General features: G+C 42.3%; 2 protein-coding genes, 1 long non-coding RNA gene and 1 other non-coding gene across 5 annotated transcripts; 1 reads left to right on the plus strand and 3 right to left on the minus strand.

Annotated features, from left to right (window-relative positions):
• The first annotated feature begins 50,275 nt into the window (after positions 1-50,275).
• On the plus strand, positions 50,276-239,713 carry EGFLAM (EGF like, fibronectin type III and laminin G domains). Its single transcript, XM_056112223.1, has 24 exons — positions 50,276-50,522; positions 121,925-122,049; positions 123,503-123,592; positions 132,865-132,982; positions 134,610-134,745; positions 155,023-155,189; positions 156,942-156,956; positions 184,627-184,742; positions 185,463-185,592; positions 186,993-187,093; positions 189,413-189,513; positions 191,101-191,245; positions 196,020-196,209; positions 199,797-199,922; positions 203,766-204,009; positions 207,451-207,562; positions 210,104-210,220; positions 213,111-213,291; positions 218,583-218,606; positions 220,968-221,046; positions 223,559-223,702; positions 232,208-232,291; positions 237,652-237,755; positions 238,570-239,713. Exons 1-24 carry the CDS (start codon positions 50,429-50,431, stop codon positions 238,722-238,724), a joined length of 2,898 nt encoding a protein of 965 aa, XP_055968198.1. The 5' UTR covers positions 50,276-50,428; the 3' UTR covers positions 238,725-239,713.
• LOC130021455 (U2 spliceosomal RNA) lies at positions 164,197-164,378 on the minus strand. Its single transcript, XR_008792161.1, has one exon. It is a non-coding gene; the product is annotated as a U2 spliceosomal RNA (small nuclear RNA).
• Positions 223,002-237,409, minus strand: LOC130021444 (uncharacterized). The gene is made up of 2 exons (XR_008792156.1): positions 237,120-237,409; positions 223,002-223,797 (listed from the first exon to the last, which is right to left on the minus strand). It is a non-coding gene; the product is annotated as an uncharacterized LOC130021444 (long non-coding RNA).
• Positions 239,714-247,868: 8,155 nt separating the features above from the next.
• On the minus strand, positions 247,869-326,414 carry LIFR (LIF receptor subunit alpha). 2 transcript variants are annotated; one of them, XM_056112037.1, is made up of 21 exons: positions 320,023-320,044; positions 319,322-319,401; positions 298,826-298,986; positions 296,871-296,985; positions 295,906-296,042; positions 290,173-290,336; positions 286,696-286,873; positions 284,544-284,801; positions 282,633-282,762; positions 281,849-282,018; positions 279,363-279,508; positions 276,643-276,805; positions 274,162-274,232; positions 271,660-271,873; positions 268,756-268,935; positions 266,877-266,978; positions 264,236-264,403; positions 258,917-259,078; positions 257,947-258,040; positions 255,635-255,713; positions 247,869-255,147 (listed from the first exon to the last, which is right to left on the minus strand). In XM_056112037.1, exons 3-21 carry the CDS (start codon positions 298,962-298,964, stop codon positions 254,524-254,526), a joined length of 3,294 nt encoding a protein of 1,097 aa, XP_055968012.1. In that variant the 5' UTR covers positions 298,965-298,986; positions 319,322-319,401; positions 320,023-320,044; the 3' UTR covers positions 247,869-254,523. The 2 variants fall into 2 exon arrangements, with proteins under 2 accessions (XP_055968012.1, XP_055968011.1); XM_056112036.1 differs by lacking the exons at positions 319,322-319,401; positions 320,023-320,044 and adding an exon at positions 326,285-326,414.
• Between the last annotated feature and the right edge of the window lie 250,302 nt (positions 326,415-576,716).

Raw genomic sequence — 576,716 nt, forward strand, 5'->3', positions numbered from 1 at the left:
TTTTATAATACCCACTCTCCATTAGATGGTAAATGTGTTCAAAGCAGTCGGCAAATTTTAATCATCCTGCACCTCAGCACTAAAGTCACTTGAAATTCTTAGCTAAGATTTATTTAAGATTGACATTCCAAGGTTGACATTCCAAGTTTTAACCGCAGTATATATAATTATATATACATATCATATATATATACAGTTGATGATGTCTGCATTGCTTTTGCTATGATGCAATATTTATAATGATTCAATTTGAAGTTAAAAACCAATTGGTACTAAATTGCAGAAAACCATTATAGCCCAGAATTGCTGAAATTGAACTGAAAATATTTGCACGACCTGTTTTCTGCCTCATCTCCTTCATTGATATACCAAAAATAGAGCTTTTCACAAGCATTATCTCCTTTAAAATTTATATTATCTAAAGTCAGAATTAATGCCCTCCACTTCCCACAGTGCAAAATGACAGATGGCTTTGTAACCCAGGCCTTCTCTAGCCTTCTTGCTGGCCTTGGCAATGGGAGTTCTGCAAAGCCAAGCACCATAATCCTCCAAGTCATTTCTCCCTGCTGACAAATGCCTTTAGACGGACAGGCTGCCATGCTTCATACAAAGGTACAGAATAACAGAGCTCTTGTGATTCCTTTTTCCTATGAAATAAAGGGGAAAATGACCATTTTATTTCTTTGGCTTGGAAAACGTGGACAATCATGTTCTCAATTTCGCGGTTCATTGCTCGTACATTTATTAGATTAGCGCTGGTTTAGAAACGCACCGTGGAACCTCCCAATAACTTGGCAGTCATTTTCTGATTGCTTTTAAGAATTGCACTGTCTTGTGCTCCCAAGACTCTGACCAAGGTTTAAGTGAGTGAAAACCCAATTGCTGCAGGCATCAATTGAATCTAGTCCAGGCCCTGCCCGAGTTATTACTTTTCTTCGCCTGTTTATTATTGGAATTTTTATTGGTGTCATTTCATGTCTCAGGGCTGATGCTACAGACATCTTTCCAGGCCTGAGATGAAAGCTTCTGGGGTAGAGGAAGACTTACTCCCTCACCTGCCTGCAGGGACCCCAAACGGCAGAAACCAGAGCCCCTGAAAGCCCCTTGATCCCTGGGCTAGAAAAAAATCAGGGTATGCGATATTAGTGGAAGGATGCTAGAACCTTCCAGGTCTCCACCACCCTATCAATACCACGGTCGTTGACTGACTTATACCATCACCTATGGCTAAATTCCTCCAGCAATTCAGCCCATCCCCTTTTCATCGGTTTTAAGATCTGTATCAATTCCTGAGAAATGCCAGGTGCTGATTCTGTTAATCTGATTATATCCAGTCCCTGCATCTAATCAGCTCTCACTTCAGAACCTTAGCTGCTGCCCTATTCTGTCTCCCTAATGTGGGGAAGGTCCACAGAATATTGCCATAGTAAGTCCTCAAAGAATGTGAGTTAATACTGTTATTGTTACTGCGAACAATAAGGCAGACTATACTAGTCTACAAATACTAGAGTAAGTTGTAGTCCAGCCAGCTGTTGACTAATATTAGTACGAGTCCAGGTGTTATTCTAAACACTTTTTGTGTTTGTTATCTTGTTTGGTTTGGGGTCCTGAACTTACCTGGTGGTGCTCAGGGCTTGCTCCTAGTTCTGCCCTCTGGGATTATTCCTGGCAGAGCTCAGGGAATCATACAGGGTGTCAGGGATCAAACAGGGTCAACTGCATGCAGAGCAAACACCTTAACCCCTGTACTTTCTCTCCAGCCCCTATTCTAAGTTCTTAATTTACTAATAAATCATTGCAAATGACCTATGCAATAAAGACTATTATTGGGTACTCTTAAGGCTGAAAAAATGTGGACAGAGAGCTAAAGCACCTTTTCCAGAGTGAACAGACAGGAGAGTGGTGAAGTCAGTGTGCAAAAGTCAGCCTCCTGAATCGTGGCGAACTTCAAGGGGAGACAGCAGGAATGTCCTTCCCTGCCAGGCACCTTCGAGGGCTGGGACTGGAGCCCAACTCCATCTCACTGGTGGGAAGCTGGATGGATATAAGGAAATGTTCAAAGACTGGGTCATGGAGGGATAGAATGGTGCTCTTTCTTCTAGAAATATTTAGATTGAGGGCCTCGATTCCTGGCGGAGCCTAGGTAGAGTGGTCCTGGAGGCAGGCTCTACATTAGAAATAAGATTCTCAAATAGTCCAAGGGTAATACACTTCCCTTGCATACAACCCACGCCTGTCTCATCTTCAGCATCACACATGGTCCCCTGAGCCTGCCAGGAGCGATCCCTGAGCATAAAGCACGGAGTAAATCCTGAGCATAGCTGGATGTGACCCAAGAGACAAAAAGAAATTCACCTGCCTTCCCTTCCTCTCCGTGGAATGTCTGTGCTATCTTAGCTTGGCTCCACCTTGACTATAGAGAAGTCACATAACAGGATCTTATTTCCCTCCAATTTTAGTAATGGGCTCACAATCCTGCTCTTGACCTACAGACAACTTGAGAAGGTCCTGCCACAAGAGTGAGAAATATTTCTCAGTGGGATTTATGTCACTGAGATTTTGGCGTTGTTTGTGGCTGCAGTAGACAAAAGCCTTTGGGTCTTTCCAGGTAGTTTTCCTGACTAATCCATGTTACGACAGCAGTTTTGCAATGGAAAGAGAGCATGAACTATAATTAAAGGACTACATTTGAAAGTTAGATCTGACACTGAATTTATTACTTTGGATACATCGCTTGAGGGGCTAGAGCCCCTCAAGTATGGCAGGGAAGCCACTTATCTTGCACAGAATCAACCCGGGTTTCAATCCCCATCACACCAAGACCCCTGAATGCAGTCAGGAGTATGCCCTGAATTCAGTATGCCCTGAATTCAGGAGTATGTCCTGAATTCAGGAGTGACCCCTGGATGCAGTCAGGAGTATGCCCTGAATTCAGTATGTCCTGAATTCAGGAGTATGTCCTGAATTCAGGAGTGACCCCTGAATGCAGTCAGGAGTATGCCCTGAGCACTGCTGGGTGTGGCCCCCCAAAAAACAAAAACTAAAGTAAAATAATAAAAATATTGCATGAACTTTGACCTTCAGACTTCCTGCCTGTAAATTGTATGTAATAATATGTTAAAATTTTCCTTCTGATCATTAATGTTCTTTTTATCCTGTGTCCAAGAGTAATAATAATTACTTCCACTCTTTGTTCTTCTCTAGAGTTCCTGCCAGGCCCTTGTTCCTGCCAAGCACATTTCATGGATTTGATCCTCAACCACAATTCCATGAAGTAGGTTTATTATCTTACTCGTGTATGTAGCAGTAGAGTCTCGCAATATAAGTAACAAGAGCCAACAGCCGCAGACCTCATATGTTCGCTGAATGTGTTTAATTTTGCAAGGGTGGTACTCTTAAAATTATAAAAGAAAAGGGGAACGAAACTTAACAGTAAACCCTAGTCTCTAATTTTATAATTTTAATATTTTTAAGATTCACTGTTTTTAATTAGAATACCTAAGACAGTGGAGTTGTGAATAGGAGAGAACGCTATACGCCTTATGGTTTCCAGATTGTAAGTGTTGCTTTTGGCCAGAAGATGGCGCCCAAGGCCAAAGAGCTCTAAGAGCCCCCTTCCAGCTCCTTTAGTTTTCCCAGACCCCTTGTACTTTCCCAAGCTCACTGCTTACTTACTTTGGAGAGCCCAAGCTGGAAGAACTGATCAACCTGCACTTGGGTTCCTGCTGTCTAGACACTTAGACCATCACTGGGACTGTCAACTAAGTCGACTTCTCTTCAGTAACCCCAGAGGTCACTGTCACTGTCCCTGTCCTCCCATTGCTCATCGATTTGCTCAAGCAGGCCCAGTAACATTTGTGAGTCTTGTTACTGTGTTTGGTATATCAAATACATCATGGGTAGTTTGCCAGGCTTTGCCCTGTGGGCTAGATACTCTTGGTAGCTTGCCGGGCTCTCCAAGAGGGGCGGAGGAATTGAACTCAGGTCGACCGGGTCAACTGCGTGTAAGGCAAACGCCCTACTCACTGTGCTGTCGCTCCAGCCCACCCCAGAAATGACTCACCTAGGTACACCCCTACACCACTCACCCAAATTCATTGCTACAGAGACATACTGATACATACTGTTACCATTTCATGCAAGAAAAATTTTCATGTCACTTAGGCTTTTGTGTTGACTGTTAAGTGAAGATCTAGGACACGCCAGACATATGGGGCATTGTTAGGAGAAACACTTCCTTCCAAACCTGCTCTTGGTCCACTGCATAAGAAGGAGGGTTCGCATATCATTCCCAAAGAGAGCTTGTCCTATTACATTTGATTGAAAAGCACCTGAGATAGCACTAACCCATACCTAATCCATACCAGATATTTCTGTGAATAACACACACACACACACACACACACACACACACACACACACAAACAGAAACCAAAAAAAAAGGTGAAAAAGCTTTTGCTTGCCTGCAGATTCAGGCGCAAACTTGCAAACACACAGAATTTCAGAACCTACTACTAGCACATCTGGGCTGGAGTTGTTCTTCCTTCTCGGAGAGCCTGGCAAGTATTGAGGATACTACCGAGAGAGAGTATCTTGCCTGCACAGCAGAGCCTGGCAAGTTACCCGTGGCGTACTTGATATGCCCAAATCAGTAACAACAAGTCTCACCATGGAGACATTACTGGTGTCTGCTTGAGCAAATCGATAAACAACAGGAGGACAGTGCTATAGTGCTACTAGCACATCTAGCCTTGGGCTTGTGCTAGAGTTAATCTGCACATTCTAGAGACCCTGCTGATTGATTTATTGATTACATTGACCTGTCTATTTTTCCCAACCTGCAATTTCTCCTTTCCTTCCTCTCTCCCTCTTTCCTTCTTAGTTTTGCTTCCCCAACCCCATGATATATGTAACAAATATCCAATATGCGTCCATATATATGCATATGTACATATATAATTTAACTAAAACACAAAACCTATCTTAAAAATGTAAGTTAGGGCGTTCGCCTTACACGCGGTCAACATGGCCGACCCAAGTTCGATTCCTCCGCCCCTCTCGGAGAGCCCGGCAAGCTACCGAGAGTGTTCGATATGCCAGACACAGTAACAACAAAGTCTCCAATGGAGACGTTACTGGGCCCGCTCGAGCAAAAATGTAAGTAACTTCCATTTTTCGACTACTTATAATATGTTTGCTCTACCCATTAGCCCTGATAATGAGAAGTTACTCCTCAATCCTGGAGTAAACAAGGGTCACAGATACACACTGAAAAGTGTGATGAGTGGAGTGGATTCTACATCTCTCTTGTCCTCCAAACACATTCACAAGAAACCAATCCAAAGCTTAGGGATCTGTTTTGAAACAAGAATGACAAAATATTCATGGGGATGTTTGTTTTCATTTTCCTCTTGTTCATCCTAAGCCTTTTCTGTTTGATGCTCAGCCATCAAACAGTGAAGTGAGGTTGAGTGTATCTCCCAGAAAGCACTGCTCTGGGTAGAACTTCCCCTCTAGTTCTTGAGGCAACCGGCTCCCTCCTGATTCTTCTTACCAAAAACAGAGGTGAGCGTTACCTGAAAGAAGAGTCACAAAAAGGATTCTTTATTTGCATAGGTAAGATTTTAGATAAATACCAAGGGTGTCGGAGAAAGAGGAGCAATGATAAAGGAGGCATTAAGAAGAGTGAAGAAAGAAATAAGTCACAGGGCTGGGAGGTATGTATCCAGGTAGAGTGCATGCAACATCCATGCCCCTACCTCCACCCACCTACTTAACCCTGGCTCCATCCCAAGTTCCCCATGCTCCCTGAGGACCACTGGAAACAACCCCTGAGCACTAAGCTGAAGGATTGCCATATGTGGTCCCAAAATTAAGACAACAAAACTAACATTAAAGGGAAAAAATGAGAAGCCATGTCTTGATGATGTCATATAGCAATTATAACTGTTGACAATAAAACTCCTCAACCGGTGCAGAAATAAGTTGAAGTCCTTAGCAAGGCCCAAAGCAGACAGCTCACACTGCCTTAGCTTCTGGGCTTTGCGGCCCCCCCCCCCACTTACACTCTGTTACACTGTCCCCTCCAACTGCTACCCACAGCCCCACACTGTGGCTCCTTGGACCTGTCCTGAAATAGGCTCTGGGGGTTTCTATCTGAACTCGCTTCCCTAGTTCAGAAACTTGAAGGCTAAAAATCTTCCCCAACCTACTCCCTGTAAAACTTTGCCAACATATCTACTTCCTGATTTTACCTTTCCTGTCTATCGCCGCTGACATCTTGCACGTCTGTCTCTCAGGACTGCCTGTTGCACTCGCATGTCAGTTCTGGGAGTGCAGGCATCAGACGTGTTTGGAGTGCAGCTGCCTCCAGAGGGGTATGAGTGACCGACACCTGGCACAGCAGGCCCTGGCAGGGGTGGGAACATCTTTGAGACTGAAGCAGGGTGGCAGGGTCTGTGGCACAAACCAAGCTGTTTTATAGAACCACCTACCCATCTTATATTGAAGAGGTAAATAAACTTCCCCAGTGATTCTGTGTTTGCAGTTCTTCTCCAAATTTCCAATCAGCCACTGCTCCTCTGGCTTCAGACTGCAAATCGCCGCTTGTGGGATGAAACCAGCAGGCTCTCTATCTCGAGAAAGTTCCATGGAAGACAGCCACGCCCACTCAGCAGCATGGGAGCTGCAATGGGAAGGTTGGGGTGGTGGGACCGTCACAGCATCTAAAGCTTTTCCCAGAAAATTGCTCTCTGATCCCAGTAGCAGGAAGCCAATACCAACTCACAGCAAAACTCTGCTGTTGGCTCCTTTGGGCCGGACTCCACGAACTGGCCCTGCTTGTCTGAGCATTCTGGTGGCCTGAGAGTCAACCACTCCCATGGTGGATTCTCTCCGTGCATTCTCCTTTTTGTTCTGTTCTCAGTTTGCTGTCTTATCCCAACTAATCAGTTCATGTGTTTTTCTGCAGATAATATCAGCTGTGGCTGGTGCTGTGATTGCTGATGTTAAAGCTCTTGCTGACTGCCAGACTCCCGTTGTGGGCATCCTAGTGTAAAAAAAAGTGGTGGGCCGTCATCTAAATCGGTCCATACACTTTCTGATTTGGTCCTTTAGGCACATGGGAACTTGGTAGAATTGTACCAAAGTAGTGTTCGTAGTTCGGATATCTTTTCAGTGAATGAAATCTTGCAGGCATTGACTAGTCAAATTTGAGGCTTCAAGTTCATTGTCTTCTCTTCCTTTTTCCAATGCCAACCAGAACTGTTCCAGAAAGTGGATGTTCTGTCAATGGGATGTCAGCGCATGGACAGTGAAGAGTAGAACCCCTCGTTGGCTCACATGGGGCCCAATCCTTCAAAACATGTGTTTTCCCTTTTAGTCAGAGACCTGGAGCTGTTTGTTACTGAAGTATCAACTTCCCTATCTATCCTGACTCCTAAGGCAGTGATTAAGATTCTCTTAAGTTCATATGGATGAATTTCAAGAAAATAAGGACATTTTCCTCCTTGGAGGTCGGATCTGGACCATTTTCCTCAGGGGAAGTGTTTCTTTGTGATGTGGAGAGGTGGGGGAGGTGATTCTGTCATCTGTAGCTAGGATATTTAGTTTAGATGAAGAAAAGAGGGCCTGAGCAGAACAAATTTCTTTTAGAAAGAACATAGTAGCAATATAATTTTCCTTGTTATTTCAACTATAGTTTTGAGCAGTTTTATGCACAAATACCTGCTCCTATACTCCCTTAAAACTTTCATTATTGGAAGATGGCGGCCGCATGGGAGCCTTGTGGACAGCAGGTTTGAGCCGGGGGTGGAGGCGGCAGGGGCCTCATGGGAAGGGGGGCGTAATGGGCCATCCTTCATGCCCGACCGAGGTCACCAGCTGCCCCCCACGAGTGGCTCTCCGGCACGGCCACGGCCCCGGAGGCACAAGGACTTAGCACAGAGAGCCACCCGCTTGGAGCAGAAAAGCAAATGGACTATGTGTTAAACCGCGCCAGCATGCCTGCCCGGAGGGGAAAGGGTGTTGCTCCATTCGCCCAATCCTCTCTGGAAAGAATGATGGCGGCCGAACGGGAGCCTTGTGGACAGCAGGTTTGAGCCGGGGGTGGGGGGCGGCAAGGGCCTCATGGGAAGGGGGGGTGTTCTGGGCCGTCCTTCACGCCCGACTGAGGTCACCAGCTGCCCCCCACAAGCGGCTCTTCGGCACGGCCACGACTCCAGGGCACAGAAACCAATCTCTTAACTATCTAACTTTTAATAGAAATACTTCCAGGGTTAATAAGTAAAATAGCAGAAATCCAAAACCGCAATAGCGGCCGCAAGAGCGGCCGCGCGACATCATTTTATTCTTAAACCAAGCTGTAGAAAGCAAATCATTTCACAACGCTGTTTCAGCATGTCTGATTGGGGGGGGTCGTAAACTCTAAACAATAATTGTGCATCTTCTATCGAAACAATGTATTTAGTCAAAGTAGATAGAGTATTAACTAGAACTCATCTGCCTCACAGGAATTGGGAGGGGTGGGAGGTGGGGTTCTATTGGGGTTCGTGATTAAAAATAAGTATTGGTAAAGGGAAATGTGTTTGATATTTACATGACTGAGACCTAAACCCGAAAGCTCTGTAACTTTTCCCACAGTGATTCAATAAAGAAATAAATTATAAAAAAATAACTTTCATTATTGGGCAGGAAAGGCAGTAGAGCAGGCAGGTAAGGTACTTGTCTTGCCCATAGGCACCGAAGAATAGACACCCAGCTCTGCATATGGACCTCTGAGCACTGTCAGGAGTGATCTAAAATAAAAGAGCCAGGAGTAAGTCCGAAGCACTCCCAGAGTTGTGCAATTTTTAGATTTAATAAGGTGAAGTAAGTGGTCTAGAAGGAAGGGGCAGAAAGAATGAAATAAAATGACTGTGCTTGTCATCATTTTGTCAATTCAAAAAATTAATTTGGCACCAAGCTATGAAGGGAGACTACAAAATTATTTGAATAGAAAGAATGATATGTATACCCACAAATCAATCACTTTTACCCTTTCCCACCTTTAGTCAAAATACGTTCAACTGCACATTTTAATTTATAGTGCAGAACAAAGCTAATGTATTCATCCCCTGACATATATTGGCCAACTGTTGCCATATTTAGACATTGGGTGAAATTGTTTCATAGGTCAGACTTTTTTACATTCTTATAAAAATTTTTTAAACTTGGAACTGGAGAGATAATGCTGTTGGTAAAGTGCTTGTGTTTTATGTAGTCAACCTGGGTTCAATTCTCGGCACCACATATGGTCTTCATTGCCTTCCACGAGTGATTCCTGAGCTTAAAGATAGGAGTCATCCCTGAGCACAGCTTATTGTTTTCCAAAAACAGAATTTAAAAAAAGAAAACTAGTGTCTGTTTGAAGAACAACCATGTTCTGAAAAACGTGAAAACACTAGTTCCAAAAAATAGACAAACCTATCTATTATGCTCTTTATGGTAGCATTGCTCACAATGACCAAGACATGACAACACTAATTTCCCACAACAGATGAATGGATAAACAGACATATTCTCAATGCATTTATTCTCAGGTATTTCAGAAAGATCAGATTGTCTTTTACAACAACACAAATAGAACTTGAGGAGCATTTGCCAAGTGACATTAGCAAGGAACAGATACCTGAAGACTTCTCCCTATGTGGAATATAAATAACCAAGGCAAAGAAACAAACCATCACAACAAAAGTCACTCCTAGGCTGTGAAAACTGTGATGGTCTCCAGAGGAGAGGGCTGAGAAGAAAGGGTTGGTGGTGTGGGGGCCCAGGAGGTGTATCTGATCATGGGAATGGTGCAAATATTTGGTGGTGGGTTCAGTGAGCTTCCTACATGATAGATGTGAAACGACACTCCCCAAATTTATGTCATAGTTTAAGCTAATGCTGAAGCAGTATCATTTTAATTATAAAGATGAACTGCAAGTCATTCTAAGGTGCATTTGTGGTCAGTGTTGCCAGCTGAGGCGGTCACCAGGCAACATCATATTAACGGGCTCAGCCTCTTACCTGTGGATGAGCCCATGACTGTGTGAGAGTTGCCCCATTCCTACAGCAACAGGAAGTGTGCACTGATTGAGCTACTCCTCTGTGCCATTGTCCTCTAGAAATGTTGACTACTAGAGCACCATGTTGCACAGTACCTGAGGCTCCTGCTTCTGTCAAGGGCTACATGTCCTCTCCATACAGATAGCATGTGAGTGTGGTCCTGAGAATTTTACACACAGTGACCTTCTTAGTTGATGCTTCATCTCCTATGAGCAACACACCTCCCAGATGCCATGAAGGTTGGCAAGATTTTCTTATAAAGCATGAGCCTAGTTTCCAAAATGAACACCTCTGGGGTCTAGTAAGAGGAATCTGTGTTTGTGAAGACACTGAGCCAGAAGGAAGAGAAAGCATATGACCTTGAATGGGTAGCATGTATGGGAGACAAAGGAAGTTCCAGGCTTGGATTCAGAGCTTTGGTATGTATATACCAAACCCAGGGAAAAGCAGTTTTCCTGGTAAAAAGTTTCAAGGGAGGCTGGAATGATGGTACAGTGGGTGAGTGCTTCCTTGCGTATGGTGCATTTGGGTTCAATCTCAGTACCATATATGGTCCCCAGAGTCCTGTCAGGAGTGATCCTTGAGTACAGAGATGGGAGTCAACCCTGACCACCACTGGATATAACCCAAAAACAAACAAAAGTGTCTCAAGAATCAGGATGCAAAATGTCAAGGTACTTAAAGGAATATTACACATGATGAAAGTATTTCAGAAATGTAGAAGGATAAACTGTTTCTGTGTCCATAATGATGCTTTTTCTTTCATTGTGCTTGTGTTTATTTCCTTTTGCTTTGAGAGTATGTTGCTTCTAAAACCTTAAATTATTATACTGAGTGATGTTTTTGACAGAATTAACTCAAAACTGTTGAATAAAAAGAGATGGCAGCTGAAACAGTTATAAATGTGTTGCTAATTACTTACATGAATTTATAATAATACTTATACATACAATATAAGACTTAATAATTATAAATTACCATAAATGATTTGCACTGATTATTGATGATGCTGAGCATGAATGGCATCAGACATGACTGGGGGTATAATGATGTTTTTTTCATATATGTATCTAAGAGGAGAATATAATTCTGGTATCTGCACCATGTAAACACATGTAAACTTCTTATATTTAAAACTTTGTCATGTCTCCCATGGTATAGTCAACCCCTCAGTAACTGATGTGAAATAGTTGATGTAAAAGCACAGTCCTGATATCTAGGAACCTGGGTTTTATTATGAAAATCTGTTTCTTTGCCCATGAGCATTACTTTGATGTTTTCTGATTTGATATTCATGGACCTAAAAGCTACCCAGGTTTCTAAGCAGACACTCTTTGGAACTGTGTCCTTTGAAAATACATCCTTTAAAATTAATAAGGTTTTGCTTCAGCTGTTTAAATTTATAATATATCCGATAGCAAAGAGAAAAAGTCTCATGGCCAAAGCTGGGTGGGGGGGCGGGAAGTGGGGGTCTGGTGGGGATTTAACTCACATAATTCTTTAGTGGGAATAGAGCTGACTTTTTTGTTCTTCTTTGTTCACTTCTTGGTTTGGGAGCCACATACTATCCTGCTGTGGGCTAATCTCAGCACAGTGCTCCCAGCAGTGCTCAAAACATGTGTTCAACCTTTGGGCTTGAACACATGTTGCTCTAATGCCATAGAACTTCTTTATATCCACAGTTGAAATTTTTCATGTATTTAATTATTTTCCTCATTTAACTTCCCCTCTCTCTGTTTCAAAAATTTTATAATTATATTATTTACAAAAGCTCTGTAAAGTACTTAAATCATATATAATAAAGTTTTCATGCATGTGACTATACTATTTTGAGCATGAATAGCACAGTTCTCAAATTAAAATAAAATACATAGATTTATTCTAGTAGCATAAGTAAATGATTTTCTGTTAGTACCCATAGGTGGGAGAAACATACTTAGTTCCCTTGACAAGATGAATCAGAAATGTCAAAAGGTTATATGGCCTGGAATGATGTTAACTTAAAACTTTGGAGGTAAAAGAAAATCTGAATGTATCCAATTTACGCATAGAGAAAACTGGTCCCAATCTAAGGTACCTGAAGATCATCCAGACAGGTGCAGAGTCCAGCTCAAAACTCTGGTGTCTTCAATCAGCTAATCAGTGGCTGAATAAATAGCATTACTCCTACATTTAAAAAAACAAGAAAACAAAAACAAACAAACAAAAAACTCTGGTGTCTGTGTTCGAAGCATTTTGGTAGATTTATTTCCAGCAAGAATTTGAGTCATATGGGAAGCAGCTAGGAGGAACTTCAAAAATTTTAGGCTGGCCAATACCACTCCTGGGAATATGTCCCAGAGAGGCAAAAAAGTATAGTTGAAGTGACATCTGCACTTGTTTGTTCATTGCAGCACTCTTTACAATAGCCAGAATCTGGAAAAAACCTGAGTGCCTGAGAACAGATGACTGGTTAAAGAAACTTTGGTACATCTACACAATGGAGTACTATGTCGCTGTTAGAAAAGGTGAAGTCATGAAATTTACATACAAGTGGTACTACATGGAAAGTATCATGCTAAGTGAAATGAGTCAGAAAGAGAGGGATAGACATAGAAATATTGCATTCATCTGGGGAACATAAAGTAACAAAATAGGAGACTAACACCCAAGAATAGCCGAATTTAATACCAGGAGGTTTACTCCATGGCTTGGAGGCCAGCTGCACATGCTATGGGAAAAGGCAGCTCAGATAGAAAAGGGAGCACCAAATAAAGGATGTTGGGAGGATCCTCCAAGGATGGGAGAAGCATGCTGAAAGTAGACTATAGACCAAACGTGATTGCCACTCAATGCCTCTTTTGCAAACCACAGCACCCAAAAAGAGAGAAAGAACAAAAGGGAATGCCCTGCCACAGAGGCAAGGTGGGATGGGGGGGATGAGGGTGGGAGGGATACTGGGATCCGTGGTGGTGGAAAATGGGCACTAGTGGAGGGATGGGTACTTAATCATTGTATAATTGAAACCCAAGCACAAAAATTTGAAACTCTACAACTGTACCTCATGGTTTGTCACTAATAAAAATTTAAATAAATAAATAAATAAATAAATTTAAAAAAAATTTTTAGGCTGGCCCTTAGTCATTTTCCTTTTTTCCTAAGAGCTATCAGAATATTTAAATGCTTTATCACTCATAGTCCACTTTCAACTAGTATTATCCTTTAGTAATTAGAGTCACAGTTATATTTTATAATATTGAAAAAAACAGTGGGAGGGGGGTACAGTAGGTAGGGCACTTGCCTAGCATACACCCAACCCAGGTTTTTTCCCTGGCATTCCACATGGTTCCCTGTGCACTGCCAATAGTAGTTCCTGAGTACAGAGACAGGATTAACACTTGAGCGTCATTTGGTATGGCCCAAAAGCAAACAAACAAACTAAAGACATTTAAGATCCCATAATTGATAACATTTTCAGATTTGTCTAAAGTATCTAGGAATCTGTGTATATTAATATGCTGCTAAACACAAATTTATTAGGTAAAGGTAAAGGTAAAGGCCCTCCCGTTGATTGTCGATTTGCTCGAGCGGGCCCAGTAACGTCTCCATTGGAGACTTTGTTGTTACTGTGTTTGGCATATCGAATACTCTCGGTAGCTTGCCGGGCTCTCCGAGAGGGGCGGAGGAATCCAACTCAGGTCGGCCATGTTGGCCGCTTGTAAGGCGAACGCCCTACCCGCTGTGCAAATTTATTAATTTATTATTTTGTTTGCTCGAGCAATAGCACAGCGGGTAGGGCGTTCGCCTTACAAGCGGCCAACATGGCCGACCCGAGTTCGATTCCTCCGCCCCTCTCGGAGAGCCCGGCAAGCTACCGAGAGTATTCGATATGCCAGACACAGTAACAACAAAGTCTCCAATGGAGACGTTACTGGGCCCGCTCGAGCAAATCGACGATCAACGGGAGGGCCTTTACCTTACCTTATTATTTTGTTTGGGGATCACACCTAACAGTGCTTAGGGCTTACTCCTGGCTCTGTGCTTGGGGATCACTTCTGGCAGTCCTGAGGGACTGCTAGGATTCCAGGGATCAAACCTGAATCTGCTGTGCTTAAAGCAAGCACCCTACCTGCTGTACTTGCTGTTCTTTGATTGCAGCCCCCTAAAGGCAGATCTAGACATGACACATGAGCACCATGGCATTTCCTCCTTTCTTCAAGCTCTCGGTAAAAAATCTTTCTGCTAATGTAAATTCAGATTTCTACATCATTTATTTCACACTAGGTGGAAGAGTTTCTTTTTCTTTTCTTTTTTTTTTCCTTTTTGGGTGACACCCAGCGATGCTCAGGGGTTATTCCTGGCTCTGCACTCAGGAATTACTCCTGGCAGTGCTTGGGGGACCATATGGGATGCCAGGGATTGAACCCAGGTCGGCCTCATGCAAGGCAAACACCCTACCCACTGTGCTATCGCTCCAGCCCCAGAAGAGAGTTTTTAACATTTGCATGAGGAAATATTTGTCTCAGTCTTTAGTTTTAGGTGGCAATTGTTCTCTTACTGTCTCAAAAATAGAATGCTGAGTTATAAGCTAATATTTTCATGTGTATTTGGTTCCTCAGTGTGCTATACTTGTTGCATGTATGTTAAACATCTTATAACAAAATTTTAAAAAGTATGATTTATGACAACTCTTCCACTGAGTTGTGCTTCAGGGTTGGGGAGATGACTCAAAAGGCTGGAGCTCATGCTTTGCATGTGGGAGCCCAGGTTCAAATCCAGATACCGCATGATCCCCTGAGAACCAAAGTGACACTTGAACCCCACACTGGGAACCATCAGAGTGGAATCCCCATTCCTATCCTTAAAAGATGTGCTTCACCATAATGGCAAGATTTGGGGAGGCCATCTTGACAAAGACTAAAAGACATATACTTTGATTATTATAAATTGTATAAAGAACAACAGTGGGAATTGCCAGTTTGTTGGCTCAAAGCAGTACTTCTTCTATTCTGCTGGCATGAAAAGAAATGCTAAAAAGTAGAAAAAAAAGTGAAGACTTGGATTTTGTAAGAAGTGCTTATATGAAAGCTTTGATTCAAGAATGCTTCCAAGCTGAGTTTTCGTCATCCCAACTCTACCTCTTCACAAAGAGAGTTCAGCAGTCAGAGTCCACTTCAAAGTTAAATTCCAATTTGGTGAAGTGAAGATGAAGATCTGAGTTGACTCTTGTTTCAGGATGACCTAAGTTGCTTCTGTATGCCAATTTTTTTTCATTTTTTCTTGTCTGTGCATTAAAGATGCCTTATTTTCCCTTGAAGTTCAACTCCATAAAACATCCTATTTAACTGTCCTACTTGTCCTACTTGTCCTACTTGCTACAGTCGAAACAATTCTCTAATCATATAGGCCTGCCTTACACAATCCCTCCTCTCAGAAAGCCCAAATCATAGATAGGGAGCAAACAAAGTACAACTTTGTTAAGATTGTTTAATAGCCTGCCAGTGTGTGTGGCCCACCCATGCCCCCAACCCCAAGAGGAAAGAGGGGCAGAATTGGAAGTAAAGTCCAGACACCCAAAGGAAAAGTAACAAGTTTGCTTTCAGAAACAAATGTAAAGAGCACAGAGCATATTAAAACTATACCTGGGATAAGAACATGGAGTGTTTGATGATAATATAGGCTCTCTTATCAGCTCTCTCCAGAAGGGAAATTGTCTTAACTAGAAAAGCTGAAAAGATGGATGACTGTTGCCCTGGATCTTATGAACTAACTAGGATGAAGCTGTCTGGGACTCTGTGACATTTGGGGGTGCCCGTTAGTTGAGTGAGGGTTTCTTCCCAACCTAAGAAGATCTAAGGACTCGATCCCATTGGCATGAGCTGAGCATTGTCTTCGCATCTTTGCAGTAGTTGCATGTTCTCAAAAAGCGAATTCTTTAATGGTCAGGAAGCAGAAAAGAATCTTGGTTGGAAGGCCCGGGAATATGGAGCCGTCTGTTAAAATGGCCTGAAGCTAAGGAAGAGAGAATTTGACAATAAGCCATTGATGATGAAGAATTTCAGACATGAAGCAGAGAAGAAATTAGTGGGAATCAGGGACAAATGATTGTAAGACAAGGCAGAATGGGATCAAATTAAGTGCACCAATACAAATAATAATGGCCCGGCTTTTCATCTTTAAGCTTCTGTGGAAATGTATGCTTGCTGTCCCTTTGAAGTCAAGCAGTCATTTTTCATGCGGTGAATTTCACTTAAGGAAAATGGGCACAGGTTGTAAAATATTGCTGAATAATGTTTCAGAAATAAAAATTAAAACCTTACAGGTTGAGCTAATTACATACTCGGAAATCATTCTTTTGTTGTTTGTGAAATTTAAAAATTCATTCCTTCTTCTGCTTTGTTTGATGAAACAAATTACCACATAAGTAATTGAGAAGGTGTGGAAGGAAGGATGTGGAGAAGAGACAGAGGGCTGGTCTTTCAGAGGAGTAGGGAAACTTTCTGTGTGACACAGGCAGATAGACAGATTGTAATGGGAACTGAGGTTGTAGGCTGGTAGAGTAAATGTGAGGCAATGAGAGTTTGGCTTGAGTCACTTATGCTCATTCACTTATTTGTTTATTAGTCTATGGAAAGTATGTTTGTATAAACCAGTTGATCTATAGGGGGATTTGGAAGTTCTATTTGGGACTATATGTTGATGTTTGTATGGGGAAATAATGAAGTCACCCTAAAACTGGCATTGGGCAAGTGGTCAGTTATATAATGCTTATCTCTTGAATCACTCCCTTCCCCAACTTCTTTATCCTTTCTTCTACCTCTCGTCTCTTTTTTTGCAAGTTTCTCATAATAACCCAAACCAAACAAGGAAAGTTTCAATAAACTTTTCTATACCAGTTGTCTCATGCTTCAATGTCATAGTTCTTAGGACTGTTTAGTCTTCTTTTTTTTTTAATTTATTTATTTATTGAATTGCTGTGGGAAAAGTTACAAAGTTTTCAGGTTTAGGTCTCGGTCATGCAAATATCAATCACATTTCCCTTTACCAATACTTATTTTTCACCACGAAGAACCCCAATAAACCCCCCCAACCCCCCCCAATGTCTGTGGGGTAGATGATTCTAGTTAACACTCTGTCTACTTTGACTAGCTTCATTGTTTTGAAAAAAGTTGCACCATTAATATTTAGACTTTACCCCCCTCCCCAATCAGCCATGCTGAAAAAGCATTGTGAAATGATTTGCTTTCTACAGCTGGGTTCAAGAATTGCGGCCACGCGGTTTGGGATTTCTGCTATTTTATTTATTAATCCTGCAAGTATTTCTACTGAGAGTCAGATAATTAAGAGATTGGTCTCTGTGCTTCTGGGGCCGTGGCCGTGCTGGAGAGCTGCTCGTGGAGGGCAACTGGTGACCTCGGTCAGGCGTGAAGGATGGGCCGGAGGACCCCCCCCGTCCCATGAGGTATCCATCGCGCCCCCACCCCCGGCTCAGACCTGCTCTCCACCAGGCTCCCATGCGGCCACCATCTTTCTTTCCAGAGAGGAGAGGGCGGAAGGGAGCAACACCCTTTCCCCTCCGGGCAGGCAAGATAGCGTGGATTAATGCATAGTCTGTTCGCTTTTCTGCTCCAAATGGCTGGTTTTCTGTGCTAAGTCCTTGTGCTTCTGTGGCCGTGGCCGTGCCGGAGAGCCGCTCGTGGGGGGCAACTGGTGACCTCGGTAGGGCGTGAAGGACGGGCCGGAACGCCCCCCGTCCCATGAGGTGTCCATCGCACCCCCACCCCCAGCTCAGACCTGCTCTCCACAAGGCTCCCATGCGGCCACCATCTTTCTTTCCAGAGTCTGTTTAGTCTTTTTAAAGAGAGTTCTGGGGCAACAGAAGACAGCTCATAAGGAAAATTCCCAGTGGAGAAAAGTTGGGTATGGAAAGACTTGGGGAGGTAGTGACTTCCCCTCCTCAAATTCCAGTGAGGTCAACAATCATCAAGTAATGTCAAGACTGAGGAACAAAACTTCAATCAGGACAGTGTATACACTAATCTGATTACCACTCACAGGTGCTCTTTGTTTCTTCTCACAGGTATTTATTTGACTGTGGTATTTTGTGAAATGTCATGGGGTGGGAGAGGATGTAAAGAGAAGGAGGTGGAGGGGAAGAAGGGGGAGAGAAGCAGCAGGAAGGAGGAGGAATAGGGGACAGGAGGAGGAAAGATAACAGATTGTTTAGGGTAGCTTATTCTTAGAGTTTATTGACCCTATCAGCCTATGTCAAAATGAATACCTCTCTAGCAATTCATTTATGTATTTAGCAGTAACTGGTTGGAGCGCCAAAGCATTATGATTAGAACATTCTCAATCAAAATGAACATTTTGCAAAAGTTGGCTTGAGTTTCACCATCCATCACTACATTTATCTCTAGCAATAAGGCATAATATTTCACATAAAGCATAGAATTTATGTGTGTTGCATCAAAGGGAAAGTTAAAGCTATATTGCTTAGCTATTTCAAAATAACAAGAAAAGCGAAGACACTCTAGCAGGAGTAACGATAATGGCAATAGCAGCATCTGTCGTACGGAGCATCTTTGTACCCTGTGTAATGTTGGAAGATTGACATTATTGCACTTAATAATTTCTCATTTCATATTGGAGGTATTTTTAAAAGTCTAGCTTTCACAAAATAAGTGGCTGTAAAGCTTTCAAATTTTGGAAGATCAAAACTACAGTGACCCTCAAAACTTGCAAAAATTGGGGAAAGGTGATCTTTACACATGATTTAAGTCAAAAAAGCATCTTTTGAGCAAGTTTATTTCTGCTTCTACTGTCCCCCCCCTTCACTCAAACTAAAGCAAACAACATATTTAGCTTCTGTATTGGCTTTTATTCTCAGTTCCACATCTCTGAATCTTTCCACATCTCTGAATTTGCCACATCCCTGAATTTGCCACAACGTGGCAAATGTCATGAAATGAAAATAGTTTGTAGGTCAACTAACCCTCATTGTGGAAAGTTCTTGTTCAATGTTAGTCTACTCCTGTTCCCTCACCGTTAGCTGGCAGAGACTCTGAGGAAATTCTATTTTGAGTGGGCTGCTTTGGTGAACATAAACCAATAACTGCTCATTCATAAAACCTGCGCTCAGGCCATCTTTGCTTTCTGTTAAAGCTGTTCTTCAGACACTTTCCTCATTTTGCCTCTTTGGTGCTCAATAAAGTAAGGAACTCCTAGTCTTCTTATGACAGTTAGATTTGAGAGTATATATGAGTATATATACTTTGCAAGTGAAAAATATATAAAATTTGCTGATATTTAACACCTCTCCATTTTAGTAGAAAGTAGGACAGCAAGGGGAAAAGGTGATAAGAAAAAAATATTTTTTTCTGGAAAATTTTTTAGCACATATGAGAAATGTTTGATTACTAACTATAATGATGAACCAATTTAGAGACTAGGGAGATAGTATCAGTAAAGGGCCAACAGCAATTAGACCACATATGATCCCTACTCACAGAGTCAGGAGCAACCCCTGAGTCGCATTGGGTATACTTTACCCCTCGCCTCCCCAACTAAATAATAAAATGTAAACTAATGTCAATTAAAAATAATCACAATAGAAGCTGGAAAGATAGTACAGTGGGTAAAGCACTTGAACTCATGTACCAACACAGGCACCACATACGTTTCCCTGAGCACCAGCAGGCATGAGCTCTGAGCACAGAGCCAGAAGTAAGCCCTGAGTACCACAGAGTATGGCCACATAACAAAACAAAAACAACAACAAAAAATCACAATAAACAACTAACTGTTCTCTCTCTGACTCCTTCACTTCCACCTCCATTCCCAATCGTTTCCACTATCTGCCCCACCAAAACTTTTGTAAAGGTAAATTGTAGATTACAATATCACCTGGAGGCAATCCAGTGACTGGGAAAGGAGGAAGTAGTGACAATATGGAGGTTTAGAGTCACTCAAGACCTAACCAACTAGCCCCAAGTAATTGAGAGTTGACTGTTTCTGTCACACTGTTTGATGTAATGATAATTAGTAGGCTAGCCTGTCTAGTGTACTCCTAGTTAGGCGAACGATATCCCACAATTGCCCCAAACACAGACACTGGTTTCACCCCACCACCTCTAAATACAGTCATAGGTATTCTCCCTCCAAACCATCCAAGTGCTGAGGAGGTTGTTCTGCAGTTGGTGCCCCATGCTTCTTATGAATGCTTCTTCTTACATTCAGGAGTCATGCTTTCTAATGACTGAAGGGAAAGTGAGCCAGCCTGTCTGCAAACTTCATCAGAGGCAGACTTAGTAAAGGTAAGGTGCCCACGAACCCAGATTTGATCCCCAGCACCACATACGTCCCTTGAATTCCAACAGGGGCCATTTCTGAGCACAGAACCAGGAAAAAATAAACCCTGAGCATGGCAAGGTGGAGCCCCAACCTTTCACCTCAAAAAGAAGATATTTATACTAGCATCCCATAAAGTAAGAGTCAATGGGATATTTTTTAGACTGAGTTTAGTACAAGAAATAGTATTACTGCAGTAATATAAACAGCATCATTATTAATAGCAAGAGTATAATAAAATATGCTATAACTCCTGTATCAAGAGGATTCATTTATTATTTATTACAATAATTTTATTATTATGGTTAATATTATTCATTTATTATTATGATTTTATTCATTTATTATGATGATTTTTATTTAAAAACTACCTGGAGTTTTTTGTCATCTTAAATTATGAATTGGTACTTGATCTCCTATAAGAAACTGAAACAAAAAATGTTTCTGTTGTATTATTCTGGATGTTACTGCTGGGGAATAAATAATACTACCAATCAATGCTGGGGTTAGCAAGGCTGTGATTCCTCTGATTCTCCAGCAGACACTCCATCTGGGGGCTCATTAGCACAGGGCAGATGTGATCTCAATTCAAAAGAGGGGAAGGAAATGCTTTCTGAAAATGAATGGGGTTGGTGCCACCTTGCACCCTTCAAAGTCTTTGACCTTTGCCCTTTGTGTGGGAATAGAATGGGGCACTTTTCCCAGAGGTCAGTGTCATCTTCCTCTTGATACGGAGTTCAGAACTTGGCACTGGTCTGACTGGAGGTGAGACGGGGAACAGGCACCTTGAAGGTTTCCAAATACCCATAAGATGATGATAGTGGGGACAGACCATCTCTTCCCGTCTCCCCACCTGTTTGGAGTCCTGGCTGTCATGCCCCATGATCTGCCTCCTGGCACCATCTCAGCACATCAAAGACCTTGATCCAGGGACTCCCAATTGAATCTCAAAATGGATTAGCTCCCTACAGAGATGTCTCTGGACCCCAACAGTTTACAATTTTATAATTCTAGAAACGCACGGCTGTGAGACCTCTCATGATATTCATAATAAGCAATAGAAGATAAATTGTCTAGCATCTGCCCCTAGCAGGCAGGCTTGAATGGTGGTGGGAAAATTCAAAATAATGGTAGTGGAAAGGTGTAATGGTGGTGGGATTGGTGTTGAACTATTGAATGTAATCAATTAATATGAACAGCCTTATGAAAATAAAATAAAACAAACAAACAAAAATTACCCATGAGGCTAAAGATCCAGTCCGTCCTGGTAGGACTCCCGTGCAGGGTACCTTCCTGGTTAATTCTTCTCATTTTTGATGTGTCAGGTTACAGGAAGTATCACCATTAGCAATAGTACAAACAAATGTTTAACTGATTTTCTCAAGTCTTCTTCTGCCACACACAGGAGCAGGGAGAACTTCAGGGCCCAAGCAGGCTCCGTCCCCAGGAACAGGCACATTTGACCACTGAGGAATGAAGTGCCCAACACTCTGAGGTGGGTGAAGCAGGGACCCTGAGGTGCTCTCAGGGCAGACCCCCTTCATAGAGTTGTAGCCTGTGATGAGGACACTCACTTTCTAATAATGAGAATGAGAAGGGAGAAAAGTGCGGGCTCCAAAGAGCCCAATATTCAGATCCACTCTGCCTGTGACCCTTGTGTATCCTGCTTTGAAACACTCAGGTCCTGCCAAGTGCAGGGCAGCGGGGAGCGTCAGTGGAGGCACAGGCAGACTACAAGAGAGGGCCAAGGACAACTGGGGATGAGTATTGAAGAGATGAATCTTTTTTTTTCTATTTTATTTTTTTGAAAAATAGATTTTTTTAGACTGAATTGGACACATATTCCATTTTTTGTTAAGGTTGTTCCTATAAGGCTGGAAAGATATTGCAGTGGGTAGGGCATTTGTTTTGCATATTATCCCTGGAGCCCTTCCAGGGGTGATGCCTGAGTTGCAGAGCTTGAGCACAGCCAGATGTGGCAAAAAATTTAAAAAGAAAAGCTCATTTCTATATAGTTATTTCCCTTAAAAATCAATTTATCTACAAGAAGAGAGGCTTATTGGGTATAGACAAATGTTTTCTTTTTGAAATGTACAATAAGGACCATTTCAGGCTTTTCTTCCTCTGTTGAATCATGAAGATGCCTGCGGCAGAGAGAAAACCGAAGTGCCTGACCATCAGCAAACTGCCGAATTGGCCCATGAAACAGAAAAACTCTGAGTTCCTGACTTGGGCTGGTGAGAGCAGGATCTTAGGTTTCTGGATGTCTGATAGGATCAAACCCTCCTGTTCTCTGCCTCTCCCTCCTTTCTCCCTCCAAATTCACAGTATACTGTAAGGTAAGTGGAAGGAGACAGAGATTTACATGGATGAATTTCAGTGGTTCAGTTAAGTAGGGAGGAGTTAACTTTCACGTTGATGTTAACATTCTAAAACTCAATTTTCTACTTTTCTCTAGCAGGCATCTCTTTGCTGGGTCTTCATCTCTGTGGTCCCCTGAGAGGACTCCCAGAGGCTCCATACAATGAGAGAACCCCATTTCTCCCGACTGTCAGGTTGTACTTCCCAGCAACTGTGTACATTCAGTTTTGGAAGAAGCACAGTGAAGCTTGTGTGGTTCTCCATATACTATGTGCCAGTAGTATCTTTTATGTATATTAGACTCATGTAAACAGAATCCTAACCCACTCTTTAAAGGGAGGACTTACAGAGGTGAGCTAGTGAGCATCCCATAGCACCCAATTGCTTATGGGGGGAAGAGCGATAGTTCAGCGGGTTGGGCATTTGCCTTCTATGCAGCTGACCAGGGTTCTATCTCTGGCATCCCAGGTGATCCCTGAGCACACTAGGAGTGATCCCTGAACTTAGAGCCAGGGGAAAGCCCTGAGCACTGTCAGGTGTGGCCCAAAGGAAAAACAAAACAACAACAAACGAATTTAGAAAACCACACACAAAACCACAATCCTCCCCCCCCCAAAAAAAAAAAAACAAAGAACAAATGAATACTTATTTAAATGCTTATCATTCACTTGCTTTTCTGTGCAAATTGGCACTTGAATGCAGAAGGCAGGGCATCTAAACATGTGCAGAGATAGTCTAGCACTTAGGGCAATGGCTTGCATACAGGACCTTCCAGGCACTGCTGGAAGCCACCAAGGGGCCCTGGTAGTTCAGGGCAGCCCAGGATCTGATAACATCACATCCTCAAGCCCTTGTACTGAAGTGCTACCCCAGTCAGCCAGGTATCTTCAGGAGTGGTCCTGAGCACTCCTGAGCACCACTTGAGAGGATTCCCAACCAACCTCTCCCCCCCACCCCCCACCATCCCATGTATTTATTTTCAAGTTGGTTTTTTGTTTTGTTCTGTTTTTGCTTATTTGGGTCACACCCAGCAATGCGCAGGGGTTACTCCTGGCTCTGCACTCAGGAATTACTCCTGGCGATCCTCGGAGGACCATATGGGATACTGGGAATTGAACCCGGGTCGGCCACGTGCAACGCAAATGCCATACCCTCTGTGCTATCCCTCCAGCCCCTCAAGTTGGTTTTTAAACTAGAAAACCAACTTAGTCTGTTCATCAAATATGAACATTAAATGTACAAGCAAAATGCTGTTACTAGAGATAAGTCAAGTGGATATATTCTGTTACAAATATTCTAGCTTGATTTATTCTTTTTCCCCTTTTCCTGATGTCTGCTTTTTTTAATGGTTTTATTTTAATGGATTCTTAATGATGTTCTCAGTCTTCATAGCTAGTCATAAGCTTATAAGCCTAACAAGTCTGAGAATTATTGAAAGTCGAACCAAAATTCTGTTACACAAATACTTTTAAACTCCAGTCTACTTGTCAGTAGTTAGTGCAATGATGCTGTCTGATTTTTAGCCTTTAAAGTAGGCTAAGAGGCAAATGAAATATTGTAACCGACTTTACAATACTTCAGCTCAGGGAAGACTCTGAAGCCCTTGAATTTGGCTTTGTTTCTATGTTGCCTGAATCTCTTATGGGCATCTCATGTTAAATTTAAAAACTCAGAGCTTGAGAGACAGTACAGAGTGTAGAGTATTTTCTTTGCATATGACTGATCTGGGTTTGATCCCTGGCTCTGACCCCATCTTTCTTTCTTGTTTTGGGACCCCATCTGGTGGTTCTCAGGGCTTACTTCTGGTTCTTCACTCAGGAATCACTCCTGATGGAAACGCTTAGAGGTCAGATATACCATATCTTAACATAAAGATGAGCCAAACTGGCAAGAAGCAGAGATGTTTGCAGCTTGGTATAAAGAAAGTAAGAAAACTAAAAGGAGTTGGTAAATGGCTTTTAGTACTGAGGCTAACCTGACTGAAGAAGCCCAGAAATGGACAAGTATGTCAGGGTGAGTACCTGGGAGGGAGATCATTATGCAAATACATGTGGGGGAGAGAGAGTGAGAAAGAGAACCAGAGAGAGAGAGAGAGAGAGAGAGAGAGAGAGAGAGAGAGACAGGCAGGCAGAGACAGATCAGAGACAGAGACAGAATCGATACAATCAGGAACCAGACTTTTTCTTTTAATTCAGCTCTTTATTTTATTTTTTGGGGCTATACCTGGTGATGCTCAGAGGTTACTTCTGGCTTTGTATCAGAAATCATTCCTGGTGGAAATGCTCAGGGGTTACTTCTGGCTCTGCTCTCAGGAACCACTCCTGATGGTGCTTGGGGAGCCATATGGGATTGGCTGTGATCAAACCTGGGTCTGCCATGAGCAAGGCAAGCACCCTACCCATTGTGCTTTCTCTCTGACCCACAGGGGTTAGTCTTTTAAAATTCAAAATAAATTATAAAATTTTGAATGTCCCTTCTGCTCTAAAATTGTTGAATTTGGAGCCGAGGGGTTCAGTGGTAGAGTCCTTATGTGTAAGGCCGTGGCTTCATTCCCCCACACCATGTAATGAAAAGAATTACATTAAATTATAATTTTAAATAGCAAAATTGTATTCTTTTGTAAATGAAAGCACAAGAGGGAAGAAAAATGTCTTTAAAAATGTTTTTAATCTTTAGGATCCTTGTGGAACAGAAGCCATGCTCACTTTGGAAGTGATAATAAACACCTCACGTTTATTGAGTGTTTATGAAGGTCTAAGCTTTGCATACTTTGTTTCACTTCATCCTTACAATCTCCATAAAAGGGTTATTGGAAGTTTTGCTTTTTGTCAAACTCCTGGAAAGGAGGACTACTTAAGCTTGGTTCAGAGCTGCACATGCCAGAGAGAATACATTTTGTAAAAGTCCTTGCTGCTGTGAGTCGAGGATCTGTCCTTCTCTAAGCTGAAAGGAGCAGTTGAACAGAAGGGCAAGATGGATATGGAGGTGAAGAGGGTGTCTTTCCAGCCAAAAGACTTATGCAGAAAATGCCAGTTTTGACCCCAAAGAGTAGAGTTCTAGAAGACCCGAAAGCCTCTGGCTTATAGGCTCATGGATCATTTCTGTTTATCTTTTTCCTTTTCTCTAGAGCAGTTCTCTCATTAATTGGCAGTATCTTCTTCACTGCTCTCTATAAACTAGTTCTGCTCTGAATTGGCCTCAGATGCCCTGGAAACACAGAGGTCTCAGGTTTCTTTTATCCTTGGGTATATAACAATAGGCAGGTGTGGCCCACAGATTGCCAAATTTATTCTCACACTATAGCAAACAAGAAGGAGATTAAAGGGCCAGGGATAGTCCAGCAAGTAGGACGTTTGCCTTTTAGTTACCACCTGTTTTGGAGAAAGCAAGTGAGCAAGCAGATTAATACTGCTGCCACGCAAGGTTTTATTAAATAACAAGGACAAAGGCATGCAACTCAGTGACTTCAGGTCTTCACCCTCTAAAGTGCTCCAGTTATTCCTTTTAAAAGTCCCTTTTCGGACAAATGCCATCGCATCCAGAAGCAGGGTTTGGTTAAGGATGCAGCAGTCATCAGGTCATCAAAGTCTTCCAACTTGGCTGTTGACTGAAGACTATCTTGGAACCCAATTATGGGAGCCATTTTAATGTATGCAGAGATTTATAACCTTTTGGGATGGTAGAGGCTTTAGAGATACACTCCATGGTTCTCAGGGATTTCTCCTAGCTCTGTGCTCATGGATCACACCTAAAGTACTTGGGAGGACCACATGCAGTGCTGAGGATCAAACCTTGGTTGCCACATGCAAGTCAAGAAAGTTAACCCCTGTACTATCTCTCAACCCCTAGAGATTTTATTTTTTTTAATTTTTTTCCCTCTTATATTTATTTATTGAATCACTGTGGGAAAAGTTACTAAGCTTTCAGGTTTAAGTCTTGGTCATACAATGACTCCTCTCCCTTCACCAGTACTCATTTTTCACCACCAAGAACCCCAATATACCTCCCTCTCACCCGTCCTAATGCCTGTGAGGCAGATTGTTTCCACTTAACTCTTCTCTACATTGATTACATTCATTATTTTGACAAAAGATGCACCATTATTGTTTAGAATTCCCCTCCCCGCAACAATCAGAATTGCTGAAAAGGCATTGTGAAATACTTTGTTTCGATAGCTGGTTATGAAATGTCACACGGCTGCGATTTTGGATTTCTGCAAAGAGCAAGATAATTGTGATACTGGTTTCTGTGCATCTGGTGTTATGGCTGTGCTGGAGAGCTGCTCCTGGGGGGCAACTCGTGACCTCGGTAGGGCATGAAGGAGCCAGTACCACCCCCCTTCCCATGAGTCTGCAGTTGCCCCGTCACTGCCGGCTCATACCTGGCTTTCCAATAAGCTCTGAGGCGGTGGTCACCTTGCTGCCGGGGAAGGCGGAAGGGAGCAACACCCTTTCTGTCCAGGGGAGACATGGCACCGTAGTTTAACACATGGTCCATTCATTTTTCTGCAGCTAGCTGCCGGGCTCTGGATTAAGTCCTTTTGCCTCCGGAGCCATCTGGCGAGGCCCCGCGTGTCTCGTCACTGCAGGCCCAAACCTGACTGTCCAGTGTCCTCTGGAGGCTGGTGGTCGCCGGGCTGCCAAGGTGAACAGGCCAAGGCATGAAACCCATTCCCACCTGGAGTGGCCCAGTGCCAGCAACCTACTGCAGAAACAGGATGCATTTCTGCCAAAAGCCTTTCAGTTCTGAGATTCATTTCTGAGTCTCTGGGATCATGGCCATCAAGCAGTTCGATCAGGAACCAGAGAGACCATGCCTCCAATTATATAGCTGAGCCGGAGGTGGTTTGTGGGTGTGTCTCCCACATACCTATCTTTTGGCCATTTACTTTCTTGGTAAACTTTGCCCCGAGTTTTTGGGGTCTGTCCAAAGACAGAGCAGCAATTTTGGGGTATCTGAAAGTCTGACGGTGCCATCAGGCTGCTGATGCACTCGCCTCACAGGTACAGATTGACCTGCTGGTGGCACCATACTCCACAACCCCTAGAGATTTTAGAGGGTCTTAAGCTCCCATCAATCAAGAATAAGCAGAATTTCTGTACTGTTCTAGCTGCAGATTGGCAATCTATGGCATGGATGCCAACTATGCTTATTTTTGTAAATGAAGTTTTATTGAAACACAGCCACGCTGATTCATTTACTAGGATTCATTGTCTAGGGAAGATTTTGTGCTACTGTGACAGAACTGAGGAATTGTGACAGAAACTGCTTACCTGCAAATCTGTAAATAACTTACTATCTACAATACCCGGCACAGCTCAGAGCTTATTCCTGACTCTGTGCTCTAAGATCATTCCTGGCAGTGCTCAGGGGACCATATATTGTACAGGATATCCAGCTGGGGTCAGCCACATGCAAGACAAATGCCTTATTTTCTTATACTCCCTTCAGACACTATCTAAACATATTGCCCACACCTTCCCCCAGATATACTGGATTCAGTTAAGAGCATGTGCTTTGAAAGTCTGAGGCCCCAAGTTTAATCCCTGTCAATAACTGCATGAACCGATCATGGTTGGGGACCCCATCAGTACAACCAGTACAAAGTGCTCTCTCCAGTGCAGACTACACATGGGCAAGTACTTTGGCCAAGAGACCATAAGACCCCACTCCCTACCCCTCACCACAGCAAGTATGTGTATTAGTACCAGTGTCTCCCAGGAAGTGCTAGTACCAGAATGTTCTAGAACACACAAGGAGTGTGGCTCCTGGAGGGCATGTGTGCAGATGTGGCAACTGAAGTGTGTGAAATGCAGCAGGCACCAAGGTACTTAGGTTGAATATGCAAGTACCACGGACAGTACAATAACCACAACAAAGGGACGGCAGACAAAACTGTACTGAGCCCTGCCTGAATATATGAAAGATCGCTATTTTCAGCAAGAAAACCCCACTGAAGAGAAATCTTTGCGTGAAATACATCAGTTAAAGAGCTGATACCTGAGATCTATAAAACAGTCACAAAACTCAACAACAAAAGTTCCAATGACCCCATACACAAATGGGGGCAAGGAGACAAACAGATACTTCATATGATGAACATGGAATGTATTCCAAACGAAGGCCATTTAATGTTTCTGGTAACAATGACTTTTTAAAAGTGAAACATCAAGGGCCAAAGAGATAGTACAGAAGTAAAGGTGCTTGTCTTGCATGTGACTGACTACGATATGTGCAGGTGGATCTCCAATACAGCATATGGTCCCCTGAGCACCACCAGAAGTGATGTTGGAGTACAGAGTCAGGAGCAAACTCTGAGCAGCACCAGATGTCTCCCAAGATAGCTCTGTCATAATTCCTCAATTCTGTCAAAATCTGCCCTCAACAATATGTAAGTGAATCAGGATAATTGTGTTTCAATAAAACTTTGTTTACAAAAATAAGCGCAGACTAAATTTGGCCTCTAATTCTATTTCCAGCACTAATTCTATTACTTGAGCACCTCCAGGAATGATTCTTCAACATAGAACTGGGAGAAAGCCCTGAGCATCATCAAATTGACCCAAACACCCTCCACAAAGTGAAAATTTGGAGATAATACAAGGAGATAATACAAGGGTTAAGGTATGTGCTTTGATTGCAGAAAACCCTGTTTGGGGTACTGGAACCCTTGATCACAGAGCCAGAAGTAGCACAAAGCTCCACCAAGTGTAGAGGAGACCCCTGCTCCCTGTAAGAAAAAAGTGAAAACTCAGAATAACAAGAGACTCTTCTTAATTAATAGTTCTTTGCATTTGGAAACTGGATACTGGGATTTCCTTGAGTGTAAAGAGTGACTAATATCTGCATGTGGGAAACTAGTACAATGGGTAAGGTGCTTGTCTTGCCTTAATCTTTAGGTATAGCTAAAGCTTGACTCTAGAGATTCCAATTTAATTACTTTGAGGTACAGTTTGGGTATCAGGATATATTTTTTCCTATGACCCTATAGTGATACTAAGATATGAACAGGGTAGAAAGTCACTGGTCTATTCTAAGTATTGAGGTCTTAGGGTAATTTTCAACTTCAAAATTATCTATTCATCTGTGTGGTCTTAAAGGAGTCAATTAGCCTCTCTGGGTCTGTTTTATTATCTGTGAAACCAGGAGCAGAATACAATGATCTTTCCTACTTTGAAATTCCTTCATAGACCACTGGCTTTTGTTTGAAAAGTATCTTAGAGCTCAAGTTAATGTGTAAATACAGCCAAATTACTTTGTAAATTAATCTGGTTAAGCCCTTATATTTTCAATAAAGGATTAAGGATAATAATCAAAAGGATTCTTTACTAGGTAAATAGCTCTGCTCCCCACCCAAAACCAAGAAAAGTCAACCAGATTTGGGGTTGAAAATGAAAAACTGTATTTCTGAAGACGATTCCAATCAAAATAAATGTAAAAAAAAGTCACTTCCATCCATTCTTTTTACTGAAAATGAAAAAGTTTAAGGTCTCACAATTTCTTCACCATGTAATCCTACCTTGGAGCTGTCAATGTCTTAATAGTGTATTGATTGGGTCCCACTCCTGCTACCCTTAAAGAAGCATTATTACTCTGTTGGGTCAAACATGAAAAACGACTTTTAAAGACCTTTTTAAGAGACCTTTTTATCTTATTTATTTATTTATTTTTTATTTTTCAGAAGCTTCTTGGGGGTTTATTGAGTTAGGGCAGCTAGAATTCACTCGACAATGCACTTTTTCTCTTTCTGACAGTGAATTCATCTGAAAATTATCAATGACTCACAGAAGGGCACAGATAAGGGGGCCCTCAAGATAAATTAATGTGGTAATTAGTTACATGGACACCTGGACTTTTAGGCTCTTTCTTAGTGTTACCATTGCTTTAGAAATGTGTGATCGTTATCCATCTTAAATAGGTGAAGTAGAGTGCAGTATTAAGGAGAATAAAGTGAGGTGAGATTTTTTTTATAAAAATTAAAACTATTGGTACATTAAAAAAAGCATTAAACTTTAAATATTATCAAAATCCTTGCAAAACTGAAATAAGACAAAATATTTACCTAGAGCCTCACTCTATCTGTACAATGTCTGTATCTCTCTTTAATTTTCAGAGAAAAATATAATTGACATAATTTTTAATGTATGCTTAGCAAAATAGCTTATAACCAAATGCTAATAAAATGATATCACCTTAGATAATAAAACTGTGGGTGGGTCTATTTTCTTCTTTGGAGAATCTCTGTGTGCTACCACTTTACTTTGTTAATACATGTTATTGAAGACACCAAAGATTTTTTTTTCTGCTTTTTGGGTCACACCCGATGATGCTCAGGGATTACTCCTGGCTCATGCACTCAGGAATTGCTCCTGGCGGTCCTCGGGGGACCATATGGGATGCTGGGAATCAAACCTGTGTTGGCCATGTTGGCTGCGTGCAAGGCAAACGCCTTACTCGCTGTGCTATCACTTCAGCCCCAAGAGATCTTTTGTTTAAATGGGCTATTTCTGTCATTCTTTGCTCTAGTAAGAGCTAAAACTAAAAATTTTTTAAAAAGATTTAAGGAAACCCATCACTTGTTGATAAAAATAACATTTAATAAAAAATAACTTTTAAAAAGGTAAAATAATTAGAAGAATGGCATTTCAGAGATTTCTGAGGCTCTCTTTAATGTTAGCTGTAATAAAAGAAGACGTCTTCCTTCTCATTCCTGCTTCTGCATTCAATCTGCTGTGATATGATGTGACAGGCAGTTTCTGGAAAGCTCCACTTTATGCTCAGGAGAGAATTCAAGTCAAGAGAGCAAATGGAATCTTAATAGTATAGGACTACCTGACAGACCCCCTGAAAAGGTTGGAGAGATTTCACTTTTGGGCATCCCCAGATTGCACTCAAAAACCTCTCCACTAAGTCACTCTTAAAAATGCTGGAGGAATCTGAAAATTGTCACACTCCTATGGAGGTGAGCTTTGGGCATTTTATAAAATTCCTGACTTCTGTGATTCTATGGGGATGCCCCTTCTGACTTGAAATGATGCTTCTAATTTAATTGCAATTTACATCTTCATCTAATAATGTTGAATGGTCATAGTCTCTGCACAGAGAAGACGCTTCAAGAAACCAAGAGCCCAAAAACGGTCATTCCTTTTATTGGCTTTTTATTTCTTTATTGGGTTGGAAACTGTGGCCAGTGTGGCTGTTCCAGCATGTTGCTTGGGAATTGAGTGGAGGCCCATGAGGTACCATGGCCTCCCATATTACACTAGCCCTTTGAGTTCCGTCCCCCTGACTACTCGTTTTAGTCTAAATAGTTGATAAAGCAGAATGTCACCAGAAAGCAAGCTTATTGAATTCTTCGAATTTTGAAAATTGCTTTGGAATCAATTTAATGTCAAAGTTTAATGTATTCATTAGCTTACAACCAGCATGATTTTTCTTTGTAAACATTTACCACGTTTATCCTTATAGCCTTTTTGTCCGCATGCGGCTTCACCATGTAAAAATAATGTTCTGTGTGTTGATGGTGGGTGGATACTCCTAAGCAGGTGGTCTAGGAGCCATGCCATGCTTGGCCAGCCTGTCTATGATTCATTGCAAGGTTGAGGAGGTGGTGCTGCTGGGGTCCTGCTGTACTGGGGATCACCAGGGCCACCCTGCCAGTGCTCAGGACCTCCGGGGGCTATACCCAGCAATGCTCAGAGAACAATGTGTTTCAGGCATGTAATCTTGGACCATTTCATGTATAATATGTACCTTAACCTTTGACCTATCTCCCTGGCCCAGACTTCACTATTTTAGGTGGGGTTCCGAACAGTACTTCAGGATATCTGAGGGCCCCACAAGTAATTCACAGCCAATGGCCAGTATGTCTCAATGCAAGGGCCCAAGGGTATCGGGAATTATCTGGGCCACACAAAGGTGCGTAGAGATTTCCTGATCTGTACCTGGCATTAACCACTATGCAACTCGCTCACACTACCATCACTTTTAAAACATCAAATGGAAGCTGTAATCACTTATTATACCTAAATATAACATATCTACTTCCCACTTTTTATAGCTTACTTTTAATATCCTGATTCTAGGTCTTCTCAGAAGCACTTGAAACATGCTCCTGGTTTCTGGGTTTGCATTTTCCACTGGGTTCTGGAATGTTTCCTTAGTATACCTGCTACTTCACTGGGGCTGTACTAACTTAACTTACTCAACTATATGTAGAGTGAGTGATGTCACTTGCCAAGCTTGATCATTGTCATGGCAGGGAGCAGCATGTCAGTGAAAGTCTAGAGTCTCCCTCTTTGGAAAAATCATTCCGGAACCATTTTGGTCTCAGTTGAGGGGATCATAGAAGCTTCACATGAGAAAGATCTTCCAGATCATCAATTGTTCCTCAAATATGGCCTTGAGATTTGCATGGCACCATCATCTGCGAGCTTGTGAGAAATGCAGCTCTTTTACTGAAGATCAAGGATCCCAGTTTTAACTCCATATTAAAATCATCTTTTAATGGATAATTAAAAATTCCCAATGCTCACCCGGTTTCATTAATTCAGAGTCTCTGAAGATGAAGCACAGTTGCTGGGGTTTTGTGAAGTTCCCCTGGAGATTCTAAGGTGCAGCCGAACTCTGAACTCCTGATGGAGAGCCATCCATTTGCATCCCAGGCTATTTACTTTATTCCTTGCTTTGATATCCTGTTAAAATACAAATATCTCCTCAGAAAGGCAAAACTGTTATCTCTCATTTACACTTTGCTTGAAAATTGGTGAGTATTTTTAAAATCAGCATTTAACAATTTACCAAAAACTCTTTGATATCATACACTAGTAGGCTTGACAGTTCACACAGCTGTTTTTGTGGGATGGAGGGGCCAGGAGTTAGGAAATGTGGTGGAAGTGTAGAATGTGAAGACAGGTTGATAAAGGGCAGATGTCATCCTTCTGGTGTCCAGTTCATGAAGTACTATGTTACCTTGGGCAAGAAGGAATTGAACCATAGGAGGATCTAGAAGTAATTATCCCTCTCTTTCTTTCTAATTGATCTTTATATAGAAATATCCTTCTTTGCAATAGTATGTTAGTGCTTTAGGCTTACAGGATTATTGCACCACACACACCACCAGAGAGACACTACACTGCATCCACCATTGTCCCTGGATCCACCTGAACTACCCCCCCCCCCCCATCACTGCTTGGCATACTCAGTTATGTAGTAGAAGTTCAAAGTTTGTTTACATTGGTCATTGTCTATTCCCTTCCATTGCTTGTTTTTACTTTCCATTGCTTATTTTTAAAGAACGTTTATTTATTGTTGATTTTAAAAACTGTCCCAATATTATTTTTTCATACATGCAATAGGGAAGCCAGGATTCCTCCACCATTAACCCAAGAGCCCTACCTTTGCCCTCTCCCCTCAGCCCCGCATCCCATCCCCCACACATATTTACACAAAATACCTTAGTTTTTTTCTGGCCAAATCACTTTAGGTTTCTGACCTGATGTTCTTGCTTCTGCGGTGGTGATCATCTGGGGAGGGGATGTTGGGAAATTAAAAGTCCTGTAACTTCCAACTCCATCACCTGAGCATAGGGGCCTGGTCTATCTCCTCCTTGGTTTAATAGGTCTAAGAGAAATTTTGCTAATATCATAATTTTACTGACCTCTAAAGAAGCTGGACTTTTTGCCCAATCAATAATCCTCTTGAGTAATAAGCCCTTTCATTTGTGACATTTCTGTTAAACAAACTGAAATCTGTAATTTTTTGCTATGGTTTCAGGGGAAATGATATGTTTACCCTTTATTAGTTTTTGAAACATCATGTTTTATTGAAATAGTGCTGAACTTGACTAATTATTACTTGGGAATATATAAATAATGTTAACAATACTCATGAGCAACTAAATTAGTGATCGAATCAAAACTTTGGGGAAGGAGGCCAGTGTTAGTTTAAAAGAAAAATCAAATTACTACTCACAGATACATTAATTTGCCATTAATGAGAATTAAAACAAAATTTTAATAATTTAGGAACTCTAACATGTTTTATCCATAAATTAAAATAATATTTAGAAAATTTGCTGTTTAAAAAATCACCTTTATGGAGGGATGGGTACCTGATCATCATATAACTGAAACCCAAGCACAACAACTTGTAAGTCTACAACTGTACCTCATGGTGTTTCACTAATAAAAAATTTAAAAAAACTAAAAAAAAAAAACTAAAAAAAAAGTTGTGGAAAAAAAACTCACCTATATACATATTTTTTTACATGTCAAATGATATAATTTATTTAGGATAAATTTTGAAGATTAAATACCATAATATCTTCTTTGCCCTCCCATTCCTTGTTTGCTTTAGTTTCAAATTTGGATAAATATATTGCAGTGTTGTTTAAATGTTAATCTGACAAGTGAGACTTACAGATGCTTTAGGGATATCAAAGGTTGATTTTTTTAAAAAGTCTTCTAACAGAAAATCTTTAGTGATAATTTGTTATTAAAATTTAAACTCCCTGAGGTTGGGGAGATAGTACAATGAGTAGGGCTTTTGCCTTGCACATGGCCGACCAGAGTTCAATCCCTATCACCCCATGTGGTCCCCTGAGAACTGCAAGGAGTGATCCCTGATCTCAGAGGCAGAACTAAATCCTGAGCACCACTGTGTGTGGCAAAAAATAATAATAATAATAAAATAAACAAAAATTTAATCTCTCCAATTAGTAAGTGTTATAAGAAGAAAAAATTACTTTAGGTGTTTGGAAAAATATGACAAATTTTAAAGTATTGTTATTCTTTATGGCACATGGTGAGATCAGAGAGTATATTCGTAAGGCATTTTCCTTGCAAGTGGCCGACTCTGGTCTGATCCACATCAATACTTATGGTCCTCTGATCACCACCGGGAGTGATCCTTGAGCACAGAGCCAGAAGCAGGCCCTGAGAACCACACATGTAGCCCCCACCCCAAAAGTAACAACAACAAAAAAATTATAAAGCATACACAGAAGAAAATGTGCAAAGAGAAACTAGGTAACATTTTATGAATGATATTTTTTTCTAAGTATAATTGTTTTCTTCCATTAAACATATTTATGTTTTTAATTTTTTACAAAGTTTTAATTTTGGTGCTTGTATTCCACTTGTCTCTAATAGCTTACACTTTCATTCCAATAATGCTTTCTCTCTGTATTTGAATACTTCTAACTTGAAGTGAAAGCTAACACTTTAGCCTGAGTTCATCCTACTTTCAATGAAAATCTTTGGAAAAGTTATTTTATAGTGAATACTTTCTCGCAATTTTTTTAATCATAAAAATATCCCAGTAATCCCCCAACTTAATTTTTATTATATGAATTCACATTTATTTTTTAAGAGGGAATGCTTGTAAATTTTTTTTCAACTGGGAGTTCAAAATGTCCAGGAGTAAACCCTAACATACATACACAGTTAATTTATGACAAAGGAGATGAAAGCTCAAAATGGAGAAGCAAAGTGTCTTCAGCAAATGATGGTAGGAAAACTGGATAGTCAAGTGCAAAAGTTTAAAATTGGACCACTATCCACATGCATAAAGGGCAACTCAAGGGGCTGGAGAGATAGCACAGCAAGTAGGGCGTTTGCCTTGCATGCAGTGGACCTGGGTTCGATTCCCGTCATCCCATATGGTCCCCTGAGCACCGCCAGGAGTAATTCCTGAGTGCAGAGCCAGGAGTAATCCCTGTGCATCGCCAGGTGTGACACAAAAAGTAAAAATAAATAAATAAATAAAAGTCAACTCAAAAAAACACTCCATGGTATTGGATTCAAAGTTATTTTATTAATTTTACTCAACATCAGTAAAATAAAAACAAAAATAAAGGTAGTGGGCTAGAGTTATAGTATAGTAGGTAAGATATTTGTCTTGCTTGTGGCTGACGTGGGTTTTGTCCCTAGCATCACAAATCATCTTAAAGTACCCACTACAACTAACCCTTGAGCACTGCCAGTTGTGGCTCAAAAGCCAAACTAAATAAATAAATAAATGGGATTACATCAAACTAAAAAAGTTTTATACTGAGAAAGACACCATCACTAAAACAAATCATTTTACTGAGTGTGAAAAGAATATTCAGGAGTAACAAAATACATCTGACAAAGGGGCTAAAATACAAAATATGTAAAACACTCAAAATTCAACAATAAAAAATAAAATAATCAATAAAGGGAAAAGAACTAAGCATACTTCTCCAAGACCTACAGATCTTTAACATTCATATGAAAAATGCCCATCATTAATGATTATCAGGGAAATGCAAATCAAAACCACTATGAGATATCACCCAACACCAGTGAATAATGGTCTATATAAAAGTACCTCAGAAATAGTAAGTGCTTGGGAACTGGAAAGATGTGGAGATACAGAAACACCTATTCATTAATTATAGTAATATAAACTGATTCACCTTCTATGGAGGACACTATGAATGTTTCTTAAAAGATTAAAAATTGGGAAGCGTTCAGCATAAGAGAAGGAACACATGGAGGGTGTGGGATCCCGGAGGGAAAAAAAAAGAAAAAACAGGTTCCAAAAAGAGCCGAGATTACTGGCAAGTTCCAGATGAAGTAGGTGCCGCATCCCGCCTCCCCCAGATGGAACCCCGGTGACCAGAAGCCTCTACAAACACAGCTCGAGTATGCGGGAACGAGGACTTTTTCTCAAAACCGCGCGGCATCTCTCTATATACAAAGTGATCAATGAGAAGTAAACCACCCAATCTTTCTCCCTGAAAATCAGAGTTAAGTTTGGAGCACGGCCACAGCCCCAGAAACACAAGGACTTAATGCAGAAACCAGCAGCTTAGAGCAGAAAAGTGAACGGACGATGCGTTAACCCAGGCCATCATTTCTGCCCAGAGGGGAAAGGGTGTTGCCCCATTCGCCCTCTCTTCTCTGGAAAGAAGGATGGCGGCCGCATGGGAGCCTTGTGGACAGCAGGTATGAGCCGGGGGTGTGGGGGCGACTAAAACCTCACGAGAAGGGGGGCGTTCCGGTCCATCCTTTACGCCCTACCGAGGTCAACAGTTGCCCCCCACGAGCGGCTCCCCAGCACGGCCACAGTGCCAGAAGCACAAGGACTTAATGCAGAACCCGGCAGCTTGGAGCAGAAAAGTGAAAGGACTATGCGTTAATCCAGGCCATCAAGTCTGCCGGAGGGGAAAGGGTGTTGCCCCATTCGCCCTCTCCTCTCTGGAAAGAAAGATGGCGGCCGCATGGGAGCCTTGTGGACAGCAGGTATGAGCCGGGGGTGTGGGGGCGACTAAAACCTCATGGGAAGGGGCGCGTTCCGGTCCGTCCTTCACGCCCTACCGAGGTCACCAGTTGCCCCCCACGAGCGGCTCTCCAGCACAGCTACAGCCCCAGAAGCACAAGGACTTAATGCAGAACCCGGCAGCTTGGAGCAGAAAAGTGAAAGGACTATGCGTTAATCCAGGCCATCATGTCTGCCCGGAGGGGAAAGGGTGTTGCTCCCTTCCGCCCTCCTCCCTCTGGAAAGAAAGATGGCGGCCACATGGGAGCCTTGTGGACAGCAGGTATGAGCCGGGGGTGTGGGGGCGACTAAAACCTCATGGGAAGGGGCGCGTTCCGGTCCGTACTTCACGCCCTACCGAGGTCACCAGTTGCCCCCCACGAGTGGCTCTCCAGCACAGCCACAGCCCCAGAAGCACAAGGACTTAATGCAGAACCCAGCAGCTTGGAGCAGAAAAGTGAACGGACTATGCGTTGATCCAGGCCATCAAGTCTGCCGGAGGGGAAAGGGTGTTGCTCCCTTCCGCCCTCCTCCCTCTGGAAAGAAAGATGGCGGCCACATGGGAGCCTTGTGGACAGCAGGTATGAGCCGGGGGTGTGGGGGCGACTAAAACCTCACGAGAAGGGGGGCTTTCCAGTCCATCCTTTACGCCCTACCGAGGTCAACAGTTGCCCCCCACGAGCGGCTCCCCAGCACGGCCACAGTGCCAGAAGCACAAGGACTTAATGCAGAACCCGGCAGCTTGGAGCAGAAAAGTGAAAGGACTATGCATTAATCCAGGCCATCAAGTCTGCTGGAGGGGAAAGGGTGTTGCCCCATTCGCCCTCTCCTCTCTGGAAAGAAAGATGGCGGCCGCATGGGAGCCTTGTGGACAGCAGGTATGAGCCGGGGGTGTGGGGGCGACTAAAACCTCATGGGAAGGGGCGCGTTCCGGTCCGTCCTTCACGCCCTACCGAGGTCACCAGTTGCCCCCCACGAGCGGCTCTCCAGCACAGCTACAGCCCCAGAAGCACAAGGACTTAATGCAGAACCCGGCAGCTTGGAGCAGAAAAGTGAAAGGACTATGCATTAATCCAGGCCATCATGTCTGCCCGGAGGGGAAAGGGTGTTGCTCCCTTCCGCCCTCCTCCCTCTGGAAAGAAAGATGGCGGCCACATGGGAGCCTTGTGGACAGCAGGTATGAGCCGGGGGTGTGGGGGCGACTAAAACCTCATGGGAAGGGGCGCGTTCCGGTCCGTCCTTCACGCCCTACCGAGGTCACCAGTCGCCCCCCACGAGTGGCTCTCCAGCACAGCCACAGCCCCAGAAGCACAAGGACTTAATGCAGAACCCAGCAGCTTGGAGCAGAAAAGTGAACGGACTATGCGTTGATCCAGGCCATCAAGTCTGCCGGAGGGGAAAGGGTGTTGCCCCATTCGCCCTCTCTTCTCTGGAAAGAAGGATGGCGGCCACATGGGAGCCTTGTGGACAGCAGGTATAAGCCGGGGGTGTGGGGGCGACTAAAACCTCATGGGAAGGGGGGCGTTCCGGTCCGTCCTTCACGCCCTACCGAGGTCACCAGTTGCCCCCCACGAGCGGCTCTCCAGCACAGCCACAGCCCCAGAAGCACAAGGACTTAATGCAGAACCCAGCAGCTTGGAGCAGAAAAGTGAAAGGACTATGCGTTAATCCAGGCCATCATGTCTGCCCGGAGGGGAAAGGGTGTTGCTCCCTTCCGCCCTCCTCCCTCTGGAAAGAAAGATGGCGGCCACATGGGAGCCTTGTGGACAGCAGGTATGAGCCGGGGGTGTGGGGGCGACTAAAACCTCATGGGAAGGGGCGCGTTCCGGTCCGTACTTCACGCCCTACCGAGGACACCAGTCGCCCCCCGCAAGCGGCTCTCCAGCACGGCCATGGCCCCAGAAGCACAAGGACTTAATGCAGAACCCAGCAGCTTGGAGCAGAAAAGTGAATGGACTATGCATTGATCCAGGCCATCAAGTCTGCCGGAGGGGAAAGGGTGTTGCCCCATTCGCCCTCTCCTCTCTGGAAAGAAAGATGGCGGCCACATGGGAGCCTTGTGGACAGCAGGTATGAGCCAGGAGTGTGGGGGCGACTAAAACCTCATGGGAAGGGGGGCATTTCGCTCCGCCCTTCACGCCCTACCGAGGCCACCGGTCCCCCCGCGAGCGGCTCTCCAGCACGGCCACGACTCCAGAACACAGAAACCAATTTTTTAACTATCTGACTTTCAGTAGAAATACTTCCAGGGTCAATAGGTAAAATAGCAGAAATCCAAAACCAACATTTAATTCTTGAACCCAGCTGTAGAAAGCAAATCACTTCACAATGCTTTTTCAGCATGTCTGATTTGGGGGGGGGTAAACTCTAAATAATAGTGGTGAATCTTTTATTGAAACAATGAATCTAATCAAAGCAGATAGAGTGTTAACTAGAATTCATCTGCCTCACAGGGACGGGGAGGGGTTGGGGGTGGGGCTTTATTGGGGTTCTTCATGGTAAAAAATAAGTATTGGTAAAGGGAAATGTGTTTGATATTTGCATGACTGAGACATAAACCTGAAAGCTTTGTAACCTTTCCCACAGTGATTCAATAAATAAATAAATAAATTTTTAAAAAAAGATTAAAAATTGAACTACTGTATGATCCAGCTATTCCATGCTCAACTATCCCAAGAACAATAAAATACATTAATTAAGAAATTAATCACATTGATAATTATAATAGCGAATATCTAGAAGCAACCCAACTGCCCAAAAGCAGAGGAATGGATATACAAGATGGGTATATAATCAATGCAATTCAGTAGTTACTGTTCACTTCTAGGAACTGAATCTTGCTTTTGCTATACAACATGAAGGGTACTGAAAGGTTTCATGCTAAATGAAACAAGTTAGATAGGAAAAGACAAATACCTGATGAGCTCACTCAGATGTGTTACATAAAGAAACACAGCAAGGGAACAGAAATCTCCAAGCCCAGACTGACAACTATGATAGCATAGACTGTTGTTGCTAAGGGTGTGGTATGGTGAGTGGAAGAGTGATTTGGTGGACATGATGTGGTACCTTGTATTCCCAACACATAAAAATTTTTAGTGTAATTTTATTTTTGTTGTTTGAGCCACTCCCAGCTATGCTCAGGCCACAATCAGCCTTGCTCAGAGCTTCCTTTTGGCTGTGTTCACACTCCTGGTAGTACTTTGGGAGACCATACATGGTGCTAGGGAGACAACTGGGATAATCTGTGAGCAGAGTAAGCACTTTAAGCCTTGAACTACTTATCTGGCTCAACACAGAAACATTTTAGCTCCCATAAACAAATGTTATCTCAATTGAAATAAGGTTAAAATTTGTTTGAAAATGTTAAAAAGTTGAGAACTGAAACCAGGCCATCATTCTTATAAGCCTACCCTACAGATTTTGGGGGAAGATAGGTGAGAATATTATTGTTCTCTGCTTATTTCTTTTGACCTAATTTCCCTCCAGATAGATCTCTACTATCTGTAAATCTCAGAGCAGAAGCATATCTTCAAGGGTGGGGATCTGAGGAGGCTCATATACCTGTAAGTTTATCTACATTCAGAATAGTCATTCTATGATCCTAGTCTGCTTTACACCCCACTGAAAATGAATGATGTAATCCCAAACCCCCAAAGAAAACCATGGTTATGGGAAAGCTTGGAGCTAAAGTGATTAAAAATACTCCTCTATATTTACACAATGCTGTATCTCTCCAAGTCAACATCTTCACATTCTGTTTCTGCTTCTTGGGTTTTCTCATCATCTGGACTTAGCAACCCCTTTAGTCTCTTTCTTCATATCAGACACCACCATCATTGTCATGAAAGCACTTCCTCAGGATAGCTAAATAAGGTCTTCTGGAAGAGGACGTGCCTAGAGCTGCTACACTACCCAAAGACCAAAGCAAGAATGTAGAAGCTGGAAAGGATCTACTGTTCCATCCAGATGAGTCCAGGAAACTGATGTCAGAAGGGCCCGTGACTCACCCAGGAGCATTAAATAACTAATAAACAAAGAAAAAAACAGAGCATGAAAAGGAATACATACTGGATTGATTACACGCACTGAAGCTAAAGGAAAATTTGATTGAACTAGATGTTTCCTGAAGCAGCCAGAGCTCACCAGAATCTTAACAGTCACAAATACACCCTATGTATATCATCATTTATTTCATTGCCTCAGTCATTGACTCTACCCAGAAGAGCTATGGCACAATCTTTGGGGAAACTGTCTTTCATGGTTCCCCGAAACAAAGCTTGATTCACCATTATTTCCAGTTCATCTTCAAAGTGTTCAAATCACTTTGGTTTTAATACTTCTTCCTAGCAAGAATCCACTTGTCCTTCTGGAACTTAACTCTGGAGGGGACTTAGTCTGTCATTGTGATCAATGTGAGAATAATGGCTTGAGATGATGTCCATACTCAGTGAATGCCATGCACCAGGCACTGGATTCACCCATCAAATGGGCGCATCCAATCAAGTAGGAGTTACATAAGTTAATTTCTACCTTGTCTCTATTTGTTGATATTTCTTCATATTGTCAATATGCTTAGAAATGTGAATCTCAGCCACCACCTTCTCCTACTAGAATATTACATTTTTCTTTCTCTCCACCATTTCTATTATTCTGTTGTGCCACACATTTCTCTAGCTAAAAGCGTTTCCTCTCACATTCTTTCTTCCCTTTGACGGGGAACAGACCAAGTCTCCTCCTCACCTACCTATTTTTCACCTCTTTGACACTAATCTTTAAGTTCTTCCCCCAGATCTCTTAGACTACTCCCTCCCTTCCTCTCTTCCTTTCTTTAAACACACTCAAATAAAAGTATAATCTAAAAGATTGAAAAAATGGGTGTTTTGGGTTTGTTGTCGTTGATTTTTTCCAACAGTTTTCTCTTGGCATCAGAAAACTCACATTTATTTGCACCGTCATTAAATAACCCATAAATGGAGCCAGCATTCCTCCACTTCCTCCACCCACCTCTTAACTCTGGTCTTCCCTGTCTACCTTCTCACACCTCCCCATTTTTTCTGTCCCCAATGACCCACTTGGAAACTGTGAGTTGGCTTCCTGCTGCCTTCTCACAGACCAGGAATTTGGTCCTGTGGCATATGTTTGTGCATATGCGGGTATGTGTGTGTAATGCTGCATTTCATTGTGTCTCCTTTTATCTTTTTTTGGCAAGGGTGTTGCTTTCAAACCTCAAAGAATTTCTGAAAATAAACCTTTAGAGCTTTCTTATTTTGTTTTTCAGTAGTGACATCTGTCGATCCTGGCATAAGGAAGCAGCTCTTCTGTAGGTGCTGAGAGTGTGAGTCTTAGGAGAAGCTGAGACTTCCTCCTAGCCAACACCCTCATTTGAGAGGAGGAAAATGAGGTCTAAAGAGGTCGATTGAATCTCCAAAATCCCATGGCCAGTTCATGACAGGGCTGGAACTAGAGTGCATGGCTCCTGAACCTAGCTAGTCCCCTGAGGTTTTTCTGGATGTACCGTTATTTCACAAACAAGCCCTGAGTTTTGAAATTGCCTACAGCTCTCCAAATAGAGGCCGTTTGGTGTGGTGAGCAGTGGCATGGAACTATGATGAACTCCCGCAGCTGCTGGTGGTGTCTGTGGTTTCTGGCTAACTGGAGATCACAGGATGCTGGTGAGCTCACACATCTTCAACAGGATCTCTCTGCATTCTCAGAAGATGCTAGCCTCTTCCCCACACATTAAATCTGATTGCACTGACAGAATTACATAATTCCTGAGTTCTATGTATCATGCCTCAAACTCTTCATTTCCTCTTTCTCCTGGGACACTTGAGATCTGTATCCCTTCTCTTGATTTCTCAATCTGCATCCTTTCTCTTGTCCCAATGGGTACTGTGTCTAGACTGAACTCATACTTCCTTTCCAGCCCAAATAAAGACATTCCTAGGATAAATCTTGTAAGAAGTAAACAACAAAAGCTAGCTTCCCCCCATTAATCTCAAATCTCCTGTCCATGCTCCTGTAAAGCCTGCAACTATGATCTGCTTTGATCACTTTGTTTCATGTTAGCACATGAGAAGCTGTAAGCCTTCTGTTTCTTAGATACTGTAGAGTGTCCCATTGCAGTCTACATACATCTCACTTGTTTCTCCTCTCGTAAAACACTTATTGTTTCTATGATTTTGCTATTACAAACAATACATAGTTCACAGTCTGAAACTTGCCTACCACCATGGTCCCCTTCCCAAATCTCTATCAAGCCCATATCCTCTGTCTGCTGTCATCTTGGAGCTGACAGCCCATGTGAAAGCTAAATGAGGTAATAAACTGGTTCTTTCTTATGTTAATAGGCACAGTATTGTGTCCCTCCCATCCATTTTTTGGAAATAATATATTCAGAAGAGTACATATCACTGTCACTGTCCTCCCGTTGTTCATCGATTTGATCGAGCAGGCCCAGTAACATTGTGAGACTTGTTACTGTGTTTGGCATATTGAATACGTCACAGGTAGCTTGACAGGCTTTGCTGTGCGGGCGAGACACTCTTGGTAGCTTGCCAGGCTCTCTGAGAGGGGTGGAGGAATCAAACTCAGATTGGCCCTGTTGGCAGCGTGCAAGGCAAATGCCCTATCCACTGTGCTATTGCTCCAGCCCAGGAGTACATATAATCTGGATAAAACCTCTTATAACTCCCCTCATCCATTGTTCTCCAGTGGTTTCTGGAATAAAAGAATTATACACAAATCATATTTTCAACTATTTCAATTATTGATTAAAATTATTGATTATTGACTGGCGAACCAAGGTTATTTATTTGCCTTTTTTTTAAGGTGTCACACCCAGCAGTGTTTAGGATTAACTTCTAACTCTGACTCTATGCTCAGAGATCAAGCCTGGTAGCACTCTGGGGACCATTTGTGGTGCTGGGGATCAAACAGGGGTTTGCTGCATGCAAGGCAAGTGATTACCTGTTTTAGTATCTCTCTACCCCTTTCCCAGTAACTTGTAAAGGAAGCTTCTAGATATATAGATATGTATGCAGAAGAAAGGGCAAATCTAGGAATACTTTACCCTGGTAACTCTAATGGTATTATTGGCACACACATATCTATATAACTATATGTGTGTATACATATATATATGTAAACAAGATTAAAACATGATGCTGTCTCATTTGCAAAGGTGTCAAAAATCAGATGGGCTGGACATGTAATGTGATTTGAAGATGACCTCTGGAGAGCCATTACTGACTGGATTCCACTGGATGTCAAAAGATTGCATGGCCGCCCACCTACGAGATAATTAGACTTCTTCATCAAGACCCTGAACAAATGGTTTGAGGCTCTTTGTTTTCCTGGAGTGAGTGGATGCCATTGGGCTACACTAGCATGCAACAGGGACAAATGGATTCGTTACTGGCACCTGCTCGAGCAAATTGATGAGTAACAGGATGTCAAGTGACCAAGTGATATATAACTATATATGTGTGTGGGTACATATATAACATGGTTAAAACATTTGCGACTTTATTGGCTATAGTTTATAGCACACTACATATATTATTATTTTCATGCAAATTCTTTCTCTTGATGCAACAGCATGTTGCTTTCTTTGTTCTGCCTTCTAAAACTGGTGGCCATGCAACTTCTTTCTCTCAACAAAACTGCAGTCTTCACTGTAGAGAATCAGTGTATTTTTGTTTTCTATAGTCGTTTTGTTCTCTGTAGTATTTATACATGATGGGATGAAATCTGAGCTAATGTTTCTTTCATATTGGGAGTGACTACAAGTTATATTCTTCACTCATCTATTTCTGCTCTGTATTTTAAAAGTGACTAGGTTTGAACTGAACTTGTTCTTCAAAAAATATATCCATCTAGGAGGAAACATGAGGAAGGATGATGAGTGGAATGGGTAAGGTTCTAGTTCTTGATCTGAGTGGTGTTATACAGTGTACTTTGCTGTGGTACACTTCTCATTTGGATACTTTGATTATATATTGGGTATCAAAAGTTGTATTATAGGATCCACAGAGGCAGCTCAAGTGGTAGAGTATATGTCTTGCCTGTGTGAGGTCCTGGATTCAAAACCTGGTACACTGTCATGGCCTAGCACAAGAGGGGAGTATTTCTGGTGGTCTCTGAGCACTGCCAGGAGTGACCCCCATAACAATAAAAACAAGAAAAAAGACCCAACAAAGTGAAAAGTAATTTAATTTTTTACTGTGCAATGGCTAATCTAGGAAATGTACCTTACAGTCTATTACAATCACACACAAGTGATTATACATATAAGGTCATTCATTTATTACAGTGTTGTCTGTCTGTAAGAATGAAGTTGTAAATAATCAAAGAAAGAATATGTAGTCATATGTAGTAAGATATTATTCAGTGGTTAGTAAGAGGGAGGCTTATCTGCACCAGCTGATTTGGGAAGGTTTTCAGGCTGGAAGCATGTACAAGAAGCTTCTATTTGTTTTAAATATATGCATATAAATCGGTTTTTATGATTCCGGATTACTTTTAGAAGAATATATAAGAAATGGGGACCGGAGAAATAATATAGCAGGTAAGAAATTTGCTTTGCTTGCGCCCAACCCGGGTTTGATCCCTAGCATCTCATACGGTCCTCTGAGCACCACCAGAGTAATTTCTGAGTTCAGGGCCAGGAATAACCCCTCAGCATCTCAGGGTATGACCCCAAAACTACAAAACATACTTAAAAAGAATGCATAAGAAATGTATAATAATGATTGCTTCTGAGAGAAGAAAGGTGAAAAAGAAACATTTTTCTCTGGACGTTCTAGTGTGCATTTCCAATTTTGTATGTACGTGTCACCTATTCCAAAAATACATCTATAGCTGATTCTTTGTTGCTGTCTTTTTCTTCCTCTCTTGTAGGGACTTTCTATACACCTTATAATAGGTAAATTTGTCTTTACTTCTAACCACTCCAAATCCATTTCCTGGGGCAGAGGTCAGACTCTTCTTCCATGATATTGGCAAAGCAGGCGGGTCATTGTATGGCTACTGACCTTATTAATTGAGTTTAGACCTCAAGTGATTTTGAACAGATTTCTTTAAATGAAACATTCAATGCCTCTTTGCCCTCTTCAGTTCTCCTCCTCCCCAAAGGCAGGAAGAGCGTGAAAGGCAAGTGTTCCATTTTTCTTTAGTCAGATTTACAAGTTTCATAAACTGGTTGTCAAACTGGAGAGAGAGGGAAACTTGGGGATGTGACTTGACTAGCAAAGGGAGAGAATGAGCTCAGTTCAACTCCCATCCTAGATTTTTAATAAGTAAATTTCAAAAAGCAATGACTGAAAGGGAGGATAGCTCAGCCCGGAGAGCACTTGCCTTGCTTGGTTCTCTCGGTTCGATCCCCAGCATCCCGTAAGGTCCCTAGCACTGCCAGGAGTGATTCCTAAGTACAGAGCCAGAAGTAACTCCAGAGCATCACAGGATGTGGTCCCTCCCCACCTCCACCTCAAATAAAGAAGCTAGGACTTATCTCAAGGGCCCCAAGGGAGGATTCAGAGGGCATTTGGATACCCTCTGAGGTAAATCAGAACAACATATTCAGAGGTGATCCCAATAAGGGAGAAGCAAGAGAAGTCTCTGAAGACCCAAATCACCAATTGTCATCGGCAAAGGAGGAGAGAGTGAGGGTCCGGGATGAGTAGGCACGTGGAAGAAGGGAGGATACCAATACCAAGACTTATGTGGTGTGGTCACATAGAAAATGGAGGATTGCAAAATTTGCAACAATTTGCACCATATTTTTAAAATCACCATCAGAGCAGCTATGGTTTATTTGGATTAGCTGGTTTCATTTTATTAGATACTTAGGGGAAACAAAACCTGAAATTCAATGATGATTTCATCCAGCTCCTTCATTTTACCAAGACATCCAAAGCTGCAACACCCAGACCTTAGGATTCCTGTCCCTTGCTTGCTCTGCTTTGCGCCTTCAAAGGCTGCACTCTTCTCCCACTGGCACCTTGAGTTTCAGCAAGGCTTTGCTTCTTGGGACCTTTTAAAACTTTGAGCAATTGGGGATGGAGCAATATCACAGTGGGTAGGGCTTTTGCCTTGCATGCGGCCGACCTAGGTTCGATTCCCAGCATCCATTAGGTCCCCTGAGCACAGCCAGGGTTAATTCCTGAGTGCTGAGCCAGGAGTAACTCCTGTGCATCGCCAGATGTGACCCCCCAAAACAAAAGTAAATAAATAAAAATAAAAAAAACTTTGAGCAAGACTTCACATTTCTGTGTGTTGATTTCTTCATCTGTGGAGGAAGGGAGGATACCAATACCATATACCAAGACTTCTGTGGTGTGGTCATTCCTGAGATTACAAAGCACTTCCAAGAAGGGTAGGTAGGTCAAAGGTGTTATGCACACACCAGTGAATAATAGTAATAGTATTCCTCCCAAGTTCTGGGGAGCCATTTTTAGGTGGGACCCACTGGGGATGTATCTCCATGGCAACCCTAGCTCGGTCCTCATGCCTTTGCTTAGGTCTGATAGAAGGAAAATCTGTCCCACACAGATTGCTGCCTGGGAAGGTGGGGAAGTCGGGGTTCTGTCACAGGAGAAGGCCAGAAGCAAGAGAGGCAGGGACAGAACAAGCAGATGGCTCCTTGCGGTGGAGGTAGACTCCAGGAACACTGATCATCCTCAGGGCTCACATTCTGGCACTTGGAGACCAGCAAACAACCCTGGGCAGGTTTCTTACCTGGTTTCCAGGATCTTGGCAAGAACAGGGCCTTTTGTCCAGACTTTTCTGCCCAAATTTCATGTGCAAGGACAAGCTTTGGTCATACAGCTCCTCCACAGGTAGTGGGCTTGCTCCTTCTAAGCTTTACTAACTAGATTGGGCTCCAGCAGGGGGGTAATTAAATCCTAAAAGAGGAGTAGGAATCTTTGGGGGTGGGGGTGGGGAGGGGTATTATCACTCCTCCCATGCAAGTCTCTTTCCAAACTTAAAGAGAAACGCTAAGACTTTCACTGAGCCCCAGTTATGAGAGGTGGGGACCTCTCAAATCTTGCACCCCGCCGCCTCTATCTGCTGGGCACTTCCTAGTGCCTTTGATCTTTCCCCAGTCATTGGAGGGCTGTTTCTCCCCAGGTTTATTTATTCTATCTGCTCTCCCCGCCAGCTTTAAGATCAGCACGATAATATGTACGCAAGGAGACTAAAGGCCAGGGCCAGCGGGAAACCGGGCGGAAAGGAACCTTTTAACCAAGTTCTCTCCAGCAGCAAATTCCCGAGGCCGAGACGGTCCTTTCCTGGGCTGGGGGACCGTTTTCTGGGAACCAGTATCTGTGTTTAGGACCCTCCCTCACTCCCCCAGCCAGTGGGGTCCTCTGCGCCTCCAGGCTGGGGGTCCGGGTAAAGTTTGAGGTCACATATGCCTGCCGGATCAACCTAGAGTTTCCTCTCGACCCCTCAAGGGTCTCGAGTTGCCTGGGATTGGGCTGGGGGCCTCCTTCGCGCCCAGCCCTAATCTCCCCTGGGCAGGAGCACCTGAGTGGCCACCTCTCAGCTCCCCATCTGCGCACCTTAAATCCCAATGATCCTCTTAGCACCCCAGCTTCGGCCGACCGGCTGACTCTTCTCGCCCTCCCCCACTTGCAAATCCGGCCCTCCCACCCCTCTGGTCACGATTTCCCTCAAGTGTGCTAGACTAACCTTTGGTGTTGCAAGCTTTGGGGGTGCTGGGGGAGATGCCTCCATCTCTCAGCTAGGTGGCAGCCATCTAGAGGGGGTTCGGACGGCTGTAGGAGGGTATATACAGGGGCGCTGCAAGATTTCAGGGTCCCACTATCCAAGGTTCGGGACTTGCCATCACCTAACTCCTGGGGATTGAAGCCACCCGCCCCCCTCCTCCCCAGCATATCTCTTCCTCCCTCGTCCCTGTCCTCACCCCCGCCCAACTAGGTCGTCCTCAAGAGAAGGACGCAGCCGGGGGTCGTTAGCAGGAGTGAGGGGCGGGCTGTGTGCCCGGAAAAAGGCGAAGAGTAAATTGTCTCCGGGTCTGCCCCCTCTCACTTGCACCCGATTGTAATTCCATCCCCGGTCCGGTTGAGCCTCCCTCCCTCCTCGGGTCCCTCCCCGTCGGCCCGCCCCCCAGCAAAAGGAAAAAAACCCTGCTGCTAGCGGCGGGCTCCACTCCCCGCAGCTGTTCCACCTCCTCGGACTCCTGCACCGCGCGAGCTCCGGGGCCCTCCGCATCCCGCCCTCCATCCCGGGCAGGGGTCCCCCCGGGTGTCTCCACCCTACCCCACGTCCCCCCCGGGAGACGCCCTTTGCCCGCGCACCCGGGACTTGCAGAAACTTTGCGGGCGCCCGTGGTGAGATGGAATTAATCCGACGCGTCTGGCTCCGGCTCTTGCCCCTCCTGGCCGGCAGCCCCGGCGCCGTGTGGCTCGGAGAAGCGCTCGGAAGATCAGGTAAAGCGCTCGGCGGGCCAAGGGGTGCCGGTCCCGAGCGCCCGGGTCCGGGTGGCCTGCGAGAGCGCCGAGCCGGCGCCCTCTCGCCTAGCGGTCGCTCCCTCCCTCTGTCTCGCCTCTCTCCCTCTCTCTCTCTTCCACCACCCCCGGCTGGCGAGGGCTTAACTGGGTTCCTCGCTGCCCCAGGCTGAGAAGGGAAGACAGCTTCCCGGTTTCTGCAGCCCGGAAGGTCCCGGGGGTATTTGCCTGTTCCCCCAAAGGATCTCTGTTCCAGACCCAGTGGAGGTGGAGGGCTTTTGTCTTGGAGCTCAGAGAACTGGGAGTTGGGGTGCGATCGCGCTGTCTGGATTCCTGAGAACTGCAACTGTGCAGAGAAGTCCGGGTCGGTGGCGTCTTGCTGAGAGTTGTCCGGAGCCGAGCCCTTTTCTGTGCAGTCTGAAGAACGGCCTGGGCGCGCCCCTTTGCCCACGCGCGCTCCAGCCCACGCGCCCTGGGAGGCTGTACAGCCGCCGCTGTTTCCATCCCCTTCCACGCAGGGGCCGTGTTCTCGGAAAGGAGCGCCCAACGGGTTAATTTCCCCCCCTTTCTTCCTGTGTTGAACTCCTGTCTTGGCTCAGATTTAAAACTAAGGTGTGTTGGGGTCCTAGGCTTTTAAAGGGAATGGGAGAGAGCTTGAAGGCGACAACTTGCATTTCTTCTAGTTATGCAGGTAGAATGACTTGGTGTCTTTTTTGTGTACTTTGATTTGGCCTGAGCACGTGCTGTGACTCAAAGGAGCACATTCTGAATAATGAAGTTCTAAACATTGTTTCCCAAACAACAGTTTTTCTTCTTTGCTCCCACTATATTTAGAACTGTGGTGGGGTGGGGGTAGGGGGGTGGAATCTGTTTTTTCTTAGTTTACTTTGTAAGCAAAGTTGACTTATGGGATTAATTATATCTTATGAACAATGGAAAACAATATAATTTTATTTGAATGCAATCTGCAAAAGTCTGCAGAAAGCGCAGTTTTGTCTTCATAAATAATGTTTCTATAAGGAAGAGACAAATCAGGGGAAATGTATCAGGGGCAGAGAAAATAATCTTGCAGGTTCCCATGTGGCTGCTAACATATTTGGTTCCTGGAGGCTCTCTCTGTATGTGTATGTGTGACTCATTAACTTTCTTCATTTGGAAGTAGACCTTGTTGCCTTTCAGTTCTGTGCACTTCCTCTCTCTCTCTCTCTCTCTCTCTCTCTCTCTCTCTCTCTCTCTCTGGACTCTGTCTCAGTGCATCTGAGCCTTGCTACCTGCCTTGAAATTTAGCGTCATTATCATACTCTTTTGCACACTTAAATTATGAGGCATCCTATTTCTTCAGTTCAATTCAGTTTGGAGATAACAGCGGTTGTCCAGTCTAATAGTATTTTAAATTGTTTCTTTTCTTACACACTCACATCCACACATGCTCAAAGATTTCAATGAAGGACTTCATTCTAACTTCTCCACTTAATCTAACATCAGACCAGTGACATTCTGCAGGTTTATTCACATCAAATCACCTTTACAGTGCAGTTGTCACTAATCTTTAAAATATATTTTAATTGAATCACCATCAGATACACAGTTACAAAGTTGTTCATGACTGAGTTTCAGCCATACGGTATTCCAACATCCATGCTTCGCTGTATTTCCTACCACCAGTGTCCCTAGTTCCCCACTCTTCCCACCCACCCTGCCTCTTTGGGAGATACTGAGATTCTCTCTCTCTCTTCTCTCTCTCTCCTCCTCTCTCTATTTCTCTTTCCTCTCCTCTCCTGGTCCTTGTTTCTATTGTCTTGGGGTATGACTCTCATACTATCTTTATTTTTTAATCCCACAAACGAATGCAAGATTTCTATGTCTGTGTCTCTCCTCTGACTCATTTCCCTCATCATGATATTCCCATGCCCATACATGTGTAAACAAAGCATTTTCCCCTAATGACTGTATAGTATTCCATTGTGTAGATGTACCATAGTTTCTTTATCCACTCATCTTTTCTCAGGCACTTGAGTTGTTTCCAGATTCTGGCCATTGTGAATAGTGCTGCAATGAACATAGGAGAAATGCAGATGACTTTTCTGCATTGTGTTTTGTTGTCCCCCAGGGCATATACCCAGGAGAGTATTGCTGGGTAGTGTGAAAGTTCAATATTCAATTTTTAAAAGAATGTTCATATGTTTTCCAAAAAGGTTTGGCCAGTCAACGCTCCCACCAGCAGTGAATGAGAGTCCTATCTTCCTGCACCTGCACCAGCACTGGTTGTTCTTTTGAATGTATGCCAGTCTCTGTGGTGTGAGATAATATCTCATTGTTATTTTTATTTGCATCTCCCTAATGATTAATGGTGTGGAGGATTTTTTATGTGCATTTTGACAATTTGTATTTCTTCTTCAAAGAAATTTCTGTTTGTCTCTTCTCACATTTTTGCTGGGGTTGATTTTTTTTCTTTTCCTGTAAAGTTCTTCCAGTGCTTTATATATCTTGGATATTAACCCCTTATCAGATGGGTGTTAGGTAAATAATTTCTTCCATTCTGTAGGCTGTCCTTTAATCCTGGTTATCATTTCCTTTGAAGTGCAGAAGCTTCTTAGTTTAATGTAGTCCCATTTGTTTATCTTTGCTTCAACTTATTTGGCCAGTGTTGTTTTATCCTTGAAGATGCCTTTTGCTTCAATATCATGGAGAGTTCTGCTTACGTTTTCCTCTATGTACCTCTGAGATCAAGGCCTTTAATCTATTTTGCTTTGACTTTTATGCATGGCATTAGAAAGAGGTCTGAGTTTTTTTTTTTTTCACATGTGACTTGCCAGTTTTCCAAGCACCACTTATTGAAGAAACTTTCCTTGTTCCACTTCTTATTTTTTAGTCCTTTGTCAAAGGTTAACTGATCATATACCTGAAAGCCTGTCTCAAGGTATAAAACTCTATTCCATTGATCTGAGGGTTTGTCTTTATTCCAATACCAGGTTGTTTTAATTACTACCACTTTTTAGTCCAGTTGAAGTTAGGGAAAGTGATACTTCACATCATCTTCTTTTTCCTAAGAATTGCATTAGCTATTGGGGGTAGGGTGGGGAGGGAGGGCAATGTTATTGTTCTATATGAATTTCAGGAGTATTTGATTTATTTCTTTGGAAAATGTCATGGGTTTCCTTATATAGAGACTGCATTGAATCTGTACAATGCTTTGGGAAGTATTGCCATTTTAATGATATTAATTCTTAAACATCATTGAGCAGGAGATGTGTTTCCATTTCATCATGTCCTCTTTTATTTCTGAAATAGTTCTTTTTTATAGTTTTCTTTGTATAGGTCTTTTACCTTTTTGAGTTAAACTGATTCCAAGTTATTTGTTTTCTAAGGCACAATATTAATTTCATTTCGTATCACTTTACTATATAAATCTATTGTTTCTAGGGGTTTTTTTGTATAGTCTTTAGGATTTTCTAAATATAGTATCATGTCATCCAAAAACAGTGAGAACTTGACTTCTTCCTTTCCTATCTGGATGCCTTTGATATCTTTTTCTTGCCTAGTTGCTGTGGCAAGTACTTCCAGTTCTATATTGAATAAAAGTGGTGAGACATGAAAGGCTTGTCTGATCTTAGAGGAAGGGGCTTTTAGTTTTTCCCATTGAGTATAATGTTTTCTGTGGGCTTGTGGTAAATGGCTTTGACTATATTGAGGAATTCAATTCCCATTTTGTTTAAAAATTTTATCATGAATGGGTGCTGTATCTTCCCAAATACTTTCTCTGAATCTATTGACATGATCATATGATTTTATTTTTTCTTTTATTGATATTGTGTATTAACTTGCTTATGTTAAACCATCCTCACATCCCTGGGATGAATACTACTTGGTCATGGTATATGGATTTTGGATGAATTGTTGGATACTATTTGCTAGTATTTTGTTGAGGATCTGCATCGGCTTTCATCAAGGATATCAGCCTGTAATTCTCTCTCTCTCTCTCTCTCTCTCTCTCTCTCTGATGAACAGATTAAGTACTGATTAAATTCCTTTAAGTGAATGTTTTAAAAATTCATTTTTCAGAACCATATTTATATAGTCCCCACTATGTTTCCTGTCATCATGAGCCTCCTATAAGTATATTCTAGTTACTTTCTCTAGAATTCTGTTCTGATATTCAGGCCATGATTGTGCCTGTTGGTCTTCTTGGGTTTTAATTTTTTTCTTTATTTACTACTTTATTCTCTCCCCTCCCCATCATTGTCAATGTTGTTGCTGTGGCAGGGACTGTATCCCGCCTGGCCATGGTGCTTCCTGGGAACAGCACTTCGGTGCTTGCACACTCAGCACTGCACTTGCTGCATTTGTGGTGCCTGCACACAGGTTTGCACTCGTCACTGAGGCATACATTGTGGTTGTAGTATTCCCGGGGCGGGGGTCACAGCTGTGCTTATTGCTGGGGGTTCACACTTCCTTGAGTGATATTTATTGTTCTTTAGTTGCTGTGCTTATCTGAGCCATGTCTTCTTTTACAATGCTGACACACGCCTGCTGAGGTTCAGATGGACATCCCTTGCAGAGCCAGGGCTGGCAGACAGCAGAGCCACCTGGATCATGCCAGGTGCATGTAGGACATCAGGGATTGAACTCAGCTCCCTATACTTGCAAGGTGGGTTCATAAGCCCATGTACTATTCCTTCAGGCTTCTCTTTTCTTTCCTTTGCTTTTCTTGGTAATTTGCTTGTAATGCATAGGCCCTTTACACGGTCCCTGGAGAACTGATGATGGTATTTCTGGAGGCCTCGGGCTGATATTTCCTTCAGGAAGGAAACTTTTCCCAGCACATAGCCTGGAGCTCCTGCAGGCAGTGTCCTTGTGCCCCTGCAGAATCCCATCCTGAAGCTGGTTTTCTCTTTTGGTGTTGAGCTGCAGGCCTCGCTCCTCCTATCACCATTTTTCTGCACTAAGAGGACATTCCCTCTATTTAGAAGACATGAAGATCTTTGAATTTGGGGTAATAAGGAACTGGATTTGACCTTTGTGTAGTACTGATTAGAGCTCAACTCACACCCTCTTCTTTTTACCAGCACCTCCTTGGCCTCAGAGTATTCAGTGTTCCTTTATGATGATTTACTTAGTATTTTCTTCATCTTTTGGGCAGGGAGGGACAGCCTTGGTGGTGCTCAGGGCTTATTCTTAGCTCTGTGCTCAGAGATCACTACTGGAAGTGCTCAGGAAATCATATGCAGTTCCTACGATTGAACTCAGGTCAGGCATGTGCAAGACAAGTGCCCCACATGCCACTTGCTATACTAGTACTCTAGTCTCTAACTAGGATTTTCTTAATAACATTTTGTTTTCTGGGCTAAAGCAATAGTGCAGACAGTAAGACTCTTGTCTTGCATGTGGCCTGCCAAGATCAGATTCCTTATGTTGCCAGTGGCTCAGTAGAGAGGGGAACAAGAGAGGTAGACTCAAGAAGAGTGCTTCTACCTCTCGCCTCTGCTTCATCCACTTAGGCCACCCAGAGAAATGCCCAGCTTGGGTCTGGACTGATAAATCTGCTCTGAGCACCTACATGGCACAGCACAAATGCTAATGTTCTCCTAGCCCCACAGTGTCACCATCAAGCTATGCCTAAAGCTCACTTGTTCTACACAGTAGGGAAGTGCTCCCTGCCACCTGAGTTCTTGGGGAGTAGTTGACTCAGCAAGGAATTGGCTCTTCTCAGGGAAGGAAAATCAGTCCTAACCTCAGCATGGGTGTTTGGGATCCTTTGACTTCCCTTGCAGAAAAAAATTTCAGGAGGAAAGCGAGATAGTTTTTTTTTTCTTTTTGTATCACACCTGGTGATTCACAGGGGTTACTCCTGGCTCATACACTCAGGAATTACTCCTGACGGTGCTCAGGGGATCATATGGGATGCTGGGAATTGAACCTGGGTCAACCGTGTGCAAGGCAAATGCCCTACCTGCGGTGCTATTGCTCTATCCCTGCGAGATAGTTTTTATTGAATGAAATTTACTTAGAAAGACATAAGGGGAGAGAGAGAGACATACATGGCCAAGGGAAAACACGGGCTTGAACACAAACTTTGCCTCTCATTTCTCTTGAAGCAAAGATAGGGTTTTGATAGTGGATATTCTACCATTTCAATATCTTGGCATATTAAACATATTCAATTTGAAACAGTCAAAGTACTGTTTGGACTAAGTTCAACCAAGAAGAGTTGTTCATTATTTTATAATTTTAACCAGACATTGGTGTTCAGGTTGGGAAACTGCTCAGATTAAAATGACAGCTACTTCATAAACTTAAGGGTAAAATTTCCTCCTGGGCTCATTTACATCCCTTGGAAAGACGAGTATTTGATCCGGAAAATTGTTCTAGATTAAAAACTGAATGTGCCCTGCTTGGCTCTTATGTGAACAGCAACCAGCTAATTTATAATCTTCCCCAGACACCAGCAAATCCTGCTAGTAGCCATATGGAGATTTCTTTGTACCTGTTTTTTTTTTCCAGTGGAAATTGGTTTGTGCATAGCAAACTTTGAAGGTAGTACACAGGAGAGTTAGAGTAGTCCTATTTTATTTGAACAACTCAGTAGATCTTCCCACACCCCTAAAACTACTTTTGAAATGTACAGCTTGAATGGAGGAGTCTTAGATTCAAAATCATCCTAAAAATTCCCTTCTCTGCTTATCCCAGGTGAAAAAACAACTACCAAATAGCACCTTCAATTACGTATCTAAATTGGGCTCAACAGAGGCAATCATTCCTTTCTCCTGAAATGCTCGTTTCCTTTTTTTTAGTTTATTATTTTTTTTAATTTTAAAAACATTTTTATTAGTGAAAAACCATGAGGTACAGTTGTAGAATTACAAATTTTTGTGCTTGGATTTCAGTTATACAATGATCAAGTACCCATCCCTCCACCAGTGCCATTCTCCACCACCACTGATCCCAGTATCTCTCCCACCTTCCATCCACCCCCATCCTACCCTGCCTCTTTGGCAGGGCATTCCCTTTTGTTCTCTCTCTCCTTTTGGGTGTTGTGGTTTGCAAAAGAGGCATTGAGTGGCAATCATGTTTGGTCTATAGTCTACTTTCAGCATGCATCTCCCATCCTGGGCAGATCTTCCCAACACCCTTTATTTAGTGCTCCCTTCTTTATCTGAGCTCCCTTTTCCCCCAGCATGTGTGGCTGGCTCTAAGCCATGGACTAAACCTCCTGGTACTTATCTCAGCTATTCTTGGGCGTTAGTCTCCTATTTTGTTATTTTATGTTTCCCAGATAAATGCAATCTTTCTATGTCTGTCCCTCTCTTTCTGACTCATTTTGCTTAGCATGATACTTTCCATGTAGTACGACTTGTATGTAAATTTCATGATTTCATCTTTTCTAATAGCTTCAAAGTACTCCATTGTGTAGATGTACCAAAGTTTCTTTAACCAGTCATCTGTTCTCGGGCACTCAGGTTTTTCCAGATTCTAGCTATTGTAAGCAGTGCTTAAATGCTCATTTCCTGCCAGTGAGTATTAATGATAATTAATAAAGAAACCTCTTTGCTTGCCAAGATGTCCCCCCCCAAAAAAAAACCAGTTTCAAGTTAAGACAAATTAAATAATCACTAGCGTCAATTAAGTTCTTACTGCACTGTCCAAAGAACCAGAAACGTTCTGTCTAATTCAGTCAACCTTGCATCCATGAGAACTGGCCTGGAGCAGTGGCACAGCAGTTGGGGGCATTTGCCTTGCATGCAGCCAACCCTGGTTCAATTTCTCTGTTCCTCTCGAAGAGCCTGGCAAACTACTGAGAGTATCCCGCCCGCACAGCAGAGCCTGGCAAGCTCCCCATGGTGGATTCTATATGCCAAAAACAGTAACAACAAGTCTCACAATAGAGATGTTACTGGTGCCCACTCGAGAAAATCGATGGACAACGGGAGGACAGTGCTACAGTGCTACAGTGCTTAACTGAAGTGAATATGGTATCTTGGCAAAAGGAAGTCTTCCTCAACTCACACAATTTGGAATGGTGGAGCTCAAATCCAGGATCTGAGAGTCAGAACCAGAAACAAATTCCTGGCTGAACAGGAACTTTCTGGGTGATAGAGCCAGGTTAACAGGAGCTAAACAAATATTTGCACAGGGGATTATGTCCAGGCCTCCAAATATAATGGAGTGTGAATAATACCAAGATGGAGTTCTGGATGCTAGCTACTGTCTATGCATTCACAAGAATCAGTGGGTTTAACCTTCCAGGGTAAATACCTTTGCTCCCTCTCCTAGGGTGCTTGAGATCTAAGACTTGAGAGTCCAGTGCCAAAAAGGAGAGAGAGAGAGAGAGAGAGAGAGAGAGAGAGAGAGAGAGAGAGAGAGAGAAGAAATGCCTGCCACAAAGGCAGGCAGGGGATAAGGGATGATGGGAGGGAACCTGGTGACACTGGTACTGGGAAATGTATACTAGTGGAGGGATGGATGTCGGAATTCTGTATGACTGAAATCCAATCATGAACAGCTTTGTAAAAAAGAAATAAATTAAAAAATTTAAAAAATAAAAGAGGAAAAAAGACTTGTGAGGGTCAGAGAAATTCCTATTGAAGGAAGAAAAGGGGGTATCTGAAGATTGGTGGAGAAAAGAACCCTGTCATTTTCCCAAGTCTTTCTAGGATTGACATACAATTTTTTTTATGTACGAGTACTGCTATTTATTTTGCCACTGGTTAGCTGATTGAATTGGGCATGAACTCCACCTTAATTTTTTTTCATTTTTTATAATTGTATTTATTGAATCACCGTGAGGGCAGTTACAAAGTTTTCGGGTTTAAGTCTCGGTCATACGATGAAACACCTGTACCTTCACCAGTGCGCATTCCCCATCACCAAAAACCCCAGTATACCCCATCCCAAAACCTTCCCCTACCTGTGGGGCAGATGATTTCCACATTACTCTCTCTCTACTTTGATCACATTCAATATTTTGACACCAGACCCACCATTATTATTTGAGATTTTATCCCAACACTCAGATCTGCTGAAAAGGCAACAGTAGACAATTTGTTTTCTATTGTTAAGAATAACATATGATGTTGCATGGCTGCAGTAGTGGCTGCAACACTACTGAAAATCCAAAATTTTAACACAAATCTGGAGGGATTTCTGCCAAAACCTGCTGGTTTTGTTCCTGAGTCTCTGGGATCATGACCGTTAAGCAGCTTGATCAGGAGCCAGAAAGGCTGTTCATGGGCCGTGACTTGGGGTCTCGTTGGGACTGGGAGGAAAGAGCTGGCTCCACCCCCATCCTGTACATGTAGGAGGGAGGCCCCATGTGTCTCATCACTGAGAGCCCAAACCTGACTGTCCAGTGGCCTCTGGAGGATGGCAGCCATGGAGCCACCTAGGGGGAGCAGGTGGAAGGACAACACCCTTTCCCCCCTGGGGTGGCCCAGTGACAGTAACCTACTGAGGGGTCCGGACACATTTCTGCCAAAAACCACTAGGTTCTGAGATTTGTTTCTGAGTCTCTGGGATCATGGCCAAAATTAATCAGCTTGATCAGGAGTCAGAGATACCGTTTGTGGGTGGGGACTTGGGGTCTCATTGGGATGGGGAGGAAAGGGACAGCTCCACCCCCATCCTGTGAGGCCCCACGTGTCTCGTCACTACAGGCCCAAACCTGATTGTCCAGTGGCCTCTGGAGGATGGTGGCCACTGGGCCACCAGGGGGAACAGGCCAAGGCATGAAACCTATTCTCATCTGGGTTGGCCCAGCGCTGGTAACCTACTGCAGGAACAGGATGCATTTCTGCCAAAAACCACTGGGTTTCGAGATTTGTTTCTGAATCTCTGGGATCATGGCCGTTAAACAGTTCCATCAGGAACCAGAGAGACCATGCCTCCAATTATAAAGCTGAGCCGGAGGTGGTTTGTGGGTGTGTCTCCCACATACCTAACTTTCGGCCTTTTACTTTCTTGGTAAACTTTGCCCCAAGTTTTTGGGATCTGCCCAAAGGCACAGCAGCAATTTTGGGGTATCTGGAAGTCTGAAGGTGCCATCAGGCTGCTGATGCACTTGCCTCACAGGTACAGATTGACCTGCTGGTGGCACCATACCCCCCAGACATTAATTTGTTTTATGTAGTCTTTTTAAGTTGCAAATTTGAATTATAAACCCAGAAGGAAGGGGAAAACCCTTAGATTACAATTGTGCTCAGTGGGACTAAGTGACTTGTCCAATTTAAATACAAAGCTCCACCTGAGATACTAGTACTCAGAGCACTGCCCCTCACTCCAGAAAGGACAGAAGGAATAGTTGTGATGCAGGTGTGGGTCGGAAAGAGGAGAAAGGGAAATACAGAGATATCTGTACACATGTTGCTCTGGACAGACTGGTGATGCTTAGCATTAATTCTCTCTGGCATAGAATAGCACCACAGGAGGAACCTATCTTCCTGTCTGTCTTTTTCAATTGGTCTGAGGTTCCAGGGTGACTGAGAAAAGATCAGGTTAGAGTTCAGAGGTCGAGGTTTATCAAGGACCAAGGACTCCATAGTTATCCTAAGGGAGATCTGGATCTCTAATCTTTTCCTTTCCATCACTTTAGCATTTCTGCCACAGCTAAATTGGACTGAAATGAAGATGCAGGCAAATTCAGAGAGAAAAACAAAAGCCTGGGAGAGCAGAGTTAGCTCATGGGTCACACAAGTTGATGGTTGGTGGTGGAGGCTGCCTGTGTCTTAGGTGGTATCTGCTGCAGCTGTGAATGTGACTGGCTAAGGGTCATCTTGTTCTGTTCCCCTCCACCACCCCGAATAACCCATACAAACTCACAGGGACTGCTTATACTCTCACTACTTACTTAGAGTTCTCGTGTGAGGGCCCTTCCCTAACCGTGTAATTTAGAGGGTTCATCCCCACCTTTTTTGGGGGGCCCACATACTTCTGTGCTCAGGGCTTACTCCTGACTCTGTAGTCAAGAATCACTCCTGGCAAGGTTCAGGAGACCATATGGAATGCCAGGACTTGTACTTTGGTTGGCCTCTTGCGAGATAAGCATCTTACCACTGTACTGTCTCTCCAGCCCTCCCTCTCCCTTTTCAACTGTCCATCACAATGCTCATCTCCTTGGGAACTTGCTTCTTGGGAACACCAGGAATCTATATAGATATAGGTGATAGGTGATGTAGACATAGATGAATATATCTTCTGAGCTTTTGGCTACCAATGTCATATGCAGTTAGGCACTTTGACAGGAGTCCTTTCCTCTGATCTTTCATCCCACCAGCCTTCCTACCTTTGTTTTATATATATATTCATATATTCATATATATATTCATATATAATCCCTAAAAAGTGTCCCCCATCTCTCTCTTCTCTCTCTTCTTTCTCTCTCTCTTTCTCTTTCTCTTCTCTCTCTTCTGTCTTTCTCTCTATCCCACCTTTGATTCTTCATGAGATAAAGGGATTCAGGATCCAGAGGTTTGCGAAGCAGTCAAGGCTGTACTGCCTGGCATGCAGTCAGCCTGAGTTCAATCCCCAGAACCTCATATGTTCCCTTAAGCTCCTCCAGGAGTCATCCCTGTGTGTAGAGCCAGTAGTAACCCCTAAGCACTGCTGGGTGTGGCCCAAAAACCAACCAAACACACACACACACACAAAAAAAAAAAGAAGAAGAAGGAAAAAAGAAAGAGAGTTCAAGGTCAGGGGTAAATGTAGTGTAACATGAGACAGTACATGTTTCTCAGAATTCTTTCTCATGGAAGAATAACTTGGCTGGAAAGGAAATGAGTGGTGTTTTTTTTTCCCCGGTTGTTCTAGTCCCTGAGCCCAGAGATTAATAACCTTTAAATTCCTTGGGGAGCAGTTGTCCATCTGTTCATGGGTTACTTTAGCTCAGAGGTGCATAAGTAGATTTCTGTCAGAGAGGGACACACGTATCTGAGGCTGAAGTGAGGTTGTCCTGTGGCTCTCCTGTATTTGTAGGCCTCACCTAGTGGAATGACATTGATTTCTCTCAGAGGACTAAATAAATGATGGTGTCTTGATTGCAACATAAAGGCTTTTGAGGAGACTGGAGCAATAGCACAGCGGGTAAGGCATTTGCCTTGCACGTGGCCGACCTGGGTTGGGTTCTCAGCATCCCCCATCTCACATGGTCCCCCAAGCAACGCCAGGAGTAATTCCTGAGTGCATGAGCCAGGAGTAATCCCTGTGCAACGCTGGGTGTGACCCAAAAAGGAAAAAATAAAAAAATAAAACAAACAAACAAAAACTTTTGAGCTGCTTGAGACTTTAGTACTTGTTTTAATCACTGCATGCTAAAATGTCGATATTAACAGTGCACCTTCTATTTTGACATGGGAAAAAATTATTTCAGGGATCCAAGAGTTGAAGGGATTCTACAGAGTCTTATTGGTACTTTGAAGGGAAACCCCTTTACCCTGAAAACCTAATCTTTGAGTCCATTGATTATGGGCTGCCATTTTGAAGGAGGCCAACATTCTGCAAGTGCCTTCAGCCTCCTGAAGGGAATTGGGAGATATTTGCCTCTTTAAAGAACCCCTTTTGCCAGGGCAGTGTGGGTGGAGGAGACTTACTACTGAGGACAACCAGAATGAAGTAACCATCATATCAAACTGATGTCAGCAGGGGGCACACTTTCCAGGCCTAGCTGAAAAGCATGTGTACTTTTTGGCAAATTCTGAACTTCTGCTTAAATGAGAATTCTTGGGGGGCAACCCAGACATCCTCCTTCTGAGTCAAAACATTAGGCACTGGTGGTTCACAATTCACCTTTTGAGAGCTGTTCAAGGAGAGTTTGGCCTCCTCCCATTGCTTTAGTTTCCCTTTAGTTTCCACTTCCACCACACTATACAGGATGGGCATCAACAAAGGTTTCTCTGGACATCTGTAGTTTAGCCAAATCCATTCTGTGCTCAGACTTTCAGCAGGTTTTTTGAAGGCTGGATTTGGGATTCTTCTCCTAAAAGCATCTGAATAGGTTCTTCTATCCACTTTCATTTCCCCACACTGTTCATAGAGAGACACCAGCGCACAGAGGCAAACTCTACAGCAGCATGAACCAAGAGCCAAGCCAAACTGTTTATGGCCAATCCCTGCACCCCCATTCCCTCCAGGCCTCACTAGTTAGGTAGCTACATCTCTCTCGAGGTTGGTTTCCCCTCACTGAGCAGGAAGGCCTGAATGTGAGCACATCACTAAAGAGAATTATAGATCTGATAATAATATATTGTTAAATTATAATATTTATGAAACTGGGGTTGCTTCATCTGGATGGCAGGAAAGAGTATTTTCTAGGCTTCAATCTTAAACACAGTAACTATGATTTCTTGTACCTTTCACCCTATTTAAAGCACATTAGTGTATGTGCTGAATACATAACTTTATTTGAATTAAGTTGTATTTTTTTCCCGACAGATTAATAGACAAGTCAGAAAGAATATTTGGTCAACAACATTCTTTGATTGGGCATTTGGAAAATTTGGCTGCCAGGCTGCAGTCTTTTTTGAGAAACAGTAACTCAAATGGATGGGCAATAGATGATTTTTCTTGGTAATTGTCTTTGGGGAAGTTTTGCAGGGGAAGGAAAGGGGAACAATTGTTCTGGAAAAAAAACTATCTAGATTGATGTGTGACTGGTGTAAATCTCTGTGAAGAGAGAGAGGGAGCTAAGAAATGGTTTGGATTTGTTCATTAATCAGACCATGGTTGTAATTCATGAGCCACTACCAGTGACATAGAAAGATAGACACTAAGGTCTGTAGATTCTTTCTTTTCTATGAATGATTCTTCCAATTACTCAGCTGCATAACTGCCCCCACTTACCCCAGATAACCCCAGAAGCTTATTTTCAGAATCAAAGGAATTTTGACTGTGTTTTGAAAGAGTTAAAGTGATCATATAAAGACATGATTATTATCTACTAATAATCATAGCAATTATTATTATTACCTTAACTAATAAGACTGACCCAGGATACAATTTCTGAAGCTTTCATCTTATTTCCAGTCTTTTCCTTCCCTCTTCCCTAAAAGCTCTTGAAGATTCTGTCTTGGTCTGACTCTGCAAATCCTTAGCAATTTAAATCTAACACTTGTATTTGCTGACAGGGCACCCAAAATCCCGAATCAGATTTAATGCAATGTTAATGCTATTTATTTTTCTTGGTGCAATAAATTTATATTAGCCACTTAATGGTTTACATTGAACAAAAGGAGTTGTATCAGCAGGCACTTTTCAGTAACATCTGGGCAATTGGAAACATAATACTTAAATACAACCTGAGTTTAAAGCCTTCCTTGGACAGATGGCTAATTTTATTGATCTAATCTTACATTTAGGAATAGGCCCCATGATCCTTTGCTTAGAGTGAGCAGAGAAATAAATAAAATGGATGATAGCTATGAATTTGAAGTTTCTTATATTGTTTGTAATTTATTTTCAATTGCTTCAAAATAAATAGTCATTGTGTGAGTGACTTTGGTCTTTATCCTAAGGGTGCTTAATTAACACTTTAAGCAACCCAGGAATCTGGCGTGAGAGTTTGCATCTATATTAATCTCTGAGAGACTGTGCCATACTGGCAATCAAATATTTGAACTTTCCCTCTGTGCGTGCCAGGAAACCACTCCAGAACAGTTTAGTTCCATTGGAAGAACTTGTCGTTGAAGCCCATTCTCAAAGATAACTGGAAAAACATTCAGGTACTACTCGATAAAAGTTAACTGGAGCATTCTTTAATTGGCATAAATTTTGTCAGAATTTGAGTTTTCATTCATGCTATAGGTTGATTAGCTAGAAAGATAATGCATTTCTCTTTAGTTTTGCACAAAGAACAAGAATTCAGTAAGTCCAGCAGGCTGCTATGTAGTTGGGCCAGAGAGATTGAGATTTCTATTTCACTCACTTCTGAGACTCATCTACCTGAGCTAACTGTAGTAAGATATGATGTTGCCATTAGAATGCTGATGTGTACTTTGGAACAAGATGCTTGCAGTAATTGCAATAACTAATATTTGTTGCTATCGTGTACAACTTCAAATCTCAGTAGCTTCACTCAAAATTCATTTTATTTTACTTTCAGTCCAATGTTAAGTATTCCTTTTTTGGCTGCTCTCTTTCAAACAGATACCTCTTTGAGTAGAGGATCAGAGGCATTTTGACTTTAACATCTCCAATTTGTAATGCCACTATCCTTAAAATGGACCCGCTAAGAGTCAGGGAAGGTAAAGGGTTAAAGACTTGTGATTTTTATGTGCCCTGTCAAAGCATGGTCAAGTGTTCTCAACCTAATTGCAAGGAAGTCAACAAAAAGCTGTGTTCACCAGCAGATCATGACCAGAAGGTATGGGTGGTCTCTAATGCAGTGTTTCATTATTTTTCAAAGGATGAGCAAATGAATATTAACATAGCTGTTTGAGAATTTATGTGACTTTTTCCTCCAGAATATTTGAACATATGGAGGAATTTGGCCCGGCATTTGTTTTTATAATAGTATAAAAGTTGATTAAAAAGCAGGTTATTCCCTTCTATCTCTGCTGGTGGGAGGCTACCATGATTTAACAGGAATTTCTATGAATCAGGGAATCCGATTGCTTTTGATCAGTTTGCAGTGGGGTCCGAAAATATGTATAGCATAATGTTAGTATGCTACATTTGTTGCTACCTACTTCCTACACTTAACAAAAGGCAAAAACTTTTAAAAAGCAAAATGACTATCCAGTAGCAAATGGAATGAATTTCTAAGCACATCCACATCCTTTAGTAAGCTACAGTCCTTTCCACTTCCCAGTTTTCTAGATGCTTCTTCTATTTGTGTCCCATAACAAAAAAGGACTATTCATGGTAGAATAATTTATTCAGTGAGAGATGCATCTTAAAATATAAAAAACATTTTTTTAGACATCACAGCCAGCTTTGATGGGGATGAAGATGGTGTGGACTGATCCCAACAAAAATAAATTGATATATTTGGTTGAACCATTGTGCATTTCAGAAATACTTTTCACAGGAAGATTCTCATTTGATCTTGCAACTCTTGCCCTACTGGGAGGTCAAGAGCAGGTGACTTAGCAGAGTGAGAACAAGCAGAGCCAGGACATGAAACCAGATAGTATGACCCAAAGTTCAGTTGCTTCCCATCCATCCATCCTGAGGCGTATTTTTTTTTTCAGCTCATGGATGAGTGTGATCACCATAACATTCCCTAAGCTTAACCCTGCAGTAAGAAAGAACTTTACCAATACGACTTGCTACATGTTAAAGACTGCATGTTATGGAACACTGTGAGTTGGATGATGATATGTGCAATTGGACACCCCTAGCCAGTTGCCGTATGTTCTGCAAAATACCACAACCTCTGGCTGTTTGCAGATGATTTAATCTGACTTCGAAGGTTTCCATTCCTCCACTGTTTAGTCACCTTCTTTCGTGGCAAATGGTATTTTCTAGATATTCAAAGTGGCCTACCTCAGGGTCCATCATTCATGTCTCAAGGCTATCAGAAAATGAAGGCTTTTCTTAGTTTCCTAAACATTTCTTTGATGTTCTAAGGATTTTCTAATTGGTGTAATTAAACAAATAAATCCATTAGGTTGAAAAGAGAAGCATGCCTTTGATAGCTGTTTTAAAGTAATTGATGGACTTTGCACATAAAACACACGTCCCTTTAGCTTGAAGGAATTGTAACAAGAATCCAATCAAACAGACCCAGATTTGATTTCTAGCTTTAAAATTTATAGCTGTTGAATTCCGTAGAGAGAAAACAATCTCTTTATGCCTTAGAGTTTTAACCTAATCTGTAAGACTCATAATTTCTACCACAAAGAATTTTTTGTGGTAAATAAATAAATGATGACTAGACATGTACCTAGGAAAGCACTTGAAAGTTTGATGCAAAATGTGCATTCTAAGGTTAGTCCATACCAACAGATTTATTATAGTTTATGGAGTATATAGCATAGTAGCAATGGTATTTTTCCCATATTATAAATGAATATAAACACTGGTATGAATGTACCCTGAGCTTAGGCTCCCATAAAAATGGAATTGGAAAAAATTTTATTTCTTAAATTTTCTGTTGTAGATTCTTAGAATGTATATTCTTAAGTGTTGACTATTGGTTTCCAGGTCAGTCATAAAGTTAAGACATTGATGAAAGAGTTGGAGCCAACTTATAGTTGAATAATGGTTGTCAATGTTTGTTTTAAGTCTTGCTCAAAAATAAGGAATGAAGATCATATGATGTCAGATAGCCACTTTAGTGTTAGTGATTTTTTTAATAGCAGCTGGCTACTTACCCAAAAAGAAAATAACTTATTTGTAATAAGATTATCAATGTTTTAATCTATCTTCTTTCCTAAGGTATTAAGAGAATAAAAGTAAAAGATGCTGTTTCTGTTATGTCAAAGCCTCTCTCTCTCTATCTCTCTCTCTTTCTCTCCTTGAATTCAACTATTCTCTCTGCAAGAATAACCTTTCCAAAATGCAGATATAGTTATACCAATTCCTTTCTTTTTTTCCAATTTAAGTTTTAATTTTTGAACTACACCCAGGGGTGCTTAGGGCTTACTCCTGGCTCTGTGCTCAAGGATCACTTCTGGTAGGGCTTTAGCAACCATATAGGTGCCAAAGATTGAACCCGGGTCACGCCTGTGCAAGGCTAGCACCCTGACAGCTGTACTATCACTCTGGCTACCCATTTCCTTTCTGACTGTTCTTGACTGCCTTTTAAACTCTAAAGCTCAAGAATAAGGTCCACCATAATATAGCCTCAACATCCCTTTACTGCCTTCCATTGAATATACATCCTAGTAAAGTTAAGTTGCTGGCTCTTCCATAGAACTTGCCTTTGCCTGCCCACTGATGATCCTGTTACATGTTGATCCGACCTGCCACCCACCCAGTGGAATAGCCTTTCCTCCTTTCTGTTCAGAGAATGCAATAACTCAGCTGCCCCTACTCTGCGGAGACTGCATACATCCTCACAGTTGAAAGTCATCTCTTTCCTCTCCCGTTCTGCCTTCTCCTGTGCCATCAGTGGCCCTGACTCATGTCTTCTGTTAGATTTATTGTTCTGTCAAGAAAACTACTGTGACTTCTTCACCTCTGGTCCCCTCCTTTGCTTGGTGGAATCTCTTCCATGCATTCTATCTTCCCAAGACAGCTCAGGAATGGAAAACGATGGCCTCGTTCTGAGCTAATATATTTGAACATTGCATGATTACTTTGATCCTGCTTCAAGCTCCCCAATTTATTTCTTTCCTCCAGTACAATACGAAAAGGTGTCACTTCTCTGTGCTGAAAGTTTTGCTCAACCTGAGCAGACATTTGAAAACCCACAGTGCTGTATGATTCAGAGTAGGAAATAGCCTGGGGAGTCTTTTTGCAGCAGTATGTAATTTAAATCCTACCTCAGTACTGCCAAAGGCTATTGGAATTGTGGGGTTTTAAAGAGTGTCTGATTGAGTTCATACTGTGAAATATGCCATTTTCGATACTAGGAGATCAGGCAGAGTTCGATGTAACATATGGGACTGCTTCAGACCTGCTTTTTGTCATGTTTGGGAGGTTAAGGAGCAAAGGCAACAGTACTATCTACTCATGCATCAAAAGCCGGTGGGGGAGGAGGAGTGAAAACAGTTGGATGTTCAGTTTCCCTCCTTCCCCATCTGTATTTAAAACCAGAGGCAAACGAGGCGCGTTGGCAGTGTGATTGAAAAGCTCGAGGTGCAGGAGAAGGGAGAAAGCCGGGCCATCTCTGGTAATGAGAACTGACAGTGGGCTTGGGAGGAAAATAGTACTCAAGTTCTCCAACATCTTTCTTCAGTTTTATTGTGCTTATCCTGGCTTGCTTATGAAGATCAATGCTGTAATCCCTGAAAAGTAAAAAAGTCCAAAGCTATCGTGTTTGCAAAGGTTTTTTCTGTCTCTGTTTTGTAAGGGAAAACATGCCTAATTAGATGAATGTTCCCAATTCATCTTTTAATCAACTGACTAAAAGCGCCCAGTTGATTGAACTATGAACTGTTAACATCTTGTTCTGTAGGTCTATTTGTGTATAACTGAAGCTACATCTCTACTATTGATCTTTCTGGAATGCTGAACATAGGTTTCCACTTATGGCAATTAAAAATGGACCCCCTAGGATTAGAGAGATGACTCAAAGAGCTGGGGTGCAAGCTTTGTATATGGAAGCCCCAGTGTCAATCCCTGACACCTCTTGAACCCCCAAGCATCAACTAGAAGCTACTCCATGAGTACCCCAGCACTACCAGGTGTGATTCCTTCTCCCGAACCTGAACCAAGTAAATTAATATGATACCAAATATGATATGATGGTATTTTCCTCTACCAATAGGAGGAAAATTGTTTGTGTCTTAAATTTACTTGAAGTTCATCAACAGTGTTCTCCGATGATGGAAGGAAAAACTGTTGGAAACATATAAGATAAAGTACATGTAATGAAATATCGGTGGTGGTGTATGGTGAGTCTACATGCACCTTTTTTCTGTTTGAATATTTTCATACTGAAGTAAGTGAGCTAAGACCTTTGTGCTGCCTATACTGCCCCCCTGATGGCTTCCCAACTCCTACCCTGTTCTTCATTCTGATTTGCTCTCAGCTCACCTTCCCCTGTCCCTTGACCCACGGGGCTAGCTGGATAGCATCACAGCCTGTTTGGTCCCTTGACTTCCTTTGGGCTCAGTCAATGGGAGGCATCGGAAGAAGGGGACTGGAGAAGAGGAGAGAAAGGGAGAGGCAAGAGAGGTGGGGAAAGAAAGGTATAGGTGGGAGGAGAGGAATGGTAGAGATCATTTCACAGTTCCCTGTCTCCTCCCTGCTCTGAATAGCCCAAAAGCCAAATCTCCTAATTCTTCATACTTTCACTGAACCCAGCTGTTTTCTCCATTTGTACTTTTTGCCTTGGGGTAACACCTAACCAGTACAAGTCCCTGAGTGCACCAGTATCCCTACTTGTTCTTGTTTGTAGTTTGGTTTGCTTTTGGGCCACATCCAGTGCTGCTCAGGGGTTACTCCTGGCTCTGTACAGGAATTATTCCTAGTGGTACTTGGGGGACTATATGGGATGCCGGGAATGGAAGCTAGGTTGTCTGTGTGTAAGGCAAGTGCCTTATCTGCTGTATGATTGCCCTGCATAGCTTTGTTCTTTTAAGTTATTTATACCTCTCTAAAGTCTTTTAGTTAAAATTGCTTTTAATTAAGAAAATCCTTTTTTTTTTTTTGCTAGGACCCTAATTGATACCTTTGGTACCCACTGCCTTGTGATTTGTGTTCCTATTGCTTTTCTCCTTAGGCATGACCCAAGGTTTTGGTTTGTATTTAGTGCGTGTTTAGACTCAGTTAAGGATACCGGCTGTAAATGCCGCATAATCACAGGAGCAGTAGAATCCTTACACTTCTGAGGACTCCCTTGTCCTCTGGGCCCATGTCTGCTGAGCTGCTTAAGTAAGAGCACATTGTGACTGCAGTGCCCAGTGATGTGTGGTGTGGATAAATATTTGTAGCACATTTAGCAGCTGTTATAAGGACCTAGAGATTGCTGGACACACATAAAAGGAAATTAATTCATTTCTTGATAAGTCACCATGAACCAAAACTCTTCTTGTAACTGCAGCGAATTTGAAGCGAATTTGACCTAAAGTTAATATCCCTGCTAAAGACTAAAGTTAAAGTCTGGACTTCCTCCATATCTATTAGGTTTGCTCTTGTCTTTAATGCTCTTGATATTTTGATGATTGTATTTTGATTTATTGGTTGTTAATCCTACCTTGTACATGCCGTTCTATGAATTAGTTGAGTGGAAAATGCTTATTAGACAAACTTGAAAAAATTAATTAGATTATACCCACTTCCTTACTTTGAATTTTCCCGCAACAGATGTTAAAAAAAATTGTATTTAAGTGCCAGTGAAAAAACGTGTTACTAAGGATTTTCTTATCAAGACAGTTATGTCACTATTTAGTGCTTAAACTCAAGGGATAAACTCTAGAAAATGGAATAGAGCATATGGTTAAGAGTTATCCTCTCGGAGGGAGCTAGAGTATCTGTATCAATTCCACCAACTCACAGTAGGGTCAGGAGAATGGGATTGCAGGAAGGGTGGGTGTTAATTTTAGCACTTGTCATGTGTCAGGCTTAAAGGTAGAATAAGTTTCTGAGTCTTCTTTGAAAACTGGCAGAAAGTTGCAGAGATTGGTAACTGCAATTGGGCCAGTCCGTTCTAAAGTGTTAAAGCCAAGGATCATGCAGGGACTAGCAGTTGCTCTATACTAGTAATCAGCTACTGTTATTTAATCAAGACTGATTTTATCGTTTTAATAGAAGGTTCTATTAAACCCATAGGGTTTATATAATTTATGAAGAAAACAAAAGACATCTAGAACCCTTATATCCCAGATCTCAATTCTTAATCTCAACCTGCATTGGAATTTTCTTTTTTTTCTTCTTCTTTTTTTAATGTAGGAGTACTGCTATTTATTCTTTTTTTTTTATGTAGGAGTACTGCTATTTATTCAGCCACTGATTAGCTGATTGAATTGGGCATGAACTCCATCTTACTTTTTTTTCATAGTTTTATTTACTTATTTATTTATTTATTTATTTATTGTCTTATATTTATTTATTGAATCACTGTAGGAAAAGTTACTAAGCTTTCAGGTTTAAGTCTCAGTCATACAATGATCAAACACCTCTCCCTTCACCAGTACTCATTTTTCACCACCAAGAACCCCAATATACTTCCCTCTCACCCATCCCAATGCCTGTGAGGCAGATGATTTCTACTTAACTCTTCTTTACATTGATTACATTCATTATTTCAACAAAAGATGCACCATTTTTGTTTAGAATCCCCCCTCCCCCAACAATCAGAATTGCTGAAAAGGCATTGTGAAATACTTCGTTTTCTATAGCTGGTTATGAGGGGGGAGACGGAAGGAAGCAACACCCTTTCCCTCCTAGGGAGGCATAGCACCCTAGTTTAATGCATGGTCCATTCACTCTTCTGCTGTAAGCTGCCAGGCTCTGGATTAAGTCCTTTTGCCTCTGAAGCCATGGCCGTGTTTGCGGTCCAGATGCATTTCTGCCAAAAGCCGCTGGGTTTCGAGATTTGTTTCTGAGTCTCTGGGATCATGGCCATTAATCAGCTTGATTAGGAGCCAGAGCGACCGTTTGTGAGCAGGGACTTGAGGTCTTGCTGGGATGGGGAGGAAAGGGCCGGTTCCACCCCAATCTGGTGAGGCCCCATGTGTCTCGTCACTGCAGGCCCAAACCTGACTGTCCAGTGTCCTCTGGAGGATGGTGGTCACCGGGCCGCCAAGGGGAATAGGCCAAGGCACAAAACCCATTCCCACCTGGAATGGCCCAGCACCAGTAACTTACTGCAGGAACAGAATGCATTTCTGCCAAAAGCCTTTGGGTTCCGAGATTCATTTCTGAGTCTCTGGGATCATGGCCGTCAAGCAGTTCCATCAGGAACCAGAGAGGCCATGCCTCCAATTATATAGCTGAGCTGGAGTTGGTTTGTGGGTGTGTCTCCCACATACCTAACTTTTGGCCATTTACTTTCTTGGTAAACTTTGCCCCAAGTTTTTGGGGTCTGACCAAAGACAGAGCAGCAATTTGGGGGTATCTGAAAGTCTGATGGTGCCATCAGGCTGCTGATGCACTCACCTCACAGGTACAGATCGACCTGCTGGCGGCACCATACTCCCGTGCATTGGGATTTTCAAGAGAAAAATGACTCTTCATTGCAGTACAATATAGAGACTTTTGATTGACCAACTCTATTTGGAGATCATTTAGGATGTGACTTCTTAGGTTTTATATACAAGAACCACAATCCACATCCTAAAAAAGTAATGGGGAAGACTTACATTTACAGTTATAAGTGTGTATACTGTACCTTTACAAAATTATAATGATAAACACCATTTATATAGAACTTGCTATATTCTAGGAACTGGTCATGATAGCTCAGTTTCCTCAGGTTGGCCTCAGAGAAAACTACAATTTCAGCTCTAGAAGTGTTCACTGATAGAGTTATTTAATACCTGAGCCTGATGAAAATAGGTCACTTGCCTAAGGTTATATTATCTAGTTAGTGGTGATATCAGGACCTCTGGCCCAGGACTTTACTAATCTCACTTCCACTGTGGTAGGTAAACTCAAACGAGCAACTTCTACACTAAATTGTCACTTCCAGAAATTCTTGAAAACTGACTTTAAGTAAAAAGATATAAGGAAAGCAAATCTTTAAATAATATTTCATCCAACAGTCATACTCCAGGAATTTTTTTCTGCTCATTAAAATTATAATTTTTTTCATAAAATGATGTCATTTGAGGACCTTCTCTGTATTCTTATCAACTTGCATTTTTTCCTTTTGAATTTGGTTTTTGCTTGTACACTAGAATGAACCTTCAGCCCAAAAGCTGTTTCAAAGGCAGTGAGTGCTATCCTTGGAGCAAAACAAAGGTTGTTTGACATGTGAAATAGATTCTTCTGTTTTTCCATCCCAGCTCAGGCTACCTTTTTTCTTCTCCCTGATTAAGACCAAACCTGAGGTTCGTGAGAGGTACTGTTTTCTAAGCCACGAAGGCCCACAGGAAGACCGACAGGGGTGAAAGAAGAGTACTTTTGGGTGGTATTGAGATTTCCATTTGGAGTTGTTTCTAGATCATGGTCTTGAGTTACTTTTTAAAAAATGATTTATTTGTTTAAAAATGATTATTATTATGTGTGTGATTTTTTTCTAGGAGTCACCCTTCAAAGAGAAATTGAGGGTACATTTATGTCATAAGATCATGTTAGTGGCTTAATTGCTTGGCTTTCTTATCATCAAGGAGATAACCTTGAGGAATTAATCCATTAAGGCAAAATTTTAGAGTGTTTTTATAAAAGCACAGTTAAAAGCTATACCTTATAGAGTACCACGTTGTATATAAATGATCTTGCTGAGTGGTAAGTTTATAAAACATTTTCAGGAAAAGTCCAAATAATAAATATTTTATTAAACTTTGTTTTAAGCCTTTTTATAATTGAGGTTCTGTCATTTACAATACTGCTAACAGTGGTTTCCTCTGTACATAATTCCAATAACACACCCATCATCAGTGTACCCATCTCCCTCTGCCAATACCCCTCCCTTTTAGCATCCCTGACCCCCAACTTAGTTTGTGGATCAGTTCTTTCCATGTGTTGCCTTCAGCCCTCTATTGTTACCTTGATGTATCTTTTTAGATCATTCTGTTTCGATCTCTTTTTTTCTGACAACTACTCAACTTTGTTATTCATACAAAGATAGCCATGGGAAATATATAAATAAATGTGTGTTACTGTGTTTCAACAAAACTTTATTTATAATTGGTCTTTATTTATAGACCAATTTTATGAGAGCATTGCTTATCCTTAAGTCAACTCGTTTGCTTGACCATTTTTGATTGCTTCTTCCATGGGTTCTTTAATGTTAGCATACTTTTTCCTACTGGAAGTTTTTGTTTCCTTCTAAACAACTTGATTCAATTCCTAAACACCAAAAAATGGGGATACTATACTGGTAAAACAATAAGATGCATATTGGGACTAGGTATCAACCCAGGGGACTAGGCTCAGATATATTCAGAAGCCTGGTTCTAATTGTAAACAATCCTGAAAAGATCAAGTTATCACCCAATGAATCCCCCATAGGATGTAGGTAATAAGCAATAGATGATCGCATCAACTTGCATGCAAATAAAAAGTCTCTTGGACTTGATCTATAGACTACTACCCCTAATCTCTTTGTATTTTAGTATTAATGTTGAGGATGGAACTTTATGAATGTAAGGACTTTATGCATGTGAAGTTTGTACTCTACTATTCAACTGTATCCCTGAGCCTTATTCTGTTCATGTTTCAAAAAAAAAAACAGGCTTAGTTGTTATCAAAACTATTTTCATGTAATTGCAGTAGAAACTCTCTTATGGAGTACAATTTGGATTGATCAGTTAATTGAAAGAGTCCATTAAGGGGACAATTTAAATCTATATCCCTTTTTTGCTTTCAGCTAAGACATAGTAATGTGAGATTTATTTGACCATGTTTGGGTATAACAGCAAATTACTATTTTTTTTGTATACATGGATTCATTGGAATTGATCACCCTTCAAGCATAAAATGGTGAGGCTGGCCAGACTCCTTGCTATATAATAGGTGCTGTGAATCTGCTCCCACAGCTAAGTTGTGTGCTCACCATGATTCAGTTGAGTTATTCCTAACTTTCATTTTATTTATAAGAGCTTTCCTTTTGTACATGGATAAGTCACAAACACAACAAGAGAAAGTTGTTTCTGGAAAAACCTAGGTCAACTCCTTTGAGATCATCCTGTGGAGCTAATTCTTAAGCAATTGCTGCAACTCTGAAATCCTGGGAGTCTAAAAGACTGGGAGTGGTTCTGAACTCAGCTAATGCCTGTTGTTGCTGTTTATGCTTGAGGGGTGATCAATAAGCCCTGGCTCTGTGCTCAGTAGTGATCCTGTGGGTGCTTAGGGAGATTATGTGTGGTACCTAAGATCAAACCAGGGTTGATGGAATGCAGGACTGGTGTGTTAATCTCTGTCTCAGAACTTTTTAAAAAAGTTTCATATTTAGGAATCAGAGTAATAGTATAGTGGGGAGGGTTCCTTGCATGCCATACCTGGCAGAGCTCAGGGGTTACTCCTGGCTCTGCACTCAGGAATCACTTTTTAGCAGTGCTCAGGGACCATATGGGATGCTGGAGATGGAACCCCGATCCACTATGTGCAATCCAAGCATCTGACCTGCTGTTCTATCTCTCTGACCTCCAGAGACCTATCACATTCTGATGAGAGATATCCAGGAGGGAAATGAAAGATATAAAAGCAATTGACAGATGATGTCGATAACTCACACATTTTTTTCAAAGGTTTCAAAACTCTTGTCTGTTTTGTTAGTATTGCTACTAGATAGATTTTGGAGTTAGAACAATTTAATAATAAACCCTACCTCCTAGATTTGGTCATTTCATAATTTTTTTCTGACTTTGTTTTCTTTTCTATGTAAAATGAGGATAAATAATTTACCATTTGAAGTTTTATGAATGAAGGTTGACTAATGCCTATGAATTACCTCAGAGAGACCCATATGTACAATATGTTCAATGAATTTTTTCTTTTCTACATGAGAATTGTATCATAGGAACTGTAGGTTCAAATCCGACATCTTCTGATTAAAAAAAAAAGTAGTCTCCACTCTTTACCATGCATTTTCTGGAGGCAAGCAACCTGTAAGGCAAAGGCACCATCTGATGGAAATGGGTACCAACCAATGAGAAGGAAGCAGAGCAGTAATCTGACTTGAGACATGAGAATGAGTATTAGTCATGCCCTGAGTGGTGGCAATGACAAATAAATGTACTTTTTGTCAATCGTTTATGATGACATCCATTTATTCATTCAGCAATTGCTTATTTAGTGAGTACCATTTGCCAGGTATTGTGCTAACTGCTGGGAATAAAGAGAATAAGAAATACAATAATTTCTCTGAAACTCATTAGCGCTTCACAAAATTTCAAAGATATAATGATTCCTGTTGGAAATAGAAATTGCTTCATTTGTAATTTAACTATATTGGATTCAAATCATTTGATTATAGATTACAGAACTAATTATAAAGCTGAAAGGTACATTATGAATCTGTTTTTCAGTATAATTTCTTAATATAGGTCTTTATTAATATATTTTATATAAATGAAAATTCAGTGCACAGGTTAGATGGTCTGAAGATTTTTATACAATCATTTAGAAATAAAAGGGCCTAAATATATGATGATAAGACTGTTTTATTATATAACCCAATTTTCTTGACATCTTCTAGCATTTTAATATAATTAATAAAATAGCTATAAAAGTTGCTGTGAAGGAAGAATGGTCACTTTTTTTTGAGTGTTAACAATGTATATTTAAAAATAATTTTTATCATATTTTTATTTATTTTTTTCTGAGTTTATGATCTTTATTTATTTATTTTAATTTTTTTTAATAGTGAGACATCATGAGGTACAGTTACAGACTTACACATTTTTGTGCTTGGGTTTCAATTATACAATGATCAAATACCCATCCCTCCACCAGTGCCCATTTCCCATCACCACGGATCCCAGTATCCCTCCCACCCCCCACCCCCCCATCCCCCCCATCCCACCCTGCCTCTGTGGCAGGGCATTCCCTTTTGTTCTCTCTCTCTTATTGGGTGTTGTGGTTTGCAAAAGAGGCAATGGGTGACAATCATGTTTGATCTATAATCTACTTTCAGCATGCTTCTCCCATCCTGGGAGGATCCTCCCAACACCTTTATTTGGTGTTCCCTTCTTTATCTGAACTCCCTTTTCCCTTAGCATGTGTGGTTGGCCTACAAGCTATGGAGTAAAATTCCTGGTACTAATCTCAGCCATTCTTGGGTGTTAGTCTCCTATTTTGTTACTTTATGTTCCCCAGATGATGCAATCTAAGAATGGTCACTTTTAAAACAGGAAAATGGAAAAAAATGTATTGCTGGGCAAAATGGACCTGCAGTTTGATATTATCTGTTATGCATATTATTATTCTTGCTATCTGGCCAAATAGAATGCTGTCATTTCACAATTGTCCTTTAATTAGGAAAATAAAATATCATAAACTCTTAGAATAATGAAGAGTATGATAGAGTAATCTGTACTTAATATTTGAGAATGGAGTTTGGAAACTTTGGTCTAAAAGTTAAGGAAAAAATAGGCCTCCAAAAGAAGCCTTTTTTTTTCAGTTACATAATAAAATTTAGGATGGTCTAAAGAATAATTTTTCTTAGGAAAAACTCTCAGTAAGAAGGGAAACTATATGCTTCTTTTTCCTTCCAAATTATATAATTCAGTTGTCTATACCAGTGTTTCTCAACAGTTTTCTAACTGTGGCCCTCTCCCAATCTTGTTTCATTCTTGTGGTCCCCCATCCTATTGATTGCCCCTCCCCCTCATCTCATTCTATGTCCCTCTATTTATATGACTTCCACTTGTGGCCTCTCTTACGATACCTTAGGGCCCACAAAAGGCCAGATGGCCCTCAGTTGAGAAACACTGATCTACATAATATTAAATTAACCACACTCTTCAACATCTCCTCTGGTTGCATAGACAAGCTGAGTAATTCTTCAATGTTGGGGAAACTTCAAGGGTTAGGAAGAGCACTGGTTTATAATGCCAAATTCCTGAGTAGAAACCATTCCTCTACCATGTCCGATAATTGAGTCTGTGATTATCATTACTGTGACGAGGATAACACTTGGAAACCCTTTGTGGTTCACGAATTACTGAACTAATTCCTATCATATGTGGAAAGGGGAGATAAAATGGCTTCTTTTGGTGGTACAAAGTTGAGCCTCTTTCAACTCTCTTCTTATACTAAACCAGCCTCTATGACACCCTCATTTCTCTAGACTGGACGTTTTCTTTTATGGATCACCTTCCTTCCAGTTTTTTCGAATATCAGTCTATGGAGTCATTTTTTATTTTTTCCTCTCCTTTATTTGCTTATTCTTCTTTCTTTAAATTACTCTTTCATTTCCCTTTCTCTCTCTCTCTCTCTCTCTCTCTCTCTATATATATATATATATATATATCTTATTTGAGACATTTTCCTCTGAGCTTTATTTAGGCACCATGAGTTAAATATGTTAATACAGTTTCAGACATAAATTGTTCCAGCACCTACCACCAGAGTGTCATTGTCCTCGACAATGACTTTGGGTCCTTTCCAACTCATCCCGACTCCATACCTTTGGTAAGTTAAGTTCTGTTAGTCAATTTCAAGGTCTGTGGCCATTGGCCATTTGCTATTCCCTTAATTAGGTTTCTAAATACACACATATGCAAAAGGTCATCTATATTTGTCCCTCTCCTTCTGACTGACTTCACTTACCACGATACTGTCTACTTCTATTCATGTAGTAATGAATTGCATGATTTTTGTTTTTTCTTGTAGGAGTAGTACTCAATTGTGTGTTTTGTGTAAATACTAGTTTCTTTATCTAGTCATCTGCTGGAGCGATAGCACAGCGGGTAGGGCGTTCGCCTTACACGCGGCCAACATGGCCGACCCGAGTTCGATTCCTCCGCCCCTCTCGGAGAGCCCGGCAAGCTACCGAGAGTATTCGATATGCCAGACACAGTAACAACAAAGTCTCCAATGGAGACGTTACTGGGCCCACTCGAGCAAATCGATGATCAACGGGAGGGCCTGTTCTTGGACACATGAGTTGTTTCCAGACTTGGCTATTGTGACTAATCTTGCAATTAATTTAAGAGTGCAAATATCATTTTAAAATGTCATATATAGGCTCTTTGAGTAGATGACAAGCAGTGAAATTTCTGGGTTATATGGGAGCTCAATTCTTAGTTGTTTTTTTTTTTTGTGAAGTCTCCTTACTAGTTTACATAGAAGCCGAACCAGTCAACATTCCCACCAGCAGTGGATGAGGAACCTTTCCCCACTACAACCCTGCCAGAACTGGTGTTTCTACTATTTTTGATATGTTTCATTCTCACTGGGGTAAGGGGATATTGTTGCTTTTATTTTTTATTTCCCTGATGATAAATGATAAGAAAAGCACTTTAAAAATTTTTAAAAGAAGTTCAGAATAATTTATTACATTCAATATTCCAACACCAATCCTGACACCATTACATCATTCCACCACCATTATTTCTAATTTTTCCATCACCACCCAAACCTGCCCCACAAGCACGTACCAAATAAGTTATTTTGCATTGCTTCTATTGCTTCTATGAATAATCAGCTAAAAATGATCCAAAAAAAGTTTCCTTAGAGGAAAGTGTGTGAAGTGTATTGTATCTTACCATTAAGTCCTTGTATAAGAGATTACTAGCATGTTGTTACAGATTACCCCTTGTAAGTTTACATATATCTATATATATATCTATATATATCTATATATATTTAATTGAAATAGGTTGCCTTCTACATACACCCCATCAAATATGGTATGCTATCGTCGGTTCATCAATGGGACAGAGTACATGGCCCCACTTTTTAGGAATTCTAAAATTTTAAAATAGGGTGATACAGCTAGAGTTAAATTTTTAACTTGATGGTAACTTTGGAGTGTGGAGGCATTTCTGTGGCATCTTGCTCTCTTTCTCTTCCAAGATTTATTTGTGAATCTCTGGATCATGGCCATTAATGAGCCTATATGGTGCCAGAGGCAGTTCGTGGGAATGACCACCAGGCTCTGGGAAGAACAGGGAAATGGCGGGAGGTGGCTCATTCCCAACTTCATGAGAGCCTGGCAATTTCAGTTACCAAACCCACATATCTGAGTTTTTCAGCAGATTCATTCTCATGGATGAGGCTTGTCCTGATCACTTCACTTGATCACTTGACTTCCCATTAATCATCAATTTGCTCTAGCGGGCGCCAGTAACATCTCCATTTGTCCCTGTCGCATGCTAGTGTAGCCCAATGGCGTTTGTTCATTCTTGTCCTGAGCCTGTGGAAATTGGGCATGTTCATGGTGGCAATTGCGTTCTGGAGGTTTTCTGCTTCTGGGGTTTTCTGCTGTTGGGGCAGGTGGAGGGACTCGCCCACCCTATTCAGTTCTTCTCCCCAGTTTTTGATCTTTTGTTGTTGCTAAGTCTTGAAAGTGCTTAAAATGTCTTGGATACTAGCCCTTTGTCAAATATGTAGTGAGCAAGTACTTTCTTCTAGATCATATGGTATATTTTATTCTAATCATTCCTTGCACAGTGCACAAACTTCTTTTTATGTAATTGTTTATCTTTTATTGTGTTTGTTTGGACAGTGATGTGGAGTCACTGAAGATGCATCTACAGTCAATTTCATGCAGTTCTGTCAAAGTTTTCTTTGATGTAATTTATGGATGCTGGTCTAATATCAAGGTCTTTAATGCATTTTGAATTAATTTTAGTATATGGTATAAGATAGGGAGCCAAGGTAATATTTTTACATGTGACTGAACCATTTTTTCCCAACACTGCCCGATGAAGAGGTTTTCTTTGTTCTACTTCACCTATTTTCTTTGTCAAAAATTGGCTGTTCAAATACCAAAAGGTCTGTCTCTGGTCTCTCAATTCTATTCCTTTGATCTGAGAGTATTTGTTTGTTCCAGTAACACAAAGTCCTGATTACTATAGCTTTATAATATAATTTAAAGTTGGTGGGCAAAAGACCTCCCATCTTTCTTTTTCCCCAGGATTGCTTTGGCTATTCAGTAATTTTATTGTTTCATATACATGATAAAAGCATGTTTCAGGACTTTTTAGCTTGAGACCTGCAATAAACTGCTAGCTAATGTGCCTGCTTTCTCACCCATATTAGTCAGAGTTGGCTAGGTAGTGCTGCTATCACGTATACAGAAAATTGTAGTGGGTTAAAACACAATTACCGATAGTTTATGTTACATGGCCATCATCGATTATATAGACTTAGTGCCACAGCATCTTTACTCAGTAACCCATTCTTTACTACTTAAAGCTTTCTCAGTTTTTATGCATGAGACAAGGGGTATTAGAGGATCTCACACCAACAACTAAATTTGCAGTTCTAAAGTGACTTACTTTCGCTCATAGGATTGTCCAGAATGAGTCATATGTCAAAAATGTGTAATTTTCTGATGTGTTGCAACAAGTGAAATAATAAAACTCCCCTAATAATTGGGACCATTTGGGGATTCACTCTTCCATCTTTCAGTAAAGTCCAGAATTTTACAATCAAGACCAGGGTTTTACTAAGAAGTTCACAGTCCAACTTTGAGTATTTCAAGAAAAGGTCATTGGTAATCTCCTCAAAGATTCTTTACTTAAAACCTTTCTCTTCTATTCCTAGAACTTAAGGATGGCTAACATGGAACGCTAACATGTGTTGACTAAGCAATACTTAACAAGCACAAACTACATCAGGAACCCTGCTAGGTCTTCCAATATGCGTTATCGTGCCAGTATATATCTTACAACAGTTATTCAGGATAGACATAATCAACCACATCTGACAGATAAAAAATATGAGGATAAAAGTAACTTGAGTTTGTTTTCTTCACAAACAGACCACATGGCCAGAATGTTTAGCGAGGAAGGGATTTCGTGGTCATAGTAAGAGAGGAAGTGCTGGCACCGTGGAGTGCCAGGGCTCTGAGTCTCATTGCAGAAACCCAGGAGATTGTAAAGCTCTACCCTCTAGGCCAAATGATTAGGCTAACTCTCCAGCAACTCCTAAATGACATTTAAGATGTTAATTCTATAATACATTTGCCCTGTCATGCCCTGGCCTGCTCTCTCCTGTTCTTCCCATAAGTGAAGCACATGCTATCCGTCATAATATAGCTCTCAGCATAGGCGAGCAATTTGTAAATTTTAAGTACTGGTCATGTTTGCCTGAGGGAATGTGAGCCATGGTAATGTCTACCAAAGAGGGTGAAGTTCTTACCCAAAGAATTGAGATTAAAACCAACACCTTTGTTCCCCAATGTGAATCCACATTGACTGTCAATCCACATTTCAAATTTTACTTTCTACTAGCACTGAGCTCGATTTGTGTTCTATCCCAAATGGACCAATGGACAATCATGTATGACCCAGACCATCTTGTCCTTTTCCCTCTCTATCCCCTTTGTGTAACTCGTTCTGCTAGGAGTTGCATTTGCTCTGTCCCTCCTATATAAATTCTATCCATGGTTTCTTTACAATGCAAATGTTACCTTCTCAATAAGGTCTCTTCAATCATCAGAAATGCTTCTTCTCCTCTAAAAACTACAGTCATCAGTTGTGTGCTTGAGCACTTACACTTGTATCATCTTGCATGGTGAGGATGCATTTATGGGTAGATTAGTTTGTAATTTCCTTGAATTTATAGTCTATATTTTATTAAATTGCTTCAAATGCTGATGGACAAAATCATATAAACGTAACACACATTTATCAGTCTATATTGAGTGACCTAGCCAAAAGTCACGATGAAGTCTGGATTGAGGGAGGAGGTGGTTTTCTGTCTTTGTGCTACAAGGCATTATCAGTCCCTTGACTCACCCACCTTCTGGCATCTGTGATGTCACTTGCAGTTTCTAGCAGTTGGAAGTGAAAAGAGGATGACTTGCCCAATTTAGATGATATGACAAGGAGAATGTAATTAACCTTAAGGTGACACTCCAAAATGCCAAGGATGGCTGATGATTAGGAGGTAACAAAAACCTTTGGCTTTGTTTAGATTTTAAGAAAAGAAGTGACTACTGAAGCGCTTTTGCCTGAAATTCAGAGTTGTACTTGTAGTGAATTATAAAAATTGTCCACTGATGAAGGAAACTCTATGCTTTCTGAGACACTCTCATATTATTGCAAAATTTAGATTTCTGTTGCACACTGGAGCTCCATGACAATAAATAACAGCCGAATGGAGGGTCCTGATCTATACTTTGTGTCATTTTTCTGGTCTTGAACTTTTCTAATATGGTAACTCCAACTTCTTGTTAATACTGCCATTCAGGTTTGAAAAGAAACTCTGGCCACAGATTGTGAGTCATTCAAAACAAAGATAAGTGACTCTCCTTATCCCTTCCAAAACACACACAAGTACAGAAACAGATGGTATTGTTAGTTGAATGCTTTTAAGAAAAATTAATCTAAATACTTGCCTTAACAATTTTCTGCACAGAACATTCTTAAGTTAATTATATGGTAGATAAAAATAATGCATCTTCTTTTATCTGTTTTGAATGAGTTGCCTTTCGATTTCATTGACTGCCCCTTATTCTTACATGGCTGAATAAGACTTTGTTGAGGAATAGCTTTGTTGTGTTTTGGGCATTTGTCTCCCCTGCTTAAATAGAAACTCTGTAAGAAAATATTGGAACAACTGCTGCCTGGTTGTGAACCTCTTCCAAGAACAGGCAAACTACAAGTTTCCTTGTATCTTCCAATTCTGAAATCCTTATTTACAAAGTATTGTATCCATTTGCATTTCTTTCCCAATCATGTACACAACGCTAGTTAGTTCACTAATACTCATATTAAAGTCACACAGTGAAACAAGATAAATATATGAAGATAGTTCTTAAGGTTGGAGAGATAGTACAATGAGCAGTGTGCTTACCTTGCATCTGGCCAAACTGGGTTTATCCATAGCATTCTATATGGTCCCCTGAAGCCCACCAAGAGTGATCCTTGATTCATACCATGAGTAAGCCCTGAGAACCATTGAGTGTGACCTGAAACCCTCCTGACTCTCCAAAAAGAAGTATATGTGTACATATATATATATACACAATATATGTACATATATTTATTACATATATACATATGTACATATATCTATTAGCAACATAAATGTACTTTGCAAAAATATACACTGATGAAATGAAAGTTCTGAATTGACACATATAAGCAAGTTATATTGACTAGAACTAGGAAGACAGGCAATGGTTAATCAAGAAGAAATTCTTTTGAGGAAACCTAACTCTGCCAATGTTATAAGAAGACATAATGTTATTACTGGTTACATAAACATTTATTATGAGTACGCCTGGTGAGATAGTTGATAATTCTATGAAAAACCATTATAATTGTTAAAAGGAAATCAATTCCTGAAACCTGTCTATTCTTCCCACTTAGAGACCAAACAATAGAGTTTCCTTATGAAAAACAGAATCAGTGGATGGTTCCTTTCCTGATTTCTGATTGTTTTTAGATTGTAGCTTTTCATTTTGCCACTGAGCCACTAATTCCAAATGTTTTTCATTTTCAAGTAAAATAGTTTGAACCTCTATTGGCAAAGGACTTCTAGCATAATTGGGTTTTCACTTATTTTTGTTTGTTTTTGGCCACACCCAGCAGTGCTTAGGGCTTACTCCCACCTCTGCCCTCAGGGCTCACTTCAGGCAAACTCGGGACCACATAGGATTCTGGGCATCGAACCGAGGTCAGCTGCATACAAGGCAAGCGCCCTAACAGCTCTACTGTCTCTTGGGCCCTGAGCTTTCATTTATAACGTTTCATTCATTTACTCCTTCAAACTATGAAGACACTTTGTTTTCTCATCTGGAGTACTTTGCACTTGTCCACATGTGGTATGGTAGAAACAACATCAGATTTGAATAAGAGGATCTGAATTTGAGAGCCAGTCTCAGCTCTGTGGCTTTAAGAAAGGCCTTCAGTGTCTCTAAACTTCTATATCTTTGCTTGCAGAATAAGTTAAATAAATACAGATAATACTTACTGTGTAATTACACTTAACATTAAATTGAATCTTATGTCCTACCTAGATTTTCAGGGCGTATGGTTTTATGTGTGTATAGATAGTTGGGTCATACCCTGTAGTATTCAGACTGCTCCTGGCTCTGTGCTCAGGAATCACTTGGACCACACATGGTGCTGAGGATCAGACTTGGTTGGCCTGCATGAAAGGCAGGGACCTCAACCTCTGAACTCTTTCTCCAGCCCACAGGGTGTATGTTTTGAATGCCCAATGCTATCTTTGTACTGACTGAGCATGGGAACTTGGCTGCAGAGACATTTTCCTTTAAAGGGATTCCATTCTTGAAATACCTTAATTATAAACAGTTAACCCCAGAGAAGCATTTTCCTTCACAGTTGCTCTTTACCATTTCCCTAAGCTGTCTTCATCACTGGTTCCTCAAGAACTGTGAAGTTATAGATTTAATGAAGTAATTTCCTAAGATCAGAATGGCACAGAGTCAACATTATTGTTGAAAGTTTTTTTATTGTAATTATCATTTATAGAGTGTAGTGCTTATGCTTAGATGAGTGCACACATGTGACTCATTTAGGGAGCCATTTCTAGAAAAAGTGTTAACAGTTAAACCCTGACCCACAGTTTAGGGGTTGACAGCTACTTTCGGAGTTGCTTGTGTAACTGAAATCAGTTAAGAAAGTGTCAATTCAAGATTGCACCTCTCATTCCAATTGCTCACTTAATAAATATTGATTTTTTTCTTTATTACTCTATGCATCTCCTATTATTATATAGCAAACTACTCCAAAACATAGTGACTTATAAGAGACATCATTTACTTTCACTCATATCTCTGCGGGTTGGCTGGGATTAGGCTGATTGAGGCTAGATTTAGCTAGGTAGTGTATTTTACATTGTGGATTCTCCTGGCTTGGCTCCTTCCTTGGTCCAGATTAGGTTTTGTCTGTACCATATAAGTTTGTTCTGGAACTGAATGGATTGTTGTGGCAAAGAGGTTTGAATTTATCTGCCTTCTGTTTTGGGGTGCAGGGGTAAATATTTTTGTGAGTAGTCTTTCCTGCTGAACAAGTGCATAAATTGAGTTTTTGTAAGCGGAATGTGGACATTTGGTGCAGTGTAACAGAGTCAGCTGAGATAGTTCAGTGTTAGCCTGATCGCCACAATATTCCAAAAGCAAAACCCAGGTATGCAGATTCAAGGACTAAGACTCCAGGTCAAATGGCAACAGCGGAGATGGGCCAGCCCTTCCCATCTCCCTGCCTGCTTGGGGTCCTGGCTGTCATGCCCATGATCTGCCTCTGGGCACTGTCTCAGCACATCAGTGGCCTTGACCCAGAGACTCCCAAATGAATCTCAAAATGGATTAAAATTAATCTCATTCTGATTAGTCCCTACAGAGATATCTCTGGACCCCAACCATTTACAATTTTAGAATCCAGAAGTGTGCCATGCGACCTATCATGTTATTCATAATAAACAATAGTAAATAAATGATCTAGCATTTGTCTCTGGCAGGCAGGCTTGAATGGTGGTGGGGAAAATTCGAAATAATGGTGGTGGGAAGGTGTAACAGTGGTGGGATTGGTGTTGAACTATTGAATGTGACCAATTAATGTGAATAAACTTATGAAAATAATTTTTTTAAAAAAAGGGGTAGTCCAGTGTTTCTCTACAACAACCATTCTGAAGTGGTTCATAAAAAATGTTATAAAATGTCCCCTAAAAGAATCATTTCCACTACTAATGAAGCAAGCGGGGCCAAGGAGATAGTGCAGAAGCTCATGTCCTGCATGCTCATAATCTGGGTCTAGTTTCCAGTGCCACGGGCCTCCTAAGCATAGTTTTACCATATATTTCCCTTTGTTTTTTGTTATTTTTTCAAAAATCCATTCTGAACTTGGGTGTTTTGGGTTTTGTTAGTAGTTAACTGCTGGCATAGAGCTTACACTGATGGCAGCATGCCATGACTAAGAGTCACAGTTGGATTCCACACACCACGCACTATTGTGTCTCAACAGTGGATCACAAAATGAAGGTCCTGGGAAGTTGTGGTGAGCTACACCCACAGATCACCACAGCTTCTCAGGAACTTCAATTTTGGCTTGAAATTGAAAGTTCACAACAGTAATCTCTTTGCCATTGTTCTTCTGCTCATAGTTGATATTATTTGGAGGTTTCAGTTTTCATTGATTGTGATTCCAGCTGTATATGAGCAATGTCCAAGTCATCTTTAAAGAAAATTGTCAACCACTCTCACCCAGTGCTCTTCTCTTAGGAGGTGTACAATACCCTGGCTCCTTCCACCTTCTTGGGTGCTCCCCAGTGTCATGACACCTACAAATAGTTCACTCACAATCTAATAGATTCACCCTTTCACAAGCTTTTATCTTTGGGCCATCTCTGAAGCTATAATCACTTATAGATGCTCACATGTTGGGGTTTTAAGATGGGGTTTTAAGTAATCTCTGACATACTGATTATTCTTCTGCATAACTGAGTACTGTAACTGTAGACATTAAGGCCCGTTAAATAGCTGAAATAATATAAATATAATATTTTACCAAATATTAGAGAAAATTATTGTATTTTAGAACTGAAGTTAGCAGAGAGGGGAGTTGGGCTGAAAGTTGGGGGTGCAGACAGCCAAGTGCACTCTTATATAGAGATATTGGTACTTTGGCAATGAGTGTGATATGCTGACATTTTTTGAGGACACATGAAAAGGAAGGCCCAAATATACACAGTCCTGTAAACCAATTTTATAGAAATTAAAAATAATTTTAGCTAAAAATTAAATAAATTTAATTAAAATTAGCTAAGTAACTGCATATGTATCATTTATAAAATATTGTTTTAATTAGTTTAACTAATTTGCTTTGTTTTAGATAATTGAATCCTTCAGCATGTTATTGAATAGAGGTTCAACTATTATCCCCATTTGACAGTAAAGAAAAATGAGGCAAAAAGGGTTAAGGAAAGTCTCCTTTGGTTATTAAAGCTAATAATTAGGGGGAACAGCTAGGATCTTCTTGAGAATTATAGCTTTAGTTACTCTAGTATATTACCCCTGACTATGGCTGCTGTCTACAAAAGAAAAGAAAGAAGTGCATGCCAGACTAACCTGTGCCCATTGTCATGAATAGAAACATATATAGTTGTTATATATATGTATATATGTATATATATATATATACACACACAACACACATATATATGTAGCACTGTCCTCCCATTGTTCATCGATTTGCTCGAGCATGCACCAGTAACATCTCCATTGTGAGACTTGTTACTGTTTTTGGCATATCGAATATGTCATGGGTAGCTTGCCAGGCTTTGCCGTGTGGGCGGAATACTCTAGGTAGCTTGCTGGGCTCTCCAACAGGGGTAGAGGAATCGAACACGGTCGGCTGCGTGCAAGGCAACACGCTACCCACTATGCTATTTCTCCAGCCCACATATACATGTATATATAAATACATATAACAAAATAACAAATATATATATATAGTTGTTCTGTTTTGTTTTGGGGTCACACCCAATGATGTTCAAAGCTTACTCCTGGTTCTGCACTCAGGAATAACTCCTGATGGTCCTTGGGGAACCATGTGAGATGCTGGATATCAAACCCAGGCCAGTCACATGCAAGGCAAACACACTACTTACTCTCTGTACTTTCCCTCCAACCTCTGGTCATGTTCTTTGTTTGTTAGTGTGTTGGTTTTTTATTTTTTGTGGGGGGAACACATCCAGACATACCTAGGTCTTACACCTGACTTTGCATTCAGGGATCAGTCCTTGTGGTGCTCTGGGGAACCATATGTGGTACCAGGCATTGAACCCAGGTTGGTTGCATGAAAGTCAATCACTCCACCTACTGTACTATCTCTCCAGCCCCAGAACTACAGCCTTAAATAAGTTATTCCAGATGATCTTATGGAGAAAACTAAAGAGTTAAAGGCAGCAAGCAGCTGGTGATATAGTGTTTGTCCAGTAAAAATGTCCTTTTAGCATCGAGTGTTTCTGACATGTTCCAGGAACAGTGGGAGGCAGGGGAGCCGGCAGCTGAGTGGTCAGAGGTGAATGCACATCACCGCAAGGGGGTGAGATCATTCAAGTTCTTAAAGGGTCAAGTTTATTCTGAGTTAAGAAGGCAGAAGGCATCACTGGGGAGGGGGCGGGGAAGTGAGGAGGGAGCTAAGGAATAACCTGCTTAGATTTTATTTTAAAAATAGCACCCTGGCTGCTGCTTTGAGACTAGACTTTAGTGGAAGGGAAATAGAAACCTGTTAGGAAATCATCACAATTACCTAGTACAGAGGAGGCTGGGCTCAGTCCAGGCTTGCAGCAGCAAGAGGGTGAAGGGTGCCTGAGTTGGGATGACATTTTGAAGCTAAAGCCAACCAGACTTCGGGATGCAGTGGATGCGGGTATGAGGGAAGGAAGATGATGTCATGATGATTTGTAGAGCCAGGTAGAAGGAAAGATTTTAAGTCTATTTAGATGAAGAAAAGGGTGAAGCAGACTTGAGGGTGGCTGGCGAGGTTAGGAGTTCTATTTTGGAGTATTTCAGCGGAGAGACTTCTTTGAGATCTCTGTGTTGGGGAGCAGTTGAGTAGATGAGTGGAGGTCAAAGGAGGGGTCTTGCACCCCATGACAGGATTTAAAGCCGTGAATGGAAGAGATCACTGAGGGAGGGAGGGTAGATACTAAAACTCTAAGAAGCCAAGAGAGATAAGAAAAAGCCAATGGAATATTCAGAGAGGGAGAGAGGCACAGTGGTAGGGGAGCAGGAGAGCTTAAGGTCCTGGAAGTCAAGTTAAGAAAAGAGGACTGTAAGACAGATGATCAGCTAGAAACTGCTGTTGATGGGTCAAGTAAAGAGACAGAAAACTGCACAGTTGACTTAAAAGAAAACTGTATCAATACCTTGGTAGGGAGAACAATGTGGCGGAGATGGACTAGAAGGGAATGAGAAGAGAATATAAATGGCTCTTGCAAAGACTTGTTACCATAAAAGGGAGAAAAGGAAAAAGCGATGGTTACCAGGAAGGTCAGGAGAATTTTTCTTGGATGGGAGAAGTAACAATAGGTTTACATGATTTATAACTCAGGTTTTTTAAATGGGATTAGAACAAATTCTGTGCTAGAGTTCACATAGAAAATCCAATAAAGTATTACTGCTGGTGTCATGAGGGAATTGGAGATAAGGAAGGGTGAAACAGATAAAAATGATCCGGGAAGAGAAAGGGAGAAGTTTGGAGGTTGACACTTGTTACACTCTGTGAATTTGGAGAGAATTGGGTACCAGTCAGGTTTAGATCAACACAATGTCTCATCCCAATCAAATTGTTTGGGATGGCAGGTTATACAGATGGCGTCAACCTTTCAACCCCCTGGCAGCCCTAAAGATACAGTTTACTCCTTTGTTGGGAAAAGATCAGTTCCTGCTGGACTTTAAACCATGAAAATAGGTGAGAGACTGAAAATCTAGATTACTCTGATAGTTGTGATGAGCTAGAATGGACTTGGGGGATTGGGCATGTTTAAATTCTAATCTCAGATTGGTCAATCTCCTGCCATAAGGTCTCTTAATCGCCATTTAAAAATGTGTATGAGTCTCACTATACACAACACCAAAGTTAAGGTGTCATTTCCATTATCACAAGGATCCTTTCTATATTTTCCTTCCTTCCTCTTCTGGTAAGCATAATATTCTGAGTATGAGAATTTTTGTTGCTGATGTGTTTTATTAGTTCCTTTGTTTTGGTTATTTTTGTTCAAAACACGAAAGAAACATGATCATCCATATTGTAATCTGTATGATGGGAATAATAATAATTAGTTATTTGTTTAATATTCAAGGACATTAAAATTCAATACAGCAAGAAATGGAAATACTAGCTCAAAAATACTGGTAAGTTGATTTCCTGACACTTTCAGAAATATAAATTAACAATTTTTCTAGCTTAATTTCATTTTCCCACCAACAATTTTATCAGACTCTGAACATTTCAGTCTCTATTTCTTTAAGAGATTTGTTTTCAAGGTGTCAGGTAATCAAAATAAGAACACCTGGTACACAAGCTTTTCCTTCCCATGTTCAATTAACTGTAAAATGGCAATATAGATTTTTCAATGCTTTCTTTCCACCTTGTAAGAGACAGAGTCCCTGTTATTTCAGTGTCAGGGTCATTTTTGGAACAGGCTATACATTCCTGAAGTGAGGCTTTCTTGAGTAACCTCCACTCTTTTATTCTCTGTCTTCGTGCTCTATAGCCAGACTCTTTACCATTCCAGGACATCACAGGTGTGATCTAATTCAGTATGCAGAGTTTTTTTTATAAGAATAGTATAGTAAAAGGTTGTAATCCTCATTTCAAGTAGGAGGTAAGAAAGCATTTCCAAATTATTAAATTGTGAAAAATATACCCTTAGTTCCTTGGACTTTTGTTTTGTTTTGTTTTCTAAGTCACATTTGATGATGCTTAGGAATTACTCCGAGTGATGCATGGCAGACCATATGGGATGCTGGGGATCAAACCCAGGTTGGCTGTGTGCAAGGCAAACATTCTACCTGCTGTATTATCTCTCCAGTTCTAGTACTTGGAATTTATCCAGAACACTTATGGGATATTTTTAAAGGATTTTTTAAAAGAGTAAAACAAAGAGAACAATTCCCTTCCTAAGCATGCTGTAGTAAGTGCCTTTGTCCTCAATCAGCAAGGAAATGAGGAGAAGCTCAGGAGTTGCATACAGAGTGTTAAGATATCACAAGGGAGTAACATACATCTCAGAGAGGGCACTCTATTACTGGAAGATAAATTTGACATTTATCTTCAAATTGAGTGTAAATGGGGCATTAATAAAAGAGTTTTGGATTATTGTAACCTTTCAGTATCTGTGTTGCAAAGCATAATGTCCTAAAGGAGATAGAGAGACAGAGGCAGGGAGAGAGAGAAAGAGAGAGAAAAAGAGAGAGGGGAGAGAGAGAGAGAGAGAGAGAGAGAGAGAGAGAGAGGAGAAGAAAAGTGCCTGTTATAGTGGCAGGGTTGGGGGATGGGAGGGAAACTGGGGACATTGGTGGTGGGAATTGTACACTGGTGAATGGACAGGTGTTAGAACGTTATATGACTGAAACCCACTCATGAACAACTTTGTAACTGTGTATATCACTGTGATTCACTTAAATAAATAAATAAATAAATAAAGTTTAACTAAATAAATAATAAGAGGGGGAACGAAAGTTTTGAAAATGCTCCAAAGTGGAAATATATAGGTATTCACAGAGCTTTTAGGTTTTGCTAAATGAAATACACAGTTCTGGGGCCTGAGCTGAATTGTTGCACAAAACATCAGAAGCTGAAGCCTGTAAATCATTCACTTTCTTTCAGGCAGTGAGCATTCTATCCTAAATGAATGCTGATCATATATGTAAAGAATAATTTATTTGCAATTTTTTCTCAAATGTTGGGACAGTGAATGGACATTAAACATACATATTACTTGTACTTCTGATCAAAGTCTCACTAAAATGACGGTAAAGTATTTCTTGTAAGCCATTCAGTCATAAATGAGAAGAGAAAAGATAACATCTTCAAATTTTTTCATAATTATGAAAATTTTATTTAAAATTTTTTTTATTTTAGACATTGTGGCTTGTAAAACAATTATTGGTGTGGTTTCATAAAAACTTTCCAGGACCACACCCTCCAACAGATAAAAATGATCCGGGAAGAGAAAGGGAGAAGTGTCCAACAGAGTGTCTCCTTCTCACCACCACTGACCCAGTTTATCCTCAGCATTTTTGAAGCTGGAAAGTAGATGATAAGGGGCCAAAGCAATTGTACAATGGGTTAGGTATTTGCTTTCCATGCAGCCGACCCAGGTTGGATCCAGGTTGGATCCCTGGCATTAGATATGATCCCCTGAGTAACCCAGGAGTACTTCCTGAGTGCAGAGCCAGGAGCAATCCCTGAGTATTGCCAGGTGTGACCCCAAAAGCCAAACAGAAAAGTAGATAATAGAATGATAAGTGACATAATAGGTAATCAGACCCTAAGCTGGCAATAAGGAAAAATCTATTATCAGATTTACATTTTGAAGTCTTACTACATTCTCAGAGATTGCTAATACCACATAACCCTAAAAATAGGAGATAAAGAAGAAGCTAAGAGAAGAAATAATATTGACTGAGCATGTGCCTGAAAAGTAGTAAAAATCCCAGGTTTTTGAAAAACATACTTTGCTGAAAAATTTCTCCTCTTGTTCTCTTTTCAAAAGACTTTTGCAGCGGGTAGCGTGTTTGCCTTGCATGAGGCTGACCCGGGTTCGATTCCTAGCATCCCATATGGTCCCCCGAGTACCGCCAGGAGTAATTCCTGAGTACAGAACCAGAAGTAACTCCTGTGCACCGCCGGGTGTGACCCAAAAAGCAAAAACAAAACAAAAAACCCCCACAAAAATCAAAAGATTTTTAAACAGGACTTCTATGTATACTGAGGACACCTGCCACAGCTGAGATGGTAATATGCTGAAAAGTGCACGTACACATTGTACACAGAAACTTTGTCTCCTTTCCTATGCAGTTCATATATTTTTGGCTAATTTTCCCTTTCATATTGTATATTGAATACTCCTCTGGAATTTACCAGTCTAAGTGGAAAAACCTAATGATACTGATATTGAAAACTCTTGAACTAGATATAGTAAAGCTTATAGTCAAAATGTTCCAATAACACATACAAAGCTTACAGTGAGTTTTTACTTAAATATGAGCAGAAACAAGAATTTCCAGGCATCTAAATAATGCTTCTAATGTGAAAAATAGAAACTTTCTACAGAAAGAGTAAAGCAACTTGAGAGAAATAGAGACTACGAGAAGAAAGGAAAACGTAAAAGAAATATACCAAAATTTATTCACTTAGGTCTCTAGAGAGAGAAGTTATTGCAACTATGAAACACAAAGCAAGATAAAATATAAAAAGAAATAATAACCAGAGGGCAAACAATGAGCACTGAGATATTAATAATTTGATATCAGAAATTTGAAACTCACTATAAGGATTAGAAAGAAAGCTGGAGGAATTTTTTTAATGTATGAGTACTGCTATTTATTTAGCCATTGATTAAGCTGATTGAATTGGGAATGAACTCCACATTAATTTTTTTATTCAGAATGTTAATTTAATTTTATTTTTTTATCACTGTGAGATACAGTTACAAAGCTTTCCTGTTTGAGTTCCAGTCATACAATGATTGATCTCCCAATCCTCCACCAATGTACATATTCCACCACCAAAAACCTGAGTATCCCCCCATCACACCCCTCCCCCTGCCTCTATGGCAGACAATCTCCCCCACACTCTCTTTTGTATTGCTTGTTATGAATAGCATGAGATGTTGTGTGGCCTCGAGAGTGACCACATGCTCCTGGATCTCCAAAATTCCAGATAATTAGGGTCTGGAGAAATCTCTGCATAGAGCTGCTCAGTTTGGAGATTCTTTTGTGTGTCTCTGGATCATGGCCATTAAGGAGCTAAAGTAGCAGCCAGAGGCAGTTTGTGAGTGTAACATTCAGAGTTCCATGGGAATGGGGGTGAGAGGAACCAGCCCATCCCCTATCCCTTGAGGCCTGGAGTTTGCAGTCACTGAACCCACATACCTGCACTTCTCAATGAGTTCTGGAAGTTGGCAGCCTCCGTGGTTTTTAGGGAACAGGTGGAGGGACAAGCCTGTCCCCATCTGAGGCACCCCAGTGAAGTTGGCTTGGCTTAAAGTCTAGCTAGAGGCATCTCTGCAGCAAGCTGCTGAGTTTGGAGATTCTTCTGTGTGTCACTGGATCATGACCCTTGTTTCTGTCTTTTCCAGAGAAATAAACTGTTTGCATATGTCCTGCAGGGTGTGCACACTCACCCATAGCACACTGCTCCACTGGCCTTAACTGCAGTTTTTGATCTTTTTCGAGATTTAAGGGTCTCTGAAATAAAGCCAATAAATGAGCTTCTATAGCTGAGCCAGAGGTGGTTTGCGGGTGTGGCTCCCACATATCTAGCTTTTGGCCATTTAATTTTTTTGGGGGGGGGTCACACCTAGCAATGCACAGGGGTTACTCCTGGTTCATGCAGTCAGGTATCACTCCTGGCGGTGCTCAGGGGACCATATAGGATGCTGGGAATGAACTCAGGTTAGCTGCGTGCAAGGCAAACGCCCTGCCCGCTGTGCTATCACTCCAGCCCCTGGCCATTTAATTTCTTGGTAAACTTGGCTCCAAGTTGTTGGAGTCTGGCCAAAGGCACAGTGGCAATTTTGGAGTATCAGGAATTCTGAAGCAACTATCAGACTGCTGATGCGCTCGCCCCACAGCTACAGGTTGACCTGCTGGTGGCACCATACCCCCTTGGAGGAATTTTTGGAAGGCATAACAAAGAGATGATGAAAAGGAAAGAAAAGATGAGAAAATTAGTGCCTGGTGCATGGCATCAAATGCACACATAGTGGGCATTCTTCAATAGGAGAGCAGGGAAAGGAAGAAAAAAAAATAGGAGATTTCTCCAATGAAATAGTTCAGAGATTTTCCCTGAAGAACCTGAATTTATAGATCAAAAAGCCTACAAAAAATGGATGGGAACAGACTCAAACCAGGGGATGAATAGAAACTACTACACAATTCCAGAGAATTAAAACTAAAATTAAAAAAAATTGAGTTTAATATTTTTGAATTTGCAAAAATACTGACAAAAAGAAGGCTGCAGAATGGTAAGGTAAAAGGTAAAAGCCCTCCCGTTGTTCATCGATTTACTCGAGCGGGCCCAGTAACGTCTCCATTGGAGACTTTGTTGTTACTGTGTTTGGCATATCGAATACTTCACGGGGAGCTTGCCAGGCTCTGCCGTGCGGGCGAGATACTCTCGGCTGGAGCGATAGCACAGTGGGTAGGGCGTTTGCCTTGCATGGCCAGCATGGCCGACCCGAGTTCGATTCCTCCACCCCTCTTGGAGAGCCCGGCAAGCTACCGAGAGTATCTCGCCCGCATGGCTGCAGAATGATTACTTCTAAATACTGGGCATGGTGTGTGTGTGTGTGTGTGTGTGTGTGTGTGTGTGTGTGTGTGTGTTTGATTATTTCTAACCCAGAACCCAGAATTAAATACCCAGTAATCTATCAATGAAAGGTGAGGGTAGATCACTCCTGATACATTTAACTCTTTGTGATCCTTCTGAAGGATAACAGGAGAGGTAACTATGAAGAAACAAGACAGGGAACAGGAGATTCAGCCCAGGGGAAAAATACAAGGAATACCAGAATGATGGTGGTGAGGAAATGCTAGGATGATAACTAATTACTAGAAAAGTGAGGTAGCTAGTAGGCCAGCAGGCTCTGAATGATACTTCTTCAGCAAAGTGTACTTGATAAAATGTTGGTATGTCTTAGTGCTTGAAAAGATTTTTTTTTTTTAAAAAAGGCAAACTGTGATAATCACAAATAATGACAGTACATGTTGTTTTTTATTTAGGGATCTTAGATACTGGATTGGATTTCTTATGTAAGACCTGCATACTCACTCTCTCACTTCTTCAAGGCAGTGAGAAAATCATTCATTAGGAGATACCTAGTGTCCCATGAAGAGTTCATCTGTGTAGAACAGAAAAGATAGATGATAGGCAGGTCGGAAAGATAATGCAAGGGGTAAGATACTTAACTTGTACGTGACTGACCCTGGTTCATTACTGGCGTCACATATGGTCACCTGAACAACACCAAGGGTCATTCCCAAGCACAAAGCCTCTGAGCACTTCCAGGTGCGACCCAAAAACAAAACCAAAAGGAAAGTAAAAGCATTGACAGGAGGAGCTATTGCCATTGGACTGGGATCCTAGGAATCCATTGGCTCCAGGGCAAAGGACGAGAACCTGGTTATCAGAATTGGGAGCAGAACTAAGCAGAACCAAATCAGAATAATTTGACTAACAGATCTTGAGTGTTGGCTCATTCATCATAGCCAAATTAGATGGGCAGACTAGTCTAGGTCTTATAATCAGAAGTCTAACATCATCAGAATTCTTTTTTATGTTTTTATTATTTTTTTTCTTTTAGCTACTTTTAGTTTTTCTTCTTCCATCTCTTCTGTTGATGCTGTTGTGATGATCAAGGGTGACACACTTGGTGGTAGTGCTTTGTGGGGGTGGCACATCAGATTGTGGTGCTTACACACTCAGTTGCAGTGCCCTCCAGGGGTTCCACACCTTAGCTATGTTACCCACTGGGCCAGTTGGCTGCTTCGTTTAGATCAAAATGCTACAAGTTGATGTCCTGATCTCTAGATTCATAGGAAGTCATAGCATTGGCTATTAGAATTCAGGACTGTTTCACTGAATTGCAGTTCTTCTATTGTTACTACTCAAGCATTAATATTTCCTTTGCTTTTGCATAACTCTAGCTTTATTTATTCTGTTTCTACGTGCACTGAAGTTACACTGCTGAGTATAAGTTATTGCTCAGACTGATGAGAAAAATCACACTTTGTGGTCATCTGTCACATGGCAGACCCCAGGAATTCACGCACTTCCGCTTTCCTGATCATGGCAGGTTGACGTGCTTGTACACTGAGATCTGGGCTAGGACTATTACTTTCTTCATCTGATAGAAACAGCTCATTTGTGCTTTGTGGAAGTCACCTGCACAAAGGATATCTCTCTGGCCTAATACAGTATTATGGAACTCTTGAAGGAACTTGTCTGTGAACATGTAAGAGGAGGGACAGCAAGAGCCAGGGTCCTTGGTTGTCTTCCTTCACCTCAACTGCTGCTTTGACGTGTTTCTGATCTGCTTTCACTTAGATTTCAGTATGCTCTCAGATCCTGGGGAAGGCCTGGTCACTCTATGCCTATAGTGTGTGGGAAATATTCATTTCCCAGAAAAAGGAAGTTAGGAAGCTGACCTCATAGGAATACTTTGACTTCCTCTATGTTTTCAAGTATGTTATTTTTTAATGCTTCCACCTTCTCACAACTGCTATATCAAAGACAAAAGGGGAATTTTCATCATAAACAAGTGGGATAGCCTAAATGTTCTTTTTTAGCATCAGAAAATTAGCTGTTCCCATTGCTTCCCTTGATTCCATCTTCCTGGTTGAGGGCCTGACGTATACTTGGGACTCCTCTCTGCACCACACCATTTTCTTCTCCTCTTAGTTAATACATGAATGAGTGTCCTCTGTGCATGAAACCTATTAAGGGCCAAATTCCTACCAAGAAGGAAGCTGGTGACTTGGAGCAGGGATGAGCACCAATTTTGGAATCAGAAAGATCCAGATCAAAATCCAAGTTCTAGCATTTCTCGAATAGAATGACTATAAGCAGGTAACTTAAACTTTCTAGATGTACTTAATCAAAAACTCTGATATTCAGTTCTGGACTCTGCACCAGGCTGTGGGGCGGGTGAAAGCCCTACCCAACCCAAGGGACCCAGCCCCAGGAGCCGACCTCCACTACCCACCGTCATGTTCCAGGCCGCTTTCAGGATGCTTAGGTCGAGTCTCACACATGAATGAAGTACCATGGAACCCAGATAATGTGGAACTGTGATCTTGGACTCTGAACTCAACAGGACTCTGGACCAGAGATCCTCTGCCTGCTTCCCCCAGTCTCCGGTGACTCGGGGATCACACCCATAAACCATACCCTGACGCACCAGGATAATCTCCATCAGGCACCCTCCAGAACTCAGGATGCTCCTCCCAGACGGGAGTATAAAAGGAGGCTCCCAGAACCATGCCACCAGATTCCTTGCTAGGCTGTGAGAGCCCTCCCCACTTCAAGAGACCCAGCCCCGGCAGCAGACCTCCACTGCCCAACCACTGCCACGCTCCAGGCTGCTTTCCAGACACATTATAAGACATTTCCTACCCATTTTCCACAATTACTACACCATATCTGATGGGATTCAGACAGTAGGCCACAAATTATAGAGAAAAATATATAAATATATGCCTCTTGGAGAGCCCAGCAAGCTACTGAAAGTATCCTGCCTGCACGGGCAGAGCCTGGCAAGTTCCCTGTGGCATATTCGACATGCCAAATACAATAACGACAACAGGTCTCATTCCCTTGACCCTGAAAGAGTCTCCAATCATTGGGAAAAGACAAGTAAGAAGAGGCTGCTAAAATCTCAGGGCTGGGAGGAATAGAGACATTACTGGTACCTGCTCGAGTAATTTGACAGTCAATGGGATGACAGTGATACAGTGATTCAGTTCTTACTTTATAACACAACTAGATGCAGGCATCCCTTAGAGGGCATGTGTACAAGCACACCGACTAAGGTATTCAACTGACTGTAAGCACCATGGTGAGTGTGCTAGTACCTCAGTCAAGTGTTAGTATAATTACTACAATAATAGCAACAAAGAGGAAGAGGCAAACTGTACCAAGTACCCAAAGCATTTCCCCCTCTTACTAGTTATATTGTAACATTCAGGTACAGAGAATCTTAGAGATAATGGTTGTAGGCTCTAAGGAAGTAAATAAGCACCAGAGTTCTTATATGCTCATTTTTATCATAGGTAGGCAGATACTGAACTGAGAAGGCTGTGAATTGCTTTGCCCAACTGTACTATATAGTATTTGGGAATCCTGACAATCCAGGGATCAGAAATGCAGTGATGATAGCTGGATTGAATTAGTAACAGTGTTTTTTGTTTTTTTATTTTTTGGCTTGGGGTCACATCTTGTGGTGCTCAGGGGTTACTCCTGGAAGTTTTGGAGAAACACATAGTTTCAGGGATCAAGATTGGAGCATGCATGTTGATGATCTGATAAAAAAAATCTTGATAGAAATATTTGTAAACCTTGTAGGTTTTTTTTTACTATTATTTACAGATGTTTTTATTGCCTTGGTCATGAGGACAAAAACTGAATGCTGAAAGTAGGTAAAGGAATATACGCGATAACCTTTCAGTACCTGTATTGCAAACCATAATGTATAAAAAGGAAAGAGAGAGAGAAAGAAAGAGGGAGAAACAGAGAGGGAGAAAGAGAGAGAGGTAGAGAGAAAGAGAGAGAGAGAAGGAATAAAAGTGCCTGCTATATAGACTGGAGGGGGAGGGATGGCCAGGACTTAAACGGGTTACATTGGTAGTAGGAAATGTATATTGGTGAAGGGATGGGTGTTAGAACATTGTATGACTGGAACCCAATCACGAACAACTTAGTAACTGTATATCTCACAATGATCCTATTTTTTTAAAAAAAATTTTAAAGGTAAAAAAAAAGAGTGTACTTTCTTAACTGAGAAAAAGGGCATCAGAGGGAAAATGAGGAAAGTGTAGATGCTCTACAGTGCAGCTGCCCATGATCATGTAGGAAGTTTATTTGGTCCAGAGGGTATAACTGGAGATGGGTATGAGCAGATGATAGGGGTGGATTCAACCAGTCTCAGAATTCTAAGTTCAAATACAAGCTCCATTCTTGCTAGCCCTGAAACCATGGTCACTTAACATATCAGAGCCACATTTCTCATCTATAAAATGGGATCTAGCATGTGGCAGGTCAAATGAAGATGTTACTGGTGCCCGCTCGAGTAAATCAACCAACAATGGGATGACAAGTGATTACAAGTGAAAATGGGATCTATCAGTCTGGAGCGATGATTAATGGTGATAATCCCTGTATAGTGTTCTCACACATGTTGGCTTTGGAAACTGTTTTGATTCAAATACTGGATCTCTCATGTGATAAGTATACACCAGGTATGTGATTTTGGGAGAAGTTGCTCATTCTCTCTGGGCTTGAGGTTCTTATCTGTAAAACAGGATTATTGTAATGACAGGATTAAAATATGGGGTCAGGCAACAGATATTTAAGAATCTTCATATGTTCCTCAATTGCATCCCAAAGAACCAAAGCAAGTAAAACAACTGATCAGTGTGTAAACTGCACCCATAGCACTGGCTGTTAAGATTTTTCAAAAACTTATTTTAATTTACAGATAACCAAGGGCTCCAAGTGTTGCAATCCACTGCTGGGCTTCCTTAATTACTCATGTGCTTTTAATGTTTTTCTATGTGTTTTTAAACTGTTTTAGTAATTCATTTGTTCAGACTTTGTCCATTTTCCCCTTATGAGTCATAAAATGTTTATTTTCTACTTTGTATGAGTTTTTTATTCACTAAATTTATCTTTTTTCCCTGTCTGAAAAGATTTGTCCCCAGGCTGTATTTTAAACTTTAGTTGTTGTTTTGACTGAAAGAAGTGTTTTTAATGTTTGTTTGTTGTTGTAGAATCTGCTTATTTAGTGTATGATTTCTTCTATTAATAAAAACTTAAAAATAAGAATAAATCTGCTGAGGTAGGGTCACATGGGGGAGCATCTTGTTTTATAACTTCACAAATATTAGTTTCTCAAGTTCTTAAATGCACCTAAAGTTAGTTAGGTTGGTATGAAGTATGAATTAAGACTAGAAATTGATTTTCTCTTCTAATTTGCTAACTGTCCTACTGCCATCTGTTGAATAATTCTTCCATTTCCCCATTGATCCATGGTGCCTTTCTTATCATAAATTATGTTTTTATATACCTTAGAGCTATCTGTACTGGTCTATTGATCTACATGTCCATTTTAATGTCAATATCATGTTTTAATTATAGTTGAAGAACATTTTAAGTCTGCTTTTTTTTCGAGAGAGTGCCCTGCAAAGAGAGAACAGTTACACGAATGTGAGGACATGGGAAATAGATATTTAGACATGCTTACTTGTTTGGTTTTCCTTTCCTATATTGGAACACTGAGCAGAGCTCATGGCCTGGTACTTGTTTGAAAGAGATAAGCAGGATGTGGTTGTGTCCCTAGAAGTCTTCACAGGCGTGAGCTGCCCTGACCGGGGCTGAGATGGGAACTACCTTGGCCGACCTCTGGGTTTTTTCCTATAAAGCCTCATTCCTCCATCAAGGGGCCGCATCTTTCTTGACAACTTGGCAGAATGCTCTTGTTCATCTCCAAGTATGACCTCTTGAATGGAGCAGGTGAGCTGTGGTCAGTATGAGTCCGTACTGGAAAGAAACTTAAAGAGGTTCTCCAGGATCCTGAGAGAAGCAACTCCATGGGTTTGGGTCACACAATAGGAACAATGTACAGAAAAGCTACAGAGAACCTGGGTGACATACTAGAGGACAATAAATAGATCCTCTGTGTTATAAACCACAGTCTTTCTGGGGTTATGCTAGAGGCGTGATTTAGCCTATCCCGACCGATTGCAAGAGACAAATTAAAATACTTAACAGTTGCTGTGACCTAAGCTTTGACTAGTCACCGTTGATGCCTGGACACTGGCCAGGAGCCCCTGGAGGTACGCACCGTGTGATTGTGTGATTGCTTCTTTATTCACGTCTTAGCAGCTTCTCTCTTCGAGGTGACTTTGCAAATCTCCAATCTCATTTATTGGAGATTGATTTTTCTTACATAGGTTTTTATGGCGATGCTTAGCAATTCCAGCCACTGTGGTACCCCTCTTTTTTATTGTCCAGTGCGATTTGCTCTGCTGAACATTAGACAGCTCTTCGTTTTATTGGTTTGTTGAGTTGATCTTTCCTCCTCATTGAGATCATAAGTCCTGATAGGCATGATGAGTCCTGCAGGCACTTCTATCCCTTCCTGACTATTGCGCTGTCTAGAACCTTCCTCCCATCATTCCAAAAGTGCAGATTCAGAGAAGTTTACATTTACAAAATGTATGTCTGAGATGCTTCTTTCATATCCTCTCTATTAAGCATCAGACTTTTTTTGCTCTCAGCTGAGCAGCGCTGCACAGATGCTCTGATATCAGAAGCCCTGGAGGTGAAGGAGGATCCAGTATCTCCCGCCCAGAAGGAGGCCTGGGAGCCGGATTGGCATCCTTGTTTCTAGAGTCCAGCTCACCTGACTTCCTAACTGCTACTCCTGAAGTTTGTGATTGGGGCAAGTCGTTTTATCTCTTCTCTTCTCATCTATCAACTAGGATTCTTACGAAGATTTTTATAAATACTTGGACCATGAATAGAATAAGCAGGATGTGCTGTTGATGTGGCTTTCCCAGTAACATCACTGTTTTCATGAACATCCCAATGACAGTTCTATCACAAGATCCTGGCAGTAGTTGCAAGCATCCACTTTTCGTTTAATTTAGGAGAGGGGGTTGGGCCAGAGCCAGCAGTGCTCAAAGGCTGTTCCTGCCCGTATGTTCACGTATGTTTACGAGTAACTCCTGACACTGCTCAGGGGACAATATACAGTGATGGAGGTGGCATGCAGCATGCAGCATGTTGGGCAGGTGCCTTAGTCCCTTTTCTATCTCTCCAGTCCTGCAAACACCCATTTTAGAATCCAGGACCCTGGGATCAAATCTTGGCCACTTTCAGAGTTGTTGATATCTAGAAAGATGAGTTCCAGGATGTTGGGTCCCTTGTGTGCAGTCAAGAGGTGAAGAGATGAGGAATCTGCGCTAGATAGCACCTGGTGCCTAACCTGGAGGACTGTCACTCACCAGAAGGAATTTTTTTTCCCTTTTTGTGTCCAATGGGCGTGGGGTGAGGTAAAGAGTGTGTAAAATGATGAAATGTGCTTGCTTCTGCTGAAAGTCAGGGGTCATTTCATTGTAGCCGTCATTAACAAATCTATAACACAAATTCAACCATACTGGTTTTAAAGCTTCCAGTATTTAAGGGTAGTGATTATTTTCTTCAACTATTTTGTATGGCATTCTAATGTCAATCCACATTTTAATTGCGCATCGACCTCTATTCCCGGAAGACAGGAAATTGGTAAGCCTTTGCTGATCATGCAGCGTATTGATTCGGAAGGTCCATGTTCCTTTCACTCCGTGGTTGCAGATCATGGGTCAAAATATGACAGAATGCTTCTTGCTACCGTCGAGAATATTGCCGACGCCAGATTGTGGGTTCTCCCACGGGAAGCGGGGAGGCTTCTTCCTAAGTCAGGTATAAACTAGATGCCAGATGTGCTGCCATATGGTGCTGGGGACAGTGCTGGCAGGAGGAAGCCGAGAGGGAAACCTGATCCTGAGACTAAAAGAAACTGCAAGTGGCTCCACCTACCGAGACTGCTCAGGTACTGCAAGGTGGGCAGTGGGGTGAGAGCCGCTTTCTGGCTTTTCAGAGCTGGAGAGAGTGCTGCAGGGGACAGCCTCAGCTGATGAAAGAAGTAGAAAGGTATGATGTAGGTATAAGTTTTTTAAAATTGGAGGCATCCACCGTTTTCCTTCAGTAGTGGCGTATTCGATATGCCAAGAACAGTAACAACAAGTCTCACAGTGTAGCACGTTACTGGTGCCGGTTCTAGCAAATCAATGAAAAATGGGAGGACAGTGCTACAGTGTTGCAGTTTTATTTGGGGATTAATTTTAGATTTATAGCAGAGCTGCGACAACAGAATGGCCTTTCCCTATGCATTTCACTCAGCTTTCTCTAATGTGAATAGCTTACATTGCTTTGGTGCATTCACCCATGGTAGTTGCACACCTTGGTGTAGTGCTAGTTGTTAAAGCATGATTTTGATTAACGTTTTAACTTTTTCTCCCTATTTTTTCATCCTTTATTTTCCTCCAGACCCCCTATATCTTCCTCCCTATTTTATTAGTCCCCCAAGACTAATTCAGGGTACCATATTGCATTTGATTGTCATGCTGCTGCGGTCTCGTCAATCTCAGTTTGACTTCGTGTTTCACACGAGTTCCTTGGCCTTGGTGACTACATTGGTCAATTGTGTTGTAGGGTTCTATCCAATTCGGGTCTGTGTAGTATTTTCTCAAGTCTAGTGCTGTATCTTTTACAAGGAAAAGCAAGAGTTCTCATCCCATCATGGTTTCTCACTGAGGATGATTACTTGGTGAAAGCAGTGACTTCCAGTTTCTCTCATGCAAAACTACCATCCTCCCTTTTAATTCTCTATTAATTAGACACAAATCCCAAAAATCCAGTCTATACTCAAAAGGAAGGCGGTTAAGTTCCATCTCCAGAGGGAAGAACATCAAAGAATTTATGGGCTCATGTTAAAATCCCCACAGTAATTAGTAAATATTTTGGGTGAGATACTTAGAGGCTATGCAAATAGTCTCTTTATCAAGCTTCCCCCACTAAAGTTTACTCCCACTCATGGATTTTGCCTGCAGCAACCATCACTGTGTTTTATTAATGAATTTCTCCTTTAAGGATCTTCACCAAAGAGGTTACTTGTCTAGCAGCGAGCCAGAGAATTATAGAGAGGCTCCCTTCAATGGGAACAGAGGTCATCTGAGAGAATGTTCTAGGAGGCTGGTGGTCAACATTATAACACTTAGCTTGCAAGGAATGCCCTGTGGTTATGCTTCTGGGAGATGGGATGGGAAGAATTAATAGCAGAGCAAATATTGCCTTAGCCCTTGTTCGACTCCCTTTCCATGTCTTCTAAGGAAAGACAGATTGCTGTCTCCCGCAATCTTTCTGAAAAACCTTCTCTCTGGCCCTGCAGACTGGGAATGACTGGCACCTGAGCCGGGCCTCAGTGGTTCTCTCAACAAGAGCAAATGACCTCTGGTCCCATCCAAGACTGTGGTTGAGTGGTGGTGGCAATTTTCTATGGTTCTCATGATTTGCTGCTGCTAGTGGTTCTTGCAGTGTCATGGGCACCTGGAGGAGCAAGTTTGTAGCTAACTTGCACTGGATGATAGCAGGCGGAGCAAAGGCCATGGCTGTCATACCAGAAGGGAGATATGGATTTATTTAGCTGATAATTTTTTTTCCCTTTATTTTATTTTATTTTTTTTAAAGTTGTAGATTTACAATTTTTTTCTTTGGTTTCAATCATACAATGATCAGATACCCATCCCTCCACCAGTGCCCATCTTCCACCACCATGGATAATATCCCTCCCACCCCCATCCCCCCATCCCCCCTGTCTCTGTGGCAGGGCAATCCCCTGTGTTCTCTCTCTCCTTTTGGGTGTTGTGGTCTGCAAAAGAGGCATTGAGTGGCAAACATGTTCAGTCCATAGTCTACTTTCAACATGCATCTCCCCTCCTGGGAGGATCCTCCAAACATCCTTTATTTGGTGCTCCCTTCTCTATCTGAACTGCCCTTTCCTCTAGGATACCCGGCTGGCCTCTAAGTTATGGAGTAATCCTCCTGGTGCTGATCTCAGCTATTCTTGGGTATTAATCTCATACTTTGTTACTTTATATCCCCCAGATGAATGCAATCTTTCTATGTCTATCCCTCTCTTTCTGACTCATTTCGCTTAGCATGATACTTTCCATATTGTACCACTTGTATGTAAATTTCATGACTTCATCTTTTCTAAGAGCTACATAGTACTCCATTGTGTAGATGTACCAAAGTTTCTTTAACCAGTCATCTGTTACTGGGCATTCAGGTTTCTTCCAGTTTCTGGCTATTGTAAAGAGTGCTTATTTAGCTGATAATTTACTCACGCTGGCAGCAAACATTTACAGAATGTCAGTTATGTATCAGAAGTGCTTGTGGGTGCCAAGGAAGAAAGGTAAATGCAAAATCCCCTCCCCTTGTGGAGCATCTATCTTCCTGGCGCCTTGGGCTGGTGAATAATGGAGCACTGTATCTGGAAGCTGAGAGTGAGGAGTTGAGGATGCTCCAGGTTTTGGACTATGAGGAACATGAGAAAAGAAGGGCAGAGGCTCCAAGTCTCCAGAGACTCATGCAGACATGAGTTTTCACCTGGGCCATTTGGAACTTGGAGTGTCCGTATTCCATCAAGCCTGCATTGCCCATCAGTCTTCAGAGCTCCCTTGCAAAGATGAGTGCAAGAGCTGTGTGGGGACACTGTGGAAATGTATGGGCCCCTCTGTAAGCAGCAGACTCCAGCAGGGGCAGGTGCACATCAGGATCACCTGGGAGCCGCTTCTCTGCACACAATGTCCCTGATTTAGTCATTTGGAAAGTGTAAGATTCCTCCTGGGGCATCCTCCCCAAACCCCTGCCATGGAGATGCTCTGAGGCAGTGTGATAGACGTAGAAACAACAAAAAGCATAGTGAGCCACTGACCCTGTCACAGAGGAGGACCCAGACTCGAGGAGAAATCTACTACAGCTTTGGGAAATGTGGAAGGCCGTGCCGGAGGGGAGAAAGCATCTGGTTAAAGTCTCAGTAAATCAAGGTCTTGGTGTCAGCTCTTTACTTGCTGCAGTGACTTCCCATGCCTAGCTTTGACTTTTTCTTTTTTCATCATTAAGTCAGAGGTGAGACCAAGCCAGTGATTCTCAGTCTGTGGTTTAGGGATCAGCATCTCAGCATCTCGTGAGAGTTTGCCAGCAGTGCAAGTTCTGGGACCCTACCCCTCACCCACTAAGTCAGAAATGCCAGATAGGGGGGCAATCTTATTATGACATTCCCAGGGTTTTGAGTGCTACCAAAGTATGAGAACCACAAGCTGAGATGATATTGAAACCACCCTCTACCTCAAAAAGCATCCAGGTGTTCTTTGCCAAATACTTTTGTCACATTTTATAGTCTGCTTCACTGTCCTCCTCAAGTAGTTAAACCATCTTCACATTTAAGCATTACTAATAATAGGTCATGGTAACAATTGTCACAGTGGAGACATTACTGGGCCCACTTGAGCAAATCGATGAACAACGTGAAGACAGTGACAGTGACAGGTTAAATGATTTCAGTGGTTTCTGCTTGGTGCAGGAGTATGTGGATTTTGTGTCCACGCATGTGTATTTATTTGTGTGTGTGCATGAGTACACACACACACAAATAAATACACATGTGTAGTGATGGGAGGATATGTAGGAGCAATTACAGACCGCCTGGTTGCTTTGCTGGTGATGTGATAAGAAATGAGCTAGACTGAGTGAAAGTCAAGATCACCCGAGGATATACTCCTGCACACTATGCACATAAAATCTGCTTTTGGTTTCCAGGTGGGGGTGGTGGTGGCTGGAGAGATAGTACAGTAAGGCATTTTTCTTGCATGTGGCTGATCTGGTTTCAATCCCTGGCATCCTTTATGGTCTGCATTGGCAGGAGCAATTACTGAATGCAGAGCCACTGCTATTTTTTTGAGTGGGGGGTTGGTCATTACCTCCTGGAACATATCAAGTTTTCGAGGTGCAATTGGATGTAGGAGCTGGGTAGTTGTCACTTAGTGAAAGTGGCAGTAGTTTGCCTTTACTGTATGACCAATATCTCTCCATGCTCAGTGTTTGGGTTCCCTTGGGCTTGCTAACCACTGCTCCACAGGAACCACTGCTAGACACTCTCGGCCTAGAGTTCACTCCAGCAGAGTCACCGGTTGGGCCGGAGGGAGTCCTCTGGGAGATTCTCTCACAGTCACACCCAGCTTATGGAGGAGCACGGAAAACTCTTAATTCTAGTGTCAAGAACTGAATTTAAGACAGAAATACTATACCATAGCATGCCAGACCATGCCATGCCATGCCATGCCATACCATGCTTTGCCATGCCATACCATGCCATGCCTACAATACCATACCATACCATGCATTGTGGTGTCACTGATGAACAGTCAGCTAATGAACTATTAAAGAGGACATTTTCTCTGATAAATCTATTTTCATGATGACCGGGAAGACTGGGTTCCAATTCAAATTTCTCAGGCTCCATATATTTGGAGGAGGCATCAGAGACAGAGATGGCCCAGGACCTGGTCAGTTAGACAAACCTTTCCCTTACTCTTCCCTGTAAGGCAGCCTGAGCTTACCTGTGGGCACTTCAACCCATAGTCCTAGTCCTTGTCACTGCCTGTCTTGGAACCCAGTGACACATGGCTGCTCCTTCCGCCTGAGGGTGTACACACCAGTGTATATGTACCCTGAGAATGATAGGTCAAAGAAGAGATAAGGATCACGAAAGCACAGGAAATAGATTCCAGGTTATCTGGGAAAGGAACCCCAGGTTATCTGGTCAGTTAGACAAACCTTTCCCTTACTCTTCCCTGTAAGGCAGCCTGAGCTTACCTGTGGGCACTTCAACCCATAGTCCTAGTCCTTGTCACTGCCTGTCTTGGAACCCAGTGACACATGGCTGCTCCTTCCACCTGAGGGTGTACACACCAGTGTACGTGTACCCTGAGAATGATAGGTCAAAGAAGAGATAAGGATCACCAAAGCACAGGAAATAGATTCCAGGTTATCTGGGAAAGGAACCCCAAGTTCCAGGCACCCAGAAGTTGTTCCACATGGGAAAGGGTGCTGGGCACTCAGTGAGCTTGTCCTCTTGGACACGAACACCCCACTTCAGCCATCACAAGTGCTTGGCCAGAGTAAGATTCAGTGTGGGTCTTCAAACAGGGGCCTCGTTTGCCTGGCCTTAAAGAAGAAAGCTCAAGAAATGCTCTAAGACATTCTCTCTCACCTTTATAATACCTCAGATTTAGGCTTATTACTAAAAGCATTAGAAGTAGGAAAGACATTTGGAGACGTAAGGTAGCCCTTTGGTTAGCAAATGAGCAAACGGAGATCTCTGGAAGAATTGCTTACACTCACCGAGGCAATGCTGCTCTATATTCTGTGCAGGAGCAGTTCACGTTCTGGATTATATAGTGGAATGGAGGCTTCTGTTCTGGCATTGCGCTCTGAAACAGTAGATTATGTTCAGGGAAATAACTCTGACATGGCAGGTTGCTCTTGAGGTGACTCTCTTAAGTGAAAGGTTATATTCTGGAACTGTGTTCTCAGTGGATTCAGTACATTCAAGAATTTCATGAACTGGAGACTGGAGCAATAGTACAGCAGGTAGGGAGCTTGACTTTCATGCAGCTGACCCTGGCTTGATCCTTGGTACCACCCGAGCACCCCAGGAGTAATTTCTAAGCACAGAACTAGGAGTAACCCCTGAGCGTCTCCTGGTGTGGCCCCCAAACCAAAAAAATTTGCACAAAATGTTGGATTTTAAGGGAATCCTAGTTGTGATGTGAGACAGAACTACCCCATAAAGAGAATCTGTCGAGGTTCTGCTGCCGCTGAGAATTTGTTGATTCCCCAGGTAATTAGAAAATATTCTGCATCTTAAACCTCCACCTTTACTGCTGCCTTAAAGGCCTCTCTTGGAAGTGACCGATAGCAGATTTGTGATTACATATTCATAGTATTGCTTTAGTACTATTAGTTGAAGTAAGCTTCAAAAAGATGGAAATAAGGTTTCTCCTCTTCAGAATTTCCTGATTATTTTTAGTTAGTCTGGGCACTTTCCATTGCATCAGTGAATATAACTTGGTTCATTTAATGAAAATCAAATAACTGAAAAGCTAGCAATGTATTTCTGTCACAGATGATATTTTTGTTTGCATTTGGAAGTGTTTTTATGAATTGAATTACTAGACTAATTGAATCAGATGAATTTTGCTCAGGAAGTTAAAGTATTTTATGAAATAAAATTACCATAAGAAATTGACCTAATTATTCAGAAGTTTCTAATATAAAACCCTAATACAGTTTTGAAAGCCCTCCAAAGAAGGAAGCCCAAGAAAACAGCTCTCTCCTGGCAAAGATACTCATATATATAATATATATATTTTCTCAAAGATAGCTCTTAACGTAAAAGAACACAACTTAGAGATATATTGTCTTTGCATTTTATTAGCTTTTAAAGGCTGCACATTCTCAAAAACAGTTTTCTACTGTATAATCTTTTCTGTGATTGTGATCACTGTGGATTAAATGTGAGTACTGATTTAGTATTTAACTACTTAAGTTTTGTTCAATCCACATGTCAATGGCATATGACTTTGATTTTTTTGTATTAAGGAAGTATAAAACATATAAGTACTCCTATGTTTTCACATCATAATAATACAGTCTCAATGTTAAGACTTAATTAAAAGATCTTCATGTTACAACCATTATCACATTTTTAGCTTTGATACGTGTTTTTTAGTTTTTCACCTGAAGTGGGGGTGCATCCCAAGTGAAGTTCAGAACCCCTTCCAGAGATTCTCAAGCAAATCTGGGAACTGTGTAATGCTGGGGATTGAACTGGAGTTGACTGCATGCAAAGCCTGTGACTTAATAACTGTGGTCTCTTTTTGGCTCCTGTGAGTATGTTTGGAGAGTGTAACTGAGTCTGGACTTGTCCTATTCAAGGAATTGACTTTTTTATGGTGATTCAGAGAGAGTAGATGTGTAGGATATAGGCGATCTAAGTTCTTGGTCTCACTCACTCTTATCTTTGATTGCAATCATTGGAAGATATTTAGAGAATTGCTGTGATGTGCTCATTCTAGTTAGGACCAGATCCCCAATCCCTCCTGTCTCTGAAATTGATACCAGATCTTGTGTCAACACTTGTTTGCTAGTTTTTGTAGCCTTTCCAGGTCCACTAGCCTTCATTGGCTGGAATCTATCTCCAGCCTGAGGATGGTGCTAAGAGGTGACTTACTCCTGCCTTTAGTTTGCCCCCAATAACTGCACAATCTCTGTATAAACAATGTGCTAACTCTGCAAAATACTGCTTCAGATGTCCTCCAGCTGGAGAACTGCCCTCATCTCAAGGACATTGCAAACAAATACACAAAAAAGAAAAATGCTATACTTGCAAAACAAATGCAGTTTAATCAAGGCATTTGTCTTCTCCAACCTTGTGGCATTCATTTACCCCACCTACACATAGATTTTAGAGACCCCAGTCTGAAGGCCCATAATATTAATGCAGTATTTAACTGCTTTATGGGAAAACAAAATTCCATTTTTTTTTGCTAACACAGACTCCAGAGGAGCTGCAGACTGTGAAAAGAGGGGTGAAGTTTGAAGAAACAGGATCCATTAGGATCCAGATAGGTCAAAGTGTAACATTTGGTCATGCTGCTCCAAACACTGGGTTTCCTTCTTAGAGGAAAATAGATGTTAGTCTGGTTCTGAGGCTGACTTCCAGAAGGTTCTTGATAGGGATGCCATTTACCAGAATACAGAAGGGTTCAGATTGATGAGCTGAGTTTTGACAGGTTGAACTTGACAGGGTTGAACATTTCAGTCCACTTGGCAGTGGGATGTATAGGCCTGCCCCTCTGGGAAGGGGATTGGTCTGGAGAAACAGACTGGGACTCACCAACTATGTGGTAGTGACTGAAAAGACAGTGGTACCCAAGATGAGAGTGTAGTGGGTGCTGAGAAGAGGAGGTGGTGCAGGGTCACCACGAACACTAATTTCTCCTTCTTTACCGTCCCTGCTTTCTTCTGAGATTTTGCAACCACAGTGGACCTTGGTTTCTTTGTCCACAAAGAATAACTTCCTCCTCTGTCCCAGATTTACATGGTGGATTGAATAAGCTTATTTATTGCTGGCCCCTTCAGAATTTTGAGGACATGCTTGTCAATGGATGCAAGAGCTTTGCCCAGCAGGATAAAAGAAAATAAGTCGAAGATGGCAGCAGTAAGAATTTAGAAACTGCCACCCACAGGGACAAGGGGCAATGGATTTAGAAACAACTGGTAGATGATTCTGAGGCGGGCAGTGAGAGGAAGTTTAGGCACTGGCTAATATTTGAATAGTGCTCTAAAATTTACAAAGGCTTTTGCCAGCTTCTCTTGATTTTCTCATATCTTCTTCAAAGAAGTAAATGTGCAAAAGGAAAGGATACTGTTCTGTTATAGAGATAAACAACAATTCATGCATTTTTTTTTTTGCTGATGAACAGAATGCTTTGGTAAAAATAAAAATATGTGCAGATAAAACAAAAGCACACACGTCTGGGGATAAAACACAGTGTTACCAAATGTACGTTATCTCTGATGAAGAGGAAAGAGAAATAATGGAATTTTAGCTGTGTTTTATCTCTTTATCTTCTCCCCCTCCCCCATCAGTTCATTGATTGGAAAATATGTCCAGAGGCTGGAGAGATAGTACAATGAGCAAGATGCTTACTTTGCATGCAGCTGACCTGGGTTCCATTTCCTGGGTTCCATGTTTTGTTTGATCTCAGAGCACAGAGCCAGGAATAATACCTGAATACCACAAGATGTGATTCAAATAATTCCAGGTTTTTAGGATATAATAGGCATAGGACACTGTGAAAGTTTCCGCTATATAGTATGATGGGTTGATAGATGCGTATATTGGAAATGATCCCTGCAATATTAGCACATCCATCATCTCAGTTTCCTTATGTATGTGTTGAGAACTTTAAATATCTCTGCACAGCTTTCAGATATATAATACCATATAGATCTCCTTGTCTTAAAACTAAAGTTTCTAACCCTAACCAGCATCCACTCAAACCCTCTCCCTCCAAAGTCACCAATCTATGAGTTTGGCTTTTTTGAGTTTTCACTTTTAAGTGAGCTCACACATTTGTTTTCTTTGTAAACGAAATTTTATGAAAAACTTAACTTAGCATAATGCCCTCAAAGATATCATTCTGTTGAAAATGGTTAAGATTTCCTTCCTTTTTTAATGGTTGAGTGATATTTAATATTACCTATATATATGATGTACATATGGGTATGTATGTATGATATATACATATATGTGGTATAAACATGAAATATATGTTTTTACATACATGTGGGTGTATATTTACACACCACATATTCTTTATTCGCTTATCTGTCACCACAGGGTGAAGATACCTCTTGAAGATAGAAATTCAATTTTTGTTGGATTTATACCCAGAAGTGGGGACCATATAGTAGTTCTACCTTTAATTTTTTGAGGAACTTCCATACTGTTTTCCATAATGTCTGCATCACCAACAGTATCTCTGTCACTTTAGCACTGTCCTCCCATTGTTTATCGATTTGCTTGAGCGGGCACCAGTGACGTCTACATTGTGAGACTTCTTGTTACTGTTTTTGGCATATCGAATACATCACGGGGAGCTGCCGGGCTTTGCCATGTGGCGAGATACTCTCCGTAGCTTGCCGGGTTCTCCGAGAGGGGCAGAGAAATCGAACCCAGGTTGACTGCGTGCAAAGCAAATGCCCTACCCACTGCATTATCTCTCCAGCCCAAAATAATATCTATTATTATTTTTCCCATCCCGGAAAGAATTATTTCTTTTTGTCCTTTTGAGAGCAGCCATTCTTACCGGTGTGAGATGCTACTTACTGTGGTTTTGACTTGCATCTGCCTGATTAGTCACATTGAATGACTTTTCATGTACGTGTTAGCCATTTGGATGTTTTGTTTGCAAGAGTCTATACAAGTCCTTAGCTCACTTTTTACTTTGCTTCTGTGATGCTTGGGGGCAACTCACAGTTCAGCACTCAGGGGTCCCTCTCAGTAGAGCTTGGGGACCATGTGATGTTGGAAATCAAACCCAAGGATCCAGCATGCAAAGAACACATTTCAGGCCTTTGAGCCATCTTCCTAGACCTGCCCATTTTCTTTTTTTTGGCTTTTTGGGTCACACCCAGCAATGCTCAGGAGTTAGTCCTGGCTCTGCACTCAGGAATTATTCCTGGCAGTGCTTGGGGGACGATATGGGACGCCAGAGATTGAACCCCTATTGACTGCGTGCAAGGCAAATGCCCTACCCGCTGTACTATCATTCCGACCCAAACCTGCACATTTTTAATCAGATTGTTATTGATTTTTTTCTATAGAGTCATGTAATTTTCTTGAACATTTGGTATGAGAGATATAGCTTATGAGATATATAGCTAGAAAATATTTCTCCCATTTTATTTTTCAATGTAGTCTAAAATATAATAACAATAACAACAATAATAATTGTGGGGTGCAATAGAGGTAGTACAACGGTAAGGTACTTGCTTTGCATCTTGCCACAGTTTTAGAAGCTAGGCTCTTACAGGGCCAATACTCTCCCTCCAATAGAGCACTGGTGATGTTTTTACCTGATAATTTCACGTGTCATTGTTTATGGCAGAAATAGCTTCCTTCAAGGACTCCTTCACTTTACCGTGTTGGTTGGCTTATTTTATGTAGCTACCTAACCTTTGGTTGTTGAAAGCTAATGGATGGGATTAATTCATTGAGAATTAATTTTATCTTACCATTACATGGAGTGAGACAGATTACAAGCATGATACTACTTAGCCTCTGCTTAATTGATTTGTCCAGACTTCATGAAGTATTATTTCATGGGTTTGCTTTAGTTAGAAAGGAACTCAGTCATTACCACACCCAGGCAATTTTGGTCTTTGGAAATAAAAATACTTTTCAAATTAGTTTTTAAAACTAACATATACACTATAATAGCATTCTTCAACATTGATAAATAGAAGGAAATGGAAAAACATCCTACATCTTGGCAATATTAATGTAACGACTAATCTTTTTCTCATTTTCAAGTTACTTTTCAAGTGCATTTCTCATCAGACTAATAATAGTATTGAAGATGAATGGGCATACATTTCATTCAACACATCATATTGTTGCTACAATTGTGTATTATAATCCTCATTTTTAAAAAAACTTATATTTTAAAATAAATTTAAATGTATTGAGAATTGCAAAAGCTGCAAATAGAGAAAACTTAACCAGCTTTTAGCCATTCTTATGAGCACATCTTACATAACCATGAACCATTTGTCAAATACAAAAAAATCAACCTGTGTAATTTTATCAGTTAAGCCATTGACTTTCATTGGGTTCCATTGGTTTTTCCATTCATGGGCTTTTTCTGTTCCGGATTCAAATCACAGTGTATTCATTCAAATCTTATTTTCAGACTTTGCACAGTGGTGCATAAAGGTTGTGCACCCTAATTGAGGATTGACATATTTCTAAATATTTAGATAGTTTCTTGTTTTTCTGCATCATAAGTGAGTCCATGAGGTACATCTTTATTATAGTAGACTTCTTTTAAGATTCTTTCAACAGATTGGAGTCACACTTCTGAGAGCATGAGAGAAGAATGTCTGTATTTGTGACTTTGGCCATTGCCAAATTGTGTTTCAAATGCCTACACTCATTTAAATGCCATAAGTGATTTCTTGAGAGTAGCATTTTTCTGAAATTTTTTCAGCTTTGGTTACCATCACTTACTTATTCTGGTAACTTAATAGATGAAAATTACATCTCAGTTTTTAAAAATTTTATTTATATGATAACTAGAGAATTTGAATATTTAACCATGTGAATACTACCTATATTTCATCTTTTGGGAGTCACCTCTTTGTGATTTTTTTAAGGCCTGGATTTTTTCATCAATGTCTATAATATAATAAAAATATCCCATGGCCTATCATTCTGTTGTGGTTATTTATCCATTAATTTGTTCTTTCAATGTTTCTTTAATCATTTTTAAAGCACTGTAGCACTGTCCTCCCGTTGTTCATTGATTTGCTCCAGCGGGCCCAGTAACATCTCCATTGTGAGACTTGCTGTTACTGTGTTTGGCATATTGAAAACATCACGGGGAGTTTGCCAGGCTTTGTCGTGCAGGCAAGATACCCTCAGTAACTTGCTGGGCTCTTCGAGAGGGGGCCATCATCATGAAAATTTATGTACTATTCATTACTTATTATTTAATTTTACTATCTCTTTTAAGCTTGAAAGGTTTCTCTTTTTTTTAAAAAAAAACTGATTTTATTGTATTTATTTATTTGGTTTTGGGACCACACCCAATTGTGCTTAAGGCTTCTTTCTTTTTTTTTCTCACTTTTTTACAATTTTTAAACAATTTTTATTAAGTGAAACACCATGAGGTACAGTTGTAGACTTACAAACTTTTGTGCTTGGATTTCAATTATACAATGATCAAATACTCATCCCTCCACCAGTGCCCATTTTCCACCACCACGGGTCCCAATATCCCTCCCACTCCCCATCCCCCCATCCCACCCTGCCTCTGTGGCAGGGCATTCCCTTTTGTTCTCTCTCTCCTTTTGGGTGTTGTGGTTTGCAAAAGAAGCATTGAGTGGCAATCATGTTTGGTCTATAGTCTACTTTCAGCATTCTTCTCCCATCCTGGGAGGATCCTCCCAACACCCTTTATTTGGTACTCCCTTCTCTATCTGAGCTCCCTTTTCCCCTAGCATGTGTGGCTGGCCTCCAAGCCATGGAATAAACCTCCTGGTACTAATCTTGGCCACTCTTGGGTGTTAGTCTCCTATTTTGTTACTTTATGTTCCCCAGATGAATGCAATCTTTCTCTGTCTATCCCTCTCTGACTCATTTCGCTTAGCATAATACTTTCCATGTAGTACCACTTGTATGTAAATTTCATGACTTCAAATGCTTATTTCTGGCTCTGTGCTTGGGGATCACTTCCGGCGGGGCTCTGGGAATCATATAGGTTGCAGGGGATTGAATCGGGTTGAGACATGCAAGGCAAGCACCCTACCTGTTGTAGTATATCTCCAGCCTACTGATTTTAAAATTTTATTCTTTTCTATAAAAATGCAACTTGATATTCAGTCTTTACCTATTGGGTTGATTGGAACCTGCTAATTTCATGTAACATTTTTGTTATGACAAAAACAGCTTCCTTCAAGGACTTCTTTACTTTTTTTTTGAGGCTAAAAACCAAGTTCAGCTCAACAGCTGCAGTTGACTGTGCCTTCCTCAGAAACAGTAGGCAACATACTTGGTTTTTGTTTTATTGGTTACCATGTCCAGAGATGCTCAAGCGTTATTCCTGACTCTATACTCAGACATTACACCTGGCAGTGCTTGGGGAACCATATGAGATGCTCCCGATTGAACCCTGGTCGGTAGCATGCAAAGCAAGCACCCTAGCCGCTGTACTATCACTGTGTCCCCACTAGGTACCATATTTGTGTTCCAGATTAGTGATTGGCACAACTTCCTCAAAGCTGTCCTACTCCCTCTCCTTTACCACTTATCCACACCCGTTCATCCATCACAGTGCTCTAGAGCACACCAGCACCTGTCTGCTCACACACCAGAAGTTAGAATCTCTGCATTTAGACCAGTGGTTTCCCATCTTTCTACAAGTGTGGGCTAGAACCTGTCTTCAGACAGGAGTTTGGAGACCACTTCTACAAAGTTTCTTTAGCATGATAGATATTATCTGATATCCCTATTCTTTCCTGAATATATTCTGCATCCTCAGTTTAGGACATTCCCTTATTCAGCTTGGGACACACTCCCCCACTCCCAGGTTCTCTCTCTCTCTCTCTCTCTCTCTCTCTCTCTCTCTCTCTCTCTCTCTCCCTCTCTCTCTCTCTCCCCCCCCCTCTCTGTCACACACACACATGCACACACACATCTTTTGCTTATTCCTACTAATCTGTCATGTAAAGACAAGTATATCGTATCCTTGCTATGTGCCATCAAGTGCCTGACACATTTTTATGTACTCCTAACACCTAGTCACAATGTCTTCCTAACTTGCTTATGATTCTAGTTTCTCTTTTTCATATGTATATATATATATGTATATAAAATATCAGCACATATTTGCTGGGTGTTGTGTGTGAAAATAGAATAAATGAATGAACATTTCCAAAAAAATGTTTTCTGTGTTTCTCAGGAGGGCTTAATAAGAATATTTCCCTAGAGAACAGAGAAGTTAAAGGATAGCATATGGATGCTTTTTTTTTTTATTATATCAAGATGTCATGAATAGTGTATACTGACTTGTTTAATATTTATTTCACCCTCTCTCTAGGAATTAATACTGTCACGCAAAGGTTGGAAAATTAAAATGACATTTTCCTTGCTGCCTTACCGACAGTATTCTGGACATAAATTAGATACCACCAATTAGATACAATCTTGAGAAATAAGGAAGGTAGAGATTGGATAGAAGCTATTTTCCTCATATTTTTTCCTCACCAATGCAAGGTCATCAAAACATGAGGATTCCTTATGCCAGGGCTTATTAAAAATTTTGGGGGTGACTGGAGGTAGCTGTGGTAGTAGTAAGGACAAAATAACCTCTTGATTAAACATTAAGACTGGCAAGTTCTGTGTAATAATGCAATGGACCCAATCATAAAATTATATATAGAAAATATATAACTAGTTGATAAAGTGCTTTAATATAGTAAGATTTCTTTTAAATCAATAAGAAAAAAATTAACTCAATTAAAAATGTATAAAACACAAGAATAGAGTTAAAAAATAGTTCAAATAATATTAAATATTTAACATTTTCCGCATCACACTGGCAAAGGATTTTTAAGTGGTAACACTCAGTTCTAGTGAAGATATGCTACTTGTATTAGGTGTTTTTAAACAACTCTATAGACTTCTAAATTAATTCATTTTCTGCATCTACATGCAGATGCATTTTATGCATCTAGATTTAATTATGTTTGTAAACAATCCTTAAAATTCTCATCTGCTGTGTCAATGACTTTTAGTTTTGTTTTAAATAGAGAAATTCTACTTCGACAACGAGTTTATCCAAATGAAGTCATTGAGTGTACTTAAATACTTAAAGATTTAAAGATTCTTTCCTGCTTTTGGAGAGCAGGAAGTCCGCGAGTAGCTGTTAAAAGTAAAAAAGCCTATACCTATAATTAAAATTGAGAAGCAGCCTAGAATAATTTGCACATGCACACAAAATTGGCACATAGATGGATGTTGGTTTTATCACGATTTTTAAGAGTGAGCTTTTCAGAATAATAATAGTGAATGCATGAGCAGGCTCCACGTAACTGAGGATATGACCATCCAACTTCCTGCTGCTCTTTTCCTAGAAACCTGCCCTTTTCTAGGGAAACTTCCATTCTGTGGGTAGATTTAGAAAAGAACAATGCCCAGGACTCCCTTCACCTATCAATTTCCAGTTTGGAAGCTGGAGAAAAAAACTGATCTCTTCTTCTAGTACTGATTGAGTCAAGATGAAAGTTTTGGTCCATCCCTGGGACTTCAAGTCTCAAGCTGAGGTACAGTAACAGTAGCTCGGACCACAATTCCACGCAGTGGCAGTGGTAGATGTGTGCAGGGCACCAGCAGCTGCTTGCTGGCCTCACAGTTCCTTGCGCCTGAGAGCTGCACATCCGGCTACTTGGCTCACCAGAAAGGCCTTGTGGGCTGTTAGAAACAATGGAGGAAGAATCCAACATCAGTTAGTAACTAAACATTGTAGATCTCTGTGCTTTCCAGAGAGAGACCCTCATTGATATGCTGGTGAATTATATCAGTTGTTAAAAAGAAAGATCACCAGGTCTGTTAGTAAGGGGAAAATCTAATTGCAGAATATCCATTTACTTGAGGAATGTTTATTGAGCACTTCTATTTTCTCATCTCTGTGTTCAGTACAGGACAGACTTGCTCTGCCTCCGTGGAGCATTACATAAAATTCCTAAATGTTGAAAATAAATTGTATCTAGCTATAGCAGAAGGAGAAATACTGTAAATTATTCACATGCAGCATATGGAAAAGTTAGCAACTATTATCAGTGATTCTGATAGGTATCTTATAAAGGATCACTTTATTGAAAAAAAGAAGCACTTAATGTTGACAGGACTAATTCTGAATGGTGGAGTTATTTTTTTCTGTTATTTTATAAATTTTGCAATATGATAATTTTATAACAAAATTTATTTAAAGTAAAATATTTGAAATTTCCTAACCTCACTTTACATTTAACTAATATTTGAAAAACTCTGTAATAAGGATTTTCTAACCTTATAAATACTTCTGAACAACAGATCTATAAAACATATCAATGTAGACTGGGAGATAGCGAAGGAGTTAGAACACATTGATTCCCGGCACTCCATCGTCTTCTGAACATCGTGGGGAACAATCCTGAGGGCACCTCACCGTGCTGAGGCTAATCCCCAGCACAGCACAGTCTGAGTAGCCTCATCTAATCTAGTTCTTGCATTGAACTACAGGTCCAGTTGGCCTAGAATCACTGGTGAGACCCTGGCCCCTCCTGACCACAATTTGGGATCCACCCTCATCCCCTAAAAACAAAACCCTCACAGATGTCCATGCTACAGAATTGAAATAAAAGTCATCATTCTGCTTTAATGCATCTCAAGCTCTGAGTCAAATCATAAGAGTTTAGTGTGGACACCCCCTGGGGGTACAGGAAGTTACAGAATGTGGGGGTCAGTAATGGGGTTGGGGGAGAGCAGAGCCCATCTGAGAAGTCATCTGGTGGGTGGGCAGTCTGCAAGTCCTCACTAGAGATGCTCTGTCCAGGATTCACAAAACCTCTAACTGCATTTCTTGTTTGTAGAAGACTTCCTGGGACACGTGCTAGATCCTCCACCTGCTGTCAGGCTAGAGGCAGAGAACTGCACAGCTTTCAGAATCCAGTGGGGCGTGCCGGAACATCCCAGGCACATCATCGTAGCATTCAAGGTGTGTATCTGGCACAGGGTGGACTGGGGGTGGGAGTCCTGGGTATCTCTGTGATGCGTGTATGGCCTACTCATACTGATTCATCCTAACCATGCCTCTTTCTCTCAGTTCTCCCCCTACTTCATAATGGCTCCATTCCCCTTTTGTAGGAACCAAAGGGCCTAGAACTCTTTTCAGGGTGTTTCTAAGTACTCTAACAGGCGATTATGATCTAATTCCCCCTTCCTCTAGGATATAAACTAAACTAAGTAAAAGCCATGACATTCAGTTGCCTGGAGTCACTGTGGAGAGTGACAGAATCATGGGGAATAAGAGCGGGTCACTGGGGAATGTTGTTCGCAAGTCAGAACAATGTAATATCTGAGTGAAAGCAGAGGGATGGCCAGGCAGAGCAGAGGAGGACACAAATAAGGCAGCTTACTTCTTCAGCATCACAAATTAGACAGATTTCTTCCTTCCTTCCTTCCTTCCTTCCTTCCTTCCTTCCTTCCTTCCTTCCTTCCTCTCTCTCTCTCTCTCTTTCTTTCTTTCTTTCTTTCTTTCTTTCTTTCTTTCTTTCTTTCTCTCTTTCTTTCTTTCTCTCCTTCCTTCCTTCCTTCCTTCCTTCCTTCCTTCCTTCCTTCCTTCCTTCCTTCCTTCCTTCCTCTCTCTCTCTTTTTCTCTCTCTCTCTCTCTCTCTCTCTCTGTTTCTTTGCTTTTTTTGGGTCATACCTGGAGATGCACAGGGGTTACTCCTGGCCCTGTACTCAGGAATTACCCCTGGCGGTGCTCAAAGGACCATATGGGATGCTGGGAATCGAATCCAGGTCGGCTGCATGCAAGGTAAATGCCCTACCCGCTGTGCTATTGCTCCAGCCCCAGATTTCTTTTCAGATTGTTGAACAACAATTTTCAAGATGAATCAACTGATAGAAGCCAGATTTCAGAGAAATTTCTGGACTTCTGGAATCTCGAGGAAATATCAAGAGAGCTACTCTGGGTCCTCATCTCTGAGTGTGGGAACCAAGATCCCCCTAGAGCAGAGTTCCCCACTTCCAACTGGTCTTCATAACACCCTCACACTCACCCCACCTTCCTTTTTTCACCACAGTTGAGTTGCACTTTATCATGGCCCTTTGCCCCATTGTTTCCTGAAAGTAGAGAATGTGGTTGTGGGCTTCTGTTTTTAAAATATGGGGCAATAAGTGTGTACCTGAGAGAGTCATTTCCTGGAACTGGGTCCAGTGCTATTCATCCCCCTTCACTTCTGTGTATTTACCCCCTGGCCCTTGAGGATTAGGAGTTTGCACCCTGGCTGGCTCACGCTGAGGCTGTTCCAGCAGACGTAATTGTGGAGGTGGCAATGAGGTACCCCTCAGCACCCTTTGAGGTGTTGAGTGCTACAAACGTGGATCTTTGACCATATGGAAGAGTGTGGGCCCCCTTCTCATCACTGGTGTCTGGGCTTTTCCAGATATTTTACTCTGAGGTCGTTTCCAGCCTGGACAGACCCTCTGAGGAGAAGACCCATAATGTCCCTGTCACCGAAGATAGAATGATCACGGTGAGTAGCCCCCTCCTCGCAGAACCCATCAAAATCTCCCACAGACTTGGCATGTTAGTGATACTCAGGAGCCTTTCTCATTTAGGGGTTGTGTGCTGTCTGTGTAATAATAATAATGAATGAGTGTTTAGTCCTTCGGAATGCATGAAGGTCTTTCATGTTCATTACCTCATCAAAGGCCTCCTGATCTCAACAGGAGCTGGAGGAAGACAGTCCTCCTGGCACATGTATTTTCTCTGAATCCAAGCCACTCCATTCAGAGAACACAGTCACCTTACAGCTTCTTTTTTCTGCATAAGGTCACTTTGATTTGTTTTTGAAATCCCAATAAATCTTTATCAATGGCACACTTGTACCTTTCCAACTGCTTGTAGATACAACAGACAAGAAAATGATGCCATTTGAAATGTATATTCAAACAGGTCCCAGTTGCTAATTTTCTTCCTGAGCAGGACACCCTGTCCTTCCAGCAATCAATTGTTGGCTCTTCATCAGCTCCTTTGCTACTTCTGGTTAAGGTATCTCTGAGTGAAAATTTCAGCCTTAGGCATGTGCTGTTTTCTCTCCTCCTTCCTCCTCCTATGACAATTAGCCTACAGGGTGGAACTTTTTGAATCATTTTATGAGAATTGAGCTTTGGTACACAGTGTTCTGGTTTAATGGTGGTGGCTAATATTTATAAGTGCCTTCTAGACATAAGTTGCAGCCTATTTGTCAGTTCTGATATGTAACTATTACTTCTGAAGCATCTGATACCTTTAAGGTACTTTTCTGTGTGCCTTCATTTAATTTTACATATAATCTCATGACTTTCCAATTGTTTGGGGATGCCTACTTAATAAATAGAACTCTCAGGCATATAAAAGTTCCATAAAAAAATTACCAAGTCCCAAGGTACCATGAACAGAGAGAGTTTGGGGGCTTCTGTGGGCTATCATCTTTGTGGACACTCACTGTAGCCTGGGCATGCCCTGTGGCAGGAGTGCAGACACTGTGTGTGGGGTCTGCCTTCCTTCTGCTGGAGGGATCAGATAGGCAGGTCCTTTTATTTTGGGGGTCCTGCAAGTTTTCCCTTTTATGTGGTGTTTCTATTTTTTTCTCTTTTCCTGGGATGAGTTGAACATCTAGTGATTTGGGCAAATATGGTTTAGGGCTGGAGCGATAGCACAGCGGTAGGGCGTTTGCCTTGCACGCAGCCAACATGGCTGACCGGAGTTTGATTCCTCTGTCCCTCTCAGAGAGCCCGGCAAGCTACCGAGAGTATCTCGCCCGCAAGGCAGAGCCTGGCAAGCTCCCCGTGACATATTCGATATGCCAAACACAGTAACAGCAAAGTCTCCGATGGAGACGTTACACAGTAACAACAAAGTCTCCAATGGAGACGTTACTGGGCCCGCTCGAACAAATCGAAGAACAACGGGAGGGCCTTTACCTTTACCTTTATGGTTTAGAAAAGTTTAAACTCTCGCCACAACCAGGACTCAGAGGGTCTCTTTTTATTAAAATGTTGACTTTAGGCAGAAGGTGAAAAGATAGAAAAGGAGTGAAAAGATTTAAGTCAGTGGGTACCACTGCGGGAGTGGTTTCTGTCCCACCCCTAACCACCCTTTCCTTCATTCCTACTTCTCTAACCACCCCAGACATGGCCTGGGCCCGCCAATGCTGCTTCACCAACTTGCTTTCTATCTTGCCCCATCCTTCCTTTGGTGGTTTTGTGATGACTGGGGCTCACTAACTAACTAACTAACTAACTAACTACTAACTAACATGTGGACACACAGCTCACACACTTGGTTACAGTGCTCACACACAGTTGGTGATGGTGGAGTCACACATTTGGTTGTGGCACTGGATATCACAAATAGCCATGCTCCTAGGAACACAATAATGTGGGCTGGAATCAGGGACTGGACACACAAACTCACACTACTGAGCTACTTGTGGGGTCTAATTGATTCACTTTTGCATTGCCTCATAGTGAATCTGACTTAAATGATTGAATGGACAAATCACTCTGGCAAATGATGTGGGTATGTCTAGAGGCTTTCCTTAGCATTGGACATAGAGACTTTTCTTAGATGGATGAACACTTTCAGTTTTTCTTTGTGACCATCTTGTCCACTCAGGGGGTGGGGTGGGATGGGGGTATACCATCCGCTGGTCGGATTTTTTTTTTGCTTTTTTGGGTCACACCCAGCAATACACAGGGGTTACTCCTGCCTCTGCACTCAGGAATTACTCCTGGAAGTGCTTGGGGAACCATATGGGATGCTGGGAATTGAACCAGGGTCAGCTGCGTGCAAGGCAAATGCCCTACTCACTGTGCTGTCACTCCAGCCCCCCCGCCCCGGGTCTGATTGATCCCTAACACTGGTTGTATCCAAACTTAGAGGGAACTGAGACAGAGGCCATGAGATTTGCATCTAGTCCAGTTCTGAAGCCAGACAAGGCCCACTGAAATATAGCGTTCCATTATAAGAACCTTAGACCAGGTTTTCTATATTTCTCTGAATCTGATGATGTAGTGCAGGAGGTAACTGGGGTACCTGTTACTGGATGTAGTGCCACGTATCTAGGGGTTCCTTTGTTACTTATAGAGATATGGGAATATGTGTGTGAATGTTAGTGGATACATTTCAGGAATGCCTCACTCTTTCTGTTTTAAATAGGATAGATCTATTCAAGAAGATTTTTTCCCCAATGGCAAACAATGCTGCTTCTCCTACAAAACTCTGGAAGATAATTTTGTATTTTCCAGTGACCACTCAGGGAACGGAACTCTCTCAATTTTCCCTCCACCCTGGTCTGAATTGTTTTCTTTATGCCTTTTAGAAGAAGGATGCTTAGAAAACAGCATTTTTCTATTTCTCTGGGCCTTCCACCTGATGCTAGGAAAGGGAGATCCAAGACTGATCTATAGAATCAACTGTGAAATCAAAAATAAGTTTGACAGCTAGCTACCAGTGTAGTTTACTCTAGAAGAATCATAGCATTTTGATGCTGAACCTTTGGCCGGTGAAGCTAACCTGAATTCCTCAAGACCATGCAGCTATTTACACCCAATCTTGGATCTCTTGACTCTTGTTTGGCACTTCTTTGGTAGAATCACTTCATGCCTCCTCTCAGCAATGCTCATGACGTCATAGTGATGTGTCTGAAGTAGTGAACAGGACAATATTATGCTTTATTTCTGGAAACAAAGAACCCAGGCTTCTATCAATAGGAATAAAATGCAGCATGGAAGGGAATAAAAGTGAGGTTTGAAATCAGGGTTGGAGATTTCAGTAACATCTTATTTAGTATGGTTTCATCATTGCAAAGTGAACTGACATCAGTTTAAAACAGTCTATAATTTTAAGGGATCATATATAATTTAGAATAAAAGTCTAGTAGTACAAAAATCTTAAAATAATAACAATTCCAGCAAAATGTGCTTTAATTCCTCCCTCATGCAACTGCCAGGATTTACTCAGTTTAGCATTTTTCTGGTGCCATCTCAAACCTTTTCACTCTCCTCCCAGTGGTCTAAAATATCTTACTACCATATTTACATTGTAGCCAATAGATGAAAATAGAATAAGGAATTCTCCCCTTCCCTTGAAGGTATAACCCAGCAATTGCCTTCAGCATTGTTACTCATTTCCTAGAGGACAGAATTTAATCACATGATCACACCCAAAAGCTAGGAAATCTGGGTGGTCATGGCCCACTGAAATATAATGTTTTATTATAAGGACCAAATGATTCCAAGATGACATTGAGGTCTCCCTTGTTGCAGAGTGAAAAGAGAGAAGGAATTGGTACAAAAAAACATTGAAAAGCAGTTAAGAATCTGAAAAAGTAAGGTGCTGATCTGAAAATCATATTGTTATGTCTGGAAGTCATGTGACTGAAACATATCAAATCATGGTGTATTTTACGAGAGAATCTAGACCCACCGATACCCCCACTGGTTATATAAACTCTCTGAGTCTAGTTTATCATCTCAAGAATAGAGGTTATAAGGGGTTATGATCCCCGGAGCCCACCAGGACTAATTCCTTAGTGCAGTCAGGAGTAACACTGAGCATCTCTGGGTGTGACCCCAAAACAACAACCAAATAATATAGAGTTTATAAGATTGATTTCTTAGGGCTGTTTGGAGGATTGAAAATTGCAACGATGTGCAAAATTTTTATAAATTCAAAATGACATGTAAATTTGAAATGACATATAAATGCAAATTATTATGATTATGCCAACTATAAGGTGTAAGTTTGTTTTCTGGCAATCTCTGAGGGAGGTAAGAGGCTGTGGAATAGTGCACAGAATTCAGTTTTGCTCATGCTGTCTCCTTGAGATAAACAAACTTAAATTATCCCAGCTTTTTCTCTTTTATGGATATAAGTTCTCGGACTAATGACAGCTACAGGTGGTCTTGTGAAAACAAAGGGGGCAACTTTTCAAAGATTTTGCATTTTAGAAATAACCAAACACAAAGATGCAAAAAAGCATCTATTGTAACCAAAATGAATTTTTCTTTAAAGTGATTGAGAAGACCAAAGGACAATATTAAACTCACTTTAGCTCCTACTTCTAGAAAACAATTCCTCTTACTCTCTTTACTGTCTTGTATAGAAACTAAATTCAAGAAACATAGGAATACTTTGAATTGTTTGAAAATGTCTTACAAGCAATAAAATGAAGCAAAACACTTTGTTTTTCTACTTTGAAAAAAATGTACTTAGCAACTAGTTTGATACAAAGCTGAAGCACTGAATTTATGACATTTAAAGGTAGAACTCCCAAGATTTGTCGAATTGTGTGGTGTTATGCTAAATTATTTGATATAATGAAAGATTTCATTTTAGAACAGTGGTATCAGAGGATGGAGTATGGTTAAATTATTGAGTCCAGCCCCATTTTTCATAATCCCAACAACTCTATCCCCTTGACCCTTACTCCCTTTTGCCAACTTGTCAGCTTGTCAACACAGGAAAAGACCTGAAGAAAGATTAGAAACATCTGGCTTCTGGGAGGGGCCCTCTGTGTCTTTTGGCATACTAGGACTAGAGGTAGCATTTATCTTCCATGATTAATAAAGAATTTGTTTCAAGCTATATAAGAAACTTCTACAAGAATAATTTCTCTTGGTTTTCAGAGATAATTTCACATCTCTGATCCACAAACTTTCGTAGTTTACAGAAATAATAAACTGGTTTTCAGATTTAATATTATTTAATATTTTTATCTTCATATTATCTGATAGAATTTGAGACTCGTAGTTCAACAAATAAAGGCTCATATCCCTTCTTTGTCACCTAATTATGACTTTGAGCAAATTATTAACTTTACAGGGTTTGTTCTCTGTAAAAGAAACCAGACACCTATATTTTAGGACTGGAGGACAAATTCAATCAAGTGATGTGTATAAACACTCCTTGTTTCTGAAACAGAAAAAAAGTGACATGTGGGTAATAGTGGTAGCTGTATTAAGTATTGGCTCATAGCTAATATCTGCAATGTTTGATGAAACCTTATTGTTATCTCCATACTTCATATAGCATAATGACTTCCTCGGAGGGAAAGCCCGGAGCAGAAGCCTGTGAGGGTATGGAACTTGTTTGACTGTGTATTTCTGTTCCTTGTATGGGCTGCCAAGAGAGGAACGAGAACCTGAGTTTATACTTGCCTGTTACCTCCAGTTTCTTACACTTCCCTCATGATGTGAAGCCAGGGGGGCAGAGGGACTGTGGAGGCACCATCTAATCCCAGATACATGGAATTAGAAGAGTGCCTACCTGTGAAAACAGTTCATGTGTTCAACAAAGACCTCTTGTGCAGTTGCATATAGAATAAATGTGGGGATGGTGGATTGGAGACAAACACACCTTCCAGGCTGTGGACATGACGCAGGTAAAGAGTCAGAGAATATGAAGAAGAAAATAGTTTTAAAAGATAGTGAAAAGGGGTAGAAGGGATGTGGGTGAGAGGCAATTGGGCATGTTTCCATAGTTACTAACTCCAGGGTCTAGGGCCAAGTTACTGCCATTGTTAATCAAGTCACAGAGCCCCAGTGATAGAAACTGCTTTGTGATGAGGTCATCTGTTTACATTATGCATCTTGACTTGATTTATTTCTTTCATCCATTCACTAGTTCATCTGTTCATTTATCAAAAAACATTGCTTGAGTCTTTGCTATGAGTTTCCTAACATTATGCTAAGCTTTGAGATGCCAGAGGAATAAAAACTTGCTTTCTGCCCCCAAGTGGGCAAGGAGAAATAAATAGTCAATTACGGTATAAGGAGAGCAATGCTAAGATTGAGGTACACCAAGGACACCAGGGAAGCGTAGAGGAGGTGCCTAACCAGAATGGAGGCTGGGTGAGGGTCAGAGAAATGAGGTAATGTCTCAGTTGAACTGAGTCATGAAGGATGAAGAGGAGTGAGCCAGTCACGAGTGGGGAGAAGGGCATTTCACATAGAGGGAGCAGTAGGTTCAAAGGCCCAGAGGCAAGGAATTGAATGGCATAAATTTTAGTCCTGCCAAATTCTTAAGTATGAGTAGAATGTAGAATGCATGTAAGGAAGGTGGTATGAAATGATGCTAGGAGGACAAGCACAAGGATAGAAATACACTATTGAAAAAGAGCCTTTAACTAGGAACAGTCATGATTTGAGTCTTAGAGAACTCTGGAGTTGAGATGGGGGGGGGGGGGGTCTAGGCAGAATTGGTGAAAGGGAGAGTCAGAAGCTATTGTTATAATTATCAGGAGTTGCACTTAAATAACTGTGATGACAAAATGATATCAATCGATTAAAGTTATGTGATTACTGAGAAATATTGAATGATGTTTCGGAAGGAGTCATGGACACAGAGTACCATGTAAAGAAGTGTCTTGATGAGAGAGAGAATATAAGAACTGAAGCAATTTCTTGTGTATTTGTTAATAGTTGGGGGAATGATGAGTTGGGCTGTAATTATGCTGAACTTCATTGTTTGTAGCTGTTGAGTAGAAATGATCAAGAGGTAATCACAAGCCCATGGAATGGACATCGAGAGGGGGTCAGAGGTAGAGAAGCAATTTCAGGGTGGGTTATGGCCTAGGGTTTTGCTTGAAGTTCACAGTGTAGCAATCCAAGTAAGAGTGAGAGAAGTTGGTGAGGGATGGAATTCCTGGGAAATACCAACATCTAAGGGGTAGGCAGAGAATGGGGAATGGGCAGAGGATGTCAAGAAGGAACAATGAGAGGGGTAAAAGGAGACCTATGAGGAACAGTCATGATTTCCAAGGGAACAAAGAGGCTTTAGACATGAGTGTTTTGGAGGATCGGGATTTAAAGTATCCATTAAATAATAAGTCATTCCCACTGGGTTTACCACAAGTTTTGGTGCCTTTGTTAGAAGCATCTCAACTGAATATGAGAATGAGTTGAGCAATGAATAAGAGATAAGGGAATGAACTTAACTTTCTTAAGAAGTGTGCTTTTATGGAGAGGAGGTAGGGGTACATTCGTGGTGGGAAATAATTAACTATTTCTAAAATAGGGGAGACTTGATTACACACACACAGTCCACAGATTATTGCAATGTATTTTAAGATTAAAAATTCTTGTCAGAAGCGCTTGACAATTATTTATTTAATAAGACAAAATTTGCTGATCTACTGATTAAATATTCTTAGCAACTGCAAACATTTAATCATCTGCAGAGGAGGAAGTTAAGAACTATAGGATGGGATTCCTCCTGTCAAGTGACTTATTGTCCCAGAGGGAAAATGCTTTGTAATAAGCATATGCATGTATATGTATATTGTACATATTTTGTGGTATACAACAATTTAAGATAAAAAACATGACAATCCTTTTCTTAAGTACATCTTTGCACCAGCTCTATGACACACACTATCACAAATATTGTGATCATGTAGTATATAGCAGGCACATTATACAGAGGAAGCAATGAATGTTAATATCAAGGCCATGTAACTAGCAGGATTAAAGGCTAAAATGGTCAATTCCAAGTCAGGCCCTTTCTTCTGCAATGTGCTGTGGCTTTTCACCAAGAAAACCTAACTCTTAGCTTACTACTGAGCCCCGTAACCTCAGAAGCATGTCACTTTAGGTCAGGTCCAAAGTAGAGTGAATGAATATCCTTTAGCTGTAGCTTTCTGGACAGAACTTCATGTACAGAAAATAGTACAGGAAATATTGTCTCACTCTCTCTCTTTCTCTCTTTCTCTCTCTCTCTCTCTCTCTCTCTCTCTCTCTCACACACACACACACACACACATACACACACACATATATTCAGTCCTGGTTATAAGTGGGGCCCCTAGAACAGCAATAACTTCATTTGGGAACATGCTGAAAGCTCAAATTTTCAGAACACTTCAATATTTACATAATCAGAAACCTCGGAGGCCAGGCCCAACAACTTTCTCGCTCTCAATAGTGGGGTCCTAGATTTGAAATTATAACCTTGCATTTACCAAATAAGCATCTTAAGTCATTGAATCATTCCTGGCCTCCCTAGAAAATGGTTTTTGGAAGGCTTCTAAGTGAATCTGACTCTGATTCCATTGAAAAATATAAGAACTGTGACTGGGAATGTAGCTCAGCAGCAAAGCACATGTCTGAGACCTGGGTTCCATCCCCAACATCCCCAAAGAAGAAATAAAAGTCTAAAATATAAGAACCAAAGTTCAAGTTCCTACTTTACGGATACAAAGTAAGACCTCAGTTTACTGTTGAAACTGTTTCTGAGCATCCGTAGTGAACATCTGCTATGGAAAGAAAGAACTGAGAGATTCCAGCCCTGGAAAGGAATGTTCTTTATGTTCTATCAGCCTTGTGGTCTATTCAGAAAATTCAGCTCAGCCAGGAGGAACACTATTTGATAGGCTAAAACACTTGTTCAAGATAGAAGTAAGGGGAATTCTTTCATCTCGGACAATATGTCACAATGTTTCATACTTTGCAAATTGTCCACTTTGGTCAGTCCTAGTGAAAGCGATGGTTATCTCTAGCAATTTACAGATAGTTTGACATACATGTACAGCCTTCATAGAAGTTGTCTGGTTAGGGGCTCGAGAAATAGTACGGGAAGTAAGGCATATGGTGGAAGCAACTCCCACAGATTCGATTCCAGCCACTGCATATGGTCTCTTGAGCACTACCAGAGTTCTTTCCTGGGTACAGATCAGTAATAGCCCCTGAGCACTGCAGAAAGAAATTGTTTGTCCCCGAAGAAGTTCTGCTTGTTGATAATTCCCTGTTCCATTATTGACAGGAGGAAGTGATTGGTGGTTTGAAACCAGGCACGAAATATTTAGTGACTGTAGCAGCTGACAGCCCATTGGGCACTGGGTCACGGAGCTCTCCTCAATATTTTGTCACTTTGAATGAAGGTAAATGGGTTTGATTCGCTAATAATTGGGAAGTGTGTCTGTCATTTCTCCCTCCATGCAGCCTTTATCAATAAGCAAGTCTTATGTGCCAGGCACTGTGAACTCTGGGAAATCAGAGGTGAGAAAAAGCAGGAATTTCCCTGCCCTCTCAGAATTAGTGAGGAAGGTCAGGACATTATATAATTCACATTCAGTCAAAGGCGGTAAGTTCTGGGGTCAGGAGTTCAGCTCAGTGGTAGATCTGGGTTCAATGCCCAGTTCCAACAAAGGAAAAAAAATGTGAGAAGTTTTGCCTACAGAATGCAGGAAGGAGTGTAGAGATAACCAGATGTAGGAGTGAGGTTAGACTCTTCAGAGAAAATGACCAGCATATGGAGCACTGATGGGGAAGTTGAAAGTGAGACCGTGAGGAACGAAAGCAGGAAAAGAAATATATTCGCAAAAGGAAGCCAGAATCTTGCTCCTGAAGGAGTCTTCATGCCAGGCACTGGAATTCAAGAGCATCACTGCTCTGGGCACTCACTGTGGAGGGAGAACAAATGATAATTAAAATTTTTTTCTGTAGATTTTAGAGGGGAGGTGCAAGCAGTGCTAAGGTACCCAGATGCCACTTCCCCTGATTCTCCGTCCACTGGGCCAGATGTTTGCATACTCAGTCTCAAGGCTGTAAAGTTGCTCGGGACCATCCGGACCACAGGTGGCAGTTCTGAGGTCAGAGGACCATGTGGTGCAGGGGCCCAACCCAAGTTGGACACCTGCAAGGAATGCATCCTAACCCCTGCCCTAACTCCCTGGTTCCACAAGGACTACTTTTGCGGGGAGGGTTTTGAGACTGAATCTGGCAGTATTCAGGGTTTATTCCTGGCTCTGTGCTCATGGATCACTACTGGGGGTGCATGAGGCACCCACAAATGGTATTTTAAAGCAACTTTCTCCTATTCATGGGAGGTATGTACCCTTGATAGCCTCTGAGGCATTTCTTCACCTTGAGCTCTGGAGGATTTCAGAAAGAAGTATATTTGGCCTGAATTTCAAAAACAGCAGTTGCCTTGGGGAGATAACAACTGCATGTTTTCACATGAGGGCATTGTTTAAGTATACTGTTCATCAAGGAAAACACACACATAAAAATACCAAGTTGACCAGGGCCAAAGAGATAGCACATTTACTTTGCACATGGATGACTTGGATTTGATTTCTGGCATGTCCTTTGATCCCTTGAGCCTCCCAGGAGTGATCCCCGACCACAGAGCCTGGAGTAAGCTCCAAGCATGGTTGGATGTGCCCCCCAAAATGAAAGCAACAAAAAAGAATACTAAGTGGAATGATGCTAAGGATTTATGTTTCCTTATGGATAAATATTAATACTGGTACTTGGATACAAGGTACTTGGAGGTAGTTAATATATTTAACCTTCCATATGCTAACTATGGAAGGTTAAATATACTGCCTTCATAGTTGATATGTTTTTGTAGTTTGTGTGTGCCTTTAGTTTGGATTATGAGATTGTTCTTAACGGGTGATATTTAGGCTGAAGAAAATGTATTTGTTCTGTTTTTTTCCCTCTTGTTTGTTGTTAAACAGCATCAGAGACCAGAAGTCAATTCTGTTGTATTTGCTATTTTAGATTCCTGCCGACCTCCAGCAGCACCCCAAAAGCCCTACATTCTTGTGGTCTCAGATACTGAAGTGGCTATATCTTGGAAACCTGGAGTCAGTCAAGGAAGTGTCCCTATTAAGTACTATTTTGTGGAATTCATCAGGTAAGCTTGTATGTTGCTTTCAAAACCCAAATGGGTGGATCTTAGTTATTCCAAACCTGATGGTGAACTAGAAGGTGTGTCTGTTGACTGCATGTATGTTTAAGAGATGACAGAGGTGTGCAGCCTATGTTTATATACTGTCCTGGGCCAGCATCTCCTCTTCTTTCTTTGTTGGTGATGGTAGAGGTGGGGGAGAGACTGTCTGGTAAACCTGTACCCTTATACTGTTATCCTCCAAAGTTAGACTGTCCTAAACTCTGAAAACTTTTGCAACACCATTGCCAACAATACTGTCTGTCTTTTATTCTGGAAATAGGCCTCCTGACTTTAAAACATTATATTTGAAGTAAATATTTGATAGTGACCTTTCTCAGGGGATGGGAAGAAAACTCTTTGAAAACAAGTACAATTTTGATTTCCTTTATATCAGTGTTGCCGTGGGGCAAGTTCTGTGGATTCGTTTTAGTTCTATTCTTTTGTCTACTCTCCAGTTCTTGTTATTCAGCTTATCAGATGCTAGAAGAGTAATTAGAAGTTCTTCTAAGATCACGCAGATGTAAGCACATGCATTCTCAATGCTGCTATATAATTTTAAAGAACACAACTTTTTTCATGGCAGCTCCAGGGGTGGTTGGATTTTGAATGAAAGCATCTCATTCATGTAAACTGTGGAACTTATGGTCTCTACATTAAAAATGATGAACTTTGTAAAAGGCTGCTGCTTCATGCATTCATAAAGGGACTAGTTCAACACCTAATTCCTAAAGCTCTCTGAAGCTGGAACAAAAGAATCTGCTTCTGTTTCTTGATTTCTTAACTGAATCCCTGGTGGAAAAAAAGATATTTGTGTTTTCAGAGATGTACTGCCTGGACTTTCTTGAATATTTGAGCTCAGAGTTTGTTTCAGATGGAACTTGTTGAACTACAAAAGTCAGAAGTTTAAAAGAATATGAGAGTGATACATTGGTTCTTTTGACTATAAAATCTAGTGAAAATCTCAATTCAGGGAAGACTAGATCCACATCAGCTGGGCAGTCTAAATTTATCTCTGATGCTTTCCCCTCTGTGAGCTTTCTTTCCAGGATGTCTCTTCCTATAAGGAAGCAAGATGACTTGTGATTGCTTGAGATTTTCAGTGTGCCATCTTGACTCCCCATTGGAAAAAAACTGGCTTTTTCTTTGAAGTCCATTTAGAGTTTGAACAGCTATTCTCATTGGTCAGAATCAAGTCTCTCAAATACCTTAATCAATCACTGTGACCAGGGAGGAAAACCACTAATCAGTTTACTCTGTAGCTAAGAAATGGTGGGTTCATCAGACTCAGAGTACATGAATTGAGAGTTCAAGGGGTTTTCTTCCTCAAATGAAAATTGTAAACCAGTGGGAGAACAAGGAAAAGAAGGAAAACATGTACTGTCTGCTCTTAAGTTCCAGTTTAATAGTTTTCACTGAGCATAGTTTGCAATCTTGTTGTTTGGACTAATTTGGTAGGTACACCCTGGAGCGTGCATGAAGAAGAAAAATAATGATTCTGATTCCAACTGTGTCTAAAAGTACAACACAGGGAAGTCCTCAAAACTTACCTTTTCTTCTGTGAAACTAGGACTGAACCTTCACATGTGTCACTTACTTGTTTAATACCAGAAAGCCAAATATGAAACAATTTTTAAAAACTGCTATGTTTTTCAATGACCATCTAGAATATCATTTGTGGAATTCCCAGTGAAGGTACTGAGTCATTAATTACTAATCAGATGCTAAATAATAGATATTTAAATTTTGTTTAAGTCTGAGCAACTGATAAGGTATAGAAATCATGATTTTCTAACCTGTGTGTATTACAATAGATAGAACATTTAAAGGTTTCATTGAATTTAGAGCCAGAAGTTCTGGGAGAGGTTGCCCTAGGAAAGACACTTCTCATGAGGTCTCAAGTCTTCTGATCCCCTAAGGCAGAGCCTGAATGAGGATTTGGTATAAGCACTTTCTTTTGTGGGAATAAATAGGAATGAGTGAGTAGCAAATGTGAGACTGAGAAAATGCCGTGTAACTGCATGTTATGTAAAGCACTTCTACTAGCTCTAGGGAGAGCCTCAGAGGCTTGATTCCATTTGTGGTATCTCTGAAGTGTACAGTATTCCTCTCCAATTTGCCTATCCAAAAAAAAAAAAAGCGCTAATTACCTGCAGGCTTATGTTCTTTATTGATGGGGCTAGGGTTGCCAAACTGTATAATTCTTACATTTTTAGAGTCTCTCCGTGACTGGTTTAAGGACAGGGGTCTTGGGATAGAGGAAGGAGTGACATGAGCACAGCATGTCCCAGTGCTTAAGGTTAGATCCTGGCTCCTTGGGGAGAGTCCCAGTTCACACAGAATTCTCTACACCCCAGCTGCTACTGAAATCAGAATGGGAACACAGGAAGGTGACAAGGGCCCCAGAGACACTGCATACAGTGTTCTTATCTGTACAAATACTGGTGATAACTATTTCCAAGCTCCAAGTGTCTGGTTAGGAAGATCACATGAAATTACATATGAGAAAAAGATGTTAGATATAAAAATTCTATAGATATGATGGGTACAAGGTATGATGGGTATTATACAGACATTTAGTAGTTATAACTCCTCCCCAGCCAAAGCACATTTTAACTTTCACAGCTATTCATAACATCTGGCTCAGACCTCAAATGTTTATATATAAATATTTTCAAATATTACATCCATCTACAGCTAGTTTCAAATTTAAGATTTTTTAGTCATCTTGGAGAATCAAATGGAACATGTTAGAATGGAGAATGCAAGTCCTGGTTTCAGTTCATCTTAAGAATTTTACCTTGGGGCTGTAATTTTACCTTGATAGTACAAGTGGGTAAGGTGCTTGCCTTGCGTGCGGTAAAACTGGGTTCAATCCCCAACATCCCATATGGTTTCCTGAGCATTGTCCTGAGCACTGACTTCTGAGCACAGAGCCAGGAATAAGCCCTGAGCACAGCTGGGTGTGGCCCCCAAAAAATTGCCTTTATTTTTTCTTCCAGAGTACATACATTGGTCAGAGCGTCTGTTTTCCCATCATTATTATCAAGCCAGTATGTCCATCATGGTAGTGTTGTTGCTCAAAATTTTCATAAATCGTTTACACCCAGAAGACATCCAATATGCTTTGCTCCCCCTCCCCTCACCAACCTACTCTCCTTTTTTATATTTTGTTTTGTTTGGGGGGACCATACCCAATAGTGCTCAGAGACTATCCCTTGCTCTCTGTTCAGGAGTGATCCCTGGCAGAGCTTGAGGGACCTTACGAGGTATTGAGGTCAAACCTAATCTGTAGGTTGCAAGACAAGCACCTTAACCCTCTGCTTTCTCTTCAGCCCCGCACCACTTCTTTGTCTACAAAGAAACTGAATCTCAATGGCCTAGGTTGCTTTTTTCAGCTAAAATGTCTCATTAGGGACCAATAACAGATTGGACCAATATTATATTCTGATTAGAATTGGAATCTTCTAACTTTCAGCCCATGACTCAATTTACAACAACTCCCTCCACCCCATCTCATTTGTGTCTGGGACCTTCCTTCTGAGATGGGAACATGGACCCATTCTGTAGACTGAAGTCACAGGAAGCTGCTGAGGTTCAAGAAAAAGAGCTTTCCCTGATGGTTACTTAATGTTTGCCTGTATAATGAATCCCCACCTTTGTTTGTAAACATCTGAGCTTATCTCCTTACAGGTGAGGACCAAGGATATGGGTTTAAATAGAACTTTCCTTAGCTCCAAATCTTTAACTTGAATTGGTGTGAAAGATTTCAGGGTGGGAGTGGGGGTGGGGGTTGGGGTCCCTCAGTTACTCTGTTTTTCTCCACAGAGATTTGTTAATTCTTGAATTTATTTGCTCAGCTGCCTCCTGTGTTCAGTAGCACCTGGCAGGGGTCCCCTTGGGAGTCCACGTGGTGAGAGCTGAGAGGCAGGCCGTCTGCTGGTCAGGATAGGACACTGGAGAAATCAGTTTATCACCAGGCAGTGTCTTCGATTTCAGCTCCCTATATGTAAAGCTCTTGTCTGAATTGTCCCTGTGAGATGATCAGGGTCTTTTAACCCACTACCTTAGTAGGTTCTCATACACTTATTGCTCTTATACCAAGAGAATAACTGTACCAAAGATAGTGTTTTTTTAATAATTGTTTTTATTTTTTTAATGAATCACCATGAAGTACAGTTACAGACTTCAAACTTTCGTGATTACTTTTTAGTCATACAATGATTGAGTACCCATCCCTCCACCAGTGCCCATTCTCCACCACCAATGATCCCAGTATCCCTCCCACCACCAACCCTACCCCATGGTAGTGTGTTTTTTAAAGTATAAAATGATTTTAAATATTCAGCTGAATAATAAAATATTAACCTGAGAAATTAGACTAGAGCACAAAGCTAATGAGTGCTGGTTGGCTCCTGTTTCTTTGCCCAGTTCCATTTTCCCCAGTAATGCTAGACAGGCAGAGGTGAGGTGCAGGGACTCTTGAATTTTGTAAGGTAGAGTCTGCTTGACCTCAGACTCAGGTAAGAGAAAGTGTTTAGAGGGAAGAAATTCTTATGATCTCCCACCCAAAGTTGGCCTACTGACTTGAACATTAGCTTCCTGATAATAGTAAATTTTTATATAGAAAAGATTTGAAAATTCCAAGTAAGCCTCTAGACTACAACATATTGGCATTAAAAAAATTCAAAGATACAAATAAATGAGAAATGGTGATGCCTCCCCTCTTTTCTTGTTACCTAATTTTTCTAAACAGAAAAGCCATCCACTTGAGGTGAAGGAGAATATTTCTTTTTCAAAATGATACTAAAAAGTTCTTTGCTGGCAGAAATGCCTAGTATTTATTAAAATAAGAGCTAAGCATAAATATAGCTACCTATGGTTGAAATGTTTAGGCTATAAATATCTGAGAAACTTTCCTTCTTCTGCCTAAGAATTTCCCCAGGGCAAGCCCCTTTTTCATAAGCAAAAATATCTATGCTAACAGTGGCAATAGAAACCAAAGACCTAGGGAAAATATTCCTTTCCCCTCACGGTTCACTTGGGAAGTCATGTTCCATACATGTTATCTACCAGGTTGTTAAATATAAAAAATAGTCTTTTTTAAAGAAAGTTATCTCTAGGTTTTCTGTAGATAGATAGATAGATAGAATTTGATTATTTTAGAGAATTTATTAATTTAATTTGGTTAATTTAGAAAATTGTGTTGTTAATTTCTGGAAAGGGTAGATTCAAGTATGTTTTAATGGCTATTTCCAATTTTGAAAAAATCCTCCACTAGCTTATTTTGGGTCCATGTGAAAGTTTAAAGTGCACTGGTGTGTGTTTTAGGGCCACTGATAAAGAAATGTTGATCTTCAAACCTTAGTCCAATTCAGAGGTATTAATAAATGAGAAAGGGTGATGCCTCCCCTCTTATCTCCTTTACATCCTCTACCTGGTCCTTATAAAAGCTTTCCATAACAAGACTTGCCAAATTCCTCTTCACCCAGGGCTGCTTTTAAGCTGCTTGCAAATGCTTACCTATTGGTTTCACTTGAGAATTTCAAGGTCTTGCACACCTGATTGGATTTTAAAAACTATTTCATAAATTGATATTTTTTTCAAAAGTCAAAAATATTCTGCCCCTCTATCCCATTCTTAATCTATAAGTAACAAATAGGCTTGGTTAGTTTCCTCCTGGGAGGTGACCATGAAGAGATGGTTGCTGGAATGAAGATCAAGTCTGGGTTTCAGAATGGAGTTGAACGGATTATGGATTTTCCTTGAATAGTGCTAAAGGATGGTATGATTTGACTCATAGTCAAGGAAATGGAGTGTGCATATTTAAAGAAGTTTCTCATTCCGAATGAAATTTCTAGTCCTGGTCTTGGGAATATTTCTCAGATTGGTCCAAGTGTGGAACCAGAAGATATAATCTGAGAAATGGGTCTCTAACCTTGGGACCAGTGGCTTGACTCCAATTCATAGCTTCCTTACTGTAAAATAAAGCTGGTGACTCTGGTTTTCTAACCTCCAATTCAAAGCTTCCTTACTGTAAAATAAAGCTGGTGACTGATTTTCTAACCCCTGACAATGGGGAGGCTGTATAAACCAGTTTCATGCCCATGTTGTGGCGCTATATCACCTAATTTCGACTTATATCCACACACTTTTGAATCCTCTTAAGTGGATTTTTAAAAAAAAGATTTTTATTATTGAATCACTGTGAGATAGACCCTTACAAAGCTGTTCATAATTAGATTTCAGTCATATGGTGTTCAAACACCCATCCCTCCATTAGTGTATGTTTTCCAGCACCAGTGTGCTCAGTTTCCCTCCTATCTTCCTCCTACCCCAGTATGCCTCTATGGCAGGCACTTTTCTTCTCTCTCTCTCTCTCTCTCTCTCTCTCTCTCTCTCTCTCTCTCTCTCTCTCCTCTCTCTCTCTCTCTTTCTCTTCCCCCCCCTACCTGTCCCCCTCCCCCCCATATTTGGCATTGTGGTTTGCAATACAAATACTGAATGGTTATACAGTATATCCCTTAACCTATTTTTAAAACTCAGTTCTTGTCCAGTGGAATCATTTCTAGCTATTATTATCATAGTGGCTCCTTCTCTATCTTACCTATCCCCTATCCCACAAACACTTGTGGCTGATTCCAACTATTGACCAGTTCTCCTAGCCCCTGTTTTGCCTGGTTGTAGATATTAGTCTTCATATATATATATATATACACATATATACATATGTTCAAAAATATATATATAATTTATGTATATGTTTAATTTATATATAAACCACAAATGAGTGCTGTCATTCTATATCTGTCCCTCTGTTTCTGACTCATTTCACAGCACAATATCCTCCAAGTCCATCCATTTATAGACAAATTTCATGACTTCATTTTCCCCAATAGCTGCATAGTATTCCATGATATAGATGTGCCATAATTTCTTTATCTATTCTTCTGTTCTTGGGCACTTAGGTTGTTTTCAGATTCTGGCTATTGTGAATAGTGCTGCAGTGAACATAGGACTGCATATAGTGTTTCTGCCGTGTGTTTTTAGGCCCCCGGGGTATATCCCAGATTTGGTATTGCTGGGTCAAATGGGAGCTCAAGTTCTAGTTTTTTGAGGAATGTCCATATTGTTTTCCAAAAAGGCTGGACCAGTCAGCATCCACACTTGTTAGTATCAAAGATATACAAACCACTGGTTGAACTTTACAAGAAAAAATGGAAACATTAAATAAGTAAACAACAGAAACTTTCTCAAAGAAGAGATTCGAGTGGTCAAAAGGTACTTGAAAACATGCTCTGCATCACTCTTCATCAGGGAGATGCAAATCAAAACAATGAGATATCATTTCAAATCACAGAGACTGGCACACATTCAAAAGAATAAGAGCAACCAGTGCTGGCATGGATGTGGGGAGAAAGGGACTCTCCTTCAATGTTGTTAAGTGAAATTTTTTAAGCATCCCGTGCCTCAGACACAAGAATAAAGATAGTATCCTGCATAGCTCATAGAGTGGTTGTAAGATTAAATGAGTTTTTGCCCATAAAATGCATAGAATAGCACCTTGCACTCAATAAGTGCTTGATGAATGTAAACCATACAAATCATTGCTATCATAGCTTATATATATATGTATATATATATATATATATATATACACACACACACACACACACACACACACATTTGTTCTGCATAGAAACATTTACTTTTCTGGATGGAAGCTTGTGTGCTAGTTTCTGCCAGGACAGTTCTATTTTTTTTAAACCCTTAATTATCTAATTTGTTTTTTGGTGTTCTGATTTTTCCCCAAACTAGCTCAATTTAACCTTCAGGACCTCTGCTCAAGTAGGCTAAGTATCTCTTTTTTTTTCAAACATCACAATTACTTTTTAATCTTTTTTTGTAGACTTACAAACTTTCGTGCTTGGGTTTCAGTTATACAATGATTGAGTACCTATTCCTCCACCAGTGCCCATTCTCCACCACCAATGAACCCAGTAGCCCTCCCACACCCCCACCCCAACCTCCCCACCCTGCCCACCTCTGTGGCAGGGCATTCCCTTTTGTTCTCTCTTTCCTTTAGGGTGTCCTGGTTTGCAATAGAGATATTGAATGGCCATCATATTTGGTCTATAGTCTACTTTCAGCACACATCTCACATCCTGGGGATATCCTCCAAACACCATTTACTTGGTGTTCCCTTCTCTATTTGAGCTGCCTTTTCCCCAAGCATGTGCTGATGGCTTCCAAGTCGTGGAACAGACCTCCTGGTACTTATTTCAACTATTCTTCAGTGTTCGTCTCCCATTCTGTTAACTTTATATTCCCCAGATGAGTGGTTTTTTCTATATCTGTCCCTCTCTTTCTGACTCATTTCACTTAACATGATACTTTCCCTGTAAAACCACTTGTATGAAAATTTCATGACTTCATCTCTTCTAACAGTTGCATAGTATTCCATTGTGTAGATGTACCAAAGTTTCTTTAACCAGTCATCTGTTCTTGGGCACTCAGGTTTTTTCCAGATTTTGGCTACTGTGAACAGTGCAGCAATAAACATACAAGTATGATATTATTTCGACTATACTTCTTTGCCTCTCCAGGATATATTCCCAGGAGTGGTATTGCTGGGTCAAATGGGAGCTCAATTTCTAATTTTTTGAGAATTGTCCATATTGTTTTCCAAAAGGGCTGAACCAGTCGGCATTCTCACCCACAATGAAGGAGCTTTCCTTTTCCCTGATCTATCTCGACTAAGTTAAGTAATTCTGCAGTATTTCCTGGCAGCTCTCAGGACACTTGCAGTTTTACTGTTCAACATCTGTTTTCCACCCCTTATCAGCTCCTCTCTATGGACTCCACACATCAGATCAGTGCTGTGAACATTTGGCTACAGTCTGGGAATGAAAGCAGAAAATGTCAATTCCTATCTTGAGCCTGGCATGCACACTTGTTAACGTCTCTGTGACTTCCATGTTCAGAGAGGGAAGAAAAAGTAAAGTAGGGGTGATTTCAGTGCTTACCTGGAAATGGTTATGAAGTTGAAAATATTCAGTACATGAAAGTGAGGCTCACAAACAATTGTTGTAAATGTTGATTCTTTCCTTTCACCAAGACATGTGAAAATGGAACTGCATTATTGCCCTTGTACAGGGTGTTAATGAAACGAATCTATCACTTTCTTTACAGTAAAACTCAGAGGCCACAATAGAAACCAACATCCTAACTCACCAACTGCAGAAATAAAAATTAGACCAAACAGCATGGATACCTACACATGCCTCTTTTTCTCTCTTGCTGACCTAAAATTCTGCATTGTTTTTGTTTTATCATTAAAATAATACTGGTATGTGGTAAAATTTCAAATAATACCTAAATGTGGAAGATTAATGTTAAAGTTCCCATTGTAATTTTGCCACATAACAGTTAGCAATCAATATCAAATTGATATTGATTGCTAACTTATGTTTTTGAGGCTGTGACAATACATAAGTGAATTTGAACTCCACTCACAGCATTTTACTAGGATTTATAGTAGTATTTAGGCAAATGGCTATAATAATTTTTACAGTGATATGGTCCCATGGTACCTTTCCTGCCCCCTCAAGGTATAGAATTTAAAATATGTAAAGAATTATTTTTCTATAATTTGTTAGCCTTGAATAAAATGGGGAAAAATTAAAATCTCCCTCTTTTTTTCTTTATTGCTTTTTGGGTCACACCTGGCGATACACAGGGGTTACTCCTGGCTCTGCACTTAAGAATTACTCCTGGTGGTGGTCGAGGACCATATGGGATGCTGGGAATCTAATCCAGGTTGGCCGTATGCAAGGCAAATGCCCTACCCACTGTGCTATCGCTCCAGCCCCATAATCTCTCTTTTTTGGTTTTTTAAAAGAAAATGTTTAGAAAGTTGCAAGGTGGACTATTTAAGCAAAAACTTTTCTTACCACTAGCAATAGAATTAGATAGACAAGATTGGACTTGCTTGGACGTCAATGGTTGTATACTTAAAATTGGTGCTATTCAAATAATTCTTTTCTTTTTGCTTTTGTTGCCTTGTCTTTCTTTTTCTTTTTCATTTTTTTCCTTAAAACTTAATTTTTATTAAGGCACCATGATTTATAAAGTTATTCATAACTGAATTTCAGGCAATGTCCCAACACCAATTCTACTACCAGTGTGCCCAAGTTCTTTCACCAATGTCCTCAAGTTTTCTCCCTCCCCCAGCCCTTCCCCCTTGACAGATATGCTTTTTAAGTTTTTCCCCTTACCTCTAGTTTTTAAATCGAAGAACCACTTTCCAGACTAGTGGTTGGGCTCAAAAATTCTGGCATCCATTTCTATACCTCCACTGAGGCTCAAATGAAAGCGACTTTCTGCATTTTGCTCGATTTGCTCGAGCGGGCCCAGTAACGTCTCCATTGGAGACTTTGTTGTTACTGTGTCTGGCATATCGAATACTGTCGGTAGCTTGCCGGGCTCTCCGAGAGGGGTGGAGGAATCGAACTCGGGTCGGCCATGTTGGCCGCTTGTAAGGCGAACGCCCTACCCGCTGTGCTATCGCTCCAGCCCCAAAGAAGCATTTTATTTGCAAGTCCACAAATCGATTCTATGAAGCATAACTTCCTCCTACTGTGATCCTTCCTGATTTCATCCCTGGTCAGATTGATGGGAGTTGACGTAAATTGAATTTGTGTGCAATATAGCTATGGGAGCTGTTTGTAAACTCTCAGAGTGTGCTCCTTTGTGGCCCCACCTGCATGCTGTGTGCTCAGGGATTATGTTACCCCATCCTATCCATCTGCTTGTCTTTGGGTTGAATTGAACCAATTTATAAAGAAGAAGGCTGAAAACTGAAGGTCAAAAAAATCCCAATCTATTTGTTTTAACTGATGACTTAGTGATTTCAGACATTTCCCTCCAATGTATTTTGGTGGAGAGCAAATCCTGCAGAAAACCAGTCTAGGAGCCAGAGAGACAGCACAGGGGTTCAGGTGCTTTCCTCACATGTTGTCTATTCCAGTTTGATCTCACGTGGTCCCCAAAACATTGCCATGAGCAGTCCCAGAAGCCCCCAGGCACCACTGAGCTGGCCTAGGTAATCCCCATAACTACCACAAGCCACCAGTAGTACTGAAGCCTAGGACCCCACTTCAAACTTAGCTTGCCACCTCAGCACTGATTGGGATTAATTCCGCACCCCAATCCCCCCCATGTTTTTAAAAACTAACACACACACACACACACACACACACACACAATCTCCATCCAGGGACTAGGAGACATACAGTGATTAGGGCACATGCCCAGCATGAGGTTGATCCAGGTTTGATTCCCAGAACCACATGATCCTCTTAGCATTGCAGAGTGCAACCCTACAGATCCAAAGCACTGCTGGATGTAATCCTAGAGGTCTCCAGTATAAGTAGGTGGCCCAGACAATCCCTAGCATGGTAGGGTTCAAATAGCATTGCATCCTGTGGCCCTTGCATTTAACTGAGTCCCTGTGTCTTCAGAGCATCAGTTTGGAGGTTCCCCCAGAGTTGGTAGAGGTGTTCTGAGGCTGAGGTTTTCTTCCTCACCCTGGATAATCCAGTGCCCTTTTCTTAGAACACTGTGATTCACCTGCCCTCTGCAATTCCCTAAGGAATTCATGAATATAAGCCAAGGGATCACTTGTCACGAGATGGATGCAAATTGTGTTCTTAGGTTTACTAACTAAAATTTAATGTTTTTTTCAGCTGTGAATGCAGTCAATAAACCACCAGGGTATTAGTTATTCTTGTGACTTCATGATCATTAGAATCACAGATGTGTTCTTTTCCCATTGTAATTGTTGCACATATTTCAAAATACCAGTTATGCTTTATCACTACTCTGAGATTATTATAGTTATTAAATCTATTTCTTGGTATTTTTATTTAATATATACTAATAAAAAAAACACATGTAATTATATCACAATTTACTGTTTCCAATTGTTTTCTGTGTAACTGACTTCCTATGTGATTCTGTGCATTTTATTTTATGCACTTACAAATATTCTAGTGGAGATTCGTAGGCTTCCTTCAACTGTTGAAGTGGCATCACAGACAAGGTTAAAGGCTTTTGTCTTAGACCAGGGGTTGGAAAGGGCCAGATAGTATTTTCAGCAATATAGTCAGATTTTCAATGATCCAACTCTGCCATTGTATTGGGGAAAAGCAGCCATTGACAATACTTAAATGAATTAGCCTGGTTAATCCAATAAAACTTCAGCTACAATTAATTACTGGAAACTAGCTAAAGTTCATTTTCTCCTAATTTTGGGAATTGGATTATTTCTACATTTAAATTCTAATATTTCAATTCAACTCAGTCACCCTTTATCCGATAACTGTTAGGTCCATATATTTTTCCTTAAGTACATACTTTAAGGAACATATCTTAGGTATATATCTTAAGGAACATATCCATACCTTAAGAACCTATCTTTTATGTGCAAAACATGTAAGGATAAACTACTGTCATCCTTTTCTTCACCTTTTTGTTTCTTTCAATTCCCTAGAAAATCATCCATAAGGTTTAAAAGACATTTTGGAGAGCATCTTTGTGATTTTAGTAAGGCTTTTAGAAATAAATAAAGGGTGGTATGCGTACACTTAAGCACAGATATGTCTTGAGTATGTTTCAGTATGTGTATGTATATATTTATATATATATGAATATAATAGATTTTATTTTATTTTATTTATTTATTTATTAGTTAGACACCATGAGGTATAGTTGTAGACTTACAAATTTTGTGCTTGGGTTTCAATTATACAATGGAATCACCATGAGCTACAGTTACAAAACTTTCATGTTTGAGTTTCAGTCATCCAGTGATCTAATACTCGTCCCTCCACTGGTGCATATTCTCCACCACCAATATCCCCAGTCCCCCATCCCCCATCCTAGCACTCCCCCTGTCTCTACGGCAGACAATTTTCCTCTTCCTCTCTCTATACTTTAGGTATTGTGGTTTGCAATACAGATAATGAGAGGCCATCATGTTTATCTACTTTTAGCACACATCTCCATCGCAAGCGAATATTTATATGTTCATATGTTACTTGCATTAGAAATACTCACCTGATATTGTTGGGATTGTTTGTGGGAATTAAATCTTTTAAGTTAGTGAAAATCAGTCATCATTTATTAAAAAATAATACATACATCCCTTAACCAATCTATTTTACCATGAATTTTGCAAATATACATCAACTGATCACAATTTTAATGCTTGCACCTAATGAAAATGCAAGTATACTTTATCAGTTTAGCTTTATCAAATCTCAAAAATATTAAGCATAAAGAGTTGGAACTAATTTTATTAGGTTATATAATATTATATCAAATGACAATTACAGGCAGAAAATAAATAGGTTTTATAATAGTAAATAAATTTGAGAATAACAACTAGCTCTCAGTAAATTTATTGCTAAATTAATAGAGACCATTGAGAATCATTGATTAATTTCACAAGTTAAGTTGATTAATCACAGTGGCTGACTACAGGTGATACAAGAATACAAAGAGAGGGGCTATCAATTTATTTACCTATAGTACTGTAGTACTGTCCTCCTGTTGTTCATCGATTTGCTCGAGCGGGCACCAGTAATGTCTCCATTGTGAGACTTGTTTTACTGTTTTTGGCATATTGAATATGCCACAGGGAGCTTGCCAGGCTTTGCCATAAGAGCAGAATACTCTCGGTAGCTTGCCAGGCTCTCCGAGAGGGGCGGAGGAATCGAACCTGGGTTGGCCACATGCAAGGCAAACATCCTACCTGCTGTGCTATCACTCCAGCCCAAAACTATTTAATTCACTAATATATTTTAGAGTTTATGTAGCGCTGTCCTCCTATTGTTCATCGATTTGTTCGAGTGGACACCAGTAATGTGAGACTTGTTGTTACTGTTTTTGGCATATTGAATACGACACAGAAAGCTTGCCAGGCTTTGCCATGCAGGCGGGATAGTCATGATTAATGTTTGTATATGTTATTCTCTTTTGTATAGAGAGAGATTAATTGTTATATCTAATAGGATCTGTACTATTTACTCTCTGACTATTGCAAATGAAATTTACATGTAGTTGGTACTTAATATACTCGAATCACTCATAGAACAGTGGTTGGTCTTATTTCTTGTCCATCTAAGGTTACTCTGTTCCTTTTTATTTATGCAATTGCAAATGAATTCCAAACCTAATTTAAGTCCTTCTGGTCCTCATAGACTTTCCTCAGGTTTCCAGTTCACATCAATCCATTCCAATATAACACTTCAAATGCTATTATGGTTTTCTACTGATCCTTATCTCCCAATAATTCCCTGAAAATGGAATATTTATTGTTCCTTGGAGCCTCCTAGCACATAGTTTCTGTGACAGATGCCCAGTTGATGTTCATTAATCACGTGTATTGACTAACCCAAGGCGGCTACCTACTGGTTTTGATGGTACCAAGACAAATGATTATTATCTAAGGTTAAGGTTGGCTATGGAGAAATGGTCAAATAGACATAAAAAAGTATACCACTCAGTGCTTCTGTGAATTTAGATAAATTATTTTTCTTTTCATGTCCACAAGAGTAGAATGGGACACATGACGAAATCAATGACTCCTTAAGCTTTGAGGACCATAATTATCTTTCATAATCTGATGAAAGCTATGAACACTTTTCATAGAAAAATGAAATAGTGTTCACACACAAAACTTTGCATGAAGTTTCTAAAACCTTTGAACTTTTGGACTAAATGGTCTCTAAAATTTCTAGTAACCATGCTAAATCCTTATTTTTTTCCCTCAGGGGAACATATGGGATGTCAGACATTGAACCAGGGTAGGCCCTGTGCAAGGCAAGTGCCCTACCTGTTGTACTATTGCTCCAGTCCCAAACAGATTGGATTACAGCACTGGCAATGGCAATGCATTTTTCCACCAAAAAGAATCAGTGAGTGTATCATGATTATTGAATCAGATAAATGGGGTTTGAGTGAACCTTGGTAGATAGCATCATGTCTTCCAGACCCAAACTCCTCCCCAAATATCTTCCAAAGGTGTTTCACTGATCTCCTGAGATGCAGTATGCCCAACACAATTCTAATCCATTCTCAGGGAAAGATCTGAAGCCCTATGGTGGCTTCCTATCTTTACCAGATGGTTGCTCATTCTTAAACTACTTCCCCCACCACTATACCCCCACTCAACACCCAACCCCCATCATCTAGACTTGGTGAGGAAATTGCCAGGATAGCCATTGCTATGGTGATTTGACTGGCAACTTTGTAGCTAAGATAAAATAATTTCCTTTAACGGAAAAAGATAAAACTATTGCTTGAGGATGATCTAAGACAATGTTTTTGCCTCCTTATCTTTCAGTTACCTCACCTTTGCAATCTCATATTTCTAGAGACTCTAAAAACCTTTACACGCAGAACCCTTGGCAGAATCAGAGGCAAAAAGTTAAAGGTTTTGAACTGGCATTCAATCTTCCTGAGCTTTTCTCTTTCACTCTATATTATGAAATTAACTGTTAATGATTTCAATCTCTATTCACTGGGGGAAAGTAACTTCCCTTACAGCAGCAAATGAAAAACAATCTCCCCCTTTAGTGAAGAGGGGCCCTACAATTGGTACAGGAAGACTGTTTCAGATATTTGCATGTAGTCCTAGGTTAGCAATAACCCATTCTGAGAACAGTTACAGATTATTTCTTCTACAAATGCCACTAGGGAAGCTGAGTAAAGGATAACTGAGAGTTTTATCCAAGACCATATTTTTTTCTGACTTTGTTTTTAGTTATTCTCTGAGGCTTGCTCTGTTAAATGATTTTGCCCTAATTTGAGTTTGGAAATGTGTTTCCTTTCACTCAACTGAGGTTTTCTTTTTGATAACAAGGTTAGTTTACACAAGAAGTCCATCTTTGGGGAAAGGAGAGAAAAGTAAACAAACCCTTTTCCCCTCAGAGGCAATGCCTGTGATTTCTGCTTCTCCAAACCTAAATTCTTAGGTCATTCAGACCCCCTGACCTCCTTGTTAGCATGAGGAGCCCAAGATTTTTACTGGACTTTTCCAGTCCTTTTGACTTTCAACCATCTCTGCTAATGTCAAGGTGGCCGAGGCACAGATGAGACAAACCCAGTGATCCAGGTCTGTTCTTGTAAAGTGATTCTTTATTTCCTTGTCTTGGAACTACTTTATGAAAACCAAATTCATATATTTTTGTTCTGTTTTCCTCCAAATAACTAAGCAGAGAGTTTAACAGCAGATTAACTATGATATAGCCAGGAAGCAAGATGAAGGGTGAACAGTAGATGGAGAATAGTTTCCCCCTCAAACTGTCACCCAAATTTCTCACTGGATACCAAGGATTTTAATTTGCAGCGATGATCTTCACCAATTACCAGCTGTATGACCTCAGGCAGGCAACATCGTACCCCATTTAGTTTTCTGTTAAATGAGTAGGGCCTACCACATAGGGCAGTTATAAGCAGTAAATAAGTTATTATAACAATTCTTGGTGCATCACATGCACTTAGAGATGATAGCTCTTAGTACATAGTAACACAGCCCTCCTGTTCAACTAAGCTATTCTCTGCATCCTCCAGTCATGCACAATCATTCCTTGAACTGATGGAATTCTCAAGGAATTGGGATGTTCTTCTCATGAATCAGGAAGTCCATAAGAGAAATGTTTTTCAATAGAAACAAAATACAGCCCTATTCTGATAAGAAACAAATGGAAAGAATTTGTTTTTGTTTTGTTTGGGGGGCACATGTGGCAGTCCTCAGGATTTGCATCTGGCTCTGTACTTAGGCATCACTCTTGGTAGGGTTCAGGGGACCAAATGGGGTGCCAGGGATTGAACCTAGGTTGGCCATGTGCAAGGCAAGCACCTACCCACTGTACTATCTCTCCAGCCCTAATTTTTGGTAAATATATAGTTAACCTGTGAGCCCAAAATAACATTATTTAGGTTTATAATCAGTTGAATATTTTGCACTTTTTCTTTAGAATATCATGTATGGTTTTTTTAAACAAATAACACTTGCAAATTCTATTTTTTAGTTTTATTTTCATAAAGTTGCTCACAATAATTTTATTACATTCAATATTTCAACACCAATCCCACCACCATTACACTTTCCCGTCACCATTATTTCAAATTTTCCCACCACCACCCAATCTTGCCCCAAAAGCAGTTGCTAAATAATTTTTTGTATTGCTTGTTATGAATAATCCACTAAAAATGATCCTAAAAGGTTTTCTTAGAGGAAAGTGTGTGAAAATTGTTGTATCTCACCTTGGAGCCATTAACCCCATTATAAGAAATCACTAATGTGTTGTTAGAGTTGAGTCTTATGTGCTAATATAATCAAGATCAGTTGCCTTCTATTTTACACCCCATCATATGTGGTATGCTACTCTTGGTTCATTAGTGGCATAAAATATGGGATGTTGTTCCAGGAATTCTAAAATTTTAAATAGGGTGCTTGGGTCTCATTCTCCTAAAGAGCCCTGAATATAATCTCAGGGCTAGGATGAAGGAGATGTTACTGGGGCCTGCTCGAGGCAATCGACGATTAACAGGATGATGAAATGAAATGAAATGAAATAGGGTGCTAGAGTTGGAGTTAAATTTTAACTGGATGGTGATTTAGGGGTCTGGAGGCCTCTCTGCAGCTTGTTGCTCTCTTCTGAGATTCATTTGTGAATATCTGTATCATGGCTGTTAATGAGTTTATATGGCTCCAGAGGCAGTTTGTGGGCATGACTGCCAGGCAGCCAGAGCACAGGGAGATGTGGGGAGGGTGCTCATTCCCAAGTCCATGTGAGCCTGGAGGTTTCAATAACAAAACCTGCATACCTGGATTTTTCAGCAGATTCATTCCATGCATGAGGGACCCGTCCCAGGCCTGCAAAGATTGGCTATGAGCAGGGCGGCAACTGGGTTCTGGAATTTGCAGCTGCTAGGGTTCTGTTGGGGTACGTGGAGGGACTCATCTGTCCCCCTCCAAGGTTCCCCAGATGGAGGCGGGGATGAGGAGGTATCTCTGCAGCCTGTTGCTCTGTTCTGAGATTTATTTGTGACTTAACATGTATGTTTTATACTTGCAACACTTCTTAATTCAGAGAAGCTCTATTTTTTAAAATTTTATTTTATACATTTTATTTTATAAAGTAGTTCATTGGGTGGGGTGGGGGGAATGGGGGGTGGGAGGGATACTGGAACCCGTGGTGGTGGAAAATGGGCACTGGTGAAGGGATGGGTACTTGATCATTGTATAACTGAAACTCAAGCACAAAAATTTGTAAGTCTACAGAGAAGCTCCATTTTAAGTGCTGATAAGCCCCCAGGACACCCGGAGGCACCTGGGTATAGTGAGCAGGAGGTCCCCAGATGCCGACTAGCTCAGGATGTGACTGAGAGCTTTAGCTAATGGTGCATATGTGCTGAATGAGTAAGTTTGATGTGCTCAGGATATATTTTTATTTTATCTTTTTTGGAGGGATGGGAGGATTTAGGACCACAGCCCTATTCTGATAAGAGGCTAGTCCTGGTTCTGTGCTCAGGGGACGATATGGTGTTGGGATCGAATTGGGGTGGGTTAGTGTGTAAGGCTCCCTCTACTATCTCTCAGACTCTCTTCTTTTATTGTTTTAATTAAACACTCTACTTTTTGCCCTTTTTTTTTCAAGCAGGGAAGGCGAGGTTTAAAGGTAACAGCTAGTTAGTAAGTAGTTAAGACAGGATTTGCTACTCTCACCTTAGGGTGTGCATCCTCACCCTGTCTGTTGCCTCCCAGATGTGAGGTGAAGTTCTGTGCTCTGAAGAGTTTCCATGAAGACTGGGGAATTCAGCGAGTTGGCACCTTTGGACAGCTTTGTTAAGAATAATAATGGCCACAAATAGAATCTTTGGGGGATTTCCCATGGTAATGCATGTAATTAGTCACCCTATAAAACTTGGATTTGTTTATGTTGTGAACAGATTGTATTGTCTTGGGGATATAGATTCCAAGCTCTAGCAGACTGGTCTTTGGGATGCAAGCCCAAGTGCTTGTAGCTTGTGAAAGTGCTTGTGAAAGGTTTCAGTTTGGTTTTGTATCTTCTTTCCCCAGGCCAAAATTATTGGCCTGCAGATGTAAAGAAACAATGTACGTTTTGCTGCCTCAAGGTTCTTTCTGTAACTCCTTTTGATGGCATCACTGTATTGCAGAGGTACTATGATCTATAGAAATAAAAGAGAAAGGGAAATGTTTAGCTTTGTGATTTTTCCCAAGAAATTTAAAACACGACTTTTCAGCTCTTAGAATATGTGATTATATATCCTGCTTTTGAGAACCAGAAACAAGGTTAGGGAAAGCACCTGACCTCTTAAGGGAGGAAGTACTTGCATTTTTGGGTGTACTAACTGAAGAAGTGGGGTGCAAGAAAGATAAAGCCAGAAACATCAAATAAAAAAATCAAATAAAAATTATATTTGTACTTGTTCAACTTAAAACTATAAAACCTAGCTTCCAGAACCACGCGGCCGCATTTGCAGCTGCACAACATCTTATTATGACATCTTGTTATCTCATTCCTACTTTGGACAAACTGGCAGGCTACCGAATGTAACCTGCCCACACGGCAGAGTCTGGCAAACTCCCCGTGGTGTACCCAATATGCCAAATACCAGTAACAATGATGGGTCTCATTCTCCTAAAGAGCCTTGAATATAGCACTTTTTAAAAAATCTCAGGGCTAGGATGAAGGAGACGTTACTGGGGCCTGCTCGAGGCAATCGACGAATAACAGGATGGCTGTGATTCGTGATTCGTGAACAGATTGTAAATGGATGAAATCTGTCTCTCCCGACCTCTTGGAAGGGGGACTGCCAGGGAGGGCTTGTTTCTAAGCATCTGGAAGAAAGAGTCCTTGCAAAGGCACTCCTCAAGAGGAATGATTCCACCCCAATCAACGCTGTGTGAGGAGACGTGGGTGGTGTTCAAACAGTGCTTAAAACTGCTCCTAAGCATGATCTACTTGCTTTTATTGGCAGGAACTTGAAAATGATGACCTATGATTTAAAATCAGGATGACTTTTGAAGAGAAAGATGTTAACTCATTATTATAAGTATTACTTCTGTTAGCTGGCCTGTCAGAGAGTTCCCCCTTTCCTCTGCCACTCAAGAACTATTGCTTCTTGTTTTTTTCTTAACCCTTAAAGACCAGATATTGACCGAAGTTGGACCTTAATCCAAGAGCATATCAAAATGGAATCCATGGTTATCAGAGGCCTCGATCCAGATACCAACTATCAGTTTACTGTAAGGGCCGTCAATCCCTATGGCAGGAGCCCCCCGAGCCTGCCCAGTGATATCGCCAGAACCTACCGTGAGTACAGGGGTCTCTTTGAAGCACAAAAATTGCTGCGCCTGAGAACCCATTGAGCCAGGGTATCTTGGTACATGGAAGGGGCCTAGCCCCTGCCTTCTTCCATGGCCTTTCCAGCCGTTTGGAAGCTCAGAGCTCTCAGTATGAACACAGGCTATTTCTATGTATGGGAGGTCAGCAAAAGATTTATTTTTGCTTCATCCTCAGGGATTTTGAGGTCAGTTTTCTTTGACAAACACAGAGCAGCCCACATACCAAGACAACATGTGCTGGCCCCTTTCCCACCCTTTCTCGTGTCTGGAAAAGATGGCTTCATCTTAGAATCTTAAAGGAAAAAAATCAAGACTCTTTGGGTTTGGTGTGTATTCCCACTAATCCTAAATCAAGGTCACTAAAGTAAAAATCACATCAAGTAAAAATGAAGGATGCTAAAGTGAAATCAGGGGGCTGGAGCAATAGCACAGCAGGTAGGGCATTTGCCTTGCATGATTCCCAGCATCCCATGTGGTCCCCTGAGCACCACCAGGAGAGATTCCTGAGTGCATGAACCAGGAGTGACTCCTGTGCATCGCCAGGTGTGACCTCCCAAAAAATAAATAAATAAATAAAGTGAAATCAGTTATTCTCCAAGATGCTCATGGAGGATCCAAAGATTCCATGGATGATAAACATGTCGATGGGGTCTAGGCACTGACACAGCTTTTGTGACTCACCTTTCTGTCCTAGTGCCATCCTGGGAAAAGTGGTACTGCAGGAAGCTCAGCTCAGTGTCATGCAAATAAAGGGATGTTCTAGGGAGAGGTAGACGTTACTATATTTTTTGGTGGAAGACCCTGAGACTTAGCTTTTGCCAAATAAACTCTTCCAGCTCTGGTGTCCCCAAGCTCAGGTCCTCTCTGCACTGGAAAGGCACTTCCAGCAGAGCACCCTGGTGCCATCTCCTCTGAGCTCTGCCTAGTTTCGCCTTGTTAGAGGAGCTGAAGCATTGTCCAACTTCTTTTCTCACTTGATGCCCACTCAGCTACATCCTGGGTCACCTTTGTTTCCAGGAATAGAGATTCATCAGATTCCCCAAGTTGTAGGAATTTGGGCTCTTCCAAATACCCTTAATCTTGAGGGTTAAGGCTTCTTCAAACAGAAATATTGGCATGTATGGGTATGAGGTAAAGCCACACATATTTTCACCTTGATTTAGCTAACATATATGTCCATCCAGCAACTATATTTATCTTCTCAAGAATCTAGAAGCTAAAACTGCCCTGGACTTATAATAAAGAATGTCATCCTTCTTTCTGCAGAAATTGTTCATGGCTCTCTTTTAAAACCGAAGGGGGACCTCTTGCTGGATGAGATATATCTATAGTCTGATGAAGCTTTGTGAATCAGTACTAAACCTTGAGGCATGCTTTCAGACCTGACTATAATTCGAAACTAGAGTTGAGCTTTTTATGTCAGAAACTGAGCAGGCTTCCAATGCTGAGCTACCTGTGTTCCCCCCCCCCCCCGCCCCACCCCCCCCCACACACACACTTTTAATATCTTCTTCTCAAAGACAGGAAAATAAAAGGATGAAACCAAACAACTGTTGGCCCCAAACTGGAGTGGAGAGATTGGCGGAGGGTGTGAGGAAGGGGTGTTGGGGGTGGGGGACATGAGTTAAAATATTTCTAATTTTTTTCTCTTTAAATTGAAACATTGGTCTGGCCTTGAATATCCAATCATTTCCTCCCTTCTTGGATTCCAACTTTGCAGACTACATAGGATCAGGTACGTGAAAGCTTTTCTGATGTAGAATGTTTTATGACAATCAGTCTCTAACAAAAAGTAAAATTTTATTATTTAAAAAAATTGTGTGCAGGGGATATGGTTGATTCAGTGAAAACTCCGTTAAGAAATATTCAAACTAAATATAATTTTACTGCTTTTACTTATGTGTGATTACTCAGATCAGTAGAACGGAAATAGAATTTATTAGATGGTTTGTTTCATGAATACTTAAGGATGTGCTATAATTGGAATTTCAACTATGATTTTCCCAAGATCTCTTCTAATGTTTTAGAAAACACTTTCTTCTGACACATTCTTATTTTTCTATTAGTGTAAACTACTATTTTGCATTCAAAGCTATTTTTATATATAAAGTTACCTAATTACAAATAGCATTCATCTGAAATATAATAAATTCTAAATACCAGAGAAACCATTGCAAAAATCCCCTATCAATAGGCTATCAGCTCTCATTCTACTATGAAATCCCATATTAATTTCCAGCAAACCTTCATGCTGAAGGAATAGTATACCTCTTTCTGGAATTTTTTAATTGAATCTTGAAAAAGCTTTGTCTTTTGTCACAAATAATAATAATAGTAATGATGATAATAATAATAAAAAGATTTGAACTCACATTTGGCTAGCTCCACCAACAATACCACTTCCCTGAGTAGAAATGAGGACTTTAGAAAGTAAATAAAGTGCAGGTCACATTCTGTGTACAATCTGTGGACTGAAGAAATTCCGCCCACATAGAACAGGTCTATATGTTTTCCTCCATAAGCTTGTGAGGTACATGCTAAAATGTGAGTAAAACATATACATGCTCACTTGTTCTTGCCTGATGTTCATACGCCAGGTTCACTGATTGGAACTGAATGCTTTTTGTGAGCTCTGGGAATTTGCAGCCAGTGATCTTTCTCGCTGGGCAGATCCTAGCCAAGATAATGCTCCAACATTTTGCATATTGCCCTGAAGACATCAAGAGACCCTGTTTCTTTTTTTCATTTGTTTTCATGTTTGGGGGATACACCTGGCAACACTCAGGGCTGAGTCCTAGCTCTGCACTCAGGGATCACTCCTGATAGGGCTCAGGGTACATGGTGCAAAGGATAGAAGCTCAGTGGGCAAGCACAAGGCAAACGCCTTACTCACTGCCCTATCACTCTAGCCCAGATGATGCTTCTCTGTCTTGGGCTTCTCCATTTTCTGCCGATCTCAAGGCCATTTTTATATGACTGTTTTCTTGGCCTCATGCCCCCTTTGCTCCCTAAACATCAAACTTCAGGACAAAACGTTCCAGTTGACTGTGGTGACCTGGTAGGAATCCTGAAATTCCAGCCTCAGTCCTGACGCCATGACCCGCTGGGCTCCTCTCTGGACTGTTTCTCTGAGGTCTCCACCCACCTCCTTTCAGAAGGAAAAATAACACTTCCACTCTCCTAACTATCCAAGCCCGGACTTCCTGCTGCATCTGTTAATGCCAGGCCCTATTAGCAGCTTAATTGCTTAATAGGGCAATCAGTAAATCTCAATTGCTTTTGTGTCTGTAGTTAATGGAAGCCAGACCCCACTGTTTCCCTGAATTGGCTCTTAGCCTGTATGAGGAAATAAAGAGTTTGGGTGGCTTCTTCATGAGGCATGTTCCACATCCTCTTTACCTCAGCCCCTCGGATGTAGAAGCAGAAGGAGAAAAAAATTGGAAGAGGTTTAGATGTTTAGATGCTCTAATGAGAAAGTCCATCATTTCAGCAACTCTGAGTAGGAAAGAAGATACCACAGGTATTTGAGAAAGTGTTCAGTGAGAGCTGCTTATTCTATTCTTGAAGGAAATGTGAAGACAGAGGTTAGGGCTTCTCCCTCCCTGGTTCCTTCTGGATGTATTTTTTTCCTTCATAACGTCATCAACTGTATCATTTACTTTATTGTCAACTACCCTCTTCCTTCCTGTGATTGGGCTCAGAAATTGGCTAGGAGAGGCCATAAACAAGCGTGCACTCATGTGACTGTGTAGCACATGTATCACCCCATCTGGATCTGGTGGTAACTAGTCACTGGAGGCCAGGCTTATCTTGCCTAAGAAGGATGGAACAACAAATAAAGGGCATGAACTATGGATAACAGACTTGGCAGGAGTACAAAATTAAAATGAAAAGTCATCCTTTTTTCCCCAAAAAAACAAGCTGAAATGAAAAATAACTCACAAGCCTGGCCACCTCTGTGATTATATAATCTCCCTGGGACTGGAACTCAGTCCTATCATCCTTGTCTACTGTATTACATTATAAAGTAAAGTAAAGTAAAGGCCCTCCCGTTGATCGTCGATTTGCTCGAGCGGGCCCAGTAACGTCTCCATTGGAGACTTTGTTGTTACTGTGTCTGGCATATCGAATACTCTCGGTAGCTTGCCGGGCTCTCCGAGAGGGGCGGAGGAATCGAACTCGGGTCGGCCATGTTGGCTGCGTGTAAGGCGAACGCCCTACCCGCTGTGCTATCGTATTACATTATATTATATTTTATTGGTTTGGGGGCCACATCCAGTAGTGCTCAGGATTTACTCCTGTCTCTGCACTCAAAGATCACTCATGGCAGGTTCAGGGAATCATATGAGGTGCTGGGAATCAGACTCCGATTAGCTGCATACAAGGCAAGCGCCCTACTCACTGTATAGCACACTGGCCCCTTCCTATGCATTTTAATTCTCATGTCAGAGTCTCATGAAATAAGTAGAGAGAAAATCATTGGGTGCTACTGAAGTTGATTTCTTCAGGAAAGTGCTCAGGAGTTTATTTGTTCCTCATAAAAGTTGTTTTGTTCTTCTCTGCCTCAGGGCTTTTGCCCCATTTGCTTCCTCCTTCTTAAACCCTTTTTCTTCTCCTAGACTATTCCATGGCCCCCTGTCTCAGCTCACACACCTGCAATTTAGATGTCACATTTTCACAGAGGCTTCACTGAGCCCCCAACTGATGCTGGAACCCAGTTCCCTGCTTTGAGCTCTCTACAAGCTCTTTTAGTGACTGGAATGGTTTTATGAATTTGCCTTCTACCCCAAGAGACGTTCTATGCTGGAGTCGGAATAACCAGTATGTTTCAGCACTCTAGAAAAGTCAGAGTACTGCATAGTGTGGCTCAAAAAATTACAAAAGTTGAGTAAGAAAGGAATAAAGGAGGGAAGAAAAGAAGGGATAATGCAAACCAAAAAAGTTAAAGTTCAAGGCAATTAGGGTTGAAATGAAACCTAAGAGACAGAAATCAAAAGAGTAAGTTTATATATGGCGGTGAGGGTGGGAGAGGAATTTTCTTACCCTTGTAAGCTCTTATTCCATTTTGGGGCTCCTTAACGAGTGCTCAGGGCCACAGGTCTCTCTTGCTGATACTCAGAAAACCAGGTTCTCTCATTCAATACTCAGGTCGAGCAACACAGTGCTAAAAGTGTGAGGGGTCATCAATGTCATGCCCAGCAGTGCTAGAGGACCGTCAATGTTATACTTGGGGGTCCAGAGGAGGCTATGCAATATTGAGGATCAAAGTTAGGTCCTTGCACTTGCAAGGCACGTACCGCTGAACCCTGAGCTAAGCCCTCCTTTTACTGCTGTACGCCTTCTTGATCACCGGAGCAAGCTTGAACATTGCCTTACTAAATAGGAGTCTCTTTGTCCTTGGTCCACATCCGTCTGATCCCGTTCTCAGATGCCTGGAGATTACACAGGGAGGGTTAAGAGTTGCCAGGTTTGGGGTTTGCTGTTTGCCACATTATTCTCTCCACACCTTTCTACTACAGTTTCAGAAACTCCCTCCTCTGGGGGCTCAATCAAATACGCCCTGGCTCAAGTCCATCAAATGTTGACAGTTAATCTCACTCCATGCTGCTCCTTACCTGTCTGCCTACTCTCCTTGTCTCTCCCTTTCCGTTTACTCAGACATCACTCTGTTCTGCAGTTATTGGGTGTGATGGTGTCTGTTTACTACCTCATTGTCTGTGTGAGCATCTGGCTTGTGCCCAGTTTTGTTCTAAGAGCTAAACCCTTGTTTTTCATGGTCTCCCCAGAGGCCGGATCACATTTAGGGTTCCTGAGTTCATCTTATAGTATGTGTGTCTTCAAAATACATCCCTTTATCCCCAGTCTCTAAAGAGGCCTGCCAGTGAGCGAAGAGACAGCAATAGGGATAGAATTACTAAGGGTGGGTAGGAAGCAATCATATGGGAAGGAGACAAAAAGTAGCTTCTTCCCCATGACTTATCGTCACCCTCTAGTCACTTCCAGATGATCTGCTGCCTCCTGTGGTTAGTGCCCTTGAACCCTTAAAAATGCCCCTAGAGACCTCCCTGGCTACCCTCAAGCATATGTCCTTAGAATAAAATCTGAAAGGCATCTCTGACAAGCACCTCTGAGGGCCAAGAGAACTGTGATGTTATGACTTTGCTGTGAGAATTTCTCTGCAAATTCATTTTTTCTCCCTGGGCCTTAGCGTTCTCATCCCACATTGTGTCTGAGGGGTGGTAGTCATGGTTTTAAGTTGTCTGCGTTTTTTTTAAGGGGCTGTGTGTGAGGGAGAGGGAATGACATCAGTCCACTCCTGAAGAAGAGTGATGTGTTGACAGGTATCTCCTGGACATACCAGTCACAGGGTGGGGGGGGGGGGGGGGGTGTGGGGAGGGGGTGGTGCAGATGGCCAGGCTGACCACAGACCTGATACTCATTCTTTTTGGCTCCAGGTTCTGAGCTAACTGTTCTTGGAACTTCAAAGCTTTAGGATCCCAGAATTAAGGAACAAAGATCCAGCCTCCAAATTTTCAGGATGGTGTGAAGAGAAGCAACCTCTTGGGTCTTAAGTTAGGTCAGGTAGAATTCTTGGGCTAGGTTTTAGTTGCTTGGCTGGATAGTTGGTTTAAGATAGAAAGACATCAGAGGGCTAAAACCACCTACAATGAACTTTACTAAGAGTAAAATTTCTTCTCTCTCCCCTCTTAAGCATATACTGGATTTATGAAAAATGAATGGGAAAAAAGAGCCTCCCCTAGAATTATTATATTATTGATAGTGTACCTCTGGTTTTTCTTGGTTTATTTTTTCATCCCACCCAAAGCTAACAGATTATTTTCAGGGACATCAACATAATTTTTGTAAAGGAAAAAACAGTAAATACTTTTTGGTTCCCCCTGCTGTTGGAGGATGAGTGAGACACAAATAATAAGTAAATAATAAATACCATGCATGACTGTTTACAACAAAAATTAACACTAAATATAGCATTATGGTATGACTTCCATGTGTCACAGAAGATGATTCTTTCAAAAGTTTTTTTTTTCTGATAATTTATGATCTAAAAATAACTATTCTCCTGTCCTTTTTTAAAATTAAAGAAGACACTCATTTGTTAAATAAACTTTATTGAAATGTCTGGTGAGATTAGTTTCCATTCTCAGAGAATAGCAAAATGGGGCAAGCAGGAAGTTTTGATTGGATAAAGAGTAATGAACAAGAAAGCAAAAAATAGAAACTAAAGGCATGAAGTAGGTCTAAGCACCCACTGTTGGCTGAGCATTTGGATAGTGGCTGGTTGGTGCTATGTTCTTCAACTTTACGACACCTGTGGATTGGCAACTGTCCTGAACACCTCAGTCCTTATTTACTTACAAGTCCTTACTTACTCGCAAGCAAGGTGGTAAATGGTTTTCAACCTTTCCGCATCTGTACACTGGTTCATGGACTGGCAGGTATAACCAAGGCAGTCAGCAGTGGTTTCAACCTTTCTACCCCTTGGACTGGCAGTTGACGAACCCTTGGCTAGACAGTGTTGTGTTTTTGTTCGTGCAGAACTTTTACAAGATCATGAAGTTATTTAAGTTTTATTAGTTTTTCTGATACAGTACCTCGAGCAGAAGAGGTTCCATCACGAGTCTGGAAATCTGCTTCTATGGTATAAAAGTGGGCCACAGTCCAGATTGAACTGAAAAGCAAGACCTAGTTTTCTGACCTGTGCATTCTATTGCCGAATTTCCTCCTTCCATCCAAAATTTAAGAGCTCTCTAGGAAATTTTGGAAATCCTCTCATTTTTAGCAATTTTTATCAGACTTAAAAGGCTGGAGCGATAGCACAGTGGTAGGGCGTTCGCCTTACAAGCGGCCAACGTGGCCGACCCGAGTTCGATTCCTCCACCCCTCTCGGAGAGCCTGGCAAGCTACCGAGAGTATTCGATATGCCAGACACAGTAACAACAAAGTCTCCAATGGAGACGTTACTGGGCCCGCTCGAGCAAATCGACGATCAACGGGAGGGCCTTTACCTTTACCTTAAAAGCAATCAATGAGGGCATTTTAATTAAATTATCCCGACAATTTTATTTTCACAAGAATGCATGGAAATAAGAAAGTGGAGAGTCTGCAACATGAGTTGTGTTTGAAGGGGTTGGGTCTGGTGTACAGGAGAGAGAGAAAGTGGAAGCAGAGGTTGCTTTGCTCAGCATTGCTCCAGGAACTTAGAAGAGGCCTATAAATTGGTGAACAGATTTGTAAATCTTTTGACTGGAAGACCAAAAAGGGAACAGGAGGAAGCACAAATCATTTATTTCATCATTGCCAAGATAAATCAGCATTTTAAGTGTGTAGCTTGTGCATAAAAATAACTTCCAATATGATTTTATGTTCAGGTGCCCTCCACAGTAATCGCTCTATTGATTTGCTAATGCCTCAGTGCCTGTAAATCTGAGTAATATTCATTTGCAGAGGTTTATTGGTTCTAAAAGGAATGATTCACTTCGTTGTTTAAATACCTGCTACCTATTAAATTGCTCTTCTGGGGCATTTGAACATCTTACATTACCATACATTTGCTTATAATCAACACACTGATGTTTTAGCCCTTCTGACAAATCATAAGGAAAAAATTAATTCTCCAAAGAAAGCCTTACAGTACTCTAGTGTCAACCACAGCATCTGCTCAATCAGTGGGCAACCCTAGACTCATGAATTATTTTATCCCAACTCATTGGATTTCTAGATACTTAAGTGAGCAAAATATGCATGTTCTTAGGTATTTCTCATTTTATTTTTTTCCTATTTCTTTCTAGTGCATTCTGTTCTCTTTCCTCTACTCATTTATGGTTTGTTGTTCTTTTGGAGCGCCTCTTACTTTGACACCTGATCCTTTGGGATTGTTTCTGGAACACTCCATTCCTGATCCTTTAGGTTCTTTGTGGTCTAGCACCAAGCAGAGGACAGCTTAGGTGAATCAGCATAAGTGCCACATGTAGGAGGAACAAAGTGAATGTGGCTGTGTTGGACAGATTTCATCTGATTAGGCAACAACTACGAAACAAATTTCTACAAATATATGCAAGGATAGAGGACGTATCAGATATTAAACTGATAAGAACAGATACTACACTTGATCTTAGCCAAAAGGCCGAGAAGCTAGAGCGTTTGCCTTGCAAGCGGCCAACATGGCAGACCTAAGTTCGATTCTTCTGCCCCTCTCGGAGAGCCCAGCAAGCTACCAAGGGTATCTCACCTGCACGACAAAGCCTGGCAAGCTACCTGTGACATATTTGATATGCCAAACACAGTAACAACAAAGTCTTACAATAGAGACGTTTACTGGGCCCGCTCAAGAAAATCAATGAACAATCGGAGGACAGTGACAGTGACAGTGATATGCAAGGAAGTAACAAGGAAAGGAGAAGAGACAGTTTTCTAGTGATCTCAAATGTGCATGTCTTACTATCTGACAGGAAACTCATGTGTTGGGTAAATCTGAGTGAGTATAGTTCGGAATTACTTGCAGAAATTTGGGCAAAATGTAGGGCTGTCAGGAGAGGGTAGTTACAATCCTCCAAACATGGACAGTTAGGTCTGGCAGGGACCCAGGGCTGAGACAGTCAGACATGTCCCATGGCAACCTCAAGGGTGGCAGTTGGAGAATAAACCCGCTCCCTCCTTCCCTCCCTGCCTCTACTCTCCTGTTGGTGCTTCCCATTGAGCACAACACAGCTGGAAGCAGAGCTAGTCAGAGCCCTCCTCCACCACCCAGTGGGACCCAGAGCCCAGGGTAGAAAGAGCAGAACTGAAGCTGGGGGGCAGAATTTACCACAAAAAGAATCATCACCTTTAAGATATGGTGAATTATATGGTTCCCCAATGCATGGCTTATGTGTTGGTCTTTCTCTCTTGCAGATTTGAATTCTAACCCCATTCCCTTCATCCTGGCCTTTGTAAAAAAAAAATACATATTTAGTCACTATGAATGACAATGTTTTATATGATTGGGTTTCAGGCCTACAATGTTCCAACACTAATCCCTTGACCAGTGTCTTCATAGCACAGCAGGTAGGGCATTTGCCTTGCATGCGGCTGACCCAGCCAACCTGAGTTCAATTCCTCCACCCCTTTCAGAGAGCCCGGCAAGCTACCGAGAGTATCCCAACCACATGACAAAGCCTAGCAAGCTACCTGTGATGTCAAACACACTAACAACAAGTTTCACAATATTACTGGGCCCGCTCGAGCAAATCGATGAACAATGGGAGGACAGTGCTACAGTGCTATTCTTTTTTAAAATTTTCATTTTTTAATTGAATCACTGTGAGATACAATTACAAAGCTTTCACAATTGAGTTTCAATCATACAATGATCAAACACCCATTCCTCCACCAGGGCTTATATCTGGGTCTACTGTCTGCAAGGCAAATGCCCTACCCATTGTACTATCACTCCTGTCCCCAATCTTTTCCTTTTTAATCCTCATATTTTCTTGATGTAGGATGTGACCAAGTTGCATAGCCCAGTGTTCGTTATCTGAGGGTTTTATCAGCTCACAGGTGTAAAAGGACTACTTGCGACCACTTTTGCTTCTTCAGATCACATGGAAGATAGCCAGATTGACCTAATGACCTTATCACATTTAGTAACAGATGTTAGACAAGACCAGTTTCAGGCCTGGGATATGGCTCCAAGGAGTGGAGCACATGCCTGGCATGTGTGAAGGCAAGGGACTTCTATCCCCATCCCTCATCATCTCCCCAACATTACCAGCTGCAGCACTGGTCACCCCTGGGTACCCTCTGTTCTGAGTCCCACAGCTCCCAGTGCAAGCACTGAACCCTCAGGCCTGCACAGCCAGACTGAGTTCTGCCAAGAGAGGCCCCCAGATGCAAGAATGAGGGTGTGGCTTTTTATAAAACCCAGATTTATACATTTTTTCATGTTTATGCCTAAATTTGGTAGGATTTCCTTTTTCTAATTATTATTTTAAAGAGCCATTCTCTCATGTTATGTTATATTCACTTACTTTTTGAAATCAATGTTTAGTGTTTCTGATTTCGATGTGTGGGTATAGCACTGAATGAACAGGCAAAAGGATTCCCCTCACCTCCCTCAGCTTACACTCTAATCAATACAGAGAGCCGATGAATAAATAAATTAAAAATATAAACAGGATGTCAGGTGAAAAGAGCTATGGAGAAAAAAATCAGGTAGGGAGATAGGCAGTCAGAGAAAACCTAGGAAGGTGTCCTTTGAATAGGAAACAGAAGTTGTCAGTACCTTACCTGTAGGTGTCTGTATCAATATGTATTATGTATATATACCCCTAGATCTGTCTGTCTATCCATCCTATCATCCTTCGGTCCAACCATTCTTCCACCTGGTGGGGAGTGTTCCAGAAAATGCCAAGGCCTTTTCTGATTTAAGAGCAGGCAATTGAGACCATTGGGCTTTTTTTTTTCCTATAAGCAAAGTGGGAAGATTTGGAGGGCTCACCGAGGGTGAGACCTTGAACAAAGGATTGAAAAGAACTTCCTTAGACTTGAATAAAATCCTTCCACTGGCGTGTGAAGGAACCATGCAATGCCAATGACAAGATCAGGAGACCAATGAAGGAAAGGACAGCAATAATCCTAAAACAAAAATAGCATTCGTTATCAGCTCTAAATAGAGCAAATGGCCCAACTTATTACTAGAAAAAGTTGAAAGTAAAACTAAAGATGAAAATTGTCTCAAATCCTAGACTAACCATTATTTATATTTTGATATACAATCTTCCAGAAATGTTTTAATCCATGGAAGAGATCATAATGCATATACTTTGTGTGACAAAACATCATGCATGTTTTTAAGTATAAATACTAATGCAGACTTACATTAATTTTCACAATCATAGTATATCCTATTGTAAAGTTCCACTACCTTAATTTAATTATATAAAGTTGTTTAGACTATTTGACTATTAAATATGATGCAAAACTTCTTAAAAATGCCCTTAGGATTTTTTTAACTTGCCCAAGTTTACATTTATTTGTTATGTTATGAGGCAGAGTTTGTCAACTTCTGTCTCTCTTTCCTATATATCCATGTATAGACTAATATATCATCCAATTGGTCATATTATGGCATTTGAAAACTAAGTCTCTTATTTGTTATTCTAATGAAGTATTTTGATAAGTGATATTCATACTAAAGCAAAGTCTTCATACAGACTTCTGAGAAAATGGTTTTCCACAAGAGAAAAAAAAATGTTATTTCTAATAGGACTGGAGTTACCTTTCTGACCCAGGTCTCTCATTGAGAGTTTGGGTAAGTCTAGCTCCTCACTCCAGCTTGCTTGAGAGTCAGTCCAGTCACTGGAATATCTAATTCCAGTTCTAACCTTTACCACATTTAAACATTCATTTTTAAAATCTATGTCCATTTTGGGGCTGGAGCGATAGCACAGCGGTTAGGGCGTTTGCCTTGCACGCAGCCAACATGGCCGACACGAGTTCGATTCCTCCGCCCCTCTCAGGCAGCCTGGCAAGCTACCTGTGATGTATTTGATATGCCAAACACAGTAACAAGTCTCACAGTGTTACTGGGCCCGCTCGAGCAAATTGATGAACAATGGGAGGACAGTGACAGTGATAGTGTCCATTCTGATCCAGAGATGTTCTCCTGTCAGTTTGTTTGATCATTTGGTCATAAAAGGGTCTCAGAAGCCAAATCCAAAGAATCATAAACATTGGGACAATAAAGAAATTTCTTGAAACATTTTCATCCTGCCCAAGGTGGTTATTGACAAGTCCTCCAGCAGATGGCAACAGTTTCTTTCAGACAAACTTAGTGCTTTCACTACTTGGTTGGTGAGTTCTGAGGTAAAGAGGCTGAGGTGAGGGCAAATCAGTGCAGTTCTGTTATGTAGTCTGAGATGATTGATTTCCTCCAGGGTACACTGGTCTCATGTACCAGGCAACTAATCTCAGATTTCACTTTTTCAATAGAAAGAAAAAAGTTTCAAGCGAAAATGGAAGTTTCCTTAGTGAACTGAGGCCTTTATAACATCATATGTATAATCAATATTGGGACCGCAATGGTACAAGGCACTGATAAAATAAATTTCTTCCTAAAATGATAAAAAGGGCTTTCAAAGACTTAAAAAATTAGAACAATAAAATGTAAGAGGGTGAGAGAGAAGAAAGCTGTGTACAACTTCGGGCCTTGTTTCATCTTTTGTTCTGTTTCCATACACCAATCACCATTGTTAATTATTTGCATCAATCTGGAAAACAGAATGGTGAAGCTTAAGAAGGCCAAGAATTTAGTTTCTAAGTCGATAATGATTATTTCACTTGTTTAAGAACACATTTAACAATTTATTTTTTAAATGAATATTTGATGCATATTACGATGTCAGATTTGGGTGCTGGGATCTCACTGGTAAACAAAGTGGACAATTTTCTGCTGTTGGGAGAATTGGACTCACTGTGCAGCTAAGTAACAGAGTGAGTTTTCATTACATTATGTTACATTAGCCATATGGCTTTTTTTAATTGACAAGGTTTTCATAAGGGGGTGGGGAATGATGGGGTAAGAGTTCATTGAGGAATCTGGGAGCTGCTGTTTGTGACAGACTATGAAGGAAACCTTCTGGTCATTTTGAATTTGACTAGTGCCCCACACATTGTGCAGGGGTGGGACTGTAAGTGCAAAGGTCCTAGGGTTAGAGAAGTGTGGATTAGTTCAACCACAGTTAAGGTGCTCACTGGCAGGCAAATGATATAGAAAGGAAAGAATGACAGAAAGGTCTGAAGGATAGCCAGAAATCATACCATGTGGATTCTGGGGTGGATTTGGGGTTTTATTTTCATTTAGATGCAAAGATCTCATGTTTTAAGCAGCAGAATGAAGGTCTACTTTTTAATAAAAAACTACTTTTTAATAAAAATCAGTTGAGAGGGAAGGAAATAAATAGGAAGACTTTTTATGTTGCCTGAAGTAAACATACACACACACACACACACACACACACACACACACACGGAGGAGGGGGAGAGGCACATTTCCACAATTTTCTGACAGGGAAGTGAACCATCACCAGACTCTGACTGGCCAGCTCTCTTTGTGTTCTTGTGTTTCCAGCTTCAGGGAAGGCTGCAAACTTCCCACGGATTTAGGTTCTTCTATGGCTGGTTGGACAATCAGATCAATAGCTTAGTAGGAATGAAGAACAAATGGAGTTATATACATCTGGAGAGTCTACGTAGCTGTGCATTCTGGTTCTAGAATCTGATTCCAGGAGAACTGGGGATTACAGCCTGAGCTAAGAAATGGGCAAGGGGGCTGGGGATTCCGGGAGAAAGGAAAAGACCAATTTGAAATGCAGTTGCTCTGTAATGATGTTTATCTAGAATAAGATAGAAATGTTATTTCTGGGAAGAATCCTAATTGTGAGTAACTGCCTCAATTTTTAGGCAGTTAAGGGAGTGGTAAATGATTCTTTTGAACCAGTAGAGCCTTGATTGACCTCAACAAGATAAATCACATGAAAAAGTGAGACATCTGAGGCTTTGGGGAAGGGCCTGTCCTTCCCTACCCTCCTTTCTATTACCCCTCCCCCCCCCACTTTCCTCCACCCCCCGCTGCAAGCATGGTTGGTACAGTCTCTACAAAAGCAGTGACTTCTTGTCACTTGACACAGATTGTCACCTATCTCCCATATACTGTAGTTCCCTTTTGGAGCAAGGGACAGTTGCTTCCATGGTTCAAAGTGGGTACTTTTCATATGAGTGTCCTGAGATTATTTTCATTGCAAGACTCAACTTGCTTGGCCAGAAGCACTCTTACCCCTTAAGCTCTCTTTGTGTATCCAAGAACAATTCTAGAGTCTGAACACTGGCTGTGTCATGCTGCCCAGTTCCTCCTGAGTCACGCTGGTGGAAATTCTATGATTAGATAGAAAAAATTCTGAGCAATCACACAGTGACCATCAGGAGGACCTGGTTATAGACAGTGCAGAGGTAAAGAATATTTGGAAGAGGGAAGATGTGGAGCCCAGTCATGCATTCATGGGAGAGGATCCTGCAGAATCTTGACTTCAGTTCCATTTTTATGCATTTCTGAAAGGCAGTTTGAGTGCTCAGGCTAATTTGGGGTACTATAACGTAGTTCTCCATTTAAGGTGGTTTTGCCTCCTTTGGGAACATTTGGCAATGTCTGGAGACACTTTTGCTGTCAGAACTGGGGGAAAGGTACTAGCATCTAGTGAATAGACTGGTAGTCTTTCAGACTGCTACTCACCCTTTAGTGCACAAAGCAATTTGTACAGCAAAGAGCAGTCTATTCCTTAGGGCCACCGTTAAGAGAAATTGCCCTATGCACACAGAAAACCTAATTCCTGCTCACAGTAAAATGGCCATCAGTCCAAAAAAGTTACCCAGTGTTCATGCGACAATTAGAGTAGTATTTCTTGCTTTGGGGGGATTGTAACCCACTGTGAGGATACTCCGATACAATCAGAACACACAGATTTATCTAGATTATGCGTGTGTCGGCACAAATGTCTTAGAACTATATTCATCTCTACTGAATTCAGAGCTCACTATTTTGAAAGATTATTTTGTTCCAGTCTTTAAAATGTGGTCATGCCCCCATTAAATTCATTTTTACTCTCCACTTAATGCGTATAAAATCTGCAGTTTGAATGTTACTGAATCCAACATATAGAGAAATTGAATATAACTTCACCTACATGGTGTATTAATACTGAAAGACTTAAAGAGAAACAGGCGGCTACCCACCTAGTTTACTCTGCAGCTCTGCATACAGTGTGCGGGAGTGGCTGATAGTGTGGATCAGATCTGAGAGCAGAATGATGAGGGTTTCATAGCAAGGTGGCATAGGGGCTGACTGGCATAGTGGAGTGGGATTTCTCCAAAGACAGGGATCGAAGACTAGGAGAATTCAGACAAAATGTTTTTGGGATTGAACATTGAAAGAGATTTTAACAGAACTTCACTTGGCCAAAGAATATGTGCTGAAGCAGAAATCTACCATGTCCCCTCTGTTGAGTGTTTTAAAACCACCTCCATCAGCATGCAGTTATCCTGCAACTCACTGTTCACAGTTAAAAGCTGACATTAAAAATTGTTCACTGCCTAACCCAGCCACCTTCTCCTGCCTTATTGCTCCCAGGTTCCTGTACCCCAGCAGGTTGGATTCCATTCAGGGTATTGGGAAATCTCACCTCCTCGTCTTCACTGACTCAGTACATTCCAGCTCAATGACATTGGCTCATGCAGGTTTCAAATCACTGCTGAAATTCTTCCATTACAAAGTTTCCCATGATGAGCCCTCCTCACAAGTCCATTTGTTATCCAGTTACTGCATTCTTGGTGGCAGAGTTCCATGATTTTCTCTGGGATACCGACTAGTTAGTGATGGCTTAATGTTTAGAAACACACAATGACACTCTTAGCTCCCCCTTCTCCATCTTGACTCAAGCAATGTCCATAACCCACTTGAAAATGGGAACAGGTTGTTCTGTTCCCATTTATTTTGGAAAAGGTTACTTGGGCACAACATAATACCTTGGCTGAGAGAGACTGGCTTGCTTCTCTTGTGGATACTCCATGACTTTTTAACTAACTGTTGCTTGGGACAAAGGGCCTTCCTGAGGGTTTGGGGTTCACCCCATCCCTGTTGCTCTCCTAGCATGACAATAGACAAAATAGTTGATATTTTCATCCCCCAGGCAGGTTGACAGGAAGGACCCTCCCACCCTAGACACATTGTTCCTCTCTTCTCTAGGAACAGTGGCAAAGATTTAAAAGTATTCTAAAATTATTTGTATTTCACCCATGTACCAAGTGATTGAAGAAAGTTTGTGTATATGCTCATACTCTAATCGCAAAGAAACAGTATAAGATGTTTAGAAAGCAAAATAGTGGGGGGCAAAGCTTAAATCCTGGGTATTGCTAAAATCTAAGCTTCCTATGAACAAACACAAGAAAGAAATTAAGATTTTAAAGAACCATTGGTGTCTAATTAGAGGACAAATTCATTTTCCAGTGAGAATACTTTTATTCTGGATATAGTTATAAGAAGAAATTACCAAATAAATCATTTATATCAAGCATTTTGAGCATTTAATGAAACATAACTGATGCTAAAACTGACATTTTATGTATTTCATAGTTAAGATATTTTTTGCCTGACTTGATTTTTACTGATCCTTATTAAAAAATGAATTGTATTTGAGCCATGGCGTTTCTATGATCAAACTTGACAGAGAAATACCCTTAGAATGTTAGAAACATTGGCAGTTAATCCTAAGTCCTTAGAACTGTACATCAAATTCCTTCTGTATATTTTGGAAACCAATCCGTGATATATATTCATTGTGCTATTGAATACCAAAGATTGCAAATATTTTTTCTTCACCTGCAATATTAACTATAAAATTAAATTATTTTATTCAAGGTAGCTAAATACCTTAATTTTCCCTTTATGATTTATGCTTTCTGTGTATTTATTTCTGTGTAAAACAAATTCTGTTTCCCACAATCAGAGCAAAATCTTATACTTTATTCTAAAATTTAAAAAATGTTGCTCTTTATATTTGGAGTATCAGTCTACCTGAAATTTACTTTTTGGTAGGGAGAAGTGGGACCTCATTTAATTTTTTTTTCCATATGGAGAACCAGTTGTCCGAGTACCAATGACTGAATTGCTGCTCCTGTCTCCTACTGATCTATAGAGGCATTTTTCTGACACATTAGATCTCTCTGCACTTGTGGATCTATTTCTGAATTCTAAAGTCTCTTTTTTCCCCATCATTGCAGAGGTCCAATTCCATTGCTTTGCAAGGACCAGTTGATTGAGGGATACAGTGTCAGGGTGAGAAAGTTTTATTGGCAGCAAGTTCTCAGGATGGAAGGTGGTGTGGACTCATGTCCTCAAAGAAGCCATCTTGTCTATACAAGCACAAAAGCATGTATAGACAAGACATAGCTATTTTTAGCTTGTATAGACACATGATATTTTTATAATAAAAAGAATAGGGAAGTACAGTTTTTGAAATGGTGGGTATCTGCAGGATCAATAAACCTCTTTCGGACATGTCCTCCAAGACACTGTTTGTGTCTGCAAGTATAAACCAAATGTTTCTGAAGAATTCAGCCTGCTTATCTGAGGTTTTGGGAAAAATATAATCCCACTGTAACTTAATTTCCATATCTCTAAATAGTCATGATAGCTCATAGGTAATTCTATTTTCCCTTGTTTTTCTTCCTAACTGCCCTGCTTTTCTTGGTCCTTTGTTCCACAATATAAATCTTAGGATCAATTCTTTCAGTTCTATGAAAAATTTTGTTGATATTTTAAAAACCAGAATTATGTAAAATTATTTTAAAGTAGCATTATATTGAATTTATAAATTAAGTTGGGAGAAATTGGCATTTTTAATAAAAAATCATTCAATCGATGATCACGTTATAGCCCACTGATTTATTGAGATAGTCTTCAAAGTCTTTTAGTAAATTATTAAGATTTTCTCCAAAAAGTTTTAATCATCATTTTTATTATTTTATTTTCTCTCAGCCTCTCTCTTTTTATAAGTTACAACTTTCTTTTCATTCACTTTTCTCATGTACCTTTACAAATAATTCTTCCATGCCAAGGATTGCACATATGTCTATTTCTTAGAGCTTGTTCAAATACTTTATACAGTCAACGTTATCTATGACTTTCTCAGAAAGATTGTTTAAAATTTCTCACTAGAATTCCTCTCACAACCTTTATGTGTGAGGTTGAATCAGATGCATGCAAATTTAAAATAATTTTATATTCTTGGTAATTCCTTACCTAAGTAGGCATTTTTATTCCTTTAATCAGTAATCATCTCACAAATTAGTGATGCTTCTCTTTTACTGTGGAATTTATATTGTCCAGCAAATATAGACCTACTAGCTTTCTTCTATCACTTGAAACATTCATTTGTGAAAATCTTTTGATCCTTATATTTCAATTGCTTTGTGGAAACAACATGTAGCTTAATTTAAAAACTCATTCTATCGGTACCCCATTTCAGATAGCCAGTTTATTACCTTTGCAGTTGTCATTATTGGCATGTTTGCTCAGTTTTTGTGGGGATCACTTAAAGGGCTACTGTCATTTAAAGTATATAGTCCACATCAAAGAAACTTAATGCATACAGACAAATTGGAGACAAACCTCAGAAGAAACTTTGAATATTGATTAACTTCCTTGAAAATAATGTAAAATGTTTATGAGAAACAGCCTCGTTCCTGACGCCCCATTCACTCTCAATGGAACGACCATCTCCGAATGCAACAGCTATGTGTACCTAGGTCGAGAGGTCAACATGACAAATGACCTGGCACCCGAGCTGCGCAGGAGGAAGAGAGCGGCTTGGAACGCCTTCAAGAACGTCGAAGAAATAGCTAAGAGGACGAAGAACCTCCGGCTCCGGGCACATCTCTTTGATTCCACTGTTCTTCCTGCATTAACATATGCCTCAGAGACCTGGGCCCTACGCAAACAAGATGAGAACACTATTCAGGTCTCCCAAAGAAGAATAGAAAGAGCTATGCTTGGAATATCACATTTCACTCAAATGAGAGAACGAATCCGGAGTTCTGACATCCGTCGACGATCAAGGATCAGGGACGCTGTCTCATTTGCCAAGGTGTCGAAAATCAGATGGGCTGGTCACGTAATGAGATTTAAAGATGACCGCTGGACTAGAGCTGTTACCGACTGGATTCCACGGGATGTCAAAAGACCGCGTGGCTGCCCACCTTCCAGATGGTCAGACTTCTTCATCAAGATCATGAACGATCGGTTTGAGGCCCTTCATGTTCCCAGAGCGAACAGATGCCACTGGGCTACACTAGCACGCGACAGGGACAAATGGAGACGTTACTGGCGCCCGCTCGAGCAAATCGACGACTAACGGGAAGTTAAGTGATAAGTGAAGTGAATTGTTATTACATCCTGAAAATAATTATTAAGGACCTATAAACTCTTGGTGTGTGTCCTCTTGTACCTGGTCTTATGCTGTTAAGAACTCAGAGGAACCTATCTTCCATGTATTTTTATTACACATAAACTGTTCCCAAAGTTCACTTTTTCCTTCCCTCACATTTTGTAAGTCCTTACAATGTTCCAAGATGTGACTGGAGTTTGGATGGTGCCACAGAAACCACAGTGATAATACTGCATTCTTCAAGGAGAGTACAGTTAAATGATACAGTCAAATTCATCAAATCATCTCACAGATACATAAATAAAGGTCAGTACTGCTATCAAAGAGTATACTGTGAGAATCTACACGAAGGGAACATGACTGTGGGCTACAGAAAAGACAATTCTAAGAAGTGATTTTGAGTGGAACAGTAGAAGAAATAGAAGCAGAACAATAGAAGAAGGCTTCCAGCATAGAGGCCAGCCTGTGCAAAGAACACAGAGGCAAGCGAAAGCTGGTACCCAAATTGAATGAAGAGTCCATGTATTTAGAGTAGGATGAGAAGGAATAAACTGGTATGAGTAAAGCTTCCAGCTAGTAGGACCAGGACACACAGGGTCTTAGAGAATTCAAGGAGACAGTGGATACAACTATGATCTATCACCATTTGCTCCAACTGAGTCTAGATTTTCTATGAGAAGACCCAGTTTCAGTCTATGGCACATTGCCTCATGAGGAACACTTTCCCCCCCCCCCCACTATTTTAGTTTTGGTAAAGGGGACCTTGAACTTGTCCAATTAACACTTTTCTCCTTTGCCCATTTTCTGAAGCAACTGAGTAATAAGACAACAAAATAGGGAAATAAAAATTCAGCTATTGGTGCAGAAAAGAGTATAGCAGATAAGATATGCAACTGTGGGGCTGGAGTGATAGCACAGCGGGTAGGGTGTTTGCCTTGCACGTGGCCTAACCCGGGTTCGATTCCCATCATCCCATATGGTCCCCTGAGCATGGCCAGGAGTAATTCCTGAGTGCATTAACCAGAAGTAACCCCTGTGCATCACTGGGTGTGATCCAAAAAAGCAAAAAAAAAAAAAAAGATATGCAACTGAACTGGATTCACTCTCCTGAGTACCTTCAGGAATGATCCTTGAACACAGAGCCCTGAGCACAGCCATTTTTATTTAAAAAAATAAAAATTAAAAAATTCAAATGTTATCCTTATTTCTGGTAAAGACTGAGTCAGAGAGCACAACTTACCCTAATAACCAGAATGAGCTTTTAAAATTCTATTTGCCTAATCCAGACTGTGGGCATACCACTGGGGGAAATTTGGATTTGCTAAGAAATCACATCTGCCAAGGTTACTGCTTCTTGCTTATCTAGGTGGAAAGGGATATGAAAGGACCGCCCCCCCCCCCCCCCATGACATTCCTCCTCCCTCTCCCAGGGCCTTTGATAGGGTAGCTTCATTTAATCTAGAAATGTGGACCAATTTTTTTGCTCTGTTCCTTAGTTGCTTTCTCTATCCCTAGAGGGGGGATAACAGTTGGGCAAGGATCCAAGAATATTTTAAGAAATTCTTTTTCTGATTGGAATTTGAGGAAAGAGAATACATGTTTCTCTCTCAGTATTGCTCAAAACTATTAGAAAAGGGACTGGACTACAACTTGATCCTTATGAATGATGCTGAATTCTGAAAAGTGACAGACTCGTACGCTAGTTTAAACACAAAGCTACAATCCCCAAGGGATATATTTTCATGCTGAACTAACTCCTTTTTTCCATCCACATAAGTACAATTCCTTGGTCATTTCTTTTTCAAATTTTCTCCTGCAATATATAAACCAAACATGTAAACTTGGGGTCTCAGAACGTTAGTACTGGAAGTGATCTGTAGGTCATCAAATATAATCTCATTCTTTTTTATAACTAAAAAAAAACAGGACCTAGATAGGTTGAGAGATTTGTCTAAGGTCATATCACAATTATCTGTGTTCTATTCTCAATTATTTGGATTTTGTAACCAAGGATATTTTCAACTATACCATATTGATAGATCAGAAAAATTAATCATAGAAAGTCTGTCATCTCTTTATAAATGTAGACATGCAAATTTTCCCAAATTAAAAAACAAAACCTTTATTAGTGAAAATTTAAATTTTGCACAATGGTACTTTCAGAATAAAATAAACTTCAATTTGTTTTGCATTCAGTCATTGGTTTGAGTCTTCCAGTGCCAAATAAATGACTCCTTTTAAAGTTCTCTTTTCTAATTAACAGAGTACCAACTAGAGAGAGATAAGTATTTTAGCTTAATTACAACAACCTCAGCCTGCTGGGAGAATTCTTGTTACTGATTGGCTTAGACTGTGCTCTGTGTTCACTTAGAAACAGCATTGGCCAAAGTTTTGAAGAGGCCACCGGTTTGAGATGAGTGGGGGGCGACCCTCAGAAAATAAGAACAATGTGCTTTCGCCCCAAAATTTTGTTTTTAGTTGAATTACTGTGAGATATAGAGTGGTTGGATTTCAATCATACAGTGTTCCAACACCCACACCTCCACCAATATACATCTCCCACCTCCACTGTTCTTAGTTTCCTTCCCACCACAACTTCCCCTGGCCTATCTCTATGGTAGGCACTTTCCTTCTCTCTCTCTCTCTCTCTCTCTCTCTCTCTCTCTCTCTCTCTCTCTCTCTCCCTCTCTTTCTCTCTGTCTCCCCACCTCCACCTCTCCCCTTTCGTCATCCAAGAACTTTTGAGCAAAGTGTGTCTGGTACCCTCACTGTTCAATTCCTTTAAAACTGGGAGTAACAATACCTTAGATTGCATGAGAGATAAAACATTTGTGATGTTGTAAAGAGTACTTCGATGCAGCTTTGGGTGTCCAGAATTCTAGATCAGATCTGCTACTAAGCAGTCTCTGAGTAAGTCACCTGGGTTCTCCAAACCCTCTTTGGCTCTGCGAAATAGATTTGTGGAAATAATCTCAAAGGTTTTTCTACAAAAATCTAAATTTCCTCTCTTACATTCTGTTTCTTCAAATTGAGAAATAATCTCAAACTTCAAGAAGATATGTTATGACCAGTGTCAAAACAGAAAATCTTTTTAAAGACAATTGAGTATTCATTGAGTATTGTTACCTTACTTTACTTGTCAAAATATGTAGAGAATCTGGAATCATGTTTATTCCTATCATGTTGCTATTTCTTAGATGCAACAGTATATTTTTGCTCTTTTGTTCTAGGGAGTTTTTTTTTCACAATAATCTTCCTAGTGTGTGTTAAAGACCAGGTAATCTCAGTTATATATAGCTGTTTCTAGCTTCTCAGTGTTTTTCTTTTGAATTCTGATTGAAATATCTCAGGTACTTGGTGCTATATATATATATATATATATATATATATATATATATATATATCCTAGAGTGTTCAGGGTTTTGAACTAGGAATCATATGATTTGGTCCAGTTCTGTATCTACCACTAACGAGTTTTAGGACCTTTGTTTTCCATCACTTCTCTTCTCTGTCTCAGTTTTCACATTTGTGAAATGAGAAGTTTAGAGAGAGTCTTGAGAAAGAAAATCATTCTCAACTCTAAGTCTCTGGTTCTGAATTTAAAAATGAACAGGAATGGTGGCAACTTGGACAGAGGGTGAGGGGTGTCTTTGGGTTTGGAGGCAGAACCTCACCAAGGAAGGAATCCTCCCACACACAATAGATGCAGCCAGCTGGGCCAGGGCAGGGCAGGGCAGGGACAGAATTGATTGTATCTTGTCTCTGATAGAGCTCTTTGGCTTCTGGTATGTGTGGTATGGAGAAAGGTAAATGATATCATGAAATTTAAACAATGGCTCCAACTATCAAGGCATTCACACCTCAGTTGATAACTACAAGGGCAGCATTCCAATACCAGAAGTTGAGAACGAATAAATACCATGTTAAGGGCTAGAGCCTTAGAACAGTGTGTAGGGAACTTGCCTTGCCTGTGGCTGACCAGGGTTCAATCCCCGACAATCCATACGGTTCCCCAAGCCCACCAATAGTGATACTTGAGTGCAGAGCCAGGAGTAAGCCATGAACACCACTGGTTGTGACCCCCAAACAAATAAACAATCTTAAACATACAAGGATTTCACCAAACTGTGGGAGCTTATTCTGAGCTTATATCTGAGGTGGCAGACCCGTTCAAGAGCAGATGGAGGAATGCCCTAAAGCTTTTGGCAGTGCCATGTCTTTTGGAGTCTCTACTTCACCCTCTCTCCTAGAATGCCTTTTTCATGAAATGTGACTGGATTTTGGTCTTTTGATGGTAAACTCAACTGTACAGAATGCATCTCCCTGGAATGGTGGGCAGGCTGTATGTGAGATATAGGAAAGAGGGAAGAACTGCAATATGGAGAGGAGTTTTCACCACAATTGTGAGGAGAAAAAGCTAGCTTTATTCAGATGATAACTGGTAGACAGTATGGGCACTGAGGTTTTTGAAGTATGTGAATGGAAGGCTGGGGTGGGGGGGAATGAAAACATTGTTCAGAGTCAGATTGTAAGTGGGGCAATATAGTAGGAAGTTGAAGGAGAGAACTTGGGTAAATTCTCTCTCTGCTTCAGTATGTGCCTGCCTTTCAGCAAGTTGTTTCATCTTTCTACAGTTTATTTCTCCAAGTGGTAAAATGGGAATAATAATGCCCACTTCACATAATTAAAAGAAGAAATGTGTAAAAAGCTTTGGGCACAATAAAAATGATCAATAGGTATAAGTTTTTCAAGGTTCCATACTAGCTTCTGTTTCTGACAACTGGGAAAAGAATAATGCAGGCAGACCTAGTTTTGAGTTCACCCTAGCCAGTTACAAAATCTTTGATCTGAGTGAAATCACTTAACTTTTGAATCTTCTATTTATTTACCTGCAAAATGCAATGAATCATGCTTGCCATGCAGAATTACTGTAAATGTCGTAAATGTATGCTAAGCACCCAATGATACCTGTTAAATAGGGGAAAGGCAATAAAAAAAAGGTAAAAGGTAAAGGCCCTCCCGTTGATCGTCGATTTGCTCGAGCGGGCCCAGTAACGTCTCCATTGGAGACTTTGTTGTTACTGTGTCTGGCATATCGAATACTCTCGGTAGCTTGCCGGGCTCTCCGAGAGGGGCGGAGGAATCGAAATCGGGGGGGAAAGGCAATAGTTTCCAATAAATAATAATGATGGGAGAAATTATGGGAGAAAGAAATAGTTATTATTGAGATCTCTTTAATTATTGGCCAAGTAACCTAGGGTTTATATCTTATAGGCATGAGAGATCTTTAAAGGTTGCATTTGTTTTGTCAGATCGGGCATTAGAAGGGGAAATGTGAAGAGAATGTTAACATTGGTGGAAAAAGAATTAAAATGGCAAGTGTATGTATAGAATGGGAGAGAACACCCAAGAGGAGAGCCACCAACCTACTAAATACAAAATCCTTATTATCAAATGGAGTTTTTAAGAATTCAACAATTATAAATATATGAGAGAAACATGGAAATGGAAATGTCTAACTGGACACAAAAATGCAAAGAGTGAGAGGAAAGAGACCCAGAGGGAGGGAGAGAGGCAGAGAGAGGGGTAGAAAGATGCTGATCCAGAGAAATGAGAAGAGAGGATGCTGTCTTCAAAGACCTTCTTGTTTGTTGTACAGGCACCTGGTACATAGCTATACAGGCTGAAAGCGAGAAAGCTTGCGTCTCAGTAAATAGGGTATCAGTGAGCTTAAGCTTTCTGTTGACGTGTGGGCTACTTCCACTTAAACATTGGGTAATTAGTAAGGTGAAAAATGCCATCACCCATGTGTCACCCATTTCCACTTAGCTGTACCTAACAGTTGCCTCCCTGCTTCCTCCACATCATGCCACTTTGACCCACTCTTTCTGGCTCAGGAGATTTTTGGTCAACAGGATTCCCTGCTCTCCCTTTCTATCTTTCCCTTCAGCTCCATTTTTTAATCCATCTGTTTGCTTTTATGAGAAAGGAGTTGACTTCACTTATTCTGAGCTGAATATCTGTAAATTAACTTTGGCTTTTGGTTTTTGTTTTTGGGCCACACCATGGTTCTCAGGGTTTACTCCTCACTCTGTGCTCAGAGGGATTGAACCTGGGTCAGACATCTCTCTAGGTCCTTACTTTGTTTTAAGTCCTCCTTCCTTCCTTCCTTCCTTCCTTCCTTCCTTCCTTCCTTCCTTCCTTCCTTCCTTCCTTCCTTCCACCTGCCCACTTGCCTGTAATCCAAGCTTCCTCTTAACCAATCATCTATACACTGGATGTCTTATACTTAAATGGGTCTCAGCAACGGAAAAAAAGTTATGTTGTCAGAATTGTTACTGCCTTAAAGATTAGCGTTTGATGTGCCTCACTCAGAGAAGGCACCTGGTACCTGTACTTGCTGAAACCACTGTGGAGAGATGGGGAGAGGATGGCTATGGAGAAGCACTTTGAAAGGTTCTCACAATCCTGAGGAGTGCTTCCTGTGCTGAACCTAAGTCAGGCCTGATGGCAATCAGCAGATTTACTGAATGACAAGTGAATGAAAATGTGAATCTGACCTTTCCCCAAATGATGGCACAATGAGTGTTTCCAAATTCACTTTCTAGTTCTGAAAGATCTCACTGTCCTACTAAAACGGGTAGGTCACCAAATTACCACAAAAACCTCTTTTCTTTCTTTTTTTTCCTTTTTTGTATGTAGGAGTGCTTATTACAATGACTTTTGTTTTAAAGAACTTTTAATGAGATATGATACACATCAAAAGTACATATGTAAATATGTAACAGAGAAAAAAATGTGAACAGTAGCATGTTCTTATTACATCTGTGGCTCAGTTTCCCAAAGATCACCAAGGAACCGACTCCAATGCAAACACGGGAGGGTTTTTTCTTTTTAATTTTTTATTAGTGAATCACCATGAGGTATAGTTACAGACTTAAAAACTTTCATGCTTGGGTTTGAGTTATACAATGCTTGAGTACCCATCCCTCCACCAGTGCCCATTCTCCACCACCAATGATCCGAGTATCCCTCCCCCCCCCCCCCCCCCCCCCCCGCCTCTGTGGCAGGGCATTCCCTTTTGTTCTCTCTCTCCTTTTGGGTGTTGTGGTTTGCAAAAGAGGCATTGAGTGGCCATCATGTTCGATTATAGTCTACTTTCAGCACCCATCTCCCATCCCTAGCAGGTCCTCCAACCACACTTTACTTGGTGTTCCTTTCTCTATCTGAGCTGCCTTTTTCCCCAGCATGTGAGGCCGGCTTCCAAGCCATGGAGCAAACTTCCTGGTACTTATCTCAACTATTCTTGGGTGTCAGTCTCCCATTCTGTCTTTATTGCAAGCTCGAGCTTGGTGTCCCACACAGAGGATTGAGGCCAATAGCCCTGAGCCCTTAAGGAGCAAGTTTTATATAGGGTTTACAATGGGAAGAGGAGAACTTATACAGCATTATTACAGGATTGATTTATCTTTACAATTTGAAGAGTGTGGCATTACTAGCTTGTGCATGTGATCTAGGGAGACCACCTGTGCTGAGGACTTTTGGCAAGGCACTCCTGATTAGCTGTCCTGGGAGGTTCAAGTTTTAGACACCCTGTGGTATCTCTAGCTAAGGGCCCTTTGTTCTTGGAATGGACTGTTAAAGTCCCAGTTATAGGTGCCCTGGGTGTTTCTAGATAAGGGCTTTTAGTTCCTGGAATGGACTGCTGAATTCCAGTGAATTCAGGCCTATGCTCTCTTTTCACTAGAGAAACCTATCATGGGGTCACTTTGTTTCCTCAGTTCCCAGCACTTTTTTTTTTATAGAAATAGGGTGTCATGAAGGCCTCTGTGCCACACCTCATTCATATCCTTTTCTTCACACCTCTTCAAGGTTTTTTATTTGTCTGTCTTGCTTTTATTATAAGTTTAAACTATGTATATATATACTCCTAAATAAAATATAAAAGCTTTGGCTTTTATATAAATGACACTAAGTTGCATGTATTTCTTGACATTATATTTATTTTGTGTGGCTGCAATCATGTGAGATTAAGACATGTAGAAGAATTCAACACTTATTTCCACACCACATAGAATTTCACTCCATAATATCTGCTAGAACTCATTTATCTGTTCTCTGTTGATGTATTTGTGGAGAATTACTTGTTATTGTAAATAGAATATCTGGGTCTTTGGACAATATTATAATATACTTGTAGATAGAATATCTGGGTGATTTTTTTTTACTGTTAAAAGCACCAGTTATGGGGCTAGAGAGATAGCACAGCGGGTAGGGCATTTGCCCTGCACCAGCCGACCTGGATTCAATTCCCAGCATCCCATATGGTCCCCTGAGCACTGCCAGGAGTAATTCCTGAGTGTGGAGCCAGGAATAACACCTGTGCATCGCTGGTGTGACCCAAAGAACAACAATAAAAAGCACCAGATGTTCTATTTATAATACCAAGCATCACAAATCCTGATACTATGAACTGTTATTCACAAGTCTCCTGATATCAACGTGGAAGAGTTTCTACATATTTTGCAAGTTGGTATGAGTCAATCACAATCACAACCATCCTGTTATTCATCGATTGCCTCGAGCAGGCCCCAGTAACGTCTCCTTCATCCTAGCCCTGAGATTTTTTTTTAGAAAGTGCCATATGCAAGACTCTTTCAGATTTAGGAGAATAAGACCCTTCATTGTTACTGGTATTTGGCATATTGGGTACGCCACGGGGAGTTTGCCAGACTCTGCCGTGTGGGCCAGTTACATTCGGTAGCCTGCCAGTTTGTCCAAAGTAGGAATGAGATGATAATGAGATGAGTCAAAGGGTGAATGTTTATATTTTATTAAATTTTTCCAAGTCTTTTTCTGTTTGCCCTTTTTTTTGGGGGGGGGGGGCGGGGGCGAGGGGCAATCCCAAAATGGTGGTATTCAGGTGCTACTCCTGGTTTTGTTCTCTGGGGTTATTCCTGGCAGTGCTCAGGAGGCCATTTGTGGTGCCAAAAATTGGACATATGTCTGCCACATGCAAAGCAAGCACTATAACCCCTACACTTCTTTTTGACCCCTGAAATCTGTTTTACAAAGTGATTCTACCAGTTTCTGTATCTAACATCAGCATTTAATAGTCCCAATGAGCCTGTTGTCCTATTGTCCCTTAGCAATATTTTTATTGCCTAAATTTAATTTTTTTACCAAACCATTAGTATAAAATGCCAACTTTTTCTTATTTTTATTTTAATTTCCTCAATTCTTTATAAGATGACATATGTTTTATATTTCTTTATGGGTATGTCTTCCTCATTATGGAATCTGATGTGTTTGCCAGGATGCTGATCCACCTGGTACAGCTCTGTATGTGGCTAGATTAGGATAGCAGAAGGCCTGAAGGCTTCTGCTAATTTTGATTTTTTTTCTGCAAAGGTGATGAGGAAGCAGGAAGTGGCAATTATGGACCTGATTATACAAATGGCACAGGGGTTGGTGAGGACGATGAAGATTTTGAAGACGACTTAGATTCGGATATTTCCTTTGAGGAGGTAACAAAACACGACTCTTAGACCCCCTGTGTTTTGCTAAACAAGGCAATTTAACCACCGGGCCATAATCAGGTTATTAATAAACTTAGTTAGATTTAATTCATCTGACTATGAGGGCCCACGTGATGATAAATTAGTAGTAACTGAGAGTCAGCCTTGCTGCTGTCCTTCAGGCACCTACCTGCTGGTTTCACTGTCTGGCAAAGCAATTTTGGATTTTCCACCAAGTGAAATATTTATAATATCAGGTTATTATATGGGGAAAAATTCCTTGAAAGAGCAATGCATTTTTGTAATATTCAAATAACCCATTGTGTAATCTCAGATTTGCAGTGATTTTTTTTCAGAGTAATTCAGGACAAGATACTTAAAATCCCGATTCTCGAGTTCTTCACTCCTAACCTAGGGTCAGTACTGTTTACCCCATTTACACTGCAGGGTTTGGAGAAAGACTGCCAAATGACCCTATTTTCAAACATTAGGTTTCAGCCTAAAAGTAAGGCAGTTTAGTGTTGTTACTTCTGGATCCATTAGGTTAAACCACTTCTTGCTATCCCAAGAGAGAATAAGAAAATTTGGGTGGATTCTCAGATGGCACCTATATCCAATCCAGAGACCTTATCTATGCTTGTTCCCCCTGCCCTCCAATCTCTCTGTTCTGCTATGGCGGCTCCCAAGGCCACTGCAGCAGAGCTAAGAGGTCTGGACCCTGCCCCACAGGTACCGCAGCTCATTGACACTGTTTGTGACCGGCAATGTCCCTCTGGCAGCTTTTGTGTGGAAGACTTCTCCTCGGGATTCAGCAGATGCAAATGCCATCTGGGCAAAGGTGGAAAAGACTGCGTAGAAGGTAGATCCTTGGGGGAAATGTGTGTGGTAATATGAGCACTGGAGTAATGGGGGTGGTACTGTACATACTATTCGAAAAGGAGAGTCACACAATTGTAAACCATGTTACACCAAAAATAACTTAAAATGTACAAGAGAAATATGAATGTATGTGTATATATCCATACATATACAGATACATATATATGGTAATTAAATGGAACCATCAAAAACAAATAAGAAGGTAGGTTGTTGGAGTGTGGGGAGAGGACAATATGGTCGTGGCTTGAGAGAGAACATTTTTATGGTTCATGCCCAGTTCATTATAGCCCCTTTTCTAAGATAACCCCCTTGATGGCTAATTAATTGGCCATTAAATTAGCCAAGCAAGACAGAGTGTAGGGCAGCCTTCATTGCTTCTGCCTAAGTTGCAGAGTTAATGTAATGCATCAACTGGATGAAACACTGGGGGAAAAGAAATCAATCAAAAAAATCATCCTGATGGGCTAGACCATAGCAGGTAGGGCATTTGCCTTGCACACAGCCGACCCGGGTTTGGTTCTCAATATCCCATATGGTCCCCTGAGCACCACCAGGAGTAATCCCCGAGTGCAGAGCTAGGACTAAACCCTGTGCATTGCTGGGTGTAACTCAAAAGCAAAAAAAAAAATTATCCTGACAATTCCAAGGGGAGGTGAACTTTATTGTCATTACTTCTGGATTGAAGAAATTCAGTGAAGATTCTTATAGGAAGGACAGTAATGTGCCTCTAAATAATTATTTATGCTACTCGATATATAACTGGAAGTGGTCAATGGGCCAGTGACAACTTTCTTTTAATTTAAAAAAATGTATTGGTTCCTCCTCCTCTTCCCTTAGTCATTATTGGTGATGGTGGTATTATTGTTGTGAAGGTGAGGTTGGCACCCCCCCAAGGGTGGTGCTGACACATTTCAGCAGTCGTATGGCTTAGGGTTGCACATCATGCTGTGATGCTTGTACACTGGCTGAGATGCTCCCTGAGTTTTGCACTCCTAACTGATCTCTTTTTAGGATAGAAAGTAAAAAGGCCCTCCCGTTGATCGTCGATTTGCTCGAGCGGGCCCAGTAACGTCTCCATTGGAGACTTTGTTGTTACTGTGTCTGGCATATCGAATACTCTCGGTAGCTTGCCGGGCTCTCCGAGAGGGGCGGAGGAATCGAACTATAGAAAGTAACCATCTTTAAAATTTCAATTTCATCTTTAGAAATTCAAAAAAGCAATGGTCCCCTTAATGAGCATGATAAGAGTAAGATAAGGAGGTAGTCAGTGAGGGTAAACAGATTAGTGGTGGTTTTTGCCTAGATATTCAGTTGACTGTATATTTTGATTTTGCCCTTGAAGATAAAATATCCTTTGGTGATGTCTTTTTCTCTCTTCAGATATTACTATAGAGTATCCTCGTTTCTATGGTTACTCTTATTTAGCCTTGAGCTCTCTGAAGAACTCCCACAAGTCATTTCAAATTACTCTTCAATTTAAGGTAAGAGGATGAATTATTTGATGAGTGCTTATTGAACATATTCATCCAACAATATGCTGCATCAAGGGGGAATAGAAGAGGGTGGAGGAGGCAAGAGATAAATATCCAAAGTAATTACTACAAGAGCCTTTTTTTAACCAGTTCCCAGGATAGTAAGAATGATGGACACATTCACGCTTTCAAAGACACCAACAAGGAAGATACATTCACACTTTCAAGGGTACCAGAAAGGGAGAGAGGATTCTGTTTATAATTGAACACTGGGAGTGGTAGGCTAAAATGCTGCCAACCTAGTCAATGCTTCCAATGATCCTTTGGGGTCTAGACAGATTTCAGGAAACCTAGTCATGCTTCCTATGATCCCGCTGAGTCTAGACTGGTTGCAGGAAACCTAGTCATGCTTCCTCTGATACTTCTGGGTCAAGACTGATTTCAGAAAATATTGTGCCTTCTCCATTCCAAAATCCCTTCTAAAGGGAGCCCATTTCTCTGTCTTTATTGCTTTTCAGCTACCCTTTGCACAACCATGACATGTAGGGGAAACCCAACAGACACTTTCTGATCTGAATCAACTGGCAGCTCAGAATTCAGTCAGCAACATCACCTTAGTGTGATTCTTTAGGATATCTCAGAGACATGGAAAGGTTTAGAGATCTGGTAAATAGGTCCCTTTTGAGGTTACAGTGATAGAAGTCTCTGAAAGATAAGTCTAGGACCAGTGTGGGAACCATACTAGTCTGTGCTTATGGACTCTTTTGTGTTCTCTTCTTCAGAGAGAAGAAAACAATAAAATTGTCATACTTCCCCCAAAGTGAGAGAGGGAGAAGTGAAGGGGAAACAGGATTCTTTTAGGCAGGAATAGAATTTTATATACACAGAAACATCTCTGTGAGCTCAGTCTGCGCACATAGTTTTCCTGGAGCTCTGATGGGAGATACACACGCCAACTACAGAGCAGGTTAAATGTGGGCCACCTTAATATCACCCCATTGCCACTCCTCGTCAATTGCCTCGAGCAGGCCCCAGTAACGTCTCCTTCATCCTGGCCCTGAGGTTATATTCAAGGCTCTTTAGGAGAATGAGACCCATCATTGTTACTGGTATTTGGCATATTGGGTACGCCACGGGGAGTTTGCCAGACTCTGCCGTGTGGGCAGGCTACATTCGGTAGCCTGCCAGTTTGTCAAAGTAGGAATGAGATGTCATAATAAGATGTCGGTTCCGGGAGCTGGTTTTTATAGTCTCAGAGTCTTGGTCGCTGATGGGATTACACGGCGCCAGGGGGCCAGTTGGTGGGTGTGACCCCCGCCTACTGGAATTTGGAGGATCTGGGTGGAGGATGCTCGACTCCAATCCGAGTAGGCTTGGAGATCTCGGCCCCGGAACCCACGTGGCTTTGTCCCTCTGCCAGTACCTTCATGTGTGCGGAGAGTGGTCTCAGCATGGTGTTGGCTGGTCCTGGAGGTCTTCGGCTGCCGGGGCCCTGGTCAGGATGGGGAGGAAAGCTCAACCCGCTCCCCTCCAAGGGGCCCCGGCGAGGAATAGCCAGGCGCGGGTGATTTGTGATTTGTGATTTGTGATTTGCCACTCCTCACAGGCTATTTCTGGCACTGTAAGTTACTTATTGAAAAGGAACTAGGCACAGATACCTGGGAATTAATTGGAATCTAGAGATTTTTTCCCTTCGTAATTAGGACCACCTAGAGTGATAGTCACATCTTATACTCCTAAATTTCCAAGAGGCACTTAATATGGAAAACGTGGTACTTATTGTCCATGTAATTCAGTGGGAGTCACTGTCACTATCCTCCCGTTGTTCATTGATTTGCTCAAACGGGTTCAGTAACGTCTCCATTGTGACAGTTGTTACTGTGTTTGGCATATCGAATACATCATGGGTAGCTTGCCAGGCTTTGCCATGCGGGCGAGATACTCTTGGTAGCTTACCCGGCTCTCTGAGAGGGGTGGAATCAAACTCGGGTCAGCCATGTTGGCCGCTTGCAAAGCAAAGACCCTACCTGCTGCGATAGCACAGCGGTAGGGCGTTTGCCTTGCACGCAGCCAACATGGCTGACCCGAGTTCGATTCCTCCGCCCCTCTCGGAGAGCCCGGCAAGCTACCAAGACTATCTCGCCCGCACAGCAGAGCCTGGCAAGCTCCCTGTGACGTATTTGATATGCCAAACACGGTAATAACAAAGTCTCCAATGGAGATGTTACTGGGCCCGCTCGAGCAAATCGATGATCAACGGGAGGGCCTTTACTTACTTACTTACTTACTTACTTATTGTCCATGTGGCTTTTGTTTGGATAATGACAGGCAGATACTAAGGATGGTTTACTGCTGTACTGTGGAGAGAATGAGTATGGAAAAGGTGACTTCATGTCTCTGATGATCAGTGATGGCGCACTCAAGTTCAGGTAATTGTCACCATAATCCATTAATTTTCTTTTAATGGCTTGATTTATTCATTTATTCATTTTCATCATTGTTTTATAATGTCATGGGAATTCAGGGAGTTAGCCTCACTTCTTTCTGTCTATGATAGACTCAGCACTCCACCACAAAGTTCCAATGCCATCCCTCATCCCAAAATCCCCATGTTCACTTTTTCCAATCACCTACCTCTTCCCTTCATAGTATCATAGTAGCACTCACAGTTATTGGCTAGTTATTTTCTCTCCGTCTCTGCAAATCCTACTGAGTGTTTCTGATATTCCCATTAAGTTAGCCAGTCAGCAATGCCTCTCAACCCATCCTACTCCATTAAGAGTCAGAAGACTAAGGAGCCCAGGAAAATGTGCTGTAATTTGTTAAAAATCTACTAAATACAAGTCCAGTCATGCTTCATTCCCCATTGGCAACTGTAAGATCCTTGGGCACATGGCATAAATTCTGTCATGGTGGCATTTGACTGGGAGGAGTCAAAAGTCATGATGTTAGGCATAGTGGTGAGTAGACATTGCAGGATATAAGAAGGTTGTGGGGAATTAGACAAAACAATAATACAGAGAGCTGAAAATGACCCTGTTCCTCACTTCTCAGCCAGAGTCTCTGTTCACACCAGGGCATGGCTCATCCAGATGGCAATGTTTGAATGAATATGAAGAATATGAAGAATAGGTTTTCTTCTATTTTATTACTACCTTTTGTGAATAGGGGTAAATCCCCAGAGAAATCCCTGGAAGAAAAATTATTCAAGATCTAACTATCTGAAGTTTGAATTTATTTTAGGTATTTGGTAAATTCCAAGAAAGAAAAGAATTTCATTTGTTCATCATTTTCCCTAAGTTTCTGAGGGAAAACAAATATTTTTAAAAGCTCCCTAATAAAGATTCTGTGCACAGATTAAAGAGAAATAGGCAGATAATTCCGGAGAGGAGATATTTAGTTATTTAGGAGATATTTAGTTTTTTAAGCTGTCTTGCAGTTTTTTCTTAAAGTTCATACATAAAAATGAAAATAAACAACTCTGTAAATAAAGAGCTAGCTAGGATCAAAACTATCATTCAGGGAAGCAAGCAAAAATATCTTATAAAGAAACTCGTTTGGAATGTTTCTGCCAAACATTCCAAATATTGGAAGTCCAAAGTGGTTGGTGAGTTATGAGAGAGTGAGCAAGTTGTGATTTGGGAGGTATGGAGAAGTCATATTCTGAGAGTCCTTATACATTATAGGAGATATGTATTCGAACTGAGACTTGCCATTCCTATGGTGAAATATATTCACGTTGCGTTAGCACTCTTGCAGAACTGAACAAAGTTTGAACAAAAAACAGGCTACACTTATTTGAAGTCATTGAATGTACAGAAAGCCAGGCAGATTTTAGACTTAGAAGAGAAGCAGAATATGTAGAATTTCCATTGTGTGCTAAAAGAGTTCTTGGTATTCATAAATATAACTGAGCAATTTGACAGGCCCTCACTTCTGGAAGTGAAGTCCTTGGAATTCAAAGCATGATGCGTCTGTATATCAAAGACTCTTTGTTTCTTTTTCTTCCTCCATAGATTTAACTGTGGATCTGGGGTTACTACCCTCATCAGTGGGTCCAACATAAAAGTTGGGGTCTGGCACACAGTCACCATCTACAAAAATGGACGGAATGGGATGCTGAAGCTGGACAATGGTACTGCCTTGATAAGTGAATCCCCGGTGAGTGAGAACCCTGCTCCCTGCTGGCCCACCTCATACCACCCCAGGGCATCCTCTGAGGGTCTCACTGCAGAGAGCTGGACAGCCTCAGCAGGATGCAAGTTCATGGCGAATTCTTACAGTTGAACTCTGATATGCTCCTGTGGGGTCTCCGCCCTGGAGGTGGGCTTTGAATACACACTCCCATTCCCCCTCTAACAAGAATTGAGTTGGCAAGGATCATCACTGGGGGCTGCATGGGGACATGCAGTAGTTTTTTTGTCTAGGGATGCATTCTCTTTCCACAAGGACATCAAAGCCAGTGGCAGAGAAAAACTAATATTAGAAGAATAGAAATCATCATTAGTGCCAAACCCCAAGCTTGCTCCTAAGGCAAAGATGTTGCAATCTTGTGGCTTCAGAAAATAGTCCCAAAAGGTTCACTTGGTTCAACAGGCAGGAATAATCCATTCATCAACTTTTTAGGAGGGGATATGTTTATAGGAAGTGGTAAAACAATTTAACCGTTGGGGTACTCAGCAAATCACTGAGATATTCACATGTCTGTCATGCTTTGGGCAATGTTAGGGTGGTTTAGGGTAAGTAGTTTGAGTTAGCAACCTGCCAAGGATCCAAGCCTGTAATTATAATTAGTTATGTGTCCCTATGCTCTTAGGAAGAATGTAGCGAGAAACCTTCTGTGTATGGTTTCCTCTATGCCTGCACTCTTCATTCTTTTTTTTTTACAGGCAAGATGTGTCATAGAAAGAATATGCCTTACTGTTTCAAAAGGGGGAGGGGAATCTCATTAATTTTGACCACCATTGTTCCAAAGGAGCAAATACCCAACAGCCAATGTGCATGTAAGGCGACCACTTTTGATTTTGTTTGAAAGAAGAATGAGGCAGCATAAAGGAACTCCAGAGTTACATAAATGCTAGAACAATGGACTCAATTTGTAGGAATGAAGTTTGATAGTAATAAAAATGCTTTGAATTTGTCTCCAAAATATAAAGCAGAGAATAGACTGGAGAAACGATAGTGGAAGAAACAATTATGAAAACGTCTGCTAAAACAAGATAGTTCAGTAAAAAGTTAAAAACTTATGGATTATGTTACTAAAGGCATCAAGCATCTATAAAGGGAGAGATAATAATTCTATTCTAGTTATTAAGTGTATCTTCAGATACATAATACCCGCTGTGCTTCAATGGTCAACTGTAATGCTCTAAGGTGGTAATTCTCTAAAGAATTGCACTCATAGCTCTGTAAATGTATTTTAAGAGAGACACAAACTGGAGCATGTTCAAGGGGCAGTTCCCAAATCAGATGATTTAAACTTCCCGGAATGATTGATGGAAGGATCACTGATTAAATTGAAGAGAAGTTGAAGACTTGGATGATGGTTTCAACACAGAGTCAAAAGAAGAATCTTGAAGAGGAAAGGTTCCAGTGTAGACACCATGGTTGAAGCCAAATGGGGACACCCTCAGGGAGCCAACTAGCTCCACTTAATCTTACAGAGCTGTCTAAAAGTGGGGTGGATGGTTTCAGCAGTTGATCTCTGTTCTCAGGGGTATTTATTTTTATAAGTGAGTGTTCTAGGGCCCAAGAGTGGGTAGGGCACTTGCCTTGATGTGGCGACCTTGGTTCAGTCCCCTGCATGTATGATCCTCTGAGCACCACCAAGAGTGATCCTTAGTCACAGAGCCAGGGATAAACCTTGAGCACCACTATGCATGCCCCAACCATACCCCGTTCTCTACTCCCCCACAAAAAGGGCTCTAAAGTTCTGGTGTAGGCCTAGATATTACACCACTCATAGAGGACTTCTGCATGGTCTCCACCACTGGGTCTAGTCCTGATGGTCCCTGAGAATCACAAGGGATATCTCCTATTAGAAAGTTGCTGAGGGATATATTGGTAACAGAGGGGAGAATATGGACAGGAAAAGGCAGAAGTCAGCAAGGGTGAGATCCCAGGCACTGTTCCTGAGAGTTTGGCTTCAGTTTCTACAAAAAGGAGTTCTGGGGTTTAAATTAGGTATCAGAGTTGTCTCAACCCTAAGCAAGGGAATCCAGTTTTCACAAGTCAGCTCCCATCTGAATCTGTGAAGGGATTCCCTGAGGAAAAGCAAACCTAGGGCACTGCCAGTCTCCACACAGACCAGTAAGCAGCAGGCTATGTGGACCCAAAGGCAGCCCTCTTCACACTCCAAGCCTTCTCGAGCTGAGATATTGTGAAGGGAACACGGAACTCAGAAAAACCACATCTTTAGGAAAAGTGGAGGAGGAGAAAGGGATTGAGCATTCAGCCCCAGGCACAAACTTGGATCAGGAACAGCAACAGAGGAGTGAAGATAGATTTAGAGAGGGTGACTTCTAAGGATCTTTATGAGTAAGATAGCAGCTCCACCAAAGAAAGCAGTAGGCACCATGCTGGCAAGCCATAAATGAATTCCTAAAATCCATGTAAGCACTTTAAAGAGATTTGGATCTAGTCAATATGCTATTTACAAATGATTTTGGGTTATTCATTTATGGTTGGGGTTTTTTTTTTGGTTTTGTTTTTATCTTTGGGAAACAAAAATGCAAAGGATAAAAATTACATTTCTGGTTATTCTAAATTTTTTAAATCTGCCTTTCTCTTGCCCCTTCTTTACTATTTATTTTAGATAAATAAGATTTCTCTACAACAGCTCTAACAACTGAAAGCAGCTTGATCTTCATCTCATGTTCAGCTCTGTATTTTATCACCCTAAAACTTGCAACCCAAATTGTGGTTTGGCTGAAGACTATGAATGTCCCAACTAACAATTTTTTTAGATGGCTAATACGTTAAAAGTATTTTTATTTTAATTTTTTGGTTTTGGGCCACACTTGCATATGCAGGCCTTACTCCTTGCTCTGTGTTCGGGGATCGTAACTTGCAGTGCTCAGGAGGTCATATGAAGTACTTGGGATTGAATAGTGGTTAGCTAAATGAAGGCAAGTGGTGTACCCCTTGTACTATCATTCTGTTCCTTATAAAAAATTTTTACCATCATATAATAGTATGATACTTGTAGTGGTTCTGTACCAAGTTCACCACTGATATGCTTTAATCAACACTTTAAAAAAGTTACAACCCTGAACATATTACAAAATAATTTGCCAATCTCTTTGACAATTTTCCCACTGACAGTGCTTCTTGCAGGATATAGTATAAAGGTGATGAGGACAGTGAGAGGTAAATGTTAGGCCATATCTATCCAAAAGTAATGCCATTTCCATCTGAAGCACAGAAGGACCTTTTAACCCATCCAAGGTTCACACTAAACTGGTATCAGAACTGGAAAGAAATTTTTTTTTCTGGATACTCAATATAACCCTCTCGGAGAGCCCGGCAAGCTACCGAGAGTATCTTGCCCGCACGACAGAGCCTGGCAAGCTCCCCGTGACGTATTCGATATGCCAAACACAGTAACAACAAAATCTCCAATGGAGACGTTACTGGGCCCGCTCGAGCAAATCGATGATCAACGGGAGGGCCTTTACTTTACTTACTTTACTCAATATAACATATTGTTTGGTTGTTCTTGGCTACCTACCTTCCCTTTCCTACTAGACATTCTAAATCACCCCTCTGGAAACACAGTCCTTTGAGAAATTTGCTGAGTTTCCTGTGGTAACTCTCTCTCTCTCTCTCTCTCTCTCTCTCTCTCTCTCTCTCTTTTCTTTTTTTTTCCTTTTTTTTATTAGTGAAACACCATGAGGTACAGTTGTAGATTTACTATTTTTTGTGCTTGGGTTTCGATTATACAATGATCAGATACCCATCCCTCCACCAGTGCCCATTTTCCACCACCATGGATAATATCCCCCCTACCCCCATCCCCCCATCCCCCCGCCTCTGTGGCAGGGCAATCCCCTGTGTTCTCTCTCTCGTTTTGGGTGTTGTGGTCTGCAAAAGAGGCATTGAGTGGCAAACCTGTTCAGTCCATAGTCTACTTTCAACATGCATCTCCCCTCCTGGGAGGATCCTCCTAACACCCTTTATTTGGTGCTCCCTTCTCTATCTGAACTGCACTTTCCCCTAGAATACCCGGCTGGCCTCTAAGTTATGGAGTAATCCTCCTGGTGCTGATCTCAGCTATTCTTGGGTATTAACCTCATATTTTGTTACTTTATATCCCCCAGATGAATGCAATCTTTCTATGTCTATCCCTCTCTTTCTGACTCATTTCACTTAGCATGATACTTTCCATGTTGTACCACTTGTATGTAAATTTCATGACTTCATCTTTTCTAACAGCTACATAGTACTCCATTGTGTAGATGTACCAAAGTTTCTTTAACCTCTCTGTCTCTTTTTATACAGTTGAAATATTATTTTAAAGAAGCACATATATAAGCTGTATTATAGCTACCATCAGAATTTTAATTATGGACATCACAAATTGCTGGCTCTTCAGATTCACACACCTCTCTTTGTCTTCCCCCCACAAATCAATGTCTTGAAAAACACTTAGTGACTGGTAGATAGCCTCTTGACAAGTACAGCAGAAAAGGCACTTGTCTTGCATATGGCTGACCCAGATTCAATTCCAGCACCCAATGGTGCCCCTGAATTCCACCAGGTGTTCTGCCACCCTGCCACCCTGAACTTCACCAGGTGTGACCCAACCCAAAAACCAAAATAAAAATAAACTTGGGTGGAAGAAAACATTGTGGAAGTAAACCACATTTTAATCATATCCCTAATCAAAATCTATTGTGTTTTGTTTAGTAAGTTACCATTTTTATTTTTCTTAAAGGGTGGCTATGATAGGATTACCTTCCGAACACCTCTCTATATTGGTGGAACCCCCCGTGCTTACTGGTTATTCCCAGAAATAGGAGCAAGTCTAAGCTTTCGAGGATGTGTGCAATCACTCATTATCAATGGAAAGAAAATTGATCTGAGACCCCAGCCCCTGGGGAATGCCATCAGCGGGGCTGATGTGGGTAAGTAGTTATGAAGTGGACTGGTCTTTTCTTGTGGGATTGTTCCTATGGCTGGACAAAGAAGGCGAACATCTTGATGAGTTGCAATCCTACCAAAGCAGGGGTATGCATAGACAAGCTGCAAGGATAAAGCAATTGCTCCAACCTGAAATAATGGTGGTCAGGTCCAAGATGGCCTTGGTAGAGATGTGGACTAATTTGGGGTGGAGGGAGGGTTGCCTTGGGTTGGGAGATGAGGGTTGGGGAGGTTCTCATTGCCCTTCAACATGATTCACTCCACCCCACACCATTCCATCTTCACTTGCACCTTAGTTTTGCCCCCTTTTCTTCCTGGTGTTGTGATGTCTGGAGGTGGTGCTGGTGCTGGGGTTGCAGTGAACACCTGGTTACAGTGCTCACATGCTTGACTTCACTGACGTCACACTTGTGATTTGTTACCAGGAATCCCAAGGACAGTGTCAGCAACCACCCTCAGACATTAGGGTGGTATCAAACATGTGGTTTCATAAATCCAAGTCAGGTGCACCAGCATTGAGCCATATCCTGGGCCCCTCACTTCATTCTCCTGAATTACAGAAGCTGACATAGTAGACATATGTGTTGATTTATCAAGTTCATTTGTCAAGACCAGAGAGAGCTCATTGAACAGGGGTCATACCATCCTACCCTGGCACCACATGTCTACCTGGTACCTCTGGGTATAGCCCTTGAGACCCCTGAACACTACCAGGTCCATTGAACCATCAGGCCCAATTAGCCATATACCACAGAGATTGGGAAGGCTGGTTAGGGCCCCCACCAAAGCCCATTATCTTAAATAAGGGATGTGAGCTCTAACTCAGTGGTAAAGCACATATTATATCTGTGAAATCTTGGGTTTTACCCTGGCTTTAAAAATCAAAGCAACAAACTTTTTCTATGTTGATGATGAGACCCTGTCAGCAGTCTTATTCCTCCCACTCTACTTGAAGGTTTTTGTTGTCTCTAAAACTAACCTTTTCAGCCATACTCTCATTGCCTCACTGGGGGCTTGCTGCCAGGATTCTGTCTTCTCAGTTACCCAAAGATTCCCCACCTTCTGTGTACCATAGACTCCTCTGCAGTCATTGAAGCTACTGGATTTGTTTGTAATAAAGACTATAATATACACAGGGAACAATAATAGAATTCTATTATAGTTTTTAGACTTTGATATTATAGTTTTATATATATATCTATAGATATATATACTTCTTTACAAAGAATTGGACATGATAATTTTATTGTAACACAGTTGCCATCATGATCTCCAGGGGTGAAGAGATGAGTGATATTTTGAGGTACATGCCACAAACAGAATAGGCTCTGGCAATGACACGACTCTGTCAGTGACAAGTCCCCACCACTGCTGCTAATAGAGGCTTGGAGCCTATAAGCTAACTGAAGTCAATACTCAGGTACTCAGCTCATATTAGAGGTGAGGGGAAATGCTTGAACTTATTTGCACTCACTCAGGACTTCTCATCCTTCCCACAAAAGCCAGTGTCCTGCTTCCCATGGTCTCACATCTCTTCTCTGGGGACTCTTTTCCTCTCTTTCTTGGATTCCAACAGCAGTTCCAGGTCTCCCATGTCTGAATCTCTTCTGAAACGCCCAGCAGATGAGCATTCTGGAAGCTCTCCTTTCCTCTCTTAACAAATCCTGAAGCACATCCTCATCTTCTTTGCCAAGCCATATCGATTGAGTTCTCTCCTTGCTCATGTTCCTCTCCCAGACCTCCCATGAAGTTGCCCCACCTATGTTCACTGGACCACTATCTGTTTTGTGTCTTTGTCACTCTGCAATGTTCTTTCATACCCTGTCCCCTCTCATGGATTCCATCTTGGTGTCCAAGGTTACTGCTGCTGGCCCTCCAGCCCCTCTCTGGTCCCTAGGCCTCACTTTGTGCTTCCACTGAGCAAAGTCCAAACCCCTGCCCCCAGAAAACCACTCACAAAAACTCACTTCTTCACTCTCACGACTGTTCTTTCCATCATCCAAACCAGAAAACCTTGATAGCTGGCTGAATTCTTCTGTCCTTTTCAATCTCTGGAATGAACTATCTAACACTATGTCCCTTTGATCCTTCCCATTCTTTCCATATCCTGGGCTAGCACCTTCTCCAGCCTTGACTTTCCTCTCCCCTGATGGATTGCATTCCCTTTTCCTGCCCGAGTCACTCTCAATTCATCATGCCTCCCACAGACAGAATAATCTTGCTGAAATGTGGCTCCAATTGAGTAAACAAGGCTGGCTGCTGTTCACAGCCTCTGTGCCTCCACCCCTTTCCCATCTCTTAAAAAAAATAGTTACACTGAAAATTTAGGAAATAATTATTTCCATGTGTATCTGAAAGAACCCAAGGCTCCCATTTCTTCCTGTGGGACCAGCCATTCTCTGGGAAAGAGACTCAGTCCGTAGTCATGGGTAGGGCTCAAGACCCGTGAGAGAGTTGGACTCTCAGTGCCAACCTGGTTAAGGTAAGCAGGGGTCATTCATGCCTGAGCTTCTAGGGTCAGGCTCTGTGAAAATGGAAAGGCCAGAGCTGCTCACATACAGGTGATGAGACAAAGGGTGCCCAGATGGTGTCTTAGAGGGGCCAATGAGGGCTTCTGACTTCATATGGGAAGGTGGACTCTGCTTTCTCCACTGATAAAGGAGGCTGCGGGGGCAAATCTGGTCTCCTCTGGTGCCATCACACATGCATCTTTTGGCCTCCATCCTAAGAGAAGAATTTTGTCCTCACGTAGGAGGCTGTGGGCTGGCTTGTGGTTTGTCTTTCTGGTTAACTCTGAATAGGAAAAGTAGGGTGGCAGCCACTTGGGAGAAAATCCATTTGTTTTCACATCCTCTGTTGATCTTCATTGGAAAATGACGATATTCCTCCTTCATGAGTCTCTGACTGACATGTGTTTAGGTAAGAGAACTGCCCATTCTGAGGCTGACCACTCAGAAATTCTCATCCCAAACTACCTCCTGTCTCTCATGAGATTATAACTCATGAGAAGTAGAAATAGAATTTTTGGAACCCATATTTCAAGGTGTCTGGAACCCTCCTTCTACTCCCACCCCAGAGGAGATGGCCATGCAGGTCAGTTATCAAACTCAGACACAGTTCCTTAACTCTTTCACCACTCATCTTGTTGGCTTCAACTTTCAACCAACAAGGCTGCACCACTTAAGGTAATTGGGGCTACACAAATTAGGACACTTTTACCATAAACACTGTTGGCATTGGAGGAATTGGAATGTCCTCTGGGAGGAACAGCAGAGAGATGAATTATAGTGGAAACAGCACAGTCATCCCTGTCAGTGATCATAAAATTGCCCAACAATCTGTTGCTCAATTTATTGTGTCCACCAAGTTTTAAAGAGTCTCTCTGGCTTGCCATCAAAGTCAAATGAAAGTGAAGGCTCACTTATCCTGAAACTTGGATCATGATTGTGCAGGAGTGCTAAGCAGCAAGACTAGGAGTTATTTAAAACTTTGGGCTGTTGGCTTAGTCAGCTCAGGTCTGGGACCAGTGTGCAATTCATGGACAACTTTGTAACCTGCGCTCTGTATTTAGGGGAATGCAGCCGAGGGATCTGTGACAGAACCTACTGCATCAATGATGGCATCTGCATACCATCCAGCGCTGACTCCTACATTTGTCTTTGTCCCCTGGGATTTAAGGGTCGACACTGTGAAGAAGGTGAGGAAGAAGTGAAGGGCAGGACTGTTTCTCTTTGCAGCTAATTCACATTGATGTCATTTTTCACTGGTCTTTAGCAGAGCCCCATACACTTTTATGGGATTAACATTGCTTGGTTGGGAGTGATGGAGAATTTTTTCCCCAACCAGTTCCAAGTGCTTTGAATGTCAAAGTGTTAAACAACCAAAGTTATGTTCCTCTGAAGATGCTCCTCAGCAGGACATCAGTGGGCTCTACTTGGCCCTCAAATAACATTGACCACTTTTATTAACAGTGAGGTCACATCAGACTGGATCCTTAAATTTTATTTTTGTTATTGGGTCATACCTGGTTATACTCGAGGCTTATTCCTGGCTGCACAAAGGGATTCCTGGGAGGGCTTGGGAAACCTTAGGGTTGCTGGAGATGGAGCCCTAGTTGGTTGCCTGCAAGACAAATGCCCTACCTGCTATACTATTGCTCTGGCTCCAAATCCTTAAAGTTCTGACTGTTTCAAAGGAGAGGTTGGAAAAACAGGCAAGAAATAGTAAGAATGAGATGGACAAACATGATCTTGTTTCTTTTGTCTGCCATTCTACTGAGTTAGTCTCCCACTTAGTATATCATAGAACAAGGACAGCTGTAGTCTATAAATATATATGCAAACACCTGGGCATTAAGTACACATGTATACACAAACACACACTCATCTAATAATGCAAAATTGGGGGCTGGAGAGATAGTCCAGTGGGTAGGGCACTTGCTTTGCAGGTGAGTGACCCAGGTTAATCCCTGGTACATATGTGGTTCGCCCAAGTCCAACGAGGAGTGATCATTGAGCACAGATTCAAGAATCAGCCATGAACACAGCTGGTTGTCTGCCCCACCCCTCCCCCCAACCCTATATACAAATGAAAACAAATTTATAAAAAGGAAAGTTTGAAAGATAAAAGTCTTTGGGAATCCAGGAGACCAAGCATGTAGTTTAGTTTTTAGGCCATGCCCAATGGGAAACCATATGTGCCCAGGAAATAAAATTAAGGTTACCACATGCAAGGTAAGTGCCTTCACCCCTGTACTATCTTTCTGGCCTCGCTAACTTTTCTACCAGTCATTCAGATTTTAAACCCAAGATACCATGCTGGGGAAACCCATTTTTAGCCCAAGCTATAATCTCAAATCTCCTATCACCTAGCAGAGAATGTATGAGTCAGAGTTAGGCTACATTGTGTCTGATCTTCCCCTTGCTCCCTGCCTGATGCAATGGAGGCTGATCCCCTTTCACATTGTACCTCACTATGATGGAGGGTCAATGAAGGTCTGGGGTGCAGTCAGATAATACCACACAAATTCCATTGGCAAGAATTTACCTAGCAGCAAAGAAGCTGAGACATGCATTTTGTTTTATGATTTAAAAATCATTTTTTAAAATTTAATCACCATGAGATACATAGTCACAAAGCTTTCATGATTAGGTTCCAGTCATATAATATTCCAACACCCATCCCTTCCTGAGTGTACATTTCCCACGACAAATGTATTCAGTTTTCCTCCCACCACCACCATTACCCTTCCCTTCACCCTACCCCATCCCACCCTGTCTGTCTCTCTGGCAGGCACTTTTCTTCTTATTCTCTACTTTGGGACATTATGGTATGCAATACAGATACTGAGAGGTCATCATGTTTGGTCCTTTACCCACTTTCAACACGCATCTCCCATCCTGAGTAATCCCTTGAACCATCATTGTCATAGTGGTCCCTTCTTTATCCCAACTGCCTTCTCTCCCAGCACTTGAGGCAGATGTCCAACCGTGGACCAGTCTTCCTGGCCTTTGTTTCTACTGGCCTTGGGTGTTAGTAATTTACTATGTAATTTTTATGTCCCACAAATGAATGCAATTATTCGATGTCTGTCCCTCTCCTTCTGAATCATTTCACTTAGGATGATACTCTTCATATCCATCCATTTATAAGCGAATGTCATGACTTCATTTTTCCTGCATAGTATTCCACTGTGTAGCTATACTGTAGTTTCCTAGTGTGTAAACACAAAAAGACAGCCATTTTCTCTCCCTCCGCCTGCGTTCAGTCGTCTCAGGCCCTTTCCCCACTCCAGGGAGGTCGATGGCGATAGGTAGGCGAAGGAAGGAAACGAGGGCCAGGCTGGTTGGTCTTAGTAGCAGTTTATTACAAGGAAGTTTATCCCATAAAAGAAATTTATGTCATGGAGGGCCCAAGTTCTCTCAGACCATCACATCCAGGTTCTCTCAAGCACATGTTCCTCCAGAGAACCGCGAAAATCTCCTTATATAGATGATGGTACCTCTAAAGGGTGCAATACAGTGATGTCATCAAAAGGAGTTACAGAAAAAAAAAAAAAAAAAAAGGAGTTACAGAAAGAACATTGAGGCGGCAAAACATACATTGTTTCTTTACATCTGCAGGTCAGTAATTTTGGCCTCTGGAAAGAAGATACAAAATCAAGACTGAAACCTTTCACAAGCATTTTCACAAGCTACAAGCACTTAGGTAAAGGTAGACACAGTAACAACAAAGTCTCCAATGGAGACGTTACTGGGCCCGCTCGAGCAAATCGACAAGCACTTAGAATTGTATCCCAAAGACCAATCTGCTAGAGCTTGGAATCTACATCTCAAAGATCAGGCCTGGCTAGCACCTGAGATATGCATATCTAAGACCAGCTAGGTTTCTGTGAGAAAAGGAAAGCTGCCTCTTACAATATTCTGAAATTATTTACTGAAGGCAGTTTGAGAGGGAAAAATGTTCAGCCTCATCCAAACTAGTCAGGACACATGGGAAAGCTGCTTCTAGGACAGATTCTCATTTAGCAGATCAACCCACCCTAGAATGGAATCCCCTGAGTGGGTTTCTCCTCTCCTTGTCCAACAAACATATAAGCATACATAATATAAATCATTTTGTATTAACACAGTAAGAAATACTTTAAGCTTATAGAATTGCTCTCCTAGGGCCATCTCGATCTCAGAATACAGTGCTCAGGCCAGATAGTCTTTCCTATCCCTAGCAGGGTCCTAGTCTCATCGTTACTTTTGGACCATGACAGCATTTGTCTATGATCAAACTCCTAATTTATAGTTAAGAATCGTGGCACTTTGGCCTGGCCCATCTCGATGCCAGGGTAGCACATAACTTACCGCTTGCCCCGGTTCCATCCAGTCCCTCATCGGGGCCCTGCTTTTGGGGGTGCTAGGAAGTGAGGGCAACTGAGGCTTAAGTTAAGAAAGCAGATGCCCGGGAGTGAATAATATTCAAAGCCAATTAAATCCTAAGTTACAAAGTATAATATTAACAGTCTTCCTGTATGTATACAAAAAGGACATTGCATTAAAGTAAACTATTCAAAAGACAAAAGGAGAGGAGAAAGGCAATATTAACTTACAAGTTCAGTGTCCTAGAAGGATCTGACCTCAAAAATTAACAGATTCTGATTAGGGGAAAAAGCTGATTAACTAGCTGGGGAAGAGAGCACAAAGAAGTGGTTACAGACAAGCAAGGAATGGGAGTGACTCAGGAGCACTGTGATGGGTGCCACCTGATAAACCTAAGCTCCTTGTATTCCAACACCTAGCTCTGTGCCTACAAACAAAAGAACATAGGTCTGTGCTAAGGGGGTAGCTCAGCAGTGGAGCACTTGCCTTGTATGTGTGCAATCCCTGCCACAGCCTCAAAAGTAAACTGTACTTCATGGTGTCTCTCTAATAAAAATTTTAAAAAAAGAAATTTAAAAACTTTAAAAAAATTAAAAATAAAAAAATTTAAAAAATGTAAAAACCGTGGTTCCACCATGGAAGGATTTCTAAACTCCTGCTTCTGCTTTCAGCTTTCACCTTGGTCATCCCACAGTTCAGAGAGTCGCTAAGATCCTTCGCAGCAACGCCGTGGCCACTGGGGCCTGAGCGTTACCTTTCCTACATGAAGTTTGAGATCATATTTCAGCCAGAGTCGACAGATGGTGTCCTGCTGTACAGCCATGACAATAGCAGCAAGGACTTCGTGTCCATCACCTTGGCAGGTGGCCATGTGGAGTTCCGCTTCAACTGTGGTTCTGGCACTGCCATTCTAAGGTACATGCTGTCGGGTGGTCATCGACCAGCACATTGCCTGGGTCAATCCTAAGGTGGATGCACAGCAAGTGGCTAACAACTGGTTCAAAGCATTAGCAGTTATTGAGTAGAGAGAACTGTCCTGAGAGACCTCACTTTATTTTATTTGGAGAGAGGGTGGTTTGGGTCACACTCAGGTATGTTCAGGCTTACTTCTGACTCTGACCAGGGATCACACCTGGCAGTGCTGGTGATACCATATGAAGTACCAGAAATAACATCCAGGTCAGCTGCTTGCAAGGGAAGCTGCATAGCCCCTATACTATCTTTCTGGCCCCAAGGGAACCACATTTTAAAGATCAGCCTTCATCTTTCTTTCCCATATGCTTATTTCTTTGTGGTTGATTTCTTTGCAATCAAAACTATTTCTTTGTTATTTAACAAGTCTCTCCCAATTCGTTGTATAAAGAACCTGACCGTGAGTGAATCATCACCCACTGCAAACCCTCAGTCCCTACCTGTGTGCTTGGTGTGACTGTGTGAGGAAGGAGCAGTTTCAACCGGACAACAAACCATTGCATCTAAAGTACTAACTGAAATCTATAGAATTGGTTCTAAGTGGTGAAATCATCCCTCTGTGTAGTATTTGGTCCTCTCCACTGACTCAGCACATCGGTTATTCCCATTCGGCATGATCTGGACATCTCTGTAAATCACTTAGGGCTTCTGCTTAAAGGCAGATATTTTTCTGATGGGTATATGCCTGGCTCTTCTTGCTGTGTTCATGGTATCTCTTACCTTCCACCCTGAGGCCAACTAATCTAAAGCAGATGTTGTTCTTGTTTCAACATTTGTCAAATTCATCTTTTGAAACTCAGGGATGTTTTGTTCCATTGTGCCCTGAAGCAGAAAATCAGCTCATTTGTTGTTTTGAAGGAAATTGCAAACTATATTCAATCATTATTCCTATTGCTCAGTTGTCATGTTTAGTGGGAGTAGGTGGGTGAGGCGTTCCAAGTCCTGAACTGCTGGTCCTTTGTCATGGCTGATGGAAAGTGCTTGCTGCATGAGGTCGAAACTGTCCTTAAAAGAATCAGTTCATGTTTGTCCCTGTGGCAGAATCGCTCACATCAGTGTGACAGCTTCCACCTTAGGGAATGGATGAGCAATTGGGTGCTGCTAGTGATGCAAAAACATCCTATGTCTCAAGAAAACTTGGGTGGGTATTTATTTGGTGCAATTTGCATATGATTATGCAAACCAACCTGAGCAATTCCCTTAGAACTATTTGTCAGACTGAGAGGAAGACACCTTGAAAGTCCCTTTGTATTTTCACAGGGGGCAAAAGGAGAGAAGGAAGAACGGGACTCATTCCCCTCCCCTACCTTTGCAGTGACTGAGGGTCACAGGCACAAGGAACCTCTGAAAACCCAGAATCTTTATTTCTGTAATTCTGTGACTACTTTTGGCAGAATGTGTATTTTGATAAATAACAGCACTAGAGAGATAGTACAGCACATAAGATACTTGCTTTGCATGTAGCTAACCCAGGTTACATCCCTGACATTAAATATTACCCCACAAGTTCTGGAGTGATCCCTGAGTACAGAACCCATGGTAAACCCTGAGCACAGCCAGGTGTGGCCCCAAAAAACAAAAGCAAAACTTTAAAATATAGGTTAGTTGTTTTCCTGCATGCCAGGAAGAGGCCCTGGGAGAAATTTCTTGTGCAGTAGGTGTGATGAAAAGAAGACAAGTGCTCTGGGGCCCCACAGCCATCTTCTCCACTGCCCCATCTCCCCTCTACTGGGACCAGAACGCATAATCACCCTGGAGGCTGCAGACTCCCTTTGGAAGATGTTGATTTTTGAAAAGATTTCAAAGGCTTCCTGCTTAATTAAGAAATTTAATAGAAGTCTGAACTTCAAGAAGTCATGTGGTTGGTCAGAATCATTTTGATTTTTGATCTGGAGAGATAGTACAAGGGTTAGGGCACTTACCTTGCTTGTTACCAACCCAATTTTGATCCCTACATAGTATATGTTTCCCTGAGCACTGCCAGGAATGATCCCTGAGCACAGAGACAGTAGTAACCCCTGAGCATCGCCAAGTGTGGCCCCCAAACAAGCAAACAAAATATCTTAACTTAGAGAAATGATAAGGTTGCCACATCTATTAATGAATTTGATTTTAAAATAAAAAAGAGCAGTGAACCGAGTGCTGGGTGGCAGTGATCAATAGAACTGTCAGAAGAAGGTAGCATATTGACAGGAAATGGCCTCGAAGGATGAGAACAGGTCTCAGGCACTGTTCGTTATGGTGGAGATGGACCCGTTGAAAAAGCAATACTCATTTCTTTATAGCATATTGATTTAGCCAAGGTGATTAAATTCTAATTGCTAAGGACAAATCACAAAAGCATTTGCCAGAGCAAAAAATCAAGTGAGGGGGTGGAGACCTTTCTGTAATTGGTATTCCTGATGGTTTTCTAAAGATGATCCAGGACCAAAAAAGTAATTGGGAGGTTCAGTGAAGGCCAGCAAGCAGATATCATTAGAAATACAAATGCAGTAATTCTATTTTTGCACACTCCACTTTAGAAAGTTAAAAAAAAGAAAAGAAAGAAATATGTAAAGATCCTATTGATATCATTTAATGGTAAGTAGTTTCCACCTTGAATTAATAACTAAATTTTTAAAGTGCTTTTATCTTTTCAGTGTAATTGACAGCAGCACAGAATCTTTCTTTTACCATAAAAACTTTAACATATAAAAGACTTTAAAAATATGATCAGTAGACATCCTTATATCCGCTACCTAGAATTTGCACTTGAAACTGGCTCCATTTATTTCTTACTTATCAAACCATCCTTAGATCTCTGTCGATGCACCTATCATAATCTGTCTTATTTTTCATACCTTTCAAAGGGTGCCGCTAGCATCAATATACTGAGGAATATTTTTTCATGCCATACTCTGCAATATTTTCTCCTCTTCAAAGCTTGTATGCAATTAAAATCACATTTACCCTCCTGTCACTTCTCATCTCACAAACCAGGCTAATCTGACCTGCAATTATTTATTTCGAGAATAGATAAAAGAATAAATACAACACTTTACCAATTAGTGAAGCTAGTTCGGCTGTGTTTTCTGAGCAGGATATGTTCTGTCTCTCCCCCCACCCGCCACCCCCCACTTCCCGTAGGGGGACACATCTGGCAAATACTCAGGAGCTACTCCCAAGTCATTGTTCAGGGTTTGCTCCCAGTAGTGCTCAGGAGACCAGGTTGTGCCAGGGGTTTAACCCTGGCCTTCCACATGCAAAGCCTGCACTCTAGCCTTTTAAACCACCTGACTCAGATTATCCTCTTTCTATCAAAGGGCCTGAGGCATCCCTGTTTCCAACCATTTCACCAGTGCTGTACCAGTGAAGCTAATCTCCTTGGTTTCCTTCTTTCAACAGGAGTGAAGCACCCATCACCCTGAATGAATGGCATGAGCTACGTGTATCCCGCACAGCAAGGAAAGGCACTTTAGAGGTGGACAAGCAGAAAAAAGTGGAAAAATTGGCAGCGGTAGGATACCCTTTGCTCTTGGTGCTTAATGTGAACTGTGCAGCTATTTTTTTCCTGTCCCGGAGGGATGGAAGAGCAGCAGGGTAGCAGGGAAGCACGTGCATTCCAGGTTGACCGCCTGACTCTAAACCCAGCTCCCCTCGGAGCAAACTACTTCTTTCTCAACTGTGAACTGAGTTTCCACCAGTGGTATGGTTGCTGCAGGGTTAAAGTGAACCAATACAAGAGCAGCACTTAAAATCCCTCCTGCTGTCCGCAGCCCCGGCCTCAAGATCATGCTAGTATGGATCATCTTGGGCTGGAGATAAAAGCTTCAGTAGGGCCAGTGGTCTGGGGGGAGGGGGTCCCACATCCACAAAAGAACACAAACTCTGAAACCAGACAGTTGGGTTCAAAATCCAGCTCTGTTTACTTACCAGGCATGAGAAGTCAGACTGGTCCCTTGACCTTCAAGATTGCATTTTCTTATTTATAGATGGGAATGATAGCGATAAAATAACAGCACCTCTTGCAGAGTGGTGAGAATTAGAACAACTACACAGCACTGCCTGGCAAAGGGTCAGGGTGATATGTATTATTAGCTGCTAGTTGTACTGCTCTGGCCTCAAAAGCACAGAATTTCTACTCGTTTTTAAGAGTCTTGATTTTATTTCCAAGGTCATGTTCAAAAACATTCCAACATTTTTAAGATAAGAGATACTTACGTTCGACAGTGACCTACTCGAATTCTACACACACACACACACACACACACACACACACACACACACACACACACACACTTTACAGTTTCATAAAATCCGGAAGGGCTCTGGTTTGCCAGAACAGACTGGTGGGGTCTATTTGCTTCTCTCTTGAGGCACACTGCTGGCATGGTGGCTGTGGCTCTGATTCTGATCAGTAAGAGAGTGACCACCAAGGATTATCATGGGCTACTGAAGGCAGCCCTCAGCTCAGGAGATCCAGCCACGCTCCCTGGATACGACCTTGACTCCGTGTCTTTTTGGTCAAAATTCTCTGAAACTGCTTTGACCCTGCACATCCCCTTTCCCTTATTCTCTTATTTTAACTTCCCCGAAGAGTGAAGAGCTAAACTAAGTGGTCTCTGGCCTTGTGTGCTGTCATTCCCAGCCTGCTTGGGAACTCTATCAGGCTCCAAGGACCATATTTTACTGCATATTGTCACAACCGCCTCTTCTTTTTTTTTTTTTCAGTCCAAAAATGTCCCTATGACTTTTTTTTTTTAATACTTCACATCTGGTCATACTCACTTTCTTGGCGGGGGTTGGGGGAGGAAACATTGATAAAAATCTATGGTGATTATATGATAAAATATATTATTTTCCTTCCTGAAAGTCTTTCTTCTTTGAAAAGCCTCCTCCCCCCACCTTCCACAACTCTGAACTGCTAATTTTATCTAGCTGGCCCACGGCTTCCTTCCTAAAACACAGGCCTGACTAGTCTCTCTGTTGTATAAAACCTTGGGGGTGAAATATAAATTCCTGTCCAAGAATAATCCAGGCTTTTCTGACCTCTGCCTTTGCCTACATTCCTTCCTCGCCCCAACTTTACCCCTTTATCTGGCCGCTACATTTCTAGCTTCCTTGTCTGCTCTTCCCCTCTGCATGAGCCCCAGCCCCCACCAAGCCCACCCCTGTGTCCATCCACCCCCACATTGCCAAGCCTCCCTGTAACCCCTTCCCAGTGGAAGCTTTGCAGGGCAGGAACTGGGCGATATTTACTGTTATTCATCCAGCACTTAATGCCTGTGTATTAGTAGCTGCCCAATCGTATTTTGTAAATCAATGAGAAAGTGCTCTCATGATGTATTTGTTTTACTGATGATTGAAGCAAACAATAATTTTTGTGAAAGTATATTTATTCCCACAGATCTCAAGTTATAATTGGTCTTTGCCTGTTATTTGGGGATATTGGAACATTTTGAATGCCTGCTCATGTCTGAAGCATTTTAGTCACAAAATAGTATACAACTTGTCATCTTCCAGCCATGGATGCTTGCAGTACTCTGGGGATCAATAATAAGAAATTCTCCCCAAATCTGGAAAATGAAAGTTTACCGGCTTCCTTGATTAAGGGGGATGCCTCCCACCCGCTAGGTTTTCGCTTTCTTGGAAGGCCGTTCGATTCCCAGCATCCCATATGGTCCCCCAAGCACTACCAGGGGTAATTCCTGAGTGCAGAGCCAGGAGTAACACCTGAGCATCATCGGGTGTGACCCCCCCCAAAAAAAGTAAAGAGACTGTCTCTTCCTTGCTGTTTCTAACCACAACCTGAGATCTGAACAATAGTCACAAACAAATCCTGCACCTTTCTCACTCACACTCAGTTCAGATTGCTCTAAGATCTGAGCTGCAGGACCAGAAGATTAGAGCGCTGAATAAGCCTGCCAGCTTCTGTCCTAACACCATTCTTTAATCTTCTGACTTTCGAGGACCTCAGAGGATTATAAGGGACTGATTTCGTGGAGCTGGTCCTCTTTTCTAAGCTATACTTTCCCCCCCACCCCCTATCTCTCGGCAGGGAAGCTTCACGCAGATAAAATGTAGCTCCAACATTTTTATTGGCGGAGTTCCTGATTATGACGAGGTGAAGAACAACTCTGGTGTCCTCAAGCCCTTCACGGGAAGCATCCAGAAGGTACTGGTGTCATGGACTCTTGTTTCTGGTGGGACTCTGATTGCAGAACCTGGTGCTTCTTCCTGCAGCCTATAAAGCAGCTTTGGAAAAGGGCTGGGGTTTGACTTGCAAATGATCGTTCATCATCCAGCTTCCCAGTCCCACTTTCTATAACCCCTGCCCCTGGGTCTGTACTTAGCAGGCGCTGGATGAATGAAACTCAGGGAACAGGCATTTTCTCAGCAAATCTACCAACATATGTGAAGGCTGCTGCAAAGCCGGGGCTGTGGGTCACTGTAGATATTCTACAAAACAGAAGCAACCTCTGGAGGCCCAAAGCACTCTTGTCTCTGGACCTTCCTGTGGGGTCACTTTACAGGAGCCACAGCAATGATATAGCAGGTAAAGAGGCACTTGCCTGTAAGCCAACCTGACTTCTATCACCTGATACTCTCAAAGGTCTCCCAAGCACCACCAGGAGTGATCCCTGAGCACAGAGCCAAGGGGAAGCCCTGAGCACCACTGGGTTAATCTACAAAGCAAAACAAACATTCTGCTAGTAAAAGCTTGCCTCCCCTCCTGCTCTCCTCTCATTCTTCTCTCGGGGCTTCAGAGAAAGACTATGGAAAAGACTATGTTCTGCCGGCAGCAGGTGTGCAGGTGGCCCCATAGCCCAGATTTCTATAGGAACAGCAGTGGTAGAAGGTGAATTTTCAAAAGGCTTTGGTTCCTGGATGCTAATCTCATCCTGTCTCTTTTGACAGCCAAGCCAAGAATAGAATGTGGACTATTGATCCTTTCCAGTGAGATCGACAAAGATGAGAGAGAGGAGACAGTGCTAGCACTCTGCACAGTGGGTGCTGGAAAGAGCCATGGGACTTTCCCAGTCAATCCAAGTTCTCCCAAAGGGACTGAGCCCTAATCAAGGGGCTGAATGAAGGTTTTCCTGGTGGCTATACGCTGATGTCAGCCATGCAGGTCAGACCACTGACCATCCCTGAGGGAGAGATGCCCCATTGAACCATGGTTTTGGATTCTCACTTGAAAGCAGGCTCCACCCTGCCTCCCATCCCCCACTTCATATAGCATGCACTTCCCTCTTTCCTTCTCACTTTCTGGAAAAGCCCCCCCCCCCCCCCCGCCCCCCTCGAGTCATTGGCTGCTCTGGATCCTGCCTGCCCTAATGGTGCATTCTGAGCTGCTCCCAAGCACACATGACTCACTTTCATGGTCCTTTCACTCACAGTGTGACAAGGGGTGAGAAAGGCTGATCTAGAAAAATCCTGGTAACTTTCCAGGAACTTCTGAGATTCAGGACTGGGGCAATTTCAGCCCTACCCTCCAGACACCTTCCCAAATAATCAAGCCTTTGGAAACAGGATCCCAGTGGCAGGAGGGGCAACTGCTCACGTTTCAGTCCCCCTGTAGGGGGCCTAGGAGGTGCTCTTTTATCCTCAGTTCTGTAAAGCCTGAGGACATGAAGACACCAACAGTCCTTGGGCAAGGGCGAAAAATGATGCATCCATTCATGTGGGTTTGGGGAACCTGAAAATCTCTTCTGGTAATTCACTGGCTTTGCTGAAATTCCATCTCAGGGAATTGGGGCAAAGAAACTGCTCAGTACTGCTCAGTGGGTGGAAATATGCACATCAGGCATAGAATGTTTTCTCAGTTCTTAGTGGGAGAGATCATGAAGGGGATAGCATGCTTGCCTTGCATGTTGTCAATCCAAATTTGATGCCTGGTTCCCCCAAGCACTACCAAGAATGATCCCTGAGCAAAGAGCCAGGCCTGAGCCCTGAGCGCAGTCACCTGTGGCCCAAAAAGCAAATTTAAACAAAAATAAAAGAATGTGTTCTCAGTTCCATTTGATTTTGTTGTTTTAATGGGAATGAGGGAAAGAGAAGAGAAGTGAGGGGGTCATGGAGAATGGCAGGAGTATCAGGACTAGCTGGGTCATGGCGCTGGAAGAAGGAAGATAGATGGATAGCCAGAACACACCAAGCTTCTCTTATGCCACCAAGACCAATCACTCCCTCATAGGTTCTTATAGCCTAACTTGGGGGATTGTTTCCTTCCAGCTGGGTTTGACAGCAGAGTTCTGAGCCATAGCTGCATCTTTGCATCTTCTGGAAAGCTTTGTCAAGTGACCAGGGATGGAATCCCAGCCTCTCAAGCAGATCTCAGTAGGGTGGGGCTATTAGTGTGTGTGGTGGGAGGGTGGGGGACTGGATCACACCCTGCATTGCTACTGGTTGCTACTTGGGGGATGATGGTGCCAGGGACCCTATGAACACTGGGCCTCCTTCATGCAAAGCACGTGCTAAAGCCCTTTGAGCCCTTTCAATATTCCCATCAGTATATTTCTTCTCTCCTCCCCATCTTTTCCCTCCTCTATTTTCTTTTTTTTTGTCTTTCCAGCCATCCCCTGTAGTGCTCAGAGCTTACTCCTAGTTCTGCACTCAAGTATCACTCCTGGTTGGGTTCACAGAACCATCTGGGGTGCTGGTGATTGACCCCATTCCTGTACTCTGCCACTATCTCCAGGCCCCTACCCCTATTAGTATACTATTCTTGATACTTCCCAGGTAGACTGCAACATGCTGCAAGGTTGATAACCCTCTTTTTGTAGTCATTGGACCTTCTTTAGGAGCTCCCCACCAGAGTGAGCAGGTCTTCCTGATCCAGAAACTGTTTCTCTCCTAATTCCTCCCCCACCTGCAAGCACCAAAGCCGTCACCTCCAGTCCTGCATCACTTACCAGACTGTAATAACAGGAGCCAGACCTTTCTCCTTTTTAAAGCGCCCTCACGCCACAGAATTCCTGCAAGCATCAGGCTCAGGAAGGTTTCAGAAGACTTCAGTGACGTTTTCTGAACGCCTGAATTTCTTTCCATTTTCTGTCCTTCAGCTCATCATCAATGACCTAACCATCAACCTGATGCATGACCTGACAAGGGGTGTGAACTTGGAGAACGCAGCGCACACCTGTGTGGTGAATCCCTGCCACAATGGAGCCAGTTGTCAGCCCAGGAAGGAGAGATATGACTGTGACTGTCCCTTGGGCTTTGAGGGAAAACACTGCCAGAAAGGTACCTGGGGAGCTGCTGTAAGGACCGCCCTTTCCGGGAGGGAGGGCGGGGCCATCACTCTTAAAGGTGTACCAGCACCGTTCTTTTTAATCAATAATTTTAATCACGTACGAGGTGTTTAATTATATATACATCGCTATAAGTATTTACTCATTAAAATAACTTCAGTACTTCTGTAACAGGAAATAAATAGCTTCTCCATCCCTCACCCCCACCCTCCTGACTCCTTCCTAAGAGTCCCTCAATGATCTAACACATATAAATGGTAATTTGTGTTATCTGTTATCCCACACGTTCCCAGGACCCCTTCCAACCCCCATCTGAGCCAGGACTTCTCCAGACAGGTGGACACCGGACACTGGTGCTTAAGTAGCTGAAGAGAGGAAAATAGGAGACAAATATTTTTACAATGCTTTTATCCTCTTTCTGTGTGTACTGTCAAAAACAAAAACAAAAAACAAAACAAAAAAAAGAAAAAATGGAAAATCTTGTACAAAGCCAGAAGATATTCACTATACCTTAGTTACTCCCAACACTAGTATGGTAATAACCTTTGAATAGTGTGACTTTCCATGCAACCTAAGGTTTCTTTAAAACTCTGTTTTTACATTTGTAAAATGGGAATCAAAAACAGATGTAAACTCTAACAGATTTTTACATGTCAATAAAAAGAAAAATAAGGTGACATATGTCAGGCCTTTATGAGAAGGCCTGTTAGGTAATTGATCAAGATTCATCATCATTGCCATTGGTGTATAAAGAAAACTGCCTTTGCAGGTGCTGTGAGCTACTCAGCTTCCAACGTGCCCTGGTCTGAGAGAGGGCAGGTTGCAGGCCAGGAGCCCTGCAGGGCTGAGCTGTCAGCTTGAGCTCTTGGGAGGCAAAGGTCAAGGGATCTGCTGTCTAGAAGGGTTTTCTCATGATCCCTTTTGGCAGGGCCACACAAACTACCTACTTCAGGATATCAAGTTGAATGAGTCAAAAAAGGAAGACAGGCTGAGAGAGAACAAACAGCGAGCCTTAATGAAGGAATGTGCTTTTTCTCTTTCCTATGTTTTCAGGTTCCTGATTTGTATCCGTCTTAGAAAAAATGAAAGATGCCAATTTGCCACTTGGAAGCCTGAGTAGTCTTCTATTTAAATGAATTTTGAAATCTGCCTGACAAATCATGTGACATGTGATTTACATGACATTCACTTACCTCACTCTTGTGATGATACCCCCACCCCCCACCTGTGATCTAACCTGATGACAATTTTCATGGTTTGGTTTATAGCGTGTCCTTGGGGAGATTTTGTTCTAGAGAGACCCGTTCGCTTAGAAAATTTGGTTTAGGTTTCCTAACGCTCCTCTTTGACCACAGATCAAGGCCATTCAGTCTTGCTCCAGCCTTCCAATGCTCACGCTAATAGTCTAAAGTTCAGGATTAAATAAGCGCTTAGCTTTAGGGGTGTAAGGAAGAAGGAAAGGGTCATTTGTGATCGTATTAGCCTTCATTTCCTTCTACAGAACATCAGGCAGAAGATATAAAGTGCCCTCATTTAAAGCTTCCTAAGTCTAGGCTCAAGGTCAATGTGCAACCAAGCAGAGTGAAGGGGCAGTTTCTGTGAAGAGCTTGGGCTTCCTGCCAAGATCCAAGGGATGGTTGGTGGTAGTGGTGGTGGGGTTTGGGGGAAGAGGCTGGACCTTTAGGCTTCTTTTCTTGCAACTTATTAAGCCAGAGCCAAGATTTTATACCCAGGAGATCTTTGTGCTATGGTCAGAACTCTAGTACTTTGGGATAAAAACAGTGCTCACTGCAAACCATCAGCCTTTGTTCATCCCGAAGAGTCTTTGTGAGAGGAATAGCTTTATCGCCTCTGATCCTGTCCTGGGTCGGACCAAAGAAGATGAATGGGGCTCAGAATCTAGGGATGAGCTCTCAAACAGGGCAGTGGCCATGCAGACTGCTGTCACATCCGGGGAGAGAATCCGGACCTGGGGCAGGGAGGGGAAGAAAGGCAGAGAGGTGGGATCTACATAATTCAACAAAGATGCAAAAGTATATTCCAAAAATTGTGGTAAATTCTTCATGGGAAACACTAGGGATGTTAGAAGCCGCCCTTCACTGCCAGAATCCTATCTAATCCAGCAAGGTTTTTTTTCTTTTATTTCTTCTTTCTTTCTTTCTTTCTTTCTTTCTTTCTTTCTTTCTTTCCTTCCTTCCTTCCTTCCTTCCTTCTTTCTTCTTTCTTCTCTTTTTTTTTGGGAGACAGGAGACTCCCAAGACATGTTAGGAGATACTTAGCTAACCAGGTTCTTCTTGGACCCACAGTGTCAAGGGTCATCGGACCAGCCAGCCTGCTTTTGCTTGAACTGGGGTTGGTTGCAGGCAAGACACAGGTCCTAACTCCTGTTCTAGCTCCTTGACCCCTTTGTGTCTTGATAACCAGATCATGCTTCCAAAGCAAGATGCCATCCCTAATATCCTCCCTGGAGGTACAATTTATCCCTTTGCATTGAATGACATGTTGTAGAAATCCCAGCACCACTTTCATTTAATCCATACTGAGGGACACCTCCACTAGAAATTTGGTTTTCGAGTTCTCACTGGCTCTAATTTTCTTTCAGTGTGCTAGAGAATTATGGGCAAGCAGACAAATTCCATTAAAGCTTTAGTTAGAAGATTTGATCCTTGTCCTTATTTAGGTGGCACAAGAAGTCTAAGGCTAGAAGCCCAGACAACTCCTGGGTGGATTTGTCTCAAGGCTCCCTAACCATTGTGATTTCAGGACTCCTTATTTGGCAGGGTCAGAGACAGGAGAGCCTGAGCCCAGACAGGAGTGGGCATCAGAGTACTCATGGGTTCTGGAGCAATTCTCAGGACCCTGCAAATCCCCTATGGCCACAGAAGTTACAAAAATCAACAAGTCTCTCTGTTCTAGCCACTGGAACCAGATAGGCCGGGGGAACAGAACAGCAGGGTCTTCTAATTCCCAACCAAATTTTCTTTAGTTGGGGGCATAGCCAGCAGTGCCTTGGGGGCTATTCTCAGCTCTGTCCTCAGCTCTGTGCTTGGGGTGTGCATGGGACCATGAGGAACTACAGCTTGACTCCAGGACACCCATGTGCACTCAGCTGATTGAACTCTATCTCCAGCCCCCAACAAAAATCTGCAGTCTCTCATCCACTTGGGCAGTCTTTCTGGTGCTTTCTTCCTCTTTAAGCCTCAGCGTCCCACAAAGCACCCTAATATCTACTCATCTCTTCTCAAAAAGGTATGCTATCCTTAGAGACTTCTTTCTGCTTCTCTCTGCTCATTCAAATCCCCCCTGGGTATCTCAGTTCTGGAGAGCTTTTGTATCAAAGTGAGTTACTAACAGGCTAAAGCAAAATTTCACAACACATACGTAAAGAGGGTGATACTTCACAGTCAAATAGCTCGTATGCTCTGTCCTTGAAGCCTGTATAGGCTTTGTGTCTAAGAATCTAGGATGCTGTTCCTAGAGCTTCTCCCAGTTTATAAGGACTCAGGATAATCAGGGGAAGAATTAAGGTCCTTTTTTTTCTGACCTGGGAACATCGTGGATGTGGCTGGTATAGGACTGGATAGGACGCTAGGTGGCGGTGTTTCTCCATAATTGGCCTCACTAGTGACACTAATTGCTGCTGGCACACATCTGGGATGAGGGTGCTGAAAGATGAGATCTGGTGCGATCAATCGGTATCTACCACACAGGCAACGTCTGGGATGTTTTAGATCTCATCTAGTAGAATCATATCATATTTCTGGATGGGAATTGGGTGCCACTTTTTTTTGTCCACTAAATGGAAATATAGCTTCCGTACATGAAGGCTCTCCTTTCTGAACATTCAGATTATTAACAAACACAAGTGGAGAAGAAAGAGTGTATGTGTTTCAGGCATTTCTCTTCTTTGCCTGGTACAGCAGTAAACAATGGTCCACATGTGGGTGTTCAGGCAAGATGTTGGTCTGAAGATAGTCAAAGTTTTCCAGTGTGTCGAGAAAATTTTTGTTTGCTTCCTTTGAGAAAGCAGTCTACTAGTACCAAGAATTCTGCACCAAGTAGAACTGTCTAGTGGAGGGGGTGCGGTAGGGGTGGGGGTGGGGCGACTGCTGCCTGGCAGAGCCCGAGCTGCCCCTGTGGAAAGCAAGTGTTGCCTCAGGCTCAGGCTGGGGCCCCACCCAGCAGGATGTTGTGGAGAAGAGCTCTGGGTGTTGGGAAAGCCCGATTACAACACCCCCAGGTCTTTCACTGAGGTCCTGTGACTGGACCACAAAGCCAGCTCCCTTCAGTTCTCAGAGCCCCTTGGGAATGAAGTCCCTCTAGTGGAAAGTTTACTTTGTCTGAGGCTGATGGAGTCTGCTAGTCATTGGTGTGTGTGGGTGTCGATGGCGTTGTGGGGGAGGGATGATGGCCCAAGCTTTCAGGTGAGACAGAAATGGAAAAAAAAATACATTTTAACTCATGCATCCTGAAAAATGCCTTTGCCACAGAGAAAAGACAAGATAGAAAAATGTCTGCTACACCAAATTAGGATCAAATCTAATCCTGTTGTTACCGCTTGAACCACAAAGGTCCAGAAAGGGCTCAGTGATCACTTTCAGCTCTAGTCTTTTAGGCAGGTATTAATATTTATCCCTACGTGCCAAGGATTTATGCTGCCAAGGATACTTTTCCCATTTTGGCATTCACTGCTGTCATTTCTTGACAACTGCTCTCCCTGCCTTTGTTATCACAAAATGACCAGGGCTCCAGAACTTTGCAAACAGGCAGCAGAGGGTTGGGGCGATCCACTTTTTCTGCTATGGAGAGGAAAGGAGACGACCCGGTAGCTTATTTATATTTTTTGCACATGCAACCCAGAGCCAAGAAAAGTAATACTCGGGACAGGTAAGTGATTATTTCTATGTGAAGTTTCTCTAGGTTTAGAGGAAGTGGGAATTGTCCGTGCAAAGGCAGGGAAACTCCCAAGTGTAGGCTCCTCCTTGGAGGTACCTTCTTGGCCCTTCTTTACCTCCCTCCACTCAGCCTGCCATGAAACCCACACTTGGAGAGGTGAGTTGACCGCCTTGAATCTGATCGGGGTGAGAAAAAATATCGTCTCTGGTGGCTTTATGTTCATGGAGGTGCCTGGTCCCTTTCCTAAGAGGATGTGCCAGGTTTTGGACACAACTTTAGGAGGGAAATGAAACCAGTTTCCAGGATCCGCGATCAGAGCCCCTAGACATTTACAAGGACTGTGAATTTCTGACTTTCCTTGTTTTGTTTCACGCTGGCACCGGGCAGAGTGTGGGAACTACTGCCTCAACAGTAAGTACAGGAAGTCCTATGAGGAGCAGTGGGGACACTCTGGGCAGTGACCAGGGTGGGCACTGGCTGGGCTGCGTGGGCCCAGTGCATGCCAGCCACAGCAGAGGGTAGCTCCGGTAAGACTCAGACCCCACCACCAGACTCCTGAGAATCCTCCATTCCAAAGTTCCAGCCCCAAGAGGCTCTTGGCTTGACCTGGGGATGTGCTTGAGTTCCCATGTGAGGGGAGTGGTGAGTGGAGGGAAGCTTGTGGACAGGGAGTGCACAGACCCCTTTTGAGCCCCTATGCTGAGTTGATGTGTGACAAGCATGTCCTGACCGCTGGGCCACAGGCCCATGCTCTTAGCCAATAACAGCAGCCCCGGGTTGCCCATGATTCTCCCCTGGAGAAAAGCCGGAGCTGCAGAGCCGCCTGGCACTTGCTTATGTTGAGAAGGGCTCCTCCTCTTCAGCTCGGACAGTCTCTCTGCCCTTGCCCAGCTTGGCACCAGGTTCTGGAGATTTGGAACCTGGCGACACGCCTTCCCAGTTAATAGCACGTTTGGCCTCATATTGGCACCTCACTGGTTCCCTGTTCTGATTTCTCTTCCTTTGGGTCCGTCGCCTCCCCCCTCTCCACCCCACAGCTACTCCCTCTCTGCTCTCTTTTCCTTTTCCCACAATTCCTAGTCCCTCGCCTCCCCTTTGTCCCCTGCTTTTCCTCCTCCTCTCCCTTGCCATTGGCTTTCTCTTCTCCCTGCAGTGGCCCCGCAGTTCCCCCTATTTACTTGACTTTCTATGTATGCCCCATATTACCTCCAGTCTCTTTCCCTCTTTCTCTTTCTCCTTACTTTCTTCCCCATTTCTTCTGCTTGCACCAGTATGGAGAGTGGCTGGTGGGCTGCCCTGTCTTGTGAAGGCAAGAGCCTTTCACTCTGTCTCTGCTGTCCCTCTGGCTGGGACCCTGGTCTGGGGCTTTACCGCCTATGTCAATATCATTATCTCCCAAATTATCTATGAAGGTTTGATTTTTCTTTGCTGATCTTGTTTTCATGCCTTCTTTCTCTCTTTCCTTTGTTTTTGTGGAAAAAATTTGGGAAACATTTGGTGGCAACTGGCCAACATGGGATCTCATTGTCAATGAATTCTCAGTTTGCTGTAATCCGTCCCTCCCTCCCTCCTTCTCTCCCTCTTTCCTTCTCTTCCTTCCTCTTTCCTTCCTTCCTTCCTTCCTTCCTTCCTTCCTTCCTTCCTTCCTTCTTTCCTCCATTTCTTTCCTATTTTTCTCTTCTTTCCCTCCTTCCATCCCTTCCTTCCTATTTTGGTTAATGTCTACAGGTTGTTTAAACTCCCACCCATTGTTCATAATGTCAAATAATCATACATTTTCCTGGGTTCAGTGCCATCTTTGCAACCGTCGCATACATTTGTAAAGCTATAACTCATTTAGGAGTTGACTGTTCACTCTCATAACGTACATTTCTTTGACATTGTGATTCATATTACTGTAATTTCATTAAGCCTCCAATTCTGTGTCTTTCTAAAAGAGGGAAGAGATATTGTTTTTATCACCTTCATTAAAAAATTTTCCTTATTTTTTCCTAGTGTGTGACACCAAACATGACTATTTAATCCATTCTTTTGCTAAATGTGTGTAAAAGAGCAATTCTTCCTCTTTTAAAGAAAACACAGTGACGAGGAGCTGGGAGGAGGAGACTGCATTTCTAAAAAATTAGAAAGTAAAGAGTGATTTGGGCCTGGGAATCAGAAGAATCCATGCAGTTCTTGTTGTATTGCTCTCTTAGCTGAATTTGGAGCAAATATTTGATATTATTTGGGCCTCATTGGTCTTACCCATAAAATGGATAGAAGCCACCCTCCTCTTTCCTCTCTGCTGCCCCAGTGCTTGGTGGGGCAGATTAGTGATATAATGGAATATGGTTGTACAGAGAAAGTCAGAGATCTTTGTACTCTGCCACTGGTCTCAAGGTCCTGGTCTCAAATCCAGAAATCCCAATGGGCCTGGTTTGGCGATGATCTCCTCTGCTTCCTTTGAAGCACATTTAGAATCATCCTCAGCTGCTCCCTGCTTGGCCCAAGACCTACTCTTTAGCTCCCTAGAAGAATTGGGTCCCGATCATGTTTGTGCATATTGCACATTCTTCTCAGTCTTACTGAGGTCAATAGCAGCAATGACCACTCCCCAGAGAAGGGACATCAGGCAATCACTAGCTCCAGGCTAATGTGGCCAAGGGTAGCCCAGAAGGGAACACTCAATGTCCCCTCCCCAAGGGCTGACCCTTGTTCTGTCCTCCCTCGTGGTTAAGTGCTGGGGTCGAGAGCACTGCAGGCTAGTAACTTCCATTCTCTGTTCTCTCTCAGCTATCACCGAGCCCATTGAGATTCCGCAGTTTATTGGCCGCAGTTACCTGACCTATGACAATCCAGATATCCTCAAGAGGTATGTATATCAACAGATGCCTTTCTTGTCTCTTTGCAGGAAGATGTTTTCAGTATCCTCCCATAAGACTTCTGACTATCTCCCACCTCAGAGAAATGAGCTTAACCAGGGCCCCTCAAGGGAGAGGAGAAACACAACATAAACATAGACATAGAACAGAGTGAAACAAAACAAACATGCATGTAGCCCATCAAGCAGCCTCTTGACAAGCAACCCAAGCCCTTTTGGGTCTAAGGGCCTGGGGAGAGGAGCCTCCCCAGTGCTGGAATGTGTAGGATGCAGGCGGAGAGGGGCAGCAGGACTTGCGGCTTGAGCCTGGCCAGGAAGGCACTTCCTGGCAACGTGGCCCCCTCCATGCTCTTGTCTGACCACAGTCGGGAGCTCTTCCTGGAGTCAGGCACCCTGCAGCCAGATGCCACCCTAGGTTCATGTCCTCCTTTGCGTCTTCACCAGTGGGGCTCTGCTGTCCTCCTCTGGGTGTGAGTGCAGGGCCAGGCATACACCCATGCCACCGCCCTGGCTGTTCATCCCTGGGGCAGCAGAAGCTCCCACACTGAGCCAGACTCCAAGTCAACTGACGCTCTGGCATCTCCTGCTTGCAGGGAAAGGCCAAGCTGGCCCTAGGCAAAATCTTCCCATCAGGGAGCTTGGCTTTGGCGTGTGTAGTTTGACATTCATTTCCTTTCCATCTCTGGTAACTTTTAACATGCTGCTACCCTGTCCCTTTGACTTCGCTGCCGTTCTAGAACTTGGTTTCCCTTTCTGGTTGACTGCTTCACAGAATCAGGCAAAGCGCTCAACCAAAGGCCCTTAGTTTGGTAACTTTGGAACCGAAGTAGTTGAGAGACATTTTCCTTGGGTTATCAGCTATCAGGCTAACTGGGAACCACCTCAGGGCCCACTGTTCCAGCTTTCATTCTGCTTCATTATTTGTCAATAACTTGGGGAAGGACCTCTGATTTCCAGCCCAGAGAGAATCTTTTCCTTCAGTCTGTTCTCCTAAAACATGGGTATGGACATTCCATTCCCAGAAAGCAGGACGGTCTGAAAGGTCACAAGTCTTCAGCCCTGTTGTGTTTAGTGAGCGGCATGGGGTGGTTTGGGGCAGTAGAGGCTTTGAAGAAAGGAGGAATCATGACTCTGAAACCTGTGACGGTGTATATGTGTGTGTGTGTGTGTGTGTGTGTGTGTGTGTGTGTGTGTGTGTGTACACAGGCATGTGTGTGAGGCCCCAGGGAAATGTCAACTTCAGGGTCTGTGTCAATTAGGTGCTTTTAGCAGCAAGTATCAGAAAACTCAGCACAAATTATCTTAAACACAAAGGTTATTCTTTCATGTAGATATAGACCAAACTTTGACTATGTTACCAGAGATTCAAATCTCTCTCCCATTTCTGACTCGTTGTCTTCAACATGTTCTCTTGGGGCTGTTCCCATTCTCAGCAGCCTACAAAGGTCACTCTAAAGCAAGTACATTCGGTAGAACTGAAGGGGGTTGGGGAAGACAGGGATGATACCCCCACCCTACTGCCCCACCTTTTGCTTTTAGTGGTTTTGGTTTTTGTTTTTTAAGGGAAGGAATCTTTCCCAGAATGCTCCTGGTAAATGTTCTCTATCTCATTGGACAGTATTAGGTCATGCTCTCATGTTTAGCCAATCACTGCAGCCATCTGATCGACTTTACTTCAATCAATGTATAGGAAACCTGGGAGAAGCTGAGGAGGCAGTGCTCTGGGCTGGAGCTCTGGGTCCCTGGGTGGGGAAGGAGTCGTGGCAATGCCCTGCTACCCTAGGCCCTACAAGGGAAGGCAAGGCAGGCTTTCTGTGCAGATCAGTCCCCAGAATACACAGGTAAGGTCTTCCCTACTGAATGCGCTCTGTATCCTGGACCTGGATGTGGAACAGAGAATAGAAAGGACCTGCAAGGCGAGAAAAGAAGAGACCGACAGCAATGAGTACTGCTCTAGTGTAGGATTCGATTTTATTCAGTCCTACCTCACCTGTTTCTCTATAAGAAAATCATGCTTCTTCTTCCCCCATCATCCCCCGAAATGCTGAACTGGTCTCGGCCCAGGAGGCCCTCTCTGGTGATCTCTTCTTTAACCTCAAAGTGAGGCCAGAGTGGACATCCTCTGTCAGTACCACAACTCAACAATTGCCAACTTGAGCCTTAGGCAGTCAAGAAAGAGAGCTCACCCTACCGCCTACCAAGAGGCCCTTGAGTGGCAGGACAGGGAAATTGGAGGTGGGGCCTGGGGGTATAGCCCAGGCAGTGGCTTTGGCCAGAGTCTTGCTCGGCTCAGCCAGTGCTGTCCTGAGGGTGGGATTCCAAAGGCTGGTGCCCCTTTGGATCTCTGGGTGCCCCCTTTCAATATCTTTGAATCTCCATATCAAAAAGCCTGGACAGTCTTTATAATGGGGAGTGGGACAGACAGACCAAACTGGGATCACTCAGAAAAGGAGGTTGGTGGAGAATGCTTGATGAAGTGCCATTATTTCTGTGTTTCCTCCAGGGTTTCAGGCTCGAGATCAAATGCGTTCATGAGGTTTAAGACAACTGCCAAGGATGGCCTGCTGCTGTGGAGGGGAGACAGCCCCATGAGATCCAACAGTGACTTCATTTCCCTGGGCCTTCGCGATGGAGCTCTGGTATTCAGGTAACCACACGGCAGGCTTCCCTGGGCGGCACAGATCATGAAGTGGCTGGATTTGACTGTCTCAGCTCCAGACTCCTGATCCATCCAGAATCCACCTGATAGATCAGAGATCGGCAAATGACAGTCTGAGGTTCAAATTCTCCCTCCCTCTATTTTAGTGGATGAGGTTTTTGTGACACCTACTGTTCTTGTTTATCTATATATTGTCTCTGGTGGTATGGCAGTGATGGTGAGATAGCTGCCTTTGGGCTTCAAAACCTAAAATAATTCCCCAGTAACCCAGTAATAATCCAGCGGCCCCAGTTTTAGTAGGAGGCTACCCTGTGGCCCCCATTTGGAAGTGAAGGAATTGGAGAAAATGGACGTGGGTAAGGCCAGCCCTGGACATGGGCTCTCAGCTGTATGCTCACTAATATTTGGATTCTGTTTCTGTACAGTTGGGCAGCCTGGGAAGGAGAGGCCCCAGTTGTGGTTCTCACTTCAAAGAATCAGGCACACACAATCCTTGGAGGTCTGCATGTCATGGGGTTTGCTCATGCTTCGTGGATGATACTGAAATGGCCTATATAGCTTGGACCACACCTGGTTGTGTTCAAGGCTTACTCCTGGCTCTGTGCTCAGAGATCACTCCTGCTGAGGCTTGGGGTCAGTGGTGCTGAGAATCGAACCCAGGTCAATTGCATGCAAGGCAAACACCCTACCCACTATACTATCTTTCCAGACCTTCCTCACCTTTTTGAAGAGCAAACTTAACTGTTCTCAGATTTGTCAGATAGGTGGCAGTAAGTGAAAAACTACCTTTGTCTCATCAGGGTGGGTCCCTGCGGTACACACACACACACACACACACACACACACACACACACACACACTCTCCCCAAGGAATGGGAACTGGCTGGTGTAAGATGAAAAAGCTTCTCCTTGGTTGGGCAAATGGCTCAAAAGCTGGAGTACACACCTGGTGTGTGGAGAGCCTGAGCTATGTGCCCAGCACATGGCTGGGGATCGCCCAGCTGAGCCCGAGCAACATTGTACTGCTGACCCAGCATGCCAGGTCTACAATCAGGCCAGGTATCATCATGCCCTGGGCCCTGGGCCCCCTGAGTGTTGCCTGATGGACTCTCCCATCCACCAAATCACAGATCACAGATCACAGATCATCCTGTTATTCGTCGATTGTCTTGAGCAGGCCCCAGTAACGTCTCCTTCATCCTAGCCCTGAGATTATATTCAAGGCTCTTTAGGAGAAAGAGACCCATCATTGTTACTGGTATTTGGCATATTGGGTACGCCACGGGGAGTTTGCCAGACTCTGCCGTGTGGGCAGGCTACATTCGGTAGCCTGCCAGTTTGTCAAAGTAGGAATGAGATGTTATAATAAGATGTCGCGCGGCCGCAAATGCGGCCGCGCAGTTCCAGGAACTGGTTTTTATAGTCTCTGAGTCTTGGCCGCTGATGGGATTACACAGTGCCAGGGGGCCAGTTGGTAGGTGTGACCCCCGCCTACTGGAATTTGGAGGATCTGGGTGGAGGATGCTCGGCCCCAATCCGAGTAGGCTTGGAGATCTCGGCCCCGGAACCCGCGTGACTTTGTCCCTCTGCCAGTACCTTCAGGTGTGCGGAGAGTGGTCTCAGCATGGTGGTGGCTGGTCCACCAAATAAATAGATAAATAAATAAATAAACCTTTTCTAGAGATTTTGCTCTCAAGTGGGTGAGCCGAGATCACTGATTCTCACCTAGTGGGCCTGGAGCAGGGGTTGGCATTGTTAGAAATGCAAACTCTCAGGCATCTGTGCTCACCGCCCCCAGGGCCATCCTGATGTCTGCTGACCTTTGCACATCCCTGCCCCCTCTCCATCCCTCTGCTGCTTCTCAGCTGCCACCCCACAAGGCCCAGGGGTGCTCCCTATGGGAATGGGGGTTATTTGATCCTGTGAGACAAAGCAACCAAAGGGAGTCAAAGCATAAAGAAGATGAAGACTGAACTCTGGGGTTTCCTTGGGTGTTACGGGGTGACTGGCAACCTCGTCAGCATCCTTCCTCTCTGGCTTCTGCAGCCAATGCAGGGTTTCCAGCGAGGAGACACCAGTCACACTTGCCCCTTGAGAAATACCTGCTGGGGGCTCAGGGTGCTTGTGAGAGCTGTGTGGTTGCAGGTCAGAGCAGACAGACCACAGCCGCTGTTCCCCACCTAGCCCCTCACCCTGCTGGCTGGGCCCAAGGTCACACATAAAGTTCTTCACACCCTGCAGCAGGCTGGCTGCTGCGAAGCCATTTTCTTGTGGTTTTCCTGTGGTTAACCTCACCAAGGCCTCAAGTGCCTGATTGTGCCCAGAAAAGAGAAGTGAAACAGTAGCTCAGCCATGGGTGGGAGGCTCGACTTCCCCCCTAAAACCACCAGCTAAATCTATTCACCTCCCCCACACCCCCGCCCCAGCCCAGCAGGGAAACTTGATCTGTCCAGGAGCTACCCCACAGCTCCCAGCAGCTTCCACACAGGCTCCTGGCCAGCCCTTCCCCGGCCCCCAGGCCCACGGTGAGCCATTGCCTACTGCGTTCCTGCCTGGACACATTTCTTAAGTTACCATTTCTTTCTCGGGTTTGTGGAACTTGGCCCCGTGTGTTCCTCTTAAGCGTGGAGTTGTGGTGGCGCGCGTGGTGCTGGACTGTCCCCCCTGACCAGGCCTGGAGCTGCAGGCTCGCTGCTGAGTTATCGCCAACTCCCAGTCTGAGCATGAGCGCACAGCAGTTTGGCCCTTGAAGAGGTGGGTGGCCTCCTGGCCAGGTGCAGAGACTCCGCCGAGCAGGTGTGGGGAGGTCAGCAAGCACCTGGCTGATGCAATGCCCCGAGCACAAGAAACTGAGTTCGCAGTGGCCACCAGCCTGGACTTTGCCTGCACTCCACCCCCAGGGACCCTGCTGGCAGCCATCTGACTCCTCTAAAGCTCACGTGGCTCTGTCCGAAAGGAGGCCTTAGTTGTGGGGATATAAGTGTGTTCTTGCACAGGGCTTGAGACAGTTTCTGCTGGGGCAAGTTATTAGGGATAACGACTTTTGGAGGATAGCACTCTCAGCAGTGCCCATGGAGACAAGAGCTTCTCTTGGCAGTATTCCACCAGCAGTGCCAGCAGTTCAGGGCTTTAAGGTCCTGCTGTGCCAGTGAAGTGGAACTCCAGGGCCACGTGATGGTATAGATGCCCTGGCGATGTTGGGAGGCCAGGGATAGAAACCTGGTTGACACATGGCTGTCAGATCTCCCAACCCCAGGGGCAGTGATTTTCAGAAATGACCATCCCGGTCAGGGAGATGCCCAGGGGTGGGTGCCTGCCTTGCATGCTCAGGTCCTTGGGACCACGTGATTCTCTCTCCTGTCAAAGCACTGCTAGGTGTAACCTGAGAGGCCACTAGGCACTGCTGGGTGGTCCTGGTGGTCCCCAGCTCACTGGGCTGAGTACTGTTGGGCCCTGGCATTGGTTCCACCAATCTCAAGGTCAAAAGATTGCTTGGAATTAAAAAAAAGACCTGGGGGCTGGAGCGATAGTACAGTGGGTAAGGCATTTGCCTTGCATGCTGCTGACCCTGGTTTGATTTCCAGCATCCCATATGGTCCCCTGAGCACTGCCAGGAATAATTCCTGAGTGCAAAGCCAGGAGTAACCCCTAGGCATTCCTGGGTGTGATCCAAAAAGCAAAAATAAAATAAAATAAAAATTTAAGAGAGACCTGGGCTCTACAAAAACAGGTTGAGAATGCTATTTGGGTCTCCTAAAGAGTAATCGAAAGAGCTATGCTTGTAGTATCACGCTTCACTCAAGTGAGGAAAAGAATCTGGAGTTCCGATCTCCATCGACAATCAAGAATCAGGGATGCTGTCTTGTTTGCCAAGGCATCAAAATTCAGATGGTCTGGACACGTAATGAGATTTGGAGACGCTGGTCTAAAGCCGTTACTGACTGGATTCCACGGGATATCAAAAGATCACATGGTCGCTCACCTACGAGATGGTCAAACTTCTTCGTCAAGACCCTGAACTATCTGTTTGAGGCTCTTCGTGTTCCTGGAGCGAGCAGACGCCACTGGACTACAATAGCACGCGACAGGGATGAATGAAGATGTTACTGGTGCCCGCTAGAGCAAATTGATGAGTAATGGGATGGTCAAGTGATCAAGTGATCAAAAATTTAAAAATACCTTTTTTCCCTAAGATAAAAGGATTATCCTTGATTATGGGTTTTCTGTTTTCTAGAACCTTCCTCCTATTGGTAATGTAAGCAAAGAGGCAGTCTATAATGCTCTGTAAAGTGTAGTTATTATGACTAGACTCCTTTTGGTTTTGACTGGGGGGCTATTCCCATCTTTGTGCTTAGTATATTATGGCGGGGGTGGGTCTATTCCTGGCTCTGTGCTCAGGAGTGACCCCTGGCCAAGCTTGGGGAACCATATGTGGTTCCAGGAATTGAGTCAGATCTACCACATGTCAGGTAGTGCCATATCTTGAGTACCATCTCTCTGCTCCTACTAGGACATGGGCCCTTGCTCTTTGTCTCCATGGGCTGTTCTAGTATGCAGGCAAGCCATTTTTGAGGCTTTGATGTTTGATCCAGGTTCAAAAAAAACAATAGCAAGCTAAATAAAATTCTTTCTTCACCTAAATGCTCCTCCTCCTGCTGCTTCTGCCAGAGGAGGAGGAAAAACAATGGAAATCTTTACAAAGTGACATAGGGCTTTGATGCTGGATTTAGTAAAAAAAAAAAAGCGAATCAGGACACTTGGCTAAGGGCATTGCTTTCTTGTTTTGTTCCATTTGGTTTGAGGATTATCCATGAACCATAGAATGCAGGAAGTGGGTTTGTGAAAAGTCACTGGACTTCCCACTAATTTTCCATGTGATTTCCAGAACAGTTCAGTGCAGCAGAGGGAAGATATCAGACCTCAGGAAAGTCTGACCAAAGAGCAAGGGCCCATGTCATAGAAGGTGCTGCAGTGTAAAGAGAACATTGCTAAGACGTGTCCTGACACGGAGGCTGTTGAGGGGTTTCCAAAAGGCCTCACCTGCCAGTGGGTCCCAGGCTGCACCTGAACTCGGCCATCGCACTACCGCACATTCAGAAGGCCCACTTGGATCGGGAGAACCAATTCATCCTAACCCAGTTCCCCAGATGTGGAGAGAGAAATCAGACATGCCATACATGTTCATTTATGTTCACTTACTCATGCACTCCATTGCCCTAATCTTTCTTTTGGCTGTTGTTCTTGGAGAGATCATTTACATAAGTGCACAATGCTGAGGGTACAATCCTAAAACCTTTTCAGTACATAAACACCTTGAGATAGATAATCACCACCCGGAATAAGAGAGAAAGCACTTTCAGGAAGGCTCCCTCAGACTCTCTGCCAATGAAAGTGACATTTATCACTAGTCATTAATGTGTGACAATTGTCCAAGGTCACATGTCAGGCTGCCTGGAGAACAGGAACTTGCTTAGAGAGTCTGCAATCAAACAGAGTGAGGGGTTGGAGAGTCAGGCCATGGGGGTAGCGACTGTGTGTCACCCACAGCCCCTGCTTTCCATTGGTGTGTGAATCCCTGCGTTCAGGATATAGGTTGGACTCCATGAGCAGTCAGACCCTTTGTGCGATCAAGAATGTCATCATGCAAGAGGGCAGAAGAGAACAGCCTGTCCTTTGTCCCAGCACAGCTGAAAAGGTTTCTAGTTGCTAGATTACAATCACATTCCAGTCAGCCTCCCTGCAGTTACACCAGGACACCTTGATGCTAAGCGCTGGGTGTTCCTAACCCTTTTGGGTTACATATTTACAGTCTGTTGAGAGAGAGAGAGAGAGAGAGAGAGAGAGAGAGAGAGAGAAAGAGAGAGAGAGAGAGAGAGAGAGAGAAGAGGAGAGGAGAGGAGAGGGGAGGGGAGGGGAGGGGAGGGGAGGGGGGAGGGGAGGGGAGGGGAGGGGGGAGGGGAGGGGAGGGGAGAGAGGAGAAAGGAGAGAGAGGAGAGACATACGCACACACTCACACTTGCTCTACCAGGTGCAGCTTGATACCTTTAACTCTTGGTGGCCACTTTCTCCTTTCTAGATATCTTGGAGATTCCGGGCTGCATTAGGTGCTGCATATACTTTGGGTGGAGGGTGTTTCATTTGGTGCTTACTAAGTGTTGTGCTCTTGAGTGAGCTTAACTTAATACTCCCCACAACCCTTCGGGGAAGGCACAATTAACCTCACTTTGAGGAGAAGGACACTTAGGCCCAGAGAAGTCAAGCAAATTTCCCACAGTGACAGATGGTACTTGGTCAGGGGGGTAGTGAAGACAGGCTCCTCTGACCCAGAACCCGGCACTTACTCCCACACTGCGCTCTCCCTCCTAAATGCCAGCCACGGTAATTCAGCGAAGTTCCTCCAACCCACTCTCACCCATTTCGTTTGCATTCATGTCTCCCACAACATTTGGCCAGGAAATCCTGCGAGCTGAAAATTCCACCTACTCCCTGCTTCCTACCAAGAGCATTTGATGTGGGAAAATTCATTAGAAAACAGTGGATTTTCCAGGGTCAGAGTGACAGCTTCGTCCCATGCTATGTCAAGTCCCCCCAAATTCTATTCTTGGGTAAAGGTCGATGGGCTGGGTGACTTCTCTGAGCCTTCTCTCTTCAAGAGTCCTTTCCCTGGAGAACAGTGTGCACTTTCTGGCCTGGCGCTGGGCTCAGAAGGAGCACTTGCCAGCGCTCAGTCACCCACACAGGTTTGCTCACGGCTTTCCCCACTCTTGGGCAGCGAGAGGAGGAGCAGCACGTGCTTTTAAAGGAGGAGCGCAACAGCCAGGCCGTGTGGGACACATTTGCTTTCAAAAGCATGATTACACAGGCCTTGTCCCATTACCCAGGGGAGGGCTGGGCTGCTGGGCCCCTGCCCATGCTAGAGTAGTCATTCACTAAATATTTGTTGAATCCAATTAAATCCGAGTAATTGAATGAACTCGGGGCTAAGAGGACTATTTCTCTCTGGTAAACATGCTCGAGTCTTCTGATACCCTGAGGGTCCCGGGGTGTCTAGGTATCTGGAAAACTGAAAGAGAAAATCAGAAGCGACCTGAGTAGACTTGCTTTCAGAGTAAAATGGGGGCTGGCAGTGGATAATATGCCAAGTTCAGCTTGTACACAGCAGCTTTGGGATTTTAGGCAAATTCCCCTAATACCTCTGGGACTCCCTCCGGCAATGTTCTGTTCTGTTCTGTTCTGTTTTTGTTTTGTAAAAAGTGAAAACAATGCATTAGTTTCCAGGGGCTGCCGTAACAAATGACCATGAAATGGGTGGTTTCAGACAATAGACATTTATATTCTCGCAAGTCAAATGTTGGGAGTCTAAAATGCAGGTACTGGCAACACGGGTTTTGTTTTGTTTTGCTTTTTCCTGGGGACTCTGAGAGAAAACCTGTTTTATGTGTTTCTTAGCATGTCTGGAGTTTCAGGCAGTCCTTGGTGTCCCTTGGCTTATAACTGCATCACTCCTAGTTCTGCCCCCATCTGCAGATGCTGTTCTCCCCTCTGTGTCCACCTGTCCTCTTCTTATGAGGACGTCAGCCTTATTGAATTAAGGGCTGCTGACACTCTGTATGGTTCCACCTTAACTCCATGGGTAAGAACCCGATTTCCAAACCCTCTCTAACTATGAAGCTCTGGGAGTGCATAGAATTCTGGGAAGAAGAGAGCAGTTTATTTAACACAGCATTTTTAAATAAAATCTGGTAATGATTTAGAGTAATGCTATTCCTAACGTCTAGAAGAACAAAACCTGTTCCTGGTGTTGCTGTCTATGGGACTTTGGGGGGAAAATCATACTTGAGAACAATATGCTATATGAAATAAGCCTGTCCAGAAAGGAAAAACTATGATCCTTCTTATAGGAGACATGTATCACAATCAGATTCCTACAGGCACAACACAGAATAGAGGCTGCCAGAGAAAGGGAGTGTCTCTGCGTTGACGGGCAGGCAGAGTTAGCTTCTTTGCAAGGTCATGAGGAAATGTGGAGGTTGTTTGCAAAGCATTAATACTGCTGCCCATGGACACATGAAAGTGAAGATGGTAAAATTTGTTGTGCGTATTTTAATAACAACTAAAAAATATTTGGTCCTTCATGGTCTCCATTGGAAATTGCAACCCTTTATAACTATGTTGTATCCATACAAGAAACCATACAAGTTTGAGGGGCTGGAGTAATAGCACAGCGGGTAGGGCATTTGCCTTGCACGTGACTGACCTGGGTTTGATTCCCAGCATCCCATATGGTTCCCTGAGCACCGCCAGAGTAATTCCTGAGTACAGAGCCAGGAGTAAACCCCCCAAAAACCCCAAAAAACTAAAACAAAAACAAAAATCCAAAACAAAACAGAAAAACAGTTCAAGTGCCAAAATACTCTGTGAGGAGAATTGTTGGTGTCAGCCTGTGCAGAGTTTTATTTTGTTCTCCATCTTCTCTTTCTCTGATGTCTTTAGCTACAACCTGGGCAGTGGTGTGGCATCCATCATGGTGAATGGCTCCTTCCACGATGGTCGGTGGCACCGAGTCAAGGCTGTCAGGTGAGTCCAATGTCCACAGAAGACAGAGCTCCATGGAGATGGGCTCTGAATGCCTTTTCCCTGAGTCTCATTATCCTGCTTGCCTCTCATTCTGCCTCCTGATTGTGCTCAGTTAGACTCCCTTTACCAATCATGCCTTTCACTTACACGACAGGCTAGAGAGACTAGACTCCCACTGCACACAGTGGCCTCAAACGGCAGAGCTTTGCTGGATACAGGACAACATGGTTGCAAACATCAGCAAGGTGTAGTTCCTAGTAAGATGTAGTTATTTCTTGTGAGATGACATTACTGGATGGGAGGGCTTTGAAGATTCCTCATCATTATTATTATTTCTCTTCTTCCTCCTCTACCTTCTCTTTGTCCTCCCCCTCCTCCTTGTCCTCCTCCTCCTCCTCCTTTTATTCCTTTTCCTTTTCTGATTTTTCTGCTTTTTTTTTAAACATCACATTTACCTTAGAAACCTTGTGCACTTGTCCCGATGATATAGTCCTCCTCAAAGAGGGCATTTTCCTCACTTTCCTTGGGTGAATCATTCTCTTAAAATTTCAGTTTTTACCAATTCCAGTTGAAATATATGGCCGAAATGAGAGAAAAAGAAAAAATGGATGGGAGGAATGAGGTGAGGTCTCTCTTTTTTTGGTGGAGGGATGGCACAGAAGTTCAGTGGTAGAAGAGATGATAATTATCCATTTTTAAAATTTTAATTTTTAAAAAAATTTATTTTCCCCTTATACCTTATATAAGGTAAAGGTAAAGGTAAAGGCCCTCCCGTTGTTCATTGATTTGCTCGAGCGGAGCGATAGCACAGCGGGTAGGGCGTCTGCCTTGCACGCAGCCAACATGGCCGACCCGAGTTCGATTCCTCCGCCCCTCTCGGAGAGCCCGGCAAGCTACCGAGAGTATTCGATATGCCAGACACAGTAACAACAAAGTCTCCAATGGAGACGTTCCTGGGCCCGCTTGAGCAAATCGATGATCAATGGAAGGGCCTTTACTTTTTATACCTTATATAAACACTGCGGTTTACAGAGTTGTTCATGATGATTTGTTGCAGACATTCAATATACCAACACCAATCCCACCATCATTGCACCTTCCCACCACTATTATCTTCAGTTTTCTCAACCATCCCTTATGCCTGTCCCCATAGCAGACCCTCGATAATTTATTTTATATTGATTATTATAAATAATTTGCTAAAAGAATGATTAAAAATTGTTTCCTCAGGAGAAATTTAGTGAAGATTGTTGTATCTTACCATTAAGCCCTCGTATAAGTGTTACTAAGATGTTGTTACAGGTTAAGCTTTTTGTGTTGACATTTTGTTAATTGAGATTGATTGCCTTCTACATTACATTCCATCTAATATGGTGTGCTACTCCGGGTTTATCAGAATTACACACATTTAGAGGTATGACGCTAAGCTCCTAAAATCCCACAATGTTGTAAACAAGTGACAAATCAATGGAAAAGTAAGACAAAAATGACAGTTCTGCTGCCTGTGGCCATACTCTTAATGACCTATTTTGAGAAACTGAACTTTGGCCCAAACATAGCTAATAATGAAATGTAAATCTTAACATATTAGAAGTTTTTAGGAGATGAACCATAGAGTGTCCCTGGTTCAGGTTCTGTGAAAATTTTCAACAGCTCCTTCTGAGAGGTCTGTAGGCCATCAGCAAAGCCATGGAAACATGATCAGCTCCCTTGGCTCTCATAAAGTTTGTGGTAGGAGCAACATGGCTCCAGTTCCCCATCCATTGCACCTGACTTTTCATCATAGAGTGTGTCTGAACACTGAAGCAGATCCCTGCCCCTCAGCTGAACAACCTTGCCTAGAATGTCTTTGAGAAAGTCACCTTGATAAAGTCCTAAGTTTGACTTGTTGAAAAAAGAGATAAATATTAAAAGCCACATGAACAGATTCAAGCTCAATTATGTTCTAGAATATAAGTCCAAATGATCATCGTCACACCTGTCTCCCAAATACCCCTGAATTCATGGCTTTAATTCCTTCTTTTCTCTCTCCTGCTCATCCTTAAAAGAGATGATTCAGAAATATACAAAGGAATGTGTAATTCTTCAAGTTCTTACCTTCATACTACACATAATCCTTATAGTCCGCATGGGTGGTAGGTTGCTGTGAAAAGTAAACAGAAGGAACAGAGACCTGGACCTGATGGGTAGGAAGACTCATGCATATATTCCGGAGGTATATCTCAGCCTAGATCTGGTCTAGGTCTAAGAGCCGAGTCAAAACCATGAACATTGGGGCTGGAACGATAGTACAGCAGGTGTGTTTGCCTTGCACAAAGCCGACCTGGGTTCGATTCCCAGCATCCCTTATGGTCCCCTGAGCACCACCAGGAGTAATTCCTGAATGCAGAGCCAGGAGTAACCCCTGAGTATTGCTGGGTGTGACCCAAAAAGCAAAAAAAAAAACAAAAAACAAAACAAAACAAAAAAAAACAAACAAAACAAAACAAAACCCGGAATGTCAAGTATGGCAGGAAGATTTGAATGGATCCTTTAATTCTCTGCAACAGACTCCAGGATAAGAGATGGGGGAAATCAGTTAGGAGGGCATCTCCCAGGGGAGACTGCTTACTATTCTGTCTTTTCTGAGTAATGTTGGTCTTGCTGGCATTCTAGCAAAAAGAGAAAATTCACCCTCATTTAATATCATCTTCAGGACACCAGGTATTTTACACTTATCTCTACAATGCTATTTTATAGATGAGAATGATGATGATACTAAAAACAATAACAACAAAGTCTTGGGACTGGAGCGATAGCACTGGAGCGATAGCACAGAGGGTAGGGCATTAGCCCAGTATGTAGCCGACCTGGGTTCGATTCCCAGCATCCCATATGGTCCTGTGAGCACCACCAGGAGTAATTCCTGGGTGCATGAGCCAGGAGTAACCCCTGTGCATCGCAGGGTGTGACCCAAAAAGAAAAAAAACAAAAAAATATAGTCTTCTGTTGCTCTTTGTAGAGCATGTGTGTATCAGATGCTTTGTTCATTGCTTGCATAACCTCCAGTCTCCACAACAGCCCTGGTCAGTGACTATTGTATTTAATCCTACTTCAAATAATGTTGAAAGCTCCACAGATTTGTTGTTCATTTACCCACTGCTGTGAATCATGCTCTATTTGGGACATGTGAGATACAACATTGAATACCAGCATTTTTAGCATTCTTACCTGAATGTTCTTGCATTCTGGCTGGAGCAGTAAACAGTGAGTAAGAAGCATAATACACATTACTTACTGTGCTGGATGGTAATGTTTTCAGACCACAGTGCCTTTTACTGACCATGGAAAATATAATGAAAGCATGTGCTCTGGAGAAAGTGAAATAATGGATCTTTCTGGAGCTAGCTATCTCCAGGAGATAGCTCCAAGCACTGAGCTTATGCATTACATGTGGGAGACCTGGTTTAATCCCCAACACTGCTGGACTCCCAAGCACAGATACAAAAACCCTCAAGCAGTGGACTGTTGCAGAACTTGTGCACCATTGGGTGTCACCCTATTCTGCCCATCCCAATAATAATGTGCCTCTTGAGTATTATAGACACTAGTAATAACTAAACATCAGATTATTGTACTGTGTACATAAAGATGGGAACTATGGACCAAAGCCATAGCACAGTGGATAGAGAATGTGCCTTGCACATGGCCCACCTGGGTTCAATATCTGGTACCACATATGGTTCCCCAAGCCTGTCATGAGTGATCACTGCACACAGAAATAAGAATAAGCCCTGAATAAGCCCTGTTGTTCTATAGGTATGAAATAGCAACAAAAAGGTTGGTAACTGTACAAGTTTGTATATTGGATATTAAGAAATCTAGCATTTTTCCCTCCTTAAATTCCAGGATGCCAACAGCCAGGCCTATTTGCCACAGCACTGGAGAAGAAAATCCAGAAATCCCTAAGAGAATGATTGACCACAGTACTATGACGCCCAGTACTATACTATGCATGGGCACAGAACCATCCCCAACGCACAAAGGGCTACCAGTCTGCCCCAGTGATACATACGAATCTCTGAAGTGGCGACCAGAAATCACTACACTCTTAGAAAATGCCTCCATTATAGAAGATGGACCTCAGAAAAACTAGACATAGCAAAACCACTTGGAGGAAACAGAAACCTTGAATATAAAAGTGATTTCAAAATACCGGCTATTGATATAATCAGAGAATGAGAGATTATTAACCCAAGAAACAAAAATAGTTACTTGAAAAGGAAAAAGCAACAAAAAAGAAAGTGTGACCTGAGTTGGTAGCACCCCAAGAGCACAGAAACAGGTATATATCCATGAAGACAGTTCATGGGGCTAGACATGTTTGGAAATAAGCTGAGAAAACTGCAAAGCCTTTGCCACAGAGAAAATACTGTCACTGCTCTGTCTCGGAGTCTCTTTGGTGTGGGGATGGGGGTCCTTTAGCAACTTTTAAGTCACTCTTTGCCATCCCTGGGAGTTATCTTCAAACTACAGATGCTTCTCTTTGTACTTTGAGCCACAACCAAATTTATCACAGATCACACTGTCTCAAAACTCACTTTAGACTTTCCTGTAACCAAACTCATTTCAGGCTACACCATCACCAATCCTACCTCAGAGGACCCCATCACCAAAATCACCTCAGGCCACTCTGTCTACAAATTGACCTCAGGCCACCCCCATCACCAAACTTACCTCATGGCACCCCATCACCAAATTCACCTCAGATTAACTACTTTGTCATCAAACTCACCTCAGGCCACTTCATCACCAAATTCACCTCAGGACACCCCATCACCAAACTTACCTCATGCCACCCCTTCAGTTCTCTTGGTCTCTCTTGCCCTGCGGTGCATCCTAACAGATTTGCTCCTTCACCACCTGCTTCTGGCTTCAGTTTTCACCTCCCCATTCCTCACTCTGGAATTCTTTCTGCTCTGTCATTCCCAAACCTCCTCTTTACTCTCTTAGCCTTTTCCTTCTCTTCTTCTCCCAATCCCACAGAACTGATCTCCAACAGGATTTCCTATAAGGTTTCTCCACCCTCTCACCAATAATTTTCCATCCTGATCTTGGCCAGATGCCCCTCCTATGTGTTTCCACAGCACCCTGGCATTCCTCTACCAAGTGGTGAACTATTGTCACATGCAATTAGATATTTTTAGCTTTGCTCACTAGACCCAGTCTCCTGAGGGCCAGGCATAATGTTTTCTTTCACATTTACAGCTCTGTCTTTTAGCACAGTAACTGCCTGACATTATCAGAGGGACTTCAATACTTTATACACAAAATGAGTGCATGGTTGATTGAAGCTCTCAGAATCATGGTGGTTTTTACAGGGATGGCCAGTTGGGGAAGATAACTGTGGATGACTATGGAGCAAGAACAGGCAAATCTCCTGGCAAGATGCGGCAGCTCAACATGCATGGAGCTCTGTACGTGGGTAGGTGTCTTTTGATTAACCTAAATGACTGCAATGCTTTGTCTTGTTAGTCCTGCATTTGTTAGGCTGGGGAACCCCAAAGCCATATTCTTCATTGGATCAGCCAGATACATAGAAATCAGGACATTCTCCAAATATTTCACTCCTCCATTTTCTGAACTTCTGACTCATGCCAGGGGGCAGAAAACACTTAGCTGCTTTTGTGTTTTGGACTTAGGCACGAGCAAAGTCATTCTCTTCTTGTTTATGGGACAGGAATCTACTAAATATAGCTTCTTGAATTCACTTGGAGGAAGGAGAATCTGTCTCCCTGGGTCCTCTCAGAAATAGAATGAGTGGTATTTCTATGAATAGCTGAGACTGTTAATGCTGACACATTAACATGAAAAGAGATCTTTATCCCAGTAATGTTTTTTCAATGTGGAACTTAATCAAAAGCATTGAATAGCAGTGTATTTATTTTTGTTTAAGATGTCATCATCTCTAACTCTATACTACATTTTGTTGACATGACAGAACATTTTGGAACATTTACAATATTTAGATTATACTACATCTACAGCATTTTAGATACCGACAGAAATTATACAGAAGGTATATATTTAGAACCTCTGACTGTATATCAAATTGATCCAGGTCAACCCGAAGATTCTTAGACAAATTAGACAGGTTGTGATGGACTGAACAGTTGTAAGCACTCATAGCCCTTATTTTTTCTATGAGCCAAGGGATTTGGGGGTCAGTAGATATGTAAATGTCTCAATAAGATATCCTTCCCTAGGGCTAACCTCAGCTCCTTCTTACTTCCTGGCAGGTGGAATGAAGGAAATTGCTCTGCACACTAGCAGGCAATTCCTGCGAGGCCTCGTGGGCTGCATCTCTCACTTCACACTGTCCACTGATTATCACATTTCACTTGTGGAAGATGCTGTGGATGGGAAAAACATCAACACATGTGGAGCCAAGTAACACCAGTTGGCCTTGCCCAAGGGACAGAGCCTTCTTCTATCTGGGACTCCCGCCATGAGACCCTGCCTGGTATCATACTCAGAGGCACAGGGATTGAGTGTGCTTCCTCTCACCAAGAACCCGTACACCCTGAGGAGAAGCTAGCACCACACCGAGAGTCCCTGTGAGGCCTTTCCTGCTGACTCTCCGTGGGCCAAACCCCAAGGCTGACTCTGTAGGAAGCACCAGACTTTGTCCATTGAATGTGGAGTGGCTGCCCTAGGTCACACATCAGTGGAAATTCCAGAGCTTGTCTGCTGTAGCTCAGTGACTGTGTTGTGATTCATAGTGCTTTAAAAAAAAAGGAAGGAAAAGTGAGAGAGAGAGACCCAAAGGGCAGTATTAAAATACTTTTCTCCTTCCCTGACTCATAATACTCTTCCTGACAACAGAATAACTGTGTGACCTTCCCCTGAATTTTGTACCTTGTCCATGAATAGTATTAACCCCTTCCAGTCCTCACTGACTGGTTCATTAGTTCATGGAAATAAAGATGAGTGGAGACTCATCTTTATTTGATAAGGAGGCATGGGATCATATCATAATGCAACCCCCTAAGTCTACCTTAGTGAGAAATCCTTGATTTTTATAATGTAAACCCAAGAAAACAGGAACCATCATTTTGTAGCTGTCCTTTTGTATGTGTATATTTTTATAGCTGCAGATTGTCCACACAGGTATACTTTTACAGGTGTGAGTGGACAAGGCTGAATTCTTTGCACACTCCTACAAATGTGCTCCCCAAAGAAATGCAGTAGAGGGTGAGTGGGATTTGCGGGCGCTGCCTCCTGTCTTGGTAAGGGTTGATGGCTTCAGAAGAGGAACAGGAAGCTTTCCCAAAGAAGCAGATGAGTGGGAGCATGTGTGATTGAGGTGGCTCACTGTCAATTATGTTTCTAGGAGGTGGGGCCATGGCACAGTAAACTCGAATAAAGGAGACAAGAAGGCTGGATCGTATTCATCTGGTCATTCCTTTCAGGTGTTACTGATCCTTGCAGAAGTCTTGCTCTGATATGAACTCAGTGTCTTGGTGTTTCTAAAGTGTTCTAAAGTGTCTCAGTGTTCCGTGTTTCTAAAGATGTGTGAGGGGCAGGGCAGCAAGCGCGGAGATAAGGCTGCTTCCCTCTGTGCTGTCACTGACCACGCCTCCTTGCTGACCAGTCACATGACTGTAGGGACAGCTGTCTCACTGGCTAATTGCCAGGACAGGGCTTGCTAAGGGAAAGGTGATGAACAAGGCCACCAAAGAAGGAGGGAAGTACAATCTGATGCACACAGGAGTCTATGAATAGTCTCCTGCAGGAGTCCACTCCTGCCTGTGGCCCGTAGTCAGCAAGGACTTCTGAGCTTTGTACATGGTTTTAGGCATGTACCAAAAACAAAAGAAAGAAACATCAGAGAAGACCTTATGTCTTCACCTTCTGCTTCTGATCTCTAGGAGTTTCGATGACCAGGACTATTCTGGTTACAGGTAGTGACGGTGACAATGACAGAACATGAGGCTCTACTATCCATGTCGCCTATGTAGTACAGTTCAAAGAAGGACACATGAGAGAAAGCTTTATTCACTTCTTTTCAGTGACCCTGTCCTCCACACCTTTCCTCAGAGAGTACTAGGGACAATGCTTCTCAACGAGAAGGGGATTGTTCTCCAAATGAGTGCATTGGGGATCAGTTGTTTCTGGCTAAGAAAAGCAACTCATCATGAGTTTTCAGCCAGCTGAGCTGAAGCCAGAAGTTGTAGCTGAGCTATTGCTCCATCTAAGTGTGATCCAGTGAAAAGTGCAATGACCCAGGACTGGGAGCCTGGGAGAGTGGGTTGAAGCTGCGGAAAACTCCGAACCACCTCCTCCCTGGGTGGTGTACACAGCGAAGTGGGAATCAGCCAGCAGGAGCTGCAGGAGTGGAGGAGGGTCTTGCCCCACAGGGGCCCAGGAGTTGCTATCTGACCCCTGGGAGGTGCAGGAGAGAAAAACAGAGCAAGACACTGGGTAGGCAGACTGGAAGGGCCAGTCCATTCCCCTCACAATGATATAGACAAGGAGAGGTGAGAGGCTGGGAAGGCTCCAGAGTTGGCTCGGAAGGTAAAATCAAGATGATCACAGAAGTTAGACGGAGAGTCAGGTGGCAGGAGAGCTAAGAAGAGAAATGCCCGGGGAGGGGGGTGTCCTGCTTTCTCTCTGCCTGTCTCTCTGTCGCTGTGGCACAGGTGCTCGTGCTCCTTGAGAGTCAGCTTGGCAGCTCTGCTAAGCCTGATGGGTCTTGAGGAGTTGGTTCCTCTCCCTGCTGAACTTGCACCTGTGTCCAAGATTGAATCCATGTGGGACCACCTGGGGTGGCATGGAGAGTGCCTGGACACTTTCCCATGGAGGCAGACAAGAACAACGGAGGAAAGACAGAAAGGCTTCCCACAGAACTAGTACTCTCCTGTGTCACTTCAGCCAAAATTTATTCACCAGAAGCCTGCAGATTTAAGATATGAAGAGACAGACTCCTGCTGATAAGTCACCTGGTGAAGGGAATTAAACTGATGCAGGAAGAGATGAAATCAGGACATTGATGCAACTGAACTGCCACAGCACGTCACAAGATGGAGAGGACAGAAGCAGTAGAGAGGCACATGACCTCTTTTCTCCTGCAGGAACGCTTTGGGGTGGGGACAAAGTCTGTGACATTGTCAGTGACGTGCCCAATGGGACAGCATCCACAGTTTCTCCAGCTTTGCCTCCCGTGCCCTGCTTTCCTTCATCATTCCAGCTGTTGTCTGACACTTGGCAGCTGGGTGGTTATTCTGAGAAGAAGGGACTCATCAGAGTGTGGGCCCTGTGCAGGGTTCTGGAGTCGTGACCCTGTGCAGAGGTTCCTGGGAAGTTTAGGTTCAAGAGCCAGGACTGGAGCATAACCAAGGAATGTGACCATTAATGGCATCCTTGTCCTGGGACAAAAGGGTTTCCTGAAAAGCTTCTGTCTCACAACCAAGATCTTAGAGAATTCCCTGGAACTTCCTGTGTGTTCTGAGCAAGGATGACCGGGAAGGCCGAGGGTGGGGGGGATGAGAAACATCATTTTGCTTTTTCTCTCGAAACTTTGACAGGTTTCCCCTCTGTGGTGGAGTTTCAGTCGGGGAGGTCTGTGGGCTCTTTTTGGTCCCCATTCTTCCCGGGAGTGCCTGGCCCCCGCTGACCCCAGCCTGTCACACACCAGCTGGCCCGCCCTCTTACTTTGCCTTGTGTGATTTCCTGTCCGAGTCGGCTCCAGTCTCCAGGCCGGCTCCAACACAAACAGGCTCTCTGCCTTCCACACGCGAATGTCCGGGGGTCAGAGTCGCTGGGGCTTTCCTTCCGGCTCCCCGCCACCACCACCCACCTCCCTGCGCTCCCCGGGCGAGAGGCGGGAGCTCGGAAACGTGCCCGTTGCTGGCAGGCTGCTGGCTTTCCACTTGGAGGAAAAGCTGCATTTTTCACCTTTAGCCTAGAAAAATATGGTTCTCAGAAAGCTTGTTTTTAGCACGGAGAGTTCCCAGAGGAAGAGGAACAGGGAGTAGGAGGGGGCCCCGCCCCCGCGGAACCCTGACAGCCACCTCCTGGCCCCAGAAGGATGCTGGTTCCTGGGAGGGGACAGCCCGCAGAGCCTCGCAGTGAAGAAAAGAGTGGTGGGAAATCCACTGTCCAGGAGAGACAGCAAATGCTCTAAGAAAGGGCCCGGGCAAAGCCTCCCAGAGTCCTGGCCAGGAGCCCAGGGCAGCTGCCCTTGACGGCCCAGGTGCACCTGGACCCCAAGCTGGGATCTGTGTGATGGGCTTCACTGCGCTCAACGGAGTCCATCATCTCCCAACAACTCACCCAGTGCCTCAGCGACTCTGGTGAGGGGATGGGGGATTCTGTCCCTGCTCAGAGCAGAGAGTCCTGAGATTCTATTGTGAAGGCTGAGCCATCAGTTCTAAAGGGGACAGGAATGAAACAAAGGCAAGAAAGAAATGCTCCAGGACTATCCCCAAGGGGCAGAACCCAAAGGAGGGGACCAAGGCTGCCTCAGCCTTGCCTGGCCCTCACCCCTGGCCTTCCCCTGCATCCTATCAGGGCACTTCTATTGGGGGGGGTGCATTTCTACTCACTGAGCATGGAAGAGGGGAGCTTCTTCCTTGACACCCCCTCTTCCGGCCTCCCGCAGGCATCTGCGCTGGCGGACAATCACAGTTCTCATGAGGGAGTTGCTGCTCACAAGTGGCTGGATCGGGCAGCGAAAAGACCAATGTGACTCACAACACAGAAGCACTTCTAGGACAGGCTCTGAGGGTCATTGTTCTTCAATGTGACCTTCAAAGGCGACATCGTTTTTCTCCCCAAAGTCAGTCAGGAGAGGGCCGGGTGCCAAAGGCTTTCCTTCACTCTCCGTGTGGTTGGTGAGTTCAGAGGCCACCCCTGGCAGTGCTCAGGGCTATTCCCAGCTTGCTACACAGGGTGGGGTTCCTCCCAGTGGTCCTCGGAGGCCTGTGCAGTGCCAGGGGCCTACAGCATGCAAAGCCTGAGCGGCAGCCCTCTGAGCCATCTCCTGGTCCCTGTGTTTATGGATTTGATCTTAATAACAGATTTGACTTCTGAGAGCCAGAGCAGATGGCCTGGCCTCAGGCCCGGGGTGGCAGAGCAACCCAGGGAGCTGGGCCCTACTCAGGCCTCTGCCAGGAGGGCATGGCCCTGCCCGCTCCCTCACCTCCAGTGCCATGCAGCTGCCTGACAGCCCTGGGGTGGGTCTGTGGCCTGGTGTGGCTCCCTCCAGTTTGCTGTCAATGACAATAAAGTCCTGCGGTGGAGTGAGGGGTGGATGGGGCCAAGGCTGTTGGCCCAGTGGCTTTGTAGCAGTTTCTCATCACAGCTTTGAGTCTGTCTTTGGCCCATTTACTCATGTCCTAGCCGGCAGATTCCAGGCTGAGGCGACATGGATGCAGAGACCGCGGAGTCCAGCCTCTTCCCCCCAACACCACGCCACGAGGTCTCAGTTTTAACTTTCCCTTCCTCTCCTCTGCCTCCCCCATCACAAATAAGACACAAGTAGAGAGGGTAGGCAGTGGAGACACCCCCCCCCCCCCAACTCCAGCTGTTCTTCTACCTGAAAAGGCAACATCCCTGTCCTAGGACATGCAGAGCTCTCGGGAGCTCGTCTCCCCAGAAAGAAGGGGCAGGAACAAGGTGTCCAGCTTGCGGCATGAGCACACTGCTTTAGTTTTGTCTTCCTCTCTCGGACTTAACGAAAATTATAGGGGCACAGACACTCCTGACAGGTAGCATGGCTCCCCTCCACACCTCCCCCAAACCCAGGGCCTGCCCAGCTGTCACCTTCAAGGACAGACTCAGCCAGGGGCTACCCTAAGGGGCTACTACTCTGCCTTGACTCCAAGAGGTCTTGGGTTGGAATGGCTCAAAAAAGCAAGGCCAGGGACGCTCAAGGAATTTGCTTATGTACACTCATTTTTCAGGAATAAAAATAACAGGCAGCAGGCCAGATGGATTAGCTGAGGAAAACCCTGCTAAGAAATTGGCTGAGGAAACAGGCTGTCAGACCAAGAGGAAAGGGAGCACGGGACGGCGGCTTCCAAGGCCAGCTGCTTGGGGTCGGCCCTTGCTAACTGCACAAGTTCTCACTAAACTGGGGTGAAAAGGGTGTGGGGGATGGGGGTGAAAGGAGGGTAACTGCTCAAAAGAGCAGAGAATGGAATCACGGATGATCTGAACACATGGAAAGAAAGGAAAGAAAGGAAACAGGAAGGAAACTTCTTCTCACAGGGCTAGGAGAAGGGTGCAGGGCAGGTTCCAGGTGCTTTCATGGCAGGTTGGCTGCCTCTGTCAGAAAGCCTCAAGCTTTCAGGGTGCAGGAGTAAACTGCATCTCCATGTCCTCACGAAAAGCATGGTGGTCGTGCATAGCTTCACGGAAGGTCCCCAACATTTGGTCAGATTTGTTGGGACTCTCTGGATATTGGTTTGGTTCCCTCAGAATGTTTTCTGCCTCCTTTGGAGAAAGACTCGTACTCCAACTCTAAATATGGGATTCCTGTAAAAAGGCATCTTTAAACAAAACCTCTGTCCAGCCTTGTGATGGACACAGGGAAGGCCAGTCAAAATCCTCGCAGGGGGAAGAAATGTCTTTTCTGTTTTCCTGTAAGGAAAGAAGTTTGGAGGAGTCTGGAGCCATGGGTCAGGCTTTCTGGGGACATCTGGTCTGACAGAAGTAAGTCGACGGATAGATAAGAGATGCATTTCACTTCTGATAGAACAGAGTCTGCAGTCCAGTGCAACCTGGAACATTCCAGGGCTCACCTGTCCACGATGTAAGGTCTATGAGATGGGGCAATGGTGGTCTCCTAGGGAAGATTTAGGCCACCGTCGGGCACAGGAGACAGAAACCGTCATTTGGCTTGGCTTGCAAATTGTTATCTGGAAGGAGACAGAGAATCTGACCCAGAGAGTGGTCACTTCAAAGTGGGCAGAAGTGGGTGGGAGAGGCACAGTGGTGGCAGATGGAGAGGGGGAAGGCTCTCATCTGCTGTCACTTCAAATAAAGTCTCTCAACTTCTATCTCCAGTCCTCCGAGAAGAGGACAGACACGCCTTTCCTTCTAGGGCAGAAAAGTGTCACTGCTGACATTTTTCAGTGCCCATAATGCACCGAGCACATGGTCCACTCTGTGAACTGAGCAGGAGCTGCCAACGGTCACTACAGGGCACCTCTGGTTCTCATCCTGGGGGTGCAATTTTGATTGGGGCACCTCTGTTTTTCTGGTGTCGGAGAGATCTAAGGCAGATCACTTTTTGGTAAAACAAACAATTTCTCATATGCAGCGTGACACATGAAACCACTTCATTTTCTTAAGGCATAGTTATTTAAAGACCTTTTATCAAGTGTTGGTGACATATGTTCTGCTAAGCTTGGCCAGGCAGCAACACTGAGATACTTACTGTTCTTTCCTGTTATCAAATGAAGTTTGATAATGATGAAGAGTTAGAATTAGGCTGGGAGCGGCAGAGCTATGGGGTGCTGGCAAGGCAGATGGCTTGGACTACTGCAAAAATGCTCCTCTGAGCTAGTGAAGTTGACCCTAAGACCTGCAGAATGAGGAAAGTTCCAAAGCAACAGGAAAGGGACATGAACCTGGGACCATGTGAGAATAGAACCGGAGGTTACTCTAGCTGGCCTTTTGCAATAATAGTCCTACATGGAAAATGGAGAATTGTAATCCAAGGAGAAAGGTGTTCTCAACGCTACGATGTCGGCCAGGGGCCTGGACATTTAGTACAGTGGCTAAGGTGCTGGCCTCGTCTTGCATGTGGCCAATCAAGGGTTCAAGCTCCGACACAGAGTCCCACCAGGAGCAATCCCAGAGCACGACTGGGTGTGTGTGGTCCCCAAACAAAAACAAAAACATAAAAGCAGCTGGTCAGAAAGTCTGAGGTATCACTGAAGTTTCTCAAGGGACAGAAAAGCATGTGCATCAATCCACTGTATCTTCTGCTGGGACCGTGATACAGGCTCATGCAATGCTCACCAGTCTGGCAAAGGGAGGTAGCAACAGCTTTGGTTGGGGCCGGGCAGAGTGGGAGGCGGTGGGACTTCTCTAAGTTCTCTAGGTAGCAGGAGATGAAATTGACCAGACCCAGGTCTGGTGTGACTCACTGAAGACGGTGGCTGCCCCAGCACCAGTCACCACAGGAAAGGGACGAAACCACAAAGGGTCACTGAGAAAATTAAGATTCCAGGCACATTTCTGAATGGGGTGTGTGGTGTACACTGAGTTATTGGGAAGTAGGCGGGTCTACGGGTTCTTGGCTGTGCTGGTCGATTCTTACATCAGCTGTAAAGGAAAGCGGAAGCTGAGGTGGCTGAAATCACAGGAAGATCAAAGCGCAGGTCCTGCCTGTGAAGGTTCTGTCTAGGGTGAAGACATGACACAGGTCTTCATGCAGCAGTTGGCCAGGGGCAAGAGGGAACTTTGTAATTTTGAGCTGAGACTTAAAATTCTTTATTCGCCTTTCAAATGTCAAGGCAGGTAATTACGAGCTCCTTCGGCTGAAGTTACACCTCTTTCCACATTGCCACCCCACAGTTCTAAGATCATGATCAAAAGTCTTGTCTTCATGTGATACTAAATCACTTCCAAATTCACTCCCATCTCAAAACATTTCATTTTTCATCTTCCTTCGTTCTTGAAGACTTAGTTTTAATTCAATATTTAAGTCGTTCCAGAGGGCAGGTTGGATCTTTACAGGCTATCTGAAACTTATACAGCTCTTTTTGTGAAGAACTTGAGCTTGTAAACTAACTTGGTGTGAAGCTGGATATATTTAAACTTTTATTATTTACACATTTTTATTTTATTTCCTTTAACACTGACATATTTTCTCTTTTTGAAAATAAATTTCAAATAATTTCTGAAATGTTTAGACTCTTTGGAGAAAAAAAATCTGAAAGCTTCATTTTATGGACAGGTTTTTATAATGTTTATAAATTATAAATTTTATAATTTTGTAATTTTATAATGTTGCACTGTCCCACAATTTGGCTAATTATATAGGAATTCCCTGACATATCCCTGATATATATATAATATATATATTATAGACACTGCACTGCACTGCACTGTCCTCCCGTTCGTTGTTCATCGATTTGTTTGAGCAGGCCCAGTAATGTCTCCATGGTGAGACTTACTGTTACTGGGTTTGGCATATTAGATAATAAAATGTATAGAAAATCATTATAAAGCCATGATAATACATTAAAATATCCTAATGTAGCTAAAATCCAATGATGGCTTCACAAACTGTGTCATTTGTTTGTTTGGTTTGGGGACCATACCTGGTGAGGATCAGTGGTTTGTCCTGGTTCTGTGATTAGGGATCACTCCTGGCGGTGCTCAGAGGGCAATATGTGATGCTGGGGATCAAATTGGAGTTGGCTTCATGCACAGTGTCCTAAACCTGATACTATCTCTCCAGCCCAATTACAAATGTCATTCTTATGGGACAGAACCAAAAATATTAATAGCAACAAAGCAGAAGCTACTTTTCTGAGGGTTTAAAACAAGAGCGGAAAAAAAATCAAAATGTACAAATCTATCCATGTAAGTTGTAAGAAAATATATTTATTTGTTCCATGACAATACTATGATAAAATTGTTAAATACATGCATGTTTAAAAAAAAACAGACATTAAGTGACATCTTTAGAGTTAACAGCCAAGCATACAAGTTTTACATTTAAGGTGTTTTAGTAATAGGTTATTTATAGTCTATGTTCTTGCTATAACCATGTTTTCCAAAAGATCTGGAAAACGAATTCCGAAATCACAATGGTACAAAATGTCCAAATTTTTCATTCTAACAGCAATGTGATCTTGAAATTTTCTCAAGGCAGAAAACATTTCAGTTGTCATTCCAGTAAGTGGATCAATCTTATTAAACTTGAAATTTTATGAATCAGACGGAATCACACAAATGTACTGCAATCTATTGTTTACTTGCCGCATATTTCTATTGAACTGTTTTCGTATATAATGCTTTGACTAAGCATGATTTTAAGAACAGAACATAACTGATCAATCATTCAGGTTAAAAAAATAGTCTATAGTGGTAAACATTTCAAGAAATGAAAGAGTTCTGGATCTACGCTCTGTCCCTATCTTTAAGCTGTATTTGCATACACCTGACCAAACAAAAATTAGTAAACAATTACTAGTATTTATTTTTTTAAAAAACTGAAACTATTTAACATATAACATTTCCCTAAAAACACTCATTCTACAAACAACCTTATAAAAGACAAAAACTTATATCTGTTCACAGTATGTGTAATTTGTAAACAGTAAGTCAGTATAGTGAAATTTTGAGAGAGAGAAAAAAAAGGTAATTTCCTAGCATCGTAAAGGCCTCTCTCTTATGGCCACCTAATGAAAAAGAAATGTTAATAAGAAATATCGACCTTATGAGAAAAGTGAATAGGTTTCAATGAATTTTATGTTTGGACATACATTTAAAGTGACTAACACAAAATTAGGATGTCTTATTTAGGCCAGAATCATTTTAAGCAATTCTGAATTGAAATGTATTGAAGAAAAACATATGCTTTTTTTTTTTTAATAAATAACAGGATTAAAAAAAATCTTACAGGATTTTATATTAGAGTGATCCTACAACTGTTGTAAATAAATGAACAGAATTTCTTATATATTATGATTAACTATTCATAATATTGATATGTTCTGAACATTAGGCATGAAAGAAAATTAAGTGGAATTATGTCATAAATATGGTGAAAGTATCTGAAATAAAACTGGGAAAGAATATCTGAAAAATACTTTTACATGAGTATCACTCTGTATCTTTTCTACAATCAAATGTAAAAATGCTAATCTTAAATCTAATAACTAACATGTCCATGTTTTAATGAAAATTGTTATCACTATCTAGAAATATTCACATTATAAAAATCATAACACCACTGGAATGGTCAGGAAAAACAGTGAGTTCAGAAATGGAAAGTTATCCACTTAAAATGGAATCATTCTAAAGGGATGTAGCTCTTAAACATAGAAGGAAATTTAATACACTGAGTGAGGCATTCAATCAGATGTACAAATTGTTTTTGGCTTAAGTGCAATATAAGGTCTATGATGCTAAGTCTTGTTGGTTTTAAAAATGTCTTATTGGCTAGTATAAAGGCTATCTTAGAAGATACAAGTAAATAAAATAAAAATTTCCTTATCAATTCAACATTTATAGATTTCCTATTCATCTTTTAATTTTTAGGACATTCATTATAGCAACCAAAAAGTATGTTATTACTGCTTTGAACATGGTTAATATTCAATCAATATAGATTATTTAAGAGAATATGAATTTATTGTTTCTCTGGTTCCTTAGCTAGGCACTTACATATAAAAAAAACAACATTCAGAGGTCTTGCCCCCTTAAAATGCTACTTAAAATTTTCATTAAAATGCTGTACAATTAAAATTTGTTTTGCATAGATAAATTGTTTATAGCTTTGACACATATAATCCCAAATATTTTCAAGCTTCTTAATTTAAGGAGAAACAAACTTTACTCATGGCTAAAAATTGAATTGTCATAACTCAATGACATAATTAAAAAACTATGGATATATTCTAGATCAAATCATATCCTCTAGTATTTTAGGTTAACCCTAATAAAGCCTTTACATACTAATTGAATGCTGTTCATAATCCTTCATAAATGACATTAAAAACAGCTCATATGTATTGTAATTAGCATGAATACAATCATGTAACAGTTAAGAAAACTTTTAATTAGTATTAAAAGAGGGCTGGAACGATAGCACAGCGGTAGGGCGTCTGCCTTGCGTGCAGCCAGCCTGGCTGAGCCGGGTTCGATTCTTCCGCCTCTCTCAGAGAGCCCGGCAAGCTACTGAGAGTATCTCTCCCGCATCGCAAAGCCTGGCAAGCTACCCATGACATATTTAATATGCCAAACACAGTAACAAGTCTCAAAATGAAGATGTTACTGGGCCCGCTGCAGCAAATTGATGAACAACGGGAGGACAGTATTAAAAGAGAACAGAAATCTTATCATCCCAGTGAAACGAGGTTTCATGATTAATAGCCCTGATGTATAATCCATGAAGCTACAGATCAAATTCAAACTGAGTAATTTCCAATGATTCTTCAGTTCTAAGATATGATAGTAAATTTAGTCATAAATAACTTTCTTCCTTGAAATATTTTCTTATAGGTGTACATGATCAGATGGGCATGACACCATGAAACTACGCTTCATCAGGAAATACCAGTTTAAAATAAATGCTTGGAATCAACTTATCAAAAGAATGAATGGTAACACCATTCAAGGAAGCTCACACATAATGTGCTGCTTTCCAGAACACAGGCTGGGTTGTATAAATAAACATGCTCCAAGCAGTGTCTCTTCTGAGTACAAAGAAACAATGAACACTTAGGGAGAAATTAGTTGCTACTTATGCTTTTAAGCATGAGTCTCCCAGGTTTTCACTCACAGCAAGGAGCCACTTTTGGGTGAGGTTAGAATCTATCAGTCTGCTTAAGTCAGACCCAGACATATATACCACCCATCAGGAAAACTGTTTAATGCTGGGACGGAACTCAGTGAACAGTTACTGAACTTCCACTATGAACAATGTAATTGGCTTAAGATCTCACACTTGATTACTGAGCTATCCAATTTTTATACTTTAAAAATAAAGAAGCATTTTATAAAACGTAGGCAAATTTTAACATGGTTCAAAAAGCAAAAATTACCTTAGGATAAATAAAAAAATTACAGATTATGTGCCTGAGCTGTAGAAATATTTGAGAGAACATTTTCTGCATATGGACATGTTAGGGAGAACTTTAATTTCAAAATACCCTAAATAGAAGTTTCTTTCAGAAAAAAAAAATATTCCCTGATCTCCTTCATTAATTACCTACATATAGAAAAATTGCAATGTTCTTTAAACACTTAGAGTATGAAGAAAATTAAGAATTATAGGACAAATTTTCAATAAAAATTTGAATTGTATGAAATTTTAAGAATAACTTTACCACTGTTTCTGAGAAGGCAGCAGCAGTGCTAGGGGTTCTAAATGTAATCTTTCTGATCTGTGAACTGTGAAAGAAAGGCTGGTGTGGAAAATGAGGCAGCTTCTTTCACCCATAAACTTTTCTGCAAAGGGTTGTCTCTGTGTCCACTCTGAGGAACAAAGCACATCTCTACCTAAGCACATAATACAGGTCCACCATCCAGACACTCAGGCACAATCTCAAATCCAGGTGTCTCCAGACAGTTCCAACATGCCAATGACTTCCATGACACACTGGTGTTAATCCACACCAATACATAAAGTACAAGGCCTATCTCAGGACCATAACTTTGCCAAGCCCCCTAAGAATAATTCTATACTATTATTTATTTAGGATGCCCTCACACAAGTGACAGCCAGCTGCAATGACTACCACCATAATCTCCACTCCTCGCAAAGGACTTTGGACCTGAAATTGGTTTATAAGTGAATTGGCTTTGGCAAGATGTAAAAAATGCATTCTGTGTTCAGTTCAGCAGACATCATGGAACATAATTCTAGTTCCAACATTTACAAGTTTCTAACCAGTGACTGGGCTTTAGATGAGGAAAAGAAGGATTTCTCAATTATTTCCTTAGTTAGGAGCCCCCCCCTCCTTCCCCGGGGGAAGAATGGATCAGACTGTACAGAGTCTGCCCACTGACTGCCTTTCCCATGTGGGCACGGTCCTGGCATCTGCCAACAGTGCACAAACACCTGTGTCTCCAGTGCCACCACCACCACCAGGGGCCATAGCAGAGCACATTTCCTCTCTCCCCCCCACCCTTCCAAGAGTCGAGGATGTCCCTACCACGTTAGGCAGGGCTGGGAGCAAATGCTGATATGCACACTGGGGCTGGCTTGTCTTAAATTCAGTGGTGGTGGTGCTGTGGGGGGGGGGGGGGGAGGGAGGAGGGAAAGGAGGAAATGTGCTTTGGATCCAGATTTACACCACATGCCTCAAAGCACAGAGCACTTTAAGGAGAACTCGCCCTGGCTTCTGAAGCATTAACTCAGCTTCTTGTTGAGCTAGTGCCCTTGGGGTTTGGGACTCTAGCAGGGGAGTAGTGAGCAGACACTGCACCCATTCAGAACAGGCAAAGTAGGAAGCCCTGGACAGAGGAAGACTGAAAGAGTCCCAGAGATGGTCACCACTAGCCAAACAAGTGGGCTATTCTGTAGCACAGAACCAGGGCTGAACCCTGATGGCTGAAGCTGAAATGCATATACCCTAAGGGCAGAAATGAAAATTCTCATCTGTTTTTTTGCCTGACCTCAAGTTAGTTTATTGGATTCATAAATTCTTACCTCAGCCAATACTTATCACGAAGACGAGCTGTTGGGAATATGCGAGGGACACAATGAGGACAAAATTTGGAGCACCTCTCCCTGCCCCATGCCCAGTTCAGGAGTGGGAACTAAGGGAGAACAGATGGAGGAAACTGTGTTTAGGAACAACTCTGGCTTGAAACCTGTGTCACGGCAGAAAACCTCCATGAGACACTGCAGAGGTATACGATGTTACGTGTGAGCGTTGGCAATTATACTTTGTTCCACCTGTTCGTGTATCTCAAGCCTCGGAAGTTAAGTTAGATCCTGGCAGGTTAAATCAGTCTGCACACTTGGGGCATCTGGACCAAACTGACTCTCTCAGTCACACCGTGGCAGCTATTTCTGCAACATGCCTGTTATGCAGAGACATTCATGAGCTAGATCAAGAACCACCACCAGTAAGTCCTGTGCAAATATGCTACACCACCTCAGATGACCCAGGTCTGGCCTGGCTTCTTCAGCTGGGTCAGACTTTTCAGTACCAAGGCCTTCACTAGCACAGGATAAAAGGTAGGGACGAGCAGAAGATGGGGAGGCTAGGGCAGGGGAGATGCACTGTTGGGTGTTGCATTCAGTCTCTCCCCCAAAACACACTCTAGAGACTGTTATGGGCAGGCAAGGGGGCTGTGCACTGCCCCCTGGACTCAGACCCAGTACTTCACATTGAAACAGTCATCCACTAAACCTTCCTGAGAGCAGCACTATCTTTGGAGGTTTATGTTTAAAATTTGAGGACCAGGTCAAACAGTTTAAGGATCATGAATGAGGAAGGACCCCAGGACCCACAATAAGGAGGAACACTTGCTTGGAGAGCAGCGGCCTGGTCTCCTGGGAGCCAGAGCCAACCAGAACTGTGGGGATCACTAATGCCATTAGATATTGCTTAGTAGTCGTATCAAATAGTAAATCATTGGAATTACATGCCATGAATAATATTGAATATTCTCAAACAGCTAAAAAATGGACACTGTGTCACAAAAAAAAGATTTAAAAAACAAAACAACAAACACAAATCTTAATTTCTCTATACAGTCTTAGAAATCTAAGTTTTATACGTTAAGGTGACCAACTGCATAAAGGAAGCTAGGGAAAAAAATTCTAAGAAACAATGGAAAGGCTTAGAATAACCTAGCAAAGCATGAAAAACACAATTCTAATTTGGGCTGGTCAGTGTCACACTCTCTTTCCAAGCTTGTACCCCTGAGACAACTGTTTGATAACCATTATACAGTAGGTACAGAAATCAGCATACTTTATCAAACAGAACTAAGGAACTGTTGCTACATTTTAAAAAATCATAGTTGTTTTTGTAAATGCTGTGGACAGAGGTGAACAATGTAAAAAGATATAAAATCTGTGCTTGGTTTTCATCTAGAATGGAGCGGATGTCAGGCAAAGAAAGGTCACCTGTTAACTTGTGACACTTGCCTCCCTTGCTTGCAAACCCACCTGCAGCTCCATAACGTATACATATAAGTAAACCATCAACAGAACAGAATACAGTTGCCGTGGAATTGGTTTTGCACACGTGGACTTGGACAGGATTAGCCTTGAAATGCTTCTGAAAGGTAGAGCAGTGAGAACTCTTTGGCTCGAATCACAGAGAGCTGCAAATCTTGAGTGGAGTCGGCTGAATTCCGGGGTGACTATGCCTGGGCGCGGAGACTACACAGAAAGCACGTGAACACTGAGACTGTCACTTGCAGCAGCGACGGCCACCTCACGGACAATACTTCAAGGACGCCTCCGGGAGGCCCGCTGCTGACGTGGCAACACTAGCAACAGGAGCTTATGGAGATGGCAGACACGGAAGCGACAGGGTGACACGTTAGTCGTTTGGTTTGTTCTGAAAGAAGTTTGTAAAGGACCACCCTCCCCCGTTGGACTTCGGAGAGTCTTCATCTCTGGGGGGTAGCAGAAACTGCCGGGAGTTAATGGAGCACGGGCTCCCGAAGGAGACCACCTCACTGTTGCTGTCTGTGGACCTCGGAGAGTCAGGGGACACTAAGTTCCAGGCACTGACATCTGCCTGAGGTCGGTAGCCAGCAGTTTTGTCCACGTCCCCGTCAGCAGCAGGCTCTCCAATGAGAGGAGTTATGGGGAGGTGCATCTGGGGCTTGTAGCCTGCCGCCCCAACGGCATCACTGTCCTGCTCGTCCTCGGGCTGGGCCTGTGGCTGGTACATGGACTGAACATCGATGTAGATGACCTGGGAAGTGCCGCCGGCCTCCTCCACGCCTGGCATTGGCACTTCCTCCTCGATGACCGGCGGGCAGTAGGACACGGCCACATGGCTCTCAGGCTCTGCATCAGAGCTCTCTTCTGGGCGCTCGGCCACAGGGGAGATGATCTCTGTATCTTCTATTTTAGAAACCGCTGAGGGTACTTCCAGAACCTCCACGTTATTTGGGGTACACGGATTCATTTCCAATGTCTTAAGACCACTGTTGCCCTGGAAATGAATTTGCACACAGTGATTACAGGTGGCACTCAGGGCTGCTGTAGGAACACTCTTTCGCATACTGTTCCGCGGCACAGTGTTGGAAAACTCGACCAGAGAGCTGTCACTGGGCAGACCAGAGCAGTGCCTGCCAACCCCTTCTCTGGCCCAACCCACCTGCATCCATGATTTCTCCCGGAGCCCCTGAAGTCTTAATGGGTGGAGAACCAGTGCAAAATCACACCTTTCCTGCAAATGGTCAAACACCCCACATGCCCCCATTCCTCACCCACTTGCCCCACTATTCCCGTGCTATTATTAATAGTGGGGGGCAGGGGGCAGGGAGGATAGTGTATAGCCACGACACTGTAATTCAGCAGAACTTTCGAACTGCTATCTCCTCAATGCATTTGACTTAGAACAGCATCTGGCTATAAAAAGCTCTTCCTGAAAGACTGAAAGACAGAACTTCAAAGACTAATAATGTAAGAAAGATTACCTCACAGACACTCTTCTGAAACTGCAGAGCTTTACAGTTTTCTGGATTTGGAATATCTGGGTAGAAGGTTTCTTTAATCCTTTAAACAAAGAATAAATGTTATAAATATAAAATCACAAACAGGCTAATAAACCATCACACTAATCTGAATGTCTGCTCTGAGCACTATGACAAACACCTGAGATAAACACGAAAGATCCTGGAAGCTGTGGCGATAGCACAGCAGGTCAGCTGCTTGCCGTGTACATGGCTGACTGGGGTTCTAGCCCTGGCACCCCATATGGTCCCTTTAGCACTATGGAGTGATCCTCGAGTGCAGAGCCAGGAGTAAGCCCTGAGCACCACTAGGTATGGCTCAACCACAATAAAGCCAAACCCAGGAGATCCTCTCAGTGACCCCTTCGGTAGACCTTTCTGGAAAATGCCTGGGAAAGTCCCTATCTGGAAGCCAGAAACAATCTGTAACTTCCAATAAGCAAAAAATTTTACGTTTCTTATAACATTAAAAAAAGCCAAGAATTATAATGGTGACTGTGATACCAAGTCCAGAGTAAGGCCCAGGCACTGCTCCTGCAAAACAAGCACAGCCCATGCTCAAAGCGTATGTGAGCAAAGCAGTGCAGACTTTCTCCAAACAGATGCTGCCGTGACAAAAGGAGCTTCCAAGCCTGAGCAAAACTGAAACACAAACACAAGATCTGCTTGGTTATCATATCACTGTGGGACTGCGGGGGTGGTCTGGGCCATAGCCAGTGGTGCTCAGGAGTCACTCCCAGTAGAATTCAGGGCTTGGGGTGGGGTGGTGGTAAAGCACATCATTTCTAAACTATCTCTGGCTCCTGTATCATTTTTATAGCTGAAAAAAAAATTTTTTTTATTAGTCCTCTGCAGAAAAAATAAAACTGTCATTGTAAGTCTAAAAGAATCTAACTTCTAATCTATTTGCTTATCTTTTTGATACTGAAATCATTTTTAACATGTGATTTCTCTAGAACAGTTACCCCAATAGGACACAATGTAGTTCCAACTACTGCTACTCTGATTCATAAGTCAGGACGGCTGGAATCGGCTCTCCTCTTGATTGTAGAGGAGGCCCTTTTGATCAGGGAATGTCTCAGCAGGAGCAGACACAGACACTGGCCCAGCCCGGCCCAGAGTGGCTACCTCCAGCGGGCACTGGCTCCCAGGAACCTCTTGCTTATCTCGCTTCACCTCCTCTGACACTCAGGACTCGCCTCGCCCCAAGTTTTCTACACTTCCCCCTCCCATCATCTTAATCTCTTCTTCTCACCTCATCTCCACCTCACACACATGCCCCAACCTCTCCTCCCCCAACACCTTACCTCACAGGGCACCTCCCCACCTGAACAATCCCCCACTCGCCTCATCTCAGCCCACCTTCCCTACCTGCTGCCCTCACTGTCCTGCTTTACCCAGACACGAAGTTCTCGCTGCTGCCACAAAATCAACCTCCTTCTCACTTCTGCACCCACTTCATATGCTGTTCTCTCTGCCTGGCACATTCTTTCTCCTCTTGTTACCATTTGGAGTGCTGTTCAAAGGTAATCCTGACAAGGAAGTGTCTTCCCACTTCCAGAGACAGGATTCAACTCTGTCCTCCTGACTATGCACCTTCACGCTCCAACGTGTTCTCTGGGAGGTCATGGGTTTGTTTGACTGGGTTTGTTTAGGGGGAGAGGCTCTACCTGGCAGTTCCCAGGGCCTACTCCTGGCTCTGTGCCAAGAGATTGCTCCTTGGGAGACCATATGGAGTTCCAAGGACTGAAGCTGGGTCAGTTGTGTGCAAAGCACACGCTTCACCCGCTGTTCTGTATCTCCAGAGGTTATTGGTGTAACATCTGCTTTCCCCATGTCACTGGGTCCTAAGACTAATACTTATCTTGCGCCTCACTCTATTGCCCAGCACATAAGAGGGGTCACTTACATTTGTCAAATAAAAGAGAACATGACCAGACTTTACAAACAGAACACCTGGAAATGTGAGCCCATACTCTGAGAAAAGATTCATTTACTCTGAGTCCTACATACAGTTGTTTCCCATTTATGATTATTTTGGGGAACAACCACTATTACTTTAAATGAAGTTAATAAAGTCAATAAAGTAGGGAACAGTTACCTTTCTACTCTGAAACCTTTAAATGGTAGGCCATATGCCATGGTAAAACCGAAAGAAATTCTGACTGAAACAAGTACTTTTGTTTTTTTCTTTACCGGTTTCAACCAAAAAGATGCACTTGTTTGCTCACACATAAACCCAATAAGCAAGGAAGTACGAATGCAGGTACCATTACCATTCTCGTTTCCGATAGCAAAGGATGCTGGTGACCACGCCCACGGTGACAGCCACAGCCACTGGGATGAGAATGGCAATGATCAATCCTACGGCTGAAAGAGAGCATTGCAAACACTCAAGTCATCGTTTTCTGTCTGAGGTACAGAAAAGTTTTGCACTAGAAGATACTTAAGTTAGACTACTTGGAGGAGGAAAAAAAAATCCCAGTCCATTCTCCAGGACACTGAAAAACTACTGAAACAGAACCGTAAAAATACCATAATAACCATTACACGAACACTGTAGGATGGGGCTTCTCCACCATGACACTACTGACATTTTAGACCAGTTATTTCTTCACTGTGCTTGAGGTGGGCAGAGGGGGCTGACCCATGCATTACAGGAAGTTTAGCAGCACCCCCCAGCCTCCACATGCTACCAGCCTGGAGCACTTCTCCTTTATGAGAATCACTGATGTCAGCAGACATGGCCAAGCACTGCTAAAGGACAAAGAAGCCATCCTCCTGACTTCCTGTGAGAGCTGTGTGTGAGCCTTAACTCAGGGGCAAGGGAAGTGCCAGGACTGAGGGGAGGCAAGTCCATTTCTCTGCCCTTCTCTGCTTCTACTCTTCAGTTCAGGACTGCTGTGCTTTAGACACCAATGCAGGTTATTTCACAGAAAGAGTCAGGACAAAAATGCTTGCTCACTGGAAGACCACTACAAAATCTCAACACAAATGAGAACTCTGGGCTTCCGATGTCATCAACCATTAATTTCTTAGGTACTCAGGTGGGAAATGGCTTCAAATAATCCACTGCATAAATACAAAGTCACCTCATGGCCTTCTGAGCATGGCCTTCCACCCACTACAAACATACAACATGGTGTGGAATTTTAAAAGAGGATTTCTACATAAACAAAAAAATCACTAAACAGCGCACAGTGCATTTAAGAAAGGAAAGCATCTCAACAGCATAATCTGACTCACAATTTTCCTTTGTTACCACAAACATGCTCTTCTCTGGGCCCATTCCGCCATCCGTGTAGGCTCGCAGGACCAGATGGTAACTTGTTTTACCCTGCAGGTCAGCAATTCTCAGCGTCTTCTGGGACGTATCAGTTATATTCTTGACCTTAATGTCAGAACGGCCTGTTTGCAAAGAGAAGAAAAGCATCCCTGATTTCTCCACCATTTTAAACACATGCTTCCCTGACCTGACAGGCCCGCCTCCCTTCCTGGTGAGCCAGACTGCTGCTTCCTGCAGGGGCAAGGCCCAAGGAGCAGCTGGAGCCATGCTCAACCTGCATCTCTGCAGTCAGCCACGCTGGGAACCTGGGTGGGTAGCCTCGTATGTGCGTGTGCGTGTGCGACTGCCTGCAGGATGTCCGGGGGTGGAATCCAGGGCCTCACACATTGAGGTATGCACACTACCACAGAGTCACATCCCTGGCAGTTGGGCCCATTATTCTTAACACCCGAGTGTGAATCTACCCATGAGTCAGGGCATGACTACATGACAACGTGGGTTCCTTGAAGTTCTAGTGGGTGTCCTCTAGAAATGCCGGGCACATAGCAGATAATCACCAAGCCCATGTCTTTCTGGTCTTAAGAGCAAAGCAATCCCGCATGGCCATGGGGCAGGAGAAGCTGTTGCTGAGACTGATGGTCCTTATGAGCTGAGTTGGGCTTCATGAAAGCAAGTGTATAAGCAAGGGAGTACTCACTCCATGTCAGAGTGAGAACAAAGCAAGGAAGAAGCTCCCTTCTTTTTTATGGTGGTGGCGGGTGAGGAGGGGGGATGGTCGGGTCACACTGGTGGTACTGAGGGACTATTCCCGCCTCAGTGTTCTTGGAGAGGGTCACTCAAGGCTGTGCTGTGGGGGGGCGGTTATGCAGTGCAGAGGACCAAACCTGGGTCTCTGTAAACAAAGCATGCATTTGACCTTCTCTGGTTCAGGGAAGTCTTTCAACCACTTCCACAGTGTGAAAAACTGTTTAAATAAACTATTCAATTTCTTTCACCCAAAAATTCAATGAAAAAATTAAGCCACATGATGACTAATAACAAAATGTAACAAGTCCTGCCAGCACCTGCGCCTGCTCTCAACAGCCATGGGCAAACCACGTTATTGGCTTCTGGGGGTGTCTACTTCCCTAGTTTGAAATACACCCAGACTAGTCGTCCTGATTCCTCTCAGTCTTAGACACCATCTACTCGGTCCCCGCCACACTGTCATTACCCCACTCCCGCTCCGCCAACACCATTCATACCGCAGCAGTAGCACAGTGAACTCAGTGTTTATAAGTCTGTGATCATATAAATATGGAATTGCTGCGCAGGCAGATGGCCCGGCATGCTCATTCACGCTGCCTTTCTTGTTTCCTGTTGTTATGACTGCTTTTTCCCCTCATTTGCTTGGTGGGCCAATTCCTAATTCTTCCCACATCTGCCAATGAATATTCAACACAACATCTCATGTGGTACCACACAACAAAATCTCAGTGCAATCTCTTCTCCACCCCTTCCTGAACCTCCTTTCCTACGGCTGGTGGGGGAAGGAAGACACAAAAGGCCACCTTCGGCTGCTGCCACCCCCGGAGCTTATGCCCTGCCTCACTTCCTGAGGCTGATGCATTCTCCCCCCCTCGCCCCCCCCCCCCCCCGTGGGGCCATACAGGGCAGTGTTCAGACATTACTCCCTATTCTGTGATTCTGTGCTCAGGGATCATTCCTGATGATGCCTGGGGTGGGGGGAGGGGGTCCATATGTGGTGCCAGGGATTAAATCCAGGTCGGCAATGTGCAAGTCAAAAGCCCTATCCTTCTTTATTTTACTTTTTTGGTTTGGGGACCTCCCTCTCCACCTATGCCATATCCAGAAGCAAAGCAAGGGCTCCTACATGCAGTGAGCTCCAGTCCTCTGAATCACCTGGTGGCTTTAAAAGGAAGCCTGAGGTAGCAAAAGTTTGCAGGCTTGCGCAACTCAAAATGCCCTCATTCTGGTCTGGCCTTGGTTGACAGATGGGCTGAGTATAGAATTTTCGGTGAACGAATTTTCCTGCAATAGGAGCAATAGCACAGGGGGTAGGGCGTTTGCCTTGCATGCGGCCGACCCGGGAGACCCAGGTTCGATTCTTCTGCCCCTCTTGGAGAGCCCAGCAAGCTACCAAGAGTATCTCGCTCGCACGACAAAGCCTGGCAAGCTACCTGTGATGTATTCGATATGCCAAACACAGTAACAGTAAGTCTCACAATGGAGACATTACTGGGACGGCTTGAGCAAGTCGATGAACAACAGGAGGACAGGGACAGTAACAGCTTGACGACACGACTGTGATCTCTTCTCCGAGCTGGTGTGCTGATACATCTGCTGCGTCCTCATTGCTGAGCCTTTGCACAGGAGCTACTTTTCTCTGCTCCAGGACTTGTTCTATTATACACTATGTGCTCTGGAAATCCGTGGCAACAGACAGAGGTGCAGATCTTCTTTCCTGTTTAGTTTACTATGTTCTGAATGACTGCTCTTATTCTTACAGAGGTAGGTTTTTTATTTCTTAGTGATGTCCTTGTACCATTTCTTCAGGAATTTCTTACTTTTTTGGATGCTGGGGATTGGACCACAATCGCAGGCAGTGCTTGGGACCACTCTTGACTCTGCTCAGGGATCACTTGTGGACCATGTGATATTGGGAGTCAAACTGGGTGGGCTGCATGAGACACAAGTTCCTTAACTACTATATTAGGAATAGTTTCTGAGTATAGTGGGAAGTAGTCCCAAGTCCCTCCCAAAACAACAACAACAATATCAACAAAAAAAAAAACATGTCTGTAATCCAGAAGTTTCTTTCCTGTCCTTGTTCCCTTTCTTCTTGACCTAAAGCATGATCAAAACGGCAGGTCATGGGAGCTAGAGAGACAGTATAGTGGGTAGGGTGTTTGCCTTGCACGTGGCTGACCGGGTTCGATTCCCAGCATCCCATATGGCTCCCTGAGCACCGCCAAGAGTAACTCCTGAGTGCAGATCCAGGAGTAACCTCTGCACATCGCCAAGTGTGACCCAAAAAGCAAAAAAAAAAACAAAAAACAAAAAAAAAACAAACTGTAGTCTTTTGACTCATGATTTAGCTTGTCATCTTTCAACTCTGAGTTTACTCACTCAGCCTCTAAATTGGGGGAAACATCCTCTATTTTTATATTTAAATTTCCCTATCTTCTCTTTAATCCTTTAAAAAAAATTTCTTGGAGCACAAATTAATTTCAAGGCGTTTTCTGAGCACTGAGTTTTAAGCATGATGCCTTCCCAGAAAATGCAGTCCATCTCCCTGACTGTCCAAGGAGTCTTTATCAAAGGTCTTTCCTCATCTGGAACTGTTTCCTTAGATGTCTTGCTTCTTCCTCTCATGTGAGACGCTTTTCTCAGCTCTTCTGTTGGCCCTGGTTGCGTGTCATACTTAATGGTGAGCCCCAGAAAGGCTCACGGGAAGCACCGCATTGTGGGAATTGGTGCTTACTGGTAGGTGACTTCATGGCTGCTGGTGCAAGTGATCGAGGCCATCCTGGGTAAGTCCCCTAAGTATCCGCACCTTTGATGTCTCTCCTCGGAGACCATTTAATTTTTCCAATGAAAGATCCGCTCACTTCCTGTCCCAGGCCTGGCTGCAGATATTCTATTAGCTGGATGGGACAGGAGGAAGTGCGAAGGTCACCCCCACATACTCTGTCCCCCTGGGCAAGGCTGTTTGGTTCAGTTTCTCTGAAGAAATTGTTCAGGCGCCAACAGAGACCCTCACATTAGCTGCCTGAAGCTAGTGCAGGGCTTGGTGGTCCCCAACTTGTCCTTCCACGGACAATTCATTCAACCAGTCTCCACTCTCTGGGGACACATCCTCCCAGCAAGCCTTCAATTCTGTGCCCGCAGGGCAAGTCAAGCTGGCAGCTCACGGGATTTCACCCCCGAGGCTCCTTTAGGTCATACACACCACTTCTCCTCTCCCTCAAATGCCAATTTTAGCATAATCCTTTCTTTTTTTTCTTACCACAATTAGGTTGGGAGCGGGGGCGTTGGTGGAGGAGACCAGGGCCACCCATCACGATGCTGGACATCCAGAAGCACAAAGCTCCTGGAGGCAGGATGGCTACACTGGGTGGCATCGGGAGGCCATGCGGTTCTGAGGATCAAACTCAGGACTTTCATGGGCCTTTGGCTGCACTCAGTGTGCCAGTCTCTTGCCCTCTGTGGCTCTGTGTGCAATTATTGTTTTCTCTGCTCATTTCGCTGACCAATCTACTGGGTCTCATGTTAGAATTTTACTGGTTCAAATGTGAAATGTCTGAACATTAGAGTCAAAGGAGTCGGGTTGTTGGAGCAGGACACCAAATGTGTCCTGGGAGGTGCACAGACCCTGCAGCTGCTCCGGGGGGCAGGAGGGACCCAGCCCAGGCTTGGTCTCTCAGTGTCAGGGCAGGAATTAAATAATTAAAATGGCTTCTTTCCAAGCAGCAATCATTTAAAGGTAATGAAAGTCTCCAGCAGTGGAGATGATGGGCTCGTGGTAGGTGGCTACGGACAGGAAACATCTGACTGCCAGGGAAGCATGACTTGAGAAGGAAGAGCCAGCAGCTGACATAAACATTTCTGCATTGGTAAGCCTGAGAATTCTCTAAGGTCCTCGTACATTCACTCAACAACTGTCAAGAGTGACTACTGTGGGAGTCCTGCTGGATCCGCGCATCCCCTGAGAAGTCACTGGGGCTCCCAGCTCAGCAGGCTCTGGCTCACTCTGGTTAACACAGGGGCATCCCGGGCTACTGAGTTCCCCCCACATTTGAAGAGGAGGAAGTCCCCCTTTACCCCCTCCTTTCTCTCTTATCCTCCCTCCCTCCCTCCCTCCCTCCCTCCCTCCCTCCCTCCCTCCCTCCCCCTCCCCCTCCCCCTCCTCCTCCTCCTCCTCCTCCTCCTCCTCCCTCTCTCTCTGTCTTCCCCTCTCTCCTCTCTCTTCTTTCAAAAATCTTCATAGATACCGTAATGGACCATGTGAAGAAATAGTCTCTATCCTATGGAGCTTAGAACCAAAGGATTCAGAATAAACGATTTCTGAAAGGACCACCCATGTGATTTATCACATACTAAAGTATTAAACTTCTATCCATCACATGATTGTGTTTGCATTTCTCTATTTTTTTTCAAACCGCTTTGGAAAACAGGACTGAACCACTTTGCAGGCCTCCCTTTCTTCTTTTCTCCTTTGTCTGCAGTTAATGAGGAACATCCATGAGATGCTATGCTCAGTCTGGTAATTTACTTACCCGATTCCAAAGCCCTCATCTTTGATGTGTCTCTTTCTCCTTTTTCAAAGTAAAATAAATATCCTCTTAAAAATCCTCTAAGTTCTTCCACAGGAATGTCCTCCCATCTCACTAGTATTGAATCTGCAGATGTATCCTCAACAGTGAAATTTGGTGCAACTATTGGAGCTGTAAAAGAAAAAACGTCAACAGCTGAATGAAGGCTTCTGAATAAAGAACAAGATAATGTTTAATGAGCTTTCCAGCCTCAAGAGTGAAACATCGGGTTAGAATTTCCACTTAATCATAAACCTTCAGAGATTTTTTTATGACCAACACTTTCGCTGTAACCAGAGACAAAAAACAGATCCTAGAATTTTTTGACAAAATAGCCTAAATTTTTTTTTAGTATTTTAATTTTTTTTCCAGCTTTTATTTAAAATGTTTATTTTTGTGGTGCTGGGGAATGAATCCCAGGACTTCACTTAAATTTTTTCTAATTTTACACAAAAATTACTGTTAATACTGCAAAAGTTACCAAAGCCTTTTTTTGGTAAGCTTCAATTTTATTATTACTACTTATTTTATTTAATGGCACCAGGCATCAAACCCAGGCTTCTCGCAAGTCAAACATGCATCGAGCTATCTCTCTGGCACTGTTTTAGCTTTGAAGCAATAAAATCTTATTTCTCCTCATTCTGGGAGTTAGAAGTCTGAAGTGAGTGGTCCCTGGGCCTGCCTGAGTCTGGTTCCCAGCTCACAAGCTGCCGCCTCTCCGTGTCCTCTACGCTGAAAGGGGCTCTCTGGGTGCTCATGGTTCCAGATACCCAGGATCTTTGACTCTCAGAAACAAAAATTCGTGAGAGGCCAAAGTTTCCCTGCAGACATCAATGACTGAGGGGAACGGCCTGTGGGAGAGTTGGGGAGGGCACTTGTGCTTGAGCACTGGGAGGCTGCACGGGCCAGGGGCACCAAGGCCAATGAGGAATCCTGGAGAGTAGGGGGTGATTTATCTGTTTTTTTATGTCTGTGCAACTTTTAATCAGAGAGTGAACATTTATGCTTCTGGTGTCAAGATCATGCCTACCATGTGGAGAGCACCCTGTCTGAGTGGCCGCTGGACTGCACAGTCTCAGTGGGGGGTAACCCGGGCACTATGGTGAAGGGATGGGGGGAGAGCCATGGGCCTTGCCAGGGGAAGCCTTGAGGAGCCCTGGAAGGGAGCTCACTCTCGGCAGCTCCGTCAGTCTCCTGCTCTCATGCTCAGGCACCATCAGCCTCACTCTGCAGGAAGGACGGGCTTTTTCCTCCTTCCAAGATGAGAATAGGGAAGGAGATAATGCACTGGTTATAGACTCACTGTTTTCTTGATTCACATCATTTTCAGTGGAAAGTTTCTTTATGCTTTTTTTTTAAAATGCTGTTTGAACACACATTCTTTGAAACAATACCTTGTCATTACCAGGGGGGCTGACAGCTAAGTAGACTAAGTGGATACTTTACAGGTTTGAATATTAAGATATCCCAATATAATTTCCCACAGATTAATTTTACAGAGATATAGATGAAACTGTTGATTTTCAGTTTATAATGCTTTAAGTAATGCTAATATAAATATTAATATATTAGTAAGAGAACTGTATAATAGATTATGATTTTGTGTCATCTCAAAGAATTACTTTCTATTCTCTTATTTCCTAAAAAAAAGTATTTAAATTATTTATGTATACTATTTCTATCAACATCTATCATTAATAGTCTCATTAAAATTATCAAACACACTTTTCTAGAGTGTATCATCTTTACATTCACGTAATTTTTGGTGACTCAGTATCCACATATGATGCTATCATTGAAAATTTTACTATAAATAACATGCACCCAGGTGTGCTTTACGTATTTAGGCAATAAGTATTTGCTGAGCTTGTATTGTGGACTGGAAAAGTATCTAAGTCATTTGTATGTGTTGGGAGCAACAGTGACAACCTTATGAATATAAATTCTGATGAAGTTTCCCAATTCTGTTGGGAGAAGACAGACTAGTAAATAAGGATGGTCTGTGAAATGCTATGAAGACAAAGGAAAAGAAGGTTGAGGCTGAAGATGCAAAGTCAGATGACTCCTTAGGATGTCAGAGAAAGTGACTTTGAGGATTTCACAAACTGTATCATTTATCTTCTATATCCTGATGCCCTGGGTTAGATTTCTAACCCTATCCAGACTACTTTAACCAGAGTCAGCCATTTCTAGAAATAATAAACAGCTCTCTGGTGTGCATGCTTTTCAAATACAAATAAACCAGTCCAGGGTCAAACATTACAACCCTAAAATAAAATTTTTAAGTGAATATTCAAATTGAATGATTTCATTTGACTTTCCCTTTTTAATCAACAGTCCTGAGCAAGCCAACTCTTTATAAAAACTTGTGTAAGAGGAAATCTAGTATTTTTGTCATCCAAGGTTAACTTTTCTCAATGACAACCATAGATTTATAAAATATAAATATTAAGCAAATGGAGTAAAAGTAATCAAATAATAAAAAAATTATTGTGTAAATTATTTTTCAATCCTTAAGCTAATCTTCCTATTTTTATAATTCAGTCTTGGTTTAGAATTTCTCATATTACCTCAAATTCAAAGAAAATTTATCCACTTAACTTACCCAATTCTTCTAGATATCCAACTATAGAACGCAGTAATTGATATCCTTGAGCTTTGCATCCATATAGGTAAAAATTGTATCTCACGCCTGGTTGAAACTGATCTATAGGATGAACACAATCAGTAAACTTCATACGTAAAGATTACTCTAAAAACCTATTTAAGGAATACCAGATTTGTAACAATTTATTCTGATAGTTCCAATGTTACCTTGAAGCAGATGCCTTATTATAAAAAATCTACCTGTATTTTCAAAATTGGTCAACACCGAGTGAAACCTGAGTGAAACCTGAATAAACCACAATTACAGGCACTTCTACTGCCATGAAAGTTTGGTGTTTTTTTTTTTTTTAATAGTTTATTTCTTTATTGAATCACTGTGGGAAAAGTTACAGAGCTTTCGGGTTTAGGTCTCAGTCATGTAAGTATCAAACACATTTCCCTTTACCAATACTTATTTTTAACCGCGAGCCCCAATAGAACCCCACCTCCCACCCCTCCCAATTCCTGTGAGGCAGATGAGATCTAGTTAATACTCTATCTACTTTGACTAGATACATTGTTTCGATAGAAGATACACAATTATTGTTTAGAGTTTACGACCCCCCCCCCAATCAGATATGCTGAAACAGTGTTGTGAAATGATTTGCTTTCTACAGCTTGGTTTAAGAATAAAATGCTATCGCGGCCGCGCGGTTTTGGATTTCTGCTGTTTCACTTATTAACCCTGGAAGTATTTCTATTAAAAGTTAGATAGTTAAGAGATTGGTTTCTGTGCTCTGGAGTCGTGGCCGTGCCGGAGAGCCGCTCGAGGGGGGCAGCTGGTGACCTCGGTCGGGCGTGAAGGATGGCCCAGAACGCCCCCCTTCCCATGAGGCCCCCGCTGCCCCCCGCCCCCGGCTGAAAGTTTGGTGTTTTAAGAGGACCCCACTGCGAAGTGGGGGAAGTCATGATGAAGGTGTTCTCTGTTTCTGCAAATCAAACCATGATGCTTTATTCCCAGATAGGCTGTCCACCCCGTTTCTTGGTTTTGGGGCCATACCTGGTGAAGTGGGATGAGTTCTGTCCTGGAGACCATATGGGGTGTCAGAGCTTGAATCTGGGTCAACCCTGGACAAGACAATCGCTCTACCTGCTGTGCTATTGCCCTGACCCCTTATTCTGCCCAAACAGGAACTGGGTTGGTTGACTAACCACCTAGGATCGCATCCTGCTCCTATGAACCCCTCCTCTGGAAAGCAGCTCTCTGCTTGCTGTAAGGACCAGACACCGGAAGCTCCATGCTCCCGGGAGGTGCCTGTGTGGAAGGAGTAGGCCACCAAGTTCTCTTCAGGGAAAGGCCAGGGATCGACCTTGAGGGAAACTATTGGACAGCCACAAGAAGCACCCTGATTCCAACTCAAAGAGCCCTTTTGAGATGCTCCCTCTTGTGAAAAGCCAGAAGCACAAAAGTATATACAATGAGGCTCTGGTCTGGAGAAATTGGCAATTAGACAGTGGTAAAATCTTCTACACTACTTGTAATACTATGTAACACCAGGGACATTTCATAGATGTTCCATAATTTATTCTTTCTCCTAATGGCTCTTTGGATTGCTTTTGGATTTTCCAGCACTAAGCAAGACTGTAGTGGGCATTCGTAGATGTCTACCTGTGTTATTTCCTCTAAAATTTTTCTGGAAATGTACTTACTAGGTGGAAGGATATGAAAGCTCTCACACAGAAACTGCCGCAAAGCACCTGCCAGAGAAGTGAAGCCAACACACAGCAGGGCCAGAGGCTGAGGGCACCATGACTTGATTTCACCTGGTCTCCCCATGAGATGCTCTTTTTAAAATGTTCCCCAGTAGCTTTCATTGAGAGGCATGGCCATATCTCACCAGATTCAATGGTGGCTTCCGTGGAGCTTGGAAGAGCCTTCCTCCAGTCCATGAGGCAGGGCTGGGGCTGCGAGGACTTACACCACTTGATGACATAGTCGCATGTCATGTTGGGGTTGTAATTCCAAGTGAAGAGAAAGCCTTTCCGCCGCCCAACAGTCTGCTCCACTTTGATATCATCTGCAACAAGAAAGGAGGAGTAGAAGGTTACAGGCATGACTTCAACCCCACAACAGAGAGGGAAAAATCCCCAGAATATGGGCAAGAGGTCCAAATCAATGTACGAATGTTTGAAGAACAGGGCTCAGTCAAGACAAACCTGAGGTAAAGTTTTAAAGTTTTAAAACTGAAGGAGAGTCACGAAAGAGGGATGGAGTAGGGTGGGACCGGAGGGTCCCTGCTGGGCTGCAGGAAGGAGCAGGAGGAGGGAACTGCAGGGAAGGTTGGATGCCCTCTGCTCATCATGTTCTATGGACTTGAGTGCCCACCATGAGCGCAGATGGGGCTTGCACCTGCACCCTGGCCCTGGGCACAGAGTCCACAGATGGGCATGTGTTATCTCCGGGTGAATGAGCAGTTGGACCTCCCCATCCTTCTTTTCAAGGATGGGGCTGAGGGAATTCTGGAGTCAGAGCTGCAGGGATCTGCCGAAACCCCTGTGGGGTTAGGATGGCTCTAGGGACAGTGCCAGAGGAAAAAGCCTAAACGGTCCAAAGTACGGGAGGCCCACAGTTGGGGAGACATTTAGGCCAGGTTAGGACACTGTGTTCAAAAGGGGAATTCCCCACCCTTCCTTTAGGAAAGACACAATTTCCATAGCTGATATACATACATAAAGCTATTGCTGGACACAAAACAACTTAGCTTTGAGTACAGAGAGCCTTGGGCATCAGAGCCTGCTGGCTCTTTGTTTTTGTTATGGCTAGGAAATATCCAGAGAAGACTCCACTGAGGACACAACTGGAGAAATCTGAGGAACAATGTTCTGAGGTTTCAGAAGCTGTGTGAAAGCGACTGACCAGACCACTGTATAATTCTGTAATCACTATCTTTTGAAGGAAATGTGAAAAAGGTAGGAATATAGCTTATGAATTATGAGGACATCCTCCCATTGCTCATCGATTTGCTCAAGCAGGCTCAGTAACACTGTGAAACTTGTTACTGTGTTTGGCATATCGAATACGTCACGGGGAGCTTGCCAGGCTTTGCCGTGCAGGTGGGATACTCTCAGTAGCTTGCCGGGCTCTCTGAGAGGGGTAGAAGAATCAAACTCGGGTTGGCCATGCTGGCTGTGTGCAAGGCAAATGCCCTACCCGCTGCGGCTATTGCTCCAGCCCAAGAGAGGACATATAATAATATATAGCACACAGAATACAGTACTATAAAGTGTAGGGTGGCCTAAAATTATAAGAGCTGTGAAATCTACAAATTTGATTATCATTCACTCATCTTTTGCTTGCTCTCATGAGTCTGTATTTTTGCACCCATGCGTGAATGCCTGAGGGCTTCTCTCCACTGCTGAGTTCGGCTCTCAGGGCCATGGTCAGTGTTCTGAGACTGAGCACTGTGAGCACTGTGGGAGCACTGTGGGAGCACTGTGCTACCCCTGGTTGGTAACCCTCTGGTCACAGAAACAAATTAAAAACCCAGTTAAATGGCAAGCCATAAGGTATGGTCTTGAGTGAGGGCCGAAAGATTAATTCATTCTACCTCTAAGAGTGAGAGGTGAAAGATGACACCCCATACCGGGGCAGGCATGACCCAGAAGCAGAGTCAGCAAGGCCAGGAGGTGGATGAGCTCACGTAAACCCCTGGCTCAGAAAAAGGCTAAGGCAGCGGAGGGCTGGATGCACCACAGGTCATCCGCCAAACCGAAGTCAGCTGGGGAGATGCTCAGAGGGTAAATTGCAGCCTTTCACATGGAAAGGGTTAATTCCTAGCACCAAGTAGGTCGCCCAGAACTGAAGCAGTAAGTGACTCCTGAGCACTGCTGGTATGGTAAAGAAACAAAAATTTAAAGGAAGGTACCAAGCAACTACAATAATCACACCATGGGAGCTGGAGTGAAAGTACAGTGGGTACGGTGCTTGCCTTGAATACAGCTGACCCGGGTTTGATCCCTGGCATCCATATGGTCACCCCAAGCACTGCAAGGAGAGATTCCTGAGTGAAGAGCCAGAAGTATCCCCTGAGGATTGCCAGGTATGGTCCAAAATCAAAACCAAAAAAATGATACCATGGTCCTATTTTAAAGCTTATACTGAAAATTTAGTTTTGGGGGGGGAAGTCTTAACAAAAATGAACTCCTGTTAATAAAGAATATTGAAGGCCAGAGTGATAGTACAGCAAGAAGGGCATGTGTTGCACACCAGGTTTGATCCCCAGCATCCCATATGGTCCCCTGAGCACCGCCAGGAGTAATTTCTGAGTGTAGAGTTAGGAGTAACCCCTAAGCACTGCCAGGTATGGCCCCCAAACAGACAAAAATCTTGGCTTCCAAGCTGCAATTTAAATGAGCACTTTCCCTTGCGTGACACTTTGTTACCTAGCGCAGTTGGTGTAACATCAGCACTCACTCATGTCTTGGAGAGATGTGTGAAAGCGCCATCTGAATAAGCTGCTAAACTAATTCTTCTTTAGAGCCATATCCACCTCCATGGTTCTCCCACATACTGCAAGAGTCGCTGGGGACAGCAATGATTTCATCCATCAGCGTCGATGATTTGAGTCAACATGACTGCAGTGAGTGAATCCTGACTAGCCACTGCTAGTCAGTGTGTGGCCCTGCCTCTGTATCAGGCAGCAGGGACACAGAGAGCTACTGGGTCAGGGAGCCAGCACCAGCTGTAGGCATACCTCACTCTCATTCCCAGCTCCCAGAACTACTTTACCTGAAGTACTCACCATTGGGAATTTCCATACTGGTTATCTGAGAAGGTGGCGATGCGCCAACAGAATTCTTTGCCACCACACTGACGACACAGTCGTGCTTATCAAGTGGGATTTCCGCCTTGTACTGGGGCTCAGGGATCTCAGCGAGGGACTGGGTTTCCTCCGCTGATGAGCATGAGACGTTGTAGAAAAGTATTTTTCCATTAGCTTCGTTAATGGGCAAAGGCTATGGGGAAATAAATAGAAGAAATTAACTTAACGCCGAAAGAGACCAAGTGACAAGGTGAGATCCTCAAGTCTGAAGTTGACGCTGCACTCATCCTGACCAGGGAACCTGAGAGAAGGGGAAGCGGCTGCCAGAGCCAACACTGGCCACGAGCCTGTTGGCATCTAGCAAGGGAACCTCAGAGAGAACCCGGACCTGTGGTAAGAGAACATGAACATTCGAAATCAGGACAGACGGCACAGTGTTTGTCCAGAAATGAACTCCAAGCAAGGGATGTGAAGCATCCCCCATGCTACTCACACACACACACACGCACACACACTCTCACACACTAGGGTATTGCAGTTGTTTGGAAAAAAATAGTTTCCTTTCTCATGGTGGTCACTTGCCCATGACAGAAAATTTAGAAAATGAAAAGTTGGAAAGGAAGAAGTTTAAAAAGATCTCATCAAATCCCATCTGCTGGTCTCTGTGACTCTGTTTCTCCCCGGTCTTCCCTTTCTCCAAGACTGACCCCTCCTTGGTGGGTCCTCTGTTGCTGTCACCACCATCCCCCACCCCCGCAACTCCCCTGCCCATGGTCTCTTCACTCTGCAGGGGGCCCCCATGTGCTGAGGTGTCTCCCCTTCCAGACCTCCTATGGCCACCCACTCAGATGGAGGTTCTTGAAGTCCACAAGCCCCCAGCAACCAACCCCCTTCCCACTCAGGAAATGAGCACCCTACCTACTTCTTCACTCAGTCGATAATCACCCCAGTATCTTTGATCTTGGTTAAAAATCTGTCTGATTTGAACCGATGAATATTGGATTTTGCTGCTGTTGTTGCTGTTTTAGTTTTGGGGTCACACCCGGGGGTGCTCAGGGATGATTTCTGGGTCTGTGCCTAAAGATCACCCCTGGCGGGGCATGGGGTAAGGGAGATCAAACTCAGACCGGCTACAAGCAAGGCAAGTGTCCTAGCCGCTATACTATCTCTCTAGCCCCAAAGAACGATTATTTTTTAATATGGCCAAACATATTCAACTACTTTGGAAAATATTCCTAGCTTTCTCTGCACTGAAGCCATCTGTCATACTCTGAGCACTCAACAGGATGCACTCCAGGCAGTGGCCAGGGGTGGGCGTTAGGGCTCTTCTGCGCAGATCCCAGCTGACCCACCCTTTGGATGCAGGCTTCACTTTCCGTGGTGTTGTACAGATGGCAAATTTTTGTAAAAACAAAATTAGGGTTTACTTTCAATAGCAAAATCTAATTACAACTGTTCATATAAGATAGGGCATAAAAAACGAATTGTTCCTGGTGTTCATAAATTAGATTTTTAAAAAACAGCAACAAAAATGTTTGCTACAGTCAAGAAAAAAATGTAATGCAATTTGTATTTTATCTAAAAATTTTGCTAAACCATGCAAGACTTTGTAATTGGCATGTTATTATAATGTAATTTATTTAAGGGGAGGAAACTACACATGAAATTGATTACAAACCAGTTTTCTGGATTGGGGAGATGGTTCCAAGAGCTAGAGTGCCCTTTGTATGTGGAATCCTAGGGTTCAATCCCCAGGCGCTGCACAGAGCCCTGAGCATAGTTGGCTGTGGCACAAATAGCGAAGCAAAACAACACAAAAATCAAAGGTAAAGGTAAAGGTAAAGGCCCTCCCGTTGTTCATCGATTTGCTCGAGCAGGCCCAGTAATGTCTCCATTGGAGACTTTGTTGTTACTGTGTCTGGCATATCGAATACGTCACGGGGAGCTTGCCAGGCCCTGCCTTGCGGGCGAGATATTCTCGGTAGCTTGCCGGGCTCTCCGAGAGGGGCGGAGGAATCGAACTCGGGTCGGCCATGTTGGCTGCGTGCAAGGCAAACGCCCTACCGCTGTGCTATCGCTCCAGCCCACAAAAATCAAAAAGCAAAAAAAAAAAAAAAACCATGACAACTTTCTATTCTTAGAAGAAAAAAAGGTAACATAAACATGGGATTCTAACTTGTAATGAGCCCATGTTTCTGGCTAATCTGAGAGAGAAGGAAGCCAGAAAATTCTCAGGTCCTTTGTGGGCCTCATAAAATCGAGTTTTGAGTGCTTGGAGACAGAATATCTCCTGGTGGCTGGAGGTCCAGCCACAGGAGAGGACCAGCAATGAGCAGTCAGAGTTTTAGGAGTTCAGGCAGATCCCAGCAGGTCTGCAAACTAGCCTAGTTTGGGGAACGTCTAGGCATCTTGAAAACCAGAGAACCTTAAGGAAGTTAAACAGTGAGTTAGCTAAGTATTCAAGGAGAACAAGAGATGTACCTTCCAATAGATGATTAACTTCTTTCCATCAGCACTCCACTCTCTCCACGTATCTGGTCCCTTTGAAGGAACTAGGAAAGAGATTTGAAAGTTAGGACTGAAGATGCACATGACTCATCTGTAGACAGTGGTCCCTGAACTCTTCATTTCCAGGTATCTGGGATTTTCAATAAAAATGTGAAGCTTCCACTTGGGAAAACAGAGAGATGCTCTCTGAGCGGTGGACGGGTACTCGGCCTACCCTTAAAGTCCACTAGGGATGCTCGGCCAGCAACCCCCAGGCCCTCCAGCTGCAGGGACCTTCTCTCCCTCTGCCCAGCACTCCCCTCCCTGCAATCAACCCCTGGCTCCCCTCCTCAGGCCTCTGTTTCTTGATTAGATGTCACTTTCCAGTGACCAGCCACCCTATTTAAAATGGAAACCCTCCTCCCAACCCAGGGCCACGTCTTAGTTCCCAAGTCTTGCTTTTGTTCTGTGAAACTCGTACTAGTATCAAGTAGAGTTTTTTTTTTTCTCCTTCTTTTTGGTCTTTAGGCTATACCGGGAGTGCTCAGGGCTTACTCCTGGCTCTGTGCTCAGGAGGGGTCACTCCTTGGGTGGGGTGGGGTGGGGTCTCTGGGGACCACAATGTGGTGCCAGAGATCAAACCTGGGTCGACGCATGCAAAGCAAATGCCCCATTGCTGAACCAACTCTTCAGCCAATAAAAGTTTCACTTTTAATCCTATTAATCTCCACGGCATAAACTGCAGCTTTAGTCACTGTATGCTCCTGGTAACTAGAACTATTTCTTATTACACAGTAAGCACTTAGTATTTAGGTAAATTAACACCTTTCTTTGAATAAGGTGTAAATAAAACATTTCTTCCCAGCCACAAAAGCTTATCTGAAGGCAAGAAACCATCGAGGATGCCCAGGTCTCCTGATAATATGCGTGTGTTTGTACCCCATCCCCCAATCAATCACAGGCCCACTTTAGGCCAGTGAGACCAAAAAGGTGAAAGAGAAAAATAACTGGGTCAACATCTATGATTTTTTGTTGTACTATTGGCTAATTTTTGCAAAAAAAATTATATTCATTAAATGATAGAATATTTTACTATTTTTTGCTGAATGAGTCCTAAAACTTGCGCCTATCCTATCCTACTCTTTGTGATGTCTCTCTCTGTGTCTCTCTATGTGTCTCTGTCTCTCTCTTTCTGTCTCACTCTAGGAACCCACACTGTGGGGCAGTCACAAGTCAGATACTTTACCCCCCCCCCCCATGGTTTTGGGCCACATCCTGCAGTGCTCAGGGCTTTGTCCTGGCTCTGTGCTCAAGGATCACTCCCCAATAGGCTTGGGGATCTAGAGCAGATGCTGGGGACTGAACCCTGCCTGACTGGCCACATGTGAGGCAAGTGGCCTACCTGCTGCACCATCGCTCCAGCCACAGGATTCAGATACTCTCCCTGGGGAGCCCTAACAGCAGAGCCGTCAGGATCACCTCAGCACATGCAGGCAGCACTTGGATTAAGACTCTCTACCTTTTAGTCATCCTCCAGGTCCTTTTTGCTCGGGACCAAAAAGGGACTTTCCTGAAAAGGGTGCATGAGGGGTTTGACCAGTGACCTGGTACTAACCAGGCAAGTGCAGTACCCTCTGAGTGCCCATCCTTCCCAGCTCAATGCCTCCATTCTTTCATTTCACTTTGACTCTTGAGTCATAACTGGCCTTCGGAAATTATCATCATTAGAAAACTAGCACCTGTTTTTGTATCGACTTTGACTCAAGCTTAACTTCAGAAAGTAAAATTATGTGTATTTCTGAAGGTTGGACTGCAGATAAGAGCTCCCAACAAATTCTCGACATTAGTAACTGTTTTCAATGAAAGGCAATCTAAGTAGATTACTAAAATTTCTAGAAAAGGAAGTCTAAGAAAAATCATAACTTGCATGAAAACCAGTTTGATTTCCTGGGCATAATTTCAGAGTTGCTGAAGTCATGCCATAGTTGGCACGCCTAGTCTTTTGATGAGCACATGCCAAAGTCTTTTCCATATTATCACAAAACTTTAAACACCATCATTTAAAATTCCTCTTTGGGGCTTGAGAGACATTCAAGACCCAAAGGCATAAAAACTAAAAAGCTTCCTTTCCTTGCATGAAAGGGAAAAAAGTCTATCTTTTCTATCTTTAATGCATTTCCTAGCATCTGGGTTTGATCCCTGGCACCGCATGTGGTGCCCCAAGTACCAGAAGGAGTCACTCCTGAGCCCAGAATTAAGAGAAAGTGCAAAGCGCCCTACGTTTGGGCCCAAACTCCACCATCCACAATAACAATATATAAAATGACATGCCTACAATAATATACTTCTCACAGAGGTTATCATTTACGTAGTATAAGCATTCTCCTTTGTCACTTTGGTAACATTTTCTTTTTTCAGAACAGCATTAAATTCCAGGATCCACAATAATAACTGGACATAAATTAGTAAACTCACTGGCTTCTGTGGTTAAATAGTGCATTTCATTACTCCATCTGCTCCATTTCCAAAAAGGTTCAGTAAAACAACGAATCCGGAAAGCATACATGGTATATGGGTTTAACTTGTCCACAGCAATGAGGTAATTTGAATTGTCTACTCCCTTGATTGTGACATTCCGCTGTTAGAAACAAAATATATATACATATGTATATATAAGGTGTATGAATACAGATCCACATCCACAGACATTTCTGGATAGGAGAGTCTTCCAGTCCATTTGTAATACAAATGGGCTAAATTTCTATGACTCTGCTTCTTTACAACCCAAAATAGTTTCTTGGTTTTTAATATTTTTCCATAAATGCAAAATCAGTGAAATTACAGTCATATAATAACGCATACAATTTTTAAATAATAAATCATGCAGAGGTGATCTAATTTTGATAATCAGCCAATAGCTAATGGTTAAGCAGTAAACCTTAGCATCAATTAGCAATCTGAGATGAGCTGTAGATAACATGCATTACTCTTATGACATCTAGAAGCTTTCTGGAGGTAGATGTTGCCTTGCGCTTGTTTCACTCATTTGCTTGTTATCTTATGCCAAATACCAGTAACAATGATGGGTCTCATTCTCCTAAAGAGCCTTGAATATAATCTCAGGGCTAGGATGAAGGAGACGTTACTGGGGCCTGCTCGAGGCAATCGACGAATAACAGGATGATTTGTGATTTGTGATTTGCTTGTTATCTTAGGGATCTCCCCATTGGGTGCTTGGGCAATGTAGACCATTAGGGCCATATCCAGCAGAACTGGGGGAGGGAATCTGCAGTTCTGGGAAGGCACTTGGGGCCAGGCCTCTATGTGCAAGGGCACAGCTCCACAACAGAACCCTCATCAAACTGCCAAGCCACCAATTTCTTTCAGATCTGTAGCTCCTAGACTTTGCAGCCGGAACTTCAAATTGTCATAGTACTATTAGCCCCATAGAATCACAGCAAACCTGACAGGGGGTGGGGAGGAAGCTGCATAGAAGCCCACCAATCTCCAGGAGCCTAAACAATAACACTGAAGACTCAACTAGCACTAACCAGCACAACAGATTTTCAGACAATGACTTCTGTGACACCACTGTGAGATAAAACAATCTTCACAGACTGATTCTTATTGATCTAAGTTTTAATAATTCATTCCATTTGCCTTTGTGTTGCAACAAACAATATGAGTAAAGTTTATCATGCCTCCAAGGAGGCTTGCTGGCATGGTAGATAGGAAACTGGAAACATTGGTTGAGAGACGGTCACAAAGGTAGTGGATTGGTGTTGGAACATTTAATGCCTGAAACAACTATATTATGAACAACTTGGTAAACAGCAGTGTTGTAATAATTTTTTTTAACTAAGTTGAAATGAAGGTAAAGATAAAGGTAAAGGCCCTCCCGTTGATTGTCGATTTGCTCGAGCGGGCCCAGTAATGTCTCCATTGGAGACTTTGTTGTTACTGTGTCTGGCATATCGAATACTCTCGGTAGCTTGCCGGGCTCTCCGAGAGGGGAGGAGGAATCGAACTCGGGTCGGCCATGTTGGCCGCTTGTAAGGCGAACGCCCTACCCGCTGTGCTAAATGATTCGCATGCCTCAAAAATTAGCCTGAGAGGTCAGGGAGATAGCACAGGGGATAAGGCACATGCCTTGAACAATGCTGACCCTGGTTCAATCCCCAGCACTGCATGATCTCCAGAGAATAAATGAGGGTACCTTAACACCACCAAGTGGGCTGGGTAATCCCTGGCACCACAGGGCCCGAGTAGTCGTGTATTCTCAAGCCTCTACATGGAACACCGAATACTTGCCTGATTGGCTGAGAATCACCTGAGGTGTCCCCTGGGTGCCACCAACCACCCCTTGGGAGACCCTCCTCCTCGCATTTAGGAAAAAAAGAACACCTCTGAGCTTCTGATTTATTTTATTTTTTTGCTTTTTGAGTCACACCCGGTGATGCACAGGGTTTACTCCTGGCTCATGCACTGAGGAATTACTCCTGGCGGTGCTCGGGGGACCATATGGGATGCTGGGAATTGAACCTGGGTTGGCCGCGTGCAAGGCAGATGCCCTACCCACTGTGCTACTGCTCCAGCCCCTGAGCTTCTGATTTGTTAATACAAATACAAAGTGGATCACATTTTCCATATGACTAATATTCTAGAAAGCAACAGTAAATTTCCAAATGGATGCTTAAAGTATCATTTATTTTGAATGTACTACACTTGTATAAGATGGTACAGTATAAAAGCCAATCTAATTATTTAAAATGCATTAAAAAATCATGTTCTGACTCATAATGACCAATTATTACTTGCTCCTGCTGTTGCTTAGCAGTTTTATAAATCCCATCATTTCTCTGGTGCCGGTTAGTCCATTAACTGGTGCTGAAGGTTACAGCCCAAACTATTCATTCATACACAAATGTATGGAGTGCCAGCTACCTGTCAGGTACTATAGCAGACCTGGAAACATTCTGAGTATAAAAGCTAAGCTTATGTTCCATAATATCAGGCATTATACTTGTGTTCAAGTATCAAATATGATGCTGTTACTGGACTGATATACAATGTCCTGATTCTTAGTAAAACTATATAATAAACTAGGTGTTTCACATTTAAAAAAATTCACTCAATTATTCATATAAAAGCATTTAATACAAAATATATCAAATATATATATGTAAGAGCCTTACCAATTCTTGTACTGAATTCATTTTATTAATTTCAACTTGACATGAAAGTTTTATCTTTGCAAAGTTGCCTGGTAAATGCCAGGAAAGCACAACAGCTGTTGAATTAATATCCTTCACTTTGATTGAAGTCGGTGTGTGGGGATAAACTGCAAATAGAATTTTTAAAGATGAATGATCTTAAAAGCTACTTTCTAGGGGTCAGAATGAGTGCACTGCAGTTAAGGCCTGTGTGTGGATCCCTGGCACCTTGGGGTCCTAAGCACTGCCGTAGTAAGACTGAGCACAGAGCCAGGAATAGCCCCCACTACTCCAGGTACCACTAAGTGTGGCCCAGAAAACAAGACATCAAATAAATAATAAAAATAAGTTACTCTCTCATATGACCAGTGGAGAACCAAGGAAGGTATGTCGGTGTTATCAATAATAGTCTTTATCGAATTCACAAACCTGTTTTTATGATGATACCATAGCGTTTTTAAGAAAAATTTTAAGACCAAGTTAAAGGTTCTTCAATTAGTGTCAAATTTACTAAAAGACAGTAAGATCATAATCTTACTTCAGATATGACCAGTAAAATACAAAGGAAATGAAAAGAGTACAATATACTAAGTTCTAACTCTATGGCGGGCTGGAGCGAGAGCGCAGCGGTAGGGCGTTTGACTTGCATACAGCCAGCCCGGCCAAGCCGTTCGATTCCTCCTCCTCTCTCAGAGAGCCCAGCAAGCTACTGAGAGTATCTCGCCCGCACGGCAGAGCCTGGCAAGCTCCCCGTGATGTATTCAATATGCCAAACACAGTAGCAACAAGTCTCACGATGGAGACGTTACTGGGCCCACTTGAGCAAATCGATGAACAACGGGAGGACAGTGACAGTGACAACTCTATGGCACAAACTTAACTATGAAAGGAATTAAGTACAAGCATGATGAGGTTAAGTCTCATAGTGAAGATGGGAGACTAAGACTAAACTTGGCAAAGTGACTGTGGAAAAGCCTTTCAAGCTGGGATCAAGGCACTATGAAGCTAACTGACTATTGCACTAGTGATGGGAAAGAGTCATCAGCAAGGGAATGAACAAACTATTTGTTGCAACATACAATGCAGATGGATCTCAAGGGCTTTTTTTAAAAGCCAGAGATAAAATTTCTTTTAAAATCAATCTCTGGGGGCCAGAGCGATAGTACAGTGGGTGGGGCATTTGGCTTGCACACAGCTGACACAGGTTTGATCCCATCATTCCATACTGGACCCTGAGCACCACCAAGAGTAATTACTGAGTGCAAAACCTGGAGTAACAAAGAGAGGGATAGACATAGAAAGATTGCATTCATCTGGGGGGATATAAAGTAACAAAGTATGAGATTAATACCCAAGAATAGCTGAGATCAGCACCAGGAGGATTACTCCATAACTTAGAGGCCAGCCGGGTATCCTAGAGGAAAGGGCAGTTCAGATAGAGAAGGGAGCACCAAATAAAGGATGTTTGGAGGATCCTCCCAGGAGGGGAGATGCATGTCGAAAGTAGACTATGGACTGAACATGTTTGCCACTCAATGCCTCTTTTGCAGACCACAACACCCAAAAGGAGAGAGAGAACACAGGGAATTGCCCTGCCACAGAGACAGGGGGGATGGGGGGATGGGGGTGGGGGGATATTATCCATGGTGGTGGAAAATGGGCACTGGTGGAGGGATGGGTATCTGATCATTGTATAATCGAAACCCAAGCACAAAAAATTGTAAATCTACAGCTGTAAAAAAAAATAAAATAAAGGGAAAAAAAAAGTAAAAAAAAAAAAAAACCTGGAGTAACTCTTGAGAACCACTGGGTGTGACTCCAAGAAAAACAAACAAAATAAATATCTAAAGGTTATATATGTCCACACATCCTATCTACTCTGTATGATTCCTTTCTCAGGATTGCCAAACAATGGTCACAAGATTGCCAAACGACATTCTCAAGATGACCAAACAACAGACATGAAGCAAATATCGAAGCCGACTGGGTGGGAATGTGACAACCTGGAGGGGGGTGGTACCAGGAGTCCTAAGGAGCTCCTTTGTGGTGGCAATGCTTTCCTGCCTCTGCCTGGGCTAGGCTCAGCTGCCTGTTTGAATGAGACTCCACAGGTACAGGTAAGGTACTACCATTGGGGAACCTCAGGTGAAGGAAGGAGTCACAAAGGCTCTAACCATCAACATAGTATTTTTAAAAATTTGCAAAAGTTTTCAAAAATCGAAAATTGTTAGTTATATAGAGTTTCTACCTAAATAACTAATTAAAATTTTATTTTCATTAAATAAAATGGTCAAATCAGAAGTTAAAATTTTTAAAGGTTCTAAAATAAACTCACAAAATTCACACTTTGTAACTATTAAGAAATTAGAGAAATATAATCCCGAGAAGTACTTTTCACTAGTCTCCAGACCCTCCACTACTTTTAAAGTTATTTTTAAGATACTGATTTTATTGCAGTGGCTTCTTACCTTTTTCAGTCACATTAATTAAAATTGTAGATTCTGATCGACCCAGAGGATTTTGAGCATTCAGAGTAAAATTATATATTTCTTGATCTGGAAGCACTTGAAAGAATAACTGATAGGTTTCATTTATGGGCATTTCATTTCTTTTGAAGACAACATATTTCCCTGAAAAGCTGTAAATTAGAAGAGCAATAAAAAATATCAAAGGAATCTGAGAATGGCAAGAAATGAATGGGTAAATCTCTAATAAACTTTTTAAAAAGTCTGTACTTCTAAGGTTTATACTTCTAAATTATGGACTACTGCATACAGGTTAGAAAATGTATATGAGATAAAAAGTAGAAGAAAATAATCAGTCACAAGCTCATCACTCAAATAGTCTCTGTTCATATTTAAGGTTCCTTCTCAGGAATTCTTTCTTTTTCAAAGGAGACAAGAAATCAAGACTTTCTAACGCATTTAGAATTATAATAGAGAATCAGAGAGATGGTACAAGTAGGTAGTGTGCATTCTCTGCACCAGCTGAACCCAGCTTCCATCCTTGACACAAAGGTCTGAGCCCTATCAGGAGTAATCTTGAAGCACAGAGCCAGGAATAAGTCCTGGGCACCACCAGGTGTGGCCCCAAGACCCAAAAAAATAAATAAAATTGTAATATAACCAAATTTGAATATTCCTGTACAATATATCTCGTTCAGACAATAAGAGCAATAGTGCCTTTCTTCCCCACATCATCTGACATCCATCCACGGTACACCACTGAGTGGGCATTTCTGGGGACCTTTACCTTTCCAATAAAGTGTAATTTGTATCACGTGGGCCCACCAATGATGTTGGTCTTCCTGGATTCCAAGTACATATAATCTGTTTTAAATCATATGTTTCACAATTCAGTTTCTGAGGAATATCAGGTGGATCTAATAGGAAAATAAAATTAAAAAACAAACATAGTTACTTATGGTTACATGTTTATTCTCTAAAAACATGATACTTCATAAATATTCATATATTTTCTATACTGTCCTTTGAAACTGGGGAAACTTGGGACATTAATGGCGGGAAATGTACACTGGTGAAGTATTGGAGCAACCTATGACTGAAACCCAATCATAAACAACTTCGTCACTTGTATCTGACAGTGATTCAATTAAAAAAACTGTGACGCTAATCCAACTCCCGGCAGATTTTTCTAAGTATGAATATGTGTGTGTGTGTGTGTGTGTGTGTGTGTGTGTGTGTGCGCGCGCGCGTGCGTGTGTGAGAAACAGGGTGATTTTAAATTTCTTTCCGGACTTTTCAAGGAAAGGTCAGGAGAGAGAATAAATGAATCTTAGCCTCATACCAAAACCTTCCCTGACTCCCAAGTTCCTAGCAAGCTCCCCTGAAGGAAAATACTCCTGCCCCTGTGGGTCCTACTGAACAAGAAGATTACAGCCCCAATGTTACATATGACAGGCAAATACGAATCAGAGTTGGCCTAGGGAGTGCTGGAGAGAATGAAAATAATAAACACGTTGTATCTTCATCTTTTGTTTTCTTTATACTTCTAAGTAGGTAACTTACTTTGTGGTCATTACAAACAACTTTACTGCACTTATTGCTGGTTCTCAACTAGTCTGCATGAACATTTAGGAGGAAAGCTCCAAGTTAGGCCCTAAAATTCCAAGAGGCAAGAAAATACATATTTCTTGGATTTTTGATAGTCAAGGTTTTTTTTTTAATGTAACCTTGCTGTCACTTGAATTATGAAATGCATTACTGGGAAGTCAAATAAGGAGACTAAGTTATTGCCACCAAGCTGAGAAGTGCATCTAATCCTGGTTATACTCTGGGGAGAATATCACTAGCTGGATATAATTCGTCCTGAATTTCTATAGAAGTGAACAAAAATTACTTGAGAGCTGTTATCCCAGAATACAAGTGAGAATAAAAACACCTGAAGCAATCAGAAAGCACAAAATCTACTTCGCAATAACTTTTTTCATGATGTGCTTAGTTTTAGCTCTGAGACTTTTAGCTAAATACTCAGGGAGGCAAAGGCACCAAGGCACTAACACATCATAGTGTCCTGGGCAAGAGAGCAAAAACAATAATATGAGGTTATCTGTGGACAACTGGCATAACCATGAATCTACAGATACAGCACATACGCACTTCAATTACTTGTGGAAATAGTATAAAACTTCTAAAACCGAGGAGATCAAAGATGCATTACAGGGCACAGTGAGTGAGAATCCCCTCACCCATTTCCAGTTACCCTCTTACTCTTCAAATATATTATCTTAAATGTCAGAAAGAATAAATGTGCTACTAAAAGGTTTTGTGTTGAATTATTAAATACTCTTTAATTCAGGAACTTAGAGAAGGCATATTGGGGACATTATTTCATAGGAAATAACTCCTAAAACAATGAATAATTAAAAATATCATATCGCTAAATTCCCTAATCAGTAGCCAAATTTTCAAATCTTATAAAAACCTATAAATTATATAGATACAGGTAAGTAAAGAACAAGTTTAGAACTAATCTTAAACAAGCAAAAAATCTGGTGCCTCCATATATTGCATTTATTGAAGAATAAGAAAATAGGAAAGAAACAAAACAACCAATACCTACCTCCAACACAAAAATGTATTACAGCTTTCAAAGAGGATGAAAAAAAGAACAGAAACTCTTTTCTTAATAGTATATACTTACATCCAACAAAAATAACTGTCCCAAAAATGTCATTTTTTGTCTCAAAAATCACATTTGTTCCACTACTTTGAGAAGCAGACACGTTCCGGATCTTGATTGCAACATTTTCCCCATCAAGATGGATCAGAGGACAGGAAGTTAGGCCAATCTGGGCAGATATCACTTTTTCTTGGGTAATACAACAAATTGTGATATCTGACCCTACAAGTAGTATACTGTCTAGTGGAACAACCTGATTAGTGTGAGAAACAGGAGACCCTGGGGAAAGAAAAAGTAATTTAGTAGATGCTTAAAAGGTTCAAACTCCTGACATCCCATATGGTCCCCCGAGTACCATCAGGAGTGATTCCTGAGTACAGGGCCAGGAGGATGAGTATGGCCAGGTATGACCCAAAAAGCAAAACACCAACAACTATCTTGCTGCACCATTTACTTCCTCTGTGAAGAAAAAAAGATAAACTCAGGACGCCTGTGCTGACGTTAGAATGGACTTTCCTTTCCCACAAGGTTTCCATGGTTCCCCAAGTGATCAGGGGGCAGGGACCATCTTTTGAGAAGTGGGCTTGGGGTGCAGCTTGACAACTGCCTCAAGGGGTTGGCGGGACATGAGCATTGGTGACGAGTAGGGGCTTGTAGCTCACTTTGCCCAGTCCTAACCCAAGGCAGAGAGGTGGAAGGACTCTTCACTAAGTCTATCTCCCTTGCTCCCACTCTGCTGAGTCACCGGCCACAGAAATACATAAGAATGTTTATAAAACAAATGCAAAGGAAAAGGACAGTGATTGCTACTCCTATTAAAAACCTAAATTAAAAAATGATGAATAAAAATAATAAAAAATAAAAGTGTACATTCCTTTGGTGGAAGATGGAGGGGAAAGAGGCAGACTAGACATCACCTACGGACATTGGTAGAGGGACTAGATGTCACCTAAGGGCACTGGTGGAGGGACCAGAAATCACATAAAGACACTGGTGGAGGGATCAGAAGTCACATAAGGACACTGATGGAGGGCTTTGGGCACTGTGTAAGGTGTAGCAACTGTGTACATCAAACCCATGAACGTTAACATTGTGACCACGTTATCTAAACTAGAATAACAATTTTTAAAATTTTAATAAAAAAGTCTCCTGCCCCCGCGACTGGCTGCCCTCGCCAGAGCCCCTTGGAGGGGAGCGGGTCGAGCTTTCCTCCCCGCCCCGACCAGGGCTCTGGCAGCCGAAGACCTCCAGGACCAGCCACCACCATGCTGAGATCACTCTCCGCACACATGAAGGTACTGGCAGAGGGACAACGTCACGCGGGTTCCGGGGCCAAGATCTCCAAGCCTACTTGGATTGGGGCCGGGCATCCTCCACCCAGATCCTCCAAACTCCAGTAGGCGGAGGTCACACCCACCAACTGGCCCCCTGGAGCCGTGTAATCCCATCAACGGCCAAGACCCAGAGACTATAAAAACCAGCTCCCAGACATCTTATTATGACATCTTATTATCTCATTCCTACTTTGGACAAACTGGCAGGCTACCGAATATAGCCTGCCCACACGGCAGAGTCTGGCAAACTCCCCGTGGTGTACCCAATATGCCAAATACCAGTAACAATGATGGGTCTCATTCTCCTAAAGAGCCTTGAATATAATCTCAGGGCTAGAATGAAAGAGACGTTACTGGGGCCTGCTCGAGGCAATCAACGAATAACAGGATGATTTGTGATTGTGAATAAAAAAAATTCAGATTCCTAAGGCCTGTCTCAGACCTAATGAATCAAAATCTTCTGGGACGGTTGCAAACTGTCAAGCAAGATCTCTAGGTCACCCTCACATATCCAAATGGGCTTCATAAAACTTAAAGCTTAAAAAAAATAAAGTCAGGGGGCCGGAGTGATAGCACAGCGGTTAGGGCATTTGCCTTGCACACGGCCAACCTGGGTTCGATCCCCATCATCCCATATGGTCCCCTGAGCACCGCCAGGAGTAATTCCTGAGCGCAGAGCCAGGAGTAACCCCTGAGCATTGCTAGGTGTGACCCAAAAAACAAGAAAGAAAGAAAGAAAGAAAGAAAGAAAGAAAGAAAGAAAGAAAGAAAGAAAGAAAGTCATTGACACAAGGATTATCTAATTCACTTGAAAGAAGAATGTTTTGACTCAAACTTACCAGAAATGCTCTTCAAAGGGCTCCAGGCACTCCACTTTTTGTGACCAGAGAAATGAGGGTCATCGATGTAGCACCGAATTCCCACATAATGACTGGCGCACTCCAAGGGGATGTCTGAGGTCCAGTTCCAGTAATGCACTGTTTCTGTCCCACCACTCAGAGTTGTATTGAAGGGTATCTAAGAAAACAAACACAAACACAAAATGGTATTTCCAAGGAGTAACTCAATTCTTCTTTCCTTTAGGATTAAAATACAATAGATACGAGAAGTAAAGGCAGAGCACATATTTTGTCTGCCTGATGCCCTGGGTTTGATGCCAGATAGGTGGTGGTGGGGCCCTTCTATACCCAGCATTACCTTTGCCTTACATGTGAGCACTGCTAATATAGTCTTTACATATCACTGCCACAAACAAAAATGTCTAAGAGTCTGCAGACATTCACCAGAAAAATGAAGTTTCGTCCCTTTGAAAAAGTATGTGAGTTTTCTAGAAAGCCAACAGAAGAGTAACACGCATGTCACTGACTGCTGTTTGACCCCCATCATCCCATAGCACCCCCAATCACCACCTGGAGAGATGTGAACACAGACCCAGAAGCAGGGCTTGAGCACAGCAACTTGTGGCACCAAACTCCCCAGACAAAACAAGAGTTTCCAGTATAATAGGTGGAAGATGAAACAAGAATAAATGTGACAATGCATTCAACATGTTGAGAAAATTTCCCAACCAAAATTTCAATGCCCAACTGAACTATGTACCATAGTGGAAAATAAAGGTACATTCAGAATCGTGTCTGTCTCAACGTCTACAATCAAGAACGTTTTACACTCCCACCAGCAAAGCATGCAAGTCCCAACTGGCCTGCATACTGTCAATAATTAGAAAAGTCTTTGAAATTTCATTAGAAACTCATCAAAAAATTTAAAAATAAAATAAAGTTGCAAGCCAACTATTATAGGCAGCCAAGTCTATCTACAATAAATAGTAAATTATTAAAATCCATGTTTCTGGGGCTGGGAGATAGTAGAGAGGTTAGGATTTGATTCTCAGCACCACATGGTCCCAGAGCATCACTAGGGGCAGCCCTAGAGGGCCCTGTCCTGGCATTAAACTGCCAGCTTGGATAGCCAAGAACTGCTGGTGACACCAGCAGGGCCCTCCTCCCCACAGAAATAAAACACATACTTCTACCAAAATAAGGAAGTAGGAGGAAGAAAAGGAATTCAGGAAAAGGGGATTTATCACCAGACAAAGGAGAAGGGGGTCCCTAGGATGAGAAGGACTCCTTGGACTACAGCCTCCTAAACACCTGTGAGTGTCTCAAATGGGTGATGGCTATATCAAGGGCACTCCCCTCAAGCCTAGGGGTGGCTGGAAGGAGCTGAGTGCTCCCGAGACACCTCTGACCATAAGAATCCCCAGGTGCAGGTCCAGAGCAAGAGGACGGCAGGCGGGGCACTTGCTCTGCACATGGCCGACCTGGGTTCAGTATGAAGCCCTGCCTAGGATCCCTCCACACAGCTAGGAGTGATCCCTAAGCTCAGAGCCAGGACAGTGCCAGGAGTGGCCCCCAAACCCCACACCCACCATCACCAGAGAATCCCCGGCTGCTGTTCATACTCTGCACTCACGGACATCGTCAGTAACTTCGACAGCCCTTACAGAAAGGGGGCTGGAAATCCAGGAGCCCTCAGAGAGACCCAGACAAAGATAAAATGGGTAAAATAGTGATTCTCTTTAAACATTTCAACAACTGGGGAGAACTTAGGATCCAACCAAGAAGACAACTGTGAAAAGGCAAGAGAATTTAAGCTGCACGACAAGATGGAAAAGTAAGAAAAGCATATACAAACACTTTGTGGTTCCACTGTGGGTAGTGTTTATGGTCCTAAACTAAACAACAAATACTGATTTACCAAAAAATTTAACACATCAGTTTATGTATTGGTGTGTTACAAATATAACTCACACAGAGAGAGAGAGAGAGAGAGAGAGAGAGAGAGAGAGAGAGAAGAGGGGGGGAACAGAGAGACGGGAGAAGAAGAGGGAGGGAGGAGGAAAGGAGGGGGAGAGAGGAAGGTAGGTAGGAAGGAAGGAAGGAAGGAAGGAAGGAAGGAAGGAAGGAAGGAAGGAAGGAAGGAAGGAAAAGGAAAGGCAAGGCAAAGGGTGAAAAGAATGGGAAACATAAGCTAAGCTAACTCTTTGGACAAATGGAGATAGATAATGAAAACAGCAGCCACGAGACTCCCGGGTACTGTCCATCCGCTCTGTTCTGTGCTGTCTACAGTCTCAACCACTTAGCCTGAGGCTCTAGATGTAAAGCATCGATCCTACGTGGTGAATGCTAGGACTGAGGCTGACCAGAGCATTCACTTATAGGTCTGCCCACTTAGTCACAGTGTCTACTCAAAGCTCAAGGATGAGCTGGGGAAATAGGGAGGAGGCATTAAGCTCCATCTCTCAGAGAAGATGTACATGAATTACTTGTAAGGGACGTTCCTCTCTTATCTTCCATTTTCAGCTTAACTCACATGGACCAGTATATTGCTATCTTAAAATTTTCCTGTTTCCTGCCACAGTCTTAGATTACTTTTTTCTGGTAAAAATAGCTCCCTAGCTCCTTTTCCTTCTGAGAAGCAAATTAGAAATCAAAAGAAATAACCTATATTATAACATCTGCTTCTGTCTTTGGAAGATCCCCCCCGCCCCCGCCACGATGGGATAAAATGTCCTGCTAAGGGAAAAATAATCATTTTTTCCTACTGCTAAGTGCTTTTTATTTTAAATCTGATGCTAAACTGATATCAAACATTCGATTAGTCTTAGACACACGAGATAATGACTTAATATCTGTATGCGCTATAAAGAATGCAACAATAAGCCAACAATTACAATGGTTAAATATTTTTCAAGACATTTTTATGTTTGTAATGTTGGACAAAGAGAAAATAGAGAAAGTTATATATAAAAGTGTATTTATATACACTTTTATTTTTGTATGTAAATGCATTTATTTACATACACAAAGATACTCTTTACTGAGTGGCCCAATGCTAGACCAGTCCTCCTTTAAATTTCCAAAACTTTCTATAATGGTTACACATAATTTTAATACTATGATTTCTGAGTCAGTGCATAGCTTTTTAATGAATTCTTAAAGGATATCTGCTTTGCTTCTTTACTACTACAAAGTTTCACTGGTGTCACCTGAAAAATCTTTTTTAGAAGTATTCTGTTTTCTGGGCTGGGAAAATAGTAGAGGTGTTAAGGCAAGGGCCTTGCAGGGCTACTTAGGCCAGCCCTGGCTCAATCCACAGCACGGCATCTGACCCCCTAAGCACTGTTTCGACTGATTCCTGGGCATGGAGCCAGAGTGAGCCCTGAACACAGTGGGTATGGTACAAATACCCCTCCCAAAACATATTCCATTTATTTAATGCTATAGGGGGACAAATCTACTTTTGTTGAAACTTACCAAGTTTACAAATTCCTTATTCTCTTTACGCAGAATTTTAATCTCCCAGGTCACATTTGAGTAATGTGGAAAAGCAGAACCCTTATCACTCCACTTCAGACGTAATGTTGAAGTTGACAAGTCAGCAGATAAATTCAAGATCTCTGGAGTCTCTGGAATCAAGGCTTAAAGGAGAGATTTATCCTTATTAAAATCATAGTATCTTTCATAATTAAATTCCATTTATCAACTAATTTTAAACTATCAATACTGACAAAATAATTGAGTTAAAAGTAAACTCTGGAATCTAGTACTTAAAAGAGTGTTTGTGTGTGTGTGTGTGCCTTCCATCAGCTAAATCTGAGAAAATGATTTATCATCCGGTGGTTTCAAATCCATAATATTTTCTGATACAAACGGTAACTAGGTTCCTGAAATACTCTAGCATCACTTGGTCTGAGACCTACACTATGAGAGAAGGAGAGAAGTCAAAACTTCCTCTTTTAGAAAACAACGGACCACGGGAAGCTTGCTGCTTGCTCCACAGCCTTCTCTATCACTTCTCAGCCTAAGTGGCCTTTGAGCTGAACAAAATCACCCACGTGAGAGATATTGTGCGCTACACCAGCAATAGCCATCAGAAAATAGAATATATTGAGTGGAGGAAAGCAATGGGTTTCTGAGTAGATCCAAGATGTACTGAGCAGATAAAACTCAGTTCTTCTGCAAGGCACATCAAGAAGCAATGTGCAATACAAGGTGATGAGGTCTGCAGTGCTGGAGAAAGCCTGGCCAGAATAATGAGGACTGGGCTGAAGTGATACAACAGGCAAATAGAACACCTTCCTTAGAGGGCAGCCCAGGTTCAATCTCTGGCATCCTATATGGTTCAATCCCTGGAATCCTATATGTTCCTCCATCCTATATGAGCACCAACAGAGTGATCACTGAGTGCAGAGTTAGGAGCAGTCTCTGAGCACTACCAGATGTGTCCCCACCACACACATATACACACACACACACACACACACAAAAGCCACAACAGAACAGTGAGGATCATTGTTATTTTTTTTGAGCTTAGAAAAATGTATGTTCTTTATTTTGTTTTAATTGAATCACTGTGGATTACAAGGTTACAAAGTTCTTTATAATTAAATTTAAGGCATACATTGTTCTGACACCAATCCCTTCACCAGTACCCATGACCCTCCACCCATGTCCCATGTCCCCAGTTTCCCCCCAGCCCCCAAGCCTCCCTCGATGGTGGATCATGATGTTCTAAATGGAAAGGAATGAAAAAAATCTGATGGGGAAATCGCTGAATGAAAGAAATGAAGGACTAGAATAATTAAAAAAGAGATATGCAGGATTTTGTTCTCAGCCCAGAGAGAGGCAAGCAGGACAAAAGGAATGAGAACATGGTCAGCGGAGGTGGGAGTGCTGGCCTGGGATGACTAAATGTCCAGCAAGGAGAGACCCTAAGTGGAAGGTCTGTGGCCAGGTGAGTGAGGACTGAGCAGGGTGAGTCAGAAATGGACCTGGAGAAACCAACAGTGAACCAAGAAGGCTATGACAGATGAAACCAGCAAGAATCCCAGGGAAGAACAACACAGAAGCAGAAATCCAAAGAAAACCTAGAAACAATGGAACCAAAAGCAAGGGGTTGGCATTTAGACTAGAAAAACAAAATAAAACATACAATGTCCCAGGGGCCTGGCGCAAAGATCACTGACATTAGCTGATGATACTCTCCATGTTGGAGACATAGACCAGGGAGAAGAGTGACTCAAAATCTGTATTACAAAGTGAAAAGAAAAAAGAAAAAAAACATGTTCAAGGATGGGTTTCTCACAGGAATAAATGGGTAAACCAAAGGGGGGAAAAGGCAGGCAAAACAAAGAATCTTCAAGTTTCCCTATCTAAAAAAGGGAAGGTAAATTAAGGAGAATTTTTGGATCGCTGGGAAATTTACAGGAAATGAACCTGTTCTAATCTAGGAAATGCTGGCTTTCTGGTATGAGGGGCAGAGAAACTTGGGTGCTCTTTCTGGCACATTCTTTCTTCAATAACAACTAGGTGAAATTAGACTGAAAGAAATCCGCAGACAGAGGTTCTCTGGCTTTAGATCACCCCCTGTGCTTCCACACAAAGCTCAAGAACCAATTAAAGTCAGGACAAGCATAAACTACAGTCTCAGAGGCCGGGCACCTACATGCACTAAATAAAACAAATCGGCAGGACAAATCCACGTAACCATGTTGGTCTTGGATCTTAAATACATACCCTGAAATTTAGAAATCTTCCTCTATCTTGGACTCATGGACAAAGTCTAGGACTGTAAAAGAATGGATGCAGCCTCTCTACTAGGAAACAAAGTCTGCAGTAAGCTGGCTCTCTAGGGTGGGTGAAAGGATACTTTATAGAACAAGGTTTAAGTGAGATGCTGCTGTAGGCAAAGCAAGCAAGCAAGGCAAAATGAGAGCGCCAGGCGAGGGAGGGTTCAAGGAGCCTGTGTGGAGCAGAGTTTCCAAGAATGTGGCTCTTGTTTCAAACGTTTCAACATGCTGAGCTCTAGTGACTTAGCAATTACGTACAGGGGACTATTTCACTGAGCAACACTCATCTATTAAAATACCCCCCGACGAAAAGTCCACACAATTTATATTTCATTTAAATAGCTGTGGGCTACTCTTTGAAACACAAGTCACATCCAGTATTCCAAGATAAAGACAGTGATAGCTAGAATTACAAATGAAAGAATTATGGACACACATGGACACACACAAACACTTTTAAACTTGCTTTTCTTCACAGCATGTATGGGAAGTTTCTCCAGCGTTCCTAGGAACCACTGACTGCATTTCTTTCCAGCTAAAATAGATTCTTGAGGACAATGTTAACTTGTTTTCTAGAAACCAGGAACTTCTCATCTAGGAAAGGCTCTTAATCAAAGCCTTGCTTATTTATTTCTTTAAAGCCATGAGAGCTCTACTTGTAACCTCCATGACCTTAGACCATCAGGATATGTGAGTTGTCCCAAGGCTTTTATGGGATCCACAATATTTATTCTACACCTCTGAACTACCATCATAATTTAGTAGTCACAGTAGTAGTATCTTAAGAGTGGGGGTAATATTACCCTAACAGTCAGATGACAAACATGCCATTATTATTACAAATATGTTCAGCAAACTGCACAATCTACAAAAACAATCAGACAAGACACCCAGAATATATCTCAGCTTGGTTTTCTGATTCATTCTCTCCACCACACTCATCTTCAAGAAGTTTCTCAAAGCTCCAAATGCCTTCTCAAACAAGCTGACAGCACAAACTGGCTCTCTTATGAAGCCCAGGGAAACTTTTGAAAAGTCTGGAATAAAATTAAAAGGGTTTTCAAATCTATACGCAAAGATAAGACAGAACAGGTCTGATAACAAAATCATAACCCAGAGGAAAATAGCAAGAAATTTGTACTATAAAAATGAAAACCCAGCATTGGGAAAAGTAGCACAGTTTAAATTTTTAACTCTGAAGACTATTTCAGCATATATAATAGCTAATATCCATAAGAACAGTACTGCATGATCCCTACGAACTCAAAATGTGAATAATATACAGTCTCACAAACATCTGGCATAGAATTACAAAAGGAAAATAACTAATACGGTTCCTCTCTCCTCAGTTTGAAAGATTACCCTAAATAAATACTTTGCACAGTGAGACTACAGTTACAACACAGACAGATTCTAAGTTCCTGGAGAGTATGCTTTGTTATCCTTTTGCAATCTGTACTAAACCAGATCCAAATCACTCCGAATACATCCATAAAATTAAACACATTACCAAGTGAATTTGATTTTCTTTCCCTTGCTTCAAAGTTAGTCATCCCTATCTGGCACATCATCAGATCATCATGGTGCCACCCTCCAAGAGGGGTCAAACAAACTTGTTAATCAGCCCACCATGAAAAACAGTGAGGACGCCTGAGAGTGTGTGTGGGTAAGGGGCTAGCCCTACATGCAGTCAACCCCAGCTGGATCCCTGGCACCACAGTATCACCCCCTAGGCACCACCGAAGTGGCCCCAGTCCCTCCATCATCCACTCCCTGCCTAAGCAGTTACTGAGGTTTCTGGAGCGTCTGGGGAGACAAGTGCCAAAAACCAAAGCTCTGCAGCAGTGCCCATCCCCACTACAGCTACCAAGGGCTCAACTTCACTGCCTCACAAACACTCTCTCTACAGAGACACCAAGCTCCCAATAAGTTCAGGGACTGTGCCCAGATTGAAAACACTTGTTTTTTTTTTTTGGGGGGGGGAGTCAGGGTCTATAGTGTTTCCCCCTCCCCTGCACCATCTGCATCTGCTACCTGGTCGACTCTTTGACCATAAATGTCTGGACCTCCTGACGCAACAAAATGCTGACAAAATTTGTAGACAAAGACTTACCAACCCTGCAATCTGATATAACAATGTTCACATAAATTTATTTTCTAGACCTACTGATATGAATGCTGCCACTCTGTTATCTGATCAACTCTCATCCTAGAATTGTATCAAAAGCTTCTGTTTTTTTTTCTACAGTAAATAAAAAAATTTAAAAAAGAGACTACTGAGGTTTTCAGGTCATGTGGTCTTAAAACATTTCTATCTTTGTCACACTAGGTTTAACTCTGTGCACTCATTTAGCCAGTAGGTCATATGCTAAGTCAGCAATGGTGTGAAAGACGCTGCTACAAGCAATGCACTGGCCTAGGTGTTCACTATAAAGTCTCTCCCCGGGTGGCGGAGCAGCACGGCAAGCATCTAATTACAAAGGGAATCGTTAATGCAATGTGAGAAATGCCACAAAGGGAAAATCAAGAGTGCCCAGCAGAATGTAAGAAAGGAATGGGGTCTTCTCTAGGAGGGGAGGGGCAAAGATTATTCCTAGAGTCAGAAGCACCTGAGAAACTCCAAACAGGATGTAGCACTCAACAAGGCAAAGGACAAAGAGAAAAGCAACCTATTGCAGGAAGACTCCTGGATTTTGTGATACTTAGTCTAATGGATTAGAAGAGCAGCTTGCTCTCTGCCAGACCCTGGTTATGCCCAACCCACACTATGATAAAGTGAAGCACGACTCTAACAAATAAAATTTAAAAGATGGGGCCAGAGTGGTAGTATAGCGGGTAGAGTGCTTGCCATGCACACAGCTGACCTGGGTCCACCAGGAGTGATTCCTGAGTGCAAAGGCAGGAGTAACCATTGAGCATCACTGGGTGTGGCCCCCAAACCAAACATAGTAAACAGCAACAAAGAAAGAGAAACCCATAAACGCAAGTCAAAAGAATGGGGAGGAAGGGGTCAAGGGCCTTGGGAACACAGGTGGTAGAGTGGTGATACAGCAATATATCCAAATCAGAGGCAACAACAACGAAAGCAGGAGATCCAAACCACAATAACCAATCTAAAATGTGCGTGTCAAGGAGGCAGGCTGGGGGTGGGGGGAGGCGTTGCATGGGAGGGAACTTGAGGGCACTGTGGAGGGAAGTTGCCATTGGTGATGAAACTGGCAGTGAAGCATAATATACCTAAAACTCCACTATAAATAACTTTGTAAAGAATGATGTTTAAAAAAATAATAAGATGTGACTCAAAAAATGATAAATTTTTAAACTAACAAAAAATAGTAAATTTCTGCCAACTGTAAAGCATCATAATAACATAGGTTTTATTCGCAGTTGCTTAAAAATCATCTTCTCAAATACTTACAAATGTCTTTTTCACTTAGTATGAATTTACTTATAGCATTTCCAAAATCAAATAAAGGTCTGATTGTTATTTCATGATCACCAGGTGACAGAGCTGGGATACTAGCATTTGCTTCCTCAACTTTATAGCAGTGGATCCTGCAATATAACAAATATATTTTAGTTAGCAGTTTAAGTGAATAGTACAACTTTCATTAAAAACACAGTAAGCACAAAATGTATTGGGAAAACTATGCTAAGCCCTTTTGTGCACAAACTCATGATGTTCTACTGAATTATTTTTAATTAAAACATGAGAAGTTTGTGGGTTCATTTACTATGCAGGGGCAGGAAAAAAAGAGCCAGACTGCACTAAAAGTCGAGTGTAAGCATCCATGAGCCCTTCAAGAAACATAGCATCCTGCATGCCTTTTCAGCTCCCACCGCTTCCCTACTGCAGCAGTCCCCCACTGCACAATCCCACCCAAATGCCCACCACTTTTCACCAGACTCTCACTCACCCCTCACTGAGATGGCCTCACCACACTGAAATGCTGTCAAAAATGAAACTGGCCTTTAGCTGAAGCAGGGAGAAACTTGGAGGGGATTGCCAAAAGAGCAGCCCTGGGCAGGTCTGAGTCCATGGCCCATGGTACAGACTCACCCTACACCTTCATTCACTAACCAAAGACCACGGTGGGGGGAAAATGGGCCAGAGTATGGGTTTGTTTCCATCCTGACTGATGCAGGACTAAGAACATTTGGAAACAGGGACCCAAGACATAAGACTTCATGTAAAAAAAGTTACTGAATAAAAATTCTATGTCCCATATCGCTTGGATTGGCCTCCTCCCAACTAGCAAAAGCTAGGTGTTTTTGTTTTTATTTTATTTTTTTCAAAAAAAGAAAATTTATGTTCTGTTTGATCTAATACAGGATCTGGATGTTCAGGTGGTAGCTGTCTGTTGATCACAGTTTTCCGATTACCTGTTATCGATGCATATTTCATAACGGGTACCACGGCCTTCTCTAGAGGGGGCTTTCCAAGAACAGTCCCACACTTGTAAATTTCGAGTCAGACACTTCAAATCACGAGGAGTTCCTGAAGAAGCAGAAACAACACACACACACACACACACACACACACACACACACACACAGCAGGCTTAATAGAACTGCACTGTAAAAGGTCAATGAGCCAAACTGCTTTCGGTCCTAGGTATAAGCCTGTGTGTTTGGGGAGGGCCCATGTTCTTAGCACACAGACGAACCTGCAGTGACTGAAGGAGACTGGCTGTGTATTTCTTTATGTAGCTTTGGTCAAAAAAAAAAAAAAAGCTCAAAAGTTAACTGATGAAACTAAGCACTCACTAGGCTCAGGAGTTATGTGCTGGACAGAAAGTCTAGTTTGAAAAGAGGGAGTGGCTCAATTTAATGATGGCCTCATGAGCAAGCCTGGTATTCTAAATTCCAACCGTCCCATTCTCTGTCTCTTTCTTTCTCTCTCTCTGTCTCTCTCTCTCCTTTCTGTCCCTCCTCTCCCTCCCTCTCCCTCCCTGATTCTCTCTCTTCCTCTCCCTCCCCACCTCTCTCCTTTCTCTCTTACCCCACCCCATTTTTCTCTTCCCCCCGCCCAGTCCCCCACTCCCTCACTCTAACAAATAACATGTGTCACTGAAGTACTCCTGCACCCCCAAACTCAACACTCCTAGCCAATGCCAGTTCCCTGCTTGCTACCTGGCTGCCCCCTACAGCTCTGACCCATTTTTAGGTGTCTTATGAAGCACATTACACACTCGAAGAAATGAATACTGTGTGGGCCTGAACACCCAAGTAACAATTTACTTAAAAGATCACATTCCTGGCAATTCTTGTTTACACATATGAACTTTAATTACATCACGGCCCCTGTACTATACATTTCTTTAAAGTATAGTTCCAAAAGAAAAATGGAAAGGAAGAGAGTACAGGGTGGGGAACAGGAAAAAAGAAGAAAGGGAGAGGACAGAGAAAAAGTGCAATGTGAAAACGATATCCCAGCTCACACTTCCCTTCATGAACACCTATGACAGTTTACATGTAGTAACATGACACAGACTATAACAGTAAATTTATGTAAGATGGAAAACAGGAACCTTTGAAGTATCCACTTTAGAGGTCATCAGGAATGGTAATGAGGTTACCAATCAATGGTAGTCTTGGGGAAATAGAAGAGCTAATTTTGAAAATAACATAAAACTAAACTCGGGGTAAAAAGGATAGTAATGTTCTTATACAAACAAGAGAGGCAGCACCTTCTCATTAATTCACGATATTTTAGTAAGATAAAAACAAGGTATGTAGATTTCATTTATAGAGGTATATAATATACAATATAAAAGAGGTACATAGATTTCATTTATAGGACACAAAAAAAGGCAAAATCGGAAAGATGGAATAAGAAGAATGTGGGCTGGAGGAGAGGGTGGGGGCAACTGACTATGGAGGAACTTGTACTTGATTATACTGGTGGCTCCATCACTGTCTGCATCTGTCAAAACACATAACTTTATCCTAAAAGGGCGACTTTTATTAAATGTAATATGTCTTGTATGTCTTAATGGAGATAAGATATTTAGGGCTTTCAGAATCTTTTTGTAACCGAAATCTGGCCTGGAGATACAGTATAGTGGATAGGGTGCTTGCCTTGCTCGCAACCAACCCCATACAGTCCCCTGAGCTCTGCCAGGAATGCTCCTTGAACAGAGAGCCAGGAGAAAGTCATAAGCACAGCTGGGTGAGCCCCCTCCCCAGCAAAACAAAAATACACGAAAACATGTTAACAGAAAATGCATTCTAACCACCCCAAACCTGAAGAGTTCCAGACAACACAAGACTCTAAAGATATGCGATCAGAATGACTGAAGCAGTCACAGTGTAATCAGTTCTGAGGATGCACTTACCCCGCCTCTGGCTGTTTACTTGATTCATCAAATAGAGAAGAACAAACGTGGCTAAGAGCCAGCGGAAATCAGAAGCCATCCTTATTCTCTTGATATCCACCATCCGGAGTGATCGCCTCAAACACAAGGAGATGTACATAGTCACTGCAGTGGAGTCAGTCCTGTATGGGGAAGAGAATTTCAAATGGTGAGCCCACTGCTCCCGAAGCGTGTCTTGTACCGTGCACATCCAGAAAACAGACACCGGTGCATGGAGAGTGGACACGCGCTTCCCACAGGGACAACACCTGATGCACTGTCTAGGAGAACACAACTTTCAGAAACAGCAGGTATAGGAGAGATCGGTTCAAAAGATCCGATTTTCTGGGACCTGAGAGAAAGTACAGTGGGAGGGGTGTTTGCCTTGCACGTGGTCAAGGTTTGAGCTCTGGCACCCCATATGCTGCTCCCGAGGGCAGCACCCACGGTGACCTCTGGGTGCAGAGCCAGGGGTAAGGCCTGGGCACCACTGGGTGTGGCTCAGAAGCAAATGGCTTGATTTTCACAGTCAGGCATCAAGCTCAAGACGATCGCTGACAACATGTGTTCACTCCACTCCGGAAGAGCAGTACAAGAAGCTTCAGTCTGACAAGCTTAAGTGATGCATAAAGTGCATCATTCTTTTTTTTTTCTTTTTTAAGTTTCTATCCAGTAGCTTGTCCAATTACTCATTTAGGAGAATAATGTAAAAGTTACATTTCCACTGTAATATAGTTTCCTTTCATATCAATTTAAGTATTTTTTTAATTTCTAAATTTTTGTTTTTTACTTTTTGGGTCATACCCAGTGGTGCACAGCGGTTACTCCTGTTCTGCGCTCAGGAATTACTCCTGGCTGTGTTTGGGGGACCATATGAGATGCTGGGAGTTGAACCCGGGTTGGCCGCATGCAAGGCAAAAACCCTACCTGCTGTATTATCACTCCAGCCCCAATTTAAATATTTTTTGAAGAGAAAAACAACACAGGGTAAAAAAACAGCAGGGGAGATTTGAAGATTAGACAGAAATATGATGACGTCACACTGAGGTCTCCAGTTGCAGAGATGCTCTAACAGCTGTCCAGGAGAGGGAGGCGTCTCAGAGGAGAGAGCTCAGCGGGGCTGCTGTGGTGTCCAGCATGGCAGGCACTGACATGAGCAGGCACCAGAGGGCACTGGTGCCAGGGGCTTGTAGGGCCTCTCCCTGGCACTGGGGAACACCCTGGAAACTGACAAAGCCCCTGCCCACAAGGAGCATACCCTCATTCAGAGATGCGACATGGGCAAGAAGCCTAAGATCCCACGGGCATAAGTCACCTTGTGGGCAGAACTGAATGCTTCATGATACTGACTCCGCAGGTGGCCTGACGCACTGGCAAAGAAAACAAAACCAGAAATACACAATTGGGACTGCAGCCAACCAAAAAGTTTCTGCACTTCAAAAGAAACCAGGGCTAAAATTAAAATAGACGTCGCACTGAATAGGAGAAAATACCCACACCCCATACGTCTGACAAGAGTCTGATATCCAAGATATAAAAAGCACACACAACTCAACTACTGTAAACAAAACCCGGCAAAATATGGGGATAAGCACTGAACAGACAATTTCTCATAGGGATGGCCAGAGAATCAAGGTTTATGAGGTTATGAGAATAAAGGTTTACCTTCCTCTATTACGAGGGAAATGCAAATCAAAACCATATGAGACACCAGTGAGAATGGTCTATGTCAAAAATAAGCCTGAAGTGACCACTGTGTGTTGGTGGGGCTGCAGGGAAAAGGGGACCCTCATTTACTGTTGGGAGGTTATTATCTGATTCAATCTCTAGGAATAACAGCCAAAGAGGCTCAAGAAATTAAAAGTGGCAAAAATATAACACAGTGATTCTACTCCCCAACATTTGTCTTTAAGAATACAAAAAAGAAGTTACTTAAAAAAGATATAAATAGGGGCTGGAGCAATAGCACAGCGGGTAGGGCAACTGCCTTGCACGTGGCCAACCCGGGTTCAATTCCCAGCATTCTATATGATCCCCTGAGCACCGCCAGGAGTGATTCCTGAGTGTAGAGCCAGGAGGAACCCCTGTGCATCACCGGGTGTGACCCAAAAAAGCCAAAAAAAAGATATAAATAAATAGATCTATGTTAGTTGCAGTGCTAATTACAATAATCAAAGTCTGGAAACAACCATGCCCAGCAACAGATGAGTGCAGAAAGAAATTGCTGTATATATACAAGACTCAGCAACATGAAAAGAAGAAAACCCTATCTTCACTGCAAGGAGGGAGGCTGATGTGCTAAATGCAATCAGAGGGACAGCTCTCATCCAAACGTGGTTGAGAGAGAGAGGGGAGGGGGGAGGAGGGAGAGGGGGAAGGAAGGAAGAAGAATGAAGGGAGGGAGGGCGGGAAGGAAGGAGGGAGGGAGGGAGGGAAATGGCAAAAAAAAAATCTAAAGCCTTGCACTCTGACAACAGAATTGGGGTGACAACAGAATTGGGGTAACAGTGGAAGCCTGGGGGACAGGGAGAGGTGTGGGAGAGGTTGGAAGGATAAGGCGGGACCTAAGGACAGCCGTGGACTCTTGGGGGCATGCAGGCGGTAGGTCACAAACATCAGTACTACTGCACAAAAGCAAATATCAAAAACTACAACATACATGTGAAAAATGAAAATGAAACATGAGAACAAGAAAAGTCAACGTTTCTGAGTGAGATCTGACTGATGAAACCCCAGGATCAGGTCAGGGCAATGAATAGCAAAAGACAAGTGCAAAGGCTGGCCTGGGTTTTCGCAGAAGGAACCAGAAAGGAGGGGATCTGGTGAGGCCAGAGGGGCTCGTGTCCACCGAAAGGATTTCAAGTTGACCGGGGCTGAGATGGGAAGGCGACTGTGTTTTTAGCAAGGGAGAGCCATACTGCAGCGTGCACCTGGGGAAGCTTTTCCTGCCTGTCAAGTGGAAGGTTGAGACGGGAAAGTCACAGCAGGGAACATTGGCGAGAGGTGGTCAGATTCAGAAGCTGTTCACAGAGTGGGCCTCAATCCCCTTCTTATGTCACCTGAACCTCTGTGTCTCGGTTTCCTCACTGGAATAATAGCAATAACTATTATTCCAGATCTGGAGTGGAGAGATAGCACAGCGGTAGGGCATTTGCCTTGCACGCAGCCAGCCCGGCCGAGCCGAATTCAATTCCTCTGCCCCTATCAGAAAGCTCGGCAAACTACCGAGAGTATCTCACCCATGCGGCAAAGCCTGGCAAGCTACCCGTGACGTATTTGATATGCCAAACACAGTAACAACAAGTCTCAAAATGGAGACATTACTGGACCTGCTCGAGCAAATCAATGAATAACGGGAGGACAGTGACAATGACAGTCATTATTCCACATCTAATACTATCATCCAAATCAAATGCACGGACATGCATCCAGCACGTAGAGCCAAGCACACACAGTTACATTCCGTCCTGTATTTTGAGGAGCAATCTGAGGTATGGGCAGAAGAGAAGAAGCAAGAACAGTCACTAGATTTGGTGGGAGGGGGGAAAAAAAACCCAGAACAGATAATGAGGCCATGTAACTCCTTGCTAAGTGCACAAAGGAGAAGCAGAGATTTATGGGGCTAAAATAAGAAAATTTAAACATCTGTTTATAGAAGACAACCTCTGCATGCTTCCACTCCCCAGCCCAGTCAGAGGCAGTCTCCCCACAGAACTACAAGCTGTCAAGGCGCCCAGAGCAGTTAACACAGACGGGGGTGCCAGACGGCAGAACCTTCCACATCTGTCACACAGCGATTCCTCGAAGTAATGATGCTCCCGTCCACTTTCTTTCCCCTGAATTTTGGGGCCACACCCAGGGGTGCTCAGGGACTCTTCTGGCTGAGTCCTGGGCGGGAGACTGCCCCTTGGCAGGGCTCTGGAGGTCGCTCCTGGTAGTGCTCAGGGAAGCATTCCGTGCCAGGGACAGAACATGGATCTCCTGCCTGCATTTGTTCTAGGCACTGAGCTCTCTCTCTGGGCCTCACACCCACTTTGGCTGAAGCCAGTCCAGGGTCCAGGCATCCCTCCTTCCACTGGCCTGCATTCCTTGCACTCTGCAGACTTTGCCAGCAGCTTGCGCTCACTCTAGGTCTGTGTCACATCAGATGAAGGCACGTAGGCTTTTTTCCCCCAGGTCTAAGGTTATTCTATAGTTAATGTCCTAGAGTATAATGTAAGCATTATCATATATATGCACTGGTAGATTAAAAAAATATGTGTGCCTGGCTTTACTGTGATGTTATCTTTAGGGTTGTGATCTGGAAACGACCCACAGTGTCTCTTGGGATGTGCCTGTACTGAGAACTCTTGGTCAAACCTCACATTGCCTCATCATTGTTATCCTGAAACAGACAACTGAGGATGACAAAATATATAAGCAAAGTCCATGAGATAACAAGGACAACCAAAAAGAAGATAAAACTTACTTCCAGTGCAGAGGGATCATGTGTCAAGAGAGGAAAAGTGAACTAAAAAAAAAAAATAAACAGGTTTTGGAGATAACTCAGATGGTAGAATTCACCCCGCAGCATGGCCCCATATGCTGAGTGCAATCCCAGAGGCTCTGACATCTGGGGACTCCAGCTCCACCACCCCCGAAGTGCGTGGTCTCTGGTGAACCTCAGCCGTGTTCAAGCACCACCAACACAGGGCAAGCCCTGGGCAGAACCACAGTTAAGTGTGCAAGCCCTTGTTATCACAGCAACAGAAACAATGAGAAGAGAAGTCAAGAGGAAAAACATGAACTATCTTCAAAGCATCCCCAACCAACGTGGCACAACCGTAAGAAACAGGAGATGCAACGCACAGGGGATCATCAGAAAGGAAAATACACCATGGGCTGATGTTTAATTCTTAAAAGGCAGATAAAACACTGAGCAACCTTGCAGAAGAAGGTGGAAGGAGAGGGCTGAGAAACAAAGACATCCTGAAAGGAGATCCACATCTGCGCAGAGCCGGAGCTTGACATGAGAATTCTTCTGCAGGAAAGCAAAGGCCTGGACCTCCTCTTGGTTAGTGTGGAGGGCATGGGGGTGGGAGTGCAAAACCCAGCGAGTCCCTAAAGAGCTTAAATAAGTGTCACCAAGACATACAGGTAGTTTGAAGGAATTCTATCTTCCTCTGAATAAGTGACTTTTTTCAGTTCCAATGTCACTATGTTTACTGATTAGAATGAATATGATCACAGGATGCCCAAAGGGCCCTTTTCTAAAGTCATAAAATAGTGCATGCAGGGAACACCGAATAGAGGATATGGACAAAGGGGGGCTGGAGTGATAGGACAGCAGGTGGGGCACTGGCCTTGCATGTGGCTGACTAGGATTCGATCCCCGGCACCAAAGATGGACCTGGAGCCCCACTAGGAGTGATCCCTGAGCACAGCGCCAGGAGTAAGCTCAGATGTCGCTCCAAAACAAACACTAAAAGAGATGAAGTGACCAGGACTAGTACAAACCATGTTAACTTGTGGATCACACCATTCCTTGACCTGCAACAGTCCCTTTGTACAAGCTGACAGCTATTCTAGAAAAGACACATGATCCTCACAAAACAGTCAGATGAACAGTGAGGGAGCTGAGGACAAGCTCTAGACCAGGGGCCATAGACTCCAATCTTTTCTTGGCTCCATGACCAGAGGGACCTGGGGGAACCACATAACCCCAGCCTCCCCGTCACACAGTGCAGCATGTGGCCAGCACCAAGGCGGGTGCACACGGGACACTTCCTTGAGGTAGCTTATAATAGTCCATTCCTGTGGGCAGCAACAAGAGAGTCAGGGAGGACTTGGGAACACAGGGCCGTGCCAGCTTAGCCTCCCATTGAAGGCCCCCAGAGCGGGGATGCTGGGAAACAGACACCTCGGCGAGGGGCACGTGTTGTCACTGCTTACCTGAGAATCAGCAGGATGAAAAAAAACGCCACGTGCAACGCAAGTGAGAAGTGGGGGGCAGTCATTCGGGCCGTGTCATAAATAGATCAGGCACACTTCCCCCGTGGTCCTGTCTGAGGCTAGACAGTCTGAAAACACAGCCCACCAACGCAGACTCTCAGGCAAGTTCCTTAAGTTTGGTCCCGCTTGCTCGCTTCTGACAAGAACAGCATCAGACTCTTCCCTCCCCTCTGCCCACCAAACGCACTCCTTAGCCCAGAGGAGGCTGGCCCATCCGAGGGGGTCCTGCTCCCCGTCCAGACAGCTGCCTACCCCACTGCCGCAGGCAATCAACGCAGAGGCCAAGACTGGTCACGAGGAAATGTCTGCTCCTTGGGCACGTGAGCTCACCTGCTGGAACCCAGGTTCACATTTCTTTTTCTTCCTTTTTCCAAAATTGTATTTTACTATAGCACAGTGAACTACAAAGCCGTAGTTGCATTGTTTTGGGGTTTTTTGTTTACTTGTTTTTGGGTCACACCTGGAGATGCTCAGGAGTTACTTCTGACTCTGCACTCAGGAATTACTCCTGGCGGCGCTTGGGGGACCATATGGGATGCTGGGGATTGAGTTTAGGTCAGCCGCATGCAAGGCAGAAGACCCACCTGCTGTGCTACCACTCCGATTGTTGGATTTCTGACATACAAAGCTCCATCACCGATGCCACCACCACCCATATCTGCTTCCCTCCACCAGTGTTCCCAAGTTCCCTGTCCTACCCAACAACAGCCCCAGCCTGCCATATGAACAAGCATCTTTTCAATCTGGCTACACATTTACTGACTTTTCCAAGGAAGAAATCCAGGGTTTTGTAGGAAAACCTGATTTTCAAAGTTTTTTTTTTTAAGGCCCATGGGATAAACAAAATATACATTCAGACAATGGGTATCCACTGGTATCCTCTGCAGAATCACTGCATACAGAATTTGAAAATAACAAGAGCCTTATTGTTTATCAGGATCCATTGATAAAACTGCTGAGTAGGGAAAAACTATATTTTCCATGTCTTATGTATTTGTCACTTTTCATATGTGTCCTGGGCCTAGGGCAGGCATGCAGCAATCTGGCCGTGGCTGCAAGCACCTCTCCTTCATGGGGAGAGGAGTAAACAGCCTCTGGCATTCAAGCCTGGGTATCTTCCAGATGAGGGTGACTACACAAGAGATGGGCTACAGAGAGGCAGGCAAGAGAAAGACTGAGGAGACCACAGTCCTGGCAGATTCTGTTTCATCCACTTCTAGTACTTTCGGGGGCATGTGAGAGGGTTAAGGGGGGGGGGGGCTTCTGCTAGTCAATGCCATGCTAAGTGGCAGCGAGGGCAAACCAGTCCATGGAAGAGACTTGGGAAAACCCTTCTTGGTCAGAGAGAGGTAAGTAAAAATGACCCCAAGCACCTCTGATCTCTGGAACACGACATTTTGTCACCCTGACGACTCCCTTGTCTGTGGTTCACTGGAGGGAGGAAAGTCTTGGCCTCCAAAGAGCGCCCAAAAAATACACACGTGGGTCACTGACATGGACAGGTGAGGAGATGCAAGGTGGGGAAGAAGGTGACGAAGTGGGCAGTGTCCTCGCTGAGGGCTTACGGTCTTCAGAGTCTCTCTGTTTTCCATTTGCAAAGATAAAAAATATTGAAAAACGTTTCCTAATCCCACCACTCCCCATCCCCATAGAAAGAGCTTAAATTTCCCACGCTTAATCCTTGCAAGAAGCCCTTTCAGGAGCACACACTGCGAGGTGAGGTGGATCCCACTGGATTCCTGAAGTGGAAACAAGGGACGGGTCAAAGCAGACCAAGCCTTAGGGAAAACACCAACAAACCTGGCTGAGGTGAGAAGCCCAATCACGGAAGGCGGGCGGGGACCAGGCTGAGTGGGCTGGTAGCTTCTGAAGGTTGCAAGGCTGAGGGAAGGAGCAAGGAAGTAAAGTCTGACAGAGTTAATGAAGAGAGAAAACTGCAACTAACCAAGACCTGGACGAAATGATGGCACGTTCATGCTTTCAACTGCACAAACCAACTCCTCCAAGTTTGAAGTCCTCTGTTGCAATGTGAAAAGACAGCGCCAGGGGCCACTGCTGAGAAGATTGCCTTTGAAGTAGCCCAGAAGAGCGCTGAGGAGAGCGTGGCCGCACACCTGCCTCAGGCATGGTTCACTGGGCCGGGACTCGGGACCCTGCCACCACAGGCCCTCTGCTGTCAAACAGTAACAGAGACAGCGCTATCTCCAGAAGAGACTCTAGGTGAAGAGCAGGGTGCCAATGAGCACGGAAGGTGGGAGGGGAGAGGTAAGTAAGGACAGCAGGAAAGAAAGCTGAGGGAAGTTTTGTCATACCTGGATCCCATTCACCAAGAGACTATCCAAGAGAGGCCAAGATGTATTTTATAAAGATACAAGCTTTACGCCTTTATCAAAATGTATTTATGCTCCATCTCAAGATAGATGCCTTCCATGCACCCACTATACAGAGGCTACTGGAAGAATATGAATTACCACCCCAAAAATGAGGTAGAAAATGAAATAATGGGGAAAACGACTCAAGAAACGAGAGTGGGGGCTGGGGCAATAGGACAGCGGGTAGGGTGTTTGCCTTGCACACCCAGGTTCAATTCCCAGCATCCCATATGGTCCCCTGAGCACCGCCAGGGGTAATTCCTGAGTGCAGAGCCAAGAGTAAGTCCTGTGCATCACCAGGTGTGACCCAAAAAAGCAAAAGGAAAAAAAGAAAAGAGTGTGAAAAAAGAATCTCTCAGTAGACCAGTTCGAGCTGACTCTGGGGACTTCTTGGAATGAGGATGGGTAGAGTGCCCCTACCTCCACCACCAAAGGCCCAGACACCCCGACGCACACCTGACATTTTCCAGCAGAGAAACGACCCAGTTCCAAAACTAATCTTGAAACAGCAAGCTGCTGAATCTCCTAGGTAGACTAGTCTGGGCTGAGGGCTCTGGGGCCTTCTCCGAGTGGGAACAGGCAGAGTCCACCCCCAAGCCCCCTGCCAGAAGGTCCAGCAGCCCCTGCCCATTCTGACATTTTCCAGCACAGAAACAGCGCAGCTCCACAAATGAACCTCACATAGCCACCAAGATTATTCCAGCTCCTGGAGGGTGTGGCCGCAGAGGCAAATTTCTAGTACTCATCATAGCCCAGTAGAAGCACAGCAAATTTCACGGGAAAGTTGCACAGAAAATCATCAAGATCAATGAGCAAAGCAATAACTCAGAAGACTCAACTAGCACCAACCAGCACGACAGATCCTCAGACAATGAGTAGTCATAGGAAGATATATCAATTAGCACAAGTTGACAGTTACTGATCTATTTTCTGATAATTTCTTACAGTAACTAGCAATATGAGGTTAATTATTTTATGCCTGCTAAGGGAGCAGCCTTGGGAGGTGGGGGGAGGAATGCCAGTGTATGCAACTAAATAATGAGCAATGCAGTCAAGCATGCACAGCTAACATGTGCAACCTCAGAGAGCAAAATATGTGTGTGACCTCAAAAAGCGAGCACTCTTGTGCAACCTCAGAGAACAAATACGTGCATGTGAGAGCCAGCACACATGTGTAACCTCAGACAGCAATATATGTGTGCAACCGCAGAGAGCTAGCACACGTGTGAAGTATCAGAGAGCAAAAACGCATGTGGGACCTCAGAGAGCAAACACGTGTGTGTGACCTGAGAGTGAGCAGTGTGTGCGACCTCAGGGAGCAAATAAGCATGTGCAACCTCAGAGAGAAAGCACACATGTGTAACCTCAGAGAGCGTACGTACACGCAGAAAATGTCAGGGAGCAAACACGGGGGGTGAGCTCAGAGAGCAAGTGCGCACGTGCTGCCCTGTCCACCTCAGCAGCAACCCTACTACAAACATTACAAAAGGAATTGTTATGTAAGAGTAATTTCACGTTTTACGCTTGTAAGGGAAACTATTTGGGGCCTACAAAGAGGGTAGGCTTGGGGAGAGGATGGGAAACGGGGGACACTGGTGGGGGGAAGGTCACATTGGTGGTGGCACCGGTGCTGGAATGCTGAATGCCTGACACAACTGGATTGTGAAGAATGCTGTAAATCTCCTTCGTTAAGGAAAGTAAAAGAGAAAGAAAAAAGAAACTGGGGTGTGAGCCCAGGAGACAGGCCTACGCTCTTCCGCCCCTCTCCCCGCCATCCCTCTTCCAGGTCACACAGTCACACATTTCCCCAGTTCCCTTCCTGACAGCTTGTATTTGTTCGTAGCTTTCCCGAGGCCTGGAATTCCCCTGTAGTCCTTCTGCTCCTCTCCTGGAGTCACCTGGGAGGAGGTAAGAAGAGCTTGTCCTCACCTCTCAGTATCCTTCTGGGATTCCCCAAGCAGTTCTTCCTTCTGTTTCCACAACACTTTAATTAATCCCCATCATAGGGGCTGCACAAACCATGGCCCTTGGGCCATCGCCCATCCATCAGCTTTGTGCAATAAGGTTTTACTAAAACTGAGCCATGCCCACTCAAGTAGGCACTGGCCCACGGCTGCTTGCACTTTATGGTGTGAGATGCCAGGCCTGGATGAGATTTACTAGCTGCACCTTACAGAAATGTCACTCACTACTCCACTGCTAGCAAATTTCGTTGTTCCTCTAAGCAAAAATGTAAGCAGGCTTCTTGAGAGGGTATGTTTTCTCTCAGGTCACTGTCAGCGCCCAGAGTTCATGCCCAGAGCCTGGCACTGAGCAGGCCACACTCGGAACTCTAAGCTGGCTGGTGGGCAAATGAACAACAAGCACATAAATGTACAGAGGTCTGTCATGCTTCACTGCCAGGCTTCCTGCTAACCCGAATACTGCCAACACTGGAAATAAACTCGGCTCTGTGGCTCCCAGACTATTCGAGGAGGTGCCCCAAGGTACAAAAAAAAAAAAAAACAAGTGAACTGAGGTCTCACAGAATATTTGAAATTTTCCAAGAAACGCAGCGATTATCTGTCCAGCAATGTCCAGCCTTAGCTCTAGATGGTGCAGTTGCAACACTGAGTGCCACATGTTGGTGGCATATGACATTCCTTAAATGATATCACAAGGGTGTGAAGTAGGGAAAAGCCCCTAGCTGCTGAGATTAAACAGCAGCACCATCCAGAAACCAACGACGGAGAAAAGGAAGCGAGGAGGGCAGGATCCACTTTCTGTGTAAGGCTTTAGAGGTTATGCAATTTACCCCTACCCCACCCCAGCCCCGCCGATTCACACATGAGACTTTTTAAGGATGAAATAAGAACATCCCCCCCCCCTTTAAATTGATGAGTCATTCTTTTATAACTGCTATTATGTATTGGGTCAGAAATGCCTACAAACTACTTGACGAAAAAGAAAAAGTGCCAGGTATTTCTTCTGACCCTGCAGCAGCATAACAACATCTATGAACCCCAAGGGACACCGAGAGCCGAAGAAGTTTGGGAATCCGAGTCAGGATAACTCAGCCGCTGAGTTGCATCATCATGCTTTGCTCTTCCTTCTCCAAGCAGGCAATAATATTGACCTAGAACTACAGCCATGTTCTAAATGCAGATCTCTGGGCATACCACTAAATAGTTCCTCCCACCCCCGTACCCCCCAAGAAATCATTACTTCCTGTTCTGGGATGCAAGGAGATTATTTCTGTCCATTAGAATTTGTTTCCCCCTGCCATTTCTGAAAATATTTTTACATAGTCACCTGTTTTTGTTTTTTTTTTGGGGGGGAGGGACTTTGTGGAGAACTGAATTTATTTATTTATTTGTAAACCATAGCACTGTAGCACTGTCTTCCTGTTGTTCATCGATTTGCTCGAGTGGGACCAGTACCATCTCCATTGTGAGACTTGTTTCTGTATTTAGCATATCGAATACATCATGGGTAGCTTGCCTGGCTTCGCCATGCAGGTGAGATATTCTTGGTAGCTTGCTGGGCTCTCCAAGAGGGGCAGAGGAATCGAACTCAGGTCGGCCTATCCAGCTGCATGCAAGGCAAATGCCCTACCCGCTGTACTATCACTTGGCAAGAGCAATATCACTTGGCTAGAGCAATAGCACAGTGGGTAGGGCATTCGCCTTGCATGCAGCCGGGTCGGCCAACCCGAGTTCAATTCCTCTGCCCCTCTTGGAGAGCCTGGCAAGCTACAAGAGTAATTTGCTCGCACGGCAAAGCCTGGTAAGCTATCCATGACATATTCGATATGCCTAACACAGTAACAAATCTCACAATGGAGACATTACTAAGCCTGCTCGAGCAAACTGATGAAAAATGGAAGGACAGTGCTACAGTGACAGTGCATTTATTTATTTATTTATTCATTCATTTAGTTTTCTGGGTCACACCCAGCGATGCTCAGAGTTACTCCTGGCTCTACACTCAGGAGTTACTCCTGGCGATGCCTGGGGGACCATATGGGATCCCAGGGATTGAACATGGGTCAGCCACGTGCGTGCAAGGCAAATGCCCTACCCACTGTACTACCACTCAGGCCTGGAACTGAATTTCTTTCTGTGTTGGTTTTGCTAAGAGCCTATTCCTGTTCATTGCAGCAACACATCAAACAGAAGTTTGGTCACATCACTTGGGCTCGAGTGGTGTTTAGAATCCTTCTAAGGCTCCCAAGTGCAGCCAGTCTGAAAGGTGAAGCCCTGCAAGCTGTCCCTGTGGTCCCAGTCGTACCCCCGAACCCCCTGCCCTACACAGTACCACAGAGGGCTGCCTCCACCCTTCCACAGGCCCTCCCTCCCCCCACACACACCGAATCCTCTGGGGAGCCGGCCATCCATAGATACGGGACTCCACTGAAGAGTAACCCTGATTTCTCAGCTCTCACCTCAGCTAGGCTGTCCCGGTAACTGGCAGGCAAGACCCTCACTACATGCTAATTAATGTCCATCAGACAAGCACACCAGCTGTTTCTTTCCGTTATGAAGGTGAAATCCCCTATTATTCAGGAAACAACCTGAAGAACATCCCTGGCTGTTCAAAAACGTACCAAGATCTCCTTACTGTGCAAGCAAGCCTGATATAAGCTCTCCTTCTTAGAGAATCAATGACAATTCATTTCCCAGAACCTGCTTCCCCGCACCCTCAGCAATACTCAGGAAGATCTTTTTATTCATTTTTAAAAATCTCTTCCAATTGTTAGGCCACAAATGGCAATTTCTTAATTATTTAGTCAAAAACCTTTTTATATGTCCACTGATAATTTTGATGCCTTATTATAGTTTTTCTATTAAATTTTATTAAATTTCTATTAATTTATTAAATTTTTCTATTTCATTCTACTAAAATTTTTCCTGATTAGACATTAACCTTTTCCTTACTGCTTGACAATAAAGAAATATAATGTGCATATTTAACTGTTATAAACGATGTAACTATATTTCATTTACTTTCTTACTTGCCCCGTGAGGTCTATTTGACATTTACAGTTAAGTCAGGTTTCTCACTTTTCCCCCCCCTCTGGTTTCAGACCATGAACTTCTTCTCATGCCAACACTATGTATATAATCACCCCTACAGTCTCCAAGTGCATTTTAGGCTTTGAAGATTTCAAGCTTTAAGCCACAAGAAGTTGAGGCTGGTGCTGAATTGAGTCAGGGGTTCAGTTTCCCCGCGTTCCTCCCTCTGGTGAACACCTTTGGTCCAACAATCCATTAGCTGACTCTCCAATGACCTGGGTAGCACTAGGGTATCATGCCTTCCCAAGCTCCGTGCGGGGGCTCCTTGAGCCACCCTGCCCCATGACCTCGCAATTCCTCATCAAACTGCATCATCTGCTCCCGGGCAGTTCCCCCGCCCCTCCTTAGGAAAGGATGCTCATTCCGTCTTTCCAGGGTCCACTTTACACCATCCACAGCCTACAGATCACCCACCTGCCGAAGTCTTCACTATCTATGCCAAGGCATCAAATGAGGCCCTCCAAAAATGAAGAGATATGCTGACAATTTTACAAGGACATATGATGCCTCCAAACTGCCACCTGTTTCCAAATGAAACCCCAGTTTCTCCTCCAAATTGCTTCTCTGGTGCCGCCACCTCTTCTGGACCACCCAGGGGGGGAGTCAACCCTGGACGACGACACCTACCCTTACCCCTCGCCCAACCAGACCCTTCATCTACTCAGCCGCTTTATCTCTGAAGCACACCTTGATTCTTACTTTCCACTCTGCTCTGCCATCCATCGCTCTGGTGCTGGCCAACTCCAGCCTCTCCAGCAAATGCAATTTAGATCACTACTTAATTCGTCTCCTGGTCTCCAGCAAGGGCCCTCCGCAATCCATCTTTCACAGGAGAGCCTGAGACTCCTGGCTCCAGCCAGCACCTCCATCCCGAGCCCTCACCATCATCGTCGCTCAGTGCCAGACCCAACATCCAGAGACTGTCCAGACAGCAGCTTCCACGGCCCGAACCCAAAGTCGCATCTGCTCCCCCCACCTGGCCCTGCTTTTCTACCCTTATCTACTTCGCTCTGACATGGGGCATCTGTGCCTCTTTGCTCTCCCACTTGCTGTTCCATCCTGATACCCCGCTCTCTTGCCACTCTTCATTTCTCCTACATGTTAAGCATTTATCATCCCATACCAGGAATTATGTAATTATTCTTTCCCTCTCTGCCACTCTCCTTTCCCCATTAATCATAAGCTCCCTAAGAGGAGAGATTTGTCTGTATAACACTCTTGTATTTAAGATGGCTTTATGTGCATTGTGTGTTCAAGATGTATTTAGAATTAGCAAAATCTCCCCAGCAGAGTCTTTGTTGAAAACGTAAAATATTTTCAGGATACCCAATGGTTTGTTTACATTCTGAAAAGAAGGCAGCTTTACAATGCACTTCTTTGCTATAGATTAATAATTAAAAAGACACTATTTTTTTAAAAAAGCTAGAGGATTTTAAATATATAAGGGCAGAAATCACCCTTAAAGTCCTCACTAAATTCCAAGATGAAGTAGGCAATTGTATTGTGTAGTAGAAATGCTGGTTCATGATCTGCCATGAAAAGATAAGACTCAGAAAAATGATTTTTTTTTCAGGTATCAGGCTGTATTGGGGGACGGGGGAGGGGTACAATCAGTGGTGCTCAGGGGTCACTCCCGGCTCTCACTCAGGAATTACTCGTGGTGGTGCTTGGGAAACCCTATGGGATGCTGGGGATCAAACCTGGGTTGGTCACGTACTGGGCAAATAAATACCCTACCCTCTGTACTATCACTCTGACCCACCTCGTTTTCTAGTTATTTTTTAGTAGGAAAGCACAGTTTCATGTTTTTCAAATGCGGGACCAGAATTAATCTCCCAAACATCCCTATGAAGTAGGTGACATCATGCCACACACCCTACCCTGCTTTGTTACCAGAAGGCGAGAGGAGAGGAGTGGTCTCTGGCACATCCCGCTGGCCAGGGACAAATTTGAATTCAGGCCTGACTGCAAATGCCGTCTCTGGACAATTACACAAAGCAGTGTTTCTCAATCTGTGAGTCCCTGAGATATTCCAAGGGGGGCTCAGGTAAAATCCTATAAATGGGGAGGGGGGGGCTGTGGCATAGCATGAGATTAGTGAGCCACCTGGTAAGGGAACAGGCAGAGGAGGGACAAGTCAAAGGGAACCACAGCCACAGAGGTCGAGAAAACACTGCATGAAACGTAAAAGACAATGAAATGGAAAACTTGCACCCATATCACAGAGTTCGGTACAAGACGTCAAACCAGTCTCGCAGCATCTTCCGCCTTGGCTCTAAACTCACAGTCATGACGTTGTAGCATGGGGCAGACCTTCCTGCCACCTGTCACACAACAAGGGAACGACAATTGCTTTCTTCTGAAGGTATCTTGCCTTCTCACCCAAATGGAGGAAGTCTTGGAATGTGATCAGCATCACACCCCCTCCCCTGCTCCCCCACACTCCATTCCCCACCCCCACCCTCATGTTGGGGGGAATGCATCCTGTTTCAGCAAGTGTTTCCAATGGTCACTTCCTGACCAAGTCAGGCTGTCTAGGTTCAAGGAATGAAACAGCAAGGAGCTACCACCTGCTTGTTCTCCTTCCAATTCGAAATGCACTTTTCACTGGTCTGTCTCCACTGAGCAGGTGCAAACTCAAACACACTCCCCAGGCTAGAAAAGTGAAGGGGGCACCTCAGAGGCCGGGGTGGGCAGCACCCACCACCTCCTTCCTCTCTCCCCGAGTCTGCTGGGAATGCGGGGCTGGCATACTCAGAGACCTTCCCCATTTTCAAAAAGAGAGAAATACAAGGTTTTGTTTTGCTGCGCTTTTGAAAATGTGAAGTCTCCTTATTTTTAAACACTGGCAACTAATTCCAGTTTAAAAAAAACAAAAAACCAACAAGATGTAGGCCAAACCAAACACATTCACAGGCCAAATCCAGTTCTGAGGGCGCCAGTTAACAACCTGTTTCAAATGTATTGGCATTAAAAAATTCTTGTCTTGTTGAAATAATCCTAAAATATCAACCGTCTGAAGTCTTATATTTCAGTGCACAGATATTTACCAAAATGTGCCTGAATGTTTTTTTAACATTCCTTGGGGTCAGAATCAGAAAGTTCTCTTTTTCTAATCGGAGAGCCCGGCAAGCTACCGAGAGTATTCGATATGCCAGACACAGTAACAACCAAGTCTCCAATGGAGACGTTACTGGGCCCGCTCGAGCAAATCGACGATCAACGGGAGGGCCTTTACCTTTTACCTTTACCTTTTTCTAAAAACTCAAATTCCCCCTAGCCCTTCTGCTATTAGTTAATCCCAGGTCTCAAAATCCTAAACAGCATTTTGGAATAAGGAAAGTTTTCTCAGCCCCCCGCACCTCTCCCCTCCGAAATCAAATAAAAACATGGACATTCCAGTTTCCGACTGTGGTCTACAACATACTCTAAGGAGTTGGTGGAAACGCAGCTCCTTTCCTTATGTGGCTTGTTCTACACGAGAGATGAAAACGTGAAGAACCCGAACATGGCAAAATCTATTTCAGAAAGAGGCAGTCAGTGAGGAAAGCAGAATCAACAAAGCAGAGACCTGAAGCATGTTACTGGCCCTGCATAAGCATGCAGGACCTGTGAGAGGTACCTCAGGCCGATGTACAGCCATCCACCCTTCCTCCTGACTTCTTGTGGCAGCTACAAAATGAGGAGAAGTGCCAGAAACAGGCCAGGACGTCCTGATTTGAACACTATCCTTCCGAATGCTTGAGAGATATTTATGAGCAAGATGGGAGAAGACAGCTCAGAGAAAGAGTAGAAGAAGTTCTTTTGCCGGGATCAACCTTATCCAACAGGTGCTATGGAATCAAAGGATGGCATCTACCTGGACAAGGATTACAGACAGGTGCACCAGAGTTTTGCTTTACTTGATATTTTCTTTGATAACCTGGAAGATTCCTATGTTAGGAATTATATCCATCCAATTTGTGGATGGGAGAAAAATGGGAAAATGGTGAATACACTGTAGATAATAAAGATTCTAGTAAGCCAATGCAATAAACTTATCCTGCAAGATAAATCTGTCACTGATACTGGTAGAGTCCAACATAAAATGACTTATAAAGATGGCAACGTTCAGAAGATGAACAAATAATGGTTAAAGAAGATACGAGTTGGCAGTGATCCGTGAGGAAAACATAGACTGTGTAGTGAAATGGGCCAGTAATGTCTCAAAACTGCCAAAATAATTAGAAAAGGGATGACAACGTTGTGCTCACTATCTCAATGTCTAAGCACCATCCTTGGGTGCTACTGCAATCCGAATACTCACCCATTCTCTGTCTGAAATACTGGGATATATATAATGCAATTTGAAGGCATTATTAATACAGAACATTTGTTGTTTCTTTTGCTGTTGGTAAAATTATTATAAATACTTGCTTCCATACGGCAGAGCCTGGCAAGCTCCCCGTGGCGTAACTGATATGCCAAAACCAGTAACAAGAAGTCTCATGATGGAGACATTGTTGGTGCCCACTCAAACAAACAGATGAACAACGGGAGGACAGTGCTACAGTGCTAAATGCTTCAATATAAATCTTACTCCAACTATTCATGCTTACCCCATGTCTCTGGGAGAGTACCCAATTCCCTATTTTATTAACCCTTTCATTTTCCCAAGATATAACTGACAAATGAAACTGGATGCGCATACTTGACAGTGCTAAGAGTTACCCCATGCATTCTGCTGGGGGCTATTCCCAGTGCTACTCAGGGGCCCATATGGTGCCAGCCATTGAACCCAGGGCTCCATGTGCATGGCAGAGCAATGGACCTTTCAGTTATCTCCTCAGCCCTAAAACTATATAAAGTGTGATGACTCGATACCTTGTCTACTTTAGGAAATCATCAGCACACTCAAGTTAGTTGAGTTACCTGCAAATACTCTGATCTTGAACATTTAAAACATACTCAAATTCAGAAGCCCTGGGGACATTCATTGTATACCCTGCAGGATTCCCAGGACTGTGGGTAAAAGCTATCGCCCCACGGACAGGAAGATATTCCCCAGGGTTGTCTCCTGGGTCCCATCCTTCTCTATCAGATTGCCCCCCTCCCCCCGACAAGTCCCTGTGGCCTTCTCCCAGTGATGCCCACGCTGTCTACCTGCAGCCGAATGAGGAGAGAGAAGCATTCCTTATGTTATTCCCGATTAACAGAGTGCGGACACACAAGGCAGATCAGCACCCCCCTACACCCTGAGTGCCTCGGTGCCTCCACACACCCGAGCGCTGGATCCCAGCCCCTACGGCTCACAGAACACACCGAGTTCAGGGCTCACTGATCTGATCGCTGGTAAGTGACCCAGAAAGTTCCAAACCGCAGTCACTGCCATTTTACTGAAGCAGGTATTTGGGAAAGGCGAGCTGGCTGAAGGCGCCCTCTGGTCAAGCCTAACTCAGGGCTGCGCGCCAGCACAAGCCTGGCTGCTCTGCATCTGCCAGGGCACGTTCGGGACATGCCACCAAGGAAGAAAGTGTTTCTTTGAAAAAAGTCACCCTTTAATTTAAACAACAACAACAAAAAAGCCGAATGGGGGGGGCAGGGCAGGGAGAGTAAAGAGGGCCACAAACAGCCATGGTGCAGACGGAAAGACAGGAGATGAAAAGAATGAACTGTGGACTCTGCCGGTGGCGTCAGCCTGAGACAGGACCTGACCTCCCTTGCGTTCTACACAGCAAACAGAAGCCATGTTTGGTGGTAGAGGGACCCTCAGGCGTGGGGCGGTGACACCTGGGCTCCGAGACACACACTGCGGCCCCCTCTGAGCCACGGCCCATCAGATCCTGACCCTCACGAACTTGTCACACAGGCTACTGCAGACCAGAGAATGGGAAAGAACCGTTTCTTTCAAAATACCATCCTCAATGCAAAACAGAATCCGCTGCAGTTTTCCAGTGAGCATAAGGAAATTGTCTCCCTGACAAGTAATACAGTATTTTGTCAGAAAGTCCTGAAATGCTCTTAACCACAGGTCAATGTTAACTAACGAATTCTTTCTGCTTAAAAATCCTTTGTTCATAGGAATATAACATTGGCTGGAACCATCCTACTGGATTGGGGAGGTCAAGGTAACACTCAATAGTGTTTTGCAGAACAGGAGACACCCCCACCCCCACCCCTCCTTGGGGCTCTGGAACCATCCAGGGGTGTGCCAGTAACCTCAAGTGTGATTTGGGGGTGCTTCCTGTTCATTCACTTTAAGGCAGCTGATTTTCAGGAGGGTTCTAAGTATAAGGGGGCAATAGACCCAGGAAGCTTGAACACTACTGTTTTCCTTATATAGACAAGGAAACTGACGTTAGTTTGTCCATATTCAAACAAATAGTAAATGGGAAATGAAAATTTGAATCTATTCCTTTACCTGTTCTATATGTTAGAGACTCAGGGAAGCTCAAATATAAGCGTTCTCCCTCTTTCCCTCCCCTCCTCCACCCCCCCCACACACACCCGCCACAAACAGATCAGACGTACAGTTTTGCAATTTATTTTTGCAGTTTGCAAATTCTGGTTACCTCCCCACATCAACTAAATACTCCCCAGCCTCTCTGTTAATGAAGAGATGGTTTTCAATTACTTTTACCTACAACAATTTGTGCAATCACTCTTCCTACCATTGAGCATTTAAGTTATTTCTAGTTTAGAACTGTCATAAACAAAGCTGCCGAAATCGTACTTGCCAAATGTGAGGTAGTTTTTTTCAGCCTGTACTTTTTTTTGGAGATCACCACAGACTAGAGGTGAGTTTTTCCGCAATTTAGGGTGCACCCCAAAATTCTGAGACACCCCAAGTACTCATCAAGCTCAAAAATCACTGTGGCAGCAACTGCTATCAGGAAGAAGGTGTCCACAGGAACGGCTCTGGTTAGAGCCGTGGGCAGAGCCTGGGCCTGAGCATGAGCCTGACTCTTCCCTAAGTTCAAATTTCTCCTGGTGGAAATGCCTGACTAACGGACATTTTTGAGGCTTTCGATGAGTAACATAAAATTGCCCTCCTGGAAAGTCAGAACAATCACAATACCCACCAGCAGCACTTGAAAGTGACAATTCCCAAGATGGTCCAGTCAGCCCGACTTGCTTAAAGCAATCAAATCCCTGTTTGACCCTAACTTTTAAAACAGTGAAATTACTGATGAAACATATGAAAAAACCATTCAAACAATGACCCCTCACTCCATGTTGTTTTTTTTTAATCTCTCAAAGAATATAGGATTTCAAATACAACACATAAATCTCTTAATGATGCTAGATCCCAAGAGAGTAAATTTTACAGCATGACTATTGGAAAATCCAGTGAAAGCAAGTTCCCCAAGACAGGGCTGATGTGGTGAAATACCTCATCCTTGCTGGCCATCTGGCTTCCTAGTCTGGGTCTCAAGAGCAGTCTACTCCACCACCTCTCAACAAACTCATGAAATCATATATGCTTTCAAAATGTACAAGTGCTATCTTATAGCTGATGTGGCAATCTTAAGTTCTCGAAATTCTTTTAGCTAGCTAATCAACAAAGATCTGAACATCCACAATGGTCTGGGCACCATTCTAGACTGGGCACAAGGTGGTGAACCCCAAGGGGATTCTGCCTTCAAGGAGAACCAGATGCGAGTTCCAAATTCGGCAGCGAAGTTACCAATGGTAAAATGTGCAGTTAGCTGGGCCTTGGGGGTTGCGGGGGGGAATGCGGTAGGGGGAGCTTCTCCATATCTCTGCATCTTGGTTTCCTCACCAGTGAAGTAAAGAAGTCAGCCAGACGGTCTGTGGCCAGTTCGTTTCGGCTCTCAAGCTCTTTGGTTTTGTTCAAAAGTTCCTAGTTACTCAGATGTGAGCCTAGTTTTTGCATTCTGCATGTTAAGCCCTGTACAGTTCTCCGAACATGTTCCATCCTTAAAACAATTTTACATACATAGTAAAACTCTTGATGTCTCAGATACCTTTAAGGAATAACCACAAAACGAAGGTTCCAGTTAGCCAAAGGCTTTTGTCCCCAATGTTACCATTTTTTGAAGACATTTCTAAAATTCTAAAATGCTGTTCCCTCCCTCCTTCCTTTCTGCCTTCCATTCCCTTCCTTTCCCCTTCCTTCCTTTTTTGCTTCCTTCCTTCCTTCCTGGGAGATTAAGCCCAGGCACTCACACCTGCCAGGCGTGCAAAAGCCCACTTGAACCTCATTCCCAGTGCCTGCCCCTTTCCTCGTGTGCTGTTCTATAAATACTAAGGCAAGAACTATGTACCTCATGCCTGCAGTGCCTCAACGTGGTGGTGGGTCACCAAGCCTGTAGGTAAAAACAGTCAGCATCCCAGCTCTCCAGTGGCACATGGGGTCCCTCAGCCTGCAGCACTGAAGCTCCAGGGCTTGACTCTCTTCTGCTTATCCACATCCCAAAGAAGCACAAGTAATTCCATCTGAAAAATATCTACAGCTCACTGCCCCCTCCAGCATTCTGAATACAAGGAATGAAAAAGGCTCTACTTCCACCCTGCTTGTTCTTTCCCACCTTCACACCCAATGATTGTTCTTACCACCATGATTTCACCCACATTCCCAATCTAGAATCTGTGTGGAGACCCTGTTCTGGTTCTGGCAGCGTTAGAGAAAGACAAACCAGGGGGGTCTCAGCAGCCGAAGTTTGACACACTCTTGGGAAGAGTCGCACACGCTCAGGAATACTGCCTCCTTGTGGTCTCTCAGGATACTACCATTAAGTAATACAGGCAAAGTCTCATTTGGAATAGGCGCCTTTGGAACTCCATCTCTTCTGTCTGCAGGCTGGAGTAATGGGTAGAACCAAGATTTCTCTCACAATACGTGTGTAAACTTATCTGAAAAAAAACTCATACACTAGGATATTTTCCCTCAGTTTCCAACATGAAGCATTAACACAGGATCTGATCTAGCTCAGGAGAGCTACATCTGCAGCAGTGACTAGTAGGAGCATGTGCAGGGGGTGTGTGTGGCTACAGTGGCAACAATACCTTGCATACTGACTAACCCCGTTTCAATGCCTGCCACTGCATAAAGCCCCACTCCAACCCCACCGGGGGTGATCCCTGAACAAAGAGCCTGAAGTTTAAGTCCTGAGCACCTCTGGCTGGTGGCCCCCAAACAAACTAAAGAATATATACATTGTAACTTTTGAGGACATCAGACAAATTCTAAGTTCCTACATCTCTACACTTCATGAAAGTAGTAAAACAGAACAGAACAAATGGTACTTTAACCCAAGCAGCCAAGTCTCTTAAATATACCACAACCAGTTACATAGAGAACAGATGCTTACTTGCTTCTGCAGCCTGCCAGAGTAAGGACAGTGACAAAGGACAAAGGCAACTTTGCTCAGGACTCAGGAGTTCCTAACACCCTTTACAGAACATTTTTGCAGAACTCAGGAGAACAAGTTTGAAGATAAAGTTATCTTACATGGATTACCATTTAGTGGGCTTGCGTACCAAACCATTAAGAACAGGAAATCCAAAAAAGTTTACAACTCTCATGTCTTGGGACCAGATAGCACAGCAAGTAGGCCACTTGTCTTATAGCTGCCAGCCCAGGTTCAATTCCTGGCACCCCATATGGTCCCGGGAGCTCGACAGGAGTGATCCCTGAGCACAGAGCCAGGAGTGAGCTCTGAGCACCACCGCCAGATGGGCCCCCAAGCAAACAAACAAACCAAAATATAACCTGATGCCTCAAGATCACAGAACGCCTGATGCTGAACAGGCGCCCAAAAGTCACAGGCAAGACAAGATGACAGATCCCTATTAGATACCAATAACAATTGCTTGGCACCAGACTCACTTCCCAAGCTCTCAATTAATATAAAGGAACATATATTTAGAATGACAAACAGATCAGAAGTTGGGAAGAGGAAATGCCACAGTTCCTGATACTGCCTAGAATAGAACATGCCTCTGTTCTTTCCTGTGAGACTAACAGTACCTGCACAGAGCACATCTCTGCTCGCTGTGCTTAGTGTGTCCTCCGTCCAAAGGAACAAAAACATTCAGCACCCAGAAACAGGAATCTTTGGAAATTTTACGCTTAAGCAAATGACCGATCCAGAGAGAAACTTCTGATAAAATTACTCAGACATCCCTGTCCCGCCCTGGCCTGGAAAAGGAGGTTGGTTTTTAAGGCCTCCTACATTACCGTCGCAGACTGACACACAAGTGCACCCCAATTCCAGCAGTGATTTAGGAGGATGGGCAAGCTTTGCAGCAGATCGGGTCATGTCGGAGTCAGCACTATGACAGAAGGCTAAGGAGGGCCTGGGACGCAGCTCAATGGCAGAGTCCAGGGTTCAGCCTGTGTGAGGCTCTATGTTCTGTCCCCAGCACCTTAAGTCTCCAGATCAAGGATGCTGACCAAAACCAGGCACGACTGCACCTTAAACCCCCTAGCTAAGTCAGTCCTGGCCCACAGGGCCAGCGCCATCAGGGCTGCAGGCACAGCAAGAATAGAGCAGGCCTATGCCCGCCTGCCTGGACTTTCCAGCTGGAGGAAGGGAGCCCCGGGCCAGGATCTCTCCACCTGGGCAAACGTGCCTGGACACAGGCTAATGCGCGGGGCACTCAGCCCCCATCCTGCCCTCTCCCGCCCGCCACTCTGACCCCTGCCTCTCTCTCTCTCCAGCATCAGCTCACCCAGGCCGACTGCCGAGCCCTCCGTTCCCTGACACAGGCTTAGTTCCCGCCTGGAGGCCTCTGTGCTTGCTGTTGTCTCTGTCTGATCCTGTCTGTCTGCCTCCAGACCTTCTCCCCCATCGGCAGCAATCAGCTCATACCTCCATCCCACAGGGCCGTCGGGGGCTACTCAATTCAAAACAGCAGCTGCCACCCTGCCTCTCCTGGCAACTGCATCTGGTTCATTACTTCACCGGGACTCATCACTCTCTGAGATCATCTTCTTTACTGCTTTCTGTCCTTTTCACTCACTTAGATGAACACTCAATCTATCGGGGTCTGTTCTGCACACTGCTATAGTCTTATCCCCAACCCACCCCCAGGTACCTGGAATATAACTGCTGCTTGACAAATACTTCAGAACAAATACAGACAGCATTAGAAGTTTTGTGTCACCATGATAGGTACCAATAATAAAGGAATGAACACCATGCACGTAAAAGTATGTCTCATAGATTTAAAAACAAAAAGTCTTAAAAACACTCTCAAGGGGCTGGAACAATAGCACAGTGGGTAGGGCGTTTGCCTTGCATGCGGTCAACCGGGGTTCGATTCCCAGCATCCCATATGGTCCCCCAAGCACTGCCAGGAGTGATTCCTGAGTGCAGAGCCAGGAGTAACCCCTGAGCATTGGCTGGGTGTGACCCAAAAAGAAAAAAAAACACTCTCAAAAATAAGCATCATGGAAATATATAGTCCAACATCACAAACAGTCAAACAGCACCATGTCAGACTGCGTTCCTAGCAGCAAAATTACTTCTACAATTTATTCTGCTGTAAGAGCACTCTAAGACCTCAACTTTTTAACTTCAAAACAACAACTATTTTCATTAAAAATTGCACCCCCTGGGAAATTATTAATGACCTCCTTCCCAAGTGGAGCAACATTAAAACCAGAGGTGCTGCTGATGTGCATTTTAGTGTACAATGGCATGAAATACACACTGCACCTATCTTTGAGCCACGGTATGAGACTTTCACCTTATTCAAAAACATTTAAATTGTTAAGCATTTTTCCTTACAGGTAGCTCTTTAAATTTTACATCCAGTGCTTTTCTTTCTTTTGCTGAAACAAAAAGCAAAGATGTCAAACAAGAAATTCTCTATGACATTAGTGACTGGCCATTTTGGCTCACGTTTCACCATAACGATACCCAAGCTTATATGGATGGCTCTGAAATTATAGCAAAGCAAAAGCTTTTTTTTTTTTTTTTTGGACAGAGAGAAGGGACATATATTTCCTGGAGCCTGATGCAAACAGAAGCTACTATTGCACTGCATTTCCAGAAGTAGTGAAACCCACTCCAACCCTCCGCCCCCAAACGAGAGCTTTTCACTATTCTGCATCAAAAGATAAGCAATTACCTATATATACCTCAATAAAGAGGTTAAATAAATTATGGTTCTCCGTTAATGGAATACTCAGCAGCTGTCAGAGAGCGAGACGGCTCTCTGAGGTCCTGATGGAGAGACTGCCAAGAATCAGCCCTGGACACAGAGGGCCAAAGAGCTGGTGCAGAACTGAGTACAGGATGTGTCCTCACTTGTGCACAGACAAATAAAAAGAACACAAACAAAATGTTGCTGCTAACACAGGGAGCTGGTAACCGTTTCCTGCAGAGGAGAACCGGCTATTGGGCAGAAGAGAGAGAGGCTCCTCTGCACTTTTATGCTGAATCTTCTCCAGGAGCAGAGACTGCCCAACCCAGGAATTAATTTGATCCATTCGAACACCAGAACAGCCCCCTATCACCAAAATGATATTCAGGGATCAGCATCAAGACACAAAAGCTTAAAGACAAAAAAAATCACCGAAGTTGGTTCCATGAGCACAGTTCCCGATCCTTATTTCCCGAAGAGAATCCAAGTCTCCGCTAATTAAAGAGCCGGCTTGTGATCTCACCTATTACAAAGCAAATACGCCTCCATTCAGTCCTTGGAAGGGAAACTGCTGCCCAGTTCACCTTGAAAACATGGCTCATTTTTAAATCGTGCCTGCATCTGTCTACCTCACCAAGCCTCTGAATCAAACAGTTTCCCCAGGCTATAAGAGAAAGTCCATATAAGAAGTAAGAGGACAGTCGGCTCCCTTAAAGGAGCACTCTCTATACGTAAGTTACCTCTACTGGGGAGAAGGCATGCTTCAACAAGGAATTCTTTGATATTAATACAACAGTATTTCAGTTGTACAGCAAAATGATCATCGAAGGAGGTGGTGGGCAAGCATCCTTTGTACTGAACACACACCTTAATCTTTCCATCTGCTGGGGAAGCCAGTTTGCTGTAAACTAAACTAAGAAACCTCCACGGACCTCTGACTAAATGATACTATGTGACACTCATCTGACTGCAGGGCAATTTTGAAATACAAATCTAAAACTGAAAACGAGCCAATCAGAAAGCAGACTTTGAACCTTTCAATCAGAAAGGGGGTATCTTAAAAGAACATATTAAAATGCAAATAAAAAAAGGGCATGCTCATACAAAACGCCTGTTACTGAGAGTACACATCGAGTATCAATATTTGACTGGATTAAACACACACATGCCCAACTGCAAATAAAGAGATCACACAGATTTCGAGAGCCACACACAAAGCTACTCAACTGCAAATACAACAAGAGCTCGTGTGTATTTCTGAAGATCAGGTCCAGAGTCACATTATTCCAGCCCAAACACAAATTCACATTTCAAATTTCTGTCGGTCAGAATCAAGACTCGAGCTCCGTCTTTCGGACCACAGACCAGAAGTGGCATTTTTCATGGGAGTCTCACTTGAATCTCCCAGACGGATGGTGGCTTAGATCTGTCTAGCGCCTTCGGAGAGAAGCACGGGCTGGAGGAGGGGTGTGTGTGTGTGGGGGGGGGGGGGGGGGGACGGTATGGTAGGGGGACACTCAGGTAAGTGGCCAACAACGCACCGTGAACCCACGAGGAGACCAGAACTACTACTTTAAAGCAAGATCTGAGACTCGAGATCACTTGGATCCAAAAAGGGGGTGGGAAAAAAAAATCCAAATCCCAACTGCTTCCCATCCCCCAGGTGGCCTCTGGTCGCAGAACTTCACTGCTCGGCGCCAGAAGTTCGAGGCCAGGGAGTCGGGCGCCCTCCCCGGGAAAGCCAGGACGGTCCCCGCAGGAATCCGGGGCGCACTCGAACCTGGGGCGCCCTCAGCCCGGTCCGTCCTCCCGGACCTCCTCCCCAACGCCCCCCACCCCCCGGGGAGCCGAGCTGTGCCCCGGGAACCGCGCGGGCCGCCGGACAGGACCGCGCGCGCCGCGCCGCGCCCACTCGCCCCGGCACTCACGGGCCGCCGCCGCGCCGCTATCTCGCCATCCCCCGCCGTGGCCTCGGCCGCCGGCGCCGCCGCCCGGGGGCTGCCCGGAGTCAGCAGTCGCCCCGGGGCTGGAGGCGAGCAGCAGCAGGAGGAGGAGGAGGAGGAGGAGGAGTGGGGGGGGCCCGGCACCAGCCGCCGCCGCCGCCGCCGCCGCCGTCTCGCCTCCGCTGTCCCAGCGCCGCGCTGCTCCCGGCGGCCACCGGCGAGGGGCGGCCCGCTGCCCTCGGCGAGCCCCGGGCACCGCTGCGGCCGCCAGAGCCGCCCCGAGGCAACGGTAACGGCGACGGTCACCGCCGCGCTGTCCTGTCGGGATTGCGGCGCGCGGGGGCGGCGCCTGCACGCTGCTCGGCTGGGGGCGCTGCGGCCCCGACCCCGCCCCCCGCCCCGCCCCGCCCCGCCGCCCTCGCCCCGCGCGCCCCCGCCGGAAGCGGCCCGCGCGCTCCCGCCGCCGCCACCTCCGCCTCCCCCCGCCCCCGTGGCCCCCGCCGCGCGCGTCCGCGCTCGCCTGCGGGGCCGCCCCCGGGAGTCGGGGGGCGACGCGGCGGCGCGCGGGCCCGGAGCGCCGGGGTGGCGCTTCCGCCGAGAGGCCGGGGCGGAGGCCAAGCTCGGAAGGTCACGGAGAGCCGCGGGAGAGCCTGCGGCCGGCGGGGGCCGCGCTGCGCGTTAGGCCGGCCGGGACCGCGGCTGCCGCGGGACGCGACCCGTGCGCCCTGCAGAGACAGTGCGGGGCTGAGAGGGGGAAACTAGGGGTCGCATTTTAGGTTGCTCTGGAAGCACACCAGGGAGCCCACTTCCCAGCCTTTCGGGCCGCGAGGTGTGCGCGCTTGGATTTGGGGGGGTTATCAAAATGCGCCCCTCCAACTCCCGCTTCCCAGTTGGGGTGCTGCAACCCCGGCCGCCCTCCTCTTTCCCGACCCGGGGCAGGAGTCGCTCAGCCCGATCAGGGCCCGCGGGGGCTCTCTGAGAATATCCTGGAGCCTTCTAGTCTTGCCTGCAAGGCGTGGTGGGCTTATTTGTGCTGAGAAAGAAACGGATCCCTTAATGGGGTGAGGATTTTTTTTTCCTTTCCTCAGCGCATTGTTCCCATTTCCGCAGTTTCACTTGGCCTCGATTTTCTTCCAGAGCAATGCACCAAATGAAATTAGCTGGAGAGGCTTTTGATGGCGCAGGAGCATGGGTTTGAAGATGTTTACACTCTACGCCGGACGCGTTTGATGATGTTCTCTTTGGCGCAATTAATTTTGCAAAGTTCAGAATTGTGCCAGATAAAGTCCCTGGCACGCAGAGACACAGGGCTTTGCAGACACACCTTCCATGGGAAGCGGGCTTGTTTGTTTCATTTGTGATTTATCTGATGCACCAGCACCAGGGGAGACGTGGTTTTTAGAGATCTTTGGGTGAAATTCCAAACCAGTTTCTAAATGGGCAAAATGAAGCAAGTTTTCTGAAACCGTTCCCGCTCATAATGCTATTTAAATTAGCAACAAAACACGAGCATCTACAATGACTGGAAAGTAGGCATCCTCGGAAGGTAACGTATAAGGATGAGGGCTGTGGGGTGCAGTAACTTGGCACAGCAACGCCATTAACTTACCTAACCTTAATGATAATAATAATAAAGACTATTTGAAAATTTAAAAGTAGGCACTCCTTTCCTGAAAATACTAATTTCAGTTAGGTATGCCCTACACTTTTTGAATGGCCAACTCCATCCTTCTGTCTATTTTAACATCCAAATTAAATTCTATTACCTCTAAGATCTTGCTTGGAATAGATGCTTCTGCTAGGAGCACTTGAAGCCCTGTTTAAAGTTTTTTGTTCAGGCCCCTTTTTGAATCTTTACTAATTGGGAAATGTTATATATATTGGAGAAATAACTAGTTTTTCCATTAGACATAGTTCTAAGGCTTATAGTAGCTTTAGAGGCCCTGGATAATGTTCTAATTTCTTTTCAAATTAGCTGAAACAGCTACACACATACACACACACAACACACATGGTGCGCGCGCACACACACACACACACACACACACAAGAAAATGCTTGTGTAGCAACCATTGAATGCATGCCCTGTCTAAGGCACTGTCCATTTCCTCGTTTAATGCTTAGCACATCCCTATAGAATAGGTACTACTAGCATACGCTGGGGTTGATAACGGCATCTGAGGTCTAAAATTTAAGCAGTTTGGTTCATCCTCTCCAAGTCAAAGAAATAACAAAACAAATGCAGAACACCCAAGCTACTCCAGCACCATCCAAGTATAAGGGAAAGTGACAGAGGGAAAGTGGAAAGTGCTTGCTGTCTCAGCTGACCCGATGGTTAAAATAGCTTACTTTTGCCGACTATACAAAAACACAGGACCATGTGAGTGTATTTAGAAGGCTCCTGCCAGGGCCTTGCAGGGGGACTGGGAAAGATGTATTGGCGCTTACACTTGAATTATCTTCACAGAAAATCTGTGTCCTGACATAGATGCATGTCATAGATCAGGAAGAAAGCATAGGAACTTGTCACAGTTTCTAAGAAGTGCTATAGTGCCCATATCATATTGAGGTCTGTTTTTCAGGGTGATGGTATGCACACTTTTCATGAGAAATAGAAGCTTTAATGCTTCCTTAAATAAGCAAGCGTTTTAAAACTTCACTGGCAACGCATATATTCTGATTATGACCAGGCTGTAACTCAATTTATTTGAGTGCTTGGTCTGATTCTGTTCTCTGTGCCAACAGGAATAAATTTGTCTAATTAGTATACAAAAGGTGAATAACTGCTGTGGATTCTTAAAGAAATTTAAGCTCAATAGCAAATGCCATAGATTGATATAATTTTATTTTCCTTTGAAAAAGCCAATCTGTGCTGTAAATATCACTTTGCATACTTTTTGCAGTTTCAGAGAAGTTGCAATTTAAGTATCAAGACAAGAAGTTGTTTTGATCCTTGAATTGTATATTACAAAGAATCTAACAAAGCAGTTATCCTTAAGTTTGTATGAAAATACATGCATAATAGAAAATATCATACTAAGAAGTAAAGGGGCAAATGATCCAACAAGCTAAGACTGAATAGGAATGAAATAACAAAATGTAACTTTATGCTGGAAAGTACATTCTTTTGTCCCTAATAAATAATGTGTCCTTGTTTCCAACACTTAATAATTCTCTGTATTTTTTTCTGTTTTGTTCATTTAGGTTTTTCTTATAATTTTTTTTTTTTTTTTTTTTTTTTTTTTGCTTTTTAGGTCACACCAGCGGTGCACAGAGGTTACTCCTGGCTCATGTACTCAGTAATTACTCCTGGCGGTGCTCGGGGGACCATATGGGATGCTGAGAATCGAACCCAGTTCAGCCACGTGCAAGGCAAACACCCTACCCTCTGTGCTATCACTCCAGTCCCATAAATAAAAATTTATTTGAAATGTTTAAATATAAAATAAATCTTTAAATAAAATAAAAGCATAGCTGTACTCTTCATGAAAGTTCTGGAGAGGAAAGACTTTGTTCTTTGAAAAGATCAATCATCCAAAAGCACCAGATTGGGTTGGTGACGTGGCTAAAATGGTAGAGTACATTCTCACATGCAGAAGGTCCTGGGTTCAGTCTCTGACAATGGCCCTGGTCTCCCCCCCCCCACCCCCGGCCACCACAACAAAATGGGTAGCAAGCTTGAGATGATGGAATTTTGTTGTTAAATTACTTACATCTTGGTCCTTCAGCTGGCTTCTTGGATGTGTGCACTGACACGTGGAGTGTTTATCAATCTCTGGGACAAGATATGGCTTGGTTCCTAGAAGAAATTTTGGAACTGGATAGAAATCTACAAATTAAGCATAGCTATTACCCAGTGAATAGTTGAAATGAGTGAAGCTGTTCTTTGTTTTAAGCCTGACTGATAAATGTAGATTTAAATTGGTTTATTTTAGAGTGCAGTTTTGAATAAGATGCAGAACTTCAATTAGATCCCTGTAACAAGAAGACATATGAGAGTAATCAGCTAATTTTCTCTAGATGTTAAGTTCTTTACCCAAAGCGGTTTGGAATGTTATTTGAGGGGCATGAAAAATGTCATAAACACCATGAAAGATAATATCTGTACAGGACTCTGCTTATTATATTCTCTTTCAGACAAAAAAAAGGTTTCAGGGTGTTATATAAACCAATTTGGTAAATTATTACATCCCTAGCATAGCCCCAACAGGATTGCATTTTATTTCTTTGTTTATTTGTACTGTTTTCTTCCAAAAGGACTTACTATGGTTCACAATGAAAGACAATTATTTTTAAAATAAATAAAATTTCAAAAACCTCTTGCTGAGATAAAGAATAGCACTTGAGCACAAAACTTCCTCAATAGTAAAATGAAAGAGGCAAAATGAAGATTTTCATAATTTCAATTGTTCGGTGGAAAGAATCCTATCGTCGTATTTGGGAGAAAGCTTTCCTGGCACAAGCTTTAGGAGACTCTGTCAGAGGGTCATTCATTGAAGAACATTCAAAATTCTAACTTAAGAGGGAGACCGCACAAGAATAGTTTGGGTTTTTTTTTGGTGACAGGCGGAACGAATAATGATTTTAGAGAACAGGTTTGAAATTCCTATTGTTTAAAGTAGTAACAAGACCAACAGAGTTTGGTTTTTATATGTATATGTGTATTTAAATTCTGGCCTTTGAAGACAAGTAAGGGATATAATAATCAAATTTTGGTCACAGTTTCCATCTCTAAAAACAAGTGTCATTTAAAGTACATATTTCCTAGGGTGCTAGAGAGGACAAGTGGATTAAACTCTTGAAAATGTCTCCCTGCTTTCAGTGCTAATGAAATTGCCATAGCTGTACTTAAAGTATGAATATGTATATGTAGTTTTTCCTCCTCTCCCATTTATTTTTCTTTAATGTAAACCAACTCAAATACTTTGCGAAAGAATGTGTGTTGTATGGGTCTGACACAAAGCAAGCAATGGAGATGAACCATAAATAGTATTACTGTTATGGTTTCTCCCCAACCTAAATCTATCAAAACATAACAAAACAGCCAGTTTTGGAACTAGGTGTGGTAGTGAAGTGGTTATACAGTCCTCTTGTCCTTAATAGGTAAAGCTTTGAGGAAGACAAGGAATAAATGGCTGTAGCTAAAAGCACCTGCCTTATAAGCATGAGCCATGAGTTTGATCCCTATGCACCAAGCCTTGTCCCACTCACTGTTGTTTGGGTCTTCCAGTGCTGCAAAGCCATGTGTGAAATATGGTGCACTGCAGCCAGGTTGTTGCACAGCACAGCAGTTAAAGGTAGACAGCCCCAGGTGACCAGTGCAACTAATGATGTCGGCCCAGGGGTTCCAGCTCCACCCACTGTGAGCACCAGCCAAATGCTCATGGCAACAGCAACCAAGGGAAAGGAAGAGAAAAACACACATAAAAATTAAAATACACTAAAAAACATTTTATTTGTTGTATTCCCTTTTATTATTTGCCCATAATCTCATCCATAACGTCAATTGCCTGACTTGAGATCACAGTATCAGGACCCACTTCTCCCAATTAACCATCATCAAATTAGCTACCTGTGTCTGTCATCTCCTGTTACCTTGCTGAATTTCTTATAAGTTTGTGAGAACGAGTGCCTCACCTGTTAAAGCAAACTCCCTGAGCCAGAAATCTAGGTTGGTAGTGGGGGAATAAAAGTAATGTAAAGGGAGAGTGTCTGAAAGGAGATGGCTCAGGGTGGGGGTGGGGGTGGGGGGTTGGAGACATTGAGAGCAAACCCTCATGCAGGTCCAACATACCCCCTGCCAACCTTCTCTGCTCTAGCCCCACTCTTTCAACCTCCCATTTGGTTGCAGTGAACTGCTGTCTGATCAGATCTTCATTTCAATTTCCTTCTCTTTCTCTCGCTCAGTAATCTAGTTTCTCTTTTTGTCATTGCTGTCTTGTGTTTTCTGCACCTGTCTCCATTCATACTTGTCTTACAGCCTTCATTCACGTCTCATCTTATAGTCGTCCATCCCTTCACCTTTTGTCTCTTCCTTTTGACTGTCTGAGCTTTCTCCTCTGTCCTTGCTTTTTTCTCTTTCTTACCAATCTTCTTATCTGTTGCCTAGAGTCATTTCGGGGCAAAGCAAGATATTAAAATTGATGCTACCTGATTCCCTATAGTCCATCATGAACCCAGAATCCTGCACTAATATTCTCAGTTGAGCTAATGGATCCCGCAAAAGAGCAATTTACTTCACTCTCAGTGGTGATATTAAGACCATTATTTAATTTATTCCTACAGCTACTGCACTCAGTGTTGCCAGAGGCATCTTGTGCAGATGGAGAAAGAAGCCAGTAGATTAAGGAACTGAACTGAGGTCAAGCCAGAGGGAGTAGAGTGGGCCGAAATGGGACCTAGGTTCCTTAAATCTTTGAATATATTATTGTAACTAATGTACTTAATTCACAGCCTCCAATGTTCTGTGGAGGGTGAAAAATAAAATAAAACCAAAGGAAAAGTGAATTTTTGCTTCCAGTTTCTGACTGTGAAAATTTTTCAGTTTGTTTTACACATTTGCCAGTGGACTTTATCCAGGGTCTCTAACATACTGTGTAACTGAAAATAATATGTCAACTGGATAATTAATTTCAATAACAACAGCATCCCTAGGGGTCCCTTCAGGTACCTAATCTGGTATAACCTAGTTCTCACAAGAGAAAACAAAAGTGGCTATCGCTATGGCAGCTCTAGCCAACAGACACATTTCTGTCCACGATTTCCCCACTGGAATTTAAAGAAACTGAGGGCCCCACTCTCCAAAGAGACACAGTCTGCAGCTCTGACAGGCTTCTCTGTGTCATGCCCAAGAATGTATTGGGTTTGGGTGTTCTGTTTCATCTCAGAATTTTACCCTCAAAGAGCTGACCACATCTTTGATACCACCTCAATTAAGCAAAACTAGTGTGATCAGAGAATTTCATTCTACCTACCCAGGCTAGCTTGTCCTGGACTACAACAATGAATCTAAACTCAATAGGATACCCTCCCCCAGCCCCCTGAAAGAGAAACATAGTTGTACAGGTGACCTTCAGGTGGGGTGATCAAAGTCAACTGATAATTGGCTTAAACAGCTTCCTCACTGGACTCTTGCCTGGACCCGTTGCTCTGCTATAATTGCTGGCTGCTAAACTTTCTCGCTCTGGCTTGGGGAATTGCACTAGGATGTTGCTTACACTGTGTTGCTACTGCAGAGGACGCTTTGACAAAGCTGGGTTTTGACTGGTGCTATGCCAGACCCTTACCAGGCATGCTGAAGGCATGCACTGTGTAGCCCAATCACTGCAGGGCACTTGGCTCCTTTACTCCATGGGCACAGATGGAACACTTTTATAGTCCTGTTTCAGATTTTACCACTCACGAGATAAATAGCTGTTTGTTTGTTTGTTTGTTTCTGATAATTATCCAAGTTCCATCATACTGTATGGTCCTGTGTCTCTATAGGGCACGATCCATACCACCAACTCCAAACTTCTCTCATTTGCACTGAGATCCCAAGATTTGATTTTCACATTATCACTGACCTCTGTGGTACCACTGATTCCTTCAGCATGAAGGTGTCCTTAGGTTGACAACCTTCAACAGAAGCCAGGGCCATCCCAGATGCGTTCACTGGATCTAGAGTGTTCCTTTTGTTTATGCTTTGCAAAAATCTTTATCTTATACATAGATGCTTAGTTAGAAATTTTATAGGGTGGTATCAGAATTTAATTTAGTTAATGGGTATAGATTTTCAATACATTTGCACATCTTTAGAAAACAAAAAATTTCAGATAAATAATATACATCGGGGGTGGAGTGATATTACAGCAGGTAGAGCATTTGCCTTGCATTTTGATCCCTGGACCCTTAGGTCCCATGAGCTTTGGTGGCAGTGATCTCATAGTGTAGAGCCAGGAGTAAGCCCTCATCACTGTCACTAATTTAGCAAAAAGAGAGTAAGAGATTACAAAAAAAAATCATAGAAACTTTCAAATGACTACATAGATTTGTGGTCAGGGTTGTGATGGGGCAGTCGATACCTATGTGAAGGGAGGTTTGATGGGAAGATTTATGGGTAAGCATAAAGTGGGGTAAAAATGTACGTGTCATCATTATTAGATTTTTCATTCTGTCATCAACTAATATTGAGTGCTGACTCTATACAAATGCTAAGGATTGAACAGTTAGCAAAAAAGGCTCATCATCCAAAGTTTACATCATAATACACTTTCAAAACATGATCAGAATGATTTTAAAGACTTGAGTTACTCTCCCTCCAAATTAATTTATTATTAACTAAAGTTTTCTATTTCTGTCTTTATTTTTGTTCCTATCAAAAATATTAGATTAAACTTTAAACCTACATTCCTAACACCTTTGCATCTGATTTTTCAAAGGCTCAATGTTAATTACTACTCATATATATGTAGTAATATAAATTAGCAATGATATTTAGCCTAAAAGATAGAGGAAATGTGTTGCTCTTTCTATTTCAGAGCCTTTTTGGTGACTTAAAGTAAAACAAAAAAACAAAATACAGCCATAGTAGTTGTTCTTAAACAAACAGATTCTTCAAATTAGACATTTTTAAATTGCTGCTTAAGAAAAAGGGTTACTTAAAATATTATCTTCTTCAGTCACTGACACAAGAATGAGGCTACATATTAATTGTTATTTTGTTCTTAGCTCCCTTATGTTAAATATCTATACTCTGGTCGACTAGTTTCCAAAGATCTTGAGAAATTAATCAGCATTTTATGGAAAAGGGGAACTCCCCAATCAAAAAAGTATGCAAATAATTTAGTAAAGGGCTGGAGCGATAGCACAGCGGTAGGACGTTTGCCTTGCATGCAGCCAACATGGCCGACCCGAGTTCGATTCCTCCGCCCCTCTCTGGAGACCGGCAAGCTACCGAGAGTATCTCGCCCGCACGGCAGAGCCTGACAAGCTCCCCGTGACGTGTTCGATATGCCAAACACAGTAACAACAAAATCTCCAATGGAGACGGTACTGGGCCCGCTCGAGCAAATCGATGATCAACGGGAGGGCCTTCTTAAACAACTTTTTAGAGGCTATTTTAGAGGTGTCAGTTCTTTGTTGGTCTCCATGATAACGTGAGGTGATGTTATATGATTACACATCAGAACAGCATAGCAGTAACATAACACAACAATAACATTACATAAGATTAACATAACAAACATAACAAAAACATTACCCAATGCTCATTCTCTCTTCTTTTAGTAATAATATCCTGATTGCCCTTTGGCCATTGTTATTTCTCCCCCATTCTTAGTTTTTAAGCTTTAGAAATACTCAGAGATGAGCTGGAATAATAGTACAGCAAGTAGGATGTTTGTCTTGCACATGGCCAACCCTGGTCCCCCATGCACCACCAAGAGTAATTCCTGAGTGCTCAACCAGGAGTAAACCCTGAGCATCGACACGTGTGGCCCCCAAACAAAAATAAAAACAATCAAAAAGTCCAATAACCACTTCTCCAAAGAAAAATAGCCTTGTTGTATAGCAGTTGTTCATTTTCATGATGTAAATACTTGCACCCTGGTCAGTTTCAAATTCCCAAGGGGCAATCACTAAATGCAAAGTAGAGAGGAGATACACACCATCAGCTCCTGGGCGCGGTCAGCTCTGACCCAGACAAGGGAATCAGACCGTGTCTCCTGGGCACGTGACGCAAGCAAAACTAATTCCTTAGCCTTCATTCCTTGAAATTTGGGGAAGACTGTCGCGAACAAGGCAGCATCTTTAGCTGAGTTTGCTCTGAGGAAGGAGCTCATTCTGGGTTCTCTTTGCCGTAGGTTTCAGCTTGAAAAACTTGAAAGGCTGAAAAGGCAGCCATCTCGAGGAGAGAAAGCAGAGCGGAGAGATGGCAAAGAGCAAGTTCTAGGTCACTGTGTGAGCTCTGGATCCGCCCAGGCGGCTGAACCGCTGCTCCGCAGTTCCAATGAACCTAGAAGTCCCCTCCCCTTCTTCCTCTCGTTTATTTTTACTTAAGTAAAAGAAAATGTCTATTTGTTTTTCTTTAGTTAAACCTGTTTGAATTGGATTCTAATCCACTGAAAGGATAGCACAGTGCCGTTTTAAATTTTGTGCTACTTTTTTTTTTTCAGAGTTTCTCCTGGGATGACTATTCCCCAGAGCACCTTGAGAATTGCTGTCTGAGCTCATCCCCCCCCCCCCCCCCACCACACACACACACTTCACAGGATAGTGGCACTGAAGGACTTCCTTTCTTTGTCTTTACATAGAAACCGGAATTGGTTACTGTCTTCTAACCCCTGATATGACGGTGCTGTTCAGACTCCACATAAGGAAAACAAAACTCATTTTCTACTGAAAGTACACTAAGTCCCAAATTGTCATTAAATCATGTAGCAATTATGAGCAAGCCTAGGGAGAGAGCAGCGTTTAGAGTAGAACACAGTTTTCATCATCACACAGCTGCTCTTGTTATAGAAAGAAACAGATGAGAACATGAACATATAAGCAAATAAGACAACAATATCAAACTGGAAATAAGTGCTTTGGAAAAGTATTTGGACACCAACTATTACTGTTCTTCTGAACTAGCTAATTGAAAAGAAGGGTGCCCTCTGAGAAGAACTTTTCTAGGACCAAACAGATAGTCTAATGGGAAGGAGATTTGACTTGCATGCATGCAGCCTACCCTGGTTCAATCCCTCACACCACATATAGTCCCTTCAGCATCACCAGGAGTGATCCCTGAACACTGTCAGCTATTGCCTAAAACAGAATAATAAACAAAACAAAGAAGTTCTGAATCAGGGATTCTTAAAAAAAAAAGAAGAGAGCATTTTTTTTTTTTACTTTCAGGGTCATACCACCACTGGTAGGGTCATATGGAATGCCAGGTATGAAACTTGGGATGGCTGCAGGTAAGGCAAATGCCCTACTGGCTGTACTGTTGCTCCAGTCCCCTGGAATCTTGAGCATATCGAGGTAACCCATAGGTGTGTGACTGACATGTTCCAGAACTGTAAGATCAGTGAGACTGGAGCATGGGGAAGTCAAAGTGGTGTCTAGGAATTAGTGGAGCAGGGAAGGCACAACAGCACATATGATTCCTGTTGTACACTGTAAAAAGCAGATTATCTGTGATCAAAAGAGATGCAAAGGGGTTGGAGAGAAAGTTCACTGGGTAGGGCGTTTGTCTTGCAAGCAGTCAACCTGGGTTTCATCCTCACCATCCAATGTGGTCTCTGAGCACTTGTCAGGAACAATTCCTGAAAACAGAGCCGGGAATAAGCCTTGAGCACAGTTAGATGTGCCCCCTCCAAAAGTAACAAAGAAAAGAAAAGCAGGGGCCACTGACACACCCATGACAGCGTCCAAAAGCAAGACCAATGTTGCTCAGATCACCAAACTTCTAGCTACCTTCTCCAGGTATTTGCTTTGCTTTGTCCTCTCTTTCTCTTGCCATATTTCTGAACACCTGTGAAGTTTGTTTCTAGAATCCATTACATAAGCCTTGGAAGTAAATTGGGTTTCCCAAGATAGAGGCTCTAAGACAGATTTTAGTGTGGAAAAGGCCCATTAGGTGTGCTCTGAGGATTAGCAGTTTGTCAGAGAGGAAAAAAGAAAGCAGGGGTGGGCAGTAAAAAAAAGGTTCCACTTCTAGATCAGTGAATTTTAACACACAGGTGACTCTTGGAGCTATTCTGAGCTGTGGGGAGATTTTTGGGTCTTCATCCCCTCCCAGTAGCAAGTTATTCAATGCCAATAACCCTCAGCAAGAGGGTATACTCTTGGGTGAAAGAGCACAAGAATTGAAGACTCTCTGTAGCACATTCTCAGGGACCCATATTATAATACTTTTATTCCTAATGGTGGTATGGACACAACTTCATTGTACCATCCCTTTTATTTTCTCCCAGAAATTGCCCCATTTTTCTCATAAAGGCCCATCATACCATCTCTAGAATTATAATCCAAAGTAAAACTCAAATTGCTTCTTATTGCCTGGAGGGCTATATTTGGACTCTTTCTCACAGTGTTTAGAGCCTTCCATAAGTCAAAGCCCACCACAAACTCACAATCTGAACAGGTTCAAAACACCCTTGACACCAAGTTACTGTGTAAATCAGAAATGCTCTCTTACCTCTTTATTTATCAAAATCCTGTTGATATTTATCAACTTCTTTTGGTTTGAGGCCACTCCCAGGCAGGCATGACTCAGGGTCATCCTGGCAGTGCTCAGAAAAATATGTGCTGCTGGGGATTGGATCTGACCTCCCACATACAAATCAGGTGCCCAGCCTGTTGAGCTCTCTCTCTCTCTGGCCTCCGAATCTCATTTTTAAAGGTTCAAATTCTCCATTCCTCATTCCTCAGAGCTCCTAATGTAGGATTTATTTCATTTCTCCCTGGAGTGAGTTATTTATTTCTAGGGAGCAATGAGAGTAGGAATGAGATCCTTATCATTTTACCCTCCTTGGTCCCTAATAGCATTTGCTAGAGATGGGCCCCCAATAAATTCTGGGTGACTTGGTCTATTTTAGCTTTCACTGAGGACAATATTCAGAGGTTTGGCACTACAGTAGGAAAAGTTAAAAGCAGGGCTTCTGGATTCGAACTACCTTGGAAATGGATTTGGCTTGCTTATTTACTTACTTGATCCATAGACCTGGGTAAATTTAACATACTAAGCCTGTCTGTCCACCTGTAACATCAGGATAATGACCTCTTTATTTAGGTTGTTGTCAGGATGAAATGTATTTATATAGACGGAATATTTTGATTTTTTCTTTTGTTTTGGGGGGCACACCTGATGATACTCAGGAGTTATTCCTGGCTCTGCACTCAGGAATCTCTTCTGGCAGTGCTCAGGGGACCATATGGGATGCCAGGAATAGAACTTGAGTCAGCCACATGCAAGACAGATGCCCTACCCACTGTACTATCACTCTGGCCTCAAGCAGAGCAATTTAAATAACGGCTGCCACTTAATCATCAGTGTTTACTGATGAAAGTACCTTGAGATTCTCAGGGGCCTTCTTCACATCACTATTGCCCATATTGCCCCATGCTGATCTGTTCTCATAAAAACTTCCTCAGTAGCTCTTGCTAAAATTCAGACAGCCAATGAAAGAACCTCATACAGCTCTGCAGAGAAGAAATCTGTTAATAGAGTGCTTATTTTTTCATAGGAGCATGCCTTTAATTGCAAAACACTATCTCTGTACTTTTCTGGGGCTCTTTCAGTCTGGCCTGGGACCTGATTTTATAATGAAGATTGTGCACTCTTCCAATGTTGCGAGAAAAAAACAACAACCAAAAAGCACAAAGCATTACATTTCTAAATGAAAAAAACTTTAGGCATCGTGGAACTTTAGACATCACCTGGTCCAGGAAACACACCAAGGGATTGTAGGACTTGTCTAATTCATACAAACTTATGCAAGTTTATAAAGAACAAGACTACTCAATAAATTTTATCTTACCCAAAGATATTATTTTCTCTAGTATGTACAATTCCAACAAAAGTAGATCAACTTGCTAAATTTCTATGGAACAAAAATAAAGAAATCTTATTTATCATGCTTATTGCTTGATTTCAAATTTATATTCTATTTGATTCAATGCTTATGGGCCTCATCATTACTATTCTTGTAAGAACAAACAGATGACATAATTATTCATTCACCGATGTATGAATTACTCAATAGATATTTGTGAAGTGTCTTTTATGTACCCAGTATGAATAAAAATTATAAAATTTAAAAATAAATAAGTCCTCGTATTCCTGACTGTATCGCATCTCTATCTGCTGGGTAGCCCAAATTCAAGCAACTCCAAAAAGTGGTTCCTGAATTGATTTTCAGTAGTCAATAGTTATATAGTCTTAATCACAAAGTTAGTGTTGGATTCAGAGCAGAGTTGTAACTATCATTAAGTGAAGATGGTTTCCTTAAGACAAATACTATGCTCTGGTCTCCTTCTCCTTTCCTTTTGAGAATTGAGCTCCTCAAAGCCAAGACAAAAAAAAAATTCATCTTATAAAACTCTATAGTAGTACATCATGAAATTATAACAGTGTTAATGCAGATGTTATGTTTATATAAAATAGTATTGTTGGGGTTTCTTGTGATTTGGGTTTGGTTTAGTTTAATTTGGGGGGCACACCTGGCAGTGCTAAAGGATTTTGATGGTGCCAGGAATTGAACACTGTCCTCCCTCATATAAAGCCTGTGCTCAGTCCTTTGAACTATCTTTCTGATCCTGGAATGTTAACAAATGTTAGGTGGGCACACAATCTTTGTCTAATCGATTTGGAAAATTCTGGGTGGCGCAATGTCAAACTTTTAACTTTAAACATACTAATATGCATCATGGGTCTCTAAGCAGAGGATAAATATTTGATGTAAATCAATATCGGAACCCTTAGATACAGTTTATTGTCCATGAATATGTCAAAAACCAAGGCTGAATCAGTTGGCGTCTATGATCCATTGGGTATTTTTTTTTGGTTTGTTTTGTATTTAAACAAGAATTCCTTTACAGACTAGAGAGATAGTACTAGGGGATGAGGCACTAGCCTTATATGCAGCCGACCCTGGTTGGAACCCCAGCACTACAAAAGGTCCTTTGTCAATCCCCAGAATTGCCAGGGGTTTCTTACAAGCATAGATTTGGAGTAGCCTCTGAGAACAATGGAGTATGGTCCCATTCTGTCCCACCTCCCCATTCCCCAAACAAACCAAAGAAAAATCACTCTATAGTTTAAGCCTACTTATATTTAGACATTATAATATTTTATGTGTTTAGTATTACTTTTATACTGGAAAAATAGCCAACCAAATATATCTGTTTAAGGCTCTGATCTTTACTTGAAAGTTGTTATTAAAGTGCCCCTCACCATGTGTGCTACCAGTGCTCATCCAAAGCTCATGCAGACATTTTTCTCCATGACAGCATTCCTTTCCTGCAGCTCTGAAAGTTTTCAATTCTTCCTGGGTGCTTCATAAAGTCTCAAGCTTTAGGGCAATGGTTACAATCCATGAAATTTTTGCCTGCTGCTAAACTGAAATGAATTTCCCTTCATTGTTAACATTAATGACCTCTTACAATGTGCTTGCTCTGTGTCAAACACAAATGGTTTTATTGAAAAACTTCTATTTCAAGTTCTTTCTCATTGTCACTGGTCTAAATGGTCTCACCCTAGTCTAAGTGGCCAGCATTTTTCTCTCAGTCTGTTTTGATGACCTTCTAATCATTCATGTCCATTCATTGTGCATACGAAAGCAACCAAACCCCTTCCAGTACTCCACAAGTCCTTCAGAATTGGTTTCACACCTGGGGCTTTCAGGTTTGGAAGGTCAGCCTTCTCAGGGGATAAAGTCCTAGAGAATCAAGTCATGTGAATAAACTCATAAGAAGTGAATGGGCAATGCACATACTAAGATTAATTTAAAATATGAAGTGAACTAATCAAACCAACCAGATGTTTGTGTCAACTTGTTTGTGACATCTCTATGGAGGGGAGGCGATAAAAAGTCTTCACTGAGAGCATGTAGGTGGAATCAGATTGCCTGCATCTTTGACTCGGTCAGAACTGAGAGTGGGTAGGTAGATTCTTCTGTTTATTGATGTCTACTCCCCATCTGTAAAATGGGAGAAAAGGGCAATAATAAAACCCACTCCCTGGGTTGTTATGATAAAGATTGCATAGAGAATGCAAGTGTTCTGCACTGCTTAGAATGAACAGAAGTTTGTGAAAGATAACAACAAATACCAGTCACTGTTCCTTGAATGGAAATCTACATAAAGAGCTGAGTCAATATGTAAGCAGAGGAAATTAAATAATCTTAACAGGTTAATAGTTTGTGATTACCTCATAGCACAGCGGGTAGGGCGTTCGCCTTACAAGCAGCCAACATGGCCGACCCGAGTTCGATTCCTCCGCCCCTCTCGGAGAGCCCGGCAAGCTACCGAGAGTATTCGATATGCCAGACACAGTAACAACAAAGTCTCCAATGGAGATGTTACTGGGCCCGCTCGAGCAAATCGACGATCAACAGGAGGGCCTTCACCTTCACCTTTACCTCATAAAATACTATTATATATTATCCATTCAATGATGAAGGATATATTGAAACAATTTCTTACATTACTAGAATCAGTAGATAATAACTTATCCAGTGAGTATAAAAGAATTCATGGATGAAAACTAAAATGCAAACTCACAAATTTAACTTTATCTTTGAAAAATCAATGAGGACAAGGTGTTTTGTTTTGTTTGCCACCAATTCCCGGTCTTTGGCAGCTGAAGACCTCCGGAACCAGTCACAGCCATGCTGAAACCACTCTCCACACGTTCAGACGAGCCTCACGCATGAAGGAACCAGCAGAGGAACCCAGGCATGTGGGACTCGGGGCTGAGATCTCCAAGCTTGCTTGGATCGGGACTGGGCCTCCTCCATCCAGATCCCCATCTTCCAGTAGGTAGGCATTACACTCACCAACTGCCCCCAGCACCGTGTAATCCCATCAATGGCCAAGACCCAGAGACTATAAAACCCTGCCCCCAAAAGAGAATAGCGCAGAGTCTCCTGCCCCCACACCTGGCTGTCTTCACCGGGGTGCCTTGGAGGGGGGTGGGTTAAGTTTTTCTCCCTGCCCTGAGCAGAGCCCCAGCAGCTGAAGACCTCCAGAACCAGCCACAGCCACGCTGAGACCACTCTCCATATGTTCAGACGAGCCTCATGCATGAAGGAACTGGCAGAGGAACCCAGGCATGTAGGACCCGGGGCTGAGATCTCCAAGCCTGCTCGGATCAGGACTGGGCCTCCTCCACCCAGATCCCCCATCTTCCAGTAGGTAGGCGTTACACCCTCCAACTGCCCCCGGCGCCATAATCCCATCAAAGGGCAAGACCCAGAGACTATAAAATCCAGCTCCTGAAAGCGCACGTGGCCACATTCGCGGCCCTGAGATATCTTATCTAGTTCTTATTCTGAAGAAAGCAGCGGACTACCAAAAGTATTCTTCCCGCACAGCAGAGACTGGCAAATGCCCCGTGGTGTATTCAATATGCCAAAACCCAGTAACAATGATGGGTCTCATTCTCCTGACCCTGAAAGAGCCTCGAATGTGGCACTTTCTAAAATCTCAGGGCTAGGATGAAGGAGATATTACTGGTGCCTGCTCAAGGAAATTGATGAACAACAGGATGACAGTGACAGTGACAGTGATACCACCAAATCCCAGTACCCTACACATAGGCTGGAATTCAATCACTGGGCATTACAAAAATAAATTTAATTTTTATAATTTACAATTCCTATAATGGAAATCAATTGTAGGAGCTATGTATGGAAGCTACTGGATAACATATGAGAGAGTAAGTTGCAAATTCATACTTTTCTGATTCCTACCTCTGCATTTTACTACCCTATATGACTGTCACTGTCCTCCCATTATTCATCAATTTTTTTGAGCGGGCCCATTAACATTATGAGACTTGTTACTGTGTTTGGCATATCGAATATGTCATGGGGAGCTTGCCAGGCTTTGCCATGTGGGCGAGATACTCTCGGTAGCTTGCTGGGCTCTCCGAGAGGGGCGGAGGAATCGAACTCGGGTCGGCCATGTTGGCGGCTTGCAAGGCAAGCGCCCTACCCGCTGTGCTATCACTCCAGGCCGCAATATGACTAAGGATAAAAAAACTTGATCTTCCAAGCTAAGTTTCTCTATATACACATATCTTTCTTCTTAGCATAAACTACACTCTACTTGCTATCTATGTCATCATAGCCCTTTCCATTATTATGTCTGTGCATTTTAACTTATTCTTGAACCTATATAGATCTTTTGTATGATTTCTAAATGAGTTATTAATCTTGCTATATTATGCTAAAAAAAAGAATAGGCCATGCATGGGCTGGAGCGATAGCACAGCGGTAAGGCGCTTGCCTTGCACGCAGCCAACATGGCCGACCCGAGTTCGATTCCTCCGCCCCTCTTGGAGAGCCCGGCAAGCTACCGAGAGTATCTCGCCCGCACAGCAGAGCCTGGCAAGCCCCCCATGACGTATTCGATATGCCAGACACAGTAACAACGAAGTCTCCAATGGAGACGTTACTGGGCCCGCTCGAGCAAATCGACAAACAACGGGAGGGACTTTATTATGCTGTATTTCATTTGATTACTATTTCTTTTCTCTTTTACAATTTTGCAATTCTGTTCCTAGATGTGAACCTAACAGAATTATGTATGCATATCTATCCAAAAGCTATGCACTAGAATACAATACCAATAATCCCAAACTGGAATTATCTTAAATACATATCCAAGAATAAGTAAAATGTTTTATGTTTATATAGTGGCATGCTGTATAACAATGATAAGGAACTTAGGCCACTAATTTGCACATAAGGTTGTATCTCATAAACATGATGTTGAAGGGAACAAAGTCAAGCACATTCCATGTATAAGAAGTTCAAAAACAGGCAAACCCAATTTATGGTGTTAAGGCAAAGAAATACTGTCTACTCTTCAAATATTAGTGATTCGAGATGTGGTAAAAGGGATTCAGGGGTGGAAAGTACTTTTTTTTCTTAATTTGAATGAAATTATATATTGGAATGTAGCTTATGAACATTCACAAGTATGAAAATTTATAATAATTATACTACTTTACATAATATATCATACTTCACTGTTACATTTTTCGACTTAATATCTTTGTTTTATGACTTTACGGAGATGGGTTTAAAATGTATGCCACTATTCTATGTTCTACCCACTATTTGCCTGATGCAAACTTCCTATGCGCATACTGTCACTGTCACTGTCACTGTCCTCCCATTATTCATTGATTTGCTCGAGCGGGCCCATTAACATTGTGAGACTTGTTACCGTGTTTGGCATATCGAATATGTCACAGGTAGCTTGCCAGGCTTTGCACATACAAAACCTACTTTGTGAATTTTTAAAGCCTAAATAGGAATAAATAGTTCTTAATTGAGACATATAAAAATGTCTTTAAACATTGCTCCTCAGAAGCAAACTGACACCACTGAACTAAAAGGGCTTAGATGATTTCCCTAGTAACTTCTCCAGACTGCTTGCTCTCTCATCTCCTTCTACTCTGCCCCTCATACAAGCATGGATTTCCTTATTATTTTTAAAAAAATTATAATGGAGATAGCCTCCTTGATGTTCTTTGAATACTCTACAAATGCTCTCACCTTGTGATTCACACCTGATCCTTTTTGGCTCTTATGCTCTTCATTCAGGTACCTTCATGGCTCACTACCTATTTCATGGGTTTATTCAAACACCAACCTTTTGGTGAAACTCTCTAGAATTTTTATTAAAAATTTAATCCTGGATCAGAGAGGTACTACAGAGGTTAAAGTATTTGCCTTGCATGGAGCTGATCCAGTTAAATCCCTGACATGGCATGTGGTCCTCTGAGCACTGCAAAAAATGATCCCTGAACATAGAGCCAGCAATAAATCTTGAGCACAGCCAGAAATGGCCCAAGCCCAAAAGTTAAGATAAAAGTCTTAAAAAATTATTCATGATATATAAAATTTTTATTTATAATAATATATAAATTTTTACTCATAAATGTATTTGTTTCATTTTTCTCCAGAGTGCGTATTACTCTCTGGTGTATTATAAACTTTGTCATCTGTATCCCCTGTGAGAAGTAAGCCCTTTAGAAGGAAGACTTAATATCTTCATTACTCTATCTCTGTGTCTAGAACAGGTACTAGATATTCATTCCAAATTCTACCTTGTTGAATAAATGAATTAGTACAATACCTAGTCCAGCTTCCATATTTGACATTTGTATGAGGGCAATCAATAACTATTAGTTCCCTTTTCTAGCTTTTTGTGGCCAAGCATTGTTGTACCAATTTCTTCAGGGCTTAATCACTGTTTCTTCTGTTTTAGAGATCAGCTTGGAACTTCTGTCATCTAAGATTAGTGTCTTCTTAAACTCAGATAGTAGTATTACTCAAGTTTGCAGATCAGATCTACTTTAGTTGGTGATGAAGTGCTCTTGATACTGATTATTTAATTTCTTCCCACTACTTCTGGTCATGCTTAGACCATCCAACCAGGACATTAGGATCTGATATCACTATTTTAGTGCAGATGACCTGTCTGGATTGCCACCTTTCTCTACCACCTCTTTTTCCCCACATTGTGTCTATGTAATGTCCTCATCACTTCCTTCCAGCAGCACCTCCACCTTCTACCTTCCCAAAGGCTAAGATAGATCTTATATCCAGTTCTAATATGATCTCTCCACATCCCAAACTCCACAAAGCTTTCCTCTCAAAATCTTGCAGAAGGCTCAAAAGATTGCATCCTTTTTATCTGTTCATTTACTAAGGAACCTGAAATTGTGGCAGGCCATGAAAACCATGAAAAGCTTGCCTGAATTTTCTTGCTTCCACTTGACTGTAATGCGAGTCAGCACTTGGAGCCATAGAAACCTGACACCATTCAATAAGCAAACAACTGTAAATGCCAAGAGTCAACTTGCCTCTAGAGCCTCCAGTGAAGGGGAACCTGGAGTTAGTGTTGGTCATCATTTTTATTTTGTTAATATGACAGAAGACAGTTTCTGGCAGACCTCTCAACCATGTCAGCAGGGGCTTATCTGGATGCAGTAGTTAGTTGCCTTTATTAAGAAAACAATCAAGTAATCAAACACGTATTTCTACTGGAGAGTTTCACTTTTTAGCTTTAAGGCAGAAAGAGGGAGAAGTTGGGCAAAATCCAGACATATCTAGAGCACAAACTTGCAAAAATTGGTAAGGCAACACTCTGAAATTTGGGATTTTAACTATAAATAGATTCATGGTGCTCACAATTCCCAAATGCTCACATAAGCAAAATGACTGATCTGCAAAGAGATAAAATTTGTCTGAGATAAAATTGAAAATCCTTTATCAATCTATCTATGGAATCCATGATTTGCACTGACATTGATGACATAAAAAGATATTTGAAGTTATAAAAATTTCATGAAAAACCTCAAGGAATTCAAGGGCATCAGTTGAAAAGGCTATTATGATCTTGTTTTTGGACATCTGGCCCTAGTGCCCTAGTATCTAGCCAACTCATTCTCCTCCTCTCACATTCTGTCTTGTAAGTATTCTTATAAATCGCCTAAGGAAAGGGCTAACACAGACAAGGCCTCCATATCCTAAAACTTGTCAGCTGCTGAATACTATGTAATTGTTGTCATTCATCACCTTCACAGTGGTTAGGAGGCTGCAGGTGTCCACTCCCTGGCGAGGTCTATGTTTTTTTAAAGTAATACTCTTACTTCTGAAAAAAAAAATACACTGTTCCTACTGAGGAAAGTGAGGAAGCAGAGAAATAGTTCAGTTTGCAAGATCATATAAGTTGAAAATGGATTATATGTATCAGAGATATTTTTATGAATAATTAGATATTGAGATCCCAAGTTTGAAAGCTGTCAGCAATGAGATAGGCTTTATAGTTGCCCAAGTAAACCTTATTTCATTAATTGTGCTTCATTTAATATTTTGATTGTTAAATTAAAGTAGCTATTTATGTTTTAAGTCAAGTTTTTTTAAAAAATGATCTTATTTTTGGAATTTCCCAAATCTCTCATGAAGTACCAGGATATTTAGATCTTGGCAAAATTCCAAGTTGTCTCAAAAATAATAGTATTGCAAATCATCGTGATTAAAAAATTTTAAAAAAATACTCGGTCTTTCACTGAATAATGACATAATGCAAACCACATTGATTTTGTGTTGAGTCACTAATTAGTGAATTTACTGAATAGTAAAGTAAAGTAAAGGCCCTCCCGTTGATCATTGATTTGGTCGAGCGGGCCCAGTAACGTCTCCATTGGAGACTTTGTCGTTACTGTGTCTGGCTTATCGAATACTCTTGGTAGCTTGCCGGTCTCCAAGAGGGGCGGAGGAATCGAACTCTGGTCGGCCATGTTGGCTGCGTGCAAGGCAAACGCCCTACCCGCTGTGCTATCGCTCCAGCCCTTTACCTTTACCTTACTGAATAATAGTATACAAGATACCATGGTAGTACAGTATACAAAAATATGAGAAAAGAAGATAATTATATCAGAGGGATAAACAGCAGATTACTTCTTTAGGTAAAAGGAGTATCAGTGGAGAAATAACTTTACTTATAAACTCTCTTACTTTAAAATTATTCCATGATGATAAATAAAATAGCTTTATATTATTATAGGTAAAGAGAATGACAAAGAAAATTGCAAACTATTTTTGTATAGAGACTCTAGAATGAAAATCATGAGTGAGTTAATAAAAATCATAGTAAAAACTAAACTTTTCTTCCTTGAGATATTTTGAGAATTCACCATTATAAATATCACTGATTACAGCCTTTACTAATTAGCTTAAAGGGACAAGAGTTGCCAGCATTTTACTACTTAAATTTAATGTATCTGCAGAAGATCGACTTCACATGAAAACGAAATAACTGTGAATTTAAAAGGAAGTTAATAAGTATGCAAGATCAACACATATTGTGGAGAGGTTTTATTAAATGGAAAACACAATTTCTGTGATTGCAGTTAGACATTATTACAGTCTATAACATTAATTTCCTTCCTGACACCACTCCAAATACTTTGGAATAAATTTGTCTGCTGCATTCATTTGAGAACAAAAAATTCCCCTTTTGGTGGAAGGCACGGTCCAGCATGTGAGTCCCCTTCTCCACTAGATTGCTAACCCAATGTAGGAGAAATATCATCAACTTTATAGTGGACAGATAGAATTTTCCCTGCCTAATCCTCATGAGTCCCTTTGCTTCTAAATATAGTGACCCAATTTCCCTTTGGAGAACCTTTATGATGCAGGTAGCTGAATCACATGAACTAGTCCTAACCACAATCATTGGGTCAAAGATTGGCCTTACTTAAGTCAGACTGAAGAGATCCAGTTTTGAGATAATTAGATTAGTCACCAGCATCTTGTTCTTCATGGGACAGTCAGCTGAAAATAAGGCTAACATGAGGAAGAGCAAAGATGAGATCTGATATCTCTAGTTCCTGTCCCACATTCTCTATGTAATTACCTGCTAGTTCTTCCCATGAAGATCTATACAGCATCCTCATCTTATCTCTTGTATCCCCAGTTTTGACATCTTCCCAAAGAAAGACCTGGTCTCCAGTTCTAACATGTCCTGTCCTTTCAATCTGTCGATAGCACTGTAGTACTGTCCTCCCATTGTTCATCAATTTGCTCAAGTGGGCTCAGTAACATTGTGAGACATGTTATTAGTGTGTTTGGCATATCGAACACCTCAAGGGTAGCTTGCCAGGCTTTGCGGTGAGGGCGAGATACTCTCGGTAGCTTGCTGGGCTCTCTGAGAGGGGCAGAGGAATTGAACTTGGGTCGGCCAACGGGAAGGCAAACACCCTATCCTCTGTGCTATTGCTCCAATTTTCTCAAAATCACTGATATTTCAGTTTTGTAATCAATACATTTGTTTTTCTTACAATGATCTGAATTAGTTTGTCACAGCTAATCTTTCAACTTCATTATTAGCAGAAATAAATTTTTATTAGATTAGAATTGTATTTTTAGTTTTTTTGTCTTATTTTTAACATTTTTCAAATTAATGTGGGGGCACTTGGGTCACCCCAGTGGGGTTGAAGGACTATTTCTGATTCTAAGATCAGGATTGACCTCTGATGGTGTTGGTGGATTAAACCAGAGTTTGTCACATGCCAGGTGAGCACCTATTGCCTATAATATCTAGGTAAGATGATTACATTAGTGTTGAAGTTTACAGTACTGATGTACAAAGGTTTTTGTGCCCCACCATCATCAAAGTCCCTACAACCTTCCACCAATATTCCTTTATGACTTCTGGTCTCATATATTTGAAATAGCCACAGGTCATTTAAAGTGAGGCTTCTGAATAAGATAGACCTTAAAACTTGAGAGCATGACTTTGTGCACGAATTTTTTACCTAAAAGTATAAACTAAAAATGTGATAAATATATAACACAAGTGTCTGGTAATTCAAAATATACATCTTTATGGTTTCTCCTTGAATAAAATAGTTTTTAATTCTATGTGTATGATGGCTTTAATGCACACCACAAAAATATGGTTGACGAACAACCTACCTTGGTAATATCATGGGGCACTGATCTGCAATTTCAGAATCCCTGAGCTTACTCCAGGCCCACAGAATCAGATCTTTAGGGAAATAGGCTTGGAAGTGTCCATTCTTGCCAAGTTCATGTAACCTCTGGGCATAAAAGAATTGAGCACCATTTTTTAAAATCCTATGCATGTGCAATTTTTACATTCATCTTCAAGTGTTACTGCTTGAACTTAAATAAATAAATGTTAAGAACATATCAATAAGATTGAGACTAAATGAGTGTAACTGCAAAAAGCAGTGAAAGTCAGATAATTTAGGAATGCTTATAAGCAGATAGTCATCTGTGGTATCAAAAATGATCCAAAATATTTGTGATTTACAACTTTAAAAGTTAATTTCCTATGTATGTATATTTCCATCACAGGATGCTGCAGGACTCTGGACTACTGCAACATTCTCTTTGTGGAACATAGCTAATTTACAGTAGTGGGTAAAATAATAGGTGAACTATAGACTGGCTCTTAAAAGTATTTGCTTAGACATGACACACATTACCTGTAGTCATATTATGATGAGCAGTTCAGGTCACACCGTGTTTAGGTCACAGTAAATGATAATGCTAAAGAAAGGGAAAACTACAGAAAAGAGTAGCCAACATTTTGCACAGAAACATAATCTATCACATAGACAAAGTAGGTCACATGTTCTTAAAAAGAATGGAAGGACTCTGTGGTCAGGTTAGTCTAGGGACTGCTCATATTGTCCCCATCTCTAAAGTCTGCACTTAGCAATCCTGCACATTAGAACCTCTCAAATTCTACAATGGGGAAAAAAGATTGTTTAACCCTAATGTTTCTAAGTTCTATTTTCATGGAAATCTTTCTGAACACCATCCTAATTTGTTGTTCAGAGGAGGTGTCTGAGTTGAAGACAAATAGATATTTTCTTTTTCTAGTACAAAACTGCTTGTAGAATAGTTCTAGTAGAATATTGCATAATAAATTTGCATAGCTTCAAGCTACCCATATGTAGGAAAAAAATCTTGGTACACTACTAAGTCATCAAAGAAACCTGGGAAATTCTCTACGCATATCTTTAATATTAATCTAACTAGATATGAGATGTTGAAATTTAATAGTATTACTGGAGAGCACATAATCATCCAGTTCTTCCAGGTATGGAAGAGTTCCAGAAAAGGATTTTACTTTTAAATATTCTCATTACCATATTTGGAATTAAACTATTACTGTAAATTGAAGCAATGAACTTTGCCCTTCCCCTCTTTTTATTGGAAGCTGATATTTTCAAAGTTTATAAGCCATTCTGTAGTCATAATTAAGCATAACAGTCCTCAGCTCTATAAGATACAGGATTGAAGATCTTTTTCTGTTTGTCCTCTACCTCTACCTACTGCACTTTCCATCTCCACTGAGTACTAATGATGGATAATGTGTTTGCACTCTGTAAGAGTCTTGTTTCTCAAAATCATTGCATAGTTTGAGAGTTCCAAAATCAGAAATGGCCCTGACTGCATACCAATTACTCTAGCTTTAAAGCATCATTGGTAACCATCTTCTTAAAAATTCATCTCAGTTCACTGACATGGTTATCTCTTTTGTCATTGCCTCTGTCTTTCCTTATTTCCTCCTCCAAAACCTACTCACTCACTTTGGAGTTCTTCCTATGTCTGCCTTTGACCCTTTTCTCAACTTGCTATGTCTGCCAGGATGAGTTAATCTACTTTCTGAACTTCGACCTCATGTAGATCTGTCTCTAGTTTGCATTGCTTCTGAGCTTCAATACCATGTTCAAATTCCCAAAAGTCATCATTGCTGACTCAAAATTAAAGTATCCCCCAAAACAACTCTTCATTTTATTCTCAGGTTTGCTCTTTTTTTGTATTCCTGTTGCCACTGTTTTAATCATCTATCTTATCAGATTTTAATATGGACAAAATAGCTCTGGCCCCTCTCACCAGTAAGTTTCAATTTCAATTCATGCCCACGTCCTATATAACCCTAGAAATATGAGTCTTGAGATCTTTTTCTTTCCCTTGAAGCACTGCTTTAGCTCAGATGCTGACGAGCTTTTGTTTTGATTTTGAGAATGTGGTATATTAAAGACATGGGTTTGGGCAGTCATTGCTTGGGACAGAATTTTAATTCTCCAACTTCTTGTGGCATGGTCTAGTCAATTTATTTAAATTTTTCTCTTCTCTGGCCTCCTGATCATCAAAAAAAGAAATCAGAACAATGCCATCAAATGGGTTAACTATGAGGATTTCTTCAGCATATATACACAAATTTCCTGGCACATACTAAGGGCACAATTAATATTAGTTACTAGTATCCAAACTTTTGAGCTGAGACCCAGTGCTACTCACTTCCCACTCTCATTATCTCTAAGAAGCCACCTCTTTAAAAAACAAATCTTAGCATGTTAACTTCTTGTGGTATTCCACCATATACGGAATAAAGTTCATTTTTTAGGGTATTTTAGATCCTTCATCTGTTTCCAAGCTACTTTTCTTGTTAATTTTTGACTACTGAGTTTGGAGACATGGGTTTTTACACTGGATTATGTTAGATTTATCATTACTCACTATAACTATATCATTACACTATAATCATTCATAGTTCTGTATCCCTATACTTCTTCTGTATTTGCAAGTTTCCTAAGCTATAATCCATGATAACCATGTCCAGTTTTCAGCCGCACAGAATTATTTCTTGCATTCTATGTTGTCTGCAGTTTGACATTAGGTCCACTGCAAGAGTTTTCACTCTGAGAACCCCATTGAAGGTATTTCTGGAAATGACTTCCTTACATGGTTGAGAGAAAAGAATATTGCTGGACTGCCATGGTGAATCTTAAAGGCTTTTCTCAGAAGTGGAGCAAAACACTTCTATTGATGTTAAAATATGGCCAAACCAGATCTTAATTGGATCAGAGAAATATAAATCTCCCATAGAGAGATGGAGTAAGGACAATAAAAGAGTATACTGTCATATCCTGTATCTATAGTTTTTTATCACAGGTCCCTTTTTTTTGGCCCATTCTTAAAAAAATCTTTAAAACTTTACATCATCATCATTGTGGAGATTTTCTGTTGACACCAGGCAGAGTGAGTTCACGTCTCTTCTTTCTGGACAGCTCGCCCACCTCTAATAAAATGCTTATTACTCTATTAAGTGTATATGTTTTACCTCTTTATCTCACTTTGTCTTATGGGCAAGAATCATAGCTTCTTGATTTCTCTTTCCCCAGTACCAAACATTCTACTTCTCAGAATGTGTTAACAGTTGACAATGTGAGGGATTTTTTTTCTTTTTGCTTGGCCATTACTGGGCAAGATCTGGAAAACTTTCTTTGCTAAGATGCATAGGTAGGAAGACAAGAAACTCCTTTGTGCAGGCAAGGAAGAGACGTAAAGGCCAGTGAAAAATCCAGTTAATTTATTCCCACACGCCTCCCAAATTACCATTTTCTTTGTTCTCAATCAGTTTCTATGTTCCAAGAGCAGATGCCTTGGCTGATCATGCAATATGCGTTAGGCACTTATATACAGGTACTATTAAAAGGAAAACATATTAATTCAAATGAAAACTGTAAGTCATCTTGATTCACAATAAATAAGTGGCATCTCTGTGTCATTTAGAAAGAAACTAATTGATTGGTACTAAAGTATCCAAAGTGTTCAGCTTTATCTCATAATTATAACATATGCATTCCCTGAAGTTCTCCTCACTACCTTAGTTCAAGTTCTTGTCATTACTTACCTTCACATTACTGTGAACTCCATATATATGCACACATATATCTATATTATCACAACATGTTGTATTTATTTTTTAATCATCTGTTTCTTCTTAATGAAGTATAAGATGCCTTTGAGAGCAGGTTCTGTGATATCTCTATTTCTTCTCTAACTAGGGATAGAGAGCTTTTATATAAATGTACATATATGTAATATATAAATGCTACTCAATTAATGTCTACAAACTTGAATCACTGTCGAATAGAAGGCAAAAAAATTGTTTCTTGAAAACGCTTTTGATTTTGGTTTTTAATATCTGCTAAAAATTCATGATTCATAAAGGATGCAGCAAACATGAATTTCAGGTTCCATATTTTAGTTCCACACAAAAAATTTTGAAGGTAAATCAATTCTCATAAGATCATATTAGCATGCTAAGAGGAACGTGACATTAAAAGAAATACTCTCCATGGAATGGCTAAAGAACAATATGAAGATACCCTAAATCTTTGCTATCTTTGTCACAAAAGATATTTAGTTTTCATTCTCTTTGTTATAGAAAACAAAACTGGAAGCTTAACTAGAACACTAAAAAAGGAAGAAGAAGAAAGAAATCGAGAAGTTTAGTTGTGCGCCTTAGAAAAGTGATTTAGCATGCTAATGTGGACACTCTCTAAATGAAACATGTCAAGCATACATTTCATCTTCTTAATTAGCTCAAGAACGAAATTTTTAGTTTTGGTAACTCTAACACAGGTTATGTAAGACATCATGAATGTAAGTAAGTGGGAGACATAGAGGGCAGGAGAGGTTGTAATTAAAGTAAATCTTCCCAGAACCCTGGGTTGCACCAGGAACATGGCCAGAATAAGCAAGGCTACTGACTTTTGCCAGGGTCATGTTTGGAGGTTACTTTATCACAGCCCTTGCTAGAAAAACATAATTTGAGCATAAAGGGCTCCCAACATTCAATGATCCCCATGTGCTTCCCATTAAGGTCAGAAAAAGAAATGCTGTGGTATCCTCTGCAAACGAATGGAGTGGGAATTTTCAGACCCTGCTCTGACTTGGCAAAGGACAGTGTGCCAGCTTGGACATCAGGAAGTCCCAGAACTTTTTTCTGAAGTATAGGGACAGAGAGTCATCCAGCCAGTTATGAACCACAGTGAATGGTTGTTTAGCTACTCATCCTTTTTTCTGCATAAGGAAGCATAGAGCTTGGCTCAGAATGACTATTGCAGTGGTTTTCAATGGTTTTTACACCCATGGACCAGTGGTTAAAAAGCACTGATCTCATTCTAAATAACAACATAATTTTTAGTGTACACGTTAATAGTAAAGTATTTCTTTTTCTTTTGCTGCCTGAGTTGTTATGGATTTGGAAGCCACCATAAATATCCACCAAATCTTTACTTATTCATTTACTTTCTGCCAAAGGAGAATGTATGATGACATAGACCTTTCCTAATTTCTCACTGGCAATCAGGATGGTATGAGGACTTCGCCAAGTGTAGCATCATTTTTTAGTTGCTTGTCCAATATTTACCTTCCTCTTTTTACCTCACTGACCCAGGTTCAATTCCTCCGCCCCTCTCAAAGAGCCCGGCAAGCTACCGAGAGTATCTCGTCCGCAAGGCAAAGCCTGGCAAGCTACCCATGAAGTATTCGATATGCCAAACACAGTAACAAATATCATAATTGAGACGTTACTGGACCTGCTGGAGCAAATTGATAAACAACGGGAGGACAGTGACAGTGACAGTAACAGTTCTAGTCAATGAGATCTAAGTGGATGTTTGCCTGAGAATTCTGGTAAAACATTTGTTCTCCTGTAAAAGGACAGATTCCACTCCTTCTTGCTTTCTTCTGCATTGTAACAAACATCTTAAAACATATTGGAACATGAGGTACTAAAGGAAGATGCCACTGGGTCCCTTATGGCAGTACGAATTCAAAAAAATTCCAGAAACCACCTAACTTTGGATTTCTGTAATGCTTGAAATATGTGTTGAAGACAGATTTGTTGACAATACCATTGCTTGGATTTTCTGTTGCTAGCAGCCAAACTTATTCCTGAGTGATACATGAAATCCAGTAATAGAATCTCAATGGTAAAACTTAAGAGAAAAGTTAATCGTAAACTACTTACAATAGGCAGTTAGTGATTTAGAAGAGATATAAAATTTATCTTCCCTTTTTAGATTTTTCCTTCCCTTTTCCAAATGTTCCTTCATACTCTCTCTTTCTTAAGCAGTTCTGGACCAGTAATAGAAAATGGAGCTAAAATCCTCACTTTACCATATCAATCCTAACATCTTAGATGGCAACATTTCTTTAAATTTTAACATTACTTTCAACACTAAGAATCATTAGCCTCTACCAATCTATGGTAGATTTTCAACAAAGTTTTTAGTTTAAGAGACTGAGATGCTTAAAATATTAGTTAAAAACTTTTAAGAACAGAAAATACAAATTCATAAACATGAAGTTTTATAAAATCTGGTTTCCATGATGAAAATCCTACCTTAAAATCTTGCTCTCTTGTGCTCCCCTTCATTATTTAGGCTATAATACTCAAGCATAAGACTTTTGTGTGACTTCTATAATTATCTTTTGCAAATTGTATTTACATATGATATTCACTGCAATAATTTTTCAAGTGCTAACATGTAGATTTCTATAGGAACATATCAGGTTTCTTTCTTTTTTTTTTTTAAAGCAAAACCCTACAAACTGGTAACATCTGGTTGATGAACTAGGTTATGGATGTTTGCACCTGGAATAGAGCCAGATCTGAGGCCCATACAATCATGCAATTACTCTAGACGCATCACATCAAAGTTATTTTCTGTTCTGACTCCAATGCTGGGGCTGGTACACTGTTTCATCTTGTTCTGCTCTAAAACTCTTAAACAGTGTTCAGTGAATGTGTAGAAAAAGGCAGCTTGCTTATCTTCCTTTGACTTTGGAGAATTTATTTATTTTTAGTGAAGTAAGAATATTTTCATTGAAACTTACTTTGAAAGATGAGAAAAAGGAGACCAATAGGGGAAATATGTTCAAGAGAGAAATATGCAAGCAAAGAAACATAGGGACAAGTGAGATATGTGTTCAATAAAGAACACAGCTTGAAGCGCTAGCAAGAACTTAGATATGAGGACCATAGTGATAGTACTGCGGGTAGGGCATTTGCCCAGGTTCAATCCCTAGCACCCAATATGGTCCCCCAAGCCCTCCAGGAGTGATCCCTGAGTGCAGAGCCAGGAGTAAGCCCTGAGTACTACTGGTATGGCCCCCAAACAAAACAAAACAAAACAAAAGAGAAAAATTTAGAAATGAAAATCTTTGCTTAAGTACATTAACTGAGACACTTACCATATGCCAAGAGTCATACATTATATTTATGTCCTGTTCTTACATCTCTCACAAATCTATGAGTTGATGACTCTCCTGATATTAAGTCATAACATGAATCAGGTCAGTGATCATTATCAGTGGTAACACAAAACAAAAAAACAAAGACCTGATGCGTCTCCCCCACACCCCAACCTGGTGCTCACCTTCATACACTTATAAAGTTTGTGTATTTAATGGGAGGGGGTAAGAGACATCATAGTGTTGTGAGTATAAAAAAAAGAAGGTCATCAAGGAGCATGTTACACAGGCTCCAAACTCAGAAGGAGACAGGAGGAAAACTCTCACTGAGAACATGATGGTTTAAGTCTAGACATCTACACATTCGTATTATTTGGGTAATGGGTAATGGGGGAGGTATTATTGGTGCTGAAGTGGAAAAGTCATTCCAAGCAGATAAGATGCTGTTGGATAACATAGGGATAAGAGTTCCAGCACAAGTATGGGGGCCCGGGGAAAGTCAGGAAGCTTTTTCCTGTTGCCGGTGCTGAGAGATTTAAAGGTAGTATGGTGAGAGTGTAGAATGTAAAGTAGGCAGAAGACTAGACTTTGGCTACCATGTTAGGATTTTATCCTAAAAGTGTTACAAATTTATTCAAAATGGTAACTGCAGTCACGGTTTCATGTGAGTTCATACCCTGATTTAGAGACATTAAATCTGTCTGTCCAAGTCACCCAAAGCTAGGATTCGAACCTAATGTGCCTCACTCCCACATTTTGCCCTTAACCCATCCTTAAGCACTGTATTCTAGTTTTATTCCTACAGTTTATCAGAGAACTTCTTGGTTAGCAGATCCATCAACAAACCATTCTACAACATAAGTATTTATGTACTGAAGTCCATGTTAGGTGTAGGGATTAAAAGGCCCTGCCTTCTGTTTCTTCTTTGTGGCTCTAGTAGAATTTGGAGTCTGTATTCTAACCAGAGGGCTGGAGCGATAGCACAGCGGTAGGGCGTTTGCCCTGCACGCAGTCAACATGGCCGACCCGAGTTCGATTCCTCCGCCCCTCTCAGAGAGCCCGGCAAGCTACCGAGAGTATCTCGCCCGCACGGCAGAGCCTGGCAAGCTCCCCGTGACGTATTCGATAAGCCAGACACAGTAACAACAAAGTCTCCAACGGAGACGTTACTGGGCCCGCTCGAGCAAATCGATGATCAACGGGAGGGCCTTTACCTTTTTTTACCTTTTATTCTGACCAGGTCTATTTATTACTAAAAGCTACCTTAGTTTCAAAGTATAATACGACTATGTCAGATTATGAAATTTATCTGAACTGGAGACTGTGAGGGAAAATATTTTCCTGCTAACAAAATCCTCAGTTTAATTCTGACAACTACTTGTGAAATGGAATCCTGTTGTAGCAGAACTGACTGAGCTACTGGCCAAGGTCACCTAGAACAAAAGTTCCAGAAATGTGAGACTAACTGCTATCTTCTGGGAAACCAAACTCAGAGATAATCAAACAGGTTCTTTCATACCAGGAGCCCCTCCCACCACCCCAAGGTGAGAAGGTAAGAGGGAAGGGGAAGGGATCTGAGGGGAAATAAGTTTTTATCAAGAATGGTGTTTAGGACTCTCGAACTATTCTTCATAGCTTGACTTTTTTTTTAAACTGTTTACATTTTAGGTACTGTGGTTTACAATGCTATTATTGGTAGGATTTCATGCATAAAAACCTCCAGCACCACAACCCCCCACCAAAGTAGCTGCTTCCCTCCACCATTGTTCTTGTGTCCCTAACCCCACCCCCGATCGATATTTAAACCAAACTTATTGTGGGAATACCCCCACAAAAGTCAGAAAGGAAAAGAATTTTTAATTATAAGTCTGTAAGAACAGTATTTCCTTTTTCTTTTCTACCCTTCATTTTTGTAGGTTAGATGCTCTAAATTAGAGTTGGTAGTAGCAAATCTGATTTTGCTCAGATAAATAATTGAGAAATGAAATATTTTCCAAATCACAGTCTATGTTTGCTTGGGTCTTTGAATCCTTTTTAAAGAAGGCTTTTGATCACTTTGGGTTAATCAAGTGCTTCCCATTCTTATCCTTTCAATGTGCAGGAAAGGAATGGTTTCTAATAAGTTAATAGGCATAAGTTCAGACCTGAATTTAGAAGTTTACAGTGACCTGACCAGATATGTTCTTTTGTTCTCATAAGTACTATATAATTCTCTGAACCTTTCATTCTATTTTCCTGATCCATTACCAATCTTCTACCTAAATCTTTAAATCATCTATTTATAGCTTACCAATATTTTTATATATTCTACCCATCAGAATAAAATGGTCAATTTGTGGTATGTTTTTAGTTTTTAATCATACCAGACTTTGAAAAGATCTATCTATGAAACTGATATCACATTTTATAATTAAGTTCTTTGACATACAACTGCCATTAATTGTAATATTAACCCTTCTTCTATGATTTTATTTTTACAGGTTAACTATAGATCATGTTAGATCATGTTTAAACAGAAATAGTTAGCAATGCTTAGAGAGATACTTCAAAGAACTATGAATATTCAAGTGAGCATTGCTTAATTGTGAGATAACAAGAATAAGATGAATCAAAGTCATCACTCTTATTAAACATAATTCAATTTTTAGGACTGAAGCAATAGTAGGGAACTTGCCTTACATGCAGCTGATCTGGGTTCTATCCTGGGTACCACATATGGTCCCCTGAGCCCACCAGGAGTAAACTCTGATCAATAATGGGTCTGGCCCAAAAACCAAAAGAAAAAAAATTCAACTTTAGCGAATATCAGTTCTCAAATAAATGAATCAAATCCCAAATTATGTAGACACAATTTATTCCTGAAAAAGGCCATAAAGTTAAAATATAGAAATTGGAGAGATGGTACAGGAGTACTAGCCTTGGTTCTATGTACAGGTTACCTTGGTTTGATGTAACCATGTGCTGCATGATCCCCAAAGTACTGAAGGGTGACTTTAAGCACTTTCAGGTGGCCTAGATAATCCCTGGAACCACAGGGCAAATCTGTCAGTACCACATCCTCAGGTTCTCCCATTGACCTTTGAGCCTGGTTTGCCAAGGATCATGGCAAGAGCTCGAAGATCTCCTGAATACCATTTGGGAAGCCTCCCTCCTCCCCAATTAAAATCTAGGCTCCTTAAATTGGGAAAAAATTAAGAATAAGTATAAATACAAAAGTACAAATTTCAGTAATTTTATTCTCCTAAACAAAATGCTGGAGTGGGATTATAGCCTTATTGAAAGTTTACTTACAAATTGGAATAGAGGTCAAAAGACAAAGAAATCAAAGTGTGTGAGTGTGTGTGTGTGTGTGTGTGTGTGTGTGTGTGTGTGTGTGTCCTTCCTCATTCTCTTTTGTCCTCAGACAGGAAGTAGTCCTGCCACTTAGAAAGGGAGTTCACAGAAATAGGGAAAACCCTTACTAAACTTCTCAGATCAGTTTGGAAACTCTGAAGAACTACATCTGGGGAAATGGAAGATTCTTTAAGCCTTACCAGTTTTATCTATCTTGTTAAGCTCTCATAAATCCAGGTCTATTTAAAAAAAAGTCTGAAATAATGAATCTAGTAATATGTCAGAGGTGACTCGGTTCATAAGTTCAGGATCTAGAGCTGACTTCAAGTCTAATCTCATTTTCCCTTCCTGTCCTGATTATGGAAATACAGATGTCTCTCATGTGCCATCTATTGGTATAATATTTCCAAAAGAGAACAAGTTGTCAATGACCATCTTTCTTTTTAAAATTAATTTATTTTTGTTTTAGGGTCACACCCAGTAGTGCAAAGGGCTTACTCCTGGCTCTGTGCTTAGGGATGACTCCTGGCAGTACTTGTATGGTACCAGGGATGGAATTTGGGTTGGCTGCATGCAAGGCAAGCACCCTACCCACTGTATTAATCCTATGTTCTCTCAATTACCATCTTTTGACAGTGATGAGTAGAGCCAGGTCCTATAGAAACTGAACTGAGAGTTGTGGACATTCAGGGAGGATTGGTGAAATAGAAGTGAGAGTAGCGTAGGAGATGGTGAGAAAAGATGATGAAGGCATTTGGGAAAATCTTTGGCAAAATATTTCCCCTGGACCCTGAAGACTCATACCATTGTAGACACCATGGAGGGGTCTCCTTTTGCATATTGCCCCTTCCCCTTTGCCTGCAGGGTCAAGCAGTGGCTTTATTACAAATTGCCATGATGATCTTTGTATAACTGACACTGTGAAGGGCAAATCCTCTTTAATGAGAGTAGAAAATAATAATCACTACCGCTTATGAAGTGCCGAATATTCATAAACTATCCTCATCCTTTGAAATCATTTACCTTTATGCAATAACTGATTCACACAATTTAATTCAGGGGGTGTGTTAGGAGGGAGAGGTGTTGGGATCTTTGGAGGAGGGAGATAGGTACACTAATGATGGGTTTGGTGTTGGAATTATGTGCATGAGATGCCATAATTAAGAGTATTGTAAATCATAGAATCTCAATGATTTATAAATCATTCGTCTTTATTGAGAGTTATAAGCTCTTTGCACTTAGCATCTCAATTAATTCTCATAACTATTCGGTCATTAGATTCCCTTACGATGCACTTTTATAAAAGAGCATAAGCAAGAAGGTTGCTTTCCAAGAACACAGGTTCTCAATCTGGGGATCTGACTCTGCTGACTGCAAACAGCTCCTATGCTTCATTCTAAAGATTTGGGTTGATTCCCTATTCTTTCAGGTTCTGAGTAAAAAGCTCCACACTTACTGCTCTCCCGGAACTTACAGTTTATCAAAGAGAGACAGCTGTCAAGAGAGATATAAACAACTGAGTACAGTTGCAATGGTGCCAAGGACGCCGAAGGAAGGATTTCCAGAGTTCTGCCCTAGTTAATTTAATCCTCACCACACTACTTTTCCTCTTCTACACATGGGTGAGCAGAAGCAAGTTTGAGGGGGAGAAAAGAAAAATATTTAGGCACTTGGCTTAAGGACAATCTACTCAGAGCCTCCCAAGTTATGACTTAATTATTTCACTCTGGGTCATGTCACATTTGTGTGACCATTAGCAAATCATTTAGCTTGGAAGAATAAGTGGTAATTATGTGCACATTAAAAGTTCCAGGGCACTGATTTGACTCTAGCACAACTCACCCTATTTTTATATGCAAAGATTTCCTATGGCTTATATAACAGACCAAGCATTTAGCTGACCACTCACATGGGCATGCAGGCCAGAGAGTCCACCAAGGAGTCCATGTTTCAACTTTAACTTTTCATCTGTTATGTGGAATGTCAAATTCGGCTTAACCACTGTGCTTATTTCTGTTCAAAGCACTGGAAATAAAAGGTTTGTGCAGATGTTTTAAGGACACCATATAGACTATTCCCAAACTTTTGTGGTCAGTTTAGCCACTATCATTGGGACCAATGACTCACACTGAGCTGGGTTTGGTTGGTTCTTAAAATATTGTTTTGGTCTTGTCCTTAGCAAAGTTGACGTGCTCACCACAAGCATTGCTAGTTAGGGAAGCAAGGGGTGGGGGTTGGGGTTGGGACTGTGTGAAATAGTTTGTGTAACAAAATTTAGTTTCAACTTTTCATTACTCCAAAATGGTTTTTGACCTAAGGAGCATTTTAATCTAGGAGCCTCTCTAAATTGAAGTATTGGATCCAACCTTTCATTCTATAAAGAAAGCTGAGTTTTGAGAGATTATGAGAGATTATGAGAATTTAGAGAGGACCAGTGTCCTGGTCTGCTGGTGGTACAGAGGTACTTTGAACTCTAGCCTCCTGAGAGCCAGGCTCCCCAGCTCCTTATTCTTCATGGGGCCCTAGACCAATTCTCTTCATTTCTTTCCACATGATTAGTTCTTTTCTTCATCATTTCTGCCTTCAGTATGGTACCACTGTCGTCTACAATGGCTGGCATCCACCCACTAACTGTAGCTTGAGGCTATTGTCCGTTGGGAAATTTTACTCTATTTTCTAAGGGCTTAGAACTTTGAGCAAAACCTCTTTAAAATACAGAAGGAGATATAAAAATATCTAGGCAAGGTTATCTCACTGCTCCAGCAGTGATAAACGTTTCACAAGATACTGTCATTTCACATGCAAGAGAAGAGTTGGGATGTATTTGATGGTGATTAATGGACCTGAGCTGGGAAGTATATTTTAGCAACAGGGCCAGGAAGAATTCTCTTTTCTACTAGGGAAGATTCCTGAATGTGAATGGGAGGAATTCAAGTCTGAAAGTAGGGGGAAGTTACAATGCTACCAGGTGGGTGACCTGGCATTAGGTGTAAAGGAAAGAATGTGCTTTCCAGTACAACAGCCACCACCATGATGGCCCTATGTAAATTAACAGTATTAAAATTAAAGGCAATTTTAGTATCTAACTAATCTGTTACACTAACCACATTTCAAATGCTCACTAGACACTTGGAACAAATGGCTACTAAGTTGCCTCATGTAATTGCAGAATGTTAGCAGCATTGCAGAAGGTTTATTGGAAACCACTCCCTAAGAAGATGAGCCTGAGAAAAGGGAGACTGGCTTGAAAGAGAAAAGAGGAGCAAAAGGTAATGTTTGCCACCAAAGAAAAAGATGCCTTAGATAATGAGAATGAGGATATGAGTTTCACAGCAGGGAATCCAAAATTGGGTTGGACTGGACAGAAAGATCAAGAACTAAATGCATGCTTGCAGGAAAACCACATTCGATCTCTGGCACCACCTGCATACTCACAGAGCACCACTGTCATCTGGTAGGCATTCCTTTATACAAAAAAACAAGCATACCTTCGGCAAAATCATGACGATAGTAAATAAGTAAGAGACTTGCAGAGACAGGGGAGGGGGAAAGAACGAGAGGTGGAAGGGTAATCAGGTGGAAAGTGGAATTTTTAGAGTGGCAAAACCACTCTGTGTGATACTATTTTGGTAAATACATGCCATTTGTCAAAACCAGTGAAGCAAATAATACAGAGTGGACTATGGAAAAATATTGTTCAAAATTAATATGCATGATACTGCATCAATATTGCCTCCATTGTTTGAAATGTACCACACCACAGCAAGATGTCATTAATAGAGAAAAAGTGGGGTGTGCAAAGGTATATGAGGATACTCTGTCCTTTCTGTTGAGTTTTTTCCATAAACACTGAAGTGTGCTAAAAACAAAACCCATGCATTAACTATTTCCCACATATATATTCAAACACTCCACTAAAACTGATAACCTGATACAATTATTTATCTGAGATTTATCATGCTTCTTTTTTTTCTTTTTGGGTCACACTTGGCGATGCACAGGGATTACTCCTGGTTCATGAACTCAGGTAATACTCCTGGTGGTCCTCGGGGGACCATATGGGATGCTGGTCGAACCCAGGTTGGCCGCATGCAATGCAAAAGCCCTACTCACTGTGCTATCACATCAGCCCATCATGCTGTTTTTAAAAGCATGATACTACCTGGTTACTCACACAGTACCCTACAGTGTCCTGGCTTAGTTTAAGAGACTCTGCTTGATGAGCAGAATGCAAGTTGCGTTTAAGTCCACACTTTCCCTCTGTCCCTGGCATCTTTGTTCGTTGCACGAATTATACAACCCTACACAGTGGCTCTATTGGGACCTCATTCATTGTTCTCTTGGAGATGCAAAGAGAGGCTGGTGAGGTTACAGTAACTGAAGACAAAGAAGGACCATTTCTGTAGGATGCCAGAGACTGACTGGAAAATAAGTCTGTTGAGAACGGATCATAGAAACTATGAGAAATACTGTTTTTCATTAGTACAGAGCCCCGAGAGATATTCAGAATGAGCCAAAAAGGGAGGGAAGTGAGAAATTTAGACGGACAGAGAGGCACAGGAAGGAGGCGAGCCACAGTGACGTCTTACCTTGAAGTCAGCTGCTGCCTGAGACGCAGCCGCTCCCTGTCTGAGCGGGCTGCAGTGGCCTTGGCAAGCGCACTCCCACAGCGCCAGGAACGGGGACTCTGCCTGGAGACACAACCTCTGAGAGAGACGCCTGGGGTTTGAGGAGACTCACTGTGGGAGGCTATATATGCCATATGGCACTTTCCTTCCAGGGGCTGGAGGGAAAGAGGAGAAGGAAAATGCATCCCAACAATGACAAGAATGCATCAGCTGTGCAAAACAAAACTCCTGGGAAAACCACGCTGGGGCTTGCATTGTGGTTCAAGGAACTAGTAATGGGATAAAAAGCTTTCCTTTCCAGGCCAGCAGAGTGAGCCCAACCCAGGTTAGGAGTTAGCAAAGTGCTTCAGATGTCAGGGTGAAAGGAACTGATGGGGCCAGTCTAACCTTCGAGTATTAGAGTAATCCTAAAAAGAACCACCTGCCACAACAGGTAATCCTAGCAGCCAGCTTCACGGAACCACTCCAGGGGTGTGAACTGTGATACCTGCACATTCTGAGCTCTTGAGGGAGTCTCTGGGGCACAGAACGGAAACAGTGTGGAAAATTTCTCTTGCCTCTTTATACCAAAGTCAGTGTTCACTACACTTGGGCCTCGAACCCGTACATGCATATCACCATGGGAAACTTCTTACCCAGGCCGACTTCTCTTAGGTCTCCTCCCACTCCCTCTAGATCAAGAGAATCTGCGGATTTAAGAACAGTATCTGGGATTCTGCATTTGAATCCTTTTCTTTTTTCTTTCCCTGCTTAGGTACCTTGATGATGGAGCACTGTGGTTGTTGGAGGTTGGTTCTGGAACATCGCATGCAGGCTGATCAGCTGGAGCACTTGCTAGCGCAGAGTTTGTGGACCACACCCCCAAGAGATGCTAGTTCAGTATCTGAAACTGAGAACATTCACTTCTTCCAGGTTCCTTAGGGGTTAGGCACCACACTTTGAGAACTACTTCAGTTCAGAGACTCTTTCTCACCTGGCCTTTTCTTAAAAAGCTAAGAAATTATAAAATTCCATTTATCATTCATGTGCTTTATTAAACTACCTGCTATTTCTATGACTAACACCTGTGACCTCTTTTTCACCTCATTAGATAACTCATAGTTTAAAATTGACAATACGGATCTCACCTGACCAGGCCCAATCTTGTGTATGGTCCTGTGTACATTGTCATCAGTTCTGTCCTCCTCTCCTGTTTGGTGGTGACCTGCTCCCCCCATTTTATGTTACCTTGAGATTCAAAAAACAAAAAACAGCCCCTTTGTTTGACATAGATACCATGCCAAGAAGAAACCTGAAAATAATCTGAAATTCAGAAAGTGTTATTTTGGGGAGCTTTCTGGGACAGGATGTCCCTATCATTAGCCAAAGGAAGCGCAGATTTTGATAAACAGTACTTGCCTTGCCCAGATCAAAGGGAGTCATTTATTGAAGGAAGGGATGGAAGTATTTGATGAGGTCTTTCTGCAGGCACCAGGTAAACAGGATAAGCCCTATCAATGAAAGCTTCTATGCAGCCAGGCCCAGGTCCCCAGGAACAATGGAGCAGCCAGAACAGTGGGTGGCAAGGAAAGGGGCTCAGTCCTGACAAGATTGTTCTGCCAGGAGAATAGCCGTGTAAACAGGATTAGTTGTAATGAGATTATCAACTCTCAACCTGGAGGTCTGAGTGAGAGAGTCAGTGTGGCATGAAGAAAAGACACAGAAGCTGCTTGTATGGTGAGGGGATTACAAAGCCAGCAGTCTGGCCTGCCTCATCTACTGCCTCCACTGGGCCCAGCAATGCCATTTCTCCTGGGCTGAAAAAGGAGCCCCTGCAGTGACAAAATGTGCTTGGCAGAAGCAGAACCAGCCACAAAAGCATTGAAATAGTGGTTCCCAATGTGAGGTCGTGGGAAATATCTGGAGGCCCTTGGGCTTGTCACAGCCAGGGTCTCGGGTCGATCCTACCATGTTGGGGAGCAGCCAAAGGATGCTGCTCAATAGCCCCATCTCATTGGAGATGAGAACCCTTGGACTGGAGTGATTCTGAGGGGGTTCAGACAGGATTTTGTAAATGAGCGGTTGGGTTCTAATAATGAGAATACATAGGTTAGAAGAATGGGGGAAGCATTTGTTGAACCGAAGTCTGAGAGGTGCTTTCCGTCCCCAGAAAATGAAAGTTGGCGTGGAAGAAGGAAGAGAGTCTCTATTTATTAATGTATAAAGTATGGATATCTATAATATATAACCAGATGGATAGTATTCTGTGATAAAATTTGAGGGGTGATCACTCGGAGGGGAAAGGGTGTTGCTTCCTTCTGCCTTTTTCCCTCTGGAAAGAAAGATGGCAGCCGCTTCGGAGCTTTATGGAAAGCCAGGTATGAGCCGGTCTTGATGGGACGACTGAAACCTCATGGGGTGGGGGTGTTCCCGGCTCATCCTTCACGCCCTACCGAGATCACGAGTTGCCCCCCCCAAGAGTGGCTCTCCGGCACAGCCATGGCTCCAGAGCACAGAAACCAATCTCATAATTATCTGACTCTCAGCAGAAATACTTCCAGGCTTAATAAGTAAAATACCAGAAATCCAAAATCGTGCGGTCGCTATTGCGGCCGCGCGACATCATTTGATTCTTGTGACCAGCTGTAGAAAACAAATTATTTCACAATGCCTTTTCAGCATGTCTGATTTGAGGGTGTAAACTCTAAATAATAATGGTGCATCTTTTGTCAAAACAATGAATCTAATCAAAGTAGATAGAGTGTTAACTAGAATTCATCTGCCTCATAGGCATTGGGAGGGTTGGGGGGGTTATTGGGGTTCTTTGTGGTGAAAAATAAGTATTGGTAAAGGGAAATGTGTTGGATAATTGCATGATCGAGACTTAAACCTGAAAGCTTTGTAACTTTTCCCACAGTGATTCAATAAATAAATAAATAAATAAAATTTGAGTGGTGGGTGAAAGAGAGAGAGAGAGAGAGAGAGAGAGAGAGAGAGAGAGAGAGAGAGTACAATGCATAAATCACTTGCCTTGCATTCAGTTGACTTGGGTTAAATCCCTGGCCACACTTTTGGTCCCCTAAGCATTGCCAGAAATGATCCCCCCCACTCTCTCTGTCTATATCTCTAAATATCTCTATATATATGGCACAGGAAAATGCTTTAATTTTATATAAAATGTTGAGAAACACTGGTCTTGATTAGAATCCAATTGATCCAATGCTCTTTTTCCAGTTGCACCCAGGATTCATCAGGGGAGGGGGCCTTTCCTAGAGGGTGAGACAAGGAAGTGGTAGCAGCTTCAGGAATTAAAAGTGGTTGCCAAATGCCTTCAGGATAAAACACAAGCACGTTTGAGGACTGGAAAGATAGTACTTGAGTTAAAGCATTTGTTTTGCCAGAAGCTGACCCGAGTTTGATCTCATGGCACCACATACAGTTTTCCAAGCACCACTAGGAGTAATCCCTGAGCAGAACCAGGAGTAAGACCCGAGTATCACTGGATTAGACACATGCCAAAAAAGAGAGGCGAGAGGAGAAAAAAAAATTTAAGCGCCAAAGAGTTAATACAGTGATTAAGGCACTTGCCTTGCAAAAGACTGATTCAAGAGCAGTCCTGATTGATCCCCAGGATCACATATGGTCATCAATAAGCATTGCTAGGAGTTATCCCTGAGCATAAATCGGTGTGTGTGTGTGTGTGTGTGTGTGTGTGTGTGTGTGTGTGTGTATTTGAAGGCCTATTTTATTTTATTTATTTTTAAACTACATTTTAAAATTTTTTATTAGTGAAATACCATGAGGTACAGTTGTAGACTTACAAATTTTTGTGCTTGGGTTTCAGTTATACAATGATCGAGTACCCATCCCTTCACCAGTGCCCATTCTCCACCACCACTAATCCCAGTATCTCTCCCACCCACCCCCATCCCCTCATCCCACCCTGTCTCTGTGGCAGGGCATTCCCTTTTGTTCTCTCTCTCCTTTTGGGTGTTGTGGTTTGCAAAAGAGGCATTGAGTGGCAATCATGTTTGGTCTGTAGTCTACTTTCAGCATGTATCTCCCATCCTGGACGGATCTTCCCAACACCCTTTATTTGGTGCTCCCTTCTCATTTGAGCTGCCTTTACCCCTAGAGTGTGCGGCTGGCCTCCAAGCCATGGAGTAAACCTCCTGGTACTTATCTCAGCTATTCTTTGGTGTTAGTCTCCTATTTGAAGACCCATTTTAAACCTGACCTGTACCACCCTCCACTATGCTGCTCAACACCTGCATGCCCTTTCCTCTCCATCCCCAACACACCTCAGCGGGCTAACTAGCTCCCTCCTAAGAGTTCAGGCATTTTTATTTTGTTTTCTTTTTTTGCTTTTTGGATCATACCCAGCGATGAACAGGGGTTACTCCTGTCTCTTCACTCAGGAATTACTCTTGGCGGTGCTCAGGGGACCATATGGGATGCTGGGAATCAAACCCGGGTTGGCTGCATGCAAGGCAAATGCCCTACCTGCTGTGCTATTGCTCCAGCCCAGAGTTCAGCCATTTTTGAATGAACTGACCAACAACTCTGGGCCAACTAATGTTGATCTGGGGTAAGGTAGACCTTGTGGAGGCCAATTCACCCATATACAGATATGAAAGACTGGAGTAAACTGGAATGATGGAGAGGGGAGATGCAAACTGGGGTTTAGTTTAGCATTTCTCTCAGGAGCTCTTGCACTGACCATAGTGCAGCTATCAGGAACCACATGTAGGTGTTGATTTCAGACCTTACAAAACTTGGCTATGAGCACTGAGTCCTCCTGGTTCTTTGCTTGCCTGGCATTTGTTTTTCAGGATTCTGGACGTGACTCCTTTTTTTTTACTTTCTTTTCCACTTCCATGGGTGATCACATGGCATCCCATTGCTCAAGATTTTCTCTTTAGGTTGGCAAGCTTCAGATGTGTATGGTCCCTATAAATTGCATCCAAACCTAAGAATCAACATGCTGCAAATGAAAACCCATCTTTCACTTCTCCTCTCCTTCGAGCTCTTTCCCTTTGCCTGTCTCTTTCCTGGTTGCACAGCTGTCAACCAGTCACCCATTGCTCCAAGCCAGAAATCAGAGTTACCTGTGACTCGTCTACTTACCTCCATGGAAAGTTGGTTTTCCTTCTTAACCCGTGTTCATACTGTCACACTTTCCCCTCTCTTCTGCTGCCAATTTCTTGACTGCCTGCCCCCGCCAACTCCCCCATTGACAGTCCCTTTTTTTCCTAACCAGTCTCCAGTGTCTTGCAACCTCTCAATCTGTCCTGTATGGCACTGTAAATATGTAATTTTTTTTTACCCAGTGACAGTTGATGAGCCACTGTTCACTGACTTCTTTCTTGTCTGCTCCAGGTAAGACTGAAACACAATGTTTGGTATAAAATCTCCTTTCTTCTGTATTTAAGTCATTTTTCAAGTAGTTCATCATGCTTCATCGATAACCAGTGGCAACCTTTTGATGGAGCTGATGCTGTTTCCTAATTTCAAGGCTTTGTGTTCCTGGGCCCATTTCCTGGAATCTCCCTTCTCCATATCCTGGTGGGAGTGATTTCCATTAACCTCAGTTCATTGTATCATGTGTGTGCTGCCTTTTCTCACCTTCCACTAGTTGTACACCCATCTGCAACTAGATTCATTGTACCTACCCACAATTGAACACATGATGGACTGGATTATAATTTCCTGGGGAAACTTTTATAGTCCCCACTAAAATCTAAACTCTTTGGCGATAGTACTTGCCTTGTGATTCTGTCTTCTCCACAGCAAGCACAGTGCTTCCAAACCTGGAATCTTCAGATTTCTTGTCCCATGAGTTATTGAACAATATTCATCACACAAGAATTCATGGTAAAATATGTTTGGGAAATCGGCTTTCACTTAGTCCCTCTAACTTCCAGGGCAGGGAGATATGCTTAAGCAGGTGGGATACCTGTGAGAGGAGCAAGATGCTCGAGGCTGAGTTGGGGTGAGTGAACCCAGGACTAACCCAGGACTAACCCAAGACTTCTGGGGGTTTGGTACAGGTTTATTGAGGAAGTGACCTTCCTCAGTCTGAGTGAGATTGTCATCAATTTAACCCTCAAACAGAAACTCTAGTAACCTCATGCTCCCAGAGATTGGACTTCAGGATTGAAAGAGATTATTATACAAAGAAAGTCAAGTCTCTCTTGGTATTCTCATGCTCATTCCTGTGGTCAGACTCAACTTTGAACTGGCCTTCTCCAGGCTGAAGCACATTCCTAAACCACTCACTTAGTAACTCCCGTTTATTATCTTATTGTTTATATTTTCCTGTGTGTGTCCTAGTGGCTTACAATCACAATCCTTCAGGCTTCATAAGGGCAAGCCATTTAAAATGGTCATTTACACTGTCCTCTAGTAAACTCTGAAAATTCCAAGCAAAATGTTTACTGAACTCAGTAAACACCACTATAACTTAATATTTCCTATTTATATTGAGGTAACAGCAATGAAAATTTAATAAACCAGAGACTAAGCTCAGATACTTGGAAGCTGTTGGAGAAGTTTTGGGGGAGCAGAGAATAGAGGGAAGGTGGCGCTAGGGTCAATGTGGTGTTTTTTTTTTGCAATTGCTGAGACAGGCAGAGGAGTAAATATCCTTTTCCTATTGCTTCTATTTGAAAGAAAGTGACTTTAACTAGTTCCTATTTAACTCCCACATCTATGGATGGGACAAATGGGAAGGGCATCTGCTCTCAGAGATTCAGCACATTCTGCCAGATAGCCAGTGATTTTAATGCTGCCTTGCTCAGTTGGAGTAGAGAAGGGATCACTAAGTCAATGATGGTTGGAGGAATCATTCGGGATGGGAGATGTGTGCTAAAAGTAGATAAAGGACCAAACATACTAGACTCTCCGTGTCTATATTGCAAACCATAATTCCCAAAAGTAGAGAGAGAGTATGGGGGAAATTGTCTGCCATAGAGGCAGGGGGAGGATCAGGAAGAAGGGATACTGGGGACATCAATGGTGGGGAATGCGCACTGGTGGAGGAATGGGTGTTCGATCATTGTATGACTGAAACTTAAACATGAAAGCTTTGTGACTGTATCTCACAGTGATTCAATAAATAATAATGATAATGATAATAATAATAATAATAAAGCTGCCTTGCTGGGATCAAGGGCAAACACAGAGACCTGTCTCTGTTATCTGAGCACATTACCTAATCTGTCTCTGGCTTTCATCTATAAAGTGGTGATGATAATCATAGTTCTTCCCACCTAGGATTTTTCTGAGAAATAAATAAATTCCTTTTCTATAAGGTTTAGAAAAGTTCCTTCTTATGTAGTGAGTACTGTATAAGTGCATGTGAAATCAATTCATTGATATTCATTTCAGTATTGGAACATACCCAGGATGAGATGACGATTAAAAGTCAGAGAGCACAGATTATCTACACCTATTGCTTAAAGTAGTCGCAAAAGCTACTGCTTGTATGGTCTGATTATTTCAACAAAACTGCACACAAAGTGGGTATTATTTTCTTTCTTTCTTTTTTAGGGGGGAGTCACACCCAGATATGCACAGGGGTTACTCTTGGATCAAGCACTCAGTAATTACTCTCTACAGAGCTCGGGAACGATATGGGATGCTGGGAATCAAAACTGGGTCAGCAGTGTGCAAGGCAAACACCCTACCCGCTGTGCTATTGCTCCAGCCCCAAAATGGCTATTTATTTTCATGTTTTGTAGAGGAAAGAGGTTTCAAGGTTATATATCCAATGCAATGCAGCTGAAACCAGGGTGATGGAACCAAGCTTGAAATTCATGTCCATCCTATCTGAAGCCCAGCCCTTTCTTGGCATCTGATCTTTCCTGGAGGCTATTTCTACAGAAGCAACTACAACACTGCGTTGATGTACTGGTTGGAAAGAGGTTCATTAACTTTGTGATTTACACAGTTAAGGCCCTAGCTCAACTCTATATTTAAACTGTATTTATACTTTTACTAGGAAAGTCAGATTTGCACTGGACATTTTCCCTTGCCCCCACTTAAATAAAAAAAGCAAGCGCCTTTCCTCCTTGACTTCTCCATCATCTTTATAATGTAGACAAATGAGATTATGCTTTCTACCCTGGCATCTTCCTTAGGCTAGTCAACATTAATCCAACTCATGTTAAATATAAACACTTTGAGTTGTAGAATCTTTCTTCCTGTACTGGGATATTTTTTGGTGAAAGTAGAATGTTGGCTTAGAGCCCAAGTTTCAAGCCTCTGATGACGAGATCCCTGGGTCTCAAAGGGCCTTGCCTGTTTGTCTGAGATGGGTCTTGTAATATTTAATGTGCTTTTAGGGCCTCCACTGATCAAAACACCAGCCTCTTTAGGATTTCCTTTTGTAATTTTTATCTCTCAAGACTTTCTCTTGGAAGCAAGAGCTTTGGCATTCAACATAGCGTTTCCAAGTCCCCCATGCTCCCGATCCTATTTCTCTCTTCTCACACACTAGTTCAGAGTCAATCTTTTCTCCCAACTGTGTAGACAACTCTCATTCTTACATTACACCTTTCAAGAGAAGGTATAATGTGCTGATCCAGTGTTCCATATGTTACACAGTAGGCCTCCTCTTCACCATAAAATGTGACAGTTGGAAATCCAAGAAACTAACTTACTTATCTCTTTCCATCTGATAGACAAGGAATATGTATAAAGGAAAGTAACTTTCCCTAAGTGCAAGAGAAAGCAATTATGGGATTGCCTGATAACAGGTAAAAGTCAGGGCTTTCATGCAACAAGTGTCACAAATTTGGAATTATTTCAAAGGTGGTTATGATGATGCCAATGGTATTTTTCAAGCTACCTATTAGAATATGAGATTATTCATTAATTCTACCTCTATCTCTCAATAAACTGCTTTACTGTGAAATGATCTATGCATTTTATATATCTACAAATGACCTCTCACTTCCACAGTGTTTGTTGCTTATATTCCCAATGTACAGATGAGAAAGTGAAGGACGGGGGAGGGAGGGAGTCAGCAGCTCTCTGCAGAAATCTCCCAGATGTCATCTTAGACTCCTGTTGGTTATGTTGGGTTGAATTTCTGTTCAGTGTTATTACTCATTGGTCTCATTGTTAAGAACATGTTCTTTGAGTTTCCTGCTTATCTCTAAGTGGAAGAGAATGTGTGCGCATGAGCATGCTTTTTTCCTGTTTGCTTTTTCAACCTTCAGATTCCATGACCTTAAAAAAAAAAGTAAGCAGAAGCTGAACTGGTCTAAAAGCAGCCCTTCTGCAACCTGATCCAGACCTGGCCCTCAACCAGCTCAGTCCGGGTGTAGGGTTCTCCAAGCACATTTAACAATTTTTCTAAGAGGCAATTGGTTTATTTCCATTGAAACACTTGAAGATACTGAATGAACAGTACATTTCCTAAACTACTGAAGGAGCCCTGGTCAAATAGTATACATGTCAGAAGAGAAAAATTGAGAACTAATGGAAATTTTTTCCACTGTAAAGCTAAGGCACCATTTATATCCTTATGTTTAGCCAAATGCACTTTCAAGGTTAGGAATGGTTGAGATAACATTCTCATAGTCTTCATCTTCTAAAGACTTATGTTTGATACATAAAGATAACTCAGGGCACCATTCGCCTTTAACATCCCTTTTTGCCTTAACTTTTATGATTTTCTATAAAATCAAAGTTAATCAGCTTTTTAAACTTGGAGAGAAGGTGAATTATGTGAAATATAGCAACTATGGAAAGTATTTCCAAATTACTCTTGGCTTGTTTCAAATAATTATGTGTAAAATTATGTGAACATGTGTTTAAAAATCATGCATAAAATTTTGTTAAAATTATGCCACATGCAAAAACACATTGTATTATCTATTGTTTTATCCATTTGTCAGTGTAGACATAATTAGCAATCTTCCTAGTTGGGAATATCATAACAAAAACAAAAAGCACAGAGGAAATGTTTGTCTCTTCTAAGCCTAAATGCTAGAATGACCTGATTTAGATTGTGAAATCAGAGCTAACCTTTGAAAATTGTTCTCTCTTATCCTCTGTGACCTCCTTTTTCACTTCTATATAATGAGGGAGAATTAGGTGGGTAAACATGACAACATTTATGAGAATGGAAGGAAATGTAGTCAAACTTTTAAGGTCCTACGTTAATACCTATGACTAATAAAACATTAATTATATTGTTAGATAAATCTTGAGGCAATTTCAAAGCAAAGTCTGCTCTTATTTTCATTCCATTAACTTACTCCCCAAGAGTCACATGTGTTCAGAGAGCTCCTTCTCATTGGCTGCCTTCAACAGCTCAATCCAAATGTCCTTCAAAAGTGGCATTCAAGTCCCCTCAGAAGTGGCATTTAAGTCCCTTCGAGTCCCCTCCTAATCCTTCTCCATAACTCTCAGGTTTCAAGATTCAACCAAGAGCTTCCGTCTTCCTAAAGAATGATGTCTACTGTCTCAGGTATCTAACTTACTAACATGGACATAACCTCCGTTTATTCTCTTCCTGAGTAATAGCAAAAATTTTCTTGAAGAGTTTGCCCCCATTTCCCAAACCCCATTTCCTGCCTGACATTGTTCTCACCATTCCCAGTTCAGCCATAGTCTCCACAACTGTGTCTCCCTTTGAGTTTTTCTTGCTGCCTTAACCACAACCTCAGTCTCCACCACCATCTCCCCAACAGATATAATCACTATCCTTTGTCAACACATACACAAAATAGTGCTTCCTGTCATTACCAAAATCCTTCCCATTGCTACCAAATTCTCTAGCAGAGCACTTGCTACCCACTCTAGCAGATGGAGCACTGCCTCCTTCTCTGGCAGTGTCTGGAGTCTTTTAATTTACAATCACAACTTGGAGGAGAGAGTATGACTGGCATCTAGTAGATAGAGTCTAGAGATGCTGTTAGCCCTCCTACAAGGCACAGCCCCTCACAAGAAATATCTGGCCCCAAATATTAGTAGAGGTAAGATTGAAAAGTCCTGTTTTATGATAGTAAAGGCCTTTTTGCACCACGGATGGAAAAACAAATTTAGATAAATCTGTGCTCCAGGCACACACCTGGTCCTGATCTCTTCCTCTCTTTTTAATTCTGAATCGAAGCTAACCAGAGCTTACCAAAATAAGATTTTATGAACCAGCCTTTTCATTCTACATCTGGGGTCTTTTCCCAACTTGCCAGGATTTGACTAGAGCTCCATCTAGACAGGTGAATCTGTTCAGGTCAGAAGTTTTTAACTATCCTGGGACATCAGCCTCTTATAATACTTAGATACATAGAATATTAAGAATATAATTACTTAAAATCAAAATTGAATTGCTTATGGTGATGTTAGATAGAAGTAATGCTTCTTTGGACTGGCAGTCTGCTCAAAGGAGGGACAATAGATCCCCCTTTCCCCAAATATTTATGGGAAATTTATTCTCCTATGAACCTTAGCACAGCGGTACGGTATTTGCCTTGTGTGCAGCCAGCCAGGCCGAGCTGGGTTTGATTCCTCCTCCCCTCTCGGAGAGACCGGCAAGCTACTGAGAGTATCTCACGCGCACAGAAAAGCCTGGCAAGCTACCCATGACATATTCAATATGCCAAACACAATAACAACAAGTCTCAAAATGGAGATGTTACTGGGCCCGCTCGAGCAAATCGATGAACAACGGGAGGACAATGTTTGAACCTTTAAGCACTTTAGAATATTCAGTCTTCGATTAGGAGGGAAGCCCTGTCACACTGGTCTTCCTAGGTCAGCTGGGCATAATATTTGAGAATCCTTGTTCAGAGTATTTCTATAAACTAACAGGTAGTTATACCTATTTTAATATTTATCAAAATTGGAGAAAGAGGGTAAAAGGCAGAAACTACCTTCAGAATTAAGCACTTCCTATCTCATAATTGTCTCGGAGAAACAGACCTTTACCCTGTTTAAAACAACAAAATATTCAAATAGAATCTTTAAGAAGTATTGCAACTAATCAAAAAGAATGGGATACTGTCATAAATCCTTATGAAACAAGACCTGTCTAATTTTGAATCTTTCTTCTGTTTCAGTACAATGAAGTCTTTATAAATTAAACCTGGCATTGATGCTGTCATCATTATTGTGCTTTCACTAATGAAATGGATAAAAAAAAATACCTTTTAGTACTCGATAATTTCATTAAGTAAGCTACAACTTAAGTGAATTCTATCTTTTTTAATTTAAATTTATTTTTATAAAGTTGTTCACAACAATTTATTACATTTAATATTCCAATACCAATTCCACCACCATTATACCTTCCGACCACCATATTTTGAATGTTTCTCCCTCAACCCCCAAACCCTGCCCCCAAAGCAGAACCAAAATAATTATTTTGTATTGCTTATTATGGATAATCTGCTAAAATTGATCCAAAAAAGTTTCCTTAGAGGAAAGTGTGTGAAGATTGTTATATTTCACCCTGGAGCCATTAAGCCCTTGTATAAGAGATACTAACATGTTGTTAAAGGTTGAGCATACACACAAATTTAATTATAAAATTTAAAATATGGTTATACAGTGGATTCACTCATGGGTGAGACTTGTCTGAGCCTGTGGAGAGCAGTTGTGAGCATGGTGGGGATTGATTCCTGGAGATTTTCTCCTACTGAGCTCTGTTGGGGTGGAGAAGGGAAGATATCCACCCTGCTCTGGGCTGCCCCTCATGAAACAACCTGAAGCAGAATCTGGAGGCATCTCTGTGGGGAATCGTTCTATATTGTTCTTAACTTTATAGAATTTACTGCTGCAGCCTGTGTCTTTTTTTTTAAATTTTTATTAGTGAAACACCATGAGGTACAGTTGTAGACTTACAAATTTTTGTGCTTGGGTTTCGATTATACAATGATCAAGTACCCATCCCTCCACCAGTGCCCATTTTCCACCACCACGAATCACAGTATCCCTCCCAACCCCCTCCCCTCATCCCACCCTGCCTCTGTTGAAGCCTGTGCCTTAAGTTCTCCATAATTTTTCCTCTTCAGTAAAATGAAAGTTTCATGAGCTGATGTGTAAGACACCTTTTAAGTTTAAGTTTAGGTATTAGCAAGATAGCAGTTCACTAGCTGTGCATTCCTCAATGAGAATGGAGTGTCTGCTTTTCTGCCTTGGCATATAGCATAGGAACATGGTATAAATCCATCAGCAAATGTTTCCTGATGACTCTTTCTCTAAAAAATATGAGTCGGTGCTATGAAGGAGTCAAAGAAACCACAGACCTATCAATAGGTTAAAATTTAATTGGGAGAATGTAATCATACATCAGATAAAATCTTTAGGAAGTTCCAATTGGCATTTCATTAAATTAGTGAAGTTTTATTAGGCACCTAGTAGATAAGTTAGATTATAGCCTAAACAGTGCTAATATGGTCAGGAAAAAGTTGTGACCTTCCTCTCCCCACTCCCCCTTCAGTTTTCCTTTATAAATTAGAGTAACACATTAATTAACTTTGATTTTCATGAGCTATTATCTACTGGCTAAGTCATACAGCTAATTAATGTGGAAATAACATTTGCCTATTTTACTCCTAAATAACTGGAAATAGTTTCACCCTATCACTCATTCTCCATTTGAGATAATCACCTCTCCTATGTTCTACTGAATTTTTCTAAGTTGGGAGCTGATGGTCATCAATAATTTGGTAGCTAGTTATTTAAATAAATATTCATTATTATTTGAGTATTTACCAGGACAAAAACATCCTGGGCACAGTATTAAATGCTAGTAATTATGATAGTAAATAATATTTATAACTTTGCCTATATAGTTCAGTAAAGCAGGAAAACACATAGAAATAATTAGATTTCAGTACACTCAGACAATAAGGTCTGTATAATGTTTAGAGGTAGCTTATACATTTGTTCATTCATTAGACAATTATGTCTAATAAGTTAATTTTGTCTAGTGTTTAGTATTTACTTTGTTTAGGCATTACCAATGGAATAAACTATATATTGTAGAATTATGCTTAATTTCTACCTTCTTATGGAAATTGCGGCTTAGTGGAACAATAGATAATAAATAAGTAAATTAATAATACAAAACAGAGGGATCAGAGAGATTGCACAGCAGGTAGGGCACTTGCCTTGCATCCAGCTGAACTGACTTGAACTGTGGCCACCCTATACGGTCCTCTGAGCTCTTCCAGTTGTGATTCCTGAGTGCAGAACTATGAGTAGCCCCTGAGCATTGCCAGTTGTGGCCTCCAAACAAAAACAAACAACAGAAACCAGAATATAATTTCCAAAAATACTGAGTCGCACAGCAGGTAGGGCATTTGCCTTGCACACGGTTCACCCGGTTTGGTTCCTCCATCCCTCTCCGAGAACCCGGCAAGGTACCACCCATGAGGCAGAGCCTGGAAAGCTCCCCGTGGCGTATTAGACAAGCCAAAAACAGTAACAACAAATCTCACAATGGAGACACTACTGGTGCCCACTTGAGCAAATCAATGAACAATGGGAGAACAGTGCTATAGTGCTACTGAGTCCAGTCAGAATAAAAAGGTAGATCTATATCATTTATCATTTTTCTCAGACATTTCCTAAAGAACCAGCTGAGTTCATCCAAGAGCAAAGGTAAGAGGAACTAGACCCCAGGTCAGGAAGTAGTGCCTGAAGATAGACTCTGTGATAGGGGTGACTGTGGGTGTCAGAGGACCTGCACTGGATGCTATACTAGAAAGTGAAGGTGATAAGAGCAGGAAGTGGGAGTCCTGGCAAAGGGGAGTACTGAGGCCCCAGAGGGAGGGCGATGCCAATGTAAGCTCTTTTTAAGTGGGATCAGAAGCACTTTTTCATAGTTAAGTACTTTTGTTAAAGCAGCAAAGCACAAAAGTGTGAAATTACCATAGCATATGGGTTTAGAACTAAGGTTTGAGAATTGCTTTTACTGTTAGGGGTTACAACATCCTGTGAGGTGGGTGTGCCTTTTCCCCCTTACATAGATGCATGAAATAAAAACACCAGCCCAGAATTGGAGGCAGAACTGCAACGTTAAAAAAGAAAGAAAGAAGGTAGAGGTGACAAGACTGGAGACAGATCATGAAGACCTTCACAAACCACAAACAGGATTTAATTTCAAGCCAATGCACAGCTACTGAAGGATCTTAAATTGGGAATGATAATGATCCCTTAGAAATGGTATTGTAATGAAACATTTGTGCTCCTGAGAAGACTGTATTAAAGGCAACTAGAAGAAGAGTTGAGGTAATCCAGACTCGGCAGGTGACAGTGAACATGCAAAACAAAAGGTGACATGTAAGGAATCGTTTATAAACAGAAGCAATAGGGCTGTGATGAATGAGGGGCAAGTGAGAGAAAGATAAAATGCTGGTGAAAAAGTCACAGAGGCCATAGGACACAAATTAGTCAGAAGATCAAGGAAGAGCCCAGGATGGGGGGTGGGGAGAGACAGGAATGGAACACCCCTCTGGCAACTGGAAAGGAACAGAGTAAATCAGATTAAGTAATTCACAGAATTAAACAGGAAGGGAGCCCTATTCCATGTCCTGAGAATTACAACCTGCATATGAGCTTAACAATGAGCTGTACTTAGGATCCCTTATTGACTTTATATCACCAGAATTCAAAAAGCAACATAGTATGGATGAAGTGATCAGTCTATAATATCCATTTTTTTTCTGATGGCACAAGCAGAGTAGAAAGTAAAATACTCCTTGATATGTAGGGTAGGTGTGGGGCATATTTCATAAAAAACTAAGGAAAAACAAGCTTCAGACTCCTTCACTGACATGGACCCCTCCAAGGCCCTGAGTCTAATTTGGATTTATTTTAAATTTAGTATTTTTTTCCTAAGGAGGGCTCTCAAGTTATATCAGCCCAGGTCTAATAAACTATGTTTTTTTGGTCTATGTTAGGGAAAATGAAGGAACAGATCATGAAAGCAAAAAAGCATCCAGAACCTAATAATTTGGATGCCAATGGGGCTTCTCTATACTTCTGCACTGGATTATTGGTGGTTGTGGGCAAAAAAATAATCTTTTAAGAAAAGCTTTATCTTCCCGGGCACTTTCAAGACCTATTCACATGAACCCTAACTAGATGCATGGTGATGATCAAGCACATCATGGGAATACTGTGAAGAAAGCCTACGTCAAGGTGGGGAAAAGGAGTTTAGCCATGGGCATCACTCTGGCCATCAGAAAGCTTTGTAAGCAACCAACTGATTGTGATAGCATCTAGATCTTCCAACCAAAAACTTTAAGAGGAGGGAGAGAGATAAAAGAAAAAAGGATAAGCAGATGGTTATATCATCTGAATTGTCTGGTGCAAAATGAAGGAGAATCCCTGGTTCAAAAAATATTTTTTTAAAGAATTTCAAAATAATTACTGCTGAGCATAAAGCTGGAGGTGGAAATTTTCCTAAGTGGTGGGGGTCCTATCTGGTTTCACATGTAGTTTGAAAGCCAGAGCCCTGGGGATAGAAGAACATTTTATGGCACATGTATTACAGTTGGACTGGAGTGATAGCACAGTGGGTATAGCATTTGCCTTCCAGGCATGCAGCTGACCTGGGTTCAATTCTTTCATCCCTCTCGGAGAGCCTGGCAAGCTACCTAGAGTATCACGCCCGCATGGCAGAGCCTGGCAAGCTCCCCGTGGCTTATCCAATGTGCCGAAAACAGTAACAACATGGCTCACGATGGAGATGTTACTGGTGCCCGCTCAAGCAAATCAATGAACAATGGGAGGGCAGTACTACAGTGTATTACAGCCACTATATCCCAACAATAGTTCAAGAGAGACTCAGAGTTCTTTTTTTACCAACTTCATATCCTCACAACTCAGTGAGAGAAATACCACTTAGCAATATCTCACTGCTGAGTAAAAGTCCTAAAAATGTTAGGTTATTTACACAGATATGTAAAATCTTCGTGTGCTCTGAAGTGATGGGAAAGAAAAGACCAGAAATCTGCTCAAATACTGGTTATAACTAGAAATATTTGGACTTCTATTATGAAGCTCCTTTAATTGAGCCAAGATGTCAAAATAGCTTGATGACTGTTGCGAACCTACACTTGATGCGATTAATAGGAAACTGAAAATATTATTATCCTTTACCATTTCTTTGTAACATTTAGCTTTTTTGTTCCTGCAGGAAGTTTGTCATTCCAATAAAAGCAGATACATTTGGAAACTTTGGAACTTTCAGTTTTGCATTGAATCGCTCTGGTTGGCACAGGGTTAAATGGCTACTGCTTTATTTGCAATTTGTTTAGATTAAAAGTGAAATGTCAAGTTCACACAGGGTGAAATAAAGGACTCTTTACAAATTTGCAAACAAATACAAGTGTTCACTGCCAAAAATATCCAAACAACCCAAATCAGAGACAAGAAATATCTCCTTAGCTCAAATGGTACAGTTCCTCTGCACGGCCTCTTCAGTAGATGAAAGGAAATCCTGAAACTCAAGTCCAGACTCAATCAAATAGCAATTTAATGTTGCTCCCCAGTTGATATCAAGTTAATGGAGAGTCACAAATGATCTGGCTAATTTGAGCACTGTGGCACTGGCATTACAGAGGCAAAAAAAAAAAGGTCCTAGTAAAGGACTGGAATCTTCTGATATTTTGCCAACAGTCTCTTGAACACTATCCCACCATCATTCATCCTGTCTATTTATACACATCTATAAAACATAATCCAGCATCCTTTGGTAGGAAAAAGTACTGTTTATTTGAGTTCAAACTACACACATTACACGTGCTTATACATGAGCTTTAAACATGTAGGTTTTCTCAGCCTTTATGAAGTTTTAGCAAGGAGGGTAACAGTAGAACGTGCATACATATGCCTGAGCCCCAACGATGACAAATATTTGACTTTTAAAGCACATGTGGTTCAGACATGATTCTCACTGAGGAGTCATGGCTGCACTGCAAGGGCCTGGAGTGGAGCCCACGGTTGGCCTGTGCCAACTCCGCCTGCCCCTGAAACTGGCAAAACAGGTTCGCTCTTACTTTGATCTAAACATATGAAACTCAGGGCTCCACTGTTGGGGAGAGTTTGTAAGTTCTGGTGTCTTTTCTGAGAAAGGAGGAGACAGAAACGGGCATCCTTTCCATCACCCACACCTCTGTAGAAAAGTGGCAGGCAAGCCTACAGATCCTGACACTGAATCTGTATGGAAATAGCAGGCACAACCTGCAAACCCAAAGACTTGGTCCCACAGGAAGAGTTTTCAAGCTGTCCTCAGTCTTGTCAATTACTGTGGTACATATTGTCCAGACTCCTGAAATGACCCAACTGAGATCTTGTTCTTAACTCCAGAAGTAGAGAAATCCCTGAATTTCTTAAATACCCCAACATGAGCACCAAGCGCAGAAATAAGCCTTGAATTCATTTATTGGAGTGCATTGTAGTATGGATATGGAGCTGATTTACCTGCAAAATGAAAATCATTGTGTGAACCCTGGATCCGGTAAAAGAGGAGGCTAGGTTATCCTTGTCATATCTATGTGGAATATTCCCAATGACGTGGAATATTCCCAGTGGGGCACAGGATGCAGGACAGGCGTCTGCTGCTATGGTGATAGTGTGCTCATGACTGGAGCCAAGCAGGTGGTTCAACTTTCATCTCCATTGATTTCCAGCGAGGCTAACTAACTCTCTGCAGTGGTAACTTTTACCTGTAAATCAGGGTTATAAAGATTGCTGAAGGCAATGCTGGTTTCCTGCACAGTATCTCTCTTCCTTTTAAGGAACTGTGATTTGGTTCAATTTTGTGGCATTTCCAAGAATAAACACTCATCTCTCAGACTTGGATAGAACAAGGGGAGGCCACGCATGCTGGCTCTGGTAAATAAACTGCTCTTGGAGAGTGAGCCTGAACTGATGGAGACGGAGTCCACTGGCATGACTTTTGCTCTTCCTTCCCCACACCCCAACCTCCCACCCCACTTACCCCACCACACACACACACACACACACACACACACACACACACACACACACACATTTCTGCCTGGAACGTGATACCCAGAGACAGAGAAGCTGTTGAGGAATGAGGTCACAGACTAAGAATGAAGAAGTAAGGAGGATTAAGTAGAAATGCTTCTTGAGCAGTTGCATAGAACAGGCTGCCAATCCTGGAGATCTGGCTGGATAAAATAGAAGAAGAGTCGGGTTAAGCCACATGCAGCCAGATATAACTTGAGTGGGTAAACGACATAACAAGGTTGGTATGAAGAGCTCATGAGATGGAAAGAACTTCATGTGAAAAAATAGTTGGTAATAGTGAGGTCTACCTGTAGGACATAATGACAGAAGAGCATTTAGGGCTCTTGTTTAGTCTTAGAGAAGTATTTCTCTGCTAAGTGGGGGGCTATTCCTTATTCTAACCCCTACAAAGCAACGGACCTGGCACTGGGTGTCCAGAAACTCTGTGAAGCCCTACTTCCTTTTGTGATTGCAGAATGTCTGCCATTTATTTGTCACATCAAATGTCACTTAAGGACTGGGGGATATGGTATTAATTTGAATCTCATTTAAATTCTTGTCTGTTTTCTTTTAGTTACACCTTGCATGGAGGACTAATGAAATTCTTAAAAGAACCAGATGTGCTACCTGATACAGAATGATGACCCAGAAACTGGAGTAAAAATGGAATTTAGTGATGAACGATTCCTCTGATAATATCCACAAACACAGTGTTTCTGGGAAGGGAAGGATTCCTCTAACTAGCAGTCCTAAGGTAGCAATCACAGAATCTCACAAATGCAATAGATTTGGTAAGGATGGTGTGGTCTGGTTCTTCCTGGTTACCTCCATGTCATAATGACAAACATTTCCAATTTGAACTAGACTGCTACTGCAGCACAGAAATGTTAATTTGGTTCACAATGCAGCCATATGCTACTGACTGATGTTTCTGAGGACAAAATCTGTATGTATCTGCAGATACATACAGTGGAGGCCCCTATGGGCTCTATCTCAGGGTCTTATGTACCCAGTGTCCAGGAGAACATATATAATCTAGGCTTATGCAGTTACACTTGGTGACATTGGTGCAATGACAAAGTCAACTAATGACATAATTCACAGAAAGGATTATGGGATTCTAATGTGTATCTTTATGCCCATAATTGAGCTTGATCTTTTTTCAATAATAGCTTCACTGAGATATAATTTTATGAACTATTAACATTGTTAATATACAATATTATATTTATGATTAGATGACATATGATATGGTGCATGGGTTTAAATTACAATACTAAGTTGTGAAATACACATAAGGTAAAAAAGGTAAAGGCCCTCCCGTTGATCGTCGATTTGCTCGAGCGGGCCCAGTAACGTCTCCATTGGAGACTTTGTTGTTACTGTGTCTGGCATATCGAATACTCTCGGTAGCTTGCCAGGCTCTCCGAGAGGGGAGGAGGAATCGAACTCGGGTCGGCCATGTTGGCCGCTTGTAAGGCGAACGCCCTACCCACTGTGCTATCGCTCCAGCCCATAGACCCATTAAATCACAATCAAAGTCATGACAATGAACCTAGAACCATCATGTCCCAACATTTTCCTAGGGTCTTTTCATCCTGCCCCCCTCTCATTGTCCTGGGACTCTCACCAAGTATTCAACTGTACATCTAATCACCCTTTGCCATTTAGTAAATTTGTTGTAGTATCTCATCATTTTAATTTGCATTTCTCTAAAGGGGAGCTCAGATAGAGAAGGGAGCACCAAATAAAGGATGTTGGGAGGATCCTCCCAGGATGGGAAAAGCATGCTGAAAGTAGACTATAGATCAAACATGACTGCCACTAATGCCTCTTTTGCAAACCACAACACCCAAAAGGAGAGAGAGAACAAAAGGGAATGCCCTGCCACAGAGGCAGGGTGGAATGGGGGGTTGGGGGGGTGGAAGGGATACTGGGACCCGTGGTGGTAGAAAATGGGGACTGGTGGAGGGATGGGTATTTAATCATTGTATAATTAAAACCCAAGCACAAAAATTTGTAAGTCTACAACTGTATCTCATGGTGTTTCACTAATAAAAATTTTTTAAAAATTGCATTTTTCTAATGACTAGTGAGATTGAGCGTTTTTTGCCTTGTGTTTATGTCTCAGATGATGGTCCTTTTTTGTGTTCGGTGCTGGGGATTAATCCCAGGGTTTAACAAGTGCAAGACATGGGCTATACCACTGAGCCACATCTCTGGCTCATTCTTTAAGTGAAGGATCTGTTCAGTTCTAGTTCTCACTTACCTTTTAACTGGGCTTGTTATTTCCTTTTCATTTAGTATTGGATATCTTTTGTATCCTCTGAATACATAGATATGTGCTTTTAAATAGTTTCTTCTAATGTATGGCTTATTTTCATAATTTTAACAGTATCTTTCGAAGAGTAATTCTTAACTTTGCTGAAATCCAATTTATTAGTATTTTCTTTTTTGAGTGATGGCATTATAAATTAAGTAAATTAAGAAATATTTACTGAACCTCAGGCATAAGAGAACTTCTCTTGTTTTCTCCTATAACTGTTAACATTTCAGGTTTTAGTTTTCTAATCCATTTTGAGACAGTTTTGGTATGTGGTATAAGATGTGAATATAAAAGCAACAGCTTATTGCTTTTTGCATATTAGCATTTGACTTTTGTATAACAATTTTTTAAAGAGAAAATCTAGTTCTTTTGCATCTTTGTTGAAAATCAGTTGTTCATATATGTGAAGGTCTAGTTTATTTATTTTCTTTTTTATAAATTCATTTATTGAATCGCTGTGAGAGCAGTCACAAAGCTTTCGGGTTTAAGTCTCAGTCATACAATGATGAAACACCCATCCCTTCACCAGTGCCCATTTTCCACCACCAAAAACCCCAGTATACCTCCTATCCCATACCCTCCCCCTACCTGTGGGGCAGATGATTTCCACATTATTCTCTCTCTACTTTGACTACATTCAATATTTCAACACCAAACCCAACATTATTATTTGGGATTTTACCACAACACTCAGATCTGCCAAAAAGGCAACCATCGACAATTTGCTTTCTATTGCTGGTTATGAATAACACATGATGTCAAGCGGCCGCAGTAGTGGCTGCACAATTTTGAAATTCCGAAATTTTAACAATTAAATCTGGAAGAATTTCTGCCAAAACCTGCTGGGTTCTGAGATTTGTTCTTGAGTCTCTTGGATCATGGCCATTAAGCAGCTTGATCAGGAGTCAGAGAGGTCGTTTGCGGGGTCTCATTGGGGTGGGGAGGAAAGGGCCAGCTCTACTCCCATCCTCTGAGGCCCCGTGTGTCTCATCACTGCAGGCCCAAACCTGACTGTCCAATGGCCTCTGGAGGATGACTGCCACTGAGCCACCAGGAGGGAGCAGGTGGAGGGACTGCACCCTTTCCCCCTGCGGTAGCCTGGTGCCAGTAATCTATTGCGGGAACCAGACGCATTTCTATCAAAAGCCTCTGAGTTCCAAGATTTGTTTCTGAGCCTCTGGGATCATGGCCATTAAGCAGTTTGATCAGGAACCAGAGAGGCCATGCCTCCAATTATATAGCTGAGCTGGAGGTGGTTTGTGGGTGTGTCTCCCACATACCTAACTTTTGGCCATTTACTTTCTTGGTAAACTTGGCCCCAAGTTGTTGGGGTCTGGCCAAAGGCACAGCAGCAATTTTGGGGTATCTAGAAGTCTGAAGGCACCATCAGGCTGCTGATGCACTGAAGGTCTAGTTTAAATTCTCTGTTCCATTAGCCTTTTGTCCATCCTTAAATGAAAATCACATTATCTTGATTGTTGTAGTTTCATAATAAATTTTGAAATGAGTTTTAGTTCTTCAACTCTTCCTTTTCAAAGTTGTTTGAGTTCTAGGTTCAATTTACTCTCTTTTTCTTGGTTTTCATGGTGGAACCAGAAATATTTGATTTAAGAACTTTCTTCTTTGCTAATAGATGTTTTGTGTTTAAAAAAAACAATAATCCACGACTTACCACACTTTAAAATGTTTTTATTGAGTATCCAATAAATGGACCATTACAAAACTGTTTATGATTGGGTTTCAGTCATACAATGATCCATCGTCTATCCCTCCACCAGTGTACATTTCCCACCACCAATGTCCCCCGTTTCCCTCTCACCATCCCCCAACACCCCAACACCCAGCCTGCGTCTGTGGCAGGCACTTTGTTTTGTCTCTCTCTCCTTTTGTGCATTACGGTTTGAAATTCATTACCAAGAGGTTATTGTGCTTGTTGAGGGCATTCAGTATTTTTATTGGGAAGGTAAGGCTGGAGTAGCTTTTTTAACCGGGTGGCAGCATTGGGTGTGGATGTGACTGCAGAGGCATCTGGAAATAGAGAGGTGGGGGAAGACATCCCATCTTGATCCCAAGAAATCCTGGAGATTTCAGTCTCAAAACACACATACACAAACAGGTTAATATCTTGGTGAGGTCCGTCCTGAGAAGGTGGAGACTGGGGGCATGGTGATGATTTTGGATTGTAGGAGTAAGTGGCTGCCAGGGACTCTGCTTAGACAGGAACCGGGCTGACTCAACCCCTCCAATTTATCTTGATCTGTTTAGCCTTGCATGAGTCCAAGATTAACTGAGGTTTTTGATCGCTTTCAAGATTTATTTATGGGTCTCTGAAACAAGACAGATAAAGAAGCTTGTATGGCTGAGCTGAAGGCGATTTGTGGGCATGGCTGTCACATACCTAAAATTTGGCCATTCAATTTCTCAGGAAACTTAGTCCTGAGTTGTTGGTGTCCAGCCAGAGGCACTGTGGCAATTTTGGGGTATCAAGAAGCCTGAAAGCACCATCAGGCTGCTGATGCACTCGCCCTGCAGGTACAGGTTGACTTGCTGGCACCACTGTACCCCCTATGACTTAACACACTTGACATGCTTAATCACTTAATCACTTAACTTCCCGTTAGTCGTCGATTTGCTCGAGCGGGCGCCAGTAACGTCTCCATTTGTCCCTGTCGCGTGCTAGTGTAGCCCAATGGCATCTGTTCGCTCCGGGAACATGAAGAGCCTCAAACCGATCGTTCATGGTCTTCAGGAAGAAGTCTGACCATCTGGTAGGTGGGCGGCCACGTGGTCTTTTGACATCCCATGGAATCCAGTCAGTAACAGCTCTAGTCCAGCGGTCGTCTTTAAATCTCATTACGTGACCAGCCCATCTGATTTTTGACACCTTGGCATGCTGTTTTTATATTTTTACTCACTTTCTAATGATTTTCTATTTCTATCTTGTATGTCATATATCTGTGCATTGCATGGTTTCTAAATATTTAGGAGATATTCCAAATGTCTTCTGTTACTTATATTTTAATATAAATTCAATTTCAGTATGGCTATAAGATGTACACTTTATGAATTTTGTCTTATGACTCAGAATATAGAGTATCTATAAGCTCTGTGTGCTTTGAAGATGATTGTTTCCTTCTTTTATTTTTATATATTTTATTATTATTATTTTTTTATTAGTGAAACACCATGAGGTACAGTTGTAGATTTGCAATTTTTTGTGCTTGGGTTTCGATTATACAATGATCAAATAGCCATCCCTCCACCAGTGCCCATTTTCCACCACCATGGATAATATCCCTCCCACCCCCATCACCCCCCCCCCCCCCCATTCCACCCTGCCTCTGTGGCAGGGCATTTCCTTTTGTTTTCTCTCTCCTTTTGGGTGTTGTGGTTTGCAGAAGAGGCATTGGGTGGCAAACATGTTCATTCCATAGTCTACTTTCAACATGCATCCCCCCTCCTGGGAGGATTGTTTCCTTTTTTTAATTAGGTAGAAAGCTCTATAAATTCCAATGAGGTCAAACTCTTCAGTAGGGTTTATCCTGTGTTCTTAAAGTTCTATCTACCTATTCTATCAATTATTGAGCAAGAACACTGACATTATAGCTACTTGCATATCTATTTATTTTGCTTTACACTTCTATGGTTTTTTCCTCACATAGATTGATAGTCTTTTATTTGGTGCATAATTTTATAATTGTGATGTCTCCTAGGTGAATTAATGTCTTTGCATTTATGAAATTACTCTCTATGCCTCAGGAAATATTCTTTGATTTAAATCTACTGTTACCAACATAGTCACTCCAGTTTTTGAAAAAATAACATTAGCATGAGTTATATTAATTTCACTCATTTACTTTTAACTAATATGTATCTTTCTATTTATAATGGATTCCTAATAGGCAGCAAACAATAATCTTTTTATGCAATTTGTCAATCTCTGCCCTTAATAAATTTAAATGATATATATTTACTTATATGGTTTTATTTAAATCTTTCACCTAATTGTTTTTCAATTTGGTCCCATCTGTTTTTTACTTTTTCTGTTTTCTCTTGGATTAAGTATTTATATTGTATATTATGTCCCTTGTTGACTGATAAGCTTAAACTCTTCATTTTTAACTTAACTGTTGCATTGCATTAAGGTTTATATTAGACTTCTTTCACTCATTAGAGTTCACCTGAAAAGTATGAAACCTTCTCATGAACAACATAAAAATTTTATATTAGTCCATATCCCCTCCTATCTTTCATGCTATTATTGTCATATATTTACTTTTACATATACGATAAGGCCTATGACATTATTAATTTTTTTTTTAATTTATTTATTGAATCACTGTGGGAAAGGTTACAAAGCTTTCAGGTTTATGTCTCAGTCATGCAAATATCAAACACATTTCCCTTTACCAATACTTATTTTTTCCCATGAAGAACCCCAATAAAACCCCACCCCCCACCCCTCCCCGTCCCTGTGAGGCAGATGAATTCTAGTTAACACTCTATCCGCTTTGATTAGATTGTTTCAATAAAAGATTCACCACTATTATTTAGAGTTTACCCCCCCCCCCCCAAATCAGACATGCTGAAAAAGCATTGTGAAGTGATTTGCTTTCTACAGCTGGGTTCAAGAATTAAATGTTGGTTTTGGATTTCTGCTATTTTACCTATTGACCCTGGAAGTATTTCTACTGAAAGTCAGATAGTTAAGAAATTGGTTTCTGTGTTCTGGAGTCGTGGCCGTGCTGGAGAGCCGCTCGTGGGGGGCAACTGGTGGCCTCGGTAGGGCGTGAAGGGCGGAGCGAAACGCCCCCCTTCCCATGAGGTTTTAGTCGCCCCCACTCCCCCGGCTCATACCTGCTGTCCACAAGGCTCCCATGTGGCCGCCATCTTTCTTTCCAGAGAGGAGAGGGCGAATGGGGCAACACCCTTTCCCCTCCGGCAGACTTGATGGGCTGGATCAACGCATAGTCCGTTCACTTTTCTGCTCCAAGCTGCTGGGTTCTGCATTAAGTCCTTGTGCTTCTGGGGCCATGGCCGTGCTGGAGAGCCGCTCGCGGGGGGCGACTGGTGACCTCGGTAGGGCGTGAAGGACGGACCAGAACGCCCCCCGACCCATGAGGTTTTAGTCGCCCCCACTCCCCCGGCTCATACCTGCTGTCCACAAGGCTCCCATGTGGCCGCCATCTTTCTTTCCAGAGAGGAGAGGGCGAATGGGGCAACACCCTTTCCCCTCCGGCAGACTTGATGGCCTGGATCAATGCATAGTCCGTTCACTTTTCTGCTCCAAGCTGCTGGGTTCTGCATTAAGTCCTTGTGCTTCTGGGGCCGTGGCTGTGCTGGAGAGCCGCTCGTGGGGGGCAACTGGTGACCTCGGTAGGGCGTGAAGGACGGACCGGAACGCCCCCCTTCCCATGAAGTTTTAGTCGCCCCCACACCCCCGGCTCATACCTGCTGTCCACAAGGCTCCCATGTGGCCGCCATCTTTCTTTCCAGAGGGAGGAGGGCGGAAGGGAGCAACACCCTTTCCCCTCTGGGCAGAAATGATTGCCTGGATTAACGCATAGTCCTTTCACTTTTCTGCTCCAAGCTGCTGGGTTCTGCATTAAGCCCTTGTGCTTCTGGGGCTGTGGCCGTGCTGGAGAGCCGCTCGTGGGGGGCAACTGGTGACCTCGGTAGGGCGTGAAGGACGGACATTATTAATTTTTAAGTAGTCAATTGTCTTTTTCTTTTTTAAAGATGAGTATATATTTTATTTTATTTTATTTTATTAGTGAAACACCATGAGGTACAGTTGTAGACTTACAAGTTTTGTGCTTGGGTTTCAGTTATACAATGATCAAGTACCCATCCCACCACCAGTGCCCATTCTCCACCCCCACCAATCCCAGTATCCCTCCCGCCCCCCACCTCCCATCCCACCCTGCCTCTGTGGCAGTGCACTCCCTTTTGTTCTCTCTATCCTTTTGGGTGCTGTGGTTTGCAGAAGAGGCATTGGGTGGCAATCATGTTCGGTCTCTAGTCTACTTTCAGCATTCATCTCCCATCCTGGGCGGATCTTCCCAGCACCCTTTATTTGGTGCTCCCTTCTCTATCTGAACTGCCTTTACCCCTAGAGTGTGCGGCTGGCCTCAAAGCCATGGAATGAACCTCCTGGTATTTATCACAGCTGTTCTTGAGTGTTAGTCTCTTATTTTAGTCAATTGTCTTTTATTTCAATATCTTACACCTCTTAAATATTTACTTACGAGGCTGGCTTTTCCAGTTCTCTTTACTCCTTGCATAGATGCACATTTTTATCTGGTTTCATTTTCATTCAACCTGAAGAACTTCTGTTAACACTTTATTTTTTATTGTTTTTGTTTGTCTCTTTTTTTTGGAGTGAGAGAAACAGTACTTGTAGGTCTGGGTATTATTCCAGTGATAGTCTACCAAGCCAGACAATTCAGTGCTAGGTCTTGGCAGTGGCAGTACTGGGGGCCACTAGGGTTACACCCAGAGGTGCTCAGGGACTTCAAGGTGACACCCAAACGGTACTGTGAGTATAACCCAGAGGCCCATGTGGTGCCTAAGATGAAACTCAGGGCTTTACATATGCAAGACATGTACCCCAGCCCTTCAGATATCTCCTCAGCCCCCATTAATACTTCTTTTTTGTTGTTATTGTTGTTGCCTTGTTTTTTGTTGGGTCACACCCAGTGATGCACAGGGGTTACTCCTGGCTCTGCACTCAGGAATTACTCCTGGTGGTGCTCAGGGGACCATATGGGATGTTGGGAATCAAACCCGGGTCAGCCTCCTGCAAGGCAAATACTCTGCCCATTGTGCTATTGCTCCAGCCCCCTATTAATACTTCTTAAAATGTGATGTTGTATACTGTTGCTATATTCTATTTTTGTTTGTATGACAATGCATTATACTTAGTTTTAGAATTATTTTATCTTTGTCTTAGAAACATTTTGACGTGGACAGCATTTGTCCTTTAGTACTTCAGGCATTATTCTAAGTCTTCTCATTTATGATTTTTTTCTAAAAAGAAGTTTACTATCATCCTTATCTTTGTTAACCTTTTTTTTTCACTTACCTCTTTTTAAGATTATTCCCATTGTCTCTGGCTTAGAGTAATTTGAGTATGATGTACTCACCTGTGGTTTTCATCATTATTCTTATGTTTGGAGCTCATTCAGTTTTATATCTGTGGACTTATAGCTTTCATTAAATTTTGAAACTTTTGGTCATGGTTTGTACATATATGTGTGTATCTGTCTTAGTTTTTGCTGTTTAACAAATAATTCCCCAAACCCAGCAGTTGGGAGCCAGAGAGATAGTACAGAAGGTACTTGCATGCAACTGATCTGATTCAAGTTCCTGCACTACATTTGGTCTCCAAGAGTGACCCCTGAGCACAGCCCCAAGAGAAAGTCCTGCACACTGCTGGTTGTGGCCCCCAAACAAATAAGAAACAAAATTAAGTGGTCGAAACTGAAAAAACAATAAACCCTTATTACATCTCATTTCTGGAGGTCAGAAATACGGGCTCAGCTTAATCAGGTGGCCTGATTTGGGCTCTTTGTGAAGTTATAGTCTACGTGTTGGCTAGAAATTACTGGCAAAGTGTAGAAAGGCCTATTTCCAAGTTTTTTCACATTCTTATTGGCAGTCTCAGTTCCGTTTAAAGTAAACCACTTCAGAGAACTGCCTCACTATATGAGATCTATAGTCTACAAAAATCTCAGATTAAAGAGATCTAAAAGGAGAGGCAGAAATTAATAAAATAGAGACAGAAGCCAGAATCTTTACATATTCTAATTTTGAAAAATATATCCCATCACTTTTACCATATTTCCTTCATCAGAAGAGTGTCACCAAATTCTTCCCACACTGAAGAGGCGGGGGTTAAGGAAGAAGAATAGTAGAGGCAATAGTAGAGGTTGCCAATTTTCACCTTTTCATTAAGAACTATAGTTATGTATTAGGGCACTTGAAGCTGTCACAGCTCAATAAACCTCTGTTCATTTTTTCTTTCTTCTTTCTTTTAAAATTTTGGGCTGTACCAGGAGGTGTTCAGGGCTTACTCCTGCCTTTACACTCATGAATTACTCCTAGTGGGGATAGGGGAACCATATGGGGTACTGGGGATCAAACCCAGGTTGGCCACATGCAAAGTAAGCACCCTCCCTGCTGTACATGGCTTCAGTCCCCTCTGCTCATTTTTGTTAAATTTTTTTGTTTTGCTCTCTACATTATTCTATTATAGATAATTTCTCTTGCTATATCTTCAAGTTGATTAATGTTTTCTAATTAAATGTCTAATTAACTATTGATTTAATTTGGTCCTTTTTCATCTCAGACATTATACTTACCATCTCTAAAATTTCATATCTTTTTAATGCCCTGACTTTCGTGAATCCTAGACCAGATTTATGACAACTATGTTTATGTTTTTCTCGAACACCCAGTCAACTCTGTAGGTTGTTGGTGATTGCTTTTCCTTCCCATATTTTACTTATTTTTACTTAAAAAAACTGAATGCCAAATATTGTGAATCTTATCTTCTGAATGTTGGAGATTTTTGCATATTCACATGCATTTTTAGCTTATTTTAAGAATATCTTTCCTAACAATAAGTCTTGGGAAAAGTTTGATCCTTTTGAGTTTTTAAGTGGAAATAAAATAGTGCTCAATAATTAGTGCTAATTATTTCTCAGTGCAGAAGAAAGAACCGTCCTGCTTATATAGTTCCCCATGAATTCTGATAGTATTCAGAATTTAATTAAAAATGGACATTATATCTGGCTTTATATATGAGAGAAGAAGATGTATACCCACCATTTGGGTGGTAACTGGTTTCCAATAGTTTATCACATATCTGCACTCATCAACTCAGTATTGCCTTAAAGGTCTGTTCTTCCTTGTGTTTTCTCTCAGTGACTCTCTCCCTCCCCTTCCCCGCCCCCTAACTCTCTCTTCTCTCTCTCTCTTCTCTCTCTCTCTCTCTCTCTCTCTCTCTCTCTCTCTCTCTCTCTCTCTCTCCCCCTCCCTTCCTCCCTCCCCTCTAGTGTTCTATACTGAGAATTCTACCTTGGTGTCTTATTTCTATTTTTTATTTCTATTTTTTCCATCTCTTTTTTTCTTTATTTTCAAAATAGGAGGGTTTTTTGGTGTTTCCTTTCTTTGCAATAAACTCTGTACATAATCTCATTTTTTAAAGCCAGGGAATGTAATAATTGTAGAGCTTTTGTGTTTTCCTATCTCACACGGATTGCTCTTCTCTATTACCCGATATTCAGTATCTTGGACACTATTCTTTTTCATGTTTGTGCCTATCTATATTAGGGTGTTGGTTGCTTAAAGAGGGAGGGTAATTCTAATTCTTGACACTCTTGAACTCAGTGTCTGGTCTCCAGGCAGAACACTTTGAGTTAATGTGAGCAAACTAGTTGAAATCACCTGACAAATGTTTGTTCTTTTGTTTCTTTCTAGTGGTTAGGAACAAAGAGTAAAGCTTGGTGTGCATGGAGATGGAATATGAGAGGAGGATTCATTTCCTCCCTGTTTGGAGGCTGCTTCACAGCCTGCCCAGATAAGACTTCTCGAAGACTCATCCCCCATGCTGTCATTGAGTGTCTGTCACAGGCTGTCCACTCTTCAAAGCAGTGGCTTTGAAGATCACAGATGCTCAGATATTTCACTTAGAACCTGGCTAAATTAAGGTCAAACTCTAGCTGCAAGTGTTTTAGAAGATAATCTTTCTTGGTTCATGTCTATAAGGTTAAATTAAGAAACTGATTCATCTCTAGCAGTTACACCAGACTCTCTGGTGCTGCTCACCAATGGCCATTAATATGTCAGTGGCATCTCAGTATAAATCCTCTCTTCGTCCTGTGAAAAGAATACTGATTAGTTGGACTCTAACAGAATCTAATTAGCTTTCCCTCTCCTCATCTCAGTTTTTAAATGCAATTTTGTTCATGTGACTTTTAATAGTGATTTATAGTGAAAGAACCCTTTTACCTTCTTCCTCTAACTAGGTAAATTTTTTTTTAGGTTAAAGTGCAGTAAATGCTTTCTTGTTCCTAATTCTTATTCTTTTCCATTTCCTGTTGCAATATATTTAATCTCCTATTTTTAATCACACTTAACTGCACCTCACTCTGAGACTGACTTAGTGCACTCTTACTGTCAGACTTCAGAGAGCACATGTTTCCTGGAAAGGCTCTTCTTCATTAGCTAGGGAGGACAGGAAACATTCATATCAGTGCTCTGAGAACCACGGTCTCCTATGACCAGAGGAGGAAAGTTCAAGCTAAGTTATGTAACCCAGTGGATAGGGTTCATCCTAGATTTCAGTCAGGGCCAGGGACAATATCATTTTAAGAGCAGCTTGGATGTTTCTTATGAAAGGGAAAGAGCTTTGATAAGCACATTTGATTAAATATTTTTTCTGCCCTGGAATTTGTTATGAAACCTGACATTCTTCGTTAGCAACCCACAGCTTTCCCCCAATTCACATAGATTAGTGCCAAATAATTACCAGAAAATAATGCTGTTAGTGGGAACTAGCACCCTTCCCAGCATAGGAGGCCTGTGTGTATTCTCCTACTTTAGCGAAAGAGTCACAAAAGCGGGAGTGGGGGGCAGATGCAACAGCCTCAAGACAGCAGAAAGCTCTCATGTCTCCAAAACTCAAAGGCATTCAGGATGCCGAGGTCAAGGGCAAAATCTATCTCTGCTGTGTACTCTGTTCTGTGACTTTCGAACTCTGTGAACTTGAGCAAATTACTCAACCTCTCTATGTCTCATTTTTGTCTTGTATAAAAATGGAGACATACAGTATCTACTTCCTAAGACTGTTGTCCTGTGACAACTCAGTTTCACTGAATTGATATGTGGAAACACTTAGCCCAGTGCCTAACATATACTGGGGTTTGCTGTTATCATGTGTTGAGCGGTTTAGGTAGGAGTTCGAACTTGCTCTTCAGGATGGAAGCAACTAGGAAGCCACTAAGTGTGTGCAGTCATTAACCGCTTTAAGTGGGCTTAATGGAATGGCATAATTATTCAATTTTTAATTTTTTCATGTGAATCCATGTTAACTTAATCGTGTTTGATTTCATTGCTGGAGCAGTTCTAAGTGTGTTTGAAACAGTTTAGGTTTGTGAATGCACTCTCTCATGTACAAATTTTATGAAATCTAAATACAGGTCTAGTATTTCTGCCAAAAGTTTAGTGTTCAGGTCAGGGATATGGTTCAGAAGGCTGGAGCTTATGGTTTGCATGTGAGAGGCCAGGGAGGCAGCACTTTGTGCCCTTTTGATTCCCTGAGAGTTCCCAGAGTGTTACCTGAGCACTGCAGGATGTGTATCCCTCCCCACAATTTGGATTTTGAACAAAATATACAAGAACAAAAGAACCTGCAAAATGCCTCACTGATATTTTTAAACCGAGTGCATACTGAAATAGTAGACACGGTAGACACGGTCCTTCCCATTGTTCATCGATTTGCTCGAGGGAGCCCAGTAACGTCTCCATCATGAGACTTGTTGTTACTGTGTTTGGCATATCGAATACGTCATGGGGAGCTTGCCAGGCTCTGCCGTGCGGGCGAGATACTCTCAGTAGCTTGCGGGGCTCTCCGAGAGGGGCGGAGAAATCGAACTTGGGTCGCCAAGTTGGCCGCTTGTAAGGCGAACGCCCTACTACTGTGCTATCGCTCCAGCCTAAAGGGGTGGTCTGAAATAGCAATGTTTTTAATATGTTGGGTTAAAGATACATATTACATATACTTTCCCCTCTTTCTTTTGAGTTTTCAAACATGGCTTCAAAAACATTTTGAACTAAGTATGCGGCTGACATCACATTAGGCAATCCTGGGCTTAATTATGAGAGACCTTCCTATTCTAATAAAATTGTTTGGACCTCATCCTGAGAGCAATGGAAAGAAACAGGATTGAATTAATACTAATATATTTACATATCAAAACATCTCCCATCACCACCACCAACATCTGTATGGGAATGTGCTTGAGAGAAGTAAGACCAGAACTATGGAGATCACTGGTTGTACACTGGGTCTGGAGAGATCATGAAATGGGTAAGGTGCTTGCCTTGTATGGCCCTGGCACCTTGTATGTTTTCTAGAGCCTCACACCCAGGAGTGATCCCTGACAATAGCTGGTGTGCCACCCTCCTTTGCCCCTCCCTTGCCCCCAATTTGTGTAAAAATTGATTACACAAAGAGTAAGAGAAGATCTGGTCTGAACTGTGGCAGTGTGGATGGAGGAAATAGTTGTGCTAAAGGCACTGAAATCCTTAAGTAGAACTGGGTGACTCCAGGGCATGTGGCTTGGGAACTGGTGAGATTCTCTGAGATAGATCTAGAGGACAAGGAGTATAAGTGGCTTTATAAACCACTCCTGACTCAGTTCAGTTAGTCAGGTTGTAGGGGTTCCTACAGTCAAAACATAACTTCTAGAAATTTCTAGCTTATCTAGTATCCCCCAAATCCACTCTTAAATTAAACTTTGTCGTGTGTGTGTGTGTGTGTGTGTGTTTGTGTGTGTGTTGGGTGGGAGGCTCCTAAATGGTACTCAGGGGTTCTAGGAGTTCCTTCTGGGGATTCTCATCCAAATGAGCCACATTCATTGTGAGGGCATGAAGATGCAATGCTGTTTGCATCCTGTAGTTCCAGAAATCACCTCAGGTGCCCCAGAAATTTTGAGGTGTCCAGGACTACAATGCTCCTAAATTAAACCACATGAAGGAAAGCTCAGTGACTGTCTCACACTATCTCTCCTTGAAACAACAAACAAATGCAGACACACATGTGACAATAATTTCAGCCCCATTACCAAATGTTAATGGTTAACTGGAAATACTTTTAAAAATGAGGGTGAAAGAGAGGTCCTCTGGACACTTCTCTACTGAAGAGAAGCAATGCAGCTCCCAGAAAAGAATCCAGGGTTGAAGTCCAGACACACGTCTGCCAGATCCAAGATCACCTCTTCCAGTTCTAAGTCTTGGTACCGTATTGGCAATATTTGTGAAATAGAACTTATTTCATTCCTACAACTTTAGTTTCCTGATTCGTATAAATGAGGAGACTGATTCACAGTAAAGAGTTGTTTTGCAGATGAGATCATCTTGCACATAAAGTGTCTGGCATTTCATCAATACTCATTAAAGAGGAGCATTTACGATGATATTTTGGAGTAAAATCAAAACAGAGTAGAAGGATTTGTGGCAATGTCAAGTATTTGCTTTCAAACTCCCATTTTCCAGGGCCCTGGAGAGGTGACTAGCATAGAAGATCTCCTAAACCTTGAGGTGATCCTAAAGCCAAGCTCTGCCAGGAGCATCAACTTTCAGTGTTTTGTCCAGTACATCTTAAAGAAGGGGGCGTGGTGATCACTAACAACATCCTCTTTGTTCCTTCTCTTCTTCCCATGTCCTTCCTCTCTATCCTCCAGGCTCCCAGGGGAGAGAGGGAGAAATTTTAGAAACTCAAGATGTTCAAAAGATAACAGGAGGGAACAGAGTCCCTACCAAGTTCTTGGATTACTCACACACTGATGAACTCAGGTTGGCTCTTCTGGCAATGGCTTTCTGACTCTAATATTAGTTGTTGTTGTTTTTTTTTGCTAAAGAGAACAAGATAACCATCAAAGCTGCCCTGCTTTCTGTGCTTTCTGTGCAAAGTCTTCGCATTGGACTTTCTAATCACAGTTTAAACAAATATTTATGTATAAAGTACAAAAAACAGGCCAATTTCTATTCTCTGTCTTCTAAGAACAATGCACTAATTCTTCTCAAACATTGTGCAAGGAATTCATACACTCATCATCTGGACTGAAAGGGCCCAGTTCAAGGAAGTATTGAGAAGTATGGGACCCTCTATGCAGTGGCACTGATGGCTTAGAAATGAAAAACTTAGGAAACTTGGTATGACAGTATTCCCAGCAAAGCAAGGTCTCAACTTTTCATCCATCAAACCAGTGTCTGCAAAGTGGCTCCACTGTCCTCCCATGTCAGATCTGGAAGAAAAGATTCTGGTTCCTAAGGATTTTATCATTTATTAAGATGGACAAAATATATTTCTGAGGTAAATAGAAATTGACTCAGCACTTAACTGGGTGATATTGACTCTAAGTAGAAGAAGAGTTTCCAGAAAAGGGAATCAATGCCAGCTAATGTTGCTTGTAAAGGGCTTCATGAGGAGGATGGAGGGGATCGTTGTGCTGTGAAGAGTAAGACCCCAGTCAGAGCAGGAGAGAATAAATGCATCAGGATGTGTTGATGGGTCTGTGTGTGTGTTTAAAGGGTGGGCGAGTGGGGAGGAATCCAAAGGCTGGGAGGTACTGTTAAACAACATACATACAATTGACACAAAATCTTCAACCTCACACTATATTTTACCTGGTCCTCTGCTTGGCTTCCTTCCAGTTTCAAGCCCTACATTACAATTTCTTTTAAGTTAATGGGACTTTTTTTTCTTGACTTGTATCTTGTATCCACCATATTTACTAATATATGGACCCAACATAATTCCCAATATATCCCATATTAATGCCTTAGGAGACAAAACAAAAATAAGACCTGGGAACTCCCTGCCCAAGGAAGCCAACAAGCTCAGGAGCATGTTGGGTGGTTCAAGAGATAGTGCAGTGGGTAGGGCGTTTGCCTTACACACAGCCGACCCGGGTTCAATCCCTGGCATCCCATATGATCCCCCAAGCACCGCCAGGAGTAATTCCTGAGTGCAGAGCCAGGAGTAACCCCTGAGCATCGCTGCGTGTAACCCAAAAAGCAAAAATAAATTAATTAATTAATTAAAAAAAACCTTCCTGGGTATTGAATTGATTTTTCTCCACAGAAAGCCTCTGAAGGGCCAAAGAGTTCTGTGACTGTAATCCTGGTGCTCTATGGGAATATTTTGGGATCAATAATGACAGAATAATTTTTGGAAGAGATAGAAGCCCTGGAGTTACATTCAGGTACACTCAGTGACTAACACTGAAAAATTTCATATGGTTTCAGAGAAATGGTATAGTGGGGAAAGTGCATGCCTTTCATACAGTCACCCAGTGCTTGATCCATGGCACTTCACATGGTCCCCTGCATCAGGAGTGATCCCTGAGCACAATATATATATATATATATATATATATATATAGGAGGTGTATCTATATCTATACATGCATATATACATATATTATGTATATGCATATACATTATATATACCACATCTCCATTTTAAAAAATTTTAGTTCTTGATAGACTTTCCTACCAAGGAAAGTACTCTTTTTTTTTTTTTTGCTTTTTGGGTCACATCTGGCGATGTACAGGGGTTACTCCTGGCTCTGCACTCAGGAATTATCCCTGGCGGTACTCAGGGGACCATATGGGATGCTGGGAATCAAACCTGGGCCGGCCATGTGCAAAGCAAACGCCTTACCCGCTGTGCTATTGCTCCGGCCCTAAGGAAAGTATTCTTAAAGAGAAAGCCAAATCAGAAATCTTCATAAAGAGATAAAGACCCTTGAAAATATTGTTCTGAATCAAGGAATCTCCCTCCTGCCCCACCACCACACTCTCTCTTGTCCCAAAGTTACTCCCTATAATTTGTTCCAGTTGATTCTCTCTTCCCTTAGTATGTGCAGGCGCGGGGACCTCATTCCTCTGGATAGGAGGGGAAGATACCTTTCCTCTTTGATGCTCTCCAGACTCTGAGGGGCTGGCTCTGTCTGATCATGCCAGAAAGGAGCATGGTCAAGGCAAGAAACAAAGCCTGAGTATTGTCAGAAAAACTATGGGTGGAGAAATGCTGGCGTCTGAGGGTTGGCTGTGTACAGAGGCACAGACAGCAGTAGAGACACACTCTCTGAATCGTCCTGTCCTCTAGACAGGCTTGAAGAGAACTGGAGGAAGGATGCCTGGGTCATGGCTGGGATTGGCACAATCCTCATCCCACCAGAGACACAGTGTGGACTCAGCAGGGATTTCCTTTGCAATCTTTTCCAGGGTACCCTCAGGAGATGCTCAGGCTCCTTCCCATTTTTCAAAAAGCACTCACTGGTCCCTAAGAGTCAGTCTGGGGGGCCAGGAGTCAGGAGTCATTTTCAGCTCAAGTCAAAATTCCAGGCTGCCTCTTTCACTGGGAACAATGTGGCCAAATTGTTGTCATTTCTTGGCACTGGAATCACTTCCAGCACCAGCCAGTGCTGGGCACCAGAGCTGTATCACTGGGTGGAGTGGGTAACTCTTTCACTTTCTCCTTTTCAAGGGGAATGGAAGTCAGACATCTTTCTGTGCTGGAGCCTTATACAGTCTGGCCTTAGACACTCAAACTCCTTTCATCTTTACTTACTACCCTATACAGCCCCCATTACCTACTCCTAGGTAGGAAGGTTTTTCATTATGTTGCATCTTTTCTTTATACCAAATGGACAATGGATGACCCTGAACCTAGGCAAATGTGTTTGTTGCAAAAGATCCCACTCTGCCATCAAGGTTATGTACTCATGCTCCTTAGTTTTGTTGTTGCTTTTTAAAAATCCACTGAAGAGAATCAGAAAAAGCCCAAGAGGCCTTCAGAACATGCAAATTAAAAATGGCAGCTGAAATTCGCATTTTCAGGGGTAGCTGCAGCAGGCTACATCCATAAGGCATTTGAGAAGGATTTGAGGCCTGCAGATTAGAGCCCAGCAGAAGAGAAGGTGGGATATGGAGGGGGAAAGAGGTGTTTATAGGGCATTGGACAGAGATGACTGTTTTTCTCTCTCAAAGATGATGTTTCAAGATCTTTTGGTTGGCTACTCTCAATATTGTTTGTATTAGACCAGTAGAACCCTTGGTTATAAACGTTCAATGCAGAATGAAAAGATTTTGGTGCAGTAGCCAGGGTGCAAATGGTCAAGGTTGTCCTCTGGTGAAGAATGCCTTCATTCCACCCTGTTCTCCCAGTTCATTACCAGGGATAAGAACCATGGAGACCACCACCTTTCCAGAGCTGGCACCCCCTTTGGAAGTGGACATCCACCCCTTAGAAGGAAGAGAAGTGGAAGGGGGGCAGTAAAGGAAAGGGGTTCCTAGAATCAGGACTGACCAATTCGCTGGGGTCTCATCTGGTCCCACATAAGTTTTGGCTTGCAGGGTGAGGCTTGGTTTTCTGCTAACTTAGATTTGGACTCTGTGCCAGTCATCTCTGAAAGATCAGAGGAAGAAATTCTGAGGCTTCCCAGTGTGAACTTTGAGCATGGTGTGTTCTTGAGGCTAGCCCCAGTCTATAGAAAAGAGCAAAAAAACAACGATAAGGTTCCAGGGTTAGGATCCAGTTTCTCACATGTACAAGCCCCTGGGCCAGCCTGCATCCCAGCATTTTCTTTCTCTGTGCAAGGACAGTGAGCCTTGTGAATAGAAAGAGGCGTGCCAAGCTGTAGGGGGTGCTTAGTCATGAGAGACTGTCCCTGGAACATCAGACTGCGGGTGGCAGAGAACAGTAGGAAAGGTCAGTCACTGTGTGGTCAGTCCTGTGGCTTCTCCGGAGCTGGATGGACTCCAAATCTCTTTCCTGGATCTCTGCTGCAGCCTTGGGTTTCAGTCTCCAATTCCTGGGCCCTGCTACTACCTGCAGCCATTCTTGGTTCTGTTGTTGTTTATTTTTGACGACACCCAGCAGTGCTCAAAGGTTTTTCCAGGCTTTATGTTTCAGGATTGCTGCTGAATATGCCCAGAACCATGTGGTGTAGGGGATTAAACACTGACCTCCAGCAACAAAACATGTGCTCCAGCACTTTGAATCCTTTCCCCAATTCCCCGGCTACCATTCTTAGACCGGATCTCAGTTTGTTCTCCACTATCTCTTCATGGGAAGTTTTGTATTTTTAAGCCTTCTCTTCTTCAGTCTCAAGCTCTGTCACTTTCTCTGGAAAAGTGCTTTTACTGAAAACACACAAATGCACCAAAAGAGTTTCCTCATTCGAAAGCAATGTTTTCAGGGTAGAGAGATAGTTCATCAGGTGCTTGCCTTGCACCCAGAGACCACCAGGAATAAACCCTAAGCACAGCCAGATGTGGCCCAAAATCCAAAACATTAAAAAAATTCTTTAAAGTATAAATAAAAATTTTGGTGACAGATCAATCATATAGTAGGCAGAATAATTGCTTGAATATGCCCACCTGTGTTTAATCTCTAGAACCCTATATGGTCTCCCAAGCCCACTAGAAGTGATCCCTAAGCCAGGAGTAAGCCCTGAGCACTGTTGCGTGTGGGCCCCAAACCAAAACCAAATCAAAACAGAACAAAGCCAAAAGTAATGTTTTCAATCTTGAACACCAAATCCCTAAGATTTTCTGACCTAGACTGATGAAGAAACTTATATATGAGTGCTTCACCTGTCTCTGTAAGAACCATATCTAGAATGTAGTCTCCTAGTCAAGAATAAAATGGCAGGGAAAGAATTCTATAAGGGCCCTGGCAGTAAACAGTGTCACAGTCAACCTGGATGAGAGGGCATGATAAAAGGATTATTGACAAAAATGTGTAAAGAAACTATAAGGAGTAATACAGTACCTAAAGCAAGGAATAGTTGGTGATAGTCAGTACCCTTATGTTGAATGGGGCCAGGCGAGACAGCTGTTATTCAACCCTGCACTCATATAGTTATACAGTGGGGCTATCTGACAGAAGGTTGGCCTTCAGACTATGTCCAGCCTGCAGCAAACTCACAAGAAGAAAATAGGGACTATAATTACTATAGCCCCATTCATTCACTCCCCAGTCTTATACAGCAAGTCTTCTTTGTTTTAGAAAGGCTTATGTAACTGAAACTTAAAGCCAAATAACATGCAACAAAATCAGGTCCTTGAATATAAGACAGGATTTTTTTGTTCTCATCAACATATAGTTATTATAAAGCTATACTGAATTAAATGACATTATCCCAGGACTTGCTGTATCTCCTGCAGGCACTGAGCTCCTTCTGTTCACTAAATCCAACTTGAGGGTGGAGAATGTGAGACCCATAGAGTCTTTCCTACAGTTATCCTCCAACCTGGGGAGGAGATGAGGAAGAGGACAACCAGTAAACATAAGAATAAGTTAGGTAGGGGTTCAGCAATATATAAAAGGAGTGCTCTGATATTGGAAGTTATTAGAGCACACATTCTTAACCTATCTCCTACACTCCTGCTAAACTCTTTTGCACTGAAAAATATAAAAGTTGGGGCCAGAGTGATAGTATAGCAGGTAGAGTGCTTGCCTCACATGTAGCAGACCCAGGTTCTACCCCCAGTGCCACATGTGGTCCCTAAAGACTGCCTGGAGTGATTTCTGAGTGCATAGTCAAAAGTAAGTCCTGAACACAGCTGGTTATGACCCCAAAACAAAAACAAATAAAATAAAATTTTCATGGATATTTTTTAATTTTTTTTTTTTTTGCTTTTTGGATCACACCTGGCAATGCACAGGGGTTACTCCTGGCTCATGCACTCAGGAATAACTCCTAGCGGTGCTCAGAGGACCACATGGGATGCAGGGAATCAAACCTGGATCGGCTTTGTGCAAAGCAAATGCCCTGCCCTCTGTGCTATTGCTCCAGCCCCTAATTTTCTTTTCTTTTTATTTTTTAAAGACTACAAGTTCCTTTCTGCTATCAAACTTATAATCAAACTACAATGCTCACGGCAAACAAAACACTCCATGTTAACAATAGCAATGATGATCTCAGTAAGAAGAGTCTTAGAATATTTTTCCATACTGCTCATAGTTTTCAAGGAAGCTGAGATATGGAATGTATACCTTCTCCCAATACTCTATTATTTTCAATGCTCATCCATGAAAGGAAGTGGCCACAATGCTCCCAGACACTTAAAGCTTTCAGAACATGCTCAGTTTCTCTTTGTGGTCACTCACAGATCAATCAGACTCACTGACGCCAGCAGCACTTTTCCTTTCTCTTTCTCCTTGGCTTCATCAAAACTTATTTGTCCTGCCTTTGAGAGTTAACTACTCAAAGAAAACTACTAAACTAATTCTGTATATAGGACTTTAGGTTCAATGGTGCTTTGTTCAGTATCTTCTTTACTCAAACTTCTCCAACCTTCCTCCCTCAGAGCTTATAACTTTTAATTTTTCTATCTGTTGATTTCAAAATGGAGACATGGAAACCTTTTCTTAAATGGAGTTACCTGGAAACAGAATCTGAGACAGAAAGTTTGAATGCAGAAAGTTTCCCTTACGGCAATGTTTAAGAAGACATGTCTATCATGACCTGAGTAAGGCAGATTTGAGAAGGACAGAAATTGAGCTACAGTGAGGATATAGCAGAAGATCCAGCCTCTTCCATGGGTTCTCTGGGGATGGCATCCTTTAGCGATGTCTTGATTGATGAAAAATTAAGCAATCATTTGGTCATTGACCACAAACTGTACCATGATATGGAGGTATGAATCAGATATATCTTCAGTTGACGCAATTTGTAATGAATAACAGCACTATACGTTGTCGAGAGAGATAATGCTTTTCGTTAGTGCTAAAGAAGTGAACTAAGCAGTATGTTATAGCAGCCTCAACTGGATTAGAACATTAGTTTGCTATAATTCAGGCACAAGTATTTTCTATAGCTGATTGAAAAATCTACTCAACTGTAATTCTTTGAAATAATGACAAACTTTTGCTGTTTTGTAGTTTCTGTGGGTCAGGAATCTAGGCGCAGCTTCACTGGTTGGTCACAAATTAGGATGTCACACAAAGTTGTAGTGGAGATGCTGCACATTCAGATGAGCCTACTGTCATCTGATGCTTGACACGGACTGGATTTCTAGGATGACCTGATCATAGCACTACCAATTTGATAGTGATTATTTGAAGAAAGTCTCAGTTCTTTGCCACATGAACTCTTTCCCTGGGCTGCTCTAAATGCTTTCATAAAGAGTTATTGGTTGATAAGAGATGAAGAAGTTGTGGTATACAGGGTAAAATGGAATACTATAACTATACTAAATATGTAGTTATAGGAAAAGATAAAATCTTGCAGGCTGTAGCAACAAAGATGTAACTGGAGGGTATCACACTAAGCAAAATAAGTCAGAGGGAGGACAAACAAGGGATACTCACTCATCTGTGGTATAAAGAGAAATAAAATAGGGAATACACAGTATCAAGCAATGAAAAAGCCTTGGTTCTCGATTGCAAAACTCTGAAAACCAAGCAGTAAGAGAAGGGTGAGAAGGAACAAAGAGATAAACTAGAGGTGAGATGCAGACAGTGGTAAATGATTTGGGGCTCTTGGTGGTAATGAGGTACAGTTACCTTGTAGATAACTGATAACACAATTGTGAACAATTGTTAACAAACTGTGTTCAGTCTAAACTATAATGAAAATCGGATTGTGTTAAATAAAAAGGGATTCACAAACAAAATTCATTAAAAAAAATTCTACTGGTTGATTCCAGAGCAAGTGATCCAAGAGAGATTAAGGAATAAATTGAAATGTATTTAATTCCAAGCATCAAAAGTTACATATTGTTATTTCTAAAAAAACTCATTAATCATTCATGACAACATCACATCTTGGTCCTCGTTTTTGTGGGGAGATATTGTATAGGACAAGAATAGAGAATACAGAAGGCAAAGACCACTGGAGGCTAGCTACCACAAAAACAATGTCTACAGGTCTAGAAATCTGGAATCAAATGTTCATTAATGACAATGCATATAGGGATTATGACTATATATGAGCCATGAACATTTATTCAGAACACAAAGGTAGTTGAAATACATCCTAATTCTCTTTTTTTCTGTTATATTGTTTAATAACAATATAACTATTTCGAGAAGGCAACCCCTCCCTTTGATAATCTGATATAAAAATTATGTGACAATTAAAAATATCTAATTTATTGCCTTAAAATACATTGAAAATACCTTGTTCCATGAAAATGTATTCCTTCTGATTAGAATTTTCTTTTTTTTCTTTTTTTAGCTTTGTGGGTCACACCCATCAATGCTCAGGGGTTACTCCTGGCTCTGCACTCAAGAATTACTCCTGGCAGTGGTTGGGGAACCATACAGGATGCTGGGGAATAAACCCAGGTTGGCCGCATGTAAGACAAACACCCTACTCACTGTATTATTGCTCGGACCCTGATTGGAATTTTCTCATATTTTTCCCAAATTAATTGAGAAAATTGTAAGACATCATCTCAAATATCTAAATACTCAAGGTTTTACAATTATTTTGCACTTTTATTCAAGTCAGGGTTCTTAGTTTATGTTTGACAACTAAACTTATAAATAATTATTAAGGTTTATTAATCAGAATTCCAGAAATAAGAGAGTTAAAATTGGTTTGAGGGACAGCACAAAAAGAAAAAAAAACACAATTCTTGCTTGCAAAATGGTAGTATCTTGTGAGTGAAACAGCACAAATACATCATGTGTGCCTATAAGAACTACACAAATGAGGTAGCAACTAAACCCCAAACTTAAAGCGAACAGAATTTTGGCAGAATGTTCTCTAGCCTCTCAGTAAATGTTTTACTAACTAGAAACAAACTTGATTTGAAAACCAAAGAGTAAATTCCTCTTTATGTCAAAGATCAACTGAAAGGCGGGTGATGGGTGGGTGGGTGTGTCATGGTCACTGTCCATTTAGTGGCCTGGAGGAGTCAACACCCACTAAAAATAGAATGTTGCCTTTAAGACGCCCTCTCCACCCATCAGATCACACCACATCCCTTGACTGAGGGATGTCTCTTTGGCCAAGTCTATAATTCATTTCCATGATTACCATGACTACCATGGAGGTCAGAACAAACACATTTCTCCAAGAGGAATGAACTGACATTTATTTGGGAGATAGAAAATCAATATCTTTCATTCTGTAAAGATATGTACCATTGGTTTAGAAGCATTATACTTAGGTCTGATTGGATAACTCTGTGTGACCTCAACTTATTTTTCATGCAGGACTTGAAAACAAGAGGAATAAGGTCTTTGTCTATTCACTCATTCATTCAACATATTGATTGTTCACATATGTATTGTTATAGGGAATTTTAAAAAGAGCGTTAAGAATAAACATATAAAGTGGAATAATAATAGATATAAACAGTAAATGAAATATTATGGAATATTAATATGAAATAAATCATTCTATATTTTGAATATATGAATATCTAAATATTTACATAAATAAATAATTTGTCCTAAGGAACTTGTACTCTTCAGGGAGGAAATAGACAAATAAGGAAGTGATAAACCCTATGATAGAAATGCACACTGAACTTTGAGTGACAACTGTTAGAATTATGTGTTAGATGATGATGGGGAAAGAAAGAATGCTCTCAGTGAAGAAAACACCAGTTTCTAAGACATGAAAATTTAAAAACTGCATGAGTTTCAGGCAATTACTAACTAAAGCTGGAGGGTAGAGAGTTTGTGAAGAAGGAATAAGAGGTGAAGTTGATATCGTCTCATCAAGGCAGAAATGGTCAACTCTGCCTATGAGTTAGGGCTTAATCCAAAAGCAGTTGAGAGCTTCTGTAGGAACTTACAGGGAATGAAATGATCAGATGTGTCTAAAATCACCCTGAAACAACAAAAAGGGCAAGAACGAATCCGCAGGAAACTCCCACACTTACAAGGAGAACAGAGCCAAGAGGAAGACTGAGAAGGCACCAAAGAATTGAAAGGAAATCCAGGAGAGAGTGGTCTAGTGGACCACAAGATTGTTTGAAGAAGTAGAAGCCTCAAGTGCCCAATGCCAGGGAGAGGTCAAGGGAGGCAAGGATGGAAACACACCCACTAATCAGCAGCCTGAAGGAAATGGGAGTGAGGAAGGGGAGGCAGTGAGCCACCGTTTTCTAAAACCTTGGCTCTCAATGGATGGAGGACCTTCCTTAAGAGAAAAATGCAACTGGGGATTTTTTTTTAAATTTTATTTTGATACTCACACATCAAAGAATAGAATATTTGAGCACATTTTTTAAGCTCAACGGGAGGACCCAAAAAGATTGTGTGGGATGAAAGACAAAAATTTTTGAAGGTGTGGAAGGGATCAGAGTGAGTGCACACAGCTCGGAGAGCTTTGCTAGGTGCTGTGGGAAGAATGTACCTTATTGTCCCAAGTGCTGAGAGGTGGCATTTCTCTAGTGTTCTCTGGTCTGAATCCTCTGCAGGACTTGGAGGGGAAGAGTGAGATGGGTTTGAAGACAGATATTGAGAAAGTTTAATAGGTCATTAGAAAGTTCTAATTTGTACAAAACAGAAAGATCATCAAATGAGATTTTTACATTTGGTAAAAATGTAATTCATAATAAAAGCAAAGTATATTTAAAAAGAAATTTCTAGGTAGACACTGCAGAGATTGGAATACAGAATCTAGGTAAAGTTGGAAAAAAGATTGTGATCAAATTAAAGGGTTCTCTGTTCTGCTACATAAAAGAAAAAATTTTATGCTTCCTTCTGTATGCTTGGTAAGCTGGTCCCCTCCCAGGCTCTCCCTTCCGAATTTGGGAGTACCTATAAAGTTTCCGCAATTTTAAAAAACAAAAGTGACTACAAGAAATATATATATATATGATATGTATTCAAATAAGTATAAATACATATTATAAAGTATTATATATAAAGTAATTATATATAAAGTAATATATAAAATATATAAATAAGTAGTGTCGCAATGGAGATGTTACTGGGCCCGCTTGAGCAAATCAATGAGCAATGGGAGGACAGTGACAGTGATATAAATACAGATATAATTTAAATATATATATATGAAGCATCTATCCTATACATAGGTGGTGGTGGATGGGAGGATGGAGGCAAATGAAGGTGGGGGTGGGGCTTGGTGGTGGTGGAGGGAAGTGGATACTGGTGAAGTGACTAATGTCAAAACATTGTATGTCTCAAACACAGTCATGAATAACTGTGTAACTTCACAGTGACTAAATATATTAAAATAAATAAATAAATTAGAGGGGCCAGAGTGATAGTTCAGCAGGTTAGGGTGCTTGCCTTGAATGTAGCTGACCTTGGTTCGATCCCTGGCACCTCATATGATCCCCAGAGCTCACCAGGTGAACCTACTAGGAGTGATCCCTGAGCACAGAGCCAGGTGTAAGCCAGGAGTAATCTGGGTGTGGCCCAAAAAAAAACAAACAAAATCCAAAAAAGGAAGATTTAAAAAGGGGATTTTCAGTTTTGATTTTGTTTTTAGACCAAACCCTGAAACTTTCAGGAGTTACTCTTGGTTCTGTACTCAGGAATTACTACTGACAGTGCTCAAGGGACCATATGGGATGGCACGGATTGAGAGTGGGGTGATCCACCTGCAAGGCAAATGCCCTATTCACTATACTATTGCTCTGGCCACCAAGAAAAGAGATTTAGAATAGATCAGAAAGTTATCAAAAATAATCAATGGCTAAAATGACTTTCTGGATTCATTCACTTGTGCTGAAAATATTGCATCACTGAAAATGTAATAAGATGATGTTCTTGGGAAATGGAACAGTTAAAAATGAAAAGAGAAGTATCTATACATCAAGTAACTGGCACTGTGTCCTAAACTAGGGGAGATGGCACTTCCTCTCTCTGTGCCTGAAAAAACAAAGTGATTCAGCTTTGGATGTATTAATGGGAGTCCAGTTTACTTCCATCGAAATAGAGTCTATTGTGCCATCTTTATATATTTAAACCTTCAGTGACAACAACTCTTGGAAAGTGTCCAAGACAAAGTGAGGCTCAGTCTATTATAATACTTGTTTTCTGATGCATGAGATCATTGCACTCAGTTCATGAAGTATTTATGAAGCACACTGTGCACCTACAACTGTCTTGTAAAATCTAGACAAAAATGGCCCAGATTTGTTTTGGGGGCACCAGTAACAACTCAATGTCAGTGTGTAACTCATCTAAGGACATTTTTATAATAATAGTTATGGCATTATTCTGAAAAGTTGGCTTTTGGTCATTCTTTCTCCCCAAATTCTCTCTCACTGAATAAGGAAAATAAAGATGAAATCTTTGTCTTCTCCTAACTGACATGGTTCACTGACACTTCAAGGAATGAAATGGAAGGTTCAGGAGAGAATTGAAGATGAAATCAGTACACAAGAATTGAGAAAAGAGCAATAAATTCAAATCTACCAAACAGTTTTTTGTGTCTTTTTGTCCTTGTTTATTTTGTGATCCAAAGACTCCCTGGACACGATATACTGTATTCTGGTTTGGTAGATGGGCCCCTGCCCCAGGAGCTCAGAGAACATCCACAACTTCTGCTCTTGTAGTTTGGGAGTTGACTCCCTAATATGGCAAAAAGTAGAGAAATCACTTGTGCAAATGGAACTTACCCATTTAATTTATGAGAAGAAAAGAATTGTGGGCCAGGGATGAGGTTCAGTGGTTGAGTACCTGCATTGCATGTTATGTTTGAGTCTCTTAGTTTCAACTCTGGCACTGAAACAAAGAAGAAAACAGCAGGGTATATGTATGCATCTCTCATCCTCGGGGTGCCATAGGGCTGCCCTCCTGCCACAGACAGGATTTGGGAGCTGGGCTCTTCTCGGCTTCTTTTTCTGATGACCTGCACTCTATTGCTCAAGGACTACAGGTCTTCAAAATATTTTACAATGTAAGCTATTGTAAATATTAGTAGAGTTGCAAGATGTGTGGCCACAGGCACTTCATTTATTTTCTTTGCTTGTTGGGTTTACTTAAACATTAAGTGCTAAGATGAGATTGGGTTTCTTTCCTTCATTCAGTTTTCTCCAGGGTCTAGAATGGTGCCTGGCATAAGCTGGTGCTAAGTATGTGCTAAGGTGACCAAATCAGAATACAATATAGCGGTCTTTTTGATGATTTCATTGATTCTTTCTTCACACTGATAGTTTCCTAGAGATGAGAAGAATATGAGGCCAGTGATGATCTTGGTTCCTGAGCATATGAAAATGATAAATTCTCAGGTTAGATGGTCTAATTGTTGGAGTAAGGGATACAGGTGGGTCCCTAGCCATGAGTACTTTGTAAAGTAATAACTCCAAGATGTGATTTTTAAAAAGTTTCTTAGTCACTGGTCATGAAGCAGTAACTAAGATCCCTTTGGAGAAGTAGCAATAAGCCTACTGATACTAATAGGCACCATCCAAGGAAGAGTGGAACTCCTTAGGAAAGCAGAAGCTTCAAGAGATACAAAAGGCTGTGGGAAAAGAATATAAAAAGAAAACCATCAAGAGTCCAACATGCTTTACATACAAGTGGTACTACATGGAAAGTATCATGTTAAGCGAAATGAGTCAGAGAGAGAGGGATAGACATAGAAAGATTGCATTCATCTGGGGAACATAAAGTAACAAAATAGGAGACTAACACCCAAGAGTGGCTGAGATTAGTACTAGGAATTTTGATCCATGGCTTGGAGGCCAGCCACACATGCTAGGGGAAAAGGGAGCTCAGATAGAGAAGGAAATAAATAAAGGGTGTTGGGAGAATCCTCCCAGGATGGGAGAAGCATGCTGAAAGTAGACTATAGACCAAACATGATTGCCACTCAATGCCTCTTTTGCAAACCACAACACCCAAAAGGAGAGAGAGAGAGAGAACAAAAGGAAATGCCCTTCCACAGAGGCAAGTGGGATGGGGGGGATGGGGGTGGGAGGGATACTAGGACCCATGGTGGTGAAAAATGGACACTGGTGGAGGGATGGATACTTGATCATTGTATAACTGAAACCCAAGCACAAAAATTTGTAAGTCTACAACTGTACCTCATGGTGTTTCACTAAGAAAAATTAAAAAAAAAGAGCCCAACATGCTTTCCCCTAATGATAGTGGCTAGCAAATTGTCATATTTGCATAGAAAGTTCCAACAGGGGTTAAGTTTGGGAAAAGCCCAATAAAATTATCTTTGCAAAGGCAAGCACTGTGCATTCCACATTCTGGAGGTTGCCTGCCTCTCAATCAGAGATGAGTAATTCCTTTCTTTTGCTCTCTCTTGATCCCTCAGCCCACCCCCACTGAGAAGACCACAGTATCTCTTCTCTTTCTTCCTCTTCGTCTTTTTGTCTCTGTGTCTGTGTGTTTGTGTCTCTCTCTCCTCCTCCACCATATAATTCTCGAAATAAAACTATTTTACTTTACTGCTCATCTCCTCCTAAGAGACATTGAGATGGGGCAGAGGTTAGGAGTGATTTTCCTTTTTCTACAAAGGGAAATTATTCACTCCAGCCTGAGATCACAGCTCCCTAAGGACTCAGGTGGTGGGGACCTATTCCGAGCCAAGTAGATCAAGTGGATCTAGGGTGAAACTTGATGCCTGCCTAGTGTGGTTTGTAGGTCACTAGCATCCACACCGTGCTGGGGCTCGTGAAGACTTTGCCATTCTGAACTAGTCTGGGATTTTCCCAAGGTGAACCCTGAAGAGCTGAGCAGAGAGATGGCACTACTCTTCTCTCAAGACTATCACCCCACTTCTCCCTACTTCATCCAAATCACCTACATCAAAATGGAGCTTATTCTCTCTTGAGACTCAAAGATAAAAGTGTGAATTCTATTCTTTTTACTCCTACCTATTCTCAATGAGGCAGGAAAGGTTGTTATTTTTGTCATTTATCTGGGATAAATGTTGTTTTTTTTCAACTAATATTTTTTTGAGGTGTCAGAGTCTACATAGTAGTGAAGTTGTTTTATTGTTCCAGTGTTATTACAAAATTGGTGGCTCAGTTAGTGTTGGTCGAGTCACAGAATCATACATCTACAGATTAAAAGATGATCTAGATAGGTCATTTTTGTCTAGAGTCTTTAGCTATTTATTAAAAAATATATTTGGGGCCGGAGCAATTGTACAGAGGGTAGGATGCTTGCCTTACAGCTGACCTTGGTTCATCTTATATGGTCCCCTGAGTACCACCAGGAGTGATTCCTGAGTGCAGAGCTAGGTATAACCCCCTGATTATCGCTGGGTGTGATCCCCCCACAATATGTTAGCTTATGAAATCCGAAATGAAACCAGCCTAATCTTACTAGACTATTCATATGTATACACATATACTTTATTTTTCAAATGGGATACTTCACAATTGATGGCAATTCTTCACAAAAGACATAAATTAGGACTGTTCTAGGGACTATATGATCACTTAATAAGTAGAATTTATTTAGAGAATTTTTAGACATGTGGGATCCATCGAGAGAAAGAACATTCACAACAGAGTAAAAGAACTAAGGAGTCAACTCTCCTGTACATTTTTACATAAATGATTGCAACTTGGAAAGATCAATCCTCAGTCACTAACGGAAACCTCTCTCATCTCAAAAAGTTCTGTGTCATTCATACTTCCACATGACTCACACATGTTTCACGTAAATACTTAGAAAAGCCTGGGGCTGGAGCAATAGCACAGAGGGTAGGGCGTTTGCCTTGCACGTGACCAACCCGGATTCGATTCCCAGCATCTCCTATGGTCCCCTGAGCACTGCCAGAGGTGATTCATGAGTGCAGAGCCAGGAGTAACCCCTGTGCATAGCTGGGTGTGACCCAAAAAGGAAAAAAAAGACTTAGAAAAGCCTGCTGCCATTAATTCTGAGCAACCTTTTCTTTCCCTCTTAACTAAATAATTGCAAAACTATATATCATCTCTTCATCTACTCTCTAGAAAGAATCGGGAGTTCCGACATCCGTCGATGATCAAGAATCAGGGACGCTGTCTCGTTTGCCAAGGTGTCAAAAATCAAATGTACTGGTCATGTAATGAGATTTAAAGACGACTGCTGGACTAGAGCTGTTACCGACTGGATCCCACGAGATGTCAAAAGACCACGTGGCCGCCCACCTACCAGATGGTCAGACTTTTTCATCAAGATCATGAACGATCGGTTTGAGGCTCTTCATGTTCCCAGAGCGAACAGATGCCATTGGGCTACACTGGCACGCGACAGGGACGAATGGAGACGTTACTGGCGCCAGCTCAAGCAAATCGACGACTAACGGGAAGTTAAGTGATTAAGTGATCATCTACTCTCTACGTTTTCTAAGGTTCTTTATGGGTCATACTAACATTGAGCACCCCAAAATTTTGGCATTATATCCACTATACTTTATATTTTTCCCCATGCTTCCAGAATTTCAAACATGTCAGGACCACCTCTGAAATCTTCACCTGCTACAATCTTCTGACAGGAACTGCCTCTTAAACAATCCCTTCATAATAAAGCTGCCACAAAGACTTACAACTTGCTTTGTCTAGCATTGATATTAATTACTTTCTAACTTTGTCACTGAAGAATGTTCCTTGTATGGATATTTTGGTGTGAAAAAAGTAGTTAATAGGTACTCATTGCCACAACAACACTGGGTGTGTAGGTATTGCCTGGCCCTGGGATAATTGCATACTTAGCAAGAAAGCACAGGTTAGAAGTACGTGTTGTGATGGATGGAACTAGAGACTACCATGCTGAGTGAAGTCAGGCAGAAGGAAAGGGAGAGAAACAGAATGATCTCTCTCATATGTGAGACTTAGGATATGGTAGGAGCAAGTAGGTGGCAAGGTAGCCACAAAGGGCCAAAGGCAATATAACAAGAGAACTAGTCCACATAATTGAGTTGAAGGGATTGGGAGGTTGGGGTCTTGGAGCCTTTGGGAGAGGGAGGGCGTACACTGGTGATGGATACTAAATAATGCTGTTGGAATTATGTGCAGGAGAAAGCATTATTACTAGTATTATGAACTACATAATCTCAACTTTTTACTAAAATGTGCATGTTGTGTTGCCCACAATTCTGCCTGGGCTGACCCAGGTCTAGAGACTCCCAGACTGTAACCAGCTCAGTGACAACCCCCTTACCTGTGGATTACAGCCCAGACATCAGCTCCATCCTGCCAAGACAGGTCTTGAAAAAGATGGAACAATATCTCCAAACACTTTGTTTTTGTTTTTTTAAGGGGGGGTGGGGGGAAGTAATGAAATCTGTGCTTCTTTGATCTCATCAAATTCTTTCCCTAGAGCAAGAACTTTACCTATCTTCAAGATCTTTTTCAAGACAATAATTTGACTATCACACTAAAGAAAACTAGGTTTAAGATCTCTTGAACCCAAAGGAAGTCTTTTCTGCAGATAAATGCTGCAAGCACTTCACATTTTTATTCAAGCTTCAACAGGCACCTGACACTGAGTCTCATCTTCATCTCCTTTCTCAAGATAGACAGGTTTCAGACAGTTTCAATCATCTCTGGGACAGATGAGCTACCTGAATTACAAGGGAAGCTCGTTGTTCAAACAATTCTTGTAAAAGAAAGAATTTCTCCTCATTGCCTTACTCCATTTCCTTTCTATGCTATCTCTGATGTTTCATATATTATATTTTCAGATACTGTAGTTGTATAAAATGAAAATTTGTCCCTTTTCTGTCTAAAGTTTCATTTCATTTCATTTCATTTCATCATCCTGTTAATCGTCGATTGCCTCGAGCAGGCCCCAGTAACGTCTCTTTCATCCTAGCCCTGAGATTATATTCACGGCTCTTTAGGAGAATGAGACCCATCATTGTTACTGGTATTTGGCATATTTGGTAGGCCACGGGGAGTTTGCCAGACTCTGCCCTGTGGGCAGGCTACATTCGATAGCCTGCAAGTTTGTCCAAAGTAGGAATGAGATAATAAGATGTCGCGAGGCCGTGAATGTGGCCGCGTGGTTCCGGGATCTGGATTTTTTAGTCTCTGAGTCTTGGCTGCTGATGGGATTACACGGCGCCAGGGGGTCTTTGGCTGCCGTAGCCCTGGTCGGGGCGGGGAGGAAAGCTCAACCCGCTCCCCTCCAAGGGACTCCGGGAAGGAACACCCAGGCGCGGGGGCAGAGACTGCACTGTTGTCGTCTGGGATCTGGATTTTTTAGTCTCTGAGTCTTGGCCGCTGATGGGATTACACGGCGCCAGGGGGCCAGGTGGTGGGTGTGACCCCCGCCTACTGTCTAAAGTTTAGAAAAAATATTATAACTAGTGTAACATCAAAATATGTGAAGGTTATATTTTTCTTCCAAACAGATTGTCCTACTGATGAGTTCATTTTCTTCCCTGCCTGCTACCTCTTTCCACCCTCATTTAAGATCCAAAATGGGGGCTAGAGAGTACAATGAGTACAGTGAGTAGGGTCCTTGCCTTTCACACAGTGGACCCAACTTTGATCCCTAACATTCCATATGGTTCCCTGAAGGAATCACAAGGAATGATCCTTGAGTATAGAGCCAGGAGTAACCCCTGAGCATTACCCCTGTAATCCCAAAACACCACGACCACGACGACGACGATTGCCTCAGGGCGTCTCCTTCATCCTAGCCCTGAGATTATGTTCAAGGCTCTTTAGGAGAATGAGACCCATCATTGTTACTGGTATTTGGCATATTGGGTACGCCACGGGGAGTTTGCCAGACTCTGCCGTGAATCCCGTGTTAGGATCCGAAAGATGGTGAACTATGCCTGGGCAGGGCGAAGCCAGAGGAAACTCTGGTAGAGGTCCGTAGCGGTCCTGAGGTGCAAATCCCAAAACAAAAACAAACAAAAAACCAAAAGGAAATGAGAGAATAAATAAATTAATTAATTAAAAAAATAAAACCCCAAATTAATTTTTTTTCAGATGGTGAAAATGGTTCTTGCCAAATCAGTATGGCAATTTTCATTCTCACTGTGTGCTTTCCCTCCCATGACTAGTCTCTTGTAGGCAGATGTCTGAAATCATGCTTGGCTTGGTCAATCACACAAACTGAAAATGCATTTCAGTCTTGTCATCAACCAGGAGCTTATTTCTGAGAACAAGAATGATCCCAGATCTTGTTAGAGAGAAACATAGAAGTTGAAATGAAAGGAAGCAGGCAGGTGGGGAGGCAGCTGGGCCATGAATTTCAGGTTTTGAGACCAAGATGTAATGTGTGGAGCAGTTCCTGCTGCCAGCCCCAGGTCCAGACAAGGCAGTGGGCCCAAACTCAGCCCCCAGAGTGGACCCAATTTGGAGATGCTCCAAGAATAAAAGCCTGATAAGATTTTTGAACAATGCCAGCCCAAAGAAGGAAGGCTGGATCTATCAGAAGAGGAGACATTTCACAGAAGCAAAAGCTAGAGAAGAATAAATGGAGACCAGCTGAACTCAAAGTCCTTTTCTCTGGCGAAGCCCAAACAATGGACATTTATATGCACAGAAAGCACAGCTTGAAAAAAGGCCAGTGAAACCAGCTTTGCAAAAGGCAGCGAGGCACATTTCACTCTGTGCTCACTTGCTTCCTAACTAGGGGTGCATCATCACTTCCTCCAACTTTACTCTTTGTTTCTCCTCTTTCATAGTCATACATGAAACTCTTTTGCTTCCCTGTCATCCTCAGAAATTCTTCTTGTGGGAGTAGATGACAAATCTGGGATTTGGGCAGAGGTGAAGACTTCATCATCTGTTCTCTTCAGTAACTTAGGCAGACTTAAACACAGAGATGAGGAGTCATTCCGCCAAGGGCCATCTGGATATTTGGAACATCATTCTTGGGTCATACAATACAGGCGGTTGATGAGAGATGCGTGTGTATCTAGCCCGTCATGTCCCAGGGCCAGACCACAGGATTTCATGGGTGGGACATTCTTTACCCTTGCTTTAGTGAGACCTGGAATCCCCCAGACACTTCACCCTGCACAATGGTGCTGGACCATGGTACTTTCTCCCCCTCCTCCCATGCTGAGGCTCCCTACTCACGCAACCAGCAACAGAGGCATGTGGGTTTTTCTCTGGGGAGTGTTTCAATGGCTTCAAGAAGGAAACAAATTTTACACTCGAAAGGAATGTCATTTCCAGACACCCTGTCCCTCACTCAGAAAAATCTGGGTCTTTGTGGTAGTCAATCAGCAAGTCCAAGTATATCCATCGCAGAGCATTGTGGGACTACATTTTACATTCTTGTTTTGTTTTGGGACCACACCCCATGGTTGGGCAGCTAGTCTCTCAGAACTTCACTTCATATTCTTCATGCTGTATTCTTATAGATGGGGACCAGGATATCTCCCTAGTTTAAGTGATCCATAGCCATGGGGATTGCTATGTTGGCCTGGAAGCAAGAGTATATTTCTTTTCTTTTTCACTTTTATGAAGGCATCATAATCGCTGGAGCGATAGCACAGTGGTAGAGCGTTTGCCTTGAGCGCAGCCAGCCTGACCGAGCTGGGTTCGATTCCTCTGCCCCTCACTGAGAGCCCAGCAAGCTACTGAGAGTATCTCGCCCGCACAGCAAAGCCTGGCAAGCTACTCGTGACGTATTCGATATGCCAAACACAGTAACAATAAGTCTCAAAATGGAGACGTTACTGGGCCCACTTGAGCAAATCGATGAACAACAGGAGGACAGTGCTACAGTGCTATCATAATGTACAAGGTTGTTCATAGCAGAGTTTTAGGTACACAGCATTCTAACACCAATCCCACCACCAGTGTCAGCTTCCTTCCATCAATGCCTCCAGGTTCCCTCCCACCCCCCAACCTGCCTCCTTACCAGGCACATTTTTAAGCTTCGTTATTGCAGTTTGGGTCTAATGCTTATAGTGTTGTTGGCTCTGTGGTTTAGATATAAACAAAACCCACATCTCTATATAACAGTGTACCCAAGAACCCTGTTACCTTCTTTCTGCTCTTCTTACTTCACCCTCCATTTCTTTCCTTCTCTGTCCTTCACATTGCTATGCCCTAGGGTCAGGGTTTGTCCCTGCTCTAATGTCTTGCATTTCCTTGTCCTGTTATTCTGTGTCCCTCAGATAAGTGAGATAGAAACTTGGATGGAACTAGAAAATACATGTAAGTAAGAAGGACAACTACTGGATGATCTCACTTATCTGTGGTAAATAATGTGCATCTCTTTCTGTATTTCCTTCTGTTCTCTGTGAGGAAGGCAGGGAACCAGAGTGGGGAGGCAGAAGCTGCTATTGAAAACAAGTACTCCAGCCTCCCTCAGGAGCCCAGAGCCTGGGGCAGAACGTGGTAGCTGAGTTCCTGCTCTCCACCGGGGATTCTCAAGGTAAAGGTAAAAGGTAAAGGCCCTCCCGTTGATCATCGATTTGCTCGAGCGGGCCCAGTAATGTCTCCATTGGAGACTTTGTTGTTACTGTGCTTGGCATATCGAATACGTCACAGGGAGCTTGCCAGGCTCTGTCGTGTGGGCGAGATACTCTTGGTAGCTTGCTGGGCTCTCCGAGAGGGGCGGAGGAATCGAACTCGGGTCGGCCATGTTGGCTGCGTGCAAGGCAAACGCCCTACTGCTGTGCTATCGCTCCAGCCCATGCATGGCCTATTCTTTTTTTTTTTGGTTATATTATTATTATTATTAGTAGTAGTAGTAGTAGCAGTATTTTTAATTTTATTGAATTACTGTGAGATAGTTACAAGCTTTCATGTTTGAGTTACAATCACACAATGATCAAACACACATCCCTCCACCAGTGCTTATTCTTACAGAAAAAAGAATTCAGAAGACAGTGAAGCCAAGTACTTTTATTTGGGAAGCAGGGGAGAGTAAAGAGAACTCTATCAAGTATGAGAAAGAAATGGTGGTCGCATTCCAGGATGGGATGTGGGCAATCTCAGAAACAAGTATACTCGATTTTGCAAAGCTCCTTTTGTAGCTTGGGGTCCACTGCTAGGGCACTGCCAGGGAAAAGACTTAGGAATTTTAGCGGCCTTTTTTCTCCTCAATATTGTCAGGACTGTTTTTGTTTGTTTGGGTCACACCCGATGGTGCTCAGGGGCTATCTCCACAGCTCTGTTCCTAGTGATGTTCAAATGACCACATAGTGCAGGAGATGGAACCCAAAGTTCCTGCTTGGAAAGCATGTATCCCAGCCTGCTGAGCTGTCTCCTTGACCATGAGGGTCTCTGTCGCTGTTGAAGTTTCTCGCCTACTGAAGGGATATCCTTCTCCATTTAGTCAGGATTCATTCATTCAGATGTTACCAGGCCTTAGTTCCTCATAAAGAATCACCTTCCATTGTGTAGATGTACCAAAGTTTCTTTAACCAGTCATCTGTTCTAGGGCATTTGGGTCGTTTCCAGATTTTGCCTATTGTGAACAGTGCTGCAATGAACATATAGGTACAGATGTCATTTCTACTGTGCTATTTTGTATCCTCGGGATATAGTACCAGAAGTAGTATTGCAGGGTCCTATGGAAGCTCAATTTCTAGTTTTGAAGGACTGTCCATATTGTTTTCCAGAAAGGCTGGACTAGTGGGCATTCCCACCAACAGTGAAAGAGTGTCCCTTTTTCCCACATCCACACCAGCACTGGTTGCTTTTGTTCTTTTGAATGTGTGTCAGTCTCTGTGGTATGAAATGATATCTCATTGTTGTTTTGATTTGCATCTCCCTGATGGCTAGCGATGTGGAGCATTTTTTCATGTTCCCTTTCGCCATTTGTATTTTTTATTTGAGGAAACTTCTGTTCATTTCATTTCTTCTCCTCATTTTTTTTGATGGGGTTGGAGGTTTTTTCTTGTACAATTCTACTAGTGCCTTTTATATCCTGGATATTAATCTCTTATCAGATCGGTATTGGGTAAATTTTCTTTCCCATTCTATAGGCTCTTTCTATATTTTGGTCACTGTTTCTGTCAGGAGAGATGAAGTCATGAACTTTGCTTATAAATGAATAGACATGGAGAATATCATGCTAAGTGAAATGAGTCAGAAAGAGAGGAACTGACATAGAAGGACTGCACTCATTTGTGGAGTACAAAACAACATAACATGAGGCTGACTCCTAAGGACAGTAGATACATGGGACAGATAGATCACTCCATAGCTGGAAGCCTGCCTCATGAGCAAAGGGGAGAAGGCAGCTGGAATAGAGAAGAGATCACTAAGAAAAAGATGGCTGGAGGAACCGGTCGGAATGAAAGATGTATGCAGAAAGTAGATAAAGGACCAAACATGATAACCTATCAGGGTCTGTATTGCAAACCATAATGCCCAAAAGTAGAGAGAGATTATGGGGAATCATATCTTCCATGGAGGAAGAGGGAGGGTGGGAAAGGGGGGGGGTATACCAGGGATATTGGTGGTGGGAATGTGCACTAGTGGAGGGATGGGTGTTTGATCATTGTGTGATTGTAACCCAAACATGACAGCTTATAACTATCTCACGGTGATTCAATAAAATTAATACAAACAAACATTGTCCTCCCATTGTTCATCGATTTGCTTGAGTGGGCCCAGTAATGTCTCCATTTTGAGACTTGTTGTTACTGTGTTTGGCATATTGAGTATGTCATGGGTAGCTTGCCAGGCTTTTCTGTGCGGGCAAGATACTCTCAGTAGCTTGCTGGGCTCTCCGAGAGGGGCAGAAGAATCGAACCCAGCTCAGCCAGGCTGGCTGCTTGAAGGCAAATGCCCTACCACTGTGCTATAAGTCCAGCCCAATAAAATTAATAAGGAAAAAAAAAGAATCACCTCTAAAGAGACTGGAGAGACAGGAATACAGCTGGTTCAATCCGGCACCACATATGATCCCCTGAGCATTACCAGGGATTACTCCTAAGTGTAGAGCCAGGAATAGCAACAGAGTAATCTCTTTTCAGATCATATTTTGATGATGTTACTTCCTAAACTCATGCCAAAGGAAGTCCCTTTACCTGCCTGTCAGCTTACCGTTCTCTCTCTCTCTCTCTCTCTCTCTTTCTCTCTCTCTCTCCCCCCTTCTCTCTCTCTTTCTCTCCTACCCATCTCCCTGTCTCCCTCTCTTTCTCCCCCCTCCCTGTCTCTGTATCTCCCCCTCTCTCTTTTTCTCTGTCTTTGTCTCTCACACACATCTTTTCTCCTTTCTTCTCCTTTTTTCTTCCTTTCCCTCTTTGTTTCCTTTTATTTGATGCTGGGGACCATGTGGTACAGCAGATGGAACCTTAGCCTGGGACTCTAAAAGCTGCCCCACCCCATTTACACCTTCTTTTTTTGGAAGAATGGATAGTGAATAGAACGACTCTCTAAACACCTTAGGAAACTTTATGAGTCATATCGCAACATGATAATTTTCCAAATTCTGTGAAGACCACTGATGCAAAGTCAATCATGGATTTTTTTAAAAAAATTATTATTCACTCTAGAATAAAAATGCCTGAAAGATAACAGATAGGCCCCTTCTCTCCAAGAGGCAATAAAGTTTGATGGAATTTATTGGTGGTGGCCTCCCTACTCCCAGATACTAACTCAGGCTTTCCAGTTTTGGACTGGAGATTCTCATCAGCCCAGGGAATCTTGGATAAACTAATCCATGAATCCATGCTCCTTTGTCCAGGGATCATTAAGGGATCTTTAGGGAACATACCATTTAAGCTAGCCCAGGCTGAAGAAGAGAAGAGTGATTCTCAGATCTGTTTGGGGAATGCCAAAACAAAGGTGCTCTCTTTTCTCAGAGGTAACCTAGAATGCATGCCTTGTTTCAGCAGTTGCTCGCAGTCCCTGTGATCAAGAGAATCAGAGTATAAAGCCGGTTTCAGGGAAGGTAAAGCAGAGAGACAGAAAAAGATTAGGTTCACTTTGGAATCCTGGAGCCAGTGGATTAAACCTCCTTTGAAGCTAGGACTACAACTAGATCTCTTAGGTTATGTTGCATCAATAACTTAACATGTGTTTATTATTTAAACTGTGTGAAAGTCTCTGTAACCTAAACAACATTAATTTTGGTAATTACTCTTTGATTAAAGGCGTCTCTGGGGTTTGGGTTTGGCCACACACACACACACACACACACACACACACACACCCGTACATGCTCACGAACACGTCATTTCTTCATAATGCATTAGAACTTCCTTCAGAGAGCACATTCTGTGTAAGAACATCCCTTACCTTGGTAGTTCAATTGGGCATAAAACTAATGTATTTGGGACTACTGGGAAAGAATATACTGATGACGTGGAATAGTACTTTCAGGAAGAAGGGATCACTGAAAGAGGATAAGAGATTTCTTGGAGGTGGAAAGATTTAAACCAGATTACATAGGAGGCTGTCAGATGAAGGAGAGACCAATAAGAGACCAAAGTGAGCCAAGAGGCCTCTGCTTCCAAGGCCTTTTCGAGGTAGCCTGATCCTCAAAACTACAACCCAGTCATTTTGTCTTTGTATCTGTTCAACATCACTTCTAGCAATGTGATTATAATAAGCTGAAGCTGACCTTATCAGAAAAACCAATACAAGTTCTCTCTGGTGCACTCCATTACTTTCCCATATGCAAATGTCTGGGTGAAATTCAGCTGTTTCGTCTCTTTCCTTTCAGTTCCCTGTATAATTCTGCCTCTGAGTTACAGGAAATTTCTTTCTGAAAAGCCATTTGGAGACAGATTGTAATATAATGCTCTTGAACATTCCACTCTAACAATCGATAAAGGCAGCACTCACTGCAGAAATAATCAACACAGGATGGAATCTAATATGCACAAAGCTGATATTTTAACTAGACCCAAGAAAGATACTCACTGATTCCTTGCTCAAAACTGTGGTTCAGTGCACTTTCCTGCCTTTGTCTTATATTTTTATATACTTTTAACATTCAGCTTTTGGAGGTAGCTAATAGTCATTTTCTTCTATTTTCGCTTTTCAAGGCTGCCACCAAGGACAATTCTACACCAAAATAAATATGCTGGCAACCAGTGAAGTATGTTATTTGAGGAAGAAATAAAAGGACAATCTTGACTAAGGATCCCTTGCCACCCCCCATCCCCTACACACACACACACATACACACACACACACACACACACACACACACACACACACACATTCCTCTTTGGACTCTTCCACGATCACGATCATCCTGCTGTTCATCGACTGCCTCGAGCAGGCACCAGTAATATCTCCTTTGCCCTAGCCCTGAGGTTTTAAAAAGTGCCATATGCAAGGTTATTTCAGGGTTAGGAGAATGAGACCCATCACTGTTACTGGTATTTGGCATATTGGGTACGCCACGGGGAGTTTGCCAGACTCTGCCGTGTGGGCAGGTTACATTCGATAGCCTGCCGGATTGTCCAAAGTAAAAATGAGATAATAAGATGTCTATAAAGACTATAAAACCCAGCTGGGTTTTACAGTCTCTGGGTCTTGGCCGTTGATGGGATTACAAGGCACTGGGGGAGGGAGGGGCAGTTGGTGGGTGTGACCCCTGCCTACTGGAAGATGTAGGATCTGGGTGGAGGTTGCTCAGCCACTATCCGAGCAGGCTTGGAGATCTCAGTCCCGGGACCCACATGCCTTTGTTCCTCTGCTGGTACCTTCATGTGTGTGAAGAGTGGTCTCAGCATGGTTGTGACTGGTTCTGGAGGTCTTCGGCTGCCAGGGCTCTGCTCGGGGCAGGGAGGGAATCTCAACCCGCCCCCCTCCAAGGGGCCCTTGCGAGGACAGCCAGGCATGGGGGCAGGAGATTCTGCGCTGTTCTCTTCTGGGACTCTTTAAGGGGAAAAAAAAAACCTGACTACTTTATGGCCAGTAAGTGCTAACTTAATCAGACTTGCTTTCTTGAGGAAGATAATCTTTTTAGGTCAAAAGACTTCCTGCAGGTTCTAAATCATGATGGGGCAGAGAATGGGAGATCATGTGAGGAAGTGATTTTTCTTTCTGTGATATAGATTAGGTGCAAGATGAAACTATTGTTTCTCACTTTTCCTTTTCTCAACATGCTTATTGTCATGTTTCTATAAAAGAGAAGACAGAACTTTATAAAGTAAAAGAAAAGAAATCATGCATCCCAAACTGGGATGCAGGTGACTCTAGAATGGCATGTACTTGGTAGCTTTGGCATATATTCTCTCAGACATTCTCCAAATTGCCCGGCTTGGAGCTGTCCATGCAGGTAAGAGTCATTTGCTGGAGGCCTTGCCAGGGAAAAAGCTCAGAAGGTTGATAGCTCTGTCATTCAAAGCCTTCCCAGGAATTTTGTTCCTGCCATATCCTCTCCTGAAGTGGTCCAACCTCCTGGTTTGGGCTAGCATCTTCAGAATGGGGATAGCACTAAGACTATTCAGATTATACTTTAGGGGCTGGAGAAATAGTACAGTGAGAAGGATGCTTGCCTTGCATGTGGCCAACTTGGGTTTGATCATCGCTCATGATCCCCCAAGCACTACCAAGAGTAATCCTTGAGCACAGAGCCAGAATAAACCCCGAGCCTTGCCCCAAAACAAGACAACAAATAAACAGATCATACCTTAGTTTTATGACTGGTTTTAAAATTCACTGCCAAGTATCTGACTCTCCCCCATGCCTACTCCTTTACCTAGAAATGAATTTTAGTGTCATAATGATTTATCAAGTAGGTGTTTCTCTTTCCCAAACCTCACTCTGCCCCTCCATGCCCACCACCACCAACTAATCATAAAATTACAGAATTAAAACAAATTTTGTTAAAAAATATCACAAAATTAAAAGAGGAGAGTGAAATTAAAAGAGGAGATCTGATATCAGGGAAATTCAAGAATGCAATGATAGTGGAAGAATTTATTCTCTAGGGATTAGGTTCTATGGAAGAGGTGTCCTTTGACCCTGCCTAGAGAAAGTTAGGTGTGTCATCATAAGTACTGAAAACAATTAGGACACAAGAATGATCCTGATAAAGGGACCCTTTCTAAGTCCTTCCCATGGTTTACTAAGAACACAATACAATGGATTACTACTCAGTAATCAAAAGTAGTGCATTATTCAGAACATGAATGAGTCTCAAAATAATTGTATTCAGTAAAAGAATCCAGACAAAAGCAAATATTGCATGATTCCATTTAAGTAAATTTTCAGAAAATGCAAACTAATGTATAATGACAGAAATCAGATCAGAACCTGGTAGGATGTTTCAGGTTTAATTATAGGGTCATTATATTAGTTATGATAGTTTTATGGGGGTATTCATGTCCCAGAATGCATCAGTTTATACTCTCAATTTTGCACTTCACTTCAGTAAATGTAAAACACACAAGCAAACACACGCATTCATATGTATTCAAAATACACTTTCAATTTTGCACTTTACTTCAGTAAATCTAACACATACAAGTAAACACACACACACACACACACACTCATATTTATGTATTCACATAGGATGGGGAAGTTGACCAGGAGAGAATAAAGGGTAACTGATGGATGGTTTTTCCTAGTGCAGCCCATAAACTTTTATTGCAGTCTTTCTCCCTTTCTGTTTCAACATGGCGCCTCAAAAATGAGCTTTTGTCTTGCTATTTCACTTCTTATCTAAGAAAATTTCCTCCTGCTTTTTTTTTGATGTATCATCATCACCGACTATATGAGTTGCACTAATTATATCTTCTTTCTAGATTTTTTGATGCTCATTACTGGTCAACATAAGAGTTTTGATGGGAAAAACTTTCAAACTGTCAATTCTCAAGTTATACATGCTATTGTGGAGCAATAAGTGAACATCAGGACCACTGAGTTGTTCCTCAGAACAAAAAGTCATGGCAGAAAATAAAAAGATAAAGACAGGTGGAAGATGTGTAAGAAGCAAAAGCAATGAGAAGCCCTGGACAGTGTCATAGCTCAGCCAATCAACTGTAAGCAGAGTGCTCCAAGATAGCTGGAAATCTCTGGTCTAAGTGTGTGAGAGATGATGCTGAGAAAGGTTCTCAGTGGAGAAACAGAAAGACCACATATGAAAATATTTCCTGACTGAAGAGTTAGTAGAGTGGGTAAGGTGCTTGCCTTGCATGTGGCTGGCTCTCGCACCCCATATGGTCCCCTGAACACTGCCAGGAATAATCTCTGAGTGCAGAGCCAGAAGTAAGACTTGAGCACCACTGGGTGTTCCTCCCTGCCCCCCCCCCCCCCACACACACCTCTAAACAAACAAACAAAACAAAAAACTCCATTGCTGAGAGACCTGAGACTTGTATAGAAGTAGGAGAGGAGATGTGACTGGGGTCTAGGATTTGCTGCAAAATGCTTTAGTAGATTAAAGTGGGGGAGACACTAGCAGCTGTAGCTGAAGTTATACTAATTAAACTGATACTTATTAAATATGGTGAAAGCTATGGAGTTCAGCAAACTTTTTAACTTTGCATATCTGATTTTTTTAAAATAAAAAGATGTTTAAAGACATTGCTAATACATGTCACATTTTTAAAAACAAGAAAAGTGGAGTGGAGCAATAATAGCACAGTGGGTAGGGCATTTGCCTTGCACGTGGCCGACCTGGATTCAATTCCCAGCATCCCATATGGTACCCTGAGCACCCAGGGGTAATTCCTGAGTGCAGAGCCAGGAGTAATCCCTGTGCATTGCTGGGTGTGACCCAAAAAGAAAAAAAAAACCAGAAAAGGGCTGGAGAGATGGTACAAGAGTTAAAGACTTCAGGCATTTAAGGTATTAAGAAGATAAGGTACTTGCCTGAAACTTGTGACCTATCCTGGTCAAATTTCCCAGCAGCTGACCCCAACCAGGAGTGATCCCTGAGTACAGAATCAGGATAAGCCCTGAGCACTGCTGGGTATGCCCCTCCCCCCCCCAGCCCCAATTAACAAATACAAATCATAACAATGGCCCAGAGGGAAAGGAAGTACTTCTTGTAAATTAGAAGACAAATTAGAAGAGCAGGGTAGGAGGTAGGAAGTGAGAATGGAGTGCTTCATCTCTTTATAGGACCGACCTAGCCTGCCCATGTCACTTGGGTATAAAAGATCTTTACTTAAGTAAACCCAGGAAACGCCTGGTCTACTGCGGGGGAGGGGTCTGGGGTGGGGAGGATTCATTGTCATTTTCCCAGTCCTAACAGATGGCAGAGCAGGCCCATAGAAAGACCTTATATTCTTTTTTTAATTTTAATTTTATTTTTATAAAGTTGTTCACATTGATTTATTGTATTCACTATCCCAACACCAACCCCATCACCATTATACCTTCCCAACACCAATATTTCCGATTTCCCAGCTAACACCCAAGGCTTTATATTCTTTTGGGGGCTAAGGGGGGCACTCCTAACTGGTGCTCTAGAGGGTCCACCCCCAGCAATACTCAGCCCACCTGGCAGTTGGTTCAATAGTAGAGCCAAGCAATGTTGCTTGGGTCCGGCTTTGCTGGGTGCTACAAGGATCATCATTTTGGTGCTCAGAGGTCTTTAGAGCAGTGCTGAGGGTCAAGCATGGGCCTTGTTTATGCGGCCATAAGCCCCTCTGCCTTGAACTATTGCCGCACTCCCTCATATTCTTCTGAGAGACTGTGGGAGCTGTTGTTCCTGTTCTATCCCAGCTTCTTCTGGCCCAGATGTCAGGTAGACAGTCCTCAAGTTCCATTCCTGTCCTTGCTGAAACTACACTGCAGGGCTTGGGAGAGGCTTTTGAAGTGGGAGATAAGCTTTTCTCTAGAGGGTCTCTGTATCCACTGAGGTTCCCTTCCCTGTGGCACCACAAACAAGAACCAGGTGACAAGAAGGAGCAGGGTGACCCCAAACAAGAACTCTCTCTACATTACAGGACAAACTATGACTTTTCTCAAGGCCCACAAATTACAGGGAGTCTGAGGGTGGAAAAATTTAGAAAGGAAAAGAAAAACAAGGCCAGCCATACCACCCGTAAAAATATGCCAGATAGGAGGGGGCAGACGTCTATAATCCTACTGGCTTTCGAATGTATTTAGTTCAGTCATTTATGAAACAAAACCCAGAAATTCCAGGCATCTCTTCTAAACAAAAGAACCGCTAGCATTAGTCTTGGGTCAGAATGTGGAACTTGGTTAAAGGCCCAAACGTTTGACATAGGTTTTCTAAAGAAAGTCCTCTCGGGTTAGAGCTCAACTGTACAATGCTAGCCACATGTTTTCTTATGCAGCTGTCAAACTATGGGTCATCCCAGAGGTGCAAAACCAGGGAAATCATCCTGAGATGCTCTTTTTACCTATGTCAAATAGAAACTTCTTCTGGAACAGTTCCTTAAAAAGAAGTAAAGCTAATTAGTTAAGCCAAAGGACTGCAAAAATTTTAAAAACTGACCTGAGCCCCCCTCCCTCCTCAAGAAACCTTGATTCAGACCATCTAGATTTCACAATGTTATCAGTTATCAACAGATTTTAACCTTCCTTGAAAGTGCTTCCAATTGTTTCAGTGGCTAAAAGGACTTAAATCAACACTGGATATAGCAAAGAAAACAAACCACTTATAAACTTTCTCATACCTGCCAAAACTGGAAAGCTATAAATAGTGGGTAGCAAACACTGTTCAAAAATATTTCTGAGGGAGAAAACAGGCGGAAAAGAGTGAATAATGTTCAAAGAAGTAGGGGTTTTGAAGTAAGTGAGTTCATTTTGCCACTTGGAATGTCTGTGGTGGCAGAGATGGGAGGAAACCACAGCTGAGCCCTGATAATGTTTCTTACCGAGTAGGAATGCTAAAATGTTGTCAACTTGATTTAAGCAACTGCAGTGTATGCAATGTTGACATAGTGTTTCATTTTCTTTATCTGTTCTCCTATTGCTTCTAAGAGAAGAGAGTGTTTTTGTGGTATCACCAGCTCCTATAAGTTTTTCTCTCTCCAGAGAAAGAGCAGTTGGTCAAGGTCATTTAACAGCCGAAGGAGAGCTCAGGTTCAAGTGAACAGTGTCATTTCTGGTACCAGGTTGCTCAACTATCTCTTCAGTCACACAGTCTGTTATTGTTTGCTTTTTCAAGCAGTATAACTCTATTGTTAAGTACTTATAGCTATTATAAGGGACAGAAAGATCTTTGGAGCTTAATCTTGAGTTTGAATCTTTCTTTTACCATTACTTGCTGTGAACTCAAGGCAAATTTTTTAAAATGTATTAGAGATCTCACTTATCAGGGGTTTATTGAATAACTGGACTAGAAGTGTGACATAATTAAGGGAAGATGGCTAAATCACTCTTGACCTCAGAGTATAAGGAGGGGAAGGATTGAGAAGGAAAGAGATTGATGGGAGAAAGGAAAATGAAAATGGGAAGTCATGAGGAATCAGAGGTCAGGGGCCTCAGATATACTGTTGATATGGGGGAGTGGTACAGCTATATATTTAAAGCATAGATTCAACAATATTAAAAACATGATATTTAAACCACAACCACACAATTGTGAAGTGCGCCTGTCAAGGGGGCAGGCAGAAGGTAGAGCAGGGGGCCCCGGAAGGAGCATGAGACAGTGGTGTAGTGAACACTGGTGAACATTGGTGAAGTGAGCGTTGGTGATGGGATTGGTGTTGGCATGTCGTATGCCTAAGACTCAATTATTAATAGCTTTGTAAATTAAAAACTTTTTATTAAATTTTTAATTAAATTAAAATTAAATTCAATTGGTTTTTAAATTAAATTTAAAAATTTAATTTTATTTTGGCTTATGCAAATGCTTATAGTAATGTTAACACTTAACATTATGGAGCTGATGACAATGTACCCTACCACTCCCAAAGTACGGGACAGATACTTAAAGTCTATCTGCCTATGTCCATTCCACAAATAGCCCTGTGGTTTACGCCTCAGAAACTGAGGAGTGATCAGGCAATTAACTCAATTAGTAAAATTAAACCTGTTTAAAACACAGTGGGGATAAAATCAAATCCTTACTCTGTAGAATTCAATAATACCAATTAATTACTTCTGAAAACTAAAAATTAATTAAGAGTATGTATGTGAAGAGCTTAACAGAAAGAGCAACAAACTTCACATACATGTAAATGCCAACATTCTTCCAATAACCTGATCCAGAAACATTAGTGAAGCCACGAACTTCCTCTTCCTGTTCCACAGCACAGCCTGGGCAGGCCCACTTCAAAACAAATCCTTTGTTCAGCTCTCTCTAACTTCCTCCCTTGCTTTGGGAATATAAGGCTTCATTATGAGCTTCTGACTCCTTGAAAAAGATCCACTCCTGACCTTTACAGACCACACTTAGCCCTGGCCGTGGTCGCTGAAACTAGCCACTATATAAAATGTTCACAGGACTGGAGAGATAGTAAAGGAGTTGGGTGCTTGCCTTGCATATAGTCAACTTTAGTTCAATTCCCAACACCTCATATTGTTCCTTGACCACCTTCAGGGGTAACTCAAGCACAGAGACAGGAATAGCATCACTTGGTATGCCCCTCCCCTCAATGAAATGATGTAGCAGGACAAAGCCTCTGAATCCCAGCATGCACAGCTTTTTTTATTCCTCTTGTTACTTAACAATTTTACAGAAATGCATCAATGCTTAATTTTTATAAGAAATCCATATTATTTGTGGTTCATGTATATGTGAAGTCTTTTTTAAAAAAATGAATCACCATGAGACACACAGTTCAAAGTTGCTCATGATGGGTTTCAGTCACAGAATGATCTAATACCCATGCCTTCACCCTTCATCAGCGCACATTTCCCAACATCAATGTCCCAATTTCCCCTCCTGTCCCCCTTTTCACTTACACCCCTCCCCAGTCTGCCTCTGTGGCAGGCACTCTCTCTCTCTCTCTCTCTCTCTCTCTCTCTCTCTCTCTCTCTCCTTCTTCTTCTTCTTCTTCTGGGCATCATGGCTTGCAATAAAGGCACTGAGAGGTTATTATGTGTATACCTTTGCCTACTTTAAAATAAGATTGGGCGCATTAAGGATGGTATGGCCATAGACTTTACCTACTTGCAGCATTCAACCCTTGCCCAGAGTCATCATTTCCAACTATTTTGTCATAGTGGTCCCTCTCTATCCTAACTGCCACCCACCCTGCACAATGCACACAAACACTTCTGACAAATTTCCTACCATGGACCAGATGTCCTGAGCCTCATTTCTACCATTCTTGGATTTTAGTTCTCATATTATGTTTGTTGCCCAGCAAGCTCCCTGTAGCATATTTGATATGCCAAAAATAGTAACAATAATGGATTTCATTCCCTTGACCCTGAAAGAACCTGCAATACAGCACTGTTGGGAAGGATGAGTAAAGAGAAGTTGCTAAAATCTCAGGGCTAGGATGAATGGAGACGTTACTGGCTCCCACTCGAGTAAATCGATGAACAATGGATGACAGTGATACAGTGATACAATGATTATGTTTGTTTATACTTACTTTCACTTGCTTGGTCAGTGGTGTTTCACCTTTGAAGATGACTTTAATTTCAATGTCATGAAGGGTTCTGCCTATGTTTTCCTCTATGTATCTTATGAATTCAGATCTGATGTTGAGGTCTTTATTCCATTTTGATCTGACTTTTGTTCATGGCATTAGATAGAGGTCCGGGTTCATTTTTTTACATGTGGCTGCTCAGTTTTCTCAGCACCACTTGTTGAAGAGGCTTTCCTTGCTCCACTTTATATTTCTTGCTTTATATGGAATTTTTAATGCAGACTTTGGCTCTTTTGGAACTCCATGTTACAAAAGTCTCCATGTCCTGTGAAACAAGCTTGGCTGTCGCTGGATGTTTTGGTTCTCAATGAACTTGCTATTCTTCCAGAAGAGATGACAAAGAAGATACCTTAGCCTGTGTCTTCCAAGAAGAGGCTGCTGCAACGGGATTGAAAATACAAGAATTTAAGAGAGGAAATGCATATGAGAGACCATGTACAGGGTAAGTAGGAGTGACAGCAAATCCAACCTCCGAGGGAGGGAAGAGGGGGAAAGGACTCATCCTCCACTGCCTGCCAGTCTGCAGAGTCATCCAGATGCTTGGGGACTCCTTGAGTGAGAATCAGCTGTCACAGTCCTCTGTCACCTGGGCACAGGCATGCCTGAGTGTCCCCGCTGAGCACAGCCTGTACCTGCTGGCACAGTCTGAGGAAAGTGCCACCATGGATGTACACCCAGGAGATGAGTCCCAGATCTGTTGCCACTGCTGTTGGGACCAATTTTGCGTCCTGTGGTTGGACCTTAGGGTGTGTTGCCATAGTCACATGAGGCAGTGGGCACTAACTGCTCTTGGATTTCTCACGGAGACCTGGAGGGAGGAAGTGGAATTGGCAACCCGTGTGAGACAGTGTCTTACCAATGTTCCATACACACCTGTAAACGATGGTCACCTACTTTCTCTGGAAGGTTCTGAAAGATACTTTCTACAAGACAGTGGGCACCCAAGTCACCCCGGGTCTGCAGGTGTGGTGTCTGCCATGGTCACTTCATTGCTCCCAGTCACTCCTCAGCAGAGTGTTTGGGTTGTATTTTTTTCCTGGACAAGATAAAAAGTTCTGTGCAGTGGGATTGCATATGGAGGTGAGAAATTAAAGACAAAGAAGGTTGGATATGGCTCAGTGCTAACGCACATGCCTTGCATACATGAGACCTGGGTTTGATCCCTGGCATCATAAAAATATATTAATAAATATAATTAATCATTATAAATTAATTTCTGTCACTGTCCTCCCGTTGTTCATCAATTTGCTTGAGCAGACCCGGTAACACTGTGAGACTTATTACTGTGTTTGGCATATCGAATATGTCATGGGTACTCTAGGTAGCTTGCCAGCCTCTCCGAGAGGGGCAGAGGAATCGAACCCAGTTTGGCCAGGCCGGCTGCATGCAAGGCAAATGCCCTACCCACTGTGCTATCGCTCCTGCCCATAAATTAATTTACATGGTCGGTGTTCCCGTTGCTCATGGATTTGCTTGAGCGGGCCCAGTAACGTCTCCATCATAAGACTTGTTACTGTGTTTGGCATATCAAATACATCACGGGTAGCTTGCCAGGCTCTGCCGTGCAGAGAGACGGGAATAAAATGAGAGAGAGAATAAGACAAAAGGCTTCTGGTGCCCATCCCAGGACTTAGTTCTGAGGCTGACCCAAAGCCGTCGGGAGAATACTCATTACCAGGTGGCTCAGTCACATTCCCCCAAGGAGGTCGTGTTGGCCGCTTGGAGCAGGAACCCCTACAGTGGGTAAAACAGTGGCGATGACAGAATGACCTTGGGGAAGGAGGGTGACTTCGGGGATGGAGCGCTGGAGAGTGGGCCCACCCTGTGGCATCAGGCACATTCTCCTTCCAGGGAATAATCTTCCAGGGCTGCAGAAATTGCAGAAACCAAGGAGTCAGGCTGAGCTGGCAGGGAGCAATGCAGAGTAGAGGTGGCAGAACCCCATGATGCCCTGCATCAGGGGCTATTTCAGTTCTTTCAACAGAAACCTCTGGGAGGAGGTGAGAGCCAACCAGGTACTTATTAGGGGCTACTATGCTTGGGAGCCATGCCGTCTAGTATTACGGGTCAGCCCCTGAGAGGTTCTCAGGGGACCTGTGGTGACAGAGATTGAACCAGTATCAGCACAGGAAAAGCCATAATACCTGCACTATCTCTCCAGCCTCAGCTGGCTAGTCTGGGTGCTCTGCTCTGTTAATGCAAGTTACTGTGAGCCAAACTATAGGTGTGCCTTGCCCATTACAGGGATCAAACTCAGCTGGGGAGTCGAGCGCTAATCAAAGAGTCCTCCCAAAATGTATCAGATTGTCTTAACGTAAGTTCTCTAGGGCTGGAGTCTGGGTGCCATGAAAATATAAGGGAGAGGTTTGGTTTACCCAGAAAGTCCTGAAATATCTCTCTAAAGAAGAGGTTCTGAGATATATGGGAGGGAACTAGGAGCAGAGGTTAAGGGGATCTCCTTACACCATCAGTGGTGTAAGGAGTGGTGTAGCTAAGTAAACAAACTGCAGCATCAACAACACTGAAAACAAGAGATGCAGAACTCAATAACCAAATTTAAAAAGGTGCCTGCGAAGAAAGGTGGCAGGCTGGTGGCAGGATGGGGGAAGGGGGAGAGAGGGAACCTGGGAACCCTGGGGGAGGGAGGAAAACACTGGAGGTGGAGTTGGTGATGGAACAAAGTATGTGTAAAACCCAACTATAAAAAATTATGTAAATCATAGGGCTTTGATTAATAAAATGTTTTAAAGGATAAAAAATAAATAAAATAAGTGGCTCTCAGCAGAGACCAAAAGTCAGATAGAAGGGGGTAGGGAGCAATAATCGAGACAGTCCAGGAGGTGAGGCATTGACTTGCCTTGCATGCAGCCACCTCCACTAACCCCAGTTTAATCCATGGCACTGTATATGGTTCTGCATCACCACCAGTGGTCACTTCTGAGCACCACAGAGTGTGACCCAGTGAGCCCCTGCCCCTGCGAGAGAGAGAGAGAGAGAGAGAGAGAGAGAGAAATTTTAAAAAATGGGCTTTAACTTGCCTGAAGAAGAGCGCAGAGAGTCACCATTGGAGTCTGTATCAGTGTTTGGCGGTAGGAGGAATGACGTCTGGAAGGCAGGAATACAGACAGGGCCCAAGGGAGCATAGCTGGACAAGAAGTTGGAGTTGTAAAAGGGGTGATATTAAGATCTAGCTGGCCACAGCAAGGGTCTTTAATTATACCTCAAGAGGTGGTTAAAAGCTTTAAAGAGAAGAAAAACAATAATATTCGCATTCTGAAACAAAATCATCACTTGAGCTGCAATGAATTGAAAGAACAAACGAAAACGTGGGCTGACTAGTTTGGGAGACATATGAGAGTGACAGTGACGGGAGGGTTGAGAAATAGATTCAGGAGACAATTACAGGACAATAATCATTGGCAATGGCTTTGACATGGATCAAGAAAGCAGGAGTGGCTTCTAGGTTTCTGGCTTGCACATGTGGGTGCATCAGACCATCTGGAAGAGGGGAGACACTGAGGAAGGAGTGGGCCTGGGAGGGAGGTGGGCAATGAGCTCAATGACCTCCAGGAAGAATTTCATATAGGCCGTGCTTGCAAGGCACTAATTATTGACTAGCAGGTGAGAGGGCAGCTGGTGTTGAGTTCTGGAACCTTCCTGATAGCCTTGCTTAAGGTGGGGAAGGGGAGGCCATAGAGCCAGGGCAGAAGATTCATTGCAACTCTCTGCTCCTCTCTCCAGAGTGACCAGAGCAACTTTCTATCCTGGGCACTTGAGCTGGGCTGCTCAAGTAGTTCCGACACTGAGTAAACAGGGCTTGAAAGAACCCAAGGAGTGAAAAAATCATTGGGAACTTAAGAAGGGGACTCTTAACTGGAAGGAAGGAAGTCTGCGGCCTCCGAGACACCCTTCAAACCTCACCTGTGAGTTATCTGCTGTCTCACAGTGCTGTTGACCTCGGCCTGGACTTGCTGTCCTGGGAACCTAGGATAGCTCAGTGTGTCCCCATGCCCGAGGCTCCAGGAGCTTTGCTTGGCAGAGTCCGTCGCTCCTGCTGCTTCTCCTGCCACCTGGAGGATAGAACAGGGACAGAACCTGGCCTCCTGCTTCTGGGGTTGAGGCTCCCTTGGAGTGGGGTGGGCTGCAAGAAACAAGCAACAAGCATGGAGGACAAGTGGACTCCATTCTCCCCTAGAAGACTCCTGTGTGCTGGTTTCAGAAAGGGAATAATGGCTCTGCCTGACTTCTCTGTATGTAGACTGCCCTGAGGGTTTGGATTTCTTCTTACCAGGGGTCAAGGACAGACTGAGCCCTGGAATTTGGAAAAAGAAACAGGATGGTACCTTTGCTTCTGCTTCCCCATACAACGATTCCTATAGATTGAGCAAAGAGAAGGCCCAACTCTTATTGGGCTCATTAAATCTCCAGCATAAACAGAACATTCTTGGGAACACCTGTAGCACTGTAGCACTGCCCTCCCGTTGTCCATCGATTTGCTCGAGCAGGCCCAGTAATGTCTCCATTGTGAGACTCGTTGTTACCGTATTTGGCCTAGCCGTGCGGGTGAAATACTCCCGGTAGCTTGCGGGACTCTCGGAGAGGGGCGGAGGAATCGAATCTGGCTTGGCCGGGCGGGTGGCTTGCAAGGCAAACACCCTACCACTGTGCTATCACTTCAGCCCTATGGCTTAAAAATAAATTATTCTAAATAAAAGTAAAAAAAAGTGAACCTATGGCTTAAAAGTAAATTATTCTCCCACTTAAGAGAACTAATTTCTTCAGCGATTTAAGGTTAGCGGTTGGGCATTTGCCTTGCTCGCAACCAGCCCGGCCGAGCCGGGTTCGGTTCCTCTGCCCCTCTGAGAGAGCCCAGCAAGCTCAAGAGTATCTCACCTGCACGGCAAAGCCTGGCAAGCTCCCCGTGCCATATTCAATATGCCAAATACAGTAACAACAAATCTCAAAGTGGAGACGTTACTGGACCTGCTCAAGCAAATCGATGAACAATGGGAGAACAGTACAACTGCTAAGTCTGAGATGATTTGGTGGAGAGCTAGAACAGATACCCTTTCCCATCAATTAGTGTGAATTAGCCATGTAGCCATCAACAGGCAGGATAAATGGATGGATGGGTTTGCGAGTTGTTCCCTGCATCCATGGACTGGTCATTTTCTTCCAAAATTCATTTCCATCTTTCTTCACCCTGATGCTGGCCACCCTGGTTGACAATTCTTCCTGTTCCTGCCTTTTCGGCTCTGTAACTTTGGATGGACACAGCAGTTTGAGCTGGTGCTGGCCTCTCTGGTTCCTAGTCCTTCAGCCTGTGCCTCTGTAGGTCCCAGGCCATACATTACAACAATCAGAAAGATACAACCTACTTCTAAGCTTGACAGTGAGAAACATTGTTCCAATTAAATATTTTCCACTAAATAAGGACTGCAGTCTATTTCTGTGGTTTCCCCAAGGGGCATTTTCCATGAAATTGGAAAGAACATTCTTTTTAAAAAGCTGACAAAGGTATGCATCACTTATTAACCATTGTGAAAACAACTTGCTCTTTGGAACATGGTTGCCATGTTTATCTTTCTCAAGCACATTTTTCATATTTTTTCATATCAAAAAATTTCTGTTTATTCAAAATCAGTGCCTTTTGTAGAATTCAATTCTGTTAGCTTGGTCTCAGTTTTCCATTTTAGGAAAAATCTTCCCTGGCCCTATGTTACCTCTCATTATCTCTATTTTCCCCTAGTTTGCACACTGTTTGCCTATACTCTCAAATGGGATGCATGAGAGGAGGTGAGGGAAGAGGGTGAGGAGAGTGGGCAAAGCATCTTCATCCCCTCTCTTCTGGCTCTTCTGTCCTTATTCTTCTACTGATGATCAAACTTACTGAAAGTTCTTACAGGCTCCAGAAATGCCACCTTGCTCCTGATCTCTTCAATCCCAGGGTGCTGCTGTCTTCTCTCTCTCTCTCTCTCTCTCTCTCTCTCTCTCTCTCTCTCTCTCTCTCTCTCTCTCTCTCTCTCTCTCCCTCTCCTCTCTCTATCCTCAGTGTGTGTCTCAGCATCCCTCTGGCTCCAAACCCTAGCCCCCTTACTTAACCCCTTTTGATTTCACACTTGGTAAACTCTTGGCAATTTATTCCTTCACTCTGTTTTGTTTCTGGCCTCCCTAACAGTGCTGGGGGTCACTGGGGGTCGCAGAGGGATGCTACCAGGTGAACTGGGTGGGTGACTAGAATGCCTCAATTCTCTTCCATGATCAGCAAAGCATTCAAGAGCACTCATACACATGCAAGTTCCACAACAAAAAACCTAGCAAGTTATTGAAGAACAGTAAAGTCCAAAAAAGATGTGGGTCAACTATATCTTACGTGTAAGATATGGCAGTTTCCTTTTGCAAATAGTTTTCTATTTACCCACCAACATATATTATAAAGTGATTTCCTTTCACATTCTGTGTCTGGATTCCACTGCTACATATAAGCTGAACACATGTTAGTGGCTTTATTTCTGGACTGTCTATTATTCCATTGTCCTATATTCTATAGTATGACAATAGTATGTATTTTATTACCATAACTTTATACGATAGCACAGCTGTAGGGCGTTTGCCTTGCACGCAGCCAACATGGCCGACCCGAGTTCGATTCCTCTGCCCCTCTCGGAGAGCCCGGCAAGCTACCGAGAGTATCTCGCCCGCACGGCAGAGCCTGGCAAGCTCCCCGTGACGTATTCGATATGCCAGACACAGTAACAACAAAGTCTCCAGTGGAGACGTTACTGGGCCCGCTCGAGCAAATCGATGATCAACGGGAGGGCCTTTACTTTACTTTTACTAACTTTATACTGTAGCTTTAAATTGAGAAGTGCTATACCTTTTACTATGTTCTTCTTTCTCAAGAAGAGCTTTGGCTATACTTAGGATCTTTTATGATTTCTAAACATATTTTAGAATCATTTATTCTATTTCTGCGAAAAAGTCATCAGAATTTTGATAGACATTACATTAAATCTGTATGTTGCTTTAGGTAGTGTGAAAATTTAAGCTTTTCAAAATTTGACAGTAGAATATAAATATTAGAATACAAACTCTTCTAATTCATTTGTGAGTAAAAACTGTATTTCTATTTGTATCATTTGGTTTTTAGGCCAAATTCAGAAGTGTTCAGTGCTTGCTACTGGTGCTGTGCTCAGGGATCACTCCTGGAGGGCTTGGAGGACCATATCGGGTGCAGAGAATTGAATCCAGGTGTGTTCAAGGCAAGCACTCCGCCTGCTTGTACTACACCCCACCCTGTATCAATATCTTGTACTTCAATATATCACTATATCAGTATTGATATACTGCATCAATATCTTGTATATTTCAGTGTAAAGATCTTCATCAAATTTATTCCTCTGTGTGTCTTTTTGTTGTTGTTGTTGTAATTGTTTGGGGCCACATCCGCTGGTGCTCAGGGTTTACTCCTGGTTTTGCACTAAGGAAATACTCCTGGTGGCGCGAAGGGAACCATAGGGAATTCTGGGGATCAAACCTGGATCAGCTGCATGCAAGGAAAATGACCTGGCCCCTAACTTGTGTCTTTTTGATGCAATCAAAAATGAGAGTATTTCCTTAGTTCTTTTGATGACAGTTACTGTGTACAATGAATGTTTGCATAGTTTCTGTATTCCACAATTTTACTAAATTTATTAGTTAAAACAGTTTTTGTGGATTCTAGTTTTCTCTATATCAAGTTGTCAAGTTGTCTTCAAATAGATAGTTTCTCTTTTTCCTTTCTGACTTCAATGACTATTCTTCTTTTTTTTGACTAATTGCTCTTGCTAGGATTTATAGTACTATGTTGAACAAAAGTGGTGAAAGTGAATATCTTTGCCTTGATCCTGCTCTTAGAGGGATATACAGATAGTATTTATTATCGTGAGGAACATTTCCCTCAAAAACAGTTCTTAATGAGATATTTTTATCACAAAAGAATGTCTAATTTTGAAAAATGAAGCTTTCTGCTGCATCTATTGAGATGACCTTTTGACTTTAATCATGGTTTTATTGATCTGGCATATCAGATAGTTTGATCTGTAGATATCAAGCCATCCTGTATCACTGGAATAAATCCCATTTGACCATGGTGCATGAATTTCACATATCACTGAATTTTATATTGTAGAATCTTGTAGATCAGGCACGTTCAGAGGCCGGACGTAGCACAGCAGGTAGTGCATTTGCCTTGCACGCCGCCGATCCAGGTTCAATTCCTCCACCCCTCTCGGAGAGCCCGGCAAGCTACTGAGAGTATCTCGCCCGCATGGCAAAGACTGGCAAGCTACCCGTGACATATTTGATATGCCAAACACAGTAACAAGGGTCACAGTGGAGACGTTACTGGGCCTGCTCCAGCAAAATTGATGAACAACGGGAGGACAGTGACAGTGACAGAATCTTGTAGATTGTTTATAAATCTATGTTCATCAAAAGTTTTGGTCTGTAATTTCCTTTTCTTGTAGTATCTTTTTCTGATTTTGACATCAGTAGAAAGCTGGCCTAGTAAATCGAGTTTGGAACTGTTCTCCCTATTTTATTTTTTGGAAGAGCTTGAGAAGAGTTGGTTTTAGTTATTTTGCAAGAGTTTACCAATGAAATCATCTGGGCTTGAACTGTTGTTGGGTTTTAAATTACTGATTCAGTATTTTTATTAGTAACTCTTCTGTTAATGTTTTATATTTATTTGTGATTTAATCTAGGTAAGTTGTATACTTCTAGGAGTTTATCCATTTCATCAAAGCTGTATCAGAGAAAACATAGAATAAAAAATTAAATAACTTCCAGAAAATGAAAAGCAAAATTGTAGTGATAAGTTCATACATATCAATATAACTTTAAATGTAAATGGACTAAATTCTTCAGTCAAAATGCATACAATGACAAAAAATTTAAAAAATAAGTTTTATTTGGTACCAATGATACACTCAAGTTTAAGCTCTAAGGACACACGCAGACAAGAAGTGAAAGAATAGATAGACATTTTATGGGGGAAAAAAGGTCTTATACTTTTTCAGACAATATATATTTTAAGGCAAGGACTCTAGTAAGAAATAAAGTTATTATTTAATGATAAAAACTACCCAACCAGAGGATTTAACACTGTAAATATCCCTGCACCCAACTCCAAAGGCTGTATACGCAAACTTGAAGGGAGAAGCTAGTAACTCAGAGTAAAAAACATTAGTACCCTCCTTTCAACAATTGATGGGTCACTCCAGATAGAAACTCAGTAATGACTCTTCTATCTCAAACTACATGTCATACCAAATGGACACCTAAGGACTTAATAGTTATTATCAGAATGCTCATTCACAAAAGCAAAATACAGTCTTCTCAATGGAACATTCTCCAGGATAGATAACATTAGGTCACAAAATAAGTCTCAGTACTAGTGAAATTTAGAAAAATTGGAATTATATGAAACTATTTTTGGAGTTCAGTGAAAATAAAGAGAATAAGAAATAATAGAGGATCAATGAAGATAAACATACATTTAGTTTTATCAAGGAAAAGAGAGGGGGCTGAAGTGATTGTATAGTGGGTAGGTTTTTATCTTTCATGTAGCCAACTTAGGTTTGATCTCCAGGACCCCATATTATCCCTTGAGTACTATCAGGAATGATTACTGAGCAGAGAGCCAAGAGCAATCCCTTAGCAGTTGGGTGTGTCCCAAAAACAAACGAATAAAATAAAGCATGAAAAGAGAGAACGCAAATAGATTAAATTAGAAACCCCTATAACTATATACCAATGAAATCCTCATCTTATTTTTATTAAGCAGCATTGAATTATAGTATTATAAAGGCTTTGGGTGTGCATCAGTGAAAATTAACATTTCAGTCTCTGAATTACAAAAACCCATAAGCCCCCACCGCAGCCCTTACATTCTGTTAACCACCAACTGGTCTTGTATCAAAAGTTCATATGGATGGGTATCTGATCATTGTATAATTGAAACCAAAGCACAAAAAATTGTAAATCTACAACTTTAAAAAAAATAAAATAAAATAAAGGGGAAAAAAAAATTAAAAAAAAAAAGTTCATATGTTTGTTCTCTCTATATATATGTCAACATTTAAATATTCCCACACAAACAAAACCACACAGTACTTGTCTCTATCTGTCTGCCTTGCTACACTTAGCACAGTTCTTTCTAGTCCAACCATGTTGCAAATTGCATCTTTCTTTATAACTAAAGAGCATTCCATAGTTTACATGAACCCCTCTACTGTATTAAGCAGCCGGTGACTATTTAAGTTGTATTTCAAATTATTAACTACTATAAACAATATCGTGATAAATATGTTCGTGTATCTCTTTGAATTATTGTGTTTCAGGTAAATACTGAGAAGTACAATTTCTTCTGCACTCTCAACACTTACAAAAGTATAATTCTTCCTCTGACTTCTTTAGGTAACAAAGCACAACCAATAAACACAAAGGCATAGTGAGATCTTAAAATAATACCTATAGGGGCTGGAGCAATAGCACAGTGGGTAGGGCATTTGCCTTGCACGCGGCCAACCAGGGTTCGATTCCCAGCGTCCCATATGGTCCCCTAAGCACTGCCAGGGGTGATTCCTGAGTACAGAGCCAGGAGTAACCCCATGTGCATCGCCAGGTGTGACCCAAAAAGCAAAAAGAAAAAGAAAAAAAATAATACCTATAAATCTAGCATATACACGGGTCAAAGAAAGAGAACAAAAGAAAGGAAGAAAGAGAGAGAGCATGATAGAAGGATAGAGTGGAGGCAAGGGAAACAAAATGGAGACCAGGATGTCAGAGAGTAAACAGAAACACATGTCAGTGAAGCCGCATTCCCTCCTGTGTCACATCCTCCATCAGAAATCTGAAGGCAGGAGCTCCGCTTTAAAGCTGTTTTGAGGTTTTTTTTTTTTTGAAAAAAAAAAAAAAACAGTCTTTAGGCATATGAGTCTTACTAAGAATTCCCATGGGGAAACTGTTACACTCCCTTAACTTAGCAGGGATAATTGGCCAAACTCTATTCTCTCTATTCTTCCTTGTAGGTAATGAGTGACTCATTGAAAACTGAGGGGGAAAATCGCACATATGCCAGAATTAAGACCCCCCAGCACTAGTCTAACAATTTGTCCAAGCCATCGCTGCTGCCAGTGGGAGTGTCCTGCCACAGTTCCCTCAGGAGCAGCAGATGTTTTAAGAGGGTGGTCCCCAGTGACAGTATCCACCAACAATGACTCCTCTCTCAGCAGCAACCAAGAAGCAACTCTGGTGGACCATTGATACAACAGTCAACACTTACTTGTGCTTGTACCTTTTGTTAGTCTCAAGGTCTTTTATCTATTCTAGTGGTGTCTGCGCCATTCAGCAGGAATAAGACTCCATATGATTTCTCAGCCCCATTCTGCGATCAGAGCTGGGGGAGACCTCCCACTATAGTTATTTTTTTCTCTTTAAAGCTCTAAATTTAATGTAATTACCAAAATGCAAGAATTTTATTTTCATATTTAGTTGAGGTAATGTTAGTATAAAAATCTATATACGGTTCTATTTTCTAGGGGCACAATTCTACCAGATCATACCTACAAAAGTAATAATATTTCTCCACCACAAGCTACTAGGGCTGGAGTGATGGCAAAATGGGTAGGGCATTTGCCTTGCACACAGCTGACCCAGGTTTGATTCCTCTGTCTCTCTCGGAGATCCTGGCAAGCTACCAAGAGTATCCTGTGTGCATGGTAGAGCCTGGCAAACTCCCTGTGATGTATTCAATATCCCAAAAACAGTAACAAGTCTCACAATGGAGATATTCCTGGTGCCCGCTCAAGCAAATCGAATAAACAACAGGTGGAGAGTGCTACAGTGTTACAAGCTACTGAATTTTTAATATGAAGAAGATTCTAGAATGTAAGTGAGAAAGTAAGAATTCTCAGAGTTCAGGCAAAACAAAAAAAAAGTAGATATATCTGATACGACATATTACAAATGAAATAAATCCTTAGTGATAAAAATAACATGAGTGGCACACTTGGAAAGAATAAAAACAACTGAAAACCACAAACAATTAGATTGCAAGATTTGTAGAGAAAAGCATGCAATTCTGTTGCCAGTATTAAAAATGATGTCCAAAGCATGGAAGAATGACCCATCTATTACATTAAAAGACAAATTATAAGTCAGAGTTATAAAAACCAGGAAAGCTGAAAAGCACAGGAAGGAGGGAAAGGGGGAAAAACTACAGGTAGACAAAAACCCAAATAGCTAAGAACTGTATGAAGAATGGCGTACCTCAGGACCCTGGAGATAGCGCAGAGGACTGGTATGGAGATTTTGCATGCTGGAGCCCTAGGTTCGATCTCTGGTACCATGTGGTCCCCCCAAGCACTGCTGAGGGAGAACCCTGATCATCGAGCTGAGAGTAGTCACTGAGTACCACTTGGTGTGGCCCTAAAATAAAAGAAAAAAACAAAAAAGATTAGATGGATTTACTGGTAGTCAAATGAATCTAAATGAAAAAAATGATGTACCACTTAGTCTGCAGATATTTATGAAAAACAGAAAACCAGAAAGTAACCAGTGTTGGTGAGACTCCAGGAAATAGTGCTCCTCCTATAGTACTGGACAAAAGACAAAGCAGTGCAGACTCTCTAGAAAGTAGCCCATTTTACTTTCTCAATAATTAATAAATGTTTCATTTGTGTTGAATGTTTTATGTCAATCAGGTGATTTTTTTACATCTATAGAGATTTTCACTGTAATTTTAAACTTATTGATATAGATATTTAAGCACACCTATAATACAATATTTTCTAACAAAGTCAATATTCCCTTTTTAGGATAAAATATATTTTTATACTTTCAGAGGCCTATTCAAATTTCCTTTTTTTATTTTCCTCTCCTTACTCTTGCTGTGGGCTGGAGCGATAGCACGGCGTGTAGGGCATTTGCCTTGCACATGGCTGACCCGTGTTCCATTCCTCCACCCCTCTCGGAGAGCCCAGCAAGCTATCGAGAGTATCCTGCCTGCATGGCAAATCCTGGCAAGCTACCCATGACGTATTCAATATGCCAAAAACAGTAACAACAAGTCTCACAATTTATTGTGAGGTGTTACAGATGCCCACTTGAGCAAATCAATGAACAATGGGAGGACAGTTCAGTGCTACAGTGCAGTGCAGTACTCTTGCCAAATTGTATATATTTAGGGTTTGTCTACTTCATAAAAAGTTCCAAATGTTTTAACATTGAATTCTTATTCATACTATCAATTTTTAAATGTATAAATCTGTAAAAAATAAACATATATACAGGTTTTGTAAAACAATGATCAACTTTTTGATTTATAATTTTGTGGGATTCCAGGAGTCTAGCTTTACTTATCTGAGATGTGTGTAGGTGTCACCATGTCCACAATAAATTAAGAAAAAAATAGATCTCTCCCATATTTGGATTTAAAGAAACACAGTGAGAGAACAATAAATGGCCAAAGTCATAGAAACTGTAGATTTCTGTCCAGAATTAAGCTTACATGGGAGGTGGAGGTATCTGGGTGGACCTTCTAGACACTGGTGGAGGGAAGTGGGCTCTCTGGTGATGGACAAGATACTGGAATGATGTGTGCATAATAAGTAGAGTTAATAGTATTGTAAGTTCATGTACTTCAATAAAAATGGCTTAAAAAGAAGAAAATGCATAAACTCTCCTATGGTGGTAGATGTGGTGGAGGGGAACACTGGTGGAAGGTGTAGTGTTGGAACACTGTATGCATGAACCCCTATCATGAACAGAACTGTAAACTAAAAAAGAAAAAGAAATGCATAAATTCAAGAAATCCCAACTTTGGCTTTTGAATATATAATTCAAAAACACTCTCTCTAAATGGGTATGTAGACATATTAACTGATACTCATGCCAGGTTGTTTGTGGTTTTAAGGATATGAAGATAATCCAAGTGCTTATTGAGAGGGGAAATTAACAAGGCAAATATGTGATATGAAATGATGGAATACTGTAGTGTCCATTAGATAAAATAATCAAAATTTACACAAAGAAAAACACAGATGGTTCTCAAAACAGTGTTGAGTGAAAAAAAAAAACAGTGAAAATAGGAGGTCCAATGCTTGATAGCATTATGCAAATGAAAAACACTGATGACTGTCACTGTCACTGTCCTCCCGTTGTTCATCGATTTGCTCCAGCGGGTCCAGTAACATTGTGAGACTTGTTACTGTGTTTGGCATATCGAATTGGCATATCAAATACGTCACAGGTAGCTTGCCAGGCTTTGCTGTGCGGGCAAGATACTCTCGGTAGCTTGCTGGGCTCTCAGAGAGGGACGGAGGAATCAAACTCAGGTCGGTCATATAGTCTGCATGCGAGGCAAAAGCCCTTCCCACTGTGCTATTGCTCCAGCCCTGATACAAATAAATATTATTTTTCAAGAATATACTTGTCTAAAAAATCATAGGAAAGATGTATTGCAAAGTTTAAGTACTTTAGTTTGAGTACACATGAGAGGAAGGGGGTGATATCCATGGTAAAGAGGGATAAAATAAAAACAGTAAGAAGGACTATTTTTATATTATCCACTACCTCCACTACCCAGCCTCTGCCATGCTTTCCAGATGCTCGGGCTGAGACTCATGCATGAGTGAAGCCCCACAGAACCAGGTAAGCGGAACTCTGAGACTTTGGACTCCAGGCTCAAGGGACCCGGGAACAGAGATACTCTGCCTGCTCCCACCAACCACAGGTGACCAAGGGATTAAAACCAGGATCCCCACCCTACCCTGCCCTGTCTGCTTCCACCAATCGCCAGTGACCCAGGGATTACACAGAGAAGACCCACCCTACCAGTACCAGATAAATACCTCACCAGCAGACCTCCACTACCTCCACTCCTTTCACTACACAGCCGCCACCACGCTCCAGGGCGCTTTCCAGGACACATCATAAGACACTTAATACTCATCTTCCAGGATTGCGGCCCCATATTTGATAGGGTTCAAATATGGTTTGAACCATGGGAGCACCTACAAGGGCTGCCCTAAAAGCCTCTATCCCTCTCAGAGAGCCTGGCAAGCTACCGAGAGTATCCTGCCCACACAGCAGAGTCTGGCAAGCTATCTGTGGTGTATTCTATATGCCAAAACCAGTAAATACAATGGTTCTCATTCCCCTGACCCTGAGAAAGCCACCAATACGGCAGCATTAAGAAGGATGAAGAAGGAGAGGCTGATAAAATCTCAAGGCCGAATTAGGCTGCCAAAACGAAGAAAGTAAAAAATGACTGTCTGTACTTTCAATGCACGTATGCTGGCATCAGATGCATCCATCAAAGACCTGATGGTACAAGCAGGAAAGATCAAGTAAGACATGATTGGTCTGACTGAGACGAGAAGGCATCAATCACATCATGCCATTTTTTTTTAGTTTGTACAAATTAATTTAATTTTTTCCCTTAAATTTTTATTAGTGAAACACCATGAGGTACAGTTGTAGATTTACAAATTTTTGTGCTTGGGTTTCAGTTACACAATGATCGAATACCCATCCCTCCACCAGTGCCCATTCTCCACCACCACCAGTCCCTGTATCCCTCCCACCCCCCATCCCCCCATCCCACCTACCTCTGTGGCAGGGCATTCCCTTTTGTTTTCTCTCTCCTTTTGAGTGCTGTGGTTTGCAAAAGAGACATTGAGTGGCAATCATGTTTGGTCTATAGTGTACTCTCATCACGCATCTCCCATCCTGAGAGGAACCTCCCAACACCCTTTATTTGGTGCTCCCTTCTCTATCTGAGCTGCCTTTTCCCCTAGCATGTGTGGCTGGCTTCAAAGCCATGGAGTAATCCTCCTGGTACTTTTCTCAGCTATTCTTAGGTGTTAGTCTCCTATTTTGTTACTTTATGTTCCCCAGTTCCCCAGATGAATGCAATCTTTCTATGTCTGTCCCTTTCTTTCAGACTCATTTTGCTTAGCATGATACTTTCCATGTAGTACCACTTGTATATGAATTTCATGACTTCATCTTTTCTAACAGCTGCATAGTACTCCATTGTGTAGATGTACCAAACTTTCTTTAACCAGTCATCTTTTCTCGGGCACTCAGTTTTTTCCAGATTCTAGCTATTGTAAGGAGTGCTGCAATGAACAAATAAGCAAGATGTCACTTCAACTATACTTTTTTGCCTCTCTGGGATATATTCCCAGGAGACATCACTCCATTTTTGACACTGGAGAACTACTGTTCCTCAGAACATGTGACAAAAGAGGCGTCAGAGGTGTTGGTGTCCTTGTCAACATGAACTTGGCCATGAGCATTGATTTATTTCAAAGCCTAACAACCCAAATCAGACAATTACACTTGAATAGATGTGGCTCACTGGCAGCAGTTTCTATCTTCGTTGTCTACGCACCAACGTCCAGTTATGATGGAGAAATTGAGAAGCTCTACATGGAGCTGGAGAAGTTCTATAAAAAAGACCACACCTTCTACAAGATCATTGTTGGTGATTTTAATGCCAAGATAGGACCGAGAAGATCAACTCAAGAACTCCACATCAGGACTCATGGCCTAGAAAGGAACAAACAGGGTGAGAGACTGTCTGGGTTCATCATGTTGACCAAGACCATCCATGGTAACTCCCAGTTCCAGAAGGCCAAATCTAAACGTTGGACATTGGAGTCTCCTGGTGGATGGTTCCACAATGAAATAGACCACATCATATTCAATTGTCGGTTTTGCCTGACTGATGTCACTGTTGCCCCCAAATTCCAAATGGGATCGAACCACCATCTCCTTTGTGCAAAATTCTACATCACAGAGCAGGGAGAAAGGGCTTTAAAGTTTAAGAAGAGAAATCCCAGAACAACCATCAACTGGGAGCTCTTTGGCACTATTGCGGCAACATGGGAAGATGCCGTCCTTGACAACATTGACAAGGAATATGATCGACTGCTTCAGCACCTCCATGATTGTGCAAGATATGCCAAAAGAGAGATAGCCACAAAAAAAGCCTGTCTTCGAAAACTCTTGAGCTTATTCACCAACGTGGTTTAGCGCATGCCTCAGGCAACTGCAAGTGAATGTCCTAGCTTGCAAAGCAGTGCAGAGATGCGATAAAGGAAGACCTCAAAGAGAGAAGAGCAGCAGTGCTGGTAGATGCGGCAGAAGCTGGGAAAAGCACTTGCAACGCCCGCCTGTCCTTCGCCAACTCTAAGACCAAGATGACTGCTCTCTGACATCCTGATGGATCTATCACATCTTCCAGAAGGGCAATGGAGAAAATTATCCATGACTTCTATTCAGATCTCTTCGATAGCCATGTCCACCTGCCCACATACCAAATTCCGCAGGATGGATATGTTGTTCCCAATGTTCATCCTTCCGAAATCTGACACGCCATTTTGTCGGTGTAAAAAACTAAGCACGCAGAAGGTTGTGTGTTTGAGAGCTCTTTGGACGGCTCTTTCTCACCGCCCATGTTTGGTGCCCTAGAGCCGCTGTGTGTGGCCTGGATCTGGACGGCTGTTGGCCAAGGGCAGACGAAGGAAGAGAGGAGAGCCAGGGTGTTTGGTCTTAGTTGCAGTTTATTCCAAATCTCTCTTCATTCACTTCTGTTTCACCTCCACCCTCTCTCCCACTCCTCTATTTCTCCAGGCTGACACTGCCCCCAGTCAGGTAGTCAAATCAACATAAGAAAGCCCTCCCTGAGGGCCCATCAAGTTCAAAGGGAACACCACCTAAAAGGCATACCAAAGTCCTTCCTGACTGCCCAAGGGCAAAATACTTCCTAAAGTGTTTTCCTCTTCTCAGTCCAATAACTATCAACATATCAATACTAGCTATTTTTGTATGGACACAGAAGAGATGACATTGAGACTTGTAGGGCAACTCTCCTGGGACTATCTTGCCACAGACTCAGACTACAGCCCTCAGGTCAGATTAATCATTCCTAACCCTAGCAGGGTCCAAATCTAGTTATTACTTTTTGGATCATGACAGCATTTGTCCATGACAAGTTCTTAACTTCTAGTTAAGTATTATGGCGATTTTGGCCAGGCCCATCTCTATGCCAGGGTAGTACATAGCTTACCATTGGTACACTTACACAGTACACTGGTTCCATCCAGTCCTTCGTCGGGACCCTGCTTTTGGGGGCACTAGGAAGTAACGGCAGCTGAGTCTTAATAGGTGAGAGAACAGATGCCCAGGAGGAAAATATCCCTGAGAGTCACATTACAAAAGCATGTTTTCTTGTGTCCATACAAAAAGAACATTGCTCTGAATAAACTATGCAAAGAACATAAAGAGAAGAGAAAATACAATATTTACATGTCAACAGAGCACAAAGAAAGAAGTTACAAATAAACACAGAGGAATGGGAATACTGTGATGGGAGCAACCCAATAAACCTAAACTACCTGAGGCTATGCAGGAAGGACAGAACAATGTTATCCTACAGTTGGTAAAGAAGTGAACAGCACTTGGCCCAGACAAGGTCAGACCTGGACACCTGTGGAATCTGCTGTCCGTACTCATCAATACACTCGCTCGGCTCTTCACATGCTACCTGTCTGAATGCAAGGTTCTGTCACAATGGAAAACCAGTAGGACTGTACTACTGTACAAGGGAGACATTCACGACATTGGCAACTATTGCCCAATCTGCCTGTTGTCTGTCATCTACATGCTGTTCACACGAGTCATCCTGAATAGGATTGGCAGAACACTAGATGAAGGACAACCATGCGAGCAAGCTGGGTTCTGCAAAGGATTCAGCACAATCGACCATATCCACACCAAAACCAAGCTCATTGAGGTTTCTCGGGAGTTCAAGATGTCGCTCTGTCTAACGTTCATTGATTAAAAGAAGGCCTTTGATACTGTTGAGATGGAAGTGGTCATCGAAGCCCTAGCCAAACAGGGCGTTCAAACTCAATACATCAAAATTCTCTGTGAGCTGTATTATGGATTCATTACCAGGATTTCACCATTCTACAAGGAGGTGATCATTGACGTCAAGAGAGGGGTTCAGCAGGGTGATACCATTTCACCGAAACTCTTCAGTGCCACCCTCGAGAACGTCATGCGACGACTAGAATGCGAAGGAATTGAAAGAATCCATATTAGGGCATCAAATTTTTACTTTTTGGATCAAATTTGTACTTCAGCTAACTTGCAACATTGCTTTCTGTAAAACTGCTTGGCTGTTTTGCACCTGGGGGAGAGGGGACTTGGAAAGTGAACAGGGCATAACTTCTTTCTAAACCAAGTGTGACAGGATTCAGGTGTATTTACTGTTCCTGAAATGTATTGTCTCAGTGAAGCACCCTGCAGACTTGGGTAACTCAAAACTTACCTAAGGCTTAATGATTCCGGCTATAACCATGCTTATGCTGACAATCAATGTACATAAATGCTGATCTTTGAATCTATAGGCTAAGGAGTGAGGTACTTTTAAATGGATTGGTTAAGAAAGTATATGTTGTTACAAATCTATTGGCTATGAAATGCACGGGCTTTGCTGTAACGGCCAGTGAAGGCCTATATAAGATCCCCTTTGAAGAAGTTCGGGGCTCTCAGCCACTGCCCATTTTTGGGGTATGCTGCGGAGCCCCAGCATGCTGGTCTAAATAAACCCCGTTTTTACTCCTGCAGGAATTGTGTCTATCTGGTCTCTCCGCGCCTCCCAGGGCTAGGGAACTCCCGATCCCAACAGAATGGGAGTGAAGATAGACTGTCATCAACTACACCACCTCCGCTTTGCTGATGACATAGTTCTAATAACACCAAACATTAGCCAAGTGGCACAAATGTTGGCCGACTTCGACTATGAGTGTGGAAAGGTTGGATTACAGCTGAATCTCACAAAGACAATGTTTATGAGAAACGGTCTCGTTTCTGATGTTCCACTCACTCTCAAAGGGATGAACATCTCCGAATGCAACAGCTATGTGTACCTAGGTCAAGAAGTCAACATGACACATGACCTGGCACCTGAGTGAGCAGGAGGAAGAGAGTGGCTTGGAACGCCTTCAAGAGCATCCAAGGAATAGCTAAGAGGACAAAGAGTCTTCGTCTCTGGGCACATCTCTTTGATTCCACTGTTCTTCCTGCATTAACATATGCCTCAGAGACCTGGGACCTATGAAAACAGGATGAGAACGATGAGAACGCTATTTGGGTGTCCTAAAGAGGAATTGAAAGAGCTATGCTTGGAGTATCACGTTTCACTCAAATGAGAGAAAGAATCTGGAGTTCCGACTTCCATCGATGATCAAGAATCAGGGACGCTGTCTCATTTGCCAAGGTGTCGAAAATCAGATGGGCTGGACACATAATGAGATTTGGAGACAACTGCTGGACTAGCGCCATTACAGACTAGATTCTATGGGATGTCAAAAGACCGTGTGGCTGCCCACCTACGAGATGGTCAGACTTCTTCATCAAGACCCTGAACAATCAGTTTGAGGCTCTTCGTGTTTCTAGAATGAGCAGATGCCATGGGGCTCCACTAGCATGCGACAGGGACGAATGGAGATGCTACGGGTGCACGCTCAAGCAAATCAATGAATAACGGGATGTCAAGTGTCAAGTGATCAAGTGAAGGACTTACATGAACTGATATTAATAGTGGGTCACAATGATAAAGATTTTTATTAACTCAATTCTGAGGCCTAACGATGACAAAGAAAACAGAAAAGGAACTAGAGGAATGATGAATACCCTTTCTAGCAGATCTCTATCTACTGGTATCACAAGCTTCTATTTCACTCCAGAAAACAATCAACTAAACCCATGGGAAGGTTGGGAATTCGGTTCAAAGGGCTGGAGCATGTGCCTAAGTGTTTGATAGTGGTTTGAAAAACAGAGCCATTCACATCCCTGTCTAGTGTCAAGTCACTTTATTTGGAAATACAGAACTTGGTACAATCTTAGAGGTGATTAAATGATTGGTCCCAGTACATAAATAAGGGTGCAAAGGGCTGGGGGTGGAGGGACAATAGAAATAAGATATCTCCCAAATGGATTTTTATCCCAATATGTCTACTAATTTCTTCTTTAAAGAAGATATGTATTAACTCATTTTTCTGAGACTAAGAGGAATTTTTATTCTTTCATAATGTTTCAATCCATACGGGAGGCAATTTCTGGTCAATGGAGCCCTTTGACAGGAGTTTAAAAGATGTAGTAAATAGAACAGGTTATCTAGTTTTATTCATTCAGGCATAATACAATTTTTATATAAAGCCTATAATTGTAAAATGTGGTAAAAATGGTGCCTATATAATTAAAAGAAAGAAATTGCAAAGTAGATTATTTTGTATCGGTGTGTACTAAACCAGGACAATAAGCTGAGAACTGCTTTTTGAAGGCTCTCATTTTGAGGCCTGGGAAAGCAGAAAAGAAATGTTTCAATACAGGGCTCTCCACTGAATCTCCAAAAGAATGCCTTTATTTCTTTGTCTCCAAAATCAAAATTAGCAAGCTGCTGCCAACAATGGGAAATCTGCCATTTTGATGAAATGCTGCTATCCTGGTGACAGTGTCAATACCATAAACCATTCAGAACAGAACAGTCTCCAAGCCATATAAAATCTGGAGGTCTGGCCAGGATGTGAACATTAGCCTCAGTCACATTATAAAATACAGTGAGAGTTTATGTGACAGTTGTCATCAAAACAGGAAGGCTTATAGAAGCCAATATTTTAAAAACTCAACATCAGACTCGTAATACCACTGCAAGCAGTATTTCTTAAATCTCATTAAACATGATTATAATAGTGTTAATATTCACGATCACGATCATCCTGTTGTTCATCAATTACCTCGAGCAGGCACCAGTAATGTCTCCTTCATCCTTGCTCTGAGATTCTAAAAAGTGCCATATTCAAGGCAAATCTTTCAGGGTTAGGAGAATGAAACCCATCATTGTTGCTGGTATTTGGCGTATTGGGTATGCCACAAGAAGTTTTTCAGACTCTGCCGTATGGCCAGGTTACATTCGGTAGCCTGCCAGGTTGTCCAAAGCAAGAATAAGATAAAAAGATATCACACGGCTGCCGCGCTTCAGGGAGTTGGGTTTTATAGTCTCTGGGTCTTGGCCGTTGATGGGATAACACGGCGCCAGGGGCAGTTGGTGGGTGTGACCCCCTGCCTACTGGAAGATGGAGAATCTGGGTGGAGGATGCTCAGCCCCAATCTGAGCAGGCTTGGAGATCTCAGCCCCAGGACCCGCATGCCTTTGTTCCTCTGCCAGTACCTTCATGCATGTGGAGAGTGGTCTCAGCATGGTTGTGGCTGGTTTCAGAGGTCTTCGGCTGCCGGGGCTCTGCTTGGGGCGGGGAGGAAAACTCAATCCGCCCCCCTCTAAGGGACCCTTGCGAGGACAGCCAGGCATGGGGGCAAGAGACTCTGCGCTGTTCTCTTCCGGGAGCTGGGTTTTATAGTCTCTGGGTCTTGGCCGTTGATGGTATTACACAGCGCCGGGGGGTGTGGGGGGTGGGGGGGGCAGCTGGTGGGTGTGACCCCTGCCTACTGGAAGATGGAGGATCTGGGTGGAGGATGCTCAGCCCCGATCTGAGCAGGCTTGGAGATCTCATGTTTAATATTCATGTTTATGATAAAGTTACTGTACCACAACCACAACCATATCATAGACCTTTCATCATCCTTATAAAGTGACATTGTGGATGCAGGGCTGAGGCCATGCTCTAAGGTTCTAGGGGTCTATTCCTTAGTCTGTGCTCAGGAATGACCCCTGGTGGTGCTGGGGTGACCATACATCGTACTGGGAACTGAACAAGTTTTTGGTCACATTGAATGCAAGTGCCTTACTCCATGACCCCAAATGGAATTATTTTTTAAATCAAACAGACTCTTGCCCCTTTTTGCTCATGTTCTTTCTCTCTCCTTCAGCTATGCTTCGTTATATTTTACACATACACACACACATACTTACACACACAAATAGGGAACATTGTTTGTAATCTCATGGCTCTTTTCTTTCCTCTGGGGCAAACACTGTGCACTGTGTTTTGTTTTTTTCTCTATTGTGTGCCCAAAGAAAAGGTATTCTGTTCTTTGTCCATTATGGTATTTCCATCAATTTTCTTCCTGTCAGTTCTGACTTTAGCTGTTAGTCTCTTTTTTTATTCTTCCATCAGAAATAACAAGTAGATATTATATCTTCATGGGTGAACAGAGCAAATGAATAACTCTAGGTATACGTGAATGCCAGGACAGAGTTTGACCAAAATCTTTGCTTGAGAAAGGAAATTTTTGATTTTTGATTCAGTCTTTTGCTGGAGTGTTGCTTCATCATTTAATTTCAAATAACAGAGTTTTTTGGGCGGGTTGGGGAGTCACACCTGGCAATGCTCCAGGGTTACTCCTGGCTCTGCACTCAAGAATAACTCCTGGTGGTACTCAGGGAACTATGTGGGATGCCGGGGATTGAACCCAGGTAGGCCGCATGCAAGACAAATACCCTACACTCCGGACCCTAACAAAGTTCTTTTGAGAGAAGACACATAATTCTCTATCACCCTGAATAAATGCAAGATTCTGATGTTTATAAATGGAATGAATAAATGCTGATATATTTTAATTATTCTTTCACTTGGGTGCATGGCCTCACATCTTGTAAGAGTATATGCTGATGTAAACAACCCATTAAATATCACTTTTTATTTTTTTTTTTTTTTTTTTTTTTTTTAATTTATTTATTGAATCACTGTGGGAAAGGTTACAAAGCTTTCAGGTTTATGTCTCAGTCATGCAAATATCAAACACATTTCCCTTTACCAATACTTATTTTTTACCATGAAGAACCCCAATAAAACCCCACCCCCCACCCCTCCCCGTCCCTGTGAAGCAGATGAATTCTAGTTAACACTCTATCTGCTTTGATTAGATTCATTGTTTCAATAAAAGATTCACCACTATTATTTAGAGTTTACCCCCCCCCCCAAATCAGACATGCTGAAAAAGCATTGTGGAGTGATTTGCTTTCTACGGCTGGGTTCAAGAATTAAATGTTGGTTTTGGATTTCTGCTCTTTTACCTATTGACCCTGGAAGTATTTCTACTGAAAGTCAGATAGTTAAGAAATTGGTTTCTGTGTTCTGGAGTCCTGGCCGTGCTGGAGAGCCGCTCGCGGGGGGCAACCGGTGGCCTCGGTAGGACGTGAAGGGCGGACCGAAACGCCCCCCTTCCCATGAGGTTTTAGTCGCCCCCACACTCCCGGCTCATACCTGCTGTCCACAAGGCTCCCATGTGGCCGCCATCTTTCTTTCCAAAGAGGAGAGGGCGAATGGGGCAACACCCTTTCCCCTCCGGCAGACTTGATGGTCTGGATCAATGCAGAGTCCGTTCACTTTTCTGCTCCAAGCTGCTGGGTTCTGCATTAAGTCCTTGTGCTTCTGGGGCCGTGGCCGTGCTGGAGAGCCGCTCGCGGGGGGCAACTGGTGACCTCGGTAGGGCGTGAAGGACGGACCAGAACGCCCCCCTTCCCATGAGGTTTTAGTCGCCCCCACACCCCCGGCTCATACCTGCTGTCCACAAGGCTCCCATGTGGCCGCCATCTTTCTTTCCAGAGGGAGGAGGGCGGAAGGGAGCAACACCCTTTCCCCTCTGGGCAGAAATGATTGCCTGGATCAACGCATAGTCCTTTCACTTTTCTGCTCCAAGCTGCTGGGTTCTGCATTAGGTCATTGTGCTTCTGGGGCTGTGGCCGTGCTGGAGAGCCGCTCGTGGGGGCAACTGGTGGCCTCGGTAGGGCGTGAAGGGCGGACCGAAACGCCCCTCTTCCCATGAGGTTTTAGTCGCCCCCACACTCCCGGCTCATACCTGCTGTCCACAAGGCTCCCATGTGGCCACCATCTTTCTTTCCAGAGAGGAGAGGGCGAATGGGGCAACACCCTTTCCCCTCCGGCAGACTTGATGGCCTGGATCAATGCAGAGTCCGTTCACTTTTCTGCTCCAAGCTGCTGGGTTCTGCATTAAGTCCTTGTGCTTCTGGGGCCGTGGCTGTGCTGGAGAGCCGCTCGTGGGGGGCAACTGGTGACCTCGGTAGGGCGTGAAGGACGGACCAGAACGCCCCCCTTCCCATGAGGTTTTAGTCGCCCCCACACCCCCGGCTCATATCTGCTGTCCACAAGGCCCCCATGTGGCCGCCATCTTTCTTTCCAGAGGGAGGAGGGCGGAAGGGAGCAACACCCTTTCCCTTCTGGGCAGAAATGATTGCCTGGATTAACGCATAGTCCTTTCACTTTTCTGCTCCAAGCTGCTGGGTTCTGCATTAAGCCCTTGTGCTTCTGGGGCTGTGGCCGTGCTGGAGAGCCGTTCGTGGGGGGCAACTGGTGACCTCGGTAGGGCGTGAAGGACGGACCGGAACGCCCCCCTTCCCATGAGGTTTTAGTCGCCCCCACACTCCCGGCTCATACCTGCTGTCCACAAGGCTCCCATGTGGCCGCCATCTTTCTTTCCAGAGAGGAGAGGGCGAATGGGGCAACACCCTTTCCCCTCCAGCAGACTTGATGGGCTGGATCAACGCATAGTCCGTTCACTTTTCTGCTCCAAGCTGCTGGGTTCTGCATTAAGTCCTTGTGCTTCTGGGGCCGTGGCCGTGCTGGAGAGCCGCTCGTGAGGGGTGGCTGGTGACCTCGGTAGGGCGTGAAGGACGGACTGGAACGCCCCCCTTCCCATGAGGTTTTAGTCGCCCCCACACCCCCGGCTCATACCTGCTGTCCACAAGGCTCCCATGCGGCCGCCATCCTTCTTTCCAGAGAAGAGAGGGCGAATGGGGCAACACCCTTTCCCCTCCGGCAGACTTGATGGCCTGGATTAACGCATAGTCCTTTCACTTTTCTGCTCCAAGCTGCTGGGTTCTGCATTAAGTCCTTGTGCTTCTGGGACTGTGGCCGTGCTGGGGAGCTGCTCGGGGGGGGGCAACTGGTGACCTCGGTAGGGCGTGAAGGACGGACCAGAACGCCCCTCTTCCCATGAGGTTTTAGTCGCCCCCACACCCCCGGCTCATACCTGCTGTCCACAAGGCTCCCATGTGGCCGCCATCTTTCTTTCCAGAGGGAGGAGGGTGGAAGGGAGCAACACCCTTTCCCCTCTGGGCAGAAATGATTGCCTGGATTAACGCACAGTCCTTTCACTTTTCTGCTCCAAGCTGCTGGGTTCTGCATTAAGCCCTTGTGCTTCTGGGGCTGTGGCCGTGCTGGAGAGCCGCTCGTGGGGGGCAACTGGTGACCTCGGTAGGGCGTGAAGGACGGACCAGAACGCCCCCCTTCCCATGAGGTTTTAGTCGCCCCCACACCCCCGGCTCATACCTGCTGTCCACAAGGCTCCCATGCGGCTGCCATCCTTCTTTCCAGAGAAGAGAGGGCGAATGGGGCAACACCCTTTTCCCCTCTGGGCAGAAATGATGGCCTGGGTTAACGCATCGTCCGTTCACTTTTCTGCTCTAAGCTGCTGGTTTCTGCATTAAGTCCTTGTGTTTCTGGGGCTGTGGCCATGCTCCAAACTTAACTCTGATTTTCAGGGAGAAAGATTGGGTGGTTTACTTCTCATTGATCACTTTGTATATAGAGAGATGTCGCGCGGCCGCGTAAGCGGCCGCGCGGTTTTGAGAAAAAGTCCTCGTTCCCGCATACTCGAGCTGTGTTTGTAGAGGCTTCTGGTCACCAGGGTTCCATCTGGGGGAGGCGGGATGCGGCGCCTACTCCATCTGGAACTTCCCGGTGCTCTCGGCTCTTTTTGGAACCTGTTTTTTCTTTTTTCTTTTCCTCCGGGATCCCGCACCCTCCATGTGTTCCTTCTCTTATTCTGAACGTTTCAAAGATGGCGCTGGGGGGCGGGCTGTGGGCATGACTTCCGGGATCAGAGGTTACCTGGGAGGTGTAGTCCGGCAGATTTGAGAAAAAGTCCTCGTTCCCGCATACTCGAGCTGTGTTTGTAGAGGCTTCTGGTCACCAGGGTTCCATCTGGGGGAGGCGGGATGCGGCGCCTACTCCATCTGGAACTTCCCGGTGCTCTCGGCTCTTTTTGGAACCTGTTTTTTCTTTTTTCTTTTCCTCCGGGATCCCGCACCCTCCATGTGTTCCTTCTCTTATTCTGAACGTTTCAAAGATGGCGCTGGGGGGCGGGCTGTGGGCATGACTTCCGGGATCAGAGGTTACCTGGGAGGTGTAGTCCGGCAGATTTGAGAAAAAGTCCTCGTTCCCGCATACTCGAGCTGTGTTTGTAGAGGCTTCTGGTCACCAGGGTTCCATCTGGGGGAGGCGGGATGCGGCGCCTACTCCATCTGGAACTTCCCGGTGCTCTCGGCTCTTTTTGGAACCTGTTTTTTCTTTTTTCTTTTCCTCCGGGATCCCGCACCCTCCATGTGTTCCTTCTCTTATTCTGAACGTTTCAAAGATGGCGCTGGGGGGCGGGCTGTGGGCATGACTTCCGGGATCAGAGGTTACCTGGGAGGTGTAGTCCGGCAGATTTGAGAAAAAGTCCTCGTTCCCGCATACTCGAGCTGTGTTTGTAGAGGCTTCTGGTCACCAGGGTTCCATCTGGGGGAGGCGGGATGCGGCGCCTACTCCATCTGGAACTTCCCGGTGCTCTCGGCTCTTTTTGGAACCTGTTTTTTCTTTTTTCTTTTCCTCCGGGATCCCGCACCCTCCATGTGTTCCTTCTCTTATTCTGAACGTTTCAAAGATGGCGCTGGGGGGCGGGCTGTGGGCATGACTTCCGGGATCAGAGGTTACCTGGGAGGTGTAGTCCGGCAGATTTGAGAAAAAGTCCTCGTTCCCGCATACTCGAGCTGTGTTTGTAGAGGCTTCTGGTCACCAGGGTTCCATCTGGGGGAGGCGGGATGCGGCGCCTACTCCATCTGGAACTTCCCGGTGCTCTCGGCTCTTTTTGGAACCTGTTTTTTCTTTTTTCTTTTCCTCCGGGATCCCGCACCCTCCATGTGTTCCTTCTCTTATTCTGAACGTTTCAAAGATGGCGCTGGGGGGCGGGCTGTGGGCATGACTTCCGGGATCAGAGGTTACCTGGGAGGTGTAGTCCGGCAGATTTGAGAAAAAGTCCTCGTTCCCGCATACTCGAGCTGTGTTTGTAGAGGCTTCTGGTCACCAGGGTTCCATCTGGGGGAGGCGGGATGCGGCGCCTACTCCATCTGGAACTTCCCGGTGCTCTCGGCTCTTTTTGGAACCTGTTTTTTCTTTTTTCTTTTCCTCCGGGATCCCGCACCCTCCATGTGTTCCTTCTCTTATTCTGAACGTTTCAAAGATGGCGCTGGGGGGCGGGCTGTGGGCATGACTTCCGGGATCAGAGGTTACCTGGGAGGTGTAGTCCGGCAGATTTGAGAAAAAGTCCTCGTTCCCGCATACTCGAGCTGTGTTTGTAGAGGCTTCTGGTCACCAGGGTTCCATCTGGGGGAGGCGGGATGCGGCGCCTACTCCATCTGGAACTTCCCGGTGCTCTCGGCTCTTTTTGGAACCTGTTTTTTCTTTTTTCTTTTCCTCCGGGATCCCGCACCCTCCATGTGTTCCTTCTCTTATTCTGAACGTTTCAAAGATGGCGCTGGGGGGCGGGCTGTGGGCATGACTTCCGGGATCAGAGGTTACCTGGGAGGTGTAGTCCGGCAGATTTGAGAAAAAGTCCTCGTTCCCGCATACTCGAGCTGTGTTTGTAGAGGCTTCTGGTCACCAGGGTTCCATCTGGGGGAGGCGGGATGCGGCGCCTACTCCATCTGGAACTTCCCGGTGCTCTCGGCTCTTTTTGGAACCTGTTTTTTCTTTTTTCTTTTCCTCCGGGATCCCGCACCCTCCATGTGTTCCTTCTCTTATTCTGAACGTTTCAAAGATGGCGCTGGGGGGCGGGCTGTGGGCATGACTTCCGGGATCAGAGGTTACCTGGGAGGTGTAGTCCGGCAGATTTGAGAAAAAGTCCTCGTTCCCGCATACTCGAGCTGTGTTTGTAGAGGCTTCTGGTCACCAGGGTTCCATCTGGGGGAGGCGGGATGCGGCGCCTACTCCATCTGGAACTTCCCGGTGCTCTCGGCTCTTTTTGGAACCTGTTTTTTCTTTTTTCTTTTCCTCCGGGATCCCGCACCCTCCATGTGTTCCTTCTCTTATTCTGAACGTTTCAAAGATGGCGCTGGGGGGCGGGCTGTGGGCATGACTTCCGGGATCAGAGGTTACCTGGGAGGTGTAGTCCGGCAGATTTGAGAAAAAGTCCTCGTTCCCGCATACTCGAGCTGTGTTTGTAGAGGCTTCTGGTCACCAGGGTTCCATCTGGGGGAGGCGGGATGCGGCGCCTACTCCATCTGGAACTTCCCGGTGCTCTCGGCTCTTTTTGGAACCTGTTTTTTCTTTTTTCTTTTCCTCCGGGATCCCGCACCCTCCATGTGTTCCTTCTCTTATTCTGAACGTTTCAAAGATGGCGCTGGGGGGCGGGCTGTGGGCATGACTTCCGGGATCAGAGGTTACCTGGGAGGTGTAGTCCGGCAGATTTGAGAAAAAGTCCTCGTTCCCGCATACTCGAGCTGTGTTTGTAGAGGCTTCTGGTCACCAGGGTTCCATCTGGGGGAGGCGGGATGCGGCGCCTACTCCATCTGGAACTTCCCGGTGCTCTCGGCTCTTTTTGGAACCTGTTTTTTCTTTTTTCTTTTCCTCCGGGATCCCGCACCCTCCATGTGTTCCTTCTCTTATTCTGAACGTTTCAAAGATGGCGCTGGGGGGCGGGCTGTGGGCATGACTTCCGGGATCAGAGGTTACCTGGGAGGTGTAGTCCGGCAGATTTGAGAAAAAGTCCTCGTTCCCGCATACTCGAGCTGTGTTTGTAGAGGCTTCTGGTCACCAGGGTTCCATCTGGGGGAGGCGGGATGCGGCGCCTACTCCATCTGGAACTTCCCGGTGCTCTCGGCTCTTTTTGGAACCTGTTTTTTCTTTTTTCTTTTCCTCCGGGATCCCGCACCCTCCATGTGTTCCTTCTCTTATTCTGAACGTTTCAAAGATGGCGCTGGGGGGCGGGCTGTGGGCATGACTTCCGGGATCAGAGGTTACCTGGGAGGTGTAGTCCGGCAGATTTGAGAAAAAGTCCTCGTTCCCGCATACTCGAGCTGTGTTTGTAGAGGCTTCTGGTCACCAGGGTTCCATCTGGGGGAGGCGGGATGCGGCGCCTACTCCATCTGGAACTTCCCGGTGCTCTCGGCTCTTTTTGGAACCTGTTTTTTCTTTTTTCTTTTCCTCCGGGATCCCGCACCCTCCATGTGTTCCTTCTCTTATTCTGAACGTTTCAAAGATGGCGCTGGGGGGCGGGCTGTGGGCATGACTTCCGGGATCAGAGGTTACCTGGGAGGTGTAGTCCGGCAGATTTGAGAAAAAGTCCTCGTTCCCGCATACTCGAGCTGTGTTTGTAGAGGCTTCTGGTCACCAGGGTTCCATCTGGGGGAGGCGGGATGCGGCGCCTACTCCATCTGGAACTTCCCGGTGCTCTCGGCTCTTTTTGGAACCTGTTTTTTCTTTTTTCTTTTCCTCCGGGATCCCGCACCCTCCATGTGTTCCTTCTCTTATTCTGAACGTTTCAAAGATGGCGCTGGGGGGCGGGCTGTGGGCATGACTTCCGGGATCAGAGGTTACCTGGGAGGTGTAGTCCGGCAGATTTGAGAAAAAGTCCTCGTTCCCGCATACTCGAGCTGTGTTTGTAGAGGCTTCTGGTCACCAGGGTTCCATCTGGGGGAGGCGGGATGCGGCGCCTACTCCATCTGGAACTTCCCGGTGCTCTCGGCTCTTTTTGGAACCTGTTTTTTCTTTTTTCTTTTCCTCCGGGATCCCGCACCCTCCATGTGTTCCTTCTCTTATTCTGAACGTTTCAAAGATGGCGCTGGGGGGCGGGCTGTGGGCATGACTTCCGGGATCAGAGGTTACCTGGGAGGTGTAGTCCGGCAGATTTGAGAAAAAGTCCTCGTTCCCGCATACTCGAGCTGTGTTTGTAGAGGCTTCTGGTCACCAGGGTTCCATCTGGGGGAGGCGGGATGCGGCGCCTACTCCATCTGGAACTTCCCGGTGCTCTCGGCTCTTTTTGGAACCTGTTTTTTCTTTTTTCTTTTCCTCCGGGATCCCGCACCCTCCATGTGTTCCTTCTCTTATTCTGAACGTTTCAAAGATGGCGCTGGGGGGCGGGCTGTGGGCATGACTTCCGGGATCAGAGGTTACCTGGGAGGTGTAGTCCGGCAGATTTGAGAAAAAGTCCTCGTTCCCGCATACTCGAGCTGTGTTTGTAGAGGCTTCTGGTCACCAGGGTTCCATCTGGGGGAGGCGGGATGCGGCGCCTACTCCATCTGGAACTTCCCGGTGCTCTCGGCTCTTTTTGGAACCTGTTTTTTCTTTTTTCTTTTCCTCCGGGATCCCGCACCCTCCATGTGTTCCTTCTCTTATTCTGAACGTTTCAAAGATGGCGCTGGGGGGCGGGCTGTGGGCATGACTTCCGGGATCAGAGGTTACCTGGGAGGTGTAGTCCGGCAGATTTGAGAAAAAGTCCTCGTTCCCGCATACTCGAGCTGTGTTTGTAGAGGCTTCTGGTCACCAGGGTTCCATCTGGGGGAGGCGGGATGCGGCGCCTACTCCATCTGGAACTTCCCGGTGCTCTCGGCTCTTTTTGGAACCTGTTTTTTCTTTTTTCTTTTCCTCCGGGATCCCCTAAATATCACTTTTTAAAGTATTACAATTAGTGGTTGTATAGTGGATGTTAAGCATCTACAGCTGCAGAAAAAGGAAAATAACTGTCATTGCACTGGCATGTTCTGTGATAAAGTGAAATATTATAATAAAAAAATCTATAGCAATATTTCTTTATAGAAAATTTAACATGACATGTAAAATATATCATTTAATAAAAATATAGAGTTAAAATATATATATGCAGCTAAATTTAAAAATTGTCTGTGATAAGATCACATTATTGGTTGTTTTGAGCCATGATTCTAAAATTTTGGGTAAAGAGAATGAGAGATCTATATGGAAAATGGAAGAGGCTTTCCTATTTGGTATTACCTTATACTATGGCCTACAAGTAGATTAATAAACAATGGCTGAATCCTCAGTCCAGGGGGAAGAACCCACACAGTCACAGCAAGTTCTTTTCTTTTCTCAATGTTATTGAGAAAGCATGTTTATCTAACTATTTTTATCTTGATGTAGATTACAAAAATGATGACTCTTCTCTAGTAGACATGACCATGCTAGTTTGTGAAACAAGCACTGCTACAAAAAACATATCATTTAAAAAAAAAAAGGTAAAAAAAATAAGTAAAGTGCAACTTGAAAAATCCACTTTAGGAGATTGTTCATTTATTCAGAGACTGTCAGTCACAGGTCAAAGCTGCTTGGAGAACTGCTTTCAGAGTCAATTCAAAGGACAGATGATAGAGCCAAGCTTGGCTCTGGAGGGACAGTTTTTATCTTCCTCTTTTTTTTTTAACCCCAAATGGCTATTTACCAGATTGGACTCTGGATGACTTTTGGCTCTTTCCAGAAATCATTAAGTCCACACCCTTCTAGTGGTCCCAACCCCTAACCCCCCCAATGGACAAACACTTGGCACAGTGCTCACAAAAATGCTTTGCAGGCTCTGAAGACAATTCCACAAGAGGAGTTCCAAATGTTTAGCGAAAAAGCACAACACAATTAGAATAAGTATATGACCTCCTAATGAGAATGTGCTGAAAGGAGAAGGCATTCCTTTGCTTCTAAATTCTGGGTGACTTATTTTTTCAATTGCTTTATATTCCTACCTCATGCTTGAAACGTATAAGTCCTGCACTTCATACCAGGGTGTCCGGTTTTGTGTATCAACTCATCTGGTTCGTAGTTAATCAAAACAGCAAATATAGAGCTTTTGTTTGTTTAAGGCAAAACCTACCAACAGAACACAACACATAAACTTGCTATAACTAGGATTGTTTAATAAAGCAATGAAACCATCATGCTAATTAACAATGCTAAAGATTGAACTGTATACAGGCCAAGTGTGTGGTGTGGGATAGGGCAATGAATCAATATCTTCAGTTATTCATTTGCAGAGGTCTAAAAGCTAAAGTTATATAGACTTGTCTCATTTGCAGGCCTGGTTAGTACATCTTTCCTCTTACATTTTGGCTCCAGCATGTTAATTATCTCCATATATCATTTTTGGTTTTAGCTTTTGCTGAGCAGTTTTTTTTTTAACAAATTCATTACTATCATTTTCCCACAAGCCGCCTGGCACATAAGCTATTTATTCCCTGTATCAAAATGAATGTTATTTTTGAAACTTATTTTAACTCTTTTCAAGCCACTGGGGGTATTACTGAGTCAATTTCCTGAGACAGTAAATTCCCAAGTAGGAGTAGCTGACCCTTTAAACAGCAACTAGTAGCCAACTTGCAAGTTGATAGGAAGAGCCAATAAATGTAGACATAATGCAATCGAGTCAGTTAAGAAATAGGTTACTTTGGGGATTTGAAAAGAGAAAGCGAGTCCAGAGAAATTTGCTAATTCTTTTGGACAGAACTTTAAAATTAGGGAATGAAGGAAAACAAATTAGACTTTACATATTTGAATTTGAGAAGAACATTCGATTCAGAATAGCAATTTTCTGGTTAGATTAATTCAAGCTGTGTTGTCTATTTGAAAACTGAAGTGCATGATTCTAACATAATATATGGTTAGATTCACATTTCCCGTTACCTCTAGAGAGCATGCACTGCCAAAGGCAGACATTTAAGATAAGTCCTTACACTGTGCATTAGTCCTAGGAATCATTTTCCAGGAATTTAATTCAGATGAAAACCCGTCAGAAGCAAAAACAATTTACATTTGTCCCCACTCATGCATTCTCTGGGTTCTGCCAGACATTTTTTAGATATTCTCAAAGCAGTTCCTCATTCCTGCCTCTGGCATTCCCCAACAACAGAACCAGACGTTGAATGACCATCTGTCACAATCAAACCCTTCTTTGTCGAACATCAGGGCAGTTCTATATAACCATTTTCTGGTCTGGAATATGCATTTCTACTCGAATGCAAGCTCCAAGAAGGAGGAATTTTGTCTCTCTTATCTGCTGTTGGAAAAGCAGAATCTAGAAAAGTTCTGGTACATTGAAGGAAACACAAACACAGCTCAGGAACCTCCATCTGAATTTGTTTAAATGGGAGTTCTGAGAGATCTGTCCCACTTATTCTATTATTGAAGACTACTATATTTTTGAGAGACCACCTATCCCTTTTGGCAGGAGTACACACGCATGGACACACAAACATATCTACTTTACATATATACTTGGTGCTGTCTCCTGCTTTTTACTTTAACATATAGTTGAGCAATTAATTTTATCTATAAAATTATGAATTTAGTATACTGGCACTGAATTTTTCTATTACACATAAAGAGAAACTCAAAGCGTTTTATACTTAAAAGAAAGAAATACTTGGGGCATGTACCACCAGAAAGCAAGTGACATTAGTATAAACTGCTATAGCAGTCACATTTGGGGCAACACTGATTGGATTCTTACAATACTATATCCTTATAACCCTGAGATTTTGAAAAGGGAAAGGTCCCAAGAACTAACCAAATTAGTTCTGATTTCTCGGTGAATAAATCAAGGTGAATGGGCACAGGGTTACACAGGTAATTAGTAAAGATTTAGATCCAGTCCCCTACCCCAGTCTCCTCACTGCTGGTTTAAATTCTTTAAATTAGGTGGAGTCTTTGATGCCTTTGCTCAGAAAGATCCTCACATATCTTCCCAGTGACACCAGGCCTGACTATGTGTGTCTAGTGACTCAAAGGTCCTAGTGCCTTGGGGAAATGTAGTTCCAAGGGCAGAATGCAGGGCCTTGGACATGGCTTCAGGTCTCTGACCCTTCTCCTCAGCCTTGTCTGTCACTACCCTGGGAACTCTACAATAGCACTAGAATTTGCTTTACTTTAGTTGTTTTTAATAAGAGTTTAGCTTAGAGCTATTTGGCAGCAATCTTGAAAGGATAAAGCAGATATAGGTCATTTTAGGTAGGCTTTAATTGATAATTGTTTTCAAGAGAGCAAAATCATGCTTAAAAATTGCTGGTGAAAACTGTGTCTAATCAGAAATAATGGTCACAGAAAAGGATAGAGAATCAGATGTGAAGAGAAAAATTAGAAATAAGCTCAGAAAAATATGTTCCCAGGAAGCTTATTTGCAAGTATTATAAAACCAACTGAGACTCACCATAGACGATGATTTTAACAGAAGTTAAAGTAGGTGAGTATTCCTACTATGGACTGCTTTTCCACGTAGGTTATCTCATGGACATTATCTCTTGTCATGGGTAGGTTTCTTGCTAAGAGTGACTTTTTAAGAATCCCACACCTGGCAGGGAGCAGAGTACACACTTTTCCTTTTGTCTCTTGGTCGCTCTGCAGCTATACTCATATGCCTTCACTTGGGCCAGATGATGAGACCCAACAATAATAAGCCAATAAATAGGTTAAGCACTTAATTTTCCAATGGACAAGTTGAGATGGACAATTCTAAGATGTGTTCATGGTATTATGGTCCATATTCATCCGAGATCTTACCTAAGCCTGTGAATGACTTTAAAACAACTCTAAGTCATTTGCTTTACTCCACTAAGCCACGAATGAACGTGGGTTCCATAACAAACTGTGTAGTGAAGTTCTGAGGTTGCCTCAAATGACCACAAAATCCACAATACTGGTTTGACTGAAAACAACGATGTACAGGAATTTAAAGTACAAAATAAGACTTTTTAAGAATGTCATCTTGTCTTATATTTTTAAAATGTTGTCCCAGATTCAAGAAAGTACGAGCAAAGGTACAAGAAGCTTTTGCTCAGCTACTCTTCTGCTAGTTTCTTATACATTATGTATCTTCCATGTCATTTTGATCGACTGTAAATGTCAGGGAAGTCACTGGCCTCAAAAGGTGTATTTTTCCTACTACCTCGATAGTCTTTGAACAGGCCATGTTTTAGGAGAACTTATACTTTTAACCACTTAATATTTTAAAGGCAAGAGGGAGAGAGAGAGAAACAAACTTCTTTGGCAATATATCCCAGTTCACATACCTAGGGATTAGAGAAGCTTGACAAAAGTCTAAACAAAATCCCTTCTGCAATTCTAACTCCTCATGCTATCCTCAGTAGAAACTAAAAAGAAAGTTCTCACAAAGGGAAATGCTCCTATAATTTGAAGATTCAGGGAGGACTTATAATTGACTGTTATATAAGGAAAAGATGAACGTTAAGACTTGTAGGCTTCACAAAAGGTTGGTGGCTAAATGGTGAGAAAGAAATAACAATCTGATGACAGAGATAATCAAGAGAGAGAAAGATGGAGACAGAAATGTAGATAATATGTATGGAAGAAATATAAGGTCTGCCTTATATTGCAAAAGCCAACCCTATAATTAGGAACATGACTAAATTCTCTGGCATATATGCATTACCTGAGTGCTTTGTAGTTATTTCACTATTTTTTAAAAAAATCTCATCTTATTTTTTCCCTCTGTATTGAGAAAAGTATCTGTCCATTTTTCAATTCTGTTACAAAATGGAATCCCACCTAAAAATCTAAATCTCGGAGAGTTGCTTACTTAAACACCCTCCTTGACTACAGCCTGTAGAGGATGCTAGGGACAAAGGAAAACAGGTACCATTATTAGTATCTCTTCTTGTTGAGTTACCTGGAGTGATCTTAGAAACCAGGCTTCTCCTAAGAGTTTCCCTTCCTTTTAGATTATGAGGCATTTTTCAATACTTTTGGTGAAAATTAAGTTTTCTGCTATAAGCCCCATTTGCTTTTCCACTCCTCTTGGTGACTTAATGTAATAGCAAGAGCTACTGTTACTTGTACATGATGCCTGAGTTTAGAATTGGCAGCTCTTCTATGTCACTGTCGTGCATTCTATTTCTATGGGATCATTTTTCATCACCTATCTCACGGTAACATACTATGGTGTTTTTTCTGCTATAATTACAATTATTTCACTGAGATGGAGAAAAAAGAGAGAAAAATGAAAGGGAAGAATAAAAAGAAACCAGATTTTTACTCAAACACGCTACAACTCTTATTTGAGTTCTAAAAATCCTACTTTCTTTTATTTTTATTTTATTTTATTTTATTTTTGCTTTTTGGGTCACACCAGGCAATGCACAGTTGTTACTCCTGGCTCTGCACTCAGGAATTACTCCTGGCAGTGCTCAGGGGACCATATGGGATGCTGGGAATCAAACCTGGGTCGGCCACGTGCAAGGCAAATGCCCTACCCACTGTGCTATCGCTCCAGCCCCTAAAAATCCTACTTTCTCACTATTTTTATAACTACCGCAAGATCATTCTTCCTTTTACCTATATCCTTTATATTAGTTTCCAAAAAAAATTGTAAGAAGTTTCCTGGAACTTTGAGATTTTCAACATTATGTCAAATAGCTAACTTTTCTCAACAGCTTGATCCCTGGGCACAATTACTCGTTTCTGCTATATGATGGTGAGTTGCTGCTCTTCATAATGCCCACTCAGTGTGAGAACCCAGCTCTTCTGACTTGTCTTTGAGTGTCTATTACTCCATTATGTTTTCTACCAGGGGTCTGTAAGCAAATTGGACCCTCCAAAGCTAACTCTGGGCCATCAAGCACACTCTGGGCCATAAAGCATAGTCTGGGTTTCTAAAACAGATGTGTGGATTAACTCCTCATTTTGGGATTCCTAATCTATAACAGAAATCATAGTATAACCCAAAGTAAAAACAAATAATAAGTACATTTTCTATACACGGCAAAAGACAGAGTGTAAAGCATGTCTGACCTCTGGCAGTGAGCATCAGTTTTCCTCAGCAGGTAATGCAGGCCTCCTCTGACTTCCTCCAGCCTCCTCCAGTCCTCCTGGAGACCTTATATTGCTGAAGGTAGGATTGAGGAAGAATGGCAAATCTTCTTATACAGAAACTCTCTGATTTTGAATTATCTCATCTTTGCCTCCCAGAATCAACACAGATCCACCTTGTTCACTGAGATCTTTTTGAAAGACACATATATACACACCTTATCACTATCACTGTCACTGTCCTCCCGTTGTTCATCGATTTGCTTGAGCGGGCCCAGTAATGTCTCCATTGTGAGACTTGTTATTACTGTGTTTGGCATATCGAATACGTCACGGGTAGCTTGCCAGGCTTTGCCATGCAGGCGAGATACTCTCAGTAGCTTGCCGGGTTCTCTGAGAGGGACAGAGGAATTGAACCCGGGTTGGTTGTGCGGCCATGCACAAGGCAAATGCCCTACCACTGTGCTACCGCTCCAACCCTACTTTTATGAAATCAGAGAATATACCCTACAGTCCTTGTTTTTCCCACACTGTCTCTTTCTTCTGTTTCCAAAAGGGGAAATGTTCAAAACACCATATTACAGTCTAAAATATATTAGGTTCAAAATGCATTAATGTGTGTACACATGGGCTGGAGCGATAGCACAGCAGGTAGGGTGTTTGCCTTGCACGCAGCCAACATGACCAACCGGAGTTTGATTCCTCCGCCCTTCTCGGAGAGCCGGGCAAGATACCGAGAGTATCTCGCCCGCACGGCAAAGCCTGGCAAGCTCCCCGTGATGTATTCGATATGCCAAACACAGTAACAAGTCTCACAATGTTACTGGGCCCGTACGAGCAAATCTATGAACAACAGGAGGACCGTGACTGTGACCGTGACCATGTGTACACACACACAACACACACAGCAACATCTCATTGTATGACAGTAGCCTGTGGTCATTTTAACCTTTAAAATTGGTGGAATCTCTTTAATTAGGAACATTTAAAACCAGAGGAGATTCAACATCTAAAGGAAATAGGACAATTTTGGAGCAAGAATACTCTGAGTGTGCTGGAGTCCTTTCACCAGATGTCCTGAAAGGATGTCATAGGAATGTCCACATTTATTCTCTGATTGTTTTAATCTTTTAGTAGGTTAATTTTCAAGAAGACACAAGATAGAGAGAAGCTTACTGAATCCTTCTGAACGTGATATGCAGTTTCAACAGTCATCAGCTGAGGCCCGTATCACTTCATCTATGACACACACCACTTTGGTCCTACCCTCACTGGTCTACTAGGAAGCAAATTGGAGAAATTATAACACCTCATTCATAAATATTTTTTATAAAAATATTATTCTTAAAAATTATCTAAAACCACTTAAAAGAATTCCTTAAATGTCATGAGGTATCTTATTAGTAATCGAATTTCCCTCAATTGTTTAATTTTTTTCATAGTTGCTTGGTTAACATCTGAATCCAAAAAGTTTTTTCCATCAAAAAAACTTGATGAAGCTCAAGGTTCATTTCTACAACCTCCTCCTTTTTTTCTTTTTGTGTTTGCAATGTATTTGTTGAATACACAAAACTTCAAACCTGAACTAGATTCTGCTAATTTTATTAATTCATCTATAAGGGGTTCCTTTGCTCTGTTATTTGCTACAAACTGCAGGTTACAGCCTAAGCATGATATGGTTCAGGCTTCATTTGTGAATGTGTGTTTGTGTATGTGTGTGTGTGTGTGTGTGTGTGTGTGTGATAGATACAGATGGTGCTGATTTTAGGAGGTATATCATTATTGTTTCTTTTTGTGATATGAGCCACCAATCATTCTTAAAATCTACGCATGCACATCTTTTTCCACATTTGATATCATGTTTTAAGATATTCATTTCAAACGCCTTTAAGTTTCATTATGATCTGTTTTCTATCCAGTAGTTACACAACACTCTTTTATTTAATCATCAGCTTCAAGATTTCCATCAATCATCCTAGTGTGTTTTTTCTTCTGCAAAGCACCGATCACACCTGCCCAGTCTCCTTTTCTGTATCTTCTGACCCCCTTCTCTTCCCCAGGAAAGCAATACAAATATCCTAACAATGCCTTTAGCATTATAGAGAAATTTTATCAAGTATTGCCCTTAGGATATTTTCTCCTGTTTTGATGGGGAGTGATAAGGAGGAACTGGACCACATTCAGAAGTGCGCAGGGGCTATCCTGCCTCTGAGTTCAGGAGTAACACCTAGCAGTACTCTGGGGATCATATGTAGCTCTGAAAACAGGATTGTGGTCTGTGGGATACAAAGCAAGCACTAAACTTCTGTACTATCTCTTCAACCCCATTCTTATAGCATTTTCCCCTTATTCTATCTTATCTCCTAAGTCATTAAATGTATCTTCTAAATTTCTATTAACAGTTCCAATATGTCCATTCTTCACCCCTTATGACCAATTAATTCTTTGTCACCAGTTGGTTGCCCTATAATTCAAGTCGGTTTTGATTACTTTCCAGAGAACATCAGATTCCACTGGTTAAGAGCCTCAGACTCTCTCTCACTACTGTCTCCTCACTTCTGATGCCAACTACAAGTTAAGGTTGTCTCCTGTGCTTAAACTGACTGACTATAAATCAAGGGTTCCCAGATTACCTCTTTGGGTTCCATTAATGTACTAGAACATCTGACAGCACTCAGAATATCAGTTTGCTCATGAGATTACTGGTTTAATACAAAGGATATTAAAGGATATGAATCAACAGCTTGATGAAGAGATAAGCAGGGTTAGGTGCTGAACAAAGAAGCTTCTGTGCTTGTGGAATTTGGGGACTGGCACTGTGGCACATGGAAGCATTATGATTCACCCATTTGGGAGCTTTTTTTTGCACCCCATTTTCGGGAGCTTTACAAAGGTTTTGTTACACAGACGTGATTGATTAAATAATGAGCCACTGATGATTGATTCAAACTTTGGCCTCTATCTATGCCAGGGTCAGGGTGGGGGGTGTGAACCTTTGAAAAGTTTCAACACTCAGCCCCATTTGACTGGCAACCAGCCATCACCCCTGGGTTCTTTCCAATAACCACCTCATTATACAGACTCAGGTTTAGTGGAAAGGGACATGTTATGTATATCAACACACATTGCACTAACCACTTAGGATAGTTCAAGAGTTTTAGAATTTCTGAGACAGAAACATAGAAAAAGACCAAATACCTATTTATTTTTATGTCATGACATCACATCTCCCTTTTCTGTGTTATTTTTCATCTTTGCTCATCATACATAGTATCATAATGCAATAAGATGTTTGATTCCTTTGTGCCAAACTCTAAAATCTCATGAATTGGAGAACTTGGCTCTCCTCTTGCTTTTTCTGAGTTTTGCATAGGCTTCAGGCAATGTTGACCACGCTCAGCATTGAAACTGAAATCACTTTTATTTCCCAGGATGTTCCCTTTCCATAGCTGCATGCTTTCACCGGAACAAAAATACCCTGGCCTTTCCTTCTTAGCTATAAGGCACATTATAAAATCTTACTTTTTCTCCTTCACATAATCCTTATCCTTTGGAATTTAAAATGCAACCTTCATAATATCAGTTCCTTTGTTAAAACACAACTAAATCAGTTATTTGAAAAACAAAATTCGACCTCCACTATGAAGCCTTGATTCTCCTCATGTTCCCAGTATTCTGAGAACCATAAATTATCTGTGTACAGTCCATGTTCCCATGTTAGTGATTGCATTTTATAATCATGCCACTCTGCATCATGTAGAGTGAAGGCTTCTGCACTAGATATAAAATCTTTAATGAAAATAGGAGACATTTATCTTGGAACTGGAGAGATACAGTGGGTAGAGCACTTATCTTCCATGTTGCAGACCTGGGTTCTATCCCTGGCATCCCACAGGTCTTTCAAGAACCACCAGGAGTGATCCCTGAGCATAGAACCAAGAGTAAGCCTTGAGCACCACAGAGTGTGGTCCCAAAACAAAGAGTGAAACAAAAAAGACATTTATCTTATTCATTCTTGCAGTAGCGATAGCACAGCAGGTAGGGCGTTCGCCTTACAAGCGGCCAACATGGCCAACCCGAGTTCGATTCCTCCGCCCCTCTCGGAGAGCCCGGCAAGCTACCGAGAGTATTTGATATGCCAGACACAGTAACAACAAGGTCTCCAATGGAGACGTTACTGGGCCCGCTCGAGCAAATCGACGATCAACGGGAGGGCCTTTACCTTTTACCTTTATTCTTGCAGTATGATCCCTGTCCATATCCTTCTCTTCCCCAACCACCCACCACACTTCTTGACCACCAATTTTTGTAGGTCCAATTGACATATTCTTACTCCATTAAAATGGCTTTCCTACTATAGTTCATGTTTACTGAAATTAATCCTTCTCTCCACAAGTAAATGCTAATTCCCAAAGCTCTGGCTTCTCCTTTTCTGTATCATATCCTATAGTGGACACTTAACCTTACCTCACTTTGAAGCCTCAAATTCTTTATATTTTGTTTTTTTAGAAATTTTCTCTGTGGAAAACATTCCTCTTGAACTCCTTTTGGAAATATTATCACTTTAGTATGCTCCAGACTTCTTTCATCTTGGCCCCCTATATGCTGCAGACCCCACGTCTGCTTCTGTTAAGAGGCCAGTCATACCCTGTACACTTTGCATTAGTAACTTGGACCACTCCAAAACTTCTCCATTTCTCCCTTCTACCCTAAGAGAGCACTTTGGTGAGCTTTTTAAAAAAGAGATTCTGACTCATTAAGAATTTTTATCCTCCATTCTTTTGCTTTCTTCCCAACACAAGAATGGAAAACAAATTCTTCCTTCTCTGACTGAAAAACCAAGACAGGACAGCTTTGCTCAGATAAAGCCTTGACTACAGATTCCAGCTCTCTTCCTCAGATATAAAGTGATATTATGGCCTTTAATCACAATCTTTTCCATTGCGTCCACAAGGAGATATAATAGTTCAGCCTCACCCCATGCAAAGTTGGATACAATCAGCTACAACTTACTAAGATAAGTCTGGATCAAGGCTGGAGTGATAGCACAGCGGCTAGGACATTTGCCTTGCACACGGCCAACCTGGGTTCAATTTCCAGCAGCATCCCATATGGTCCCCTGAGCACTGCCAGGAGTAATTCCTGAGTGCAGACCCAGGAGTAACCCCTGTGCATAGCCAGGTGTGAACCCCCCCCCGCCAAAAAAAAAGATAAGGCTGTATCCAGAGGTATTTTTGAGGGGCCTTTAGGTTGTAAAGGACATTTCTTTTTTTGCTTGTTTGTGGGGCATACCTGTCTATACTCAGGGCTTAGTCATGGCTTTGTTCTCAGGGATCATGGCTGGCATAACTTGGGGAACCATATATAATGCCAGGAATCAACCCAGTTTAACTACACTCAAGGCAATTACTTTACCCATTTTACCATTTCTCCAGGCTGCAAAGGGCATTTCTTGTTCCCTTAGATTCCTAAGGAGGCATGCGTTGCCTTAACTTTTTCCAGTTTTCTTAGCTTCTTCTTAATTTGAATTACAATCAGGCCTTTCTTTCCATTTCATTCTCTTTGAATTGCTTCTGCCTTGTGTGGTCCAATCTGAACTGGCATCAGTTGTGTTGGTACATCATATGTTAGGTTTTCTGAATGTTCACTACAGGTTATAGCAGATCTCTGTAGGAGGACAGCAGGGACAACAAGTGTCCAGTCTGGGGCATTAGCCTGTGTTTTGTGCTCTTCCTCTTTCCAGTTACATAAACACCAGCCAGGATAAGGTAGGTGCTGAGTTGTAGTGAATATTAGCCTTAGCTGTATTATCATGATTCTTGGTTCCAACAAGATCTTGAGAAAGGAGGAGTGTTTCTTTCAGTGCTTGTAAAACATATTAGTTCTAATTTGTCCCTTTTACCACAGGGGTGTGTGTGTGTGTGTGTGTGTGTGTGTGTGTGTGTGTGTGTGTATGTGTGTGTTGTGATCTATATTTGGCAGGGTAGATCTCTGACAAAGAAGAAAATTGTAGATTCTGTATCCATCTCTCTCTTGAACCATTTGATTTGAGAACTCAGGAATGTGTGAGGTTTCTGGGCCTTTCCATGAGCTCTGAAGAGTTTGGAAGTGTTCCTGCTTTGCTGAGATCCCCTGAGGCTGGGGTGGGCTATTTTAGTTCCCATGAGCAGCAGAATTGGGAGTAGAGTGGAAAGATCCAGAACTCTTCTCCTCTGTGAGGTATCCCCAGTCCTTCCAGAATAAACAGAGATGTACGTTCCAGAGGAACCCCATAATTCATCAAAGCCTTCAGCACTGGGTACATAATAACCCAAAGCTGGTACATAATAACCCCAAAGTTGAGCCCAAAGCTCAACCAATTTTTCAGGGACTTAGACACATGGCCTTCAGTTGGGTCAGAAAAAAAAACTGCTCTGAAGATGGGCGACCCGACATTCTTAATTGCTTCATTCTGGCAAGTCTGTTTCCCTCTCTGGGTGTGGATTTCCTGATTGCATGGAGAGGAGGGCTGAGACTATGTGGAGATTAATTCCCCGATTGTTACATTCTTTTCCATCAGGACCATTCTGAAAACAGATTTCCATTGGCCAGGTCACACATAAGCCCCTAGGAATAGGAATTCACACCTAGTCAGGACTAAATATAGCAGTGTTTTCTAGTACTTTCTCTAATTAGGAAAGCTTGAGCACAGTTTCAACTTCAGCGAGTGTCAACAAATCCAAGAGGGTCTCATGCTCACAAACAGGACCTCAAGGTTTCTGCCTGATAGAAGGCTGGGCCCCACCCCTCATCCCTTCATCCTCAGCTTGAAAACAAAGCCTTCTCTTTTTCTAGTCACCACTTCCATAGACTCTTCCCCACAAAAGACCTTGCTCTGAGACAGCGAATATCAATTTTCTTTCCTTTTTTGCCTTTTATTTAATTTATTTATTTTTGCTCGAGCGGGCCCAGTAACGTCTCCATTGGAGACTTTGTTGTTACTGTGTCTGGCATATCGAATACTCTCGGTAGCTTTTAGTCCGGAAGGTGGGGGCGGCATACCTTGTGATGCTCAGGGATTACTTCTAGCTCTGTGCTCAGGAATCACTCCTGGTGGTGCTCAGGAGACCATCTGGGATTCTGGGGATCGAACCTGGGTTGGCTGCAAGCAAAGCAAATGCCCTACCTGATGTGCTATGGCTCCGACTCTATGTATCAATTCATTTTCTGTTCATAACTATATCAGCGGGCTGGAGCAATCACACAGCAATAGGGTGTTTGCCTTGTATGCGGCCACCCTGGCCGAGCTGGATTTGATTCCTCCATCCCTCTCAGAGAGCCCAGCAAGCTACTGAGAGTATCTAGCCCGCATGGTAAGCATATTCAATATGCCAAACACAAGTAACGACAAGTCTCACAATGGAGATGATACTGGGCCCGCTCGAGCAAATTGATGAACAACGAGAGGACAGTGCTACAGTGCTAACCATATCAGTAGAGCAGTTGTATCAATCTCATCTTAGAGAGGCACAGACAAGATGAGTAAATGGCCCAAGTCACACAACCAGTGAGCAGCCCCATCTGGAGTCCTGTTCTTTACTGCACACTGGTCTCAGGCACGGGGTTGGTGAGTACTGATGAACATTCAACTTTGGCATATGGTCTGCACATCTTTATAATTTTTTTATTCCTAAGGTCCAGAGAATGGGCATCATTGGGTGGATTTCCTGTCACGCTCTCTGAGGCTAGGCCATTATGAAGTTGTTCTGTTCTACACAGCGCCTATGCCACCTCCCCATGCCATCATTTTCAGACTGGGGTCCCCCATCAGACAGCTCTGCCTGCTCATTTGAAATCCACGCTATTGGTATCTGATCAGCAACCAAGTGAGACCACAGTGAAAAATGTCGTGAAATACAAATTAAGGGATCACTGTCAGCACCCGGCATCTGCATGTTCTCGTCATTTAGTACACACTTGTTGAATTAATCCTAGACAAGCAGCCAAACAAAAACTAGAACAGCAGAAGCATGCAAAAAGGCTCTTACAGGCGGTGGCAGCCCTACTTAGGTTCCTGGCAAAGGAAGAAAGTCAAAACCATTGCTTCCCTAAGTCCATGGACTTTTAAAATGATCTGCTAACTAGAACTGCTACAAGCTGAAGCTAGAGGCTGAACCTTTGAAAACCATGTGTGTGTGTGTGTGTGTGTGTGTGTGTGTGTGTGTGTGTAACCAGGTGATGAGCTGGGCCAAACCACAGACCTGGACTCTGGGCATTGGTGGTACTGGGTGTAGTTAGGAGGGAGGTCCTGGACTCCTGAAGGCAGCAATTCTCTCAACTTGTCCTTGAATTTAGTGACAAGGACCAAAATTGGTGCCTGCCAGAGCCAAGTTTTAGCTAACTCCAAATAAGAGACTTGAAATATCTACTTCTTTATGACTAAAAATAGAAACATGTAATAAACAAGAGTAGCCCCGCCCAAGTTTGAGGATAGGTTGTGTGAGGTGGTCTCTGCTCAGCAGGATGGTGAGTGAGCACTGCAGCCGCAGACCCCAGCATCACTGCAGCCTCAGTACAAGCACTACCTCGCTGCTGGTGTCCGGACAGGGGCGCTTCCCACTGTGGGCTGTGCCTTCTGCTCTGCCTGCCCTTCCCTTGTCCTTTCCTTATCCCTTTCTTCTCTTTCCCTTTTTCTTTTCTTTCCTTCCCCCATTTTCTTCTCTTTTCATTTTTCTTCCCTTTATTCCATTTTCCTTCATTTTTTTCCTTTCTCTCTTTTTTTTTGGGGGGGGGAGGGGAGGGTGCTACACCCATGAGTGCTCAGAGCTTACTCCTGGCTCTGTGCTTATGGATAACTCCCAGTGGTGCTCAGCCGACTCTACTCCAAGTCGAACCTGGGTCAACTGCATGCAAAGACAAGGACATTGTTCACTGTGTTGGCTCTCTAGGGCTTTATTTCTTTTCTTTTTGGAGGTCAAGCAATGCTCAGGAGATCTGGGTCACCCTCCTTACAGTTCTCCAGTTCATTGAGGGTCCTGTGTGCTGGGCATGTTTAGGGGGTGACCATGTGTTACTAGGGACTGAACTGGGGTTGTCTGCATGCAAAGCTACCTCTCAGCCCATATGCCCTTTTCAATGAAAAGCAAAAGCGTCTTAATAATAAGATAAACTGGTCCTGTAGCTTAGAGAGATCCTCGGATGCTTCCAGAAACGGTGATTCCCCAGGCCTCCTCAGTCTCAGAGGACACCAAGTCAGTGCCATGGAATGCCCTGCTCAGACGCCCTCTGGTCTGTGGAAAGTTGACAAAATTAGGCCCAGAGGGCAGCCCAGACTGCTCAGAAATCTTCTGTGGCTGAAAACACCATCACAGGAATAGTCCAGGAAGAGGAAGTGAAGACTCAAGGCAAAAATGCAGAATCAGCATCACTGAATCCCCAAATATTTTTATAGTGGGGCTGTGGGGGGTGGGGAGGAGGTTGAAAGCAAAAAACCTTTACCAAAAACTCCCCACAGGCCCAAACAAAGCCACAGTGTGTTCCCATTTACCGCCAGTCTGATAATCACACCCTTCACATCTTTTACAGTTAGCTGGAACTTCCTATAAACTCCTGGCTCCTGGCGATCAAATTACCTTCTTCCTTCTGCTTGCCTCCTCCTCTCCTCCCCGCCCCCTGCAGAGCTAGCAGGTCGAACAACTGTTTCGTGTTTTTGTTTTGATTTACATCTTGGCTCCCTTTTGTGAACCAAAAGCCAGAGAAAAGTGATAAATATTGGACATTGGAATTCTGCAAGGAAAGCTTGCAGGCACGCTCTGGGTTGCTCTGGGTCACCCTGTCTCACCCCCTCCACCCAAAGCAAACTGAGGCTGAGCCAGTGCCACGTCCCAGCCTGCCAGCTTGGTCTTCACAGAACACAGCAGTGCTCTGCCCATGTGAGCCCAAAGCCAGAGGCCACAGCTCTTGAAAGATAGTGTTCCAGGGGCTGGAGCAATAGCACAGCAGGTAGGGCATTTCCCTTGCACGCAGCCAACCTGGGTTCGATTCCCAGCATCCCATATGGTCCTCCAAGCATTGTCGGGAGTAACCCCTGTGCATTGCTGGGTGTGACCCAAAAAGCCAAAAAAGGAAAGAAAGAAAGAAAGAAAGAAAGAAAGAAAGAAAGAAAGAAAGAAAGAAAGAAAGAAAAGATAGAGTTCCAGGCCTAAGATGCTAGAAACTTGAGATTCTAACCCAGAGCCAAGCCTTGGAACGAGATCTGCATGACCATCTAGGATCCTTGCTTTCCTCCCAGACTCCCCAAAAGGAAGCTAGCTCTCTCTCCCTCCAACATTTTATTGATATATTTCCAATGTTTAAAGTTTATCTCAGTTTCCCCCACGTCTTTCTCCACATTTTCATCATCCCTGTGATTCATCTCTGAACTTGGAAGTTTGAAAGATGTAGCTCTTGCTTGACAAGACTTATACATCACCTCTTGCATATCTTGCTGTCTCCTTTGTTATTTATGTCTTTGGGGAAAGCCATTTGCTTTCTAAAGTGTTGTCACCTGTCCCAACAACTAGTATATACGATCCATGAAAATGTCTGTTTAAGCAGATATCTTCTGAATACATCTATGCAGGGGCTAAAACAATAGCACAGCGGTAAGGCTGCCAGCTTGCGTGCAGCCAGCCCGGCTGAGCCGTGTTCGATTCCTCCGCCCCTCTCTCGGAGAGCCCAGCAAGCTACCGAGAGTATCTCATCCGCATGGCAAAGCCTGGAAAGCTACCCGTGACGTATTCAATTCGCCAAACACAGTAACAAATCTCAAAATGGAGATGTTACTGGGCCTGCTCGAGCAAATTGATGAACAGTGGGAGGACAGTGTTTGTTTGTTTGTTTGTTTTGTTTTGGGATGATATCCAGTACTGCTCAGGGGCTTCTACTAGTGCAATGTTCAAGGCACCATGCAGTACTGGGTATCAAACCCAGAGCTCAAACATGTAAAGCAAGTGCTCCACTCCCTTTGCCATCTTTCCAGCCCTGCATTACTTTTTGTGGCACTCTAATATGAGATAACATTTTTCTGTAATAAAAAAAAAATCTCAGGGGCCAGAGTGCTAGTACGGCAGGCATGGCGTTTGTCTTGCACAGGTTCGGTCTCAGCATCCCATTTAGTCCCTTGAGCACCACCAGGATTTATTCTTGAGTGTAGAGCCAGGAGAAATGCCCAAGTATCACAGGGTGTGGTTCCAAAACAAAGCAAAATCTGTTTCTGATCTTTGCACATGCAAATTTTCTTTCAAAAGATGATGTTAGTGGTTGTCAATCTACAGCATGCCTAAGTATCATCTGGACACTCATTAAGGTATAGATTCCAGCATTCACCCACAGATGTTTTAAGAATCATGTATGGGAATATAGTTGAAGGAGTATTCTTTGAGAAAGTCAGTCTATGTCAACCAGATCTTAAATTGCTTCTGTATCATCCACACTATCAGAGCTGAGTTTGAGGACTGATTAAAATGAAGAGAAATTCTCATTTAAGTGGGCATTATGGGCCAGCCTATTTCCCACTGCAGAGCTAAGAATTTTCACCTTCAGTGGACAGATGATATAACAGGCAGAATGCATGCCTTGCATGTGGCTGAACTGGATTCAGTCCCTGGCACCTTATATGGTCCTCCAAGCCCAGCCAGGAGTAAGCCCTGAGCACTGCCAAGTATACCCCAGAAACAAAGAAAATTAAAAATAATTTCCACCTACCCCCTTAAAATCAAATGACCACTATCAAACACATCAGGAAAACCCCTTGACTTCCAAGCTAACTGACATATTCTTGGGATGATTAGTAAATACTTCTTCCTTCTGTACTGAGAATCAATCAGCAAGAACAATGGCTGGCTCTCAGCCCTCCCACAAGTTCCACCGGAGCTTTCTGTACCTTTCAGTGCCTGAATACACCTAAGAGAGTAGAATTTCTCTAACAGAAAACCCTAGCCTGAAAAAAGAAAAATTTATGATACCCAGAGGTAGGCGATACAGATGTTTTGGGTTTCTGTGTCATGACTGAAATGGTTTTCGTATTTGCAAAAATATTAGAGTTCATTGTTAGCCTCCAAAAAGGTGAAGTAAAACTTCACTTTTAAACCCTAATGAATTTGGCATGCACAGCACTTCTCAAAATCATTGTGATCTTTGGAACATCCCCCAAAATGGTGTGCAAGTTAATATAATAACAAATTTCAGAATTACAGGATGTTAGAAACAAACCAGTGTTGCATATTAAGTCCAGACCCAGCTGAGGAGACAAAAGCTTTATCTTATGCTAACAAAACCATAGTTCCCAGTTGGTTACTTTATCCCTGTGAGGATTTGAAGCAAAATACACCTGAATCTAAACTACAAATGCACATAGGACAATATAAATTAAAGCAGTTTTAAGGGTGCAAAGTCTTCCAAGAATGCATTATGTTCATAATGTGAAATAACAGAAAGAATGAGGGCAAGGGAGATGAAGATTTGGGTTTAATATTCTGTTTGAATCTGAGCAAGCCATCGAAACTTTAATGTCTCATTTGTGAAATCAAGGTGCTAACATGGATAGGGTTCTGTTTGTTTTTATATAAGTGGCCTTAAGTAAAGCAGGGTATTTGACAGCTCATTACAAACTCACAAATTCTATACTTTCAGAAATGTAACATAATGTAACATGGGAAAAATTCTGTCCAGATAGTATGCTTAGACTCTCCTGCATAGCCATGACTTTGCTTCCTGTTGCCTAACAACCAAAGTCCAAATCCATACTTTGATGTTAGTTTCTTCCATTTCTATCTCCCAAGAACCACAAAAAAATTGACCCACAGTAGTTTTTTGGCAATTATCAAATTGTATGAAAGGGAACAGAATGGAAAGCAATTGAATGAAAGTCCATAAATGTGAACTCAACACCCTTCCACAACATACACACAAACATGGGCTCCTTTTAGAAAGACCCTATGACTCTATTAGGTAAGTCTTACCTGATAAAGTATAAAGAGGAAATGAGGGTCCAGAGAGATAGTACAGCAAGTAGGGCATTTGCCTTGCATACAGCTGTATGCTTCTTTTTTGAAAGAGGGCTTTTGCTACTGGGGGAAACTAGAAAGTAAGCCCTATTAGAGTATCTTGATACAAATATAGTTCACTCCAACAGCAGGTACAGACAGCTGACATGGGTTTAATCCTTGGCACCCTATATCTTTCCCCAAGCTTGCCAGGAGTGATCCCTGAATGCAGAGTCAGAAATAAGCCCTAGTGTAACTCAAAATCCAAGAAAGAAAAGAAGGAAGGAAGGAAAGAAGGAAGGAAGGGAGGGAGGGAGGGAGGGAAAGAAAGAAAGGAAGGAAGGAAGGAAGGAAGGAAGGAAGGAAGGAAGGAAGGAAGGAAGGAAGGAAGGAAGAAAGAAGGAGAGAAAGAGAGAAAGAAGGAGAGAAAGAGAGAAATAGGGAGGGATGGAGGAAGGAAGGAAGAAAAAGAAAGAAAGAAAGAAAGAAAGAAAGAAAGAAAGAAAGAAAGAAAGAAAGAAGGAAGGAAGGAAGGAAGGAAGGAAGGAAGGAAGGAAGGAAGATGAGTTTTATCTATGGCCAGAAAGTATAATTTTTTTAATTGTCTCTTTCCAGGTTTACTTTCTAGTTTCCCCCAGTAGAAAAAGCCCTCTTTCATAAAAGAAGCATACAGTTTTTCTATATGAAAAGATGGTACCAATTTGCCACAAGATTTTATCTGTAAACCTTTCTTATGAACAAACTTACCTTTACTTCTCTTTGATGGTCCTAAAGTTTTCCTAGGAACCAAGAGAAGGAGACAGGTAGAAAAGGAATAGTAATTTAAAGTAGTCATTTTTTTATGGTTTGATTTTAATGTGCTGTTTAGATAAAAGGACTCTCACCATATTTCCATCTGGAGGTCAATACTGGGCCCTATTAGAGTATCTTGATACAAATATAGTTCACTCCAACAGCAGGTACATACTGCTGAGTAAGTCTGAATCAAAGATGTTACAAAATGTAAAAATACCACACTAGTTAAAGGGATGATCTCTCCTCCCTCATCCCACGTCTTGGCCTTGAGAAGCTCTCTCTGCTTTTGAAATACATGGAATGTTCTCCAATATTTCACACAATGTGCTGCCTGCATCTTGGCCTCCTTGGAAATAAGTCTTCTTTGATTTCCTTCTGTCTCTAATCTTTTACCTCCTCCCCCACAAGAGGCCCTGCTAAGAAACTAAAACACTATCCGGAGACACACTAGCACACATTTTCTTTTACCTAGGAGACAATAGAGAGCCACTAAAAAAGACTGGGATAAAGAGTGACAACTGAAGGACATGATTTTGGCTACTGTGTTTCATGACTAGAGCCACATATGTGACCTTATTAGCACATCTGTACAGAATGTTAGAATTTATAAAATTATTCTCATTGGCATTGCCTCATCCCATTGTCACACAGTGTATCATAAAGGGATTGTTGCCTTCATTTTAGAAACTAGGAACTGAAAAACAGAGATTGTCCACTGGCTCAGGTTCCTATTTTTCACCCTTATTTTCCTGAAATTACAGTCAAGTTCTAGAAAAGCAGCAGCTGAAAGATACTGATAAATACAGCTCAGCTCATAGTTCACCTCTTGTCAACAACATGAAAGAAAGGAAAAAACAAACTCTGAGTGTAGATACTTCCTCTATAGTTTCTACATAGATGTTATGTGATCAAATCCGAGCTCCCACACTTTTTAAGACAAAACAACTTTTCCAGCAAGGTATAATCTCAGCCTATGCCTTATTCTCCTTGCATTTGAAATAAGGATAACAGTATGCTCTCCTCAGATTTCTTATAAGGTTTAAAATGTGGCAATCTACAAAAATACACAGTTAACTCATGGTGATGGAATAAGTCATTGCCTGTCACTTTATCGTAATTTCCTCTCATTTTACTGATGAAAGATAAAGGGTCAATTAAGAGAGAGGGCTGGAGGGGGCTGAAGAAATCATACAGCAAGTAGGGTGCTTGCCTTGCATGGGGCCAACCCAGCTTCGATCCCTGGCATTCTTGGGCCCCACCAGGAAAGATTCCTTTTGCAGAGCCAGGAGCAACCACCGAGCACTGCCAGAGTTGTGCTTGGTCCATCATAAAAAAGCAAGAGGGGTGGAAGGGATGTGGGTAGACTGGAGACAGTGCCAGGATTAAGATGCTTATCTTGCATGAAGCTGACCCAGGGTTGATCCGTGGCACCACATATAGTCCCCTGTGCATAACCAAGAGTGATTCCTGAGCACAAAGAGCCAGGACTAAGCTCCAGACACACAGCTGGGTATGATCCCCGAACTAATACTAATACTAATACCAATACTAGTGACAACAACAATAAAGAATGTAGGATAATGGTTTACCTCCCTGGCTGCTGAGAGCTTGTATTTGTTGATTGCTCCCCCAACTTGTCAATTACCTTTGTTTCCTGACCAGACTCTGACTTGTAAATATTGTCTTTCTCTTCTCCTTAATGTCCTTTGCATGGTTAGTTATTTCAGAGCAATTGCTTTTTGTATGGACACAGAAAGACAGTTAAAAAGACAAGCCTGGACATCTGCTGTCTCGACGTAAGCCTCAGTTGCCTTTACTTCCTTGATCCCCAAAAGCTGGGTCCCAATGAGGGACTGGATGGACCCAGGGCAAGGGGTGAGCTATGATCTACCCTGGCATCGAAATGGGCCTGGCCAAAGTGCCCTAATACTTAACTAGAAGTTAAGAGGTTGGTCATGGACAAAAGTGTTGCAGAGATTGAAATCTAGCTTACACTCAAAACCCTTATTTTTCTTTGTTGCCTTCAAGTATCCTTTGATTTTCCTGCTCTCCATCCCTTTGCTCTCTTTTGGACCTGAGATAGCTGAGAAGCTGGCAGGATGTGGTCTCACATTAATTCTTCACAGTTTTGCTGACACCCTACAATAGATCTAAGGATGTGGTTTCTGTAGCTATTCAAGACCAGCAGAATCCAGATGGCATCCAGAGACGCCGCATATGATCTCTTATTTCCCCCTACAAAAACCACTTTTTTTCAATATAACCTGGTTGTAATATATTAGCATATTGCATTACATAGGAGCAAATGACACATCTACCTGCACGTGGCAATTTGTGATAGCTGTGCCAAATCCCAGATACAGCAGTATGAGGAGCTAAAAAGGTGAAATTCCAGTTCTTGGGAAAATTTCTCCCATTCCTGGGAAAATCCATGAATAAGACTCCAGCTTCACACAGAATAGAAAATGGTCAGAACATTGTGACTTCTCAGGAGTCAGCTTGGGTTCTGTTCCCTTTGCTGCCTCCCCTTAACTCAAAGAAAAGCCCCTTTCAATAAAAGTCTTGTTCTAATGCTATAGCATTCCTCATGATTTCTATCCTAAGAGAGGACTAAGATATTCCAGGCCTGAATCAAGGCCTTCCTCCATGGGAGGCAGCCCATTATCCATCTCAATATTTCCTATTTGTGATTGTCCGTATGAAAACTATCAGAGGCACTCTTCACCTGGACAGTCGAAATGTCTAGAAACCTATCATAAATCTGCATTTTCACAAGCAGCAGAGGTGATTCTTTTATCCCAGGAGTCACTGACACCATCTGACTCCTAAAGCAGTTTTGATTGCCTGGCCTGCCCACCTCCCCTTTGACCCAGGAAGTGTCAAGAACCCCCTGGGGTTTTTTGGTTTATTTTTTATTTATTTATTTTTTTTTTTTGCCTTTAAAATTTTTTTTATTTTAATGAATCATCGTGAGATACAATTACAGACATAAAAACTTTCATGATTGTGTTTCAGTCAAACAATGTTCAAGTACCCATCCTTCCACCAGGGCCCATTCCCCACCCCCAATGTTCCCAGTATCCCTCCCCCCACCCCCACCCCTTCCCACCTCCTGCCTCTGTGGCAGGCACAATGCCTCCTACTCTCCTCTCTCTGTCATTTTGGTTTATTTTTTAACAATCCTTTCTACCTCTCTCCTATTTGTCCCCATCCGTTGTTTCATTGTTTGCAATACAAGGTGGCTGTCGGCTCACTCTTGGAGACATCACTTTTTCTAATCCACTTTGAATAATGGCTTGTTCTACCTCAGAATCCATCACTCATCAAAGCAGGTTGGGGACCAAGTAGAGGGAGGAGAGACAGAGTATAAGAAACCTTCAAGTTAGACACAAGTCCCACCAGGTACAAAGATGTAACAACTGTTTACCTAGACAATCTCCATCTGTACCAGGGTGGTAGTTATCTCAAAAATAAGATAGTGTAGCAAATCAGGCAAACATAGAAAAGAAGAAACTAAATAGTACTTAATTTTGTCTCACAAGCAAGTCATTTCTTCCAGGGAGGAGGCTGTTTGCCAGTGATCCTTTGTTTTCATTTATTCAAGTTTTGCAAATAATCAGCTTCCACTACCGATCCATGAGTCCGCTAGAAGGCTTCTTCCAGTTGCCCCTTGATACTGCTGAGATGAACTCAAGAGGTAGTAAGATGAGTCAGGCATTTGCCTTGCATTCAGTGGACTGGGGTTTGATCCTTGGCACCACATTTGATTCCCGGAGTACCGCAAGGAGTGACACTTGAGCAGAGCTAGGGGTAGGTCTTGAATACTGCAGAGTGTGGCCACCAAATGAAAAAATAAAAAGTAAAAGTACTCAAGTTGAGGACAGAATATCAGTTCACAGTGAAAAGTTCTGGTTTTCTTATCAGGGTGACCTCAGGGGGTGTTGTTTATTATGCCCTATTTTCTTCTTAAAGTGGATTTTATTCTCTGGTTATGTAGCTAGCAGAAGAAATCCTAATTCCCTGGAGGACATTGGAAGATACAAACTTAGGGAAGGAGTTGAGGAGGAGGGTGTAAGAATGGAAGGAAAACAAATTTTAATTATTAAGCACTTGCAAGATTTTAAAAATACCATTTGGCACTTTTCCTCTCCAAAGTGCTTTACCCCATTAAAGGCATAGAGAGCCAGGCTCTCCTCGCCATGGCAAATTTGCTTAATTATGTTCTCTCACTCCTAAAGTGGGAAGGGTTTCCATGGAAAGGTGACCACCTTTGCTCCAAATGGGAATGCAGTTGCCCTTTCTGCATTGCTTTGACGCAATCTCTACAAACTGAACTTGGCACCGTTTCACAAAAGGTAATAAGCAAACACATGTGAATGACATGTGAAATCAAGCCATACAGCCCAGTATTGCAGGAACCTTTTTCTAACAGGACAGAAACACTGCCCTCAGCTGTATTTTGCTTTCTGGAACTTGGGGCAGAAAAGCAGTTGTGTCTCTGTGTTCAGAGGAGAGGGGGGGGAGAGAACTTAGAATGTTCCTGATGTGCCTCCCGGTCCACAGAAGGTAGATCTGTCTGAATTTTCTCACCATTTTTTTTATGTTATTAAATTTCTGGACAGACAATGTTACTCTTACAGCTTATTTTCACCCAATTATTCAGATCATGGGTATTCTGATTTGTGGTAAATCTAATCACTCCCACCATTGGTGCTCGTGTCCTTGCACACAGACTCCTGAGGGAATAATGCCCCATGAATGCCGAGTCATCCTCAGATATCATCTAATTTAAATTTTCTATTTTGCAGATGGATGAGTTGAGGTTCTGTGAGTCAGTGGCATTGTGTTACAGAGAGTTGGTGCCTGCCCAGGGTCAGAATTCAGATCAATACTTAGATCTTGATGTGCAGCTTCCATGTTGCCCTTAACGAATTTTGTAAGAGGCTGGAGCGATAGCACAGCTGGTAGGGCATTTGCCTTACACGCGGCTGATCCAGGTTCAATTCCCCTGTCCACCTCGGAGAGCCCAGCAAGCTACTGAGAGCATCCAGCCCCCATGGCAGAGCCTGGCAAGCTCCCTGTGGCATATTCGATATGCTAAAAACAGTAACAACAAGTCTCACAATGGAGACGTTACTGGTGCCCAATCGAGCAAATCGATGAACACCGGGAGGGCAATGCTACAGACAGAGGCCATGTAAACATGTTTTTGTTTGTTTGTTTGTTTGTTTGTTTTTGCCCCTGAAGCCTTGACCACTTTAAAAAGGAGAGAAACGAATGGGGAAAGGTAAAGAAGAAAGCTAGATCTAAGAGAGGGATAGGGTGAACTCTGATAAGACACGACAGAATGGACATCTTATTGATGTGTGGATTTGGTAATTTACCCAATCTGAACCTTAGCTTTCCTCTATAAAACTGAGATAAAAAGTACTGATTCCCCTGATCTGTAAAAGGATTAAAGACCATAATGCACAGGTCCTGGCACACACGAAATGCTTAGTAAATGCTGGCTCTTGTTCTAACCCTGGTGCAGGCATCCAAGGACTTGAAGAGACTGCCAAAGGATCAGTCCTGAGAGGACCTATTCCTTAACGCCAAAAAATTTCCTGCCAGCTCTTCTTTTCTAACTGGGCACCTGGGGCTGTCCAAACCCTCCTCTCAGTCCCTCCAAACAAAAGACAGTCATGACAGATGTAGCACTCAGCTCCATGGGTCTTTCCAGAGGGGTGTCAGGACACTGATCGATGAGGTTACCAAAGGACACGTGATGGCATTCTACTAAGGAAATAAGAATGGGAAGGGAAGGAACAGTGTTCATAGGTTCCTTTTATCTATGATCACAACGTTGGATTATGAAACAGTGTTTTGTAAATTTGGGGGTGTTGAAATACAGTTCCAAACAGGCTCGTCTTCCATAGAAGTTACACTGGTAACCAAATAAAGGATCACTTTTTCTTTCCCTAAATGAATCATCAGACACCCTGATTTCAGTGCCCAAGTTTGTTTTACCTCCTCCAAATCATTAAAGCTGTATCAGATAAAAGCTGGCACAAATGGCATTGAATCAAAGATTCTAGGCTTAGTTACTTGACAGTGATAATTAATATTTATCCATATAACCCATATAATAAAGAGTTCAATCAAATAACATTCAACGGAATTTTCATTAATAAAAGACATTGGATCCTCATATTTTTGGATTATGCTTCTAGTTTCTGAAATTTAGCCATCCATATGTGGTGTTTATTAACAAGAAAACACTCTTTTATGGCTATATTATAATTATAATTCACTTTCTCTCTCTCAACTCTAGAGCTGCAGCTTTCCTGTTGAGTCCCCATTTATCTTCTTGTGAAATATGTGCCTAAAAGGTCAAAAACAGGATAACATTTTTTTTAGGACAGCGTTTGTTTTGCAGAGTGTATCCCTGATACTGGCCACCTCCCAGCAGCTGGAGACCCTGGAGGCTGAGGCGCTGAGGTTCTGACACTGCAATTCAAACCCCAAAACACAGTGGATCATCATCGTGGTTTCAGAGAAATCATTATCTTCATTCCCCTCCCCCCCGACATTGTATCTGACCCCCTTAGAGATAAGAACAAACAGAATGTGTTCCTGTCTCCCTCAAGACTGCTGCATCAGCATAGATTTTCCACTTAAAGCTTTTAAGTATTTGACTTATACATTTATGAACACCCCCAGTGGACTGTTAGGGTTTGGTTTAATCCCCACAAAAACTGGCATTAAAATAGACCTTTTCCCAGCAATAATAATCTCATTTACGATAAATTATTCTATTCTCAGTACTTTTGAGACACACGAGAGCTTTTATGTAATAAAGAAGCCATTTATTTCTGAATATTTTAATGCATGTTTCCATGTTTTTCTTATTTTTAATGCAAGGACCATTGACAGTCTTGTAAGAGAATGTCATTTAAAAGCAAATTTATGGCAAACATTCCAGTGAAATGGATGGTGGCATGCACCATTGCACAGCAAAGCTGCTGAAAGGAGCAGACTGAGATTTGGAATTCTCACCTCTATGTCTAAAAGAGGCACCTCATCATAGAAAGACAATGTTACTGGGTAAGTCGATAAGATATGGGAGATCTCCACTTAATTTGTACTCCATCATTTGATCTGTTATAGATGCTTAGTTAACTTTAAGTGTCAGATTCTACAACTGAAACAGCAGCAAAGGAAAGAGACAGTGGAGATGACCGCAGATGACTGCAGAGAAGCGATGTCAGAGCTCTGCCTTGCAAAGACAAGCTCTTCGAAAGGTCAGAGGATCAAGGAGCAGATAGGATGGTCCTGGCTAGAAGTCGAATTATTTTTCTTTCCTAAACTTCATTTCAGAGCTGCTTATTTGGATTTTATCTCTCTGAAAAGCCCCCACGATGCTACTAGCTCTTAAGGGGAAGGGTCTGACAAGAAAAAGTTGAAATAAAAATAATCTGTCCCTAGTTTTGTATGTTTAGTTCTGCTAGGCTCGAGGGACAGAAAAACTTTTGCAGAAAGATCTCACTTAGGTCTTTCTGATATGCATCCTGACTAGAACCACTGCATTATTATGAACCTAAGATTGAACCTCAATTATATGTACTTGCAAGAGAAAAGAAAGTGGATCCTTGACATGAGCAGTAAGTACTTTGTGAGTAGCTTACCGATATTCGTTTGGTTAAAAGCTCTGTGCATTTTCTGGACTTAATACAGTCCAACAGTAATGTTAGTCCAAAGTCACACTTTGGATAAACTGCAAGACTTCTAGAATAGAGAGATAGTTTTATTTCTAGGCAGAAGAGTTATTCTGTCCTTGGGGGAAGGGGAGTGTTTCTCTCTTACAGGTCTCTCGTCTCTTTCCTGAAAAAGGGGGAACAAATATAACAAGGGGGAAAGGATATCAGTCTAAAGATGAATGTTTAACAACATAAGCTAGAAGGAAAGAATAATAACTGCAGATATTGCCCCTCTACTATTTGCCACGTACTGCCTTATATGACCACCCTGTCAGAATGAAGTTTGTTGCAGGAGGTGTCTAAAGATTGGTGACGGTGATTGATACCTCACAAGTGCACCCTCTGGGGCTGATGCTACAGTACAGAGGGTAGGGCATTTGCTTTACACACTGTCAACACCTGTTCAATCCCTGGAATCCCATATGGTCCCCTGAACAACACCAGAAGTAATTCCTCAGTGCAGAGCCATAAGTAGCCCCTGATCATTGCTGGGTGTATCCTAAAAACAAAATAAAAAGAATTAAAAATTAATTTTAAAAATGAAATAAAACTTCTTAGAAGAAACTGCACCATCCAATACGATGGTCAGTGTCCATGTCCAATAACCACACGGGATGTGGTCAGAGTCCATTAAGATATACCATAGGTGTAAACTACCTAGTAATTGTTAAAGATCTTAAAGCCTTAGTATAAGTCAACAAAACAAAACAAAATGTTTTTATGTTGACTATAGGTTAATCTGATAGTATTTGGGATACTGGATTAAATAAAACATATTCTTAACATGAATTTAAACTTTTCTTTTTATCCTACTTAAATGTGTCACCACAGAAACATTGAAACTTTCACTTGTGAGATGTGCCTTTGTGGCTCTCATTGAGTGGCACTGGTTCACTGTTAATAATACTCAGCTCAGGCAGCTGAAGAAATAGTACAATGGATAGGGCACTTATCTTACAAACAGCTGGCCTGAGTTCTATCCCCAGCACCACACATGATCTCTTGGTCCTCACCAAGAATTACCCTTGAACACAAAGCCAGGAGTAAGCCCTGGATACTGCTGGATGTAGTCCTTATCCCTCCAGGACCCCACCCCCACCCAACCACCATCAAACAAAAACCTCAGCTCAGTAATCTAGAAGGACTCTGATTTAGAGTGATCTTTTTTTTCCCCTTAAATTTTTATTAGCGAAACACGATGAGGTACAGTTGTAGACTTACGAATTTTTGTGCTTGGGTTTCAGTTATACAATGATTGAGTACCCATCCCTCCACCAGTGCCCATTCTCCACTCATCCCAGTACCCCTCCCACCCCCCATCCCCCCCATCCCACCCTACCTCTGTGGCAGGGCATTCCCTTTTGTTATTAGAGTGATCTCTTGTTACCCAGAATCTAGCAATGGTACTGCAATTTAAGGGTCAATAAGTTTATGAATTTAAGTGAAGTCACTTTATATCCAATAGAACTATATGCGAAAGCACAGTGGTAGAGCGCTTTGCCTTGCAAGCGGCCAACATGGCTGACCCGAGTTCAATTCCTCCACCCCTCTTGGAGAGCCCGGCAAGCTACCAAGAGTATCTTGCCTGCACAGCAAAGCCTGGCAAGCTCCCCATGACGTATTCTATATGCCAAACACAGTAACAATCCTCACAATGGAGACGTTACTGGGCCTGCTTGAGCAAATTGATGAACAACGGGAGGACAGTGACAGTGACAGAACTACATATAGTACAATTATAAGCTCTAATTAGGGGCTTCAGAGAAAAGTTCAATCTCCTCTTGAATGGACAGATATGCTAAGTCCCTGAGAACAATGGTGGTGGAGAAGTGTGAGCACTTGAAAGCCTTTTGAAATAGCTAAGGGTGAAGGGAAGTGCTGAAATGAACATGATGAAAAGAGGACTTAGAAAAGTCAGTAATCAAAAAGAATTCACTTTTGCTTCCCAACCTCAAGATTCCAGACACTGCAAGACTTTTTATAAATGGCAAACCCTAAATTCACTGTCCTTTCAGGAAGTGTCTGCCACTCCATCAAGTGTATTACCTGCATCAGATTCTCTAATCCTATCCAATGGTGCTAAGTGGAAACCAAGTTTAGGAGAGTTGAATAACTTCCCAAGTTTTCTTATTTAAGTGTTGAAGCTGTGACTTGAAGCTGTAGAGGCAAAGTTTACCCATGTAGACTATGCCCTATGCCACTGCACAGCTCAGAATGCAAATGTTCAGATTGCAGGAGATTCTGAGAGCTTGCGGAATAGCTAAGGAGGAAGGAACACCCACCAAATTCCTTAGAGTAAATTTCAGAATAGTCCTGGGAAATGGGGGCTAGAAAGAAATCGAAATAAAGGTGGTAGCTGGGTGTTGGTAGTCTGCATTTGAGTGATTGAGCAAGATGCCCTCGTACAACATGGTTATGAGAGTCCAGGGCTCTGGAAGCGATTGCCTGTGTCTGAATCCCAAACTTCCCATTTCCTAACTTCCAAAGGCACCACTTCCCCAGCTATAAGACTAATTAATTTCAGGAGCTGGAGCAATCATACAGTGGGTAAGGTGCCTGCTTTACATGTGACAGACCTGGGTTCGATCCCTGGCATCTCATATCGTCCTCTGAGAACTACCAGGAGTGATTCCTGAGTGTTGAGCCAGGAATAACCCCTGAGCAGTGCCACATGTGGCTCAAACATAAACAACAAAACTGATTAATTCCAGTATCTTCCTCAAAGAGGGCTAGGAATGAAAAGAAATGTATGGAAAGCACTTGGTATATATAGTTAGCGTCACATCAAATGTGCCAACTATTATAGTAGAGGTGTTTTAGGAAAAAGTTCTAAAGTCTGGCTCCCCAACAGGTATTGGTAGATTTAAAGGCAATGCACTGTACAAGTATTCCAGAAGCAGTCTGCTTATCCCTGAAGGAAAGAGAAGAGGTACAGAAGGAAAATGCTAAAACTACAGACCTTCTTCCACAGGACATGAGAGGGTATAGAGATATGGCCCAGTATCTCCTGGAAGCTTCTCATTTGGGGCCCTTTCAACTCCTGTAGCCCACAGTAAATAAAGAGCCTTTTTAGCCTGAGTAGAGAAGTCAAAGACATTTCAGTGTTGTTTTCCTAGATCTGGGTCTCCCCTAGGGAGTTCTCTCAAGGATCCCACTCAAGATTGCATAAGGCGTAGGAAATTTATTGTGGCCCATAGGAGCTGAGAGCGAGAGTCACCACTTTAAGTTCAGACCTTGGAAGGTGGTTGTACGTTTATCCTTAGTCCTTCCTTCTTGTGTCTCTATCAAAGATTCCAAGTGGTAGGCAGCATGCCCTCTGCACATTGAAAAGAAGCCCCCAGGGGATTCCTGGCAAGAATTACTAACTTCCATTGAGGACAGCAGTCTCTATCACAACAGGGAGTCTCAAATCAGTCAAAGACTTGGAAGGGTTTCCCTGAGAAATGAAATGTCATCCATTATTAATGGTGACTTCTATGGGGGACGTTGCATGTCTTGTTTTTTTCTCTCTGTTTACTTTGGATTGTCACCGAGGTCAAGTGCGAAGCTGTTGATCTCACCCCAGCAGCACAGAATACACGAGCACATCTGTGGCCCAGGAGACAGCACTTAAACGACCAGATGTAAAATGTGGTGTTAAGTGAACCAAACAGTTGAGGAGACACAATCTGGCAACAATCATTAGCCATCAGAAATGGATATATATTTTTAAGTGACTTGTAGAATAAATATGAGAGGTCATAAATCTTGAGGCACCTTCAACACTCATACACTGCTGAGAGAAGTAGAAATAAATATAATCACCTGAGAAAAAGGAAAACATTTTCAATATACCTAAGAGAAATACATTCACAAGGGCACCAAGACACATATGCAAGAATGCTCATGACCACATTATTTGACAAAGCCCAACTGTGAACACCTCTTCTGTACAACTTCCAGTCCATATTGTCCCACATTTACTGCTGAGTCTGTGAGGTTTTGGCTTCTTGCAGGAACAGTCAGTAATGCCTTACCTAAAGTGAGATGCAGACATCTGACTTCCTGCAATGCAGCTGCTCTGATTTAGGATTCCCCTGGGAAACCCATGCTCACATGAAAACCCTGGAGAATTTTTGTTTCAGGGACTGTCCTTGGCCAGTGGACAGAGCCAATGAACAATTTTTTTCACTTTGTCCTCCCTGGTAAACAGGTTTGAAATAAAATTCATATGGACACTTAGAAGGCATTAGTAGGATTGAACATCAGCCAATTGCCCAAGAGAAGTCAGTAGCACATTTATATATTGGTCTCCCTGGTCTCTCTGCTTCCATTTCACTTTTGCTGGCCTGCACACCTGTTCCATGGTATTCCAATGAAGAGATGGCAGGAAAATCTCTGTATGGTGTCCCCTTTTTGATGGGACCCATGGTAAAATAACTAAAATTAGAAACCATTAAAGAGTAGAGGAAATAAATAAATAGTGAGATATTCATTGAAAGAAATGCTGAATTCATCCAAAAGTAGATGTATAATGAAAGGATTGTGTTGAATGAAAGAAGGATATATGAAAGAATATATACTTCAGAATCATTTCATATTAATTTTTAAAATAGACCAAATAAAATCATAGTTTTGGAGTTAAGAAAATGGGCCAGCTTTAGGAAAGAGTAAGAGGCAGTACTTCGGGGATATGAGAAGATTTCTTGATATACTGTAAAAATTCTCTTTCTGGAAAAAAATATTTTAGTGGTGTTAACATTAAAGATAATTCTTCATAATTTTTCCCATTTGTATTATACTTGAATAAAAGATTTTAAAGAGCTTAAATTTAAGATATGATGATTGAGTCTTTTTCTTGCTCATCAATGTGAAAGCTTGTTTTAAGAGACTAGTTATATCCATAATCTATTACTGAAGATGCAAAACCAAATTCTTTCCCACCAAAGTGAGTGGCACAATACATGAAAACAGCAGTATAACTCTGTTTTCCTATGTAAGGTGGTTTATCCTTAGTTGTAATCAGAAAGCTGGTACCCCCAAAAGTTAAAATCGTAATTTAAAAAGACAGCAAATAATCAAGAGCAGGAGAGAAAGATAAATAAAGGAACAAACACAAGAAGGAAGGAAGGAAGGAAGGAAGGAAGGAAGGAAGGAGGGAGGGAGAGAGGGAGGGAGGGAGGGAGGGAGGGAGAGAGGGAGGGAGGGAGGGAAGGAGGAAGGGAGGGATGGGGAGAGGTAGGGAGTGAAGGAGGGAGGGATAGGGAAAGGGAAGGAAGGAGGGAGGGATAGGAAGAGGCAGGGAGGGAAGGAAGAAGGGGGAGGGAGGGAAGGAGGGAGGGAGGAAAAGGAGGAAAGGGGGAAAGAGGGAGAAAAGAGAAGGAGGAAATGGGAGACAGATTGAGGTAGGAAGAGAGGAGGAGAACAGAGAAGTGCTATTTTGAAGTTTGGCCAATATCCATGGTACAAATAATCCCACTACAGTTGATTTCACATTCTCAAATAACAGTTGGTTAATATTTCTAAATACTTTATAATTGGCTCTTATGAGACAATCTGAGCTGCTTCAGAACTCCATCTATTCTAACCAATAGCTGCCAAGTGCGAAAATGGATCGTGTGTGTCCTAATCTTGACATTTATCAACAGTAGCCTGAAATCTGGATTTTAAAATGTTTAATTTTTAAATATTGACTAGTTCAAATAATTTTTATAACTTTACAAATCAACAAAATCATATTTACAAATTACATTCGCATTTTTATTTATAGAACATTGAATTGAAATCTTATTTATTGGAGCTGGAATGATAGCACAGTGGTTAGAGCATTTGCCTTGCATGCGGCCAATCTGGGTTCGATTCCCAGCATCCCATATGGTCTCCTGAGCACTGCCAGGAGTAACTCCTGAGTGCAGAGCCAGGAGTGACCCCTGTGCATCGCCAGGTTTGACCCAAAAAGCAAACAATAAAAAATAAATATAAAAAATTTTAAAAAAAGAAATCTTATTTATTTTGTTCACTGCATTTTCACCATCCTTTTTATTTCCCACTGCCTCACCCCAGTCCTAGCTCTGCTCAGTCATGTGTCTTAAGGTATTAGTAGAAAATTTCCTTTTGCATGTTTCTGATACGTATTTGTTGAATTTCATCAAGAATGTCACTCAAGTCTGATCACACAATGAGGCAGGTTTTATGAAAAAAGTCTGATTCGAATTCCAAATTTTGGTGCACTAAATCACATGTACATGTCTCGATTTCTCTGAGACTCAAGGACAAACATATGCATATGTTTCCTTTTACAAAATCCCAATACTTGAATGCTTACTGAAATAATCATGGAGATTTAGAGTGTCCTCTCTATGTACAAAAAGTATTACTAAGTGTTCTTGTTTGCAGAGAACAGAATTTACTGCGTAACTCCATTGTATTCAGCGAACTCAAACTCATAAGACAAAGATCTGGGTGGGCTAGACATCAGGCTTAAAAGCTACTTATTTCTGATCAACTCCAGGATAAAGACAGATCTGGAGAGTTGGCAATGCCAGTTCAGAACTGTGGGAGCCCTGCCACCGGGACCACCACAACCTCTGTCTGTGCAGGACAAGCACTGCAGACCCTCATCTTCACTGACCATCTTCCTCTCAGCGTTGCCCCCAGCAAGTTCCCCTTCTAAGCCAAGTCTTGCATGGGTGCAGCTGAGGAGACTGGCCTTTTCCTAGCTGCAGAGGAATTTGAGAAAAGGAGATTTTCTGGCTTCTTCCTGAAGAAGGGGAATCATAAATCTGGAAATTTTCAAACTCAGAAAGGATACAGAGAAAGTGGTAGGCAGCCAGATGGCATCATGGATGTCCATTGCTCCGACCTTGCAGCCTTGGGCAGCCTTTGTGGGTGTGGGTGCAAACAGAGTCAAAGGACTCAATGTGCATTTGGAAAAATCACCTCTCTTCCCTGAAGTCACACGCTTGAAGCCACCCCTTTTTCCTGCCTCTCCTGGAAGCAAACGTGTTTATGAGAACTTAGACTGAGATATTCACTTCTGATGTCCCCATCCTTCACTAAATCCCTTAGGTTCCCCTATTTCCTTACCGTAATCTGGTAATAATGTGCCTGCCTTCCCCCACGGGATGCTCTCTGGACTCATTAAGTCTGAAAGTGCTTGGGAAATGCATCTGCTAAGGCCTCCAGCCAACTGTCATCACGGTCAGCTTACAGACACTCTCCCAGGCAGCAAAATATTTTCAAGTTCTAAAAATCCTGGCTCTAGCCCATCCCTTATTCCCATTTTACCTAGCCTGGCTAGGTTCTATGTATGAGGCGCAAAAACTCAAAACGAGTATCTGTCTCTTTTTATAGGTTGCCAGGGGTTCAGGGCATCGACACAAGCAGGTGAATGTGCCACGAAGCAGTGACTTACCCCAGCAATAGATGCTCTTGTGCACTGATTCGTCCTCTGGAACTTGCTCTTCTTTTATCTTTTAAGAACAATGTGCTGGACTAAGAGGTGAAGAACTTTCAGTCTTGGAACAAATTCCTATCTTTAATTAATATGGTGCTCTTTTGCCTTGCTCTCTTTGGAAACTGAATTGCCTTATTGAGACCCAGAACATGCACATCATGCCCAAGAATGAATTTGTTTCTTCATTTACATTGTGAACTAATTGAAAATTTGAACAGGACTCATCTTGGCCCCTAGTAACCTCAAAAAATGAGGGCAACTGATAATAATTTATTGGAAAATAATTTCTATTTTGCTCCAATAATCTTTATTCCTTCCTTTCATCATTATTTAGGTGGCTTTCCTATAAAAAATAAATAAAACAATTTTTATACCCTAAAGGTAACATCACAAATGTGCATTAGTTAGTCATACTGTTAAAAATTGCTTATTGTAAATGAAAGATTAAAACACATTTTTCTATACTACTATAAAATAGGGCAGTAAAGCTAAGTTAGAAATTACTCCGGAAATATTCTATAATTTGATGGTCAAAGAATAGCAGGTTGCCTAAGGGAAGAGAAGGAGGCATGGAAATTTCTGTGGGAATTCTTAAAGCACACCAGAGATGAAGTTCTGGCATAGTAGAAGAGCCAACATTGGTTCTTTGTTTAATCTAATTTCATTCCAAACACCAAGGTCATTAACTCTCTGGAACTATTCTTAGGCTAATTTAGTTTAACACAGCCTGTCTTTTGGCTCACAAAGATCCAAAAGGGGGGAAAGAAGAACATTTTTCAAAGAAGGTAAATAAGCTAGAGATGGAAGAAAATAGGAAAATGCCTGTCTTCCCGTGTATTGAGAAAATTTAGTGGCACAGAATTAATAAAAGTAGTAGTGAATGTATTTTTTCCTCATAAAATTAGTGGGGGTCAGATCCTGTTAAGTCTTTGTAGAACATGGAAAATCAGGAAGACCTGGGTTTGACATGGCATTCCTTTTAATGGGTCACTCTAGTTGCTGTTATTGGGGGGTGGGTGTCAAGAGTTGGAATGTGAGCAAGGGAGGGGGTGGTAGAAGAAAACTGGTGAGAAGGATTCATATTCTGAGTACATGAACCATCAAGAATGGGTGATTGGTGGCACCTTTATTCCAGCACTTTCACTGAAGGGTTAGAAGGTAAGAAAAGGAAGAAACATTTTGAAGAGGGTATATATATATTTTTTTTAAAGTCAGGAGCTTCCAATTAAGGAACCCCTTGTACTCAGTGGCTGGCTGTACCACGTGGATGGGCCAGGCACCCTTCTTGTGCAAGGGGAGAAATACTTCTCACTACAGACTATCATGCAACAAATATTGATGGCATATCTACTGTGTAACAGGCACAATGCAAAATCCTAGCAAGTGAGTATGATTTCTGACCTCAGTGGATGTGAGTGCAATTTTTCTACAAGCTTCAAAATTTCTCCTTCTATTGAACTTTTTCCCTCATGCCATTTCCTCTTATTGAATTTTTTTTTCTCTCTCGAAGGTACAGCTTCACCTATTAAAACCTTCTTGGGGGGGATGGGACTGGAGCGATAGCATAGCGGGTAGGACATTTGCCTTGCACGAGGCCGACCTGGGTTCGAATCCCAGCATCCCATATGGTCCCCTGAGCACCGCCAGGAGTAATTCCTGAGTAAAGAGCCAGGAGTAACCCCTGAGCATCGCCAGGAGTGACCCCGAAACAAAACAAAACAAAAAACCCTTCTTGGGTTTAGCTCCCTGTCATCCCTCTTCATAGAGCACCCTGAATTTTCTATCTTCAATATTAAAGGCCTTTATTGATTCCTTTCCTCTAATACTCATTATATCAGATGGGCATTTTTACTACTTGACTGACCTCACTTATTAAACTGTAAATTCCTTGGCCATAATTGTTGCTGCTCGTTTATGTATCAGTCATAGCACTTAGCAGCAACTTGATCATCAGGAAGTGAAAAAAAATGAATAGCTTTTGCCAAAGGGAGAGAGCAAAGGTGAAATACAGAGCCAAGAGTTCTTACAGCTTGGTAGAGGTAGTAAAGAGAATTTAGGGGGAAATAGATAGAAGAGGTGTAGAAAGACCATATATAGAGGGGCAACCAAAAAATAGTGGTGACTCTGGTGGGTCTCTGCAGGAAGAGAAGGTGAAGATCAGTTAGGCCATTTCTGTTGTGGGTGGTCCCAGAGATCAGCATGGAGAAGGCTAAGTATGGATGGAATGATGCAGCCATGCCCGAAACAGCTGAAATTTCTCTGAATTACTCCACATCTTGTAGGAAATGTTCAGTCTGTTCAAGGAACCTATTTCTTGAGGTTCAATGCAAGACACGGAAAGAACTTTGGGTATTTCGAAGTGAAAGTGCTAAATCTGCCCATGGACTTCAGATTTGAAGACCATCAAATCCTTGGAAGCATCCCAAGGGCAGGCTGCAGACCCTGTCTCTCCTGTGAAGCTGGAACCTGTAGTCAGCTGCTGAGCCACTCGCAAATGGCCACTGCGCACCCTCCCATCCTACCCCCAACCACTGATAAGCTGCAGGATGAGATTACCGCCAGGTGAAATGGGGAGGAAGGGATGAACAAAGGGTAACTGTCACCAGGAATGCTGTCTTCCATTCTGAGTGCCTTTCTGAGGTCTCCTTCATCATCAGAATCTGTGTCTGGTCCACGAGTCAGTCCTTTCCCCCTTCTAACATTGCTTCCACTGTCCTGGGCTTTATTGCTATTGGATCTATGTTATTCCTTCTCACCAAATTGCATATTTTTCCAAATTGAAACAAACCAACCAAAAAACTCTTGTGTCTCAGTCTATTTGGGCTGCTAAAATGAATAAAAGAAAAGCAAAAAATAAACTGAGTGGCTTATAAACAAGAGAAATGTTTGATTTCCTGTTCTGGACACTGAGGAGCTCAGGACGATGGGGCTGGCAGATCTGGGGCCTTGGACAGCTATCTCCTCTTCATGTCATGCATAGGAAGGGGGAGGAAGTTTCACAATTATAAGAACTCTGATCCCATTCATGAGGGCTCTACTCTCATGGCCTACTCATGTCACAAGAGTTCCACTTCCTAATACCATCTCTTTGAGGGGAAGGTTTCAACATATTAAAAGGCATGGGGTCAGGGACACATATTCATACTCCACCATATGGAAACTTGGACTATTGTTTGGTTTGCTTGGTTTTCTGGTTTGGTCAGTCTTTTTGATGCCTGGACTAGAGAACAGCCACAGAATGTGCTCTATTATCATTTACTTTATTGCCTCTACTTATCTCATTCCTGAATCCTAGAAGTTCTGTGGTACTCTTGCTTCCTAAATGATGAGTAGTTTCTCAGTCCTGTCTTCATAAATAAAAACTTATATCGGCAACCCATCCCAATATCTCAGCACACACACACACACAGACATATAAACACACATGTGTACTGAGTACTCACATACACACATGCACACAGAGAGAGTACACAAACACACATTTACACGCATACAGATTATATAGGCATGTACATACATACAGACAGACACATGAACCAAGTACTCACATATACACGTGCACACACAAAGTACACAAATACACATATACACAAATGCCAATTATCCAGGCATGTACACACACACTCACGTGCACACACAGAAACTGAGTACTTACATATGCACATGCACACAGAGTACACAGACACACATACACATATATCATGCAGGGTGTGGTCATGCACGCACGCACACACACACTCAAGAGTACCAGGCACATGTTTTGAAATAAACAAAGAAGAACACTGTGCACGGGGTAAAGTACTGGCCTTCCACAGGTGATAATCTGAATTGGATCTCTAGTAGCATTAAAGGAAAACCAAAAAGTAAACTAAAGGAAACACTGTTTCATCAAAATATGAGGACATCTACCTATTTTTAATGGACTATGATAACATTTGATTTTTCTGGGGTAACTGAAAGTTATCAGCTCCCACTGACTCCAGGGAGTGCCGGGCTCCAAGTCGTGGGGGCACAAAGAGGATTTCCTCCATGGGTAGGTTTTGCACCCTCACAACTGTTCCCTTACTCTGTAATTTGGGGACCACTGCTGGAGATTAATGACAGTTTACTGAGATCAACATGTACTCCCCGTTCCCTGGAAGCCCTTGATTTGACTGCCAATATCTCTCAAATTAGCTTATGACTGTGTAGCTAGAATAAATATGCTTTTCTAAGACTGACTCCTGCATACTGAAAACCATGTGAGCACTGCAGATTTGGAAGTTCACTGATACAGAACAGACCCTCTTCCTTTCACTTCCAGCATGGCTGCCCAAGGCAGCCTTCCAGGAGATGGGGGATGAGGATGAGGTCCCTGAAGAAAGCACGGGGTCAACTTTGGGTGTAGTGATGACCTTTGGGGCCAGGACCTTTGCAGCTGTTCTGACAAGAGTCAACTAGAGCTGATGCACTTCAGGTGACTCTGACTACTTCTGTCACTTATAGGAGACAGACCCAACCTGTGGGCTCTGACCTGGAGGCAAATTCAGAGCACCTGGTTATTTGTCTGTGGCTGGTGTGGAAAGTCCTCCAGCTGGAGGAGCGCCTGTGCTGGAGGTGGGGGCTCCTGAGGTCTTAAATTATGAGGCACTCATCTTCACAGAGGCAAGTCCAGGGGGCGGGCTGCCTCTCAAGAGCATTCTGTCAGTGATGAAGGGCAGTGGTGAAGGGTCAAGAGCACTTAGGGGTGGGGTGTAGTAAATGTGTACCTCAGAACTATAAACATTAACCTCATTGTAACCATAATCCCTAAACTAGTATAAAAAATTATTTTTAAAGAGAGTGTTCTGTGCTGAGACACCAGAGTTCCAGGGCCCGGGAAAGGAGGTCCAGGGGGCCCACTGCTGGCCGGCCAGTGTTGGTGAGCAGACCCCCAGTCAGTTCTCAGACTCTCGCTTCCCACATCAGTGCCCCTGACCTACTTCTGACTTCCTGTGTACAAGTCTCCCTTCAGACCACCCCGCACCCCCAGTTCTGAAGTGGTTCCAGGGCCTTTGTGTCCAGGACATTCTGCCCACCCCCAGCGGCCTCTCTGGCACCCACATGGGCTGTGTGCCAGGGACACTAAGGCGCAGGCAGAGGGGAAAGATCCCCAGTCCACCTGGCCCCTTCTCTGGGCTGGCGCCCCTAATCTCAGCTGCAGGGGCCTCCTTTGCTTCCCTCACCCCTGCCTTAAATTATTCATCAGCTCTCACAGAGCAACAAAGGGCAGTCTTTTCATCTCCTCTAGAAAGGACTGTCCTGTTGTTCTTTGGCCTCAAGAGATCTTAAAATTCCCCAGGAGCTGCCTGAACTCTGCCCGGCCTTGGAAGGAGCCACAGGCCCTGTCCTGCCCTTCCCCAGCAGCATGCTGCTAAGGGCCGTCTCCAGGGAGCTGCAGCTTCCGGGGGTCCGTAAGAGGGCATTCAGGGGTGCTCCACTCCTCTTCTCAGGGATCATGAGGAGGACCAGCAAGTCAACCTTGGATGACCTTGACATCTAGAGACACCAGGGGCCGGGGCAGATGACCACCTCTATTTCAGAGCCATCTCTGTTTCTTGGACTTTGCAAAGAACCAGCATATTCCAACACACTCCTTGTCCTGGTCAGTTCTTGCACTGAAAAACATACAGGAGAGAAGCAAGAGACCTTTCTCCTTTTATCAGCCTCCTTCTAGCTACGTCCTCTGCTTTCAACTCCAGCCTTTGATTCCCACACAGCAAGGAAACACAGTGACCCAGGCAGACCTGCCCTCCCTCTGCTTCCACACTCACCCCCCTCACCCGGCCCTGAAACACCCTCTCCCATGTATGCCCTTTGCCCCAAATCCCAGCTCCTTTCTTGGAGAGACAGAGGCTGGGCAGGACCCCTCCCAGCCCAGGGCCCTGGGTAAGCTCAGGCTACTTTAAGCAAAGATAGGTGAACTGGGGGGTTCTGGAGGATGAAGTATATTTTGACACCACTCCCCGTCACCATCGACAGCGGGCGGCTTGAAATCAAATTCAGACCAAATGCAAACATTTGCTGACATGCAGGCCCCAGTGGTCACCTCCCAATCTGCTTTTATGAGCACAGCTTGGCCCCATTCCATCCTCCTGTACTCAAACAAGCACCTGGGTACAAAAGAGTCACTTTAGGGGCTGGAGCAATAGCACAGCAGGTAGGGTGTTTGCCTCGCACACGGCCAACCAGGGTTCGATTCCCAGCATCTCATATGGTCCCCTGAGTGCAGAGCCAGGAGTAACCCCTGTGCATCGCCAGGTGTGACCCAAAAAGGAAAAAAAAGAAAAAAAAGAGTCACCCTAAGAAGGTGGAATACACTGACAGCAAGACCAGACGACAAGACTAGGAGAAGAGGCCCTGGGGTCTGGCCACAACCTGGGTTTGGATCCCTAAGCCGAGCGCTTCCACTTTGACTACATCACCAAGGACTAAAATGAAGTTGCACACAGAAACATCTCACTAAAGTTTATGTTAAAATGTCTTTCTTGGGGGGGTGGGGGAGGATCATACCACAGTGCTCAGGGGGAATCAAAACCAGGTCTGTCACAGGCAAGGCAAGTTCTTACCTCCTTCACCATCTCTCCAGCCCAATGCTAAAGTGTCATAGTTTTCATACAAGCAGTAATAGTAACTGGTATCAATCCTCTATACCTCTCTGTTCTCATTCGAGAAAGTAGGATTAATCCTATCTAACTTCTAGGGATGTCGGAGGGATTAAATAAATTAGTTATGTCAGCTGAAATAAAATAGCACTGAAGCAGATAAGGAGATAAACAACCACTGTAGTAAATTATCACTGAATAAATAAAACATCGCTGATAAAGTCATACTGAAGATATTTACTTCAGTGATAAAAGATCACTAAAACAAACAGATAACGAATTTCTCAGGAAATCAGAAAACCCAAATGTGACTTAAAGAAGTTATTCTGTGACCCATCCAAAAGTACCCAGAAAGCACAAATGCACGCCCTGGTGCAGACAGTATCTGAGGAACCCCCTGTGCACCTGACCCGAAGACTAAGGGTCTGACGACCTCCACACACACCCAGAGAGTCCTGGAGAGAAGCTTCAGCAGGAACAGAAGGCTATAATGAAAACAGGAAAGTAGTGGGCCAAAAGTTCAAAGTTCTTCCTTAGGACAATGCCCTAATTAAATTATGTCTACAGAGACCTCAGGCCAACGCAGTATGGAGAATATCCCTGTATAACCCCATTCCAAAAGCCACTCAGCTCTCTCTCTCTCTCTCTCTCTCTCTCTCTCTCTCTCTCTCTCTCTCTATTTCTCCCACTCAGCACTCTCTCTCTTTCTCTCTCTCCCACTCTCTCTCACTCAGCACTCTCCTCTCTCTCTTCTCTGTCTCTGTCTCTCTCTCCCCCCCTTCTTCTTTTTCCTTACACTCCCTAAGTCCTAAGTAAAACTATTTACTTCATTATTACTTCATTATTTGTCTCCTCCTGAAATTCTTTTCTGTGAGGGTAGATGGGCTGGAGTGATAGCACAGAGGGTAGGGCGTTTGCCTTGTACGCGGCCAGCCTGGTCGACCAGAGTTTGATTCCTCTGCCCCTCTGGGAGAGCCCGGCAAGCTACCGAGAGTATCTCGCACGCATGGCAAAGCCTGGCAAGCTACCAAAGACGTATTCGTTATGCCAAATACAGTAATAACAAGTCTCACAATGTTACTGGGCCCGCTCGAGCAAATCAATGAACAATGGGAGGACAGAGACAGTAGATGAATGAAGAACCTAAGAAACCAGGGCCAAGGTCAGGACTGACAATCCTTTTTTTAGTCCCGAGACTCCCGAAGAACTCATTGGGGTGCAGAAAGGGGTCAGTTCCTGCTTTGCCAGATCCAGTGACCTCAGGTGCAGCTTGATGCTGCCCAGTGAGACTAGCAGGAGCCAACATCCATGGGATAAGGTGCTGGGGACGGACTTCACCAGCCCTGACCTCAGCCAGCTCTCCCCTGGAGAGATGAAAGAAGGTGAGGCGAGAGGCTGGTTTTGCTTTAAGAATCTGCACATATTTTGTATTTATTTCCCTATTATTTCCCTATAAAATCACCTCTGTTACTTCTTAACTTCCCTTGGTTGTTGCAATGATCAGCGGTCACAACACACACACACACACACACACACACACACACACACACACACACACACACACACTCAGGGTTGCACATCCGGTTGTGGTGCTCATGGATTCACATACTTTTAGCCATGATCCAGGGATACTTTTAGCTCAGGGTGGGGTGGCCCTCCTGGCTGGCCTGCTCTCGCACATTCCAGCTGCTCTGCTTGCTGGAGGTCACTGTGGTGTTCACACACCTGCTAGGGGTCCCTCCCCTGGTCTCAGGACTCACACTTTTTTTTTTTTGCAGCACCCGCTAGGAAATCTCATCCTTTGTGGTGTTTGAGCACATCTGGCTGCAGAGGAACAGCGGTCACAGGTTGTGTTGCAGTGCTAGGGGTCTCAAGGAGCTGAGCTGCAGGGAGTGTGCTCAGTGCATGAGAAGGCCCCAGGATCAAACCTGTGAACTCGCTCTGCAGAGCCGCAGCTGGACCACAGGCATTGGATACCTTATAGAGGGAGTGGGGGGAATTTGGGTTATCTGCACAATGAGTCGGTGTAAAGTCTAAAGCACTCAGTTTAAACTGAAACTGGAACAATTTGACAAATCTATGTTCTGCCAGCTGAGCACCTTACTCCATGCACTGGAACCCAGTAAGCAAGAGTGTGAGTCTCACTACTGAGACCAGTGGCTAATGGGCAGAAAAAAAGCGGTGACATAATGGACACCAATTTTTCATGCTGATTCTGCCTCAGCCTCTCTGTGGTTTTAAGCAATTGATCTCCTCTTTTGGGTACCTTGATTTCCAAATCTATATGACAATTTCTGAAATACAGAATTTAAGGCATCAATTCTTAAGCTTTTGGGGCTCCAGACTCTTAAACATTTTTTTTAAATCCCTGGAGAATTCCTTACATGTTTTGGGTTAAGGCTATTGATATGTGCTCCAGCACTCCTGAGCACTGCTGGCCCCAAAACAAAAGAATTTTTTTTGTTTGTTTCTTTGTTAAAGGCCTAAGTGCTGGAGATATAGTCCATTGAGCTGAATCTTTCTATGCCTTGCATACGAAAAGGTCTGAGTTTGATTCCCCGTATTATATGTCCCACTCCTTAAAACATAACACAGAAGCAGAGATTCTATGTGTAATTGGAGCAAAGATTTCATCACATGCCATCCAGTTTCTGGAAAATTTCCTGATATACTTGAATGAAACAGAGAATGTCACCCCAAAATGTGCCATTTGACAAACAAAAATTATTTTGAACTGAAGGTAATTAAGCTGTAAATATACCCCTTTTCGGCCTTAAGGCAGAAAACAGTTTGTCTTTTTACAGAAGACAGACTCTTATCAGCTCTGACACCAAAGGAATCTGAAAACTAACCTTTTTAAAGCAATCCTTATCTTTCAGTTACTTCTTTACTATTTCTACCCCTATCTAGCACTTCATCTTGTCAGTGCTTCATAAATGTTTTTGTTTCTGGACCTTTGGAGATAGCTCAATAGATTACACACAGTATTGCTTGAAGGAGGCCTGGTTTCAATTTCTGGCACTGCATTATCCCTCCAGTAGTGACCCTAAAATACCCAGTTAGGGGTAGCTTCTGAGCACTGCTGGGTGTGAGCCTAAAACAAACAATAGTTTATTTGTTTCTTTGTTAAAAGCATAGGTGCTAGAGAAATTGTTCATCAGCCTAAGTTGTCTTCTTCTTCTTCTTCTTCTTCTTCTTCTTCTTCTTCTTCTTCTTCTTCTTCTTCTTCTTCTTCTTCCTCCTCCTCCTCCTCCTCCTCCTCTTCCTCCTCCTCCCATGAGCAAAACTTACAAACTTTCATGATTGAGTTTCAGTCATACATGATCAAACACCCTCCCTCTACCAGTGCACATTTTCTACCACCAGAGTCCCCAGTGCGTCCCACTCGCCATCCCCACCTGACCCCACCCCCTACCTCTATGAAAGACAATTTCCTTCTTACTCTCTCTCTACTTTGGGGCATTATGGTTTTCAATACAGATACTGAGAAACCTGGGTTCTTTATATGCCTTGCATATGCAAGTGTCTGAGCTTGATCCCCCATTTTGTATGTCCCACTGGGCACTGCCAGGTATAGTCCTGGTGACCACCAGCACCAATGGGGCTGAGTAGTATAGTATCCCCAGGCTTAAGCACTGAACCTGCACTGCTGGACCTAGTACCACCAGGAGTGGAGCTCCCCCCCATTACCCCAAATCACAAAATTCTTGTCCCCGGTCACCCCTTCCAGGCATTACTCTCTTTTGAAGAAGAATCTCATGCATGTCCACACATATTTCATAAAAAATTTCAATATAATGTACAAAAGCATGTTTTTCTCCTACTAATAATTCTTTGAGTAACACTTGGCAAACCCAGAGATCCCAAGAGATCCAGGGAAATGTTCTCCCCTACACTCATGAGAGAATAGATATTGAAAACAAAAATCGATATAATTATGAGGGTCAAGAGTTGAAGTATATATACACAATGGACCATGTAAGAAAGGACAAAATCATGCAGTTTGCTTTGGCATGAGTGGAACTAAAAGGTATCATGCTGAGTGAAGTCAGTAAGAAGGAGACGAGAAGATACAGAATGTTCTCTCTTATCTGTGGGACTTAAAGACACATAGGAAGGGAGCACCAAAGGACCGAGGGCAGCAAAACTGGAATTACGTCACAGTACCGAGCTTTTAGGGGGGCAGGGTATTGAACGAAAGGGCCTTGGAACCTTGGTGGAGGGAAGTGGGTATTCTGGAGACAGAGGTGGTGTTGGAGTGATGTATGTGTGAAAACACCATTAACGGTATTGTCAAACACAGCACCTGGGGTATGTCTATACATCTGACCCACAAAGACAACAGAACTGAAGCAGGAGATCCAAACTGCAATAACCAAACTGAAAAACACACCTGTCACTAAGGCAGGCTGGGGGGGTGAGAGGAAAACTGGGAACTCTGGTGGAGGGATGTTGAAACTTACTGGTGGTAGGATTAGTGTTGGCACATAGTTGTAGTCTGAAACTCAACTATGAATAACTTTGTAAATCACAGTGTCTCAAACCAAATTTTCTTTCAAAGCTGACAATTCATCAATGTCTTTACAGAAACAGTGTTGGTGTCTTGGACCTTAGACCCCACCCAAGGTCTAGACATCGATCAGGGTTTTGTGGGGCAGCCATGCCCCCCAGACCCAAAGGGAACTGTAGTTTTAAGCAAGGAAAGAGAAGATTGGGAAGGTTACTGCTTTACTTCAAACTGCAGAAGTCATTGACATTCTTTCTTTCATTCTTTTTCCTTGGCCTTTCATAGCCAGACCAGTGCTCTTCATAGTGGAGATCAGTGCTGTAGCAGCCTGAGGGTTCCTTTCCTTCATGTTTGTGTGTCTGTGTGTCTGTGTGTGTGTGATTTTGCCAACAGGGCATCCCTCCCATCTGTTCTTCCCATAAATGGATCCCCTGAGACAGATCTCCAGGACACAACCTGGAAATTTTTTTTTATTAGTGAAACACCATGAGGTACAGTTATAGACTTACAAATTTTTGTGCTTGGGTTTCAGTTATACAATGATTAAGTACCCACCCCTCCACCAGCGCCCATCCTCCACCACCACGGGTCCCAGCATCCCTCCCACCCCCCATCCCCCCATCCTACCTTACCTCTGTGGCAGGGCATTCCCCCTTGTTCTCTCTCTCTCTTCTTTTGGGTCCTGTGTTTTGCAAGAGAGGCATTGAGTGGCAATCATGTTTGGTCTATAGTCTACTTTCAGCATGCTTCTCCTACCCTGGGAGGATCCTCACAACACCCTTTATTTGGTGCTCTCTTCTCTATCTGAGCTTCCTTTTCCCCTAGCACGTGTGGCTGGCCTCCAAGTCATGGAGCAAAATTTCTGGTACTAATCTCAGCCACTCCTGGGTATTAGTCTCCCATTTTGTTGCTTTATGTTCCCCCAGATGAATGCAATCTTTCTGTGTCTATCCCGCTCTTACAACCTGGATTTTTGAGAACTGGGCACACTATGCAAGAAAACTTCTGGAACCCTTGGGAAGCTGACTTTTAAAGGCTCTGACTTGTTTTAAGCCCAAAGAACTCCATGTACTTTCTGCCCAAATTGCTTTTGCAGGTAAACATCGAAGTAAGTGGTGAAACTCTGGGGAGCCACGGAACAGGATGAAGCCCTGGACCAAGGAGATAGAACTGGCAGAGAGTTGCTGAGGTCAGGGAGAAGAGTGAGCCATTATCACCGTGGGGACTGAGAGACCCCCTTAAAATTTTTTTTTAAATTGAATCACTGTGAGATAGAAACTTACAAAGCTGTTCAAGATTGGTTTTAGTCATAAAGTATTCCAACATCCATCCCTCCACCAGTGTACATTTCCCAGTACCAGTGTCCCCAGTTTCTCTACCATCACTCCCAAGTCTCCCAGTCTGCCTCTATGCAGGCTCTCTCTCTGTCTCTGTCTGTCTCTGTCTGTCTGTCTCTGTCTGTCTGTCTGTCTCTCTCTGTCTCTGTCTCTGTCTCTCTCTCTCTCTCTCTCTCTCTCTCTCTCTCTCTCTCTTTCTCTCTCTCTCTCCTCTTCCCTCTCTCCCTTTTGATGCCTATAAGCCTGGCCAGGGAAGGTGCTGATTTCCATACTCTGAGTCTCTTGGAACGCCAGACTCCTACGCATTCCATCAAGCAGCAGAAAACACCAGCTCTTTTCTCTTCGGTAGCAGTTCCACTCAGGGCTTAGCATTCCAGCCTTATCGGACACACTCCCCCTCCCCCCTCCCCAATCTGCTTCTCCTGTACGGCTGTGGCTACTGCAAAATCCAGGGACAATGCCAGGGACAAGATCTGCAAAGGTGATATGCAGCAATGCTGGTTCCCATCTGAGTGGACCCTGGAGAAGGTTCAGTGTTCCAACTGGGGTCCACCTATTTCGTATTCTCTTGGAAAGTCAGACTCCATGACAACAAGGCAAAGACAGTCTCAGAAGTTGCATAGGGTACACTCCCACCTCAAGGCAACATCAGAGTGTGTCACCCTTGCCCCTTTCTGCATCCATCTCTCACTCCCTAGTGTTGCAGCATGCTTGGTTCTGAGACTCCCTCACATTTGGGGGAAATGTATATATTCTTCTCAGCCATTTTTAAGTTAACAAATAAAATTTTTATCGCAAGTTTAAATAATCGGAAAATACACAACTTCTGGCATATTGACTTAAAAGCATGGAATCTCTCAATTAAATATCTTGAATAACTACTTTTGCCCACGTGGCAGAGCCTGGTAAGCTCCCCATGGCATATTCGATATGCCAAAAACAGTAACAATAACAGGTCTCATTCCCCTGACCCTGAAGGAACCTCCAATTGTTGGGAAAGACGAGTAAGGAGAGGCTGCTAAAATCTCAGGCTGGGACAAGTGGAGATGTACTGGCACCTGCTCAAGTAAATCAAAGAACAACAGGATGACACTGATACAGTGAACTACTTTCATCTGTTCAAAAAGCAGATGAAAAAGGTTTCTTTGCAATAGCCATTTCCCATCATTTATTTTTCCTCCATGTACTACTTCCACTATGTTACCCATGAAACTTTTATTAATCACCATATCATAATTCTTGGCAATAAAATATGAACAGAAGTTAAAAACTTCTGGATAGAGCATTATGATTATGATTATTAATTACAAATGGAAAAAGTTAAACCTCTCCTGTTGCCAACCACAGAGACTCTCCCTTCCAGGGCTCAGCACCCGCTATGGGCAATTTTGAGGCTGAGAGATCTCCCTTGCTGGCAACCAGAGAAGAGGTTGGCAATACCCCCAAGGGGCGGGCAACACCCCCAAGGTTGGCAGCGCACCCAAACACCTGGAATCCCTCTGGTTCTCGTGACTCAGATATTCAGGGCTTCCTCCTTCTTCAAGCCTCAGCCTCACAACTCAAGAAATGTCAAGAACTTTCTAGAAGTGGAGCCAGCTGACCCATTACATCTGTATGAATGATCTGTTGAATAATTTTGTAGCTATAAAAGATTTAATTCATTTATAATTGTATCAAATTGTAGTTTATAGCTTGCTTAATAAAACCATTAGCCATATTACAGCATGTTGTATTTAATGAAATGTTTAATGACATTTGGACACTACCAAGCCACTGCTTCCTGTGGAATAGGATGCTAGTATTATTATCCTCACATCATACATATGAGGGATAAGTGGATTGCAAAAGTCTATCGAGTCTTCATCTGAGTGGAGGATGTGAATGTATAGGAATGGGGGTGTCTCTACGGTTCCAGGACCACTGAGGTTCATAACTCCACACGAAGCCTCTCACCTTCCTAGTTTGGTCTGCTGTCACTTTTCTTGGTCTCTCTTCTTTAGACCCCTGCCTATAAGAGCAGACTAGTCAGGCGGCGCACCTCACAGAGGCTGATGCAAATATTACTGGCTTAGCCCCACACACGCCCTGCACAAATGCTGCATCTGTTCCTTAGGTAGTCTGCCATTTTGCCTGGATTCTCGTACTGTACTCATATTCTTGAAGAAGGCAGGTAAGGGGAGTGGGGTGGAGGTAGGGTGTGTCTGGCAATGAACTGTGGGAAGCAATTATAAATGAGATATGATATAGTGAATAAGAAGCTTCTATGTCATCAGTCCAAAAGCATCAGGTCCAGAGCCCTTGGTGATGCAGAAACTGGTGGGATTATACTTTGAAGCTAGGACCAGTCCAGAGAAGGCCAGATCCTCTCAGGAGAGGAGAAACTTCAGCAGGGACAAAAGTCAGAATGAGAATAATAAAGAGGACGACCAAAAAGCCTAAAACCCTTTTTCCTTGACAATACTCTAGCAATAGATTCTCATCTACATAGAAAACTCCAAACCTGAACAAATTGGAACAAATCCTCAAAACAACCTTTGCAAAACAAAGTAGTGTGCATTTCATTTGGGAATTACCTGCTTCCCAAATTGGGATGTGTACTTCCTACTTCCTCGTTTTTTTTTTTCCTTTTTCTCCCCTATCCCCTCTCATCTTTATTCTCTCGATATCATTCTCTGTCTCTTGTCTCTGTCTTTCCCTAAATATAAATACTTACTTCTGTCTTCCCTGGAAATTTAATTCTTTGCAGTAAAGATGAGAGCCTGAATGCCAATGGAGACAGGGACTGACTGTTTTAATAGCTCTGAACTTCCCCTCCCCCCACCTCCTCAGGCAGACATAGCCCCACCCCTTATGGACTTTCTTGACCTTGACATTCTTCCTCCAGGCACTTTACCTGCTTCTCCTTTATGACCTGCTGCTACTTCCTGTGGAGGTCAGGGGGTTCCCTCACCCTCTGAGAGCTCTGAGTCTATCAAGGTACTTTATAAAATTAAATACTACAGCTGATACTTGATAAAGATAAGGAAAATGGCAGCATCTCAACATAAAACAAGTGTGTGGGGGGTAAATATTCTAAGAAGAAGTCAGAGATTTTGGTTTGTTTTAAATTTGGTCCAGTGGGCACCGGGGAAAGAGTACAGGAGGAGGTAAGGCACTTGCTTTACATGTGGCTGACCCCAGCTCATTCTGGGCACCATTCTGGGCACTGACATCACTAGAGGCTACTCCTGAGCACAGAGGACAGGCCCTGAAGCCTCACCAGGAGTGGCACAACTCCCTCCAGTACATACATATACATATATATATGTGTGTATGTGTGTGTATTGTATATATACACATGTATTATTAGATTATTAATTTCACTACCATCTGAATATATATATATATATATATATATATATATATATAATCAGATGGCAGTGGAATAAATAACTTCTTTACTCTTCAGATCAGGAAAAATGTTTTACCAGGCCTATGTTTTGATCTAAGCAGAACTGGAATAAAAGGGCCTAGTGGGAAAGATTGAGAGGAAAAAAAGGAGCTAGAGGGAAGGGTTAAGAGAGAAAAGACAAAAAAAAAAAAAAAAAGGCCAGATTCCTGTCCTGAGGAGATCACAGAGAGGCAGAATTCTCCAAAGCCCCATCTGAGGTGGTTTCTTGGGCCCTAAAAGCTGTCTGTGGGGTAAAGTCAAGTACTACTTTGAGTCACTCCTGGTTTGCTATTTGGGCTGGATCAGCCCAGAAATGAGCTTATTTCATCCTCTATCAGTCAAAGGAAAATTATATGGATACATAAAAATACTGGAATATGTTTTGTCATCCATAAAATTAAAAACCATATGACAGCTGAATCTAGGTCTGTTTCATCTTGAATCAAAGTGTCTGATTCTACTTTATCTGGATTACCTTCTAAGTAGTAGCCACTTGATCTGTTCCTTAGGTATTTTTGAAAGAATCAGTGAATTAACCCCTTTTTAATGAAACATAATTACATCTTGATTATCAGGCACCATTGTTTTGTTTTTCATACATAAAAGCATTCTAATATATAGTTTCAAGTTCCATGTAGCAATTTTCAAGAACATACACTTTAAGAACCTCTGAGTTATCTATAAAGCATCTATGTGGAAAAACCAAATCAAACAACAAAAGGAAAGCATCATTTTACTGGATCCAAAATGTTCTCATCCTACTGCCAAGTGTTTTTCGGTTGTGTGTGTTTTTTTTTAACCAACAAGAACATGAAAGTCGGTGGTATAAATAAACACTTGATAGCTCTTAAACAAATGGCATTCACTGAATTTTTAAACCTTAGCTACTCCAAAACAGAATATTTGGGAACAGGCAGAGCTTCCTAAGTTGAGATAAGAGAATGTTGAAAGTTAGATAGGAAGGAGGTGTTAGCAACAGAAACATGTAAGGTACTAGGTTGCTTCAATTAATTTTTCAATCTCAGGTCAACTAACCTTTAGAAGTGACAAGACCTATCTCGGAGTCTAGGTTCAGAGAAGTTCTAAATGGGTGTACGAGTCAAAAAATCTGTGATGAGAAACTAAATGACCAAACATGATGGCCTCTCACTATCTGTATTGCAAACCATAATACCCCTAAGTAGAGAGAAAGTAAGAGGGAAACTGTCTGCCATACAGCAGGGGGAGGGTGGGATGGAGGCGGGAGGGATACTGGAGATATTAGTGGTAGAAAATGTACACTGGTGGAGAAATGGGTGTTTGATTATAGCATGACTGAAACTCAAACATGAAAATTTTGTAACTGTTGCTCACAATGATTCAATTTAAAAAAATCTGCGATGAATCTTGAAAAGCACTGAGGATTTTGGGAGATCTGGAAGGTCTTCTTGGGCAGAAGCAGGGTTAAACACTGGGAACTCCCAGGATCAGAGAGGCTGACTTCACAGGGACATGCTTCTCAGCAACACTCATCCCTATGCGGGCTGAGGCTCTTCTCACTTCGTTACCCTGCTGAACTGCGTCATCTTTTCCTCCTAGTGCTGATACCGATCTAGATGGAGACTTGTCTTTGGTGGTAGAGACTACTGATCAACACCGTATCTGCTTTTTCCCCCCTTGGAAATGAAGCTAAGTGCTGTCTGATGGAGATATAAGCAGAAGCCGTGTGCACATTCTGAAAAAAATGTCACTAAAGGTACATGGCCTAATCTATATCTACTCCCAACTTCTCCCTGCCAACCAGAATACAGACCCTTTGGTAGAAGGAATAGAGGAAGAGAGAATAGCAACATTGTAATAGGTGCAAAATCTGGTCCCTGGCAGCTAGGAGAACCCAGGCCGCATCTCTTCTCTAATGTGAGAAAGATAATAGCAATTTTTGTAACTGTTTATATTTTTGTCTTTTTCCTTCAGCTGAACCTAATACTAATATAATTTTTAAAATTCTATTTTTAGAGTTGGAGAGAAAGAGTAGGAGTGAGGCACTTGTCTTGCATATGGCTGACCCTGGTTGAATCCCCAGTACCACATATGATCCCTGAGCATTACCAAGAGTGATCCCTGGGCTCAGAACGAGGAGTAACCCTGAGTACTGCCTATTGTGGTCCAAAAACCAAACTAAAATGATTTTGATTGACCTCTCATTGGTTTACAATATGATGGCATTTCAAGAGTTTCCCACCACTCCCACCACCAAGTTTCAGTGCCACTTGATGAAGACAATGACCTCTCATCTCATTCCTTCCACCCAACTCCCTTTCCTTCTGGTACCCACCATCCACCGTAGTTTCCACAAACTTGTTTCAAGCTACTTTTTTGCTTTAATAATTCCAAGTCAACACAAGAATGAAATAATTATTCAGCAGCTAATAATTATCTCTCACTTCCTTACTTCATTGAGCAAAAATCCATCCATTTTGGACAAAAAGGCACAATTTCATCTGTGTGTGTGTGTGTGTGTGTGCATGCGCGCATGCACGTGAGGCAATGTAGTGTTCCTTTGAGCATACATTCTTTTCCTGCTCCTTTTTCTTATAGTGCTGGGAGTTGAACTCAAGGTCTTACTCATGCAAGGCAATGCTTTACTGCTGAGCTAAATTCCCAGCCCCAATAAAGCTTCTTAAGCAAGGCCTGTGATGATGAATATTCATGAGCTATTGTAAGAAATGCTGCTATTGTGAGAAATATTGTAGATAATATTGGACTCCCTTACTAAGTGCTAGCATTGAAATCATCTCCAGCCCCTAGAGGTCTTTCTCCAGGTGAAAGGTTAATGGTTTTTGTCTCACAAGGTTGTCATTTTATTTTTGTCACTATTACTACTTATACCCTTGTTCAAAAGTTTTCCTTCCTTCCTTCCTTCCTTCCTTCCCTCCTTCCTTCTTTCCTTCCTTCCTTCTTTCCTTCCTTCCTTCCTTCCTTCCTTCCTTCCTTCCTTCCTTCCCTCCTTCCTTCTTTCCTTCCTTCCTTCTTTCCTTCCTTCCTTTCTTCCTTCCTTCCTTCCTTCCTTCCTTCCTTCCTTCCTTCCTTCCTTCCTTCCTTCCTTCCTTCCTTCCCTCCTTCCCTCCTTCCCTCCTTCCTTCGCTCCTTCCTTCTTTCCCTCATTCCTTCGCTCCCTCCTTTCTTCCCTCCTTCCTTCCTTTATTTCTGGGTAGAAAGTGTTTTCCCAATAATTCCTGTAGGGGAAGATTTGGTGGTGGGAAACCATTAGATTTTGTTTCTTTGTAAAAGTCTTTATTTTTTCACCATATGTGATTAAGAGTTTTGTGGGGTAAAGAATAGTTGGTTGCTTCTTTATTCAGCGTGAACCTGTCTTCTACTCTTTCCTAGCCTATACAGTTTCTGTTGAGCAGTTTGATAGAGCATTTCTGTGTTTCTATATTCTTTCACCTAGCTGCCCTTGCTATATTTTATCATTGATTTTTGACAATCTCACATTTATACATAATTATGCGGGTCATTTTGGATTAAAAAATGTCTGTTCCCAGATTTCCTGGACATCTGTGGTTCACTTTTCTGGACACTGGCAAGTTCTCAGCTATTATTTCTTTGAATACGGTTTCCTCTCCAGGCTCTGTTCACCTTCTGGTGCCCCCAAAATTCTGATGTCTATCTTTCTAATGCAAACTGATATTTCTTGTAGATTTTTCTTAATTTTTTTATTTTGTCTCTTTTTTCCTCTTCTGTTATTAGTGTGACTGCAGTGACTTTTAGTTTCAATTTCTGATAGTCTTTCTTCAGTGAGATTGTGTCCATTTGATATGTTTCCCATATTACATTGACTTTCATTCAATGCACTTTTCATACCTTGATCATACCTTGAACCTGTGATTGTAATTTTTTAACATCCCAGTTGATGAAGTACTACTTGTGTTCATATAACTTTTTTTTAACACCTCAGAGTTGCTTCTTGTGTTTCGTTGAAATTCTCTAAGTTTATTAAGTTTTCCTGTGATGGCTCTTCTCTTGTATGAATATCACTTCTCTAGTTATATATCTTTAAATTTTTCCCTCTGAGAAGTGGCATTTTCTTTGAGCAAATCCAACTTGTTTTTGGTAATGGCTGCCTGGAGAAATTTTATATATGCATTTTTGGGTAGGCCGAGCAATAGCATAGCAGGTAGGGAGTTTGCCTTGCACACGGCTGACCTGGTTTGATTCCTCCATCCCTCTCGGAGAGCCCGGCAAGCTACTGAGAGTATGGCAAAGCCTGGCAAGCTCCCCATGACATACCCAATATGCCAAAAACAGTAACAATAAAGTCTCACAATGGAGTCGTTACCGATGCCTGCTCGAGCAAATCGATGAACAATAGGAAGATAGTGCTACAGTGCTACACTTTTGGGTTAGCTTCCTTTGTTTTCCTGAAGGTGGCATGGTAGACATGGTGCTATGATTCTTTTTCTTGTTTCTATGGCCACGACAGGGAAGAGGATGGCAATGAAGAGAAGGTGGGTGAAAACCTCTGTTAATCAACTATAGTATGTGGCAGTGGGAAACAGGAGGGATATAGCTCAGGTTTGGGGGTGAGGGGGCACACTGTCCTCTTTGGTCATTCCTAACTCCTCTTTCTGCTAACAGTTATCTTGGGGATATCTTCACAGAAGAATCCCTCCCCTCTAAGTCCATTCTGTTCTGACATCACATACCTTCATGTATATGGATATATGTGCCTCTCAGGAAAACTAGGCTTTGAGTGGGTGTGGCTTCTTCTGTGATGTGTATTGAAGTCTGTTTTGATGTCAGCAAGGAAGTTTTCTTGCCAACTAAAAAAAATGAAAGCATTCTACTTTTTAGCTGAAGTTTTTAGCTCATGTTAATGTTTACAAAGTATAACTCGGAACAGACTTGGTTCAAGAAAAGTTAGTTTAGGTAAGTCACAAAAGGAAAACTAACTTCACTACTTTGGAGTTAAAAGAGGATTAAAAGCATGAGATGCCATCTTGTCTGCTTGTAATAAAGGAGGAGAAATGTTAAAACTCAATGATTGCAAGTCTCCAGGGAAACAGGTAGGATGATGAAATGTTATAAACTTGTCTGGTTCTTCTAGAAAATACTGGACACTTAGCTCACTTGCCTCTAATATGTTCCCATATTATTCCCTGGTGATTTAAGTATCAAATTGTTTGAAAATTTTTCATAGTCACTAGGCTCAAAAGTAAAAACTTATAAATAAGATGATAGCAAATTCCTTTTAACAGAAAAAAAACTGCCTAGATATGGTCTATCAGGGTTCTAGCAAACAATAGAACATAAACTTTGATACAGGACCACTCAGATATTTAAATTAAATTAAATATATTTAAATTAAATATATTATTTAAAGTAATATACAACAAATTCCACAAAATAACTTGAAAACTTACATGTTAAATAATGTTAAATTAAAAGAAAATACTTCAGGAAATTGAATACTAATTGGGATGCAGTTGTCAAAGTCTGTGTTTACCCAATCTTATCATTTACGAGGTTCAATTATTCTGCACAGTATCCAACGAGAACTGTGTGTCCCAATATGCTTGTTGTAAATTCTCATTCCCTTCCTGCTTTGCTCTCCTTGCCCATTAATACCATTTCTGTCTTTCACAAAACTAGGTCTTGAATTTGGACTTTGAGCTTTACAAGTTCGTTCCTAGTTGAATATCTCAGTAGACAAAAGGTTTCTAAGAATCTTAATGATAATGTTTCAAAAGATCTGTCTTCTAAAGTAAAGAACACCAGTCTCAGAAATTATGGATGTGGGGGTCGGAGTGATAGAACAGCGGGCAGAGCATCAGTCTTGCATGTGGCCAACCTGAGTTCAACCCCCAGCACCCTATATGGTCCCCCAAGCACCACCAGGAGTAATTACTCAGTGCAGAAGCAGGAGTGACCCCTGAGCATCTCCAGGTGTGATTCAGAAAGCCAAAAAAAATTATGGATGTGGTGTTAGGGCATATGGTAGAATGGTAGATGTAAGAAAAAAATAATAGAACACCTACACCATTGGGAAAAAAATGACTTGTACTGCAAAACAAGTAGCAACATTCTGGAAAAGGCAAAATGATGATGACAGTAAAGAAGATCAGTGGTTGCTATTGCAGCAGGGAGTTTGAGAAGGCAGAACAGGGAGAGAAGAAAAGGAAGAACACAGCAGATTTTAGCCATTGAAAATCCTTGGTATGCTACAATAATAATGGCTACCTATCATTACATATTTGTTTAAAACCATAGAATGCACAACTGGAATGCAAACTATAGACTTTGGGTGATTATTGGATTATGATGTGTCAATGTAGATTCATCAGTTGTGACAAATGTACCATCATGTTGAGGAATAAAAAGGTCATAAGAAGAAACAAGAAACAACAAAAACCAGTTAAAAATAAAAGGGTCTGAAATTCCACAAACTGAAACGGTTTTTGGGAACTTACTAGCTCAGAAAGCCTCGTAAGAACCAAAAATATATTTCTAGTGAAACAGGAAAATGATCTCAGAAGACAAAAGCAAAGTAAGGACGGAAACTCCCAGAGGGTATAGAATTGCTTTAGATTGAAGAACTGCTCTCAGAGAGCAGAACAGAGTCCTGCTTTCAGATTAGGAAAACTGGGTAACATGTGCCCAGCAGAATTCCAGGATTCATACACAGTCGTTGTCTTTTTGAATAAAATGTTGACTTGTCCTTTTTCTACTCTTTGTTTTAAGTGAGAAGATAATAAAATTTTAATCATTCAATTGGCTCCAGAGGTCTCTGTACCAGATAAACCATAACCAGATGAATACCCTTGAGGAATCTCATCCATGTAGAATTGAGAGAAATCACAGAATCTTAATCTCTGAGCTAATACTATAGTTGAGTGAGACTTGAGGGAGCTCTCAGTTGGAGGGAATATATTTTTCACAAAATAAGGGGTATGAATAGTTGGAATTAAAGGGGAAACTCTGATTTAATTATGTGGCAACTGGGTACCAATGACAAACTTTCATTTATATCTTCCTCCACTGACTTTGGGATTGATCATATAACTTCATATCAGGATATCAGAAAAGGTCATGCAGGCTGAATTGAAGAAAAAGATGATCATTATATTTAACCTCTCTAGAGGCTTCCATGAAGCCATTTGAACATCAAAATGAGAAGCCCAGCCCAGAAGGACCAACTGGGGGATGAGAGATAGTATGGAGGGAATTTAAAGTTGTCCAAGTCTTCCCTGTGATGCTTCATAGGTGTGAGTCCCATTCTAGTCCAGCAAACCCAAACTAAAAGAAACAGCCTTGCATAATTCCATATGGAATTAAAATAATCCCACTGATACCAGAGAGTCCCTCAAAAATAATCCCATAAAATCCAATAATCTCATAGAATCATATTTATTGCATTAAACCATTAAGGTTTAGGGTGTTTAAAAAATATTTAACACAGACAATGCAGGGCTCAATATAGTATATGAAAGATGGGAGAGGTGACTTTGAGGTAGCCAAGTCTTGGGGAGAGTAGGCCCAGGTGTGTCAACAGTTTTCCAAGACAAACTAAAGCAAATTCACAGAGAAAGACATCACTGTGGTCATTGGAAGGTCAGAAAGAAGAAAATGCCAGAAGTTAAACCCAATGGGAAAGATGAAGACAGAAACTGAAACACAAGCAATGAGTTTAGAAGTCTGTGAAATGATAAAGAGGCGAAGTAGTGGGAGGAATGAATGGGTTAGGAAAAATGATCCAGAAATAAAGTTTTCAGTAAGAAAAAGCTGTAGGTCTCTATCAAGTGGCTAACAGGTAATTAGCAAGATGCGAGCATAGGTCCCTGAAATCTGCACTTTTTACAAGGTCCCAGGAAATTTTAATGTATTCCTTCTTCTCACTGGCCCACCTTATATATGCCAAGTAGTAGTTTTTGTCCAGTAACCAAAGACATTTGTGTTACATGCATTAGCGTGATAATACAGTGGGTAGGGCATTTGTCTTGTACACAAGTGACCCAGCTGTGGTCTCCATTATTCTATATGATCCACTGAGTACAGAGTCAGGAATAAACCCAAATACCACTAGGTGTGACCCAAAGAAAAATAACGTAAAAAAAATTTTAGGTGCTATATCACCTTAAACACAACCAAGTAATATCAGTGATTCTCAAACCCAACTGCATACTAGAATTATTAATGAACATAAAAAATACATAGTATCCTGGGCATTAGGCACAGGAATTCAATTTGAATCTCAAGAAGTAGTGTCTACGCACCCATATTTTAAAAGCTTCTCAAGAGATTTGATTATGGGATGGAAGAAGACTTTGGAGGACATGATGTAATCCCTAAGCAAAGAGTTCATCAGATTTCTGAGAAAGGAGTAATAAATGTAGACTCTCTCTGAACCTCCTCATTTTTAAATATTTTGTGATTGATCTAAACTGCTATTAAATTCAAGGAATCTGGTGACTAATGGCTATTCTAAGTCAAAATGATATAGCACTTATTTTCATGATGTAATAAAAATCAACTGAGCATTAACTCAGACCCTATGAATCAGTGAATGTGATTATTTAAACAGAGGCTAAAGTTACCTATGAAAACATAATTTGTTTAATTTGTTACACAGGTTTTAAGATTTTGGTAGATATATTTAAATTATTAAAAACTAACCCAGTAACACAAATGAGTAGTCAGCTTGATGTTTGAGACAATTAGAAATTGTAAGAAACTATGACAAATCAAATTTGCTGGGGATAGGAAGGAGCCTTTTGTGCCAATTAAGGATAAAAACTAGTAGAGTGTGGAATAGGATGTGGCTCAGTGGTAAGCACGGGTCATGCAGTGTGACACCCTGAGTTCAATCTCTGGAACTAAAAATAAAAGTCTTCCACACATTGAGAGTCTATATTCATTTGAGCCATTACAGAAACGGTTGTAATAGAGAGGTACATATCAGTACAGGAAAATAATAGTTAAAAGATCAGAGAGTATTTAATAAGAAGAGTGACTACAGAAACATTTTAAAGGCTGAGCATTTTCTTTCCATTTAAATTTAATGTTAAAAGTTTTTAACTTTTTATTTTGAACTGGTTTCATTGGATAGTATGTGACAATAGAGTTCAGAGAGTTCCTGTGTACTCTTTACCCAGATTTCTAAATGCCAACATTTCTCATAGTCTTAATACAAAGATCAAAATCAGGAAACTTTCTCTGATACAATACTGCTATCTAATCGACAGACCTTATTCAAATATTACCAATTGTCCCACTGATGTCTCTTTCCTGGTTCACGACCTAACTCAGGATCATGCTTTGCATTTTGTTTTTATCTTTTGGTAATTTCCTTTCAACTGGAACAGTTTGTTTTGTCAGGATCTTGACATTTTTTAAAAGAGTTGGTCAGTTATTTTGTAGAAAAGCCCTCAATTTGGGTTTGGCAAATGTTTGCTTATGATATAAAATCAGTTCATACATTTTTGGGACAAAAACCACAAAGCCATCTGATACCGTCTTAGTGCGCTATTCCTAGGAATATATAGAGATGGTAAAGCCTTAATCACTAAATTAAGGTGGTGCCTACCCTGTTTTTCTATTTTAATATTAACATTTCATAATTTGTAATTAATAAGAACTTCAGGAGAGATGCTTTGGGTTTTGTAAATAGCCTACTTATCATACATAATCCAAGCCTTTATTTATTTATTGCTTTTGGTTGTTTTTGAGGTGCATACTCAGCGATGATCAGGAGTTATGCCAGGTTCCGCCTCAAGAGTTCCTCTAGCTGTGCTCAGGGGACAGTAGGAGGTCCAGGATCAAACCTATGTTGACTACAAGCAAGGCAAACTGATACCCGAACTGATATATTGTTTTTATTGATGAAAATGTCGATAAAATTTGCTTTAATCCTAAAGCTATAATTATGCATTCTTTGAAAATAAAGATTTTCTAATTTCATTTTTCCTTCCACATTTATTAGTTAGAATCACACTGTACTATTTTCTTTTTGCACACTGTTTATCTCAGTACAATCTTATGTATTCTTATTTTTTCTATGGATTATAATCGTTTTGAGATTATTTATTTCTCAGCTTAAATTGTTGGCCAATTCTTTGTTTTAGAGAGAGAGAGAGAAGAGTTTTATTCATTTATTTATTTGCTTTTTGGGTCACACCCAGCAATGCACAGAGATTATTCCTGGCTTTTTGCATTCAGGAATTACTCCTGGTGGTGCTCGGGAGACTACATGGGGTGCTGGGAATTGAACCCAGGTAGCCCGCATGCACGTCAAATGCCCTACCCCTTGTACTATCACTCCAGCCCCCGCTGGATGATTCTTCATGTATATGTCTGGGTCTTTACATGCCTTCCCATGAGTACATACTGATAGCACCAATTATAATTCAACACCACAAGATTCATTCTGATCTCCTCCCTTTCATTAGTCTAAGCTCATTTCTCTGACCATGGGAAACCTGGCTTTCTTTCCCACAATTTATTAACTTACTTGCTCAATCCTAGGAACACATTAAGTGGTTTTAGACAGTTCATTTGACTCCACAACTTACACATTCCCATCTTTCCACATATGCGTATTTTAAATACAGATGCTTACATAAAATAGACTTACTGGGTCCTCAAAAACAGATAACTGAACTCCAATAAGATTTTTGCAGCTAATTCCAAGTCAGGAACATCTGAAATGATATGAAATCTTTCACTCAATGAAATGTTCTTCACAGCTCAGTAAAACTATGGCTAAAACAAATGAATCACCAACATATTAAATATGTCATAGCAGAGAAACATAGCAATGTCTGCAACTATTAAATTCAGAATTTTAAAAAATGATAGAAGAGGAAAACATAAAGGCACATACATGCATATATACTGACACACAGTGGACGGTAATACATGCAAAACATAGTCACCGTGGGTGGTATGTAATATGAGGGGGGCAATTTAACTTAAGTAATACATTAGAGTTCATCTGAGAATAGGACTAGTTTAGTCCATCAATCTGGCAGTCACTTTCTTTTCCTGGAAGCTTTCATTTATTCACTGACAGATCTAAAGAAACTTCTTTTACTAGGGGTTGTATCCAGTTTTCGAGAGAGTCTGAGATAGGGTAGTTGTCATAGGAGTTGATAAATAGTCATAGACAACGGCTGTTCAAGATTGGAATTTCTTTGGCAATATATTCCATTTATAAACTTTCATCATCCTTAGAATATTTGATTAGTCACTTCCAGAGGCTAGGAATCATAGAAATCAGCTATCTTGTCTTAGGTGAATCAGGAATTCCTATTGTCTAACAATAGCTGTGTATTACGGTATCATCCCCTAAAGCCAGAGTGTAATAGCTGCTACTTTTCTCTTGGCTTCAACTTCGGATCCTTTCTGGCAATTTCTTGGAGTGAAATAATTTGCTCCCTAACTTCCATTACAGCTGCATTTGTTTGCTTTGTCAGGTGGGAGTGTTCAGTAGGAAGTATTTGGGAGTGGCCTAAAAGGGTGCGAAAGGCCTAACTTTCACCCTACTATTACCTCCTGTTTTCACTTGCATAAATCTTAACTTGTAGTGGAGTAGACTTGGCAATACTGCAAGATTCCACTCATTTAAATGCAGTCCATATAGTCAGAGAGGGATTTTCTAGACCAGACCTTACTTTCTTCGTTCTCTGCTTTCATATCGTGAATACTGTCATTCTGTTGTAGACACTAACTACAGGCCAAACTCCAGGAGTCCCCCCAAAATTTCTCCTGATGTGCCTTGTATCAAAGTCCCTATCGACACTTTCTTCATCTTTGTTCTGTCAAGTTCACAACTTGGGGTTTGCACAGTACTGCCTTTCACCCAGAGAACCAAATTCTGAATCCATTATGAATTCGCTGGGGCAAAACCAAAAGATGTTTCAAATTAGCTTGTTCAGTCAAGGAACTTAGAGATAGGACAAATCTTAAACTTAGCATACTTCTAAATGAGATTCTCTCGGCTCCATACATTAGCTTTATTTCAAAACTTTTTGGTTCCAGTGGCAAATGGAGCTCACTAGCTCCAACAGTTTCAAATATTACAGTTCTATTTCAAAAGTAAGTACAGAAAATCCTTGATACCAGAATTTTATGTCACCATCCTAAGATTTACCCTGTTTTAACTGTTTAAGTCATATGACTTTCCTAAGCCAATAGGAAGTCTCATATGTTTGGATTGCACCAACCATTGCCCACCCTATGGGTGATGTGTGGCAAGAGTAGACATAAAATTGAAAATAGTCTACCAGTTGAAAGCAGAAAGTGAACTCTGGATAATAACTAATAATATCATTCATAACCAGTTCTTTTAAAATAGTTTTCAAAATTAGTCTGTAAAAGCTGGGAATTTATCAGTACCTAAAATTATGGTATTATATGTCCCTCTTAGAGAATTGAAGGCTCTGTGAGAAAGGTGACTCTGTCTTGTTTATTTCACTTGAAATACAATTCCTCACATTCAGTAAATATTTGCTTAATGAATGGATGGATGCAGTGTTTATCTCTGAGCCCTTGCACCAGAGTCCCAAATCTCTAGGGCATGAATACTTCATTTGAGATGCGTAGGTTTAAAGCTTCACAGCTGGTAAGGAGATGGCCAAAACCTGAACTTAAGTTTGCTGACTCTACATATCTTGCCTTTCTGACTTGTCCAAGCTGCTGTAATGTGTTAAAATAAGCCCTTAGAGTTTTAGCACAGCTGTGTTCAGAATACATGTAGGAAATACATAAAGTATGCAGAGGGCTTGTATTCAGATAATTTGGGAGATTAGCAGGAATCCAAAACTGGCATGACTTTTTATTTGCTTTTCTCATCTAGAGTTATCAGTACAGTTTAAGTTAAGATAGCACATGAAAGAGTGGGGTTGAGCTGTTGCTAGTCTCCCTTCTCATTTTGCTATGGCAATAACATAAGGCACATTGCAATTTTTGTTTACTGTTGTCTTGGTGCTGTTACAAGCTCTTTTTTTTCTGGTAATGTTTGTAGAAGAATTCTGGTCTATGGGTATGGGAAATAGCACTAAGTGTCTATCACCATCTAGGCACTTCATTCTTATATTTACATCTTTTTATTTGTATCCATTCATTAAATATTTATTGAGTAAATTCATGTTATCATGTCTGGGGCAAAGGATGCAGCATTTAGTACTGGAGAGAGAGACAACTGTGGTAATGAATTCTGGAGTCAAAGAGACTGGAGTTTCAATCCAGACTTTATGATAGCCTGTAAGTTCTGGGAATTGTATTACTAATTTATCTGTACCTTACTTGCTTTATTGCATGGAATTGTTGCATCTCATATACAGTTATGTCCTGAGACTTAAAAGAGATAATGAAAATACCACATTTTCTTTGACTGATATTATACAATTATTTATTTAAATGTTTTCTTTTGTTACATACTTTCTGGTCTCAAGATTCTTACAATAAAGGGAGAAACATATAAGTCTTTACACATAATTTTATACATAATTTTAAAAGGAGCTGCAAAATAACTGTTACTCTCCTCATTTAAAATTAAGAAAATTAAAAATTCCCCATTGTTTCCTCAAGTCCTTAGTTAATGAGTAACTGATGCATAATTCAAAGTTCAAAATGTATATAGTCAGGAATCTAAGAGATCTAAGAGATAAATTAACGTATTGTATGTAGGAGGCCCATATTCTAGCCACTGCCTCTTGCAGTTCTCTGAGTACCACTAGGAGCAATTCCTGAACAGAGAGCAGAAAGCAGCCTTCAGCAGCATCCAGTGTGGCACCCCAAAGTAGCAATAATAGATATAAAGTGTATTAAATTTCTTCAATTATCTGGATAAAAACTGAAATGGATTTTGGCTATTATTTTAGATCATCGGTTTTAAATCTTTAAGACCTTTTATGAAGTACCAGATGCCAGAATCCTGTTGCATTTTCAGTTAAATCAGAATATTGGGATCAAGGTTCTCTAGAATTATTTTCAAAATCTTTCCAGGAGTGGATAGCAGGTATCCAGAGATGAGAACTACTCAGCTCACTCAAGACTCACCAGTCTTTTGGGGACAAACATCATGAAACATCTACAGATATGAATGTATCTCTGCACCTGAGGTCTAAAGAATGTTGTAGGACAGAGTCACTTCAACTAATGGAAAATGCTATATTTCCATCTGTGGCAGCAAGTGTTAAGATGAACATTATAGAAGCAGGGGTATTCTGGAACATTCCTCCATGGAAGCTACAGGGTCACCAGCACTATGAAGGGAAAGGGACACAGATTGTTTCCCTTTCCTACAGCTACTGCCATAGGGGAAGAAGAGAAGGTGTCTATGGCAGACCCAGAAGCTGCCTACATGCCAGTGGAGGAGGGTGGTGGGAAGCCAGCTTCCTCCTCAACGCTGGACTGACAGGGCAGCAGCTCCTTCACACACAGAGAAAGAAGCAGCCTGGGAAATGTCCCAAACAGATGCAGCTGTTCTTTGTTTCTGGAGAGGATGCCAGTAACATTTTGTTCCTTGGGGTTCTTAAGAATGAAAATGTGTGCATAACTATAAAAACAAACAAATCCAGAGGGACAGTGACCATCCTAACTAATTTGTAATATAGACAATTCTTAAGGTTTATTAAGCAATAGCAGATATTCAGGTCTGCAGTTACCACAGACTTTGCATTGTTATATTCTGTTACAATAAAGGGAGAAACATAAGTTTCAGAGAGAAGAAGAATCGTTCATCAGTCACAGATACCCTCTGGAATCTTCAGCTCTCCATAAGTTTCTGTGGAAACTTCTATATAAACTTCTACAAAAGCATCTATATCCCTCTAAACTGGGATCATTTTTTGAATTAATCCTGGAGTCAGGTCCACATAATTCTAATCTTCCCCTTCTCTGTTGTACTACTCAGAGCAATTCCATGAGCCAAAGGGTAGATATAACTGATCTGTGAGTTTAAAACTTGGGCTTAGGAAGGTCAAGTGACTTGTTCAAAGCATAAAAATCACAAAGCCTATATTCATGCATATGGCTCTGGATTATAAAATTACTCAGATGGCACAAGAGATTTTACAACTCAGTTTTATCATAGACTAGAAACTAACCAGCCAAATGAGAACAGAGACATTCCAGTAAGGACACAGTTTCTGAGCTTTCACGACTTGCTCCCTCTCTGTAATCCATGGAAATATTTATAAGGCAAGCAGGTAGGGCCCTGTCTATGACTGAATCAGATCTTCCTGATTCCTTGTTCCCCCACCTCATTCTCCAACACCAGGTGGTACTGAAGTTCATTATCTACTATCCCTAAAACATTCGGTTGAAATGTTGAGTAAAATAATTATGCTATTTCATAGACAAATGTTGAATTATACTGTTGCACACTTGAAAATTATGTAATGCTATAAACAATTCACCTTTATTTCAAAATATATTGATACTTCAAACCTTTCAAAGGAATAAAATTCTGTGTCACCTCACCAGGGGAAAAGAGTGCTTGTTTAAAAGATAGCAGAGGAAAAATAATTCAAAATGGCTATCAGAGGAAGATAGTTATAAATGTGCAACCAGGAACAAGGACTGATTGTCAGGAGAAGTTTCTGCCTTTTGTTTTTTATGAATATACTGTGTATATATTAAATATTAAGCAAAGGAAAGCAAGAGGAAAGAATGAAAGGAAAAAGAATGAAAGGAAGAAGAAGAAGGGAGGAAGGAAAGCAGGAGGGAAAGAGAGAGGGAGAAAGGGAATGGGGGAGAAAGAAAGAAAGAAAGAAAGAAAGAAAGAAAGAAAGAAAGAAGAAAGAAAGAAAGAAAAAGAAAGAAAGAAGAAAGAAAGAAAGAAAGAAAGAAAGAAAGAAAGAAAGAAAGAAAGAAAGAAAGAAAGGAGAAAGAGAAAGGAAGGAAGGAAGGAAGGAAGGAAGGAGAAAGAGAAAGGAAGGAAGGAAGGAGAAAGAGGAAGGAAGGAAGGAAGGAAGGAAGGAAGGAAGGAAGGAAGGAAGGAAAAGAGAGAGAAGGAAGGAGGAAGAGAGGGAGGGAGGAGGATAAGGAAAGGGAAGGAGGGAGGGAAAATAACTAAATTATCATTCATGAGAGGTAGCTGAGAAAGTAATCATAATCAGGAACGGCTATGGGAAAACTATAGACCAGCAATAGTACATTCTAAATGTATAATTAAAATTTTTTCTGGTAGATAAAGAGTAAAATGAAAGAGGTAAACTAATTTTAATGATATATCTTATCTAAGCCCATAAAAATATATAATAGTTTCACATGCAATCTACTTAAGAAATCAATAACTCTTTGCTGCTAAGTCTTCCATTCTGGGCAGTTCTTTATACATTTAGCACTCTCATTTCTGATTAGCTCCCATTTCACTGCTCAGTGCATACACATTGGCTAGTGTATACACGTTGGTTAGTGGCTTCTGGTCTAGACAGAGCCAGTCTAGACCATATTAACATAATTACTGGACTGATATTCTTACGCTATAAAATTGTGCATCTTCATTAATTAAAGTTGGGTGTGCAAAGAACCAGAGTCTGATTAGACACAAAAGGCTGGGTTCCAGTTGGTAAGGCAGGAGATGTTTTATTGGAGAAAAACTATTGCCAGAGACTATGCTTTGCTCTGTAAACCTGGGAGTGAGGATCCCTGCATCATCTGAGTGGATTTAAGAAAAGAATTAATTATTTAAGAAAAGAATTACAATCCATCCATCCGGTAGTAGAGTTCTATTGACAATCTCCTGCAGATTGTGGGAAACTAGATAATAGAGAAGATTGAGAGTCAAAATCAACAAGGATCTGAACTCTTCTTGTGAAACCTGCAACTGGGTGATGGGGAAACTATTATATAAGATAGAAATTTAGGCTGTTTATGAATAAAGAATAAAGAGTTTTTGTTCCCTCAATGTTCTTCAGGAAGACAAAGACTTGAGCTTATGTCATTAGTTTTGGCAGCAATCTTAGGGAACATGCTAAGGAGCAAAGAATTTAGAGACAGACAGGAGGCAAGCCAGGACAGGATGGACATGAGATCAGGTGACTGCTACAGATGACAGGGTTCAATTCCACCGGGATCTTCTTTCAAGATGCAGTGAGCACATCCCTAAAAATCTAGTCACTGAGAAATACGGAGCTGAGGAATTTACCCTGCAACCTGAATTCCTTCATAGATTAAGGGTCTCTCCCCTGGGAAATTAACTCCTGGGGTGTTTGGTCTGTCTTGCAGACTTGGACAGACTGGATGGAGCTCATTCTTGTGGCCAGAAAATAACCTCATGAAGCAAAGGAAGGGCAGGAACCTTTGGCTTCATACAGGAACTATTATAGCCTAGTCTGGAGTAGGACAAGAAGGTTTAATTTGGTGTCCAGAAGTGTCCTCAGCAATGATATACATTCTGAACTACTTAGCATGGTGCCAGATCTTGTTCTAAGAACTTTACTTAGATAGTCAGTACCTCTTACTCTCCATTTTTAAAAAGAAAAAAAACTGAAACAACAGAAGTTACCAAGAATTAGAAAGAAACAGAGCCAGCATCTGGGCTGTTTAATATCATAATCATTGTGCCTTTCATTACCAAATATTAGAGTTTGTTGAATATTAAAGTTGTTTTGCAGAGAAAGTCTACTCAGTCAGACTTTTTATATACTACATTTCATGTTTGCATTCAGGTCTCAACTTTATATTCTAGATTATCAACACAGTTCTTTTTATCATAATCTTTGCTGGGTGAAAGAGATGAGGTTTTCAAACCCAGAAATAGACGACTAGATCAGGCCATCAAAGACATAGGTATGCCAAAGTGCATGTTACAGGAACAAAAATATTTTTATATGCCCAGTGCCAAGGGAGCTGGAGCAATAGCACAGCGGGTAGGGCATTTGCCTTGCATGCAGCCAACATGGCCGACCCGAGTTCGATTCCTCTGCCCCTCTCGGAGAGCCCAGCAAGCTACGGAGTGTATCTTGCCCACACAGCAAAGCCTGGCAAGCTACCTGTGATGTATTCAATATGCCAAACACAGTAACAACAAAGTCTCACAATGGAGACGTTACTGGACCTGTTCGAGCAAATCGATAAACAACAGGAGGACAGTGCCAGTGACCGTGGCCCAGTGCCAAGACTGAATGTCTCCAAAACTGTCCACAGAACTGCTGTGTGTTCAGACACCTCTCTCCACTTTTCTTGCTCTGATAACAGAAACACGGAAGGATTGAGTTCTCATGGGACACATCCATTTGTCTTCTACCCACTGCCCTCTAACCATGTCTGTTGGATCTCTCTTCCTCATGCCTTGATGGTATCTCCACAGACAGCTACCTTATTTGTTCCACTTAGGCAAGAAACAAAGAGGCCTCATTTTCAGTACTCAGAAACTCCAGATAATTAACCCAAACTTTGGGCCTGTCATTCACACGTCAAAGCTTCTCTCCTCTTCTGCAGGCTTGGTAGAGCCCCAAGCAGTTGCAATAGTAAACAACACTGCTTTGTCTGCCCTATAATAACCTCCCATTTGCTTTTCTGCTTCACAGAATCAAGGCACTGGGAAGAGGCGAAGGAAAAGAGAAGCCCTACTGGCCTACATGTCAGCAATGTGGCCATCACCATCATCAACTTTCCTTCATGCGATTTTGAAGATTTGGTGCCTTCCCAATGCTAAAGGGAATTTCCTGAAAATTCTCTCTGAATACATTGCAGCCTTGAGTTTTTGAGATAGTTTTAGAGTAATATGCAAGACTTATTCTCCTTCTTGGCCAATACCTCCATATTCATTACTCTTTCACAATCACAACCCACACATTTGCTTTAGAGAGAAAGAAGGAAGAAAACACTTTTTTTCCCTAATAAGAAGAAATACCCTCAGGGCCAGAGTGATAGCATTGCTGTAGGGTGCTTCTGTTTTCATGCATTGGACCCAGCTTCAATCTGCAGCATCCCACATAATCCTCAGAGCCTCCCAAGAGTGAAAAAAATAAAGAAAGGGAAATGCCCTCTCACTCAGCTACTCTCTGCATTTTTCCCTTTGTGAATGAAGGTGGGTGATGCTGGGCTGCAAATCTAGTTGCAAAGACTCTAAGTCCTGCTGATGGTCACAGGACTCCACTGCCTTTAGGGGAGTGGGGCCCAAGTCAATAGGGAAAGCTTTAGTTGCTTATTACAGGAGAGTGACAGCTACCTCTTGACTGGCTCAAATGCAGCCCCACTTACACTTATAAAACTGAAAGGCTGCAAGATTCAGTTTCATCCAATATTTTGTCTTAACTTTTGTTCAAGTTAATAAAACTTCTGTTTTCTAACCACAAAATAATTTCTATCATCTCTTGAAACACGAGGGGAGAAGCTTCTGTTTCTTTTAGACATGTGAGATGAAAAATCCAAATATAACATAAATGCAATTCAAAAAGCCTTAGTTTGGCTGATATTCCAATTGTTGAATAATAAGGAAGTTTTCAGCAAAGGGGAAACAGAATATTCACTTTGGGAAGTGGTCTCCCCCACCTCCAGCAGGACTTAGCTTTAGAAGAACTTGGAATTGAGTTCCCAGAACGAATTATTTCCACATCTAACGTGGAGAGGGGAGGCAAGGAAGAGAGTTATCATGAGGATTTACTTTTCAGTGCCCGGTGAATCTTCAAATCCGAAGAAATAGAAATCTCCCCCTGGAGGGGAAATATATATTTCCCTGAAAGGCTGATCTATAAGCAGTACTTTCTGTGTTATTTTTTCCCTTGTTATGAAGAATCTGTGAATCATCAGAGCCATCAAACTACATGACTGAATGCTGCTAATTAGGTGGCTTCTAACGGGAAGGGAACAATGGCTTTGGTTCTCCCTCAGCACAGGGCCGGCTTACTCAGCCACAGATTTTCCAGGAAGGTGCAGCCAAGAGTTGTGCCTGGCCGGACAGAGGATCTGATTCTCTGTCTTCATGACATGATCCAACCCCGCAACCAGCAGGTCTCCTAGAGTCTGCCCTGCCCCTTCTCCAGCACTGGTTCAAATGCAGCCTTAGCTTCCCTGGGGTGCACCTTTCCCAGAGGTGCTGAACCCACATTCACAAGGGTTGTGGTCCTTCTGGGCTAATCCCTTTGCCTGTGTCTGCTGGCTGGATGCCCAGACACAGGGCACAAGCATCTCTCCTGCTACCCTGATCTGACCAAAAGTGCCAAAGAGCAGAGAATGGACTGAATAACCACAATTTAGATTTTTTCTTTGAAAAAAAGATAAAATGTTTTCTCACTACAACATGTTCACTTCAGACTACTGAACTGAGAATCATGGAGCGCAGTTACAACTGTAGCCATGGCTCAGAATCTCCCTTCCAAGTGCTCTGGGGTATGCTCACTGGGGCCAGACACTGATGGCAGGGTATAGCAGCAATAGCAGGATCCCTCTTTATTTTATCATTTGATTATTAGACTTTTTTTTGCTTTTTGTCTTCTCTTGCTTGGGTATTTTTTTCTTTTTAATGTTGGGGTCATACTCAGTGGTACTCAGGGCTTATTCCTGGTTTTGTGCTCAAGGACCACTCCTGGCAGGCTCAGGAACCATACGTGGTGGTGGTGGGTATGCAAATGGATTCAGAAGTGTGCAAGGTAAGTACCTTAACCCCTGACTAACTCTGCCCCCCCAGTCCCTTTTCTTTTCAATAAAAAAATCCCCTCTTATTCCTTTGCTGCTGGTCAGATGATGACTGGGATCACAGATTGGGTCGGGTGCCTTGGATTCCAAATAGCCCTGCAATAGCACTTGGCATGTGGATCAGACTCAGAGCCTCATGCCTGCAAGGTCAGAGTTTAAGCACTGAGCCATCTCTAGCCCCCAATGATTCCTCTTAAAAGCCTGAAGAATGATTTCTTCCATTGCACACAACTTCCTGCAGCAGAAAGCTGGAGGGTTTCAGAAGGAGCACTGGAACCTAGTTTCCTTACCTGCTGCCTTATTTGGGTAGAGGAAGGCTTCAGGGCACTTTTTCTTATTTAAAATTAATTTTTATTCATCAAAATATTGGAAAGAGGATTATGCACTCTCATCTGTCCACTTTTCTTTAAAAATGGATGCATAGTGTGCCTACTGTTTTTAAATAAAATTTCTTTTCTTTTCCATTACAGAATGCACACTTATCCTAGAAAACTCAGAAAATACAACAATAAGGAGAATCAACATGATTGCCAAGCAATGTCATTGAATTTAACATTTAGGAAACTCAAACATAGGCATGTGCTTGCCTGGAAGGAGGCAAGGGAAACTTGTCTTAGAGATAATTAGGAAAGTAAAAGGAGAGAGTGAGTATGGGAGAAATTGTACACCAAAGAGGCAGGGGGAGGGTTGGGGTGGGGGTGGGATTACTGGGAACATCAGTGGTGTAAAATGTGCACTGGTGAAGGGTTGGGTGTTCAATCATTGTATGACTGAAACTCAAACATGAAATCTTTGTAACTATTTCACAGTGATTCAAACACACACACACACACACACAAACACACACACACACGAGATAATTAGGAAAGCAACACTCTGCCTATATTCTTCATCAGAATTTATACTGATTTGCCTAGAATACATAATACATGTCTCCTTATTCTAGCTTCTCTGTTCATAAATATAGACCAGAGTTTCCAATTTGCTTCATAAGAATATGTTCAGGATAAAAAAAATACAATATTGGTTGGGAATTCTGAATGTTCTAAATAAATCTGTACTCTCCGGTCCATGAATCACACTTACACAGTTTGGGTTCTTCTGTGCCAGACCAGACCACATGGAATTGGGGCCACGTGAAAATAGTAGAAGGTGGCCTGGCCAGTCAACACACACCAGCTCTAAGTAGGTCAGAGAGTAAAAGGAGCTAACAGCACAAAGGAGACTGGAAACTGCACGCCTAACCCATAGTCACGGACAAGTGGTAAAGGCACTGGGAGACAGCTCTCTTTTCTAGAGCATTTGTATTGATTTCCTTTTGCTAGATCTTTAAATGGCCCTTAGTTGTATTGATCGTGGAGAATAGTCCACCATCTGACTTAATATAACCTAAAGGAATGACAGCACCTGTGTTCATTGACTGGAAGATGACTTAGTCTAATGGCAGCACCAAGTTTGGAAGGTAAAGGCGTTCTTTCTTGGCATCTCAAAGGATAGGAGCACAGACCATGCATGCTCTAGGTTCCAGATTCAGCAACTCATGGCCCTCAGAGCATGCCAGTTGTGGCACTGGTGACAGCCCAGCATCACACCAACCCTAACCCTAACCCTAACCCTGTACATGTCTTCAGCATTGAATACAGGTGGACTAAGTAGCACAAAGAGTGACTCTGGGGCCCCTGAGAACTCTTAGGAGGTCTCCAAATTAAATGTTCTGTTTTGGTGACTATAGAACACAATGTCTCAATTGTTGCTCAGACAGTTGTGCTTTATTTTTTCTTTTTGGGTCACACCTGCCATGCACAGGCTTCACACTCAGGAATTACTCCTGGCGGTGCTCAGTGAACCATATGGGATGCTGGGAATCGAACCCGGATTGGCTGCGTGCAAGGCAAACGCACTCCCCACTATACTATTGCTCCGTCCTGACAGCTGGGTTTTGATCCTGGAGGCAACAGACTTCTAGAAGGAGGCACTTGGGTTTGTGTTACCTTGTTCAAATAAAACAGAACAATCAAAAACATAGAGCTTACTCCCCACAAGTACCAACCCACTGTAATTTCATCTTTAGGCCATGTTCTTCCCAAGGCCTGATCTATCTTCTTATGTGCCCCATGTATATATGAAAATGGCACCATTCACTCCCCAGTTGCCCCTAAGTGAAATTCATAGGCATCATTCTAAACTCCTTCCTCCCTCTCATTGCCCACATCTAATGAAAAGCTTTCTTGCTGGTTAATCACTGTGTAGATGTTCTGCTTTCTCCATCCCTACTTTCACCAGTGCAACCCAAGCTGCAATCATCTCTCACCTGATTCACAGACACCAACGTGATTAGATTCCCATTTCTTCTTGCTGTCTAACTAGACTGGTCCTTAGGAAAGAATTTGTTAATCACTCCTCTACAGAAAACCTGCCAAAGATTTCCCAGAGTTCTTTTAATGAAGGAGTCATTTCCTTGCCTATTGGGCTGGAGTGATAGCACAGGGGGTAGGGTGTTTGCCTTGCATGTGGCTGACCTGGGTTCGATTCCTCTATCCCTCTTGAAGAGCCTGGAAAGCTACCAAGAGTATGCTGCCCACATGGCAGAGCCTGATAAGTTCCCCGTGGCATATTTGATATGCAAAAAACGGTAACAAGAAGTCTCATAATGGAAATGTTACTGGTGCCCACTCGAGCAAATCAATGAACAACGGGAGGACAGTATTACACTGCTATACTCTTTTGGCTGCATGCTATACAGACTTTGAAAAATATACAGAATCAGGTGGTCATCATGGCACTTACAAAATAAAACAGTTTTTGAAGTAAAGTGTAAAAATTCACAGCTGATTTGTGTGTATGTGAAAACAAGTTTGTTTTTTTTTTAATTTTACTTAGATAAAGAAAAATCAGGCCCCCAGTGCCATCTTTACAGCACACAGCCGTACAGAGAGAAGAAGGACCACATGGAGGGCTGGCTCCACAGCTCCCGGAGAAGAAACCAGGTTCCAAAAAGAGCCGAGATCACCGGGAAGTCCCAGATGGGGTAGGTGCCGCATCCCGCCTCCCGCAGATGGAATCCCGGTGACCACAAGCCTCCACAAGCATAGCTCGAGTATGCGGGAACTAGGACTTTTCCTCAAAACCACCATCTTTGTATGTCTTTGTATATACAGACATCTCTGTATATACAAAGTGATCAATGGGAAGTAAATCACCCAACATTTCTCTCTGAAAATCAGAGTTAAGTTTGGAGCACCGCCACAGCCCCAGAAGCACATGGACTTAATGCAGAACCCAGCAGCTTGGAGCAGAAAAGTGAACAGACTATGCGTTAATCCAGGCCATCATGTCTGCCCGGAGGGGAAAGGGTGTTGCTCCCTTCCGCCCTCCTCCCTCTGGAAAGAAAGATGGCGGCCGCATGGGAGCCTTGTGGACAGCAGGGATGAGCCGGGGGGTGCGGGGGTGACAAAAACCTCATGGGAAGGGGGGCGTTCTGGTCCGTCCTTCACGCCCTACCGAGGACACCAGTTGCCCCCCATGAGCGGCTCTCCAGCACGGCCACGGCCCCAGAAGCACAAGGACTTAATGCAGAACCCAGCAGCTTGGAGCAGAAAAGTGAAAGGACTATGCGTTAATCCAGGCCATCATGTCTGCCTGGAGGGGAAAGGGTGTTGCTCCCTTCCGCCCTCCTCCCTCTGGAAAGAAAGATGGCGGCCGCATGAGAGCCTTGTGGACAGCAGGGATGAGCCGGGGGGTGCGGGGGTGACAAAAACCTCATGGGAAGGGGGGCGTTCTGGTCCGTCCTTCACGCCCTACCGAGGACACCAGTTGCCCCCCATGAACGGCTCTCCAGCACGGCCACGACTCCAGAGCACAGAAACCAATCTCTTAATTATCTGACTCTCAGTAGAAATACTTCCAGGGTTAATTAGCAAAATAGCGGAAATCCAAAACCAACATTTAATTCTTGAACCCAGCTGTAGAAAGAGAATCACTTCACAATGCTTTCTAAGCATGTCTTAATTGGGGGGAGGGGATAAACTCTAAATAATAGTGGTGCATCTTTTATTGAAACAATGAATCTAATCAAAGCAGATAGAGTGTCAACTAGAATTCATCTGCCTCGCAGGCATTGGGAGGGGTGGGGGTGGGGTTTTATTGGGGTTCTTTGTGGTAAAAAATAAGTATTGGTAAAGGGAAAGGTGTTTGATATTTGCATGACTGAGACCTAAACCTGAAAGCTTTGTAACTTTTCCCACAGTGATTCAATAAATAAATAAATTATTTTAAAAAAAATTTAAAAAAGAAAAAACAGGAATGATGTTTCTGGGTGGTATAATTAATGCATATTTAACTTTGCACGTAACTGTCAAACTATCTCCAAATCAGCTCGACCATTTTGCATCTCTGTGTTGAGAAAATAAAGTGGTCCAAATATACACCTGTAAATGAGGGGCCTTCAAATGTCTCCTATCTTTCTCCCATCTGTCTACCCAATGTTCTATCATGCTAACCTTTCCATTCAATCACACTCAACTTCTTTTACTCTTGGGGAACTTCTCATATATGATATCTTCTTAAAATATCATACATCCTTCCTCTTCACCAGAGCTTCTTTTTTTTTTTCTGACCAATTCATTGGTTTAAACATCATCCCTGCCAGTAAGTTTTTCCTAAACCAAAATAGGTCTCCCCGAGTGTTTCCCTATTTCACACATTCAGAACATTTGATGAATAACAACAAGGATTTGGGCTCTATTACACCACCAGGGTGGGGGTTGGAGGGAGACGGCAGTTCAACATAGAAAGAAGTCCAGGATCCCATGTTGCTGAAAGACAATGGACAGGAACAACAAGTGTATACCAGAAGGAGATACCAAGTACTATGAAAAAAAAAAAGACAGAGCTTGGGGCTAGATCAATGGAACAGAGGGTAGGGTGTTTGCCTTGCATGCGGCCAACCTGGGTTCAATTCCCAGCATCCCCTGTCATCCCTGAGCACCGCCAGGGGTAATTCCTGAGTGAAGAGCCAGGAGATCCCTGTGCATCGCCAATTTGACCCAAAAAGAAAAAAAAAGACAGAGCCATAAGCAAAACTTAAGAAGTTGAGACCACTATTTTAAATAGGATGGTAGGAGGTCACCTCTTGGAAGTATGAGCTAAATAAGAGAGATATCTGATGAAATAGGATTCAGCAGAGTAAATCAGGAGAAGACAGGGGTTAAGACGGGTAAAAAGGATGGTTCGAGGAGGCTGACATACTTAAGAAGTAGATTGGAGAATTGTGGGCAGGATAATAAGCTGGGAAGAGATCAGAAATGGGAGTGCATCAGGGCCAGATCATATCAGTCGGTGGCTTTCTTAAGCCTCTCCCTGCTGCCAACTCCCCCTATAAATCTTTATCTATAATAGATAACAATCTATTTATCACAATAGATTGTTACTGCCTTCTGTGTTGTCTGTCTTTCCCTCCCAACTGTGTGCTCTCTTAATGCTTAAGCTACTTACTATGGAGTGCAAACATTTAACACAGTGTCAGTCACATGGTGGATTCTTAATAAACCTCTGAATGGATGAGCAGATGGAGTCTCTCAATGTGAATTCACTTAGTCAATGACAAACCCCTGCAAAGAAAGAATGACCCCATGTTGCCAGTAGAGAAATTGAGACTCTGATTGTTTACATGACTTTCCTAGAGACTCACAGTGTGAGCGCTATGGCCGGAATTTAGCTTCCTACCCAGAGATGCTCCCACTCACAACAGCTGCATTGTCTTTCCAGAATCAAGAGGAAACAGACTTTGAAGTCCAAATATCTTTCTGCCTGTTCTCATGTCCACCAGTCATGTCTACCAGACCTTGAAAGAAAAAATCTCAAGATCATCCCTTAGGATAGTAGTTGGGGTGCAGGGTTGAAGATGGGAAGAGAAGGCAGACCGGAAATCCATAAATGTTTTATACTTAGCTCACAAAAGAGTTTTTAAGAACCAAGAAACACCTTTAAAAACATCAAACTTTCCAGCTAATCTTATAGACTCAAAAGCTGTGGTAATATTGGCCTCTAATCTCTGCGAAAACCCCAGTGATCCGAGCAGCAGTTCCCTTCTTATGCCCCGTTCCCTCTTTCCAAGTTGTCACCACCTGCAATACACCAGTGCCTTCTACTTGATCCATTTCACTTGTTTAAGTACAATTTTTTTTAAACTGTAGGTCACCACCCTGTATAGGGTCACATAACTAAATATGAGGTTCATGAAAATACTTGGCAACAGTAAAAGGTTTCTGATGACATTAATTCAAAATCAACGGTATGAATTTGAGTGGCAGCTCTCAGCAGAGCTGCTTTCTCCAGCAAAATGGGCCACAAATTAGAAAAGCATGAGGAGACTTGGCTTATGTATGCAACTTGCCTGGAGGATAATTAAGTGTGGTTTCATGGCCCATAGCAAATGCTGTCAGGGGGTCCAGAATTACAGGAGTTTGGAGACTGGGGCCGGTTCCTATTGTATATTCCAGATCTCTATTAAGCACAATTGGGTGGTTGAGTTCAGAGTAGACTAAAAATCATGAAGTTTGTAAACAAAGATGACATCTCCAAAGAGTGCAGTAGCAGCTGGGGTTATAAGAGGGACTAGGGAAGGAAGTGATAATGCTGCAACCTCCTGTTCAGGTCTTGGCACAGGTCTGAGGGTCTTGTCTATGCATAAGACTGCATAGTTGGCAGTGCCCACATGCAGAACCCTGTTTCTCTCGTGATCATTTAATCCGGCACTCCAGTGAGCTCAGACAGTGTGACAGTTATACTGAAAACATCTATGCAGGCCAGACTGTGCTAATTCAAGTTATGATCTGACTTAGGAGAACTCTGGATTAACAATTAGACGTGATTTTCCCTGCCAGGTTATGTAATCCAGGGTCTACCACAAATGTTGGCACACAGTAGGAGAATAAATAGATATTTAAGATGAATGAACTTGTGCAAGCCATGTCTCCTACTTCATCTATAAAGTTAGAGGTTTTCACTTGGCTACTCTTTTAAGACCTCATCATGCTTTGAAATTATGTAGTTCATAGTTTTCTATATAGCTGTAAACAAAGCAGAGGTCAGTGTTAAATACTAAGGGTTCCGGATGGAACCCTTGATCATAGTTGAGAAGATTTTAATGGTGGCTGAAGGGAATCCGGAAGGTTCTGATTTTCCACCACTGAGCTGAGATAATGCATTAATCATCACTGTGCTTCTCAGCACTGGTGTCATGGTGCAAAGATCAAGAGGTTGCAATTTGCAAATGAGTAGAGTTTATTTGCCAAAAAAAAATTTTTTTTTCGAAAAGAAATCACTTCAGTGAGTCAAGGAACAAAGATTCCATAGGTATTAGACACATGGGGCTGGTCTACACAGGCTTCCAGGAGGAACTGGGTTGCCCACAGCCCCCTTGCCTGGTCATTTCCTTCCACAAGCCTGCTCTGATGCTGAAATCCCTATTATCAATCACGCTTTTGAGTTCGAACCTTGAATAACAGTGTCCAGATGCACCAGTAAACAAAAAATTTCAAATAAAAACATATACATTATTCACCTTGTTCAAGAAGTAATTGACTTTTGCAGTAATAATTGCAATCTCTTGCTGAGCACCATCTCTGTCCCAGATATTGCACATGTCTGAGGCTTTTGATTTCATTCTATCCACACAGCACCCTATGTGGTAGGTACTATATTTATCTTAGCTTACAGATAAATGGAGGTTTGGCAAGAACCAGCAGCTACAATAGCTCTAAGTGGATTCAAACCCAGATATGCTGATCCAATTAGACTCTCCTCGGCGCACTCCTTTCCCATACTCAAAGCAAAATGTACCATCTTAAATGAACAAAATGTACAGCTGGCTAAATGTACGTGTGTGTGTGTGTGTGTGTGTGTGTGTGTGTGTGTGTGTGTGTGTGTGTACCCTCATTCAACAGTCACTCAGATCAAAATAGAGAACAAGTTGTTCTCCCCAGGGGCACCCTCCTGCTCTGGCCTTGTCAGCCCTCCTCTGCCAAAGGAGTAGTATGATTAGCATTTGGACTGTGATGTGAAGTGGTGGTGGTAGACCAGGCAAGGTCAGAGGGAAAGGGGGGCATAAGACCAAAGATTCCTGGGCATGAGGGGCAGGGAGGGAGCATGAAGAAGCCACCTTGGAAAAGAAAGTCCTGTCCTGCAGCACCACCCACCCCTTCACTGCTCCAGCTCGCAGAGACCAGGGCAGCCACCTCACTGCATCCCCGAGGCAAAGGAGTGCCGGCTTGCAGAGAGGGTTATAGGCTCACAGGTCCCAGTACCAGGCAAGCTGCTATCTCCCACTGCCGGGAATCCCGGTCTCTAACAAGAAGCAGACTGCTGAGAAATGAGAAGGAGACGTGTTTTCTGGCACGGCATCCTCAGTGGGAAGCCGGGCCAAACCAGGGATCCCACAGGAAGTCTCGAACCCACTTTCTAATTCTTAGTTTAGCTATCATCCATTTTTTCCCCCAGATCCAGTGTTGTGTTTTTACTGTGCTAAGTTTAAATCAATCTTCTCCTGTTAGCTTTCCATCTGCCCTCCAGTTTAGGATGCTGGTTTGGAATTTTATAACCTCTGAGGGCTAAGGCAAAGCATTAATTGCCTTTTTAAGAGAGTTTTTCTGCAGGCTGTCAAGTGCTGACTGGCAGCTTGTATCTGATTATTCTTATCGGTTCTGTTTGAAGTAGGCATCAGTCTATCTTCAGATCGCCAGTCCCAAATAGTTGGCAGGCTAAGGAGACACACCTCCAGGAACCCCTGTTACTTAAAGTGCAGGCAACTGTAGAGCAAGACCCAAAGCTGTATGTATGGGTTTGACTGATGGGGGGAGGGAAGGGCAGTTTCAAAAAGTAGAGGCCAGGTTAAAGAGGGAGGGATAAAAGAAGGAAGAAGAATGAGTAGTGGAGGGAAAGAGGATGAAGGGAAAGGGGTAAAGAAGAAATAGAAAAATGAGCATAAAGGAAATTGTGCAAAAAGGGGAAGAGAGGGGCAAGGGGGAGGGAGAGGGAGAGAACACTGCAGAGAAGAGGGAGAGGGAGGAGCAGACAGATCATAGACCCCCTGCCCTGCCAGCTCTGCTGTCTATACCTGCATCTGGCTGGCTGTGATCCCAGCACTTCAGGTGACTTCTGGCCACAGGAAAGCCGAGTGCATGTGAGCACCACAGTTAAAGGGTTCGATCCTGGTAAACATCTTAGCCAAGTAAGGTACTATCCCTAGTCATCCCTACAACCGAGGGAAGCTCGGGGAGGGGAGGGACTAAATTTTAAAAAAATTAATTTAAAGAAGAACAAAGCACATGAAAAAATGCTCCACATTGCTAGCCATCAGGGAGATGCAAATCAAAACAAAATGAGATATCATATCACACCACAGAGACTGGCACACATTCAAAAGAACAAAAGCAACCAGTGCTGGCGTGGATGTGGGGAAAAAGGGACACTCTTTCACTGTTGGTGGGAATGCCCACTAGTCTAGCCTTTCTGGAAAACAATATGGACAGTTCTTCAAAAACTAGAAATTGAGCTTCCATAGGACTCCACAATGCCACTTCTGGGAATATATCCCAAGGATGCAAAAAAAGCACACTAGGAATGACATCTGTACCTATATGTTCATTGCAGCACTGTTCACAATAGGCAAAATCTGGAAACAACCCAAGTGCCTTAGAACAGATGACTGGTTAAAGAAACTTTGGTACATCTACACAATGGAATACTATGCAGCTGTCAGGAGAGATGAAGTCATGAACTTTGCCTATAAATGGATAGACATGGAGAGTATCATGCTAAGTGAAATGAGTCAGAAAGAGAGGAACAGACATAGAAGGACTGCACTCATTTGTGGAGTATAAAACAACATAACATGAGGCTGATACCTAAGGACAGTAGATACACGGGACAGGAAGATTGCTCCATAGCTGAAAGCCTGCCTCATGAGCAAAGGGGAGAAGGCAGCTGGAGTAGAGAAGGGATCACTAAGCAAAAGATGACTGGAAGAATCGGTCGGGTTGGGAGATGTGTGCAGAAAGTAGATAAAGGATCAAACATGATAACTCTCAGTGTCTGTATTGCAAACCATAATGCCCAAAAGTAGAGATTATGGGGAATCATGTCTGTCATGGAGGCAGAGGGAGGGTGGGAAGGGGGGGTATACCAGGGATATTGGTGTTGGGGAATGTGCACTGGTGGAGGGATGGGTGTTTGATCATTGTGTGATTGTAAGCCAAACATGAAAGTTTATAAATATCTCATGGTGATTCAGTAAAATTTTATAAAGTAAAAGTAAAGTAAAGTAAAGGCCCTCCCGTTGAGCGTCGATTTGCTCGAGCGGGCCCAGTAACGTCTCCATTGGAGACTTTGTTGTTACTGTGTTTGGCATATCGAATACTCTCAGTAGCTTTCCGGGCTCTCTGAGAGGGGCGGAGGAATCGAACTCGGGTCGGCCATGTTGGCCGCTTGTAAGGCGAACGCCCTACCCGCTGTGAAAGAAAAAGATTTTTAGAACTAGTAAAGGAAAGAAAACCCTCTTCCAAGAGGCATTTCAGGGCCAGAGAGACAGTATAGGGAGGAAGGTGCTTGCCTCATATGAACCGACCCAGTTCTAATCCTGATACGACATATGGTCCTCTGAGCATGGCCAGGGGTCACTCCTGAGCACAGAGCCAGAAATAGCCACTGAGCACTTCTGAGTGTGACCCAAAACACCAAAAGAAGAAAAAAATGCATTTAAGAGTATCAGAAAAACTAGAAATGAAATGATTTCAAGTACTTTCTCATTTCACTAAAATGGGTTTATCCTTTGGGTAAACAAGATCTTAGTTTATTCACTAATCCCAGAAATATTTTCTTGAGTACTTACTGTGTCCCAAACTCTACTAATCTTCGAAAATTTTGAGAGGAAAGGCTTATTCCTGTCATCCTGTACTTCCTCTTGGAATACAACTCAATTGAACCTAATTATTTCCACATTCATGTACTGTCTGATCAGACTAGATTAGAATCTCCCCCAGGGGACTCTGCCACTGGCTTTTCCTGCTCTTCAGCATGTGTCATACATGACACATGACATTTACTCAGCCCACAGTCATCATACAAATGAGTTAACAAAAATTAACATTTATATGCCTCTTATATCCATAACTCCACTTAATTGACTTAATTGTCACAGCAAATCTTTGAGGTAGGGCTTATTCTCCCCCTTTTACAGTTGCAGAAATAGAAAAAAAGAGAGAAACAGAGCTACTTAGGGAAGGTCACATAGTTTAATTAAAAATTAGTTAATTCTACTTGGGCTAGAGTGACAGCACAGCAGGTAGGACGTTTGCCTTGCAAGCAGCCAACATGGCCGACCCGCGTTTGATTCCTCCACCCCTCTCGGAGAGCCCAGCAAGCTACCAAGAGTATCTCACCCACACAGCAAAGCCTGGCAAGCTACCCGTGACGTATTTGATATGCCAAACACAGTAACAATTGTCACAATGGAGACATTACTGGGCCAGCTAGAGCAAATCGATAAACAACAGGAGGACAGTGACAGTGACAGTGAATTCCACTTGGGAAGCATAGTGCCAGAAATCATACTCTTATCTGCTAGGTTGGCTCTGAGTGTATCAAGGAATGAGGGAATTAATTAATGAGTGATAAGTGAATTAATTTTAAAAAGTTCACAAACTCTGGGATTTAGGGTCTGTTATGCAAAATAAAGGTGTGATACCACACTCTTAACTTTTCTATTAAAGTTCTTTTAAGTAATCACTTTGCAGATTATCATTAGGTGCTCTGCATTTATGATTTAAAATGTATTATGTCAGGGTCAGGGAGATGGCTCAAAGGATTGGTTGGCTCCATGGCACTGCCTGGTCTCCCCAGCACAGCCAGCTAGTGAAAAAATAAATTAATTAAAATTTACTCTCCAATGTATATCCTTATACTCTCTGGTGTATCCTGGCTTGTCTGCTTCTACCACTTTATCTTTCTTTCTTTCTCTCTTGCTTGCTTGCTTGCTTGCTTACTTTTGGGGTCACAACCAGCAATGCTCAGGAGTTACTCCTGGCTCTGCACTCAGGAGTTACTCCTGGCAGTGCTTGGAGGACCCTAGGGGATGCCAGGGATCGAACCTGGGTCAGCCACGTGCAAGACAAACGCCCTATCTGCTGTGCTATTGCGCCAGCCCCTCTGCCACTTTATTTGTACCACATCCAGACTTGTTTGACTTTTAGCTCTTACTGCAATATATAATTTAATTTCATATTATTTAAATGCAATTTATATGTAAGAATGAAAAAATGAGATTGGGCCTACTCCTGGCTCTGCACTCAAGGCTTATTTCTGGTTCTGTGCTCATGGCTCATTCCTGGTAGGGCTCTTGGGGCCATATGTGGTGCTGGATATCAAACCCAGCTCGGCAACATGTAAGGCAAGCACCCTACCCACTGTACTTTCACATGGGCCCAAAATTAGTTTCTATGAAAGCTACACTTCTAGGTCTGAGATATCCAAGTTAGAATCTTATCTACACATTTAAAATATTTTTAAATAAATAATGCTAGAAAACTACACATAGAACTTTGGAAATATTTGATTAATGCAAATCACTCACATTTAGAAGTTACTCCCAAATAACAGTTGGAAGAGATGATGGTGAAAGAATTGTTAAATGACTTTTCACTTAGGGTGGGGCGGGTAGACAACTTCAAATTCTCACATACCCCAAGACATATCAATCAATATATTGTCACAAAAATCCACTTAAACCAATATCCAAAGATAAACAAAGGATAAACATTTATATTTGGTGGGGGTAGGACCTCCTAAGCAGTGATCAGAGGGCATGGGATCCACATTTGGTCGTGCTTGGCAAATGATGCCAAATGAGGACCTGAGAATAAGGAGCTCCTGGGTCTTGGTGCCAGGGACCATCAGGGAAAATCCAGAGATCTTTGGGGGCTTTCAAGGTCCTAGATGAGGACGAATGTGGTACCAGATTTTGAAATAGTATGCTTGTTGGTCCAGGCTTTGCATGTGCCCTTGAACACTGAACCAGCTCCTCAACATTTTAAGACAAATCACTTCAGAAAAGTATGCTTCCTTTTTGAGAATTTCTCCATTGACTCAACAACTTAGGGGCGCCCATAGGTTGCATTAAACTGAAGTCTGTTTCATCCTAAAGCTTATATGAACTTTATATCTCATTCCACAGTGAACACTGATCACTGTATCACTGTCATCCTGTTGTTCATCGATTTCCTAGAGCAGGCACCAGTAATGTCTCCATTTGTCCTAGCCCTGAGATTTTAGTAAGTGCCACATTGGAGGCTCCTTTAGGGTAAGGGGAATGAGACCCATCATTGTTACTGGGTTTTGGCATAGCGAATATGCCATGAGGAGCTTGCCAGACTCTGCCACGTGGACAGGATACACTCGGTTGCCTTTCAGGTTCTCTAAGAGTGAGTACTAGATAATAAGAGGTCACGTGGCCATGAATGCCACTGTGCACTTCAGGGTGCTTTTTTTAAAAAAAATTTTCAAGCATCATCGTCAATGGGGAAAAACCGAGTGCAGGGGTTTTATAGTCCCTGCGTCTGGCTGTTGATGCAATAACACGGTGCCAGGGGCAGTTGGTGGGTGTAACACCTAGCTACTGGAAGATGGGGGATCTGGGTGGAGGAGACCCAATCCTGATCCAAGCAGGCTTGACAATCTCAGCCCTGGGTCCAGCAAACCTGGATTACTCTGCCAGTTCCTTCATGCGTGAGGCTCGTCCGAACGTGTGGAGAGTGGTCTTAAGCATGGCTGTGACTGGTTCCGGTGGTCTTCAGCTGCTGGGGCTCTGCTTGGGGTGGGGAGGTAAACTCAACCCGCCCCCTTCCAAGGGGCCCCGGTGAGGACAGCAAGGCATGGGGGCAGGAGACTCTGTGCTGTTCTCTTCCGGGAGATGGGTTTTATAGTGCCTGGGTCTTGGACATTGATAACTGTGAACATATTTCTAGCTCTTTCTAGACTTGCACTTTCCTGCCCTTCTTTGAAGACAGTTGGGTATGTCTGGCATCTGTTGGCTAGCCAAGCGTGCGTAGAAATGATGTGCCACTTCCAGGTGGGCGTACTAAAAGCTAGTCTTTGATTTACACTAGGTGCCCTTTTCTCCACTAAGACAAAGGCAAAGTCCCTCAGTGAGGTTGTTTCATCAAGCTGGATCTGGGGATGAGGATAGAGGGCACGGTGACCCTCACATGTCATATGACTAAGAAACAAGTTTTGTAATAAGTCAATACCATTAAAAATATTTTTGTTATTAGAGTATACTCTAACCTTAACCTGATTAATACATATTCCATGATATATTTGTACTCCTTTAAATGCCCTTGCATCCCTCTCCAAATTTTAAGATGCACTAAGCACTCTGGAGTGATACTCCCCATTTGTCTAGAGACTGATTAGCTTCCCAAGTGAGAGGATTTAACCAGATGTCTCTCAGAACTGTTTAAAAGCTAATATCATGTCATATTATGTATGAGAGAACAGGCATACATGACAGTTGTGCCCGTGTTGCTTAACTTAAACCCAATAAAATTAAAAATTTGATTGTAAAGCTGTTATATCTGATTGTGAAGTCATTGATTAGATTTCCATAGAGCCAATCGGATTTGGTTGTTAGTGTTTCGGTTGTCTTAATGAGAGAATTGGATTGCACGGTGATCCAATTGATTGTTTTGGCAATTGGTCTGCCAAGTGTTAGACATTTATCCCACACCACAGTTTAACCCTAAGACAGGATGTGAGATTAATTCACTTGAATGATGAATTCAAGCATTTTTCCTCCCTACAAGCTGCCATGTGTCAACTGCTGTCATTTAACAAAAAATATTTATCGGCTGTAAATATTTAAAATGTACAATCTCTCCCTGTATACATGCCACACCAAGAGATCTAAATATTTTATGATGCTATAAACTTTAATTGGGTCAAGCTTCCATTTTAAATTCTGTGCAGATCTCTAATCCCTGTAGGGCTATATTCCAACATTCCTTATGATCAAAAATTGATTGTTCTGTGCCTTTAAAAATAACTGATTCTGATGCCATTAACTCGAAATGAAAGTACTTATGCAAGGTAAAAGCACCAATTCAGAAGAACAGTGATTCATCTATTTACTCATCACTGTGTGTATCAAACAGTGCCTGAGTCAGCTGTAGGCAATGATATTGCAAAAGAAAGAGCAATCAACTAAAGACTGAAAATTATCAATATTATTTGTTTTAGCCATTTTCTAGAAGAGACATATATACTCCTCTGAATGTAAGTAGTAATATAAGCTCATGTTGGGGCTTTGTAGTTAGCTGTGTCTCAGTTTCATTTCTGAACCTGTCACTGTGGTAGACTGCATTTTCCCAAAGATGGTCACAAGGATGGAGTCTCCCATTTCACACATTCTTTCAAAAGAGGAATTTAGGGGGTGAAGAGATAGTATTGTGGGTAAGACACTTCCCTTCTCCATGATCAGCCCATGTTCCATTTCCTGGCACCCCATATGGTTCTCCTGTCCCACAGGAGTGATCCTGACCACAAAACTGGGAATAATCCCTGCCATTACCCTCACAACACCACCACCAAATTAAAAAAAAATCATAAGAGGAAAATTTTCCACCACCATGATATAGTCAATTTCTCCACTCTGCTGAACCTGAGAGAACCCTGTAATTGATTTGAGCAATACAAGTTGGAAGAAATTGTAATGCATAAGTTACAGACTTAAGCCCTTTGCTGACCTGCAGTTTCTACTTCCTAATATCTCTTTGGCCCCTATTTATAGTTTATTATAATCATTACTATAATGACTATTAATTTGGTTTGGGACCTCACCCAGCAGTTTTCAGGGCTTATTCCTGGCTCTGTGCTTGGGGATTATTCCTGGTGGTGCTCAGGGAACTGTATGTAGTGCTGGGGATTGAACTGTGTGCAAGGCAATTGCCTTGACTTCTGTACTTTCTGTCCTGCCACTCCACGATTATTTTGGCAATGCTAATTCTTCTGAACCATAAATATGAAAAGTTTTCTATTTTCTTGTTTCCTATTCTATTACTTTCAAAGATGACTTTTAATTTTCAATGTATAAAGCTTTGATTCCTAGATTCTTAGTTCTTTTTGTTGCCATTATAAATGAGATTAATTTTTTTCTGTTTTCCTTTACTATTTATGTGAAGAACTTAAAAATATTGGGGGGAGGGCGGAGGGAGAGGGATGTTGTCCTAGTAATGTTCAGGGAACCAGTGACTACTCCTATTGATATTCATCCCAATGTTATGGACCTGATGGTTTAGTGTGTGGGATCCAGCAGAGCTGGGGGCTACAAGTGCCACCCTTTGGAGCCATATGATATTGTCAATATGAAATTTAGGACCTCAAACATGCAAAAATATATAACTTTCAAATAAAAAAAGCATTCTAGACCATTTTGTTTGGCTTTTAACGTCTTTAGTAATCAGTACATTATAAGCTAGTGCATTCCCTAGAAGTAGAACTGAGGTCAGAACATGTGTCATCAATTGGCATGGAAATAATAAAAAAAAAAACACCAGAAATACTGTTCACTTTCACCATCCAAAATCGCAAGTACATGCCTCTAGCTGGTGGAAGGTGCTTGACTTGCACACAGTTGATCCAGGTTCATTCCCTGCCACCTCAAATGGTACCGAAAGCACCACCTTGAATGATCCCTGAGAGTAGAAGCTAGGGGTAGGCAAGTCCTGAGCACAGCTGGGTGTGGCCTCAAAACCATGTAAAATAACTAAAATAACTGTGCTACCAAATGCATTATACACATTCAATATAATTCTTATCAAAGTTACAATAGTAGTTTTCATGGGCATAGGACAAAAGTTACTAAAATTTGCATTATAGCACAAATCTGAATAGGATATACAATCCAGGGACAAAACGAAGAGATTGAACTCATCATGTTGCCCGACTTTAAACTATACTATAAATCTACAGTAATTAACAATGTGGCATTTGAATAAAAGCAAACATTCAGACTGATGAATATAACTGAGATTCTATAAGTAAACCTTCAGATACAAAGAGAGTTATTTTACAACAAAGAAACTAACAGCAAACATAAATAAAGGAGTCTCTACAATAGATGATGCTGGGAAAACTAGATAGCCACATGTAAAAGAATAAGACTGGACCTCTTTCTCATATTGTACACAACAGTTAACTCAAAGTGGATTAAGTACTTAGACCTTAACTCTATATCTATAAAACACATTAAAGAAAACACAGGCAAAACAATTCCTAATACTGGCTTCAGTGGCATCTTCAGTATTAGATTCTACTGGCAATGAAAACAAGCAAAAATAAACAAATAGAGGTGAGGGATAACGCTTAGAGGTAGAATTCACATACTCACACACACACACACACACACACACACAGACAAACAAGCATGCACGCACACACAGAGCAGATGGGATTATATCAAACTAAAAATTTACTGATCTGGAAAAGAAATGAAGACTAAAACAAATGAAGACTAAAACAGAGTGACATTTTACTAAATAGGAGAAAACGCCCACATATCATACATATGATGAAGGCTAATGTCCAAGATAAATACAGTACACAAACCTTTAGTGACAAAAAACCCTCACAAATTTTCCAAAGGTAACACTCTTCTAAAGAAGATCTACAACAGATGACCAACAGCCACATAGAAAAATGTTCCTTCTGAGTGATTATCAGAGAAATATAAATCAAAATGACAATGAGATATCCCCTTACATCAATGAAAATAACTCATATTTAAAAAAGAACAAAAAACTAGAGTCAGATAGATGGTACAGAAATAAGGTACATGCCCAGCATACCAGTGACCCTGATCACAATTACAAGGACACCTGTAATTGCTAAGTACATCCCTGGATGCCTGCATATTATGGACTCTGACCCTGGAAGCCCTGTGTGACCAGGGCAATGACCAGCAGCACCAGGTCTAAGCAGCACCACATCCTTAAACCATCATATTGAGCTGCCAGCCTAGTTGGCAAAGAATTGCCAAGAGGGGCCCTTAATGCTCCTGGGCCTCATTTAAAAGTCCTAACGCCCTCTCCCACTCCTTACACACACACACACACACACACACACACACACACACACACACACACACACAAAATTTTCTTTGAGTTAAAAAAAAGTGATGGTGAGAATGTAGAGAAAAAGGAACTCATATCCACTGTTAATAGGATGTCAGTTTCCATGAAAAATAATGTGGCAATGTCTCAAAAAAAGAAAAATGAAACTACTACATGACCTGACAATTTCATTCCTAGGTATTTATCCATGGAGTATAAAAATGCTAACCTGAAAAGACATAGCCATGACTTTTGCTCCCTCTGAGATGTATATTCACAAATACTCTGTGCATCTTAATGCTGCACCAAAAAAGTTTAGTAATATGCAATTCTTAAGGAATAGCAACTAAATATTTGGAGCCATTCCAACCAAATTATGAAATTAAAGGAGAGCCCGGCAAGCTACCGAGAGTATTCGATATGCCAGACACAGTAACAACAAAAGTCTCCAATGGAGACGTTACTGGGCCCGCTCGAGCAAATCGACGATCAACGGGAGGGCCTTTACTTTACTTACTTTATGAGATACTGATAAAATGTACCATACAAATATAATGCTAGGCCTAATGGTTCAGAGTTATTATTCAATGTCAATTTAAACAAACTCAAGTTTTTGAGTTTTGCCAGACTACTGCAAGGATGGCCATTTGCCTCAAGGTCACAGATAGTGGTCAATAGTATTATGCCGTTCAATTCTGTGTGCCCCTCTCATCTCCTCCCTCTCAGGCCCAGTTATAAAGCCCATGTCATCATTTTTTATGCTTGCTCCAGAAACCAGGGTTTTGGCATCTTGATCATGTCATTAATTTTAGTTATGTTCTGAACACGAACTAAGGAGGTCTTCAAGGCTATGGGTGACTGACAGTGTTTAGACAAGTCCAATTAAGTTTCTTCTATTTGGCGAATCTTAGGGAGCTAAATAAATCACTGAAACTTTCATTATGATAAACCTCCATTTGGCCATGGCGATAATTCTCCTGGGAATGTGATGAAGATTTATGCGGGGAGGAAGGGCATGGACAGTGGAGCAGGCACTGCCAGGAAGTGCATTCCTGATAAGGACTGAACTGAAGCAAACAGTTCAGTGGGGCTTGGGAATGTCAAGGTTTTTCCTATTCCTGGACCCCTTTTCCATTTTTGTTGTTATGATAAAGACATAATCTAAAGCTACTTCCTGACTTGTGCTCATCAAACTGGCTTTTGGTGTAGACAGCGCCCAATGACATTTAACAAATGCTCTCATCAGAACATTCAAATGTTGCTGACTGGGCTGGAGCAACAGCACAGCGAGCACATAGGACATTAGCCCTTGCACGCGGCAGGCCCTGGTTCAATTCCCAGCATCCCACATGGTCCCCTGAGCACTGCCAGGAGTGTATGAGCCAGGAGTAACCCCTGTGCATAACCAGATGTGACCCAAAAAGCAAAAAAAAAAAAAGTTGCTTACTGCTGACTGATCTCCAGAACCTCCCACTTGTCCTGTTCTTCCCTGAAAGTACCTTCTCCCAACAATTTCTTTTGAGCCCAGCTAGAGTACCTATACAAAGAAAATAAGACTATTTTTCCTTCTCTAGAAATTTATTTATTGGGGGGGTGTGAATCGGGGTAAGGAAACTGTCAGGAGACAGAAGGTCATATACTCTATGTAACAGAGACTGAATCTAAAGGAGTATTAATCAGATCCCCTAAAGGCCAAGGGAGAAGGTTAAAGTTTTCTGAAGTAGCTATGGCTGGATCCCAACTGCTGAATCTTGGAGAGCAAAGGAAAGAGGCTGTAGTGAATGAAATCCAGAGACTTGGCACTGCGCACCCACCCAGCTGCAACTCAGACCTAGAAGAAGTGAGGTTGTGCCTCTGAACTCCAGCAGGGGCTCTGGGACCAGACACCATGTTCTGGCCATGAAATAGGTGTCTTTCAGGACGCCTAGGCTGAATGCCTGGTGTTAGAAAACAGAAAACTGGATGGTATCATCACTGAAAAATAATCGCATTGCTGGTATAGGAAACACTATGGAAGTAGTGTGAAAAAGAAATCACAGATAAGGCAAATTCCTTCCTCTTCCTCTTCCTCCTCCTTCTCCATCCCTGAACTCTAGAAAACCATGTGACTAAGAAGAAATGAGGCTTGAAGAGCCCACTCACACAAAAGAACCACAGAGGTTTGGGCTGGGTATGATATGGTATGGATATGATACTTCAAAAACTGGCATGAGAGGAGCATGCAAAACGGAGGTGAATCCAAGTTAATTGTCGATATTCTGTTTTTATTCATGTTTAAATATTTCCATAACAGAAAGTTAAGATAAAGCTCAGGGCTAGAGAGAAAGAATCAAGGGGTTTAGGCACTTGCTTCTGACTAACTTCAGTTCAAACTCCAGCACACAATAGGGTTTCCCAGCACTGCTATAAGTGATCCCTAAGTGCAGAGCCAGGAGAAGGCCCTGAACATCCCCAGTGTGGCCCAAAAACCAAAAAGGAAAAGAAAATTGAAACTGAGAAGACCACTTTAAAAAACAATATAGTTGAAAGTGTAGTTATTATATAAAAATTTTAAAATATTTTATATTTTCATCTTACATTTTTAAAATTTTTCTTCACATCACTAAATTTTACATTTGTAGAATGTAAAGTGGATTATCCATAATTATTCATAAATGTTTATTTTTTAAATTTATATACCTGTAAAAATATATAGTTTTGAAAAATATTTATCAACCTATCATTAATATACAATTTTCTGGAATTGAAGATTTTTTTTCGTAAAACTGTGCTTATGTGTGTAGTGATTGGGAGAGGTCCTTGGGACATGGGTGAAGGGAAGTGGGGTCTCTGGTGATGGTGGGATGTTGGAATGATGGATTTTTTTTTACCTGAAAGGTGTTGGACTTGTCTCTGATCATGTGCTCCAGAAAACAGACTCTGAGATGGAGATGGAGATTTTCATGCAGAAAATGTAATAAAGAAAATGAATTTCTGGAATGACATTTGTAAGGGATTAAGAGGCTAGATAAGGCCAATGAAGAGAAGTTAAACCATGATGCAAACAGACAGATGTCCCAGCCATATTAACAGAAAAGGTATTACCTGAGGTGACTGGAGAGTGCGAAGAAACAGAGAGACTTTCGAGGGGAGTGAAGAAAGCCTGGAGGAGCATGTGCTATGATGCAAGCTCCGCATTTCTGAGGCATTCATTCAGTCTGGGGTTAATGAAGTCCATTTGGCAGCCCAGTGGGGAGGGCACTGATGGAAAAACCCAGAGTCTTTCTGGTTAGCAGGCTTGAAAAAGTGAAACTGAAAAATATCTTGAAGTGAGTAGAGAAATGTTGGATGGAGGGAAAAGAAAAGAAAGGACCTCAAAACCTACATCTAAGGCTGACCCTGGAACCATGCATGCTGATCAAAGCAGCTGAACTACAGTGAATGATCTGAATCAAAAAGAGCTGCTCCCCAGGGATGGAGAGTTTTGCCGTTCAAGCCTTGCCAAGAAACTGCCTGCTAGAGAAAAGGAAGCAATACACTTCAGGAAAATAGAAGACACCACAAATCTTCATAGCTTCACATTCATAATATACAGGGTACATTCCAAAAGAACTTTACATATGAAGAATCATGAAAATGTAGTACATTCACAAAAGAACAAAAGCAAACCACATCTGACCCTGAGATGAAGCAGATGTTGAAACTCATAAATGAAATGCTCCTATTTTAACTGTCTGTGATAAAATATGCTCTCAATGAATGAAAATAGTAGCAAAATAATATTTTTAAACAATAAAAGTGGAGATTCTAGAACTGAAAAATCAGTACCTGAAATTTTTTAATTATCAAATTAAAAAAACTAGATGGAGATGTTAAAAAGAAAGAGGATGTAAACTTTGAAAGAAATAAATAAAAACTGAACATATAAACAGTGAGATAAAAGACTAAAAAAAAGAAAATCAAGAGGTCCTCTCAGATAATATAAAATGGTTCAACAAACAGACAATCTCAAAGGAAGGGAGAAAGAACAGATTTGCAATACTAGCCAAATTTGTTTCCCAAGTTTGTTTAAAGATATTTAGATTCAAGAGCTTTTTCCAACATCAGTTGAAGCAGACATGAAGACAACAACATTAAAAATTATTGTTAAACTGATAAGTCAACAATTAAAAAACAACTTGAAATAAGTAAAAGAAAAAAGAGATGTTACATACAGGAGAACATATTCCAACTTAGAATTAAACTCTCATCAGAAACTACTGAGTTTAGTGGAAAAACATCTGCAAATTTTTGCAAGGGGTGATGGGATAAAACTGAAGTATCAGCCTCAAATAGTTTATCTGGTGAAAGTATTCCAAAATTGAAGAAAGTGACAAGAGAGATAGTAGGGGATAAGGTACTTGCCATGATGTAGTTCACCCTTATTTGATCAGCAAAACATTGAAAGATCCCCCTGAGTACTACCAGGAGTGATCCCCGAGCACAGAGGCTGCAGTATGCCCTGAGCACAGCCGGGCGTGGCCCAAATTCACCCATCCCCAAATTGAAGGGAATACATAAGCAATTCCAGACCAAAAACGATATGTTGAACCAAAGTCTTTGACTTTATTTAGGAAGGGAGGGAGAAAGAACAGATATGCAATACTAGATATTGTATCTTTACTAATGCACTACAATTTAAAAGTTATTGCGGGGGCTCACTCATCCAGGTACCCGCCCAGCAGCAGGGCCCCTTCCCGGGGCTGCACGTCTAACTAAACTCCAGAGGGCCAGTTTTCATCCTTGATCCATGGGGGATGGGAATTGAGGCACACCACGCACACCCAAAGCTGAACCATTACAGGCACGCTCTGCTCATTCATCCAGGTACACCCGCCCAGTGGCAGGGCCCCTTCCTGGAGCTGTGGCTGCGTTATTCTCCCCCTACATGTCCCCTATTCTTCCCCTACATATTTGATAGGAACCATAAGTTACCCTCTTAGATGGAACTTTCACTAGGTTAGCCTAACCACACATTAGCCAATAATTCATTAAGCCCATCTCAATTCTTTCTGCACCATAAGCAGAATAGTAACAGTGAATGTGAAGTTCTAAACCACACAGGTCACAATGGTAAAGCAACGCAGAAGCCCATCAAGCTTACTTATTGAAGAGGCTAGCCTAGAAGATTCCAACAGTAATGAAGTGCTATACAACCTCTCTGACAAAGAATTTAGAAGGGAGCTACTGAGGATACTTAGGGAGCTAAAAGAAACAATGGAAAGCAATGCCAATAAAAGACAAGAGGATTTGAATGTAGAAATGAGGAAAATGCCAGGTGTATGGTGCTGCCAGCAGGTCAATCTGTACCTATGAGGCGAGTGCATCAGCAGCCTGATGGCACCTACAGACTTTCAGATACCCCCAAATTGCTGCTGCGCCTTTGGCCAGACCCCAAAAACTTGGGGCAAAGTTTACTAAGAAAGTAAACGGCCAAAAGTTAGGTATGTGGGAGACACACCCACAAACCACCTCCAGCTCAGCTATATAATTGGAGGCATGGCCACTCTGGTTCCTGATAGAACTGCTTAACAGCCTTGATCCCAGAGACTCAGAAACAAATCTCAGAACTCAAAGGCTTTTGACAGAAATGCGTTCTATTCCTGCAGTAGGTTACTGGCGCTGGGCCACTCCAGCTGGGAATAGGTTTCACGCCTTGGCCTGTTCCCCCTGGCGACCCTGTGACTGCCATCCTCCAGAGGCCACAGGAGAGTCAGGTTTGGGCCTGCAGTGACAAGACATGTCAGGCCTCACCAGATGGGGTAGAACCGGCCCTTTCCTCCCCATCCCAACAAAACCCCGAGTTGCCGCCTACAAACCACCTCTCTGGCTCCTGATCAAGCTGATTAATGGCCATGATCCCAGAGACTCAGAAACAAATCTCGAAACCCAGCAGCTTTTGGCAGAAATTCATCTGGACCACATACAAGGTGGTCGCTGCCTCAGAGCTTATTGGAAAGCCAGGTATGAGCCGGTGGTGATGGGGCAACTACAGTCTCATGGGAAGGGGGGTGGTACCGGCTCGTCCTTCACACCCTACCGAGGTCAGGAGTTGCCCCCCACAAGCGGCTCTCCAGCATGGCCATGGCTCCAGAGGCAAAAGGACTTAATCCAGAGCCTGGCAGCTTGCAGCAGAAAAGTGAATGGACCATGCGTTAAACTATGGTGCCATGCCTCCCAGGAAGGAAAGGGTGTTGCTCCCTTCCACCTCCCCCCCTCCCCCAGCAGCAAGGTGGCTGCCACCTCAGGGCTTATAGGAAAGCCAGGTATGAGCCAGCGGTGATGGGGCAACTGCAGTCTCATGGGAAGGGGGGCAGTACCGGCTCGTCCTTCACACCCTACCGAGGTCACAATTTGCCCCCCCACGAGCGGCTCTCTGGCACAGCCAGAACACCAGATGCACAGAAACCAATCTTGTAATGATCTGGCTCTTTCAAAATCCAAAATCATTATATGACATTATATGATTCACATACCAGCTTTAGAAAACAAAGTATTTCACAATGCCTTTTCAGCAATTCTGATTGTTGGGGGAGGGGGGATTCTAAACAATAATGGTGCATCTTTTGTCGAAATAATGAATGTAATCAATGTAGAGAAGAGTTAAGTAGAAATCATCTGTCTCACAGGCATTGGGAGGGGTGGGAGGGGGGTATATGGGCGTTCTTGGTGGTGAAAAATGAGTACTGGTGAAGGGAAAGGTGTTTAATAATTGTATGACCGAGACTTAAACCTGAAAGCTTTGTAACTTTTCCCACAGTGATTCAAAAAATAAATATAAGAAGAATAAATAAATAAATAAAATTATGGAAAAAAAAGTAAGCCGGGGTTCATGCCCAATTCAATCAGCTAATCAGTGGCTGAATAAATAGCAGTACTCCTACATTAAAAAAAAAAGAAATGACAAAAATGCAAACAAAATTAGAAACGGAAATGTCAGACCTGAAAAACCTGGTAGGCGAATTGAAAGACTCAGTGGAAGGTCTCAGTAGCAGAGAAACAGCTGCTGAGTACAGAATCAGTGAGCTCTAAGATGAAATTCAGAGACTCTCCAGAAAAGAGCAGAAAATGGAAAAGAGACTCACAATCTGGGAACAGATGGCAAGAGAAGATAGTGATGAAGCCAAGAGGAGTAACATAAGAATTGTTGAAGTCCCAGAAAGACAGGAAGAAACCCCGATGAAGAAGAAACTGTCAAAGACATTATTGCTACAACATTTTCAGAGCTGAAGAAAACATTCCACCACATTCAGGAAGCTGGAAGCGTATTAGGTAGAAGAAATTGGAATAAAAATACCCCAAGACACATCCTGATCAAAATGACCAAAACCTTAGATAGAGACAAAATTTTGAAAGCAGCAAGATCAAAGAAAGAAATTTCCTATAAAGGAGCATCCTTAAGATTCACAGCCAATTTGTCTGAAGAAACCCTCATGGCCAGAAAACAGTGGTGAGATATAGTGAAAAAACTCAATGAAATAAATGCCTCACCAAAAATACTTTACCCAGAGAGACTCTCATTCATAACAGAAGAAACAACACACAGTTTCACAAACAACAGCTCAGGAACTTCATTAGACTCAAAACCACGGTTACAAGAACAGTTAAATGGGCTACTTTAAGACAAGATAGGCCCCTCAAATACACCAAATTTCAACAGAAAAGTGGGACAAAACCCCATAACAATAATCTCTCTCAACATCAATGGGCTAAATGCACCAATTAAAAGACAGGATGAATTAGAACATTGAACCCAACATTCTTCTGCCTGCAAGAAACACATCTCAATAGTCAGAGCAAACACAGGCTCAAAGTCAAAGGCTGGAAAACAATCCTACAGGCAAACAATTCCCATAAAAAAGGTGGGGTAGCCATCCTAGTATCAGACCACATTGATTTCAGACTGAAGAAGGTCACAAGAGACAGTGAAAGCCATTTTTTATTGATCTGTACAAAAGGAAGAACTTACAATACTAAATGTATATGCACCTAATTAGGGACCAGTGGACTGGAGCAAGAGCACAACAGTAGGGTGTTTGCCTTGCATGCAGCCAGCCTGGCCGAGCTGGGTTCGATTCCTCCGCCCCTCTCGGAGAGTCCAGCAAACTACCGAAATTATCGGTAAAAGCCTGGCAAGGTACCCATGACATATTCAATATGCCAAACATAGTAACAAGTCTCAAAATGGAGACGGGAGGAGAGTAGACACAGACAGTGAGGGATCAGCAAAGTACTTAAAACAACTACTATTTGACCTGGAGAAAGACATCAATAGCAACACAATACTAGTGGGATACTTCAACACCACTTTATCACCTCTTGATAGATCAACCAGACTCAAGCTTAGCAAGGACATACTTCATCTGAGGGGAAAAAAATGGAAGAAAGGGGCTTAGTAGATATAAACAGGACACTTCATCCTCAAAAATCTGAATACACATTCTTCTCAAGTGTTCATGGAACATTCTCCAAGATAGACCACATGCTGAGCCACAAAACATGCCTCCATAAGATTAAGAAGATCGAGAATGTATCAACAATCTTCTCAGACCACAATGCATTGAAATTAGAAGTAAATCACACACACAAACAGACAACTAAATAAACACCTGGAAATTAAACAGCTCACTATTGCACAATGCATGGCTTAGAAAGGAAATCAAAGAGGAAATCAAAATATTCCTGGAAACGAATGAAAATGAGGACACGAGTTACCAAAACTTACAGGACACAGCAAAATCTGTGTTAAGAGTAAAGTTTATAGCTCTACAAGCATTCCTCAAGAAGGAGGAGCAAGCCCACAAAAGTAACCTAACCTCACAGCTTAAGAGCTTGGAGAATGACCAACAAAAGGAGCCCAATCCAAACAGGAGGAAGGAAATAATAAAACTCAGAGCAGAGATTAACGAGATGTAAAACCAAAAAAAAAAAATCCAAAAGATCAATGAAACCAAGAGCTGATTCTTCTAGAAAATAAACAAGATCAATAAGCCTCTAGCAAAACTCACAAAGAAAGGGAGAGAGAAAACCCTAATAAACCGAATCAGAAATGAAAAGGGGGTCATTACAACAGAAACTACAGAAATTCAAAGGATCCTCAGGGAGTACTTTGAGAAGCTTTATGCCACAGAACACGAAAACCTCGAGGAAATGGATAAATTCCTAGATTCCTATAGCCTTGCAAGGCTGAACCAAGAAGATCTGGAATACCTGAATAGACCTATCACCATCAAGGAAATTGAAACAGCAATAAAAAGTCTCCCCAAGAACAAGCCCTGGCCCTGGTGGATTCACTAGTGAATTCTTTCAAATCTTTAAAAAGGACTTATTCCCAATCCTCTTTAAGCTTTTCCATGAAATTGAAGTATCAAAAACACTTCTGAACAGTTTCTTTGAAGCAAATATCACCCTGATACCAAAAGCAGACAGAGATACCACAAGGAAAGAGAATTACAGGCCGCTATCCCTGATGAACACAGATGCAAAGATCCTCAACAAACTATTAGCAAATAGAATCCAAAGACTCGTCAAAAATATCATACACCATGACCAAGTAGGATTCATGCCAGGGATGCAAGGATGGTTTAATATTCATAAATCGATCAACATAATCCATCATATCAACAAAAGAAAAGATAAAAACCATTTGATCACATCAGTAGATGCAGAGAAAGCATTTGGCAAGATTCAGCATCCGTTTATGATGAAAACTCTTAGCAAAATAGGCATTGAAGGAACTTTCCTCAATATAGTCAGTCATCTACCATAAGCCCACGGCAAGTATCATTCTCATGGGGAAAAACTAAAAGCCTTCCCTCTAAGATCGGGCACAAGATAAGGTTGCCCACTTTCGCCACTCCTATTCAATATTGTACTGGAAGTTCTGGCAATTTCAGTTAGGTAGGAGAAAGGTATCAAGGGAATACAGATAGGAAAGGAAGAGGTCAAACTATCACTATTTGCAGACGATATGATACTAAACTTAGAAAACCTTAAAGATTCTACAGAAAAGCTCCTAGAAACAATAGGTTGGTTTAGTAAAGTGGCAGGCTACAAAATCAAAACCCAAAAGTCCGTGACTTTCTTATATGTAAATAACGAAAGAGAAGAAATAGACATTAAAAAACAATCCCGTTCACAATTGTACCTCAGAAAATCAAGTACCTCTGAATCAGCTTAACCAAAGAGGTGAAGGACCTATACAAGGAAAATTGCAAAACACTACTTCAAGAAATAAAAGAGGACACTAGGAAATGGAGACACATGGATAGAAAGAATTAACATTATCAAAATGGCAATATTGCCCAAAGCACTATACAAATTCAATGCGGTCCCTATCAGGATACCCATGACATTTTTCAAAGAAATAGACAAAACAACCCTGAAATTCATATGGAACAATAAACCTCTGCGAATAGCTAAAACAATCCTTGGGAAAAAGAAGATGAGTGGCATCACCCTCCCCAACTTCAAATTGTACTACAAAGCAGTAGTAATTAAGACAGCATGGTACTGGGCTAGAAAAAGACCTGCAGATCAATGGAACAGAGTTGAATATTCTGTTCCAGACCCCCAAATATATGACCACTTAATCTTTGACAAAGGAGCAAGAAATGTGAAGTGGAACAAGGAAAGCCTCTTCAACAAGTGGTGCTGGGAAAACTGGATAGCTACCTGCAAAAAAATGAACGCTGACCTCTGTCTAATGCCAGGCACAAAAGTCAGATCAAAGTGGATTAAAGACCCCAATATCCAACATGAATCCATAAGGTACAGAGAAGAAAATGTAGCCAGAACTCTTCATGACATTGAAGCTAAAAACATCTTTAAGGATGAAACAGCACTGACCATGCAAGTGGAAGCAAACATAAACAAATGGGACTACACCAAACTAAAAGATTCTGCACTTCAAAAGAAACAGTGACCAAAATACAGAAAGAGCCCACAGAATGGGAAAGAATATTTACCCAATACCCATCTGATAACTGTATCACTGTCACTGTCATCCTGTTGTTCATTGCTTTCCTCAAGCAGGCACCATAACGTCTCCATTCATCCTAGCCCTGAAATTTTAGCAAGTGCCACACTGGAGGCTCCTTCAGGGTCAGGGGAATAAGAGCCATCATTTTTACTAGGTTTTGGCATATCGAATACGCCACAGGGAGCTTGCCAGACTCTGCTGTGTGGGCAGAATACACTCGGTAGACTGTCAGGTTCTCCAAGAGTGAGTACTAGACAATAAGAGGTCGCACGGCCGTGAATGTGGCCGCGCTTCCAGGAGCTGGGTTTTATAGTCCCTGGGTCTTGGCCATTGATGGGATAACACAGTGCTGGGGGAAGTTGGTGGGTGTAATGCCTAGCTACTGGAAGAAGGGGGATCTGGGTGGAGGAGACCCAATCCAGATCCGAGCAGGCTTGGTGATCTCAGCCCTGGGTCCCACACACCTGGACTCCTCTGCTGGTTCCTTCATGTATGAGGCTTGTTTGAATGTGTGGAGAGTGGTCTGAAGCATGGCTGTGGCTGATCCGGAGGTCTTCAGCTTCTAGGGCTCTGCTAGGGGCCGGGAGGGAAACTCAGCCTGCCCCTTCCAAGGGGCCCTAGCGAGGACACCAGGTGTGGGAGTAGGAGACTCTGCCATCTGATAAGGGATTAATATTCAGGATATAATATTCTTGTACAATTCACTAGTAGAATTGTACAAGAAAAAAACCTCCAACCCCATCAAAAAATGGGGAGAAGAAATGATCAGAAGCTTCCTCAAAAAGGAAGTACAAATGGCCAAAAGGCACATGAAAAAATGCTCCACAATGCTAGCCATCAGGGAGATGCAAATCAAAACAACAATAAGATATCATCTCACACCATAGAGACTGGCACACATTCGAAAGAACATAAGCAACCAGTGCTGGCGTGGATGTGGAGAAAAAGGGACACTCTTTCATTGTTGGTGGGAATGCTCACTAGTCCAGGCTTTCTGGAAAAAAAGATGGATGGTCCTTCAAAAACTAGAAATTGAGCTTCCATAGGATCCCACAATACCACTTCTGGGAATATATTCCGAGGATGCAAAAAAGCACAGTAGAAATGACATCTGTACCTATATGTTCATTGCAGCACTGGTCACAATAGGCAAAATCTGGAAACAACCCAAGTGCCCTAGAACAGATGACTGGTTAAAGAAACTTTGGTACATCTACACAATGGAATACTATGCAGCTGTCAGGAGAGATGAAGTCATGAACTTTGCTTAGAAATGGATAGACATGGAGAATATCATGCTAAGTGAAATGAGTCAGAAAGAGAGGAACAGACATAGAAGGACTGCACTCATTTGTGGAGTATAAGACAACATAAGATGAGGCTGACACCTAAGGATGGTAGATACATGGGACAGACAGATTGCTCCATAGCTGGAAGCCTGCCTCATGAGCAAAGGGGAGAAAGCAGCTGGAATAGACAAGAGATCACTAAGCAAAAGATGGCTGGAGGAATCGGTCGGGATGGGAGATGTGTGCAGAAAGTAGATAAAGGACAAAACTTGATAACCTCTCAGTGTCTGTATTGCAAACCATAATGCCCAAAAGTAGAAAGAGATTATGGAGAATCATGTCTGCCATGGAGGCAGGGGGAGGGTGGGAAAGGGGGGAGTATACCGGGGATATTGGTTGTGGGAAATGTGCACTGGTGGAGTGAAGAGTGTTTGATCATTGTGTGGTTGTAAACCAAACATGAAAGCTTGTAACTATCTTATGGTGATTCAATAAAATAAAAACAAATAATGAATTAAAAAAAGTTATTGCAGGAAGCAGAGCAATACTACAGCGGGAGTGGAGCTTGCCTTGAACATGACTGACTTGTGTTCAATCCCCATCACCAGAACCCCAAATGGTCACCTACGCACCACCAGGAGTGATCCCTGAGTGCAGAGCCAAGAGTAAGCCCTGAGCACCACCAGGTATGGACCCCTCCCCCTGCCAAAGAAAAGCTTAAAAAGCTATTGTGGATTAAAGTGAACTCAAATTCAATAGCCAGTTTCTTTATAAAAGAACATTTGGACATAGAGACATATAGGGAGAAGAAAACTATACAATGACAGAGGCAGAGATGAGAGCAATATATGAGTAGTATTCCGCAACACCTGTACAATACGCACTCCACAGCACTCCACAGTCATCTGTTGGTGGGTGCTTGGATTGTTTTTTGCTCTTTGCTATTGTAAACAGTGCTGCCAAAAACTTGACAGTGATCTTTGAATTGTTGTTCTTGTACTTTTGGGGTAACTATTCTCACTATTGATTATAAAATAATTATTCAACTATTAATAACCATTTAATTATTCTCAGAAGTGGAATAACTGAACTGTGTGGAATTCTGCATTTATTTTTTTGAGAAATCACTGTACTTCTTTCCACACTGGTGGCATCAATTGTACCCCCACAGTGTGCAAGTTTTCCTTCTCTGCAGATTCCCTCCTCTACAACTACTTGTTTTATCTTATCTTCTGGATAACTCTTTCCAAGTGTGTAGTAATATATCACTGTTGTTTCATTTGCATTTCCCTAATGATGTGAGATGATAATGACTTTTCCAGGTGCCTATTTGCCTCTGTCTGTAAGTCTTCTTTAATTAGATCTTACACCCATTTTTAAATTTCATTGCTTTTGTTGTTGCTGTTGTTGAATTTTCTGAATCTGTACATTTGTGTATATTAGCATTTTGTGAGTTATATTCTTGTACCATTCGGTATATATATATATATATATTTTCATTCGGTATATGTTTAAGTCAAGTTTATTTTCCTGTGCAAAAGTCTGTAAGCTTGAGAGGGTATGGTGTTGCCAGCAGGTCAATCTGTACCTGTGAGGCGAGTGCATCAGCAGCCTGATGGCACCTTCAGACTTCCAGATACCCCAAAATTGCTGCTGTGCCTTTGGCCAGATCCCAAAAACTTGGGGCAAAGTTTATCAAGAAAGTAAATGGCCAAAAGTTAGGTATGTGGATACTGGGATCCATGGTGGTGGAAAATGGGCACTGGTGGAGGGATGGGTATTAGATCATTGTATAATTGAAATCCAAGCACAAAAATTTGTAAGTCTACAACTGTATCTCACGATGTTTCATGAATAAAAGTTTTAAAAAAAAAAAAGAAAAGTTGTGTTTGCATTTAGAGCACACCCGGCTCATCTTGGGCAATCTTCACCTCTGCAGATCCTTCAGTTATCACATCCACAAAGTTTTGGTTATGTAAAATAGCAAGGAGATTCTTAGGTTCCCCCAGCCTTAGGCCATGGGTATCTTTTGGGATAAAGCTTTTTGAAATTAATATAGTTTATGACCACTAAAAGTTCAGTTTTGTTCTTCACCATGCAGTTGAACCCCTTTTGTCTGACTGACTCAGTTCCTTCTCCTATAACTTCTGGGAAACACCAATTAGTTTTATGGTCTAAGTATTTATTTTTGTTTTATTTAACTCATCTTTTTTCTTGTTTTTTCTATATACCACATATGTGAAATCACATAGTATTTGTTTTTCAACATCTGGCTCATTTATCCACTAAGCATAACACCTTATACATCTATCCAGGCTATGGCAAATAACAAGATCTCATATTTCTGATTTTTAGAGCTGAGTAATATTTCATCGTGTATGCATAGCACAATTCCCTCCATTCAGCAATCAATAAGTATTCTGGCTATTTCTAGCACTTGTTTATTGTAAATTTGGTCCAATATTCATGGAAGTGTATTTATCTCTTCAAGTTCAGATTTTTTAAAAAAAAATTGGGGTAAATGCCTATAAATAGAATACTGGGTTGTATGAAATTTCTATTACTAATTTTTTGAGGACTCCTCACACAGCTTCCATTATGGCGCTACCAATTACCATCCACACCCACAGTGCAAAGGTTCCCTTCTTTCCAATGATAAAAAACATTATATGTAACAAGCATAAACATGTTTCCAGAAAAATAATGTGTTAGCAAATGGATCCCACTCTGTTTTCATTCAACTCCTAAGAACAACCTTCATAAGCCAGCTTTTAGTTTTTGAATATTCCCCCAAACCCAGAAATCACTGGGAACTTAATTTTTTCTTTTGGCTTCAATTTAATAGGTCTTAACTAGCTCTCACATTGAACTGACCTCCCAGTTTGCTAGATCATTAACTCACTATGGGTAGGAATTGAATCCCTATTTTGTTTGCATCTGCTCCTAGCTCTCTTCAACAGGAACTACACAAAGAAGATAAAGTGCATATTAACAGCTGTGTTTTTCTGTTGCTGTGTTTTTTCCTTTGCCAGTGTCAAAAGAGAGAAGATCCACGTTTAATTTCCTATTCTGTACAGCATTAACCACATGAGACTCCTTCAGTGCTTACTAACGTTCACTATTCACATTATATCATTGTAATAATGTGATCTGTGTTGTATTTGAAGAGTAAAACCAAAAAGTTACAGAGCCTTGTAAGAACTTTGAAATTGCCAACCAATTCAAAAGTGCCAACCACTTTTGAAAGTCAAAGAAAATTTCGATGATAACGTAAATGAGAACATATTTTCAAGCTTCCAGAATTGATGGGAGTAGAGGAGAGATACAGAAATTGGGAGAAGGAATATCTACAAAGAAAATGGTGTCGCTTCAGAGAGCAGATGAGTATGTCGAGTTAACTCGCTCTTCCTCTTCAGTTTAACAAACATTTGGTTGGCTGAGTTAGACCCCTTCCAGCCTGCTTCAGAAGGTCTTTGTTTATCTTTGCCAGGACAATTAAGTGGCAGGAATGTGTAATATTGTGAAAGGCTGCCAAAACAAACAGCTCGTTTTAAACGTTATGTAGCAGTGGCTATTGTTGCTGGTGTTTCTGCAAGAGTCAGACACCACTTGCTAATAGCGTAATTCCAGTTCTCTGCAGATAGATCCATCCTATTGCAGAAGAGGGCCCATGTGGTCTTCTGGTTAGAAAGAAATCCTGGGAGCCTAAGTGGGCGCACACTTATAACATAGCTGAGCAACTGACTCACTCTGAAACCTAGGACTTTATCTCTAACCTCACGGGGCTTGTTGTCCATCCAGCTGTAAAATTTGGTAAGAGGTACAGCTGGAGTGAAAATCATTTGTGGCGCAGCTGATTTGTTTGACCACAGGGTAGAGGTTGAGGCGGATGGATCTGACTAATCACGGTGGGGACAGTGATTGAGAAAGACAATGAGAGTTCAGGCTGGACAGAATGTCCCATAATGAGGAAGGCAAGTCTCTGCAGGCTTAGTTGAAGACAGTCTCCAATCTATCTCATCATCTGACCTCAGTCATTAAACACATGAAATGGATGTTAGCAGCATCATGATCCCCAGCCCACATTGCACGTAGAGGCTGAGTGCGGTGGTATGGAAACTCCACAGGAACTGTGCGCTCCTTGCTCCAAACCTTTGATCCTGACTGAGGGATAAATGAGCTGTAGGAAAACAGGAGAAAGGCCACGACGGTTCCCGAAAGGAAGGGAAATTAATCTCAAACGCTGGAGTGGAAATATTGTAAACTGGAAATCAATGTGCTACACTGAAAGAGAAAAACAAGAGCTAGAGAGTTAGTAACCAGGTTAAGGCACTAGCCTTGCATGCCTCCTACCCTAGTTCGGTTATTAGCACATATATGACCTTCTGAACAACACCAATAGTGATTCCCTGATCATTGAGCCAGGATTAAACCCTGAGCACCGCTAGTTTGGTCAAAAAAAAACATACAATATAACTATCACCGGAGTGACAGTACAACAGGTAGAGCGTTTGCCTTGCACACAGCCGACCTGAGTTCAATCCTCTACGTGTCATATGGTCCCCTGAGAATTGACAGAAGTAATTCCCGAGTGCAGTCAGGAGTAACCCCTGAGCATCGCCAGGTGTGACCCTAAAAGACTAAAAAAATTTAAAATAAAATTTAAAAATATTGAAAAAAGAGATAGAAAACAGGTTGATATAATTGAAAATTGACGTGCAATATTGCCTTTAGGTTTCTGAAAGGCATCAAAAGGTGTCGGGGGGGGGGGGGGGAGTTAGCAAATAGAATTGCTAACACTTAGTAGTGCAGGGATGACCTTTGAGGATGAGACTTCTGATAAAACCAACAAATTCTAGATTGGCAACATGTGCAGTCAACTAGGGAGTTTCCAACCTGCAAGGGAAGTGATCACTCGCACTTCAACGGACTGTTTTATTCCCAAGGATAACAATAGTTGGTTTGTGTTTAAAACACCTCTTAGCTAGGCTAGCCTGAACAGGTGGAAGGAGAGTTGCTTTTGGATAAATAAACCATAAGGAGAGGAGCATAAATAACAGGACTGGCATAGAGGTGTTTGCTGTACTAACTATTCACAAATCCACAGGCAGCAGCTGATAGATCCAAGCATATTTATTGCTTCCTCCTATCACAGATGAAAACTGTCAGTGCCATAAGAATGGTTGAAAATTGCACTCTGAGTAAAAGACTTAAAATGTTATGTATTCCCAATTCATAAATCAAAAATATTTTCCCACAATGGAGCTATACAAGTTGACAATAAAAATGAAAATAAAACAAAGGCATAAAATTATAAAAGTTACGATGGAAGACTGAAAATATTAAAACATGTTTTTAAAGTTTCTAAATTAAAAACAACATGGTAATAGCCAAAGTATATCTCGGGAAAAGGAAGACAAGAGGTCATTTTCCCCAACTTCAAACTGTACTATAAAGCGGTAGTAATTAAAACAGTGTGGTATATAGGAATAAAGATAGACCCACCGATCAATGGAATAGAATTGAAAACCCAGAGACAGACCCTCAGTTATGATATCAGCTAATCTTCAATAAAGGAACAAAAATGATGAAGTGGAGAAAGAAACCTTCTTCAACAATACTGGGAAGGTAGGTTGGACACATGCCAAAAAAGAAAAAAAAAGAACTTAGACCTCCTCCCGATGCTATGCACAAAAGTCAAATTAAAATGGGTTAAAGACCTAGTATCAGACCTGCATATGTAAGGTAAACATAGGAAAACAAGCATAACTCTCTATGACATTGAAGACTGAGGTATCCCCCCCCCAAAAATCCACTATCTGCTCAATTAGAAACAAATATGGGTGCTGGAGCAATAGCACAGCGGATGGGCATTTGCCTTGCAAGAGGCCAACCTGGGTTCAATTGCCAGCAACCTATATGATACCCCGAGCACCACCAGGAGTAATTCCTGAGAGCAGAGCGAGGAGTAACCCCTGTGCATCGCTGGGTGTGACCCAAAAAGAAAAAAAGACACAAAGATAAACTAGTAGGATTACAGTAAATTAAAAAAACTTCTACACCTGGAAGAAAATGGTGACCAGAACACAAAGCAGCCCACAGACTGGGAGAAATTATTTGCCCACTATTCGTCTGATAAAGGTTTAATATCCAAGATATAGAAAGCATTGGTACAACTTTACAAGAAAAAAAATCTAACCCATCAAAAAATGGGGAGGAGATGAACAGAAACTTCCTCTAAGGAAAAATACAAATGGCCAAATGACAAATGAAAAAAAATGCTCTGTATCACAAACCATCAAGCACATGAATATTAAAACAATGATGAGATGTTACCTCACATCAGTGAGATTGGGACTCATCAAAAAGAACAACAACCAGTGTCTTCATATATGTGGAGGAAAAGGACCCTTCTTCACCACTGGTAAGAATCTTTGCTGGTCCAGTCTTTTTCGGAAAATAATATAAATATTACTCAGAAATTTAGGAATTGAGATTCTATACAACCCACTAATTCCATTCTTGGAAATATACCCCAAGGGTCCAAAACACAATGCAGAAAAGATATCCTTAATCCTATGTTCACCTCAAGACTATTTTCAATACCCCAAATCTGGAAATAACCCAATTGCTAAGAATAGATGACTGGATAAAGAAACTATGGTAAATCTACACAATGAAATACTACGTGGCTGTACAAAAAGATTAAGTCATGCAATCTGCTGATACATGGATGGATATGGTGAGTACCATGCTAAATGAAATGAATCAGATAAAGAGGGACAGACACAGACTGATCTCATTTAGATGTGGGATATAAAGAAATAGGGGAATAAAGAATGCCCTGAGCAACAGAAACAAAGAGCAGGAGAACTGCTCCTTAGTATGAAGCTTGACACTAAAACTGCTCCTTAGTAGGAAGCTTGACACTGGAGGGAGGTGAGGGTGAGGAAGAGAGGTCAAGGAAGGATCCATTATGACAATGCTAAAGGGAAGTGATTAATCTGGACTAGGACTAGGAGTTGGAAGAAGGTAAAGTGACATGTGCTTAATAGACTATCAGTAATAGTAGGGTAAACCACAGTAGGTGTGGGGGGCGAGTATGGGAGGAAAAAATTAAAAGAAAATAGGGGCTGGAGCAATAGTAATTTGCCTTGCACGCGGCTGACCCAGGTTCAATCCCTGACATCACATTTGGTCCCCCAAGCACTACCAGGAGTAATTCCTGAGTGCAGATCCAGGAGTAATCCCAGGAGTAATCCTTGAACATCGCTGTGTGATCCAAAAAAAAGCAAAAAAAAAAAAAAGATAAAATAAAGAAAATAGTGCCTGCCAAAAAGGCGAGAAGTGGTGACAACTGGGGACATTTGTACAGGGAAGAGGATGCTGGTGAAATGACTGGAGTTGGAATGTAGTATGCCTGAAACTCAACTACAAATAACTTTGTGACTCTATAATTCACAATTACTCAATAAAATTTTTTAACATTGTATGTGAATAGAAAGGAAATATAAAACTAAACCCAAGCACCTGAGGAAAACTAATATATAAAAAGCATGGTATTTAAAATCACTGAAACAAAGATGAACATTTTTTTTAAAAATGTACTGAGATAACTAGATAACTAGACCACCATTAGGCAAAAGATAAAAAACAGATTCAATCTCACTCCATAAACAAGAATAAACTTCAAGGGAATCATAGTTTTTAAAAGCAGGATGGAAAAGTAGAGATGTGAGAACACTTCAGTGAATCCCTCTGTAACTTTGAGGTGGTAGAACAGCTTTAATTGTGACTTAAATCCAGAGATAATAAAGGAAAATACTTTTCTAAACTTGGCAACTAAAAAAAAAATACTGCACATCAATAAAAGCACTGTAAATAAAATTGACAAAGATAAACTGG

The sequence above is a fragment of the Sorex fumeus genome, unplaced genomic scaffold (genome assembly GCF_029834395.1).
Source record: "Sorex fumeus unplaced genomic scaffold, SorFum_2.1 ptg000015l, whole genome shotgun sequence".
NCBI lineage: Eukaryota > Metazoa > Chordata > Mammalia > Eulipotyphla > Soricidae > Sorex > Sorex fumeus.

Coding starts and splice junctions, on each gene's coding strand:
- EGFLAM (XM_056112223.1), top strand. CDS start 50,429: ATGGAATTAATCCGACGCGTCTGGCTCCGGCTCTTGCCCCTCCTGGCC. Junction 132,983..134,609: donor TTTTGTCACTTTGAATGAAG/GTAAATGGGTTT, acceptor TTGCTATTTTAG/ATTCCTGCCGACCTCCAGCA. Junction 232,292..237,651: donor CACCGAGTCAAGGCTGTCAG/GTGAGTCCAATG, acceptor TGGTTTTTACAG/GGATGGCCAGTTGGGGAAGA.
- LIFR (XM_056112036.1), bottom strand. CDS start 298,964: ATGTACATCTCCTTGTGTTTGAGGCGATCACTCCGGATGGTGGATATC. Junction 296,043..296,870: donor GAAATATGCATCGATAACAG/GTAATCGGAAAA, acceptor GTTATATTGCAG/GATCCACTGCTATAAAGTTG. Junction 284,802..286,695: donor CCCTTTGAAGAGCATTTCTG/GTAAGTTTGAGT, acceptor TTCTTTCCCCAG/GGTCTCCTGTTTCTCACACT.